At 60.1% G+C, this 526,891-nt stretch overlaps 14 protein-coding genes and 1 non-coding gene across 36 annotated transcripts; 7 read left to right on the plus strand and 8 right to left on the minus strand.

The window, feature by feature from the left end:
- Positions 1-2,970: 2,970 nt before the first annotated feature.
- Positions 2,971-3,043, plus strand: TRNAQ-CUG (transfer RNA glutamine (anticodon CUG)). The gene has a single exon. It is a non-coding gene; the product is annotated as a tRNA-Gln (tRNA).
- An 11,572-nt stretch (positions 3,044-14,615) lies between these two features.
- Positions 14,616-24,247, plus strand: VPS28 (VPS28 subunit of ESCRT-I). Of its 2 annotated transcripts, none has more exons than XM_075919924.1 (10): positions 14,616-14,764; positions 15,383-15,452; positions 16,534-16,562; positions 16,861-16,898; positions 17,278-17,367; positions 17,694-17,799; positions 20,230-20,331; positions 22,567-22,620; positions 22,777-22,868; positions 23,993-24,247. In XM_075919924.1, the coding sequence occupies exons 2-10, from the start codon at positions 15,416-15,418 to the stop codon at positions 24,108-24,110; spliced, it is 666 nt and encodes a 221-aa protein (XP_075776039.1). In that variant the 5' UTR covers positions 14,616-14,764; positions 15,383-15,415; the 3' UTR covers positions 24,111-24,247. The 2 variants fall into 2 exon arrangements, with proteins under 2 accessions (XP_075776039.1, XP_075776038.1); XM_075919923.1 differs by having other exon boundaries at positions 14,719-14,750.
- Positions 24,248-24,542: 295 nt separating this feature from the next.
- Positions 24,543-42,326, minus strand: LOC102461582 (tonsoku-like protein). Its single transcript, XM_075919915.1, has 26 exons — positions 42,212-42,326; positions 40,363-40,458; positions 38,351-38,493; positions 37,958-38,141; positions 37,338-37,467; positions 36,989-37,160; positions 35,767-35,881; positions 34,294-34,439; positions 33,762-33,914; positions 33,420-33,545; positions 32,839-33,031; positions 32,562-32,626; positions 32,325-32,414; positions 31,960-32,032; positions 31,714-31,877; positions 31,501-31,624; positions 30,633-31,354; positions 29,733-29,827; positions 29,156-29,312; positions 28,950-29,028; positions 28,280-28,581; positions 28,021-28,192; positions 26,533-26,702; positions 26,253-26,326; positions 25,483-25,616; positions 24,543-25,190 (listed from the first exon to the last, which is right to left on the minus strand). The coding sequence occupies exons 1-26, from the start codon at positions 42,240-42,242 to the stop codon at positions 24,997-24,999; spliced, it is 4,104 nt and encodes a 1,367-aa protein (XP_075776030.1). The 5' UTR covers positions 42,243-42,326; the 3' UTR covers positions 24,543-24,996.
- Positions 42,327-42,455: 129 nt separating this feature from the next.
- LOC102461747 (uncharacterized) lies at positions 42,456-48,466 on the plus strand. Of its 5 annotated transcripts, none has more exons than XM_075919916.1 (2): positions 42,456-42,646; positions 46,365-48,466. In XM_075919916.1, the coding sequence occupies exon 2, from the start codon at positions 46,448-46,450 to the stop codon at positions 48,365-48,367; it is 1,920 nt and encodes a 639-aa protein (XP_075776031.1). In that variant the 5' UTR covers positions 42,456-42,646; positions 46,365-46,447; the 3' UTR covers positions 48,368-48,466. The 5 variants fall into 5 exon arrangements, with proteins under 5 accessions (XP_075776031.1, XP_075776032.1, XP_006110513.2 ...); XM_075919917.1 differs by having other exon boundaries at positions 46,368-48,466; XM_006110451.4 differs by lacking the exon at positions 42,456-42,646 and adding an exon at positions 44,745-45,647.
- Positions 48,467-59,142: 10,676 nt separating this feature from the next.
- ZFTRAF1 (zinc finger TRAF-type containing 1) lies at positions 59,143-100,737 on the minus strand. Of its 6 annotated transcripts, none has more exons than XM_075919918.1 (4): positions 100,330-100,737; positions 71,517-71,755; positions 69,463-69,674; positions 59,143-66,115 (listed from the first exon to the last, which is right to left on the minus strand). In XM_075919918.1, the coding sequence occupies exons 1-4, from the start codon at positions 100,636-100,638 to the stop codon at positions 65,724-65,726; spliced, it is 1,152 nt and encodes a 383-aa protein (XP_075776033.1). In that variant the 5' UTR covers positions 100,639-100,737; the 3' UTR covers positions 59,143-65,723. The 6 variants fall into 6 exon arrangements, 5 of the variants coding, with proteins under 5 accessions (XP_075776033.1, XP_075776036.1, XP_075776034.1 ...); XM_075919921.1 differs by lacking the exon at positions 100,330-100,737 and adding an exon at positions 95,009-95,049; XM_075919919.1 differs by lacking the exon at positions 100,330-100,737 and adding an exon at positions 94,878-94,912.
- Positions 100,738-102,009: 1,272 nt separating this feature from the next.
- TMEM276 (transmembrane protein 276) lies at positions 102,010-108,205 on the minus strand. Its single transcript, XM_075919925.1, has 2 exons — positions 108,079-108,205; positions 102,010-107,446 (listed from the first exon to the last, which is right to left on the minus strand). The coding sequence occupies exons 1-2, from the start codon at positions 108,166-108,168 to the stop codon at positions 106,943-106,945; spliced, it is 594 nt and encodes a 197-aa protein (XP_075776040.1). The 5' UTR covers positions 108,169-108,205; the 3' UTR covers positions 102,010-106,942.
- A 3,966-nt stretch (positions 108,206-112,171) lies between these two features.
- LOC142826894 (flap endonuclease 1-like) lies at positions 112,172-128,085 on the plus strand. Of its 2 annotated transcripts, XM_075919926.1 has the most exons (12): positions 112,470-114,282; positions 114,591-114,681; positions 116,968-117,070; positions 118,158-118,203; positions 118,342-118,427; positions 118,779-118,915; positions 122,504-122,564; positions 123,655-123,786; positions 124,279-124,430; positions 125,074-125,164; positions 125,507-126,301; positions 126,458-128,085. In XM_075919926.1, the coding sequence occupies exons 1-12, from the start codon at positions 114,201-114,203 to the stop codon at positions 126,524-126,526; spliced, it is 1,845 nt and encodes a 614-aa protein (XP_075776041.1). In that variant the 5' UTR covers positions 112,470-114,200; the 3' UTR covers positions 126,527-128,085. The 2 variants fall into 2 exon arrangements, with proteins under 2 accessions (XP_075776042.1, XP_075776041.1); XM_075919927.1 differs by having other exon boundaries at positions 112,172-114,282; positions 118,158-118,427.
- Positions 128,086-135,633: 7,548 nt separating this feature from the next.
- On the plus strand, positions 135,634-168,265 carry KIFC2 (kinesin family member C2). 7 transcript variants are annotated; one of them, XM_075919932.1, is made up of 20 exons: positions 138,474-138,947; positions 144,324-144,411; positions 144,658-144,830; positions 147,626-147,878; positions 149,307-149,497; positions 150,142-150,207; positions 151,276-151,413; positions 152,603-152,800; positions 154,208-154,387; positions 154,659-154,806; positions 155,469-155,599; positions 156,554-156,665; positions 157,168-157,349; positions 159,401-159,469; positions 159,674-159,778; positions 160,535-160,665; positions 163,567-163,690; positions 163,939-164,068; positions 165,985-166,214; positions 167,350-167,613. In XM_075919932.1, the coding sequence occupies exons 1-20, from the start codon at positions 138,798-138,800 to the stop codon at positions 167,473-167,475; spliced, it is 2,925 nt and encodes a 974-aa protein (XP_075776047.1). In that variant the 5' UTR covers positions 138,474-138,797; the 3' UTR covers positions 167,476-167,613. The 7 variants fall into 7 exon arrangements, with proteins under 7 accessions (XP_075776045.1, XP_075776049.1, XP_075776043.1 ...); XM_075919930.1 differs by lacking the exons at positions 138,474-138,947; positions 165,985-166,214 and adding an exon at positions 135,634-135,929 and having other exon boundaries at positions 167,350-168,264; XM_075919934.1 differs by lacking the exons at positions 138,474-138,947; positions 159,401-159,469 and adding an exon at positions 135,637-135,929.
- Positions 168,266-170,865: 2,600 nt separating this feature from the next.
- LOC142826678 (uncharacterized) lies at positions 170,866-174,981 on the minus strand. Its single transcript, XM_075919785.1, has 3 exons — positions 174,416-174,981; positions 173,415-173,519; positions 170,866-171,986 (listed from the first exon to the last, which is right to left on the minus strand). The coding sequence occupies exons 1-3, from the start codon at positions 174,602-174,604 to the stop codon at positions 171,156-171,158; spliced, it is 1,125 nt and encodes a 374-aa protein (XP_075775900.1). The 5' UTR covers positions 174,605-174,981; the 3' UTR covers positions 170,866-171,155.
- Positions 174,982-181,753: 6,772 nt separating this feature from the next.
- Positions 181,754-193,890, minus strand: LOC142826898 (forkhead box protein H1-like). The gene is made up of 3 exons (XM_075919938.1): positions 193,078-193,890; positions 187,493-187,597; positions 181,754-186,118 (listed from the first exon to the last, which is right to left on the minus strand). The coding sequence occupies exons 1-3, from the start codon at positions 193,273-193,275 to the stop codon at positions 185,063-185,065; spliced, it is 1,359 nt and encodes a 452-aa protein (XP_075776053.1). The 5' UTR covers positions 193,276-193,890; the 3' UTR covers positions 181,754-185,062.
- A 7,771-nt stretch (positions 193,891-201,661) lies between these two features.
- LOC142826897 (uncharacterized) lies at positions 201,662-207,672 on the minus strand. Its single transcript, XM_075919935.1, has 3 exons — positions 207,383-207,672; positions 205,666-206,747; positions 201,662-202,751 (listed from the first exon to the last, which is right to left on the minus strand). The coding sequence occupies exons 1-3, from the start codon at positions 207,603-207,605 to the stop codon at positions 202,269-202,271; spliced, it is 1,788 nt and encodes a 595-aa protein (XP_075776050.1). The 5' UTR covers positions 207,606-207,672; the 3' UTR covers positions 201,662-202,268.
- Positions 207,673-211,428: 3,756 nt separating this feature from the next.
- Positions 211,429-267,568, plus strand: PPP1R16A (protein phosphatase 1 regulatory subunit 16A). Of its 2 annotated transcripts, none has more exons than XM_075919936.1 (11): positions 211,429-211,545; positions 230,237-231,788; positions 250,950-251,020; positions 253,786-253,931; positions 254,802-254,905; positions 255,830-255,954; positions 258,312-258,437; positions 258,910-258,985; positions 260,552-260,681; positions 262,035-262,197; positions 264,470-267,568. In XM_075919936.1, the coding sequence occupies exons 2-11, from the start codon at positions 231,539-231,541 to the stop codon at positions 264,893-264,895; spliced, it is 1,617 nt and encodes a 538-aa protein (XP_075776051.1). In that variant the 5' UTR covers positions 211,429-211,545; positions 230,237-231,538; the 3' UTR covers positions 264,896-267,568. The 2 variants fall into 2 exon arrangements, with proteins under 2 accessions (XP_075776051.1, XP_075776052.1); XM_075919937.1 differs by lacking the exon at positions 211,429-211,545 and adding an exon at positions 221,785-221,940.
- A 17,441-nt stretch (positions 267,569-285,009) lies between these two features.
- On the plus strand, positions 285,010-311,539 carry GPT (glutamic--pyruvic transaminase). Of its 4 annotated transcripts, none has more exons than XM_075919940.1 (12): positions 285,010-285,039; positions 295,994-296,131; positions 300,783-300,872; positions 301,435-301,543; positions 305,068-305,201; positions 306,191-306,434; positions 306,994-307,073; positions 307,401-307,537; positions 308,423-308,597; positions 309,564-309,719; positions 310,542-310,654; positions 310,945-311,539. In XM_075919940.1, exons 1-12 carry the CDS (start codon positions 285,025-285,027, stop codon positions 311,033-311,035), a joined length of 1,482 nt encoding a protein of 493 aa, XP_075776055.1. In that variant the 5' UTR covers positions 285,010-285,024; the 3' UTR covers positions 311,036-311,539. The 4 variants fall into 4 exon arrangements, with proteins under 4 accessions (XP_075776055.1, XP_075776054.1, XP_075776057.1 ...); XM_075919939.1 differs by lacking the exon at positions 285,010-285,039 and adding an exon at positions 295,233-295,378 and having other exon boundaries at positions 295,994-296,135; positions 310,945-311,538; XM_075919942.1 differs by lacking the exon at positions 285,010-285,039 and adding an exon at positions 295,233-295,378 and having other exon boundaries at positions 310,945-311,538.
- Positions 311,540-329,068: 17,529 nt separating this feature from the next.
- Positions 329,069-383,427, minus strand: LOC112547121 (uncharacterized). The gene is made up of 18 exons (XM_075919947.1): positions 383,152-383,427; positions 381,791-381,882; positions 381,305-381,599; positions 376,264-376,424; positions 375,568-375,865; positions 367,543-367,703; positions 366,791-367,085; positions 362,526-362,686; positions 361,760-362,054; positions 355,158-355,318; positions 354,401-354,698; positions 350,623-350,783; positions 349,996-350,290; positions 341,574-341,734; positions 340,832-341,129; positions 337,686-337,846; positions 336,190-336,269; positions 329,069-329,281 (listed from the first exon to the last, which is right to left on the minus strand). The coding sequence occupies exons 2-17, from the start codon at positions 381,873-381,875 to the stop codon at positions 336,205-336,207; spliced, it is 3,351 nt and encodes a 1,116-aa protein (XP_075776062.1). The 5' UTR covers positions 381,876-381,882; positions 383,152-383,427; the 3' UTR covers positions 329,069-329,281; positions 336,190-336,204.
- Positions 383,428-398,567: 15,140 nt separating this feature from the next.
- On the minus strand, positions 398,568-517,233 carry LOC112547122 (uncharacterized). Its single transcript, XM_075923072.1, has 36 exons — positions 517,045-517,233; positions 516,076-516,268; positions 513,217-513,308; positions 511,636-511,933; positions 502,969-503,129; positions 502,294-502,591; positions 495,658-495,818; positions 494,902-495,199; positions 490,175-490,335; positions 489,396-489,690; positions 483,814-483,974; positions 483,062-483,359; positions 480,197-480,357; positions 479,443-479,737; positions 471,400-471,560; positions 470,658-470,955; positions 463,423-463,583; positions 457,526-457,606; positions 444,110-444,158; positions 442,757-442,848; positions 442,268-442,565; positions 438,098-438,258; positions 437,404-437,698; positions 434,951-435,111; positions 434,199-434,493; positions 432,605-432,765; positions 429,410-429,704; positions 423,852-424,012; positions 423,095-423,392; positions 419,469-419,629; positions 418,726-419,020; positions 413,761-413,921; positions 413,019-413,316; positions 404,907-405,067; positions 403,337-403,416; positions 398,568-398,767 (listed from the first exon to the last, which is right to left on the minus strand). The coding sequence occupies exons 3-36, from the start codon at positions 513,299-513,301 to the stop codon at positions 398,756-398,758; spliced, it is 6,807 nt and encodes a 2,268-aa protein (XP_075779187.1). The 5' UTR covers positions 513,302-513,308; positions 516,076-516,268; positions 517,045-517,233; the 3' UTR covers positions 398,568-398,755.
- Positions 517,234-526,891: the final 9,658 nt, after the last annotated feature.

Genomic DNA, 526,891 nt, shown 5'->3' on the forward strand with positions numbered 1-526,891 from the left:
AGGGCCCGACAATCTATGTAATCTTCTTGCCCATGGCGAGTAGATTACACCCCGGAAGAGCCGGGTTCGGGCGATCTGAGCATGCGCAGAACGCCGGACAGCGCAGCTGGCGAGTGGGGCTCGCCACGGCTCGGTGAACCCTGTAAATAGGAGTCCACAGTGTGACGCTGTTGCAGGCAAAGCCAACGTGATTCTGGGCTGCACTAACGGGCGTGCTGAGAGCAAAATATGAGAGGTCATTCTCCCCTCCACTCTGCGCTGGCTAGGCCTCAGCTGGAGTGCCGGCTCTTTAATGGCTCACAGCGGATTTGCTGTTTGAAAAAGGTCCAATCAGAGAATCTCCCGGTGCCTGCCAGGCACGCTGATTGAGTAGGAGTGATACCAGCCATACAAGGCTTCCCCGGCGCACACAGCTGTGATGTCAGGCCCAGCATTGCAAGAGAAACTAGGCCTTCCCTGAAAGCAGCCTCCCTTTCCCCACATGCCCAGACGGGTGATGTGCTCGCCCCCCGCAGCACCTGTCTGGCAAACAGGGAGGGTGGTCACCGATCACTAGACAGCCCTTTGTCTTTCTTTCACCCCATCTTCATGATCTTCCTGGGCCGCCCATCACTTTCCAGCCATTGGAAGCAGGGAGATTCCCATCTGGGCCTAACTGATGGAGCTTGGCCCAGTTCTGACCCTTGGCCCAGTGCAAGCCCGTCCCTCTCTGTGAAGGGGCTGGGGCTGTCCCCCCCTCCCCGCGCTGCATGCCTGCCCGGGCTGGCAAGAGCCAGAACTTAGAACCAAGCAGCCCATGAGCCCTGGCTCCTCTGCTGGGAGCTGTGCATCAGCCTCCCCTAGGGCTGGGACAGGACACCACCAACACCCCTTCAGGCCACTTCTACGCCCCAGCCCTGCTCCCTCTCCCTACGCTGGCCCAGAGACGCCCAATCTGGCCACATGACCTTCATTTCCTTGCCTGGGGAGGCCACTGGGCTGTGTCACCACAATGTGGGAAGAGATGGGAGTGGGGGGGGGGGGGCTGAGTGCCATGCTCTCTGACAGGGGCTGGGCCGGGCCCATCAGCATGGCATCTGGGCTGCCTCAGAACGCCAGCTGCCGCGGTGGCAATATTGCCAATGCTCATTGCACGCCCACACCCTAACCCTAACCGAAGATGGGCCAGAACCAACCCACAGACCCACTGCAAGGCCAGGGCCTGGGTGTCCCTCCCCCATACTCACCCAGCTGTTACTGAGGGCAGCAGGAGCCTGCAGATGCCCCCAAGCACACCTGGGCCTCAGATGGCTACCTGCCTGCCCCGCTCACACTCACCCTGCCCGTGCCACCCGCCCTAGCTGCCCTTTGCCCACTCTGAGCTGCTGGGAGGAGATGAGCTGACGTCTGCACTTACCCTGTGACAAGAGGGAGGCTCATAAACCCAGCTGGGAGCTGACTCTTGGCCTGGCACCCTGGCTGTCCCTTCCAGCGTGGCACTGTCAGATGGCTGCCCTGCCCTCCCTGCTGACCTCAGGCACCCCAGGCCAGGATAGGAAGCCAGAATCAGACATGCAGAGCAATGGGAAAGGGAGGGTAGAGGGTCTGCTTACTGGGTGTGGGGAGGGGAGATCATAAGAACGGCCAGGCTGGGTCAGACCAAAGGCCCATCTAGCCCAGTGTCTGTCTGCCGGCAGCAGCCAAAGCCGGGTGCCCCAGAGGGATTGAACAGAAACAGGGAATCGAGTGATCCATTCCCAGTCTCTGACAGAGGTCAGGGACACCATCCCTGCCAGCCTGGCTCTTATCTAGCTCTTTCTTGAACCCTGTTAGTCCTGGTTTTCCCAGCATCCTCTGGCGAGGAGTTCCACAGGTTGACTGTGTGCGGCATGAAGAAAAACTCCCTTGTGTTTGTTTGAGACCTGCTGCCCATTCATTTCATTTGGTGACCCCTAGCTCTTATGGGAACAAGTCAATCACTTTTCCTTATTCCCTTTCTCCACACCGCTCATGATTTCATAGACCTCTCTCCCAGCTCCGCTTAGTCTCTTCTTTTCTATGATGAAAAGTCCCAGTCTCTCTAATCTTTCTTCATAGGGCGCCCGTTCCAAACCCCTAATCACACAGGAAACACCTAGACTGGAGGGGGCAGGGCACATCCCTGTCCTAGCGACCCCTCAACAGCCCCGTGGCACTTTAGCACCTTCCCCTCCCCAGCACAAGCCATTTCACCCACGGGCACCTTGCGTCACTCCCGGACTCATTTTGCTACCAAGCAGAAAGGTATAGTACCCCCTGCAGGCCTACCCCAGGCCATGGCTAGTGGTACCTGTTTGCCCGGGGTAGTCGTCAGCGTCCAGACCACGCCTGTGCCCGTGTTGGAGTGGGGTTAGGGTGTGTGTGTCTCCAGTCTGCCTGCAGCATTGCTAGTTGGGTCCCAGGCGGTACTGGTACCAGAGTGCTGCAGGGCCAGACATGTGGCACCCCAGCAGCGCCAGGAAGAGCCAGGGGGTTGGGGCTTGGCCATGCCCGGGGCGGTGTGTATGCTAAGCAGGAGAATGGACCTGCTTACTGGAGGCGTTCTGGGGATGGAGTGTTGCTGCCCCCAGTCCCCACCCTCCCTGTGGGCCAGGGCCAGAGAGTCTGGGGCCACCCACCCACCTCTCTCCCCATGGTGCTGGGGGGTGGGGTCTGGGCAGGGCTAGGGAGCTAGCCTCCCATCATCCTATCTTCACCCACCGCCCATGGTCATGCCCCCACACACTGGTCCCTTCCCTTGCTCCTCAGACACAGCAAGGCCAAAGGAGGGCTGGGGGAGGCTTTCTGAGCTGCTGGCTGACAAACAAATCTCACCGGCTCCCACTGAGGCACTGGCCCCCCATGCCTCTGTGAGGCAGAGTCCCTCCTGGCTTCCACTTACAGACAGACCTGGGAGGTAACTCCGGAGCCTTCATCCTTGCTGAGCAGGCTAAAGCCACCACCCCACACACAGGCCCAGTGGCCTAATGGCCAAGGCATCAGCCTCTGAAGCTGGTGAGGGTGGGTTCAAATCCCAGCTGGGTTATATATGCTCCATTTTCACTCTGGTTCCCATTTGAAAGTCCTGGGACCACAAGTGTCCCTGCCCTGGCTAACCCCAGAGAAGAGGAGACCCAGGTGAGCTGAAGGGCCTGGCTCTCCTGATGTGTGTTTTTGTTTGTTTGTTTTCCCCGTGTTTGTGAGTGAGGGTTTTTTTTTTCCTCCACTTCCCCTTTGCCCTCCCCCTCTCCTTCATGGAGTGTGCGCTGTGACTGGCAGGTGGAAACTGTTGGCTTCTAATTAAAGTTTGAATTCTAGACGCCTCTGCTGACTGGCTGAGTCTTGGTAGGGTGAAGGACTTTCAGGCAGTCCAGGTCTTTATAAAGCAGTGAGCAAGCAACCAAGGAGCTTGCGACCAGGACAGCAGGCATGGATGGTGATCGGTCTGCTGCTGTTACCTGCACAGCGTGTGCCATGTTTGTCTTCCTCCCAGAAGAACAGATTTCATCTGCACTAAGTGCAAGCTGGTCGCCATTTTGGAAGAAAAAATTAGAGGACTGGAGGCCCAAGTGTCGACCCTACGCTCAATCAGAGAGGATGAAGACTTCCTCAATAGAAGGCAGTGTTTAATCCTGCAAGCACGGCAGGAGGAAGAACCAGAGAGGGCAGTACGGGACCAGGAAGAGAACTGGCAGCATGTAACTTCTAGAAGGGGAAAAAGGCCAGCACCGGAATCCCCCAATACTATAGAGGTAAGTAATCGCTTTCAGGCTCTCTCCACAGGCTCTGAAGTTATAAGGTTCCTTCCAAAGCATTCACAAGGAAGAAACCGCAAAGGAACACCTTCTACTGGAAGGCATGGGATGCGTTGTCCTAGGGATAGGGGTTCCACAACCACCACCCCTCAAAGAAGATGACGGGTAGTGGTGGTCGGGGACTCCCTCCTAAGAGGGACTGAGCCATCCATCTGCCATCCGGACCTGGAATCTCAAAAGGTGTGCTGCTTACCGGGAGCTCGAATTCAGGATGTGACTGAGAGGCTTACCAAAGTGATCAAACCTTCGGATAGCTTCTCCACGTGGGAACTAATGATACGGCCAAGAATGACCTTGAGCGGGTTACTCTGGATTATGTAGCGCTAGGAAGAAGGATCCAAGAATTCAGAGCACAAGTGGTGTTCTCGTCCATCCTCCCTGTTGAAGGGAAAGGACTGGGCAGGGATCGTCGAACTGAGGACGTAAATGCGTGGTTGCGCAGGTAGTGTCGCAGAGAGGGCTTTGGTTTCTTCGACCATGGGACTCTGTTCCGGGTGCAAGGATTGTTAGGAAGAGATGGGATCCACCTAACGAAGAGAGGAAGAAGCATCTTCGCGGGCAGGCTTGCGAACCTAGTGAGGAGGGCTTTAAACTAGATTCGTTGGGGGAGGGTGACCAAACCCCTGAGGGGAGAGGGAAAGTCGGATACCAGGAAGAAACGCAGAGAGGAACAAGCAAGAAAGGAGGACCCCTGACTGGAATGGAGAAGATAGGGCGATCAACTGGTTATCTGAGGTGTTTGTACTCTAATGCGATAAGCCTGGGCAACAAACAGGAAGAACTGGCGGCCCTGGCCCAGTCCAAGAAATATGATTTAATTGGGATAACAGAGACTTGGAGGGATGACTCGCATGACTGGAGCGCTGTCATGGAAGGGTATAGACTGTTCAGGAAGAACAGGCAGGGGAGAAAAGGAGGAGGAGTTGCACTTTATGTAAGACAGCACTATGATTGCTCTGAACTCCAGTATATACAGGGAGAAAAACCTGTTGAGAGTCTATGGATTAAGTTTAGAGGTGCAAACAACAGCAGTGATGTTGTGGTTGGTGTCTGCTACAGGCCACCGAACCAGGTGGATGAGGTAGACGAGGCTTTCTTCGGACAACTGAGCGAAGCTTCCAGATCGCAGGCCCTGGTTCTCGTAGGGGACTTTAATCACCCTGACATCTGTTGGGAAACCTCTACGGCAGTACACAGGCAATCCAGGAAATTTTTGGAGAATGTTGGGGATAAGCTTGACCTTCTGCTCACAAACAGGGAGGAACTAATAGGGGAAGTGGAGGTGGGTGACAACCTGGGAAGCAGTGATCATGAGATGGTAGATTTCAGGATCCTGACCAAAGGAAGAAAAGAGAGTAGTAAAATACACACCTTGGACTTCAGAAAAGCAGATTTTGACTCCCTCAGAGACCTGATGGGCAGAATCCCCTGGGATGTTAACATGAAGGGGAAAGGAGTCCAGGACAGCTGGCAGTATTTTAAAGAAGCATTATTGAAGGCACAGAAAGAAACCATCCCGACGTGTAGCAAGAGAGGCAAACCTGGTAGGAGACCGGATTGGCTTACAGGGGAACTCCTTGGTGATCTTAAGCTCAAAAAGGAAGCTTGAAAGAGTGGAAACTTGGACAAATGACCAGGGAGGGGTTTAAAGGTCTAGCTCGAGAATGCCGGGGGGTTATCGGGAAGGCGAAAGCGCAAATGGAATTGCGACTGGCTAAGGATGTGAAGGATACAAGAAAGGTTTCTACAGGCATGTCAACAAGAAGAAGGTGATCAGAGAGGGGGTGGGAGGTAACCTAGTGACAGATGATGTGGGGAAAGCTGAAGTGCTCAATGCTTTCTTTGCTTCTGTATTCACAGACAAGGTGGGCTCCCAGACTAATGCGCTAAGTGACGCAAGATGGGAAGAAGATGGACAGCCCTTGATGGGTAAAGAACAGGTTAGGAACTATTTAGAAAAGCTAAACATACACAAATCCATGGGTCCGGACTTAATGTTTAAGCCTCAGCTTGACAAGGCCCTGGCTGGGTTGATTTAGATGGGATTGGTCCTGCTTACAGCAGGTGGCTGGACTTGACCTTCTGAGGTCTCTTCCAGCTCTATGGTTCTATGGTTCTATGTAGGAGAAAGAGGTATGAGCTGCTTTGCATGTGCAGTAGAGCAAGTGCTGGAGGTGGACCCAGCTTCTCAAGAGCACCTGTCACTGCTTCCAAACCTCGTCTGGGGGATCCACATCTAGCACCACAAGGATCAGGGCATCCACTGCTATGTGGTAAGGGGGCAGCTACCCCCCAGCTAGTCTGAGGTCTACAAGTCCCATTACATCTTCCCCGAATGACAGTCACAGATGCAGCTTTGCCCTCCAGTCCCCAAAGGGTTTCTGAGAGGATCCGTCCACAGCCAGCACCACTGCCCCACCAGGCTGGGGGGGAGAGGAGGAGACCAGCTGCTGTACCTGCAGAGTCAAGTAAATGCTTGTTGGGGGGAGGGGAGGCAGGTATTCTGGGAAGCCACATCTCTTGCTCGCACTGCCTCCTGCAGCCCTCGGACAGACTAGAGCAGGGGAACCCCTTGAGCCCGGGGGCCCCCTCCCACCCGCAGAGTTTGGCCTGCATCCCCCTTTCCTCTTCTTGGCAGGCCTGAATGTCCCTGCAGTGCGCGCCCTGCATCGCGCCGCAGGCAGCCATCTTAGAGGGACATGAGTCTGGGGTCTGCTTCCCAGGGGAGGCGCTAGAAGGAGGCTGTGCTCCGGCCACGTCAGGGCTTTCTTTGGCTTTTAGTTCCCACCCCCGTGTCCCTCGTGTGGTTCCTAACTGGTCCTCCCAGGACCTCGCTTCGAGAGAGGCGCCAGGCAGCCCTCTGGCAGATGCTCGGCTCTTACGCTCTCACCATGGCCTGTAACGCTGGGCCTGTTCTCATCTGGTCCCGTTACCCTCACAAACGCTCACAAACAGAGGCTCCGTGAGGGGTCTTTGTCCTCTGCTCACACCTACTAGAATCAACAAAGAAGCCCCCCAGTCTGTCTCAGGCTGGCAAGCAGCCTGGATGCTAACAATGCTCCAGTCACTGGGGACGGTAGCTGCCATGTGGCTCTCTGAAGAGGCATTGCTCCCAGAGAGGGGGGCAGGCAGCAAGGGGCACAGCTGCTCTGAGTAGCCCTCCCCCCCAGCAGCCCCAGAGCCTGGCAGTGCCGACCCGCTCAGCACAAACTGGGCCGCTCCGTTTGCCTAACTGCTCTCATAGCAGCTGGAAGGCTTGGCCTTTGCCAGGCTGCGTGCCAGAGCTAGCACAGACCCATCTCTCCTGTCCTCGGACATCCTACCCTGCACACAGTGAGTGGCCTGGGACCTATGACAGGATCTCTGGGACCCTGCCCCCGGGCAGCACAGCAGCATGTTCTAGAAATGCAGGCTGGCCAAGGAGCCGTAACGGGACCTGTGGGGTGCAGCAGATTGAGCCATGGCTGGGGGGCAAGGGCAGGCAGGGGGCCACTGTCCCCGGGAGGGCTAGCACTGGGGCCCAGCTTTGTCTTAGTCCCGCACTGTGTGCTCAGCTCAGATTCCCCACCCCTGGGAGAGCACCAGTGGGTCTGGTGGGAGATGCAGCAGCAACCCGCCCCCTAGAGTAGCGCTACTCAACTTTGGAAGCCCCATGGGTCACAATGATACTCACAGCACATGCAAATAGCATTTTTCACACTGGCGGGCATAAAGACAAAGATTAAGGCAAGATTACACAACACACAGGCCCCATTAAGTCAGTTCTGCTGATATTAATCAAATGCAATATTTACCCCATTTCTACCCGTATGCAGCACATTTAATGAGCAATGACAGTCCAGGAATGTAACTACTAAAACACATCTCAACAGAAGACCATTCTATTGACGACTTTTTTGTTTTGACTTCACAAGGTAACAAATTAAACAAAAACTGCTTCTTATTAAAAAGAAAATTGGATGCCAGTGTTTTGGGCATTTAGCTTGAAGCTTCAGGCTGTGTGTTTCTTGGGAGTGATTTTACTGTAAAAAGAAGTTTCCAAGCCAGAGCGCTCCAACCTGCGCCGGGCGGGGAGCTGGGCGAGTCAGGCTGGACACAAAAGGCAAAAAAGGACAGGTGCCCGGGAGCCCCGTCCTGGATTCTCCACACGGGAGCCCATTGCTCCATGCGGGACAGAGGCAGGGTTGCCCAGCTGCGGCACCAGACCCAAACGTGGCCAATGTGAGCCAGTCAGCTCCTCTCAGGCTCTGCCCACAAGGCTAAGCAGCCAGCACTTCCCACAATAGCCTGGCACCTTCTCCCTGGTGGCTAGAAGCGCCGACACTCTGTCTCTGTCTGTTCCAGCCAGCCCGTCCGCTTACATCTTCCAATGCTCATCCTGCCTGAGAGACGCCTCGCCCCTGTGGAGCATGTTCCCAGTGGAGGCCACGTTCAAAGGATCCCACCTGCGGGCCGCGTGTTGAGCCCCACGTAAACCCAAACTACACCGCAGGCTGCAAACAGACAGCCCAGACAGCACCACCCTCTGCACACAGCCAGGCCTGATGGCCTCACCCCCTGCCCTCCTGGGGGACCATGCCCAGCAGCAGGCTGAATTGTGCCCTGCGCGGGGTCCATGCTTGGCAGGCAGCACCAGCCACCTTATGCTGGGTCACTGGGAGTTTGCAGCCCTGGGCTGCCCTAGCCACTGCGGGCTCTAGAAGGCCCCTGGACTGAAAGGTGAGATTGCGAGGAGGGGCAGGCCCAGCTCTGGCTCTGGCCAGGACAAGATATGACCTGGTAGGGGCAGGGAGTCACAGATGGGGCGCAGCTTGTGCCTGACTGAGCTTTCCAGGGCCCTGGGCTGTGCTAGGAAGTGCAGTGAGCTGGCCCTTACCTCAGTAATTGGCAGAGCCAGGCGCAGTGGGAAGGACACCACGTCCTGGCCCCAGCAGGGCTGACACCATGTGCAAGGAAAGGACAGGCCGGCTGCACAGAGACAATACAGCTCCGCTGAGCCGCTAGACAGGAGCTGGCCAGGGCCCAGGGCTCTCCGAGAAGAGCTCCTCAGAGAAGGGTCCAAAAGAGCCCCCTGGTGCTGCGGAGAGCCTGGGCCGTGTGGCTGGAAGGGGGCAGGAACTGGGGGCACTTTAGGGAGGAGGGTGAGCTGGCTGGGTGTTGGCATGGGAACAGGCGGGGCAGTGGGAGGAAAAGGACAGGGAGAGGATACCAGACGGAGGAGAGGTGCATGTCGGAACCAAACCGGGGACCTCGGAAGCTTAATGCAGGAGCCAGTTGGGTCCCAAGCAAACTTGCTCTCTCAGTAAGTGGTCTCAGTGCCACTTCATGCAGCAGTGCCCTGCCCCCCAGCAGGTATGGGAGTTACACCTGCATGGGTTGGGCGGGGTGGGGGTGTGACGGCGCGTTGGGGGTTCCCCGTCTCCTGCACCCCGAAATGGCATGAACAGACTCCACCAGCCAGTGGAATTGAGGGTGGTTTATTGCTCCTCCAGGATACAGCGCAGCACAGATGTAATCTGGTTACAGGAACTGGGGCTAAGAGGCCTCAGTGCCCCCCCCTTGAGATAGGGGAGTCCCAGCCCCCCTCCCCAGCTCCTTCTCCCCTGCCTTCCAGCCAGGAACTAACTAACTCTCCTCCAGCCCTGCCCCCCAGCCAGGGCAGCATCCACCTCCCTTTGTTCCTCTCCATGGGGGGTGTCTGGTTCAACAAGTTTGGCATTACCTTTGCATAGTGAGGTTTTCCCTGCTGGGTCTTGCTCCAGACAGCAGGGGTCACCACAGCCCAGCAAGTACCCCCACTACGTCACAGGGGGCGGTTGGGCCTGGTGGGCAGTGAGCCCAAAGGGGGCAGGGTAGGAGTGGGGGCTTGGCCCCAAACCACATGCCCTGTCCCTTGAATCCCAAGAGAGCTCCCTCGGCTGCCACTAGTAATACATCCATTATCCTGCCGCAGGGCCCAGCCCTGAGAGAGAACCATTGCACACCTCCTTGCCCCAGCTGCCCGGAAAGGCCTCTGAATGTGAGAAACCAGGGCCCTCCTGCCCCTCTCCTGACCTCAGTCCCCCATGCGCGGCAGCAAAGTGTTTCAGCCAGAGGTGGCTGGGGCCGGGCCCGGGCCCAGGGCCAGACTGGGCTTACCCCTGCCAGGCACAAAGCCCGGGTGGGGCAGGGCTGAGGTTCCCGCACTCCAGGGTGGAATGGGGCAGGAGGAAGAGCTGCAGAGTGGCACGTGAAGGGGAAAGCCCCAGGGCAGGCTCTGAGAGCAGCCAGACACCACAGCGCTGTAGGAGCAGGAGGTTTCTGTGCCATGAACTGAGCGGCTGAGCCGGGAGCCAAGCCAGCCCATGGGCTATTCTGCTGAGATCGGCTGGCATAACAGACTGCAAGTGTCGGGTGCAGCTTCCACATGGGGACCCCAGAGCCTCGGCATTGGTCGGGTGCTACAGCCTCATGCCACCCACGGGGTTTTCTACAGAGGGAGAAACTGAGGCACAGATCAGGAACAGGGCTCTCCCAGAGCCACCCAGTGAGGAAGCGACAGCAACATGTGCAGAACCCAGGAGTCCTGGTGCCCATCCCTTGCTGACTGGAACACAGAGCCAGATGTTCTCTCTGTGCCTCACTGCCCAACAGGGACTCACACACTGCTCCCCATCCCACCCCCTGCCCAGGCAGCAGAGCCTTGGGCAGCACTGAGCGATCTATCTGCTTGGCGTTCTGGCAGAGAAATGGGCATGTACAGATCCTGGGGCAGGCTGGCTTTGAGCGGATCCCTGCAGCCATTGGCCTGTGCGGTGATGGGCTGAGAAAGTCACAGAATGGCTCCCTGCCTGGGCCCTGCTGAGGCTCTGTCAGCCAGGCCCCGCACATCCCAACGTGAAAGGGTGGCCTCAGCCAGCACAGCTACATGGATGGAGGCACAGCCCTTCTCAGAGCTGTGCCCTGGGTTCATGCCAGGATCCCTCTGCCACCTCATGGGTATGCGAGGAGGGAGGTAAACACCAGGGGAGCCTTCACCCTGCACAAACCTCCGGGGGGTGGCACGGGAGGGATGCTGAGCTGTGGCTCCAAGCCCTCTCCTCTCTCTCTGTAACAGGCTCTCCCACACAGAGGCTGTTACAGGGCCTGGGGAGGCTCCACACATGGGAACTAACCATAAGTAGCAATCAGCATCTCATTTGCCTGTTATTGGTGGGCAGAGGGAGCCTGGACTTGGAGGAGCAATTTCCAGGCAGGGTGTTGTTACCACCCCGGCAGATGTGTTCACTGCGGCTGGCTTTAACCCTTCAGGCTTCTCTTCTGGGCCCCAGGTTTCCACTAAAGGAGGTGGTCTCGGTTCTGTAGGAGCAAAGGGACCTGTGTCATGCCACCCACGCTGCTTGGTCAGTGGGAGGCCCAGTAGCAAATGCCAAGAGTGCTCAGGTCCCGTGAAACCCGCATTAGGGAGATGCAGTGCACATCCGCCCACACGGGGCTGTTTCACCATGGTTCCCTGGGGCCTGAACCGGGCATGCGCATGTGGCATCTCTACCTGTTTGCAAGACAGAGCCACGGCCAGGCTCGGATCTCTGCTCCACCACATGCATGATTCCTGAGGGAAGACGTGTCTATGTGCACCCCAGGGCAGATCTCCAGGGACCCTCGTATACCTGGGGTTCCTGACACCCTCTGGCTTTCCCAGGAAGCCTGGCTGAAATGCCGCAGGGGCAGGAGTAGGCGGGTTAACCCTTCTACCGCATGGTTCCAGGCCCCCCAATTGAACATAGCCATCCACCACCTCACTCCTCTTGCTCACCAAGGCAGAGTCTAGCACTGAGGCCAGCTGACCCAGCAGCCCCTGCAAATCTCATTGGTTACGACCCCTGGAACCTCCCCATAAGGTGCATGCCCCAGAGTTGCTCTGCCCAGCTCCCCTTCACTCTCTCTAGGAAAGGAGCTGGAGAGACTTGCTGGGTTGCCCAAACTCCTTGGAATCCAAAGAACCACCACTACCCCCCATTCACAGCCAGGTAAAAGGGGCTTCCTGGCTCCATTGCTGATGGTGAGGCATAATCCAGTGTAACTGTGCTCCCTGCTGGCACACTTGGGTATTTGCAGCGTGGGCCTCCCCGTGACCTGTACAGAAGCTGCAGCCTGGTACCTCCAGCCAGGCCCTACAGCAGCATGTGACCAAGGCAGGGGTGCAGAATCTGCCATGTGCCTCAAAAGGGTGAGGGACCTTATGGCTGGAGCACTGTACCCCTCATTCTGGCTGGCTCACAGCCATCTATGCTGCACCCTACCAACAACATGTAAGCACCTAGAGGACACGGGGGATGCATCTACACTGCAGCATTTTTCTGGAAAAACAATACTTGTATCCTCACTGCCATTGAGCTCTTTCAACAGAAAGTCGAAAGAACAGAGGGTTTTTCCTGATGGTGGTAAACCTCATTCTACGAGGAAGAAGCCTTTTTCGGAAAAAGGCGTGTGTGGACGCAGAAGAGGGAGTTCTTTCAAAAGAAGAGGCCTCCAGGAAAAAACACAGGTGCCCTGGTGGCCACTCCGTCCTGACTAATCACAGCTTAAATGCAAAAGAGCATGCATTCAGCGTGGACGCTATCCTTCGAAAAAACACATTGCTTTTTCGTTGCACTTTTGCTATGTGGACACTCTCTTTCGAAATAAGCTTGCAGTCTAGATGTAGCCAGAGTGACAAGAAATCTCCTGCCAAACCGACCTCATTTCCTGCTTTGGCAGGGTTGCTGGCCTAGTGCACAGGGGAAACGGTAGACCCCCCCGCTCTATTTTAAGACATCGCCCCATGTGACACTAACACAGCAGAGGAATGGGGCGTAGGTGACGTGCATAGAAGGGAGCCTGGTTGAAAGACCACATTCCTGGGAGTCACCAGTGGTTACCTGTCAAACCGGGAGGGCAGCGCTGCTGGTGTCCTACAGAGGTCAGTTCTGGGTCGGTGCCGGGGCGTTTTCATTCCCGGCGCGGAGGAGAGTGTAGCCAGACAGCCCCCCCCCCGTCTCATCCATCTTATTTGCCTCTCTGAGGTTCCTGAAGCATACAGGACAGAGAAGGAGCAATAAAATCAGCATAGTCTATGCTGGCTCATCTGATCCTGAGAAGCTGAAAACATAGATATGAGGAGAGAACGATTAAGGCAATAAGCTGGCCTCGAGGCTGTGAGAAGTGCCCGGCTGGCACCCATGTTGATACGAACACACAGCCGTCCCTGGGAGAGGAATCCCCCACTGAGAAAAGAATCTCCAGTACTTCCAATTTAATCCTCTCAACTCTCTCTTACAAGTGTAAATTAAGTTCACAACTCCCTTGTAAGAACTGGTCTCACAAAAGACAGACCAGCCCCATTTGGCATCACAGATAAGAAAGAGAAATACGTGACCCCATGAGTATAAAGATGGGTCCAGCACACACTCACTTTTGAGTGTCAATCTACCCTCTACCTGCTGGTCGGGTTCGGTGTTTGACCTCCCGAGGTTCTATGGGGACGCCCACCTCGTATTTTCGTCTTTCCTAGGAATTGAGGGACCGGCCCTGGCCTGACACACTGGAGTCAAGAGACACAGAAGGGGGTAAAAATTGTACCTGGATGTGGTCCTCTGTCTTAAGTGTACACAGACTTAGAGCTCTTTAAAGATTAAGCTGTTACTTGGTACTATTATTTCTGTTTTCCTATCTTTATCTTCTTTGTAACCATTTTTAAGATCTATATTTAGCTAGCAGTTAAGAAATAGAACAATCGCCATTGCAACCGTATGATTTATAAGCTTCCTCAATAAACCTGTAACTGTTTAAGCTTTAACCTGACTCCTTCAGTTGCTGTAACAGAACCAAGCACAATTTAAAAGAACTTCAGCCGGTCTTAAGGGACAGATAAAGGGAGAGCTTGGGCGTTTGGATCTGTGTCACTCCCAGGTGGCAGATCCGTTGGGGCACTTCTCAGCCTCCCCCAGGCTGCCCGCTGCGAAGGAATCACAGATTCTAGCAGCTAAAATCTGAAGTGTAATAAGCTCTCCCTGCAAACTTACTGGGGCACTCGTCAACCTCCCCCAGGCTGCCGGCTGCCAGGGACCCCGGTCTCAGCAGTGGAAGTCTCGGGTGTATCGCCCACACACACCACTCACTGCCCTGACCGTGGGCTGACAGAGCGGCGCTGAGGGATTGCAAGTGCTTTGGAGAACTCGGTTCTGAAGAATCGGTCTGGACCGAGCAGAACGACGCTGGCCGCGGGGGGGGGGGGGGGGGGGCAGCTCCCGGCTACGAAGGGAGCGACGCAGCCAGGCGGGGGGGGGGGGGGGTGAGCGGAGGCTGGAGGCGGCGCCCCCCCCCCATTCGCTAGCGCAGCACCGGGGAGCCTCCTGCATCGTCACCCAACGCGGGCACCGGGCCTGAGGCGCCTCTGAGAGGGGGGCGGGGGCTCTGCCTGGTACGAGGAGGGGGGAACTGCCTGGTCGGGGGGGGGGTCGCAGCTTGGGGGGGCTTCCTGAGGGAGCGCTGCCTGGCCCGGGGGGGGGGCTGCTGTGGGGGGGCGCTGCCTGGTCGGGGGGGGGGCCCTTCAGTGCAGGCGCCCCCAGCGGGGAGGGGCGGGGCCAAGCGAAGGGCCCCCCCGCCGCTCGCCCCGCTTGAGGCGCGCGGGAAGCGGGGCCGGCAGCAGCACGCGCCCTTCCCGCTCAAACAACGGACGCGCCCCGCCTCCCGCCAAGCCCCAGGCAGCCGGGCCGAGCGCCGAGCTGCCGATGGCCTTCCAAGCCCGGCCAGCTGCGTAACCGAGCGCTCGATGGGCCGCCAGACCCGGCCAGCTGCGTAACCGAGCGCTCGATGGGCCGCCAGACCCGGCCAGCTGCGCGCCCGAGCGATCGATGGGCTCCGGCGCCATTTTTCAGGAAGCGACGAAGGGCCGGGCCGCGGGCTGAAGCTGATCGCGTAGGACCCCCCCGGTGCGCCTCGGCCCGGGCCTGGGCCTGGGCCTGAGCCCGGCGGGGCGGGGGGCTGGCTGGGGGGCTGGGTGCGGGGGGGCCGGGCCGGGTGCGGGGGGGCCGGGGCGGGCTGTGGGGGGTGTTGGCCGGGCTGGGTGCGGGGGGGCCGGGCCGTGGGGGGCCGGGCTGGGTGCGGGGGGGCCGGGACGGGGGGGGGTTGTCCGGGGGGGTCCAGGCTGGGGGGGGCCGGGCCGGGCTGGGTGCGGGGGGGCCGGGCCGTGGGGGGCCGGGCTGGGGGCGGGGGGGACGGGCCGGGTGCGGGGGGGCCGGGCCGTGGGGGGCCGGGCTGGGTGCGGGGGGGCCGGGCCGTGGGGGGCCGGGCTGGGGGCGGGGGGGACGGGCCGGGTGCGGGGGGGGGCGGGCCGTGGGGGGCCGGGCTGGGGGCGGGGGGGCCGGGCCGTGGGGGGGGGTTGGCCGTGGGGGGCCGGGCCGGGTGCGGGGGGGCCAGGCCGTGGGGGGGGGTGGGCCGTGGGGGGCCGGGCTGGGTGCGGGGGGGCCAGGCCGTGGGGGGGGCCAGGCCGTGGGGGGGGCCGGGCCGTGGGGGGCCAGGCTGTGCTAACCCGTCTCCACCCCTCGCAGAGCTGCCCGGGAGCGGCGCCCCCGCCCCGCAGGATGTTCCACGGGATCCCCGCCGCGCCGGGCCTGGCAGGTGAGTCCGGGCCGGGCGGGGGCGGGGCTGGGACCCCCGCGTGGGCGGCAGGCCCGTTTCACTGGGGACGCCGGGGTTGCTGAAGACTCGCTGGGGCCGGAGCCCGAGTCCTGCGGCGTCGGGCGAGGGGCGATCGCGGGAACCAGCAGCCGGGGGGCGGCCCCTGCCCGCAGGGCCCGTTCAGCAGTTGCCGGTTACACGGAGCCAGTTGACTGTCACACGGGATTGTCCAGCCCTGGCGGGGGTCACGTTGCCACCCTCCTGCGGCTGGAGCCCTTGGCCTTTGGCTTCCTCTGCTTGGGGCTGTCCCCCCTCACTCCTACGCAGGGAGGCGGGCTCAGGCTTCGCCCCCCCCCAGGTTTGCACCGGAAGAGGGTTGTGGTGCAATGGGATTTGAGAAGCCCTGAGACTAGAACCGGGGTTCCACGCTAGGGGGGCTGAGCTCTGGAAGAGGTGTCCCAGCCAGGCGGATCCCGTCACTGGAGGGTGCTAAGACTAGGCCGGGGAAACGCCTGTCAGGGCTGGTCTCAGTTTACTTGGCCCTGCTTGAGTGCGGGACAGGGACTGGACTCGGTGAATCTCTGTGACTGTACCTGGTTCCCAGCGGAGAGCAGTGGGGCTGGGCTGGAAGAGCTCTCAGCTGGCCTGCAGTGTCCTGGAGCTGGACAGCAGGGACCTGGAGCTGGTGGGTGGCAGAGCTGCTGCACTGGGCTCTCATAACACGGGTTACAAGGAAGGAGTTGCATTGTGAGTGGCACTGGAAGGCCCTGGCTAGTAATGTTGGATCTGTTACATAAGCACGGCCAGACGGTCTCAGACCAAAGGCCCCTCCGGCCCAGGGTCCTGTCTGCCCACAGTGGCCAATGCCAGGTGCAGGGAATCATCGAGCAGTCCTTCCTTTGTCACTCACCTCCGGAGAAACAGAGGCTAGGGACACCGTTCCTACCCATCCTGGCTAACAGCCATTGGTGGACCCCATGAATCTATCTAGCTCTTTTTTGAACCTTGTTAAAGTCCTCGTCTTCACCACATCCTGTGGCGAGGAGTTCCACATCTATTCATGGGTTTCCTTCTCTTTCAGCCCCAGGGAATAAGCCAGAACTCTACGAGGTGAGTAACGCTTGTCGCAGTCCCCTTCTTGTTCTGTCTCGGGCATAGGAGGCAGAAAGGCCTCCCAGCATCACTCGGGTTTGGCTCTGCAAAAGGTTGCACGTCCCTCGGTCCTGGGGCATCCCCGGACCCCATGTGCCTGAGGACGTCCATGGCTCCTTCTCCGTCTCCTCAGTCCCTTGGAGAGGATGCAGGAGGTTCTGTATCTGTCTGCCTGTCCCCGCCCCCTCCAGCCTGCGTGTGGATCTCTGCTCAGAGGCTGTGACGGGCCCTGACGTGCTGTGTGTGTTCCTTGCAGGAGGTGAAGCTGTATAAGAATGCACGGGAGCGAGAAAAGTGAGTCCCTCCCCAGCCGAATGGGTTCCCGTGGCCCCGTGAATGCAGCTCAGCGTTGGCTGGGGTGTGTGGGGAGGCCCTTGCTCGAACGGTGCTGGGGCCGCGGGAGCAGGGTGCTCTCTGGTCTGGTGCCCTGCGCCAAGCCAGAAAAGACTGGAGCCCCTGGGTTCTGTCGCTGCTATTGGCCAGCGCAGGCTGTGCCTGAGGAAGGAGGAGCGGGCGGAGAGGTCTCTGGACAGAGCAGCTGCCCTGGTGGGCCGGGAGGCGCTAGAGCCCCCCAGCGGTTCCTGGGCCGGGGGGGTTGTAGTGGAGGCCGTGAATGGAGGCGGGGGGAGAGTCCCAGCTGTGCGCCCTCACAGGCTCTGCCCTCGGGGTCCAGGTACGATAACATGGCCGAGCTGTTTGCGGTGGTGAAGACGATGCAGGCCCTGGAGAAGGCTTATATCAAGGACTGCGTCTCTCCCAACGAGTGAGTGCCCAGCTGTGCTCGTGTGTCCAGCCTGGTCCCTCCCAGGGGAGGTGGGATCCCTCAGTGGCAGCAGGGCGTCGCTAGCGGCGTGACTTCCGCTCCCCACGGCGCTGCAGACACGCTGGGGAGACCACCCACACAGCCCCTTGGGACTAGGCAGCATTGCTCCATGCAGAGCTCTCCAGTCGGAGCCCGTGGGGCTCCTTCCCCGCCCTGGGGCCTGTTCCACCAGCAAACTCCTCTCCCCCAGGGAAGCTGCGTGTCCCCCTGCTTGGCATCCGCCGCTCCAGCTGTTTGCAGCTGTTCTTCCTCTGTGCCCGCCCCAGGTACACCGCAGCCTGCTCCCGGCTCCTGGTCCAGTACAAAGCTGCCTTCAAACAGGTGCAGGGCTCCGAAATCAGCTCCATCGATGAATTCTGCCGCAAGTTCCGGGTGAGTTAAGGTCTCCGGCTGTCCAGCTTCTGGGGGCACGGAGACGGAATCCAGAGCATGGGGGCTGCGGTCCTAGATGTGCCATGGCTGACTGGGTTCGACTCCACTCCCCAGAGGGGGAAGAGAGAAATCCAGCCTAGATTTGTTTATTCCAAGGCCAGAGCCCTGCCCCGATCACTCCCAGCACAGAGCAGTTCCAAACACCCCCCTGCGTCTTCCAGCTGTCAGTGTTGGAGACTCACAACCCTTAGCAAATTGTGCCAAAGGTGGATTCCTCTCACAAGTTCACCCCTGGGCATGGCGCACTGGAGGGCAGAGATCGGGTCCCGAGTGACACAGACAAATTGGAGGATTGGGCGAAAAGAAATCTGAGGAGGTTCAACAAGGACAAGTGCAGAGTCCTGCACTTGGGATGGAAGAATCCCAAACATTGGTACAGGCTGGGGACCGACTGGCTAAGTAGCAGTTCTGCAGAAAAGGACCTGGGGGTTACAGTGGATGAGAAGCTGGATAGGAGTCAACAGGGGCCCTTGTAGCCAAGAAGGCTAATGGCATATTAGGGGGCACTAGGAGCATTGCCAGCAGACCCAGAGCAGTGATTATTCCCCTTTATTCAGCTCTGGGGAGGCCACATCTGGAATATTGCGTCCATTCCACAGAAAGGATGTGGACACATTGGAGAGGGTCCAGCGGAGGGCGACCAAAATGCTGAGGGGACTGGAGCACATGACCCACGAGCAGCGGCTAAGGGATTTGGGCTTGTTCAGTCTGCAGAAGAGAAGCACGAGGGGGGATTTGAGAGCTTGTAACTTCCTGAAGGGGGTTCCAGAGAGGCTGGCGAGAGGCTGTTCTCAGTGGGGGCAGATGGCAGAACGAGGAGCAATGGGCTCAAGTTACAGTGGGGGAGGTCTAGGCTGGACATTAGGAGAAACTATTTCCCGAGGTGCGCGGTGAAGCGCTGGGCCGGGTTCCCTGGGGAGGGGGTGGAGTCTCCATCCCTGGAGGTGTTTACGTCCCGGCTTGACAAAGCCCTGGCTGGGCTGATGGAGTCGGGCTGGTCCTGCTTTGGGCAGGGGGCTGGACTCGGTGGCTCCTGAGGGCTCCACAGCCTGGGTTCTATGAAAGAGCCTTACACAGTATCACTCTACGTACCCTCTGGGGATTACCAGCCCCCCAAACTGGCCTGCCCATGCTAAGCAGACTGTGCTCGCCACGCCCCGTAAGGCAGATGAATTTGTCTTGCTGATCAGGATCGGGCCCAGTTTCTGCCCGGTGACTTTGCCCCAGGGCTGGGGTGTGACAGCTCTGGTCTTGGAGCTGGTCCCCAAAGAACTTCCTTTTGGGCCCCAGTTTACACAGCGAAAGCGGTGTCCTGCTCAGCGAGACCCTAACGGATTATGTTACTGTAATTTTACTAACACAACCCCCTAGCCAATCAGACCCTGTCCTCTTGATTGATTGACACCTGGCCAAATAAACGCTAGAGCAGACAAACTATTCGACACCAGACGGATCCTACAGGCAAACCAGGGCCGTGGGGTCCCTGATCGTCCAATGAGGATCCCACGACCCCAGCTAGCGGGAGGCGGTTTCTGGCCCGCTGACCCACGTCGAGCTCTGTGTCTGGTGACAGTGGGCACCCTGAGGACGGGGGTCTCCTGCCGAGCAGCCTGCTGGGACCTGAGGGTAGTGCAGTGAGGGTGGGGCTCCCTGCTTTCCAGCCCGCGGCTGCAGACAAAGGCCGTAGGCTTGGGCCTGCCCGTATGGCTGCAGGGAAGGGCCGTAGGCTTGGGCCTGCCCGTATGGCTGCAGGGAAAGGCCGTAGGCTTGGGCCTGCCCGTATGGCTGCAGGGAAAGGCCGTAGGCTTGGGCCTGCCTGTATGGCTGCAGACAAAGGCCGTAGGCTTGGGCCTGCCCGTATGGCTGCAGGGAAGGGCCGTAGGCTTGGGCCTGCCCGTATGGCTGCAGGGAAGGGCCGTAGGCTTGGGCCTGCCCGTATGGCTGCAGGGAAAGGCCGTAGGCTTGGGCCTGCCCGTATGGCTGCAGGGAAAGGCCGTAGGCTTGGGCCTGCCCGTATGGCTGCAGGGAAGGGCCGTAGGCTTGGGCCTGCCCGTATGGCTGCAGACAAAGGCCGTAGGCTTGGGCCTGCCCGTATGGCTGCAGGGAAGGGCCGTCTCGTTCCATCGGGGGTCGCGCTGCCTCTCCGCCGGCTATTGGCATCGCACGGAGCTCTTGGGATCACTTAATCGCCCGCTCTGTTCACTCCCCTGGGCCGTGGCCACCGTCCGAGACCAGACCCCAGCCTGGCTGGCCCGGCGGCATGACTCAGCTAGCTGACGTCCCTTTGCGCGGGGGAGCGGAGGGCCTGCCTCTGCCCGGGCCTGTGTTGCTTGTTTGGGGATTTATTGTGCTTCCCTGGCCTCCCTGCAGCTGGACTGCCCCCTGGCCATGGAGAGGATCAAGGAGGATCGGCCAATCACCATCAAGGACGACAAGGGCAACCTGAACCGCTGCATTGCTGACATCGTGTCTGTAAGTTGCTGCCCGTGCCAGGGGGCTGCGTGTGTCGGGTCCCTGGACCCCGTGTGTCTGCAGGGCCGGTCCCTGAGGGGCTGCGTGTGTCGGGTCCCTGGACCCCGTGTGTCTGCAGGGCCGGTCCCTGAACCCCATGTGTCTGCAGGGCCGGTCCCCGAGAGGCTGCGTGTGTCGGGTCCCTATACCCCGTGTGTCTGCAGGGTCGGTCCCTGAGGGGCTGCGTGTGTCGGGTCCCTATACCCCGTGTGTCTGCAGGGCCGGTCCCCGAGGGGCTGCGTGTGTCGGGTCCCTATACCCCGTGTGTCTGCAGGGCCGGTCCCTGAGGGGCTGCGTGTGTCGGGTCCCTGAACCCCATGTGTCTGCAGGGCCGGTCCCTGAGGGGCTGCGTGTGTCGGGTCCCTGGACCCCGTGTGTCTGCAGGGCCGGTCCCCGAGGGGCTGCGTGTGTCGGGTCCCTGGACCCCGTGTGTCTGCAGGGCCGGTCCCTGAGGGGCTGCGTGTGTCGGGTCCCTATACCCCGTGTGTCTGCAGGGCCGGTCCCTGAGGGGCTGCGTGTGTCGGGTCCCTGAACCCCATGTGTCTGCAGGGCCGGTCCCCGAGGGGCTGCGTGTGTCGGGTCCCTATACCCCGTGCGTCTGCAGGGCCGGACCCCGAGGGGCTGCGTGTGTTGGGTCCCTGGACCCCGTGCGTCTGCAGGGCCGGTCCCCGAGGGGCAGCGTGTGTCAGGTCCCTGGACCCCGTGCGTCTGCAGGGCCGGTCCCCGAGGGGCAGCGTGTGTCAGGTCCCTGGACCCCGTGCGTCTGCAGGGCCGGTCCCCGAGGGGCAGCGTGTGTCAGGTCCCTATACCCCGTGCGTCTGCAGGGCCGGTCCCCGAAGGGCTGCGTGTGTCGGGTCCCTGGACCCCGTGCGTCTGCAGGGCCGGACCCCGAGGGGCTGCGTGTGTCGGATCCCTGGACCCCGTGCATCTGCAGGGCCGGTCCCCGAGGGGCTGCGTGTGTCGGATCCCTGGACCCCGTGTGTCTGCAGGGCCGGTCCCCGAGGGGCTGCGTGTGTCGGATCCCTGGACCCCGTGTGTCTGCAGGGCCGGTCCCCGAGGGGCTGCGTGTGTCGGGTCCCTGGACCCCGTGTGTCTGCAGGGCCGGTCCCCGAGGGGCTGCGTGTCGGGTCCCTGTACCCTGTGTGTCTGCAGGGCCGGTCCCCGAGGGGCTGCGTGTGTCAGGTCCCTGGACCCTGTACATCTGCAGGGCCGGTCCCCGAGGGGCTGCGTGTCGGGTCCCTGTACCCTGTGTGTCTGCAGGGCCGGTCCCCGAGGGGCTGCGTGTGTCGGGTCCCTGTACCCTGTGTGTCTGCAGGGCCGGTCCCTGAGGGGCTGCGTGTGTCGGGTCCCTGGACCCCGTGTGTCTGCAGGGCCGGTCCCTGGACCCCGTGCATCTGCAGGGCCTGTCCCCGAGGGGCTGCGTGTGTCGGGTCCCTGTATCCCATGTGTCTGCAGGGCTGGTCCCCGAGGGGCTGCGTGTGTCGGGTCCCTGTACCCAGTGTGTCTGCAGGGCCGGTCCCTGGACCCCGTGCATCTGCAGGGCCTGTCCCCGAGGGGCTGCGTGTGTCGGGTTCCTGGACCCCGTGTGTCTGCAGGACCGGTCCCTGGACCCCATGTGTCTGCAGGGCCGGTCCCCGAGGGGCTGCGTGTGTCGGGTCCCTGGACCCCGTGCGTCTGCAGGGCCGGTCCCCGAGGGGCTGCGTGTGTCGGGTCCCTGTACATCTGCAGGGCCGGTCCCCGAGGGGCTGTTTGCATTGGGTCCCTGTACCCTGTGCGTCTGCAGGGCCAGACCCCGAGGGGCTGCGTGTGTCGGGTCCCTGTACATCTGCAAGGCCGGTCCCCGAGGGGCTGTGTGCGTCGGGTCCCTGTACATCTGCAGGGCCGGTCCCCGAGGGGCTGTGTGCGTCGGGTCCCTGTACCTCTGCAGGGCCGGTCCCCGAGGGGCTGTGTGCGTCGGGTCCCTGTACCTCTGCAGGGCCGGTCCCCGAGGGGCTGTGTGCGTCGGGTCCCTGTACATCTGCAGGGCCGGTCCCCGAGGGGCTGTGTGTGTCGGGTCCCTGGACATCTGCAGGGCCGGTCCCCGAGGGGCTGGCCAGTGCCGTTGATAGAACTCCCTTCCCCCCCAAGGGCTGTGGGCACGAGGTGCCGTTTCCAAAGGTTCTGGGCTGTTGCTAAGGCGTCTCTTCTCTCTTCCAGCTTTTCATCACAGTGATGGATAAGCTGCGCCTGGAGATCCGAGCCATGGACGAGGTGAGACGCGGAGACAGGCGAGGGCGGGGGAGAGGGGCCATGGGGCAGTACCTAGCTGTGTGGAGAGGCGAACGGAGCTAGGTGGTGGGTGGATTCTCTCTGCCCCCAGCCAGTCTTGGGCCAGGAACCGCTCAGGTTCCATGTTTGTGCCCCCAGATCCAGCCAGACCTGCGGGAGCTGATGGAGACCATGAACCGCATGAGCCACCTGCCCCCGGACTTCGAGGGGCGGCAGAAAGTGAACACGTGGTGAGTACGGTTCCCCGGGGCTGCCCTTGAGCTTGCTCCAGCCGGCAGGCAGAGGGGAAGCCCAGGCCTGCCCCACCCAGTAGCTCTTCCGCAGGATTGCGGGCGCCTGGGGGAGGGCGGCTTTGCAGGCAGACCCCCGTTGACCCCAGCTCAGGCTGCTGCCTCTGCTCTGGGAGGCGTGTAACCGTGCAGTCTATTACCCGCTAAGCAGCTCACAGGCTAGTGCTGCAGACGGCACGCATTCCCCCTCCCCGCCAGGAACATTTTAGCCCGGCAGCCCAGCTCTGTCCTGGCTTGTGCTGGGTCCAGGACCTACCCTGCTGCAGCTCTGCACTTAAAGGCTGCGTCTAGACTGGCAGGATTTTCCGGAAATGCTTTTAACAGAAAAGCGTCCGTGGCCAATCTAGACGCTTTTCCGCCATTTTCATGATCGGGGCTTTTTTCGCAAAACAAATCTGAGCTGTCTACACTGGCCCTTTGGCACAAAAGTTTTGCGCAAAGGGGACTTTTGCCCTAACGGGAGCAGCATCGCATTCCTGCAAGAAGCACTGATTTCTTACAGCAGGAAGTCAGTGCTTTTGCGGAAATTCCAGCGGCCAGTGTAGACAGCTGGCAAGTTTTTCCAGAAAAGCGGCTGATTTTCCAGAAAAACTGGCCAGTCTAGACCCAGCCTTAGTGTATTAAGAGCCAGGCGGGCAGGCAGCCTGGCTCACACAGGCCAGGAGCTCAGACCCCCCAACCGGGCTGCTGCAGAGACAGGCAGCTGGTCTGGAAGGGGAGCTGGCTTTTAAACTGGCTCCCCTCTCGGACCAGCTCCCGCCTGATCCAGAGGCAGCAGTGTGGGATGGTAGGTGGCTCCTCGGGAGCGGGGCTGGAGCCCACTGGCTGCCAGTCCCACCCACAGGCCTCTAGCATAACTGAGTAACTGCTAAGAATGCCGGAGGTTAATCGACTATTCGATGAACCGATATTTAACATCCCTACTGCGGGCAGGGGCTGGGGTGGGGGCAGGGACATCCTGGCTCAGCCCAGCAGGGGACAAGTTGGGTTTAGTCCCCTCTGGGGCGAGTGCAGCTGCCCCCATCCCATCCCCCTGCCTGGACCCCCTGTGCCTCTCCCGGCAGGCTGCAGACGCTGAGCGGCATGTCTGCCTCCGACGAGCTGGACGACTCCCAGGTGCGCCAGATGCTGTTCGACTTGGAGTCGGCCTACAACGCCTTCAACCGCTTCCTGCACTCCTGAGCCCCCAGCCCCCTCATGTGCAGGGGGAGCACCAGGCTGCAGGGGGACTGTGCTCAGGCTGGCCAGGGCTGCAGCCCTCCTGGGCCGAGACTTGTACCTGGGCTCACACCTGCACTAATAAAGCCCCACGCTGGGTACCTGCTGTGCTCTGTTGGGGCTGGGAAGCAGCCTAGGCCACGCTCTGCTCTGAGTTGGGGACCAGCCAATCGATCCAGTGTGGCCAGCCCCAGCCTGGAAATCCAGCCCCAACAGCTGACAAGGGGGGGGGAGATTCCCCAGGGCCCAAGGCTGCTTCCTGTGTCAGTCACTGGCTGGGGCGAGCAGTGAAAAGCCCCGCCCTGGAGGTAAGGGGGCTGCCAGCTACGGCCAGGCGGGTTCCTGGGGAGGAAGGGGAGGGGCAGGTGGGCAAGGCAGCCAGGGCTGGAGCCGGAGGAGGATGCAGCACTTTATTCCCCATCATTCCCCACCCCCCTTGCCCTGAGCAGGGCACAACAAGGCTGGGGCAGCCAGGCAAGAAATAGTCCGGGGGGAGCCAGAGCCCCTCCAGCGCAGGAAGGGGGAACAAACTTAGCCCCCCCGCTTCTCCCAGGACAGGGGCCTCCCGCAGGCGCAGGTGGCTGGTGCCCCAAGCCGCTGGGGGCCAGTTGCTGGGCCGGGCGAAGACACGGCCCGGAGCTGCTGACCTGGTGCAAGGCGGCTCCGGGAGCGTCTGGCCATCGTGGAGGCTGTTGCTCCAGAGCCGAGCGTCCCGCAGGGAGCTCCCTTGCTCAGAGCCCAGGGCTCTGCTTGCCCAGCCGCAGGGTCCTGCCCGCACTCGGGGGCGCAGGCCTGGCAGGGCGCGTGGCCCCGTGTTCCCCCAGCTGAGGCAGGCGGCCGGCAGGGCCCTTCACACGCTCTTGCAGAAGAGCTGGTGGTGGCGGGTCACGGCGCTCAGAGAGGTGCCCGGGGGACCACGCCAGGCCTTGCCCGCGCCCTGCTGGTCGCTCCTGTCCAGGTGCCGGCTGCAGAGCCGCAAGTCGCACACGTCAGCGGAGAGCCGGGCCCACGTGGTGCCGTCCAACGGGCCTCGCACGCTGCAGCCTGGGGGGAGGGGACAGCCTGTTGGGGGACCGGCCGGGGCCGCAGCACAGGGGGGAGCTGGGACCCCGGGCTGGGGGAGCCGCCAGCCCCCCCCCGCAAGAAGCAACTAGGCTGCCCCAGCTGGTGGCTCGGCCCTGCCTGAAGGTTTGTGCCCTGGCAGCTGGGCACTCGCAGGGAGCCATGGCGCGAACTCCGCCCCCCTGCTCCGAATCATCTCGTGCCGGGACCGGGGGGCCGAGCCGCTCCAGAGGGGACGCTGCATCCCCCGCCCCCCAGCCCTTCGCCCCCTCACCTGCCAGGCTGAGGTAGCGGAGCCCTTGGTTCCTCTCCCCCAGGGCTGACAGCAGCAGCCGCAAGCCCGCCAGGGTGAGCCCGGGGTTCGCAGACAAATCCAGCGAGACCAAGGGGGGGCAAAGCGGGAGGCACCTGGAACCGAGAGGGAGTGAGTGAGTCCCATGGCCCCTCCCTCCCACAATGCACTGCTGCCCGCGTGGGGCCCCTGCGGGACGGTGTTAGCCGCGCGGCTGCGTGTGCCCCTCGGGGCAGCGCCCCAGCCCGGCACCGCCCTGAGAACTGCCCCAGGCCCTGAGAACTGCCCCAGGACCCGCGGCTCTCAGGGGAGAGGCACCTGGCCCGGGAGCGCGGAGCCTGTGTCCTGCTGGCCCACTCCCGCAGGTATTGGCCCGTGGCAAGAGCCCAGCAGGGACAGCTCCTCCCTAGGCCAGAGAAACTCCCTCCTACCCCGTACGAACAGGCTGGTCCTGCCCCCGACACGGTTACTGCCCGGATGGGACTAGTGCGTACGGCCGCCCCGCCCTTCGCGGCCAGCGTTCCTGTTAGCCGGGGGAGCGTTTGTACCACGCTGGCGGGAGGGCTCCGTGCCTGGGATCTTAGTGCAGACGCACGTTCCCAGCAGCCGGTCCTTGGATTCTGGGAGCGGGTCCTGCCTCACACCAGGCCCCTCCGGGCCCTGCTGCTGTTCTGCCAGTGGGAAGCGGGGTTCAGGCTCCCAGCTCAGCACATGCAACCCCCCCGCCCAGGGACCCCCATGCTGCCCCTTACCTAGCCAGCTCCCCGACAGCCTCGTCGCACAGGCGGTTCCCAGACAGAGTCAGGTGGGTGAGCGCACAGCCCTCCTGGAAGGGAGCAGAGGGGGCTGAGCGGTGCAGGTGGGGCCCCCCAGCCAGTCGAGCGCAAGAGCCCCACGGCCCCAGCAGAGCCAGGTGTGGGCGGGTCGGCTCCCAAGGAGGCCACATGGCCCAGAGGGGACCCTGTGCTGGAGCCACGTTCAGGCCGAGCTCCAGGAGCCGATGAAGGGGAACAGCAGCCCGGGGCACATTACCTGCACCAGGTACCTGACCACCGGATCCACGACCAGCTCCTCCGCCCGGGCAGCCACCGAGCCGAGCTCCAGCCGGCTGAGGGTGGCGCAGGGCAGGCTCCTGAGCAGCAGCTCCAGGCCGGCAGAGCCCAGGGCGTTGTGGGACAGAACGAGGGTCTTCAAGTGCACGGCTGCGGGGTCAGAGCATGCGGGAGAGAGACAGCGCGGTAACGCCGAGCCCCCGCCGGGCCTGGCCGCAGCTGCTACCTGCCAGCCGGGCAGGGAAAACGGCACAGCAGGCACTGTGGGGCAGGACTGAAGGGTGCCGGCAGAGGGCCGGTCACCCTGGGTGGGCAGAGGGGCGCTATGGGGCAGGACTGAGGGGCACCGGCAGAGGGCGGGTTGCCCAGGGCCAGGCACTGGGGCACTATGGGGCAGGACAGAAGGGTGCTACGGGGCAGGACTGAGGGGCACCGGCAGAGGGCGAGTCACCCAGGGCTGGGCAGTGGGGCGCTATGGGGCAGGACTGAGGGGCGCCGGCAGAGGGTGGGTCACCCAGGGACAGGCAGCGGGGCGCTATGGGGCAGGACTGAGGGGCGCCGGCAGAGGGTGGATCACCCTGGGTGGGCGGAGGGGCGCCAGCAGAGGGTGGGTCACCCAGGGACAGGCAGCGGGGCGCTATGGGGCAGGACTGAGGGGCGCCGGCAGAGGGTGGGTCACCCAGGGACAGGCAGCGGGGCGCTATGGGGCAGGACTGAGGGGCGCCGGCAGAGGGTGGATCACCCTGGGTGGGCGGAGGGGCGCCGGCAGAGGGTGGGTCACCCAGGGGCAGGCAGCGGGGCGCTATGGGGCAGGACTGAGGGGCGCCGGCAGAGGGTGGATCACCCTGGGTGGGCGGAGGGGCACCGGCAGAGGGTGGGTCACCCAGGGCCGGGCAGTGGGGCGCTATGGGGCAGGACTGAGGGGCGCCGGCAGAGGGTGGGTCACCCAGGGACAGGCAGCGGGGGCGCTATGGGGCAGGACTGAGGGGCGCCGGCAGAGGGCGGGTTGCCCAGGGCCAGGCACTGGGGCACTATGGGGCAGGACAGAAGGGTGCTACGGGGCAGGACTGAGGGGCACCGGCAGAGGGCGAGTCACCCAGGGCTGGGCAGTGGGGCGCTATGGGGCAGGACTGAGGGGCGCCGGCAGAGGGTGGATCACCCTGGGTGGGCGGAGGGGTGCCGGCAGAGGGTGGGTCACCCAGGAGCAGGCAGCGGGGCGCTATGGGGCAGGACTGAGGGGCGCCGGCAGAGGGTGGGTCACCCAGGGACAGGCAGCGGGGCGCTATGGGGCAGGACCGAGGGGCGCCGGCAGAGGGTGGATCACCCTGGGTGGGCGGAGGGGCGCCGGCAGAGGGTGGGTCACCCAGGGACAGGCAGCGGGGCGCTATGGGGCAGGACCCCCGCAGTCCCTTGGGGGTACTAGCCGGGTGCCACGCAGAGGCCCTGCCCCGTGGCCGGGGGCGCTCACCGTTCAGGCTGTGGGCCAGCAGGCGATGGTGGCGCTGCAGGAAGGCCCCAGTGAAGCCGCAGGCCTGCAGCCGGAGCGTGGTCAAGCCGGGACAGGCCTGAACCAGGCCGGCCAGGGCCTGGCAGCTGCCGTCTCCCAGCGGGTTCAGGCTGAGGTCCAGCTCCTCCAGGCTCTGGAACGACAAGGCCGGAGGGGTCACCCGAGGGGCTGGGGTCTGCCCTGCACACGCCGGGGGGGGGCGGACGCACCCCGCGAGTACCTGGAAGGCCGCCTGGGAGGGCAGGCCCGCTGCCAGCGTGCGGAGCCCCTCGGCGCCCAGCTGGTTGGCCGACAGGTCGAGGAGGGCCAGGCCGGGCACGGTGCCCAGCACGGCCAGGAGCTCGGCCGCCAGCCCGTCGCCCAGCCCGTTGCCAGCCAGCCGCAGCTGGCGGAGGGAGCTCTGCAGCTTGAGGGCGCGCAGCAGCGGGGTGAGGTGGGGCTGGCGCAGCGCCAGGCCGCAGGCGCCGAACGAGGGGCCCGACTCCTGCAGCTCCGTCATCTTCAGCAGCAGCCGGTGCTCGCCTGCGAGGGAACAGGCCGGGGGGGCCGGTCACGGGGCCGGGCTGCTGCCACGGTCCCTGCCAGGGCTGGGGGCCACGCTCACGGCAAGCAGCCGGGGAGAGGGAGCCCCCAGTGCCACACAGGGGGCAGTTGGCCCCACCCGAGCCTCCTTCTGCCTTCATCCCCCTCCCACAGCCAGGGCTGGAGACTGAGGGACTTGCCCAAGGCCACATGGGGAGGCTGTGGCAGAGCCCCAGGCCCACTAGAGCAGACTTGACCCTCCCTAGCCTATAGTCCTCACAGGGGCAGGTGGCACGACCCCCAGCCAAATACCCAACTGCCCCGGGCCCCTCTGCGCCCCATGGCTCCGGCCCCGAGTGGCCTCTTACCCACGGCCAGGCTGCCACAGGCCTTCTTGTACCGGTCGGCGAGCGGGGGCAGGTCCCAGGACTGCACCTCTGCCAACACCTGCAAGGCAGACGGCAGCCCCGTCGGCTGGGTGGAGCTGGCAGGCTGCGGGATGGGCACAGCCAGCAAGGGCCCAGATGCCAGGGTGATGGGCTGGGCCCAGGAGGCGCCAGGCGCCCCCACTCACCTCCTCGTTGCTCTGCAGCACGTCCACGATGAGGTCCTGGGGGGCCAGCAGGGCCCCCTCCTTCTGCAGGGTGAGCTGCGGCAGCAGGCCACAGGCCTGGTAATGGCGCTGCGCCGCCTGCTCCGCCAGCCACGCCACCGGGCGCCTCTCGCTGCCGCTGCAAGGGAAGGGAGGGGCTGAGGCGGGCCCCGCCGGCGAGGGAGGGGGCTGAGGCGGAGCCCCGCCGGCGAGGGAGGGGGCTGAGGCGGGGCCCCGCCGGCGAGGGAGGGGGCTGAGGCGGGGCCCCGCCGGCGAGGGAGGGGGCTGAGGCGGGGCCCCGCCGGCGAGAGAGGGGGCTGAGGCGGGGCCCCGCCGGCGAGGGAGGGGGCTGAGGCGGGGCCCCGCCGGCGAGGGAGGGGGCTGAGGCGGGGCCCCGCCGGCGAGGGAGGGGGCTGAGGCGGGGCCCCGCCGGCGAGGGAGGGGGCTGAGGCGGGGCCCCGCCGGCGAGGGAGGGGGCTGAGGCGGGCCCCGCCGGCGAGGGAGGGGGAACCGCCCCGTTCTCAGGGCCCAGGCCCGGCTGGGGGACGCCGGCACTCACCTGTGGGGCACGGGGATGAGGAAGACGTTGTCCTGGACCCGGACGCGCACTCGGATGGGGGGCGGCCGAGCGGGGGCTGCAGACAGCGCTGGGGGCTGGGGACAGAGAGGAGAGTCACGGCACAGGGATCCCGAGCACCCTGCCCAGGGCCGGACGGAGGCAGGGGCGAGCCGGGCAGCTGCCCAGGGCGCCAGCCGATGGGGGGCATCTGATGGCAGCTGTAAGGGGCGCATGGCATCCCTTGCAGCTGCCACGAGGTGCCACGCGCTCGGCTCCCGCAGCCCCGGGCCCCCACAGCCCCGCAGCCCCGGCGCCCCACAACCCCGGCCTCAGCCCCCCGCATCCCCAGCCCCCCGCATCCCCGGCCCCCCTGCATCGCCAGCCCCCCTGCATCGCCGGCCCCCCGCATCCCCACATCCCCAGCCCCCCCGCATCCCCGCAGTGCTGGCCCACCCGCATCCCTGGTCCCCCGCAGCCCCGGCCCCCCGCATCGCCGGCCCCCCGCATCGCCGGTCCCCCGCATCGCCGCAGCCCTGGCCCACCCGCAGCCCCGGCCCCCCGCATCCCCACATCCCCAGCCCCGCACAGCGCCGGCCCTCCACAGCCCTGCAGCGCCAGCCCGCAGCGCCCTTCCCCCCACGGCTCCGGGGCCCTACACAGCCCAGCGCGCGCCAGCAGCAACAGCCGGGCAGGACTGGGCCGCGCTCGGGCTGCGCGTCAGCAGCCGTAGCCGGGCCACACATGCGCCGTGTGCCCCGGGGGCGGGCCTGTGCACCCTGGGGGGGGCCGGCCCGCTCCCCACAGGCGGGCCTGCGCATGCGCCGTGCCCGGGGCGCCAGAATACCTTGGGCCAGCCCTGCCCCTGCCCCCCAGCTATGAGCCCAACCCCCAGCCCCTCACCTGCGAGGCCTCTTCGCAGCCTCCCAGGCCATCGGCTCGGCTGCCGTCCATGGGCCTCAGACGGGCGGGGGGAGCGGTCGTCTCCGGGGCCCCCCCGGCACGGCCCCCGCGGGACCGGCCCAGCACCGCTCTGTCCACGATCTGGGTGAGGCGGCTCTGCCGGGCCCTCCTCCGCTGCGGGGGGGTGGGGCGGGGGGCCCCGTCGTCACTCTCAGACCCTGTGGCGTCTCCAGAGTCCGAGCCCGACTCCCCCGGGCCCCGGCGGCTCCTCTTGCGGGGCTCCCGGCTCGCCCCCAGGTCGTCCTGCAGCCAGTCGTCCCCCACGTACTCGTCCGCGGGGATCAGGGCCGGCCTGGCGGGGGCCGGGGCCGGGGCCGGCTCCGCGCTCAGGCAGGACTGGGCGCTGCCCACGCTGCGCATGGCCGCTTCGTACTCGGCTTGCCCGGCAAGGAGCCCCGGCGGCCGGCTGTCCGCTCCCAGGCGCTGCCTCTTCTTGACAGGCCGCAGCGGGGTCATGCCGTCGTCCTGCTCGGCCCAGCGCTCCGGGCCCTGCCCGTCTGGCCGACTCGGGAGCCGGTCGGGCGCCGGGGGCTTCGTGGCGGGGCCCCCGCTCCGGGGCTGCGCGGGCGGAGCAGCGGGGGGCGGGCTCCGAGGCTCCGAGAGCTCCGCGTCAAACAGCTGGCTCTGCAGAACGGCCTGCGGGCGCTGGGCCGCCTCGGGGGCTGCGGGGGAGACCAGAGACCCCTGAGCTGGGCCCCCCGCTGGACGCGCTCCCCGGGATGGGTGGGCCTGGGGACAAGGGGTAAAACGGAAGGAGCAGGCCCCTCTGGGGCCGCCCCACAGCCCCTCCCCCCCGCCTGGGCCTCACCTCGCCCTGCCACGGCCTCCCGGAGCAGCCGCTCCATGGCTCGGCAGCGCCGGCGCGTCTCCTGGTCCAGGTCTTTCCCGTACATCCTCGCCCACTCCTGGAGGGTGCCCAGCGGGCTCAGGCCCTGGGGAGGGAGACGTAGGGGCTGGGCCTCAGCACCACCGCTGCCCGCCCGCCCCGGGAGGCCCCCCGGGCCCTGCCGCCGCCCCTCACCTTGGCGTTGCGGAGCGCCGCCGACGCGCCCTGCTGGAGCAGCAGCTCGGCCACGTCGAAGTGGCCGCAGTTGAGCGCGTCGTGCAGGGGGGTGATCCCCTCGCAGCCCGGCCCCCCCGGGTCATCGATGGCGGCGCCCCGGTCCAGCAGCAGCCGCACGATCTCTGGGGACAGGAGCCAGCCGTGAGCGCCAGGCGGGTGCACCGGGCCCCGCAGCCCCCACCCGGCCCCCTTCCCGGCACTCACCCAGGTGCCCGTGGTTACAGGCCTCGTGCAGGGGGGTCCAGCCGCAGTAATCCCGCGGGTTCAGGGGGTGGCCCTGGTGCCAGGAGGGGAGAGACAAGACCAGGCCTCAGGGGCAGGGCAGAGCCGTGAGCTCCCTTCCCCCCCAAACGCGCCCGGCAGCCGAGCTCACCGCTGGGCCGGGGACCTGGGAGCTGCCCCAGGGGCCGGCGTCCCCGCCCGGCTCACTCCGGCACCCCCTGCTGGCCAGGCCCGCTCGCTACCACCGCTGGCTGCTGGCAGGGAAGGGCCGTTGGAGCTGGTGACTGGGGGAGGGGAGGGACGACCCCATTAGGCTCGGGGCCGGGGACCCAGGGACCGTCTCCCACCTGCTCCAGGAAGAACTGGACCCGGCGCAGGTTCCCGTCGATGCAGGCGCGGTGCAGCGGGGTCTCGCCTCGGTCGTTCCGCCGGTTCCACTGCGGGGGCACAGAGGGGGGCACCGGGGATCAGAGGCAGCCTCCACCTGGATCCAGCCCCTCCCCCGGTTCCAGCCGGCTCCCGATCCCAGGGCAGGAGCCACGGGCCCCGAGGGGCCAGAAAGCTGCACCCAGGCCCAGCCTCACCTTGGTGATCCGCCGGCGGCCAGGCACGCTCTTGCTGTAGCCGTCCAGGTCCTCTTCCTCCTCATCTGCAACACACAGGCCTGGGTCAGGTACCGCGGGAGGGGAGGGGGGGTCCAGCACAGCCCCCCCATCCTGCCAGGAGGGGTCCCACGTGCCAGGCAAGGCCCATGCAGGGCCACAGCGCCATCCACCCTGTTCCTGCCCCGCTCTCCTGCCAGGACTCGACTCGGGGGCCCTGGGACCGTCCCTGCCAGCCCCCCGGGGCCCACCCACTCACCGCTCTCAGACAGCTCCAGGTCGCTCTCCTCCAGGGGCTCGCTGCTCTCCGGCTCCTGCTCCTCCTCGCTGCTGTCCCCCGCGGCGCTCCAGCCCTGCAAGTGGCACAGGCCCTGCAGCCTGGCCAGCGTGGCAGGGGCCTCCGGGCACCCCCACTTCTGCTGCACGGACAGCAGCTGCTGCAGGATCTGCCGCTGGGGATGAAAGGGGGGAGCTGATCACCCTGCCCGGCCTCCGCTAGTGGGGGGGCGAGGGGAGGGGAAGCTCCCAGGGCTGCTAGTCCCGGCCTTGCCAGCAGGGGGCACTGGAGTGAGCAGGGCAGGGGTGCTGGTCATTGGCCCAGCAGGGGGCGCTGCAGTGGGCAGGGGCAGGCCCGCAGGGCGTCCCCCAGCCCTGACCTAGCCCAGCAGAGGGCACTGCAGGGCGGGGGGGGGCTCAAGAGGGTTGCATGCACAGTGGGGCCACTCAGGGGAAGGGGCTGGCGCGCTGGGGGGGGAGGGAAGAGGTGGGGCGGACTCTGGCCAGGGCCACACACGGGCACAGCCTGTGAGCCCGTGACCGGCGTCCGCGCTGGGGCCTCACCTGCAGCCTGGGCTCCCCGGCCTGTTCCGCTCCGCGCAGGGCGCTCTGCAAGCAGGGCTCCTGCGCCGCGTAGCCTTCGCCGGCCTCCTCCCTGGCCAGGGCGATGTTCAGCCAGGTCTTCCCCTCCTGGGCACAGCGACAAGGGGCAGATCAGCCTGCCGGCCCCCCTCCCCCGGCCCATCCGGCCCCACTGGCAGGCTGCCCGCCCTGGGTAACTGGGGCCCTGGTGGGCAGGGCAAGTCCTTCGGCCCCTGGCCCTTGCACCTGCCCCCTGCCCCCCAGGCCCTGCCCGCTCGCCGAGCTGCCCCCGGCAGGGCTCCGTCTCCGTGGGCCGCCCCTCACCTCCAGCGGGTTCCCGCGCCGCAGCGCCAGCTCGGCCTGGTAGTGCTGCACGGCCCGGCCATGCTCCCGCAGGTCCCCGAAGGTGGCGGCCAGGGAGACGTGGATCACGGCCAGCTCCTGCGCCGGCTTCCGCAGGGCCTCGGCGTAGCCCAGCTGCGGAGACACGGGCGTCAGGCTCGCCAGCCCGGCCCCAGCACGCCGGCCCCAGCACCCAGCGCCCCGCACCGGCCCCAGCGCCCCGCCCCGGCGCCCAGCACCCCGCCCCGGCCCCAGCACCCAGCGCCCCGCACCGGCCCCAGCGCCCCGCCCCGGCACCCAGCACCCCGCCCCGGCCCCAGCGCCCAGCACCCCGCCCCGACCCCAGCGCCCCGCACCGGCCCCAGCACCCAGCACTCCGCCCCGGCGCCCAGCCCAGCCCCAGCGCCCAGCACCCCGCCCCGGCACCCCGCACCAGCCCCAGCGCCCCGCACCCAGCACCGGCCCCAGCGCCCCGCACCGGCCCCTTCCCCAGGCCCGGGCAGCCCCAACCCACCTGCCTCTGGTAGAACTCCACGGCCCGGCGATAGTCCCCGTGCCTGGAGAACAGGTCCCCCAGCTGCTCACACAGCCCCAGGGCCACCTGCGGGTCGCCCGGCGCCGCCTCCTCCAGCGCCTCCTGCAGCCGGCTCGCCTTCACGGCTGAGAGAGAGCAGCCGCGTGAGCAGCCTGCGCCCGGGGCCTGGCCCTGAGCCGCAGGGAAGGGGGAACCCGGGCCCCCTCTCCCACCCCAGCCCGCACGCCTGGGGACACCCCCCCCTCTCCCAACCCACAGGCCATGGGGACACCCCCCCCCCCAGCCCACAGGCCTGGGGACACCCCGCCCCCTCCCCCACTCCAACCCACCGGCCATGGGGACACCCCGCCCCCTCCCCCACTCCAACCCACAGGCCATGGGGATACCCCACCCCCTCCCCTCTCCCAGCCCTCAGGCCTGGGGACACCCCGCCCCCTCCCCCACTCCAACCCACAGGCCTGGGGACACCCCGGCCCTCCCCTCCCAGCCCACAGGCCTGGGGACACCCCGGCCCCTCCCCCACTCCAACCCACAGGCCATGGGGACACCCTGCCCCCTCTCCCACCCCAGCCCACAGGCCATGGGGACACCCCGCCCCCTCTCCCAACCCACAGGCCATGGGGACACCCCCCCCCCAGCCCACAGGCCTGGGGACACCCCGCCCCCTCCCCCACTCCAACCCACCGGCCATGGGGACACCCCGCCCCCTCCCCCACTCCAACCCACAGGCCTGGGAACACCCCGCCCCCTCCCCTCTCCCAGCCCACAGGCCTGGGGACACCCCGCCCCCTCCCCCACTCCAACCCACAGGCCATGGGGATACCCCACCCCCTCCCCTCTCCCAGCCCTCAGGCCTGGGGACACCCCGCCCCCTCCCCCACTCCAACCCACAGGCCTGGGGACACCCCGGCCCTCCCCTCCCAGCCCACAGGCCTGGGGACACCCCGGCCCCTCCCCCACTCCAACCCACAGGCCATGGGGACACCCTGCCCCCTCTCCCACCCCAGCCCACAGGCCATGGGGACACCCCGCCCCCCTCTCCCACCCCAGCCCACAGGCCATGGGGACACCCCGCCCCAGCCCACAGGCCATGGGGACACCCCCCCCCAGCCCACAGGCCTGGGGACACCCCGCCCCCTCCCCTCTCCCAGCCCTCAGGCCATGGGGACACGGGCCGTCCTCTGGGCACCGTCGGGGACTCCCCAGGAGCCCCACTAGGAGTGGTCTGGGCCAGCTGGAACCCCGCCCGCAGCAGTGGCACCTTTCCTGGGCGCCTGGACATGTGGCTGGTGCAGGAGCCACAAGCCAGGCGGGGAAGGGCTGGGCCAACCGCCGAGCCAGGGCCTCATCAGTCCCACAGAGCTCAGTGCCAAGCCCCGGCCCCCCGCAGGCAGCCGCAGAGGGGCCTGGAGCCCCCTCGCCCGCCCCAGCAGTCCAGCCCCGGCCCCTCACCGTAGCGCAGGTTCCTGCGGACGCTCTCGCGCTGCTGGGGCTGCTGGGAGCCCAGCACGTAGGCCTTCTTCAGCGCGCGCCGGGCGGCCACGAAGTCCCCCAGGGCGAGGAGCACCTGGAAGGCACCGGGGCACCAGGCTCAGAGAGGGGCAGGGGCAGGCGAGGGGGGACAGGCTGCCCTTTGCCCCCGGAAGCCGAGGAGGGGCCCGCGGGGGACGGGGGCGGGGGCAGGCGAGGGGGGACAGGCTGCCCTTTGCCCCCGGAAGCCGAGGAGGGGCCCGCGAGGGACGGGGGCGGGGGCAGGCGAGGGGGGACAGGCTGCCCTTTGCCCCCGGAAGCCGAGGAGGGGCCCGCGAGGGACGGGGGCGGGGGCAGGCGAGGGGGGACAGGCTGCCCTTTGCCCCCGAAAGCCGAGGAGGGGCCCGCGGGGGACGGGGGGACGGGGGCAGGCGAGGGGGGACAGGCTGCCCTTTGCCCCCGGAAGCCGAGGAGGGGCCCGCGGGGGGACGGGGGCAGGCGAGGGGGGACAGGCTGCCCTTTGCCCCTGGAAGCCGAGGAGGGGCCCGCGGGGGGACGGGGGCAGGCGAGGGGGGACAGGCTGCCCTTTGCCCCTGGAAGCCGAGGAAGGGCCCGCGAGGGACGGGGGCGGGGGCAGGCGAGGGGGGACAGGCTGCCCTTTGCCCCCGGAAGCCGAGGAGGGGCCCGCGGGGGATGGGGGGACGGGGGCGGGGGCAGGCGAGGGGGGACAGGCTGCCCTTTGCCCCCGGAAGCCGAGGAGGGCCCGCGGGGGATGGGGGGACGGGGGCGGGGGCAGGCGAGGGGGGACAGGCTGCCCTTTGCCCCCGGAAGCCAAGGAGGGCCCGCGGGGGATGGGGGGACGGGGGCAGGCGAGGGGGGACAGGCTGCCCTTTGCCCCCGGAAGGGAGGAGGGGCCCGCGAGGGACGGGGGGACGGGGGCAGGCGAGGGGGGACAGGCTGCCCTTTGCCCCCGGAAGCCGAGGAGGGGCCCGCGGGGGACGGGGGCGGGGGCAGGCGAGGGGGGACAGGCTGCCCTTTGCCCCCGCGGGGGATGGGGGGACGGGGGCAGGCGAGGGGGGACAGGCTGCCCTTTGCCCCCGGAAGCCGAGGAGGGGCCCGCGGGGGACGGGGGCGGGGGCAGGCGAGGGGGGACAGGCTGCCCTTTGCCCCCGCGGGGGATGGGGGGGCGGGGGCAGGCGCTCACCTGGGCGATGCTGGCCCGGCACTCGCTCTCCATGAACTTCTCCCTCATGGTGTGGGCGCAGTCGCGCGCCCGCTCCAGGCAGCGCATGGCCTTGGAGTGCTGCCCCTCCCGCAGGTGGATGTGCCCCAGGTTGAAGTAGGCCCGGTACAGGTCCTCCGAGAGGCGGCTCTGCCTAGGGCGAGGGCGGGTCAGCGCCGGGGCCGGCCCCGGAAATCCGAGCCCCATCCCCACAGGCCCCCGGCGCAAGGCCCCTTGGCGCAGCACCAGGGCCCCGCGGCTAATCCCCGAGCCGCGAGGGCTGCGCCGTTCCCAGCATGCCCTGGGCCAGGGCCCCTCCCCCGAGCCTTACTCCGAGATGAAGATGCTCTTCCTGATGTACTGGCTGCACTTGGCCTGCTCCTTCATGCTGTCGTACACCAAGCCCAGGTTGAGGTACAGCCGGGCCCGCATCTCGCTCAGCTCCCGCGGCGGCACCGCCCCTGGGACAGCCAGAGCCAGCCCGTTACCCACCCGCCCGGCGGGAGCTCCAGGGCCGGGGGGGCGGGCACGGCCCCAGAGTGCCCGGGAAGCTCCGGCTGGGTCCAGGGAATCCTCTCCCCAGGGGACAGCCAAGTCCAGGGGCTGGCCCCGGCGTGGCAGAGGTCAGGGCTGGAGGCCCCAAGCGCCCCCATCAAACATGCACCAAGGAACAGGTGCCGGGCGGCCTGGCCTGCGGATCCGAGCTGGGCCCTGCAAAGCGGCCCTGGAGACTGGACGCCCAGGCGCCAGCCAGAGGCGCTGTCCTTTCGTGGCCAAGCCGGGGGGCAGGGAGCAGGGTCTCGGGGATCCCAGCCAGGCCCTGGGGTGAAGCCCGGGCACCGGGGTCGCCCAGCCAGGCTGCCACGGTGGGACCCGACAGGCAAACACCCCCAGGGCCACCCCATGTCCCGAGCTGGCAGCCCGCTCCCCGGCTCCCCGCCCGGCCCTCACCTTCCAGCTTCTCCTCCAGGATGGCCAGGCTCTTCATGAAGGCCTGCTCCGCCTCCCGCAGCGCCTCGCCCGCCCGGCCGCTCTCCGCCACGAACATGTAGGTGCGGCCGATGGTGGCCCAGGCCCTCTGCTGCTCGGTGTGGTCGGACACGGCGCAGGCCAGCTCCAGGTGCTGGCGCTGGTGCTGAAGGACAGGGCTGTGAGCAGGGGAGAGCCAGGGACAGAGACACGCCCCCCCCAGCTCTGGGGTTACCCCCACGTGCCCCGGCATTCCCCTTTAAACCTCTGCAGCTATCCCCCTCATCCCTCCTCCGGGGGGACAGCACGCCGGGTAATCAGCTTCCACCCCAGTCCCTGGGGAGTCCCAGCCCTTCTCCCCCTCCCGCCCGCTACCTTCAACGCAGCTTCGTAGTTCTCCAGCTCTGCCAGGCGCTCCCCGATCTTCCGGTGGGCCACGGCCCGGCCAATAACATCCTCCACGCTCTCCAGGAGACGCAGCTCCTGCCGGTGCTCCTCCAGCGCCTCCTGGTAGCGCCCTGCCGGGCCCAGAGCGAGGCGCCGGGGTGAGGGGCACGCCAGCCTGCGGCCCAGCGGGAGCCAGGGGCGGATGGACGCCAGCACCCGTCCTGCCACCCCTGGGGAGAGGCGGCAGCCCCTGCATCCGCCGCTGTAACCCTGCCCCAGGCGTGAGCCCTCTCTCTCTGGGCACCGGGGACGCGAGGGCCCCTCTCCCATGGGAGAACCCCTCTCCCATGCCCTCTGCTCTTCCAGCCCCCGAAGCGCAGCAGCGCCAACCCGCGCGCGGCAGGGAAGCGCTGGCCACGGCGCCCCGCGCAGAGCCAGCTGCATTCGAGCAGGCGGGCCCGGCCCCAGGGGGGAGGTGGGAGTGGGCTGTGCCGAGGGAGCAGACTGCGTGAGGCTCCTCGCGGGGCTGCTCTGGGATCAGCCATGGGCCCCGCTCGGGCAGCGCTGCTAGTGACCGGGAGGGGCCGATGGAATTTAGGGATGTTCTCGGGTAACCGGTTAACTGGCAGGCATCACCTAGCGGGTGACGCTAACCGGGTAACAGTTCACCGGTGCCCGGGAGCAGCCCCACACAGGGCTGCCAACCCCAGTCCCTGGGGGCTGGGAACCAGCAGCCCCGCGCAGGTCGGAGGGAGGCAGTCCAGCCCGGCGGGGGGGGCGGCGCCGCTCCCGTTGAATCAGTTACCGGTTCACGTTTAACGGGCTGACTAATCACACGGGATCTGACACCCGTATCGGGCTTTGCTGAGGGGACGCGGTCGGGAAGACGCTCAATCCGGGGGAGGATCGGAACATCCCCCAGGCAGAGCCAGGGGGTCTCGAGCCCGGCGACAGACACGGGCTGAGATTCAACATGCCGAAGCAGACAAGGCAATGGGACTTACGGTCTAATTAGAAGAATTTCGGCTCCCGGGGGGGCTGGCCACTAGGTGACGAGGAGCCACCAATGCGACGCAGCCAGGAGGCCGGCAGAGGCTCTCGGGCGAGGGCTCTCCAGTCCCTGGTCGGTACACAGCTCCAGAAGAGCAGCCCCGGCAAACCCAGCGCCACTGCCCGACCACAGATGTGACGTCACCCAGCAGCCGGGCAGAGAAGAGCCGCTGGGCTCGGCTGAGGCGACCAGAGGGCCTGGCTCGGGGAGCTCCCCCAGAGAAGGCTGCAAGGGCAGCTCCTGGCTCTCTGGTGATACGCCGGGAGGGGAGCCCCAGGGAGGGGCTGAGCTGGGGGTCGAAGGAACACAACCAAGGGCCCTGAACCAGGTCAGCCGACAATGAGGAGGAGTTCGGGGGAGGGGAGGTTTGGGAGCTGCCTCCCACCGGAGACAAACTACGTTGCTAGGTTTGGGGGGGACTCGCCTTCGTGCGCAGGGTGCGGGTCACTCGCCAGGGTTCTCCATCCTCAGCAGGAGAAAGGTCGGCTCTGTGGCCGGCAGCCTCCCCCAGCTGGTCCCAGCCTGCGGCCTTCTCTCTCCAGTCCCCAGGGCCAGGCACCCCTCCTCCCGCGCGGTTAAACAGCCAAGAGCATGGCACCATGCCCGGCTCTGGAACCCACCGGGGGCTGCTCCTGGGCCCCGGGCTCCCCACAGGAGGACAGAGGGGAGCCCCATGCAGACGCCTCTCCGGAAACAGCACGCCCGGCCCCCTGCTACGCTGGGCATCGGAGCCGACGGGCCAGCGACCGGCTTCTACGGATCCCAGCCCACAGATCCCACTCGGCCCCTGGGCGTGGCAGGGCCTCATGCTTCCAGCTCCCCGCAGAGGGAGAACTCAAGGGACAAGGCAGGGCCCCCAAACCTCTCCAGCCCCCCCCCGCGCCAGCCTTGCCATCAGACAGCCAGGAGCGAACCGGCCACCCTCAGCACCGGGCCAGGCCCCGCTCACCATGTCGAGCCAAGATCTCCCCAAGCTGGTTGCAAAGGACAGCTTCCTCCTTGAGGCTCCCGCTCCTCTGGGCCTTGTCCTTCGCCTTCTGGAGCTCTGGGGGCGGCAGGAGAGGGACCCTCAGCCCTGGCAGGCCCACGGTCCTCGGCCCTCTGCCTAGGGAGCGCCCGGCACAGGGCCCCAAGGCTAGTGATGGGGCCTTACTCCTGGGCCCTGCCCTCTTGCATCTGGCTCCAGCTCCCCCAGCCCATCAGTCCCAGCTACACCCCCGCCAGCCGCAAAACCCCCAAACCCGCGAGACCAGCCACCTCCCAGCCCCACCACTGCCCAGCCCCCCCGCCCCCAGTACCCGCCCAGCCCCCCAGTACCGCCCAGCCCCCCAACACTGCCCTGCCCCCCAACACTGCCCTGCCCCCCAGTACCGCCCAGCCCCCCAACACTGCCCAACCCCCAGTACCGCCCAGCCCCCCAACACTGCCCTGCCCCCCAGTACCCGCCCTGCCCCCCAGTACCGCCCAGCCCCCCAACACTGCCCTGCCCCCAACACTGCCCAGCCCCCCAGTACCGCCCAGCCCCCCAACACTGCCCTGCCCCCCAGTACCACCCAGCCCCCCACCACTGCCCAACCCCCCAGTACCGCCCCGCCCCCCAACACTGCCCTGCCCCCCAGTACCGCCCCGCCCCCCAACACTGCCCTGCCCCCCAGTACCGCCCAGACCCCCAACACTGCCCTGCCCCCCAGTACCGCCCCGCCCCCCAACACTGCCCTGCCCCTCCAGTACCGCCCAGACCCCCAACACTGCCCTACCCCCCCCCAGTACCCGCCCTGCCCCCCAACACTGCCCTACCCCCCCAGTACCGCCCCGCCCCCCAACACTGCCCCTACCCCCCCCAGTACCCGCCCTGCCCCCCAACACTACCCTACCCCCCCAGTACCGCCCAGACCCCCAACACCGCCCCGCCCCCCCAGTACCGCCCAGACCCCCAACACTGCCCTGCCCCCCAGTACCCGCCCAGACCCCAACACCGCCCTGCCCCTCCAGTACCGCCCCGCCCCCCAACACTGCCCTGCCCCTCCAGTACCCGCCCAGGACCCCCAACACTGCCCTGCCCCCCCAGTACCGCCCAGACCCCCAACACCGCCCTGCCCCTCCAGTACCCGCCCCGCCCCCCAACACTGCCCTGCCCCTCCAGTACCGCCCAGACCCCCAACACCGCCCTGCCCCTCCAGTACCGCCCCCGCCCCCCAACACTGCCCTGCCCCCCAGTACCGCCCTGCCCCCCAACACTGCCCTGCCCCCCAGTTACCGCCCTGCCCCCCAACACTGCCCTGCCCCTCCAGTACCGCCCAGCCCCCCAACACTGCCCTGCCCCCCAGTACCGCCCTGCCCCCCCAACACTGCCCTGCCCCTCCAGTACCGCCCAGCCCCCCAACACTGCCCAGCCCCTCCAGTACCCGCCCAGCCCCCCCAACACTGCCCTGCCCCTCCAGTACCGCCCAGCCCCCCAACACTGCCCTGCCCCTCCAGTACCGCCCAGCCCCCCCAACACTGCCCAGCCCCTCCAGTACCGCCCAGCCCCCCAACACTGCCCTGCCCCTCCAGTACCGCCCTGCCCCCCAACACTGCCCTGCCCCTCCAGTACCGCCCAGCCCCCCAACACCGCCCTGCCCCCCAACACTGCCCTGCCCCTCCAGTACCGCCCAGCCCCCCAACACTGCCCTGCCCCTCCAGTACCGCCCAGCCCCCCAACACTGCCCTGCCCCCCAGTACCGCCCTGCCCCCCAACACTGCCCAGCCCCCAGTACCGCCCCGCCCCCGATCGCCCCCCCCGCGGCCCCCCCGCTCACGGCGGATCTCCCGGCTCCGCTCCCCGCTCATCCCGCCGCGCCGGGTTCGCGCCGCGCCCGCCCCTCCCCAGAGGCGAACGCCATTGGCCAGCAGTCACCGCGAGAACAGACCCCATAGCCAATCACAAGCCGAGGCCTGCCGGCCCGCCCACCCGCTCAGCCCGCCCCCCTCTCCTGATAGGCTGCAGCGGAATCCATCCACGGGGAAACCTGCCCAGCGAGCTGCGCTTGCGCGGGACCCGGCACTACAGCTCCCAGCATGCCCCGCGAACGCGCCCTGCGCGGGCCCACAGGGCCGACTTCCCGCCTGGCTGAGGCTCGCACGCGCCGTAGGCACAGGGGCCGCGCTGCATGCCGGGATGCGTAGTCCGGCCAGGCCCTGGCCCGCGAGCGTGTCGGCCGGCGTGTCCGGGCAGGGGCGGGAGCAGCGCCCTGGTAGGTAGGGGCGGGGCTGCTCGGCCGGGCCCCATTCACCTGGGGGGGGGGGATGCACCCGCACCCCGACCCGGGCTGCACCCCCCCCGCCCCGGGGCACCCCGCTCCCCCCGGCCGGGCTGCACCCCACTGCACCGGGGCACCCCGCTCCCCCCCCGGCCGGGCTGCACCCCCCCGCCCCGGGGCACCCCGCTCCCCCCCCGGCCGGGCTGCACCCCACTGCACCGAGACACCCCGCTCCCCCCGGCCGGGCTGCACCCCCCCGCCCCGGGGCACCCCGCTCCCCCCCCCAGCCGGGCTGCACCCCCCCGCCCCGGGGCACCCCGCTCCCCCCCCCGGCCGGGCTGCACCCCCCCGCCCCGGGGCACCCCGCTCCCCCCCCCCGGCCGGGCTGCACCCCTCTGCACCGGGGCACCCCGCTCCCCCCCCGGCCGGGCTGCACCCCAATGCACCGGGGCACCCCGCTCCCCCCCGGCCGGGCTGCACCCCTCTGCACCGGGGCACCCCGCTCCCCCCCCCCGGCCGGGCTGCACCCCCCCGCCCCGGGGCACCCCGCTCCCCCCCCGGCCGGGCTGCACCCCACTGCACCGGGGCACCCCGCTCCCCCCCGGCCGGGCTGCACCCCCCCGCCCCGGGGCACCCCGCTCCCCCCCCGGCCGGGCTGCACCCCACTGCCCCGGGGCACCCCGCTCCCCCCCGCCGGGCTGCACCCCACTGCACCGGGGCACCCCGCTCCCCCCCGGCCGGGCTGCACCCCACTGCACCGGGGCACCCCGCTCCCCCCCCGGCCGGGCTGCACCCCACTGCACCGGGGCACCCCGCTCCCCCCCCCGGCCAGGCTGCACCCCACTGCACCGGGGCACCCCGCTCCCCCCGGCCGGGCTGCACCCCCCCCGCCCCGGGGCACCCCGCTCCCCCCCCCGGCCGGGCTGCACCCCACTGCACCGGGGCACCCCCGCTCCCCCCGGCCGGGCTGCACCCCCCCCGCCCCGGGGCACCCCGCTCCCCCCCCCCAGCCGGGCTGCACCCCCCCCCGCCCCGGGGCACCCCGCTCCCCCCCCCCGGCCGGGCTGCACCCCCCCGCCCCGGGGCACCCCGCTCCCCCCCCGGCCGGGCTGCACCCCTCTGCACCGGGGCACCCCGCTCCCCCCCCCCGGCCGGGCTGCACCCCCCCCGCCCCCGGGGCACCCCGCTCCCCCCCCCCGGCCGGGCTGCACCCCCCCGCCCCCCGCTCCCCCCCCCCGGCCGGGCTGCACCCCCCCGCCCCGGGGCACCCCGCTCCCCCCCCCCCGGCCGGGCTGCACCCCCCCGCCCCGGGGCACCCCGCTCCCCCCCCCGGCCGGGCTGCACCCCACTGCACCGGGGCACCCCGCTCCCCCCCCGGCCGGGCTGCACCCCCCCGCCCCGGGGCACCCCGCTCCCCCCCGGCCGGGCTGCACCCCACTGCCCCGGGGCACCCCGCTCCCCCCCGGCGGGCTGCACCCCACTGCACCGGGGCACCCCGCTCCCCCCCCGGCCGGGCTGCACCCCACTGCACCGGGGCACCCCGCTCCCCCCCGGCCGGGCTGCACCCCACTGCACCGGGGCACCCCGCTCCCCCCCCCGGCCGGGCTGCACCCCCACTGCACCGGGGCACCCCGCTCCCCCCCCGGCCGGGCTGCACCCCACTGCACCGGGGCACCCCGCTCCCCCCCCGGCCGGGCTGCACCCCACTGCACCGGGGCACCCCGCTCCCCCCCCGGCCAGGCTGCACCCCACTTCCCCCCGAGCCGGGCTGCACCCCACTTCCCCCCGCCCCGGGGCACCCCGCTCCCCCCCCCCCGGCCGGGCTGCACCCCACTGCACCGGGGCACCCTGCTCCCCCCCGGCCGGGCTGCACCCCACTGCACCGGGGCACCCCGCTCCCCCCCCGGCCGGGCTGCACCCCACTGCACCGGGGCACCCCCGCTCCCCCCCCGAGCCGGGCTGCACCCCACTTCCCCCCGAGCGGGCTGCACCCCACTTCCCCCGGCCGGGCTGCACCCCACTCCCCCGGGGCACCCCGCTCCCCTCGAGCCGGGCTGCACCCCACTTCCCCCCGAGCCGGGCTGCACCCCACTGCACCAGGGCACCCAGAGGTACCCCTGGCTGGACTATTCCCCAATGAACCCCGCACCCAGCGGTGCCCCTAGCCAAACTGCCCAAGTTGCGCTGCCCAGTCAGTCAGGCCATGCTCTGGCCATGGAGCGGGTTCAAACCCCTCTGGGGCGCCAGTCTGCCTCCACCAGGGGCATGTCACCGCGCTGGGCCCGCTCACCTGGGCCCCTTGCTGCGCTGGGTGTGGGGGGGGGGGGTGTTCACACCCCCTAAGCCAGAAAGTTCCAGTGCAGGAAAGCGCCGGTTAGACCTGACCTCAGGTCCCACCCGTGGCTACTGCCCGTCCGTTGTTCTAGCCCAGCGCCTGGGGTCGCAATCCGATGGCCCAGCTGAGAACAAAGGCGCCTTTCCATCCCGCTGCGCCGTGACGCCCCGTACGCAGAGGCCGGAGATTCTAAGGAAGTTCCTTTAGTGAGGCTCAGCTGGGAGGGGGGACGCAAGACAAATCCGACTCCCGCACACGGTCCGGTACTGGGGAGGGGTTGAGAACCGCTGCTTTGCACGGCTGTAAACCCACCCTGCCCCGACAATGGAATGGTCAGATCTTATCTCACCCCCCTTTCAGGCTGTTCATGGCACCCCACCACGGAGACACTTGTCATGCGGTTACAGCCCTGTGCTGTGAAAGGCCCATGTGCATGGAGATCGAAGTAGGCCCAGGCATATTGTGACCGTATTCCTGTCACCGAGGCATGGCTTAATAATGCTCTCGCAGACATGGCAAATGGTAAACCTGCAAGCATGGAGTTTGACGTGCCGGCTGCCCCACGTGATGCTCTGCCCAGGGCGGCACAAATTGAACTGATGCAAATAGAGAGGCCCTTGCAGAATGCGGGGAGGTCTACGCTATTCCAAGATCTTTCCGGTATGCTGAAAGAGCTGCTTTGCGTCTTTTGAGCAAGCCTGTTATTTCAAAATAAAACAGGCACGCTATTCCGACGTCCCTGTAAACCTCATTCCACGAGGCATAAGGGACGTTTTGGAATAGCACTTTATTTCAGAATTTGGCACTGCAAAATAAGCGATTTGGAAACTAACTCAAAATAAGCTAGGCAATTTGCGTAGCTCAAATTGCCTAGCTTATTGTGAGCTAAGGGTGCAGTGCAGATGCACCCTCATTGCGCATGCTGGTCACAACACCTATATTAACTATTACAAAAAACAGGACTAGGTAGCACTTTAAAGACTAACAAGATAGTTTATTAGGTGATGAGTATTAATCTGAGGAAGTGGGTCTGGCCCACGAAAGCTCATCACCTAATAAACCATCTTGTTAGTCTTTAAAGTGCTACATTGTCCTGTTTTTTGTTTCAGCTAGACAAGCCTAACACGGCTATATCTCTGTTACTATATTAACTTTAGCTGCACCGGAAACAAAAATAGCTTGACACATTCCAGAGGATAAAGTAGAAAAAGTCCAGTTTTAAGGGGACTTGTACAGTATCTCATCGGAAGTATTGACCAGACACCAAAAGCTACTGCCATTTTCTATAGTCTAGCATCCTGTAGCAGATAAAACCCGAAGTGAGTGTAATATCTGTCAAAACAATGTGTGATTGACTCTTTGACTAACTTTTTTAAGCAGCAGGGAGCAACCGGCCTCCACCGTTAACCCTCTGATCTGGTGGCGAAACCGTGCTGCAGCCAGACTAGCAGGGAGACAAAATGACTGAACCCGACAAGAAAAAGAGTCGAAGGCTGTGCACATTTAAAGACGAGTGGCTGCAACGGCCAGAGTATCGGAATTGGCTTATAAAGGCAAGCGACGACTCGGGCTACTGTTCTGTTTGTCGGGTGCAGCTCACCGTCAAGTTTGATTCTGCAAAAGCTATCAAGCGCCATGCAGAAACAAAGGGTCACAAAGTCAAAGCGCAAGGACAGGGATGGGGTAGGACCAGCGACAAAGTCTCCAGAAGGACGGATAATGCCGAAGAGCAACCCCTACACACAGCTGAATTGCTTTTAGCATATCACAGAGTTAAACACCACCTCGGCGACCCTTCGCAAGATTGTGGAACTCAACTGTACCGCTGCATTTTCCCCGATTCCAAGATAGCTTCCAAAATTCACTGTGGAATGACAAACGCACGTGCTTTGATTGAGAATGTATTAGCACCGCATTCCCTGAAAAGGGCCATGCAAGACATTGGCTCAACACCTTTCTCAGTAGCGACAGTTGCTTCTAAAAAAGGACCCACAAAACTCTTCCCAGTTGCCATCCACTACTTTAATAAAGACAAGGGGATCTGCACGTCGATCGTCGATTCTTTCGAGGATGCAGCTGAAACATCAGAGGCGATCGCAGACAACTTAAGATGTTGTCTTCAAAAGGCTGGCCTGATACAGAATAAAATTGTGGCATATGGAGCGGGCAATTTTGGAGAAAACAAGTCTGTTTTTGTGCACCTAAAACAAATGTTGGACTTACCAAACCTTGTGCCTGGGCATTGCAGTGCGCAAATAGTCCACGATACAGCAAAGCATGGCTTGAAAAAGCTCCCTTATGACATAGAGTACTTGGTCTTCAAGGTCTTCAGTGAATTCGCATCTAGCGCCAAGAATATCAGTGAACTGAAAGAGTTCTTTGACTTCATGGAGACAGAATATTCAGAAATCTTACACCAAGTACCTAAGCGTTTTGTGGCCCTTTTTGCTGCCGTAGACAGGTTACTGAAGAATTGGCCTGCACTCAGATCTTACTTCGTGAGTCAAGGAGAGGCAGGCGTGAGCCACACAATCTGGGCCTTTCTTTCGGAGCACAAGGACACCAGTTCCGATGAGGACTCTATTACTCTGCCCGAACTGTACCTCTGCTTTGTGCACAACATGCTGAGCCTGTGTAACACCACAATCAAAGTTCTTGAAAGTGATTCCGTTCAAGTAACCGAACTGTACGCCACGCTCAGCAAGCTCAGAGCAGAGATTCGGAATCGCCAAGAGAAAGGCTTCCATGGGTACAAGGTAGCACGGCTCTTGGAGAGGCTACAGCCTGACAAGCAGAGTAAGTTTCTCGGAGATGCCCGGCAGACGTACACACGCATGCTGCAGTACCTAGAAAAGAGGTTTGATTTCAGCGAAAACTCTTTCTATAAGTTGTGTGCGCCACTTCATCTGGACGGGCCTCTTGAGCTAGACAAGCTCTGTGCTTTGGTGACAAATTTGGACGTTCAGGTGGATCTAGATGAGCTATTTACGGAGATATGTGTGCTGAACGAGGTGCTACCCATCCTAAAGGGGTCAGACAATCATGTGGATTCAACCCAGCCGCGGCGGGGGCGCCGCCATCACCCTCCCGCCTCGGACGTCTGGGTAGAACTCTTTAAGTGCTGCGAGGCCCCAAACTTGCTGAAGATTGTGCAGCACGCCTTTGCTGTCCCCCCCAGCAGTGCCTTCGTGGAACGCATTTTCAGCATCATGGCGAACGTGGGGGCTGAGGAAAGGAACCAGCTGCACACGGACCTGGTGAGAGCTGAGCTGTTTGTGCACTTCAACTATCAAATGACATGCGCTGAGTTTGCTGCGTTTTTGCAGACGGGAGCAGCTACGGAGCTTCTGGCGGCAGCAAGGAACGATGAGACGTTTTAATTGCCGCTCCCGCACCCGTGTTGGAACTAGGCTACACGCTGCTATAATGCAACGTCTTTGTAATGTTTTAATGCTCCTCAAATAAAACACTAAGGAAACCATGCGGAGTTAGAATGTGACTTAGTGGAGTTCGCTAGAAGGTGCTTTAACTTCATTACCTGTGGGGGAGGCAGACGCCCGCTGGCCCGTTCGTACCGCAAGTTGAGGAATAAATGCACAGAGATGTGGGGCCTATGTGGGGTGGTGTTCGACATGGATACCATTATCAGTCCAGTGAAAGTTCTTTGGGGCTGGGCTACCGAGTTTCTTGCCCCATTCTTGTCTGGTTTTTTTTACCTTCTGAAGAATCAAGAGGCTGCAATGTTTGTATGAAATAGTGTGCAGTACCGAGGGAAATGTCCAGACATTTAAAACTTTTGCACCTAGCTGCATGTTACAGCGCACACAAAAATCCCACTTGGTTCTCAGAGGTTTTGTGGATGCTCTGCCCTGCTAAAAACCTGCTTCGCTTTATGAATGGGTCCAATGAAGATGCCTCATTTTAGGCAGCGAGTTTTGAAAGGCTTTACCGATGGCCTTTAGATAAGTGATTAGGGTTCAATAAAACTCAGGGTACGTCCACACTGCGTGGCATTTCAGGATGTTGGCCGTATCCCGGAATAGCTACCCCGCGTCTACACAAACCACCCGTTATTTTGAAATATTTTTTGAAATAACGGGCGCGCTATTTCGGCATCCCAGTAACCCTCGTTCCACAAGGGTTAAGGGATGTCTCGAAATAGCGCGTTATTTCGACATTTGCACTGTGTAGACACGCCAAATTTCAAAATAAGCCATTTTAAAATAAGATAGGCAATTTGCATCGCGCACACTGCGTTTCTTATTTCTTATGTAGAGGCACCCTCCCTTCCGGTCTAGTGGGTTTTGTTATGCCGGGACGCATGGGAATGAACCCTTTGCCTGGAGCTTCTGGAAACACTGTTGCCCGGATCTGATCCAATCAAACCACGTCTCCCCATCATTTAGTACTTCCCTACTGTGCGGGAGTGATGGGGCGGTGGCAGCTTGGATCCGGTCCTGCAGGACCATCAACCACTAGCGCGGGTGTGAGCGAAGGAGTCGCCGCACTTTGCAGCCTTCCCGAACCCAGTTCCAGTGTGTGTTCGTTTCTGGTTCGCGTCCGCCCTTAGCACTTCCCTTGGCAGAGGGCTGGTATCCAGAGAGGGGAGTTGTGCCGTGTCTTTGAAGCAACAGCAGATTGTGATGGGGACGGGCGGACGGGCGGGGCAGGAGGCGCTTTGCAGATTAAAGGGACAGTATGAGGCATAAACCTGCAAGGCGATATGAGTCTTGAAAGGACTGAATGATAAAACCATTGCATTGGGCTGTGATGTCGAGTACGACGAGGGCCTAACGCATAAGGCCAGAGGCCAAGGCAACGGGGCAAGAATTGCTACTATAATGTGGAGCTGTGAGTAAAAAAGGTGGGTCCAATTCCCAGACCTTGGCACGCACCCGGCTTGCCCTGCAGAAACACTCCAACCGAAGAGGCAGTCGGCACAGGCCCTGAGCACATTGCAGAGGGATGGTCACACGCCACCGTGTCAGGAGCCCTCTGTGTGTCCACGCTTGTCGTCCTGTGTTCACTCTGGTTTGGCCGTTCACTGGTTGCTTTGTTGTATACGTGAGAGTCCTACTGGCCTGTGCTATTCGGGAGTAACTGTGTGTGTGCACACGCGCCTCAGTTTCCCTGGGCACTAGCTGCATGAGGAGGGGAGGCTGGGTATGACTCACTGGGGAAGTATGTTCAGTCTCTCATGTCCTGAGGCCCAGGCGACAGCAGATAGCACCTTGGGGCTAGAAGCAGGACAAAGCAGGAGGCAGGGCTGGCTTAAGGGGTCCCCAAGATGGGCTGTACTGATGGGTCCTGTAACAAGAAGTCTGGGCTACACTGTGTCTCTGGGACCCAATAACCCTTCTCTTCTACCTGCCGCCTGAGAGTCCCGTCTGGCTGCAGCTGGGAGCGCAGGGCCCGGGGACTCTCCCACACTCGGCCCAGATGCCGGGGACAGCCCGGCCCCGGTTCAGCATGATGGAAAAGGATGTTTTGATTGACTCTGCGTGTACCAGGTGAGGGGCAGGACTGAGGCACCGCAGAGGCTGCCTCCGGACACGGCGGGAGTGACGTTGCATCTCGGCGGGGCTGTCCTTGCCCGGCCGAGGGGGCAGTGAAGAATCCTTCTCTGACCGAGCGGGCCCACTGTCACAGGCACACGCTCGTGATGTGCTTCGGGAGGCTACCAGCTGCACTTACTGGGCTCCCTTCCAATAAACCTGGCACCTGATCTGATTGTGCCGTTGTTGGAGGTGTTCTCAGTGTCTGCTGTGCTGGCTGCCAGCGCGGAGCCATACACAGGAGCACACGCACGCAGCCTGCTGGTCCTCACCGGACAGAGCAAGACACCCGTCCGGACACCGTACCGGTGGCTTCTGACCCCAGTGCGTCCCCTTAGAGAACCTGAATATCAACGAGTTTGTCACAAAGTTCCCGCGAGGTAGGGAACTCTCATTGATTGCACAAACACGCACGTTGGATGCTGGTCCCACAGGAAACATGCGGGCGAGTTGTGAACTCAGGTGACCCTTCCTTCCACTCAAGCACTGCCCCCACGACACCAGCTGCATTCCTGCTAGGCCACGTTGCCAGAATTGGCGTTGTAGCACCACCATGAAAGAAACTCCCGTTGATATGCTTCTCGTAAGGAGCCGTTTCTCTTGAATTAGGAGCGGGATTCACAGTTGGACCTTTCTGGGACCTGAACCTACATCCACTGTAGCTCTGAAGAATTTATCAAGCACCCTTCTGGCTGGGCACTGCAAGAGAATAGCCCCGGTAGGGTCAGCGGCTGACAATGGGGTTGGTTCCTTCTCTACAGTGGCTGTCAAAGAACCTTCATTTTGGTTTCGTGCCCAGCTCTGCTCGGATTGGGCTGGGTTCTGTTTTGCACGCCGCATGCTCGCAAGCTGTGGGGTGCCCTCGCTGGGTGGGTTACTCCCCTGGGGATACATTGGACAATTCAGCGAGCTGAGTTTTTGGGGAGTTTTACGTTTTCTTTATGGGAGAGACGTGAAAGCGTCCCTTTTGTGGAAGGGTTCCTTTCAGAGCAGAGATTTCAAATAAGATCGCAAGGAAAGAGGAACGCCCCCAGCCGGATCCTCTTATACTTTTGGATTTGCCTTATTCAATAATACGGCTGGGGAAGCAAAGTGTCCCGAAAGGCGTACGATAGCCGCTTCACGAGTCAAATTGTAACGGTGCCTAAACTCCCCCTTTCACAGTATTGCAGGGGCGGGTTCAACGTCTGACCTGGAGCCTCGCATGAGCCTCCCCACGCTGCCCTCGCACACCAGAGCCGGGGGCCAGCCCAGATTGTGTGTTCCAGCCCTGCAGTGGGGCAAGCTAGAGCGTGAGCATGGGCTTCCCGGTGCCACGGAGGAGTCCTGAGCCTCGGGGCCAGATCCAGGCAAGCTGGGAGCTCCAGCCGGCCCCTGGGCCTGAGGTTCCCCGCCCCTGCTCTACAGTAACTACAGCAGGTGCGACGGCATGTCGGGGACCCCCTAACCCTGCACCCCCGTCCACAGCCAGGTGCGACTCCGCCGGGCAGTGGAATAGGGGGGGTTTATTGCTGCTCCGAGATACAACCCATGCAGGCAAAAGAGGACAGGCCTAGTTCCCTTGGGGGGAAGGGGTTATGGGCCCCTGAACCCCCTATACTGGTTAATCTCCTTCCTCCATGCTCCAGCTGCCCAGCCCCCAGCCCTGCCCCCTCGCCAGGTGGCCGTCTTTACCTCCCTCCCTTTGCCTCCCCCCTGGGAAGAGCCTTGTTCTCTGCTCAGGCTGGGACTAGGGGTCTGGGCCAATGCACACACGGCTGCAAACCCGCCCCAGTCGGCGGTGTGGTGGGGGCTGCTCTGGGCTTTCGGGACTCTCGCGCGCCAGCTGAACGGCCTCACGCGTGCTGTTCCCGCCGGCGCGGGCGCTGGTGCACGGCTGCATCTCTGCCTTCCTGAGCCAGCGGGCCAAGCCGGGCCTTGCACCGCTGCGCTGGAACCCAGGCCGACTGCTGCGCCTTCCCCGGCCCAGGCGCTCGGAGACCCTCCTCCGGGAACAGCTCACTGGCCCTCATAAGAACATAAGAACGGCCGTACTGGGTCAGACCAAAGGTCCTTCTAGCCCAGTATCCTGTCTGCCGACAGTGGCCAGCACCAGGTGCCCCAGAGAGGGTGGACCGAAGACAATGATCAAGCGATTTGTCTCCTGCCATCTCTCTCCAGCCTCTGACAGACAGAGGCCAAGGACACCATTTTATCCCCTGGCTAATAGCCTTTTATGGACCTAACCTCCATGAAATTATCCAGCTTCTCTTTAAACTCTATTATAGTCCTAGCCTTCACAGCCTCCTCTGGCAAGGAGTTCCACAGGTTGACTACACGCTGTGTGAAGAAGAACTTTCTTTTATTAGTTTTAAACCTGCTACCCATTAATTTAATTTAGTGTCCTCTAGTTCTTCTATTATGGAAACTAATAATGATAGAAATGTAGCCGTGTTAGTCTGGGGTAGCTGAAACAAAATACAGGCCTATGTAGCACTTTAAAGACTAACAAGATGGTTTATTAGATGAGCTTTCGAAAGCTCCAGAGTCCTGTATTTTGTTTTAGGAAACTAATAACTTTTCTTTATCGGCCCTCTCCACACCACTCATGATTTTATAGACCTCTATCCTATCCCCCCTCAGTCTCCTCTTTTCTAAACTGAGAAGTCCCAGTCGCTTTAGCCTCTGTTAAAAGCATTTTCGGAAAATCATGCCAGTGTAGACGTAGCCTAGAAGTGAACCCTTCCGGAAGTGGTGTGGGGCTGGGCACATGGCTCTCAGCCCCGCCCACACCAGGAGTGTCTGCCCAGCCCCCTGCGCCTGAGGGGGGCCCGCAAACTGGAGGCACATGAGCATCAGCTGTTCCCTCATGCACCTCTGAGCCCTGCACCCAGAACCTCGCCCCCCGCAATGGAAGGCCCTGGTGCTGGGAGGTTTGGGGGTCCTGGCCCTGGGGGGGATCAGGGGACCCCAGCAGTGGTGGTTCTTGGCACTGTGGGCAGTTGTGGGACCACAGCAATGGGGGTCCCTGTCACGGGGAGGTTTGGGGAAGCCTGACACTGGGATCCCTGGTGCTTGGAGGTTTTTGGGGTATCCTGGCAATGGGGGGCCCCTAGTGCTGGGTGGCTTGGGAACCCTGGCAATAGGAGGCTCTGGCACCGGGGGATTTGGGGATCCTGGAAATGGGGAGGGGGCCTGGCACTGAGGAGGTGGATTGCACCCTCAGCAAGTTTGCGGATGACACTAAGCTGGGGGGAGAGGTAGATACGCTGGAGGGCAGAGATAGGATCCAGAGTGACTTAGACAAATTGGAGGATTGGGCCAGAAGAAATCTGAGGAGGTTCAACAAGGACAAGTGTAGAGTCCTGCCCTTGGGATGGAAGGATCCCAAGTATTGGTACAGGCTGGGGACCGACTGGCTAAGTAGCAGTTCTGCAGAAAAGGACCTGGGGGTTCCAGTGGATGAGAAGCTGGATAGGAGTCAACAGGGGCCCTTGTAGCCAAGAAGGCTAATGACATATTAGGTGCATTAGGAGGAGCATTGCCAGCAGATCCAGAGATGTGATTATTCCCCTTTATTCAGCTCTGGTGACGCCACATCTGGAGTATTGTGTCCAGTTCTGGGCCCCCCACTACAGAAAGGATGTGGACGCATTGGAGAGGGTCCAGCGGAGGCAACCAAAATGATTAGGGGGCTGGAGCATATGACTTACGAGGAGAGGCTGAGGGACTTGGGTCTGTTTAGTCTGCAGAAGCGAAGAGTGAGGGGGGATTTGAGAGCAGCCTGCAACTCCCTGAAGGGGGTTCCAAAGAGGATGGAGAGAGGCTGTTCTCAGTAGTGACAGGTGGCAGAACAAGGAGCAATGGGCTCAAGTTGTGGTGGGAGAGGTCCTGGTTGGATATTAGGAAAAACTATTTCCCTAGGAGGGGGGTGAAGCACTGGGATGGGTTCCCTAGGGAAGTAGTGGAGTCTCCATCCCTAGAGGTGTTTAAGTCTCGGCTTGACAAAGCCCTGGCCGGGTTGATTTAGTTGGAATTGGTCCTGCCTAGAGCAGGGGGCTGGACTTGACCTTCTGAGGTCTCTTCCAGCTCTCTGGTTCTAGGTTTTGGGGTATCCCAGCAATGTGAGGCCCTGGTGCTGGAGGGTTTTGGGGGTATCCCGGCAATGGGAGGCCCTAATGCTGTTTTTTTGGGGGGAATCCCAGCAATGGGGGCCCTGGCAATGGGGGTGTTGGAGGATCCCAGCAATGGGGGCCCTGGCAATTGGGGTGTTGGAGGATCCCAGCAATGGGGGGCTCTGGCACAGGGGAGGTTGGGGATCCCACTAATGGGGGGTCATGGTGCTGTGGGGCCTTGATGCTGGTGATTTTGGGGATCCCAACGAGGGGCTCTGGTGCTGGAGGGTTTGGGAATCCCGGCAATGGGGGGGGCCCTGGTGCTAGTGGGTTTGGGGACCCCGGTAATGGGGGGTCCTGGTGCTGTGGGGTCTTGGTGCTGGGGGCAGTTGGGGTATCCTGACAATGAGGAGCCATGGTGCTGTGGGGTTTTAGGGACCCCAGGAATGGGGGGCCCAGATGTTGGGGGGGGGGTGGGAAGCCCAGCAATGGAGGGGCCTGGTGCTGGGGGCTTGGGGGATCCTAGCAATGCAGGACCCTGACAGGTTTGGGGATCCTGTCATTACCAGGGCTCGCCTTCGCCAGGATCCCCCAACCCCCCACCAATGCCAGTCACGCAGCCCTAGTAGGAGCCCTAGTACGTAGGCACCGTGACAGCCAGAGCCAGCCTTCGTCCTCCCCTCCTGGGGGGAAGGGGTCAGCCCCAGCAGGCGCTGCCCTTTCAACATTTTCCCCTTTGTCCTGGTGGCTGCGCTGAACAGTCTTCAGCCCCGTCCCCCGCCTAGGCCTGGCCTGAGACCGGCAGAAGGGCGCACACAGGCATCCCCCCTCCCCTGGGCAAACAGGCTGACCCTGTAGGCTGGGGGGGGGAGGGTCAGGTGTGTATTCGTAGCCTGGAAGGAGACGTGAGGATGACGTGGGCCCCACCAAACACACAGATGCCCCCAGTTGCCCGACGGCGTTGCTGTGCGGCCCTGCTCAGCTTTCTCAGCACAGAGCCGGCCCAGGCAGCGACGTGGAGGGGATGCCCGGGAAGCTGGAGGGGCCGGGTTCCCCACTGCCCCCCCCACAGCCCCCACTTCCCCATTTGCACTCGGCGAACAGACGGTGGAGTTTATTCTCCCCTTGTCCCATACGCCGGCTGATGAGGAGAGGCGCCCAACAAACAGCAAACTAGCGCCCTCGGGGTGGTGCCGAAAACAGGGCTGCTGCGAGCCTGAGACGAGCCAAGCTGCCTGGAAGCGCAGTTTACGCAGGAGCTTTGTCACACTCGGGAGGGCTTTTTGGTGGGTTCCCAGCGTTGGTTTTGGGGTTTTCTTTGCTCAACGTCTTTCCCTCAGCTGTTGACGCTGTATCCACCACGCTTTTGGCTCTTTGTCTGTAACGGGTTGGCCACCCCTGAGCGACACCTTCAGGGCAAGAAAGAAACCGGTGTCACTGCCGATCCAAGCCAGCGCATCAGAACTGTGCTGCTGGAACATGAGGGTATCCTGCTTCGTGGACTCATACCCGGACAGGCCCCTGCTGAGCAGGCCAGAGGGGGCATCCAGAAATAGGCTGCATGGTACAAAAACTAACACGTTGCCAAACTAATGGTAAAAGGCGGCAGGCCAGAGGCTGGGAGAGTGCTGTGCCCAGTCTAATCTCACAATGACGGTGTTAATCAAACACACTGACCGTCCATCACAAAGGCCACTGCTAATACAAGAAGGCACATGGAAAACCTAACCTGTACACACAGAATGCCTAATTCGGAGATAATGCACCCGAGGCGTTCTTCCCAGGACCCGGGCCTTGAACTGGGATCCGACACATCCTGATTTTGGCTATTTGATTACAAGCTCTGAGAGGCTCAGTCAGGAGGAGAACCCGGGGGGGGGGAGCACAGAAACCTCAGAGAGACAATCTACACCCACGTCTACACTTCTAACTTGTGGCTGATCTAGTTCTCCACAGAAACATCCATCAGGTTCTTTTGTCCTGCTGCGCTCTTGGACTCTGGTATCTTGTGGCAGAGAGTTCCACAGGCAACGCACTGTGTAAAAAGGTTGTTTGCTTGCGTTGCCTTTCAACCCTTGTGCATGTGTCAGAAAAGGTAACAAGAAACGCCCGAGTCACCTTGGCTATTCAGTTACTCTGGACACTACCTCACCTCTCATCTCCCCTCGACACAGCCCCAGGCCTTTCCGTTGTCTCGCGTGCAGGCGTCTCTTCGTGCTTCTAACCATTTTCATTTGCCCCGTCATGGTCATGAGGGATGGCCAGCAGTCTGGGAACTAAGGGGTTAACTGTAGCTAGCCCGGTAGCAGTCAGCCAATAAAAATGCAGATAGGGATTTCAAACGGACACAAAGGCATTTTGGGGTTTTCCCCTATTTTGTCTCTGGGCAGTTTCTCTCCAGATACTAAGGGGGACAGACAACATGTCCCTCTCCAAGAAAATACTCTTCACCATCTGTAAGTAGGGCAAAGTCTAGATAAATCCGTTAGGTTTTATTGTTTTATGGTTTGGGAATGAGAATCTGATGTCTGTGCATTTAGAAATAGTCCTCTTTTGTAACTAAGTTTTGTTCCCATGGGAAAATTCCCCATGAGTTTATTAATTGGTGGTGCTTACCATCTAGCCAATCCAGCTATGCTTGTAACAGGAGTATTGTTGCGATGATAAAAGTTCTTTCTTTTTTATTAACCTGATATTGGTTCAGTTCTGTGTCCTGGAAAATCTGCCTGTGGGATCTGCAGGCCTCTGACTAGTTTGTATTTTCTCTTTTCTTTTTCAAGTTCTTTGGGGAAGAGTGCTTGGGGTGCCCGGGGGTTGGTTTCAAGTGTCGACCCGTTTGTGGGTTCAAAAGCACTTGATGGTGGCAGTGGATTTTTATCCCCAAAATCTAGGTTTTTAAGATTTTGGGGGGGACGCTTTATACCAAAGCCTGGAGAGAGAAGGTTTTGGGGTACTTTTGCGGGCCCCCACTTCTGCATTCATCGTGCCAGAATGGGGAATCAGCCATGACACCCCCTTAACCCCTTCACTTCCTGCTGGGCCATGAGCGAGAGGAAGTGACCAGTCCTGCAGGCAGCATGTGATTTGGGGTCCCACATGGAGCTGTAAAGAGACCTATTTCCACCTCTATCCTGAGGTCGTTTGCTTTTTGACCATTGTCGCTGGACTGGCCACAGGAATCCTCCAGCCCCTCCGTCATTTAGAAGCCAGCACTGTGCATGAAGAACTCGTTACTGCCCCGATCTCTCTGCCATTACCTGTCTATCCACTCGGCTTTGGATTCTTCACTCCCATTCTCACCCCAAGCTTGGGCTGCGGGGCCTAGGAACCAGACCTGGGGCAGGTGAAACAGGGATGAGAGGGGTGTAGCCATACCTGGGCTGCTGGGAGACTGGCTGCGGCTGGCTGCTAGTTCTCCAGCCCATGGTGCCTTTCTGCCTGGTCAGGAATGGCACGCAGGGTTGTAGCCACCTGCAGTCTGTCTGCTGGGGTCCTGGCCATGCAGGCTCAGAACTGTATGAATCCCAGCCAAAGCCTGCTAGGCATGGAAGAGGCCCCTTTCCGACGTTCTCACCATTCCTGGCCACCGTCACGGCACGAGTGGAATCGGCTTTCATAAGTATGGGACTCCGGGGAGCTGCCAAGGCTCAAGTTTCCTCCAGGGAGTCTCAGAAACACAGGGCTGGAAGGGACCCATGCAGTCTAGCCCCGCACGCCGGGCAGGGCCAAGTCCGCCATACCTACAATGGCCGGGAGCATCTCTGCAGCAAAGCAGGTCTGGGATATATAAAAATTAATAGGTCTGAAATTGTTCGACATTAGTAGTTCAGGGGTGTAGCCAGCACAGGCGTTGCCCCTGCCCTTCAAACAGGCTTTTTCCTTCTGTTTTTGTAGTGTGGGAAGATAGATGGAGAGTCTGGTCAAACCCAGTATTGTTCTTCCTGCTGTATGAACACGCTCTCTCCCCCCATTCTTGTAGCCTAGGAGACCAGATAAGGATGGAGATGCTCTGTTTTGTTATGTCTCTTGCTCATCCTCATTGACGCTGCATAACACATCTTCAGGGTCACATTCCTTGTAAGCTCTGTAACCTGTTAGTTTGTAGTATAAGAATATGTTGATCTAATGAGAGATTATATAAATAGTAATTAGGGGCGGGTATAATTGTATTCATTATTTGCTTATTAATATACATTTTATGGCCGTTAACATTACTAAATAAGGTTTTAGGAAAAGTAGTGATAGACGTGTGAATTAACATACTCAAATAGATCAAAGATTCTGTGGCCTATTTGTTGCCACTCGGATGTTGTGTTGAATGTCCGAGGTAAATGTGTGTAGGCAATAAAGCAGATCCGTTTACCCCATCCGCTCCTGGGTCACCTGTTTCTTCTGTAACACCTGCAGGTCTGCTCCCCAGAACAGCGCCCCTGTGTCCCGTGGGGCTGGTAGGTCTCCAAGTGAGCTGGCGGCATGTTTTGGTCAAATAAACACAGACCCAGGTGGTTTGGTTTGTTCTCTTTTTTTTACTACAGTTACATACAGAAACTATTCCAACCGAACGCAGACCACAAAAGGAATAGAATAAATCATTCCCAACAGCATCAGACCCCCCTCTCTTCACTCCTCCGCTCTGACTTGCAGCAATCGAGTCTGAACCTCCCTAGTTCGGCTGTGGAATTAACCCTCTCCCCGCCCCCCACCCGGACACGTCCGCTCTAGCCCCTCTATACAGAATGAACGAAAGGAACGAGAACACAAATAAAATCAGGCCAATTACAGAGAGGACATACGATCCCGCAAACAACCCATTAGCTTTTAAATTAGTTTAATTCTACATTCACTAGTTAAATAAATTACCCACAGTAAATACTGTAAGGAGGTTTGTGGTCTGCCAGTCTTCAGCCCTGGCATGAAGAGACATGCTACAATCTTTATTTGTCTAGTCCAGAACTAGACACGTAAGGCTCAGCTACTGTGTATCAATTTTACAATGTCCAGCAAGGACAGGGTGAGCTACGCAAAGGCGCTGAGGGATGAGGGTGAGGAGAGAGAGAATAGCTTTGCAAAAGTTGGATTATTTAGAATTTTTTTGACCATCATACACAGAAAATCCATTGAGTTTGGTGGCAGGCAGTCAAGGATCCCTGGACACAGAAACGGATTCAGGAAGGCATTTTAAAACCGCGAATCCCAACGGAGCAACAGACACAGCTGTTACAAAATGCCAACTCTAGCAACTGGACTCTGACGAACGACCCTCGTCCTTCCTCACCACGATGTGCTTTTCTCAGTGTAATGCGTCTGTCTGATGTGGATATACAGCTGCTCCTCCCTTCATCTTGTACTGTTGGAACCACTATTAATATACGAGAACTTCTGTAATACTGTACAAGGGTCCTGACTTTTGGCTTCTCAAGAGATTACCTGCCACTGTCTTTATGAAAACATCCACAAACAGCGACCCGAGGGGACGAGCCATTCAGACCCAACTTGGTCACATCATTCCCCAGGAGTGAGCCACAAAGACTGGCCCAGGCTTATGCAGATTTCACTCTGCTTCTGACCGATGAGCTCAGCCCACCTGTAGGGACCCTTTTCAGACCGGGAGACACATGGCTACTCCGAAGCACTATTCCTTGCGCTTGTCAGAGAGAGGAATCGAGAGGCAAAAAACGGGAACAGAAACATTCAACGGCAACAGGAGAAGAGAAGAGAAAGGAGAAAAGTGGCAGCTACACCTCTGAGATGAAAAGCCACAGACGCGTTCGTGCCTGAAGCATCTGCTGAGGGCTGCCAAGGAGCGTTCCTGGGAAAGGAAAAGGTTCCACCTTTCCCGCAGCCATCCTTTGGAAACCAATGGCCGGTATCGAAGGCACATAGCAAACAGTATGTAAAACTGGGACACAAAAGAGGAGTAGGGAGAGATCTATGTGCATGGGGGAGGGTGAGATGACAGGATAGGTTTGTCCTGTGCGGCAGGAGACACAGAGTCGCGTCACTTGACAGCGGACGGGCTGGGTCTCCAGAGATCCTGCCCATCCCCCAGAGAAAAAAGGAATCTCATCGAATGTGCAAACTGCTGGAGGTTCCTGCTGAATCCACAGAAGAGAAGTTGCATCAAAAACTCCCAAGGCCCAAACAGAGTCGTCTTTGGAGAGAAGACGAATATTCCAACACTGCTCATTCCCACGTTGCATTAGCCAGCTGTTGCTTCCTTTACCTTGGTGGGGAAGCCGGGCCCTGCGGATTCCGGGCGTCTAGATGTAGGGCTGATTGATCTAAGCAGCCAGTGTGACTTCCCCCTTGGACAGCAGCACAGGAAGGCTTGGCTGCCACTGGGCAGCCTCTCAAGCAAAGGGCACAGAAAACAGCCGGAGATTTTTCCCACCAACCAAATGAAGATATGCAAAGTTCCCCTCTACCATGGGAGCCAGTCTCTGGGGGCGAGAGCTACCAAAGACAGAACAATTGCACCCCAGAAACTCACCAGTGCTCACCCTGCACTCTGAGAATTAGAGGAACATGTTCAGGGATGAAAAACCAGGAACTTGGACTCCTGTGCTAAGATTAGGCCACAAACAAGTTCTGACTTGCAGGATTATGCCAGCTTTAAAGCCCCAGGGAGTGAAGCGGGGAAGGAGGAGACCTGGTAAAATCCTTCTAGCCTGAAAAGTCTGCAGGTTGCCACAGGTTCTTACCCGAGGTGCCAGAACACACACCCGTCTGCTGGCAGCTTTCGGAAAGGAGAAGCTGGCGTGGGGAAAACCCAGCGTGCCAACCACACAGCGGTCCCACCCCGGGGAGCTAGCAGGGCACCACTGAGGTGCGCCAGAGACAGCCAAGATGGCGAAATAGAAAACAAAGCGTTTCCCTTTCAGGTGCATGTGGGGGTTGGACAGGTTTTTAAAAAGTGGCTCCTTAAATACAAAGCTGCACCAAGGTGACTGCAGGCGCCTGTCCATGGAACAGCAGAACGAAGATTCCCGAGGATCCAAGGATCTTCAAAACCTCCTAACAGGGACCGGTGTCTCTGCCACCTTGTGGGCTCTCAAGCCTCCCGGGGAAGAGGCTCCCCTCAGGCTAAGCCCCCAGCTGTTCTGTGCTTTCTGGATGGAAGGGGAACCCCGCAGGGACCGGCTCCTTTCCAAGCACAGGCCTCTCAGACTCCACTTACTTTGGGAAGATTTTCCCTCTTCGGTTAGGCCTCGGCGGGAGGGTGGGAGCTGTGCCGGGCTCCAACAGCCCCCGTTGGTGCAGCGCGGCTTTGGCTTTCCGTTCTCTGCTCACCGCCAGGCGTACCGAGGTCCTACCGTTAGCACGGCTGCTGCCGGAGCTTGGATTTCTTTGGTCGCCAGGTTCAGAAGCAGGGTCCTGGGTAGAAAGCACCCAAGCAGGCCAGGGGTCTAGCAACGCAATGGGACTGGTTACGAGAGATCATCGCCTCCTAGGCTACGCTGCATGGACGGTGTCAGGCACCGCAGAACATGGCTAAGGGGACCTTTCACTCCCCCTTCCGCCTTTGCAACCAGGGGTGGGGAGAGGCCACTGGCACCTGCCAAACAGACCTGTGGGGCGCACTGGTTCGTCCGCAAGGTGGCTTGAACTCAATTCTCGTATCACAGGACTGAACCTCGCAACGCCCTTCAGAGCCACACGGTGCTGGTGCTGCACAGGGTATTCCCGGTTACACGAGGCTAGGCAAACCCTTCAGCAGAGTGACAACTCTTTCCACGCAAGCGTGAGCCTCTGAGAGCTGTAGCAGAAGGCAAGTCTGTGTCTCACGGACACCTGGGTTGGTCATCGCCAATTCCCAAAGGCTGTAGCCAAGACATGTCTGGATCACTTGGGTCATTCCAACAACGCTACTCGGGAGATACCTGGCACAGTGTCAGCATCCCGTGAGTCAGATGAGCAGAGGTCTAAGGGTCCATGGACTCCAACAGGACATGTGCTGTCATGGGGATGCTATCCACATCTGGCCACCCTATGTTATTCTTCTGCAGAACATTGGAAATCCCCACTAGGGACCAATCATCTGGGGGTGCTCTCGGCCCTGCAAAGCAGCAGATCTCAGCGAGGACGGTTCCAAGAGCTATCCCCGGAAGGAAGGAGTGGTCTGTGCCAGACTGCCAGGGAGTTCTTGCTCCTTGGAAAGAAACAAGCTCCATTCAGGTGGCCCTGTCTGAGCCAGTAGCTACCACACTGGCCCCCTGGGAGGGGAGCTTGCCTTTCCTTGATAAGCCTTTTGTGCATGTGAACCACCTGCATGACACACTGAACTGCAAGCTGGGACAATGGAAAGACAACTGCAGGGCAAGTTCCCTCAGCCTGGCCGTGGGGAGCCTCAGTCTGCCCGGCATTTGCCATTGGACTCCATTCTCCACTTGCCAAACAAGGGACCCTGGTCCTGGCCAGCTTGATCTCAAGAGCTTCTCCGGAGGGCACTTTCTTTCTGACCGGGCCTCCACCCGATCCTGCCAGCGACTAGCCAGGAGCCAGCACTAAAAGGAGTCCGCCCTGGGCGATGCTAATGCAGGAGCCAGGCGAGTGTCCATTCTGAAAACAGGTACATTCACCGTTACGAAATTCCTCGGAAGTTTTACAAGATGCTTGGTCCTGCTCTACGGGCACCGCAGTGTTGGCGTCATTCTTAGACACTCAAAACCCGTCACCAAATACAGACTCTGGCCTTCTCGTGTGCCATGTCATCGGCCAGTCTAATATGTAGCGTGAGGATAAAAAAAAGTCCTGGGGTGAATGGGAAAATGGCTCTTTGGTATTTAATCAAAAGAAAGCTATACTAGATGCGATTCCTCCGAAGCTCTGTGGAAAGCGACAGCGTCCCTGTCCTAGCACGTCCGCGCTGCACATCTCCCACGCCGAAGGCTCTAGGGGCAATGCTGCTCTCAAGGGGAGGGGGAGAGTCGTGAAGGAAGGGGCTGGGCATGTAACATTTACGCTCTGACTCCCACTCCACACTAGACAGTAACACCAGCAGCTAATGGAAAAGTGTTTCCTTGTCAATCTCACGTCCATTCTAACTGAGCACTTTGAACCGAACTTGTAACTTGGCAGTAATACCCTTCATTCTACGCAATGCTACGACTCTTTAAAAGACATCGCTAAGATTTCAAGACACTATTCAGACTATTAACTAGGCTTCATGCTATAAACATTCTCCTAATCCATGGGGCACAGCAGAAAGACTCATCAAGTTGCCAATACCAGGGCTCAAGCTCCCTCTGGCCACTGCCTTTAGACCAGCCAGTGGGAGGTGAGAAAGCTAGGCTGGAAAGTGGACATGATTCTGAATGAAAACCCAGGGCAGAAACAGCTCCGTCCCAGAAAGTCAAACCATCGGAACTTCACTGTAGGCAGCATCTGCGGGAGGTTTTCCTGACCTACATCATACCCAATCCAGTTATTTCCTAAAAATAAAATCGGATAGCCTGACCTCGGTGGGCATATTTACTAGGTGGCTGGTCTTGCGTACACAGCATTAAGGAGCTTGAGAGAGAGTTTTCATCCACCACCAGCAATACCCCACATTTACATTTCTTAAAAATAGCATCAAGTGAAATATCCCTGTAGATCTCTTCACAATTTGGTGAATGGCTGCACGATCCCTGTCCATAAACATGCTGTATATATTTCCTATATAAAAAATATTTTCACACTGTAAAATTGCATAATTACTAGAAGAGCCTGCAACTCATTTCTTCTTTTCTTGTTTCACAAGAAACTCAAGTTTTGGCAAAACTGCAAAGGGACAGAATTTCACCCTGCCTTCCGAAAAGTCCGCAAGAACGTAGGTTTGGTTTCTACACGCGTCCTCGTCTTGTCTAGATAAAATCTCAACCTGTGCGATGCTGCAGGGTTGCAGGAGGCATGGACCTAGAGATGACTGCGGGATGGTTTCTTCGTGAAGTGCAACACACCCGCAGCTAGAGATGCAGTCTTGTGTTGGCAGCATTCCAGGGTGGCGGTTGTGGGGGAAGGGAAGGAGGGGAGACGAGGAACCGTTCTGATCCATTCGCCATCAGCACAGCCATGGCGGGAATGCTCCAACAACCCATTCTAAGTTGCTCGGGAACAAGAGTCTCGTCATTTGGGAATGACCAGGAAAAGCTCCCTCAGCCCAGGAGGTTCGCGGCGCAACTGTGTGAGAGATCTCACAATGCGCGGCGTGTCTGCTTTTCCTAGCCATCACCCAGCCTCTCCCACTTCCAGTTACAAACCATGGCAATGGTTAACTCCACTGGGGCACAGGTAGCGGGGAAGGAACAATTAGTTTAAACAAACTAGACATATGTGGGAGTCTGGTTCTTTGGAACACGTTCATGCGTAATGCACCTCAGCCCCATCTCCGTCCGTCTCCCACGCAAGAGCGGGTACGTCAGCCCGGCCAGCACACATTCTACCCCCAACATCCCTTTGTGTATTCTGGGAGAGGGGAATCCCCCTTTGTTTTATTCTACTGCTAAAATAGACAGAGGACCAGACTGCACAAGTAGTAATGAACTAGGCTCTCCCAAGCCTTAAATCACAGCTTGACTCGTCTCTGTGCTCCCCACCCCAAAACAGGAAACGGACATGTATCCAGTTCATTCACGCCACGTGTTATCCGAAGGGAGGGGAGAAAATACCCCCACCCCCTCCATTCACAGCCTCCCCTCCCCCAACTGCCACATGGGGGTTGTGCACTTTACCATGACAACAGGGCTCTGTCTAGTCACAATATACGGAGCTTCTCGGATTGCTGGCTTCTCGGCCGGCCCTTGCAAGAGCATGCCAAAGAGCTCTGGGTGTGCTCTGCCGGATTCCCAGCGGGCGCCCCCGTGTGCTAGTCCCCAGCGTGGACTGGGCTCCATTCTTGTCTGTCCCTGGAGGGGGGTAGGGGCAGGGGGAGGGAAGGCTGTGGCTGCTTACGCTGTTGCATACACATGCAGACGTTGTGGTGGTGTTGTTTCCTTTTAAAACGATCAAATTACTGAGACACCCCCCCCACTGGCCCAGGCCGCTGTACGAGGTAACTATGGTTCAGTGGTGCTTTCTGGGTAACTTCCAGGTGAACGCAGCCTGGCCTATTTCTGTATCTGGAATATAAAAAGCCGCAAGTTGATGTTCTTGGCCGCCAGCAGTTTGTTACATTCCACAGAGTCGATGATGGGCAGCGGCACGTACTCCGTCTCGTTGTTCTCGTTGGTGAAGACGAAGTGGTAAATCACGGGGTTGATTTTCACGTCGTCGTAAGGCCCCTTCAGGAGCAGGAAGGAGCACTCCATGGGCGAGCTGATCTTGCTTTTCAGGATGAGCTGGAAGGAGAGGGTGCGCTTGCAGGAGAGGTTGGGGTTGCGCTCCGAGTCATTGACTCGAGCCTTCAACACCCAGGTCTGGTTGAGCACGGTGAACCTGGGCGTCTCGTAGTACAGGCGTGTGATGAAGTCGTCGGTGCGATAGGGACGGAACTGAACTTCTGCAACACAACAAAAGAGGGCGGGGGAGAAAACACAGACAATTAACCGGAGCAGCTGGCAGCCTGAACAGTCGCGTTCGAGTTACCTGTGGCTACCTGTGCAGGACCTTTCTTGACATGGCTTAAGGAGACCCGTGGGGCTGGGGGTGACCACGCAAAGCCAGTTAGTGTCAGGAGAAACGTGACTTCTTGGGAAGGAACTCAATGCACTTGAACAGTCCATCCAAAACAGTAAATGCAGGAAGCACTTTCAAGATGCAGAAAATTGAGAGGAGGGGAGGGGAGGGAAGGGGAAGGGAAGGGAAGAGGGAGAATAAAATACAAAGAAGGTTAATCAAATCCACTGAATACTCCACCTAATAAACACAGGAATTGCCACACTGGATCAGACCATCTAACCTAGCAGGTGCTTACAAGGAAGGCTGAAGAAAGCCCATGTGTAGACCATTACTCCTCATTCTGTGATGGGATCAGGTCTGGAGCCAGGAGGGTTTATACCCCGTAGAGATCTGCAGATGTAGTGTCTAACCCTTTTCTGAATTCCTAGCCTCTGTAATACCTTCTAGCCGCAAGTCTCCCAAGTCAACAGGCTGGTGTGTAAAGAAGCACTTCCCTAGCTCGCTTTGAATGTGTTGCTGCACAGTGAAGGGTGAGCTCAGGTTAGCTTGTGAGACGGGGTGGTGCACACCGCACATAATTACACCCCATCAGTCAGTTGGCTGGGCAGGCTTGCCTGCTGCAAACGACCGGCATGCGTGTGGTTATAAACTGCCACCGAGAATAGCACAACGGGCAGGCTCTTGCCACGTGTCTCTTAGTGATCTGTGGGTGGAGAATGAGCCAGGAGAACCGGCAGTATGCGTGTCGTGAGGTCACCGTGGCTGACCTTAGGGAGAAGATCTTGGGTGCGCCCCAACTGAGGTCGGGAGCGCACGAAAACAAGTACCACACGCAGACACGATCCAGTTCAGATAAAGCACATTTTATTGGGATTGTGCATACAAATCTGTAATCAAGGCAACAAGGCACAATTATGCATCACCACAGTGCAAAACCACAGAACAGGGCATGTGAAACACAGACCGGCAGGGTTCGACAACGGTACAGAAAATCCTGGGTGAAGATACATCAAGAAACAGAACAGTACAGTGGCTAGAGAGGGTCCAAAGTCACTTCTGCAAATGCCCTCTGAGCTGTGAAATCCAGCCCCCGTTTCAAGGCACAGGCTGCTGTCAGTCCGAGAACCCCTTTGGCCACAGGGCCCACAGCCCACCAACCTGCTCCAATCTGTCACTTTGGAACAAGCATGGAGTTTCAGTGTTTTGAGTCTTTCCTGTACACACCATGGAAGCTCAGCGCACACCGAGAGGTACAATGACCCCCGGGGTGCATTTCGTACAGGCTGACATACTCCTCGGCATTCCCGGAAGGGTTAGGAAAGCACAGCAGGCAACACCTGGACAAAGGAGGTGAGCGGTTATTCAAGCTACACAGCATTTGTCACTCAGCTGGGGGAGGCACCCCGTCATTTCACCACGGCACCCTACAACGAGAGCTCAGAATCCAGCTGTCTCCTGGGGCATCCTGCGGCAGAGCTGCTAACGCGCATCTCTACCCAGAGAAGACGTTTCTCCCGGGCAGTCGCTGCGTGCGGCATTGGGCGCAGTGTCGAAATTTCGCCACCACGGCGTGGCCGCAGCAGGGTCGTCTCGCTGCCTAGCCCACGGGGATCTAACTCAGACTCAGGTTCAAAGTGCAGCCGCTACCAGACTGCGCTTTGGAACTCTGCTCCCCCTCCTGAGCACCAGCTACTTACGCAGGGCCACTGGCAGCACTGGGCTTAACGCTGGGAAAAGCCAGACTCCGGCCCAGCCAACACGACTGCTCCCTTCCGCACGGCCAGGACTCCCGGCACAATCCATCTGCCACACGGCCGCCTAGAGACCTTTCCCCAAGGACTCAAGCTCAGATTTAAAAAGCCGAGTCAGAATCCGGTTGCACTGCTCGAGTGGCTCTTGCCGCGCCGGCAAACGTCACCGCTCGGCCTCCTGTGGGGCAGGCAAGCGGAGGTCCTGAGCCGCATGAAATGATCACGCTTCTGCCCGCAGCTCCCACCTGGGACAGCAGCGCATCTACTGCTCCGCAGAGCGGAGGAGGGACGCCAGCCGAAAGCAGATCTTCCCCCGGGCTCCTCTCTGGGGGCGGCTAAGTCCTTATGGAAAGGGAAACACGCTTCCCCCACCCACGCCTCTCCCCCCTCCAAGCAAATCCATGCCCTCCCTCGGAGTGTCTCTCCTATGTGATCTGCCAGCGAGTACCTCAAGCACAAGTCCAGCGGGAATGCCCAGGGCCTGACTTTAGCACTGAAGGGCCTGTAAAGTACCCAGTTTCCCTGCACGGTTTTATTCCAGATTCGTTCATTTCACATTTTTATCCCTCTCCCCCCGCCCAGTTTTGCCGTGGGAGGCAGAGAACGGATCGCCTGGCGCTGGGGTTTTGTCTTTACCCAAAGTAACCCAAGAACAGGAGGCACTCGGAGACGAGAAGTTACGAGTCGCTGGGGCCGCTCTCTGGAAGACCCATAAAAACAAACAGCAGAGACCCCGCGGAAGAGACATCAAAGCTCTCTCGATAGCTCACCACGTGCGTGACCCAGGAACCAGAAGGGAATGCGAGCCGCTGTGATCCCCCTCCAGTGGGAACGAGCGGCCTAGCACGAAGGGGCAGTGGGCGGGACACCCGTGTGAAGCTATTCAGACCCCGGATTCCACTTGGAGGATGCCTCGGATGACAGACAAGGGTTTGGTTAGCTGGGTGCTGTCTAATTTCATTTGCACTTGCCACAACACCAAGGGCAACACTGCTTTCCAATTATCATCACTCTGGTCTTGCTCCTCGAGCCGGCGGCAGCAACACCGGCACCTTACCTGCAGCTAGGAAGGGGTCTCCCTCCGTGCTCGGCACAGGCACTGCTCCGGGGACTAGTCGCCGAGGGAAGCAACGCCACAAGGACGGAGGCCAGCTGCTGCCCAGAGCCCAAGCCCAGCCTCACACAGGTCCCGTCTTCGGCAGCCTGAGCGTTCGCCTCCTGAATCAAAATCCCACCTGAGGCCAGGACAGTGAGATCTGCTGCGGAGCCCACACTTGTGGCTGCCCTGCCATCCGCTCCGAGACAGGAGCTACCCCAACGGCCAAGCGGGCAGGGCAGCGCTGGGAGAGCTCTGCTGGCACAGACACACTGCAGCGCCCGGCTGCTCTCGAGCGCCACGGGCCACGGCCTAAGACAGCGCCACTGGGGCCCGAGACACACGCGGAGAGGAGTGGGAGGGCCCTGGAGGACGTATTACCTGTATAGCCAATCTTCTCGAAGCTGAGCAGGCTGAAGATGCTGTTGTACAGCTGCATTTCCTTTTTATGGGTTTGGTCCATCTCGTCCAGAATCTCCATCAGTTCGTTCCCAGTCTTGGTGGGGTGAGTGCACTCCGCTTCGTGGACTGTCAGCTCGTGGTACGGGCCCTGCCACGGGCACCCGATCCGCTTGTACTTGCACTGGGTCACCCTGTGGCGAAGAGAGCACAGAACGGGAGACGTTGTCCGGTCTGTAGGCAGAGGCTGCGCTGGGACGAGATGCACGAGTGGGAAATGGGCTTCCTGCCTGATCCCAACGCAGCCTCAAAGCAAAACCCAACCACTCCCCGGCTCCCAGAATTCATCTCTGAACCTCCAGTCCTCAGCATCCCAGAGCCGCCAGCCCTGCCAAAGAGGCTTGGGTCCACGGGGCAATGGCATGGTGCCCGCCTACCCGAGCGCACGCAGCTTCCTGCAAGGGGCCTCCCAGCTCATACGGACCCACTCGACCCTGCGGCTACTTTGCTAGATTTCACTTGGCTGCAGGACCAGAGAGAACGCCTCAGCACTTGTATGGCCTCAAGCTGTGCCTTGTACCTGGCCCCTCCGCACTGCCGACAGGCTGCTGTCTAGCCAGCTGGCGACTCTGCCAGAGAGCTCTACGGGGAAAGGAAGTGAGGGGGCGTGCCAGAGGCGAGGACAATGCTGCCTCTGCTGGAGGTTGCTGGGGCGGCTACAGAAAGCAGTCAAGTGCCAATCTCTTTATCTCCGTGCAACCCACGGCCAAGCCAGTCACAGACGCAGCCGGAGCATCACACGCACCGGAAGGGGGAAGCTAAGCCGTGCAGCACCGGCCCCGCCCCATGGAGCCAGCCCACATGGTCTCCGGGGAGGGGAGGCCTCAGCGACAGAGCGTCCAGTCGCCCAAAGAGATGCTCTCTACAGCCTCCCTCAGCTCAGCCATGGTGGCTGTGGCACGGGTCTCACTCCCCGTCTGTGTTACTTGCTGCCGACAATCCTAGTCTCCCTGGCTCTCCACTTTCGGTCCTCCTTGGGGATCTGGAATGTCTGTCAATTTGGGGTTATCTACACTCAATGAGTTCAGCCCACCGCCTCCTTAAGGGAGATGGTCTACAAGACTGGAGCAGTCGCCATTCTGTGCAGCAAAGGAATCTTCACCCCTTGCCGCGAACCCACAGGAGATGCCTTTTGCTAACGAGTCCACAGCAACTGGGGAGCAAGGGAGAAATCTCAGACCCGCCCCCGGGAGGCCAGGGACGGCTGAGCTCCCTTTCAGCCTGAGTTTCAGAGGCGATGGCTGATCGGGAAAAGGCAATTCTAGCTTTGGAAGGCTCTTTTCCAGCAGACCGCCACCACTGGTCACACCTGGTGCTGCTTTGACACTGGTCACTAGAGGTCACTCCAGTCCCCTTCGATACCATGGGGCCACAGGAATATGGCAGGTGTGCTGGGCCTGCCCACAACAGCGACTGTCACGACTGGTTACGTAAGGGATGCTTGATACCCCGTGTTCGCGAAGCGGGACTCAGTCCTGCAGGGCAGAACAGGGCCCGTCTGAAAACCCAACTGCCTCTCGTAAGGGATGTTCGTGTGTGCCCCTTTACACGATTAACCGGTAAGTTCATCCAAAGAGTTACCCGCACCTCTCCCCCGCTGCCTCTGTGTCGGCGGGGGGAGCAGGAGCTGGTCCCCTGCATGCCAGCTCTGATTCCCACAGAGGCTCCCTGCATCGGCTCCCGCCTGCCCCCTGCACGTGCATCCGCTACAAATCCCGGCAGTTACACGGTTACACAGACACACGGTTTTTAACATCCCTCCCCCCCTCAGCAGCACCTGCCGCCCCCACTGCTCACACCAGTGTTCGGCACCACACGCCCGCCACGCAAGGCGTTTCAGCCCACGCAGTTCTTGGCGTGGCTCAGGCCACTAACACCCACGCCGCGGAGGAGACGGCCAGGAGCTAAGACGGGCGGTCGTGGCGGGGGCCAGCCAAGCGCCGGGCGCCTCACGCAGGGACGGGGCGACGGGTTACCTGTCCTGGCACTCCTCTTTCTGGTGTCGCTCCAGGAGGGAGCGAGGAAACTGCCGCAGGCAGAAGCCACACTCGGATGGCAGCTCGCTCACTGCCTTCTCCACGGCCAGGTTCCGGCAGCACAGGCTCTTGCTGATCTCACAGCGGCAATTGGGGCAGGTGGCCTGTTCCTCCTTCAGCCGGGCATCGGCCAGCAGGTGGATAAAGCAGCCAGCGCACATCAGGTGCCCGTTCGTACACTGCGGAGAAGGAAAGGGAAACGAAACTTCAAAGACCTTGCGGGAAAGACCCACAGACTCCCCCTTCCCCTCCGCCCACTGGCACGCGAGGCTGCCTAGTGCTGGCTACAAGCACCCCCCGCCTGGGCTGCCTCCGGGCATGTGCTGCAGCTGGGGGGGCGCAGCCGGGCCGTGTGTGAGAAGAGGAATTATTTTTAAATGCACAAATAAGCTCCCGGTCCCAGGTCAGCGAGAAACGGAGCATCCGCTGCCAGGGACACCGCAGCCCAGCCCAGCCTCCCCAGTTCGGTGAGAGCCCTCTGCGGCTCTTCGCAGCCTGCTGGGACACACTGGCTGCATTAGCCGCATGGATTGGCACCTCGCTGATTACACCTTGGTCCAGATCGTTTATAGAATCATAGCACAAAAGAGCAGGAAGGGACCTCGAGGGGGCATCGAGTCCAGTCCCCTGCACCCCCCCCCCCCCCAGCAGGACCCAGCACCATCTAGATCAGGCCTGGGAAGCCTAAGGCCCAGGGGCTGGATGTGGCCCCTGGGTTGCCTGGATCTGGCCCCCGAGGCTTAGGGCTTCCCCCCACCACCTTACCCTGATCTAGAGCATCTCTGATGTCTATCAAACCTGCTCTTAATATCTCCAGAGATGGAGATTCCACAACCTCCCTGGGCAATTGATTCCAGTGTTTCACCACCCTGATGGGTCTGCACCCTTTCCTAATGTCCAACCTAAACCTCCCTTACTACAGTTTAAGCCCGTTGCTTCCTGTCCTGTCCTCAAGGGTAATTTTCTCCCTATTATGAACACACTGAACAGCACTGGTCTTCGTACAGACCCCTGGAGGGACACCACTGGATCCCCCTGGTCCACGTGTTTATTGACACCTCCCCGCAAGGGATGCTAGTCAATTGGTGAGGCTAGAGTTTCCTTTACAAAAGCCATGTTGACTTTTCCCTCAACAAGTTACGTTTATCTACGTCTCTGACGATATTTTTTTTTACTATGGTTTCTACCAGTTTGCCCAGTACTGAAGTCAGGCTTAACGGTCTGGAATTGCTGGGATCACCTCTGGAGCCCTTTTTAAAGAAATCGGCATCACCTTAGCTACCCTCCTGTCATGTGGTACAGACGTGGCTGTGACGACAGGTCACAAACCAGAGGATGACTAATTCGATCCATTTTCAGAGAAAGATCACCAGCACAGCTGGCAGTAGTAACCAGATACGCAGCAACCAATAAAAACAGCCGCTTTCTGAGAGAGAAGCAAAGGAAAAACGACTGTCATCCTACCACAGGTAGGGCGCATTTGGGCCTTTCTGTAGCTTGAAAGTCAAATAGCCAGATGTGAGCAATATTCATGACTCGAACAAGACACCAGCCCTTCCTTAGGCAAGCCCTTGGATTTCCCAGATGGTTTTACATTGGCTACAGTGCAACGTGCTTCTGTCCATAACTGGACTCCTATCTGCAAGGTCCTGCTGGCCCTTTCCTTCCTCTCTACCTTACGCAAAAAAGCTTGTTCGTAAAATATAGCTTTCCCAAGCCCGAGACAATTAAAGAGACTCCAGCCCCGCACATGCCATGCTCCTGGAAGGCTGAAGAGGGAACACCACCACTGTTCCGAGAGAAACGGTATCAGTGCGAGTCCTAGTGTAAAATTCCTCAGAGTAGCCGAGCCGTGGTCAGCGGACCCTGGCTGGCACTTGGGTGGAGAGCGCTGTCAGGTACAGGGGTGAAATGGAAAAGCTGCGACCAAGCAACGCACCCACTGCGTGAAAACACTCTGGGAAAACAAACCCAGAACTCACTAGTAAGGAGTCGGCCTATCTGCTAGCATGGCTGGTGAGCGGCCACGTTTCTAGTCGGTTTTCCTTCATAAGTCGCGTTGCCTCCGAGAGATTTACCCCCCGGGCAAAGTTACTTCCGACCGGCCTCGCACATGTAGTAAGACGAAGGCCTAAAACAGGGGTGGCCAACCCGCGGCTCGCGAGCCACCCCTGCGCCTTTACAAACGGCCCCTGGCTCCCCGTGCTCACCGGGGCAGGGGAGCCGTCCGGAGCGGCGATTCAAAATGGCATCACTAAGATGGTGTCGGCTGATGGGAGCCTGATGTAGCCAAAAAGCCCTGTCTTTTAAAGGGGCAGCGTCTCTTTTTTTTGCGGGGGGGGGGGTCACTCACTCTGGGGGGGAGCTCTTTTTCTTCCCCTCCCCCCCAACCAAAAATTGCTCAAAAAAAATCCTGGTGCGGCTCTTCACATTTTTTCTGCCGCTATTTCGGCTCTCTTTGTTTAATGGACTAGCCATCCCTCGCCTAAAACATAAGCCAATGCAGCACAGGCTTGGTCTGAGGCCTGAGGCCTAGCTAACAATGGACACAACATGGCTAACAAAGCAAAGCTAAGCTTTGAGCCAGAGGCAGGCCCCAGCTCACAGATCTTGGCATGAACACAGCTGAGCGTGCAAAACACTAATTGGTGCTAGGTACTGACTGCAGAACAGTAATTGGTCCTGGTTCTAAGTGGAAAGCACATGATCTCACTCACTCATTAAAAAAAAAATACAGGACTATGTAGCACTTTAAAGACTAACAAGATGGTTTATTAGATGATGAGCTTTCGTGGGCCAGACCCACTTCCTCAGATCAAATAGTGGAAGAAAACAGTCACAGCCATATATACATATATGCATATATATATGGCTGTGACTATTTTCTTCCACTATTTGATCTGAGGAAGTGGGTCTGGCCCACGAAAGCCCATCACCTAATAAACCATCTTGTTAGTCTTTAAAGTGCTACATAGTCCTGTATTTTGTTTTAGCAACACCAGACTAACACGGCTACATTTCTATCGCTCATTAAAAAAGACCTTGGTACTCACTCCTCACAGATACAGACCCAGGTTCAAGTAAGGGTCTAAAATGACAGCCCGATTCATAGAAACGATCTAATCAAACCATGAGGTACAGAGTGATGGGTGGTATCTAAGTAGCGTCAGAAGGTTACAACCTGACATCAGCAGTGATGTGTAAGTTGTTAGTACCTGTATATAAGGTGGTGTCTTGGGGGGAACAGTCTTTGTCTGACCTGGGGCAGTAGAAATTTCCCACTGACTGAGTCAGGCCATTGTTACGAGTACATATGCGCAGTGGTTCTGCAGCGTCTACTGACAGCTATGACTGTACTTCGCTTAACAATAAACCTGGCCGGGCACCTTTGATCCTTATCTGGTTGATGGTCTTTGGGGGCTCTCTTGGGTCTGCTGTGGAGACTAAGTGCACAAGTCGCCACGGCCCACATCACTGAGCGCACACGCAAGCAGCCTTCTGGGTCTCATCATCGACGGAGCCAGAGACCGTGAGGACCCCTCCTGAATAACTACAGCGCAGCAAGTGCTACGGCTAGGAAGGGTGTCAAGCTGTCTCCAGCGCAGGCTCTCGCCCATGCCTTCCCCTTGCGTATTATGTGACAGGCCTGTAGTGGCGCCCACAGCGAGCTGGGCACTGCAAAGACACAATGAAAGCTCTAGCCCCCCGGTTGAGAGCTGGCAACCCAAGATCACGCCCGATAGAGCTGATTCTCCATGGCATGCAATGCTTACGCTGAAGCCACGGGACACGGCGGCACTCCGGCCAGGCCGTGGGAGGGTGGATTCAGCATTGCGTGTAGTTTAGTTGCACAGAGCCGGGCAGGTCCACCCTTACCTACTGCCCACCCCCGCCCTGGGGGAGAGAATGACTCCCAGGTAATTGGCTTGGGGTGGGGCGGGGAAGGGAAGCAGCCTGTTTTAACAAGCTTAGGAATAATCAGTTGGCCTGGCAGCCTAACGCCCGATTCCTGCCCACAAGTCTGTTCCTTGTGGTGTCAACAACGTGAAATTCGCTCCTTGATTTTCATTCTGCAGCTGCCTCCATCATCAGGAAATGGGGAACGCAGGGGAACGCAGACCCGTTAGGGGGCAATTTCATTAGCTGGGCTCCTTTAAAGCTGCCGCATACGAGGCTGCAGACACTGATGGCTTAGCCACTCCACCCTCTCCCCTACCCTTCTCAGCAAAGGGCCCCAATTGCCAGTGACAAGGGCATTTGCAAAGCCTGCCCATCCCGTGTTTTGCATCATTGCTCTTAGAAAGGCAAGCGACCCGACTGTGTGTTTATCTGTCTCTGGCCAGGGTTCCAAGTCTAGAGAGTCCGGGCTCTCAGAGGAGGGCTCCACCCGCACAGCAAGGAGGAAGTCACAATGTTTCTACACTGAGGTCAGCTGCAGATTTACCTGCGAAGGCTGTTTTTCCTCTCTGCCAAGCCTTGCACAACCGCTGGTCAGTTTTGCATCAGGTCTTAACACGCCTTAGATCACAGAACACGAGAACTGGAAGGGACCTCGAGAGGGCATCGAGTCCAGTCCCCTGCCCTCACGGCAGGGCCCAGCACGGTCTAGACCATCCCTGACAAGTGTGTGTCCAACCTGCTTTTCAATATCTCCAGGGATGGAGACTCCACAACCTCCCTAGGCAACTTATCTTCATTAATGCACAGGTCTCTGCTATCTCTATTTTAATCATCCATTTCCAATCACCTGCTCCAAACATTCTGTCCGCAAAACGCCATGGGCATTTCCCCAACACCCAGAAAAAAGGATGGGTTTGGATCGCTTTTCTCCCCAGGGCTTGGGGGTGTTTTTTTAAGCTGCAAACTGCCCGTCCTAAAACCCAACGTTTCTCCTGCCATTACGCCACGTTCAGTCTCACCACGTAATAAGCCTCGGTCCAGATCTCTAAGCTGCCAGCAAAACCCGGGACACCCAAGCAGAGCACTCAGCAGTCTAACAGGGAAAGACCAGAACAGGACCAGGATACACCTCAGAGAAAGCTCAGCGAGGTAGGCCAATGCCCACACACTGCACTCTGGATACACGCGGAGATGCACACCGGAGCAGGACAGACCAACTACCCACACGCCTTGCAGGGGCCTACACAATCGACGAGTACGGGAACAGAACCGGAGCGTCATGCACGCAGCTCCCAGAGAGCTGGGCTTCCGACAGGAAATAAGCACTAGGGGTATGCCCAAAGCACGGGATGGGGTTCCCTCTCACTTTGCATGTCCCTGTGCAGAATGAATTTTGTTATATGCACCAACTGGCGCACCTCACAAAATCCACTCTGCATGTGGACCATCTGTGGCAGGAGTGCAGCCGAGGGGTTTTGAATGTGGGAGGGGCTCTGAGTGGGGGAGGCAGGCTGTGGGGGCTAGAGAAGGAGGGTTTGGGATGCAGGAGGGGGCTCAGGTGCAGAGGGGTTATGGTTATTGTTGGGAATGCATTCCTGCTAACATTTTCCATCTTTGAGCGGGCTGTGTGGATGTGCACTAACAGTAAAAACAACACACACACACACACACACACACACACACACACACACACACACACGTGCACTAACAGTAAAAACAACACACACACACACACACACACACACATGGACTGCTCACAACGTGTGTGTGTAAGAAAATGTATGAAAACAAGGGATAGTTAACAAGGAACAATGCTTATGATATTTAATATGAAATCAAATAAAAGAGAAAATTAAAACTACCCTTGGAGTACATGTATCATTATCCTTTCTAAGCCAAGCTAGTAAAGACATCAAAATACATATTATCCACACATAGCTCAGCTTTAAGATGCTAAACAAATCTATGAGTCAACTAGAAATAGTATTTGCCAGGACAGCATGACTAATACAATATTTACTGAAGCTTCAGGAGGTAGCTGAGTTTGTTGTTTTTTAAGTTTATCCTGTACAGACTAACAGTCTGGTAGCACTTTAAAGACTAACAAAATATGTAGATGGTATCATGAGCTTTTGACATGGAAAGGAGAGTAAAAGGCATTCACTAAGGCTTATACAGTTCCTCTGGGGACTGTTTAGGATCCATGCTATAAAACAGATAGAAGTTCTCCTGGTTTGAAACTTTCACCTTGTGTGTGCCACCAGCTCAAAGACTCAGAGGGGTAGCCATTTTAGTCTGTAACTTAAACAACCAATGGTCCTGCAGCGCCTTAGAGACTAACAAAACTCAAAGAGTAGAAGCCCCAGAACAAATTAACACCCGGCTTCAGGATTTGTAGACAGATGCATGTTTCAAAGAGCTTGCAAATAAGGTTTAATCCTACAAAACAACTAGCATCACACCTAACACTTGCTACTTCTGACTGATAAGAGACAGAACTCTACCACATAGCAAAGATCTGGCCTTAAAGCAATTCAATATACCATGTTTATTAGCAACACAGGGTTTAAAAGAGTTTTAGGGATCTGCAACACTTCAAAAAATTGTTAGAATCTTTTTCTTTTATACCTTAACCCCTATGTCAACTTTGTCTGAAATGTAATCATGCGAATGTCCTCCTGGAAAACACAAACATACCCATGCAGCCTGCTTTCCACCCGCCTGGACAGACAGAGAGGACTGCAGCAAGCCAGACACCCCAAACAAACTGCCCCTTGCCTCAACCTCTCTGCATAGATGCCAGCACCCACCCACTGGCTCTCTCCCCCATCTACCCCATGCAGTCAAACCTTTATCTCCCCCTTCCCAGGAGGCATGAGAGTGCTGACCTTCTGTCTGTCTCTCTCCACGCACAGATGGGACTCTCCAAACTCCACTCCCCTCTGAATCCCCCTCAGCCAATTACTCCTATTTTCCTCCCCCCCCCCCCATTCCCTCCTTGTCTTTCTTTTTGCCTGCTCTGGGAACTGCTCAGTTTCAAGCAAGCAGCTAGCTCCATTTAGCTGCTTGCTTAGCGAGACGAAGCCCCTCCTCCCACCGGTCAGCTGAGCTCCCTGCCTGCGCAGGAGCTTTGAACTTCTGAGTGGAGCTCAGAAAACAGCTGTGCGGCTGCACAGGCCGCCAGCTTACGGGGAACTGGTGATTTGCAAGGTTCTAGATACAGATGCAGATACAAATGTTGTGTCTGAAAATATGCGCCATAGATCTACACATCCATATCCGTGGGTGCAGATACCCACAGACAAAGTGGACGGCCGCAGATTCTAATTAAAATCTAAAATGTGTTTCATCAAGTAAACATATAACTGCTGGAAAATGTCATTGGTTACATGGGGGGAAGAGAGGGGGTACCAGGTCATACCCAGGAGCCAATGTGCAAGGGGAGCCAGCTTTTAAGCCAGCTTCCTGTGTGCACTGGCTCCCACCTCCCCACCCCCGGGCTGCTGTCTCTGATAGTGGCGACAGTGGTGGGTAGGAAGCAGCTCCCTGGGGGGTGATGCACTGGGAGATGGCTTGTAAGCCAGCTCCCACACGTACTGGGAGCCTGCGTGTAACCTTGACAGTTAACCGGCGAGCTCAGACTCATCGGTTAACCGTTACCGTCACCCCTGCACATCCCTCGCTCCAATTCCTCCCGACCCCCTCCAATAGGGTTTCCCTAACTACTCACGTACATGGCAATAGACACAGTACCAGAACGTGAGTACTTGGCAAGACCATGCTGCACACCAGACAGCCTCCATTTCTGCAGCAGGATGTGGGGAGAGACCTAACGAACCCTCTGCAGTCAAGTGCCTTTGAAGTGTCGCTCCCCAAAGAATCATCCCTGAACCCCCACCCCCCACAAGCCCGCAGGCTGCCCTCATGCGCAGTGCTGTGATCCTGGGGTAGGTGGGTCTGCGGCACCAGAGGGGGTAGGTTTGACAGGCGCAGGGAAGTACTCCGAACTTGGGCACTGCACCCCACAGATGGGCACACCCTTCCACAGGCAAACAGAACTCCCGCCGAGTGTGTCTATAAGCACCATCAATTCCAACACTGCATGCCCAGGGGCGCCCCTCAGCAGCCAGTAGCGGGGCCACTGACAACACAGGAAGACTTTAGACAAGGGAGGGACACCTAACAAGAAATCTATTCCCCGCCAAGTCAATCAGGCTAGCTCTCACCTGAAACGTGAGTCCGACAAAGCCCCTCCCATTGATTACAGACTCCCAGGGCGGGCAGAGCCCTCAGGAGTCAGCGAGTCCAGCCCCCTGCCCAAAGCAAGGCCAACCCAACTCAATCATCCCCGCCAGGCTTGGTCCAGTCGGGACTTAAACACCTCTAGGGATGGAGATTCCACCCCCTCCCCAGGGAACCCAGCCCAGCGCTTCCCCACCCCCCTAGGGAAACAGTTTTTCCTAATCTCCAACCTAGACCTGGATGGCTCACGTTGTCGGGCTCGTCGCATGGGTCCGTTCAGAGGACCGGTCTTTACTCAGTCCAGGCTTCGGAGCTGAAGCTGGACCCTCCCAGCCAGGGCTAGGGCGCTGCAGAGGGGCTGGCGCTACAAGGCCCCGTGGAAAGTCTCTGGAAAGCCGAGGAAGCTTCAGCAACCCTCCGAAAACACTGGGCTTTTTGGACGGCTGTCACCGCGGCAAGCACGTAGGCTCAGCGACCCAGGACTCTTCCTTAGGCAGAGCAGCACAGCCGGGTCCTACACTGAGTCAGCAGTGGCACAATTCATAGAAACAGCAAAGCCACAGGCCTGGGAGGGAAAGCCAGGAGCCTGGTTCACAAGCGCGCCAAGTCAGACAAGCTCACAGCCCACGAACAACGGGCTCATTGGCCGCATGGCCACCTCATCCTCCACTCCCATGTGAAATAGGCCTCGACGAAGCGCAGGAAAGTCCTGGGGCTTCATGCCAGGAGCCTCTAGTCCTTTGGGTTGGAAAACAAGCCCGGAAACAAACCAGACTGCAACTCGCATGTTATCTGCCTGGGTCACACAGCTGCGAGGACGGGCATGTGTTAGCATTGGCTAGCGCGCTTCGGCATCAACGCCCCCCTCACACACTTACCCATGCTACAGGCAGGGCTGGCTGGGCACAGGGCTAATTACCGAACCTTCCCCGCCCCACATTTCAAGCCACGCCCCCCTTGCCCAAACACACGTAACGCGGGCGACACAGCCCACTGCGTCCCGACCCACCCTCGCTCAGTTCTGCATGCCGAAAGCCTCTATTGGACAGCACCGGGCTCTCAAAGCGCCCCGCCTCCATCCGCGTTACGCCCACACGGGGGAGGCTACACTGGACCACGGCAGGGCCTCGGTTGCAAAGTGACTGAGCTGGGAAGGGCGCTGGACCTGCCGTGTGACTGAAGCCAGAAATAAATCACTCCTTGATGAGGGCCCAACCCAAACTAGCCCCCAGCAGAAACTATGCCCAGAGAATCCAGGCTCCCAGCAAATAGGGGTGCAAGCAGAGCTCTGGCTGGGACGGTCAGAAGCCAAGGAGAGTTAGGCTCCCAGGTACCACTGCACTCCAATGGCAGTTGAGTGGTTACCCCCGTGGGTGAGAAGGGGAGAAGGGACACTGAGATCTGGGCCCTACTGTCCAGGCCCACATCAGCTGGGCTATTGCCCCCACCCTCCCGTCGGGAAGCCTCCAGACTCAGCCGGAGGAGCAGGGGGGCGGTTTCAGCCGGACCGGGGGAGAGGTACCTCCGAGCTCAGCGCGCAGCAAGCGCCCTCTCCAACGCAGACGCCACGGTGGCTCTTCCTGGGGGGGGGCCCTCAGCATGCACAGCCCCAACCCTGGGCCCAGAGCGTAGTTGCGGGCTAAGGGCTTTGGTTGCAGAACGGAGGTCGCATGTGTGCGGAAGCAGGAAGCCGACCCCCAGGACCCCACACTAGAGCAGTGCATGACACGGAGAACAGCCAAGACTGCTGTGCGGGGACTGGCTACTCCGGCGAGCTCACCCACTAGGCCAGAGCCAGACTCAGCGCCTCCCCCCGCCCTGCAGGTGTCTCACCGACACGCGCCACTAAACTATCGGGGAGAGGAGGGCGATCCCTGTGTACACGGAGGGTGCTGCTGGGGGCGTGTCGGGACGGGACGGGACGGGACCCCCGATACCACACACAGCAAGGCCCCGTATGCACCGCAGATACGCGCAGGAGACAGCGCCAGGGGAGAGCGGGGCTGCCCTTGGGCAGGGCCACAGCTCAGCAATCACCCACGCCAGCGTCGGCGGACCCCAGTGGCAGGAGCGCTAAGCGGGGCAGGCACAGTTACCTGGGACCACACTGGCCAGACGCTCATGGGGGAGGGGAGCCCACTGCCGTGAACAGCTTGGCTGGAGTTTATTCCACGGGCAGCGGGGGCTTGTGGGTATGAACTGCTCTTTAGTAGCTGCAGGGAGACCGGGGGCTGGGGCGGTGCTGTCCTTGTCACGCAGGCGGGCTCTCTGGGTTAGTGCAAGGGAGGGGACAGGACTGAGCGGTGGGGGCACAGCTCGGCCACGTGGAAAGTGTAACATTTGTTTTCCAGGACGTTTATTACACAGCAAAGCCTGGAGGCCAGGCCCACAGCAAAACCCCGGGGCCAGCGCTCAAGCAAGATGTGGCTTGTCCCCAGCCACGGTTTCTCAGAAGGGCAACGGGCCGGCCAAAGCGTCTGGGAGGAGGATTTGAAGGGCAGAACGTCCTCCCGCCCGTCTTGGGGCGTCAAAGCAGCGTTACTGAACCCCTCTGTCCTCGCAGGGCATCTCCCTCTCGCTGCACGTCCATTATCATCACCTCCGTGTGCTGCCCGCGGCCGCCTTGCAGCAGGAGCCCTTCCCTCGTGTGCCCAAGGGCAGAGCAGTCGGACCAACCCTCAACCGCTTGCCTTTTTCTCTGCCCGCCGTTCATATTTCTAAGTGGCTCCAACATCGAAGCACCAGCCCCCACCCCTATGCCTGCCCCATGACGGCCAGGGGGCAGGACTGAAACAAGGGGGCTGGGCCCAGCCGTGCCTGGAAACGCGTGGGAAAGTGAGCAAAGCCGGCTCAGCACCGCATGCCCGTGTCTGCTTGGAACCAGTCTTCCTGGCCGGAGGAACTGGGAGAGGGGACCTGCCGGAGCCACTGAGGCAGGCGGGTTAGTGTAGTGCAAGAACGAGGCCAAAGGGAAGGGGGCATAAGGCAACCGGTGCCTTAGAGACATGGCGGCATGCTCCGGGGGTGCACCTTTCTGGCACCGGGCCCGGGAAGGCCCACGTACCGTCTGGGCTCCGCGACATCCTGCCCTACAGCTTTGTCCACAGCTGGCTTCCCCTCGCACTACCACCACCTCACAGCCCACGGCCCAACCCGGCCAGGCCCCTCGGCCCCGGCTGTGAACAGCAGCTGGAGAAACAAGGTGCTGGAGAGGGAAAGCAGCCCCTCCAGAGCTCGTCCCCTGCAGAAAGGGGAACCAGACACTCAGCTGTTACGAACTGCAGGGGCAGCCTGCACCCTCCAGGCACGTAGGGGACAAGCCCCCCCGGCCAATGAAAAGCTCCATACCCACCACCAAGCTGTTTTGTCCCGCCCACCCCGCCCCACCATTCCTCCTTCACTGTAAGCGGTTCAGCTGCTGCCTCAGGCTTCTGGGTGCCACCCAAGAGATCGTAGACTCATGGCCCACTGGACGAGGAAGGGCCCTTGAGAGGCAGCGAGTCCAGGCCCCTGCCCTCACAACAGGGCCAAGCACCGTCACAGCAGTTTCCAACCTTTTCCAGGTCGGGGCCTGTTTTGACAATTCAGGAAGACTTGGTGACCGAAGGCAATTCAAACACAGGGGGAGGCAGGAGGGCAGACACACCTGGGGACCTTTGGAAATGTAATGGCGACCATCTTTGGTTCCTAACCATCCCTGACAGGTGTCTGTCTGATCTGCTCTTCAATATCTCCATGGATGGAGACTCCAGACCCCCCCCCTCCCCGGGAGGCAATTGAGTCCAGGGTTTCCCCACCCTGACCGCTAGGATGTTCCTGTCCCAGCCCCAGCACCTGCTCCCCATGCCTTGGGCCACACGGCTCCAGGGCCTCTGGTCTCCGGCCCAAGCCAGAGGGTTGCACATGAAGGGAACGGTGCTGATAGCTGGTTAGAAACAAGAATACAAAAGTCAGGCCAGCGCCTGAGTTCAGTTGGCAGACAGGTCACTGGACTGCAGCAGGACTCCCCGGAGGCAGGCACAGGTGTATATGGTCCCAGGAGGGATCAGGGCTTGGCCCACACTGTTTAACGTTTTAGGGAGCAGGAACTGAGCCCATGCGGATGGTTCACAGCTGACAGAGGGTGAATTGTAACAGACCCAGTTGGCTCCCTTGGTAAAGGTGTATTTCGATGCGGCCACACGTCCCATAGCAGCTAGGAACAGAGACCATGGGCCATGCTTGCCAGACTCAGACTGGGCAGAGAAGCGCTGAGCCTCTAGGGAGCCATGCTGGTGAACCAGGGAACATGGGATCTTAGTGCAACATTATGGCCAAAAGGGTTACGAGGAGGCTTGGATGCACACGCAGGAGTGAAGTGATTAGTGCCACGGAATTTGGCACTGATGTGACCACTGCTGCATCCAGTCCTGGGGCCCACAATTCAAGGCCTATGCTGAAGTGGAGAAGGGGCTGAGAAGAGCCACGAGATGGACAGGTCCGTGATAGACTCCCACTAAATGAAACAAGGCCCCTTGGGGGAGGGTGAAGAACCATCCAACAGCAGCGGCAAAGGGAATGCGAGAGCCCATGGCTGGAAGAGGATGCTAGACAGTCAGGTTAGAAATAAGGGGCCCATTGTCAACAGGATTAGAATTAGTGCAGGTCAAGGCGGGCTCTCCGTCACCACCGGTGGTTTTGGGAACACTTTGCTCCCCCTCCACTAGGGATTGCTGGAGGGAGGTTCTGGCCTGGGGGGTAGTGGCAGAGTCTTAGATGCGAGGCTGGAAAGGGTCTGATTGCCGGTAGCGGAAGAATCAGTCCCAACGGCCTGGTGCCACTCATCCCACAATGGGCAAGTTCTCCAGTGCAGTCTCAGCTGGAGCATAACGCCATTTACTTTCCAACAGGGCTGCCTGCCGCTCCAGTGCTGCCCATCTCCACTAGCTCCAGTCACTGATACTTGGGGGCACAACGGTCCTGTCTAGCCTTGGAATCTCGGAATTCCTCAAACAGCTGTCACGACCCCAGTTTCGGGACCATCTGCCATGGACCAGCTCATCTGGACGTGCTCGTTAACAGAAGTGAGACCACCTGATCCACACTGAGGCCATTGGGTATGACCAGAGCAGACAGCTCTGCAGTTCTGTTTTACCTTCCATGCTGGCAACGGTCCCCGACAAAAGGAGAATGCCTCATTTATGGTTGCCACGCCGCCACCGACCACTTATGTAACACGCACCCCCCGTCGAAGGCCCTGAGCATCTGCATTCAAGTGTGTGCACCGTGTTCCCTCCACCCCAAAGGCAATTGAGATCACGAGTGGCTCTGAAACCCCAGTCTACGAATTAGTAACCAGCATCCTTCCCAGTGGCCCTTAAGAGAACACACTGCGGCTGAGCAGTGGGGGTGTGGCCAAGGGTTACAAGGGGCTCCAGGGAGAGCTGCGTTCTCGTAGCTGGGTAACCGCTGTTAGAGTCGATCCTTTGGCAGCGCTTTCAAGTCGGGGTGCCACTCGCTCTTGGCCCAGGGAGACAGCAGCGAATGACTGCAGGCTGCACAGGCCGACTCGCTTACTGAAGGGGAAGACTCACTATGGAGAGGGCCCGCGGGCGGGGAGACACTCCCGTTTCACCACGAGCGCTTTCCAGCCCAGCACACCACGAGCAGACAGCCCAGCGGGCAAACAGCCTCCCAAGAGCCATCCGCAGAGTTTGGGCAGCCTCGCTGAACTCGCCTGCTGAGAGCAGCTCTGAGTGAGCTCTGAAGATGAAAGCAGGGAAAGAAGAACGCGGCTCTAAAGTTTCACCCAGGGAGCCAGCAACAAGACGCAGACGGCAGGGGATCAGCCGGGAGGAATTAGAGCGCTTGCCTACGGCGATCCGAGCAGAGCCAGGGAGCAGTTTAATCTCCACCACTACGGCAGGAAGGGAGCCAGGCCAGGCCTGACCCCGCCATGGCGAAGATTAGTGATTCATCTGCTCAGAGAATGGTCCCAACCCGGAGAGGTTGGGAATATTTTTTCTGTAGATCAGCCAAGCAGAGGGAGTCTTATAAAAGACAGAGGCTCTTGCCCAAAGACAACACCTGGAAAGACACCATGCAGCAGACACCTCCACAGTGCCCAGAAGTCACCAATAGCCAGTTGTCTTCAGCAGCCAGCACGGTTCTCTCCCCTCTTCCAAACATCCCTCCACCACTCATCTCCCCAGGAAAGGAGCACTCAAGTCGTATGAAGCCTACGTTAGCAAGCCTTCAGCTGTAAAATTGATGTTTCAATAACTACAGACTGGTAGAATCTGAGATCACTCCAGCACACCAAGAGCTAAACCTGTTTATAGAAGATCAATAAGTGACAGACGGGCACCACATTTTCAACATACCCTCACTATAAATCCACACCTGCTCTAGCCTGGGCTTCAGAGGACACGGAACATGTGCAGTCCCCCAGACAAAGGGCACTGCTCTCCTTTCCACCAGTCTTCGACTCTCAGCCTCATTTCTAGGCCTAATGTATGGCCTGAGCCCCAAAGCCCTGGCCAGCCAAGATCCCTACTGGAGCAAGGTCGTCTTCTAGGTTGCAAACTCCTAAATGCCGGCCCAGGGTCATGTTCAGCATCAGAAAAACCCTGGTGGCAAATGAATGCCTGAAATCCAGCCGTGGCCACGGGCCTAACATGAAGCTATAGCTGCGTACCTGCATTCTTAGGCACCTCAACCCCTTTGAAAGCCAAGCCCTTAGTCCCAGGAGACAAGGCCCTTGCTTGTATCTGGAGGGCTGCTCACCAGTCAGTATTTTCTACAGATGTTTGGCTGAAACGGATCATACCCAACAGCCTCCAAGACTTTCGACGTTGGTCTACAGTGCCAAGAAATGCAGTAGGAGGGAGCTAAGATGCCAAAGGCACAAGGCACAAGAGAGTTAAAAGCTCTCCACAGTAGCTTATCTGACCCCCACGTGTATCTAGTACATGCCGACATTACAGCACTGAGGGAGAAAGGGCTAACGAGTCAATGGCTGCAGGTTGAAAGCAACCAAATCGAGTGAAATAAGACAGTTTAAAGAGTAATTATGCCCAGGCACAGTTTGCCAAGGGGGTGGTGGATTCTCCCTCACTATCACGTTTGAACACCGATGGGATATTTCACTAATGGGATGTCGACACTGCGTTCCTGTTTCAAGAGGGGAACGCAAATGCAGATGAACGAAATTGCAAATGAAGCGCGGATTCGAATTTCCCGCCCTTCTTTTGCATAATCAAGTCCGGGCACTGCTTCGAGCTACCCTATTTCGAAGGAAGAAAACGCTGCATAGACGTGGTTATTTCGAAAGAAAACCCTTGTTTAAGGGTTATTTCCAAAGAAGGGTTTTCTTTCGAAATAGCTGCGTCTACACAGTGTTTTCTTTCTTCGAAATAGGGTATTCCGAAACAGTGCCCGGACGCGATTATGCAAATGAAGTGCAGGCAATTCAAATCCGTGCTTCATTTGCAATTTTGCTCAGCTGTATTTGCATTCCTCTGGAAAGAGGAATGCAGTGTAGACAGACCCTCGGAGCGCTGCTCTCAGAAGGATTTGGGGGAAGGCCTCCGGTCTGTCTCACGCAGGCAGGACGCGCTGAAGGATCACAGTGGCCCCTTCCGGCTCTGGACACTCAGATTACACGGTAAGCACAAGAGCTGCAATAGTACCTGCTGGCAGGACCAGGCCTCTAGGGTACCTCGTAAGTGCCACAAGGCCTCGTCAGTGGCTGTCCGACCCTGGGACTGATTTTCCTCACTGGGCTTCAGTTCGTAGATTGCTTTTGCCTAATGAGCTGAAGAGAACAGCTGTCAGGCTCCCTACCCTTCAGTTCTCATGGTCCTGGGAAGTTGAGGAAGGTGTGAAATCCCATGGACATAGGAGCTCCGGGGTGCTGAGAGCTGAATATTGCAAGAGGATGGAGGAATTTGGGGGGTTTAGCCGTCCCATGGGGTGCACTCATCCAAGGCTGGCTCTACTCCTTACTGAGCTAGTAAGAGTTTGTAAAACCAGAACCAAGCCAGCTTAACCATAACATTTACAGAGCCTATTGTCTACGCAGGCCACGAGCTCCGCTATCAGCCACTTTGCCCGCCAAGCCAACGCTGACGCCCTAGGCTACGTTAGTTCAGTTGTTCAAGTGTCTGAGATGTACGAGAGAGACAATGACAACTCTGAACAGCACATTCAGTTACCAATACTGTCACTTTACAGACACCTAACTGCCCTGTAATCCCTAGTTATAAACTCCCCACAGCTGGGACAGCAGCCAGCTATATGAAGTCCATGAGCAAGATCTCCAAAGCTTCAGCATGTGAGGTCTTGAGTAAATATTAACATTCGCCTGAAACGGCTCATGTTGACCAAGTGTTATTTATGGATAAAATGTTTCATGTCAATGCACCTGGTAAGTGGCTGTTTCCAGAGTTTAATGCTTAGGTTTGGGGGAGGGTTAAAGGTATTGCAGTAAATGCTACCCGTATTCATACCCCCTGAACAACGTCAACATATCCTCTGGGTGTACAAATGTGTGTTCATCCAACCCACAGCTCCTAGAGCCATGTAGGCAGTGAGATGTTGTGCATTAGGCTCAGTTTTACCACCACAATCCCAGATCAGCGGGATAATTAAAAGCCTCAAGTCTGCAGCGTTCAGACGGCACCTCTAATGTGTATTAGGAGAACGCACAGGTGGGTAATGCTCTTACACCCCCAATGCAACTGCTGAGAAAGAGCACGGCCCCAAATGGCTCGCAGTTTGCTTGGTGACACCAAAGACATCCGGATAGCGAGTAGCCAGAGCTAGCTGGCCAATGAACCGACGGCGTGGGCAGAAGAGCCACACTTGCCTACAGACCCTGGAAGTTTCAGTCCTTAGATGTACAAAGATAGTGACAGCTGTTGTGGGTGCCTTTCAGCACCTCATTGGGGATTTTCATTGTGGGCCTCAAGTGCAACTGATAGCAGGGGATCTACTGAGGGAAAGAGACAGAAGCGGAACGTGTTACCACGACAGGAGAAATGCACCCACTGGTGTAACAGAGGCAGCGTGCAATGGAAAACCCCTGCTCGTCATGCACGTATGGATTAGAGCAGCAGCAATCCCAGGCTTCCTTAATGAGTGTAAGGGACAGTTTTAAGAACAGATGCAGAACACGGGGGAGGTGCCACATGAATGCTGAACACTGCTACTGCATGCGACTAGTAGGCTGAGAGGCAGCTGTCCGGCTCCCTCCCAGTGCCGCTCAAAGGGTATGTCTAGACTACATTGTTTTTTCGAAAAAACTGCCGTTTTTTTGAAAAAACTTCACCTGCATCCACACTGCAATTGCGTTTTCGAAATTAAATCAAAAGAACACAGGGGGGTTTTCAGCACCAGTAAACCTCAAATTACAAGGAAGGGCGGCTCTCACGAAAGTTCTTTCAAAGAAAGGCATGTGGACACAGAACAGGGACTTTTTCGAAAGAAGAGGCAATAAAAAGCCACAGGTGCCCTGGTGGCCATTGTGTGAATAGGAATCAGGGCTTTCTATCGAGAGCGCATCCGTGCAGTCTGGACGGTCTTTCGAAAAAAGCAGCTCACTTCTTCGATCTGGTTTTGAGGTGCGGATGCTCTTTCGAAAGAAGCTTGCAGTCTAGACGTACTCAAAGGGAGCCCACAGAAAGCCAGTTCACAGACCTACCAAATGGACTCCCCTACCCATGACTTGACTGATGCTGCTCTTCTCCTCGCCCAACCCTCCCTACCCAGGTACACAGCGTGGGGCTGAGTGGCTAGGATTAGGCTGCAAGACCTGAGGGGCAGGGGCTGTTTCTTCTTCCTACCTATCGTGAGCGTGGGGCTGCTTTGCACCGGGCCAGCCAGAAGTTCAGATGAGTTAATGGAAGGCATGGAGTCAAAGCTCTAGTTCATTCATCTGGACCTTCCTGATCACCCTGACGCGGATACACCCTTGGGAACGATCAAATCGCCCACAGCAAAAACTCAGGAGAACCCGGTCCCTGCTTTCAGCCCGCCAGCCTGGGACCACTCTTCCTGAAGGAAACACTTGAACCTCCCTGCTGGACCACTCGTGGGCAGGAATCCCAGCCTTCCCCACCGTGCATGGAAGGGATGGGCAGTGCTCAGCACATGGAGACGGCTGCAGATTAGCGCTGGCAGCTGCCACATGGCCTGCCCTGGCCACAGCTCCAGCCCTGGCGAAGGGCGGAAGCGAGAGCCAGGGCCACATGGGTGGCTGCTCAGTTGCCCCTGGGGAGGGGCAGCCACCTACCACACGGCCCTGCCCAGGAGCAGCTCAGCAACCACTGCACAGCTCTGCTGAGGAGGTGGGCGGGATCGGAAGTCTTGGTGCGCACCTTCGAGGGAACTATGCTCGGGACTAGTATTCGGTCCCCACGCAATTCTCACCGCAGCCTTGCAGAAAGCCAAAAGTTAACCAGCTTCAGCACAGTGGATTGGTCCTCCTCCCCCCCGCCCCCCCCCCGGCAGGGAGCACAAGCGCCTAGCTCACCACGCAGCGACAAAGTAGATGATCTACCCGGCATTGCTGGGGTCCTTAGCTCCAGTTTTGTTTTTCTTCATTTAAATCATCACTCTGGGGTGGGGCTGGGGAGGAGGGGTTCAGGACAGAGACTGCCCCAGGCCCCTCTCACAGCAGCTGCTTGGTGAGACGTGCCTCTCCATGGCTGCTGCAGCTCCAGCAGGCACAGCCGGAGGAGGGGTGGCACGTCCCCCGGCAGGGGCACATTCGTCTGCCCCCTGCACTGCCCAGCCAGAGCGAGAAGGGGTAGCGCTGCCAGGCCCAGAAGCCCGTCCTGTGCTTTAAGCATGTAACCTTCCTTCCTCAATCGGGAGAGCAATCGTCTCCAACGGACAGCCGTAACCACACACAAGGCACCTTCCTGAGCCACGCCACCACCTGCAGGTCTCAGAACAGGGGCAGCTGGAAGTGCTGCCCCCACTTAGACAAGAGCTGGGTGTCCCAAGTCAGAAAGTGCTCCCTTCCCCTACACCCAATCCCCTGCAGCATCTCGGCTCCTCCCCGGTACTCGAGTGTGCACCCCTGTCACGCACAGACCCGTAGCTCAGGGATGCAGAACCAAGGCCCGGAGCGGGAGGGGCCAGCTCCAGGTGTCACTGTAGACCTAGAGATACGGGTTCAACTCCCATGTTCGGAGGCCTGACACCTTGTCACCACAAAGCCACCCTTCCACGCAAATTCAGTCAGGTGCCTCGAGACATACGCGAGCCCTCAAAGACGGCATAAGAAACACAAGACACATCTGGACACAAAGCTAGCACAAGCAAGTCAAGCAACAGCCACTCGAGGACACGCCCAAGCCAGCCCTGCCGTCAGCTGGTGGGGGCAGGAAAACCACTTGCTGGTCACAGCTGCTTGCATTTCTCCAGGAACATTTTAAATGCTCCTCGGTCAGTCTGCCCAGGGAATCCCTGAAGCACCACAGGGTGATACACACCAGCCTTTCCCAAAGGAAATTCACAATCGTTTGCTTTGCTAGCCTGTAAGGGCGGCCTGTTGCTTTGTGGCAATCCAAAACCTTGAGTGCCCTCTTCCACAAAGGGCCCATTGTGCAACGCTGCCGGAACTCCCACAGCAAGGCAGCCAGCAGCAGCCTGCCCTAGTTTACCTATTCGCTGCAGGGAAGGAAGTGAACACTGAATTGTTTTGTCTTTCGGGGAAAATAATTCTAGGGCACTAGGCAGACAACTGGGAGAGGGCCCAGAGGCGGAAACAGGCTGTTTTAGAAGCAGCAGCTGACAAATTGCCACACAACGCTTCCCTCCCAGCAAAGCCCAGTACCGACCGAGGCTCAGGGAGAACACGCGGTGGGGTGCTCGTTTGTGGGAAAGCACACCCCAGGGCGAGAGCCAGTGTATCCCCAGTCAGCCGGGTTCTGTTCAGCTGCATAACCCTGTGTCTCTGTGACCAGACCTGCTCCTCACACCAGTCTGCCTTAGAGCAAGCAGCCATTTTACAGAATCCCTTGAGCCTGTAACCCTTAACACGAGTGATACAGCTGCACGTGAAATAAACCGAGCAGGAGAGCGCGCTGGCTTGAGACAGCCCAGCCCAGCCCCGGTCACATTAGCGAGGGCAGGGTCTGCCCAGCAACGTGGAACATCACCAAGGCAATGACCTTTGCAGGTCGGCTTTTGGCTAATTCAAGGCAGCGTGCTAGCATTTCAAAGGGCTCCGCTCACAGCAATGAAATGCAAGTCATACTAAGCTTCCCGACGCTGGATTGCTTCAACTCTCCTTCCCGCAAGGCGGCAATGCTCCAGGCTTGCCCTGGTGTCTCCAGCAACCGGATTATCTTTGGGGATTTCATCCACCAGGGACTTGTCCAGAGCCGGCGAGACAGAGGGAACGCGCAGTCCCCATCAGCCTGCGGTGCATGGAAGCTGCAAGCTGAGCAACGGCTAGGCCAAAGTCCATTCTGGTTTCCCCTTGCTGGCCTGAAGATGCCAGAACGGTCCGTGCACCCTGAAATGCTCCCCCGCATTCCAAGTCTCAGGGCTCGTAAGGGAGGGGCAGCTGGCCTCACACAGCGCCAGAGGCCAGCGTCCCACAAAATGGACACCGGCTGTATCTACCAGGGCCACCTACAAATGGCTGCAGATTAGCCCAAGCTCCTATTGCAAGGAGACACGCAAGAACCTCAGGCTGAGAACTGCCTGCCTGCGAGAGAGGCGGCAAGATAGGAAAGGGACCCGGGTCGCCCCCCCCCCCCCACACCTGCACATATTTACACAGCAGGCCCCCAATACCCTGGCACTTCTAGGGCCTCGAAGCATCTGTTTGTATTCCAGAGACGTCTGTCGCCTATCCAGCCTGGCTAAGGGATGGGTTGCTGGAGTCACTTGCTGCTCTGGAGATCAATCTTCTAGCGCTCGATTGAACGGGTCTAGTTAAGGCCTGCTAAATCATCTGAAGGCGGCTCCAGGCGCACTGGTATCCCTGGCAGTCATGAGGGGTAAGGGAAGCTGACAGAAGCATTTGTGCCTGTCGGCCTCCCTCTGTGACGCCTGTGCCAAGCTCAGCTTAAGGGAAGCAAACTCCAGCTACATATTTTGTGTAGCTGGAGTTGTGTACCTTAACCCAACCTTCGGGATCAAGCTGGCCTACGGGATCAAGCTAATTTAGTAAAAGATTCAAAACAGAACAGGATTTTCCTGGTACCTCTTCCTCCAGGGAAGGTCTGTTTCCCAGGTGAAGCAAACACCCCCTTGCCAGCTGACAGTCCCCCAAGAGACATACTGTAGCCTGCTCCTTCCTGTGGGAATACAACCGGATCCCTGTTTTCTTCTGCAAAGCCTATTCCTCTCCAGAACGACACACAGTTTGGGAGTCACCATGTGGGAGGAATACACTAGGGATGTAATAGTGCAGTCGATTAACAGATAAGCAAAAGCTTACAGGTTAACGCTACAGACTACACACATTCCGCCCTCCTTGCCCAAGTCAATTTTTTAGCAAGCTGGCCAGCAATGGGTCTGGGACCTACCCCCGCTGCGGCTCTGCATTTCAAGTGTATTAGGAGCTAGGCTGGCAAGCAGCCTGGTTCAGTTCTGCCTTATGCCAGGTCCGGGAGTACAGACCTCCCCCCGACCCAGAGAGAGGCTGCTGCCTCTGTATCAGAGGCAGCAGCATGGGGCGATAGGCAGCCAGTCCACAAGAGGAGCTGGTTTTTAAACTCCCCTTGCAGACCATCTCCCGCATGGCACTCCACACTGCAGCTGCTGATTCAGCGGCAGCAACAAGGATGGCAGGGGGCTCCTCGGGAGTGGGCCGGAGCACACTGGATGCCAGCCCCGCCTGGGTACTATAGAATACTCGACTAACCGGTAAGAACTCAGGAGGTTACTCAGCTATTCAATTAACCGATATTTAACGTCCCTAGAATACACCAGGAGCAAGGTGATGCCTCAACCATGAGATCAGGGGCCATAGAAAGAGCAAGGCCCCACCTCAGACACTGTCTGGGGCAAGGCCCTTCGGAGCGACCATGGGAAAACACCTGCCCCCTTGGTGAGCAGCAAACCAAGGAAGAAATAACCCCCTGCATCTTCTCCTTGGCAACCATCATGCTCAGGAGCAGAGACTCTCGCTCAAGCCTTAGAGAGGAGAATCCAGAACTGCACTGAAGAGCACAGACCCTGGGCGCTGGGTTTGATGAGGGGACCCCCCCACCAAAGCAGGACTGTGGTGTGATGGCCCCGTTTGCTGGAGCTCCCAGGAGGTCCAGGCACACCGTGCAGGGTGGGCGTTTGGGAGAGTCTGAGGGGTGGAGGGTCCCAGGACACCTGTCAGACCCAGCCCTTGGGCATGCCCAGGCACACTGTGCAGGGTGGGCGTTTGGGAGGGTCTGAGGGGTGGAGGGTCCCAGGGCACCTGTCAGACCCAGCCCTTGGGCATGCCCAGGCACACTGTGCAGGGTGGGCGTTTGGGAGGGTCTGAGGGGTGGAGGGTCCCAGGGCACCTGTCAGACCCAGCCCTTGGGCAGGCCCAAGCACAGCGTGCAGGGGTCCAGCAGGGAATCGTGAGAGGGTCCCAGGAGGATGGGGGTAGGTGGCAGACTGAAGACATGGGAAAGTCCAATCATGCTGGGTGTGGGGGGGAGTGTCCCGGGGATTCCAGATCCAGCAGGCCAAGGGCTTGGAGAGGCCCAGGGACACAGCGCAGGGTGGAGGATACCAGGGAAGTCCACAGGGTGGGGTAGGGGAAGGGAGGTCAAAGCACACTGGGCACAGGAACCCAGGGTGGAAAGGGGAGCCTGGGGGGGGGGGGGGGGGAGGAAGGTATCTGGTAGACAAAGATCAAGGAACGGACAGGCACACCACACAAGGAGGAAGGAGCTTGGGGAGGAGGGGACCTGGTAGACCGAGGCTTTGGGCAGGGCCAGGAACACCGTATGGGGTGGAGGAGAGTTGGGGAGCCCAGGAGGACTTGGGGGATATGAGGGGGTACCTGATAGACCGAGGCCTTGGGCAGGTCCAGGCACACCGCGCGGGCGGGGTCCCGGGGGGTCCCGCAGGGGGGGTCCCGGGGGGTACCTGGTAGACCGAGGCCTTGGGCAGGTCCAGGCACACTGCGCGCGGGGGGGGGTCCCGCAGGGGGGGGTCCCGGGGGGGTACCTGGTACACCGAGGCCTTGGGCAGGTCCAGGCGCACCGCGCGGGAGGGTCCCGCGGTACCTGGTACACCGAGGCCTTGGGCAGGTCCAGGCGCACCGCGCGGGGGGTCCCGCAGGGGGGGTCCCGCGGTACCTGGTACACCGAGGCCTTGGGCAGGTCCAGGCACACCGCGCGGGGGGGTTCCGCAGGGGGGGTCCCGCGGTACCTGGTAGACCGAGGCCTTGGGCAGGTCCAGGCACACCTCGCGGGGCGGGGTGGGGGTCCCGCAGGGGGGGTCCCGAGGGGTCCCGCAGGGGGGGGTCCCGGGGGGGTACCTGGTAGACCGAGGCCTTGGGCAGGGTCCAGGCACACCGCGCGGGGCGGGGTGGGGGTCCCGCAGGGGGGGTCCCGCAGGGGGGGTCCCGCAGGGGGGTACCTGGTAGACCGAGGCCTTGGGCAGGTCCAGGCACACTGCGCGGGGGGGTCCCGCAGGGAGGGTCCCGGGGGGGTACCTGGTAGACCGAGGCCTTGGGCAGGTCCAGGCACACCGCGCGGGGGGGGTCCCGCAGGGGGGGTCCCGGGGGGGTACCTGGTAGACCGAGGCCTTGGGCAGGCCCAGGCACACCACGCGGGGGGGGTCCCGCAGGGGGGGTCCCTGGTAGACCGAGGCCTTGGGCAGGTCCAGGCACACCGCGCGGGGGGGGGTCCCGCAGGGGGGGTCCCGCGGTACCTGGCAGACCGAGGCCTTGGGCAGGTCCAGGCACACCGCGCGGGGGGGGTCCCGCAGGGGGGTCCCGAGGGGTCCCGCAGGGGGGTCCCGAGGGGTCCCGCAGGGGGGTCCCGGGGGGTACCTGGTAGACCGAGGCCTTGGGCAGGTCCAGGCACACCGCGCGGGGGGGGTCCCGCAGGGGGGTCCCGAGGGGTCCCGCAGGGGGGGTCCCGGGGGGTACCTGGTAGACCGAGGCCTTGGGCAGGTCCAGGCACACCGCGCGGGGGGGTCCCGGGGGGGTACCTGGTACACCGAGGCCTTGGGCAGGTCCAGGCACACCGCGCGGGGGGGTCCCGCAGGGGGGGTCCCGCGGTACCTGGTAGACCGAGGCCTTGGGCAGGTCCAGGCACACTGCGCGGGGCGGGGTGGGGGTCCCGCAGGGGGGGTCCCGAGGGGTCCCGCAGGGGGGGTCCCGGGGGGGTACCTGGTAGACCGAGGCCTTGGGCAGGTCCAGGCACACCGCGCGGGGTGGGGGTCCCGCAGGGGGGGTCCCGCAGGGGGGTACCTGGTAGACCGAGGCCTTGGGCAGGTCCAGGCACACCGCGCGGGGGGGTCCCGCGGTACCTGGTAGACCGAGGCCTTGGGCAGGTCCAGGCACACCGCGCGGGGCGGGGTGGGGGTCCCGCAGGGGGGGTCCCGAGGGGTCCCGCAGGGGGGGTCCCGGGTAGACCGAGGCCTTGGGCAGGTCCAGGCACACCGCGCGGGGCGGGGTGGGGGTCCCGCAGGGGGGGTCCCGGGGGTCCCGCAGGGGGGTCCCGGGGGTCCCGCAGGGGGGGTCCCGCAGGGGGTACCTGGTACACCGAGGCCTTGGGCAGGTCCAGGCACACCGCGCGGGGGGGTCCCGCAGGGGGGTACCTGGTAGACCGAGGCCTTGGGCAGGTCCAGGCACACCGCGCGGGGGGGGTCCCGCAGGGGGGGTCCCGCGGTACCTGGTACACCGAGGCCTTGGGCAGGTCCAGGCACACCGCGCGGGGGGGGTCCCGCAGGGGGGTCCCGAGGGGTCCCGCAGGGGGGGTCCCGGGGGGTACCTGGTAGACCGAGGCCTTGGGCAGGTCCAGGCACACCGCGCGGGGGGGGGTCCCGCAGGGGGGGTCCCGGGGGGTACCTGGTAGACCGAGGCCTTGGGCAGGTCCAGGCACACCGCGCGGGGGGGTCCCGGGGGGGTACCTGGTACACCGAGGCCTTGGGCAGGTCCAGGCACACCGCGCGGGGGGGTCCCGCAGGGGGGGTCCCGCGGTACCTGGTAGACCGAGGCCTTGGGCAGGTCCAGGCACACCGCGCGGGGCGGGGTGGGGGTCCCGCAGGGGGGGTCCCGAGGGGTCCCGCAGGGGGGGTCCCGGGGGGGTACCTGGTAGACCGAGGCCTTGGGCAGGTCCAGGCACACCGCGCGGGGCGGGGTGGGGGTCCCGCAGGGGGGGTCCCGCAGGGGGGTACCTGGTAGACCGAGGCCTTGGGCAGGTCCAGGCACACCGCGCGGGGGGGTCCCGCGGTACCTGGTAGACCGAGGCCTTGGGCAGGTCCAGGCACACCGCGCGGGGCGGGGTGGGGGTCCCGCAGGGGGGGTCCCGAGGGGTCCCGCAGGGGGGGTCCCGGGTAGACCGAGGCCTTGGGCAGGTCCAGGCACACCGCGCGGGGCGGGGTGGGGGTCCCGCAGGGGGGGTCCCGGGGGTCCCGCAGGGGGGTCCCGGGGGTCCCGCAGGGGGGGTCCCGCAGGGGGTACCTGGTACACCGAGGCCTTGGGCAGGTCCAGGCACACCGCGCGGGGGGGGTCCCGCAGGGGGGGTCCCGCGGTACCTGGTACACCGAGGCCTTGGGCAGGTCCAGGCACACCGCGCGGGGGGGGTCCCGCAGGGGGGTCCCGAGGGGTCCCGCAGGGGGGGTCCCGGGGGGTACCTGGTAGACCGAGGCCTTGGGCAGGTCCAGGCACACCGCGCGGGGGGGGGTCCCGCAGGGGGGGTCCCGGGGGGTACCTGGTAGACCGAGGCCTTGGGCAGGTCCAGGCACACCGCGCGGGGGGGTCCCGGGGGGGTACCTGGTACACCGAGGCCTTGGGCAGGTCCAGGCACACCGCGCGGGGGGGTCCCGCAGGGGGGGTCCCGCGGTACCTGGTAGACCGAGGCCTTGGGCAGGTCCAGGCACACCGCGCGGGGCGGGGTGGGGGTCCCGCAGGGGGGGTCCCGAGGGGTCCCGCAGGGGGGGTCCCGGGGGGGTACCTGGTAGACCGAGGCCTTGGGCAGGTCCAGGCACACCGCGCGGGGCGGGGTGGGGGTCCCGCAGGGGGGGTCCCGCAGGGGGGTACCTGGTAGACCGAGGCCTTCGGCAGGTCCAGGCACACCGCGCGGGGGGGTCCCGCGGTACCTGGTAGACCGAGGCCTTGGGCAGGTCCAGGCACACCGCGCGGGGGGGTCCCGCAGGGGGGTACCTGGTAGACCGAGGCCTTGGGCAGGTCCAGGCACACCGCGCGGGGGGGGTCCCGCAGGGGGGGTCCCGCGGTACCTGGTACACCGAGGCCTTGGGCAGGTCCAGGCGCACCGCGCGGGGGGGTCCCGCAGGGGGGGTCCCGGGGGGTCCCGCAGGGGGGGGTCCCGGGGGGGGTACCTGGTACACCGAGGCCTTGGGCAGGTCCAGGCGCACCGCGGGGGGGGTCCCGCAGGGGGGGTCCCGGGGGGTACCTGGTACACCGAGGCCTTGGGCAGGTCCAGGCACACCGCGCGGGGGGGGTCCCGGGGGGGGTCCCGCAGGGGGGGGTCCCGGGGGGGGTACCTGGTACACCGAGGCCTTGGGCAGGTCCAGGCGCACCGCGGGGGGGGTCCCGCAGGGGGGGTGCCGCGGTGTACCTGGTACACCGAGGCCTTGGGCAGGTCCAGGCACACCGCGCGGGGGGGTCCCGCAGGGGGGGTCCCGGGGGGTCCCGCAGGGGGGGTCCCGGGGGGGTCCCGGGGGGTACCTGGTACACCGAGGCCTTGGGCAGGTCCAGGCACAGCGCGCGGGGGGGTCCCGCAGGGGGGGTCCCGGGGGGTCTAGCGGGGGGGTCCCGCAGGGGGGGTCCCGCAGGGGGTACCTGGTAGACCGAGGCCTTGGGCAGGTCCAGGCACAGCGCGCGGGGGGGTCCCGCAGGGGGGGTCCCGCGGTACCTGGTAGACCGAGGCCTTGGGCAGGTCCAGGCACACCGCGCGGGGGGGGTCCCGGGGGGGGTCCCGCAGGGGGGTACCTGGTAGACCGAGGCCTTGGGCAGGTCCAGGCACACCGCGCGGGGGGGTCCCGCAGGGGGGGTCCCGCAGGGGGGGTCCCGGGGGGTCCCGGGGGGTACCTGGTACACCGAGGCCTTGGGCAGGTCCAGGCACAGCGCGCGGGGGGGTCCCGCAGGAGGGGTCCCGGGGGGCCCCGCAGGGGGGGTCCCGGGGGGTCTCGCAGGGGGGGTCCCGGGGGGGGGTCCCGGGGGGTACCTGGTAGACCGAGGCCTTGGGCAGGTCCAGGCACAGCGCGCGGGGGGGTCCCGCAGGGGGGGTCCCGGGGGGTACCTGGTACACCGAGGCCTTGGGCAGGTCCAGGCGCACCGCGCGGGGGGGTCCCGCAGGGGGGGTCCCTGGTACACCGAGGCCTTGGGCAGGTCCAGGCACACCGCGCGGGGGGGTCCCGCAGGGGGGGTCCCGGGGGGTACCTGGTACACCGAGGCCTTGGGCAGGTCCAGGCACACCGCGCGGGGGGGTCCCGCAGGGGGGGTCCCGGGGGGTACCTGGTAGACCGACGCCTTGGGCAGGTCCAGGCACACCGCGCGGGGGGGTCGCGCAGGGGGGGTCCCGGGGGGTACCTGGTACACCGAGGCCTTGGGCAGGTCCAGGCACACCGCGCGGGGGGGTCCCGCAGGAGGGGTCCCGGGGGGTACCTGGTACACCGAGGCCTTGGGCAGGTCCAGGCACACCGCGCGGGGGGGTCTCGCAGGGGGGGTCCCGGGGGGGGGGGTCCCGCGGTACCTGGTAGACCGAGGCCTTGGGCAGGTCCAGGCACACCGCGCGGGGGGGGGTCCCGGGGGGGGTCCCGCAGGGGGGGTCCCGCGGTACCTGGTAGACCGAGGCCTTGGGCAGGTCCAGGCACACCGCGCGGGGGGGGTCCCGGGGGGGGTCCCGCAGGGGGGGTCCCGGGGGGTACCTGGTACACTGAGGCCTTGGGCAGGTCCAGGCGCACCGCGCGGGGCGGGGTGGGGGTCCCGCAGGGGGGGTCCCGGGGGGTACCTGGTAGACCGAGGCCTTGGGCAGGTCCAGGCACACCGCGCGGGGGGGGTCCCGCAGGGGGGGTCCCGGGGGGTCCCGCAGGGGGGGTACCTGGTAGACCGAGGCCTTGGGCAGGTCCAGGCACACCGCGCGGGGGGGGTCCCGCAGGGGGGGTCCCGGGGGGTCCCGCAGGGGGGGTACCTGGTACACCGAGGCCTTGGGCAGGTCCAGGCACACCGCGCGGGGGGGGTCCCGGGGGGTCCCGCAGGGGGGGTCCCGCAGGGGGGGTCCCGGGGGGGTACCTGGTACACCGAGGCCTTGGGCAGGTCCAGGCACACCGCGCGGGGGGGTCCCGGGGGGGTCCCGGGGGGGGTACCTGGTAGACCGAGGCCTTGGGCAGGTCCAGGCACACCGCGCGGGGGGGGTCCCGCAGGGGGGGTCCCGGGGGGGGGGTCCCGGGGGGGGGTCCCGGGGGGGGGGTCCCGGGGGGGTACCTGGTAGACCGAGGCCTTGGGCAGGTCCAGGCACACCGTGCAGCACAGCACCGAGTACAGTCGCTCCTCCAGCTTGACGCTGCCCTCGGCCCCGCCCGGCCCCGCCGCCTTGAGGCGCTTCTTGGGCGGCGCGTCGGGGTCGGCGGCGGGCTCCGCGTGCGGCCGGGCCCCGCCGAGCAGCAGCCCCGGCTCCTCGGGCCCCGCCGGCCCCGCCGCCTCGCCCAGCGCCGCCGCGGAGGAGGCCGCGGCCGAGGAGGAGGCGGAGGCCGCGCCGCCCCCGCCGGGCTCCCGCTCCTCCGCCCCGGACATGGCGCCGCCGCCCCGCGCTGCTGCCGGCCCGACTCCGCCGCCGCTTCACCCCGCCAGCGCCGCCATCTTTGTTTGGCCGCCGCCTCCTCCCGCTGCCGCGGCGCCGCGGCCCCGCCAATCAGCGCGCCGCGGGGGCGGGCCCGACGCGCCGCCCGCCTACCAGCACAAAGGCCGCCGCCCCGCCCCCCGGCCTGGCCCCGCCCCCGCCGCTGGCCTCTTCTGAGGGGCTCTTTCCCGAACCCGGAGAAGGAACAAAACAGCGGGGGAGGGGCTAGAGGGAGGGAAGGACTCAGGGGGCGGGGCTAGCGGTAGTGGGCGGGGTCATAGGGCTGCCGAAGGGAAGGGCTGCAAGGGGACCGGATCGAATCGGAGGGGAGGGGCTAGGAGGGAGGGAATGGGTGTTGGGGCGGGGCTCCATAGAGTGGGCGGGGCTAGCGTGGGGGTGGAGCTACAGAGCCGCCGAGGCTAAAGGGGGGGGGAGACGGAAGGGGAAGGGCTCCAAGGGGAGGGGATGGGCGATGGGGCGGGGCTACAGGTGGTGGGAGGAGCTGGCGTGGGGGCGGGGCTATCGAGCTGGAGGGGCTATTGGGGGAAGGGAGGGGGCTAAATGCCGGAGGGGACGGTGGGGGGGAGAGAGGAGAGGAAAGAAAAATGCTGCCGCGAAACCAGAGGGGAGGGGCTAGAAGGGAGGGACTGGCTGGAGGGGCGGGGCTACATGTAGTGGGCGGGGCTATCGTCGGGGCGGGGCTAGAGATCCGGAAGGGCTAAAGGGGCGAAGGGGGAAAGGGCTGCAGGGGGACCGGACAGGATCGGAGGGGCGGGGCTAGAAGGGAGGGACTGGGTGATGGGGCGGGGCTCCATGGAGTAGGCGGGGCTAGCGTGGGGGAGGAGCTAGAGGGCCAGGGAGCCTAAAGGAAAGGGAATAGATGCGGGATGGGGGAGAAGGGCTGCAAGGGGAGGGACTGGGTGATGGGGGCGGGGCTAGAGAGCTGCGGGGTAAAGGGGGACGGGAGGAGGGGAGGCGGCTAGAGATGGGAGAAGGTGCTGCAGATGAGGGGGCAGCGCCTTGGGGCGGGAGGTGCCGGAGTGGGCAGGTCTAAGGGATAAGAGCAGCTGGGGGAAGGCAGGCTTGGGAAAGGGGGTGGCACAGGACGAGTGGGTGGGGAGGACAAAGCCCCACCAGACATTCCCCCACTACCCCTCCCTTTTTGCATGGCATTTAGTCTCCTTCCCCTGCTCCTGGCCTGCCCCGCCACAGTGCCGGGGGATGCTCACCAGTCAGGCTGACATTAGATGGGCCTGCTGATCCCATGTTTTCAAATAGTTGGCCGGAAAACTGAGCAGAGGGAGGAGCTGCTGCAATGGGGGAGCCTGGCCCTGCACCATCTCCCTGCCAGTGGGAAGCTGATGCTCCGGGGGGGGGGGGGGAGGGAGACAAGTCTGGAGCCTATCGGCCACTGACCGCTGTGGGGGGAGGGTGAGCTCGGGCCACCTGGAAAGCAGTCGTGGACCACTCCTGCAGACCGCAGTGTGAGCGCCATGGTCCTAGGGCATCTCCCTTCCTAGGGCAGTTGGGTTTCTGGGGCTTCCCCTGCAGTGGTGAGAGGTGCCCCCTTCCCCTCTCCCCGTTGCTGCACCAGTGCAAAGCTGCCTGCCTCGGAACTGTGCTGGGGCAGCCACATGGCTACCGCAGCGGCTAGGCACTGCCAGCTGTAGCACATCAGGCTGGTGTGGGTTGCTGCGTGCCTGGCCTTTGTTTCGCACTGCCCATGCCGGATACGTGGCATGCCACGCTGTGGGCAGGAAGGTGCAAATGGCGGATTAGAAGTTGTGCTGGGCCCCAGGAGGAACAGTTGCCTTTTCTGCCTGACCAGTGCTTTCTGGGTGACGTTTCTTTGGGCAGGGACACACAGAACCCAAACGCCCCAGCCAGTCGCAACCCAGACGCGTTTTTAGCCTTTCCGGAACTGTATAAACAATAACCTATTGTTCCTAGCTCATAGGGATGCCCTTGTGCTTGGAGATGATACTCCCTTGATGTTGAAATCTGGAGGGGGAAAAAAGGGAGGGAGCAATTTGCATATTAGTAGCACCTATCTAGCCAGCCATCTCCTTCCACCCTTGTGGACCTGGCCGGTCACATCAGAGTCCCCCCTGGCTGGTCTGGACCCTGCATCCTGAGGTAACCAAGCAGGAAATGACTGTGTGAATGCTGCTGCCCAGGAGAAGGGAGAGTTGCTACTTTTAACTTTCCAGCTCTTCCCAGCCTGTAATCATCCGTCTGGCCGACCGCCAGAGCCTGGTTCTCCTCCTACAGCAGAAAGCAATGGGCCCAGCTCTGAAAGTGCCAAGGACCCCTGGGTTCCTGCAGACTCTGCAGGGCCAGGCCCCAAGATCTGGAATGTGATTTTGGGTCAAAAGTGACCAGCCGAAGACTATTTCAAAAACTTCTGCTTGTGCCTTTGGTGCATCTTTCTGATGGACAAAATGGTCAGATGGGTTTTGTTTGATATTTTCTTTTTACCTTTAGCAATATCAGCTCTTCCCTGGTTTCACTGAAGGGTGCAAGGGGAAGCAGGGGTGGGGAAATGGGGTGTCTGGCAGTTGTTCTATTGCTTCTGGGGTAGCCGAGTTAGTCTGTACAGGATAAACTTCAAAAACAACAAATGGTCTGGTAGCACTTTATAGACTAACAAAACATGGAGAGGGTATCATGGGCTTTCGTGGGCACAGCCCACTCCTTCAGATGACTGGAGTTTTGAGTTTAGGATGTGCAGACCCAAATTAAATAGGGGAAAAAGGGGGGGGGGAGAAACAAGGAGCAGAGGGTACGGAAATATCAAAGGGAAAACCAGGAAGGCAGAACTGGGAATCAGTGTTCTGTTGTGAGCCCTCGTCCCGACACAGCAGGGCCTTGGTAACTGGGGCACAAGCAGACAATGTGCCTTGAGCCCGCCGGTCATGCACAGGGGAGGGGATCCTCCCTGGGAAGCAGGGCTTTGGGCGTCACTGTCAATAATCAGCCAAGCAGGAGCGCCCAGGGGGACGCTGGGGCCAAGGGCTAAGTGGTCCTGGGACGCATGAAGCGGGAGATCTGCGGTAGCAGTGCAGGGTGATTCTCCCTCTGTGCTTGGCCCCAGTGCGACCGCTACGGGATCCTGTGCCCAGTTCTGGTGCCCACTGTTCCAGAAGGACGCTGGTACGTTGGAGGGGGGTCGACGAGGAGTGGGGGGACCTTTTTCGGGCCAGGGGCCGCACACAAGTGAGAAGCAGAAAACCCCCAACCCGCACTGACGAGGCCCCCGCCTGAGGAGAAAAACACCCCCCATGTTCCCCTTGCACAGCAGTGCTAGGAGGGGGGAGGCTAGTGGATTTTGTGGGCTCCAGCCCCAAGGAGGAATGGGGGCCTGAAGCACTAGCAAAGGCTCCCCAAAACTGGGGGGAGCGCCGAGCCTCAGAGGCTGGAACCAGGCAAGCTGGGGGCCACATCCGGTGCCTGGGCCTAAGGCTCCTCCCACAAAAGACCGGAAGACCTGGCATGTAATGATAAAGTCAAGACGCTCAGTCTCTGTAGCTGGGTTCAGGGGTGCCTGGACACCTTTCATCCTGGGCTCTTCGCTCTAGCAAGTCTAGTTCAGCGGGGGGCTCCCTTGGGCCACATGCAGCCCACTGGGGCCCCACCGGTGTCCCACAGACCCCCGTCCGCCCCCTCCCCCACAGGCAGGAGGGGGAGGAGCAGGAAGAGTGCGTGAGGGGCAGGGGACAAGGGGGCAGAAGGGGTGCGTGGACCGCAGGCTGCCCACCACTGGTCATGCAGCCCACTGCGACGAAGGACCACTCCTGCAGCCCACTCTCTAGTCTTGGTTGTCCAGGGCTGGACCCTGAAGCTAGACAAAGCCGGGATGAAAATGTCCCGTCCACTGGATGGTTCGGGGGGGTCGATCTAGGCCCCGCACTATGGGGGACCCTGTGCTTCAGGGGATTCTGGGCCTGGGCGGTGCAGGGGCTGCCCCCTCCTGAGAGGAGGGGTCAGGGGCTTTGGAGGTGGGGCGGGAAGAGGAGGGACTGCAGGAGCATCATGCAGGATGCTTGTCTGTCACTGTCATCGCAGGGGCTGCCTATCACTGTGGGCCAGAGGCTGTCTGTCATTCCATGGGGCTGCCTATCACTGTGGGCCAGAGGCTGTCTGTCATTCCATGGGGCTGCCTGTCACTGTGGGCCAGAGGCTGTCTGTCATTCCATGGGGCTGCCTGTCACTGTGGGCCAGAGGCTGTCTGTCATTCCATGGGGCTGCCTGTCACTGTGGGCCAGTGGCTGTCTGTCATTCCATGGGGCTGCCTGTCACTGTGGGCCAGTGGCTGTCTGTCATTCCATGGGGCTGCCTGTCACTGTGGGCCAGTGGCTGTCTGTCATTCCATGGGGCTGCTGTCACTGTCCTCCCAGAGGCTGCCTGTCATTCCATGGGGCTGCCTGTCACTGTCCTCCCAGAGGCTGCCTGTCATTCCATGGGGCTGCCTGTCACTGTCCTCCCAGAGGCTGCCTGTCATTCCATGGGGCTGCCTGTCACTGTCCTCCCAGAGGCTGTCTGTCATTCCATGCGGCTGCCTGTCACTGTCCTCCCAGAGGCTGTCTGTTATTCCAGAAAAAACGTCAAACACAACGAACAGTCCCGTAGCACCTTAAAGACTAACAAACCATCATGAGCTTTCGTAGGCACAACCCACTTCCTCAGATGGCTAGAGCATGAATAGTCCAGATCCAAGAATAAGTAAAGGAAGGGGAGGGGAGGGAAGGAAAGGGGGGGTGAATTAGATTGTTCAAGTTACAAGAAGTAGATAAGAACAATTGCACCTCTAAGTACCCACTGGTTGGTTGGTTAAGTCCTTAGGCTGTGGAAGGCAGTGTGCTCGCCAGCCAATGTCTATTCATACTTCTATGATAGGAATCAAACTTGTAAAAGAAGTTAAGTTCCAACCCTTCCCCTGTGTATTTGGCCTGTGGAATTGGCCTGAAACAACACGGTAACTTGGAGATCCATTAATGAGTGCCCAGGCAGGCTAAAGTGTTCTCCGACAGGTTTCTGTGTGTTGCCTTTTCAGAGATCTGATTTGTGTCCATTAATTCTTTCCCATAGAGACAGTCCAGTTTGGCCAATATCCATGGCTGAGGGGCATCGCTGGCATAAATCACACAGCGTGTAGTCAACCTGTGGAACTCCTTGCCAGAGGAGGCAGTGAAGGCTAGGACTATAAGAGAGTTTAAAGAGAAGCTAGATAATTTCATGGAGGTTAGGTCCATAAAAGGCTATTAGCCAGGGGATAAAATGGTGTCCCTGGCCTCTGTTTGTCAGAGGCTGGAGAGAGATGGCAGGAGACAAATCGCTTGATCATTGTCTTCGGTCCACCCTCTCTGGGGCACCTGGTGCTGGCCACTGTCGGCAGACAGGATACTGGGCTAGATGGACCTTTGCTCTGACCCAGGATGGCCGTTCTTATGTTCTTAGTAGCGGATGTCCAGTTAAATGAGCCTCTGTTGTGGTGGCTGATGTAGTTGGGTCCAGTGATTAACTGGCTGGTGTAGCTGTGTGGGCAGAGTTGGCACCGGGGCTGATTGCAGGGGTGGGTTCCTGGATGATTATGATGGAGGCGTGTTGTGTGGTTACTGGAAAGAATGCGTCTGAAGTTAGGGGATTGTCTGTAGGTGAGGACTGGCCTTTCCCCAAGGCCTCTGAGCGTGACGGGTTATTTTCCAGGACAGGTTTTATGAATGTGATGTGTAGATCCTGTAGACGTTCGTCTGTGGGATTGGAGCACTGTTGGTTGTATCTTAGGGCTTGGCTGTATACAGTAGATTGAGAAATGTGGGATGGAAGCTAGAGACATGAAGGTGGAGCGAGCTCGGAGACCCCAGCTGACCCCGGGCTCTGTGCAGCGCTGCGCTCTGAAACGCCGAGGGGGGCCCGGTGCCAGGCTCCACGTGGCGTTTCAAAGTGGCAGTGCTGCATGGAACCCAGGTCAGAGGGGGAGTCGCCCGCTGGCCCCAGGCTCCACTGCTGCTTGGACGTATCCCCTCTTTCTGACAGAAGCAGCAGGGGTGAGGGAGCGACTAGTCATTCACCTCCCTCGCATGCACCATGGTAAGCAGCTCAGACTACAGCCATCAGCACGCAGGTTCACGCTCCACGCCACGTTTCAGTGCCAGGGCCCAGGCCACAGGGCATGCGGGGGGCTGCACCAAAGCAGCCGGCAGCCAGAGGCCACCCTGAGAACTCCACGAGTGGCCCTTTGGCGAGTCCCACACAAAATCAATCCAGGTCCAGGTGCTGTGTCCTTAAGGCCCAGTGACAAGCTAAATTCCCTGCTGCCAGAAGACAGCTGAGGACAGCTTCCTTCCTGAGTGTCAGCAGAGTCTCCACCTGCATGCCGGACAGGAGGCCCGCCAAGCTCAGCACCAGGCCGCCCAGTAGCCCGTAGAAATTCATGGTGAAAATGGAAAGGGTGAGGATGCTGATGCAGGTCACCACGGTGGCAGACTGGACAACCAGGGCCCTGCCCTCCTCAGTGAAGTGTTCGAAGCCTGCAGCGAGCAGCAGGGCTCCTCCCAGGAGCACATTGGCCGTGGAGTGGTCGCCGTTCAGCCAGTGGAAGCCAAAAGCCAGCAGCGGGAAGCCAATGACGGTGGAGACCCAGGTACCAGCCTGGGAATCTGCTGCCAAGGGAAGCCCCAAGAGTGTCCCGAAGACGCCAGCTACTCCTGCAAGTGCAGCAAGGGCTTGGAGGAGAAACCCTGCTGCGGCCCCGCGATGTATCTACAAACACACAGGCAAGCCGTGAGCGACAGGCCAGGCACACAATGCAATAGCTTGGACGTGCAGGGTAAGGGCTTGAGGCTTCGCGCCCGGAGTCACACCAGAGGCAGAGAGCGGCCACCCTTCGCTAGCTCCGCTGTTTCCCGCCACACATGGCTCCTCACAAAGGCCCACTAAAGAGGACGTCTTTGCCGGTGCCACTTCCTACCTCTCGTGCGGCCGTGAAACCCTTCTGCTCCACTGACAACGGCCCACCCCACAGCAGACTCCCCAGCCCCACAGACACCCACGCTGCCCCCAACAGATCCATCCATCCCCCAAGTTCTGCAAAGGCATCACCGGGTGCTGGGGAGTCGGGTGCACCCTCAGAGAAGCAGGGAGTCACCCAGCAGCCCAGAGCACACGGCTCTCCAGGCCTCCTCGTCGGACCCCGGATACCTACAAGCAGCGAGCTAACCCCCTGCAGCGCCGCAGGGAGACACCGGGCGAGGCTCTTCCCGCGCTGGGCACGAACACGCTTCGCTCCGCGACAGGCGGCGGCAGCCCGCGAGGGCCAGGGGACACTGGGCTCTGCGCCGGCCCCGCCCAGCGGCAGCTCCCCAGGACGCCGGCCCCCCCCCCGCCGGGCTCACCTGGGCCGTGCGGGCCGCCGCGCTCAGACACACCGCGCCCAGCCCCGCGCCAGGCAGAGCCGCGCCCCACCCCGCCGGCCGGCCGGCCATGGGCAGGGCCTCAGCGGGGGGGTCAAGGCCTCGGGGGGGGGGGGGGGGCGACCCGGGGCGGGGCCTCAGCCTGGGGGGGGGTCAAGGCCTCAGAGGAGGGGGGCGACCCGGGGCGGGGCCTCAGCCTGGGGGGGTCAAGGCCTCAGCGGGGGGGGCCTCAGCCTGGGGGGGTCAAGACCTCAGCCGGGGGGGGCAAGGCCTCAGCGGGGGGGGGGCGACCCGGGGCGGGGCCTCAGCCTGGGGGGCGGGGCCTCAGCGGGGGGGGCGACCCGGGGCGGGCTGAGCACCGAGCCCAACGGCCGGGGGGGGGGGCCGAGCTGTCAGCTGGGAAACTCCCTTCTCCCGCCCCCGCTCCGCGCGCCGCCGAACTTCCGGGTAGCCGGGCCATAGAGTCTAGCCGGGCTAGAGCGGCGCACGGGGGGGGGGGGGGGGGTGGAGCGTCGCGGAGGCGAGCGCGCTCAGGAGAGGGGCCCGGACGCTCTGCCCCGACACAGCAGCGCAGAGCCGCGCGCCCCCTGCAGGCGCGGAGGAGTCACGGCCGCCCACGTGGTGCAGGGGCGGGCGGGGCCTGCTGCAGGAGCCGCCAGAGCTCGGGGTGCCCCCGCCCAGCCCTTCACCCCTGTGGGCATCTGGGCTGTGCACGCCCGCTGCCCCAGGGACCCCGCCCCCCCGGCCTACGCAGCCTTGGGTCCCCAGGGACCCCGCCCCCCCCGGCCTACGCAGCCTTGGGGGCCCCAGGGACCCCGCCCCCCCCGGCCTACGCAGCCTTGGGGGCCCCAGGGGCCCCACCAGCTCAGCCTGGGTCTTGCCTCCCTTCCTTCTGCACTGCTGCTGGGTGGCTGCTGGCCAGGTGCCCAGCTCAGACACAGCCTCACTGCCGGCAGCAGCACAGGACAGGTGGCTCGGGATGCTATTGTCACTCTTCCCTCTGGACCGCCGCTGGCCGTGGCCCTGGTGCCTGAGCTGGGCATCCCAGGCGCAGCCACGACTGTTTGGCCGCCCCACTGGGCAGTCAGAGCCGCTCCCAAGAGCAGTGCCGCAGGAAGTGGGATTGCAACACTTCCATCTGCTCCCTTCCAAACCGGGAGGCCAGAGAGCAGGTGCCACTGGCCAAGGGCCAACTTCAGAAGACAGCACCAGCACCAGCACAAACTAGGGATGTAAACAGCACGATTAACCGATGGGCCTGGGCTTATTGGTTAATCCTGTCGTCTACATGCACCCCTCCCCCTTGCTGCCTCTGTATCAGAAGCATCAAGGAGAAGGCAGGGAGGTGGGAGCTGGTGACTGTGGGCTCCCCACGAGCACCGGATCCTGCAGAGCTGCCTGGGCCCCCACTCCCATGCTGCTGCCTCTGATGGAGATGCAGCAATATGGAGGATGAGGGGGGAGGCAGGAGCTGGTATACACGGGAAGTGGCTTTCAAGCACCTCGGCTCCCATGGAGCTGCTTGCTCCGCCCCTGCACTGCTGCCGCTCTATCAGAGGCAGCAGCAGGTGGGGGGAGGAGGCAGGAGCCGATATGCACAGGGAGCCAGCTTTTAAGTCAGCTCTCCACACGTGCCAGCTCCAAGGAACCCCTCTTTCCCCCCCTCCCTGCTTCCCACGGAGGCGGAGGTGGGGGGAGGGGTGGAGCTGGTGCTTGGGGGGAGCCAGTTTAAAAGCTGATTCCCCATGAGCACTGAATCTGCAGAGCCACCTGCCCCCATGCCCGCTCTGCAGTGGAGGCTGCCATGGAGCCGCCTCTGTCTGTGGCTGGCCCAGGCTCGCTGCAGACAGGCTGCTGCAGGGGATGCCTGAGCAGCCTCCATCCGTGGGGAGCTCAGACCCCCTGTGGACAGTGGTGACTGCTGCCCTGCACTGGTCTCTGGATCAGAGGCAGCAGCGTGGGTGGCAGGGGGCTGCCGGGAGTGGGGCTGGGAGCACATGGCCTGGGGACTATCCAATAATCTTGCAATTGCTACATTTTGCTGTGGTCACAGGAGTACGCAATGAATCACTGTCTAGCGCCTCTAGCCCAGAAGGGAGGGGCAGTGGAGGGGGCTGCCCCTCTTCCTTCTCTGCCATTGCCGGCGGCGGTGCTGGATTCCCCGCTGGGAGGCTGCAGAGCAGCAGCCCGGGGCCAGGCGCCTGGCTCAGAAGGCAGCACGGCCGCCCACGGCAGCGGAGAACGCAGGGTGGCATTCGATGGCGTTGCTGTCCCGCCTGCTGCGCCCCTGCCGGTGGAAGCTCAGTCTGCCAATGAGGGCAGCTGCAAAGGCAGCGCCAACTCCAGCAGCTGTGCAGAAGGCAGGGTGGCCAGGCATGGCACCGCCTCCCTCTCTTCTGTGCCGCTGCTGGTGGCTGCACGGCCTACTCAGGGGTTGGCTGGGGGGCAGTGACATTGGCTCAGGTGCCCAACCTGGATGGCAATCCAGCCGCAGTGCAGACGGAAGGGAGGCAGGATCTACCAGAGACAGCACCGGGGGTAGGGGGAGAGCAGGTTAAAAGCCGGTTCCCCCAGCGCCATATCCGCAGGGGACACGGGGTAGTGGGGACTGGGCGTAAGTGAGGCTCTTAATACATTTAAACGGCTAAAGCACAGTGTGGGGGGGGCACCCAGCGTGAGCTGGGAATCAGCTGGCCCAGGTCCCCACTCCTACATTTCAGCCTTTTACACCTGTTACGGGCCTGCTGGCTCTTAATACATTTAAAAGGCAGAGCTGCAGCGGGGTTAGCTCCCCGGGCTGGAAGCGAACCCCGCGGCAGCTCCCCTGCTTCTTCACTAACCGTGGACTAGTCAATTAGTTGACTGGGCTACATGCAGCCTGCCTCGTCTGACGCCCTCCCTCTGCATTTGCTACCCACTGGGCCAGAGGGTGCGCCGGGCACCGCTTGGTCTGTGAGTTGCCGGAGGGTGAGGGTGTCTCAACCCTGGGACAGGCATCGGGGCAGCAGGAAACCCATTACCACAGAGCGACTGAGGGACCAGGCCCCCCTCTCCTCTGCTTGGAGAGAGCACTTGGCAGGGCTGCGAGGGATGACGCATGGGGGGGGCGCTTTGCACCACAAATTGAACCCCACCCAACAGTGCAAAACTCCCCGAAGAAAGCCCAGGGCAGTGCGGGCAGCAATTGTGAGCTGGGCTCCCTGGCGACTGACCCGCAGCTGGAGCCCTGGGAGAGAAGCCTGACCCATGGCCAGGGGCCGCCCGTCCATAGAGGCGGACTAGGGGGTCGCCAAGTGAAATGGGGCGCCACATGGTGGTGCAATATCATTGAGGGGCTGGAGGGGGGCCGATTGCACGGTTCGCCTAGGGCACCAGTTGCTGGCAGCTCGTCTAGGGCCGCCCCTGCCCATGGCAACCCTCTGGGCCTGTGGAAATCCGCGAGGCCGGGCGGCGGGCGCTGCAGGGGCGGCTCTGAGCCGTCAGACCGGACCTGCCAGGTCTGAGCACAGCGCCGGGAGCACCCCGCGCACAGCGCCGCTGCCTCTGGGCCTGGGCCACTTCCGGGAGCAGCTCCTTGCAGCAGCGTCCGACGGGCCCCCCGCGGGGCACCAAGCACCCCGCAGCCGAGGCGCCCCGGGCGTTGGGCTGCTGGGATCTGTCCGCGCAGGCCAGGCCTTGGGCTGCTGCAGCCCCCTGCGCGGAGGCGCTCGGCCCCGGCCGGCTCTTCGCCCAGCCTCCGGGAGGTACCGGCACGGCGCAGCCCCGCTCCCCGAGCGCTCCGGCTCCAAACCCCGCTCCGCCCCGCTAGCCACCCGCCCCGACCCCTGTGCGCTCCGGGCCGCTCCAGCTCAGCTCCCCGAGCGCTCCGGCTCCAAACCCCGCCCCGCCCCGCTAGCCACCCGCCCCGCCCCGCCCCCTGTGCGCTCCGGGCCGCTCCAGCTCAGCTCTCCGTGCGCTCCGGCTCCAAACCCCGCCCCGCCCCGCTAGCCACCCGACCCCTGTGCGCTCCTGGCCGCTCCAGCTCAGCTCCCCGAGCGCTCCGGCTCCAAACCCCGCTCCGCCCCGCTCCGCCCCGCTAGCCACCCGCCCCGACCCCTGTGCGCTCCGGGCCGCTCCAGCTCAGCTCTCCGTGCGCTCCGGCTTGCGCCCTCCCCCCACCGGCTCCAAGGCTTGCTCGGCCCTGCCCGGCTCCTCCCCAACCAGCCCGCCCCCGTTCCCCTTGCGCTCCGCCTCCGGCCCGGCTTCCCTCGCGATCCGGGCCTGGCTCCCCGACCCCGCGCCCCCAACGATCCGGGTCTGGCTCCCCGTGCGCTGCGCCCACTCCAGCCACGAGCTGCGCCTGTTCCGACTGCTGTGACTGCCGCTGGCCGTGATCGGCTCTGAGTGAGCCCGGAACCAGGGGCCGCGCTACGGCCTCTGGACCCTGCTCTGAGCTCCGCTGCGTGCCTGGGGCTGCCCCGTCTGTGTCCCCTGTTCTGGGGAGCGTCTGCCGCCCGCTTCTCCGTGCCCGGCCCCCGGAGCTTCCCATCCGTGCCCCAGCGCCCCCGTTCTGTGCCCGGCCCCCGGAGCTTCCCATCCGTGCCCCAGCGCCCCCGTTCTGTGCCCGGCCCCCGGGGCTCCCCATCCCTGCCCCCAGCGCCCCCGTTCTGTGCCCGGCCCCCGGGGCTCCCCCATCCGTGCCCCCAGCGCCCCCGTTCTGTGCCCGGCTCCAGGGGCTCCCCCATCCGTGCCCCCAGCGCCCCCGTTCTGTGCCCGGCCCCCGGGGCTCCCCCATTCGTGCCCCCAGCGCCCCCGTTCCGTGCCCGGCCCCCGGGGCTCCCCCATCCGTGCCCCCAGCGCCCCCGTTCTGTGCCCGGCCCCCGGGGCTCCCCCATCTGTGCCCCCAGTGCCCCCGTTCTGTGCCCGGCCCCCGGGGCTCCCCATCCGTGCCCCCAGCGCCCCTGTTCTGTGCCCGGCCCCCGGGGCTCCCCATCCCTGCCCCCAGCGCCCCCGTTCTGTGCCCGGCCCCTGGGGCTCCCCATCCGTGCCCCCAGCGCCCCCGTTCTGTGCCCGGCCCCCGGGGCTCCCCATCCGTGCCCCCAGCGCCCCCGTTCTGTGCCCGGCCCCCGGGGCTCCCCATCCGTGCCCCCAGCGCCCCTGTTCTGTGCCCGGCCCCCGGGGCTCCCCCATCTGTGCCTCCAGCGCCCCTGTTCTGTGCCCGGCCCCAGGGGCTCCCCATCCGTGCCCCCAGCGCCCCCGTTCTGTGCCTGGCCCCCGGGGCTCCCCATCCCTGCCCCCAGCGCCCCCGTTCTGTGCCCGGCTCCCGGGGCTCCCCATCCGTGCCCCCAGCGCCCCCGTTCTGTGCCCGGCTCCTGGGGCTCCCCCATCTGTGCCCCCAGTGCCCCCGTTCTGTGCCCGGCCCCCGGGGCTCCCCCATCCGTGCCCCCAGCGCCCCCGTTCTGTGCCCGGCCCCCGGGGCTCCCCATCCCTGCCCCCAGCGCCCCCGTTCTGTGCCCGGCCCCCGGGGCTCCCCCATCCGTGCCCCCAGCGCCCCCGTTCTGTGCCCGGCCCCCGGGGCTCCCCATCCCTGCCCCCAGCGCCCCCGTTCTGTGCCCGGCCCCCGGGGCTCCCCCATCCGTGCCCCCAGCGCCCCCGTTCTGTGCCCGGCCCCCGGGGCTCCCCCATCCGTGCCCCCAGCGCCCCCGTTCTGTGCCCGGCCCCCGGGGCTCCCCCATCCGTGCCCCCAGCGCCCCCGTTCTGTGCCCGGCCCCCGGGGCTCCCCATCCGTGCCCCCAGCGCCCCCGTTCTGTGCCCGGCCCCCGGGGCTCCCCATCCGTGCCCCCAGCGCCCCCGTTCTGTGCCCGGCCCCCAGGGCTCCCCATCCGTGCCCCCAGCGCCCCCGTTCTGTGCCCGGCCCCCGGGGCTCCCCATCCCTGCCCCCAGCGCCCCCGTTCTGTGCCCGGCCCCCGGGGCTCCCCATCCGTGCCCCCAGCGCCCCCGTTCTGTGCCCGGCCCCCGGGGCTCCCCATCCGTGCCCCCAGCGCCCCCGTTCTGCGCCCGGCCCCCGGGGCTCCCCATCCGTGCCCCCAGCGCCCCCGTTCTGTGCCCAGCCCCTGGAGCTCCCCATGGGCATCAGCAGGCTGGCGGATGTGATTAAGGAGGAGGCTGCGGAGGCCATGAGCTCATTCCCGCTGCAGCAGTATCGGGGTGAGCCCCCTCCCCCGCTCTTTCCCCATCTGGAGGAACAGCCCCTCCTGCTGACCCTCGCGCAGGGACCTGGGGGCAGCTGGAGATTCAGAGCAGAGAAGGGTGCGGGGGGGCTTGGTGGCGGTTGGGGACACCCCAGGAAATTGGGCAGGGGGTGAATGGGGAAGGTTCCCCGGGAGGTGGCATGGAAGAGTTGAGTGAGAGTCCCTGGGGCAGTGCCAGAGGAGCCAACCGCTTGGGACTGGCTGGGGCAGGGGGCTAGGCCCATTCCTGGGGGAATGACCCGGCTGTTCCACTTGGCTGCCCAGGCCGCGTCATAGCCCTGGACGCATCCATCGCCATTTACCAGTTCCGCACGGCCATGCCGAAGATCTTCAACCGCAACGGGGAGAACATCAGGTGAGTGCTGCTACCCCAGCGGTGCCTCCCCCGGCCCCCACGCTCTGCCCCAGCGGTGCCTCCCCCGCCCCCCACGCTCTGCCCCAGCGGTGCCTCCCCCGCCCCCCACGCTCTGCCCCAGCGGTGCCTCCCCCGGCCCCCACGCTCTTCCCCAGCGGTGCCTCCCCCGCCCCCCACGCTCTGCCCCAGCGGTGCCTCCCCCGCCCCCCACTCTCTGCCCCAGCGGTGCCTCCCCCGCCCCCCACGCTCTGCCCCAGCGGTGCCTCCCCCGCCCCCCACGCTCTGCCCCAGCGGTGCCTCCCCCGCCCCCCACGCTCTGCCCCAGCGGTGCCTCCCCCGCCCCCCACGCTCTGCCCCAGCGGTGCCTCCCTCGCCCCCCACGCTCTGCCCCAGCGGTGCCTCCCCCGCCCCCCACGCTCTGCCCCAGCGGTGCCTCCCCCGCCCCCCACGCTCTGCCCCAGCGCTGCCTCCCCCGCCCCCCACGCTCTGCCCCAGCGGTGCCTCCCCCGGCCCCCACGCTCTGCCCCAGCGGTGCCTCCCCCGCCCCCCACGCTCTGCCCCAGCGGTGCCTCCCCCGCCCCCCACTCTCTGCCCCAGCGGTGCCTCCCCCGCCCCCCACTCTCTGCCCCAGCGGTGCCTCCCCCGGCCCCCACGCTCTGCTCCAGTGGTGCCTCCCCCGCCCCCCACGCTCTGCCCCAGCGGTGCCTCCCCCGCCCCCCACGCTCTGCCCCAGCGGTGCCTCCCCCGGCCCCCACGCTCTGCCCCAGCGCTGCCTCCCTCGCCCCCCACGCTCTGCCCCAGCGGTGCCTCCCCCGCCCCCCACGCTCTGCCCCCCCCCACGCTCTGCCCCAGCGGTGCCTCCCCCGCCCCCCACGCTCTGCCCCAGCGGTGCCTCCCCCGCCCCCCACGCTCTGCCCCAGCGGTGCCTCCCCCGCCCCCCACGCTCTGCCCCCCCCCACGCTCTGCCCCAGCGATGCCTCCCCCGCCCCCCCTTGGTCTGCCCCCCCACGCTCTGCCCCAGCGGTGCCTCCCCCGCCCCCCCTTGGTCTGCCCCCCCCATGCTCTGCCCCAGTGGTGCCTCCCCCGCCCCCCACGCTCTGCCCCAGCGGTGCCTCCCCCGCCCCCCCTTGGTCTGCCCCCCCACGCTCTGCCCCAGTGGTGCCTCCCCCGCCCCCCACGCTCTGCCCCAGCGGTGCCTCCCCCGCCCCCCACGCTCTGCCCCAGCGGTGCCTCCCCCGCCCCCCACGCTCTGCCCCAGCGCTGCCTCCCCCGCCCCCCACGCTCTGCCCCAGCGCTGCCTCCCCCGCCCCCCACGCTCTGCCCCAGCGGTGCCTCCCCCGCCCCCCACGCTCTGCCCCAGAGGTGCCTCCCCCGCCCCCCACGCTCTGCCCCAGCGGTGCCTCCCCCGCCCCCCACTCTCTGCCCCAGTGGTGCCTCCCCCGCCCCCCACTCTCTGCCCCAGCGGTGCCTCCCCCGCCCCCCACGCTCTGCCCCAGCGCTGCCTCCCTCGCCCCCCACGCTCTGCCCCAGCGGTGCCTCCCCCGCCCCCCACGCTCTGCCCCAGCGGTGCCTCCCCCGCCCCCCACGCTCTGCCCCCCCCCCACGCTCTGCCCCAGCGGTGCCTCCCCCGCCCCCCACGCTCTGCCCCAGCGGTGCCTCCCCCGCCCCCCACTCTCTGCCCCAGCGGTGCCTCCCCCGCCCCCCACTCTCTGCCCCAGCGGTGCCTCCCCCGCCCCCCACTCTCTGCCCCAGTGGTGCCTCCCCCGCCCCCCACTCTCTGCCCCAGCGGTGCCTCCCCCGCCCCCCACTCTCTGCCCCAGCGGTGCCTCCCCCGCCCCCCACTCTCTGCCCCAGCGGTGCCTCCCCCGCCCCCCACTCTCTGCCCCAGCGGTGCCTCCCCCGCCCCCCACGCTCTGCCCCAGCGGTGCCTCCCCCGCCCCCCACGCTCTGCCCCAGCGGTGCCTCCCCCGCCCCCCACGCTCTGCCCCAGCGGTGCCTCCCCCGCCCCCCACGCTCTGCCCCAGTGGTGCCTCCCCCGCCCCCCACGCTCTGCCCCAGCGGTGCCTCCCCCGCCCCCCACGCTCTGCCCCAGCGGTGCCTCCCCCGCCCCCCCTTGGTCTGCCCCCCCACGCTCTGCCCCAGTGGTGCCTCCCCCGCCCCCCCTTGATCTGCCCCCCCCACGCTCTGCCCCAGCGGTGCCTCCTGCCCCCCTGCCTCGCTCTGTCCCACGTGGCCCACGCACGAGTGGCAGCGGGAGGTGCCTGGCTGCCCGGCTCCTTGTCTCAGTCACTTGCAGGGGCTCTTTTACCGAACGCTGCATCTCCTGGAAAACGGCGTCCTCCCGGTGTTCGTGTTTGACGGGCGGCCCCCTGACCTCAAACAGCCCCTGGTGGGTACCAGCGGCCTGCTGGGATGTTTGGTAGCAGCGCAGGGGGAGGGGGGCTGGGCCTAGGGCTGCCCTAGATTCTAGGCAGAGAGCGCTTGTTGTTAGGCCATTTACAGGCAGGCGGCCCCAGGCGGAGCATTGTCAGACCGAGCTCTTGCTACCCCTGTGAGATCCTTCAACAGGGCAGAGGGGGCAGAACAACCGTGGGGGTGCTGCAGCAGTGGGGGGGGGGGCAGGGCTACACAGCAGATCTCTGTCCCAGCCAGGAGGGGGCGCTGCAGAGTGGGGGGGATACACAGCTGATCTTTCTCTGTGCTAGTCAGCAGTGGGGTGGAGTGGAGTGGGGGTGAGGATACACAGCAGATCTCTGTCCCAGCCAGCAGGGGGTGCTGCAGCAGTGGGGGGGGGGGGTGAGGATACACAGCAGATCTCTGTCCCAGCCAGCAGGGGGCGCTGCAGCAGTGGGGGGGGGGGTGAGGATACACAGCAGATCTCTGTCCCAGCCAGCAGGGGGTGCTGCAGCAGTGGGGGGGGGGGTGAGGATACACAGCAGATCTCTGTCCCAGCCAGGAGGGGGCGCTGCAGAGTGGGGGGGATACACAGCAGATCTTTCTCTGTGCTAGTCAGCAGTGGGGTGGAGTGGAGTGGGGGTGAGGATACACAGCAGATCTCTGTCCCAGCCAGCAGGGGGCGCTGCAGCAGTGGGGGGGGGGGTGAGGATACACAGCAGATCTCTGTCCCAGCCAGCAGGGGGCGTTGCAGCAATGGGGGGGGGGTGAGGATACACAGCAGATCTCTGTCCCAGCCAGCAGGGGGTGCTGCAGCAGTGGGGGGGGGGGGTGAGGATACACAGCAGATCTCTGTCCCAGCCAGCAGGGGGCGTTGCAGCAATGGGGGGGGGGTGAGGATACACAGCAGATCTCTGTCCCAGCCAGCAGGGGGTGCTGCAGCAGTGGGGGGGGGGGGTGAGGATACACAGCAGATCTCTGTCCCAGCCAGCGGGGGGCGCTGCAGGCCTGGCTTGAGACATGTGTAGGATGCCTGGGGGGGGGGGGACAGATCCCTGGAACTAATCCTCCTTTCCTTGCAGCTGGCCAGGCGGGCGGAAGCTGCCAGGGCGAGGGGAGACGCTGCAGGTGAACGTGCGGCTATGGGCCTGAGCCCCTGGGTCATGCAGTGCCTGTTTGCAGCAGCAGGAGCCACTGTATCTGGGCACGGGGGTGGGGTCCCCACCGCGGCCGCACCCCCTGACCTCCATTCCTTGCTGGTTCCAGGGTCCTGCCTGCCTGCAAGCCAGCAGCAGCCCCTGAGGCAGGACTGCGAGACCCTGCTGCACTACCTGGGAGTGCCGTGTGTGCAGGTAACGTGGGGCGGGGAGCGTGGGGACGGGGCCGGTGGCAGAGGGGCGGGGCCGGTGGCAGAGGGGCGGGGCCGGTGGCAGGGAGCTGCCTGGGCTCCCCAGGAGAAAGGGAGAAGGCCCACGCTTGCTGGATGCGACAGCTGCAGGGTACGGCTGGGGGAGAGGGAGGTGTTTATCTAGGGCCTACTCAAAGTGCTGGCGGGAGGGACGCGAACCCTTGTCCTATGGTTTCAAGGAAGCAGTGGCAGCTGGTCTGAGCAGGCAGGGGGCAAAGGGGCCGTGGGCCGTTCGGGGGGGGGGCACGGTGCCCAGGCGGATGCCAGCCGAGCCGCTCTCCGTCCCCGTGCGCAGGCTCCGGCAGAGGCAGAAGCCACCTGCGCCGCTCTGGTGAAGTCTGGCAGGGTTTGGGGCACGGCCACGGAGGACATGGACGCGCTGCCGTTCGGGAGCCTCCGCCTGATCCGCCACGTGAACTGCAAGGCCAGAGGGTGAGTGGTGGGGGCAGGGAAGGGGCCGTGGCCGTGGCCGCACTGAGCCCTGCTGGGGGACGGGCCGGAGACGCGAGGGGGAGTTGGCAGCTCCGAACGGGGCCGGGCTGACGCTGTGCTGGCCGGGGATGGAGCCGAGAGATGGTCAGTCACTGGAGGGGGTTTTAGCGCCAGCCCCCCGGGGCTCGGTGGCAAGTAGCTGCCGGCCCGCCAGCGTGGGGTCCTTGCGGACGAGCCGGGGGCCCCAGTGTCGTGGGCGTAACGTGCTGGGGATCCTGGGCAGCGTTTGGCTTCGCCCCGCGCGTCGCGGTGCCAAGCCAGCGCAATCCAGCCGGGAGCAGACGTGCGGAGGGGGAGGCCGTGGGGCCCCGTTCGTGGCCCTGTACCAATATTTGGATCAGCCAGCGGGAAGGCGGCCGAGAAGCCTGGCGGGCAAGGCTCGCAGGCGGCACGCCGATCCGGGGAGGGGAATGGCGCCGCGGGTACAGAGCGGGCAGGATCCATGGGGAAGCTGGGCCAAGCAAACAGGTTCGAGTAAAGCCGGGGGGAAGCCCTGCATCGGGGACCCCTGCATGCCCCGGGGGCTCTCGGAGAGACTGGGGGGTGGACACTCCGCTCACCCTGGCCGCCCCCCCGAGACGGGCCATCGGGGCCCACGCCGCCCTGGGGAGCAGCAGCCAGGACCTCGAGCCGGAGCGGGGAGGCGGCTGTGCCCTGTATCTGGCCCTGGGGCGGGCGCTGCTCAGACAGGCTGGTGGTAACGTGGGGTGGGGCAGATGAAAGCGCTGGGTCTCCGGAGCGCCCAGGAACTCGCCCTGCAGGGCTTCCAGAGCGGGCGACGGAGCCGCCTGTCGGTGCCCGTGGGGCGCAGCTGTTCGAGGGTTTGGCGGCCCCAGCGGAGGGAGGTGCAGGGAGCTGGCAGGTCGTAGGTGGGGGGTCGGTGCCTTCCCTGGGGTAGGCCTGGGATCCCCCTGCTGGCCAGGGGCACATTGGTGCCTTCGGCCGGGTTTGTGCCACGCTGGGCACGACGCGCTTGTTGGCACCACAGGGGAGGGGTGGGGGTGGGCACTTGGCCGGGGCCGGCTATGCCTCTCGGGGGGGCCACAGAGGAATGGGGGGAAGCGGGGCTCGGAGGGGCCGGCTGTACTCTCGGGGGGGCACAGGAGAAGGGGGGGCAGCGGGGCTCGGAGGGGCCGGCTGTACCTCTCGGGGGGGCACAGGAGAAGGGGGGGAAGCGGGGCTCGGAGGGGCCGGCTGTACCTCTCGGGGGGCACAGGAGAAGGGGGGGAAGCGGGGCTCGGAGGGGCCGGCTGTACCTCTCGGGGGGGGCACAGGAGAAGGGGGGGAAGCGGGGGCTCGGAGGGGCCGGCTGTACCTCTCGGGGGGGCACAGGAGAAGGGGGGCAGTGGGGGCTCGGAGGGGCCGGCTGTACCTCTCGGGGGGGCCACAGAGGAATGGGGGGAAGCGGGGCTCGGAGGGGCCGGCTGTACCTCTCGGGGGGCACAGGAGAAGGGGGGGAAGCGGGGCTCGGAGGGGCCGGCTGTACCTCTCGGGGGGGCACAGGAGAAGGGGGGGAAGCGGGGGCTCGGAGGGGCCGGCTGTACCTCTCGGGGGGGCACAGAAGAAGGGGGGAAAGCGGGGGCTCGGAGGGGCTGGCTGTACCTCTCGGGGGGGCACAGGAGAAGGGGGGAAGCGGGGGCTCGGAGGGGCCGGCTGTACCTCTCGGGGGGGCACAGAAGAAGGGGGGAAAGCGGGGGCTCGGAGGGGCTGGCTGTACCTCTCGGGGGGGCACAGGAGAAGGGGGGCAGCGGGGGCTCGGAGGGGCCGGCTGTACCTCTCGGAGGGGCACAGGAGAAGGGGGGCAGTGGGGGCTCGGAGGGGCCGGCTGTACCTCTCGGGGGGGGCACAGGAGAAGGGGGGGCAGCGGGGGCTCGGAGGGGCCGGCTGTACCTCTCGGGGGGGCACAGGAGAAGGGGGGGCAGCGGGGGCTCGGAGGGGCCGGCTGTACCTCTCGGGGGGGCACAGGAGAAGGGGGGAAGCGGGGGCTCGGAGGGGCCGGCTGTACCTCTCGGGGGGGCACAGGAGAAGGGGGGGCAGCGGGGGCTCGGAGGGGCCGGCTATACCTCTCGGGGGGGGCACAGGAGAAGGGGGGAAGCGGGGGCTCGGAGGGGCCGGCTGTACCTCGCGGTGGGGCACAGGAGAAGGGGGGCAGCGGGGCTCGGAGGGGCCAGATGTACCTCTCGGGGGGGCACAGGAGAAGGGGGGGCAGCGGGGGCTCGGAGGGGCTGGCTGTACCTCTCGGGGGGGCACAGGAGAAGGGGGGCAGTGGGGGCTCGGAGGGGCCGGCTGTACCTCTCGGGGGGGGCACAGGAGAAGGGGGGGCAGTGGGGGCTCGGAGGGGCCGGCTGTACCTCTCGGGGGGGCACAGGAGAAGGGGGGGAAGCGGGGCTCGGAGGGGCTGGCTGTACCTCTCGGGGGGGCACAGGAGAAGGGGGGGAAGTGGGGCTCGGAGGGGCCGGCTGTACCTCTCGGGGGGGCACAGGAGAAGGGGGGCAGGGGGGGCTCGGAGGGGCCGGCTGTACCTCTCGGGGGGGGCACAGGAGAAGGGGGGGCAGTGGGGGCTCGGAGGGGCCGGCTGTACCTCTCGGGGGGGCACAGGAGAAGGGGGGGCAGTGGGGGCTCGGAGGGGCCGGCTGTACCTCTCGGGGGGGGCACAGGAGAAGGGGGGCAGGGGGGGCTCGGAGGGGCCGGCTGTACCTCTCGGGGGGGCACAGGAGAAGGGGGGGCAGTGGGGGCTCGGAGGGGCCGGCTGTACCTCTCGGGGGGGCACAGGAGAAGGGGGGGCAGGGGGGGCTCGGAGGGGCCGGCTGTACCTCTCGGGGGGGCACAGGAGAAGGGGGGCAGGGGGGGCTCGGAGGGGCTGACTGTACCTCTCGGGGGGGCACAGGAGAAGGGGGGCAGGGGGGGCTCGGAGGGGCTGGCTGTACCTCTCGGGGGGGCACAGGAGAAGGGGGGCAGCGGGGCTCGGAGGGGCCGGCTGTACCTCTCGGGGGGGCACAGGAGAAGGGGGGCAGCGGGGGCTCGGAGGGGCCGGCTGTACCTCTCGGGGGGGCACAGGAGAAGGGGGGGTAGCGGGGGCTCGGAGGGGCCGGCTGTACCTCTCGGGGGGGCACAGGAGAAGGGGGCAGCGGGGGCTCGGAGGGGCCGGCTGTACCTCTCGGGGGCGCACAGGAGAAGGGGGGCAGCGGGGGCTCGGAGGGGCCGGCTGTACCTCTCGGGGGGGCACAGGAGAAGGGGGGCAGCGGGGGCTCGGAGGGGCCGGCTGTACCTCTCGGGGGGGGCACAGGAGAAGGGGGGCAGCGGGGCTCGGAGGGGCCGGCTGTACCTCTCGGGGGGACACAGGAGAAGGGGGGCAGCGGGGCTCGGAGGGGCCGGCTGTACCTCTCGGGGGGGCACAGGAGAAGGGGGGTAAGGGGGGGCTCGGTGGGGCCGGCTGTACCTCTCGGGGGGGCACAGGAGAAGGGGGGGTAGCGGGGGCTCGGAGGGGCCGACTGCCCAGGCTCTCACGCGGCCCCCCTTCTCTTGCAGCGAAGTAGAAGAGATTTCCCTGCCGGCCGTGCTGCGGAAGCTGGGGCTGACGCAGGAGCAGGTGGGGCTGGCTGGTGGGTTCGTGGCGAGCGGGGGTTCCGGGGGGCTGTCCCTTTGCGGGGGCCGGTCGCGTGTCGCCCAGAGGCTGTGGTGGGCCGGGGAGGTGTCCGTGCTGCGAGCAGGGTAACGCTGCTGCTGTGAGTCCCGAGCACGAGCGCCAGTCGCAGGGCACCCGGGCACCGCCCCGCACTGGCCGTGGGTTCTGCACTTGGGTTTCACCAGCCAGCCCTGGGTGTGGGCTCCACGGGCCCTACAGCAGCTGGACCAGGGTGTCGCGGCCAGGCCCCTGGGGCACCCCCCGTGTCGGACCCCCAGGGACCTGCCTGTGGGCAAGCTGGGCCCTCACCCCCCGGGCCACCCAGGATCCTCCCAGCCCCAAAGGACCCACCGGCCGATCTCACCCAGTGTCCAGGCTTGCAGCCGGCCCGGGACAGACGGTTCCCAGCCGTGCCTGGGGAAAGGGCAGGAGCGTCCCCGGCAGGGCACCGCGGGTGCACCCAGGATCTCGGTCTCAGGTTCCCAAAGGGGAGGGAAGCTTGTCCCAAGCGAGCTGCGCACGTGCGGTAGGGCTGGCCCGGGCGGGGCTGGGGAGCCCTGGCTTATGCCAAGAAACCTGCCCCGCAGGGGCCGGGCAGCACGGAGCTCGCCGTCCCCTCCTGCCCCGGGATTTCAGCCCCCGCCTGCCGTGTCTCTGAGCTGCATCTCAGCTGGGGGAGGAGCCCCCGGGCCGGGCTGGTGGGCCACAGCAGGTGTGCACCCATGGGGCAGGGCCGACCCGTCCGCGGGAGACCAGCACGTCCCTGGTTCCGGTCTCCCCCCTGCCCGGGGAGTCACAGTCCAGCTGCTCCAGCCTTCCCTCGCACGGGGGCACAGCTCGGTCGGAGTAGCGCCCGCCACCGCGCACAGCCCGGCCCCCTTCTCACGCCCGCAGGGACCCCGGTGACGCGCGGCTGGGCCAGGCCTGCATTGCTCGGGGCTTGGCTGAGCGCTGGGCCCTGGGGCACGGGCTGGCCCTGCTCTGGGAAGGGGGCCAGGGACCCAGTCCCCTGCCTGACGGCTGCCTCTCCTCGGGCCGGGCCTGTCCCGGGCAGTTCGTGGACCTGTGCATCCTGCTGGGCTGCGATTACTGTGGGAAGATCTGGCGGCTGGGCCCCAAGAAGGCCCTCAAGCTGCTGCAGCAACACGGCACCATTGAGGGGGTTCTCCAGAACATCGACCTGCAGGTGAGCCACCCAGCCATGCCGTGGGGGCGGGGTTTGCCATGGGGGCGGGGCTGAGCTGTGGGGGTGGGGTTTGCCATGGGGGCGGGGCTGAGCCGAGGGGGGCGGGATTTGCCATGGGGGCGGGGCTGAGCCGAGGGGGCGGGGTTTGTGTGGGAATGGGGCGTGACTACCGCAGGGGCTAGCTAGGGGGCAGGCCTGAGACATGGGCAAGGAAGGGGGAACCTCGCCCCCCCGGGGGAAGGAAACAGCCACGTCCCCCTGCCTGCCTGGTGCAGCTCCGCTACTCGAGAGACAACACCGAGGTCCCCGCCGTTTGGCCTCTGGCCATCACCCTGCTGTCCCGGCTCCCGTAACTCCACTCTGCCTCCAGCCCCACCCCGCCCTGGGTCACCCACTGCTGGTCCCTCCCCAGAGGTGGGCGCATGGCAGCGCTGGGCTCCAAAGCGTGTCGGGCACGGGGCATGGCGGGCGTGTGAGCTGTTGCTCCTGCAGAAGCACCCGCTGCCCGCCCACTGGGACCTGGAGGGAGCGCGCCGGCTCTTCCTGCAGCCGGAGGTGGCCGACCCGGGCCTGGTCAGGCTGGAGTGGCGGGACCCGGACGTGGAGGGGCTGGTGCGGTTCCTTGCCCATGAGAAGCACATGAAGTGAGTGTCCTGCTGCTGGGGGGGGGGGGGGGCTAGGGCATGTGGGGTCCTGTGTGGGAGGAGCCGGGGGTCCCTGTTCATTGTGCAGCTGCTCCTGCTCCCCCTTCCCGGCAACCACTGGACTGACACCAGCAGCCTTGGAGGGCCAGGGCGGGATGGCGGGAGGCAGGTGGGGTGTAGACGGGGCCGGGTCTCCAGGGCTCCCCCCTCGGCACCTTTCACCCCCCATGGAGCTCGCTCTGGGGTGCCGGCCGACTCCCCTCCTCTGCCCCTCTTGGGTGTCGGCACTCGCAGCGCCAGGGGCTCGTGTGCCCAGGCGAGTCGGCCACCCCTGGCCTGGGGCAGCTGAGCGCAGGCCTGGCAGCGCCGAGAGCCTGGCACGGTGGGGGGGCACTTAGGGGATTCTCCCCCGCCCCCACTGGTTTCCGTTCCTCTCGCTGTGATGTCCCCAGGCGCGGCCCGAGGCCGCTGCAGCCGCTGACGCCCTAGGCGGGACGGTGCAATCGGTGCCCCCGCCCGCACGGCCGTCACCATCGGGCGCCTGGGCCAGCGGCCGCCCCTGGATGTCCCCCTGCCCCATAGGGCCCCTGGGCCAGATGCCCCCAGGCCCTGCCCCCTGCCCTGACCCCAGCTCTGTTTGCAGCGAGGTGCGGGTCCGCCGGCGGCTGCAGAAGTGGCGGGAGGCCCAGCCCGCGCCCGGAGGGGCCCAGCCCACACCGCAGGCGCCCGGAGGGGCCCAGCCCGCGCCCGGAGGGGCCCAGCCCACACCACAAGCGCCCGGAGGGGCCCAGCCCACACCACAAGCGCCCGGAGGGGCCCAGCCCGCGCCCGGAGGGGCCCAGCCCACACCACAAGCGCCCGGAGGGGCCCAGCCCACACCACAGGCGCCCGGGGAGGCCCAGCCCACACCGCAGGCGCCCGGAGGGGCCCAGCCCACACCGCAAGCGCCCGGGGGGGCCCAGCCCACACCGCAAGTGCCCGGGGAGGCCCAGCCCACACCGCAGGCGCCCGGAGAGGCCCAGCCCACACCGCAAGCGCCCGGGGGGGCCCAGCCCACACCGCAAGTGCCCGGGGAGGCCCAGCCCACACCGCAGGCGCCCGGAGGAGCCCAGCCCACACCGCAGGCGCCCGGGGAGGCCCAGCCCACACCCGGAGGGGCCCAGCCCACACCGCAGGCGCCCGGAGGGGCCCAGCCCACACCGCAGGCGCCCGGAGGGACCCAGCCCACACCGCAGGCGCCCGGGGAGGCCCAGCCCACACCGCAGGCGCCCGGAGGGGCCCAGCCCACACCGCAGGCGCCCGGAGGGACCCAGCCCACACCGCAGGCGCCCGGAGGGACCCAGCCCACACCGCAGGCGCCCGGAGGGGCCCAGCCCACACCGCAGGCGCCCGGGGAGGCCCAGCCCACACCGCAGGCGCCCGGGGAGGCCCAGCCCACACCGCAGGCGCCCGGAGGGACCCAGCTCACACCGCAGGCGCCCGGAGGGGCCCAGCCCACACCGCAGGCGCCCGGAGGGGCCCAGCCCACACCGCAGGCGCCCGGGGAGGCCCAGCCCACACCGCAGGCGCCCGGAGGGACCCAGCTCACACCGCAGGCGCCCGGAGGGACCCAGCTCACACCGCAGGCGCCCGGAGGGGCCCAGCCCACACCCGGAGGGGCCCAGCCCACACCGCAGGCGCCCGGAGGGACCCAGCTCACACCGCAGGCGCCCGGAGAGGCCCAGCCCACACCGCAGGCGCCCGGAGGGGCCCAGCCCACACCGCAGGCGCCCGGAGGGGCCCAGCCCACACCGCAGGCGCCTGGGGCGGGCGGGAGGCAGTGGAGGCTGAGCGACTTCTTCCCAGCCAGCAAACAGGCCCGGGCGCTGGAGGTAAGGGGGGATGCTGGGCCCGAGGGCTGGGGCAGCGGGTTATCCCTGTAGGGCCCAGCCAGCGAGGCCCCGCTCCTGGCCCAGCAGGGCCCTGCCCCCGACCGAGGGGCCCAGGCAGTGAGCCGCGGGGGTCTGATCTCCGCTTTCCTCCCCCAGGCGCCCGGCCCCCGGCCCAGCAGGAAGAGACAGAAGCGGCCGGTGGGCAGCCCAGAACCGGGGGAGTGAGACTGCCCAGCGCCCACAGCGGCCAGCGGCTAGCAGTGGCCACATGCCAGGAGCCCAGCGGCTGCCCCCTACTGGACATGGATGGAACCACCCTGCGCAGGTGCAGCCCAGGCCCCAGCATGCCCTGTGGCCCCGATGATGCACGGCATGCTGGGAGCTGTAGTCTCTGCCAGCTGCGCCCACCGGAAGCAGCTGCAGGGCTTGTGCCCACGGGCGTGAAGCAGAGGGGGGTGGGCTAAGGGGCAGGACCAGCCGGCTGGACATGTTGGCTCAGTAGCCCCATCCTGAGAGCCCCAACAGAGGCTGCGGGTCGGGATTCGGGCGCCCGCAGAGCTGGGTGGGGAGCCCAGGGCTAGAACAGCAGCAGGTTGGAAGGTCAGGACGGCGGGGCACTGGCAGAGCTAGGTTGGGGCGGGAACCCAGTTCCTGCCCACTCTGTGCCCGGTAGCAGAAACTGAGGCCAAAGCTCAGCACCTTTCCGATGCCCATCACTGTGGTGTCAGGGCATGAGGGGTGCAGAGTCACTAAGTGAGCTGCCCAAGGCCACACTGGAGGCGGTGGCAGAGTCAGGAGTGGCTCCTGAGTGGCGCGCCAGTGCCTGGGGCTGGAGGGAGTCCGACAGGCCACCTGTCCCTCAGCTGTCTGGAGAGGCAGCTTGTTTCGGATACAGGGGAGCAGCATGGGAGAGGGATTAAGGGAGGGGGAATTCGGGTGACTAGCGGGAGTGACTCCCCGCCAGGGACATTTCAAACCAGGCCGGACTGAGGAGCATGGGAGGTGGGGGACATCCCCTCCCCCCAGCATGTGGACCAGGCAGGCCGGCTAGCCAGAGAGGGAGGCCGTGTCAGCCGCGTGGTCTGCCCTGGAGCAGCCGCTGGCTCGGCTCAGCGAACGGGCCTGGTTCCCGGGCTGCCTCAGCTCCAGAGGGGGGTCGTGCGGGGCGATGGGCCAGGCCAGCCTGCGATGAAGCCCAGATGTGGGGCCCGCAGCAGCGGAGAGGTGGGGCAGCGACCCCTGGGCCCCAGAAGGGGGCAGCGGCGATGGGAGAGCCCGGGGTCCTAGCAAAGTGAAGACAGATGATGGAGGGTTTATTTAAATACATGCCGGGGTGAGAGAGCCCGGTAGCTGAGAATGGGTCTGACTTGACGGTGCTGCCGCGGCCTGTCCTGGTGCAGGCCCAGACCTCCCCCCCCACCTGCTTTTCTGAGCTCGATGCTGCACTCAGACCTGCGTTGGTGCCGGGAGCTAGCCCTGCCCTGGTGCCAGGACGCTGGACATGGCCACGCACAGCTGAGTATGAGCCCCAGGTGCCCGACTCGTGCCACAAAGAGGAGGGTGGCCGTTCTGGCTTGGGCTGGCCGCTGGCTCACAAGCGTGGGGGTGTGTGACCTGAGCCCCAGGAGCAGGAGTCAGAGGGGGCAGGGAGCTCACACCCAGCTGCTGCATCGTCATGCCCACCCCGGGCGGCTCTCCCGATATCCCGGCCACCAGGGCACCGGCTCCGGGTCCTGTTCTGTGAGCTTGGCAATAAAGTCGGGAGTGACCTGAGCTGCTGGGGACACAGTCTGGTCTGGATTTCATTGGTAAAGAGCGTCCGGCTCGCGCCGTGAGACCCTGCGCGGCCAAGGAGAGCGGCAGCGTCTGCCTGCTGCAGAAGTGAGCCAGGAGCACCCCGAGCCGGTGCGCCTGCCCCTCTCCCCACAGCGCCCCCTGCTGGGACAGACCGGGGCAGAGCAGCAGGGAACACCCCGAGCCGGCGCGCCTGCCCCTCTCCCCACAGCGCCCCCTGCTGGGACAGACCGGGGCAGAGCAGCAGGGAGCACCCCGAGCCGGCGCGCCTGCCCCTCTCCCCACAGCGCCCCCTGCTGGGACAGACCGGGGCAGAGCAGCAGGGAACACCCCGAGCCGGCGCGCCTGCCCCTCTCCCCACAGCGCCCCCTGCTGGGACAGACCGGGGCAGAGCAGCAGGGAGCACCCCGAGCCGGCGCGCCTGCCCCTCTCCCCACAGCGCCCCCTGCTGGGACAGACCGGGGCAGAGCAGCAGGGAGCACCCCGAGCCGGCGCGCCTGCCCCTCTCCCCACAGCGCCCCCTGCTGGGACAGACCGGGGCAGAGCAGCAGGGAGCACCCCGAGCCGGCGCGCCTGCCCCTCTCCCCACAGCGCCCCCTGCTGGGACAGACCGGGGCAGAGCAGCAGGGAGCACCCCGAGCCGGCGCGCCTGCCCCTCTCCCCACAGCGCCCCCTGCTGGGACAGACTGGGGCAGGATAGCAGGGAGCACCCCGAGCCGGCGCGCCTGCCCCTCTCCCCACAGCGCCCCCTGCTGGGTGAGGCCAGGGCTGGAGTCCCTGGGAGCTCCCCCAACGCTGCGGGGCCTGCGCTCGGGGACGGTCCCAGGGCGGTTGTGGTGTCACCGTCCCTGGCAGTTCCTCAGACTGGGCTGGACAAACCTGCCAGGTAGCAGCGGCAATCGGGCCCGCGTTGCCGGAAAGGCGGGAGTCCTGGGCCGGGCGCAGCGGGGGCCATGCAGGATGCGCTGCGGGCCCACGGCCACAGGGGCCTGATCCAGAGAAGCCGGCGGGCTCCGGGGGCTCCCTGCGGGTTGCCTTACTAGGAAGCTGGCAGCCGGGTAGGTGGAAGGGGCTGTTGGGATCCTGCCTCTGGCTCTGGTGCCCCAGTTCAAGGGGGCTGGTGAGAAGGGAACCTTGCCTGGCAGTGAGACTCCAGGGGCTCCGGCTGTTTAGCTGAACTAGGCGAGGCTACGGGGCGCCCTGGTCATACCTGCCCCTGCCCGGGGACCTGCGTGGCCTGCCGGGGAGCAAGGGCTGGATAGGCACCTCGCGGGAAGGAGCCTTGTGTGGGCCCGCCAAGGGCAGCCCTCCAATCACAGGCAGCGCTCCCCAGCCCGGCCAGCCTTCTGCAGGGACAGGCACGCTCCACCCCCCAGCGTCCCCTGGAGCGCATGGCACCGGCTTTGCCAGGGAGTCTGCGCCGCCACCCCCCCGAGGCCGGTGTCCCAGCTCCCTCGTGCACGCTGCCTGGCCGGCTGATGCGAGAGCAAGCGAAAGCCGACTGCCCGAAGGCCAGCCCTGAGAAGCAGGAAGCAGAGAGCGCGGCAACGTATCCGCTCGGATCATTCCCCTCTCCCGCCACCTCCCAGCCTCCAGCCCCTGGCCCTTCAGTGAAGGCTACTGGGGGTACCCCCCGCTGCAGGACCAGCCAGCTATCATCTTCACCTGCAGAGCGGGCCTCTGCTGCTGCTTGGTCCTGCCTAAAATGTCGCAAGAACGGCCAGCCGGGGTCAGGCCAAAGGTCCATCCAGCGCAGGGTCCTGTCTGCCCGCGGTGGCCAATGCCAGGTGCCCCCGAGGGAGGGAACAGAACCAGGAATCTTCCTGTTGCCCGTTCCCAGCCTCTTTGCAGTCGCTCCAGTGGCATTTGGCTCCGGCTGTGAAGAGGTGTCTCTCACCTCCTCGAGTTTCCTGGCAGATATTGAGCAGTGAGCTGAGAGGAGCCCTTGGGGAATTCCTATAACTATTCCATCCACTCATCGCTCCTGCTGACATGTTTTGACGCCTTGTGGGAAGTCACTGAGGGGACGTCTACGCTCGGGTAGCCCGGAGTTGCTGTTCCCCGTCTTTGGGCGCCCCCGTTATTTCAAAATAGAACAGGCTCGCTAGTCCGACGGCCCTGCAAACCCCACCCCCGGGAGTACGGGGCGCTTCGGAAGAGCGATCTATTTTGAAACTGACTGGAAATAAGCAACAGCATTTGTGTAGCTCAAATTGCAACGCCTGTGTCGCGCTGCGGGTGCAGTGTGGTTGCACCCTGACAGCCCTGGTCTCCACTAAGACTGTATTTAGCACTGACCCCCCCCAGTCGAACTTACAAGTGGAGCATCCACACTATCAAGCCTGTTATTTCAAAATAACGGGCCGCTTAATTCAAACTCCGGACTCCCGCTTTTCCTCAGGAGTGGCGCTAAGTCTGGAAGCGTTATTCCGAAATAGCGGTTGCGGGCGTGGTCCGGTGCTGCTGTTTCAAAATCGCTCCTCCCCAGAGTCATTCAAACGAATTACTCCCCAGAGTCTGTGGTAGCATGTCCACGGTAATGGAGCCTGCCGCAGACTCATTTTGAGGTGTAATGGCGCATCGGCGAGCCCCGACCCTGCACCCCGTCTGCAGCCAGAGGGGACTCTCGGGCGGCCAGTAGAGTCGAAGGTTTATTGGTTCTCAGGGACACGGTGCAGCGTAGGAGCGACGGTAGCACAGGCCCCGGGAGCAGGCAGCTGCATTCCTCTCAGGGGGAAGGGCTCATGGGCCCTGAACCCCCCCCCCCCCGTTCCTGGTTCCCAGTGTCCCCTCCTCATCCTACCCAGCCGAGACTAACCCACACTCCCCGCAACTGGTCACTTGGCCCCCCCAGGCAGCCCTGCCTACACCCCTTTGTCTCATTCTCCGGGAACAGTTATCCTCTGAGGCTGGCCCTTAGGAGTCTAGGGCCAATACACACCTGGAGTGAGTCACTGCGAACCACACACCACAATACAGACAGGCAGAAACACAAGGTGACACAGTAGACGGCACCCCCGCTATGTCACAGGAGGCTCCCCGTAGCGTGGACACGCTAGTTCCATTTTGTTAAATCAGGAGTTAAGTTGAATGTACTAATTACGAAATAGTTCCCTAGTGTAGACGTGCCCCTAGGTTTAAAATTGCCATATATATTCTTATTCTGCTACTGACTCTGCGGAGGGGAGGGACCCCATTAGAACTCCTGGGCTCTATCTCAGCTCAGGGAAGGCAGTAGGGTCTAGTGGGTTGCTGCAGGGGCAATGTCAGACCCTCAGAACAGCCAGATGGGGTCAGGCCAAAAGTCTGTCCAGCCCAGTGTCCTGTCAGCCAACAGTGACCAATGCCAGATGCCCCAGAGGGAGTGAACAGAACAGGGAATCATCCAGTGATCCCTCCCCTGTCACCGATTTCCAGCTTCTTGCAAACAGGTGAGGGACACACAGAACATGGTTCTGGATCTCTGGCCACATGGGCTAATAGCCACTGAGGGGCCTATTCCCCGTGAATGGATCTAGTTCTTTTTTTAACCCTGTTATAGTCTTGGCCTTTACAGCATCCTCTAGCAAGGAGTTCCATAGGTTGACAGTGAATAAATACTTTTTTTTAAAAAAATCTGCTATCTATTAATTTTACTGAGTGACTCCTAGTTCTTGTGTTGGAGTAAATAACACCTCCTTATTCAATTTTCCCACATCAGTCATAATTTTATAGAGCTTCCCCTTAATCACCTCTTTTCAAACTGCAAAGTCCTGGTCATTTTACTCACTCCTGACATGGATTGTGTTCAGGACTCCTAATAATATCTGCTGCTCTGCTCTATTTCCAAATCCAATATATCTGTGTTAGAAGCATAGAATACTAGGACCGGAAGGGACCTCGAGAGTCATCGAGTCCAGTCCCCTGCCCTCACGGCAGGACCAAATACTGTCTAGACCATCCCTGATAGACATTTATCTAACCTACTCTTAAATATCTCCAGAGATGGGGATTCCACAACCTCCCTGGGCAATTTATTCCAGTGTTTCACCACCCTGACAGGTAGGAACTTTTTCCTAATGTCCAACCTAAACCTCCCTTGCTGCAGTTTAGGCCCATTGCTTCTTGTTCTATCCTCAGAGGCCAAGATGAACAAGTTTTCTCCCTCCTCCTTGTGACGCCCTTTTAGATACCTGAAAACCGCTCTCATGTCCCCTCTCAGTCTTCTCTTTTCTAAACTAAACAAACCCAATTTCTTCAGCCTGCCTTCATAGGTCATGTTCTCTAGACCTTTCATCATTCTCGTTGCTCTTCTCTGGACCCTTTCCAATTTCTCCACATCCTTCTTGAAATGCGGTGCCCAGAACTGGCCACAATACTCCAACTGAGGCCTAACCAGCGCAGAGTAGAGCGGAAGAATGACTTCTCGTGTCTTGCTCACAACACACCTGTTAATGCAGCCCAGAATCATATTTGCTTTCTTTGCAACAGCCTCACACTGCTGACTCGTATTCAGCTTGTGGTCCACTCTAACCCCTAGATCCCTTTCTGCCAGACTCCTTCCCAGACAGACACTTCCTATTCTGTGTGTGTGAAACTGATTGTTCCTTCCTAAGTGGAGCACTTTTGCGATGGGGTGACCAAATCTGCCCAGCTTCCAATAAAGATTTATACAGAGACAATGTGATATTTTCTGCCTTTATTTTCTATCTGTTTTCTGATGAGTCCCAGTTCTCTGACAGCTTTTTTGATGGCCACCTGACACGCAGCAGAGATTTGCAGACAGCAGCTCCAAGATCTCTTCTCCATTGATGGGTTTGGCTAATGTAGACCCCTCCTTTGCATGAGTTGTTGGGGTGATAGGTTGCCTGGTGCGTTACTCGGCATTTCTCAGCCTTGAATCTCATCTGCCGTCGTGTTGCCCAGTCCGCCTGGCTAGTGAGATCCCTGTCGCTCTGTGCACATGTCCTCTGCCAATTGTGCCAGCTCGCCATTTACCCCTTTTTTCCAGATCATTTCCAAATATGCTGAAGAGCTGGGGAGCCGACAGCCTTGCGGGGTTTCTGGGCTAAGAGGTGGGGCCCCGGTTCCCGGAAGGGGGGCTCCTTAGGCAGAGGGGCGGGGCCAGGGGTATCCAGCCCCCAGCACCGCCCAGACCCCCCACCTGGAGCAATGCCATCCAGAGAACCTGCAGTGCACGAGGTGGGGGGACTTTGGTGACAATTATAGGGCAGGGTGGGGAGGAGGCAGATGCTGCTAGTTACCTCTCTCCATTCTCACCGGTCATTCGTTTCTGGCCTTTCGACAGGAGTGACTGACAATGCTGGGGTCGTCTCATGAGCCTTCATTATCTTTTTAGAAACAAACTCCCTGCCACTCTCAAAGTCCTCAGGCTGTGTACCAGTAAGAGCCCTGGATGGGGAAAGCGAGCCCCTGTATAGAAGTCAGGGGAGGACTATAGCCCCCCCCGGCCCCTCTACACCCTCTCCCCACAGACCTTACCAGCAAGATGGTCAATACAGTTGTTTATGTAATTGCAATAGGGCAGATTTGAACCTGGGGCCCCTAGAGCTTAGTGTAGGCACCTAGGCAGCTTGAGCTAAAAGCCGGCTGGCTCCCAGCTTAGGCTGTAGAGCTCCCTTGTTCTTATCTCGCTGTAAGTGGTCTAAGTGCCCCTCCCTGGGAAAGTGACCCACACTTCGGCTATGTCTACACTCGTGGCTTTTTGCGCAAGAAATATGCAAATGAGGCTAAGCATGGAATATCGCCAAGCCTCATTTGCATACCTAATGAGCCACCATTTTTGCACAAGAGGCTCTTGCACCAGAAGGAGCTGGCTACACTGCCCCTCTTGTGCAAGAAAACTCTCTTGCGCAACGCCCTTACGCCGATGACTTTTCAGGAAGCACGGCATTGCGCAAGAGGGGTTTTGTTGCGCAAGAGGGGCAGTGTAGCCAGCTCCTTCTGGTGCAAGAGCCTCTTGTGCAAAAATGGCAGCTTATTAGATATGCAAATGAGGCTTGATATTCCATGCTTAGCCTCATTTGCATATTTCTGGCGCAAGAAGCCGCGCGTGGAGACATAGCCTAGGTGCGGGGGTTACACGCTCACCGCACTGTACACACCCCGGCCAAGGAAACGGCTTCCCAGAGGGGCGGGCGTCGAAGCTAGACCCTTGGCGCTGGAAAGGACCAGGGGAGCCGTTTCCCAAGGGCCGGGGGGATTCGCTGCTGCTGGCGATCGAGAGCCGCTCTGGTTCAAACGGGCAGGCCGGAGGCCCCGGGAGCGAGGAATCCGCTTGGTCCCAGGCGGCCGGGGACAGCTGGCATGGGTGGGATGGGGCACTGGGAGGAGGGGAAGCTGTTGGGTCATGGGGGGGGTTGGGTGTTCTACAGTCCGCCCTCCTGCCCCAGCCCGGCGCCTACGGCCTGTGTCTGCCTGCTGCCGTGCTGGCTCCCGAGGGGCTCCATGCCAGCCCGGCAGCGCTCCCTGCACCCGCCCAGAGCCCCTGAGGCCAGGCCCTCACCCCCGTCAGCCCGACCCAGCCGGGCAGGTTCTGTAACTACCAGCAGGGCCCAGGCCGGCTGCAGGGGGAGCCCGGGTCTGGCAGATCCACAGGGCCCAGCACAGGGGGAGGCCGGGGAGAGGCCCTGTTCCCCCCTCAGGACACAGCAAGGCTGCAGGTGGGGGGGAGACTGTGTCTGCCCCATGTCTGGGGCATGAGGAGGGTTGAGGGGGCTGCATCTGCCCCCTACCCGGGGCATGAGGAGGCTGGGGGGGAAGGGGGCTGTGTCTGTCCCCTGCCCAGGGCATGAGGAAGCTGGGGGGGAGGGGGGCTGTGTCTGCCCCCTGCCCGGGGTATGAGGAGGCGGCGGGGGGGGGGGTGTCTGTTCCCTGCCCGGGGCATGAGGAGGCTGGGGGGGAGCGGGGCTGTGTCTGCCCCCTGCCCGGGGCATGAGGAGGCGTCGGGGGCAGGGGGGGGGCTGTGTCTGTCCCCTGCCCGGGACAGGAGGAGGCGGGGGGAGGGGGCTGTGTCTGTCCCCTGCCCGGGACAGGAGGAGGCGGGGGGAGGGGGGCTGTGTCTGTCCCCTGCCCGGGACAGGAGAAAGGGGGGGGGGGCTGTGTCTGTCCCCTGCCCGGGACAGGAGGAGGCGGGGGGGGGGGGGGGCTGTGTCTGTCCCCTGCCCGGGACAGGAGGAGGCGGGGGGGGGGGGGCTGTGTCTGCCCCCTGCCCGGGGCAGGAGGAGGCGGCGGGGGGGGGGGGGCTGTGTCTGTCCCCTGCCCGGGGCAGGAGGAGGCGGCGGGGGGGGGGCTGTGTCTGTCCCCTGCCCGGGGCAGGAGGCGGCGGCGGGGGGGGGGGCTGTGTCTGCCCCCTGCCCGGGGCAGGAGGAGGCGGCGGGGGGGGGCTGTGTCTGCCCCCTGCCCGGGGCAGGAGGAGGCGGCGGCGGGGGGGGGGGGCTGTGTCTGTCCCCTGCCCGGGGCAGGAGGCGGCGGCGGGGGGGGGGCTGTGTCTGCCCAATGAGCGTGAGGCGGCTGCGGGGGGCGCGGCGAGGCCGGGGGGGTCCGTGTGCGCCCGATGCCCGCGGCACGAGGAGGCTGGGGGGGGACGTGTCTGCTCTGAGCGCGGCGAGGCGGCGGGGGGGGCCCGTGGGCGGCTCCTCCCGGGCCCGCGGTGCCGCAGCGCAGGCGGGCGGGGCTCTGGGCCTGCTCCGAGGCGCTGCGGCTGCGGGGCGTGCGGGGCGGTGCGGGGCCCCGGGGCTGGACAGCGCCCGCCGCCCCGATGTTCGCCTTCTACTCGCTGCTGGTCTACATCGTGTACGCGCTGCTGCGCCGCGCCCCGCCGCCCCCGCCGCAGGTAGGGCCCGGGCCGGGGGGCGTCTGCACCTGCCCCCCCCGCCGTGCCCCCGGCACCTGCCCCCCCTCCCCCGCCGCGCCCCGCCGCCCCCGCCGCAGGTAGGGCCCGGGCCGGGGGGCGTCTGCACCTGCCCCCCCCCGCCGTGCCCCCGGCACCTGCCCCGCCGCTCCCCGCTGTGCCCCGGGCCCCTCCCGCCGTGCCCCCGGCACCTGCCCCGCCGCCCCCGCCGCAGGTAGGGCCCGGGCCGGGGGGCGTCTGCACCTGCCCCCCCCCCCGCCGTGCCCCGGGCCCCTCCCGCCGTGAACCCCGGCACCTGCCCCGCCCCTCCCCTGCTGTGCCCCGGGCCCCCCCCCCCGCCGTGAATCCCGGCACCTGCCCCGCCCCTCCCCTGCTGTGCCCCCGGCACCTGCCCCCGCCCCTCCCCTGCTGTGCCCCGGCCCCCCCCCCTCCCGCCGTGCCCCCGGCACCTGCCCCGCCGCTCCCCGCTATGCCCCGGGCCCCTCCCGCCGTGCCCCCGGCACCTGCTCCCGCTCACCCCTCCCGCTGTGCCCCCCCTGACTCCGGGCACCCCTTGTGCTGTGCCCCCGTACCCTTCTCCCGCTGTATCCCCTGCCCTCTCGCCCCCCTCTCGCCGTGCACCCTGCTCCCGCTCACCCCTCCCGCTGTGCCCCTCCCCGTCTCCGGGCGCCCCTTGTGCTGTGCCCCCCCATCTCCTTCCCGCCGTGCACCCCGGTTCCTATGCACCCCTCCCGCTGTGCCCCCCCCTCACTCCTCCTCTGTGTCCCCCGGGCCTCGGGCCCCCTCCTGCCGTGCACCCTGCTCCCACTCACCCCTCCCGCTGTGCCCCCGGCCTTTGTGCTGTGCCCCCCGTGTTCCGCTCCCACTGTGCTCCCCCCTCGTGCCCCTCTCCCACTGTGCCCCCTGCCCCCACTCCCGGGCACCCTTCTCTCTCTTCCCCCCCACCCCTGCTCCCACGCACCCCTCCCACTGTGCCCCGCCACAGCTATGGGGCTGCCCTGGGGGCTCAGTCACGGTGGCGGACGGGGGGGGGGGGGGGGGAGAATCATGCACCTGCCAGTGCCACCTCTGGGGAGGGGGAGGGATGGCGCTTTCTACCAGCGGTGCCCCCAGCATCCATCCACTCTGCTTCCTGCACCTGTCTGTGGCACCCCCCCAGCCCTGCCGGTGCCCCTCACTCCCCCCCCAGCCCTGCCGGTGCCCCTCACTCCCCCCCCCAGCCCTGCCGGTGCCCCTCACTCCCAGCCCGCAGCCCTGCCGGTGCCCCTCACTCCCCCCCCCAGCCCTGCCGGTGCCCCTCACTCCCCCCCCCAGCCCTGCCGGTGCCCCTCACTCCCAGCCCGCAGCCCTGCCGGTGCCCCTCACTCCCCCCCCCAGCCCTGCCAGTGCCCCTCACTCCCAGCCCGCAGCCCTGCCGGTGCCCCTCACTCCCCCCCCAGCCCTGCCGGTGCCCCTCACTCCCCCCCCCCAGCCCTGCCAGCCCAGCCCTGGGCTCCCCCCCCCCCAGCCCTGCCGGTGCCCCTCACTCCCCCCCCCCCAGCCCTGCCGGCCCAGCCCTGGGCTCCCCCCCAGCCCTGCCGGTGCCCCTCACACCCGACCCGCAGCCCTGGGCTCCCCCCCAGCCCTGCCGGTGCCCCTCAGTCCCGACCCGCAGCCCTGCCAGCCCAGCCTGGGCTCCCCCCCCAGCCCTGCCGGTGCCCCTCACACCCGACCCGCAGCCCTGCCACCCCAGCCCGGGGCTCCCCCCCAACCCTGCCAGTGCCCCTCACACCCGACCCGCAGCCCTGGGCTCCCCCCCAGCCCTGCCGGTGCCCCTCAGTCCCGACCCGCAGCCCTGCTGGCCCAGCCCTGGGCTCCCCCCCCAGTCCTGCTGGTGCCCCTCACACCCGACCCGCAGCCCTGCTGGCCCAGCCCTGGGCTCCCCCCCCAGCCCTGCCGGTGCCCCTCACTCCCAGCCCGCAGCCCCTGCCAGCCCAGCCCTGGGCTCCCCCTTAGCTCCGTTGACGTCCTGCCGTCCCAGCTGCAGCCCTCCCGCCAGGCGTCCCTTGAGTGCCGGCCCACGCAGGTGGTTTCTGTGCCTGGGAGGCAGGCTGAGCCCTCTGGATGCCCGGCAGGGATGGGGATGCGCCACCCGACCCGCCAGGCTCTCCAGCGTGCTCCCAGCTGGGCCATTCCAGGCCTGCGGCCCTTTGGGCTGGTCCCTGTCCCCTGCCCAAACCGGGTTGCTCTGCCTCGGGCTGGACAGTCAGTCGATCCCTCCCCCTCGCAGCCCCACAGCCCTTCCTGCTGTCTGCCCCTGTCCCGGCCCCCGCGGCAGCCTGGCTCCCTAATGCCAGGTGCCCAGGTTGCTGCTGCAGGGACTGGATTCACCCCCCCCCCCCGCTGTGCCTGCCTCTCTCGTGGGGAGCCTGCTCCCCGATCCAGGCGGGTGATGGAGGCCCCCCGGCTGCCCGAGGGGCTGTGGGGCTGCGGCTGTTGGGGCTGCCTGGTAGACTGGAGCTGGGGCGCTTCTGATGGGGCCATCCCAGGTCAGCTTGGCACTGCCGGGCGCAGCCCAGGGGAGCGGCAGGCGACACTGCGTGCGTGGGAAGGGCTGGCAGGATTGGACCCCACCCCTTGCAGACTTGGGGGCGCCTGCCCCTCACCAGAGGGGTCCCTGTTACTCCTGGCGTGCCCCGGGAGGGTGGAGGGGGCTCGGGTCACTTGCAGTGATGGGAACCAGAGTGCCAGTCGATCTGTCTCCATCATGACCTGATGGAATGTCAAAGGCATCTGTTGCCGTGGTAACCAAGCACCCGCTCTGTTTCCCTGGCAGCAGGCGCCTTTCCCAATTGGCTCAGAGCAAAGTGCATGGAGAGGCCCCGGTCCTGGGACCCCAAAGAGCAGCTCTGGCCTTCTCCCCATGCAGGACGGCTCCCCCCTGCTGAATGCAAAGCTCACCCCCTAGATCCTCTCCTCCTCGGCGGGCTAAAGGAGCCCATCCTTCAGCTGGCAGCAGGAGTAGGCTCTTACCCTCCCTCCAACCAGCCCCCAAAGCGGGACTGACTCAGGCGTCACCTGCACGTCAGGAAAGTGCCAGGGGAAGGAGGTCGGGAGAGATGGGTCGTGCGAGGGACCTGTGTGAGGCCTGGGGAGGGGGGCTGGCCTCCTAGGGCCGGCTCTGAGGGGGGGGAAGGAGCCGCCTGGCCACAGTCTGACTCAGCACAGGGTCAGCAGATGGGGGTTCATTCACTCTGCCCTCGCAGGGCACCCCGCACTGCCCCAGCTGGGAGTACAATTAGCCACTGCCTGACTCTGTGCCCGTCTGGGCCGCCCGGGCCGTGGCATCCCTGCGCCCGGCTCGGCCCCCCCTGCAGATGGCACCCATGAGCCAGCAGGAGCTGCCAGGCCTGGAGGTGAGGGATCCACCTCCACCGAGAGGGGGGCAGCCCTGCTGGAGCCAGTGGGGCACTTCCCCTGCCCTCCCCCCAGCTTCTGCCAGCTCCCCTGGGGCCCAGTCCTGTTCCCGGGGCACAGTCTGAGCCCATGGGCTGTGTGGTGGGGGGCCAGTGGGGCTGGATCCCTCCGCTCTGCATGGGTCCTGAGTGTGACGGGGGGCTGTCCCTTCAGCCCTGCCTGGCACTGGCGCTGCTGCAGCGTGGGTGCAGGCGTCACTGTTGGCACATGCCGGGCGATCAGCCCTCCTGGCTCAGCCCAGGGCTGGGTGCAGCATGGCAGGTGGGGGGCACCTGGAGCACGAAGAGGGCTGGATCCGGGTCTCCCCCGCCTGTCTGCAGGACTCAGGCCCCTGGCTTTCCCTGCCCGTCTTGTCCTGGGCCCCTGCTCTGCACCCGGGCAGCTGGGGGCCGGGTTTTGTCTGTTACTTGAATAGACGTTGATTGTTTCAATCCCGGAGCCCCCAGCCAGGCCATGGGTCAGCGCCCAGCCCCGCTGGCGCCTGCCAGACACGTCCCCGGGGCCGGGAGCGCTGCCCAGGCCTCGTGCTCCCCTGGCAGGGGCTTTGGGCCCCTCAGCTGGGGCGGGCGGGAGCACCAGGTGTGGTGCCCCATGCGCTCTTTGGCTGCTGGGAGGCTCAGTTCTCTCCAGCAGGCGGGGGGCTGCCCCCCACGCAGAGGCCTGGCCGGGTGCTGAGAGAGCCTGCCCCCTTTCCTCCCTTGGGCATTTTGGCTCTGGCGCCCGGCCGGTTGCCCCGGCTCGGCTGCAGCTTGTTGGCAGGGAGCTGCCGACGTGCCCAGCGGGGCCGTATGGCTTGTCCAGGGAGGCGTGGCTGGGTTTGAATCCCGCACTGGGCCAGGCCTGTCTCTGCTGGCAGGTCCATCTCCCTGGCCCGGGGCACAGAGGCAGGCGCTCCCGGCAGAGGCCCTGCTGGGTTGGGCTCAGGCCGGGCTGGCGTGCGGCTGAGAGCCGGGCCGGGACACACTAGGGGCTGGGCCGCGGGCAATACCCCCCGGGTGGTGGGAGGCAGGGGGTGGGTTATGGGAACGGGGGCAGTTGTGCTCCGGGGTGCAGGACTAGGGCTAGTCTCCGAATCAAGGCATCCCTGACTGATGCTGGCTCCGTGTGGCTCGCCTGGGTGCCAGCTGCCCCCTGGGAGGCCAGGCAGTGCCCGGCCTTGCTGAGCTCCTCTCTGCCCCCTTGCTGGCCCAGGACCAGGCTCAGGCCGGCCCAGAGCTGCTGGGCGTGGGGCTGGGCCTGCGTCACAGCTGTGAGCCGAACCCGCGGGGCCGGGCCTGAGCGGCCCCAGCAACACAGAGGGGCGAGGGGCCGGGCCATTGCGGTGCCCCAGCCAAACCAGGGCCCCCCCCCAGCTAAAAGCCGTGTAAGGGGGGGGCCTGTGGGGCTGTCTGTGGTGGGGTGCTCGAGGGGGGCTCTGTGGGGGGGCTCTGTGGGGCCGCCTGGGGAGGGGAGGCTCGAGGGGGCTCTGTGGGGCCGCCTGGGGTGGGGGGGCTCGAGGGGGGTTCTCCGGCCTTGTCCTGGTGCTTGGCTTAGCTGCTTGTCCTCTGTGGCCGGGCAGCGAGGGGGCATGTAATGTGGCGGCAGGGCAGGGCCGGCTCTTCTCCATTAGTTCTCCTGGCTTGTGAGCGCCGCACCCGGCTCTCCCCAGCCCTGTTGAGGGGGCGATGCTCCCGTGGGGGAGGGTCGGTCGAAGGGTGCAGCCGGGCCCCAGGCATGGGGTGCTGTCGGGAGCGGTCAGGGAGCCTCCAGGTGTCTAGAGACTGTGGGTGCAGAGATGGCTCCGGCTTAGGGCGTCAGCTGCACCCGGCTGGGTCAGCTCTGCCAGGGCTTGTGGGGAGAGCTCTGTGGGGCTGTCCAGGAAGGGGGTGTCATGGAGGGCTGTGGGGGTGTCATGGGGTCTCTTTGGAGCTGTTCGTAGCTGGGTGGTGCTGTGGGGGAGCCCCACTGGCAGTGGTGAGCTCTGTGGGGCTATCCAGGAAGGGGGTGTCATGGAGGGCTGTGGGGGTGTCATGGGGTCTCTTTGGAGCTGTCCGAAGCTGGGTGGTGCTGTGGGGGGAGCCCCACTGGCAGTGGTGAGCTCTGTGGGGCTGGCTGGCAGGGGGGGCTCCAGTGGGGATCCCTGTGGTGTGGTCTGTGGCCCGAGGGGAGGAGCTTGGTGGCGCTGGCCACGAAGAGGAACTGCCAGGGGGACTCTGGGGTGTCTTTGGAGGGCTCTGCAGTGGGGGATTGGCCATGGGAGCTTTGAGGCACTGTCTGGGGAGTTCCTGGGGAGGTTCTGTGGGGCCCTGCATGGGAGGAGCTGGTTGAGGGGCTCTGAGGACCATCTGTGGGGGAGGTTGTTCAGAGGGGCTCTGGGGAGGTTCAGGAGATACTGGGGGGGTTGTTCAGAGGGGCTCTGTGGGGAAGTTTGGGGGGCTGGGGGGTTGTTCAGAGGGGCTCTGGGGGCAAGTTTGGGGCACTGGGGGGTTGTTCAGAGGGGCTCTGTGGGGAAGTTTGGGGGGCTGGGGGGTTGTTCAGAGGGGCTCTGTGGGGAAGTTTGGGGGGCTGGGGGATTGTTCAGAGGGGCTCTGTGGGGAAGTTTGGGGCACTGGGGGGTTGTTCAGAGGGACTCTGTGGGGAAGTTTGGAGGGCTGGGGGGGTTGTTCAGAGAGGCTCTGTGGGGAAGTTTGGGGGGCTGGAGGGTTGTTCAGAGAGGCTCTGGAGGCAAGTTTGGGAGACTGGGGGGTTCAGAGAGGCTCTGTGGGGAAGTTTGGGGGCTGGGGGGTTGTTCAGAGGGGCTCTGGGGGGAAGTTTGGGGGGCTGGGGGATTCAGAGAGGCTCTGGGGGGAAGTTTGGGGGGTTGGGGGGGTTGTTCAGAGGGGCTCTGGGGGCAAGTTTGGGGCACTGGGGGGTTGTTCAGAGGGGCTCTGTGGGGAAGTTTGGGGGGCTGGAGGGTTGTTCAGAGAGGCTCTGGAGGCAAGTTTGGGGGACTGGGGGGTTCAGAGAGGCTCTGTGGGGAAGTTTGGGGGCTGGGGGGTTGTTCAGAGGGGCTCTGGGGGGAAGTTTGGGGGGCTGGGGGATTCAGAGAGGCTCTGGGGGGAAGTTTGGGGGACTGGGGGGGTTGTTCAGAGGGGCTCTGTGGGGAAGTTTGGAGGGCTGGGGGGGTTGTTCAGAGAGGCTCTGTGGGGAAGTTTGGGGGGCTGGAGGGTTGTTCAGAGAGGCTCTGGAGGCAAGTTTGGGGGACTGGGGGGTTCAGAGAGGCTCTGTGGGGAAGTTTGGGGGCTGGGGGGTTGTTCAGAGGGGCTCTGGGGGGAAGTTTGGGATGCTGGGGGATTCAGAGAGGCTCTGGGGGGAAGTTTGCGGGGTTGGGGGGGTTGTTCAGAGGGGCTCTGGGGGCAAGTTTGGGGCACTGGGGGGTTGTTCAGAGGGGCTCTGTGGGGAAGTTTGGGGGGCTGGAGGGTTGTTCAGAGAGGCTCTGGAGGCAAGTTTGGGGGACTGGGGGGTTCAGAGAGGCTCTGTGGGGAAGTTTGGGGGCTGGGGGGTTGTTCAGAGGGGCTCTGGGGGGAAGTTTGGGGGGCTGGGGGATTCAGAGAGGCTCTGGGGGGAAGTTTGGGGGACTGGGGGGGTTGTTCAGAGGGGCTCTGTGGGGAAGTTTGGGGGGCTGGGGGGTTCAGAGAGGCTCTGTGGGGAAGTTTGGGGGGCTGGGGGGTTGTTCAGAGGGGCTCTGGGGGGAAGTTTGGGGGATGGGGGGTTCAGAGGGGCTCTGGGGGGAAGTTTGGGGGGATGGGGGGGTTCAGAGGGGCTCTGGGGGGGAGTTTGGGGGGCTGGGGGGTTCAGAGGGGCTCTGGGGGGAAGTTTGGGGGGCTGGGGGGTTGTTTCAGAGGGGTTCTGGGGGAAAGTTTGGGGGGCTGGGGGGTTCAGAGAGGCTCTGGGGGGAAGTTTGGGGGGTTGGGGGGGTCGTTCAGAGGGGCTCTGGGGGGAAGTTTGGGGGATGGGGGGTTCAGAGGGGTTCTGGGGGGAAGTTTGGGGGACTGGGGGGTTGTTCAGAGGGGCTCTGGGGGGAAGTTTGGGGGATGGGGGGTTGTTCAGAGGGGCTCTGGGGAAGTTTGGGGGACTGGGGGGTTGTTCAGAGGGGCTCGGGGGGAAGTTTGGGAGGCTGGGGGGTTCAGAGAGGCTCTGGGGGGAAGTTTGGGGGACTGGGGGGGTTCAGAGGGGTTCTGGGGGGAAGTTTGGGGGACTGGGGGGTTGTTCAGAGGGGCTCGGGGGGAAGTTTGGAGGGATGGGGGGGTTGTTCAGAGGGGCTCTGGGGGGAAGTTTGGAGGACTGGGGGGGTTGTTCAGAGGGGCTCTGTGGGGAAGTTTGGGGGGCTGGGGGGTTCAGAGAGGCTCTGGGGGGAAGTTTGGGGGGCTGGGGGGGTTGTTCAGAGGGGCTCTAGGGGGAAGTTTGGGGGATGGGGGGTTCAGAGGGGTTCTGGGGGGAAGTTTGGGGGGCTGGGGGGGTTGTTCAGAGGGGCTCTGGGGGAAGTTTGGGGACTGGGGGGGTTCAGAGGGGTTCTGGGGGGAAGTTTGGGGGACTGGGGGGTTGTTCAGAGGGGCTCTGGGGAAGTTTGGGGGACTGGGGGGTTCAGAGAGGCTCTGGGGAAGTTTGGGGGACTGGGGGGTTGTTCAGAGGGGCTCTGGGGGGAAGTTTGGAGGGATGGGGGGGTTCAGAGGGGCTCTGGGGAAGTTTGGGGGACTGGGGGGTTCAGAGGGGCTCTGGGGGGGAAGTTTGGGGGATGGGGGGTTGTTCAGAGGGGCTTGGGGGGAAGTTTGGGGGGCTGGGGGGGTTCAGAGGGTTTCTGGAGGGGGCTGTTCGCGAGGGCTCTGCCGACTTGTGGCAGGGGGTTTCCGTGGCCTGGCCTCTGTGGCTGACAGAACGTTTCCTTCCCCTCCCGCTCTCCAGGCCCCAGATGCCGTCTCCGGGGAGCTGCCCAGGCGGCGCAGGCAGTGTGAGGGGCTGTGGCAGGAGCTGAGGGAGCTGGAGCTGGACAGTACGTAGCCTCCCCTCCCCTCCTGGCGTGGCTCCGAGCCCCAGCGGCGGGCCGGCTGCCCACGTGGCCCGGCAGCACTGGGCGGGGGTCTGTGCCTGCCGGGCTAGCGAGCTGGGTGGTGCCTCCCCTCCCCTGTGTCCTGGGGGGCGCAGGGCTTCCGGCTGTCGGGGCGACGGAGCTCGCCCGGGGGCCACTGAGCACAGCCGTCTCGGCAGCTCCCCCCATCCCAGCGCTGTCCCCCCGCAGGCAGCTCCGAGAGCGACCGAGGCAGTGGCCCGGAGGAGGAGGAGGAGGCGGCTGGCCCTGGTGGCGGGCTCCTGGAGGATGTCACCACGCCGCTCACCGAATTCCTGTCCCTCAAGCGGGAAGCTGCCGAGGGGAGGCTCTGCCCCTCGGAGGGAGAGCCCCCCGATGGGAAGGTAAATCTGGGCGCGTCCCCCATCAGGGCCACTCCCTCCCTGTCACCATGGCAACAAGGAGTGTCCCCCCCCCATCAGGGCCACTCCCTCCCTGACACTATGGCAACAAGGTGTGTCCCCCCCCATCAGGGCCACTCCCTCCCTGTCACTATGGCGACAAGGAGTGTCCCCCCCCATCAGGGCCACTCCCTCCCTGTCACTATGGCAACAAGGAGTGTCCCCCCCCATCAGGGCCACTCCCTCCCTGACACTATGGCGACAAGGAATGTCCCCCCCCATCAGGGCCACTCCCTCCCTGTCACTATGGCGACAAGGAGTGTCCCCCCCCATCAGGGCCACTCCCTCCCTGTCACTATGGCAACAAGGAGTGTCCCCCCCCATCAGGGCCACTCCCTCCCTGACACTATGGCAACAAGGTGTGTCCCCCCCCCATCAGGGCCACTCCCTCCCTGTCACTATGGCAACAAGGAGTGTCCCCCCCCATCAGGGCCACTCCCGCCCTGTCACTATGGCAACAAGGAGTGTCCCCTCCCCCATCAGGGCCACTCCCTCCCTGACACTATGGCAACAAGGTGTGTCCCCCCCCATCAGGGCCACTCCCGCCCTGTCACTGTGGCAACAAGGAGTGTCCCCTCCCCCATCAGGGCCACTCCCTCCCTGTCACTATGGCAACAAGGAGTGTCCCCTCCCCCATCAGGGCCACTCCCTCCCTGACACTATGGCAACAAGGTGTGTCCCCTCCCCCATCAGGGCCACTCCCGCCCTGTCACTGTGGCAACAAGGAGTGTCCCCCCCCATCAGGGCCACTCCCGCCCTGACACTATGGCAACAAGGAGTGTCCCCCCCCCATCAGGGCAACTCCCGCCCTGTCACTATGGCAACAAGGAGTGTGAAACACAAATGGCCGTGGCCAGGTGTGATGGTTCTCGGGGCGCCCTGGGCAGCGAGGAGCCTTGTGACCCCCCCCACCCCCGTCTCTCACATGGCTGGGGGGGGGGTCTTGCTCGTCCTTAGCTGGGTGTCTGCACCCGCCTGTCAGCCCCCCACGGCCTCTCTTACCCCGCCCTGCCTGTCCCCGAGCCGAGTTCAGTGTCTGTGCTCAGTCTCCCTGCGTGCCCCCCTTGACTGGCTATGGACGTGGGCATCCGCCACAGCAGCTTGCTGTGCTCCCGCCCCGCCCACGCCGGGGGCAGCGCTCCCTGGCGCAACAGGAAACCCGCTGTCAGTTCTGCCAGGGCACAGGCGTTGGGAGCACGCGGTGTTACAGCTCACAGGTGGTGCCCACACTTGGCCCCTCGGCTCCTGGGCGGATCCCCCCTCTCCAGTGCGGCAGCCCTTTCTTGGGGAGCCCCCTCCACTGCGGCGACCCTCTGCCCTCAGCCCCCCAAAAACAGCCCCAGTCTCCCAGCAGAGCCTCCAATACCCCCAGCAACAGCCCCTCCTCCATCCAGTGTCTCTCCCCAGGTAAGAGGGTCACCTGGGCCCCTCTTCTCCGCCTCCCTCCCCGTCCAATGTTCTCCCCTCGCCGGGGTCCCTCTCTGCAGCCCATTGTCCTCTAAGGAGGCCGTGTCCTCTAAGCAGGGCCAGGGTCACCAGGACACCAGACACCCTGGCTCCAACTCTGGGCTGTTCCCTGAAACAACAAACTCCCCTTCCCCTTTGTCACATTAAACCAGTAACTTCCAGGCACTGAGCGCCCCCCTGTCTGCAACACCCCCCTTTGAACCCCCAAAACTCCCCCCTTCCTCACACGCGGTCAGCGAACACCCACAGCCCCTCAAGCAGAGCCTGTGCGGACACTTGGCTCTTCGGGGAGACAAACCCTCTAAGCAATTCCAGCCATGTGTGGGATACATTTTGTTGTGTGCACCGAGGCGGGTGTGAATGTGCACCGCCAGGAGAAACACAAAACCTGGCTGCAGCGCTCTGCTAAGCAGCTGGGCAAGGAACCACCGGAATGTACAATCCAGCTGTGACCCCTCGCGGGCGTGACGGGGGTTCTCGGGTCACACCTGGACCGGCTCTATCAGCTCTGGCCGTGCTCCGGCCCAGGGAGCCATCCAGGGCTCCGCCGTCCCTCTCCTTGGCTCCGCTCACTTTGCCGGCCGTGTGCCAAACCCCCCAGCGGCTTTCGGGTCTCTGCTCCTCTCCCCGGAAGGGGCTTGCTGAGGAGGGAGGGACCCAGGCCCGTGTCTCTGTGGTCGCTGTGGGTCACGGGGGGATGGGCGTGGGCTGGAGCGGGTGTGTGTGTCTGGGATCCTTCAGCCCTGCCTGCCCCTTGCTCCGTGACCTGCCCGGACCCCTGGGTGTGGACTCGGTGGCCAGCCTGAGCATGCCTCCCCCCCCAGCTGCACAGTCTCTTCCCCTCTCACGCTCTGCAGCCTAGAGACAGACAGGGCCTGCCCCATGCGCCATGTGCAGCACCTAGTGCAGGGCACCCTGATCCATTGCTGGCAGGGACCCCCAGCCCGGGGGGCTACACAGGCTGTGGGGGGCTGGCTGGGGTCCATCACCAAGGGCGTCTCTCGGAGCCAGCGCCACTGCATGAGTGGGGATCCAAGAGAGTGGATGAAGTGCCTCCTCCCCCCCCCAGCAGGGACAGGTCTCCTGCGTCCTTGCCCCCCCATACCCATTAAGCACCCCCCCTTGCACTAATCACTTTGTCTTCTTTCTCCTTCAAACCCCCCCTCCTCCCCTCACATCCCATGTGCCCCTGTGACCTGCTTCTGCCCCCCCCCCCCCCCCGTGTCCCCACGGCCTCCCTCTGCCCCTGCTCCTCCCCTGGCTCCCCGCAGCTCTCCGAGTCCCCGCTCCTCTCCGTCATGTCCCACCTCCTCTCCTTCCTGGAGCAGTACGGCCAGCTGCAGCGGCTGCAGGGGCAGGCCGGCGAGTACCGCGCCCGCCTGCGTCGGGAGGAGACCCGGCGCCGCAAGCAGCTGCGGGCGCTGAAGAGGGTCTATCGGCAGCAGGTGCAGGACAAGCTGAGCCTCATCGAGAGCCTGGAGGGCGTCGTCTGCGAGCAGCAGGACCTGCTGGAGACGCTGCACGGTGCGGAGCGCTCGCCCGGCCGCCTGGGGGATGCGCAAGGCCTGGGTGCAGCCAGCTGGGCCCCCCCCCGCCCCTCTGGGCCCCCCCTCTGCCCGGGCCTGGGTGCCGCCGGCTGGGCCCCCCCCCCTGCCCCTCTGGGCCCCCCCTCTGCCCGGGCCTGGGAGCAGCCAGCTGGGCCCCCCCTCTGCCCCTCTGGGCCCCCCCTCTGCCCGGGCCTGGGTGCAGCCAGCTGGGCCCCCCCCTCTGCCCCTCTGGGCCCCCCCTCTGCCCGGGCCTGGGCACCGCCGGCTGGGCTCCCCCTCTGCCTCTCTGTGCCCCCCTTCCCCTTTACTGGGCCCCCCCTCTGCCCCTCTGGGCCCCCCCTGCCCGGGCCTGGGTGCCGCCGGCTGGGCTGCCCCTCTGGGCCCCCCTCCCCCTTTGCTGGGTCCCCCCTCTGCCCAGGCCTGGGCACTGCCAGCTGGGGTCCCGCCTTGTCCCATGCAGCTTACACCTTGCTCTTGTGGGGCTGTGTGCAGGTGGCCCCCTGCCTGTGGCCAGAGTGGCTGCAGGGGCTGGGGGTCGCTGGCCACGGCAGTGACGGGGGAACCTGCTGGCACATGGGCAGGGAGGGGGTGGTAATGGGGGGGGTCCTTCACCTCAAGGGCGGGGGCTGCCCAACCCCCTGTCCGGTGGCTGTGGCTGGCGGGTCTCGGCACGGGGCGGCCGCCCCAGAGGGGCTGAGCAGGTCCAGCGGCCCTCGTGGGCAGTCCAGGGGGAGTCCAAGCACTGAGTCCTGGAGCCAAAGTGGCAGGGACCCCGTTCTGCTGGAGGGAGATTCCCCATCTGCAGTGCACCAGGGAACCCCAACTCGCCCATCCCCCACTGATCCGTCCAGCCAGCCAGCCCACCTGCCCCTCCGCTGATCCAGCCTGCCCCTCCACTCCAGCCAATACACCATCCACCCACCCAACACGCCGACCCATCCCCTCTCCTTCCAACACCCCAGCTAGGGACAGTACATGGGGGTTACATGAATAGTCAAGTAACCGCGTGAATTCGTATCGGTGAGTCGACTGTTCTATAGTCCCCGGGTGTGGGGCTGGCAGCCAGTGCGCTCCGGCCCCACTCCCAAGGAGTCTCCCTGCCACTCGGCGCGGGGGGCTGGCGGGAGGTGGTCTGCGAGGGGACCCAATTTAAAAACCAGCTCCCCAGGTAGACCAGCTGCCTGTGGCCCAGTGCTGCTGCCTCTGATCCAGCGGCAGCAGCCCCTGTCTGGGGGGGGCGTCTGTAGCATGAACCTATAAGCGTTTGCTTATCAGAGAATCGCTTCATGGACTGCAGTTACATCCCCACCCCCGAGCACTCGGCCTGCAGGTTCGTTCTGTGCCGGGCTGCATCGGGCTGCCCCGCGGGCGTCCCAGGCCTGACCGCCCGTCCCCTGCTCCCCAGGCGTGACGCCGCCCTCCGCCAGCCCCCTGCGCCTGCCCGTGGGCCCCGTGGGCGTGCACCGGCTGGTGGAGTCCATCAGCGCCCTGCAGGGGGAGCGGGCCGGGCTGCTGGAGGACCTGGCCGGCTTGCGGCAGCAGCTGGAAGCCGGCGAGAAGGAGAAGCAGCAGCTGGCAGGGAGCTTCGGCCAGCAGGTGAGAGCCAGGGCTGGCAGGTGAGAGCTGGGGCTGGTGGGTGCCCCAGGGCTGGCAGGCGAGAGCCGGGGCCGGTGGGTGCCCCAGGGCTGGCAGGTGAGAGCCGGGGCCGGTGGGTGCCCCAGGGCTGGCAGGCGAGAGCCGGGGCCGGTGGGTGCCCCAGGGCTGGCAGGCGAGAGCCGGGGCCGGTGGGTGCCCCAGGGCTGGCAGGCGAGAGCCGGGGCCGGTGGGTGCCCCAGGGCTGGCAGGCGAGAGCCGGGGCCGGTGGGTGCCCCAGGGCGGACAGGCAAGACCCAGGGCCAGCGGGCGGGAGCCAGCGCTGGTAGGAGACACCCAAGGCGCATAAGCACACCAGGGCCGGCGGGCGGGAGCCAGGGCCAGCAGGCGTCCCAGGGCTGGGACGATGCAGCCGGCAGGGCGGGGAACCCAAGGGCGGAGACGCCTCTCGCGGGGTGTGTGGGGCAGGGAGGAATGAGTCCCTGGGGTGAACCCCTGGCCAGCACGGGCCCTGGGCCGGAGCCAGAGGGGAACCCTGTGTGGCCCTGCTGCCGTGGGCCTTGCGCCAGCAGCCTGCCCCGCTGCCCTGCCCCACACCCATCCATGGGCAGTGCCTGTGGGGCCTGACGCCTGCGCTGCCTCCCCAGGTCCAAGAGCTGAAGCAGCAGATTGAGGAGCGAGAGGAGGAGCTGATGCGGCTGCGCATGGGGATGGTGAGGAAACAGGACCCCCTCTGCCCCCTGGCCCCTCTGCCCCCCGGCCCCTCTTCCTCCTGGCCCCAGCCCCTCTGCCTCCTGCCCCCCCAGGCCCCTCTGCCTCCTGCCCCCCAGGCCCCTCTTCCCCCAGCCCCTCTGCCCCCTGGCCCCAGCCCCTCTGCCTTCTGCCTCCCGGCTCCTCTGCCTTCTGCCCCCAGCCCTTCTGCCTCCTGCCCCCTGGCCCCTCTGCCTCCTGCCCCCAGCCCCTCCGCTGCCCCCCCCCAGCCCTGGCCATTCTACCTTCCCCAGCCCCTCTGTCTCTCAATCCCCTAGCCCCTCTGCCTTCCTCTCTGAGGGTCTGTCTACACTACCTCCCTAGTTCGAACTAGGGTGGTTAATGTAGGCAATCGAAGTTGCAAATGAAGCCCAGGATTTAAATATCCCGGGCTTCATTTGCATCTTGCCGGGCGCCGCCATTTTTAAATCCCCGGTAGTTCGGACTCCGTGCCCGCGGCTACACGCGGCACGGAGTAGGTAGTTCCAATTAGGCTTCCTATTCCGAACTACCGTTACACCGTTACTCCACGAGGTGTACCAGTAGTTCGAATTAGAAAGCCTAATTGGAACTACCTACTCCGTGCCGCGTGTAGCCGCGGGCACGGAGTCCGAACTACCGGGGATTTAAAAATGGCGGCGCCCGGCAAGATGCAAATGAAGCCCGGGATATTTAAATCCCGGGCTTCATTTGCAACTTCGAATGCCTACGTTAACCACCCTAGTTCGAACTAGGGGGCTAGTGTAGACAGACCCTGACACTCCACCTGCCAAGCCCACCCATTGCACCTCCTCCACTGTCTCCCACCACCCCTGTGCTCCCTGCCCCTCTCCCCTACCGCCCTGCGGGGAGGAAGATGGGGAAGAGGAGGGAGGCCCAGAGAGGGAAGCAGGCCGGGAGGTGGGGGCACAATTCAGATCCAAGGGCAGCATTTGTGGGGGGGCACTGAGGCTCCCGGGAGCAGCGTGGGGGGGGGGGGGGCTGAGGCACCGAGCTCCCCGCCCCTTCCCCAGTAACACCCCTTCCCGCAGGGGGTGACGGATTCGGAGAAGCGGATCCACAACCTGACGGTGGAGAACGAGGGGCTGAAGCAGAGTCTGGGCGTCACCCAGGGGCTCCTGCAGCAGCTGGCAGCCGTGTCTGCCCAGCCCAGCGCCGCCCTGGCCGAGGTGAGCCTGGCCCCGCCCCTCCCCGCCCGGCGCCTGGCCCCGCCCCCTCCCAGTGCCTAGCCCAATCCCCTGCCCAGCCCAGCGCCGCCCTGGCCGAGGTGAGCCTGGCCCCGCCCCTCCTCCGGCCAGCCCCGCCCCTCCCCCTCCCAGTGCCTAGCCCAATCCCCTGCCCAGCCCAGCGCCGCCCTGGCCGAGGTGAGCCTGGCCCCGCCCCTCCTCCGGCCAGCCCCGCCCCTCCCCCTTCCAGTGCCTAGCCCAACCCCCTGCCCAGCCCAGCGCCACCCTGGCCTGGGTGAGCCTGGCCCCGCCCCTCCTCCGGCCGGCCCCGCCCCTCCCCCTCCCAGTGCCTAGCCCAACCCCCTGCCCAGCCCAGCGCCGCCCTGGCCGAGGTGAGCCTGGCCCCGCCCCTCCTCCGGCCAGCCCCGCCCCTCCCCGCCCCTCCCCGCCCAGCGCCTGGCCCCGCCTCCTCCCAGTGCCTAGCCCAACCCCCTGCCCAGCCCAGCGCCGCCCTGGCTGAGGTGAACCTGGCCCCGCCCCTCCTCCGGCCGGCCCCGCCCTTCCCCTCCCCCTCCCAGTGCCTAGCCCAACCCCCTGCCCAAGGTGAGCCTGGCCCCACTCAGCGCCTGGCCCCACACCTGTCCTGACCAGCCCCGCCCCTGTCCCGCCCAGCGCCTGGCCCCGGCCAGTGCCTAGCCCAACCCCCTGCCCCCAGTGCTGCCTGGCTGAGGTGAGCCCGGCTTGCCCCCACCCCATCCCTACTCCACCCCCTGCCTAGCGCCACAGTGACTCCTAGGGGCCCCCTGCCCGTACCCGGCCCAAGGGTTCTGTCTGGCCCCCGCCCTTGGTCTTCAGTGCAGTTATTCTTCCCCCCGCAAAGCAGGGCAGTGCTGGCTTCCCCATCATGCAGAAGGGAAACTGAGGCATAAGTTTACCCAACTTCACACAGGCAGTCTCCGTGGTGCGGGGACTTGAACGCAGGTTCCTGGCTTGGAGCCCTGGCCCATGGGCTCTCCTTCCTCCCGAAGGGGATGGGCTCTGATGCCCGCCGCAGCAGGCTCTGGTGCCGCGGGACGCAGGGCCCTGGGCTGCATTCACACATGCAGCGCGCCAGGGAGGCCAGGCCGGCTGGGTCGCCGAGGAGCCTGCGGCAGGTACGGCCCTGGCCCTGTAACCGCCCCGCCTCGCTCAGGAGAACGAGGGCCTGCGGTCCGCCGTGCAGCGCCTGGAGACCTCCCTGCAGCAGAAGGTGGAGGAGCTGGTGCGGCTGGAGGGGCAGCGCAGCGCTCTGCAGTGGCGGAAGGAGGAGGAGATGCGCAGGCTGGACGAGCGCATCCGGGAGCTGCAGCTGGCACTGGAGACCCAGCGGAACCGGCCCCCAGACGTGCAGGTGAGCCCTGCTCCGGGCCAGCCACTCGGGCCGCAGTTTGCCCTTTGGCCACTAGGGGGCAGGCGCCTCCTGTCCTGAAGCACACGTGGGTGCAAGTCTGGTTCCCCCAGCAGGGGGCAGTGGTGCGTACGTGTGCACACAAACGCAGGTGACGGTGACACACACACACACTTGCAAGGGACAGTCTCACACAGATACTGGACACACACATATATTGGTCTGGTTCCCCCAGCAGGGGGCCGTGGCGCATGCACACAAACGCAGGTGACGGTGACACACACACACACACTTGCAAGGGACAGTCTCACACAGATACTGGGGACACACATATATTGGTCTGATTTCCCCAGCAGGGGGCAGTGGCGTGTGCTCACGCAAGCACACACACAGATACGCGCACACACATACAGATCTGATACCCTCATCGGGGGGCAGTGGCGTGTGCTACCATGCGCGCACACACGCACAGACACACACGCATGCACACACATTCGTGGAGGTCTGATACCCCCAGCAGGGAGCTGTGGTCTGTGCTTGAGCGCACACACACGTGACGTAGTGGGGCCGTGCTGTGTGCTCTGTAACCCAGTGGGGTATGGGGGTGCCTTGCTGGTTGCTGGGCTTGGGCAGTGGGTGACTCCACTGGTGGCTATTTGTAGCACGGCCTGGGTCTCACAACCTGTTCGACAGGTCGCCTCCCAGGGAAAGAGACAAAGGGAGGAGGGCGGAGACCAGCCCCTGTCTGGGGGGCAGGGCTGGAAGAGCGCTTTACTTTCTGTCTGGGAAGCAGGGGAGAAGGGGCTAGGGAGGGGAGCTGGGATTGTAGGGCCCAGCCACCCCCAATCTCAAGGGGGGGCCCTGAGGCCTCCTAGCCCCAGTTCCTGTAACCAGATTGCATCTGTGCTGGGCTGTATCGTGGAGAAGCAATAAACTCCCTCGATTCTACTGGCTGGCGGAGTCTGTTCGTGCCACGACGGGGGTGCAGGAGACGGGGAAACCCCAAAGCGCTGTCACAACACACGCACAGACACATGCGTACAGGTCTGATACTCCCAGGAGGGGGCAGTGGTGCACACGCATTCACACAAACGTAGGGGACAGTAACACACATCCACACACTTGCAGGGGACAGTCTCACACACACACACACAACAGTGACATGCATATATTGGTCCGATTTCCCCAGCAGGGGGCAGTGGTGCAAATGCATGTGTGGACACGTGTGTGTACACATACACAGAAATGCAGGACACACACACACACACATATATATTGGTCTGATTTCCCCAGCAGGGGGCAGTGGTGCACACACACACGCGCGTGTGGAGGGGACAGACCCACCCGCCCCCCGATCTGCTCACCTCACTCCGCAGCCCCTCACCCCGCCCCCCGTTCTCTCCTCCTCAGTACGTGACCAAAATGGTGGAGGTGGAGGTGGAGTCGCCTGCAGCCCGACGGGCCCTGGCAGAGGCCGAGGAGCGAAACCGGGGGCTGCGGGAGCAGCTGTCCAGCCAGGGCGCGCGGTGCCAACGGCTGGCGGAGCAGCTGCAGGGCTCGGAGGAGGTGGCGGCTGGGCTGCGGCACAAGGTGAGCAGGATTCGAACCCACGGCCCGGGAGGCAGAACCCCTTTGCGGCCAGCGAGACCCCTCCAGCGGTGGCTGCTGTGGCACAGGGGGGCCCAGTCGGGCATCCTGGTAGCCCAATATCTCTGCCCCTCCGGAAAGCGGGCGCAGGTCCCCTGGGGCCGGGTCTGGTGGGTGGGGGGGAATGGAGCCCCCCCAGAGCCCCGTCCCTCCCTTGCTGCCCCAGGCCAGGGGGGCCGACGAGCCGGCTGGCGACTGAGGGTCTCCCCTGCAGATCTCTGCCTACGAGGGGGAGATGGCCCAGCTGCGGGGGCAGCTGCTGCAGGAAATCAGCCACCTGGAGGCCCAGAAGGAGGCGGCCGTCCAGGAGGCCACGGAGTGCTCGGAGCAGCAGCTGGAGCAGCTCCGGGAGCAGCTGGCAGGTACCCTGGGCAGCAGAGCCCAGCCGGGGGAGCGGATCCTGGGGCAGGCAGGGAGGGGGGGTTGGCTAGGGGCTGGGCTAGGCGGATAGGGGAGACTGGCTAGGCGCTGGCGGCGGGTGCTAGCTGGGGGCCGGGCGGGGGGCTGGTGCAGGGCTGGGCAGAGGGGACTGGCATGGGGCTGGGTGAGGACTAGCCAGGGACGGGTTGGGAGGGCGGCACTGGCTGGACCAGGGCTCCTCAACTTGGGAAGCCCCGGCCGGGGGCCACAGGGACATTCCCAGCACATGCCGAGGGCCGCGACTTAAGCGTGGTGGCATAGACATGCAAATATATATGCAAATCTATGCAAATAGCTTGGTTCACACTGACAGGCATGAGTGCAGAGGTTAAGGCCAGAGTGCACGACGCGCAGGCCCCATTTCAGTGCAGCATCCGCCCGCTCCACCCCCGTGACAGCGCCGGGAACGAGCAACGACCGTCCGGGAACGGAAGCACGAAAACCCACCGTGTTATCGGCTCCTGTTTTGTTGGGCTCCCACCGGTGGGCTGCGTGTTGGGTAGCCCTGACCAGGGGCTGGGCGGGGGGGCTGGTAGGGCCGGGCGGAGGGGACCGGCAAGGGGCTGCTGCTGAGGGCGCTGCCCCTGCTCTCTGCTCCCCGCAGGGGTCCAGAGCCGCCTGGCCGCGCTGCAGCCCCTCCTCACGGGCATGAAATCGAGCTACGGCAGCCTGCGCAGCCAAGTGCGCGACTTCTCCCAGTTCTACGAGGCGGCCATCAGGGAGGCCAGGAGCCAGGTGGGGCTGGTGGGGCAGGCAGGGCAGCCCCTGGGGGAGAAGTGGGGCTGGGGGGAGGGAGCTGGGGGGGCAGGCAGGGCAGCCCCAGGGGGAGAAGTGGGGCTGGGGGGAGGGAGCTGGGGGGGCAGGCAGGGCAGCCCCAGGGGGAGAAGTGGGGCTGGGGGGAGGGAGCTGGGGGGGCAGGCAGGGCAGCCCCTGGGGGAGAAGTGGGGCTGGGGGGAGGGAGCTGCTGGGGCAGGCAGGGCAGCCCCTGGGGGAGAAGTGGGGCTGGGGGGAGGGAGCTGGTGGGGCAGGTAGGGCAGCCCCAGGGGGAGAAGTGGGGCTGGGGGGAGGGAGCTGGGGGGGCAGGCAGGGCAGCCCCTGGGGGAGAAGTGGGGCTGGTGGGGCAGGCAGGGCAGCCCCTGGGGGAGAAGTGGGGCTGGGGGGAGGGAGCTGGGGGGGCAGGCAGGGCAGCCCCAGGGGGAGAAGTGGGGCTGGGGGGAGGGAGCTGGGGGGGCAGGCAGGGCAGCCCCAGGGGGAGAAGTGGGGCTGGGGGGAGGGAGCTGGTGGGGCAGGCAGGGCAGCCCCTGGGGGAGAAGTGGGGCTGGTGGGGCAGGCAGGGCAGCCCCTGGGGGAGAAGTGGGGCTGGGGGGAGGGAGCTGCTGGGGCAGGCAGGGCAGCCCCTGGGGGAGAAGTGGGGCTGGGGGGAGGGAGCTGGTGGGGCAGGCAGGGCAGCCCCTGGGGGAGAAGTGGGGCTGGTGGGGCAGGCAGGGCAGCCCCTGGGGGAGAAGTGGGGCTGGGGGGAGGGAGCTGGTGGGGCAGGCAGGGCAGCCCCAGGGGGAGAAGTGGGGCTGGGGGTGCTGGGGGGAGGGGGCGGGGCAGCCCATCCAGGGAAGGGAGGCAGTGTCCCCTTGCCCCCGCCTGCTCCCCCAGCCCGGCAGCAGCGGGGGTTCAAGGGGGTGCCCTGTGCCCCAGGTGTGCCGGGCGGCGGGCGAGGCGGCGGAGGCCAGCCAGGGCCTGCTGGAGAAATACCAGCGGGAGGTGCGGCTGCGGGAGAAGTACCACGCCCAGCTGCTGGAGCTGAAAGGTGCTGGGGGGGGTGAGGAGGGGGCTGGATTCGGAGGGGGGGTCTGGGCAGAGTTGGAGGGGCCCCACCCTCACCTGCCAGAGGGCCCGGGTTGGGTACAGCTCGTGTTTCATTGGCTGAGCAGCTGTGTGGGAGGAGCCATGGCTCCGTGCTCCGCCTCCTGCTCCCCGGGGTTCACACTCGCGGGAGCAGCCCCCGTGGCACCCACTGGCGTGTCCTGGCTCTGGCCCCAGGGCTCCGTGAGCCACCCGTGGCCCTGCCCAGGGTTCGGGCACCTGCGCCAATCCCCGAAGGGGGCTGAGCCCAAGAGGGTCCCCCCAAGGGCCCTCGACCACGAACAGAGACCCCTCCCCAAATCCCCAGGGGTCAGCGTGGCCTGTGGTGTGCCAGGAGCCCTGGGCACTGGGGGGCTGGGCTGCAGCCTGGCGCGCCCCCGGCTGTCCCTGGCAGGGGGCTCCGGTCTCCAGGGTGGCCCCCGGCGTGACGCTGCGTCTCCCCCCAGGGCACATCCGGGTGCTGTGCCGCATGAAGCCGGTGACGGAGGCGGACCGGCGGGAGGGGGAGGTGAGCACGGCTGTGAGCGCGGAGCCCGGCAGCCACAGCGCCGTCACTGCCCGCTACAAGGGCAAGGAGAGGACCTTCGACCTGGACAGGGTCTTCCTGCCGGAGGCCACGCAAGAGGAGGTGACCTGCCGCCCGACCCCTCCCGGCCGGCCTGGGCTCCCTGGCCTGGCCACCTTAGCGCCCAACCCCCAGGCAGTGGCAGCCGGGGCCCCAGGGACGTCCTGGCAGTGCTGGCTGGTGTCTGGGCTGCGTCCGAGCCACCCCCCACCTGTTTCTCTGCCCCACGCCAGGCCTGGTTACTTGGTGCCATGTCTGCTCTCCCCTTGGAACTGGGGCCCATGGGCATCTTCCCCTCAGAGCGGGGGGGCTATGCCGGACTGTGCAGCCAGACACTTGCTTCTCCCTGCCCCTCGTGCCCGGGCCAGGGCTGCTGTGCCCCTAGCCATGCCAGTGCTGAGCTCTGTCCCGGGCACTCCCAGGGACAGTAGCCGCCCAGCGATTGGGACTCTAGTGCGGGTGTGGGGAGGGCTCCCTGGAAGAGCTGTGTTACCCCAGAGCTGCCATGGGGAGTGGTCCGGGGCTGCTGGCCGTGCCCAACGGGCATGAGGGGGCTTGTCGGGGGGCAGAACCTGGAGCAATCCAGAATGCTGGGCGGAGGAGAGTGGCGCTGGAACGTAGTGTACCGGAGCCCTGGGGAGATGGAGCCTCCTGGAATGCCGGAGGGAACTGGGGGACTCTGGAATGCTGGGGGGCGGCACGGGAGAGCCCCAGGGCACAGGGAGGGGTGGCATTCTAGAGCAACTGGGGGAGTGGCAGAGGGGAGAGAAGCAATCTAGAAACCGGAGCGTGCCAGAACAGCGCTGGCACTGGGGGAGCAGCGGAGGAGCACACAAATTCTAGACCGCTGGGCAGGATGGGTTCTAGATCAGGATGCAGGGCAGGTTGTTCTAGATCAGTGGCTCGGGTGGCACCTTCTAGCGTGGCCTGTGTCGGGTGTTCTAGGGCAGCGCGAGCATTCTGCAGCGAAACACGTGCTGCAGGGGTCTAGAGCCGTGCCTGGCCTCCTGCTCCAGAACGGCACCGGCTCTAGTGCTCCATGCAAGTGTCTGCAGGACAGATGTTCTAGAGAATTGTCTGGGGAGGGGAGGGTTTGTGCAACGGCTTGCTGAAGGTTGGAACCTGCGGTGGGGGTTGTAGACTTTTAAGCCGCATTCTCGCTCGCAGTGCGGCGTCTTGGCAATCCCAGACACGGGAGGGGTGGTTTTGGACCGCATGTGGGGGTGACATGGAGCATTCTCCAAAGACATGTCGGCTGTGTATGGGAGCAGTGTAAATTGACGGGTGACAGAATGTTCCAGGACACAGCGTAGGGCATAGGACTTCCAGTGTGCGGGTGGGGCAGGGGGTTCTAGAGCTGTGTGAATGGATTAGCTATTCTAGAGGAGGATGTGTGGGTGGACTGTTCTAGAGCAGGGTGTGGAGTGACTGCTCGAGAGCATAGTGTGTATGGACTATTCTAGACTTGCGTGTGTTGTATTTGAGAGTGGTATATGGACAGCCTCGTGTGGAGTGTGGTGTATATGGACTGTTCTAGAGCAGCGTGAGGACTGGCTGTTCTAGATCGCCGTGCGTTGTTTTCCAGCGGTGGTCGGGAGGGGACAGTGTTCTAGACTGTCACATGAGGTGACGGTTCTAGAGTGGCGAGTGCTGTTCTAGGTCAGTGCATGTGAAGGGGAGGGTTCTAGAGTGGCACATGGGGTGACTGTTCTGCAGCAGCACGTGTGGCGACTCCTAGAGCGGCGTGTGGGGGTGCTGCTCCAGAGGAGGGTGCGGCCAGGGGTGGATATAGGGCAGGGCGAGCGGGGCGGCCGCCCCGGGCCCCGCGCTGCAAGAAGCCCCGCGCATGCGCCGTCTCAAGGGGGGGCCCTGCAAAATTGTGCTGCCCTGGGCCCCGCAAAATCCTCACCTGGCCCTGGGTGCGGCTCACCGTTCCAGAGCGGCAGCAGGGGATGCGGCGTTCTAGGGCGCCGGGCGGTGGTGCTCCCGGTCTGGCGGAGCACCCGGGGGCGCACGGCTGCAGGGGAGCTCCAGGCACTGCCCCCAGCAGGGAAAGGCTCCTTCATTCTGCACAGATCTTTCCACCCGGCGCTTTGTGACCCCTTGATCCCCAGGTGCCTAGCCAGGGACGGGACCCTGGAGCTCCTCCCGGACCGCCAGAGCCATGCGTGCCAGGGCCGCAGGTAACTGGCTTTCCCCTCGCACGGCCGGCAGCCTCAGGCCCCTGGCTCCCCTCTCCCAGCACTCACCCCGCCTGCTCGGGGCCCCCCTGCACTGTGCCCCTCCCCCCACACTCTGCGGCCTGTCCCGACGCGGCAGACTCTGCACCCCCACCGGGACACGGGTCCCTCGGCCCCTGTGACGCCCGCCTGCCTGCCCCCGCTCAGGTCTTCCTGGACATTGAGCCCCTCGTCCTGTCCTGCCTGGACGGCTACAACGTCTGTATCTTCGCCTACGGGCAGACCGGCTCGGGGAAGACCTACACCATGGAGGTAGGGGGGGGCCGGGGCCGGGGGTCAGCCTGGCTTGGCCTGGGGTGTTAGCCCTGTGGGGGGTGAGCTCTGTGGGCAGAGAGGACCCCCCCTCACTTAGCCCCCTGCTTTTCTGGGAGGGCGGGTGCTGGGGTGGAGGAATGGAGAGCCCCCGCCCTGCCCCTCAGGCCTAGAACCCCTGGAGCCGTGAGACTCCTGCTGTCCCCGCCAGTCACCTGCTCTCGGGAGCTGGGCTGCGGGGAATGAGCCGGGGGTGTCCACCCACGTGGGGGTGTTTGGAGCTGCCTGGGAGCACGAGGGGCTTGGGGCAGCGGAGCCCAGCCTGCACACTCCTACACGCGGTGCACACACGTGTCCTGTGGGCAGTGACATATGCACACACACACACGTGCACACGTGTCCTGGTGGGCACGATGGATGCGCGCGCACATGCACCCGTGTGCCAGTGGCTGCACACACTCTCGTACGAGTGACAGCCACGAAGGCGATCCTGACACGTGTGGGCACACGGGTGCACAAGTGCCCTACAGGGAGGAGGGGCCCAGGTTGATTGAGTCCCCTGGGCATGGGCTGCCCTGCTGCAAGGGGCCCTGGGTGGAGCCTGACTCTGAAAGCTGTAACGGGCGAGGCCGTGGGCCCCGGGCCCCAGGCAGGCGTGGGAGCTGGGCGGGCGGGGGGCCTCCAGATTGATGGGGATCTCCCACACTGCGAGGGCTCCCACCTAAGCCTGAGGCCCCATCTCATGTCTGGCTCCAGGGTGTCCCCGAAGACCCTGGCATAAACCAGCGGGCGCTGCAGGCGCTGTACCGGGAGATGGAAGCCCGGGCGGGGCTGTGGGCGTACTCAGTGAGCCTCAGCATGGTGGAGATCTACAACGAGGTGATCCGGTAAGAGGGGCCCCCCAAGCCTGCCCCTGCGCACAACTGTGCCCTCGCCGGCCCGCTCCCAGGCACCGCCCCGAGTACAGCCGCCTGCCACTCGGCCTCTCCTGCCACCCCGGAGCCCAGCATGAACTGGGGGCACCCAGTGCCGATTGACAGGACCCCAGGGTGCACTAGGGGGCGTGGTGCTATAGGGGGTGCTCAGCACACTCAGCTGTAGGGGGCTGTGATGTAGTGGGGGGCTGTCCACAAGCTGGTCGCTATTCTTGGGCTGTGGGTGACCCCTACTGGCCTGCGTCTGTAAACACTGTCCGGGGACTTTGCCCTGAGGACCCTCAGGTCACGTAGTCCATGGCCCAACTGGTCCTCACCTGTCCAGGGAAGGGGTCTGAACAAAGGAAGGGGGTGGTTTGGAGAAGGGCAGTTTTTGGCTGGGAAAACATGAAGAGGAGACTAAGCTGAGTACTGGGGGTTCAGGGGCCTGTGGATCCCTCCCTAAGGGGGCTGAGGCTGCCGGCCCCTCACTCCGATGCCCACATGGAACCGGGGCTGTGCCGTACCTTGCAGAACCAATAAACCCTCCATATTCTACTGGCTGGCGGAGTCTCATCTTGCTGCAGACGGAGTGCAGGGTCGGGGGATACCCAATGTGCCGCCATAGGGGCGCTCAGCACAAATCGAGAAGAGCCGCACTAGGGGGCGTGGTGCTGTAGGGGGCGCTCAGCACAGATTGAGAAGAGCCGCACTAGGGGGCGTGGTGCTGCAGGGGGCGCTCAGCACAGATTGAGAAGAGCCGCACTAGGGGGCGTGGTGCTGTAGGGGGTGCTCAGCACAGATTGAGAAGAGCCCCACTAGGGGGCGTGGTGCTGCAGGGGGTGCTCAGCACAGATTGAGAAGAGCCCCACTAGGGGGCATGGTGCTGTAGGGGGTGCTCAGCACAGATTGAGAAGAGCCCCACTAGGGGGCGTGGTGCTGCAGGGGGTGCTCAGCACAGATTGAGAAGAGCCCCACTAGGGGGCGTGGTGCTGTAGGGGGCGCTCAGCACAGATTGAGAAGCGCCGCACTAGGGGGCGTGGTGCTGTAGGGGGCGCTCAGCACCGATTGAGAAGAGCTGCACTAGGGGGCGTGGTGCTGCAGGGGGCGCTCAGCACAGACTGAGAAGAGCCGCACTAGGGGGCGTGGTGCTGTAGGGGGCGCTCAGCACAGATTGAGAAGAGCCCCACTAGGGGGCGTGGTGCTGTAGGGGGTGCTCAGCACAGATTGAGAAGAGCCCCACTAGGGGGCGTGGTGCTGCAGGGGGCGCTCAGCACAGATTGAGAAGAGCCCCACTAGGGGGCGTGGTGCTGTAGGGGGCGCTCAGCACAGATTAAGAGCTGCAATAGGGGGCGTGGTGCTGCAGGGGGCGCTCAGCACAGATTGAGAAGAGCCCCACTAGGGGGCGTGGTGCTGCAGAGGGCGCTCAGCACAGACTGAGAAGAGCCGCACTAGGGGGCGTGGTGCTGTAGGGGGTGCTCAGCACAGATTGAGAAGAGCCCCACTAGGGGGCGTGGTGCTGCAGGGGGCGCTCAGCACAGATTGAGAAGAGCCCCACTAGGGGGCGTGGTGCTGTAGGGGGCGCTCAGCACAGATTGAGAAGAGCCGCAATAGGGGGCGTGGTGCTGCAGGGGGTGCTCAGCACAGATTGAGAAGAGCCCCACTAGGGGGCGTGGTGCTGCAGGGGGCGCTCAGCACAGACTGAGAAGAGCCGCACTAGGGGGCGTGGTGCTGCAGGGGGCGCTCAGCACAGACTGAGAAGAGCCGCACTAGGGGGCGTGGTGCTGCAGGGGGCGCTCAGCACAGATTGAGAAGAGCCCCACTAGGGAGCGTGGTGCTGCAGGGGGCGCTCAGCACAGACTGAGAAGAGCCCCACTAGGGGGCGTGGTGCTGCAGGGGGCGCTCAGCACAGATTGAGAAGAGCCGCACTAGGGGGCGTGGTGCTGCAGGGGGCGCTCAGCACAGATTGAGAAGAGCCGCACTAGGGGGCGTGGTGCTGCAGGGTGCGCTCAGCACAGATTGAGAAGAGCCCCACTAGGGGGCGTGGTTCTGCAGGGGGCGCTCAGCACAGATTGAGAAGAGCCGCACTAGGGGGCGTGGTGCTGCAGGGGGCGCTCAGCACCGATTGAGAAGAGCCCCACTAGGGGGCGTGGTGCTGTAGGGGGCGCTCAGCACCGATTGAGAAGAGCCCCACTAGGGGGCGTGGTGCTGCAGGGGGCGCTCAGCACAGACTGAGAAGAGCCGCACTAGGGGGCGTGGTGCTGCAGGGGGCGCTCAGCACAGACTGAGAAGAGCCGCACTAAGGGGCGTGGTGCTGCAGGGGGCGCTCAGCACCGATTAAGAAGAGCCCCACTAGGGGGCGTGGTGCTGTAGGGGGCGCTCAGCACCGATTGAGAAGAGCCCCACTAGGGGGCGTGGTGCTGTAGGGGGCGCTCAGCACAGACTGAGAAGAGCCGCACTAGGGGGCGTGGTGCTGCAGGGGGCGCTCAGCACAGACTGAGAAGAGCCGCACTAGGGGGCGTGGTGCTGCTGGAGATGCAGATTTAAGGAGAAAACTGAAACTGGGGCCTGGTCAAATCCCAGCTGCGCCGAATCCCTGCTGCCTCCTTCCATTGTCCTGCTGGTTTCAGCTGCATCCCGGACTCCTCTCCCCTTGTGCCAAGCGGCTGTTGAGGGTGGCTGTGCCGCCCCACTCCAGAGGTGGCTGCATTTCCCCGGCGAGGGCAGTGCTTGTCCGGACGACTTGCCAAGTCCTTAGTATTCCTCTTCCCTAGGCCTGGTCTCCCCAGGCCGGTCCTCTGCCCTCGCAGCCCTGTCCGCGGCTGAACCCGTCTCAGCAGCCAGGCCCAGCCGCCGTGTCTCTCCGCCCTGCAGGGATCTGCTCGGGAAGGAGCCGCAGGAGAAGCTGGACGTGAAGCTGAACCCAGACGGGAGCGGGCAGCTCCATGTGCCAGGGCTGACCAGCGTGGAGGTGCAGGGGCTCCGGGAGATCCGAAAGGTGCCAGGGCACAGGGCAACGCCAGATAGAGCCGTGGGCTCTGGAGGGGGCGGGGCATGGTGGGCGGAGCTCAAAGGGGCGGGGTCAGTGCTCCAGGGCCCCTACATTGTGCCTGGAGCAGCGCTCCCCTGGTGTCTCGGCTTGGGTGTGCGACTGCGTCTTGGAGATGGGGCTGGGGGCTGCGAGGGTCTTCCTGGCTCCCCCCCCCCCCCGCTGGCTCAGTCCCTCAACCTTTGGGTTTGGCCCAGATGCTGTCGCTGGGGAAGAGGAACCGGGCAACCTCCTGCACCAACATGAATGAGCACAGCTCCCGGTCCCACGCCCTGCTCACCGTCACCTTCACTGGCACCAACTGCAGCACTGGCACCAAGACCTCAGGTACTGCCGGCCGGCTCCCGGCCCGGCCCACCTTGCCCCCTGCCGGCTCCCGGCCCGCCCCGCCTCTCCCCCTGTGTCCTCACAGACACACCTCCTGTGCTGGGAGTGTCTAGCGAGTGGGGTCCCCGGGGCGGGGGCTGGTTTGGGACCGGTTCTGTTCAGTGTCTTCATCCAGGAGTTAGATATGGGCACAGGGAGGACGCTTAGGAAGTTTGCAGCTGATCCCAAGCTGGGAGGGGTTGCGAGTGCTTTGGAGGAAGGGTCAGAATTCAGAACGATCTGGACCAACTGGAGCAAGAGCTGGAGGGAAACGGGCTGACGTGTAACAAGGGCAAATGCAAAGTGCTGCACGGAGGAAGGACCAGTCCGTGTCACACACAGAACGGGAAGCGACGGTCTAGGAAGGAGTCCGGCAGAAAGGGATCTAGGGGGCAGACTGGACCACAGATTAATGAGTCAACAGCGTGATGCTGTTGCAAAAAACCCAAACCTGATTCTGGGCTGCACGAAGAGGAGTGAGACCCGAGAAGTCGTTCTCCCCCTCCACTCTGCGCTGGTTAGGCCTCAGCTGGAGCATTGTGTCCAGGTCTGGGCACCGCATTGCAGGAAAGATGTGGAGAGACTGGAGAGGGTCCAGAGAAGAGTGAAAACAACGATACAAGGTCTAGAGAACGTGCACTGTAAGGGCAGGTTGAAAGAATTGGGCTTGTTCCGTTTAGAGAAGAGAAGACTGAGGCTACATTTACACTGCCAGGTTATTTTGAAATACCTGCGGAAGTACCGATCTCGAGAGACGCGCCCTCCTCCTCAGGCGCAGCCATTCTTACTTGGGAATAACCAGCCGCTGATTCCAAAACAGCAGGCTGGGTTGTGTGGCCGCTCGTGTTGTTATTTGGAATGAGGGGAGTTATTTCATAGAATCATAGGACTGGAAGGGACCTCGAGAGGTCATCGAGTCCAGCCCCCCGCCCTCAAGGCAGGACCAAGCTCCGTCTACACCATCCCTGACAGATGTCTATCTAACCTGTTCTTAAATATCTCCAGAGAGGGAGATTCCACCACCTCCCTTGGCAATTTATTCCAATATTTGACCACCCTGACAGTTAGGAATTTTTTCCTAATGTCCAATCTAAACCTCCCCTGCTGCACTTTAAGCCCATTACTCCTTGTCCTGTCCTCAGAAACCAAGAGGAACAAATTTTCTCCTTCCTCCTTGTGACACCCTTTTAGATATTTGAAAACCGCTATCATGTCCCCCCTTAATCTTCTTTTTTCCAAACTAAACAAGCCCAGTTCATGAAACCTGGCTTCATAGGTCATGTTCTCTAGACCTTTAATCATTCTTGTCGCTCTTTCGAAGCAACTCCCCTGTGTAGACGTGCCCCAAGAAGGCACATGACAGGGCCACTGATGGAGGAAGGGCCCAGTGATTTAAAAGGGCCCAGGGGTCCTGGCAGCAGCTGGAGCCCTAGGCCCTGTGAATGGCCTCTGGAGCCCTGCACAGCAGGTTTTGGGCACTGGGGCACCCCTGAAGGGCTGGCTGGCTGGCACAGGCTAGCCCCAGACCTGCCCCTTCTGGGGGCACGGAGCCGGGCCCCCTCCTACCTTGCCCAGGGGCCTGGACCTAGAAGGGTGTTGCAAGGCGGAGGATGAAGAGACGGGAGCTGGAATCTGGCTCCTCCCCCTTTGTGGGGCAGTGACGGCAAAAGGCCACCAGGGGGCAGCGCTAGACGCGGTTCAGTTCTGGGGGCCCAATGCTCGCTGGAGAGGGAGGAGGGGGTCTGGTGGGTGGGCAGGGAGGGGCTGCGGCTCCCCCGGGGGCCCCTTTCTGGCAGAGCCACCCCTGCCGGGCTCCCCAGAGCCGCCGTCCCGTCCCGCCACAGCCCGGACTCTCTCTCATGTCTCCGGCACCCCAGGGAAGCTGAACCTGGTGGACCTGGCGGGTTCTGAGCGGGTCTGGAAGTCGGGGGCGCAGGGCGAGCGGCTGAAGGAAGCCCAGAACATTAACAAGTCCCTGCTGGCCCTGGGGGAGGTGATCCAGGCCCTCCGAGCCAAGCAGGGCCACGTGCCTTTCCGCAACTCCAAGCTCACCTACCTGCTGCAGGACTCCCTGGGCAAGGGCAACAAGACCGTGATGATGGTGCAGGTGGGTGCTGGGGGCGGGGCGGGGCCGTGCCTCCCGCCCGAGAGCCGAGCGCCCAAAAGCCTCGTGGGAATTCACCGTTCGGTGGCAAGGAACGGGGAATAACCGCTGCTGTTTGTGTAGGGCCTACAGCAGGGGTCAGCTACCAGTCGATCGGGATCTGCTGGTCGATCTTGGAGCGTCTGACGGGATCCTGACTAGTGTGACCAAGAGGCCATCAAGTGCCCTCACTTCAGCTGTCCCTGACCCACTGCTGCTCATCTGCCCTTTGCCTTGGGGCTGCCCCTCCCTGTGGGGAGCCCCCTGCTTGCTGTGCTGGGGAGGGAGGAGCAGGGGAGGGAGAGTCAAGGTGCCCCTCCCACTCTGTATCCTTTCTCCACAGAGCAGAGAGGGGGCACAACAAGACCTGGGATAGAGCAGGTTTGCTGGCTGCTTTAAAAAGTGGGCCAGGGCCAGGGCAGGGGTGAGCCAGCCTTAGCCCCACTGAGCCACCAGCTGGAGCCCACATCCTGAACTCCTACCCCAGCCATGAATCTCCTACCGCACCCCAAGCTCCTGCCCTAGCCCCGAGCACCCCTGCATCTGAACGCCATCCAGAGCCTGCGCCTAGAGCCCCTTCCTGCTTCCCAGCTGCCCCCCGAGCAGCTCAGAGCCCCTCGCCCTCCATGTCCCTTACTCCAAGACCTGAGCCTGCCCCCCAGCCTGGTGAAAGTGAGTGAGGACGGGCAAGAGAGGGAGACTCGAAAGAGCAGGGCCCTTGGAGAAGGGGCGGGAAGGAGGCGGGGAAGGGGATTGACGTGTGAGGTAGATCTCGGATTGCACTGAAATTCAAACAGTGAGCTCAGGCGTAAAAAGGCTGGAGACCCCTGGCCTGCAGTATTTCGCCCGGCGCTGCTGCTTGTGGCCAGCGGGGGATGCTGCTGACCTAGCCCCGGGCATCAGCTGAGCTGCAGGGCCAGGTCATTCCACCTCGCACACTCACCACTCTGGCCAACGGGAGGGCTTGAGAGCCAGTGAGCTCCCCCCCCATGCCCTGGGCACAGCTGCTGAGCACTGGGGCTGGGGGTTTGTCGGGCGCTCAGCAGGCAGGTGGGTGGGGTGACAGCAGGTCCTAACCGGGCTCCGTCTGCTCCCCCAGGTCTCGGTGCTGGAGCAGAACGCGGGCGAGACCATGTGCTCCCTGAAGTTTGCCGAGCGGGTCTGCAAGGTGGAGCTGGGCCCAGCCTCCCGCCGGATCGACTCCTGGGGCCACGGCGAGCTCTGAGCCGTCCCTGTGCCCGATGGGCAGGACCCCCCACGTCTCCAGCCTGGCAGAGCCGTGGGGCAGCGGGAGGGGCGCTGATCCCACACGCCGAGGGCAGAGAAAGAGACGGGCCCAGCCTGAGCCGGCCATGCCAAGCTGGTTCCCCTGCCCGCGAGGGGCACCCGGCCCATTCTCAGCAATGCTGGGCCAGGCCTGTTCTGAGCCTGCTGTGCCTGGAGACCCGCCCTGGCCCCCTCCCAAACCAGCATCCCCCCTCCTCCCTGCAGTGCCCCCTGTACGGCAGGGGCACCAGCCCCCTGTATTGGCAGCTGTTACCCCCTCTCCTGGGAGAAGGAAGGGGCCAGGCTCCCCCCCCCCCGCTGGCCCCTGGGTGAGGAGGGCTGCAGAAGGCTGTGTGGGACCTGCTGTTATTGTAGGGCCTGTCGTAACCGTTGGGTGCGGCACTCAGCGTGGCCTTGCCTCCCCTCCCCCCGGCCTGCTCCGCCGAACACGCGTGTCTGAATGCACAGGCCAGGGCTGCCCGCACTGACCTCACTGGGGGGGCCGTGGAGGGCTCGTTTCCCCTCCCCCTTCCCACTCCTGTGCCCCTCTTACCCGAGCTTTGGGCAATCGCCTGGAGCGTCCCACTGCCCCCCCCCCCACGCCCGTGCTCCTGCCCCGCCCCCGCTGGGAAAGGCCCCTCCTGCCACCCCCAGGCCTCCCTCCACAGCACTTGGGGGGGGCAGCGCGGCTGCTGTGTGCGCTAGTTGAGCTGTTAATAAAGAGTCCCCCGCACGACCCAGCCTCGTCCTTGCTGCCTTAGCGGGGGGGGGGACGACTCCAAGACCCCTGCCCCAGCTCCATCCTTGCAGCCAGGGCCCTGTGACCCTGCCCCCTCAGCCACCCATCCCCCCCCACTGCTCCCTGGAGCAACCGACTCCCCCTCCCTCCCCCCGGGACCCAGCTCCTGCCCTGGCTTGGTACGTCCAGCGGAGGGTCCCCCATTGGGACATGGAGAGAAGCGGGGGAGGGGCTGCTGAGCACAGCAGGGGGCACACCGGGCAGCCCCCCCCACCCCACTGCAGCTGTCCTCATTTTGCTCCCGGCCTCCTGCAGTGGGGCACAGCAGGTGGCCCTGGAGGAGAGGGGGGCAGGCTGAGGGAGTGGAGGTTACAAGCCAGGGGAGCCTGGGGATTAGGGGAGAGCGGGGGTTACAGGCCAGGAGGTGGGGGGGCCACAGGCTGAGGCAGTGGGGGGTTACAGGCCGGGTGTTGGGGGGCAGGCTGAGGGAGCGGGGGTTACAGGCCGGGTGTTTGGGAGCAGGCTGAGGGAGCGGGGGTTACAGGCTGGGTGTTGGGGGGCAGGCTGAGGGAGCGGGGGTTATAGGCCGGGTGTTGGGGGGCAGGCTGAGTGAGCGGGGGTTACAGGCCGGGTGTTGGGGGGCAAGCTGAGGGAGCGGGGGTTATAGGCCGGGTGTTGGGGAGCAGGCTGAGTGAGCGGGGGTTACAGGCCGGGTGTTGGGGAGCAGGCTGAGGGAGCGGGGGTTACAGGCTGGGTGTTGGGGGGCAGGCTGAGGGAGCGGGGGTTATAGGCCGGGTGTTGGGGAGCAGGCTGAGGGAGCGGGGGTTACAGGCCGGGTGTTGAGGGGCAGGCTGAGGGAGCGGGGGTTACAGGCTGAGTGTTGGGGGGCAGGTTGAGGGAGCGGGGGTTACAAGCTTGGTATTGGGGGGTAGGCTGTGGGAGCCGGGGTTACAGGCCGGGGGCCAGCTGGGGGGCAGGCTGAGGGAGCGGGGGTTATAGGCCGGGTGTTAGGGAGCAGGCTGAGGGAGCGGGGGTTACAGGCCGGGTGTTGGGGGGCAAGCTGAGGGAGCGGGAGTTACAGGCCGGGTGTTGGGGGGCAGGCTGAGGGAGTGGGGGTTACAGGCCGGGTGTTGGGGGGCAGGCTGAGGGAGCGGGGGTTACAGGCCGAGTGTTGGGGGGCAGGCTGAGTGAGCGGGGGTTACAGGCCGGGTGTTGGGGGGCAGGCTGAGTGAGCGGGGGTTACAGGCCGGGTGTTAGGGAGCAGGCTGAGGGAGCGGGGGTTATAGGCCGGGTGTTGGGGAGCAGGCTGAGTGAGCGGGGGTTACAGGCCGGGTGTTTGGGAGCAGGCTGAGGGAGCGGGGGTTACAGGCTGGGTGTTGGGGGGCAGGCTGAGGGAGCGGGGGTTATAGGCCGGGTGTTAGGGAGCAGGCTGAGGGAGCGGGGGTTACAGGCCGGGTGTTGGGGGGCAGGCTGAGGGAGCGGGGGTTACAGGCCGGGTGTTGGGGGGCAGGCTGAGGGAGCGGGGGTTACAGGCCGAGTGTTGGGGGGCAGGCTGAGTGAGCGGGGGTTACAGGCCGGGTGTTGGGGGGCAGGCTGAGTGAGCGGGGGTTACAGGCCGGGTGTTAGGGAGCAGGCTGAGGGAGCGGGGGTTATAGGCCGGGTGTTGGGGAGCAGGCTGAGGGAGCGGGGGTTACAGGCCGGGTGTTGGGGGGCAAGCTGAGGGAGCGGGGGTTACAGGCTGGGTGTTGGGGGGCAGGCTGAGGGAGCGGGGGTTACAGGCTGGGTGTTGGGGGGCAGGTTGAGGGAGCGGGGGTTACAAGCTTGGTATTGGGGGGTAGGCTGTGGGAGCCGGGGTTACAGGCCGGGGGCCAGCTGGGGGGCAGGCTGAGGGAGCGGGGGTTATAGGCCGGGTGTTAGGGAGCAGGCTGAGGGAGCGGGGGTTACAGGCCGGGTGTTGGGGGGCAAGCTGAGGGAGCGGGAGTTACAGGCCGGGTGTTGGGGGGCAGGCTGAGGGAGCGGGGGTTACAGGCCGGGTGTTGGGGGGCAGGCTGAGGGAGCGGGGGTTACAGGCCGGGTGTTGGGGGGCAGGCTGAGGGAGCAGGGGTTACAGGCCGGGTGTTGGGGGGCAGGCTGAGTGAGCGGGGGTTACAGGCCGGGTGTTGGGGGGCAGGCTGAGTGAGCGGGGGTTACAGGCCGGGTGTTAGGGAGCAGGCTGAGGGAGCGGGGGTTATAGGCCGGGTGTTGGGGGGCAGGCTGAGTGAGCGGGGGTTACAGGCCGGGTGTTGGGGGGCAGGCTGAGGGAGCGGGGGTTACAGGCCGGGTGTTGGGGGGCAGGCTGAGTGAGCGGGGGTCATAGGCCGGGTGTTGGGGGGCAGGCTGAGTGAGCGGGGGTTACAGGCTGGGTGTTGGGGGGCAGGCTGAGGGAGCGGGGGTTACAGGCCGGGTGTTGGGGGGCAGGCTGAGGGAGCGGGGGTTACAGGCCGGGTGTTGGGGGGCAGGCTGAGTGAGCGGGGGTTATAGGCCGGGTGTTGGGGGGCAGGCCGAGGGAGCGGGGGTTACAGGCTGGGTGTTGGGGGGCAGGCTGAGGGAGCGGGGGTTACAGGCTGGGTGTTGGGGGGCAGGCCGAGGGAGCGGGGGTTACAGGCCGGGGGCCAGCTGGGGGGCAGGCAATGGGTCAGCACGGTGAGGGACACACGGGGGCACAGCAAAGCCTCCAGCCGCCTTTATTCACAGCTGCACTTTACAGACGTACCCCCCCCACGTCCTCCCTTCCCGCCGGAGGAGCAGCCGGCCTGGCCTAGGCTCCCCGCCCCCCAGCGTTCCTCCCCCCCAGGCTCCGGGCCCCGCTCCAGGCCGAGCCCAGCGAGCTGGTGCCCGTGGCACCCGGGGACTTGGGGCGGTTATTGCACATTCAGCATCAGCCAGGGCCGGGCTGGGCCGCCCGCGCCCCCCAGAGCCCCCCCGTGCTGCGGCCGGGCGTGCCAGGGCGGCAGGGCCATGGGGGGGGCGTGGCCGGCCTTGCTGGGCGGGACGCGGTCCAGGTCCGTGGGGGCGCCCAGCAGCGGGGGCAGGGGCAGGAGGTCCCAGTGCATGGGGCTGAGGTAGACGGGGCAGCAGCCGCCGCAGGGCAGCCCGGGCACGGGGGAGAAGGCAAAGCAGGCGGGGAGGAGCGGGGGCAGGCCCGGGGCGTAGAGCTGGTGCCCCGGGGAGGCCGGGGGGGTGCGGCACGTGGAGCCCTCCGAGTCGGAGCTGGTGCTCGGGAAGGGGGGGAGCAGCCGGGGGCGCTTGGCCGGGGCTGGGGCCTGGGGCCCGGCTGGGCTCTGCTCGTCCCTGGCCGGCATGGAGGCAGAGCGAGTCCTTGGGACGCCGGGCGCCGGCGGAGGGGGAGAAGGGGGCATCTGGCTCTCTGGGGGGGGAGGCCCCCCGGGCTGCTGCGTCAAGTCCACCTGGCGCAGGTTGTGCAGCAGGGTCTGGATGGAGAAGCTGTCGGGCCGGGGCCGTGCCGGTGTCTCTGGGGCAGCCCCGGGGGCCGGAGCCCTGCTGTCCACCCCGGCTGCTCCCCGGTAGGGCTGCCCGTGCAGGACGAAGGGGGCCAGGTCGCTGGCGAAGGAGGCCGCCTCCTGGCGGGAGATGGCCGTGTTCTGCAGCTTCAGGGCCTCCGGCGGGATGCGGCTCACGTCCACCGTCCAGAAATTCCCCTTGGCCTGGGGCTTGGCGGGGTCCTTCAGCAGCTGCCGGGACAGCGAGGCGGGCTCAGGCTGGCTGTGGGGCCGTTCCTCCAGGGACGGGGTGCCCCAAAGAACCTGCCCTGTAGCCCCGCTGATCCCAACCCCCCCCCCCCGCTGCCAGCCTGCCCTGTGTCCCGTCACCCTCCCCCGCTGCCAGCCTGCCCTGTGTCCCGTCACCCTCCCCCACTGCCAGCCTGCCCCATGTCCCGTCCCCCTCCCCCACTGCCAGCCTGCCCCATGTCCCATCCCCCTCCCCCACTGCCAGCCTGCCCTGTGTCCCGTCACCCTCCCCCACTGCCAGCCTGCCCTGTGTCCCGTCACCCTCCCCCACTGCCAGCCTGCCCTGTGTCCCGTCACCCTCCCCCACTGCCAGCCTGCCCTGTGTCCCGTCACCCTCCCCCACTGCCAGCCTGCCCCCATGTCCCATCCCCCCACTGCCAGCCTGCCCCATGTCCCATCACCCTCCCCCACTGCCAGCCTGCCCCCATGTCCCATCCCCCTGCTGCCAGCCTGCCCTGTGTCCCGTTCCCCTCCCCCACTGCCAGCCTGCCCTGTGTCCCGTCACCCTCCCCCACTGCCAGCCTGCCCCCATGTCCCATCCCCCCACTGCCAGCCTGCCCCATGTCCCATCACCCTCCCCCACTGCCAGCCTGCCCCCATGTCCCATCCCCCTGCTGCCAGCCTGCCCCATGTCCCATCCCCCTCCCCCTTCTGCCAGCCTGCCCCATGTCCCATCCTCCTGCTGCCAGCCTGCCCCATGTCCCATCACCCTCCCCCACTGCCAGCCTGCCCCCATGTCCCATCCCCCTGCTGCCAGCCTGCCCCATGTCCCATCACCCTCCCCCACTGCCAGCCTGCCCCATGTCCTGTCACACCCCCCTGCCAGCCTGCCCCATGTCCCATCCCCCCACTGCCAGCCTACCCCATGTCCCATCACCCCCCCACTGCCAGCCTGCCCCATGTCCCATCACCCCCCCACTGCCAGCCTGCCCCATGTCCCGTCACCCTCCCCCACTGCCAGCCTTCCCCCATGTCCCATCCCCCCGCTGCCAGCCTGCCCCATGTCCCATCCCCCTCCCCCTTCTGCCAGCCTGCCCCATGTCCCATCCTCCTGCTGCCAGCCTGCCCCATGTCCCATCACCCTCCCCCACTGCCAGCCTGCCCCCATGTCCCATCCCCCTGCTGCCAGCCTGCCCCATGTCCCGTCATCCCCCCACTGCCAGCCTGCCCCCATGTCCCATCCCCCTGCTGCCAGCCTGCCCCATGTCCCGTCACCCCCCCACTGCCAGCCTGCCCCATGTCCCATCACCCCCCCACTGCCAGCCTTCCCCCATGTCCCATCCCCCCGCTGCCAGCCTGCCCCATGTCCCATCACCCTCCCTCTGCCAGCCTGCCCCCCCATGCCATGCTCCATGTCTCAGCTCCGCACACCTTGGAGAAGCAGCTGTTGGAGGACAGGTTGTGGCGGATGGAGTCCTTCCAGCCCTGGTAGCCCTCGGAGAAGAAGGGGAAGAGGGTGCCGATCTCCTGGATGATCTGAAACCGAGACGGGCGGTGAGAGACGGGACCCTCGCCAGCACCCCGGCCGGCCCAGCGACGCCCCCGGAGCCAGTGACTCCCCTCAGCACCTTCCCCACATGGACCCTCCTGCCTCGATCTGCTGACCCCCCCGAATCCCATCCCCCTAAACACTGCCCCCCATAACCAAATCACTGCCCCCCACAATCCCCACACCACTTCCCCCAAACCACTGCCCCCATAACCAAACCACTGCCCCATAACCTCATCCCCTTAAACCACTGCCCCCCATAACCGCATCCCCCAAACCACTGTCCCCCACAGCTCCATCCCCCAAACCACTGTCCCCATAACCAAACCAACCTCATCCCCTAAACCACTGTCCCCCATAACCGCATCCCCTAAACCACTGCCCCCATAACCAAACCACTGCCCCATAACCTCATCCCCTTAAACCACTGCCCCCATAACCAAACCACTGCCCCCCACAGCTCCATCCCCCAAACCACTGCCCCCACCCTTACCTTCCCCACCCAGACCCCGCCTGCCAATCACTGAACTCCATCCCTACCTGTCCCCCAATCTCGGACCCCACCTGCCACCCACCCCACAATCCCATCCCCCACCAAGCCACCTTGAACGAGTCACCCCACTTCCCCACCCCGAGACTTCTACCCCGACCACCCCCAGCCCTATTCCAGTGACCCCCACCGCCCCCTCCCCACTCCAGCCGTCCCCGCCCCCTTCCAAACCAGGGATCGCCCCCAGCCGCTGCCCCCTGTTCCCAAGCCGGAGACGACCCTGCCACCGCCAGCCCTCCCCTGCGCCCCCCACAGCTACCCGGTCCCCCCAGGCAGACAGAGCGGGGCGCAGCCCGGTGCCGTGGGCCTGGCTGGGCTCCCCGCGGGGCGCACCTGGCACAGCTTGAGGCGGCGGCCGGGCGCGGCGCGGATGACCAGGGCGATCATGGCCAGGTAGGTGTAGGGCGGCTTGCGGTGCCGGTTGTATCGCTTCTTCTTCGGCGGGGCCGCGGGCGGCCGCTCCAGGAGTGAAGCCGGATCCTGGTCCGGATCGGCCGCAGCGCAGTGGCGCGGCCGCTCCATGGCGCGGGGCCGGGGCCTGTGGCGGGGCAGGGCTGCGGGGGGCGCGTTCGGGGCGCCCCTTTGTCATGCTGATGGGCGGCGCCCCCCGCTGGAGCCAGCCCGGCTGGGGCGCGCCCGGGGGAAGGGGCCGGGCGGGCTCCGCTCTCGGCAGGGGGGCCCCGGCTTGATGGAGGTGAGAATGGGCGAGGGGCGGCCCCGCCCAGCCCAGGACACGGGCGGGGGGAGGTGAGCGCCGGCCCTGCCGGAGCCACCTGCCCTGCCTGGCTCGGGGCGGCCCCGCCCGACGGGGCGCTCGAGTGAGGCCTGGTGCAGTAACAGGGCCCGGCTGCGGGTCACAGGGCGCTGGGGGGGAGAGAACGGGGAGAGCCCGGAACTGGATGGGCCCCCCCCAGGTCTCTGGTCTCCGGCCTGGAGGGGTCTGTCTGAGACACCCCCTGGGGCATCACCCCCCTGGTGTCCAACCTCAACCTCCCTGGCTGCACTTTAGCCCCAGCGCTGCTCGCCCATCCGGGGGGGGGGGGGGGGGGGAACAACTCCCCCCCCAGCCTTGTAGGCACCTGAAGGCTGCTCTCAGCCCAGGGCCCCTCATCCCCAGACTAAACAAGGCCGGGCCTGTCGTCTGCCCCTTCCTAAGGCCTTGCAGCCGGATCCTGCCTCTTCTCCACCTTTCCCATTTGGGCCCCATGTGCCCGGAACAGGTGGCAGTTCTCCCGCTCAGGCCCGATCCCAGTGCCCCCCCCGCTGCCCCCCGGAATGGCCCAGGAGGCGTCTGCTTCTCTGTCCACCCTGGACTCATATTTAGCTTGTGATCCACTGTGACCCCCCCCCCCCCGCCTCTCTGCCGTGCCCCTTCCCTGGCTGCGGGGGGGCTGCCATCGCTCCCTGGGCCCTCTGCATTCATCCCGTCTCCTCGGGGCGGCCAGAAGGGAGGAGGAGTCGCCTGGGGTGGGGAGGGAGCTTTTTCTACCCAGGCCTGCGGTTCCCATCCGCTGCCCAGGGCTGGGCCGTGGAGACGGGCAGCACCCCGTGGGCAAGGCTTTCCTGAGGCCACCGGGCATGGCCGGGCACCAGGCCCACACGGAGAGGGAGGCCGGATGCCCCTTGGCCCAGCCCCCCTTGCAAGGGCTGTAGGCTCCGCTGGCCCAGCAGGGAACCACAGTCCTGTGGCAAGGCCCAGTGTCCCCTGCGGGGCCTGACCCGTCCTGTCCATCAGCCCCAGGCTCGGCGTCTCCGCCGTGGACAAAGCCACAGGTCCCCCACTTGGGCCGTGCGGACGGGGCCCCCAGACCCGCTGTCTGGCTTCGGGGATCTTGCAATGCATAAGCCGGTCTCGGGCTTTCTGCACCCTGGGGGGCAGGACCATAACCCGGGGGTGGGGTGGGGGCGATGGCCCCTGGCTGGCATGCAGCAAGAGAGCACATTCCGGTGCGGGCCAGCTCCCCCCCCCCCGCTCAAGATGGCATGTGCCCTCTCCTGGCAGGTCTCCCCATGGCCCCGGCACTGACTGCGCCCCACACTGCTTGGGGTGGGGCTCAGTCACAGCAGGGAGACGCCCCCACAGTGGCCCATGTGGCCCGGGGCTCAGAGCCCCCCTTGGTGCCCAGTTTCCAGTTCTGGAGGGTGTGAAGGGGGGCCCAGCGTCCGCTGCAGCAGCAGAGGGGCCTGAGAAGGCCTAGCCCCCCCCCCCCCCCCCCCCCGCCCAGCCAGCAGGCTGGAATCAGCAAACGCTCCCCTCTGGATCCACATGGCGGGCGCCTCAGGGGCCGTGTGGACAGGCCCATCAAGGAGCTAATGGCTCCCCCAGGGCAGCGGAGGAGGCCGGCCCAGCCCCTTGCCTGTCTGGCCGAGAGGGGCGGCTGGGCGCTCAGTGCGGAGTGTCTGCTCCCCCTCGCTCGTTAGCCCCAGCCCCCCGGTACCTCAGCCCTGGGGTGCCCCCCAGCCCTGCCAGCGCCCCTCAGTCTGACCCACGGCCCCCGGTACCTCAGCCCTGGGGTGCCCCCCAGCCCTGCCAGCGCCCCTCAGTCTGACCCACGGCCCCCCGGTACCTCAGCCCTGGGGTGCCCCCCAGCCCTGCCAGCGCCCCTCAGTCTGACCCACGGCCCCCGGTACCTCAGCCCTGGGGTGCCCCCCACCCCTGCCAGCGCCCCTCAGTCTGACCCCAGCCCCCCGGTACCTCAGCCCTGGGGTGCCCCCCAGCCCTGCCAGCGCCCCTCAGTCTGACCCATGGCCCCTGGTACCTCAGCCCTGGGGTGCCCCCCAGCCCTGCCAGCGCCCCTCAGTCTGACCCACGGCCCCCGGTACCTCAGCCCTGGGGTGCCCCCCAGCCCTGCCAGCGCCCCTCAGTCTGACCCACGGCCCCCGGTACCTCAGCCCTGGGGTGCCCCCCAGCCCTGCCAGCGCCCCTCAGTCTGACCCACGGCCCCCGGTACCTCAGCCCTGGGGTGCCCCCCAGCCCTGCCAGCGCCCCTCAGTCTGACCCACGGCCCCCGGTACCTCAGCCCTGGGGTGCCCCCCAGCCCTGCCAGCGCCCCTCAGTCTGACCCACGGCCCCCGGTACCTCAGCCCTGGGGTGCCCCCCAGCCCTGCCAGCGCCCCTCAGTCTGACCCACGGCCCCCCGGTACCTCAGCCCTGGGGTGCCCCCCAGCCCTGCCAGCGCCCCTCAGTCTGACCCACGGCCCCCGGTACCTCAGCCCTGGGGTGCCCCCCACCCCTGCCAGCGCCCCTCAGTCTGACCCCCAGCCCCCCGGTACCTCAGCCCTGGGGTGCCCCCCAGCCCTGCCAGCGCCCCTCAGTCTGACCCATGGCCCCCGGTACCTCAGCCCTGGGGTGCCCCCCAGCCCTGCCAGCGCCCCTCAGTCTGACCCACGGCCCCCGGTACCTCAGCCCTGGGGTGCCCCCCAGCCCTGCCAGCGCCCCTCAGTCTGACCCACGGCCCCCGGTACCTCAGCCCTGGGGTGCCCCCCAGCCCTGCCAGCGCCCCTCAGTCTGACCCACGGCCCCCCGGTACCTCAGCCCTGGGGTGCCCCCCAGCCCTGCCAGCGCCCCTCAGTCTGACCCACGGCCCCCGGTACCTCAGCCCTGGGGTGCCCCCCAGCCCTGCCAGCGCCCCTCAGTCTGACCCCCAGCCCCCCGGTACCTCAGCCCTGGGGTGCCCCCCAGCCCTGCCAGCGCCCCTCAGTCTGACCCATGGCCCCTGGTACCTCAGCCCTGGGGTGCCCCCCAGCCCTGCCAGCGCCCCTCAGTCTGACCCATGGCCCCTGGTACCTCAGCCCTGGGGTGCCCCCCAGCCCTGCCAGCGCCCCTCAGTCTGACCCATGGCCCCTGGTACCTCAGCCCTGGGGTGCCCCCCAGCCCTGCCAGCGCCCCTCAGTCTGACCCACGGCCCCCGGTACCTCAGCCCTGGGGTGCCCCCCAGCCCTGCCAGCGCCCCTCAGTCTGACCCACGGCCCCCGGTACCTCAGCCCTGGGGTGCCCCCCAGCCCTGCCAGCGCCCCTTAGTCTGACCCACGGCCCCCCGGTACCTCAGCCCTGGGGTGCCCCCCAGCCCTGCCAGCGCCCCTCAGTCTGACCCACGGCCCCCGGTACCTCAGCCCTGGGGTGCCCCCCAGCCCTGCCAGCGCCCCTCAGTCTGACCCCCAGCCCCCCGGTACCTCAGCCCTGGGGTGCCCCCCAGCCCTGCCAGCGCCCCTCAGTCTGACCCATGGCCCCTGGTACCTCAGCCCTGGGGTGCCCCCCAGCCCTGCCAGCGCCCCTCAGTCTGACCCACGGCCCCCGGTACCTCAGCCCTGGGGTGCCCCCCAGCCCTGCCAGCGCCCCTCAGTCTGACCCACGGCCCCCGGTACCTCAGCCCTGGGGTGCCCCCCAGCCCTGCCAGCGCCCCTCAGTCTGACCCACGGCCCCCCGGTACCTCAGCCCTGGGGTGCCCCCCAGCCCTGCCAGCGCCCCTCAGTCTGACCCACGGCCCCCCGGTACCTCAGCCCTGGGGTGCCCCCCAGCCCTGCCAGCGCCCCTCAGTCTGACCCACGGCCCCCGGTACCTCAGCCCTGGGGTGCCCCCCAGCCCTGCCAGCGCCCCTCAGTCTGACCCCCAGCCCCCCGGTACCTCAGCCCTGGGGTGCCCCCCAGCCCTGCCAGCGCCCCTCAGTCTGACCCACGGCCCCCGGTACCTCAGCCCTGGGGTGCCCCCCAGCCCTGCCAGCGCCCCTCAGTCTGACCCCCAGCCCCCCGGTACCTCAGCCCTGGGGTGCCCCCCAGCCCTGCCAGCGCCCCTCAGTCTGACCCACGGCCCCCCGGTACCTCAGCCCTGGGGTGCCCCCCAGCCCTGCCAGCACCCCTCAGTCTGACCCACGGCCACCGTTACCTCAGCCCTGCGGTGCCCCCCAGCCCTGCCAGCGCCCCTCAATCTGACCCCCAGCCCCCCGGTACCTCAGCCCTGGAGTACCCCCCAGCCCTGCCAGCGCCCCTCAGTCTGACCCCCAGACCCCCGGTACCTCAGCCCTAGGGTGCCCCCCAGCCCTGCCAGCGCCCCTCAGTCTGACCCCCAGCCCCCTGGTACCTCAGCCCTGGGGTGCCCCCCAGCCCTGCCAGCGCCCCTCAGTCTGACCCCCAGACCCCCGGTACCTCAGCCCTAGGGTGCCCCCCAGCCCTGCCAGCGCCCCTCAGTCTGACCCACAGCCCCCGGTACCTCAGCCCTGGGGTGCCCCCCAGCCCTGCCAGCGCCCCTCAGTCTGACCCACGGCCCCCGGTACCTCAGCCCTGGGGTGCCCCCCAGCCCTGCCAGAACCCCTCAGTCTGACCCACGGCCCCCGTTACCTCAGCCCTGGGGTGCCCCCCAGCCCTGCAAGCGCCCCTCAATCTGACCCCCAGCCCCCCGTTACCTCAGCCCTGGGGTGCCCCCAGCCCTGCCAGCGCCCCTCAGTCTGACCCACAGCCCCCGTTACCTCAGCCCTGGGGTGCCCCCCAGCCCTGCCAGCGCCCCTCAGTCTGACCCACGGCCCGCAGTGCCTCAGCCCTGGGGTGCCCCCCAGCCCTGCCAGCGCCCCTCAATCTGACCCACAGCCCCCGTTACCTCAGCCCTGGGGTGCCCCCCAGCCCTTCCAGCGCCCCTCAGTCTGACCCACGGCCCCCGTTACCTCAGCCCTTGGGTGTCCCTAGCCCTGCCAGAACCCCTCAGTCTGACCCACGGCCCCTGTTGCCTCAGCCCTGAGGGGCGCTGGCAGGGCTGGGGGGCACCCCAGGGCTGAGGTACCAGGGGACTGGGGTGGGGGTCAGACTGAGGGGTTCTGGCAGGGCTGGGGGGCTCCCCAGGGCTGAGGTAACGGGGGCCGTGGGTCAGACTGAGGGGTTCTGGCAGGGCTGGGGGGCTCCCCAGGGCTGAGGTAACGGGGGCCGTGGATCAGACTGAGGGGTGCTGGCAGGGCTGGGGGGCACCTCAGGGCTGAGGTAACGGGGGCCGTGGGTCAGACTGAGGGGCGCTGGCAGGGCTGGGGGGCACCCCAGGGCTGAGGTACCGGGGGCCGTGGGTCAGATTGAGGGGCGCTGGCAGGGCTGGGGGGCACCCCAGGGCTGAGGTACCGGGGGCTGTGGGTCAGACTGAGGGGCGCTGGCAGGGCTGGGGGGCACCCCAGGGCTGAGGTAACAGGGGCTGTGGGTCAGACTGAGGGGCGCTGGCAGGGCTGGGGGGCACTCCAGGGCTGAGGTAACGGGGGCCGTGGGTCAGACTGAGGGGCGCTGGCAGGGCTGGGGGGCACCCCAGGGCTGAGGTAACAGGGGCTGTGGGTCAGACTGAGGGGCGCTGGCAGGGCTGGGGGGCACCCCAGGGCTGAGGTACCGGGGGGCTGGGGGTCAGACTGAGGGGCGCTGGCAGGGCTGGGGGGCACCCCAGGGCTGAGGTACCGGGGGGCTGGGGGTCAGACTGAGGGGCGCTGGCAGGGCTGGGGGGCACCCCAGGGCTGAGGTACCGGGGGGCTGGGGCTAGCGAGCGAGGGGGGAGCAGACACTCCGCACTGAGCGCCCAGCAGCCCCTCTCGGCCAGACAGGCAAGGGGCTGGGCCGGCCTCCTCCGCTGCCCTGGGGGAGCCATTAGCTCCTTGATGGGCCTGTCCACACGGCCCCTGAGGCGCCCGCCATGTGGATCCAGAGGGGAGCGTTTGCTGATTCCAGCCTGCTGGGGGGGGGGGGGGCTAGTCCAGGGGGTCCCAGCCCTTCTCCGGCCCCTCTGCGGCTGCAGTGCACGCTGGGCCCCCTCCCAGCCCTGGTCGCAGACCCAGAGAGGCCAGGGACCCGCCGGCCAGGGCTGGGGGGGGGGGGGGGGTCTCTGTCCCAGGGCCGGGGAGCAGGAGGGCGAACTCCTCCGCCCTCCATTCGGTGGCACTTGCTGCTCCTCCTCTTTGGACAGTTCCCAGGCCCTTAGCACCGTGTCTCAGTGCCCAGTGGGCCTGGCCTGGCCCCGCGCTGCCCCCCCCACGCGCGGCTTGGTGCCACCTTCAGAGCAGGCTCCACAAGCTGCATTTAACGGGGTCTTGGGATAAAAGCCCCCCGTGCTGGGCACGAGCCAGCTCTGCTCCAGAGGGCCAGGCTAGAACAGCCGGGGCAGCAGGCTGGGGAAGCGGAGGCTGGAGCAAAGCGGGGGGGGGAACAGGGCAGGGGCTGGAGAAGTGGGGGCCTGCAGGCTGGAGCAGAGCGGGGGGGCTACAAGCTAGGGGAGCAGGAAGGGGCAGGAGCAGCAGGGGGGGCTGCAGGCTGGAGTGGGGGCGCGGCAGGCGGGGAGAGCAGGAAGGGGCCAGAGCGGGGGGGGGGGGGCTGCAGGGCCACATGGGCAGTGGGTGCCGGGCGGTACAGGGCGCATGCCGGCAGAGCGCCCTGTGGGTGAAGCCGGGGCAGGGCTCGCGGCCGCGCCTGGAGCCAGTGTGGGGCGTGGGCCAGTGCTGCCCATGTGGGGGGCAGGGGCGCAGAGGAGCCCTGCACAGGCAGATCGCCGGGTGCCCTGGGCTGACGGGGTGTCTGGTCCAGGGACTGTGGGTTTGCTTTGTTGGCGGGGGGGGGGGGAGAGGGAGAGTGAACCTACAATTGGCCCGACGTGGAAGGGGCTCCTCAGTGCTTGTGAGCCCCCCCCCCCGGCTGGATCTCAGCCCCCATCTCTGGGCCCCTGCCCTAGTCCAGTGCCTGGGGTGAGGGAGCCCAAGGGAGGGAGGGGAGCTCCCTGAACCAGGCCCTGGGGGGTGGGGCTGAATGGTGGGTTGGGGGGGTTCATTCCTGACGGGGGGCACCTCGTGACAGAACTCCAGGGTCAGTGGAGCGTGTGCAACCCCCTTTCCCACAGCTATGGGGCCTGCTACCCAGCCCACCCCCACACCAGTGCACAACGGGGCAGATTCCAAGCCCTAGTGTCCCCAAAGTCTCTAAAAGTCAGTTTCTAGCCCTCCTGGTTTGTATTTCACAAACCAGCCCCTCTCTCTGTGAGCGGTAACCAGCAGTGATGGTTGCAGGCAACCTGGGGCCCGTCTCAGCCTGTTCACTCTGAAACATACTGATGGCAGTTCTAAGGGGAAAACAGCCTGTGCTACAGGGTGCTGCCACTGACACAGCTACCTGCCAGCTCTGGCTCTCAGACGTTTTAAGTGGGGGGTGTCCCTCATTGTCCCCACAATCCAGTGGCTTCCCCCCGAGCGTAGGGATGGGCTTGGAGTTGTGCCAGGGGGTGTGAGCTTCCTCGCCAGCATGAGGAACATCCTCCGGCTCGTTCAAAGGGAAGTTCAGTTGCCCTGATGCAGCCCAGCTGCCAGGCCCTTCCAGCGTGGCCTATTGCTCTCCCCACCGCCAAGCTCAGCGGAAGCCCGGGCCGCTCAGGCCTCAGCTCGGAGCCCGGCGGGCGGCGCACAGACCTGCAGCCAATTCACCAGGGACAGGTACGTGGATAGGACTTTATTGGAGAGGCGCAGGGTGCCACGCGCAGGCCAGCACCCAGCAGAAGACCCGGGCCTGTAGGCGCTTAGCGAGCGGAGACCAGGCACGGCTGGATGGCAGAGGCCTGGCAGGAGAAGGGCCCCGGCTTCCTTCAGAGACGGGCAGGACCCGAGTCGACCTGGGGGGACCCCTGAGCATCCCTGGCCTGTTCGCGCCTGTCGCCCCCTGCAGGCCCTGCAGTGCCAGAGCAGGCGGGGAGGCCACGGGGTTGGGGAATGCCTCACCCACAGGGCTCGCTCCTGCCACCCCCACGCTCATTCCAGGGTGGGAACCGCAGCGCGCCATGTGACCCAGGCGTCCAACCGGCACACGCCTGCCCAGCTCAACTCTCCAATCAGAGGCTGGCAAACACAGGGCTAAGGCACGTAGGGCGGGTCCCACTGGCTCCGTCCTGGGTCCATCTAACCCAGCATCCCCCCTGCCGGGGTCACCACCAGCCCCTCGGGACGGGGCAAGACCCCGGGACCCCAGTGGGCCTGGCAGGGCAGTTCTGACCCACTCTACAACTCTGCTGATTCAGCCATGATCTGCCGGCTGGGACGCGCATCCTCGGTGCGGCCGGCTAAACGCTGCGTGCAGCCAGCCCGCGCCCCGCGCCCCAGGGAAAAGCAGCATTTCCTCGTGACCATGGCCCCCGGCTACCAAGGCCAAAAGGGGCCAGTGTGATCGCCTGGCCTGCCTCGGGACCAGCCAGTTCCTCCGAATTAATTCCTCGGAGCAGAGCCTTTAGCAACCAGCCAGTCGGCACTCGAATGCAGCCCGCTATGGCAAAGCCCCCGTGGCCACTGGCAGCTTGTTCTGGGCGAGGCCCTCGGCCGTACATCCAGTCTGAGCGACTAGAACGGCGTCCTCTGATTTCCCTTCCCTCGCCGGACAGCGCGGGTTTGAACTCATCAACAGCGAAGCGATGTGGTGTGCCAGTTGCAGCAGGGGGTTCAATTATTTAGAAAGCCACCACGGGTGTGAGAGGGTGGGTGGCCCAGTGGTTAGAGCACTGGCTTCGGGTTTGCTGGCAGGGGTTCAGGTCTCTGGTCTACCACAGACCTTCCCTGCATGACTTAGCCGTGTTGTGCCTCAGTTTCCCATCCTGAAAGTGAGGCTAACAGGTCTGCTTGGCCTCTAGGGGGAGTTGTGAGGCTAATTGTGTGTGTCCCAGGTGCAGGATGGGTTTTGTTACGTACACCAAGAGGGGGATGGTGCGCGACGCATCACCTCCATGGTGGTGCACATAATAAAATTCATTCTGTACATGGACAGTCTGTGGTGGGGCCGGGCAGAGCGGTTCAGTGTGAGGTTTGGGGGGGATGAGGGCTGGGGATGCAGGCTCTGGGGTGGGGGTGAGGGGTTTAGGAAGTGGGAAGGGGCTCAGGGCTGGGGCTGTGCAGGATCTGGGGTGGGGCTGAGGGAGGGGTTTGGGGTACAGGCTCCCCCAGGAGAGAGGGATCCCCCAGGCCTCTCACCACAGCGGCTCTGGGCCCGGTGAGGGGCCGGCCGTGGCAGATCTGGTGAGGCTGAGGTGGGGAGGGGCACCCCTCCCCCAGCTACAGCAGATCCAGGCTGCTGGGGGGGTGGGGGAGAACTTTGAGAAGGCCCCGCTGGGTCCGGCTGAGAGGGAGCCCAGACCGCGACAGGGCCAGAAGCCACAAAACAGAACCTCCGGCTTCAGTGAAAGGGTTCTGGAAAACTCTGGGCACTGAAGTGGGGGAGATCCCCTAAGGCACATGAGGGTGTGGGCAGCAAGGGATGATGCCCGGGGAAAGAGACTTACTACTGCTGCTGGCGGAAGCTCTCCATTAGCGTCAGTGCCAGGGGGCAGCTAGTCAAGAAGGAGGGAGTGGGGTACAATCAATGCCAACCCCCAGGGGGCGCGGGAAGCTGCCGTCTGTCTCACCCCCCGGCATCTCCCGCCAGCTTTGGCTGAGAGCGGTCGGGTTGGACTTGGTACCTGGTATTTTGATGACTGAACTACAAAACCAGCCTTCGTGCCGCCCCGTGTCCCACTTGGTATCCAGTCCTGCCTTCACATTCCCCCCCCCAGCCTGCAGAACTGGGGGGGAGGGGGGAAATATGGGGGACCCGGATCAGGAGCCCCTCGACTGCAGCACCCGCTGTCCCGTGGGGCAGGTGGGGGGGCACGTGTCTGCCGACTGGGCGTGGAAGGGAGAGGGTCCTCTGCCCACCGGCCTCGCAGCACGGCCTCGGGCGTCCCCAGGACCAGCTGTGCATGACGTCTCAGTGCTGCCTGGGGTGGATCCTGGCCCCCCAGATGGGGGGCAGAGATTCCCACAGGAGCTGCCCGGCTCAGCCACGGAGGCCCCATGTCAATGGCACGTGCGTCTTCCTCCCGCAGAGCAGCCAGGTACCCCGCTGGCTGCCATGGGAGGAGGCGCAGCCCCTGGGGTGGAGTGTTGCATGCTGGGATTTGTAGTCCCAGAGACCACAGTGGGGCAGAACCGGTGGGGGCAAGGCTGCCGAGGCCCTGGGCTGGGCCCGTCACAGGGAGTGGTAGTGGGCCAGCGCCACGCCGCCAGGCAACACCGCCGGGTGCAGAATGTCTCCTGGATGGCTCACCCACACGTCGTACACACTCTTGTTGGGGGGCATGCCCGGCACCGTGTGGTCCAGGTCCATGGAGAGGCAAGGAAGCCGGGGGCCCTGCTGCCGGGGGACCCCTGAGGAGCCTGGCCTCAGGTCCCAGTACACCGGGCTGCCATAGCTGGGGGGTCTGTAACTGTAGAAGGGCAGGCCTGGCATGGGGGGGAGGGCAAAGAACGGGGGGCCGCTGGGGGGAGCCACGACATTGGGGGCCACGCACTTGGTGTAGGAGGTGGGGAGCTGCTCCCAGCACGGCCGGGGGAGCAGGGTGGGCGACGGAGCCGGGGTGCAGCCTCCGGAGCTGTCGGAGTCCGAGCTGGATGCGCTGCTCTGGCGGGTGGCCAGCAGCCGGGGCCGCTTGGCCGGGGCGCGCGCCTGCCTCGGCCGCCGGCCGCCGGGGCCCCTCTCGTCGGACGACACGGAGCTGAGGGTGCAGATGCTGCTGGAGGAGGAGGAGAACGACCGCGGCGCAGCCAAGGGGCAGGCCGGTCGCCAGGGCAGCACCGGGGGCCCGGAGGAGAGGCGGAAGATGGGGACCGGGCCCCACATGCTGAGGGGAAGCGACTCTCCCGCTGGCTGGCTGGGAGGGGGCTGCACAGGCTGGGCCTGGGCCCTGGCCTCCTGGGGCTTCCCGGACAGACCCACCTCCTGGAAGTCACTGAGGAGGGAGTCGATGGTGAAGGAGCTGCCGGGCCTGGCCCCCTCGCCGGGCGGGTAGCCGCTCTCCTCGTCGTCGGAGCTGGCGTCGGCAGTGCCCTGCGGCTGGCGCTGTGCCCCCTGGCGGCCATAGGGCCACCCGTGCAGGACGAAGGGGGCCAGGTCGCTGGCGAAGGAGGCCGCCTCCTGGCGGGAGATGGCCGTGTTCTGCAGCTTCAGGGCCTCCGGCGGGATGCGGCTCACGTCCACCGTCCAGAAATTCCCCTTGGCCTGGGGCTTGGCGGGGTCCTTCAGCAGCTGCCGGGCACAGAGCGAGATGGGCTCAGCGAGGGAATTGGCGCCCTGCCCTGGACAGTGCTTCCCTGTGGGTCAGGCCTGGCCACGTCACCCTCAGCGCCTCGCGCTTCGCCAGGCTGCCCCTCTTAGCCCCCCCCGCCTTGCCCAGCATCCGGACAGTCCATCGCCTGCCCCCGAAGCTGAGTCATAGATTTTAAGGTCAGAAGGGACCATTATGATCATCTAGTCTGACCCCCTGCACAGTGCAGGCCACAGAATCTCACCCACCCCCCTAGAATAATCCTCTCACCTATATCTCAGATATTGAACCCTTCAAATACTTTGAAGACCCCAAGATGCAGAGAATCCTCCAGCTGTGATCTGTGCCCCATGCTACAGAGGAAGGCAAAAAACCTCCAGGGCCTCTGCCAATCTACCCTGGAGGAAAGTTTCTTCCCGACCCCAAATATGGCGATCAGCTGAACCCTGAGCATGTGGGCAAGACTCACCAGCCAGACACCCAGAAAGTTCTCTAGTAACTCCTATCAGCCCTCCCTTGACCTATTTCCCACTGATAATGAAGGGTCAATTAGTTACCAAGATCATGTTATCTCATCAAACCATCCCCTTCATAAACCCATCGGCTACGTCTAGACTGGCATGATTTTCCGCAAATGCTTTTAACAGAAAAGTTTTCCGTTAAAAGCATTTGCGGAAAAGAGCGTCTAGATTGGCACAGATGCTTTTCCCCAAAAGCACTTTTGTGCAAAAGCGTCCGTGCCAATCTAGATGCACTTTTGTGGAAAAAAGCCCCGATCGCCATTTTCGCAATCGGGGCTTTTTTGTGCAAAACAAATCTGAGCTGTCTACACTGGCCCTTTTGCACAAAAGCTTTTGCCCAAACCGGAGCAGCATAGTATTTCCGCAAGAAGCACTGATTTCTTACATGAGATCGTCAGTGTTCTTGCGGAAATTCAAGCGGCCAGTGTAGACAGCTGGCAAGTTTTTCCGTAAAATCAGCTGCTTTTGCGGAAAAACTTGCCAGTCTAGACACAGCCATCTAGTTTAATCTTGAAGCCAGCTAGATCTTTTGCCCCCACTACTTCCCTTGGAAGGCCGTTCCAGAACCTCACTCCTCTAATGGTTAGAAACCTTTGTCTAATCTCAAGTCTAAACTTCCTACTAGCCAGCTTATATCCATTTGTTCTTGTGTCCACATTGGTATTAAGCTTAAATAATTCCTCTCCCTCCCTGGTATTTATCCCTCTAATATATTTACTCCTTACTCCCTTTGACTCCCCTCCCGTCCCTTTGCTGTGGGACCCAGCCCGTCGGCTCTCCGGAGTCCCCCTGGAGTCAGTCGTCCCCCCATTGCCAGCCCGCCCCCTCACGCACCTTGGAGAAGCAGCTGTTGGAGGACAGGTTGTGGCGGATGGAGTCCTTCCAGCCCTGGTAGCCCTCGGAGAAGAAGGGGAAGAGGGCGCCGATCTCCTGGATGATCTGAAACCGAGACGGGCGGTGAGAGACCCTGGCTGGGCCCCGTGGGATTGCTCTGTTAGGCTGTTCCAGCCAGCTGGCTTGGGTACCACCTCGCTGGGACTTGTAGATGGGGGTGGGCCAGCTTTTGTGCCCCCCGCGACAAGGGAGCCAGGTGGGCCCCTCACACTGTGGGGGCACAAATTGGGGAGGCTCATCGTGACCATCCAGGCTGGCCCCTCGTGTCACGCGGACGCCCGCCCCCCGCTCGCTGCCAGAGCAGTGCTGGTCGAAACGCAGCCCGCCCGGCTTCCACGCCCCAAGGGCCAGTTCCCCTCGCTGCTCAACATGTTCCGCCTTATTTCCTGTCTGAGTTCCTGCCTGTCCATAGACCTGCCTCTGCTAGACGGCAGAGCCGGCCACTGAATACCTGCTCCCCCTGCCCTCCCTGGCCTCAAGTCTCCCTTTCACCGTCTCTGTTAAGCTCAATAGATCGCGCTCCCTGCCTGTATCCCTGCCAGGCCCGGATTCTAATGCTGGAGCCGTTCTCCGATCGCCTCTCTGGCCAGCGTGGCACCTTCCTCCACAGTGGGCACCAGAGCTGGACGCAGGGTCCCTGCAGCGGTCGCACCAGGGCCAAGCAGAGATGGGAAATCGCCCTTCTGCTCCTACTCGAGATTCCCCTCTGCCTGTCCCAGGTCTTCCGGCTACACCGAGAGCTCCTATTTAGATTATCCACAACCCCCAAACCCTTTCCAGGCTCCCTGCATCCCCGAGTCCTCCCTCCGTGTGCCTAGCTGTACACATTACTATGTAGCTGTCCGACAGCGTGTTGTGTGCTTGTGCCCAGTGTACCAAGCTCTCGAGATCCCTGTGTATATCGAGATTTGGATTTGTAAAGAACAAATCATGTCAAACCAATCTGATAGCTTTCCTTGATAGGATAACGAGTCTTGTGGATAAGGGAGAAGTGGTGGATGTCATATACCTAGACTTTAGTAAGGCATTTGATATGGTCTCTCATGATATTCTTATCAATAAACTAGGTAAATACAACTTAGATGGGGTTACTATAACGGGGTGCATAACTGGCTGGATAACCATACTCAGAGAGTAGTTATTAATGGTTCACAATCCTGCTGGAAAGGCATAACAAGTGGGGTTCCTCGGGGGTCTGTTTTGGGACTGGTTCTGTTCAATATCTTCATCAACGATTTAGATATCAGCATAGAGAGTACGCTTATTAAATTTGCAGATGATACCAAGCTCAGAGGGGTTGTGACTGCTCTGGAGGACAGGGTCTAATTCAAAATGACCTGGACAAATTGGAGAAATGGTCAGAGGTAAATAGGATGAAGTTTAATAAGGACAAATGCAAAGTGCTCCACTTAGGAAGGAACAATCAGTTTCACACACACAGAATGGGAAGCGACAGTCTGGGAAGGAGTACGGTAGAAAGGGATCTAGGGGTTAGAGTGGACCACAAGTTGAATATGAGTCAGCAGTGTGATGCTGTTGCAAAGAAAGCAAACATGATTCTGGGATGTATTAACAGGTGTGTTGTGAGCAAGACACGAGAAGTCATTCTTCCGCTCTACTCTATGCTGGTTAGGCCTCCGTTGGGAGTATTGTGTCCAGTTCTGGGCACCGCATTTCAAGAAAGATGTGGAGAAATTGGAGAGGGTCTGGAGAAGAGCAACGAGAATGATTAAAGGTCTAGAGAACATGACCTATGAGGGAAGACTGAAGGAATTGGGTTTGTTTAGTTTAGAAAAGAGAAGATTGAGGGGGGACATGATAGCCATTTTCAGATATCTAAAAGGGTGTCATAAGGAGGAGGGAGAAAACTTGTTCATCTTGGCCTCTGAGGACAGGACAAGAAGCAATGGGCTTAAACTGCAGCAAGGGAGGTTTAGGTTGGACATTAGGAAAAAGTTCCTAATTGTCAGGGTGGTGAAACACTGGAATAAATTGCCCATGGAGGTTGTGGAATCTCCATCTCTGGAGATATTTAAGAGTAGGTTAGATAAATGTCTATCAGGGATGGTCTAGACAGTACTGGGTCCTGCCATGAGGGCAGGGGACTGGACTCGATGACCTCTCGAGGTCCCTTCCAGTCCTAGTATTCTATGATTCTATGATCAGCCTCTTCCTTATACACCCCTCCCCTGATTGCTGGGTCACCTGAACACACTGCCAAGGAAGAGTTTAGGTTTTCACTGATCCAAAATTTTAGGTAGCATCGGGCCAAGAGCCCGACCCAGCTGGGCCTCTCTAGAAACTCCCCATTGACAGTTACATGCTCAGTGGCCTCCATTTGGCAGCTCTCGATCCATGTCACGTGCACCGGTTCATTTCGGATCTTCCCCGTGGTTTAAGCAAAACATCCTGCGGTACCAAGTCAAATGCCCAGAAGTCCAAGTCCTGGGTGCCAACACTATTCCTTCAACCACACTTAGAATCTCATTAGGAAAAGAGATGAGATGGGTTTGCCAGGCTCTCTCTGCCCTTAAACTGTGCTGACTGGCATTATTATATCACCCTCCCTTAGTTCGTTATTAATCAAGTCCTGTTTCAGCCACTTCCTTATCTTGCCTGGGACTGATAACAGATGAAAGGCCCTTAATTACCAGAATCATGCTGTTTATCCTTTCTAAATAGTGCCAGCACCTCAGGTTTCTTCCTGTCTTCTGGAACCTCCATGTTGTACCAAGACTTACTGAAGCTCAACACAGTGCCCAAGCCAGCTCTTTTAAAACTCTTGGATGTAATTATCCAGACTAGCAGATGTAAAAATATCTAACTTGCCTGGCTGCTGTTTGACACTGGGAGAACAGAGGAATGGATGGAGGGTTACAACCCTCCAAATGGATGGTCTGTTTTGGTCAATTTCAGGGTCAGAGCGTTTTTAAAATGGTAAATTTCATAGTGGCGGCTACTGAAATCCAAAATGTGGCGGTGTTGCAATTGTGGGGTCCTGGCCCAAAAAGGAGCTCGGGGGCAGGGTCTTAAGGTTACTACAGGGGGCTTGCAGTACCGTTATCCCCTTACTTCTGCACAGTTGCTGGTAGCAGCTAGGCTTTCACAGCTGGGCAGGCAGAGCGTGTGTGTGGGGGGGCGGGGTGGCTGCTGGCCAGGAACCCAGCTCTGAAGGCAGTGCCACCACCAGTCTAAATTCCCATTGAGCCCCGTGCGGGGGGCAGAGACCCCTCCCCAAGCCCTGAAACTGCTGGGTCCAGGCAGGAGAAGCTGCTTCCTGCCAGCCCCAGCACAGAGCTGCTCCAGGTGGGGTGGGGGGCCCTCCCCCGCAGGCTCAGCAAGAAAGCTACAGCAGTAGCTCCATGCGGGGGCCAGGAGGGAGGCAGCCAGCAGGATCCTGGGCCTCTGTGCTAGGGATGTTAAAGTGTCCTCAGTTGCACGTTCCCCCAGGCAGCAAGGGTGGGGGGGGGAGGAAACGGCAGCCTGCCCCCAACAAGCAGCGTGGGGAGGGGAAAGCAGGAGCCAGCGAGCTTTTAAGCCAGCTCCCGCGTGCCCCCTGCGTGTAAACATGTAAAAAGCAGCGGTTACACATTTACACAAGTAAACGTATTTTCCCTGCCCCGCTCTGCACACAGCCCCAGGGCAGGCAAACACCAGGCCACCTGCGTGGCCCCGCTGGCCAGGAACCACCCAGGTAAGTCCCGAGTCCCAACCCCCTGCCCCACTCTGAATCTCCCAAATGAGACCCCCCTCCTGTACCCTAACACCTTCATCCCTGGTCCCACCCACCAGCCTGGAGCCCCATTCCACACGCAGAACCCCAGGGCCCCCTTCCCACCCTCTGAATGGTGTTGCACGCCCCCTCGTGTCGCACGTCCCTCCACACTGGTGCACATCACCCCCCCCCCCTCGGCGGTGGGGGTTAGAGGGCACACTGCCGTGGGCCTGGGCAGGGGGTACGCAGCCAGGCAGGCTGCTGGGGGTGCCCTGATGCCTCCTGCTGGCTCCCTGAGCAGGGACTGGTCAGAACAGTGTCTCGGGGCTGGGACTCCCCCCTGCAGCCTACGGAGCCTGGCCGGCCAGTCCAGGGGGGATGGGAGCCCCTCCCCTCAGCACTGGTCCCCAGGATCTCAAAGCCCCCCCATTAACGCTGCTGCATCCCACGCCCACGTGGGACCCTGGGGTGGGGGGGAAGGGATGACAGCGGAGCTCAACATATGAGCCCAGCCCCCCCCCCCCCATCCCCGGCCGATCTGGGTGGAGCTCATTGGCTGGCTCGTCCAGGCCCCTCCCCCCCACCAGGCTGTATCGGCAGCTCTGGGGTCCATACACGGCAGCTGCAGGCAGGGCTGCGTGCCCCTAGCGGGAGCAGGAGCCGCCCACAGGCTGCAGCGGGGCTTGGGACCAGGCACCTGCGTTCTGGTCCTACCGCCTGGGAGCCGCGGGCCGGTCCGTGCCTCAGTTTCCCCCGCTTGGCTCGGTGTTTGCAGAGGCCTGCGAGCTGCTGGGCCCGGCAGCGCTACAGCCGGGGGGACCCTCCTCGCTCCCCCTCCCCCACTAATCCCCCGGCTCAGCTGAGCTCCTGAATCCCCCCCCCCCCGCTGCTCCTAATCTGCTTCCCCGGCCGACCCCTGACCCGGCTATTGACACGAGATAGCGCGGGCGGGGGAGCAGCTGGAGCCGATCCGGCCCCCCGCGGGGGTCTGTCGCCTGGCCCGGGCCCGTCCTAGCGCAGCTAGCGCCGCTCCGCGCCCTGCCCCGGGGCCCCGCCCGGCCCGTGGGGTCCCCGCGCCCAGCACCCAGCCTGGGGCTGCCCCGCAAGGCGGGCAGCCCCCAGCGCCCCTTGGCCGCCTGCTCCTCGCTCCTGGCGGGGGGGGGGGACTGGGGGATGGAGGGAGCACGCGGGGGACGTGCCTGGTGGGGGGATGGAGGAGGAAAGGGGAGACACGGGGGGGGGCATGTGCATGGCGGGGGTGGCACTGGGGGTGTGTGCCTGGCGGGGGGAAGGGGGATGGAGGGGGCACTGGGGGGATGTGCCTGGCGGGGGGACACTGGGGGGGGGGTGCCTGGCGGGGGGAAGGGAGATGGAGGGGGCACGGGGGAGGATACGCCTGGCGGGGGGAGCACTGGGGGGATGTGCCTGGCGGGGGGAAGGGGGATGGAGGGGGCACCGGGGGATGCGCCTGGCGGGGGGGCACCGGGGGGTACGCCTGGCGGGGGGACACTGGGGGGATGTGCCTGGCGGGAGGAAGGGGGATGGAGGGGGCACCGGGGGGTACGCCTGGCGGGGGGGCACCGGGGGGTACGCCTGGCGGGGGGGGCACTGGGGGGATGTGCCTGGCGGGGGGAAGGGGGATGGAGGGGGCACCGGGGGGATGCGCCTGGCGGGGGGGCACCGGGGGGTACGCCTGGCGGGGGGGGCACCGGGGGGGAGATCCAGCAGCTCAGACTCACTGAGCCCCAAGTTCCCCCGAGCGCCCCGGGGGACCCTCCCCAGCCCGGGTCCAGGCCCTGCCCGCCCCTACCTGGGCCAGCTTGAGGCGGCGGCCGGGCGCGGCGCGGATGACCAGGGCGATCATGGCCAGGTAGGTGTAGGGCGGCTTGCGGTGCCGGTTGTATCGCTTCTTCTTCTTCTTCCTGCCCCGCCGGCCCGGGTCCTGGGGCGCGGCTCCATCCCGCTCCGGGCTCCCCGCGGCCCCCTCCTCGCGCGCTGGCTGGGGCATGGCCGGGCCCGGAGGGGCTGGGGCGGTCCGGGAGGGAGGCGGCGACTCCCCTGCTCCGGCTCCTCCAGGCCTTTATCTGGCTGCTCCGCACCCCGGCCCGCCAGACGGCTGGCACCAGGGGGAGGCGCGGGGGAGGGCCCGGGGCGGACAATTAGCAGGTTGCTGTTAAGCGGAGCCTGGGGGAGGTTAAGGGCTGGGAGGGGAGACCCCAGGCCCAGCTGGGGGCAGGAGGGGAGAACCTGCCCCCTTCCCACAGCCCCTCCTGGCCTGCCCCTGGACCCCTACCCGGCAGGGCAGCGCCTCTGCCAGGACCTGCCCTGTGGAGCCGAATTCAGAACATCCCTGGACACCCCTGGCCGGAGCCTGAATCCCATGGGTCTGGCCTGGGTCAGGGGCTCGGGGGCTGGCCCCTTCTCCCAAGTCCCAGGCAGACTCCCTCCCCAGAAGGCCTGGGAGCTGGGGTCTTGCCCACTTCCTGGGGAAACTGAGTCCCCTGCAGCCCCAGGACTCCAAGCCCCAAGCAAAGGCCCCAGGAGGAGCCCGGTTTGCAGGGCTTGAGGTGGAAATGTGGGGCCCAGGCTGGGCAGGGGCTGGGGATGCTCAGGGCTGGGGTCTTGTGAGACTCCTGCACATGCAGCTGCATCTCCGGCGGGGCTGGGAGACCTCCAGGGACCCTCCAGCCAGCTGCCCAGAGGGCACGAGGGGGCTCAGGAGCCGGCGCCTGTCTGCCCAGGCTACATCTAGACTGCAGGCTTCTTCCGGAAAAAGAGATCTTCCGAAAAACCGTCTTCTGAGAGCGTCCCCACGGCCAAAGCGCATGGCTAGAGCGACCTGCTTTTCCACAGGGCGCGTGCGCACCTGGCCGCTCTAGGTGCCAGCTGTGATGCTGTGGGCGGAGTGGCAGGCTGGAGTTACAGAGCCGGGGCTGGCTGGAGGCTAGGTTAGACCTGAGGCCGCTGTGCCTGGGCCGAGGGGGACCAGGCGTCCCCAGTTTGTAGGGACCGTTCCAATATTCGAGGCTTCTGTAGGCACCGTGCCCCTCCCCCCTCCCCGGGATTTTCACACTTGCCATCCCCTCGCCTTGCTGCTCTAGCCTGCCGGGCACTGGGGTGACGTAATGCGCAGCCCCATCCCTGCAAGCCAGGCCGTGGCTCGGCGCCTCGGCTGCGCGCTTTTCACGGGGCTGCGCTCTCGCCTGCAGGGACCCGGCTGTGCGGAGGGCAGGCCTGGGTGCCCCTGGCAGCGGGGCCAAGCGGTGGCTTCCTTGGGCGGCTGCTTAAGGGAAACCCGTAGGGAGCCCAGGAGTTGTGGGGCCAGGCTTGCCTTGGAGGCCTCTTCCAGGCCTGATAGTCTGGGGCTTCCAGCTGTCGCACGGGACCCCCGTGACCCAGCATGGTGCTGCAGGGGTTGTGCTCAAGGAGCGGGGGAGCTCTGCCAGCAGTCAGTGCTGACCACAGTGGGGCACTAGGGGGCACTGGGTGGCGGGGAATGGGGCAGGGGCCCGGCAGGGGGCGCTGGACTGCAGGGAGGCAGTGGGGGCACCATGTGGTGGGGAGGCAGGTGGGGGCCCAGCAGCCTTGCTGGGGAGCCCTGGCAGGGGAAGCGGTGACGTGGGGATCCGCTCACCTGGGCTGGCAGCCTGGGGGGCACAGGGGGCTCCAGGACTCCAGGGTTCGGTTCCCCGACTCGGTGGCTGGCCTGGGCTCTGTCTCTTCCCCTCTGTGGCCGGCCCATAATGATCTGTCCCCCTCCCCCCACAGTGCGAGGGGCGGGATTGGGCTGAACCCAGACTGGGTACTGGGGGGGCACCCAGTGGAGGGTGAAGATCCACCCTGGTAAACTGGAACCCCGGGGCCCCTATGGTCCCAGCCCGGAGCCCGTGGGCTAGACCTGCCCGATGTGCAGAGAGATGGGTGCACAGATTCCCCCCCAGGAATTGGCTGGGGGGAGGGAGCTGCTCCCTGTGGCTGACAGCATGGCTGGGGCTGTGCGGGGGCGGGGGGCCAGAGAGAGAGGAGCTGATGTGTGGGGGCCTGATAGGTGGGATGAGTTGGGGGAGGGTCAGGCCTGGATCTCAGAGCCTGGGACAGGACCTGGAGTGGGGGGTGGGAGACTGGGGCTATAGGTGGGAGTAGTGGGTGGGGCCCCGGGCTATAGGCAGCAGTAGTGAGCGGGGTGGAGCTATGGCTGGCAGTAGTGGATGGTCGGGGCTATGGCTGGCAGTAGTGGGTGGGGCTATCGGTGGCAGTAGTGGATGGGCGGAGCTATAGGTGGCAGTAGAGGGTGGAGCTATGGATGGCAGTAGTGGATGGGCGGGGCTATGGGTGGCAATAGTGGGTGTGGCTATAGGCGGCAGTGGTGGGCGGGACAGTCTATGAGTGGCAGTGGTGGGCGGGACAGGCTATGGGTGGCAGTGGTGGGCGGGACAGTCTATGAGTGGCAGTGGTGGGCGGGACAGGCTATGGGTGGCAGTGGTGGGCGGGGCTATGAGTGGCAGTGGTGGGCGGGACAGGCTATGAGTGGCAGTGGTGGGCGGGACAGGCTATGGGTGGCAGTGGTGGGCGGGGCTATGGGCGGCAGTGGTGGGCGGGACAGGCTATGAGTGGCAGTGGTGGGCGGGGCTATGAGTGGCAGTGGTGGGTGGGACAGGCTATGAGTGGCAGTGGTGGGCGGGGCTATGGGCGGCAGTGGTGGGCGGGACAGGCTATGAGTGGCAGTGGTGGGCGGGGCTATGAGTGGCAGTGGTGGGTGGGACAGGCTATGAGTGGCAGTGGTGGATGGAGCTATGAGTGGCAGGGGTGGGCGGGGCAGGCTATGAGTGGCAGTGGTGGGCGGGACAGGCTATGAGTGGCAGTGGTGGGTGGGGCTATGAGTGGCAGTGGTGGGCGGGGCTATGGGCGGCAGTGGTGGGCGGGACAGGCTATGAGTGGCAGTGGTGGGCGGGACAGGCTATGAGTGTCAGTGGTGGGCGGGGCTATGAGTGTCAGTGGTGGGTGGGGCAGGCTATGAGTGGCAGTGGTGGGCGGGACAGGCTATGAGTGGCAGTGGTGGGCGGGGCTATGAGTGGCAGTGGTGGGCGGGACAGGCTATGAGTGGCAGTGGTGGGCGGGGCTATGAGTGGCAGTGGTGGGCGGGACAGGCTATGAGTGGCAGTGGTGGGCGGGGCAGGCTATGAGTGGCAGTGGTGGGCGGGACAGGCTATGAGTGGCAGTGGTGGGCGGGGCTATGAGTGGCAGTGGTGGGCGGGACAGGCTATGAGTGGCAGTGGTGGGCGGGGCTATGAGTGGCAGTGGAAGGCGGGGCAGGCTATGAGTGGCAGTGGTGGGCAGGGCTATGGGCGGCAGTGGTGGGCGGGGCAGGCTATGAGTGGCAGTGGACCAGGTGGGGGCAGGGCCTGGCGGGGGCGGCTGTGGCCGGGATGGGCCCTGGCTGCCCTGGGCCAGGTGGGGGCAGGGCCTGGCGGGCGGGCGGGGGCGGCTGTGGCCGGGATGGGCCCTGGCTGCCCTGGGCCAGGTGGGGGCAGGGCCTGGCGGGCGGGCGGGGACGGGGGCGGCTGTGGCCGGGATGGGCCCTGGCTGCCCTGGGCCAGGTGGGGGCAGGGCCTGGCGGGCGGGCGGGGACGGGGGCGGCTGTGGCCGGGATGGGCCCTGGCTGCCCTGGAGCCCTACCCGCTGGCCCCCCCCCACGCCCGCCCGTGGTCCCCGGTCCTGGCTGCTCCCCCTTTGCCCTTCTGACCCCGGAGCTGGTGCTGGAGCATTTGGCCCCTCCCCGGCAGGCTGCCCCCCCGCAGGGCCTGGGTCCATCGCCCTGCCCAGCCCAGGCCGGAGCTGCCTTTGTCGGCTGCTGATTGAGCCCAGCAGGGGCTCCCAGCCCCATTGTGGTGCGAGATCAGGGAGGGTGAGAGCTGGGGAAGGCTTGTTGGGGGGCGGCTCCACTGGCCCGTCCCGGCCTGGGCCCTGGGGCCATCGCCTGGGCCGGGGACGTGGTTCTGGCTCTGTGGCCGGGCCGCCCGGCTGCGGGAGGAGATGGAGCAGCACCAGCCGCAGTCAGGCCCAGAGCAGAGACGGGTCATGCCTGCCCCTCAGTCCCGACCCGCAGCCCTGGGCTCCCCCCAGCCCTGCCGGTGCCCCTCACACCCGACCCGCAGCCCTGCCAGCCCAGCCCTGGGCTCCCCCCAGCCCTGCCGGTGCCCCTCACGCCCGACCCACAGCCCTGGGCTCTCCACCAGCCCTGCCGGTGCCCCTCACACCCGACCCGCAGCCCTGGGCTCCCCCCAGCCCTGCCGGTGCCCCTCACACCCGACCCGCAGCCCTGGGCTCCCCCCCAGCCCTGCCAGCCCAGCCCCTCACACCCGACCCACAGCCCCTCACACCCGACCCGCAGCCCCTCACACCCGACCCGCAGCCCTGCCAGCCCAGCCCTGGGCTCCCCCCAGCCCTGCCGGTGCCCCTCACGCCCGACCCGCAGCCCTGGGCTCCCCCCCAGCCCTGCCAGCCCAGCCCCTCACACCCGACCCACAGCCCCTCACACCCGACCCGCAGCCCCTCACACTCGACCCGCAGCCCTGCCGGCCCAGCCCTGGGCTCCCCCCAGCCCTGCTGGTGCCCCTCACACCCGACCCGCAGCCCTGGGCTCCCCCCCAGCCCTGCCGGTGCCCCTCACACCCGACCCGCAGCCCTGGGCTCCCCCCAGCCCTGCCGGTGCCCCTCACACCCGACCCGCAGCCCTGGGCTCCCCCCAGCCCTGCCGGTGCCCCTCACACCCGACCCGCAGCCCTGGGCTCCCCCCCAGCCCTGCTGGTGCCCCTCACACCCGACCCACAGCCCTGGGCTCCCCCCAGCCCTGCCGGTGCCCCTCACACCCGACCCGCAGCCCTGCTGGCCCAGCCCTGGGCTCCCCCCAGCCCTGCCAGTGCCCCTCACACCCGACCCGCAGCCCTGGGCTCCCCCCAGCCCTGCCAGTGCCCCTCACACCCGACCCGCAGCCCTGGGCTCCCCCCCAGCCCTGCCGGTGCCCCTCACACCCGACCCCCAGCCCTGGGCTCCCCCCCAGCCCTGCCGGTGCCCCTCACACCCGACCCCCAGCCCTGGGCTCCCCCCCAGCCCTGCCGGTGCCCCTCACACCCGACCCCCAGCCCTGGGCTCCCCCCCAGCCCTGCCGGTGCCCCTCACACCCGACCCGCAGCCCTGGGCTCCCCCCCAGCCCTGCCGGTGCCCCTCACACCCGACCCGCAGCCCTGGGCTCCCCCCCAGCCCTGCCGGTGCCCCTCAGTCCCGACCCGCAGCCCTGCCAGCCCAGCCCTGGGCTCCCCCCAGCCCTGCCGGTGCCCCTCACTCCCGACCCGCAGCCCTGGGCTCCCCCCAGCCCTGCCGGTGCCCCTCACACCCGACCCGCAGCCCTGCCAGCCCAGCCCTGGGCTCCCCCCAGCCCTGCCGGTGCCCCTGGGGGAGGGGTGTGAAAACTGCCACCCCGAGAGTCCCAGGGACCAGGACCTCCCCCGCCCCCGGGGGGGCATGAAAGTCTTGGGGTCCCTCCCGCTGACGCCGTCACTCGGGGGTGGGCACTGCGAGTTTGCATCACGAGCCATGAGCAAAACTGTGTCTGTCTGTCTGTGCGTGGTGCCCCTCTCGCTGCAGGGGGTGAGCCGGGTGTCTGTCTGTCTGTCTGTGTGTGGTGCCCCTCTCACTGCAGGGGGTGAGCCGGGTGTCTGTCTGTCTGTCTGTCTGTGCGTGGTGCCCGTCTCACTGCAGGGGGTGAGCCGGGTGTCTGTCTGTCTGTCTGTGCGTGGTGCCCCTCTCGCTGCAGGGGGCTGAGCTGGGTGTCTGTCTGTCTGTCTGTCTGCGCGTGGTGCCCCTCTCGCTGCAGGGGCTGAGCTGGGTGTCTGTCTGTCTGTCTGTCTGCGCGTGGTGCCTGTCTCGCTGCAGGGGGTGAGCCAGGTGTCTGTCTGTCTGTGCGTGGTGCCCCTCTCGCTGCAGGGGGCTGAGCTGGGTGTCTGTCTGTCTGTCTGCGCGTGGTGCCTGTCTCGCTGCAGGGGGTGAGCCGGGTGTCTGTCTGTCTGTGCGTGGTGCCCCTCTCGCTGCAGGGGGCTGAGCTGGGTGTCTGTCTGTCTGTCTGTCTGCGCGTGGTGCCCCTCTCGCTGCAGGGGGCGGAGCTGGGTGTGTGTCTGTCTGTCTGTCTGTGCGTGGTGCCCCTCTCGCTGCAGGGGCTAAGCCAGGTGTCTGTCTGTCTGTCTGTGCGTGGTGCCTGTCTCGCTGCAGGGGGTGAGCCGGGTGTCTGTCTGTCTGTCTGTGCGTGGTGCCCCTCTCGCTGCAGGGGGCTGAGCTGGGTGTCTGTCTGTCTGTCTGTCTGCGCGTGGTGCCTGTCTCGCTGCAGGGGGTGAGCCAGGTGTCTGTCTGTCTGTCTGTCTGCGCGTGGTGCCCCTCTCGCTGCAGGGGCTGAGCTGGGTGTCTGTCTGTCTGTCTGTCTGTCTGTGCGTGGTGCCCCTCTCGCTGCAGGGGGCGGAGCTGGGTGTCTGTCTGTCTGTCTGTCTGCGCGTGGTGCCCCTCTCGCTGCAGGGGGCGGAGCTGGGTGTCTGTCTGTCTGTCTGTCTGTGCGTGGTGCCCCTCTCGCTGCAGGGGGTGAGCCAGGTGTCTGTCTGTCTGTCTGTCTGCGCGTGGTGCCCCTCTCGCTGCAGGGGCTGAGCTGGGTGTCTGTCTGTCTGTCTGTCTGCGCGTGGTGCCTGTCTCGCTGCAGGGGGTGAGCCAGGTGTCTGTCTGTCTGTCTGTCTGTGCGTGGTGCCCCTCTCGCTGAGGGGCTGAGCTGGGTGTCTGTCTGTCTGTCTGTCTGCGTGTGGTGCCTGTCTCGCTGCAGGGGGTGAGCCAGGTGTCTGTCTGTCTGTCTGTCTGTGCGTGGTGCCCCTCTCGCTGCAGGGGGTGAGCCGGGTGTCTGTCTGTCTGTCTGTGCGTGGTGCCCCTCTCGCTGCAGGGGGCTGAGCTGGGTGTCTGTCTGTCTGTCTGTCTGCGCGTGGTGCCTGTCTCGCTGCAGGGGGTGAGCCAGGTGTCTGTCTGTCTGTCTGTCTGCGCGTGGTGCCCCTCTCGCTGCAGGGGCTGAGCTGGGTGTCTGTCTGTCTGTCTGTCTGTGCGTGGTGCCCCTCTCGCTGCAGGGGGCGGAGCTGGGTGTCTGTCTGTCTGTCTGTCTGTGCGTGGTGCCCCTCTCGCTGCAGGGGGTGAGCCAGGTGTCTGTCTGTCTGTCTGTCTGCGCGTGGTGCCCCTCTCGCTGCAGGGGCTGAGCTGGGTGTCTGTCTGTCTGTCTGTCTGCGCGTGGTGCCTGTCTCGCTGCAGGGGGTGAGCCAGGTGTCTGTCTGTCTGTCTGTCTGTGCGTGGTGCCCCTCTCGCTGCAGGGGCTGAGCTGGGTGTCTGTCTGTCTGTCTGTCTGCGCGTGGTGCCTGTCTCGCTGCAGGGGGTGAGCCAGGTGTCTGTCTGTCTGTCTGTCTGTGCGTGGTGCCCCTCTCGCTGCAGGGGCTGAGCTGGGTGTCTGTCTGTCTGTCTGTCTGCGTGTGGTGCCCCTCTCGCTGCAGGGGCTGAGCTGGGTGTCTGTCTGTCTGTCTGTCTGTGCGTGGTGTCCCTCTCGCTGCAGGGGGCGGAGCTGGGTGTCTGTCTGTCTGTCTGTCTGTGCGTGGTGTCCCTCTCGCTGCAGGGGGCTGAGCTGGGTGTCTGTCTGTCTGTCTGTCTGTGCGTGGTGTCCCTCTCGCTGCAGGGGGCTGAGCTGGGTGTCTGTCTGTCTGTCTGTCTGCGTGTGGTGCCCCTCTCGCTGCAGGGGCTGAGCTGGGTGTCTGTCTGTCTGTCTGTCTGCGTGTGGTGCCCCTCTCGCTGCAGGGGCTGAGCTGGGTGTCTGTCTGTCTGTCTGTCTGCGTGTGGTGCCCCTCTCGCTGCAGGGGCTGAGCTGGGTGTCTGTCTGTCTGTGCGTGGTGCCCCTCTCGCTGCAGGGGGCGGAGCTGGGTGTCTGTCTGTCTGTCTGTCTGCGCGTGGTGCCCCTCTCGCTGCAGGGGGCGGAGCTGGGTGTCTGTCTGTCTGTCTGTGCGTGGTGTCCCTCTCGCTGCAGGGGCTGAGCTGGGTGTCTGTCTGTCTGTCTGTGTGTGCGTGGTGCCCCTCTCGCTGCAGGGGGCGGAGCTGGGTGTCTGTCTGTCTGTCTGTGCGTGGTGCCCCTCTCGCTGCAGGGGGCGGAGCTGGGTGTCTGTCTGTCTGTCTGTGCGTGGTGTCCCTCTCGCTGCAGGGGCTGAGCTGGGTGTCTGTCTGTCTGTCTGCGCGTGGTGCCCCTCTCGCTGCAGGGGGCTGAGCTGGGTGTCTGTCTGTCTGTCTGTCTGTGTGTGCGTGGTGCCCCTCTCGCTGCAGGGGGCGGAGCTGTCCGCCTGTGTGCAGGGTGGCCGGGTGTTGGGGACTCTGCCTGTCGTGTCCATGGCTCGGGGGTCCCTGAGCTTGGTGGGGGGGGGGACAGAGCCGGGGGCTTTGCTCCTTGCTGGTTCCCCCGCCCAGCCTCCAGAAGGAGACACAGGGCGACCTCTAGTGGTGCAACAGTGTATTGGTCCCGGCCCTGTGCCGGGCTCCCCTTGCTCCGTGGAACCTCCCCTTTTGCCCCAGGGGCTGCCACCCGTGGGGGAACCTCAGAAAGCCCCCGGGGGCATGGCAAGGAGGCCAGCCGGCTGCTGCACACACACTGCCCTGCCTGGCACGGCCTGGCATTCCTGGGGCAGCCCGTGGCCCGGTCGCCCCAGACGTGGGTGTTCTCTGCAGCCCCGCCCGCCCGGGGGCCGTGGTCTCTCAAGCTCCGGGCGCTCTGAGCTGCTCCCCGCCCCCGGCTGGTGCCCCCTTCTCCCCGGTTGCTCGGGCAGAGGGTCCGTGGGCACCATGGGCCCTGCAGCCCGGCTCAGCCTGCCTTTGCCCGTCCAGGCGCCCCACATGTCGGCCCTGCTCGTCCCCTCAGGCCTGGGGCCGCCTGCTCCCCCGCAGGTCACAGGGCTAGCGATGGCCGCCGAGTTTCTCCACAGAGCTTGGCCTCTTCTTCTTCTTGGTGACGTCTCCCTTCTGCCGGGAGCCCTGGGGCCTCCCCTTGGTCAGAGCCTCTGGCCGGGGGGCCTCTCGCCAGCGCTCCCCGGAGAGCGAGCGGGGTGGCCTGGAACCGCTCTGAGGCTGCCGAGCCCGGGCCCCCCGGTGCCCCTTTGTGGCCCCCGCCCTGGCTCGTGCGTCCAGCTCCCTCTGCCGGGCTGCCTGCAACAGCTGCTCCTGGACGGCTCTCTTGGCCTCCCGGCGGGACCGTCTCTCGAAGGCCTCCACTATCCTCTGCACGCGGCTCTCGGCCTGCAGCTGGGCCGCGGCACCGGGCTGGGCTGTGCGGGCGTGGGCCCCTCTCCGCCGGCCTGGGGCTGCCCCGGGGCTGCCTTGCTGGGGCTCGCAGAAGAGGCAGGAGCAGACGCCCCGCGGGACGGTCGCCGCGCTCGGCTCCTGGTGGCCAAGGCAGAGAGACGGGGCAGGCAGCGCCGTGAGTGGGCAGCGCCGAGCCCCGGGCGCCAGGCGGGGGGGAGTCAGTCCAGCCGCCAGCAACAGCCTCTTCACCATGACGGAACCAACCAATGGCCCATCTCCACTGGCGTCCCCCCCCCCGGGACCAGGACAGACCATGGCCCATCTCCACTGGCATCCCCCCCCCCCCCGGGACCAGGACAGACCATGGTCCATCTCCACTGGCATCCCCCCCCCCCCGGGACCAGGACAGACCATGGCCCATCTCCACTGGCATCCCCCCCCCCCCGGGACCAGGACAGACCATGGCCCATCTCCGCTGGCGTCCCCCCTCCAGGGCCAGGACAGACCATGGCCCATCTCCACTGGCGTCCCCCCCCCCCGGGACCAGGACAGACCATGGCCCATCTCCACTGGCGTCCCCCCCCCCCGGGACCAGGACAGACCATGGTCCATCTCCACTGGCGTCCCCCCCCCCAGGGCCAGGACAGACCATGGCCCATCTCCACTGGCGTCCCCCCCCCGGGACCAGGACAGACCATGGTCCATCTCCACTGGCGTCCCCCCCCCCGGGACCAGGACAGACCATGGCCCATCTCCACTGGCGTCCCCCCCCCCAGGGCCAGGACAGACCATGGCCCATCTCCACTGGCGTCCCCCCCCCGGGACCAGGACAGACCATGGCCCATCTCCACTGGCGTCCCCCCCCGGGACCAGGACAGACCATGGCCCATCTCCACTGGCGTCCCCCCCCCGGGACCAGGACAGACCATGGCCCATCTCCACTGGCATCCCCCCCCCCCCCGGGACCAGGACAGACCATGGTCCATCTCCACTGGCGTCCCCCCCCCGGGACCAGGACAGACCATGGTCCATCTCCACTGGCGTCCCCCCCCCGGGACCAGGACAGACCATGGTCCATCTCCACTGGCGTCCCCCCCCCGGGACCAGGACAGACCATGGCCCATCTCCACTGGCATCCCCCCCCCCCCGGGACCAGGACAGACCATGGTCCATCTCCACTGGCATCCCCCCCCCCCCCCCCCGGGACCAGGACAGACCATGGTCCATCTCCACTGGCATCCCCCCCCCCCCCCCGGGACCAGGACAGACCATGGTCCATCTCCACTGGCGTCCCCCCCCCGGGACCAGGACAGACCATGGCCCATCTCCACTGGCGTCCCCCCCCGGGACCAGGACAGACCATGGTCCATCTCCACTGGCGTGTCCCCCCCGGGACCAGGACAGACCATGGTCCATCTCCACTGGCGTCCCCCCCCCGGGACCAGGACAGACCATGGTCCATCTCCACTGGCGTCCCCCCCCCGGGACCAGGACAGACCATGGTCCATCTCCACTGGCGTCCCCCCCCCCAGGGCCAGGACAGACCATGGTCCATCTCCACTGGCGTCCCCCCCCCGGGACCAGGACAGACCATGGTCCATCTCCACTGGCGTGTCCCCCCCGGGACCAGGACAGACCATGGTCCATCTCCACTGGCGTCCCCCCCCCCCCCCGGGACCAGGACAGACCATGGCCCATCTCCACTGGCGTCCCCCCCCCCGGGACCAGGACAGACCATGGTCCATCTCCACTGGCGTCCCCCCCCCCCCGGGACCAGGACAGACCATGGCCCATCTCCACTGGTGTCCCCCCCCCCCCCGGGACCAGGACAGACCATGGTCCATCTCCACTGGCGTCCCCCCGTCTCCCCCCCCGACCAGGACAGACCATGGTCCATCTTCACTGGCGTCCCCCCGTCCCTCCCCCGACCAGGACAGACCATGGTCCATCTCCACTGGCGTCCCCCCCCCCCCCGTGGGCCAGGACAGACCATGGTCCATCTCCACTGGCGTCCCCCCCCCGGGACCAGGACAGACCATGGTCCATCTCCACTGGCGTCCCCCCCCCCCCCGTGGGCCAGGACAGACCATGGTCCATCTCCACTGGCGTCCCCCCCCCCCCCGTGGGCCAGGACAGACCATGGTCCATCTCCGCTGGCGTCCCCCCGTCCCCCCCCGACCAGGACAGACCATGGTCCATCTCCACTGGCGTCCCCCCGTCCCCCCCCCGACCAGGACAGACCATGGTCCATCTCCACTGGCGTCCCCCCGTCCCCCCCCGACCAGGACAGACCATGGTCCATCTTCACTGGCGTCCCCCCGTCCCCGCCCCCCGACCAGGACAGACCATGGTCCCTCTGCTGGGGTTTCCATCTGGATCCCGCCCTAGCAGGACAACCCAGTAGGCCGTCAGCCCCGGAGCCTGTCTCACATGCCCAGTGCTCTGGGCAAGCTGGGCCTTTGCAGGCCTGTGCCCGTGGGCGACCCCTTGCCCCAAGCCCGGGGCAGAGACCTGGCAGCTCCGCTGGGACGCCGGCTCCCAAAGGGTCACTCTAGAGAGGAAAGTGCCTGACCCCTCCCCCAGTGCGAGCTCCCCCCAAGCCGTGGGTCCTGCCCAAGCTGGTGCCACTTGCCCCCCTGGCTGTCAAGGGCGGCTCCCTACGGCCCCAGTGCGGGAGCAGGTGCCCTCGGATGGGCAATAACGGGGAGCCAGGGCTGCCTCCTGCTCCACCTGCCCCGGGCACTGCCGGGCAGAGCCGTGTCTATGACACGGGGACACGCCAGCCGGCTCCCGGTCGGCCACGTGCCCCCGGTCCAGGCTCCCGGTCGGTCCCCCTGTGGCTGCCAGACGAGCCCTCCCCTAACCCTGCTGGGGCTTTTGGGAGGGGAACCAAGGCTGATGGAGGTGGCTGGTCACCGCAGCGCCTGGGCTGGATTGATCCCCAGGGGCGAGGGGCTGGCCCCAGGGCTAGCGCCCCGCCCTGCCGCATGGGCTGTCCCACGGCTGCAGATCAGAGCCACCCCCCGCGCACGGGCCAGCCCCCCGGCCGTACCTGGTGGTGCGTGGCGTTTCCTGCGTCCGACTTCCCCCTCCTGCCGCCGTGGGCTGCTTGGGGCTCCGCCGGCTGCTTGCAGCTCCGCAGGTCCCCGTCCCCCTCCCGCCTTCTCCAGGCCCCCTCCTCTTTCCTGTCCAAGGTCCTGTAGCTGTCGCAGGGGTAGAACCAGCTGGGGGCAGCCGGGCTGGGGGCCCTGAGGGGCTCTGGCCCCGGGCAAAGCAAAGGCTCCTGGGGGGCAGATTGCTCCAGCCATTTCTGGACCTGGCAGAGCCTCTGGTGGAGCTGCCTGTGGGAGGACAGCGCTGAGCGGGCCCTCCGGCGAGGGGCGCCCTCCTCCTCCCGCGGGCCCCAGCTGTTCTCGTAGGTGGCTCTCTCCCCAGGCCAGGCCTGCTGACTCTGGTTGAACTGCTGGCAGGCCATGCAGCTCTGCAGATGAGCGATTACGCAGCGGGGCAGGATCTGGGGCGGCCCCCCGGCGTCCAGGCAGGGTGAGCTGCACCCCAGCCCTGCGACGGGCCCGGCCCCAGGCTGGCCCAGCCCCAGGCTCCGAGTGCAGGCTGAGGGGCTGGGAACATCGCCCGGTCTGGGCAGCTGCTGGAGAACTTCCCTGCCCCTCTGTGCGGGGTGACTCCGTCTGTGCCTCCTGCCCCGGTCCTGCGGGGCCCCTCCCTGGTGCCCCGTCGGCCCCTCGCTGCTTGCGGCGGCCTCCGGGCCTGGCTCCTCGTTCTCGTAGGAGCCGGAGTCCGGGCGGGCGGGGCCGGGCGCTGGGGGGGCCTCTTCGCAGGCCTTGAGCTTCTCGTAGAAGAAGGTGTCGAGCGTCTCGGCGGCGTTGCACTCGAACACGGAGCCCCGCTCGATGCCCGTGCCCGCCGAGGAGTGCAGGTAGACGCTGGAGTACGGCTGCTGCGGGGGGGCCCTGCGGCCCGGCCCTGGGCGCCGTGGGAGTGTCTCGCGAGGGCTGTCCGCAGCCAAGGGCGGGTGCCGGAGCCCCCCGTTCTCGTAGGCGAGGGCAGGAGGCGCGCCTGGCTTCCCCATACCAGGCCAGTTCAGCTCACAGCCCCGGATGGAGTTGGACAGATCTGAAACAGCCCCAGAAAGGAAAGAGCAATTCGCAACAAGCAGCGCTGGCTGATTCCCCACCACCCACCTCTAGCACCTTCCCTGGCAGGGGAAACCGAGGCACCGGGCTCTGACACGCGCCACTTGCCCAGGGTCACACATGGGCCTGAGCCCCCGGCAAGTGGCAGGACGTGCCTTCGCTGCTTGTGCAGAGAGAGCGTGCGTGTGTGTGAGACGCAGGACCAAAGGTTTCCCCTGGGTTGGGCCCCCACTTGCCGGCTGTCCCCACTGGAAATCTGTCGGGCTGCCAGCGAGTGGAGAGGGGTCAATGGGTCTCCTTAGGCTCGCGGCAGCCCCTCTACAGCCAGGGCACTGGCTGGCGGTCAGTATCACTTCCTGCCCCAGGCACCCCCGTCTGCCCCGGATCCTGCCCCCCCAAGGGCGGCAGCAGCAGGGCGACAGGCAGGAGAGGGGGGCAGGCCTGTGGGTTCGGTGCTGGCGGAAGACCCAGCGCGGATACAGTGTGTAAAACTGACCCACGCGATTCCACGTGTGAAGCCGCGGTCGGCGGATTGGCAGGGCTCTAGGGGCCGGCCGCCCACACGCCCCTCGCGGCAGCAGCCACGGGCTCTCCCCAGCGCTCTCTGGGCCTCACCGGAGATGATGGAGGCGGTTGAGATCTGGGAGCCGGCTCCCTGGCCATCCCCCCACCAACAGCCTCTCCCTGGGGCATCGTTTATATAGTCCGGGTCGGTCTCCCAGTCGTCCGCTTCATCCTCGCAGGAAGGGAGGAGCCCGGCTCGGTCTATTCTGCCACAGGGCCCTCCTTTCCCGCAGGCGTGGGGGGCTGTGCCCCACGCTGGCCCTGCCTGGGCCATGGCCGGGGCTCCGGCAGGCCGTGGGGAAAGGCGGAGCCTGGAGCCTGTGCTGGGGGATGTCTCTGGACCCAGCTCCAGGGGCTGTGAAGTCTCCCCATTGTGATGTCAGCAGAACGCCCCTGCGAGACTCAGCCTGCAAAGCATGCTGGGGGCTGAACGCCAGCTGCGCTGCCTAACGGAGCCGGGAGCCTTCGGCACCGTGGAGAGTTGGCTCCCGAAGGCTTCGCGGCGTCAGGCTGGAAGGGGAGACCCCCTGGGGAAGCCGCGGGGGCTGCTGTCCTGAGCCAGCGAAGCGCCGACAGGCGGGCCCGAACCGGGCACCTCCGGAGCTCAGGGCAGGAGGCGCTACAGCTTGGGCTAAAAGCCAGCTGGCGCTCAGCTTAGGCGGTAGGGCAGGGGTGGGCAAGACAGCTTCCAGGGGCCGGACTCACCCGGCCTGCAGCTGCCTTGCCACTCCCCCCCCCCCCGGCCAATCGAGACCTGGGGATGGGGGAGCATGAGAAGTGTCCTGGCTCCGCCCTTTCTGTCTGAGGCCCCGCCCCTTCCAGGGCGGCCGACTGTAACAATTTGCGAAGTGGCTGCTCTTGAAAAATGCTTGCCCATCCCGGCTGCAGAGCCAGCTCATTCTCTCTCTGGAAATGGCCTGCGTGCCACCCCCGGGGACGGTGCCCCACCCCCATCAGGAGCCAGGGCTGCAGGACGGGGTGGGGGGAGGCTGCCTCGCCTTGCCGTCAGGGCCCACCCAAGCCCCAGCACAGATCGAGGGGTGCATGACCCGGGAGGGGAGGCTGCCTTGCTGTCAAGGCCAACTCCAAAGCCCCAGGACAGGAGGGTGCCAGGCTGCAGGCATCAGCGAGGTCGCCCAGAAGGGGGCGCTTTCCCTGGTGAATTTGCACGGATCCTAGTGCCTTCTTCACAGCTACAATCGGGAGCTGCCTCGGAAGCCCTGGCACGGCTCAGGGGACTCTCGATGTTCTTCTGGCCTGCTGTGCGGCGAGGCCCAGGCCTGCTCCCTGGCACCCCGTGTCCTAGGGAGGTGAGCTGCTAACCCTGGCTGCAGTGAGACACCGGTGCGGCCTCGGGGCGCTGGGCCGGCCAGCGTGCTTGGGAACGGCTTTCACAAAGCCCGGCTCGGGGACACTGGCAGGAAATGAACGGGTGAACTCGGGCAGCCGCATCAGCTCCCCTGGCCCTTCCCGGCCTGCCTCAGCCTTCCCCGCCTGGCCCGCCGCTGCCTCTCCCGGCTTTTCCTTGCTGCCCTTTCCCTTCTTGTCTCCTTTCCCCTCTGCTTTTGGGGTTCCCCCCCCCATGCCTCTTCTCCTTTTTCTGTCCAGCTCTAGAGCTGTTCCTGCTTGTCCTTCTCTGCTGCGTGTCTGTGGCTGGCTACCTGCGCTTTGGGCCACCGGTCCCCATGGCCTGCCAGCCTGCTGGAGAGCTACTCCCTGGCTATGTCTAGACTGGCATGATTTTCCGGAAATGCTTTTAACGGAAAAGTTTTCCGTTAAAAGCATTTTTGGAACAGAGCGTCTAGATTGGCACGGACGCTTTTCCGCAAAAGCACTTTTTGCGGAAAAGTGTCCGTGGCCAATCTAGACGCGCTTTTCTGCAAAAAAGCCCCGATCGCCATTTTCGCAATCGGGGCTTTTTTGCAGAAAACAAATCTGAGCTGTCTACACTGGCCCTTTTGCGCAAAAGTTTTGTGCAAAAGGGACTTTTGCCCGAATGGGAGCAGCATAGTATTCCCGCAAGAAGCACTGATTTCTTACCGTAGGAAGTCAGTGATTTTGCGGAAATTCAAGCGGCCAGTGTAGACAGCTGGCAAGTTTTTCCGGAAAAGCGGCTGATTTTCCAGAAAAACTGGCCAGTCTAGAGACAGCCCCTGTGTGAGCCCAGGAATGCTGCAGGGAGCAGCGTTATGTAGCCCCAGTGGGGTGGGGGGGTAGAATATGGGTCAGGAGCCAGCAGTCATACCCTGCTGTCGGGGCCCCCGCCTTTGGAAATCTCTTGGCTAGAGCATACAGCGCTCAGGGAGACTGGCTAGGCTAGGGCAGCTGTCCGAAGCAAAGGATAGAGACACAGCAGCCGCCAGCCCTAAGGCCGGCGAGCGTAGCTCCTGCGCGGCAGGGAAACCCTTCACCCTCCAGGCAGCCGCAGAGGGAAGCCACCAAGGGACAGGGTGGAAATGTCATGGCACTGAGGGGCTGGGATGGGGGAGGAGGTCTGGTGACTTGGGCTAGGATCCAGGAGGTTCCCTTCAAATGCAGCTGCCTGCGAAAGGAATTTGAGGGGGCAACCGAGTGAGTCTGTGGCAGAAAAAGCAGCGAATGGTCTGGTAGCACTTTGACTAAGGAAACATGTCGATAAAACAAAAGGAGAAACTGGGCAGCACTTTAGAGACTAACAAGATGGTTTATTAGGGGATGAGCGTTCGTGGGCCAGCCCCACTTCCTCAGATCAAATTCTGGACGAGAATTGGCAGGACCACGTATACCAAAGGATACAATGGAAAAGTGAACCCGTTGTTAAACTGACAGATCAGATTTAGTCCGGAAGGTGGGGTGAGAGGGCGGGAGGGACCAGCTAGCTGAGTCACTGGCTCATCGGGGGGGGGGGGGGGGAGAGAGTGGGGAGCGATCTTCCTAATGGCTACGGCAATTAGCATCTTCTACCAGCCCATCTGCTGGGCCGATCGCTCAGCTGCCTGTGGGGTGGGACTAGCCCCCGCCCCCGCCAGCCCCCTTCTCCTCTGGGGCTCCTATTGCGCTAGGGCTTGGTCCCAAGTGTCAGGAAGGGGGGAAGGGACCTTCCAGGGAGGCAGGCGGCATTGGCACTGCGGGCACAGCCTGAGCTGGGGGGGAGACCGGCCTGGGCAGCCTGGAGCAGCCCGCTGGACAGCAGGGCCCAAGGGGGAGGGGCCCAGCTGGGCGGAGCTAGGGACCGGCCAGGCCCTCGCGGGGGGAGGGGCCCAGCTGGGCGGAGCTAGGGACCGGCCAGGCCCTCGCGGGGGGGAGGGGCCCAGCTGGGCGGAGCTAGGGACCGGTCAGGCCCTCGCAGGGGGAGGGGCCCAGCTGGGCGGAGCTAGGGACCGGCCACGCCCTCGCGGGGGGGAGGGGCCCAGCTGGGCGGAGCTAGGGACCGGTCAGGCCCTCGCGGGGGGGAGGGGCCCAGCTGGGCGGAGCTAGGGACCGGCCAGGCCCTCGCGGGGGGAGGGGCCCAGCTGGACGGAGTTAGGGACCGGCCAGGCCCTCGCGGGGGGGAGGGGCCCAGCTGGGCGGAGTTAGGGACCGGCCACGCCCTCGCGGGGGGAGGGGCCCAGATGGGCGGAGCTAGGGACCGGCCAGGCCCTCGCGGGGGGAGGGGCCCAGCTGGGCGGAGTTAGGGACCGGCCACGCCCTCGCGGGGGAGGGGCCCAGCTGGGCGGAGCTAGGGACCGGCCAGGCCCTCGCGGGGGGAGGGGCCCAGCTGGGCGGAGCTAGGGACCGGCCAGGCCCTCGCGGGGGGAGGGGCCCAGCTGGGCGGAGCTAGGGACCGGCCAGGCCCTCGCGGGGGGAGGGGCCCAGCTGGGCGGAGCTAAGGACCGGCCACGCCCTCGCGGGGGGAGGGGCCCAGACGGGCGGAGCTAGGGACCGGCCACGCCCTCGCGGGGGGAGGGGCCCAGCTGGGCGGAGCTAGGGACCGGCCACGCCCTCGCGGGGGGAGGGGCCCTGGCCAGGATCCCGGGGCATGCGGGTCCCATTGCCTCTCAGGCCCCGCCCCCTCGCCGCGCGCCCGTGGCCCCGCCCACCTCCGCTCGCTCGCGCCGGCGGCCGCGCCGAGCCGGCCACTTCCGGCGGGAGCGCCGCCCCTAGCGGAAGTGTGGCTGGTTGCTATGGCGAGGCGCCGTGGGGACCCGCCCTTGCGGGACAGAGCCGGAGAGCGGCCCGGCTCCTGCCGACGGCGGGTGAGCGCGGCCGGCTGCGGAGGGGTCACGTGATACGGGGGCTGTGGGGGGACTGGGCCCTGGTGGGGGGGTGCGGAGAGGGTTCTGTGTGGGGGGGACTGAGGGCCCTGGGGGGGCAATGGGGGGGTGGGATTGGGGGTTCTGTGATGGGGAGGTTGTGGGGGGGACTGAGGGCCCTGGTGGGGGCAGTGGGGGATTGGGTGGGATTGGGGGTTCTGTGATGGGGGGCTGTGGGGGGGACTGAGGGCCCTGGTGGGCGCAGTGGGGGATTGGGTGGAATTGGGGGTTCTGTGATGGGGGGCTGTGGGGGGGAGTGAGGGCCCTGGTGGGCGCAGTGGGGGATTGGGTGGGATTGGGGGTTCTGTGATGGGGGGCTGTGGGGGGGAGTGAGGGCCCTGGTGGGCGCAGTGGGGGATTGGGTGGGATTGGGGGTTCTGTGATGGGGGGCTGTGGGGGGGAGTGAGGGCCCTGGTGGGGGCAGTGGGGGGGCGGGATTGGGGGTTCTGTGATGGGGGGCTGTGGGGGGGACTGAGGGCCCTGGTGGGCGCAGTGGGGGATTGGGTGGAATTGGGGGTTCTGTGATGGGGGGCTGTGGGGGGGAGTGAGGGCCCTGGTGGGCGCAGTGGGGGATTGGGTGGGATTGGGGGTTCTGTGATGGGGGGCTGTGGGGGGGACTGAGGGCCCTGGTGGGGGCAGTGGGGGGGCGGGATTGGGGGTTCTGTGATGGGGGGCTGTGGGGGGGACTGAGGGCCCTGGTGGGCGCAGTGGGGGATTGGGTGGAATTGGGGGTTCTGTGATGGGGGGGCTGTGGGGGGGACTGAGGGCTCTGGGGGAGGCAGTGGGGGGGTGGGATTAGAGGTTCTGTGATGGGGGGCTGGGACAACCTATAGACTGGGCAGGTGTCCCGTGTGGCGGGGGCGGGGACACTGTTACCGATGTTTTTAAGTGACGTTGGGAACCCTGGGGGCTCTGTTGTTTCCCTCGTTTCGCTGTCTGCTGACACTTCGGGGGGCAGTGGGGGAGCCCAGTTGGTCTTGAGCCAAGTGAGCGCAGAAGAGAATTCATAGGGGCTGTGAAGGTGGCAGACTATTTCCCTTCCCCGCTTTCCCATATCAGGATTTGAGAGGGGTGTTGCCCAGCTGGTGAAACTTCAGCTGGAGCAGAGACCTGTTGTGCAAATGAGAATGTGGGTAGGGGGTGATGGCTATTCACGTGTTAGTTCACGTTTATGTTCCTGTGGCCCCAGTCTGGATCAGAGCCCCATTGTGCGGGGTGCCGTGTAAACATGTAAATGAGGTCCTTGCCTACAGTCTAATCAAATGTCCTACAGAAAGGGATGGACATGCAACATGTAAGAGAGACACGGAACTTGGTCAGCCATTGATTTTCTCAGCTTTGTTCTTTTGTCCAGGTACTTCACTCCGCTTGCGTTAGCAAGTGTGGTCGCAGTGTCTAATTTCACTCTGCCCTTCCTGTTCTCTTGGAGCTCCAACACTTGTGTGTCATTTCAGTGCCTTTTGCGGTATTTTTCTTGCACCTTCTAACCAGCACCCTTTCCTTTCCTGATCAGAATGAAAGGCCTGCAGCCATGTTTTTCTAGTCCAGTCCAGTTAATTGCTATGATTCAGAGGGGACTCTAATGGCCGGTTCCCTCCCTGCCCCACTGCTGATGCTTCCGTGGAATGGACTGGATTAGAGATGTAACAGTGTAGTCGATTAACTATAAGCAAAAGCGTATCGGTTAACGCTATAAACTACACACGTTTCCCAGCCCCTCTTGCCAGTAAATTTTTTAGCAGGCTGGCCAGCAGGCCAGCTCAGTCCTGCTTCTCGTTGGATCCGGGACCTACCCCCGCTGTGGCTCTGCATTTAAAGTGTATTAGGAGCCAGGTGGGCAGGCAGTCCAGCTTGTGCTGTGTTCAGGAGCTCAGCCCCACCCCTGGACAGGGGCTGCTGTCATCCCGGGCTGCTGCCTCTGTGACAGGCAGCCGGTCTGCGAGGGGAGCTGGTTTTTCAACTGCCTCCCCTCATAGACCAGCTCCTGCCTGACACCCTGCACTGCTGCCTCTATTATATTAAATATTATAGAGGCAGCAGCGCCGAGTGGCAGGAGGCTCCTCAGGTGTGGGGCTGGAGTGCACTGCCTGCTGGCCCCACCCTCGGGGTCCAGTGTTTTTGTGATGGTACTGCCAGGTACTCAGTACCGGCACTTCCAGACGCAGTACCGGCATTTCCAGATGTAGTACCCGCACCTCCAGTCAGAGCTCAACAACTTTTCCCCTGGAGTACTGGCACTTTTTTTTTTTTTTTTAACAAAGCACTGCAAGGGTCTATAGAATAATCGAGTAACTGATAAGAATTCATGAGGTTACTTGACTATTCAATTAACGAGTATTTAACATCCCTAGATTGGATCAGATCACTGGTCAGAATCTTGTCTCTTAAAGTGGCCAACACCAGATGCTAAAGAGGAAGGTTTAAGAAATCCCAGAGCAAGAAGATACGGGTTAATCTGCTCCTTGTGAAGGTCTTATCCAAATCACTAATAGTTGGAGATTAAGAATCATAGAACCATAGAATACTAGGACTGGAAGGGACCTTGAGAGGTCATTGAGTCCAGTCCCCTGCCCTCACGGCAGGACCCAGTACTGTCTAGACCAGTGGTCCCCAACGCGGTGCCTGCGGGCACCATGGCGCCCGCCGGGGCATTTGTAGGCGCCCGCCGACAACCCGGGCTGGCCCCGCCCCCGGTGCACTGGAGGCGCCGGCCCCAGGCACGCGACACTCACCGGCGCCTGGTGCGCGGCGCTCGGGCGGCCCCAGCCCCGGGGCACATGCGGGCGTGCGGCGCCGGTGCCGGCCCCAGGCACGCAGCTCGGGCGGCGGCGCCAGCCCCGGGCCCACGGCACAAGGGGCTCGGGCGGCCCCGGCCCTGGCGTGCCCCAGGACGCGCGGCCCCGCCCCCGGGCGCCCGGCGTGAGTGTGGCCCCGCCCCCGGGCGCCCGGCGCGTGTGTGGCCCCGCCCCCGGGAGCCCGTAAAGGTTGGGGACCACTGGTCTAGACCATCCCTGCTAGACATTTATCTAACCTACCCTTAGATATCTCCAGAGATGGGGATTCCACAACCTCCCTGGGCTGATTTTTCCAGTGTTTAACTACTCTGACAGTTAGGAACTTTTTCCTAATGTCCAACCTAAACCTCCCTTGCTGCAGTTTAAGCCCATTGCTACTTGTTCTGTCCTCAGAGGCCAAGATGAACAAGTTTTCTCCCTCCTCCTTTTAGATACCTGAAAACTGCTATCATGTCCCCCCTCAATCTTCTCTTTTCTAAACTAAACAAACCCAATTCTTCAGCCTTCCTTCATAGGTCATGTTCTCTAGACCATCATTCTTGTTGCTCTTCTGTGGCCCCTCTCCCATTTCTCCACATCTTTCTTGAAATGCGGTGAGGCCTAACCAGCGCAGAGTAGAGCAGAAGAATGACTTCTTATGTCTTGCTCACAACACACCTGTTAATGCATCCCAGAATCACGTTTGCTTTTTTTTGCAACAGCATCACACTGTGAACCATTAATAACTACTCTCTGAGTACAGTTATCCAGCCAGTTATGCACCCACCTTATAGTAGCCCCATCTACGTTGTATTTGCCTACTTTATTGATAAGAATATCATGCGAGACTGTATCAAACGCTTTACTAAAGTCTAGGTATATCACATCCACCGCTTCTCCCTTATCCACAAGACTCATTATCCTATCAAAGAAAGCTATCAGATTGGTTTGAAATTATTTGTTCTTTACAAATCCATGCTGGCTATTCCCTATCATCTTGCCACCTTCCAAGTGTTTACCGATGATTTCCTTAATTACTTGCTCCATTATCTTCCCTGGCACAGAAGTTAAACTAGCTGGTCTGTAGTTTCCTGGGTTGTTCTTATTTCCCTTTTTATAAATGGGCACTAGATTTGCCCTTTTCCAGTCTTCTGGAATCTTTCCTGTCTCTCATGATTTTCCAAAGATGATAGCTAGAGGCTCAGATACCTCCTCTATCAGCTCCTTGAGTATTCTAGGATGCATTTCATCAGGCCCTGGTGACTTGCAGGCATCTAACTTTTCTAGGTGATTTTTAACTTAGTTTAAGTCTTGAAGAAAGTTTAATATACCGTATTTTCCGGCGTATAGGGCGACTGGGCGTATAAGACGACCCCCTATCTTTTTAATTAAAAGATAGGGTTTCATCTTATACTCCAGCTCCCCTCCGCCTCCTTTGTTCCCGGTGTCCCTGGTCTGCTGGAGATGGTCCCCAGCAGACCAGAGGCACCGGGAGCAAAGCCGCAGCAGCTTTGAAAGCCTCGGGGGAAGCCGGCGGCCGGGCATCCCAGGCCCGCCTGGGCTGCCCCCCCGCCGGCTTCCCCCGAGGCTTTCAAAGCCGCGGAGGGGCTCCGGCGGCGGGGCATCCCAGGCGCGCCTGGGATGTATACCCGGCGTACAAGACGACCCCCGATTTTTGGGGGATGTTTTTTAACATCAGAGGTCGTCGTGTACGCCGGAATATACGGTACCTTCCAAAATGCTTGTTCACAAGAATATCCAGAGTAATACTTACAACTATTCAATAACTTCAGAGGGGTAGCTGAGTTAGTCTGTAACAGGAAAAACTTAAAAAACATCAAATAGTCTGGTAGCACTTTAAAGACTTTTTATTAGTCTTTAAAGTGCTACTAGACTATTTGTTGTTTTTTAAACTATTCAATAAGTAAGGGTACCTCTACACTGCGGCGCTATTTTGGGATACTTCCAGTATCCTGAAATTGCTATTCCGTGTTCCACGAGGTTTAAAGAACGTTTCGGAAGAATGGTTTATTTTGAAATTTGGCACTGTTTAGATACTGCCAAATTCTGAAAGAAGCTATTTTGAAATTAAGTCGAAATAAGCTACACAATTTGCGTAGCTCAAATTGCATAGCTTATTTCAAGCAGTTTACTAAGCAAGTGTACACTAAGACACACCCTAAATGTCTGGTCTTTTTGAACCTTGTGAGTTCCTTGGCTTCAATGATATAATTTCTCAATGAGTTCCACAGTCTAATTCCATGATAGAACAGATTTGTCAGTGTGCCATCTTTTACCGTAATTGGATGCCCTGTGTTCTTGTGTTGGAGCGCTCGTTCTCTGCCGGGGTACTGGTTTCCCTCGGGGCTAGCCAGCAGGTTTCTGCGGGGGTCTGCCAAACATGGCCAGTGAGAGACTTGCTGAGGCTCACAACAGAAAACCTAGTAAACCATCTTGTTAGTCTTTAAAGTGCTGCATAGTCCTGTCTTTTATTTCAGCAGAAAACTGACGCCCCATCAAATGGGTCTTAAGCCTGGGGCCCTGAGCAATGTAGCTTTGTAGGGGCCCCTGTTGCTTGGAGCCCAGACACTTACCCTGCGTGCTACCCTCATGCCAGCCCTGGCTTTTAAAAGAGAAAACCAGTTATTGTGGCATAGGTGGGCAGAAAGGAAAAGTGTGACAGAATCCCTGTGGCAGAAGATGGGGAGAACAGAGTTTCTGACCTATGGTCTCTAAGCCATTCATTAGCTGTATACTTTTATCATGTGGGGATCCATGCAAACCTGTCTGGCTTGGTCTCTCTGCCCCACTGCTGCTCCTGCTCCGGTTTCTCAGGGCAGGGAGTGTATCTTTCTGGTTTTTGAACCAGGACAGTTGCCTTGTTGATGTTTAACCATAGTGATTATCAGGCTGAGGTGCACAACCTGAATTTGCTTAGTACGCAGTACGTCATATGTATATGGCACACACTGGAGAACAAGATTTTCCTCGGTGCAAGGCAATACGAAGGGTTTGTCCACGCAGTTTTTTGGCACTCTGTAGTAAGTGTTACCAGACAAATTTTTTTTTAAGTTTATGGTCAAATTAGTTCATCCTCCTGGTGTAGATGCAATTACACAGACAAATATGGTTGTGACAATTTTCTTCCACTATTTGATCTGAGGAAGTGGGTCTGGCCCACGAAAGCTCATCATCTAATAAACCATCTTGTTAGTCTTTAAAGTGCTACATTGTCCTGCATTTTGCTTCAGACAAATAAGATCTAGTTGTGGAAACCCCTCTGGGCCAGTAAGCCCCTCGTGTCCATGCTAAGGGGTTGCACGGTTCGTTACATGGTACCAAACTACAATGCGCCTGCTTTCCCCTCTCCCTGTGCACGCTGCTCCCACTGAGCCTATTAGTTGATGTCTGGAAGGTCATTTGAGGCTGGAAAGAGCAATGGAAGCGCTAAGTACTATTAAGTATTGTGGTGCTAATGGGATTCACAGGCATATATCGGCGAGTGTGGTAAGCTCTCTTGTCCTGTTGTCACTCAGTCCTTGCAATAGGCGGCTCTCCGGGAAATGTGAAATAAGCGACAGAGTAGACTGCAAAATGCGAAGATCAGTTTGTTCTGAAAACTGGTCCTGTCTAGGGAGCCCCGGAATCCTGACCTCTTTCTGTCTGGAGACCTTTTCCGAAAGCGTGTGCTCTTCTGCCTTGCCCAGGTCGCTTGGGCCTGCCAGTGCCATCGCTTGCCGTAGGAGACTTACTGTCTAGAGTCCAGGGTTGCTTTAACTCCCCAAGTGGAAAGGCTTGATTTAATTTACCAATTACAATTAACTTTTCCATTTGGACTTCAGTTACTTTCTAAAGAAAGGTGCATTGTCACTGGTTAATAGCCATTAACACGTATTTTTACTCAATGGTGCCTTTCATTAATTTAGTACATTGGTTTGCTACGTACATGGGAATACTTGGCATACTTTTATTAAAGCAATTATATAGCTTAATGTTTTCCGTTTCTTATTAATTGTGTACCTTTGGTACATTAGAAAATGGCAAATGATATATGGCTTATTTATTAGATAATTACCTTTTTGCTTATGATTTGTGACAATCCGCATTAGGGTGGTAACTGGTATTTAATTGAACTCACAGAACAGGACGCCAGGTTTATTTTTATTAAACAAAGCAACCTTAACTGTTTTGTTTTCACAAACCTCTTATCAAAACATTTCCACATTTATAACTACCTTTACAATCAGCTTAGGTCTGAACAGATTTGTCTTAAACTCAGGTTTCATTTTAAACAAGATTAAATCAATTGAAACAAAATCCAATGATTGATTTTACGTATTCATTTTACATAAGCAATTCTTATCCTCTTTGCTGCCAGGAAGCACGTCTTGGTGTCTATCCTATTTTCAGAAATCCAAGCCCTAACTTTCTCCCTATCCCAGGTGCCCCTAGTGCTCAGTTTGTCAGAGGCGGGAATGGGTGACAGGGAAGATGATTCCCGGTTCTGTCCCCTTCCTCGGGGGCACCTGGCATTGGCCACTGTCTGCAGACAGGACACTGGGCTGCATGGGCCTTTGGTCTGACCCGTTATGACTGTTCTTATGCTCATCCATTGCTCTAAATTACCCTTCTGTGGGTTCCATTGTAAAAACCCTTCCTCCTTGATGTTTGCACCCTTGAAAAATGTGTAGACTTTAGCTGTCATTTAGCCGTGCCAGACAGCTTCAGCTCTTAGAAATCTCTCCTTATCAATTAATCCCCTCGGGACCAATCACTTAGCTCTTCTCTGTCTCTTAGAATCAGAGAGCCGTGGGGTTAGAAGGGACTGAAGAGATCAGCTAGTCTAACCCTGGCCAAGACGCAGGGTCTGTTGTGTCTAAACCATCCTGGCCAGATGGCTACTAAGCCTCCTTTCGAAAACCTCCAGCAGAGGAGCTTCTGCGCCCTCCCCAGGCAATTTGTTCCATTCTCTGGTTCTTCCCGTTCGGAAGCTTTTCCTGAGATCTACTCAAATCTGCCTGGCTGGAATGTGAACCTTTGCCTCTTGTCCTGCCCGCGCTGACCAGAGACATCAGCTTTTCTCCATCCTTTTTGTGGCAGCCAGTGTGTCACTCATCCTTGGATCCTTTCCAGTTTCTCTACCTCTACCAAAACTGGACCGAGGGCTCCGGCTGAGGCCTAATCAGTGCCCTGGGGAGCAGAGCTGTCACCTCCTGTGCCAGACAGCTCTGCCTCTGTTAATGTGACCCAGCAGTGCATTTGCTTTTCTTGCAACAGCTTCTCTTTGCTGACTCACGCTGAGGGTTTGCTCCACCACAGCTCCCACGTCCGCTGCGGCCCGGGCAGGCCCCCTCCTGTGTTGCCGCATCGGGTCCCTTTCCCCACGCGTGCCGCATACTTTTGGCTGTGTTGAATTTCACTTTGGGGTCTACAGCCCAGTTCTCCAATTTAGCAAGATCCCCTTGAATTGTGGCACCTCCCCTGCCCCAGCTTTGTGTCATCTGCAGACTTGGTCACTGTGCTCTCTGTGCCCACATCCAGGTCAGTCAAAGGTGCTAAACAACACTGGGCCCGGGACAGATCCCTTGGAGCCCTGGAGTGTTGCTCTTTTGCTGGCAGCAAAGTACCCATGATCCCCTTGCAAGGATGGCGTCCTCAGTGCTTTGGGCATTGGAGTGTTCTGGGGAATACTGCCTCAAGAATACTGCTCTTAGAATCATTGAATACTAGGACTGGAAGGGACCTCGAGAGTCATCGAGTCCAGTCCCCTGCCCTCACGGCAGGACCAAATACTGTCTAGACCATCCCTGATAGACATTTATCTAACCGGCTCCTAAATATCTCCAGAGATGGGGATTCCACAACCTCCCTGGGCAATTTATTCCAGTGTTTCACCACCCTGACAGTTAGGAACTTTTTCCTAATGTCCAACCTAAACCTCCCTTGCTGCAGTTTAAGCCCATTGCTTCTTGTTCTATCATCAGAGAACAGGATGAACAAGTTTTCTCCCTCCTCCTTATGACACCCTTTTAGATACCTGAAAATGGCTATCATGTCCCCCCTCAGTCTTCTCTTTTCTAAACTAAACAAACCCAGTTCTTTCAGCCTTCCTTCATAGGTCACATTCCCTAGACCTTTAATCATTCTTGTTGCTCTTCTCTGGACCCTCTCCAATTTCTCCACATCTTTCTTGAAATGTGGTGCCCAGAACTGGCCACAATACTCCAACTGAGGCCTAAGCAGAGTAGAGCGGAAGAATGACTTCTTGTGTCTTGCTCACAGCACACCTGTTGATGCAGCCCAGAATCACGTTTGCTTTTTTTGCAACAGCATCACACTACTGACTCATATTCAACTTGTGGTCCACTATGACCCCTAGATCCCTTTCCACCATGCTCCTTCCTAGACAGTCGCTTCCCATCTTGTATGTATGGAACTGATTGTTCCTTCCTAAGTGGAGCACTTTGCATTTGTCTTTATTAAACTTCAACCTGTTTAGCTCAGACCACTTCTCCAATTGGTCCAGGTGATTTTGAATTATGACCCTGTCCTCCAGAGCAGTCGCAACCCCTCCCAGCTTGGTAGCATCTGCAAACTTAATAAACGTGCTCTCTATGCCAATATCTAAATCGTTGATGAAGATGTTGAACAGGGCCAGTCCCCAAGCAGACCCCTTACGTGCGTTTGAATCTGCTTTTACTCTCTAGGGGCTCCCGACATTCCTCTCCTGCTGCTGATCCCTCTTCCTTGCTGCTCCCTCCCCTCCTGCAGGCCACAGCTGCGTTGGGCTTCAAATTGCACCTGATCCGGGCAACTGCAGCTTCATTTCTTTGGTGCAGGCTCCCCAGGTGTTGGGCTCTGTGGGGGCTCCCGGGCCTGGGTACAGGCAGAGGCATGTGGCTGGCAGGAGGAAGAGTGGAGCTTAAGAGTGAAAGCTGATGTCTGTGGAACCCTTCAAGTCCGCAGACTCCCCTCCCCCAGTCCTTCAGCCTGGTGCTGAGTGCTTGACACTCTTGCTGGTGTTCTGAAGCCTTCGGCTGGAAGCCTGCCTGGTCTGCATCTTTCGGCAGCCCCCCTCTGGCGCAGCTCTTCTGGCAGCCGCAGTTGCTAGCTGGAGCCAGCGCAGTGTTAATCTGTTGTCAAGAGCAATGCCAAGATTCAAGTGCAGGGAGAGTCCCCGTCCAGTGAGAGTCGTTTCCGCTGCTCAGATGAATACACTGCACGTCTCACCGGTAGAGCGGCCGCGTCTTCCCAGCACTGGTCCCACTCAGGCGGCCGGAGTTACGCAGGGAGGGAATGGCAGCGTGGGAAGTACCCTCTGCTCTTTAAGAAAGGCGGTACAGGTTGAACCTCTCCTGTCCGGCAGCCTCGAGACCTGGCCGGTGCTGCACCGTGGGAGGTCAGACTTGTCTGGCAACGTTACCAGCACTGTCACTGCTTCCTGTGCTCTGAGAAGACGTTCAAGGAGAAATTAGAGCTGGCAACCCAGAACACTGAGAGCCAGGACTGGCGGCTGTAAACAAACTTTCTGGGACTGCAGGAAACTTGGCCGCACCCATGATAAGTGAGTATCTGCCAGCCCATGGATGTTGCCAGCTCGGAGAGGGCCGGACAGGAGATATTGCCCGGATTACATGTGCTTTCTATACACAGTCTTAAAGAGAGAGCCACTCGCCACGAGCGAAATGCATTTGGTCTCAAGCTAATCCCTAGTGAACGTTTGCCCCCAGCACGAAGCCACCCCAGAGAGTGGGTCACCTGCAGTCTGCCTGCTCAGAGCTGTGCCTGCAGCTACCGGGGTTACCCGGCCCTCAACCCTCCGTAAGGCGGGGCCGAAAGGCGGGTGTGATGCTTAGTGCCCAGGCTCCCATGCCACGTGGTGTGGCCGTGAGCTGCGTGGTGCTGACTAAGCGCTCAGTAATCACTTGAGCCCTCGATGGAATTCAAATATCTCCTACCAAAGCTGGTCCAAAATGTTGGCGCGGCGTCCATTCGGGAGCAGGCCGCCTGGGAGGTAGCTGCCCAGGGAGCTGAGCTTCTCGGGCAAGCGGGGATTTTTCAGAATGGGTCCCCCTCTAAAATAGTGTGTTGTGCTTGGTGTGCCGGTGACGGGAGAACTGTCCACACTACGCTCTCCAAATGGAAATTCTGCGGCAGGGAGGTTGAGCTGGCTGGAATCCGAGTCTCCTGCTTTGTCAGAGCCCAGTCCTGGCAGGAGGATGCCGGAGACGCCCCATTTGTTGTTCTTCAGCTCCCGTCCTTTCTTACACACACATCTGCTCCCCTGTCCCTGGCTGCATGTGGTCGGTCCCCTGCCCACTGGAAGCAGGTGTGGCAGAGCGGTTAGGGCAGGTGTGGGGAAAGCAAGGGATGTGTTGGCTCTTCAGGATTTTCCAAACTTGCTTGATCCAGCGGTGTCAGGCAGGGCTGGATGGAGGGATGTGGCAGAGGGAGGGAGGGGAATGTAAAATCCTGGTTAATCAGATAACTGGTTAAACATTAGATCTGCCTAATGTGTAGCCGGTTAACTGACTATCACGGGATCTGGGCTGGGGCTGGCTTTCGGTTCCCAGGACCTACACGGGAGCTGCGGCTGGCTTCTGGCTACCCATCCCTGCTGGAGCAGTCCCAGCTCCAGCCCCCACTGGTTACCAGTTAATCGGAACGGTTAACTGCTCCCTTCCCAAATGGGAAGCTCCCTGGCCTGGAGCGTGAGGGGTGCTGGACTGAGGTACCCCGGCTAGCCCGGGTGTGGGACTGCGGTAACTGTGGTTGTGGCAAGGGGCAGTAATAGAGCTGCAGGGGAGAAACGGCATGTGCTGCTAGTCTGTGGTTTGATAACCCTCGCCGGCCTGCGGTGTAGAACTGGCTCAAGGATGTGGGTGAGTGACCCTTTACAAAACAAGGACATCACAAGGAGGAAGCCCGCCCAGAGGAGTTTGAGAACAAGAGGGGGCAGCCGCACAGAGTGTGCGAGGGGGAAGGCGATACAGGCAGGAATGTTTGGCCTGAGGGGGCCACGAGTCTGTTTTTAAAACATGAACATCCCAGTTTGCCATGGCCAATCCATACTCTTGAGTCCCCAGTTTAAAAAAGTGCCCCGCGGCAGTTACCTTATGAAACCACCCGACGAAGAATCGCTTCGCGATTCAGAACAACGCTGCTTTTCCGAAAGCGTCAGCGGGGGAGCTGGGTGAGTCTGTAAATAGTCCTGCAGCACCTTAGAGACTCACAAACCCTGGCGATGGGGTCTTGAGCCTTCGTGGGCCCAGCCCACCTCCTCAGATGGCTGGAGCAGCAAAGGCCCAGTTTCTGTGGTTACAAATTAAGAACTGTTCAGTTCAACGGATCCTCGTCCATTAGCGACCCAGCAAAGAGGCTGTCCAATTGCATGGGCGATACACTTAGAGCCCTGTTATTTCCGCCCAGTGGCCAGCACATCTGAGGAAATGGGTTTTACCCATGGAAGCTTCTCATACAGGTTGAAACTCTCTGAATCGGGATCCTCTGGTCCGGCAACATCCATGGCCCAGCACTGATGTTGCAGGGCCAGAGAGTCCCGGTGGAGGGCCGGCAGGCCAGTGAGCTGTCCACAGTGAGCTGATGGAAGGGCCGCCCAGCGCGAGGCAGGTCTGCCCCATGGAGTTGGGAGACCTGGTGTGGTAGGTCGGTGGGGCAGCAAACCGCGATGTGCAGCTGCTTGGTGGGTCCCGGAGCCCCAGCCTGGTGTGCACGGCTGTCTGTGGGTCCCAGAGCCCTACCGTGGCATGTATGGCTGTCTGTGGGACCCAGCGCCCCAGCCTGGTGGGCGTGGCTGTCTGCGGGTCCCAGAGCCCTACCGTGGCATGTATGGCTGTCTGTGGGACCCAGCGCCCCAGCCTGGTGGGCGTGGCTGTCTGCGGGTCCCAGAGCCCTACCGTGGCATGTATGGCTGTCTGTGGGTCCCAGAGCCCTACCGTGGCATGTATGGCTGTCTGCGGGTCCCGGAGCCCCAGCCTGGTGGGCGTGGCTGTCTGCGGGTCCCGGAGCCCCAGCCTGGCGGGCGCGGCTGTCTGCGGGTCCCGGAGCCCCAGCCTGGCGGGCGCGGCTGTCTGCGGGTCCCGGAGCCCCAGCCTGGCGGGCGCGGCTGTCTGCGGGTCCCGGAGCCCCAGCCTGGCGGGCGTGGCTGTCTGCGGGTCCCGGAGCCCCAGCCTGGCGGGCGCGGCTGTCTGCGGGTCCCGGAGCCCCAGCCTGGTGGGCGTGGCTGTCTGCGGGTCCCGGAGCCCCAGCCTGGCGGGCGCGGCTGTCTGCGGGACCCAGAGCCAGGGCAGCAAAGCCAGCAGGAGGTGAGGAGCCGGCTGGGAGGCCAGCTGCAGAGGGTCCAGAAATGACTTCCCCTGGTCCAGCAAAATCCCTTGTTCGGGACGGGCCGGGTCAGGTCCCGAGGGTGCCGGACCAGGGAGGTCCAACCAGTACTATATTTTTGTTGGTCTCTACGGTGCCACACGTGGGTGGCTGGTGAAAGTAGGGCTGGGGGAGGCAAGCCCCCAGGGAGTGAAGCCTCTTCCCCTCCTCGCCCCCACTGCTACGGGGAGAGGAGGAGGGCGGATGGATGCACGTGCCCCAGCCTTCCTGGCCCCGGAGCCTGGGGAGGGAGGGGGGCGCTCCCGTAGGTGTTGTGTGGGCGGGGCCAGGCCGGTGGTTGGGAAGCCTGTGCCTTTCCCGCCTAGCCTGCCCGCCGCCCGGTGCCACAGGCCTGCTCGCTGGTTTTAAAGTTACAGACCAACACGGCCCTGAGGCACCGCAGCCTAGCGACCTTGGGTAGTTGCTCTTTGACCCGAGGGCAGATTTTCATGGAACTCTCTGGAGTGGAGTCTCCAGGGCCGTGCCGTGTGCTCCCTCGGGCTGGGATCTCGCCAGTCGCCTGCCTGCTGTGTAACAGCCCCCCAGGCAGGCACTGCAGCAATGGGGCTGCGATTCAGTGGTGTTCTGAGTCCGGACTGAGCTAACCCCCCGCGCAGCCTTGGCAGTGCTGTGCCGCCTTGCAGACAAGGCCCAAAACTAAGGCCCCAGCTACTTGCTGGCAGTCCCGGGCACCCTCCAATCTAATCTGGATGTTACATTCTGCCTCCTCCCCGGGCTTCCTTCATTGTGGTTTTAACGGCCGGTTGGAAACTGTTGGGTAGCTTTCGGCTGCTGTCAAACCGCTGCCGCGTTCCACCTCGGAGACGGCTGCATTTCAAGGCTCTCTTGCAAACCTCTTTGAGCTGCTTCTAAAGGAAAGGCGCCACATGGAAGGTAAACGCCGCGTCCTAGAGCAGCTCTGGCATGGCCAGGGGAATTACTGCAGACTCACGTCGGTGCAGTCGAGATGAGATTCTGGCACAATTGGTCACTGCCCGAAGAGCCGCCAGTCTGGCGCAGGAGTCGTGTCTGAAAGGCCTTTCAGCGAAAGCTCTGGTGGGAGCGTCCACGCTGAATTGCTGCCTCTCCTGTTTGCTGGCAGCCTGGGTCATGGTGGTGGGTGCCCCAGGAATCATAGAATCATAGAATACTAGGACTGGAAGGGACCTCGAGAGGTCATCGAGTCCAGCCCCCCGCCCTCAAGGCAGGATCAAGCTCCGTCTACACCATCCCTGACAGATGTATGGCAGAGCCCTGGAAAGTGCAACCAGCCTTACTGCAAAGTTAAGGTTTTGTCTCTTTAATTTGCATCTGCCTGGTGCATTTTCCTTGTCAATATTTGCCTGCGCTGAGTGCCAAAGGTTTAAGCTAAATCTCAAATGTTTGGCTTCCTCTCTCCACTCACCTGAGAAGTGGGCTTTTCTAGAGCCCCTGGGTCTATCTCTATCGTTAGTCCTGTAGCACCTTAGAGACTCGTTTTTCTAACGTGTTTCATGACGTTCAGGATTGTGGTGAAATCCTTCCCCCTTCTCCCCCGCTCCCCAGTGAATGTGAGCCTTAAGGGCGGACTAAGTGCATTCCTGTTTGTTTTTCCTTAGTGGTTTTGGCTTTCGGAGGGGGATTCTGGGTGTCGCAGGAATGCTGGCTTGTTGTGCTATATATGGCATTTCTCCTGAGCAGTTCGGATGGAGTCCGTCCCGTCTGTGAGGGGAGCCCCATTTTTCCACTAGTCATACTGTGCAGGCTGATCACATCAAGAAGCAAGCTGAGACGGCTCTGAAACTCATCCCTGTGGCTGCAGTAGTCTGGCTCTCTGTGCTCCTGTGAAATTCTTGTGAGTTAGATGCTGTTTTCTTCAGCTCCCAGTACGCTCTGTGGGGTCTTTTGCCCAGTGGTGGTCTCATTTATGCGCTGCTGGCCAGCCTATCTCCTACCGAAAGGGGATTCAGAGAGAGGTGCTGAGTATGATCAACGTCCTAGAAAATCTCTCCTGCAAAGAGAGTGAAACAATTGGGGTGATTACCTTGGAGAGCAGAGGAGGAAGAGGAGACGTAATAAAAGTCTGGCAAGAACACATCACCAAGGAGGCATTCAATGCCATTTAAAGGTGGGAAATTCTAGCCGATAAAAGGAAACCGTTTTTCCTGCAATGAGTAATGGGACTGTGGAACTCCTCGACACAGGAAATCAGTGAGGCGAGAAATTTAGTAAGTTACAAGAAGGGACTGGACACACAGCGATATCATGAGTACCCAGAGTTGGTCTAACTCGTGGTAACACATTTTGGAAGGGAGATCAGATAAAACCTCCCACTTCTGGGCTAAACGAGTCTTCAGTGACTAGAGACCGGGGTGAGTCTTGCTATGGTGGCATGGGGCAGATTATCCCATGCTTGCTTCTGTGGGTGCTTACGCCTTCTTTGGACGCACCTCTCAGAGGTGGGTTTCTGGGCTGGATGGCCCAGTCTGGCAGTTTGTATCTTGACTGGCTGAGCGCATGGTGAGGACTCAGGGCTGCTCTCACGGCTGGCGCACAGATTGCTCTGAGCATCGGGGACGGCTCGGATGTGAGATTTGAGTTGTGCACAATGCCGTCCCGGGGGAGGGAAGGGGAGAAAAGGTGGCCTTGGGTTGGCCATAGAAGGCTACAAGCTGAGACGTGTGGTTCCCAGGACCACCGGTGCTCTTGGACACCTCTCTGCAGCTCAGTTTCTCCTCAGTGCAGGAGGGATAATAATTCTGGAGCGTGTTACTGTGGAACCAGAGAGCCCCAGTTAGAAGCCAGGCCTGCATTGCGCTAGGGCAGGGGTGGGCAAAATGTGCCCTTGAAATCTGGCCTGCCTCCCGCTGGGACCCTCAGGCAGCATCCCTGCCCGCCGCAGCCCCAGGCCGCTCAAAGCAGTCAGCTGCTCGGACCATGAGCCTCTCGGTGTCACGTGCCCCGGGGGGGGGGGGGCTTTGTGCACTGTGCCCACCCCCAGCATGATCATTGTGGCTCCTGTTGGCTGTTCCCTCCCCACCCCGGGCACAGGGCACCTAGAGGCACAAAGCAGCCGGATACTTTGAGCGACATGGGGCTGTGGCAGGCAGGGAGCCTGCCTGAGGGTCCCGCTGGCCTGTTTGTGGGGAGCCGCATCTGGTACCCTCCTCCTGCACCCCAGCTCCCCTCCCCCAGGTCACCACCCCGCACCCCCCCAGATCATAACTCCCTGCACCCTTCCCAGAATCCTCTCCTACACCCCAATCTCCTGCCCCAGGTTATAACCCAAGCCCTCTGTACCTCTCCCCCAGGTCAGACTCCTCTCCTGCACCCAGAATTGTTCCTGGACCCCTGCACCCCCCCCCTGCCCCAGGTCACAACCCCCTCCTTCACTCGAACTCCCTCCCAGACCCCACACCCTCTCCTGCACTCCAGTCCCCTACCCCGAGCTGCCTTCTGCACCCAACCTCTGTCCCAGACCCTGCAGCCCCTCCACAGAAAAGTGCAGCCCTTGACCACTTACCAAAATCTTTGTGTGGCCTGTGATCAAAAATCATTGTGCTAGGGCAGGGGTGGCAAAAAGGCGTCCGTGGGCCGGATCCGTGGAGCGTGCGGTGCTTAGTCCACCCTGGCGCCTGACTCTAAGCATCGCGCACCGGAAGGTAGGGAGCGCGAGACTCCGCGCTCCCCCCATCCCCACGCCAGTCAGGGCCTGGGGTCGGGGGAGAACACAAAGTCTCCTCCTGCCCTGCAAGGGGCTCGGCACTTAGAGTCAACTGCCAGCTGCTGCTAAGCTCCCTTGCAGGGCGGGGCAGACATCACGTGCTCCCCCCACCCCTGGGCCCTGATTGGCCTGGGTGCAGTGGGGGGCCGCACGCAAAATCTCCTCTCACCACCGGGGGCGCGGACGCCTAGAGGGAATCACTCGCTGTCCAGAACAGCTGGCGGTTCTCTCTGGGGGGTGGGGACAAAGACTTCACACGCTCCCCCATCCACAGACCAGGGTACGTGGGCGGGGAAGCATGGGAAGTGTCCTGGCCCCGCCCCTTCCACCTGAGGCCCTGCCCCTTCCAGGGCATCCCGGGGGCACTTAAAAAATGATGAGGGGTTTGAAACGGGTCCCATAGGAAGAGAGGCTAAAGCGACTGGGGCTTTTCAGTTTAGAAAAGAGGAGACTGAGGGGGGATATGATAGAGGTCTGTAGAATCATGAGTGGTGTGGAGAGGGCTGATAAAGAAAAGTTATTTATTAGTTCCCATAATAGAAGAACTAGAGGACACCAAATGAAATTAATGGGGAGCAGGTTTAAAACTAATGAAAGAAAGTTCTTCACACAGCGTGTAGTCAACCTGTGGAACTCCTTGCCAGAGGAGGCTGTGAAGGCTAGGACTATAATAGAGTTTAAAGAGAAGCTAGATAATTTCCTGGAGGTTAGGTCCATAAAAGGCTGTTAGCCAGGGGATAAAATGGTGTCCTTGGCCTCTGTTTGTCAGAGGCTGGAGAGGGATGGCAGGAGACAAATCGCTTGATCATTGTCTTCGGTCCACCCCCTCTGGGCACCTGGTGCTGGCCACTGTCGGCAGACAGGATACGGGGCTAGATGGACCTTTGGTCTGACCCGTACGGCCGTTCTTATGTTCTTAGGTAAAAATGTCTGAAGTGGCCCCTGGTGGAAACTTGTTGCCCACCCCTGCGCTAGGGGCTGTACAAAGAACAAAAAAGCAGTTCCTGCCCTAAAGGGCTAGGCGTGGCTGGGCTCTCTGAAGGGCCAAGTGCCTGGTGCTGCTCTCAGCTAGACGGGGGGTGCTCCACGCCAGCCCTGGAGCGACTCGTTGGACCCACCGACTTTCTTCCCTCTGGCTCAGCAGTGAGAGGCCTCGGCCGATCCTGCAAACGTCCTGTCCCCCGTAAGGGAGTAACCTGGCTGGGTGGCGGAGACGAGCCGCCCTGCAAGGCGAAGGGAAGGGTTAGTGTCCGTGCCAGGCCCTTAGCAGGGGTTTTCCTGGAGGAGAGTGGGGGAGGGGGGCTGCTTTGAATGGTGGAACATCCTGAAAGGCAGGTCCGAGACCAGGCACCGCCGTGGTGGGAGATGGAGCGGCCTGCCCGTGTGGGTCAGACCCCCTGCAATTGGCTAACCAGTGCAGCTCCATTCCTAGAGGAAACTCCTTTTCCGCTCTGCCTGCCAGCCTACCCCAGCAACTCCCGTGCTGCACTGCCAGGCCTGGGCCGGTCTGCCCAGCGCTGCTGGTGGAAGGCGGGCCTGGGAGGGGCGGCTGGAGCCGCCTGCTTCAGGGAGGGAGAAAGGAGCTTTGAGTTGCCACTGGCAAAGCTCTGGGTAATTTGCTTAAACGTTGATTGTAGGTTAATCCTGGATTACCAGAGGGCAGAACCGCCTCGGGTGGGGCGCAGAGAGGGGTCAGGCCTTTCGGGAGGGGCCGGCTGGCTCCCCACGGCCCCCTAACTCCCTTTGGTTTGTTTCCTTCTTCCTCTCTTTGCAGGGCTCCCAAAGCGCCTCTCTCCGGGGCGACTTGCCCGTGGACAGCAGCACGCTCAGCCCGGCTTCCAAGGCTCACGGTGACTGCAGGGAGGGAGGCGTTGCCAGCCAGGGTGCAAGCCGAGGGGTAGAGCCCCGGCCTGGGGCCGCTCCGGCGCAGACAGACCGCTTCCTTTCGGAGGGCTCGCAAGCGAGACGGGAAGCAGGTTACCTTGCAGCGCGCCGGGGGGCGTGGGCAGCAGCAGGAAGGATTCCCCCGCAGATCTGCATTCTCGAGCACCTGGGAACCCATGAGGGCAAAGACCAGATCCCGCGGGGGTTTCCAGTTACAAGGAAGGAGCGAGTGCAGAAGGGATTTCTCCTCGCCTCGGCTGACGGGCTTGTGCAGGGCTGAGCGCACGGTGCCTGCCTTTTCTTCCCCTTTCTCCTGCCGGATATCTGATCTCGGCCCTGCGGGGGCCGCAGGTAATGGGCACTAAATTGTGCATCTCTGCCGTCGGGCAGCTGTGAACGGAGGAGCCATGGAACTACCTGTTGGGTCCCAGGACTGGGAGGAGCGCCGTTGCGGTTCCGAGGCGGCCGCATGGAGCGGGGACAGCTGCAACTGAGTGATCGGTGATTTTTTTTCCCCCTTGTTGGCCACCCCAGCCCTTGCTTCGTGAGCACAGGAGGCAAAAGGGTGGACGTTAGCCAGGCTTCGGAGCACGGACCGGTGCCAGACAACTAACGTGCCTGTTCCCCCGGGCAGGGCCTGAGAAGCCATTCTGCCCCTCTGCTGTGTGCTGCCGGGTGTGCCGGCCGAGGCGGGGCTGGCCCCACTGGCTTGCCGCAGGACGGAGCGGTTGTGCCGCTCTGCGGGGGAGAGATTTCTCGTCCCTGTGTGGCGTCCACTGGGCTGAGGGGGTGTCTCACCCGCTGTGCCGTGCGCGTTGCTTGTCGGCTGGTTCGCTCGGTGGGGGGTTTCTGGACTTCCAACTCAGGGGAGAGACTCCAGGGCTGTGAGGCTGGGAAGCCCAGCAAGGCAGGCAGAGGAAAGCTGGGGAAAGGGTGGTTATGGGGCAGCCCCCTCGCTCTCCGGAGGGTCTGGTGGAGCCCCAGAAAGCAGCCAGGCTCCAGGGGTAAGACGAGTTTGCACCATTCCAGCTCTCTGAGGCTGGGGCCTGGCAACACAGCGGGTGCGGCTGATGCTCTGGGAGGGGCCACGGGTCCCCTCACCTCCCTTCTGCGCACACCGGGCTATCCAAGCGCCCGCGTCTGGAGCAGAGGCCTCGGGGCGGAGTGGGGGGGGGCGCCCATTCCGCCGGCCATGGCGGAGCACCTGGAGCTGCTGGCGGAGATGCCGGCAGTGGCGCGGATGAGCACGCAGGAGCGGCTGAAGCATGCGCAGAAGCGCCGGACGCAGCAGCTGAAGAAGTGGGCGCAGTTGGAGAAGGAGGCCCAGGGCAGGAAGGCCAGAGCAGACAAGCGGCGGAAGAGCAGCCGCAAGGAGAAGCGCGTGCTGTTCCCGGAGAGCACCAGGTTACTGGAGGCCGCGTCGCGCAACGACGTGGAGGAAGGTAGGTGGGCAGGGGGCCTGCAGGCTGGGGGTGAGGGCGCGGGAGGCCGGGTGTGGTAGCAGCTGTGGATGGCCTCTGTCAGGCGGGCTGTGAATGGCACTCCCTCCCGGGCTCCGGGCAGGGTGGGCTGGTGCTGGGGGTGTCTTTCCTCGGGGGGCAGAGCCGTGAATCCAGGCCCTAGTGGTGGGTCGCCTCTCGCTGCAGCAAGGGAATCCCCCGGCGAGGGCCATGGGGTCTCCTTCTGGGGGGTGACAAACAACCCGGCCCACACATGCCTTGCTGTCCGGAGAGCTGGCGTCTGGACGCCTCAGCAAGCAGTGCTGGTCCGCAGGTTGCAGGGCGGTGGGTCTGGGGCAGCGTCTGCCCGGGGCTGCTCCGGAACACGCGGTTCTGTGCCCACCAATCCCCTTTGAAATTGCTGCCGTCTGGGCTCTGACTTGCTGCCTGTTGACTGGGGAGCGGAGGGGCAGCATGAGGTCTGACGGGCGTCGGGGGGACAGCGGCTCACCTCCAAGCACAGCGCGCTCCAGCATCGCCAGCTCTGGGGGCCCCCAGGCTTCCTCGCCGTTTAAAATGGGGCAACTCCAGAGCACCGGAACACCGCACAGCTACTCCAGGGCCAGCTCTGGCTCGCTGGCGCCGCCAGCCCGGCACGGCAGAGGAGTAACCGCCTCCCTTCTTCCGGACGCGCGGCTGCCCAGCGTTACTTCTCAGGGCTGTGCTTTGTGGCCCCAAGTCCAGTGCCAGGCTGTGGTTCCCTGAGGCTCCCGCAGACAGAGCCTGGCAGCCGGCAGACCAGCGCTAGGCTCCGGGTGGGCGTCAGTCGGTGGCGTGCAGCCTTCCAGGGACCAGCCATGCTCAGAGGAGAGCTAGGGAGACCCCTGCCTTGGTCCCTGGGATGTGAGGAGCTGTGTCCGTCACCGGCCACGAGGTGAAATCTGCCCTTGCAGCCTTGATAAGTGGCAGAGGGCAGGTGGGCGAACGGGGGAGCGGGGTCGTAGGTTTCTTCAGTCCCTAATGGCTCTGATTCACTAAGGCAGATCTATTCTGCCCCCTTCGGCGCGGGCAGTGTCCCTCCCGTCTCTTCTAGATCCGGCTTGGTGCGCGGGCCTTGGCTTGCCAGGGAAGGTTGGTGCCCGGGAGCAGCTGGCTGTAAGGAGCAAAGCTCCTCTCTCTTGCGGGGGGTGAGCATGCATAAGGGTCAGGCAGTGTCTCACAGGGCGTCCGCGCCCCTAGTCACGTCCGTTCCGCTGGCGCTTGTCGTCCCATTCCCCGCTCTTAGGGTATGTCCAGACGGCATCCCTCTGGGGGATGTAGATTAGGCAGGTCGACACTGCAAACGAGGCAGGGATTTAAATATCCCGTGCCTAATGTGCATAAAAATGGCCACCACGTTTTGCCGACTGTGGCGGAGTGGGGGGCTGTCTGCTCTGTGACCCGGGTCCCCCCTGTGAGGGGAGATTCTCACTGACTCTCCCAAACGTGGATTAACCCAGACACCCCGGCTCAGCCTCCCAGGGAGGGAGACAAAGGGAGGAGGAGGAGACCAGCCCCTGGCTGGGGGGCAGGGCTGGCAGGGAGTTTGAGTTTCTGGCTGGTATCACGGGGGAAGCAGCCTAAGCAAGGGGCTGGGATTTAGGGGCCCAGGCTCCCCCATCTCAAGGGGGGCTGAGGCATCCTAGGCCTGCCCTGGAACCAGATTCCATCTGTGCTGGGCTGTAGCCTGGAGAAGCAATAAACTCCCCTGTTCTACTGGCTGGTGGAGTCTGTCCGTGCCACTCCAGGGGTGCAGGAGATGTGGGACCCCGACGCGCCGTCACACCGACTCAGCGCTTTGTCGGCAAAAAGCAGCAGTCGAGGGGGGATCTGTCGAGAAAGAGCCTGTTTCGACAGCTCCCCTGGCATAAGGGAGGGATCCGCGTGCTTTGGAATGTATCTTGGCCGCTTAGCAGGGACGCCCTGTCCCGCCATTTCACGCTGGTCTGGTGAGAGGAGACCTCAGGCTGAGGGTTTGGAAAGAGAAAACGGGTCAAGGGGTGTCCCGCTGCTGCCAGAGACACCCCAGACCCGTATCCTGTAACTCCCACGCTTTGCTCGCCTCTTTTCAAAGCTCATTTCTGTGACGTCCCCCCAGCGGTCTTCACTTCCTGAGAGCTTTCTGAGGAGAGTTCTAGCCAAGTCCCATGGCTCTGGCTGCGGGAGTCACGGGCAGCTGCTGGAGCTCTAGAGTCTACAGAGCTCGCAGAATGATGTGGGACATCGCAGAGCAAGCCTGTGCAGCCTACAGTGGTTAATGGCCTTTTGTTCCCTGCCGGGCCTTACGCCGCTAGCTGCAGATGAGCTCACTGGGACTTCTCAGCTTAGAAAAGAGGAGGCTAAGCGGGGGTAGGACAGAGGTTTATAAAATCGTGACTAATGAGGAGAAAGTGACTAAGGAAAAGTGATTGACTTGTTCCTATAACATAAGAACTAGGGGTCACCAAATGAGTGAATAGGCAGCAGGTTTAAAACAAACCAAAGGAAGTTTTTCTTCACTCAGCGCACAGTCAATCTGTGGAACTCCTCGCCAGAGGATTTTGGGAAGACCAGGACTTTAAGAGGGTTCAAGGAAGAACTAGATAAATTCACGGAGGTTGGGTCCATCAGTACTATTAGCCAGGATGGGTAGGAACGGTGTCCCTGGCCTGTTTGCCAGAGGCTGGAAATGGGTGACAGGAGAGGGATCACTTGATGACTCCCTGGTCTGCTCACTCCCACTGGGGCACCTGGCATTGGCCACTGTGGGCAGACAGGCCCCTGGGCTGGATGGACCTTTGGTCCGGCCCAGCGTGGCCGTTCTAATGGCGCTAAAAGGAGTATTGATTGAAAGGGGCCTACACTCAACTGTGCGTCTTTGTAATTGCCAGTGACTCCAGAAATGCCCAAACTGCCTGCCTGGGGAGTTTACCAGACTCTGTAGCCTGAGGATTAAGCCGGGTGCAGCTTGCACTGGTCACAGGTGGCCGGTTCTTTCCCGTAGTAGCTCTGTCAATTATTCAGCTGCACAGAGGTCATGGGATTCACCGGTCTCTGCAAGCACACTGCTGTGAGAGGCGTGTCCCAGCCCCCCGAGTCCTGGGGCAGTGCCTGCTAAGAACCCACTCACCCTTGCTGCTCAGAACAGTCCAGGGTGCAGCTTCCGGGACCCCCCTCGGGCTCTGGTATCTGCCTCTGGCTAGCAGGCTGTTCTCCATTACCCTTCCCCTCTTCTGGCTTTTGGAAAGGCCAAGGAGCTGACCCTTATTCCCCCGGACTTGCTGGCTGCAGGGGGTTTGCTGGGTGTGGCCTCTCCACCCCTGGCCTCCTCTCCCCGCCTCCTGTATTTCTGGGCTTGGCAGAGGGGTTCTCCCCTGCTGCTTCTGTTCATTGGCTGCGTGCCGGGGGATTCTGCCTCCTGGTATTTCTCTCTGTGCTTGGGAAAGGCCTGAGCCGCACCCGGGGCGCTGGACGCGTTACAGACTCTGGCTAAGGCTGCACTGGGCGCGCTAGCGCATGGCCGCCGTTGTGCTGCCCAGCGCCAGTGTGGCCTCCGCGCGCTGTGTGACCCACCTGCATGAGGGACATGGCTCTCCGTGCCGGGAGCCTCTTGACCTCGGAGCTTCCCAGCGCTGCCACAGGTTGCGTTTTCACGCCCCCGAGCGAGACGGTTGCCGCGCCGTAGAGCGGCCTTGCGGACGTGCCTCCGAAAGACAGCACCGCATCAGGCCACGTGTGGGGGGGGTTCCCTTTGCAACCACAAGGGCTAGAAACCTGAAACGGATGGTTTGGCCACCTCACTGTGCTTGCCAGCCAGGAACGGGTTTCTGCTTGCTACTGAACTGGAAGGGACCTCGCGAGGTCAGTCTGTCCTGTCCCCTGCCCTCAGGGCAGGACCAAACACCATCTAGGTCATCCCTGAAACGTGTTTGTCCAGCCTGCTGTTAAATATCTCCAGAGAGGGAGATTCCACAACCCTCCTAGGCAACTTATCCCAGTGTTTCACCACCCTAACAGGCAGGAAGTTTTTCCTAATGCCCAACCTAAACCTCCCTTGCTGCATTTAAGCCCATTGCTTCTTGTTCTATCCTCAGAGGCCAAGGGGAACAATTTTTGTCCCTCCTCGTGACACCCTTTTAGATACCTGAAAACTGCTCTCATGTCCCCTCTTAGTCCTCTCTATTCCAAACTAAACAAGCCCAATTCTTTCAGTCTTCCCTCCTAGCTCATGTTTTTCTAGACCTTTCATCATTCTTGTTGCTCTTCTCTGGACCTTCTGCAATTTCCTCACATCATTCTTTAAATGTGGTGCCCAGAACTGGACACAATACTCCATTTGAGGCCTAATCAGTGCAGAGTAGAGCGGAAGAATGACTTCTCGTGTCTGGCTCACAGCACTCCTGTTGATACATCCCAGAATCATGTGTGCGTTTTTTGCAACAATATCACACTGTTGACAAATGTTTAACTTGTCATCCACTATGACCCCTAGATCCCTTTCTGCAGTACTTCTTCCTAGACAGTCGCTTCCCGTTCTGTATGTGTGACACGGATTGTTCCGTCCTAAGTGGAGCACTTTGCATTTGTCCTTGTCAAACTTCATCCTGTTTCCCTCCAGCTATTGCTCCAGTTTGTCCAGATCGTTCTGAATTATGACCCTATCCTCCAAAGCACTCGCACCCTCTCCCAGTTTGGGGTCATCTTTGACTGTTTCAAAGTAGTGAAATGTAGAATAAGGGTTCTGTTCTTTGTTTTTTTTGGCAAGGTATGTTCAACAAAGATGTAAAAACCTGTAATAACGGAGGTGTTAGGCACGGCACTGTGTGAAATGACATATATTAAATCATGTCAATTGATTAATTTGTAACGCTGGCATTTGCTGAGTTCCTACATAATTCTTTCTAACATTTGGGAATCTGGAAATTTTCCCCTTCGTAGGTTTTTGACGTTGTTGTTAGCTCCTTACATATAATACAGCGGTGTTCCTTCTGGCAGGGAGGTGCCTCGACTAACCCCATTGCCTTTCCAGCTGATTACAGAAGGAGCAGCAGCCGGTCTGGTGGATCGAGGTTAGAATTTGGGAGCCCTGGGGTCTTATTTCTGGGTGGCCCACTCTGTAGTGGGAACTTTGACAGATCCCTTCATGAACCGTGTCTCATTCCTTGTCTGAATGGAGGTTCGAATGGTAGGTGTGTGCCCTACGATGTGTTGAGATGTCACAGAGAAAAACATCTGCACGTGTGTAGTTTTCATAGGTTAATGTGGCATAGGCAGATTGGCTCCGTGTGGCGTTATCTGCTCTCATCACCAGTGGGGAGTACAGTCTCTTCGGCTGAGAGCAGCTGTCTGGGAGTTGATTTATGGGGGGAGAAACCCTCCTAATCTTGTTTCAGTTTCCTCTTAGCGCCCTGAGTTTCTGATGAGATTACAGTCTATTTACAACAATGTACCACAGCATCTTCCTTTTCCTCCCCCCGTCCCTGTGTGGGGGAGCTGCCTCCTCCTGAGCCTGCGGCTTCTCTCATCCTGACTACTGGGGCTTCCCACCGAAGTTCCCAGACCCAGCTTGCTTGCAGTCTTGAGCTGAGCGGCCTGGTCAAAGCATTGCATGCTGGGACTCATTGTAATTGGTGCACCTTCTCTCCAGTCTGGAGGAAGTGAGCTGCCGTCTGCTCTCTGGGTGCGGTTAGGGGTGATCCTTGGGGCCGGACAAGCTGACAGTGGGCCCTGGGTCATTACGCTGCCCTATGCTCCAGGCAGGATCCACCGGCTCTAGGTAGCCGTGGGCAGGTAGGCAGCGTGGATTGGAATCTGCACGCGTATCCTTTGGGTGCCTGGAACCCTGCAGTGTCCTTTAGCTTCCTGTTTCTGCTCCGTTTCTCAGGGAAGGAGAGAGATTTTATCAGCAAGGGCACCCTGCTCCTCGCAGCACCAAACCTCTGTCCGAGCTAGAGGATGGAATTTCTCCCGCTCGTTTCCTGTAACCGCCCAGAGAGCCCCACGGTGGGGATCCAGACAAGCCAACTGAGCATCATGATCTGTACGTGCTGGTTCAGGAGTCGCCCTCGGGGCCTTGGGCTGGGCAGTGGTTGCTCCTCTCACCCCCACTTCCTGCTGAGAACAGGATCGATCCACTCCCTTCTGCAACCAAGCAGGTTGTCTGTGGTCATCAGCTGGGACCTGAAACAAATGAACATTTAGTTGTGGCTGGGGGTTGGTGTTTCCAGACTAAGGGCAGGTCTGCACAACAAGAACAGGTTGATCTAAGCTACGCAACTTGAGTGACATTAGTAGCGTGACTGTTATCGAAGTAGCTTAAATCTATCTACCCCCGGGTCCATGTTGCAGAGAGTCAACAGAAAAAACTCTCCCGTCAGCTCCCCTTACTCATCTTGTTCTCGACTGGAGTCGACAGGAGCGTGATTGGCTGTCGATTTATTGGGTCTTTGCTAGACTGGCTAAATCGACCACCAGTGGATCGATTGCTGCAGTGTCCATCCAGCCAGTAGTGGAGACAAGCCCTAAAGGTGGGAGGTTACTGCTTTGGGAAGGCAGGTGGAAGGGTCTGCAGTGTGTGGCGGGGAGGCGGGCAGGAGAACAAAGTGTCTTAATTCATTGTGGAGCTCTTTGCTGTCAGAGTCCGACTAGCTCAAAGTGCAGGATTTGCCATGGGTCACGCCCGACTAGTGGGCTGTCCCCGTGTTCACTGGTGCCTGCCCTCAGACCTTTGCAGCTCTGCCTTGGTGTGCAGTGACTCTCCCACAAGGCGGCACGCCGGGCCGGCTCAGCACAGGGATGTGAGGCCTCCAAGGAAAGCCCAGCATGCTGAGGCGAGTGGTGATGGTGGGTCAGGACGTGCTTGCTGAATGTGCAGCATCTGCTCCGCTGCAGGAGTTGCCGGCATTCGGCCAAGAGGCCGAGTAGAACCCCAGACCTTCCGCTCTCCCTGCCGAGCGCCCGGCATGTGAGGGGCTGGGACCTGGCCACGTGCTGCTGGGCGGCCCAGGCCGCTGAGTGGCGGGCTGCTGGCGTTTCCACTGTGTTGGGGTTGCACCGTCTGGCGCCGCCTCTCTCTCGGGCCTGCCTAGACAGGCACCGTGTGGTCCTCAGATGAAGAGGCAGACTGGCTAAAAATAGACCTGATGTTAACCAGCTGAGTCGCTCCGGGACTTGGATCCGGGCTGCCGGGAAGGAACCGAAAAGGGGCTTTGTGGCTGTTTGCATTCAATATCACATGGAGGAAACCTGCCGGCTCCGCTGGCCTAGAGGCGGACGTGGTCTGTCCATATAATAAGTGTAAACTATGTGCCAGCTGCAGGGTTGACCTCTAGGGTCTTGGTCTCTGGGTTGGGTTGCCAACCCTCCAGGATTGCCCTGCGGTCTCCAGGCGTCCTCAATTAAAGGTCACATCATGTGAGGACACCTCCAGGAATAGATCCAGCCACAGTTGATAACTGTACCGCTGTGGCCTGCTCCGACCTTCGCCACTCTGCTCCCGGGCCTGGGCCGAGAGCCACCGAGTCGTTTTACACAGGCCACTGCAGGGCCGTCTGGCAGGACGTTCCTGGCCTGGGCCCCGCGTGAGCGGAAAGGCCCCAGTGTCTGTCCACGGCTCTCATAGGGCTTGGTGCTTTCCTCTGCCCCTCAGGGCTCTCTGGGGGCCACCTCCAGGGCTTGTTTTAGCCCCTTCTGTTCAACAGGCCTGTCAGGCCCGTTTGAGAGAGTGGGACCAGGCCGTCCTTTCATTGGTCTGCCAGTGGCGGTGGAGTGTGACCCACTAGCTCTGAGAGGTGGGACCTGCTCCTTGTAGCTCCGCTACAGCCCCAGCAGCCCGCCGACCCGGTAACCTGGCATGCTGAGACCAGCTGGCTTAGGTGGTAAGTTTTGAAGTCAGCGGGACCCGGACATCTGCCCTGGAGGCGCGTGCTTGCCGGCGTAGCTGCGGAGGCGAGCCCCGGGGAGTATTTGGACCTTTGGTCTGACCCAGTACGGCCGTTCTTCTGTTCTACTCCCGGCACCTCGTGCTCTGAACACGGCTGCAATGCAGCGGGGATTGCCTGGCTGCCGCGCGTGGTGGTAATGCGGCTACTCGGCTCAGTTCCTGCAAGAGCTCCGTTTTACCCAACCAGCCTTGAGGGACGGCGCTCATCTGACAGCGAGCCAGGAAAAGCCCGGGAGGAGCAGACTCGACTGGATTATGGAACCGCTGCCTCCCTTCAGATACTTCTATTCCCACTGGTCTAGTCTAGCTTCTTCCACGTCCTAGCATGGCCCTAAACGGCCCATCGGAACGGGCACACAAGTGCCAGGCACAGGGCGCCGCGCGTCTCACTACGTACGCTGTGCGGCGGCACAAGTGCTACACTTGGCTTTCCATAGCGGTTTCGTGGTCTCCAGGTAGCACAGAAACAGAGGCTCTGCCCTGAGGAGGGAAGGACCGGACCTTCCCTCGGCAGATGGCCCATTTGGACGTCATGGAAGCGTCAGGCTTTGGCTAGGGGGCACAGCTTGTCGTGGCCTGGCCGTGCCGTAAGTCAGGCGGTGCACACGCTGTTTGTTGGCCCTTTGGCAACAAAACACTGTCCGCCCCTTGAGCGGCCTTGCTTTGCCGGCGGATTGAGCACTAGCAATGGCCGTGCCAAGGCTTCGTCCGGGGAGGGGGGCTGAAGCACTGTGAACGACAAAAGCTGCGTCGCTCGATTGCTAGAGAGAGCCTTAGGCAATGAGGCAGGACAGAGCTGGCGCCAAGCTTTCTGAGCGCGTCTACATTCGAACGGATTTGCTGCATAACTATGGTCCTATGGCGGACATGACGTATACCAGGCTGAATTCTTACCAGAATCCCAAGCCAAACATATTCATTGCCCCACACGGGTGGCTTCGGATGGCATAGAGAGACGCCGTGGCCCAGCGTATAAGGCGCTAGACTGGAACTCGAGAAGCCTGCGTTTGAGTCGGTGCCGGATTTATGCACAAGCGAAGTAAGCTACTTCTTGGGGCCTCGACGTACAGACAAAGGATTTGTTTCTAGTTGCCTCCTCGGCTGTGACCTGGGATACGGGCAAATCTAAAACTTCATTGTCTCTAGGTCCATTGGCCTTTCCGTTAGAACACTGCACGTTATGTTTTTGGTAGTGCTCTGGGGCCTCTTAAACTTGACCTAGCTTAGGGCCGTGTCCCCGGCTGTGTGCTGCTTGGGGAAAGTCACTTTATCTCTTCCTCCCTTCCTCTCCTTTTCTGTCTTGTCGGTTTAGCTTGTAAGATCTTTGGGGTGGGGACTGTCACTTGTGTGTCTGCACAGTGAATAGCAAGGTGGGGTCCTGGTTTCGCTCGGGCCGGCTGGCTGCTCTAGGCCCAGTGATGGTCAGAATCAAACAAGTTGGTAATTGTTTGGCTCCATGAGCTCTGGGTGACAACACAAGGGAGGCTCATTGCTTTGAAATATGATTTTGATCCTGATCCTAGCATTCACGTGAACGCAGCATCGTAATACCGCTCCGCATGCTCCGGTGGATCGGGGAAAGCCCCTGTGTTTTGCTGCTTTGTTTGCTCTGGGTTAAGGTCACGGCTGAAAACGCGGCTTTTCCTAAGATTGACTTTTCTCCTGCTGCTCTTTGTAAAAACATTTTAACTTTGCACACTCGCTACCGTTACCTCCGTCTGAAACATTCAAAGAAGACCTAGCTCACGTGAAACTTGCATGAAGTGACCACGCAAGCTCAGTACCGGCAGTGGGGAAATGTGGGCTTACAGCAAACCCTTCAAGTGAATCCGCCTGTGTTGCAGCATGTTTAAAATGGAGGCTTGGCCAGGTCTCAGTAATCCTTGGTGCTATTTCACGGAAGCAGCAGCTATTGTATTGAGACTTCCCAGCAGGCGCGCCAATCAGGTGATGCAGATTAGGGCCCGGAGAATGCGGAGGCCGCGAGGGTGTGTTAGTTTTGGTGGAAGTGTAGAAATGTTTAATCCCCTTGTAATGGTTTAGCTTGCTAAACAGCTCTGCAGAGAGCCCTGACAGTACAAAGCAGGAGAGCTGGGGGATTTCTCACGGTGGGTTCTCCTAGAGGTCACAAGTTCGTCAGGTTCAGACTCCCTGCCGGTGGGGGTCTGGGTACCGCGGCTGCGGCGCTCAGCGTTTTGGTAGCGTGGAATAGGGGAGCGGCCGACTCCCCGGCTGTGGGAGGCTGAGGAGCCAGGAGCTCCCTCCCAGCCAGCCCTGCTGAGCAGCCATGTGAGTCCTCAGCGCTGTAAGCACCGTTGGACTTGAGCCTCGGGAGCACAAAGCACCAAGCAAAGCTGGGAACGAACGATAAGATCATATTACTTTATAATAGGAGCCTAATGTATTGCAGCAGAGAACTGTGTAATGGCACCGCGTCCCGCTGCCTGGCGCGCTGCCTCCTCCTCGCAGGCTGTGCCGGGAAGGCAGGTTCAGTTCTGCAGGGGCCGGCGGGGGGGGCCGGGCCAGTTTACAGTGGACACACTGGCTGGCATCAGGAAGCAGGGCTAGTCACGCTGCCCCGCGTAACCTTGGAACGGCCCCGCCGGCTCACGCAGAGGCTCTGGCGGACGCGCTTGGCTTCGTTGCAGGGACGGGCCTCTGCACGCGCAGGGGCTGGAACCGTGGTGAACGCCGCAGAGCAGTGTTACAGCCTCCCTAAAGAGCGACAAACCGTCACGCAGGGCTGGCTGCGGCCCCCTCTGTGGGGCACGAGCGTCTCCGTTTCACAGCTCGCGGCAGCACAGCGCTGCACACGGGGCCGGAAGGCTTGGGGGGATTAGCCGTGGGCCTCTCTTTAACAGAGCCAGGGATCTCCTGGCTTGGCTGGAGGACTTGCTGGCCTCAGGGGAGAGCAGCGCCCAGCCCTTGCCTGGAGACACGGGTCTGTAGCACCTGGCAAAGGCTTCCTGCCTCCCTACGCGCTGTCCAGTGGGCGTCCTGTTCTGAACGGTCGGAGCAACCCGGTCACGTTCCCATCCCTGCAGTGCTTGGCTCTCCACCCCCCACGCCTCGCCTGGCGAAGGAGCCTGCCGTGCGGCCGTGTCCATCAGGAGAGGGCACAAGCCCAACCCCCCCATCTCAGTTGTGGGACCTGGGCACCAGGCTCGGCACAACTGGCATGTTCTGTGAACTGGGCCGGGGGGCTTTCCCCGCTAGCCTGGGCCCCGTGTGGCTCCTCTAGCCGCCAGGGCCAGCCCGCCCTCGCGGAGCGCTCCCTCCGTGTGACCGGGGAGGGAGGACTGGCCACCGGCTGACCAGAGTCGGTCCCTCAGGAAGGGCTCCCGTGCGCATGCCGACCGGGCCCGACCCTGGGTCCCGTGTGCAGGGTAACAAGCTCCCAGGCTGGGAGAGTCCCACGCCTGCGGGGCCCTGCTGGATGCGCCCGCTGATTTCAGAGGGGCTTTGCTGGGTCTCTGCCCCTCCGACCCGCCGGGTGTGTCTCTGTAACCCCCCCCGTCTGACCCGCCAGGTCTCTGCCCCTCCGACCCGCCGGGTGTGTCTCTGTAACCCCCCCCGTCTGACCCGCCAGGTCTCTGCCCCTCCGACCCGCCGGGTGTGTCTCTGTAACCCCCCCCCCGTCTGACCCGCCAGGTCTCTGCCCCTCCGACCCGCCGGGTGTGTCTCTGTAACCCCCCCCCCCGTCCGACCCGCCGGGTCTCTTTCTGTAACCCCCCCCGTCTGACCCGCCAGGTCTCTGCCCCTCCGACCCGCCGGGTGTATCTCTGTAACCCCCCCCGTCTGACCCGCCAGGTCTCTGCCCCTCCGACCCGCCGGGTGTGTCTCTGTAACCCCCCCCCCCCGTCTGACCCACCAGGTCTCTGCCCCTCCGACCCGCCGGGTGTGTCTCTGTAACCCCCCTCGTCTGACCCACCAGGTCTCTGCCCCTCCGACCCGCCGGGTGTGTCTCTGTAACCCCCCCCCATCTGACCCACCAGGTCTCTACCCCTCCGACCCGCCGGGTGTGTCTCTGTAACCCCCCCCCCCCTCGTCTGACCCGCTGGGTCTCTGCCCCTCCGACCCGCCGGGTGTGTCTGTAACTCCCCCCCCCCCCGTCCGACCCGCCGGGTCTCTGCCCCTCCGACCCGCCGGGTGTGTCTGTAACTCCCCCCCCCGTCCGACCCGCCAGGTCTCTGCCCCTCCGACCCGCCGGGTGTGTCTGTAACTCCCCCCCCCCCGTCCGACCCGCCGGGTCTCTGCCCCTCCGACCCGCCGGGTGTGTCTCTGTAACCCCCCTGTCTGACCCGCCAGGTCTCTGCCCCTCCGACCCGCCGGGTGTGTCTCTGTAACCCCCCTGTCTGACCCGCCAGGTCTCTGCCCCTCCGACCCGCCGGGTGTGTCTCTGTAACCCCCCCGTCCGACCCGCCAGGTCTCTGCCCCTCCGACCCGCCGGGTGTGTGTCTAACCCCCCCGTCCGACCCGCCAGGTCTCTGCCCCTCTGACCCGCCGGGTGTGTCTCTAACCCCCCCGTCCGACCCGCCAGGTCTCTGCCCCTCTGACCCGCTGGGTGTCTCTCTGTAACCCCCCCCGTCTGACCCGCCAGGTCTCTGCCCCTCCGACCCGCCGGGTGTGTCTCTGTAACCCCCCCCCCCGTCTGACCCGCCAGGTCTCTGCCCCTCCGACCCGCCAGGTGTGTCTCTGTAACCCCCCCACCGTCTGACCCGCCAGGTCTCTGCCCCTCCGACCCGCTGGGTGTCTCTCTGTAACCCCCCCCGTCTGACCCGCCAGGTCTCTGCCCCTCCGATCCGCTGGGTGTCTCTCTGTAACCCCCCCCCCCGTCTGACCCGCCAGGTCTCTGCCCCTCCGACCCGCCAGGTGTGTCTCTGTAACCCCCCCACCGTCTGACCCGCCAGGTCTCTGCCCCTCCGACCCGCTGGGTGTCTCTCTGTAACCCCCCCCGTCTGACCCGCCAGGTCTCTGCCCCTCCGACCTGCCAGGTGTGTCTCTGTAACCCCCCCACCGTCTGACCCGCCAGGTCTCTGCCCCTCCGACCCGCCGGGTGTGTCTCTGTAACCCCCCCCCCCCCGTCTGACCCGCCAGGTCTCTGCCCCTCCAACCCGCCGGGTGTGTCTCTGTAACCCCCCCCCCCGTCTGACCCGCCAGGTCTCTGCCCCTCCGACCCGCCGGGTGTTTCTCTGTAACCCCCCCCCACCCCCGTCTGACCCGCCAGGTCTCTGCCCCTCCGACCCGCCGGGTGTGTCTCTGTAACCCCCCCCCCCGTCTGACCCGCCAGGTCTCTGCCCCTCCGACCCGCCGGGTGTGTCTCTGTAACCCCCCCCCACCCCCGTCTGACCCGCCAGGTCTCTGCTCCTCCAACCCGCCGGGTGTTTCTCTGTAACCCCCCCCGTCTGACCCGCCGGGTCTCTGCTCCTCCGACCCGCCGGGTGTGTCTGTAACCCCCCCCCCCCCGTCCGACCCGCTGGGTCTCTGCCCCTCCGACCTGCCGGCTCTTCCGCAGGCAGCGGGGCCCAGCTGAGGCTGTTCCGAGTCGCCGGCAAAGCCATCTGCTCTCCTGGCTCCCGGCAGATGGTCGAGCAAGGAACCGGGTCCCTTGGCAAGTGGCAGCCGCCCCTGCCCACGGGAGCCAGGCAGGATGCGGGGCAGGGCCGTGGCTGCCCTCTGATCTGTCTCCTGACCCCGCAGCAGCCCTTTGTGGAGGGAGAGCCCGGCGCAGCAGAGCCAACGAGCTGCTGATCAGAGCGGGCCCGGCCCGTTCCCGCTGGCAGGCTAGCCGCGAAGAGCCACGCATGGGCACAGACCATCCAGCGTCTTCTGCCATGTGGGGCATCAAACCACGTCCCATCCTGCGCCTGGCTTGGGAAGGGCCGGGCGGGGAGTTCCCAGGGGAGATTGATCTTTGCATCCCCGGCCGCTGGGCCGCAGCGCCGCAGGGCCCCCCCACTTGGATAAGCGCTGTCTGGTCGGACAGGCTGGGACTGGGCGCCAGAGGGGTCCCTGGATGACCCTCTGTGGCCCGCTCGGAGTCGCTTTCAGAATCGGGTGGTGTTAAGAGGGGTTTTACGGAAGAAGGAAACGTGCTTTATGTTCCTACTTGACATTGTTTCCAACTCCCTCGGGGGTTCCAGAGAGGCTGGCGAGAGGCTGTTCTCGGGGGGGGGGGGGCAGAACCAGGAGCGATGGCTCAAGTGGCAGTGCGGGAGGCCTAGGTTGGAGATTAGGACACGCTCCCTAGGCGGGCGGGGAGGCGCTGGGCCGGGTTCCCTGGGGAGGGGGTGGAGTCTCCGTCCCTAGAGGTGTTTACGTCCCGGCTTGCCCAAGCCCTGGCGGGGCTGATGGAGTCGGGCTGGTCCTGCCTTGGCAGGGGGCTGCACTCGGTGGCTCCTGAGGGCTCCGCCCGCCCCGGGGTCCTGTAGCTTCTGTGGACAGAGGAAGCTGAGCGCGTGCGTCAAAGCGGGGATCGCATTCGCTTGGGTCACTCCGATGTGCTGCTGTCCTGTGGTAACCCTGTGTGCGTGCCTCAGTTTCCCTGGGCACTGCACCAGTACCGAGGAGGCTGCCCCAGCCCCAGTGGGCTCACAATGGCCAGACTCTGTAACCTGAGCCTGGGAGGGGGGTGCCCAGGTGACCCCTTTTGCCCTGGAAGCTGGACAAAGGAGGGGGGGGGCAGCCTGCAGGGCCGGGACCTGTTGCTGAGTGTGGGAGTCAGTCTGGGCTGGCGCAGGGTACGGGGAGGGGGCCCTGGGCCCCCCCTCCCCAGGCTGGATTGCACTGGCTCCCTCTGTTCCTGTGCTAACGAGTCTGTCCTACGCTGTGTCCCTGGGGCAGTGGCCCTTCTGGGCTCCCTGCCGTCTGAGCCTCCCCTCTGGCTGCGGGTGTGGGTGCAGGGCCCGGGGACTCCCCCGCCTCGGGGGCACCCAGTGGCACCGCTGCAGGAGGTTCGGGGGCTGCAGGCTTGTGGTTGTGACAGTGACCGTGTCTGAGGGACGCGAGGAGAGCGCGGTGAGCCCGACCCCGGGGAGAAAGCACCCGGCCGGACCCAGGCGGGGCCTGTCCTGTCTCTGCGCTGCCCCCCCGGGTGGTGCCGCCCGAGACTGCGCTGGCAGAAGTCCGGCAGGCGGAGTGGAGCGTCCAGCCAGTCTGGGGGGGAGCGGGCGATGGGCCCGTGGCAAGTGGAGACAGCCAAGTGCCCGGCGGCCCCGCTGCGTGTCAGGGCCTGGGGCGGGAGGTGAACGCCCTGCAAACCTGGGCCAAGTGTCCGCTGTCCGTCCTCCCCCCGCTTCCACGGCCCCCAGGCCCAGGGAAATGAGCATCAGACCGGCCGTGTGGGGTCAGCCCAAAGGTCCATCAGCCCGGAGCAGGGAACCATTGCGCGATCCCTCCCCTGGCACGTGGACAGGGCTGGACCGTGCGGCCCGTGGCGGGGGGGCGCCTTGCTGGGGGGCCTGTGGCGGAGGGTGCACCTCGCCGGGCGGTCCCGGGGCAGTGGGCGCCTCGCCGGGGAAGTCACGTGGCGGAGTGGGCGCCAGGCTGGGGGGGTCCTGGGATGGGAGTGGGGGGGGCGCCTCGCCGGGGAAGTCACGTGGCGGAGTGGGCGCCAGGCTGGGGGGGTCCTGGGATGGGAGTGGGGGGGGCGCCTCGCCGGGGAAGTCTCGTGGCGGAGTGGGCGCCAGGCTGGGGGGGTCCTGGGATGGGAGTGGGGGGGGCGCCTCGCCGGGGAAGTCGCGTGGCGGAGTGGGCGCCAGGCTGGGGGGGTCCTGGGATGGGAGTGGGGGGGGCGCCTCGCCGGGGAAGTCACGTGGCGGAGTGGGCGCCAGGCTGGGGGGGTCCTGGGATGGGAGGGGGGGGGCGCCTCGCCGGGGAAGTCACGTGGCGGAGTGGGCGCCAGGCTGGGGGGGTCCTGGGATGGGAGGGGGGGGGGCGCCTCGCCGGGGAAGTCACGTGGCGGAGTGGGCGCCAGGCTGGGGGGGTCCTGGGATGGGAGGGGGGGGGGCGCCTCGCCGGGGAAGTCACGTGGCGGAGTGGGCGCCAGGCTGGGGGGGTCCTGGGATGGGAGTGGGGGGGGCGCCTCGCCGGGGAAGTCACGTGGCGGAGTGGGCGCCAGGTTGGGGGGGGTCCTGGGATGGGAGTGGGGGGGGCGCCTCGCCGGGGAAGTCACGTGGCGGAGTGGGCGCCAGGCTGGGGGGGTCCTGGGATGGGAGGGGGGGGGGGCGCCTCGCCGGGGAAGTCACGTGGCGGAGTGGGCGCCAGGCTGGGGGGGTCCTGGGATGGGAGGGGGGGGGCGCCTCGCCGGGGAAGTCACGTGGCGGAGTGGGCGCCAGGCTGGGGGGGTCCTGGGATGGGAGGGGGGGGGCGCCTCGCCGGGGAAGTCACGTGGCGGAGTGGGCGCCAGGCTGGGGGGGTCCTGGGATGGGAGTGGGGGGGGCGCCTCGCCGGGGAAGTCACGTGGCGGAGTGGGCGCCAGGTTGGGGGGGGTCCTGGGATGGGAGTGGGGGGGGGCGCCTCGCCGGGGAAGTCACGTGGCGGAGTGGGCGCCAGGCTGGGGGGGTCCTGGGATGGGAGGGGGGGGGGCGCCTCGCCGGGGAAGTCACGTGGCGGAGTGGGCGCCAGGCTGGGGGGGTCCTGGGATGGGAGGGGGGGGGGCGCCTCGCCGGGGAAGTCGCGTGGCGGAGTGGGCGCCAGGCTGGGGGGGGTCCTGGGATGGGAGTGGGAGGGGGCGCCTCGCCGGGGAAGTCGCGTGGCGGAGTGGGCGCCAGGCTGGGGGGGGTCCTGGGATGGGAGTGGGGGGGCGCCTCGCCGGGGAAGTCGCGTGGCGGAGTGGGCGCCAGGCTGGGGGGGTCCTGGGATGGGAGTGGGGGGGGGCGCCTCGCCAGGGAAGTCTCGTGGCGGCGGGGGCACCTGTCCGGAGGGGGGTGTGTGTCCCGTGGCGCAGACTGCTTGTGGGCAGGGTAGCTAGGACCTCGTCCCAACCCTGCGGCCCCCATTGTTATGGGTTTCTCTTGGTCTTGTCCAAGGGCAGCGCCCCCTGCTGGCCGTGGGGTAGAAGCCGCCTGCACAGACACCGACTTCCTCTCGGGCACTGCCCAGTTCTCTCACTTCCCCAGTGGCTGGAGGTGTCTCCAAAAGAGCCGGTGCCTGCCCTTCTCCGGGGAGGGCTTTGGGGCGCGAGGGCTGCCCGCCTCCCGGCCCTCGGCCGTGCCGGCAAGCTGCGCAGGAGGGCCCTGTCGCCGGAGCGAGAGCGGCCCCGGGGGTGTGCAGAGCGGAGGCAGAGGGACGGGCCCGACGGGCCCTCCCAGTTACTCGGCTTTCGCCTGCCGGTGCCCTTTGGGTTTGTGCCCCCGGGGCGGGGATTCAGCGTGACGGGTTCACATTTTGGATCCTCTAGTCCGGGGCAGGGACCTCTTTTGGGTCGGGGGGGCTGCTGACCCTCAGGAAAATCAGTGGGGGCCGCACACAAGTGAGAAGCAAATAAAAAACCAATCCCATGAGATCCGCGCTGCGGTGGGCCCCGAGTGGGACGGCCAGAGCCCCTCCCCCCAGTCCCCTCCCACACCAGAGCCCGGGGGGATTTTGTGTGCTCTGGCCCTGTGGGGAGGCAGCAAGGGGGCTGGAGTGCCAGGGGGCCGGATCCAGGCACGCCCACAGCCGCATCTGGCCTCGCCCTCGCCCTCTCTCCGCCCCACGCGCTGTGGGGACTGGGCCCCGTGTGTCCTGAAGCCGTCGCCAGGCCGGGGCTCTGCTCACAGCACGGTCCCCCCGAAGCGCGCCGTCGGGCAGAGCCCAGCTGTGCCCCTGAATGCAGCTCCGCCCCTGCCCCCGGCTGAGGTCCTGCCCTGACCCCTCAGCCTGCGACCTCGCCGCTGCCGCCACGTCCCTGTAGGCAGGTGAGGGCTCCCGCTCGCTCCCCGAGAGCAAGGAGAGCCTGTCCCGGCCCTGGCGGCCCAGTGAGGAGTGAGACCCGGGAGCCGGAGTGCGTGTTGTTGGAGCAGCGGCGCCTGGGGAGAGATCACCTCAGCCACGTGTCTCTGCCGCCCCCGCCACTGCCCACCGATTGGCAGTGTGGCTCTCCCGCTGCTAGTCGGGGGGAAGACGCTAGCTCAGGGCTTCTGGAAATACTCCGTCTGCCTGCCTGAGTCTTGCCCAGCGATGAGGCTTGTGCCTCTGCGGGTGCGCCCCGGCGTAAGAGCCTCACCGTAAACCCCCTTCACGTGGGATGGATCATCTACCGCACGTCTGAAATCCCAGCCCCGGCTCGGGGCGCCTGCGGCAGGGACTCCCCCAGGTGAACGCCGCCGTGCGCAGGGCGAGTTCCAGCTCCCCTTGGTGTTTACTTGTGAGCGTTTCCAGTTGGACTGCCTGTCGCACAAACAGGGGGGGGGTTTCATCGTTTTTCGCTTGGGTCGATTTACATCTGTGGCCTGGCTGTGGCACGCTCAGGCTGCTTATTTCACGGCGGCGGAGAGGGCCGGTGGTGAAAGCTTTCTAGCTAGGCGGGTCGGCGCCACGTCTCAAGGTGCAAATGGAGCCCTGCAGCCCAGGGTCGGCAGCTGCGTGCTTCTGGTTGGCCATGTGGTCGCGCTGGGGACGTTGCTGGTCGGCTTCGGGGGGCTCCGTGAAATCAGCATCTGCTGGCACAGATCCAGGCCTTCCCGTTTCCTACCCGTGGCTTCAGCCTGAGGCACTAAGTCTAAGGCGTCTCTCTCGCTAGTGGGCGGGGCGGAGGAGTCGCGGTGTATGAGGTCCGTCCCTAGGCTGACGACCTCCGTCCGGCCCTCCTCTTCCTTCTCTCTAAGCCAGGTCACACTCCCCCGAACCCCCCGGCCCCGGGGTTTCCTTCTCTGCCCTCCCTGCTCTCTCCTTCTGCACGTCAGGCCATCAAACCTCAATTCTCTTTCCTCCAGGGCACCTGCTGGTGGGGGCCCCCGGCCCCTCGGGGGCCAGGTCTGTGTCTGGGCTCCCCAGAAGGGGCCCTAAGAGCTGTGTGAGATGCCAGGCGAGGTTCCCCGGGCTCTTCAGGGCTGTGTTGGGGTGAGGGGAGATGCGCCAAGACACCCAACTCACACTGGCAGCCAAGGAGAGTTAGGCCCCTGGCTGGGATGTGCGGCTGCCCCCACTCCCTGCCCGGGTCATGCGGCTCTGAAGTCCCTCTGCAGCCCCGGCCCCTGTCTAAAAGCTCTTTGTTTTTGCAGTGCGCCACTTCCTTCAGAGCGGCATCAGCGCCAACGTGTCCAATGAAGATGGCCTCACTGCGCTGCACCAGGTAAGCAGGCTCTCCAGGTCCCCGCTGGCAGGGCCTTTTCGGACACCGAGCCTCGGCCGTCACCACATGCTTCTCTGTGGCCGGCCCCCTCTCCAGCGCCTCCTCCCTCCCCTCACTGCTCCCGCCACCTCCCCAAGGCAGGGCCGGTCGCTGAAGCAGGTGTCCGCCCGGACTCCCTTCTTCCTGTCGCTACCTTGCAGCTCCATGCGCCCTCTGCCAGCTCGCTCCTCACCTGAGGCCAGGATGCGGCTCCCCGGGCCCCGAGCAGCGATCCGACCCTGGGGCCCTTTGTCTTTCACCTGAGGGGAAGCTGCAGGTTCTAGATTTGACTTGCGGCATCACCTGGTGGATCCAGGGTTTCGATTTTCCGATTTTCAAATTCCCGCGGGGCCCCTCGCCCGGCAGCGGAGCAGCGATGCGACGAAATCCCCGTGGGGCCGCTCGCCCGGCAGCGGAGCAGCGATGGGACGAAATCCCCGCGGGGCCCCTCGCCCGCCGGCGGAGCAGCGATGGGACGAAATCCCCGTGGGGCCGCTCGCCCGGCAGCGGAGCAGCGATGCGACGAAATCCCCGTGGGGCCGCTCGCCCGGCAGCGGAGCAGCGATGCGACGAAATCCCCGCGGGGCCCCTCGCCCGGCAGCCGAGCAGCGATGCGACGAAATCCCCGTGGGGCCGCTCGCCCGGCAGCGGGCGCTTTGAATCCCGCGTCTCCGTGGGCTTGTGTATCCTCAGGGCCTGGCGCCAGCCTGGCTCCTGCTGCTCTGACCTCAGGGCCTGCCCATGCGTCTGCGAGATGGGCCCAGCCGCCTGGGCGACTCCAGGCCTGGGGGAAAGTAGCCGTGTTCTCCCCGGCCCAGCCGTGAGAGGAGGGGTAGGCAGGAGGCGCTGCTTGAAGAGCTGTGCCAAGGGTTCAAGGATTAAGCCCCCTGCCCGGGGCCGGCCCACAACATTTTGGCTCCTGAGGCGGGGAGCTCACGACGCCCCCCTGCCCCCTCGCTTGGGCCAAAACTTTGCCAAGTCTCAGTTCTGCCTCCTCCCTGTCCCGCTCCTCTCCTGGGACGGCTCTGCTCCCCACACACAATGGTCTGCGCTCTGGGGCCTAGTGGCGCCCCCCGCAGTCTGCACCTGAGACGGCCGCCTCAGTTTGCCTCATGGCAGGGCCGGCCTTGCCCCTGCCTTCCAGCGAGGGCTGAGCGCCCAGTCTGGTACCGGGAGAAGCAGCGGGAGCCCCGCGTGCCGGTGGTCCCCGGGCTGAGGGCCTAGCAGGGGGGAAGGGTTGGGAGGCGGCTCTTGGGGCCGGCGGGGAGGGCAGGACACAGCCCCGTGGCTGGCAGCGGAAGCGCGACCGTTCAGACTGGGGTGTTAACAGCCGGAGTCACTGGCTCTTGGAACAGGTTGCGGGGCGGGTGGATTCTCCATCGCTGGCCTGGCTGTTTTCAGGCCCGACAGCCCCGCACTCGGGCTGGCTCGGGGCCGCCGGGACCATCCGGGGGGGCTCTGGCTTCGGAGCGTGCGGCTGGCTGGCGCAGCGTGGGAGGCCGCGGTACACGGCTGAGTGCACCAGCTGGCTAGTCGCTAATCCCCCGGCCCCGTCGGCTGCCTCCGGGGCTCCAGCGATAGACCCCCCCCCCCCGAGTGCCCTGAGCAACCCCCACAGCAGCGCTGGTGGGGGCCGCGCTGTCAGCCGGAGAGCTCCCCCCGACCTGGCTGCAGCCGTGTGGGGCGGGGCTTAGCTGTCTGCTTGGGGCTTTAACGTTTTCTCCGGGGGTAGCTCCAGGGGAAGCCTGCCCCTCCCCCCGCCCCTGCCCCTGCCCCTGCCCTGTGTTGAGTGGGGTGGGGCAGAGACTCGAGGTAACTGCACACGGAAACCCAGCTCCCTCCCCCCGCCCCCATCGCCATGGCGCCTTGGGGCTCCTGCTTGTGCACTGGCCGGCGGGGAGAGGATCGGGCCCACAGCGCCGCTCTCCCACGGGCCCTCCTGTCCCCCGCTTCCTTCCTCCCCCCCCCCCGTCCTTCTCTTCTCCAGCCCCCAGCCTGCACCCGCCTCCTGCAGGCCAGGCCCTGCCCCCCTCTGCCGGCAGTGGGCGAGGCGCCAAGGCAGGAGATGCTGCGGGTGGCACAGAGGGGGTCTTAGGTGCCCTTGGGGGCCTGTCAGCCCGTCGCAGGCAGGAGCTGGCAAGGTGAGCCCACCCATCCCTTCCGAGACCCTCTAGAGCAAAGCCCCTTCCCTCCCTTCTGCCCGTCCCGCCTGCGTCTCGCTGCTTTGGGGGCGCTTGCAGCGAGGTGCAGGGAGCGGGTCGGGCAAGGCCCTGCCCTCGCTCTGGGCCAGCACAGCAGCCCCGGGCTGGCCCTTCCCGGCACGTAGGCTCCTTTCCCTCGGGAACAGGCCGCAGCCTCTCCACGCGGCTGGGCCCTGGGCCCTGCAGACCGAGGCCTCCTGAGCCGCCTTCTCCGCCATCCCCGGGGACCCGGGGCGGGTTAGTCAGCTCCTTTGTGCTGCCCCCAGGGCTCTCCAAGCCCTTCCCGGGCCTCGCGAATTTCCCCTCGCAGGCCCCGGGGCCGCTCAGCGCGAGCCGGGGGAGGGACTTGCCACGGGCGCCCGGCCGGGCAGTAGCGGAGCTGAGACTAGAGCCAGGGTCCTCTAGTCTCTAGGGTCCTCTAGGGTCCCGGGGGGGGCTTGTGCGCGCCGAGCCGGTCGGGCGGGGGCGCGGCTCCCCGGCCCGTGCTGCTCCGCCCCCTGAGTCCCGCCCCCTCCCGTCTCGCAGTGCTGCATCGACGACTTCGGGGAGGTGGTCGCGCTGCTGCTGGAGGCCGGCGCCGACGTCAACGCCTGCGACAGCGAGCTCTGGACGCCGCTGCACGCCGCCGCCACCTGCGGGCACCTGCACCTGGTGCAGCTGCTCATTGCACGGTACGCGGGCAGAGGGAGGGGAGCTGCCTGAGGGGGGCAGGGGGGCGGGGCCCTGAAGAAGCCTGCCAGGTGCACGCGCCCGAGCCGGGACTCGGTGGGGTCTGCAGCCTGGCCAGGAAAGGTACCCAGTACCGCCTAGACCCCTCCTCGGCCGGGTCGCTGCCAGGCCCCCTGGCTCTGCCCCGCCCCGCAGAGGAGCCCCCCGGCCGGCCTGGCTCTCTAGCACCCCCTGCTGGCCTGTCCGCGCGCTTTCCCAGCAGTGCTGCTCCCGCAGAGAGCCAGGCACCCCCTTTCCCTTTGGGGCCTCCCTCCCCGGGAGCGGCAGCATCTCTGCAGCCTGTTCCCCTCCTCTCCTCCCCCCCAGTCGCCCTGCTTGTGGGGCTGTAAATGTTTAATGGGCTGTATTGTTGACCGTGTAACCCAATCCGCCCCCCTACCCTGGGCTGCCCACAGGAGCCCTTGGCCCGGCTGCGGCTGGCCAGGCCAGTCTGGAAAGGCCTCTCCCCAGCCCGCCCTGCCGAGGAGGGGCCCCAGTGCCGCTTTCCCCGCAGCCCCCCGGCCGCTTGGAGCTTCTCGGGAGAGGGCGCCTCTCCTGTCCTCGCCTCCTTCCCCGGCCAGTCCAGTGCCCCTGCGGCCGGCCCTCAGGGAGCCGGGATCCTGTTTCCTGGAGCCGGCCCCTGCCGCTGGCGGAGGCGGGCGAGAAACCCGACCCACCGGGCAAAGGCAGAGTCCTGCCTCTGCAGCAGCTTTTCCGGGCCCGTCGGTGGCTCTTCAGTACAACTAGCTCCTTGTCTCCGTGCACTAGCTGCCCGGGGGCCGCGGCTTCCTGCCCCGTTTCCTCACCGTGTTTCCTCTCCTGCCCCCGCCCAGCGGTGCCAATCTCCTGGCCGTGAACACCGACGGGAACATGCCGTACGACCTCTGCGAGGACGACGTGACGCTGGACTGCATCGAAGCGGCCATGGCGGAGCAGGGTGAGTCCCCTCGTGCCCTGTGCGGCGGACACACCCCTTCCCACTCTCCTGCTCGGGCACCGCCCGCCCGGCCGTGTCCAGCCCCGTGTACCGTCCTGGGAGCTTCCTGCGGGGGCTTTTCGCCATCCCTTAGCTGTCCATGCTGCCCTCGCAGTGGGGCGCCCCCCAGGGCCGCGTGCCGGGCAGCCCGCCCTCTCCTCCCGCAGCGCCGGCTCCCAGCGGACACGCGCACGCCCCTCGCAGCCCCCTGCGCCTCCTGCCTGGCCAGCGGCTCTGGGCTGGGGGAGGGACCCCGCTTCGCAAGCAGATTGGCTGGCGGGGGCGAGCCGCTCGCACAGAGCCCGGTGATTTCTCGCTGCTGCTGTGTACGCCGTGCCGGGGTGTGCGCGGCACCCGACAGGCAGACGAGATCTGTCCCTCGCCGCGCCCCCGTCTGGGCTCTATAAGCCGTGCCAAGACCCAGGGTGAAATACCAGCGGGCGAGGGGCGTGGGGCTCGCCCCAGTTGGGCTCGGAGGTTCCCTGCCCCGCACACGCAAGCGCGTTTGGAGATGCTTGAGACCGAGCGGGAGGAAGGATCGGGAGGTGAAGGGGGTAGGCCGTCTGGCAGGACATCCCACGGGCCTCTGGGGACGTGGGGCTGACTGGGAGGTGGCTGGCGACGGGCCTGCGGGAGGCTGATGGCGGGAGGCAGGACCAGGCGCTGGAGACAGGTGCGGGGCAGCTGTGGGTGTTGTCTGCACGGGAGGGGAGCCAGGCCGTGTCCCTCGGGCACGGCGCAGGGCACCGCGGGCACACGGCTGCTCCAGGGCGCGCTCTGTCCGGCCGGGCTCGGCATGCCCCTAGACGTGGGCTCCGGGAGCAGACGCCTGCCAGCCTCGCTGCTGGGGGCCTGGGCTGCCCTCATGGCGCTTGCCCCCTGCAGGGATAACCCAGGAGAAGATCGAGGAGGCGCGAGCCGCCACGGAGCTCAGCATGGTGCAGGATATCCGCAAGCTGCTTCAGGCAGGCGCCGACCTGAACACGCCCCTGGACCACAGCGCCACGCTGGTACGGTGCCCCTCTGCCCGGGCGGCAGGAGGGGGGCCTGGGGGGCAGCCTGAGCCCCTCTCGGTAAAAACAGTGGCCCATTGCGCTGGGCCCCAACAGGCGGGACGCCTCGCAGGCCACCCGGGGCAGGGCCAGGGCCACGGGCTTTTCCGTCCCAGGGCTCCGCCCGCTCACAGGCAGCCATGGGAGCCCTGCTGGTGGCCAGGCCTCTGTCCTCGGGCCGGCAACGGCCGCCCAGCGCGTGCGGCTCCGGGAGAGAGCCGGCTCCGGGCCGCAGACAAGGTGAGTCCTTCCTGCTGCTGTGACGGCCCCAGCCCCCGGGGAGCCTGCCAAGGCCTGGCCACGTGCTCAGACTCAGACCACGGCCTGGTGCCATTTGGGCCCTCGGAGCTGCTGGTGATGGGGAGGGCCCTGGCGGCAAGAGCCTCCCCTTTCCGGTGGGGTCCGGCCAGCGCCTCTTCCCCTCCCCCGGCAGGCTCCGGCCTGCTCGCAGCGCCCCAGACGCCTGCGACCCCCTGGGCAGATCACGGGGCCTGCCCGGCCGGAAGGAGCTGCCCGCCCGTTGAAAGCGCCGACTGGTACAAAACCCAGCAGCCCTGGGCGCCGGGGGCTGCCTGCCCTGCCACTCGCAGGCCTGGCCTGGCTTCCATGGAGCTGTACCCGACAGCCTTCGCTTCGGGGGAGGGGGCTCGGTTCCTTTTAGTGCCACTTCGCCGCCGGCCTGGCCCCCGCGTGGCCCCTTCTCTACTGACCCGGCCCCCGCGTGGCTGTGTCCAGCCCGGCCCAGGCGCGTGGCCCCTTCTCTGCCGGCCTGGCCCTCACGTGGCCCCTTCTCTACTGGCCCGGCCCCCGCGTGGCCCCTTCTCTGCCGGCCTGGCCCTCACGTGGCCCCTTCTCTACTGGCCCGGCCCTCACGTGGCTGCGTCCAGCCCGGCCCAGGCGCGTGGCCCCTTCTCCGCCGGCCTGGCCCCCGCGTGGCCCCTTCTCTACTGGCCCGGCCCTCGCGTGGCTGCGTCCAGCCGGGCCCAGGCGCGTGACCCCTTCTCTACTGGCCCGGCCCTCGCGTGGCCCCTTCTCCGCTGGCCTGGCCCCCGCGTGGCCCCTTCTCTACTGGCCCAGCCCTCACGTGGCTGCGTCCAGCCCGGCCCAGGCGCGTGGCCCCTTCTCCGCCGGCCTGGCCCCCGCGTGGCCCCTTCTCTACTGGCCCGGCCCTCGCGTGGCTGCGTCCAGCCGGGCCCAGGCGCATGACCCCTTCTCTACTGGCCCGGCCCTCGCGTGGCTGCGTCCAGCCCGGCCCAGGCGCGTGGCCCCTTCTCTACTGACCCGGCCCTCGCGTGGCCCCTTCTCCGCCGGCCCGGCCCTTGCGTGGCTGCGTCTAGCCCAGCCCAGGCGCATGGCCCCTTCTCTGCCGGCCTGGCCCTCGCGTGGCCCCTTCTCCGCCGGCCCGGCCCTTGCGTGGCTGCGTCTAGCCCAGCCCAGGCGCATGGCCCCTTCTCCGCCGGCCTGGCCCTCGCGTGGCCCCTTCTCTGCCGGCCCGGCCCTTGCGTGGCTGCGTCTAGCCCAGCCCAGGCGCGTGGCCCCTTCTCCGCCAGCCCGGCCCTTGCGTGGCTGCGTCTAGCCCAGCCCAGGCGCATGGCCCCTTCTCCGCCGGCCTGGCCCTCGCGTGGCCCCTTCTCTGCCGGCCCGGCCCTTGCGTGGCTGCGTCTAGCCCAGCCCAGGCGCGTGGCCCCTTCTCCGCCGGCCCGGCCCTTGCGTGGCCGCGTCTAGCCCAGCCCAGGCGCATGGCCCCTTCTCTGCCGGCCTGGCCCTCGCGTGGCCCCTTCTCTGCCGGCCCGGCCCTTGCGTGGCTGCGTCTAGCCCAGCCCAGGCGCGTGGCCCCTTCTCCGCCGGCCTGGCCCTCGCGTGGCCCCTTCTCTGCCGGCCCGGCCCTTGCGTCTAGCCCAGCCCAGGCGCGTGGCCCCTTCTCTGCCGGCCTGGCCCTCGTGTGGCCCCTTCTCTGCCGGCCCGGCCCTTGCGTCTAGCCCAGCCCAGGCGCGTGGCCCCTTCTCTGCCGGCCTGGCCCTCGTGTGGCCCCTTCTCCGCCGGCCCGGCCCTCGCGTGGCTGCGTCTTACCCAGCCCAGGCGCGTGGCCCCTTCTCTGCCGGCCTGGCCCTCGCGTGGCCCCTTCTCTGCCGGCCCGGCCCTTGCGTGGCTGCGTCTAGCCCAGCCCAGGCGCGTGGCCCCTTCTCTGCCGGCCTGGTTCTCGCGTGGCCCCTTCTCCGCCGGCCCGGCCCTCGCGTGGCTGCGTCCAGCCCGGCCCAGGCGCGTGGCCCAGCGAGCTGCCCAGCCCGGTGTACTAGTGCCACGTCTCTCCGCAGCTCCACATCGCCTCGGCAAACGGCTACCTGGAGGCTGCCGAGCTGCTGCTGGAGCACAAGGCCAGCATGAGCGCCAAGGACAACGACGGGTGGGAGCCGCTCCACGCCGCCGCCTGCTGGGGGCAGGTGAGTGCCGGAGGCGGGAGGGGGCAGCTCGTGTGGGGCAGGTGGCCGGTGGCCGGGGTGTCTGTGTCTGTATCTGGCATTGGCAGCCCTGGTGCACCCTCCCGCAGTGGGGCCCAGCGCCCTCTGGTGGCCCAGCTTGCGCAGCCCTGGTGACTGGGTTCGCTCTACCCCGGGGATGCGGGGCGTGTTGTGGATGGGGTGGCCGGGGAGGGGGGGGGTGGACGCGGCGGCCGGGGGGGGGTGCTGGACCCTCCCAGAGGGCCCTGGTTGCCCAGGGGCAGGCGGGGACGCCGGCTGTGCCAGGACATCAGGCACGTGACCGGGCTGGAGGGGGTGTGGGAGCTGCTCTGCGTCTCCCTCCAGGGGCGCGAGGGCGGTGGGAGGCTGCAGCGTGGGGGGCGATGGGCCGGAGGGGCCGTCGGTGCCGTCAGTCCTCCCGCCCCAGTGACAGCGGCTTCCCTCCTGCCCCCAGATCCATCTGGTGGAGCTGCTGGTGGCCCACGGCGCTGACCTCAATGGCAAGTCAGTGCTGGACGAGACGCCCCTGGGTGAGTGCGGCTCTCCGGAGGCTGGAGGGAGAAGGGGGTGGGGCAGGGGAGGGTGAAGGCTGGGGGGCAGGGCAGGGGAGGCGGGATGCAGAGGGGTGAAGGCCGGGGGGTGGGGCAGGGGAGGCCGGAGACGGGATGCGGAGGGGCGAAGGCCGGGGGGAGGGAGGGCGGGGCAGGGGAGGGTGAAGGCTGGGGGGCAGGGCAGGGGAGGCGGGATCCGGAGGGGCGGAGGCCGGGGGGAGGGGAGGCCGGAGGCGGGATGTGGAGGGGCGGAGGCCGGGGGGAGGGAGGGCGGGGCAGGGGAGGGTGAAGGCTGGGGGGCAGGGCAGGGGAGGCGGGATCCGGAGGGGCGGAGGCCGGGGGGAGGGGAGGCCGGAGGCGGGATGTGGAGGGGCGGAGGCGGGGGGGAGGGAGGGCGGGGCAGGGGAGGCCGGAGGCGGGAGGCGGAGGCCGGGGGGAGGGAGGGCGGGGCAGGGGAGGCCGGAGGCGGGAGGCGGAGGCCGGGGGGAGGGAGGGCGGGGCAGGGGAGGCCGGATCCGGAGGGAGGGAGGCCAGGGGCAGGGGCTGCTGGGCGGTGACGGGAGCCGCATGGACTTTCACTCTCACATGCCGCGAGGTGCCTGGTCGTTTCTGTGTCTTCCTCCTCCGCCCCCCCGCCCCCGCCCCCGGCCGTGCGTGCTCGGACCTGCAGCCGCCTCCTGCCAGTCCCGCCGCGTCCTTACGCCTCCTGCCCTGCGCTCCCTTCGGGGTTCAGCACGGCCCTTCCCGCCCCCTCCTGCTGTGGCTTCCGGCCCCCCGGTGTTGGGCAGCCCAGCAGCGTGGCCTCCTGGGACCCGCGTGTCACGCAATGAGCCGTGCTGCCCAGACAGCGGCTGCGCGGTTCCTAGCCGGGGCGCCCTGCCGCACTAGCGCATGTCGGGGCAGGCGGTGGGGGCACATTCAGCCGAGGCAGAGGGGGCACGGGCAGGGTGGCCTCCGCTCTGGCTTGGTTTCCGTGGCTGGGATCACGGGCTGGGGAGAAGGGAGAGGTGTGACGCGGCTTGGGGGGCACTAGATCAGACATGGGGCGGGTGGACGACCACGGGGGCGGGTCTTTGCGGAGCGCCTCCCATCTGAAGAACCCTTCCCTCCTCTCCCCACCTCACCCCTTCTCTTTCCTGCCCCAGACCTTGCCCCCTGCTCTGGCATGCTGCCGTTTGCCCTGCTGGGGATGCCAGCTCCACGCTGTGCGTGGGGCGGTGGATGTCGGCGCGCAGGGGCCGAGAGCAGGGAGGGCAGAGCGGGTGCCTTGAGGGAGGCTGTGAGGAGCAGCGGGCAGGCGGTGGGGTGCGCAGATGCTGCGGCAGGGAGAGTGGCGGGGGTGTGGGAGCTGGGGCCGGAATGCCTGGGAAGGGGCACCGCGGATGATGGTGGCTGCGGTGGGATTGCAGAGCTGGTAGCAAGGGGGGGATACGGAGGGCTCCGGTGCCGCTGTGCATGGCCTGATAGCTGAGCTGTCCTGGGGCTGCTCTGCTCCCGAGCCGACGGCTGCTCCTCCCCTGTCCCTCCCCCGCGGGACCCTTGCAGACGTGTGCGGCGATGAGGAGGTCCGGGCCAAGCTGCTGGAGCTGAAGCACAAGCACGACGCCATCATGAAGTCTCACGACAAGCACAAGTCGCTGCTGCAGCGACGCACCTCCAGCGCCGGCAGCCGAGGGTAAGGCCGGGCAGGGCCTCCGCGGACAGCCGGCCTCCCTCGCGGGCCGGGGCGGGGCGGGGCGGGGCCCTCCTTCCCGGGGCCGGGCAGTCCTGGGGACCTCAGCAGAGCTTCCCGTCTAAGCTCCGACGCCCCTCCCAGTTAGGTGCCGACCTGCCCTCCCGCCCATCTGCACTTTGGTCCCTTCACACCCGGCCCTCAGCCAGGCTCCGACGTCCCCTCCCACCCGTCCGCGCTCCGGTCTCTTCGCACCGGGCCCTCAGCTAGGCTCCGACATCCCCTCCAACCCATCTGCGCTCTGGTCCCTCCGCACCCAACCCTCAGCCAGGCTCCGACGTCCCCTCCCACCCGTCCGCGCTCCGGTCTCTTCGCACCGGGCCCTCAGCTAGGCTCCGACATCCCCTCCAACCCATCTGCGCTCTGGTCCCTCCGCACCCAACCCTCAGCCAGGCTCCGACGTCCCCTCCCACCCGTCCGCGCTCCGGTCTCTTCGCACCGGGCCCTCAGCTAGGCTCCGACATCCCCTCCAACCCATCTGCGCTCTGGTCCCTCCGCACCCAACCCTCAGCTAGGCTCCGACGTCCCCTCCCACCCGTCCGCGCTCCGGTCTCTTCGCACCGGGCCCTCAGCTAGGCTCCGACATCCCCTCCCACCCATCCGCGCTCCGGTCTCTTCGCACCGGGCCCTCAGCTAGGCTCCGACATCCCCTCCGACCCATCCACGCTCCGGTCCCTCCGCACTGGGTCCTCAGCTAGGCTCCAACGTCCCCTCCCATCCATCCGCGCGCCGGTCCCTTTGCACCTGACCCTCAGCTAGGCTCCGACATCCCCTCCGACCCATCCACGCTCCGGTCCCTTCGCACCGGGCCCTCAGCTAGGCTCCGACGTCCCCTCCCACCCATCCACGCTCCGGTCCCTCCGCACTGGGCCCTCAGCTAGGCTCCGACGTCCCCTCCCATCCCTCCGCGTGCCGGTCCCTTTGCACCCGACCCCCAGCTAGGCTCCGACGTCCCCTCCCATCCATCCGCGCGCCGGTCCCTTTGCACCCGACCCCCAGCTAGACTCCGACGTCCCTCCCCACGCCCGGCGTTGTGCCCACACTGAACACGCGATGGCGCTCTGCTTCCCTGGGCAGCCAGGCCCTGTCCCCGCCGGCTTGGCACGCGCCAGCAAAGCTCCTGTTGTAAGTGGCTGCTTGAATCTCCCCCTTGCACCCGCTGCCCGTGGCTCGGAAGCTGTGCTCAGCCGTGGCCGCGTCTCGGGGCTCTGCCCTGACCCCACTGGGCAGCGCTTTGGGGAGGGGCGCAGCCCTGGCTCCGGCCGGCCCCGCCGCTGACCCGCCCTCGTTGGCCAGGAAGGTGGTGCGGCGGGCGAGCGTGACGGAGCGCACCAACCTGTACCGCAAGGAGCTCCAGAAGGAGGCCATCGTGTGGCAGCGGGCGGCGCCGCGGGAGGCCGAGGCTGAGCTGGAGGACGAGGACAAGCAAACGGATGCTGAGCTCCAGATGCACCTCTCTGTGAGTAGGAGCCTGGCACTGGGGGTCCCCCGTGTCTGCTTCCCCTCAGTGCTCTGCTGGAGCGAGCCCCCCCCGTCTGCTGCCCCCGGGCGCCCTGTCGGAGCGAGCCCCCCCCCGTCTGCTGCCCCCGGGCGCCCTGTCGGAGCGAGCCCCCCCCCGTCTGCTGCCCCCGGGCGCCCTGTCGGAGCGAGCCCCCCCCCCGTCTGCTGCCCCCGGGCGCCCTTTCGGAGCGAGCCCCCCCCGTCTGCTTCCCCCGGGAGCCCTGTCGGAGCGAGCCCCCCCCATCTGCTTCCCCTGGGCGCCCTGTCGGAGCGAGCCCCCCCCGTCTGCTTCCCCCGGGCGCCCTGTCGGAGCGAGCCCCCCCCGTCTGCTGCCCCCGGGCGCCCTGTCGGAGCGAGCCCCCCCTCGTCTGCTTTCCCCGGGCACCCTGTCGGAGCGAGCCCCCCCCGTCTGCTTCCCCCGGGAGCCCTGTCGGAGCGAGCCCCCCCCATCTGCTTCCCCTGGGCGCCCTGTCAGAGCGAGCCCCCCCCCCATCTGCTTCCCCCGGGCGCCCTGTCGGAGCGAGCCCCCCCCGTCTGCTGCCCCCGGGTGCCCTGTCGGAGAGAGCCCCCCCCGTCTGCTGCCCCCGGGCGCCCTGTCGGAGCGAGCCCCCCCTCGTCTGCTTTCCCCGGGCGCCCTGTCGGAGCGAGCCCCCCCCGTCTGCTGCCCCCGGGTGCCCTGTCGGAGAGAGCCCCCCCCGTCTGCTGCCCCCGGGCACCCTGTCGGAGCGAGCCCCCCCCGTCTGCTGCCCCCGGGTGCCCTGTCGGAGCGAGCCCCCCCCGTCTGCTGCCCCCGGGCGCCCTGTCGGAGCGAGCCCCCCCCGTCTGCTGCCCCCGGGCGCCCTGTCGGAGCGAGCCCCCCCTCGTCTGCTTTCCCCGGGCGCCCTGTCGGAGCGAGCCCCCCCCTCGTCTGCTTTCCCCGGGCACCCTGTCGGAGCGAGCCCCCCTCCCGTCTGCTTCCCCCGGGCGCCCTGTCGGAGCGAGCCCCCCCCCCGTCTGCTGCCCCCGGGCGCCCTGTCGGAGCGAGCCCCCCCCCCGTCTGCTGCCCCCGGGCGCCCTGTCGGAGCGAGCCCCCCCCCGTCTGCTGCCCCCGGGCGCCCTGTCGGAGCGAGCCCCCCCCCGTCTGCTTCCCCCGGGCGCCCTGTCGGAGCGAGCCCCCCCCGTCTGCTGCCCCCGGGCGCCCTGTCGGAGCGAGCCCCCCCCCGTCTGCTGCCCCCGGGCGCCCTGTCGGAGCGAGCCCCCCCCCGTCTGCTGCCCCCGGGCGCCCTGTCGGAGCGAGCCCCCCCCCGTCTGCTGCCCCCGGGCGCCCTGTTGGAGCGAGCCCCCCCTCGTCTGCTTTCCCCGGGCGCCCTGTCGGAGCGAGCCCCCCCCCGTCTGCTTCCCCCGGGCGCCCTGTCGGAGCGAACCCCCCCCCGTCTGCTTCCCCTCGGCGCCCTGTCGTAGCGAGCCCCCCCCGTCTGCTGCCCCCGGGCGCCCTGTCGGAGCGAGCCCCCCCCCCGTCTGCTTCCCCTCGGCGCCCTGTCGTAGCAAGCCTCTCCCTCCCTTCTGCTTCCCCTCGGCGCCCTGTCGTAGCAAGCCTCTCCCTCCCTTCTGCTTCCCCTCGGCGCCCTGTCGTAGCAAGCCTCTCCCTCCCTTCCCCCCTGTCTGCTTCCCCCGGGTGCCCTGTCGGAGTGGACCTCCCCCCCCCCCCGTCTGCTTCCCCCGGGCGCCTGTTGGAGCGAACCTCCCCCCCCGTCTGCTTCCCCTGGGCGCCTGTCGTAGCGAGCCCCCCCCCCTGTCTGCTTCCCCCGGGCACCTGTCGGAGCGAGCCCCCCCCCCCCCGTCTGCTTCCCCCGGGCGCTCTGTCGGAGCGAGCCCCCCCCCCGTCTGCTTCCCCCGGGCGCCCTGTCGGAGCGAGCCCCCCCCCCGTCTGCTTCCCCCGGGCACCTGTTGGAGCAAGGTGGCCGCATGGCGTGGCCCCGCCTGGCGCTGCCCGGGTCTGTCTCCTTCCCCTCGTGCCCAGTGCCAGGGAGAGCTGGGTGGGTTCCCCCTTCCCCACAGGCCCTGGAGAGCTCTGGGTGGAGCGGCAGGCTCCGGGGGAGCCCCGCCCAAGGCTGGGGGGTGCCCCACGGGGTCTGAATGGGGGATTTCTGGCCTAGTCCCACATCCTGCCCCCCGCCAGCCTCCCTCCTTCCGTCTCAGCGGCTGTGGTGCCCGGCGCGGGGGCTGAGCTGCTGCCTCCTTCCCCCGAGCAGGGCACCGAGGCGGACGTGGCAGGCCCCGGGGCCGTGGCGGGGGACGAGCCTCAGAACCCGGGGCCGGCCCAGAGAAACGGGACCGTGGGCTCCTCCGCCCCCTCCAAGCACCTGTACTCCAAGAGGCTGGACCGCAGCGTCTCCTACCAGCTGGGCACCCCGGAGGAGCTGGCGGCCGACCTGTGCCGGGAGAAGTTCCACCACACGCTCGCGGACCTCAAGCGCCAGCGGGCGGCCGCCAAGCTCCAGCGCCACCACCCCGAGGGCTTCCCCCCCGCTGAGGGCCAGGGCCCGGCCGCGCCGCCGCCCGCGGGGCAGAACTCGGGGCGCTACGCGGGCGCCAGCGCGGAGCCGCCCCTGCTGAGGCTCACGGCCCCGCCCGAGGAGCCCCCGGCCGAGAAGAAGCGCTGCTGCCGGCTCATGTGAGGCGTCGGCCAGAGGACGTTCCCGGGGCCTGGCCCCCCGCGGGCGGGGGCTGGAGCCGGCTTCCCTCCCGCGCCACGTCCAGGCTCCAGATGCCGACCGGAGGCGGGGCCCCAGGAGCCCCTCGGGGCTGCACCGACGGAAGGGGAAAGCGCTGGCCTTCCGGGGCGGGACCCGGCTCCAGAGCCCCCGCCCTGCCCGGGTCGGCCTGGCGAGCGCTGCATGGTGGGCCCGCCGCTGCGTGTTGCTGCGCTGGGCCCCGGGAGGGGCGGCCTCCAGGAAGGACGGGGAGGAGCCCCCGACCCTGCCTGTCCCTGAGCGCAGAGGGCTGCAGCGTGGGGAGAAGGTCTCCAGGCCCCGTGGCCCGGCCAGGCCTGCTCTGCGCACAGACTGTCCTGGTGCCCCCACCGTGTGGCACACGGGATTTCCTGCACCCCCGGCCATCATGCCAGGGTGCCCTCTGCCCTCCCCCATCACGCCAGGGTGCCCTGTGCCCTCCCCCATCATGCCAGGGTGCCCTGTGCCCCTACCCCCATCACGCCAGGGTGCCCTGTGCCCTCCCCCATCACGCCAGGGTGCCCTGTGCCCCTCCCCCCATCACGCCAGGGTGCCCTGTGCCCCTCCCCCCATCACGCCCGGGTGCCCTGTGCCCCTCCCCCCATCACGCCCGGGTGCCCTGTGCCCCTCCCCCCATCACGCCCGGGTGCCCTCCCCCATCACGCCAGGGTGCGCTGTGCCCTCCCACATCACGCCAGGGTGCCCTGTGCCCCTCCCCCCATCACGCCAGGGTGCCCTGTGCCCTCCCACATCACGCCAGGGTGCCCTGTGCCCCTCCCCCCATCACGCCAGGGTGCCCTCCCCCCATCACGCCAGGGTGCCCTCCCCCCATCACGCCAGGGTGCCCTGTGCCCCTCCCCCCATCACGCCAGGGTGCCCTGTGCCCCTCCCCCCATCACGCCAGGGTGCCCTCCCCCATCACGCCAGGGTGCCCTGTGCCCTTCACCCCATCACGCCAGGGTGCCCTCCCCCATCACGCCAGGGTGCCCTGTGCCCTCCCCCCATCACGCCAGGGTGCCCTGTGCCCTCCCCCCATCACGCCAGGGTGCCCTCCCCCATCACGCCAGGGTGCCCTGTGCCCCTCCCCCATCACGCCAGGGTGCCCTGTGCCCCTCCTCCCATCACGCCAGGGTGCCCTGTGCCCCTCCCCCCATCACGCCAGGGTGCCCTGTGCCCCTCCCCCCATCACGCCAGGGTGCCCTGTGCCCTCCCCCCATCACGCCAGGGTGCCCTGTGCCCTCCCCCCATCACGCCAGGGTGCCCTCTGCCCTCCCCCCATCACGCCAGGGTGCCCTGTGCCCTCCCCCCATCACGCCAGGGTGCCCTCCCCCATCACGCCAGGGTGCCCTGTGCCCTCCCCCCATCACGCCAGGGTGCCCTGTGCCCTCCCCCCATCACGCCAGGGTGCCCTCCCCCATCACGCCAGGGTGCCCTGTGCCCCTCCCCCATCACGCCAGGGTGCCCTGTGCCCCTCCTCCCATCATGCCAGGGTGCCCTGTGCCCCTCCCCCCATCACGCCAGGGTGCCCTGTGCCCCTCCCCCATCACGCCAGGGTGCCCTGTGCCCTCCCCCATCACGCCAGGGTGCCCTGTGCCCCTCCCCCCATCACGCCAGGGTGCCCTGTGCCCCTCCACCCACACCAGCCATCATGCCCTTACCCCGGCCATCTCGCCTTGGTGCCTTGTGCCCTCCCCCGCCCCCCTGGAACACCTGCGGGGTGCCCCCAGCCCCTCCTCAGCTCCTGCCCTCAGCAGTGAAACCCTTCCAGCAGAGCCCCGCACCGCAGGGCCGAGCAACCCGGGGCCTGGTCAAGCGCAGGGCAGCCCCAGGCAGGGCTGGGAGCTGGTTTCTGGGCCCTCAGCCCGGTGGGGCCTTGGCCACGTGCTAGCACCTCCCCATCCCCCACCCTCCACGGAGCCGGCCCCTCCCTGGGGGGGGCCACGTGGCGCCGGGTGGGCCCAGTGAAGGCCCCTTGGCCGGCTGGGAGCTGCGCTCGGTCCCTGTCTCCGAGGGGCTGGGTGGGGTGGTGCCAGGGCCCTTGGCCTCTGTGTCCCCCGCCTGCCACGCTCCTGCTGCGGCGCCGGCTGTGCCAACGGAGCGGCAGGAGGAGGGGCTGGGAGCCCCCATTGCCTGCGTTCCAGCCGCCGCAAGGCGCTCGCTCGCCCCCCGTGCTCCGTTGGCTCCATCCCGTGGGCAGCCAGCCATGGCTGTTCAAACCCGGGTGCAGGGCCGCCCCGCAGGGCCGGAGCCACATCACTGGCTGGCCACCCTAGCGAGGAGCAGGGGCACAGAGCCCGGGGGCGGGGGGTGCTGCCCACCGGCGGGGGGGGGGGGAAAACACCTTCGCCCCCCAAATCCACTGGGGACCCTCCAGCTTCAGGGGAGCAGCGCTAGGCTGAGCGCGTACTGGTGCGGCGAGCTCCTGGCCCCCAGGGAGTGCAGCCGGGGGCTCTGGGCCGGTTTGAGCGGCGCGCTCTGTTCTGGGCCACCCGGTGTGAGTCGGCGAGGCGCCCTGCAGCGCCGGGGCGGGGTGGAGGCTCCGCTTTTCTACGGCTCACGGGCCTGCTTTGTCGGCCCATCGCCTGCTTCCTTTCCACAATAAACCAGCATTGGACAGTGCGAGCCCCTGGAGAAACCGTGTCCCCCTCCCTGGACACGGGCGCTGCAAGGGGGCTGGGGTGAGCCCTGCCATGCCAGAGCAGTGTGTGTCTGCCAGGGGCATGGCCCCCCGCCCCCTCACCTCATCAAGGGCCACGCGCCCTGGTGGTGCTCAATGGGCAGAGGCAGCCCAAACAGCCAACCGGCAGGAATCGTTAGGAAAGGCATCGAGAACACGACAGCATCTTTCATTGCCTCTGTACAACCATGGGACGCCCCCAGCTTGAGCGCTGCGTACAGACGTGGTCACCTCATCTCCAAAAAGGTAGATTGGCACTGGAAAAGGTTCAGGAAAGGGCGACAAAAATGAGGAGGGTTTGGAACGGCTGCCGTGTGAAGAGAGATTAGAAAGACTTGGACGTTTCAGCTTAGAAAAGAGGAGACTGAGGGGGGGATAGGATAGAGGTCTATGAAATCTGACTTGTGAACCAGAACAGCCAATAAGGAAAAGTTAATCACTTGCTCCCAGAACCTAAGAACGAGGGGGTCACCGAATGAAATGAACAGGCAGCAGGTTTCAAACAAACAGGAGGAAGTTTTTCTTCACACAATGCACAGTCAATCTGTGGAACTCCTCGCCAGAGGGTGTTGTAAAGACAGGACTTCAATAGGATTAAAAAAACCCAACTAGATAAATTCATGGAGGTTAGGCCCAGCCAATGCGCTTTTTTTTTTTTTTTTTTTTTTTTTTTTGGTAAGAAAAAAGGTGCCGATACTCTGGGGCTAATTTGTTGAGCCAAAAACCACTGGGGGCTGATATGTGGTCGTGGCCCCTTTAAGAGCTGCAGGGCCATGCTGGGAGCTGGGAAAGAAAAGGACGCACGTCAGCTGAGCTGCCCCAGGAAAAGCGGGGCCGTTCTGTGCCGGGGGAATCCCATTCCCTTTGTGGGAGCTGGGAAAACAGGTGACGGACGCCGTTCTGGGCAGGACCACCCCAAAGAAAGCGCTGGGCCCACCGCTGGCTGTTAGCCAGGAGGGGGTAGGAAGCGGAATGGGCGCCGGGAGGGATCACTTAAGAACACAAGAGCGGCCAGGTGGGGTCAGACCAAAGGCCCATCCAGCCCAGTGTCCTGTCTGCCCACAGTGGCCAGCGCCAGGTGCCCCAGAGGGAGGGGACACAACAAGCAATCCTCACGTGATCCCTGCCCCCTCACCCACCTCCAGGGAAACCGAGGCCGGGGACACCAATTCTACCCATCCTGGCTAACGGCTGGTGATGGACCTCACCTCCATGAATCTATCTAGCTCTTTTTTGAAGCCTGCTAAAATTGTAGCCTTCACCACTGTGACAGCGCATTGGGGGTCCCCCGTCTCCTGCACCCCGAATTGGCTCTGTGATCGGGGCAGCGATGGAGCTGAAGTTGGGCACAAACCTCCGGTAGTACCCCGCCATCCCAATGAAAGCCTGGACCTGCTTCTTGGTCTGGGGCACAGGCCAGTCCCGGATGGCTCCCACTTTGGCCGGCTCTGGCTTCAAGCAGCCGCTCCCCACCTTATGGCCCAGGTAGGACACTTCGGCCATTCCAACCTTGCACTTCCCAGCCTTTACGGTCAGCCCGGCCTCCCTCAGCCGATCCAGTACCTGGCTGACCTGGGCCACGTGGTCCTCCCAGGACTGGCTGAAGACGCAGATGTCATCGATGTACGCTAGGGCACAGTTCTCCATTCCCCGCAGCAGCTGGTCCACCAGGCGCTGGAAGGTGGCCGGCGCCCCTTTGAGGCCAAAGGGCAGGACCAGGAACTCAGAGCCCCAGCGGCATGATGAAAGCCGATTTCAGTCTGGCCTCCTGGTCTAGCAGCACCTGCCAGTAGCCCTTGGTGAGGTCCAGGGTGGTGAGATAGCGAGCTCCCCCCAGCTTGTCCAGGAGCTCGTCGGGCCTTGGCATTGGATAGGTGTCGGACACCATGATGGTGTTGAGGTTCTGGTAGTCCACGCAGAACCAGATCGACCCGTCCTCCTTGGGGACCAGCACCATGGGAGAGGCCCAGGGGCTGGAGGACGGCTGGATCACCCCCAGGGCCAACATGTCCTGGACCTCTCTCTCCTGGTCCTGGGCTGTTTTCCCCGTGACTCTGAATGGGGAGCAGCGCACCGGGGGGTGAGTGCCCGTCTGCACCCGGTGGACAGCCAGGTTGGTGAGACCCGGCTTGTTGGAGAACAGCTGCTGGTGGGAGCGCAGCACCTCCCGGATCTCGGCCTGCTGGGCCGGGGTGAGCTGGTCCGAGAGGGAAATTGACTCCAGCGAAGAGTCCTCTCCGGTCCCAGGGAACAGGCCCACCAGGGGATCCTCCCCCTGCTCCTCCCAGGGCTTACACACGGCCAGCACCAAGTTCTCCCTGTCCCAGTACGGCTTCATCATGTTAACATGATATACCCGCTGGCCGCGCGTCCGGCCCGTCAGCTCCACCACGTAGTTCACCTCGTTCAGCTGCTTAACCACCTTGAAGGGGCCGTCCCAGGCGGCTTGCAGCTTGTTCTTCCGCACGGGGATCAGGACCATCACCTGGTCCCCGGTAGCGTAGGCGCGGGCCCGTGCATTGCGGTCGTACCAGACCTTCTGCTTCCTCTGGGCCCTGCTCAGGTTCTCTGGCCAGGCCCATGAGCTCGGCAAGTCTTTCCCGGAATGTCAGGGCGTATTCCACGACCGGCTCACCTTCCGGGGAGACCTTCCCCTCCCACTCGTCTTTCAGTAAGTCCAGGGGGCCCCTCACTCGCCTCCCATATAACAGCTCGAACGGCGAGAACCCCGTGGACTCCTGGGGCACTTCCCTGTATGCAAACAGCAAGTGGGGTAGGTACTTGTCCCAGTCCTGCGGGTGTTTGTGCATAAAGGTCCGTAGCATCTGCTTCAGAGTCCCATTGAACCTCTCCACCAGCCCGTTGGTCTGGGGGTGATACGCCGAGGCCCAGGTGTGTTGCACCCCACTCTTCTCCCACAAGCACCGGAGCAGGGCCGACATGAAGTTGGATCCCTGGTCCGTGAGGACCTCCTGGGGAAACCCCACCCTGCTGAAAATGGTCAGCAGTGCGTCTGCCACCGTGTCTGCCTCGATGGAGGGCAGGGCCGCGGCCTCGGGGTAGCGGGTGGCGAAGTCCACCACCACCAGGGTGTATTTCTTCCCTGTCCGGGTCGCTCTGCTGAAGGGCCCCACAATATCCATCGCCACCTTCTGGAAAGGCTCCTCTATGATGGGCAGGGGTCTCAATGCAGCTTTCCTCCTGTCTTGGGCCTTCCCCACCCGTTGGCAGGAGTCGCAGGACCGGCAGTACCGCTGGACAGCTGCAAACATCCCCGGCCAATAGAAGTTTTGGAGCAGCCTCAGCCGCGTGCGCCGGATCCCCTGGTGTCCCGAGAACGGGATGTCATGGGCCAGGTGTAGCACCTTGCGGCGATACCTTTGGGGAACCACCAGCTGCCGCTGGAGCCCCCACTTCCCTACCGTCCCGGGGGAAAGCCATTCCCGGTACAGAAATCCCCTCTCCCACCGGAACTTCTCCTGGCAATCTCCTCCTAGGGATTGAGCGGCACCCAGGTCAGCCCGGTCCCTCAGGGCCTGCAAGGAGGGATCCGCTCGCACCTCCGCCTGGAATTCAGCGGCTGGGGCTGGGACAGGGCCGTGGTTCCCCCCACTGCCTAGGTCCAACTCTAGGTCGGCTGGGACGGGGCCCTGGGCCCCCTGTTGGGGAACCTCCTCGAGTTCCGGGCCGCCAGCCCCTCGCTTGCTCTGGCTACGGGTGGTGACCAGCGTCCTGTGGGGTCCGTCTGGCCACTCCTCTAGGTCACTCCCCATCAGCACGTCGGTGGGCAAGTGCGGATGCACCACCACTTCCTTGGGGCCCTCCTTGGCCTCCCATTTCAGATGCACCCTGGCTACGGGTACCTCAAAGGGGGTGCCGCCTATGCCCCTCAGTGTCAGCTGAGTGTCGGGTAGCATACGGTCTGGGGCCACTATGTCGGGCCGGGCCAGCGTCACCTCCGCCCCCGTGTCCCAGAAACCCGTCACCTTCCTGCCATCCACCTCCAGGGGTACGAGGCAGTCCCTCCGTAGGGGCCGCCCCGCCCCCACCCGGCGCACGGATAAATCTGTCTCCCGAGGGTCAGACCTCCCAGGGGAGGTGCACTGAGCATCCTTCCCCCCTCCCCGAGCGGAGGTTTGCCAGCCAGCCCCTGCCTCTGGGGCAGCCTGCCCTTCCTCCCGCCCCAGCCAGTTAACCCTGGAAAGTCCCCGGTCATGGGACCTGTTCTTGCGCCTGGTGCATTGAGCCCTCTTGTGGCCTCGTTGCTCACAGCGATGGCAAGTTAGGTTCTGTGGGCCCATTCAGGTCGGCTCTGCCCAGGCCCTGGCTGGTTTTCTGGGGTATCGATGACTGGTCCTGGTCCCTGGGGCTCGCCTCGGAGGTGTCTCTCTCCGTTGCTCAGCCGAGATCCGGTCTCTGCGCAATTCTCTTTCTCTCCGGGACTCCCGTTCACACCCGCACCGGCTCGCCGTGAACTCATCCGCCAGTCTCCCGGCCTCCTGGGGGTTCTCTGGTCTCCGGTCCTTGAGCCACAGCCTCAGTTTGGGTGGGCATGCTTCATAGAACTGCTCCATCATGACCAGCTGGAGTAGCTCCCCTGCGGTCTGGGCTCCGACTCCAGACACCCACTTGCGGCAGTATTGTGCCAGGCGGGAGGCCAGGTCCACATAGGTCTCCCGTGGCCCTTTCTGTACCCCCCGGAACCTCTTCCTGTACATCTCGGGGGTCAGCCTGAACTTGTGCAGCAGGGCCTCCTTGACTCGGTTGTAATCCCCTGGCTGTAGGTCCTCCAGCTGACTGAGCACTCCGGCCGCCTCCTGGTTCAGTGCGGGGATGAGCTCCTGCAGCCAGTCAGCTGGGGGGACCCGCTGCAGTCCACAGGCCCTCTCAAAGGAGCTGAGGAACCCGTCTATGTCGCCCACGTCCTTCAATTGGGCCACCACGAGCCTCTCCAAGCATCTGGCAGCCCCGGGACCCTGGGGCCCATCCACTCTTGGCGCAGCTGGGGCCCTGCCGGTTCTCTGCTCTGCCATGGCCAACTCATGCTGCCGCTGCCTCTCTCGATCTTGGCGATCCCTTTCTCGGTCCTGGCGGTCCCTCTCTCGATCTTGGCGCTCCTTCTCTTGGTCCTGTACTTCCAATTCCTTCATCCGCAGCTGGATCTCCAGCCGCTGCAGCTCCGCTGGGCTGGTCCCTGCCCTAGATGGGCTACGGCTTGCAGGCCTCCCGGGAGACGCTGTCTCATCTCTCCGGTGGGTTCCAGCACTCCTCCCCCTCTCTGAGCCTGACACACTCTCAGGGGGGGTCTGGCTGCTTCCCCTAGGGACAAGATCCTGGCCCTGTGGCTGGTCATTCTCTTCCAGCTGGGCAATCAGCTGGGCCTTGGTTGCTTTCCGCACAGGCAAGCCCCTCTCTCTGCACAGCTCCACCAGCTCTGCCTTCAAGAGTCGGGCGGAGGCCATCTGCCCGCTGGTCCCCTCGGTGCAGACTCACCAGTCTAGTGCTGCAGCGCCCCACGATTCCCAGAACCGCTTCGCTCTGTCTCCAGCATGCTTGGCTCCAGGGCTCTTGCTTCTACTGCGCCTTGTCGCTCACCGCTGGGAGCTCCATCCACGGGGTGCAGTGCATCCCACTTCTGACACCAGTGTGACGGCACGTTGGGGGTTCCCCGTCTCCTGCACCCTGAAATGGCACGAACAGACTGCACCAGCCGGTGGAATAGAGGAAGTTTATTGCCTCTCCAGGATACAGCACAGCACAGATGGAATCTGGTCACAGAGCTGGGCTAGGATGCCTCAGGCCCCCTTGAGATGGGGGAGACTGGGCCCCTAAACTCCAGCCCCTTTCCCTAGGCTGTCTCCTCCATGCTCCCAGACAGCAACTAACCCACACTCTTCCAGCCCTGCCCCCCAGCCAGGGCAGTATTCCCCCTTCCTTTGTTCCTCTCCATGGGGGGTGTCTGGTTCAACAGGTTTGGCGTCACCTTTGCATAGTGAGGTTTTCCCTGCTGGGTCTTGCTCCAGACAGCAGGGGTCACCACAGCCCAGCAAGTCACGTCCTCTGGCAGGGAGTTCTGCAGGTTGTGTGTGGCGTGAAGAAAACCGTCCTCTTGTTTCTTTTAAACCTGCTGCCTATTCATGTCATTTGGTGACCCCTAGTTCTTATATTGTGGGAATAAGTTGTGATGGTGCATTGGGAACCTCCGACCCTGCACCCCCCCCCCCCCCCCCCCGGCCGCAGCAAGATGTAACTCTGCCAGCCTGTAGACTAGAGAGGGGTTATTGCTTCTCCGAGATACAGCACGGCCTGGGTTCAATGGAATAAGCAACAGACAGCCTTAGACCCCTTGGAGCAGGGGTACACAGGCCTCTGACCCCCCCAGTATCTGATTGGTCCCTTCTCTTCCTGTTTGCCCAGCCAAGCCTGCCCAGCTCCCAGGCTCTGCCCCCAGCCAGGTGACCGTCTCCACCTCCCTTCCTTTCTCTCTCCCCCGGGAAGAGCCTAGTTCTCTGCTCAGGCTGGGACTGGGTGTCTGGGTCAATCCACACGTGTGGGAGTCGGACTGGCACATCCCATCCAGGCGGGGACAGTGGGTTACAGAGCAGACGCCCCCACTACGGCACATAAGTAACTTCCTTGTTCATGTGATGATTCCCTGTTCTGTTCGTTCTCCCGGGGGCACCTGGCATTGGCCACTGTCGGCCACTGGGCCTTTGGTCTGGCCCCGCCTGGCCGCTCGGATGCTCTTGTGTGCTCTCATTGGCAGCCAGATGCAGGGGGGTCCTGGCAGCCTTTGGTCTGGCCCCGCCTGGCTGCTCGGATGCTCTCGTGTGCTCTCATTGGCAGACGCAGGGGGGTCCTGGCAGCCTTTGGTCTGGCCCCGCCTGGGTGCTCGGATGCTCTCGTGTGCTCTCATTGGCAGTCAGACGCAGGGGGGTCCTGGCAGCCTTTGGTCTGGCCCCGCCTGGCCGCTCGGATGCTCTCGTGTGCTCTCATTGGCAGTCAGATGCAGGGGGGTCCTGGCAGCCTTTGGTCTGGCCCCGCCTGGCCGCTCGGATGCTCTCGTGTGCTCTCATTGGCAGCCAGACGCAGGGGGGTCCTGGCAGCCTTTGGTCTGGCCCCGCCTGGCTGCTCGGATGCTCTCGTGTACTTTCATTGGCAGTCAGACGCAGGGGGGTCCTGGCAGCCTTTGGTCTGGCCCCGCCTGGCTGCTCGGATGCTCTCGTGTGCTCTCACTGGCAGCCAGACGCAGGGGGGTCCTGGCAGCCTTTGGTCTGGCCCCGCCTGGGTGCTCGGATGCTCTCGTGTGCTCTCACTGGCAGCCAGACGCAGGGGGGTCCTGGCAGCCCTCTGTGGGGGCACAAAAACTCCCCAATCCTGCTCCTGTCTCTGGGAGGCTGGGTGCCTGGGCTCTGGCCTGGCTGTTCCCAGGCATGGGGGCTGGGGCAGGGAGCGCGCTGCTAACGAGATGCTCTGTGGGAATCCTCGTTAGAGGAAGGAAGGGCCCAGTGGCCCCATCAGGGCATGGAGCCAGGGCCTGGGGCTCTCCATGGAGCCTTCTCTGCGTGTTCCCAGCCCTGGGAGGCACCGCTGGGCGCTAGGATGTGAGCTGGCAGGCGCCGATTGGGGGCCCCTGTGCCTCCCTCCCCATTCCGGGGCGAGGGCTCATGCCAGTTGCCTCTTGTCCCTCTCCCCACCCTGGCCACACTGGCTTGCAGGGGTCTTTTGGCTCCATGGCGAGGTGCAGCGCGTCGGCCGGGCTAAGGCTTGGCTGCAACCCCGCGAGTGCAGGCGGAGATGGACGTGCCGACTTGCCCTGTGCATGGAGCTGCTGTGTTGGGCACAAGGGGCATCCTGGAGCAGGGAAGCTGCGGGTCCGCAGGCGGGTGCGCAAGGGAGGAGGGAGCAGTAAAACCGGACGCACCGCAGACCCCGGGGCTGCGTCTAGACTGGCCAGTTTTTCTGCAAAAGGAGCTGCTTTTCTGGAAAAACTTGCCAGCTGCCTACACTGGCCGCTTGAATTTGCACAAGAACAGTGACGCTCTCGTGTAAGATTGTCAGTGTTCTTGTGCAAATACTGTGTGCTCCCGTTCGGGGAAAAGCCCTCTTGTGCAAATGCTCTTGTGCAAGAGGGCCAGTGTAGACAGCTGAAAAGTGTTTTGCACAAAAAAGCCCCAATGGTGAAAATGGCGATCAGGGCTTTTTTGCGCAAAAGCGCATCTAGATTGGCACGGACGCTTTTCTGCAAAAAGTGCTTTTGTGCAAAAGTGTCTGTGCCAATCTAGACACTCTTTTCCGCAAATGCTTTTAACGGGAAAACTTTTCCGTTAAAAGCATTTGTGGAAAATCCTGCCAGTCTAGGCGCAGCCCGTGTGTCTAGCAACAGAAGAGCAAGGGCCTGGCTCCCCGGTGCCTTTCTAATGCCCTGAGGGCAGGCCTGCCCCACCTCCCCGCCTTCGGAAAGTGAGAAAGCACAAGATGGGCCGTGTGTGTGTGTGTGTGTGTGTGTGTGTGTGTGTGTGTGTGTGAAATAGCGCTGGGTGTGTGTGTGGGGGGGAGAATAGCATTGATTGTGTGTGGGGGGGAATAATGCTGAGTGTGGGGGGGGATAGCACTGATTGGGTGTGTGTGTTTGTGGCAGGGGGAATAGCGCTGGGGTGTGTGTGGGGGGGAATAGCACTGGGGTGTGTGTGTGGGGGGGGAATAGCACTGTGTGTGGGGGGAATAGTGCTGGGGTGTGTGTGGGGGGGGAATAGCGCTGGGGGGTGTGTGTGGGGGGAATAGTGCTGGGGGGTGTGTGTGGGGGGAATAGCGCTGGGGGTGTGTGTGGGGGGGGAATAGCGCTGAGGGGTGTGTGTGTGTGGGGAATAGCGCTGGGGTGTGTGTGGGGGGGGAATAGCGCTGGGTTGTGTGTGGGGGGGAGGAATAGCGCTGGGGTGTGTGTGTGTGGGGGGAATAGCACTGGGGTGTGTGTGTGGGGGGAATAGCGCTGGGTTGTGTGTGTGTGGGGGGGGAATAGCGCTGGGGTGTGTGTGTGTGGGGGGAATAGCGCTGGGGTGTGTGTGTGGGGGGGAATAGCGCTGGGGGTGTGTGTGTGTGGGGAATAGTGCTGGGGTGTGTGTGGGGGAATAGCACGGGTGTGTGTGTGGGGGGGGGAATAGCGCTGGGGGGTGTGTGTGTGGGTGGGGAATAGCGCTGGGGTGTGTGTGTGTGGGGAATAGCGCTGGGGTGTGTGTGTGTGGGGAATAGCGCTGGGGTGTGTGTGGGGGAAATAGCGCTGGGGTGTGTGTGGGGGGAATAGCACTGGGGTGTGTGTGGGGGGGGGGAATAGCGCTGGGGTGTGTGTGTGTGTGTGTGTGGGGAATAGCGCTGGGGTGTGTGTGTGTGTGTGGGGAATAGCGCTGGGGTGTGTGTGGGGGGAATAGCACTGGGGTGTGTGGGGGGGGATAGCCTGGGGTGTGGGTGTGTGTGGGGGGAATAGCGCTGCGGGGTGTGTGGGGGGGAATAGCGCTGGGGGGGGTGTGTGGGGGGGAATAGCACTGGGGTGTGTGTGTGTGTGTGTGTGTGTGTGGGGAATAGCGCTGGGGTGTGTGTGTGTGTGGGGGGAATAGCGCTGGGGTGTGTGTGGGGGGAATAGCGCTGGGGTGTGTGGGGGGGATAGCCTGGGGTGTGTGTGTGGGGGGGGGAATAGCACTGGGGTGTGTGTGGGGGGGAATAGCGCTGGGGGTGTGTGTGTGGGGGGAATAGCGCTGGGGGGTGTGTGGGGGGAATAGCACTGGGGGGGGTGTGGGGGGATAGCGCTGGGGTGTGTGGGGGGGAATAGCGCTGTGGGGGGTGGGAATAGCACTGTGTGTGGGGGGGAATAGCACTGGGGTGTGTGGGGGGGATAGCGCTGGGGTGTGTGTGGGGGGAATAGCACTGGGGTGTGTGTGGGGAATAGTGCTGGGGTGTGTGTGGGGGGAATAGCACTGGGGTGTGTGTGGGGAATAGTGCTGGGGTGTGTGTGGGGGGAATAGCACTGGGGTGTGTGTGGGGAATAGCGCTGGGGTGGGTTTGTGGGGGGGATAGCGCTGGGGTGTGTGTGTGGGGGGGAATAGCACTGGTGTGTGGCAGGGGGAATAGCGCTGGGGTGTGTGTGGGGGAATAGCACTGGGGTGTGTGTGTGGGGGGGAATAGCACTGTGTGTGAGGGGAATAGCGCTGGGGGGTGTGTGTGGGGGGGATAGCGCTGGGGTGTGTGTGTGGGGGAATAGCACTGGGGTGTGTGGGGGGAATAGCGCTGGGGTGCGTGTGCGGGGGAATAGCGCTGGGGTGTGTGTGGGGAATAGCACTGGGGTGTGTGGGGGGGATAGCGCTGGGGTGTGTGTGTGGGGGGGAATAGCACTGGTGTGTGGCAGGGGGAATAGCGCTGGGGTGTGTGTGGGGGAATAGCACTGGGGTGTGTGTGGGGGGGGGAATAGCACTGTGTGTGAGGGGAATAGCGCTGGGGGGTGTGTGTGGGGGGGATAGCGCTGGGGTGTGTGTGTGGGGGAATAGCACTGGGGTGTGTGGGGGGAATAGCGCTGGGGTGCGTGTGCGGGGGAATAGCGCTGGGGTGTGTGTGGGGAATAGCACTGGGGTGTGTGGGGGGGATAGCACTGGGGTGTGTGTGGGGAATAGTGCTGGGGTGTGTGTGGGGGGAATAGCACTGGGGTGTGTGGGGGGAATAGCACTGGGGTGTGTGTGTGGGGGAATAGCACTGGGGTGTGTGTGGGGGGAATAGCACTGGGGTGTGTGTGGGGAATAGTGCTGGGGTGTGTGTGGGGGAATAGCACTGGGGTGTGTGTGGGGGGGATAGCACTGGGGTGTGTGGGGGGGATAGCACTGGGGTGTGTGTGTGGGGGGGAATAGCACTGGGGTGTGTGGGGGGGATAGCGCTGGGGTGTGTGTGGGGGGAATAGCACTGGTGTGTGGCAGGGGGAATAGCGCTGGGGTGTGTGTGTGGGGGGGAATAGCGCTGGGGGGTGTGTGTGGGGGGGATAGCGCTGGGGGGGGTGTCAGGGCTGTTCCCCACTCTGGCGCTCAGAGTGCAGAAGACGGGGGCCTGCAGCGAGCTCAGCCCTTCACCTCAACAGCCACTGGTTGCCAAAAGCACCCCCCATTCCCAGGACGCAGATTTGGGGGGATTTGCTGCCCCCATCCAGTGCTTTTTATCTCTGAACCGGGGTGAACTCTTGAACCCACCCCCAGGGCGCCCCAAAGAGCTTGAGGAAGACGAGCTGCAGGCGGGGAGCTGACCCCTCAGGCAGGGCCTGCAGCCCCACAGCCGGACCTGCCAGGACACAGTCAAGCCCTCACCTTCCAAGGGGAGTTTTATTACAGATCAGCTGGAGCCAGCAGCCTGGGTCGCGCGATGCACAGAGCAACCGCGGGGACCAAACCACCGGGGACAGGCTCGGCACAAAGCCTGGGTGGGACACGGGCGGGGCGGCCCCGCGTCACGGAGCGGCTCAGACGGCCCAGAAACGGAGCCTTCCCCCAGTGCGAGCGGGTTCCCGTTCCCCGGGCCTCGCGCCTAGTTTGCTCTTTGCTCAGTGCGCTCCCCTGCCCTGAATTCCGGGGGGGGGGGGAGTTCTCCCTGGGGGTCAATCGCTCTGGGTCTGGGGGGGTCAATCGCTCTGGGTCTGGGGGGTCAATCGCTCTGTGTCTGGGGGGTCAATCGCTCTCTGTCTGGGGGTCAATCGCTCTGGGTCTGGGGGGTCAATCGCTCTCTGTCTGGGGGTCAATCGCTCTGGGTCTGGGGGTCAATCGCTCTCTGTCTGGGGGTCAATCGCTCTGGGTCTGGGGGTCAATCGCTCTGTGTCAACTCCTGGTTTCTCTCCCACAAAGAGAGCAGGCGGGACCTGCACCGGGGTCACATTTCAACCCCCCTATACCACTGCTTCTGCCCCCGAGTTAACCCCTTAGCCACGGGGTGCTGCTCAGCGCTCCTGTCTGTTACAGGGTGGAATAGCGCCGGGGGGGGGGGAGAGTAATGCCGGAGGCCGGGGTGTGTGTGTGTGTGTGGAATAGCACCGAAGGCCCGGGTGTGTGTGTGTGTGTGGGGGGGGAATAGCGCCAGAGGCCCAGGGTGTGTGTGTGGGGGGGGGAATAGCACCGGAGGCCCAGGGTGTGTGTGTGTGTGGGGGGGGAATAGCGCCGGAGGCCCAGGGTGTGTGTGTGTGGGGGGGGGGAATAGCGCCGGAGGCCCAGGGTGTGTGTGTGGGGGGGGGGAATAGCGCCGGAGGCCCAGGGTGTGTGTGTGGGGGGGCGGAATAGCGCCGGAGGCCCAGGGTGTGTGTGTGTGGGGGGGGGGAATAGCGCCGGAGGCCCAGGGTGTGTGTGGGGGGGGGCGGAATAGCGCCGGAGGCCCAGGGTGTGTGTGTGGGGGGGCGGAATAGCGCCGGAGGCCCAGGGTGTGTGTGTGTTGGGGGGGGAATAGCGCCGGAGGCCCAGGGTGTGTGTGTGGGGGGGCGGAATAGCGCCGGAGGCCCAGGGTGTGTGTGTGGGGGGGGGAATAGTGCCGGAGGCCCAGGGTGTGTGTGTGGAATAGTGCCGGAGGCCTGTGTGTGTGTGTGTGGGGGGGGCATAGCGCCGGAGGCCTGTGTGTGTGTGTGTGGGGGGGGGAATAGCGCCGGAGGCCCAGGGTGTGTGTGTGGAATAGTGCCGGAGGCCTGTGTGTGTGTGTGTGGGGGGGAATAGCGCCGGAGGCCTGTGTGTGTGTGTGGGGGGGGGGAATAGCGCCGGAGGCCTGTGTGTGTGTGTGTGTGGGGGGGGAATAGCGCCGGAGGCCCAGGGTGTGTGCGTGGAATAGCGCTGGAGGCCTGTGTGTGTGTGGGGGGGAATAGCGCCGGAGGCCTGTGTGTGTGTGTGTGGGGGGGGGAATAGCGCCGGAGGCCTGTGTGTGTGTGTGGGGGGGGTGGGGAATAGCGCCGGAGGCCTGTGTGTGTGTGTGGGGGGGGAATAGCGCCGGAGGCCCAGGGTGTGTGCGTGTGTGGGGGGGAATAGCGCTGGAGGCCTGTGTGTGTGTGGGGGGGAATAGCGCCGGAGGCCTGTGTGTGTGTGTGGGGGGGGGGGAATAGCGCCGGAGGCCTGTGTGTGTGTGTGTGTGTGGGGGGTGTGTGCGTGGAATAGCGCTGGAGGCCTGTGTGTGTGTGTGGGGGGGGGAATAGCGCCGGAGGCCTGTGTGTGTGTGGGGGGGGAATAGCGCCGGAGACCTGTGTGGGGGGGGGGAATAGCGCCGGAGGCCTGTGTGTGTGGGGGGGGGGAAATAGCGCCCGAGGCCTGTGTGTGTGTGGGGGGGGGGGAATAGCGCCGGAGGCCTGTGTGTGGGGGGGGGGGAATAGCGCTGGAGGCCTGTGTGTGTGTGGGGGGGGAATAGCGCTGGAGGCCTGTGGGGGGGGGGAATAGCGCCGGAGGCCTGTGGGGGGGGGGAATAGCGCCGGAGGCCTGTGGGGGGGGGGGAATAGCGCCGGAGGCCTGTGTGTGTGTGGGGGGGCGGGGAATAGCACCAGAGGCCCAGGGGTGTGTGTGTGGAATAGAGCCGGAGGCCTGTGTGTGTGTGTGTGGGGGGGGGGGGAATAGCGCCGGAGGCCCAGCGTGTGTGTGTGGAATAGCGCTGGAGGCCTGTGGGGGGGGGGGGGGGGGAATAGCGCCGGAGGCCCAGGGTATGTGTGTGGAATAGCGCCGGAGGCCTGTGTGTGTGTGTGGGGGCGGGGAATAGCACCGGAGGCCTGTGTGTGTGTGGGGGGGGAATAGCGCCGGAGGCCTGTGTGTGGGGGGGGGGGAATAGCGCCGGAGGCCCAGGGTGTGTGTGTGGAATAGTGCTGGAGGCCTGTGGGGGGGGGGAATAGCGCCGGAGGCCTATGTGTGTGTGGGGGGGGAATAGCGCCGGAGGCCTGTGTGTGTGTGTGGGGGGGGAATAGCGCCGGAGGCCCAGGGTGTGTGTGTGGAATAGTGCTGGAGGCCTGTGGGGGGGGGGGGGGGCGAATAGCGCCGGAGGCCTGTGTGTGTGTGGGGGGGGGAATAGCGCCGGAGGCCTGTGTGTGTGTGGGGGGGGGAATAGCGCCAGAGGCCCGGGGTGTGTGTGTGGAATAGCGCTGGAAGCTGGGGGGTATGTGTGTGGGAGGAATAGCGCCGGAGGCCCAGGGTGTGTGTGTGTGTAGTATTGCCAGAGGCTGGGGGGGGGTTGGAATAATGCTGGAGGGTGGGGGCAGTGTGTGTGTGTGGAATAGCACCACAGGCCAAAGGGGGGTGGACTAGCACTGAAGGCCGGTGGGAGGGGAGTGGCCTAGCGCCGACATGGCTTGGCCAGTGATGGTCGCCAGCCGTAACTCACCTGTCCAGCAGGCTAATGGAGCCCTGGCTTGTCCCAATGCTCCGGGAAGGTTTCCCACCTGGACGTGCCATCTCGCCAGCTACCAGCATGGGGAGCCGGGCGCTAGGGGGGCATGCGAGTTGGGCGCTGAGGGGGGGGATGCGAGCCGGGCGCTGGGGGGGACGCGAGCCGGGCGCTCGGGGGGGGATGCGAGCCGGGCGCTGGGGGGGGGGGACGCGAGCCGGGCGCTGGGGGGGCATGCGAGCCGGGCGCTGGGGGGGGATGCGAGCCGGGCGCTGGGGGGGCATGCGAGCCGGGCGCTGGGGGGGACGCGAGCCGGGCGCTGGGGGGGGGGGGACGCGAGCCGGGCGCTGGGGGGGGGGGGACGCGAGCCGGGCGCTGGGCGGGACGCGAGCCGGGCGCTGGGGGGGACGCGAGGCGGGCGCTGGGGGGGGCATGCGAGCCGGGCGCTGGGGGGGGGACGCGAGCCGGGCGCTGGGGGGGGGACGCGAGCCGGGCGCTGGGGGGCATGCGAGCCGGGCGCTGGGGGGGGCATGCGAGCCGGGCGCTGGGGGGGGGGGGACGCGAGCCGGGCGCTGGGGGGGGACGCGAGCCGGGCGCTGGGGGGGGACGCGAGCCGGGCGCTGGGGGGCATGCGAGCCGGGCGCTGGGGGGGGCATGCGAGCCGGGCGCTGGGGGGGGACGCGAGCCGGGCGCTGGGGGGGGGGGGACGCGAGCCGGGCGCTGGGGGGGGGGGGACGCGAGCCGGGCGCTGGGGGGGGGGGGACGCGAGCCGGGCGCTGGGCGGGACGCGAGCCGGGCGCTGGGGGGGGACGCGAGCCGGGCGCTGGGGGGGGACGCGAGCCGGGCGCTGGGGGGGGGATGCGAGCTGGGCACTTGGGGGAACGCGAGCCGGGCGCTGGGGGGGATGCAAACCGGGCGTGCAGGCCGCAGTGCGCTGTTGCATTGGGAAGGGTCCCCGCGCCCGTGTGCCCGTCCCCGCTGCAGCGTGTCCTCGTGGGTCCGTGAGTGGCACGGGGCCGGGCGCACCAGGCGCTGCGTTCCACAGGAGGTTGTGTACAGAGAAGGAGCCCGTATTGACTGCAGGTCGGGAACCTCCTTTGGGCCGGGGGCTGCAGACCCACAGAACGATCAGTCGGGGGCCGCACACAAATGAGACCCTGACCCAACCCCCCCGTGGCCCCTGGCTGAGGAGGAGAGACACTGCCCCCCCCCCCCCCCGCATGCCAGAGCCCAGGGGGCCCAGGCCAGTGAGTTTTGTCGGCTCCGGCTCTGCAGGGGCTGCAGGAGGCTGGAGCGCCCGCACAGGCTCCCCAGTGCTGGGGGAGGAGCCCGAGCCTCAGGGGGCCAGATCCAGGCAAGCCGGGGGCCGTGTCCCGCCCCTGGACCGGAGGGTCCCCACTTGTTCTATGGTCTTCACCCAGGGGTCAGCTCAGCGTTTCTGGTAGGCGTGTGGGGGCGGGGAAACGAATGTTCTTTACGATGCAATTAAAAGGTTCTTAAAGAGCCTGAATTCTTGCCTCAGCTCAGACGGGATCCGGGGGTTCGTCGATTTCCAGGAAGCCTTTGACAAGGTCCCTCACCAAAGGCTCTTGGGGGAAGGAAGCTGCCCTGGATACGAGGGAAGGTCGTTTCACGGATCAGTAACTGGTTAAAAGACGGGAAACGGGGGAGGAATAAACGGTCAGTTTTCAGCCTGCAGAGCAGCAGTGGGGTCCCCCGACGGGCTGTCCGGGGCCGGCTCCTGATCAACACGTTCCTCAATGATCCGGAAACAGGAGGGTGCTGCTGATACAAAGCCCCTGGGGAGAGTCGTCCAGAGCAGACAGGGACAGGGCGCTCGGAGGCGGGTGCCGGGGTCCAAGATGCGGATAAACGTGAAGTCGAGCGGCTTGGAGGCCAGAATCCCACCGACCCGTCCAGAGCGAAGGGCTGAGTTACTGGCTCAAGGGAGACCGTGGAGTCCTGGTGGCCGGTTTTCTGGAAACCTCCCCGCTGAGTGTGGCCGTCGGACAAGCAAACAAGGCTGGGGCCCACGAGGAAGGGGATCGGACAGGAAATCCGTGGCCCCTCCCGTCTTGAATCCCGTGTGCGGGGGGGGGGGGTTGTGTGTGTGGCCCCATCTCGAAGATGATCTATTGGCTTGGCGAAGGTACAGACAGGCCGGCCAAAGGCGAGTGGATCAGCTCCTGTTGGAGGAGAGATGCCGAAGTCGGGGACTTCTCGGCTTGGCCGAGGATCCGGGGGATCTGAGAGGTGAATTCATGGCGGATCGGTCCAGTGGCTGTTGGCCAGGACGGGCAGGGATGTGAGGCTGGCCGCTGTCTGCCGTAGCTGGGAACAGGCAACGGGGTGGATGATTCCCGGGCTCCCCACCTCGCACAAAGGCCGGTTCTCGGCCCGCTCTCCCCCGGCCTTTCCCAGGCCTGACCTCTGCTTTGTTCCTCTGGCCTCTCCCCCTCGTGCGCCCAAGGCCAGGCTGCCGGCTGGAGAGACTCGCCGGCTCTGGGCGGGGGAGGCCTTTCGCACGGACAGGCCGGAGCCAGGCGGGTGCCCCCAGACTCGGCACGTACGGAAGGAGGGAAAAGCTGGTTCTGTCCTAGCCGGGGCGGGGGGATCAGAGGCTGGAAAGCCCTTTCTGGGCTGGGAGGGTCGCCCTGGCCCCGCAGAGCCGAGCCACTAGCCCAGCGGCTCCCAACCTTTTCCAGATGGGGACCCATGTCGACAATTCAGGAAGACTTGGCGACCCAGGCAATTCAAAAGGGGGCAGAGCCACCTGGGGAGACACTGGGCGACCCTTTGGAAATGTAGATTGGGAAGCTGCTGCCCCCTCTGCCTTGGACAGCCGAGGTGGGGCAGGGATTTCCTGCAGGCCCGGCAGCCCGGACCAGACTCTGGCTAGTGAATCTGGCCCAGGGAGCCAATGGGCAGGGCAGCAAGGACGGGTACGGACCGGTCACCGGCGTTGTGCGCGAGCGACGCTCTGCCTGCCGCTTCTCTCTGCCTTGGCGCCCGGCGAAGGGCAGGCGGCGACCCCCGTGCGATGCCCAGGAGCCAGGTGAGTGACTCCGCCACTGCCTCACTGGTTGGCCTTGGCCCTGTCCCTGCCTCTCTGTGCCTCAGTTTCCTTCGGCATGTGGGAGCCGGTGGCAATGAAGGCCTGAGGCTGGAGTGCTGCCAGGGAAGTGGTGAACGAGACGCTCTAGCCCTGGCTCCCTGAGGCCCCCCCCGGCAAGCGAGGGGTCACGGGAGGGCAGTGCTGCTGGCTCCGGCCCCGTCAGTGCTCTCCGTGTAGGGGGACTGGCTGCGGCCTCCCCCGCTCTCCGGGAAAGCGGCTTCGGTGCCATTCCCGGTGTCCTGCTCAGCCCTCGTCCCGATGGGTGGACCCCGGGAAGGGAGCAGGCACAGCAGGAAGGTCCCTGTGAGTGCTCCCCTGCCTGGGCGCGGGGCCATGACGCGGCAGCCGGCAGCGCGGCTCCGGGGTCCTAGAGCAGCTGCCGGGGCAGGGGGATCCGGGAGAGCCTGACTTGGCTGCACCTGCTCCTCCCGTATCAATCTCCCCCCTTCTGGCCCCCATCCAGCCATGAGGGCCCTGCCCGGGCCGGGGCGCACGAGGGGGGTGCAGATCTGCAGGCGCCAGGCCGCATGTGGACAGGCTGATCCCAGCACCGTGGGGCCGCTCTGCTCCACGAGTGGGGCCCCTGCGCGGCCAGGCCCGGGGGGCTGGCTCTGTCCCCCGCCCCCCCTGCTGGGAGCCTGCCCCTCACTCAGGCTGTGGCTGATGGGGGGCTGAAGGGAGATGCCGGGGGGCTGAGCAGCCCCTGGGAGGGCCAGAAATTCGGGTTCGGGGTCTCGAGTTGGGCACCAAATCTGGAGGCTCCCAAATCAGCGGCCCCAGGTCAGACCTCTGCCCCAGAGAGCGAGCTGGGGCCAGCCCCCCGGCGCGTGGCTGAGCGCTCCCGGCTGGGTGCGGCCCACGTGGGGCTCACGCAGGGGGGGCTGCTCCGGCCCTGTGTGCCCAGTGGGGGGGTCTGACTTCAGGGCCTTGCTCAGGGTGTGTGTGTGGGGGGGGTTGCCTGGGTCCCCCCCGAGTTGTGTGCATGGGGGGAGGGGCTGGCGCTGCCCGTTGGCTCCGTGTCCTGGTACGTGCCCCAGGCCAGCTCTCACTTGTGGCCCAAGGCTGGGAGCCTGCGAGAGCCGGGACCCTGCTCTGGGGGGGCAGGGAGGTGGAGAGACCCCACCCGAGAGGAAGTGCTTTCCCCAGAACCCCCCTTCTAATCCTGGCACCTTAACCCCCAGGATCCCATACCCTGCCCCCCAGAACCCCCTTTTTATCCTGGTGCCCTGCCCCCCTCCAGAACCCCCCCAGATTCCATACCCTGCCCCCAGAACCTCCTTCTTATCCTGGTATCCTGCCCCCTCCAGAACCCCCCCAGATCCCATACTCTGCCCCCCAGAACCCCCTTTTTATCCTGGTGCCCTGCCCCCCTCCAGAACCCCCCCAGATTCCATACCCTGCCCCCAGAACCTCCTTCTTATCCTGGTGTCCTGCCCCCTCCAGAACCCCCCAGATCCCATACCCTGCCCCCCAGAACCCCCTTTTTATCCTGGTGCCCTGCCCCCTCCAGAACCCCCCCCAGATCCCATACCCTGCCCCCCAGAACCCCCTTCTTATCCTGGTGCCCTGCCCCCTCCAGAACCCCCCCAGATCCCATACCCTGCCCCCCAGAACCCCCTTCTTATCCTGGTGCCCTGCCCCCTCCAGAACCCCCCCAGATTCCATACCCTGCCCCCAGAACCTCCTTCTTATCCTGGTATCCTGCCCCCTCCAGAACCCCCCCCAGATCCCGGTACCCTGCCCCCCAGAACCCCCTTCTTATTCTGGTATCCTGCCCCCTCCAGAACCCCCCCAGATCCCGGTACCCTGCCCCCCAGAACCCCCTTTTTATCCTGGTGTCCTGCCCCCTCCAGAACCCCCCCAGATCCCATACCTTGCCCCCCAGAACCCCCTTCTTATCCTGGTGCCCTGCCCCCCCGGAATCCCCCCCCAGATCCCGGTACCCTGCCCCCCTGCCTTTCCCTTTCCCCCCCAGAGCTGCCCAGGGGCTCGGTTCTTGCTCCTGTAGCCAGGCTGGGCTCGGGGTGCCCCGCTCCCCTCCTGCCCCCCTGGCAGAGACCGGTGCCCTGGGGCGGGGCAGGAGCCGAGCCGCCCCATTCAGCCTGGCCCCTGCATCAGACCGACGCTCCCGCCTCCCTCGGGGGGGCCAGGCTGGCAGGGCCCCTGGGGCAGAGCCAGGCGCGGGGGGGGGGCGGCTGCTGACGATGCTCATCTCCTGCCTGAGCGGGTCTGGCTCCGCCGAGGGTCCAAACTCCGCTGGTGCCGGGGGGAGGGGCGGGATTCCCAGGATCTGCGCTCACCGGGCGGGGGGGGGGCATTAGCCAGGGGGTGCCCCCCCTCCCTGCACGCTGCTGAAAGTGAAAGCAGAACCACCCTGCCCCCACCCCGCGGTGACACCCCCCTCGGTGTCCCCAGTCGTGGGGGGGGCAGACTCTGTACCCCCGCCCCCTCCAGCATGTGCCTTGCGACTCCAGCTGCCCCGGTCGGGGCCGGCCCCTCGCCCTCAGACAGCGCGTGGGGGGAGCCGGCCCCTCCCTCGTCCGCCGGACTTTGCTGGGGAAGCCCCCGACGCCCCTGCCCTGGGCACAGCCCCCCCCAGGCGCAGGGGTCCCAGCCAGGCCTGGGGGACCCCCACACCCGGTGACACGGCCCCTCCGGGGGACACCAATCACCTGCCCCCCGCCCCAGCGGCCTGGCCGGCACGGGCTAAGCGGCCTGGCTCTGCAGCCCAAAGGCCGGGGCGCCCGGCTGCACCCACGTGCCCAGAGCGGGGTGGGCAGGGACGGCTGGTGGGGGGCGCCCAGGGGGGCAGGTGTCCGGGGACAGGCGGGGGGGGATCTGGGGGCTGCATCTCCCACCAGCTGCTGCTGTCTGAGCAGGGCCCCACCCCCCTCCCCCCACTGCCCCAGCGGTCCCCATGGGGCTGGACCTACAAGCTGGGCCTGGCTCCTCCTGGCACGTGGCTGGCCGCTGACCCCCTGCCCGGCGGGCACCAGGTCAAGCCCGGGAGTGACATGCCCAGGACAGGGTCGCCTATGGGGCTGGTGGGTTCTAACAGCCCCTCCCTCCTAGCAGGGGTGGGGGGTCTTTGGGCAGGACCCCCCCATGCTAACAGCCACCCCAGCTGGCCCTGGCTACAGGCTGTGCCCTGGCCACGGCTGGCAGCTGGTGATGTTCACCCGGCACTGGGCCCACCCCGGGAGCGGAGGACGAGGGCCCGACCATGAAGCTGCCCCTCAAGCCATCAGGGCTGGCTCCCAGTGGCCATCACGGCCAGACACGGGACAGGCCCAGCGTCCCCAGCCCCGCAGGCCAGAGGGGGTCTGGCTCCGGGCGTGGGAGCAAGCTGAGGAAATGTCCTGCCTGCCTGGAAGAGGTGGGGGAAACTGAGGCACAGAGCCTGGGCCAGGCCTGTGTCTCAAAGGGCGGGTGCTGGGGGCTCTCGCATGTCAGCCGCGGTGGGGGGGGTCCCGGCGGAGGCACCCCCCAATCAGTGCATATGCAGAACGACTCCGGTCCAGCGGCACCGGGCTGGCTACGCGCCCCCATCCCGGCTCGAGGGCAAGCCCTGGGCAGTCGCCTCAGTGGGGGGCCCGGGCACCCCCTGGCCTCGCCGGGGCAGCCTGCTGTGGGCTCCCTTGCCAGGGGCTCAGCTGAAGGGACGCTGGCCCCATGCGGGGAGGCTGCAGGCGGGCGGGAGGAGGGGCTGGCGGGGCCGACCCGGCTCCCTTTACAGGCTGCGAGCTGGCTCGGCTGCCCCGCAGGCAGCTGCTCCCTAGAAGGCCACGCAGCTGCCGTAGCGCCCGCCCAGCGAGGCCCCCACCCCGGGCCGGCTGCCCCCCATCTGCGCGGGATCCTGCGCTGGGTGCAGGAAAGAGCCATCCACCGAGGTCAGTGACAGCCCCGAGGGGCAGCCCCGGCACCTCCCTCTGCTCCCTGCACCCAGCACAGCGAGGGAGGGTCCCCTGGGGTCACTGGGGGCTGCACCCTGCAGATGGGCCCCCAGGGAGCTGCATTCAGGGACCTGGCTTTATGCCCCGGTGCCTTGCCCCTCCAGTGGGCCCCTCCAGGGTAGCTCCCGGGGCAGGGCACAGGGGCACCGGCTGGTAAGGCCCCGGCCCCGCGCCAAGCTGCTCCCACGGAGGCCAGCCACCTGGGTGGGACAGGCGGCCCGTCTCTGCTCCCCAGGACGGCCCCTCCCCACGCTGCGCCCACAGGGCTGGGTCCGGCCTCCGCGGGCCTTGGCTCCGTTCCATCCCTGCAGCCCCTGGACCCTCGGCTCGGGGGCAAGGCCCGGCGGGACAGAGCCTCCCGGCTGCAACGCCTCGTGCTAGCAAAGAACCCCGGGGCGGGCGGGGCCCTCGAGCCACCGAGTCCAGCCCCCTGCCAAGGCAGGACCAGCCCGACTCCATCAGCCCCGCCAGGGCTCTGTCCAGCTGGGACTGAAACACCCCAGGGACGGAGATTCCACCCCCCAGGGAACCCGGCCCAGCGCCTCCGTTTGTCCTAATCGCCCACCTAGACTCCCCCGCTGCAACCTGAGCCCGTTGCTCCTTGTTCTGCCCCCACTAAGAACAGCCCTCTCCAGCCTTTCTTACCCCCCGCCATGCAGGGAGTTGCAGGCTGCTCTCAAATCCCCCCTCCCTCTTCTCTGCTGCAGACTGAACAAGCCCAAATCCCTCAGCCTCTCCTCATAGGTCGTGTGCTCCAGCCCCCGAATCAGTTTGGTCGCCCTCCGCTGGCCCCTCTCCAATGCGCCCACGTCCTTCCTGTAGTGGGGTCCCAGAACTGGACACAAGACCCCAGCTGTGGCCGCCCCAGAGCCGAATGAAGGGGAATGACGACACCTCTGGGCGGCGCTCCGGCTGATGCGCTAGCGCCCGCTTGTGCCACGCTGGGGCATAGAGAACCAACACTGGCTGCCAGGGCAGAGCCCCCGAGAGCCCCCTCGCCCTCAGCACAGCGGATCCTCGCCGCCCCCACCCTGCTCTCGGGGGCCTGGGACGCTGGCGCCGCTGCTGGGGGTCTCTGCACAGACTCCCGTGTGGGGCAGCCCAGCTCTGCACCCTGCTCCCCGCCAGCGGCAGATCCAGCCGTGTTGGGTACAGGCGACCGATAGCTCTGGGACCCCAAGTCTCCTTCGCCAAACCTCTCCAGGTCCCTGCGAACGCCTGCTGAGCCCTGAACACAGGGCTGGGGCTTGGGATCTTCCCACCCTGAGCAATGGCCGGGTGTCCGGCCGCGGTGCTGGGCCCTGCCCCGTCCTGTCCCCCTGCGCCGGTTCTCTGCCTCCCCCTGTGTCCGGCCACCGTGCTGGGCCCTGCCCCGTCCTGTCCCCCTGCGCCGGTTCTCTGCCTCCCCCTGTGTCCGGCCACCGTGCTGGGCCCTGCCCCGTCCTGTCCCCCTGCGCCGGTTCTCTGCCTCCCCCCCGTGTCCAGCCAGGGTGCCGGGCCCTGCCCCGTCCTGTCCCCCTGCGCTGGTTCTCTGCCTCCCCCCGTGTCCAGCCAGGGTGCCGGGCCCTGCTCCGTCCTGTCCCCCCTGCGCCGGTTCTCTGCCTCCCCCCGTGTCCGGCCGTGGTGCCGGGCCCTGCCCCGTCCTGTCCCCCCTGCGCCGGTTCTCTGTCTCCCCCCGTGTCCGGCCGTGGTGCTGGGCCCTGCCCCGTCCTGTCCCCCTGCGCCGGTTCTCTGCCTCCCCCTGTGTCTGGCCACCGCGCTGGGCCCTGCCCCGTCCTGTCCCCCTGCATCCGTTCTCTGCCTCCCCCCGTATCCAGCCAGGGGGCCGGGCCCTGCCCCGTCCTGTCCCCCTGCGCCGGTTCTCTGCCTCCCCCTGTGTCCAGCCGTGGTGCCGGGCCCTGCCCCGTCCTGTCCCCCTGCGCCGGTTCTCTGCCTCCCCCCGTGTCCAGCTGTGGGGCCGGGCCCTGCCCCGTCCTGTCCCCCTGCGCCGGTTCTCTGCCTCCCCCTGTGTCCAGCCAGGGTGCCGGGCCCTGCCCCGTCCTGTCCCCCTGCACCGGTTCTCTGCCTCCCCCTGTGTCCAGCCAGGGTGCCGGGCCCTGCCCCGTCCTGTCCCCCCTGCGCCGGTTCTCTGCCTCCCCCTGTGTCCGGCCGCGGTGCCAGGCCCTGCCCCGTCCTGTCCCCCCTGCGCCGGTTCTCTGCCTCCCCCTGTGTCCGGCCACTGCGCTGGGCCCTGCCCCGTCCTGTCCCCCTGCGCCGGTTCTCTGCCTCCCCCTGTGTCCGGCCGCGGTGCCAGGCCCTGCCCCGTCCTGTCCCCCCGCGCCGGTTCTCTGCCTCCCCCTGTGTCCGGCCGCGGTGCCAGGCCCTGCCCCGTCCTGTCCCCCTGCGCCGGTTCTCTGCCTCCCCGTGTCCGGCCACGGTGCTGAGCCCTGCCTTGTCCTGTCCCCCCTGCGCCGGTTCTCTGCCTCCCCCTGTGTCCGGCCACCGCGCTGGGCCCTGCCCCGTCCTGTCCCCCCTGCGCCGGTTCTCTGCCCCCCCCCCCCGTATCCGGCCGTGGTGCTGAGCCCTGCCCCACCCCCCTGCGCCGGTTCTCTGCCCCCCCCCCGTATCCGGCCGTGGTGCTGAGCCCTGCCCCACCCCCCTGCGCCGGTTCTCTGCCCCCCCCCCCGTATCCGGCCGTGGTGCTGAGCCCTGCCCCACCCCCCCTGCGCCGGTTCTCTGCCCCCCCCCCCCCCGTATCCGGCCGTGGTGCTGGGCCCTGCCTTGTCCTGTCCCCCCTGCGCCGGTTCTCTGCCCCCCCCCGTATCCGGCCGTGGTGCTGAGCCCTGCCCTGTCCTGTCCCCCTGCGCCGGTTCTCTGCTCTCACAGGGTATCTGCCCCCTCTTGCCACAGCACCTGGGCAGCGTCATTCCTGGGGATTGCGTCAGTTTCGGGGGAGGGGCGGGTCTGCGTGTTTGGGGCCAGGGGCGCCGAGGGGTCCCGGGGGAGGGGCAGGTGCTGGCGCTGCGGGTGCTGGCTGCTCCCGCCTTGTGCTGACAGGTCCCCCGCTGCTGAGGCTCCGGTTCCCTCCCAGCCCGGCTCCGAGAGGGTGGGGCAGGGACCTTCCCCCCTGGCCTGAGGCCCACGGCAGGCGGGGCCCAGCAGCCTGCATGCAGCCTATCGGGCCCCCCCCAGGCCGGCACAGCCTCCAGCTGGCTCAGCGCCCAAGGCTGCTAATCGGAGCCAGGTCCGGGTGGGTGTGTCACGGTTCTGCCGGTGCCTCTCCCTCTTGAACCCTCCAGTGCTGGGGGGAGGGGACACGCGGCGGGATCCAGGGGCGTCTGGCCTGGGCACCCCCCTGTGCTGGGAACGTTTGAGCCAGTCCCCTTCTCTTTGGGGTGGTAGCCTGAGCGTGGCCTCGGTGAGGCCTGGTGCCTTGGCGCGCCCTGGGGAACGGGCTGGTGGAGCCACGCGGGGAGATGGCGCCAGGCCGTGGCAGTGGCCGTCCCCTGCAGACTCACCCCCACTCTGAGCTGCTGGGCCGGGGCACTGGGGAGCTGCCGAACTCTCCCAGCTCTGGAGAGGGACCTTCCTCGTGTGTAACTGGCTCCGCCGCTCTGCCAAGGGCTCCCCGAGGGCAGGCGCCAGCCACGGGAAACCCCCCGGGTGCCACCTGCTGGGAACAGGGCTCAGGCTGGGCTTGAACCAGTGACCTCACCGGGCACCCGTGCAGGCGGCATGGCGGGAGCCGGGAGCTGATTTCGAGAGACACCCCGACACCGTGCACACGTGGCCTCCGGGAGCGTTAGGCGGGCCCAGCGGGCAGCAGGGGGCGCTGTGCTGCAGGGGCGGGAGTGGAGGGTCCGCAGGGGGCGCTCTCCTGGGCCGGCCGGGTTGGCCCCGGTGGCACACTAGGGGGCGCTGTGCTGCGGGCAGGGCCACCTCTGCAGTGCTGCCCCCTGGTGGCCAGGAGGGACCCCAGCGTACATTGGCGGGCGGCCAGGATCCCCCTGATTTTGGCAGGAGGCAGGATTCTCCCTTTCCTCTCCTGCAGCGCGCCGGGCGTCCTGCTTGCTGGGGGCTGCGGTGCTCCCCCCCAGCAGGGGCTGCAGGCAGCTCTCGTGGGCAAGGCTCAGGAGTGAGCAGGATGGGGGGCTGGCCACTAGGAACTAGTCCTGGCTCTGCCACTGGCTCCCCGAGGCACCTTGGGCAAGTCACGGCCTCAATTTGAGCCTCAGTTTCCCCATTGGTGAACAGGGCCCATCCTGCTCTCCCCAGGGGACTGGGGGATTTCTGTGTTGAGATGCCTGGGGGGCAGACGTTCTGCTGCCCCCCTGCCCGGTTCCCCACAGCACAGCCCCAGCTTGTGCCGGGGGGCGGTGGGAAGGGCCATGGCTGCCCCCAGCCCAGCGGAGGTTCACGCTAGTCGCTCCCTGTCCCAGCTTGTTCAGCTGTGCTTGGCTGCCGTGCTCCACCCCAGAACTGGCTGATTTCAGCCGCGGGGCGGAAGGGAGCCCGCTCCACCGCTCGCAAAGCAGAGCCCCCTGGGGCAACAGTCGCCCTGGCAACGGGGGGGGGGGTTGCTCCCTGGCAGACACTGGCTTCCAACCCCAGGACCCTTGGCACTGGCGCTGGGGCCCAGCCGTGCCCTGGCTGACGGGCCGGGGCCTGTTTCCTGGGGCCAGCCCGGTGGGCCTGGGCAAGAGCCAGCCAGAGCCACCGCCCCCAAACTGAGCCCCCTTTGCTGCTGGCTGAGTTGGGAGACACCCCCCCCCCCGCGCTGACCCCAGATGCTGGCCAGCCGGTTCGGGTTATTTCCAGCTCAGCCGGCTCAGCTGAAAACTCCGGCCCGGTCGGCACCACGTGGCCTGTCAAACCTGCCCCTGCCCCCAGGCCTGGGCAGATGTGAAACCCACGATTCTCTGCCCTGCCCACAGCTGGCCCCTTGCCCCACGCCCTGGGGCCCTGCCTGGGCGGGCTCCATCTGGCTGGGCCTGCCAGGGGTGCGAGAGGAGAGCGCCCCATCCCCTTGGCGCCCCAGCTGCCATGCCCCCTTCGCCCCATAGCGTCCGCACCCCTCTGCCCCACTCCCAGCGCCCTGTTCTGGGGTGGAGCAGCTCCCCACCCCCCGTGGATCGCAGGATGCTGGGTGGCTCCATGCCCAGAGCTGGGCGCCAGTGATGTTCTCCAGCTGGCTCCATGGGCAACGCAAGTGGGGTTGGAGGGGGCCTGAACACGGCTGAGCACCGGTTGCCGTGGTCAGAGGGTGCAGCCTGGTGCAGGCGAGCCCAGCTGGGTGCCCGGGCTCAGAGCTGGTCAGTGCCCATGTGAGCCAGGCGTTATCCCCCTCCCCCGGCTCCCGGTTCATCCTGGAAATGGCTTACAAACTCCACACGTGCTGCCTCACTGGGTGAGCACTGTAGCAAACTTCTACTGTGTGTCAGAAGCCCTATACTGCCAGCAGGTCACGGAGATTCTCTACACCACGTGGCAGGGCAAGCTGGCATGCAGCGTGCTTCTGTAGAGGGCACTGGGCCGGTGAATCACCTGGCCACCTCTGGGCCCCAGCACAGTCACCCCACACAGCACAGCACCCTTTACTGCCACCCTGGGTCGCACCCTTTACTGCGGCCCAGAGAACAGTGCCCCCTACTGCCTGGTAGGACTCCCCTGTGGCTGCAGGGGCAATCAGGGAGGCCTGCCAGCCGGCCCTCCCCACCCCGTGCAACGTGGCTCCTCGCGCCCTTGGCTGGCGTGGGCCGAGAACCAGTTCCCCAGCTTCGCCGCTTTGTGCGCAGCGCGAGGCTCATTCCTGCCTCGCTGCCCTGACATGCCCCGGAACACGATACGGTGGCCACGGCTGCCTGGGCTGCGCTGGGGGGGCTTGGTGTCCCCCACCTGCCCCCCAGTGGGGCCTCCTGAGACGAGACCACCCCCCAGATGTGACGGGCCACATCCCGGAGTAGAAATGCCCCTGGGGCGTGTAGCTCTGCAGCCTGCCCCCTGCCCGCTCCTGGATGGATTCAGGACCCCCCGTGTGTCCTAGGCCCTGTACTGCCTGCAGCTAGCGGGGATTCTCCTGGAGCTCCAGTAGCCGGAGCCCGACTAGATACAGGGGCCTCCAGGCTCTCCTCCGGCTGGGGGGACCCCTCCCCCCAGGAAAGGGGGAGGGGCCGGGGGCTCGCTGCCATGGAGCCAAGCGGGCTGGCGTCCCGGCAGGCTCGCGTGTGTCTCTTTCACTCTCCTCCCCGGCCCGGCCTGTCTCCTCCCCCCGCCCCCCCCCCTGCCCCTTCTGCCCCGCTCTTAAAGAGCCGCGGCGCCGGCCGGCTCGCTGCAGCGCTGCACCCGGGGTACGAGTCGCCCCGCGGGGCGGAGGGGCCGGGGAGGGGGAAAAGGGGGGGCAGGGAGCGAGGCGGGGAGGGGGAGGGGAGCCAGACCCCGATCCCGTCCCCTGGTCAGTTTCCTCCCCGCGCCCCGCGCCCCGCGCCCCGGCTCTCAGCGCCCCGCGCCCCGGCTCTCAGCGCCCCGCGCCCCGGCTCTCAGCTCCCTCTCGCCCCGGCTCTCAGCGCCCCGCGCCCCCGGTTCTCAGCGCCCCGCGCCCCGGCTCTCAGCGCCCCGCGCCCCGGTTCTCAGCTCCCCGCGCCCCGGCTCTCAGCGCCCCGCGCCCCCGGTTCTCAGCGCCCCGCGCCCCGGCTCTCAGCGCCCCGCGCCCCCGGTTCTCAGCTCCCCGCGCCCCGGCTCTCAGCGCCCCGCGCCCCCGGTTCTCAGCGCCCCGCGCCCCGGCTCTCAGCGCCCCGCGCCCCCGGCTCTCAGCGCCCCGCGCCCCGGCTCTCAGCGCCCCGCGCCCCCGGCTCTCAGCGCCCCGCGCCCCGGCTCTCAGCGCCCCGCGCCCCGGCTCTCAGCTCCCCGCGCCCCCGGTTCTCAGCGCCCCGCGCCCCGGCTCTCAGCTCCCTCTCGCCCCGCAGAGCCGGCGGGATGGCGGAGAACGGGCTGCGGGGCAAGGTGCTGACCCGGGACTCCATGAACCCCTGCGTGAAGCGGGTGGAGTACGCGGTGCGGGGCCCCATCCTGGCCCGCGCCCTGGAGCTGGAGGAGGAGCTGAGGCAGGTAAGGGCCGAGCCGCGCCGGGGGGCACCGGGCCGGCCCCTCGGGGCAGGGACCCGCCGCGGCTTGGGCAGCGCCGGGCGCGTCCTGGGCCCTGGGACGCTGCTGGAATAACAGGGTCGTGAGATCCCCTCCGCGGGCACCGGGCACCGCAGCGGGCAGGTCTGGCAGCAGTGCCCCCCTGTCCCTCTGGCCCCCCAGTGCATGGGCACCCTGTCCCTGTGCCCCCCGTCCCCTGTGCCCCCCAGTGCATGGGCACCCTGTCCCTCTGGCCCCCCAGTGCATGGGCACCCTGTCCCTGTGCCCCCCGTCCCCTGTGCCCCCCAGTGCATGGGCACCCTGTCCCTGTGCCCCCCGTCCCCTGTGCCCCCCAGTGCATGGGCACCCTGTCCCTGTGCCCCCCGTCCCCTGTGCCCCCCAGTGCATGGGCACCCTGTCCCTGTGCCCCCCGTCCCCTGTGCCCCCCAGTGCATGGGCACCCTGTCCCTCTGGCCCCCCGTCCCTCTGGCCCCCCAGTGCATGGGCACCCTGTCCCTCTGGCCCCCCACAGCTTCCCTCTGTGCCCCCCCTACCCTCTGTGCCCCCCTGTCCCTGTGCCCCCCAGTGCATGGGCACCCTGTCCCTGTGCCCCCGTCTCTATGCCCCCCAGTGCATGGGCACCCTGTCCCTGTGCCCTCCGTCCCCTGTGCCCCCCGTCCCCTGTGCCCCCCAGTGCATGGGCACCCCGTCCCTCTGCCCCCCCAGTGCATGGGCATCCTGTCCCTGTGCCCCCCGTCCCTGTGCCCCTCAGTGCATGGGCACCCTGTCCCTGTGCCCCCCGGTCCCTGTGGCCCCCCCGTGCATGGGCACCCTGTCCCTGTGCCCCCCCAGTGCATGGGCACCCTGTCCCTGTGCCCCCCCCAGTGCATGGGCACCCTGCCCCCTGTGTCCCAAGTGCATGGGAATTCTGCCACCCAGTGCAGTGTCATCCCCCCCTCCTGGGTCCAATCCTGAACCTGTCAACCCCCAGCTCCTCTTGAAGCGTCTCTGGGGTCCGGGCCCTGGGGTCGGCTGAGAACAGCATCAGGCGCCTGGGGCACTGGCCCCGTCCCGTCCCTGGTGCAGTGTGTAACCGGCTGAGGGCAGGAGGGCACCCGCTGTCATTGCTCCCCTGAGAATTTGCACCAGGAAGTACAAGGTCCTGAGCAAACATCTGGGAGCAGCCTGGGACAGGAATGACGGGGGCGGGGGAACGTCCCGGAGCCCTGTGCAGCCCGTCAGTGCACCTGAAATGCAGCCGCTTCTGGGGGCAAGGGGCAGCGTGCGGGAGGCCGGGCCGCAGCAGGAAGGGGAGAGGAGTGTCCTTGAGGCACAGCGGAGGGAGGACAGGAGAGGCGAGCGACTCCTAAGTTCAGCTTTGCTAGGGCTGCTGCCTGGAAACCCCCGCTCCTGGGGCAACAGGGCCAGGCAGGAGCACAAGGGTCACGGCTGGCTCCTCCCGACCGCTAGTCCTGCAGTGGGGCAATAGATCCTGTAGGGGGCCCTTCTGAGCCCCTCTGACTCCTGCAGCACAGCGCCCCCTGGTGCCACACTGGAGAGCACTGGCTGCCAGGGGAGAGCGCCCCCTACTGAGCCCATGCCCCATGCCCTGCAGCGCCCCCTGATGCCACACTGGAGAGCACTGGCTGCCAGGGGAGAGCGCCCCCTACTGAGCCCATGCCCCATGCCCTGCAGCGCCCCCTGGCACAGGGCTGGGGGCTGACGAGCCGCGTGTAACCCCTCTGCCCCGGCTGAGACAACCACGCCCAAGTGAATCTGTGGGCACGGAGGGCCCCCGGGATCCCTGAGCCGCATGCAGCAAGAGCTGGCTCTGGATTCGAACCCTCTTGCCCTGCTACTTAGCTAGAGGAGAATCTCCTTGAGCTGGGAGCAGTGCGGGGCCTAGGACACACAGCTGGGCAGTGCTGTGGCCATGCAGGGGAGGGCAGTGGGTGTAGGGCGTGTGACTGTCCCCTGCCCGGTGCCTGCTGCGTGTTGCCCGGGAGCAGAGGCTGTGCCCGCCCTCGCGGCAGTGGCATGGTGCCACCTGGCCTGTCTCACTGCCGGCCTCCCATCAACCACCATAAGCGTCCCCAGCGCGGCCCCCAGCCCTGGCCTGGCCTGGGTCCAGCTGGCTCGGCTTGCACCACGGCCCATCACGGAGCCCCCGTCCCAGGCCCATGTCTGCACACACAGGCCTGCCCAGGCATCCCTGAGGGCCCCAGCCGGCCCCATCCCAGCCTGACCATGGGGGCACCGGGCCCTGGGAGGGGCAGGGCAGAGGGCAGCATAGAAGGGGCGAGGCCTGCCCCATGGCAGGCGAATTGGGGTGTGGGGGGAGGGGGAGGCATAGGCTAGGGCCAGGTCTGCTCTGGGCCAGGGCTCCGGGGAAGGGGGAAGGGAGCTGCTTGGCCCTGGGCTGCGCTGGCAGGTCTCTGGGGGGACTGGCCAGCCCCATCCCTCCCTGGTCCGGGCGGCCTGGCTGGTGTCCCTTGGAGAGGCCGCCAACGCCCGGGCTGAAGGGGCTGGGGCTGGGGCTGGCTCGGCTGCGGCTCCGTCAGCTCCAGGGCAGGGTCGCAGCCTCGGCTCAGACACCCAGAGGGCGGCACGATGGGCCCAGGCGAGCCAAGGCCAGAGCCATTGGCTGGCCTGCGCGCAGGTGGCACATGCGTGTGAGCATCATTACCAGGGGTTCTCGCACATGCATGTCGGCCCACAGCCGTGCACACGCATGAGGCCTGGTTGGTCTCCTCCCGCCGGGGGCAGGGTTCTCGCACACGCGTGTCAGCACACAGCCATGCACACGCATGAGGCCTGGTCAGGTTCCTCCCTTCAGGGGCAGGGTTCTCGCACACGCGTGTCGGCACACAGCCATGCACACGCATGAGGCCTGGTCGGTCTCCTCCCGCCGGGGGCAGGGTTCTCACACACGCATGTCGGCACACAGCCATGCACACGCATGAGGCCTGGTCGGTCTCCTCCCGCCAGGGGCAGGGTTCTCGCACACGCATGTCGGCACACAGCCATGCACACGCATGAGGCCTGGTCGGTCTCCTCCCGCCAGGGGCAGGGTTCTCGCACACGCATGTCGGCACACAGCCATGCACACGCATGAGGCCTGGTCGGTCTCCTCCCGCCGGGGGCAGGGGTCTCACACACGCGTGTCGGCACACAGCCATGCACACGCATGAGGCCTGGTCGGTCTCCTCCCGCCAGGGGCAGGGGTCTCACACACGCGTGTCGGCACACAGCCATGCACACGCATGAGGCCTGGTCGGTCTCCTCCCTCCAAGGCAGGGTTCTCGCACACGTGTGTCGGCACACAGCCGTGCACACGCATGAGGCCTGGTCGGTCTCCTCCCGCCGGGGGCAGGGGTCTCGCACACGCATGTCGGCACACAGCCATGCACACGCATGAGGCCTGGTCGGTCTCCTCCCGCCAGGGGCAGGGTTCTCACACACGCATGTCGGCACACAGCCGTGCACATGCATGAGGCCTGGTCGGTCTCCTCCCGCCGGGGCAGGGGTCTGTGCGGGGGCACTGGGCCGGGTGCTGCCGGGTCTGGACTGCGTGTCCCTCGCTGCGGGTTCCCCGCGGGTCAGGGCAGGGTGGGCAGGTGGAACGGGGCGAAGTCCCGGGGGCGGGCGGGTGGGCGGTGGCTGCCTGCGTCACTGCACTTTCCCCAGCTGATCCCGGAGCAGAGGGCAGCGTCCCAGGCTCGCCCTGACGCAGGACGTCTCGCCTCCGAGACGCGCCAGCCGGAGGGCACTGACCGCGCTGCCTGCATGCCTGTGGCGGCCTGGGCGGGCAGCCAGGCCGGTGCCGCCCAGCCCCACCCACAGGGGGCGCTGTGGGGCGCGGGGGCAGGAGCCTGGCTGGCAGGGGCCCAGCATGAGGGCAGCTCCGGGGCGGGGGTGCCGGTGGCAGGCCTCTCGAGGGCGGCAGGAAACAGCCAGCCCAGAGCCTCGCTCAGAGCCCGTCACTGGGTGCTGCTGGCTGGGCGGGGTGAGCTCGGCCCTGCACTACGGCCCTTCTGGGGTACCAAGGCCCCAGGGGGCGCCGGGCTGCCAGGAGGGGGGATCAGTAGGGGGCGCCAGGGGGTGCTGTGCTGCACGGTGGGGGAAGTACGGGGCGCTAGGGTGCGCTGGGCTCCTAGGGGAATCAGTAGGGGGCGCCAGGGGGCGCCGGGCTGCCAGGAGGGGGGATCAGTAGGGGGCGACAGGGGTACTGGGCTGACAGATGGGGGATCAGTAGGGGGCGCCAGGGGGCGCTGTGCTGCACGGTGGGGGAAGTACGGGGCGCTAGGGGGCGCTGGGCTGCTAGGGGAATCAGTAGGGGGCGCCAGGGGGCGCTGTGCTGCTGGGGGGCAGTAGGGGGCGCCAGGGGGCGCTGTGCTGCAGGGTGGGGGCAGTAGGGGGCGCCAGGGGGCGCTGTGCTGCTGGGGGGCAGTAGGGGGCGCCAGGGGGCGCTGTGCTGCTGGGGGGCAGTAGGGGGCACCGGGGGCGCTGTGCTGCCAGGCAGGGGCGATGGGGCAGGACCGGTGCTTGCCCCGCTGGGCACAGGCTGGGCGTTGCAGGTGGCGGGTGCCGCTTTCCTGGGGGGCTCCGTCATCCCGCCCCCTCCTCCCGCAGGGCGTGAAGAAGCCTTTCACTGAGGTGATCAAAGCCAACATCGGCGATGCCCACGCCATGGGCCAGCGCCCCGTCACCTTCCTGCGCCAGGTACCTCGCCCCCCCATCTGGGTGCGGGCATCAGGTTTTGGGGGGGCCCCTGCAGCCCTGGGGGAGCTGGGAGGAGCCTGTCTGGGGGCGGGTGATACGGCCCAGCCGTGCGGCCAGCGTCCCACTGCCCTTGGGTGGGGACACTGAGGCACGGGGCAGAAGGGACGTGTCTGAGCTTGGCACTGGCAGAGGGGTTTGCTCGACGGCCTTAGCTGAGCACCAGCTGGCGCTTTGCCCCCGCTCTAGCGGGTCCTGCTCTGAGGTCCCAGGTCCGTGCTGGCCCCACCCGTCCCTGCTCTGACCATTGGCCGGCGCTGCTTATGCAGGGGCAGTGCCCAGACAATGGGGGGTGGGGCGAAGGGCTCAGGAACCTGCGGAACTCCCCGCTTCAGGAGCCGGCTGCTGAGATGGCCGAGAGCTCAAGGCCCACCCCCCTCACACAGAGGCGGGGGGCTGCTGTTGGGCCCCAAGTTCCCTGGGAGGCAGGGAGGGCTCCCGGGGGTGGGGGCGCCGACGCGGGGCCAGGGTGGCGTGTGGAGCAAGCGAGGTTTGTGCCCCACAGGTCAGTGCCCTCTGCCTCTACCCCGAGCTGCTGAACGACCCGCTCTTCCCCGCCGACGCCAGGCAGCGAGCGCACAGACTGCTGGCAGGGTGCGGGGGGCAGAGTGCCGGTGAGTGTCCCCCTGGCACCCAGCCCGCTCTGGGAAGCCACCCTCCTGCCCCCGGCCCCCCTCCCCAGCCCGCTGCCCCCAGCCCCCCTCCCCCAGCCCGCTGCCCCCGGGAACTCACCCTCCTGCCCCGGCCCCCTCCCCAGCCCGCTGCCCCTGGGAGCCCACCCTCCTGCCCCCGGGCCCCCTCCCCCGCCCGCTGCCCCCGGGAACCCACCCTCCTGCCCCCGGCCCCCTCCCCAGCCCGCTGCCCCCGGGAACCCACCCTCCTGCCCCCAGCCCCCTCCCCAGCCCGCTGCCCCCGGGAAGCCACCCTCCTGCCCCCGGCCCCCCTCCCCAGCCCGCTGCCCCCGGGAACTCACCCTCCTGCCCCGGCCCCCTCCCCAGCCCGCTGCCCCCGGGAACTCACCCTCCTGCCCCGGCCCCCTCCCCAGCCCGCTGCCCCCGGGAACCCACCCTCCTGCCCCCAGCCCCCTCCCCAGCCCGCTGCCCCCGGGAACCCACCCTCCTGCCCCCAGCCCCCTCCCCAGCCCGCTGCCCCCGGGAAGCCACCCTCCTGCCCCCGGCCCCCCTCCCCAGCCCGCTGCCCCCGGGAACTCACCCTCCTGCCCCGGCCCCCTCCCCAGCCCGCTGCCCCCGGGAACTCACCCTCCTGCCCCGGCCCCCTCCCCAGCCCGCTGCCCCCGGGAACCCACCCTCCTGCCCCCAGCCCCCTCCCCAGCCCGCTGCCCCCGGGAACCCACCCTCCTGCCCCAGCCCCCCTCCCCAGCCCACTGCCCCCGGCCCCCCTCCCCAGCCCGCTGCCCCCGGGAACTCACCCTCCTGCCCCCGGCCCCCCTCCCCAGCCCGCTGCCCCCGGGAAGCCACCCTCCTGCCCCCGGCCCCCCTCCCCAGCCCGCTGCCCCCGGGAACCCACCCTCCTGCCCCCGGCCCCCCTCCCCAGCCCGCTGCCCCCGGCCCCCCTCCCCAGCCCGCTGCCCCCGGGAACTCACCCTCCTGCCCCCGGCCCCCCTCCCCAGCCCGCTGCCCCCGGGAAGCCACCCTCCTGCCCCCGGCCCCCCTCCCCAGCCCGCTGCCCCCAGCCCCCCTCCCCAGCCCGCTGCCTCCGGGAACCCACCCTCCTGCCCCCGGCCCCCCTCCCCAGCCCGCTGCCCCCAGCCCCCCTCCCCAGCCCGCTGCCCCCGGGAACCCACCCTCCTGCCCCCGGGCCCCCTCCCCCGCCCGCTGCCCCCGGGAACCCACCCTCCTGCCCCCAGCCCCCTCCCCAGCCCGCTGCCCCCGGGAACTCACCCTCCTGCCCCGGCCCCCTCCCCAGCCCGCTGCCCCCGGGAACCCACCCTCCTGCCCCCAGCCCCCTCCCCAGCCCGCTGCCCCCGGGAACCCACCCTCCTGCCCCCGGCCCCCCTCCCCAGCCCGCTGCCCCCGGGAACTCACCCTCCTGCCCCGGCCCCCTCCCCAGCCTGCTGCCCCCGGGAACCCACCCTCCTGCCCCGGCCCCCCTCCCCAGCCCGCTGCCCCCGGGAACTCACCCTCCTGCCCCGGCCCCCTCCCCAGCCTGCTGCCCCCGGGAACCCACCCTCCTGCCCCGGCCCCCCTCCCCAGCCTGCTGCCCCCGGGAACCCACCCTCCTGCCCCGGCCCCCCTCCCCAGCCTGCTGCCCCCGGGAACCCACCCTCCTGCCCCCGGCCCCCCTCCCCAGCCCGCTGCCCCCGGGAACCCACCCTCCTGCCCCCGGTCCCCCTCCCCAGCCCGCTGCCCCCGGGAACCCACCCTCCTGCCCCCGGCCCCCCTCCCCAGCCCGCTGCCCCCGGGAACCCACCCTCCTGCCCCCGGCCCCCCTCCCCAGCCCACTGCCCCCGGGAACCCACCCTCCTGCCCCCGGCCCCCCTCCCCAGCCCGCTGCCCCCGGGAACCCACCCTCCTGCCCCAGCCCCCCTCCCCAGCCCACTGCCCCCCTGGAACCCACCCTCCTGCCCCCGGCCCCCTCCCCAGCCCGCTGCCCCCGGGAACCCACCCTCCTGCCCCCGGCCCCCCTGGAACCCACCCTCCTGCCCCCGGGCCCCCTCCCCAGCCCGCTGCCCCCGGGAACCCACCCTCCTGCCCCAGCCCCCCTCCCCAGCCCACTGCCCCCCTGGAACCCACCCTCCTGCCCCCGGCCCCCTCCCCAGCCCGCTGCCCCCGGGAACCCACCCTCCTGCCCCCGGCCCCCCTGGAACCCACCCTCCTGCCCCCGGGCCCCTCCCCAGCCTGCTGCCCCCGGGAACCCACCCTCCTGCCCCGGCCCCCCTCCCCAGCCCGCTGCCCCCGGGAACCCACCCTCCTGTCCCCGGCCCCCCTGGAACCCACCCTCCTGCCCCCGGGCCCCCTCCCCAGCCCGCTGCCCCTGGGAACCCACCCTCCTGCCCCCGGCCCCCCTGGAACCCACCCTCCTGCCCCCGGGCCCCCTCCCCAGCCCGCTGCCCCTGGGAACCCACCCTCCTGCCCCCGGCCCCCCTGGAACCCACCCTCCTGCCCCCGGCCCCCCTGGAACCCACCCTCCTGCCCCCGGCCTCCCTCCCCAGCCCGCTGCCCCCGGGAAGCCACCCTCCTGCCCCCGGCCTCCCTCCCCAGCCCGCTGCCCCCGGGAACCCACCCTCCTGCCCCCGGGCCCCTCCCCAGCCCGCTGCCCCCGGGAAGCCACCCTCCTGCCCCCGGCCCCCCTCCCCAGCCCGCTGCCCCTGGGAACCCACCCTCCTGCCCCCGGGCCCCTCCCCAGCCCGCTGCCCCCGGGAACCCACCCTCCTGCCCCCGGCCCCCCTCCCCAGCCCGCTGCCCCCGGAAACCCACCCTCCTGCCCCCGGCCTCCCTCCCCAGCCCGCTGCCCCCGGGAACCCACCCTCCTGCCCCCGGCCCCCCTCCCCAGCCCGCTGCCCCCGGGAACCCATCCTGCTGCCCCCGGCCCCCCTCCCTAGCCCGCTGCCCCCGGGAACCCACCCTCCTGCCCCCGGCCCCCTCCCCAGCCCGCTGCCCCTGGGTTCCCACCCTCCTGCCCCCGGCCCCCCTCCCCAGCCCACTGCCCCCGGGAACCCACCCTCCTGCCCCCGGCCCCCCTCCCCAGCCCGCTGCCCCCGGGAACCCACCCTCCTGCCCCCGGCCCCCCTCCCCAGCCCGCTGCCCCCGGGAACCCACCCTCCTGCCCCCGGCCCCCCTCCCCAGCCCGCTGCCCCCGGGAACCCACCATCCTGCCCCGGCCCCCTCCCCAGCCCACTGCCCCCGGGAACCCACCCTCCTGCCCCCGGCCCCCCTGGAACCCACCCTGCTGTCCCAGCCCCCCTGCCTGCTACCCTGGCCCTGCAGCCCCGTGTGCTGCCCCCCCCCCCCGCCCAGCTTGGTGCCCGGCTCCCCCTCTGGGGCTCTGGGGAGGGGGTTGGCGCTCAGGCAGGGTGCCTGGGTCGCCCTGCGGGGGGGGGGGAAGCTGACAGCGCTGGCCCCCCTGGCGGCCCAGAGTCACCCCAGCCCCCGGCCCAGCTCGCTCTGTCTCCCGCCAGGGGCCTACACGGCCAGCCCCGGCATCGAGCTCATCCGCCAGGACGTGGCGCGTTACATCGAGCGGCGGGACGGGGGCGTCCCCGCCAACCCGGACAACATCTACCTGTCCACGGGGGCCAGTGACGCCATCATGGTACGGCCCCCCCCAGCAACCGGCGCCCCGAGGGGTACCAGTGAGCTGGGCGGGGGGGGCCCAGGGCTGTGGGGGGCAGGGCTGTGGGGGGCAGGGGCTGGTGCCAGGGCTGAGGGTCACCGGCAGGGCTGTAGGGGGGGGAGCCCAGGGCTGTAGGGGGGGCAGGGCTGGCCTGGCAGGGGCTGGTGCCAGGACTGAGGGGCACCGGCAGGGCTGTGGGGGGGGGGCAGGGCTGTGGGGGGCAGGGCTGGCCTGGCAGGGGCTGGTGCCAGGGCTGAGGGGCACCGGCAGGGCTGTGGGGGGGGGGGAGCCCAGGGCTGTAGGGGGGGCAGGGCTGTGGGGGGCAGGGCTGGCCTGGCAGGGGCTGGTGCCAGGACTGAGGGGCACCGGCAGGGCTGTGGGGAGGGAGCCCAGGGCTGTAGGGGGCAGGGCTGGCCTGGCAGGGGCTGGTGCCAGGGCTGAGGGGCACCGGCAGGGCTGTGGGGGGGGGGCAGGGCTGTGGGGGGCAGGGCTGGCCTGGCAGGGGCTGGTGCCAGGGCTGAGGGGCACCGGCAGAGCAGGCCGAGGACTGTTCCCACGGGGATCCTTATTCCCCGGGCCCCGAGCTCTCGGTGCCCCCGGCCCCGGGAATCACTGGCCTCTCGCCTGCTGCCGACTGGCCGATGCCCGGAGCCCCCCTGCCCCTCCCCCTCCCCCCTGCTCTGGGGCCCGGGCTGCCCGGCTGGCAGCGCTCTCAGCGCACCCCTGTGGGCTGGGACCCGGCTCCCAGGCCAGCGTTGCCTGGCGCTCGGCCAGCCTCACAAAGGGCCCTTTGTGCTGGGCCTGGCACAGGGCTGGCAGCCCTCTGGGAACGCACAGGCTGGCACGGCGCGGGGGGGCAGCGAGGGGGGATGGGGCAGAGGGGCGCCGGTGTCCCCGGGGGGATGCTCCAGGGGTGTGCGGAGGGGCCCAGCGCGTCCTGCCCCTGCCCACCCCGCCTGTCTCGCCAGACCCTGCTGAAGATGCTGGTGTCGGGCGAGGGCCGGTGGCGGACGGGCGTGCTGATCCCCATCCCCCAGTACCCGCTCTACTCGGCTGCCCTGGCCGAGCTGGACGCCGTGCAGGTCAACTACTACCTGGAGGAGGAGCGGTGCTGGGCGCTGGACTGCGGGGAGCTGCGGCGGGCGCTGCGCCAGGCCCGGGAGCACTGCCAGCCCCGCGTGCTCTGCATCATCAACCCCGGGAACCCCACCGGTACCACGCGCCATCCAGGGCAGGCGGGCGGGGGCCACGGGGCCGCTTCCCTCTGGGGGCGCCAGCTCCTAGTCCTCCGCAGGGCTGGGGGGGGGGAGTCCCTCAGGGACCCCGAAGGGTAAGGAGGCGGCAGGGCCCGTCGCAGGGAGCAGGGCCCAGACCCCGTCGCTGCCCCCCAGGCCGGCCCAGACTCACCCCCACGCGCGGCAGCGCCTCCCAGCCCTGCCTCTGTTCCCTTTTCCGGGCAAGAGGGGTCCCCTGGTCGCCCCACTCCTGGGCGCGGGTCAGAGAAAGCATCAGCCATTGGGGCCACGGGGGGATTAGCCCCGTCCAGGACGGTGCTGGTGCAGTGCCAGGGGAAACTGAGGCACGCACATGGGATTACCACAGTAGAAGTCACACAGCGCATGACCAAGTGAACAGAGCAAATTCGACCCCCTCCCCGACTTCATCACAAGGGGGCAGGCTGGGGGGGATGGGGCGGGGCGGCTGAGGGGCAGGTGGCGCTGGCTGGGGCAGGGTGGCCCACAGCTCTGATGGGCCTGTCCCACACCCACAGGCCAGGTCCAGAGCCGCCAATGCATCGAGGACGTCATCAAGTTTGCGTGGGAGGAGCAACTCTTCCTGATGGCCGACGAGGTGAGGGCCAGAGCCGGCTCCTGGCCCCTGCTGCCTGCCCCACGGCCGGGCTGCCCCTGGGGGAGGGGTGAGCTTCTCTCCAGGGCAGCCAGCCTTGCCCCCCCGCCAGTGGCGCTGCCCGCGCCCAGGGGTGCCAGCGGGTCCCCGTGGCTGGTGGCCCTGGCGTGGCCCGTAGGGGTGGCCGTGTCCCTGGGGGGTTCCAGCATCTCCCGACAGCGTCCTAATGCAGGCTCCAGGGGCTCCCAGGCGAGGCCGGGGGGTGGCCGCCTGGCCCGTGGGCTCAGCCGTGGGCCCGGCGGGCGCCCTGACCCCCTCGCCCCGCCCCAGGTCTATCAGGACAACGTCTACGCCGAGGGCTCCGCGTTCCACTCCTTCAAGAAGGTCCTTTCGGAGCTGGGCCCCCCGTACTCCAGCGAGGTGGAGCTGGCCTCCTTCCACTCCATCTCCAAGGGCTTCATGGGCGAGTGAGTGAGCCGCCCCCCACGGCCTTCCCGGGCGCCCCCAGGGGCTGCCCCACTCCAGCCGCAGCGATGAGAGGCGGGGCGCCCAGCTTGGCCTCGGGGGCGGGCAGGAGGCCGGGGGTCGCCCGTCTGCCCCATGGCCGCGCCGTGACCCCAAGGCCGGCCAGGGCGGGGAACAGGCAGCCCCCCGAGGCAGCTGCTCCGGCCCGGCCCAGGACCCTCTGTGCACCCCGGCCTCCCCTGGAGCTGAGCCCAGCTGCGCTGCTCACAGACCCCCCCGGCCTCCATGGCGTGGGGCTCCCACAAGCGAGGCAGCCCAACAGCCCCAGTCCCAGAGACCTCCCCCGCAGGGGGGCAGGGAGACACAGACCCCAGAGCACCGGGGCCAAGGCTGGGAATCACAGGGTGCTTATGGGGACAGGAGCCAGGCCCCACCCCGGGGGTCCCATAGGGAGGGGGAGCCAAGCCCTGTCCCCGGGGGGGGTCGCAGAGAAAGGGGGAGCTAGGCCCCTCCCCCAGGCATCCCCTAGGGAACGGAAACGAGGCCTCCCCCCCCCCAGGGGTCCCTAGGGAAGGAGAACAAGGCCCCGCCCCCAGGGGAGCCAGGCCCCGCCCCCAAGGACCACTCTGGAAGGAGAACAAGGCCCCGCCCCCAGGGGAGCCAGGCCCCACCCCCAAGGACCACTCTGGAAGGAGAACAAGGCCCCGCCCCCAGGGGAGCCAGGCCCCGCCCCCAAGGACCACTCTGGAAGGAGAACAAGGCCCCGCCCCCAGGGGAGCCAGGCCCCGCCCCCAAGGACCACTCTGGAAGGAGAACAAGGCCCCGCCCCCAGGGGAGCCAGGCCCCGCCCCCCGTGGGAGCCGCCTCTATCTCCCCCTGTGCCCCAGGTGCGGGTTCCGCGGGGGGTACATGGAGGTGGTGAACATGGACCCGGCGGTGCAGCAGCAGCTCTCCAAGCTGGTGTCGGTGCGGCTGTGCCCCCCCGTGCCCGGGCAGGTGCTGCTGGACGTCGTCGTGAACCCGCCCGCGCCGGGCGAGCCCTCCTACCACAGCTTCAGCCAGGCAAGTGGGGGGGGGAGTGGCCCTGATCCCGGCCACCAGCCCCACCCCTCCCCCACACCAGCCCCACGGGTATCTCCCCCCGTGCCCGCCTGCTGCCCCCGCACTGGCCCCCCCAGCCCCATGGGCATCTCCCCCCGCACCGGCCCCCCCAGCCCTAAGGGCATCTCCCCCCGCGCCCGCCTGCTGCCCCTGCACTGGCCCCCCCAGCCCTATGGGCATCTCCCCCCGCACCGGCCCCCCCAGCCCTATGGGCATCTCCCCCCGCGCCCGCCTGCTGCCCCTGCACTGGCCCCCCCAGCCCCACGGGCATCTCCCCCCGCACCGGCCCCCCCAGCCCTATGGGCATCTCCCCCCGCGCCCGCCTGCTGCCCCCGCACTGGCCCCCCCAGCCCCACGGGCATCTCCCCCCGCGCCCACCTGCTGCCCCCGCACTGGCCCCCCCCAGCCCTATGGGCATCTCCCCCCGCACCCACCTGCTGCCCCTGCACTGGCCCCCCCAGCCCCACGGGCATCTCCCCCCGCGCCCACCTGCTGCCCCCACACTGGCCCCCCCAGCCCTATGGGCATCTCCCCCCGCGCCCGCCTGCTGCCCCTGCACTGGCCCCCCCAGCCCCACGGGCATCTCCCCCCGCGCCCACCTGCTGCCCCCGCACTGGCCCCCCCAGCCCTATGGGCATCTCCCCCCGCACCCACCTGCTGCCCCCGCACTGGCCCCCCCAGCCCCACGGGCATCTCCCCCCGCACTGGCCCCCCCCCAGCCCTATGGGCATCTCCCCCCGCACTGGCCCCCCCAGCCCCATGGGCATCTCCCCCCACGCCCACCTGCTGCCCCCGCACCATGGAAGACCCTGTGCCCCCCTCCATCTCCCTATGGCCCTGACACCTGCCCCCAGGCCCTGCTATACCCGGTGCCTGTCCCCGGCCTGCACCCCTCAGTCTGTGGGTGTCTCCCTCGGGCGCTCCCAGGAGAGACAGGCGATCCTGAGTGACCTGGCCCACAAAGCCCGGCTGACCCAGGAGATCTTCAGCCAGGTGCCCGGGATCCGCTGTAACCCCGTGCAGGGCGCCATGTACGCCTTCCCCAGGATCCAGCTCCCAGCCAGAGCTGTGCTGGAGGCCCAGGTGAGAGCCGGGCACGGGGCAGCTGGGGTGGGGGCGGAGAGCAGGGCCGGGGAGGGCCGGGCACGGGGAGCAGGTCTGGGGAGGGCTGGGCACGGGGTAGCTGGGGGTGGGGGCGGGGAGCAGGGCCGGGGAGGGCCGGGCATGGGGAGCAGGTCTGGGGAGGGCCGGGCACGGGGAGCAGGTCTGGGGAGGGCCGGGCACGGGGTAGCTGGGGGTGGGGGCGGAGAGCAGGGCCGGGGAGGGCTGGGCACGGGGAGCAGGGCCGGGGAGGGCCGGGCACGGGGCAGCCTGGGGTGGGGGCGGGAAGCAGGGCCGGGGAGGGCCGGGCACAGGGCAGCCTGGGGTGGGGGCGGGGAGCAGGGCCGGGGAGGGCCGGGCACGGGGCAGCCTGGGGTGGGGGCGGGGAGCAGGTCTGGGGAGGGCCGGGCACGGGGCAGCCGGGGGTGGGGGCGGGGAGCAGGGCCGGGGAGGGCCGGGCACGGGGCAGCCTGGGGTGGGGGCGGGGAGCAGGTCTGGGGAGGGCCGGGCACAGGGCAGCCAGGGGTGGGGGCGGGGAGCAGGGCCGGGGAGGGCCGGGCACGGGGCAGCCTGGGGTGGGGGCGGGGAGCAGGTCTGGGGAGGGCCGGGCACAGGGCAGCCTGGGGTGGGGGCGGGGAGCAGGTCTGGGGAGGGCCGGGCACGGGGCAGCCGGGGGTGGGGGCGGGGAGCAGGGCCGGGGAGGGCCGGGCACGGGGCAGCCTGGGGTGGGGTGAGGGTGGGGAGCCGGGCACACAGTGGGCATCTCTCCTCCCGTCCCCTGAACCCAGCTCTTGCTGCCCCCAGGCCCGGGGCCTTGCCCCAGACATGTTCTTCTGCCTCCAGCTGCTGGAGGAGACGGGCATCTGCGTGGTGCCAGGCAGCGGGTTCGGGCAGCGAGAGGGCACCTATCACTTCAGGTGAGGGCTCCGACTGCGCTCCAGGCACCCGCCAGCCAGCACCCCCACCCGGCAGCGTGCCCCCCCACTCCTGACAGCCACCCCCCTGCCCAGCCCTCTGCCCCTCAAACCCCCACCCCACGTGCCCACCACATGCCCCACAACCCTGCCCCTCGGCAGCCCTTCCCCTTTCTCTTGTGCCCAGCTCTGCTGGGGGGGGGCGGCTCCATGGGCCCCTGGCACTGGGGCTTGGGCACTGGCCGGCTGGGCTCCGCCGGGTGCCCAGGCTGAGGGTCTCTCTCTGCCCGCAGAATGACCATCCTCCCACCGGCGGAGAAGCTGCAGATCCTGCTGAAGAAGCTCAGTCAATTTTATGTCAAATTCACCCAGGAATATTCCTAATCTGCTGCCGGGGCAGCCGCCAGCCCTGCCCTGCCCGTCCAGCCCTGCCCTGCCCGTCCAGCCCTGCCCTGCCCGTCCAGCCGGTCCAGCCCTGCCCATCCAGCCCTGCCCGTCCATCCAGTGCCCACCGGTGCCTCCACCGGCTCCACCCCCCTCCACTGCCTTTGGGCCGGTGCCAGGTGCCCGCCAGCTCCCACATAGGAGCCCTCTGTGACGCCGTGGGCTGTGATACGCTCTGGTCGGGCAGGCTGGGCGCTCCCTGCTCGCTAGACTTGGGCTGTGGGTGACCCCAACGGCCTGCGTCTGGGAGCACTGCCCAGCGGGCCCAGGTTTCCTGGGGCTTAATCCCCGACCTTGTAGTCACTAGGGGCAGGAGTGAGGGTGTCCCCACGCCGAGGTGCTCTCTTTACACCGCAGGCCTTCTTGGCCCAGTGATCACTTCATACGGTTCAAAGCAAATACAATTTATTAAACACCAACGGATTAAAGAGAATAGAATAAGAAACAATGAGGATGGTTAAATGGGAACACCCAGCCCTGCTCTGCAGCACGGGGACATCAAACCAGCAGCCTGCAGAGTGTAAGGACAGTCCAGTCTCTTCCTTAGAGGCCCCGCAGAGGCCTTGGATGTGCTGCGGGGGGGCTGCAGGCTGGACACGCCGGCTCTGGCAGTGACCACACAGCCTCACGCTCTAAGTGGCCAGACCCCCCTCCCAGTCCAGAGCCTCTCCCCGCACTTTGCAGTTCCCAGCTGCTCACCACACCCAGCTGCAGGGCGCTGCTTGGCCAGTTCCAGCTCCTTGCGTTGCTTCTCTGCTCCTTTCAGCTCCCTGAGCACGGCCAGTCTGCTGCCCAACACAGGGTCTGCGCTCCTTGAGCCGTGTGTGTCTGGCTCATGGACCCTTCCCCTTCTGAAGCTGGGAGCTGGCAAACCAAAAAACTCCCACAGAGTTTTAGTGAGGGGTAACAGTCCCCTGACACTGGGGTTACCCAGCCAATGCTCAAACCGCTGAGCTAGCCCTCAGGCAGGAGCCTCAGAGGAGGGCAGGCGGGGTGGCCTGCCCTGAACCACGTGGGTGCCCTTGGGCATCTGCCCCACTCTGGGGTTCTTCCCAGGCACTGTTTACATGCTGAGGGGTAGCACCGAGCCCCAGGAGGGCACAGCGCGAGCCGGGGACAGGACCCACCTGCCATGGGGAGCAGAGAGCCCCGGGGGGGCACAGCGCGAGCCGGGGACAGGACCCACCTGCCATGGGGAGCAGAGAGCCCCGGGGGGGCACAGCGTGAGCCGGGGGCAGGACCCACCTGCCATGGGGAGCAGAGAGCCCGGGGGGGCACAGCATGAGCCGGGGGCAGGACCCACCTGCCATGGGGAGCAGAGAGCCCCGGGGGGGCACAGTGTGAGCCGGGGGCAGGACCCACCTGCCATGGGGAGCAGAGAGCCCCGGGGGGGCACAGCGCGAGCCGGGGACAGGACCCACCTGCCATGGGGAGCAGAGAGCCCCGGGGGGGCACAGCGTGAGCCGGGGACAGGACCCACCTGCCATGGGGAGCAGAGAGCCCCGGGGGGGCACAGCATGAGCCGGGGGCAGGACCCACCTGCCATGGGGAGCAGAGAGCCCCAGGGGGGCACAGCGTGAGCCGGGGGCAGGACCCACCTGCCATGGGGAGCAGAGAGCCCCAGGAGGGCACAGCGTGAGCCGGGGACAGGACCCACCTGCCATGGGGAGCAGAGAGCCCCAGAGGGGCACAGCGTGAGCCGGGGACAGGACCCACCTGCCATGGGGAGCAGAGAGCCCCGGGGGGGGCACAGCATGAGCTGGGACAGGACCCACCTGCCACGGGGAGCAGAGAGCCCCGGGGGGGCACAGCATGAGCTGGGGGCAGGACCCACCTGCCATGGGGAGCAGAGAGCCCCGGGGGGGCACAGCGTGAGCCGGGGACAGGACCCACCTGCCATGGGGAGCAGAGAGCCCCGGGGGGGCACAGCATGAGCTGGGGGCAGGACCCACCTGCCATGGGGAGCAGAGAGCCCCGGGGGGGCACAGCGTGAGCCGGGGACAGGACCCACCTGCCATGGGGAGCAGAGAGCCCCGGGGGGGCACAGCATGAGCCGGGGGCAGGACCCACCTGCCATGGGGAGCAGAGAGCCCCAGGGGGGGCACAGCATGAGCCGGGGGCAGGACCCACCTGCCATGGGGAGCAGAGAGCCCCGGGGGGGCTCAGCATGAGCCGGGGGCAGGACCCACCTGCCATGGGGAGCAGAGAGCCCCGGGGGGGCACAGCATGAGCCGGGGACAGGACCCACCTGCCATGGGGAGCAGAGAGCCCCGGGGGGGCACAGCATGAGCCGGGGGCAGGACCCACCTGCCATGGGGAGCAGAGAGCCCTGGGGGGGCACAGCATGAGCCGGGGACAGGACCCACCTGCCATGGGGAGCAGAGAGCCCCGGGGGGGCACAGCATGAGCCGGGGGCAGGACCCACCTGCAATGGGGAGCAGAGAGCCCGGGGGGGGGCACAGCATGAGCCGGGGACAGGACCCACCTGCCATGGGGAGCAGAGAGCCCCGGGGGGGCACAGCATGAGCCGGGGGCAGGACCCACCTGCCATGGGGAGCAGAGAGCCCGGGGGGGCACAGCATGAGCCGGGGACAGGACCCACCTGCCATGGGGAGCAGAGAGCCCGGGGGGGGCACAGTGTGAGCCGGGGACAGGACCCACCTGCCATGGGGAGCAGAGAGCCCGGGGGGGCACAGCATGAGCCGGGGGCAGGACCCACCTGCCATGGCGACCAAGGCATGTGGAACCCCACTGAGGTGTCCTGACCCCCAGATGAGTCCCCCTGCGAGGACAGTCCCGCCTGGCACTGGGGGCAGAGGAGGGCCCATAAGGGCAGGGGGCGCGTGTCCGGGAATCGCTCCCTTGGCCCTGGGGCTCTTGGCTCTGCCGCCCCATCAGGAAGCCGGGGTTGAACCCAGGCGGCGCTTTGGGGGGCTGAGTGCCTGTGAGCCCAGTGCCCTGCTGGGCCGAGGGGGGCTGCAGCCCGCCAGCTCCCGCCGGCCCCACAGTGCCCATGGAGAGGGGCCCAGGCAGCTGCCCCAAGCGCCTTCCTATTGGTGCACGTCCCAAAGTCATCCGGCGGGGGGGCCAAGGGGTCGTGAGTGGGGGGCTCAGCAGAGGTTGGGGCGGGGAACGAGGGCGGGGCTGGGGCCAAGGGGTCGTGAGTGGGGGGGCTCAGCAGAGGTTGGGGCGGGAACGAGGGCGGGGCTGGGGCCAAGGGGTCGTGAGTGGGGGGCTCAGCAGAGGCTTGGGTGGGAACGAGGGCGGGGCTGGGGACAAGGGGTCGTGAGTGGGGGGCTCAGCAGAGGCTTGGGTGGGAACGAGGGCGGGGCTGGGGACAAGGGGTCGTGAGTGGGGGGGCTCAGCAGAGGTTGGGGCGGGAACGAGGGCGGGGCTGGGGCCAAGGGGTCGTGAGTGGGGGGCTCAGCAGAGGGTTGGGCGGGAACGAGGGCGGGGCTGGGGCCAAGGGGTCGTGAGTGGGGGGCTCAGCAGAGGCTTGGGTGGGAACGAGGGCGGGGCTGGGGACAAGGGGTCGTGAGTGGGGGGGCTCAGCAGAGGTTGGGGTGGGAACGAGGGCGGGGCTGGGGCCAAGGGGTCGTGAGTGGGGGGCTCAGCAGAGGCTTGGGCGGGAACGAGGGCGGGGCTGGGGCCAAGGGGTCGCGAGTGGGGGGCTCAGCAGAGGTTGGGGCGGGAACGAGGGCGGGGCTGGGGACAAGGGGTCGTGAGTGGGGGGGCTCAGCAGAGGTTGGGGCGGGAATGAGGGCGGGGCTGGGGCCAAGGGGTCGTGAGTGGGGGGCTCAGCAGAGGTTGGGGCGGGAACGAGGGCGGGGCTGGGGCCAAGGCTGAGAGGGTCAAATCAGGGCGAATTGCTCAGAAACGGCGACGCTCCGCCCAAGGCTGGGCCCACCGAGCCCCCGATCCCTGCACCGGCCAGCGGAGCCCCCTCAGGCACCCCAGTGCTTCTGGGGCACCGCCAGCCCCCCCTCACCCAGGGGAGAGGTTCTAACCCATCCCCCCCCTCCCCTCAGGCACCCCAGTGCTTCTGGGGCACCGCCAGCCCCCCCTTACCCGGGGGAGAGGTTCTAACCCATCCCCCACATCCCCTCAGGCACCCCAGTGCTTCTGGGGCACCGCCAGCCCCCCCTTACCCAGGGGAGAGGTTCTAACCCATCCCCCCTCCCCTCACACACCCCAGGGCTTCTGGGGCACCGCCAGCCCCCCCTTACCCAGGGGAGAGGTTCTAACCCATCCCCCCCTCCCCTCAGGCACCCCAGTGCTTCTGGGGCACCGCCAGCCCCCCCTTACCCGGGGGAGAGGTTCTAACCCATCCCCCACATCCCCTCAGGCACCCCAGTGCTTCTGGGGCACCGCCAGCCCCCCCTTACCCAGGGGAGAGGTTCTAACCCATCCCTCCTCCCCTCACACACCCCAGGGCTTCTGGGGCACCGCCAGCCCCCCCTTACCCAGGGGAGAGGTTCTAACCCATCCCCCCCCTCCCCTCAGGCACCCCAGTGCTTCTGGGGCACCGCCAGCCCCCCCTTACCCAGGGGAGAGGTTCTAACCCATCCCCCCCTCCCCTCAGACACCCCAGTGCTTCTGGGGCACCGCCAGCCCCCCCTTACCCAGGGGAGAGGTTCTAACCCATCCCCCACCTCCCCTCAGGCACCCCAGTGCTTCTGGGGCACCGCCAGCCCCCCCTTACCCAGGGGAGAGGTTCTAACCCATCCCCCCCTCCCCTCAGACACCCCAGAGCTCCCTGTGCCCCCCAGCACCCCGTCACACAGGGGAGAGGTTATAACCCATCCCCCACCTCCCCTCACACACCCCAGTGCTCCCTGTGCCCCCCAGCCTCCCTCACACAGGGGAGAGGTTATAACCCATCCCCCACCTCCCCTCAGACACCCCAGTGCTCCCTGTGCCCCCCCAGCGCCCCCTTACACAGGGGAGAGGTTATAACCCATCCCCCACCTCCCCTCACACACCCCAGTGCTCCCTGTGCCCCCCCAGCGCCCCCTTACACAGGGGAGAGGTTATAACCCATCTCACCAACTCCCAGCAGGTTCTACCAGGTTCAAAGTTCCAGCCACGGTCCCAGGGCAATTTACACCTTGGCACGTACCCAAAGGAGCCCGCTGGGCCAGGCCTGTAGCTTCTAAAATGTAAAGGTTTAGTGAAAGCGAGAGCACGCGCCACAGGGCAGCGAGGGCGAGGGTTACACCGGTGAAGGCCGCGAACGTCACACCCCCATTGCAAAGGGCTGGCTGCAGCGTGGGCCTCACTGGCTGGCCGAGGGCACGTCTCTGAGCTTCAGCTGCCACGGATGGGTCTCCCGGCCCGGTGTGCAGCGCGTCGGCGGGTAGCCGGGCCCCTGGCGAGGTGAGAAGCCGGACGGAAGACCAACTGGAGGAGTCTTCAGGGCCCCAGATAACCTCGGCCATGTGGGGGGCCCATTGCTCGCGCTGGGTACATGTACACAGATGGCGGGAGGGCCCACGGGCCGGCCCCCGTGCAGGCGGACACCAGGGCCTGCGTCCCAGAGTGGGGCGGGGTGGTTGAAGGCAAGTCCCTTCAGTGCAGGTGCCTCCCCATGTTTCATTGGCTGGTGAATGTTTCTTGATGGGCCAGTCACCTGAATACCTTGCCCAGACCTGCAGGGAGCACCGTGGGGGGGCAGAGCTCCTGACTAATCCAGCCCCTGCCTCTCGCTGTAGGGAGCAGGGCAGGGTGCTGGCCGGCAGGGCACCTTCTGGTTACTCCATCCCCAGCCTCTCCCAGCAGGGGGCGCTGTGGGGAGATCCTGGCTAGTCCATCCCCAGCCTCTCCCAGCAGGGGGCGCTGTGGGGAGATCCTGGCTACTCCATCCCCAGCCTCTCCCAGCAGGGGGCGCTGTGGGGAGATCCTGGCTACTCCATCCCCAGCCTCTCCCAGCAGGGGGCGCTATGGGGAGCTCCTGGCTACTCCATCCCCAGCCTCTCCCAGCAGGGGGCGCTGTGGGGAGATCCTGGCTACTCCATCCCCAGCCTCTCCCAGCAGGGGGCGCTGTGGGGAGATCCTGGCTACTCCATCCCCAGCCTCTCCCAGCAGGGGGCGCTGTGGACATGGCAGGCTGGGAGCTCCCTGGCAGCCCCTTCCTCTCCCAGCAGGGGGCGCTGTGGCATCGCAGGCTGAAAGCTCCTTGGCAGCCCCTTCCTCTCTCAGCAGGGGGCGCTGCGGCATCGCAGGCTGGGAGCTCCCTGCCATCCCCTGCCTCTCCCAGCAGGGGGCGCTGCGGCATCGCAGGCTGGGAGCCCCCTGGCAGTGCGCCCATGGCGGCCCTCGTGGGGCTAGGATTAACGATGTGGCTACGTGAGGAGGCTCAGCGGCCGGAGAGGAGCCAGCCCCCGCTGGGCAGGGCGGTACCCAGGTTACCTGGTGTATGAGGCCGATGGGTTTCTGGCCCCGCGCGTGAAGTCAGCGATCTGCCAGCCCGGGGCGCTCCGAGGGGAGGGAGGTGCAAACCCGAGTATTAGCAGCTTTCCCCAGCATCTCCTGCCCACAGCCCTTCGTGCGCGTTACCCACATTGCCCCGGTAACCCCACGGCCCCTTCACGCCCACTGGGCAGCTCCGAGCGAGCCTCAGCAAACACCAGGGAAACTGAGGCACGGTGAGAGGGCATCACTTGCAGAACCACAGCTAGACCCAGGGGGCCATGGCTCTCAGGCCCACAGTGCCAGAGGTGGGTGGCAGGGCTGGGCGACCCAGCCCTGGCATGGCTCAGAGCTGCCCGGGCTCAGCTCATGCTGCTAGCCGAGCGCCCCCTGCACAGACCCCCTCCTGCCCGTCAGAGGGGCTCAGGGTCTCCCAGGTCTGGCCTTCCCCTGGGCTCCTTGCATCACTGGGGTCCCAGGACATCGTGAGCCCTGGGCCAAGGCAGGCTGCCCCGGCCCCCAGCTGCCACCTCCCACCCTGCACGTGGCGTCTGCAGGGGCCTTGTGTCCGGCCACAAACAGCCCTGGGTGGATGTTTAATCTGCCCCCAGCCCTGCCCAGCCTGGTGACACCAGCGCTGGCCAGGGGAGTCTGCCCAGACAGCCGAGGCCCCAGGAATTTGCTGCTCCCTGCAGGACGCCCCGAGCTCGACCCCCCCTCAAATTCTGGGGCTCTGTTCTCTCCCCGTGCTGGGGGCCTGGGCCGTGCCCACGCAGGCGCCGAGATGGGACAGGCCGGGCTGGGAACGGGGCGAGTGCCTCTGCTCTGCTCCCAACAGCGCCCCCCCGGCACCGAGCGGCGCCGGCTGGCAACCTGCAGGCTTGTGGCTCAGGGGTCTGCCCCCAGAGTCACCAGGCCGGGGGGGATGGAGGGGGGGACAATCCCTGAGGACTGGGCGGTGGCCGGCCGGGCACTGTGTGAAACGAGACACTCGGGTTCGTCCCGGCAGAGGACTCCAGGTGGCACCAAGTGGGCACAGTGGGCATCAACGCCCTGCTGAAGCCAAGGGCCCTGGCAGCCACCGCAGGGTGAATACCTGCCCCAGCTGGGCACAGGGCCCCCGTCCTGCCACCGGGGCCCCCATCCTGCCACCGGGGCCCCCGTCCAGCCACCTGGGCCCCCATCCTGCCACCAGGGCCCCCGTCCTGCCACCGGGGCCCCTGTCCAGCCACCTGGGCCCCCATCCTGCCACCTGGGCCCCCGTCCTGCCACCGGGGCCCCTGTCCAGCCACCTGGGGCCCCATCCTGCCACCGGGGCCCCCGTCCAGCCACCAGGGCCCCCGTCCTGCCACCAGGGCCCCTGTCCAGCCACCTGGGCCCCCGTCCAGCCACCGGGGCCCCCGTCCAGCCACCGGGGCCCCCGTCCTGCCACCAGGGCCCCCGTCCTGCCACCGGGGCCCCCGTCCAGCCACCAGGGCCCCCGTCCTGCCACCGGGGCCTCTGTCCAGCCACCGGGGCCCCCGTCCAGCCACCAGGGCCCCTGTCCTACCACCAGGGCCCCCGTCCTGCCACCAGGGCCCCCGTCCTGCCACCGGGGCCCCTGTCCAGCCACCAGGGCCCCTGTCCTGCCACCGGGGCCTCTGTCCAGCCACCTGGGCCCCCATCCTGCCACCTGGGCCCCCGTCCAGCCACCAGGGCCCCCGTCCTGCCACCGGAGCCCTCGTCCAGCCACCTGGGCCCCCATTCTGCCATCAGGGCCCCTGTCCAGCCACGTGGGCCCCCATCCTGCCACCTGGGCCCCCGTCCAGCCACCAGGGCCCCCGTCCTGCCACCGGAGCCCTCGTCCAGCCACCTGGGCCCCTGTCCAGCCACTGGGGTCACCAAACTTCGTGCCCAACCTGAACAGGTGGCACAGGCGGGCCCCGCAGAGCAGAGCAGCCCAGGGCAGAGGCGTCAGGCCAGCCTAGAGCTGGAAGGCCCCGAGGGTCGGCTCCCCTAGTGTAAAGTGTCCCGGGCCCGGAGCAGGCAGGATGCTGGGGGCCGTGGCAGGGAGGGGCTGGGCTGGGCAGTGCTCTGGGGCCCGAGGGGGCCGTGCAGATCGGCGCCGTGGGGAGCGTGGGCCGCCCGCCGGAGGGGCTCAGGATCCGTCCTCACCAGCTGGGCTCCGCCCCTGCCCTGGGCGTCGGTAACGGCGAACCCAGCCCGGGCGCGTCCGGTTCATTAGCGTCACCCCAAGGGCTGCCTTTGGACTCGGGGGGGGAGGGGAAGTGGACCTTCTAGCCTGGCCGTGACCCAGGCGCTCCCAGCCCCTGCGCGGCACCGGCGGGGCGATGGCGGCCGGGAGGACGGGCCTGACGCTGGACGCGGTGAATCCGGGCGTCAGGGGCATCAGCTTCCCACGCTGGTGGAGGCGGCCGCGCGAATCCAGCGCCAGCTGGCGCAGGTGAGGGGTCTGGAAGGCGCCCGGGAGGCTTGGGGGGCTGGCGGGCCCGTGGGGCAGCCTGGGGGTGCTGGGGCAGGGCCTGCGGCAGTGTCCTGGGTTCTGGCTGCGGGAACTTGCAGTGCGGGTCTCTGTTGGCCAGCGGCTCCAGCCACGGCCCCGGGGGCTGCCTGCTGGCGGCCGAGCCGAGCCAGGGCCAACGGCCCGCATGGGCAGTCAGAGCGCAGGGTGGCACCGCCAGCTCCCAGGACACCCCGGCGCCGAGCGGCCAGAGCCCTGCAGCGTGGATCCCCCGGCAGCCCCTGGGGGAGCAGAGAGCAGGGGGATCCACTGGGCTGCCCCTGTCTCCTCCTAGCGCCCGTGTGGGAGGGAGCAGCTAGTGAGAGCCCCAGCCTCGTGCCCCTCCCTGCCCTGTGTCGCTCCCAGCAGCACTCAGACCTGGGCGCCAGGAGCAGCACAAACCCTGGGGAGCCCAGCGGACATGGCCAGGAATGTGAAGGGTGGGAGGGGAAACTGAGGCTGGCAGTCACACGGAAGCCTGACCTCTGTGAGCTACCTCCCCACGCCACTGAGCCCCCCCCGCAGGCGTGTGCTAGGCCTGGCTGGAAGGGGGCGTCACGCAGGGCCACGGCATCCCACGGGGAGCAGGAGACTCATGCCCAGAGCCTGGTGCACGAGCCCCGATGCTCAGCCTGCCCCCAGTGCCAGGGCAGGTGCCTGTTCCTGTCCCCGAGCCTATGGGGGCCAGGAGAGCCCCGGGGCTGTCTGCAGGGCCACCCAGGGTAGCTCGTTAGTGGCTAATTGGGGCCTTGGTCACGGCCTAGGCCACCACCACCCCGCTGGGCCAGTACAAGCGGCAGCCAGAGCCGTCCTGTCCTTGGCCACTGGGTGGCACTCGCATGCCGCAGAGCGGGGGCTGTGTGGCTCTCACCGGCGCTGCACTGGGGGGTTAGCCTGGCTAGCGAGCCCCACCGGAGGCCTCCCTGCGACGGAGCAACGGCCCCAGCACCTTGCCCCGATCACGGCCAAGGCCAGGCGCGAAGCATCGGAGGCAGCCCCGACAGCCGCGGTTTAGCGCCCTGGGTTCCCGGAGAGGGACCATGGCGAGGCTCCAGTCCGACCCGCTGGGTCACCCAGGCCGCAGCCCGGCCCCCACGTTGTCGGTCAGGCAGAAAGCGCCCAGCCGGGTGTGACAGCATCCACCCCCCGGCGCCCCGCGGATGGTTCCAACAGCCAGGTCCCCTCACTGCTAGTCACTGGCACCGCGCGTCCACGAGGAGTAACGGGAGCTGGAATTAGGATCTCTAATTGGAACTACCTACTCCGTGCCACGTGTAGCCGCGGGCACGGAGTCCGCACTAACGGGGATTTAAAAATGGCGGCGCCCGGGAACATGCAAATGAAGCCCGGGATATTTAAATCCCAGGCTTCATTTGCAACTCCGCTTGCCCTCATTTGCCTACCTAGCTCGAACTAGCGAGTTAGTGTAGACGTACCCCATGAGAGCAGGGGGCTGGACTTGACCTCTCGAGGTCCCTTCCAGTTCTAGTGTTCTAGGATTCTAACCGGGGGGTGGGGTGGGGGGCAGGAGAACCAGGGAGCAGGGAGAAGGGGGGGCAGTGGAACTTGGGAACAGGAGAATTGGGGGTCAGGGGAACTGGGGAGCAGGGAGAAGTGGGGGGCAGTGGAACTTGGGGATAGGAGAATTGGGGGTCAGGGGAACTGGGGAGCAGGGAGAAGGGGGGGCAGTGGAACTTGGGGATAGGAGAATTGGGGGTCAGGGGAACTGGGGAGCAGGGAGAAGTGGGGGCAGTGGAACTTGGGAACAGGAGAATTGGGGGTCAGGGGAACTGGGGCGCAGGGAGAAGTGGGGGGCAGTGGAACTTGGGAACAGGAGAATTGGGGGTCAGGGGAACTGGGGCGCAGGGAGAAGTGGGGGGCAGTGGAACTTGGGAACAGGAGAATCGGGGGTCAGGGGAACTGGGGAGCAGGGAGAAGGGGGGGCAGTGGAACTTGGGAACAGGAGAATTGGGGGTCAGGGGAACTGGGGCGCAGGGAGAAGTGGGGGGCAGTGGAACTTGGGAACAGGAGAATCGGGGGTCAGGGGAACTGGGGCGCAGGGAGAAGTGGGGGGCAGTGGAACTTGGGAACAGGAGAATCGGGGGTCAGGGGAACTGGGGAGCAGGGAGAAGGGGGGTCAGGGGAACATGGGGATAGGAGAATCGGGGGTCAGGGGAACTGGGGAGCAGGGAGAAGGGGGGCAGTGGAACTTGGGAACAGGAGAATTGGGGGTCAGGGGAACTGGGGAGCAGGGAGAAGGGGGGGCAGTGGAACTTGGGAACAGGAGAATCGGGGGTCAGGGGAACTGGGGAGCAGGGAGAAGGGGGGCAGTGGAACTTGGGAACAGGAGAATTGGGGGTCAGGGGAACTGGGGCGCAGGGAGAAGTGGGGGGCAGTGGAACTTGGGAACAGGAGAATTGGGGGTCAGGGGAACTGGGGCGCAGGGAGAAGTGGGGGGCAGTGGAACTTGGGAACAGGAGAATCGGGGGTCAGGGGAACTGGGGAGCAGGGAGAAGGGGGGTCAGGGGAACATGGGGATAGGAGAATCGGGGGTCAGGGGAACTGGGGAGCAGGGAGAAGGGGGGCAGTGGAACTTGGGAACAGGAGAATTGGGGGTCAGGGGAACTGGGGAGCAGGGAGAATTGGGGGTCAGGGGAACTGGGGAGCAGGGAGAAGGGGGGCAGTGGAACATGGGGATAGGAGAATCGGGGGTCAGGGGAACTGGGGAGCAGGGAGAAGGGGGGCAGTGGAACATGGGGATAGGAGAATCGGGGGTCAGGGGAACTGGGGCGCAGGGAGAAGGGGGGCAGTGGAACGTAGGGCCTGCTCTCCGTGGACACAGGCTGCAGAACAGACTCTGTCTGCAGGGAGCTCAGGCCTGCCACCGACAGAGGCTGCTTTGCAGTAACCTCTCTTGCCACCCCCCTACCCCTGTGCGGCTGCCTCTGCTAGAGCCAGAAGCACAGGGGCAGGGAGGACCGGGGAGCTGGTGCTGGGGGGAGCCGGCTTTTAAGCGAGGGGAGGGCAGGTTGGTCTGCTGCTTGAAAGCTGGCTCTCCGTGTGTATTGGCTTCAGCCTGCCCTCCTCATCCTCTTTTAGAGGCAGTGGGGGGGGGGGGGTGAGGGTTGGGGGGGGCGGAAGAGGTGGATTTGGCTGTCACGGGGAGCCAGCTTTTAAGCCAGCTCCTTACAGGCAATCTCTCGCTCCGCCCCTTGCTGCCTCTGATACAGAGGCAGCAAAGGGGCGGGGGGATGTGTGTAGCTGACAAGATGAACAGATAAGCCCGGACTTGTCGGTTAATCGTGTCGTCGTCTACCCAACGACATCTCGACTGCGAACGGCTCCCTGGCGGGAGGGCGAAGCGGAGCCCCCCGAGCTGGGAAGACTCAGTATGAAACGTCAGCGGCTGGGCGACCGCGGGAGCTGCAAACCGAGGCAGCGGACGGCGGTGCTGGAGGAGGCAGGGGAGGCTTGGTCTCCTGGTCCCGCCCGGCGTAGGAGATCGGGTTGGCCAGTGACGGAAGGGAGGGGACACCTGCTTGGACTTGCTTGGATCTCTCTCTGGCCTGGGGCCGGGGTGGTTTCCTGTGCGTGAGGTGCATGCTGGGGGCTGTTTTGGAGGAAAGTTTCTTAGCCGTAGTCCAGAGAAGAGCAATGGGAAAGATTCAAGGACTAGAAGACATGAGCTCTGAGGCTAGGCTGAAGGAATGAGAAGAACTGGGCTTGTTTGGTTTGGAAAGGAGAAGACAGAGGGGATGTAACAGCGGTTTTCAAGTATCTAAAAAGGCGTCACAAGGAGGAGGGAGAAAACTTGTTCCCCTTGGCCTCTGAGGACAGGACAAGAAGCAATGGGCTTAAACTGCAGCCAGGGAGGTTGAGGTTGGACATTAGGGAAAACTTCCCAACTGTCCGGGTGGTCAGACACTGGAATAAATTGCCCGGGGGGGTTGTGGAACCCCCATCCATGGAGATATTGAAGAGCAGGCTGGCCAGACACCTGTCAGGGATGGTCTAGACGGTGCTTGGTCCTGCCGTGAGGGCGGGGGACTGGACTCGATGCCTCTCGAGGTCCCTCCCGGTTCAGCGTTCTGTGGTTCTGTGGTTCTGTGACTGGAGGGGCAAGTTGAGACCCCCCAAAGACCAAGAGACGCCGGAGTCCCCTTGCCATCCAGATTTGGGAAGGGACAGATGGTGCCTGCAGGGTGAAGGGGTAGGGAGGGCAACGGGGGGCACCGGTCAGCAGTTGCCATTTTGGCAGGGGCACGGGGAGGCGGCACAGCTCCTGAGGGGTCAGCTCTGGGTCCCAGTTCAAGGAAGGTTGGGGCTGGCCCCACGGGGCCCGGTGAGAGAGGAGCACCGGTGGCTGGGAAGCCGATCCCAGCAGCGCCGCACACGGCTGGAGGTGGATGCGGCTGGACAGACGGTGCCCACCACAGAGAAGAGAAGCAGGAGGAATCCCGCCAGCCGGACGTTTCTAATGGTCCCCAGGGGACAGACCACGGGCCCGACAGGCCTCTCCTAGCACCAGCTCCTTGGGGCAGGGCCTTGGTGGCTGCTGACGCGCTGGCTCTAGAGGCGGAAGGGCCCTGGCCCACCCAGCCCTTCTCCCTGGCTTGGCTCCCAGGGGGTGGGGTGTAGGGGTGGGCTTGGCCCCTGGAGCTCACCGTCCCCCTCCGTTCTGGCAGGGCCGATTTCCGGGCTGGTTCTTTGAGCTTGTGAACATCGACCCAGCCGTCAGGAAGAGCTTCTGGAGCTGGGGAATGTCCGTCTACCCCCTGATCCTGGGCCAGGCCCTGCTGGAGCCGCCCCGGCCGGGGCAGCCCTCCTGCCAGACCTTCATGGCCGTGGGTGCCGTGGGGCGGGGCGGGAGGGGCGGGGAGGGGGACCCAGCTGCAGCGAGCTCAGGGGGAAGAAGGGGAGGCTACTCCGGGATGGGGGGGTGCAGGGGAGAGGCAGAGACGCTGGGTGGAGCACGCCAAGCCACACAGAAGGAGGGGCCATGCTGTTGAGCGTTGGTGCTGGGGCACTGCCGAGTCGGGGGGGGGGGGCTCGAGGGATGCCAGGGTGGTGCCCAGCTCAGGAGGAAACTTGGGCTGAGACTGGCGTGGATGAAGAGCTGTTCTGACACTGCAGGCTAGTGGTTAGAGCAGCGTTGGACAGTCAATACTCCTGGGTTCCATTCCTGTCTCTAAGCGGGAGAGGGGTCTAGTGGTTAGAGCGAGCAGGACTCCTGGGTTCTACCCCTGTCTCTAAGCGGGAGAGGGGTCTAGTGGTTAGAGCGAGCAGGACTCCTGGGTTCCATTCCTGTCTCTAAGCAGGAGAGGGGTCTAGTGGTTAGAGCGAGCAGGACTCCTGGGTTCTACCCCTGTCTCTAAGCGGGAGAGGGGTCTAGTGGTTAGAGCGAGCAGGACTCCTGGGTTCTACCCCTGTCTCTAAGCGGGAGAGGGGTCTAGTGGTTAGAGCGAGCAGGACTCCTGGGTTCTACCCCTGTCTCTGAGCGGGAGAGGGGTCTAGTGCTTAGAGCGAGCAGGACTCCTGGGTTCTACCCCTGTCTCTGAGCGGGAGAGGGGTCTAGTGGTTAGAGCGAGCAGGACTCCTGGGTTCTACCCCTGTCTCTAAGCGGGAGAGGGGTCTAGTGGTTAGAGCGAGCAGGACTCCTGGGTTCCATTCCTGTCTCTAAGCGGGAGAGGGGTCTAGTGGTTAGAGCGAGCAGGACTCCTGGGTTCTACCCCTGTCTCTAAGCGGGAGAGGGGTCTAGTGGTTAGAGCGAGCAGGACTCCTGGGTTCCATTCCTGTCTCTAAGCGGGAGAGGGGTCTAGTGGTTAGAGCGAGCAGGACTCCTGGGTTCTACCCCTGTCTCTAAGCGGGAGAGGGGTCTAGTGGTTAGAGCGAGCAGGACTCCTGGGTTCCATTCCTGTCTCTAAGCGGGAGAGGGGTCTAGTGGTTAGAGCGAGCAGGACTCCTGGGTTCTACCCCTGTCTCTAAGCGGGAGAGGGGTCTAGTGGTTAGAGCGAGCAGGACTCCTGGGTTCCATTCCTGTCTCTAAGCAGGAGAGGGGTCTAGTGGTTAGAGCGAGCAGGACTCCTGGGTTCTACCCCTGTCTCTAAGCGGGAGAGGGGTCTAGTGGTTAGAGCGAGCAGGACTCCTGGGTTCTACCCCTGTCTCTAAGCGGGAGAGGGGTCTAGTGGTTAGAGCGAGCAGGACTCCTGGGTTCTACCCCTGTCTCTGAGCGGGAGAGGGGTCTAGTGCTTAGAGCGAGCAGGACTCCTGGGTTCTACCCCTGTCTCTAAGCAGGAGAGGGGTCTAGTGGTTAGAGCGACTTAATCTCATTACACAATCAAGATCTGCAGCAGCAGCCTTGCAGCTACGGGGTGGAGATGAAAGGTCATTGAGGCCCAGCATGGCCCAACAGCCTCTGGATAGGGGCCGGGGGGCAACGGGACAGTGAGGTGGGAGCAGAAATCACCAGAGCTGAGGTGAACGTCAAAGTCAAACAGCGTCCTGGGACGCTAACTCGGGCCTGCACCATCCCCGTCCGAGAACACGGCAGGACCTGGCACGTGGCCTGCAGCCCACTACCAAGGATTTCTGATGACTCTGTCACATCCTAGATCAGAGAATTGCAAATATAGGACCTGTTTGAAGGGAGGGAAGAAAAATGATCCAGGAAACCACATCCCCGTTAGTCTGCCCTCAGTTGTATGCCAGGTCTTGGACTACATTTTGAAGGGAAAGTAGTTAAGGAGACAGGTAAATGGCAATTGGACTCAAACACGGCGCGGCGTCACCATAGGTCGATCATGCCAGGCCAAGCTGAGCTGCCTGGTTGAGAAGATAACGGATTTCTTAGACAAAGGAAAAGCAGTGGCCCTGATCTTTCTGGATTGCCACAAGGAATTTGATACAATTCCGCATGGGAAATTATTAGTTGCATTGGAGAAGATGGGGAAGATTTGTGAATTGAAAAGAGAGACGACCGAGGGCCATGCTGATCGATGAGCGGTCAGGCTGGAGGGAGGCTACATATGGAGTTCGGAGATTGGGCTGGGGGTCAGTCTGATTTAATGATCTCGGCACAGATGTGGGGGTTTGCTAGTAAAGTCTGCGAGTGGCACAGAGTCGGGTAGCACTGCCCAGATGAAGGAGGACCAGGGTGTCATATGACGTTGGAAGCTGGAATACGAACAGGCGGGTGAGTTAATAGCGTGACGTGCAAAGTCAGGGACGTCGGTACTAAGAGCAAGAACGGTTACTGTACGCGTATCAGCTGGAAGTGAGAGGAGAAGGAGCTGGGTGTACCGGTCGATCACAGGAAGACGATAGGCCGCCAGCTGTCCTAGGGTGTATCAGGTGAAGTGTTTCCACACAAGACAGGAAGGTGTTCAGACAAGGCAGCGGTGAGACGTCAGCTGGAACCCTGCACAGTTCTGGTCTCTCCTGGTTCAGAGAGATGAATGCCGCCCGGGACTCAGAGCGGGACTTGTTCAGCCTGACCAAAAGAAGGCTGAGGAGAGCCGGGGGGGGGGGGGGGGGCTCTCTGTAAATGCGTCCGGTGGGTCCATGCCGGGGCGGGAGAGGAGTGACGAAGGTAAGTGCCCACGTGGACACAGGAACAGATGGTAGAACCGGCCATCAACACGGGTACGTCTAAACTACATGCCTCCGTTGACGGAGGCATGTAGATTAGACAGATCGGCAGAGGGAAATGAAGCCGCGATTAAAATAATCGCGGCTTCATTTAAATTTAAATGGCTGCCCTGCTCTGCCGATCAGCTGTTTGTCGGCAGATCGGGGCAGTCTGGACACGCCGCGCCGACAAAGAAGCCTTTCTTGATCGGCACAGGTAAACCTGGTTTCACGAGGCATACCTGTGCCGATCAAGAAAGGCTTCTTTGTCGATGTGGTGCGTCCAGACTTCCCCAATCTGCCGACAAACAGCTGATCGGCAGAGCGGGGCAGCCATTTAAATTTAAATGAAGCCGCGATTATTTTAATCGCGGCTTCATTTCCCTCTGCCGATCTGTCTAATCTACATGCCTCTGCCGACAGAGGCATGTAGTCCAGACACAGCCCCAGTGTAGGCTGGAAATGAGGGGAGGGTTTCTAACCATCAGAGGAGTGAAATTCCAAACTGCCTTGTAGGGTAGCAGTGGGGACAAAAGACCTTCCTGGCTTCAACACTGAGCTGGATAAATTCGTGCAGAGTGTCCCCCGCGATGGCGAGCAGCCGATCTGGGAATGCGAACAGCTAATGTTTCCTTTGGCCATTTGCCCACAGCGGACCCCGGCGTGGTGTCTGCTCAGGGAACACGGCTCCAAGGAAGAGCGGGCGGTGGCGGGGCAGGGTCGAGGGTCATCGGCAGAGCAGGGGCAGGATACCAGGGTGGTGACAGCAGACACACATCAGCCTGTTACTGCTGGACCGTGGCCATTCTCCTCCACACATGAAGAGCCACCTCGTGGCCCAGGCTCAGGTCACGCTGCCCGGCCCGTGTTCACTGCGCGCAGGACAGCGGTGAAATTCACGAGCATCTGCAATCCCCGTGCCACTGTGAGGGGGGCACACCAGCCTGGAATCTGGCCCCATCTCAGCAGTCAGCTGTGCTCTTCCAGCCTCAGGGCCAGGCATGCCAGAAAGGGCTGAGCAGCCGCAGAGTTCATGGACGGACTGCCCAAAGCCAGCCCCATCCTGCTGAGGGCCCAGGGCTGGCAGCCACTGCAGGGCCACCAGCAAGCTGGGGTTTGGGGGAAAGCTGTTAAGGATCCTTGCATTGAGGGGGGAATAGAGAATGGGAGGGTCAGCCCAGGTTGGGAGGAGGGGCAGGGGATGCAGCGATGGGTTGTACTCAGGCAGGGGAGCAGGCTGGGGCCAGGGCAGTGGGCATGGGAAGGGCTGGAAGCAGAAGAGCTGGATTAACTCAAAGCCATCTGGGGTTTGGAGCCGCGGCCTCTCTGGCTCCGTGGGATCAGAACCGTGTTATCCATGGGGGCAGGAAGGGGAGGGGAGACCTGGGGAACAGAGACAATGGACCGGAGAGATGCAGGCAGGGACCAGAGAAGTTTATTAAGGGACATGTGCTCATTCCACACCCCCCTGCCCCTGCCCCCAGCGCAAGGAGAGGTGCTTCCCCCACTCATGGACTGTCACTCCCGCTTCCAAGCGCTCACCTCCAGCTGGTGCCACAGGGTGAGGTGCTCCACCCTGCAGGGGCTGGTGATGCTGACGTAACGGCCGTTCAGCTAAGGATCTCGGAACGGTGTCAGTGATAGTCCCGCAGCTGCAAAGAGCAGAAGACAAGAGGGAGAGGCTGAGATTAGGGAGCCCAGGCGAGTTGGCAGCAGGACTGACGGCCCTTTAACTCTGAGCCTGCAGAGGGCAAAGCACGGAGTGATAATGAACCCAGACAGCGTGTCCCTATTCCCGTCACCACCCGATGCAGACGAGGAATAAGACGTGCATTTTATCGGGTCATTAACTGCTGGAGCAGATCACTGAGGGCCATGGTGGATTCTCTTTCCTTTGCAGGCTTTAGATCAAGGCTGGATATCCACCTAACGGAGACACTGCAGCCCACATGGAAATTATGGGTTCAGGGTAGAAAAAACTGATGACCTACCTCTCACAATGCCTGTTCTTCGAGATGTGTTACACATGACATAGAATCATAGAATAATAGGACTGGAAGGGACCTCGAGAGGTCATCGAGTCCAGCCCCCCGCGCTCAAGGCAGGACCAAGCTCCGTCTACACCATCCCTGACAGATGTCTATCCAACCTGTTCTTAAATATCTCCAGAGAGGGAGATTCCACCACCTCCCTTGGCAACTGATTCCAATATTTGACCACCCTGACAGTTAGGAATTTTTTCCTAATGTCCAATCTAAACCTCCCTTGCTGCACTTTAAGCCCATTACTCCTTGTCCTGTCCTCAGAAACCAAGAGGAACAAATTTTCTCCTTCCTCCTTGTGACACCCTTTTAGATATTTGAAAACCGCTATCATGTCCCCCCTTAATCTTCTTTTTTCCAAACTAAACAAGCCCAGTTCATGAAGCCTGGCTTCATAGGTCATGTTCTCTAGACCTTTAATCATTCTTGTCGCTCTTCTCTGTACCCTTTCCAATTTCTCCACATCTTTCTTGAAATGTGGCGCCCAGAACTGGACACAGTACTCCAGCTGAGGCCTAACTAGTGCAGAGTAGAGCGGCAGAATGACTTCACGAGTTTTGCTTACAACACACCTGTTGATACAACCTAGAATCATATTTGCTTTTTTTGCAACAGCATCACACTGCTGACTCATATTCAACTTGTGGTCCACTATGACCCCTAGATCCCTTTCCGCCATGCTCCTTCCTAGACAGTCGCTTCCCATCTTGTATGTATGGAACTGATTGTTCCTTCCTAAGTGGAGCACTTTGCATTTCTCTTTCTTAAACCTCATCCTGTTTACCTCTGACCATTTCTCTAACTTGCTAAGGTCATTTTGAATTATGTCCCTATCCTCCAAAGAAGTCGCAACCCCACCCAGTTTGGTATCATCTGCAAACTTAATAAGCGTACTCTCTATCCCAATATCTACATCATTGATGAAGATATTGAACAGTACGGGTCCCAAAACAGACCCTTGAGGAACTCCACTTGTTATCCCTTTCCAGCAGGATTTAGAACCGTTAACAACAACTCTCTGACTACGGTTATCCAGCCAATTATGCACCCACCTTATCGTGGCCCTATCTAAGTTATATTTGCCTAGTTTATCAATAAGAATATCATGCGAGACCGTATCAAATGCCTTACTAAAGTCTAGGTATATGACATCCACCGCTTCTCCCTTATCCACAAGGCTCGTTATCCTATCAAAGAAAGCTATCAGATTAGTTTGGCATGACTTGTTCTTCACAAACCCATGCTGGCTATTCCCTAACACTTTATTACCTTCCAAGTGTTTGCATATGATTTCCTTAATTACCTGCTCCATTATCTTCCCTGGGACAGACGTTAAACTGACCGGTCTATAGTTTCCTGGGTTGTTCTTATTCCCCTTTTTATAGATGGGCACAATATTTGCCCTTTTCCAGTCTTCTGGAATCTCCCCTGTCTGCCATGATTTTTCAAAGATCATAGGTAAAGGCTCAGATACCTCCTCTATCAGCTCCTTGAGTATCCTGGGATGCATTTCATCAGGACCTGGTGACTTGCTGACATCTAACTTTCCTAAGTGATTTTTAACTTGTTCTTTGTGTATCCTATCTTCTAAACTTACCCTCTCTCTGCTTGTATTCACTACGTTAGGCACACCTCCAGACTTCTCGGTGAAGACCGAAACAAAGAAGTCATTGAGCATCTCTGCCATTTCCAAGTTCCCTGTTACTGCTTCTCCCTCCTCACTAAGCAGTGGGCCTACCCTGTCCTTGGTCCTCTTCTTCCTTTTAATGTATTTATAAAAGGTCTTCTTGTTTCCCTTTATGCCTGTAGCTAGTTTGATCTCATTTTGTGCCTTTGCCTTTCTAATCTTGCCCCTGCATTCCCGTGTTGCTTGCCTATATTCATCCTTTGTAATTTGTCCTAGTTTCCATTTTTTATATGACTCCTTTTTTATTTTGAGATCATGCAAGATCTCCTTGTTAAGCCAAGCTTGTCTTTTGCCATACTTTCTATCTTTCCTACACAGCGGAATTGTTTGCTTTTGGGCCCTTAACAACGTCCCTTTGAAATACTTCCAACTCTCCTCAGTTGTTTTTCCCTTCAGTCTTGCTTCCCATGGGACCTTACCTACAAGTTCTCTGAGCTTATCAAAATCTTCCTTCCTGAAATCCATTACCTCAATTGTGCTGGTCTCCCTTCTACTTTTCCTTAAGATCATGAACTCTATTATTTCATGATCACTTTCCCCTATACTGTCTTCCACTTTCAAGTTCTCAACTAGTTCCTCCCTATTTGTTAAAACCAAATCCAGAACAGCTTCTCCTCTGGTAGCTTTTTCAAACTTCTGAAACAGAAAGTTGTCTCCAATGCAGTCCAGAAACTTATTGGATAGCCTGTGCCTCGCTGTGTTAGTTTCCCAACATATGTCTGGATAGTTGAAGTCCCCCATCACCACCCAATGACAGTGTAAGTGTGGAAATGGCTGAGGTGCAGAATGATTTCTTTGTGTCAGTTTTCATGAAAAAGGTTGGCGGTGATTGGGTGCCTACAATAGTGTACGCTGGAGAAAAGGAGGTAGATTCAGAAGTTAAAATAGGAAAAGAAGAAGTTAAAATTACTTAGGAAAGTTAGATGTTTAGAAATTATTAGGGGCTGTTGAAATGCATCCTAGAATACTCAAGTAGCTGACAGAGGACGTATCTGAGCCTTTAGCTATCATCTTCAAAAAGTCATGGAAGACAGGAGAGACTCCAGAAGACTGGAAAAGGGCAAATCTAGTGCCCAGCTATAAAAAGGGAAATAAGAACACACCAGGAAACGACAGACCAGCCTGTTTAACTTCTGTGCCAGAAAAGACAATGGAGCAAATAATTAAGGTATTCGTCAGCAAACATCTGGAAGATAACAAGGCAATAAGTAACAATCAGAATGGATTTGTAAAGAACAGATCATGTCCAACCAGCCTGCTAGCTTTCTTTGACATGGTAACAAGCCTTGTGGGTAAGGGGGAAGCAGTAGACATGGTATACCTCGTCTGGAGCAAACCATTTGAGACAACCCAACCTGGGAGGGTTCCACTATAAAGTGGGTGCATAGCTGGTTGGAGAACTATTCTGAGTGTAATTATCAATGGTTCACAGTCATGCTGGAAGGGCATAAGTGGTGGGGTTGTGCAGGGATCAGTTTTGGCACCGATTCTGTTCAATATCTTCATCAACACTTTAGATAACGGCATAGAGAGGATGCTTATACAGTTTGTGGATGAGCCCAAAGCGGGAGGGGTTACAAGTGCTCTGGAGGATCAGATTACTATTCAAAACGGTCTGGACAACCTGGAACAATGGTGTGAGGTAAATAGGATGAAATTAAATAAGGAAACTGCTGAGGAAGGAACAATCAGTTGCACACACAAAAAATGGGAAGTGACTGTCCTGGAAGGAGTCCAGCAGAAAGGGATCTAGGGGTCCTATTGGACGACAAGTTCAATATGAGTCAACAGTGTGACATTGCTGCAAAAAACCATGATTCTGGGATGCATGAACAGGAGTGTCGTGAGCAAGACAGGAGAAGTCATTCTTCCGCTCTGCGCTGATTAGGTCTCAGTTGGAGCATTGTGTCCAGTTCTGGGCACCGCATTTCGAGAAAGATTCGGTGACAATGGAGACGGTCCAGAGAAGAGCAACAAAAATGATTGAAGGTCTAGTGAACATGACTTATGAGGGAAGGCTGAAGGAACTGGGCTTGTTTAGTTCAGAAAAAGAGAAAACTGACACGAGACATGAGAGCGGTTTTCAAGTATCTAACAGGGTGTCACGAGGAAGAGGGAGAATTTTTTCCCTCCTTAACCTCTGATGAGAGAAGAAGCAGCAATGGGCTTAAATTGCAGCAAGGGAGGTTTAAGGTTGGACATTAGGAAAGTCTTCCTCATTGTCAGGGTGGTTAAACACTGGAATAGATTAGCTGGAATAAATTAGCTAGCTTTTTTAAGAGCAGGTTAGATAAAAATCTTAACTGGGCAGGCAATGAATTTTTTGTATGTAAAAAGTACAAAAATAATAAAACGCTGTAAATTTAAAACAAAAATTTAGTTTTCTCCAAATTTCGGTTGTGTTGACGTACCTCCCAGACTTCTCGGCTGTGTGTAGACTGCATCCCTTTTCCGTAAAAGGGATGCAAATTAGACACATTGCAATTGCAAATGAAGCGGGGATTTAAATCCCCCCTGCTTCATTTGCATAAACGTGGCTGCCGCTTTTTTCCGGCTCAGAGCTTTGCCGGAAAAAAACGCCGGTCTAGACACGGATCTTTCAGAAAATAAAGCCTTTTCCGAAAGATCCCTTATTCCTCTTAAAATAAGGAATAAGGGATCTTTCGGAAAAGGCTTTATTTTCCGAAAGATCCGCGTCTAGACGAGCGCTTTTTTCCGGCAAAGCTCCGAGCCGGAAAAAAGCGGCAGCCATGTTTATGCAAATGAAGCGGGGGGATTTAAATCCCCGCTTCATTTGCAATTGCGATGTGTCTAATTTGCATCCCTTTTACGGAAAAGGGATGCAGTCTAGACACAGCCCTCTTGTGTACCCCTAAGGGTACTCACACCACTGGTTGAGAAACTCTGATCTAGACGGTGGTTGGTCCTGCCATGAGAGCAGGAAGCTGGACTCAAGAATCTCTTGAGTCCCTTGCAGTTCGAGCGTTCTATGAGTCTAGGAGAAGGTGGGCCACGTGACCAAGTCACTGCATGTCCTTTGAGCTAAGAAGGTCGCCGAGGAGGCTTGGGCCCCTGGGGAGTGGACAGTACGTTTTGGAGAAGGTTGTGGCATGATCGTATGCAAGAAGTGATCCAGAATGAGATCCTTTGAGCAGGGACAGGAAGCCCTTTCAATCTCTCCTCTATTGCTACTAATCGCTGTGGTGACCTATGGAACGGTTTTGTCCTTTCAAAAGAAAATACCAGAGCCGGCCGGACGGCCGTTAGAATCATAGAACCAGAGAGCTGGAAGAGACCTCAGAGGGTCATCAAGTCCAGCCCCCTGCTCTAGGCAGGACCAACACCAATTAAATCAACCCAGCCAGAGCTTTGTCAAGCTGCGACTTAAACACCTCTAGGGATGGAGACTCCACTACTTCCCTAGGTAACCCATTCCAGTGCTTCACCACCCTCCTAGGGAAATAGTTGTTCCTAATATCCAACCTGGACCTCTCCCACCGCAACTTGAGCCCATTGCTCCGTGTTCTGCCACCTGTCACTACTGAGAACAGCCTCTCTCTATCCTCTTTGGAACCTCCCTTCAGGAAGTTGAAGGCTTCTCTCAAATCCCCCCTCACTCTTCTCTTCTGCAGACTAAACAAACCCAAATCCCTCAGTCTCTCCTCATAGGTCATGTGCTCCAGCCCCCTAATCATTTTGGTCGTCCTCCGCTGGACCCTCTCCAATGCAGCCACATCCTTTTTGTAGTGGGGGGCCCAGAACTGGACACAATACTCCAGATGTGGCCTCACAAGAGCCGAAGAAAGGGGAATAATCACTTCTCTAGATCTGCTGGCAATTCGCCTCCTAATGCACCTAATATGCCATTAGCCTTCTTGGCTACAAGGGCGCCCTGTTGACTCCTATCCAGCTTCTCATCCAGTTTAATCCTCAGGTCCTTTTCTGCTGAACTATTACTTAGCCAGTCGGTCCCCAGCCTGTACCAAAGTCTGGGATTCTTCCATCCCAAGCGCAGGACTCTGCACTTGTCCTTGTTGAACCTTATCAGATTTCTTTTGGCCCAATCCTCTAATCTGTCCAGGTCACTCTGGACCCGATCCCTGCCCTCCAGCATATCTAGCTCTCCCCTTAGCTTAGTGTTATCTGCGAACTTGCTGGGGGTGCGATCCATCCCTTGATCCAGGTCATTCATAAAGATGTTGAACAAAACCGGCCCTAGAACCGATCCTTGGGGCACTCCGCTAAAAACCGACCACGAACCTGACATGGAGCCATCGATCACAACCCGCTGGACCCGACAGTCTAGCCAGCTTTCTATCCATCTTACAGTCCATTTATCCAACCCATATTCCCTTAACTTGCTGGCAAGAATATTGTGGAAGACCATATCAAAAGCATTGCTAAAGTCAAGGTATATCACATCCACTGCCTTCCCCATGTCCACGGAGCCAGTTACCTCATCATAGAAGCTAGTCAGGTTGGTCAGGTACGACTTGCCTTTTGTGAATCCATGCTGACTATTCCTGATCACTTTCCCCTCTTCCAAGTGCTTCAAAATGGATTCTTTGAGGATCCCCTCCATTATTTTTCCAGGGACTGAGGTAAGCCTGACTGGTCTGTAGTTCCCTGGATCGTCCTTCTCTTTTTTAAGGATGGGCCCTACATTTGCCTTTTTCCAATCATCTGGGACCTCTCCCGATTTCCATAAATTTTCAAAGATAAAGGCCAAAGGCTCTGCAATGACATTTGCCAACTCCCTCAGTCCCCTCGGATGCATTAAATCTGGACCCATGGATTTGTGTATGTTTAGCTTTTCCAAATAGTTCCTAACCTCTTGTTTTCCCACCTAGGGATGTCCACCTCCTTGCCATATTGCGTTGCCTAGTTCAGTAGTCAGGGAGTTGAACGGGTCTGTGAAGACACAAGGAAAGAAAGCATTGAGTACTTCAGCTGTTCCCACATCATCTGTCACTAGGTTACATCCCTCATCCAGTAAGGGCCCCACCCCTCCCTGATCACCCTCTTCTTGCGAACATGCCTGTAGAAACCTTTCTTGTTCCCCTTCCCATTCCTTGCCAGCTGTAATTCCAATTGCGCTTTTGCCTTCCTGATAAATCCCCTGCATTCTCGAGCAATATATTTATACTCCTCCCTAGTCATCTGTCCAAGTTTTCACTCCTTGTAAGCTTCCTTTTTGTGCTTAAGGTCACCAAGCATGTCCCCAGTAAGCCAATCTGGTCGCCTACTATATTTGCTTTTCTTACTGCGCATTGGGATGGTTTCTTTCTGTGCCTTTAATAAGGCTTCTTTAAAATACTGCCAGCTCTCCTGGACTCCTTTCTCCTCCATGTTAGCATCCCAGGGAATCCTTCTCATTAGTTGTTTGAGGGAGTCGAAATCTGCTTTTCTGAAGTCCAAGGTGTGTATATTGCTACGTTCCTTTTTTCCTTTGGTCAGGATCCTGAAATCTACCATCTCATGATCACTGCTTCCCAGGTTGTCACCCACCTCCACTTCCCCTATTAGTTCCTCCCTGTTTGTGAGCAGAAGGTCAAGCTGTGCACGGCCCCTGGTCGGATCCTTCAGCACTTGTACCTAGAAGTTATCCCCAACATTCTCCCAGAACTTCCTGGATTGTCTGTGTCCTGCCGTATTGGCTTCCCAACAGATGTCAGGGTGATTAAAGTCCCCCACGAGAACCAGGGCCTGCGATCCGGAAGCTTCTCTCAGTTGTCCGAAGAAAGCCTCATCTTCCTCATCCACCTGATCCGGTCTATAGCAGACACTGACCACAACAGCACCCCCATTGCTTCCACCTCTAAACTTAACCCAGAGACTCTCAACAGACTTTTCTCCCTCTATATACTGGAGCTCTGAGCAGTCCTACTGCTCTCTTACATATAGTGCAACTCCTCCTCCTTTTCTCCCCCGCCTGTTCTTCCTGAACAATTCATACCCTTCCATGACAGCGCTCCAGTCATGCGAGTCATCCCACCAAGTCTCCGTTATTCCAATCAAATCATAGTTCTTTGACTGGGCCAAGGCTTCGAATTCTTCCTGTTTGTTGCCCAGGCTTCTTGCATTAGAGTACAAACACCTCAGATAATCAGTTGTTCGCCCTGCCTTCCCCATCTGAATCGGGATCCTCCTTTGTTGTTCACATGGAGCCTCCCTCACCTGCCCCTGCCAGCTGCAGCCCAAGCCCCCATCAGCATGGGAAGGAACGAGGCTCCCAGGGTTTCTACTGTCTCACTAGGTCGAGTTTGGCACACGAGGGACTGGGGTATAATTGGAAAGGGTCCCATTCGTGTTCTGCCAGCTCCCTACCTTCTGGTATTGGGTCACAGCCCTGAGATAGAACCTCGACCTCACACAGGGTCAGATACTCCTTTCTGCCCGGGATGACGATGGTGACGTAGCGGCCCTCCAGCCCGTTGCAGCAGATGATGCTGAGGGATCCGGGTTTGGTGTAGGTGATGGTCCCACAGCTATAGAAAAAAGCAGAAGTCAAGAAAATCAAACATGAGAATCATAGAATACTTAGGACTGGAAGGGACCTCGAGAGGTCATCGAGTCCACTCCCCTGCCCTCATGTATTCAAATCTAAAGTGCCTGATGAAATTCACCCTTCAGAACTTAAGCAACTTGCTGAACCAATCTCAGAACTATTAATGCAGAAAGACGGGTGCAGTCCTAGAAGACTAGAGAAGAGCAAACATTGTACCTGTCTTTGAAAAACAGGGAAGAAAGACGTGGCGAATTCTAAGCTAATCAGTGCAATTTTGATACCTCAGAAGACACTGGAACACATTATGGAACAGTGTGAAAGCAGCGGGAGGAGGATGAAGTGATATGCCATAGCTAATGTGGATTTGCGAAGAACAGCTCATGCCATTCCAATCTAATGTTCTTCTTTAACAGATTAACCGGCCTAATGGACAGAGGGAAGTGGTAGATGTGATAGGAATTTATTTAATAAGGCTTCGGAGAGACTCGCATGTGACTCTTTCTTCTCATAAAGAAAATAAGGGAAGATTGTCTAGATTAAATTACTATCAGGTACAAGGCCGGCCCGACTATGTAGGCGATCTAGGCAGTCACGTAGGGCAACAGTTGTCAAGTAGCACTAAATTAGATGGATATGAATTTTTTTCTCTTTTTGAAAATGTATATCAACTAGAAGATTTACCCGGTGTTGCTGGGGTTCTTAACTCAAGAGGTTTTTTTTTCTTCATTTAAATCGTTGCTCTGGGCTGGGGATGAGGGATTCAGTATTCAGGCTACCCTGGGGAGAAAGGCCATCCCCAGCTCTCTCTCACTGCTGCAGCGTGGGTCAGGAGAGAAGTGTCCATGGCTGCTGTAGCTCCAGTGGGCACAACCAGGGGAGGGGTGCATGTCCCCCAGCTGGAGGACAGAGACACAGACAAACAGGCATACAAACAGGCTATGTCTACACTGCAGGCTTCTTGCGCAAGAAGCTTTTTGTGGAAGAGATCTTCCACAAAATCTTCTTGTGCAGGAGCATGTCCACACTGCAAAAGCACATCGAAAAAGTGATGCTCTTTTGCACAAGAGAACATCCAGACTGCAGGGACGCTCTCTCGAAAGAAAGCGCTGACCGCTATCCACAGAATGGCCACCAGGGCACCTGTGCTTCTTTCAATAGGGGTTTTTTGCGCAAAAAGAGGCAGCTCTCCATCCACACATACCGTTTGTGGAAGAGCGCTTTAGCCAAACGGAGTTATGCCTCATAGAAAGGAATAACTCTTGAGCAAAACTCCCTCTCTTCTTTTGATTTTTTTGCGCAAAAACACGCTTGAGGTGTAGCTGCTCCACAAGTTTTTCTGCAAAAACTCTGTAGTGTAGACATAGCCACAGAGTATATCTCGGAAATAAAGAGTAGGCACCCGTCCCTTTCTCACCTTTCTACATTACTACCATTGTTCTCTATTTTCAGGGCTTGACAAACTCGCCAGCCCAGCATCGCGCATGCGCCAGACCGGCACTGCTCATGTGCGCAGCACCGGTGAACGGGGCACATGGAGCGACCAGCTGAAATCTACTTGCCATGAGCGAGTAGAAATAGTGGTTTGTCGAGCCCTGTGTATTTTGATCATTTAGGTGAAACAGTTATTTTTCAGAAAATTAACACCACAGCAGATAAAAAGATGCGGTCTGGAGCTCAGTGTTGGAAAAGGAAAGCAGAGCAGATAAAAGAATAAGTAACGCAAAAAAGTTATCTTTGACTTGCCAAACACTGTGGCTACGTCTAGATGGCATCCCTTTTTTGTAAAAGAGATGCAAATTAGACGTATCGCAATTGCTAATGAAGCGGGGATTTAAATCTCCCCCGCTTCATTAGCATAAAAATGGCTGCCGCTTTTTTTCGGCACGGAGCTTTGTAGGGAAAAAGCGCCAGTCTAGACGCGGATCTTTCGGAAAATAAAGCCTTTTCCGAAAGATCCTTTATCCCTTATTTTAAGAGGGAGGCAGCTCATAGCATCAAACTAACACTGAAGGTGAGCAAATGTATTCATCTCCAGACATGGGCACCAAGGTTGGGATGAAGAAAAGATAACGAGGGAGAAGGAGGGAAATAGACGTGGAAGATCATAGAATACTAGGACTGGAAGGGACCTCGAGCGGTCATCGAGTCCAGTCCCCTGCCCTCATGTCTAGACCATCCCTGATAGACATTTATCTAACCTGCTCTTAAATCTCTCCAGAGATGGGGATTCCACAACCTCCCTGAGTAATTTATTCCAGTGTTTAACCACCCTGACAGTTAGGAACTTTTTCCTAATGTCCAACCTAAACCTCCCTTGCTGCAGTTTAAGCCCATTGCTTCTTGTTGTACCCCCAGAGGCCAAGATGAACAAGTTTTCTCCCTCCTCCTTGTGACACCCTTTTAAATACCTGAAAGCCGCTCTCATGTCCCCCCTCAATCTTCTCTTTTCTAAACCAAACAAGCCCAATTCCTTCAGCCTTCCCTCATAGGTCATGTTCTCTAGACCTTTCATCATTCTTGTTTCTCTTCTCTGGACCCTCCCCAATTTCTGGACCCTCTCCCCCTACAGCCAGTTCACCTGCTGCCCACGAGAGGAAGCGGAGGCAGAAAGAGGTGGAGGGGGGAAGGACACATCCAGGGAACGGGGTGGAACGGGGCAGGAAGCAGCAGGGCAGGAGTAGGAAGAGGGCAGAGGGGGTGGGGTAGAGTGGGGATGAACCTTGGGGCAGATCGGGTGTCATGTACCCCCAGTGACTTGTTGCAGCGCAGGTTTGGGAGGGCCTGCAGGCCAAACGGATGGGCCACACCCACCCAGGCCCACTTGTGGCGAGGCCTCTGCACCACCAGCAAAGCACTCGTGGCCCCAGGCAGCTCGGAGGGGAAGCCCTGGCTGGCTATGAGACCCAGCCCCTGTGCCCGCGCCGGGAGGACTCATCTCGTTGCAGACAAGGGAGAAGCAACTCACAGGGGGTTGTTCTTGCCGTGGTTCACCAGGGAGTCTCCCACGTGGATCTCGGCCCCCTTCAGTCTCTCCCCGCAGCACTCGTCTTCCAAGTGCTTCACGATCACCACGGAGATGTAATGCCGGCCGCCCAAGTCCACGTTCCACCAGGGCTCCATGTCGCGATGAGTTTGGCTGCAGGAGTCTTGTTCCCACAGCCCATCACGTTTTCCATCCACGGCCCTACCAGCCACGGCTTGTCCAGTCGTGTTCGCCAACGTGGACGACTGCGTGGCCGGACGTCCCAGCGCCAAGTTAAAAGCTGGACTCCGAGGGAGAGAAGAGGGGAGGTGGGACCTGCCCTGTGCCACTGGACAGGGGTTCTAGACGCCCTGTCGCCCACACGGAGCCAGAGCTGCTTCCCAGAGGTGACACGCAAACCAGGCGCGGCCTGAGAGCCAGGTTCACCGGGGGAGCCAGGGACCCGGGGGAGGGGAGTGACAACGCTTGGCGCTGGGGTCTCTTGGGGCTTGGTGCCTCTCTCAGGCCACCATGTCTCATACCCAGCTGGAGCTGCTCCCCTAGCAGGGATGGGGCACGATGTTCACATGGATCCCCCACTCCCGCCTGCCGCTGCCAGCTGCAGCCCACGCCCAGGTGAGCAGTGCGAAGGGAAGCGTCTGCCAGGGCTTCTGCTGCCTCAAGAGACTGGGGTATATACCGGGAAAGGGAACAGGGTCCCGTTCACATTGTGCCGGCTCCTTACCTTCTGGTGGTGGGACACAGCCCTGAGATAGAACCTCGACCTCACACAGGTTGAGATACTCCGCCCTGCCCGGGATGACGATGGTGACGTAGCGGCCCTCCAGCCCACTGCAGCAGATGGTGCTGAGGGATCCGGGTCTGGGTTCGGTGATGGTCCCGCAGCTAAAGGAAAGGGCAGAAGCCAAGGAGACCGAACAAGTTAGATGAGTTCAAATGCACAGAGCCTGGTGAAATCCACCCCCAGATCTTTGGGAAGTAGCCAAGCCAATCTCAGAACTACTCATGCTTTCAAAGAGCTCACAAAGGACGGGGGAGGTCCCCGGGGACTCGAGAAGGGCAAACTTTGGTCTAGAATTTCCCACATCCTCTTTGTTCCCCATATTCAAAGACAGGAACAGCCAGCCCATATTAGATGCCTCTGAAGACACTGGAACGATTTGTGGAAGAGTCTGAAAGCAGCAGGAGGATGATAAAGTGATGTCATAAGAACGGCCAGACTGGGTCAGACCAAAGGTCCAGCCAACCTAGTGTCCTGTCTGCCAGCAGTAGCCAATGCCAGGTGCTCCGGAGAGAGGGAACACAACAGGGGATCAGACAAACAGAGGCTGGGGGCACCATTCCTACCCATCCTGACTAATAGCCATTGATGGACTTAACCTCCATGAATGTATCTAGGTCTTTTTTGAACCCTAGTCTTTTCATCATCCTCTGGCGAGGAGTTCCACAGGTTGACTGTGCACTGCGTGAAGCAAAACTTCCTTTTGTTTGTTTTACATCTGCTACCTATTCATTTCATTTAGTGACCCCTAGTTCTTATATTGCGGGAGCCAGTTAATAATTTTTCCTCATTCACTTTTTCCACCCCAGGCATGATTTTATACACCTCTATCATATCCCCTCTTGGGCTCCTATTTTCTAAGCTGAAAATGTCCAAGTCTTTTCATTCTTTGGATGAGGCGAGCACATCTGTATGCTTTCAGATGTTTCAAGTGTCCTTTAATCCTCGTGCAACGAGGTTCACAGGGACGTCGGAATAGGAAGCCCGTTATATTTCGATATAAAGAGCTTGCTCTTAAGACGCAGAATAGCCATTTCAAGATACCAGCGGTATCCCAAATAACTTCACAGTGCAGACGTAGAGCTTAATGGCTGCATTAGCTGCGCCATTTCAGATTTTGATGGGGGGGGGGGGCAAATTTAATCATGATTCTGGGGACTAGTTAGCCCTTGACATCTCTAGTTTCCTGGCTGATAACTGAGCAGGCAGCTGACTGGAACCTTGTGTCTACCTCCCATATAAAGGAGACACAAATATTAGACCCACTTAGCTGTACAACATGTTCTAACTCCTTGTGGCAAGTCACTTATGGGATACTGCTGGGTTTCAAATTGCAAAATATAGTCGTACTGTTTTACCAACTCTGCGGAGGGGAGGAACCCCATGAAAGTTCCCAGGCTCTATAGCAGGTCAGGGAGGGCAGTAGGGACTAGTGGGTTGCAGCAGGGGCAGATACATCTGGGTTCTATGTAAGAACCTCAGAACAGCCAGACTGGGTCAGATCAAATGTCCATCTAGGCCAGTGTTTCTCAAACTTTTTTTTTATAAAGTACCCTTTTTTAAAAACACACACACACAAAACACATTTCTAGGTACCCCCAGTACCTACAGTTTCCAGACACACCATTTTTTTTCTACCATTGCAACCCATTAGTTTAAGAACCTCAGAACAGCCAGATTGGGTTAGACCAAAGATCCATTTAGCCCAAAGTCCTGTCTTCTGACAGTGGCCAGTACCAGGTGTCCCAGAGGAAATGCACACAACAGCAATCATTGCGTGATTCACCCCATCACCCTTTCCCAGGCTCTGGCAAACAGAGGCGAAGGACGTGCAGAACACGGTGTTGGATATCTGGCCACAGTGACTAATAGCGACTGAGGGACCTCTTCTCCATGAACTGATCTAGTTCTTTTTTAAACACTTCTAGTTTTGGCCTTTACAATAGCCTCTGGCCCAGAGTTCCTCTAGTTGACCGTGAAGAAATACTTTCTTTTGTTTGTTTTAAATTTGCTGCCTATTAATTTCATTGAATGACTCCTAGTTCTCATGTGTTCAAAAGTCTCAGCGGGGTAGCCGTGTTAGTCGGTAACTAAAAAAACTTAAATGCCAAGAATGGTCCTGTAGCATCTGAGGGTATGTCTACACTACCCCGCTAGTTCGAACTAGGAGGGTAATGTAGGCATACCGCACTTGCAAATGAAGCCCGGGATTTGAATTTCCCGGGCTTCATTTGCATAAGCGGGGAGCCGCCATTTTTAAAACCCCGCTGGTTCGAACCCCATGCAGCACGGCTACATGGGGCTCGAACTAGGTAATTCGAACTAGGCTTCCTATTCCGAACGAGGTGTATCAGTAGTTCGGAATAGGAAGCCTAGTTTGAACTACCTAGTTTGAGCCCCATGTAGCCACGCTGCACGGGGTTCGAACCAGCGGGGTTTTAAAAATGGCGGCTCCCTGCTTATGCAAATGAAGCCCGGGAAATTCAAATCCCGGGCTTCCTTTGCAAATGCGGTATGCCTACATTACCCTCCTAGTTCGAACTAGGAAGGTAGTGTAGACATACCCTTAGAGACTAACCAAAAATATATAGATACTATCATGAGCAGGGCTTGACAAATTATACAATCTACTTGTCCGTGGCGAGTAGATTGTAACCCGGAAGAGCTGGGTTCTGGCCATCTGCGCATGTGCAGAACGATCTGCGCATGTGCAGATCACCGGACAGCGCGGCTGGTGAGCGGGGGTTGCCGCGGTTTGGCGAGCCCTGATCACGAGCTTTCGTGGGCACAACCCAGTTCTTCAGATGACAGATATGGAACAAGAAGCACAGAGCTTCAAATAAAGAGCAGAAAAAGAGGGGAGAGGAGGAGGAAAAATCCCCATGTCAATTAAAGTGTCTGTTCTAAATGAGGCTAATAGAGTGGGCTGTAGGTGTCTGATATTTAGCTTTGGATATCAGTTGGGTGTCGAATATGAACTGGATGGGCCATTATGTCTTTTTTTTCAAGCCATGAGAGACAGTGGCACATTTACATATGAAGGCCTGTTCCGCAGACTGTCTGATTGATTTCTGAAATTACTTTGTAAGAGAATGGCCACCTTTAAATCCATTAATGAGCGTGGGGCAAGTTACAATGTTCTCTTACAGGTTTCTGTGAGTTACCATTTCGAATATCTGAGTTGTGTGCATTAAGCCCCCGTCCAGTTTGGCCAACATCTATGGCAGGGGGACGTTGCTGGTACTTGATGGCATATATCACATTAGCAGATGTGCACTTGTACAAGCCCCTGATGTGGTGGCTTATGTGGTTGAGTCTTGTGATGATGTCGCTTGTATAGATGTGTGGACAGTTGGCACCAGCTGGCTCTTGTGTGAGTATGTTTGAGGTGTGCTATGTGGTTGCTGCAAATAATCTGTTTCAGGTTGGTGGGGGGAGGTTGTCTGTAGGCGAGGATTGGCCTGTCCCCCAAGGCCTGTGAGAGTGAGGGGTTGTTTTCCAGAATAGGTTGTAGATTGTTAATGATGCCCTGGAGGGTGGTTAAGTTGGGGCTGTAGGTGATGACTAGGCTGCAGGTGATGAGTAGTGGTGTTCTGTTTTCTTTGTTTGTTAGGCCGATTTTCAAGAAGCCGATGTCTGGCTCTGTCAATCTGTTCTTTTCACTTCCCTGGGTGGGTATTTCAGTTTTAAGAATGCCTGATAGAGACCCTGTAGGTGTTTGTCTCTGTCTGTGGGATTGGAGCAAATCCGGTTGTATCTTAGGGCCTGGCTGGAAACAATCGATCGGATAATATGCCCAGGATGGAAGCTAGAGGCATGTAGGTAAGTATGATGGTCGGTAGGTTTCCGGTATAAGGTTGTGCAAATCTGGCTGTCGTATTCCTCATTTAACACTATAGGCGCGTTTCTGAAAATATTTGTGCTAAGCGAAAATGTGCTATGGGGTGTGTATCAATTTTCCTATTAAAATAATAGAAAAGTTGGGGGCTGTGTTTCACGTGGTGGTGGTGGCAAAGTCCATTTTTTATTGGTGCTGGGTTGTCAACATCAACATTAGATATCTAGTAACACAAGTCTCCGCGGTTTTTTAAAACACAAAGATAAACATGTGAGTGAGCAGAGAAGCACGGTGACCACGTGTATTCATCCGCTCGTGCATATTACTGCTGTTTTCACCAACTTATACTGCCGCGCAAAGTAGTCCGCCACGTGATTATTTTCGTGTTATTTCGGGGACCGTCGTGTTATTTGAAAAACATTCCCTAAAAAAAAGTGCTATTGCGAAAACGTGGTAAGTGGGCATATGTTAAACGAGTAATTACTGCAGTTGTACTGTAGTGTCAAGATGTGGATCCCTTGTGTGGACTGGTTCAAGCTGAGGTTGATGGTGAGGTGGAAGTTGTTGAAATCCCTGTGGAACTCTTCCAGGGTCTCCTTTCTGTGGGTCCGTGTGATGACAATGTCATCAATGTAGTGTAAGTAGAATAAGGGTGCCAGGGGGGCAAGAGCTGAGACGAGCCAGAAAGACGTTGGCATATTGTGGGGCCATGCGGGTGCCCATGGCAGTGCTGCTAACTTGAAGATACAAATTGTCCCCAAATTGGAAATAGTTGTGGGTGAGAACAAAACCACAAAGCTTAGTCACCAGGTGTGCAGTGGCATCATCATGAGGAATATTGGTGCAAAGAGCTTCTGCATCCAGGGTGGCCAGGCTGGTATTTTCAGGAAGATCACTGATACTCTGGAGTTTCTTCACGAAGTCGGTGGTTTCCGGAAGGTAGCTATCGTGCTCCATATTTGTCATCTGAAGAAGTGGGTTGTGCCCATGAAAGCTCATGATACCGTCTATATATTTTTGGTTAGTCTCTAAAGGTGCTACAGGACCATTGTTGTTGTTTACATTTTCCTAGTTCTTGTGTTATCTGAAGAAGTAAATAACACGTCCTTATTCAATTTTTCCACATCACTTGTGATTTTATAGACCTCCATTACATCTCCTCCTTAGTGCTCTCTTGCAAACTAAAAAGTTCCAGTCTGTTTGATCTCTTCTCATGTGGCATGTATTCAGTAATCCTCATCCGAAATTTCTGTTGCCCTTCTCTGTACTTTTTCCAAATCCAATTTATTTTTCTCCTGGGGTGATCAAATTTGCACACAGTATTTAATGTATGGGCATACCATGGATTTATACAGAGGCAATACAATATTTTTCTGTCTATTCCCTTCCGAATGAGTTACAATCTTCTGCTTTGGTTTTTTTTATTGTTACTGGACATAGAGCAGATATTTTCAGACAACTATCCAAAATGCCTATAAGATCTCTTTATTAATGGCATCAGCTAATTTAGAAGCCATCATTTTATACATATAGTTGGGCATTACTTTGCATTTATCAACATTGAATTTATTCCCTATTTTGTTGCCCAGTCATCTCATTTTGAAGCTCTTCACAGTCTCCTTTGACTTAGCTACCTTCAGCAGTTTGATTTCATCTGCAAATGTTTCCATCTCACTGCTTACCCCTTTCTCCAGATTATTTATAAATAAGTTGAATAGGATGGGTCCCAGGACAGACTCCTGTGGGCACCACTAGTTACCTCTCCCCATTCTGAAAACTGACCATTTAGTCCTGCCCTTTGAATCAATTACCAATCCATGGGAGGACCTCCTCTCTTACTCCATGAGAGCTTCCTTTGCTTAAGAGCCTTTGGCAAGAGTGTGAAGGCGCATTGGGGTTTTCCCGTCTCCTGCACCCCCGTAATGGCACAGACAGACTCCACCAGCCAGAAGAATAGAGGGAGTTTATTGCTTCTCCAGGATACAGCACAGCACAGATGGAATCTGGTTACAGGGCAGGCCTAGGATGCCTCAGCCCCCCTTGAGATGGGGGAGCCTGGGCCCCTAAATCCCAGCCCGTTGCCTAGGCTGCTTCCTCCATGATACCAGCCAGAATCCTAACTCCCTCACTTCCAGCCCTGCCCCCAGCCAGGGCTCCACTCCCCTTCTTCCCATTGTTCTGCTCCCTGGGAGATCACTGGTCAGACAGGTTCAAAGCCCCCTTGCATAATGACTCATCCCCTGCCCTGCTGGGCCGTGCTGCAGCCAGCAGCCAGTGGAGGTCACTCACAACCCTCTGCCCAGCATAGCAACCAGCAAGGTATCCCCCACTACGCCACAAAGGGACTTTGTCAAAGGCTTTGTGATGGTTTCACCCCTCCCCCATGCTATATGAAATGGACTCATGGACACAAATATGCATCACTCGAAGATGCTTTGGACAAAATACCTTATGTAACCTATCAAACGTGATGTCACAGTCTGCTGGATCGGTGTACCTTATTTTGTCAAGTATCAGAGGGGTAGCCGTGTTAGTCTGAATCTGAAAAAGCGACGAGGAGTCCTGTGGCACCTTATAGACTAACATGCATCTGACGAAGTGGGTCTTTGCCCACGAAAGCTTATGCTCCTACACTTCAGTTAGTCTATAAGGTGCCACAGGATTCCTCGTCGCTTATTTTGTCGTAAGTATCATTTTTGTGTGTAAAGTTAGAAATATGGGATATAAAATCATTCATGGTTTTAAATGTGCAAGTGAAAGCCGCCAAGCATGTTTCACTCAGGCTACGTCTACACCGTTATTTATATCGTTACCAGGCACTTCTCCTGGTCATCACACACCCAGCTGTCTATGTTTCTAATGTCGAATCTCCCATTACAAATACCATCATCAGGAAGGGAGGTCCCAGCTATGGTTTCATTTCCCTCTGCTCCTTCCTTGAGACTTTCAGCCTCTTCAACAGCACACAGGCTGCCTGTCCAGAAGCGGGACTGCTCTACGGCGTCTTGGAAAGTCTCATCTATGTGCCTCTCTGCCTCCCATAGCTCCTTCAGTCCAGCTATTCTGGTCTCCAAAGCTCACACCCGGACCCTGAGGCCTGGAGCACCTTGCGCTGAAATCACACATAGGCCACCTGACCTGTCCCTAGGTAACCCTAAATGCTACATTGTGTGCAATAGCTGTGATAGTCCGCACTCGGCTGCTGGGCTTCTACCTGCATCCTCTTTTCACTCCCAGAGCTAACTCTGGGTATGTCTACACTAGCCCCCTAGTTCAAACTAGGGAGGCTAATGTAGGCATTCGATATTTAAATATCCCGGGCTTCATTTGCATCTTCCCGGGTGCCGCCATTTTTAGAAGTCCCTTAGTCCGAACTCCGTGCCCGCGGCTACACGCGGCACGGAGTACGTAGTTCGAATTAGGATCTCTAATTTGAACTACCGTTACTCCTCGAACTAGGGGGCTAGTGTAGACATACCCTCTGTTCTTGATTGTGTTTTAAGCAAGTGGTTTTGCTGTTAGTTTGCAGAATATTAAGCATATCTAGCCCCCTCCCCCCACACACACTTTGCCTCTAAATTCCCTCGCAAAACTCCCGTTTGCCCACCCTTTGTTTCCCATCTTGGAACGGTTGTGCCTGGCAATGCTTTAGGGATCAGCTCATGAGCCTTAGTTCACCTTCCTGACAAGCCTTTTGTGACCTTAATCGCCCTGCCTCTGTTTGGATACAACCCCCCCACCCCGGCCCCAACGGCTCTGCTGCTCCCAGCCCCAACTTCATCGCAGTCACACTCTGGCTTGTGGCTGTTAAGGGCTCTGTCTGGGCCAAGGGAGAGCAGAAAACTGCTTCAGAATTCGGGAAGGGGGGAGGTACTGCAGCTCCCCCCAAGGCCCACTCAGTGGTGCTCTAGGGCTGTGTGGTGGCTCCTGGCACTAGGGCAGGGCTGTGGGGCTCAGTCGGACGCACAGATCACAGAGGAAGCTCCTAGCACTGCAGGGCTCAGGGCAGCTGCTCAGGGAGCGCCCCAGGAAATTCAACCTAGGAGAGGGATCCGGGAGGGAAGAGCTCCAAAGGGGGAGCTACGAGTCCCAAGCCCCTAAGGGGGAGCTGCTCCCCACAGAAATCCCTCCCCAGACAGCGGCAGGTGCTCCCGATCACACGGTAACGCCATGCGGCTCTGGAGAGCAGCTGCCGTGCTTTGTGCTCTGGTCTAGGGTGACTTGGTCCTGCCTCGGCATGGGGGGAAGGAAGGGATGGCCCCTGGGGGTGGATTCCTGCCCCGCATTTCTGTGTCTCTGCATGGGGGAACGTAGCCCTACAGCTCAGATTTGGATGGGGCTGGATGGTAAGTGGATGGGCCGCACTCCAGCCATGGCTATGCCCTTGCACCACTGGGAAACACTCCCAGCATCCGGCTGCTCAGTGCGGAAGGCACCAGGCTGAGGCTCCCCCCAGCAAATGAGACCCAAGCCCAGTGCTGAGCTGGAAGGACCCATCTCACCGCAGACAAGGGGGAAGCAACTCACAGGGGGTTGTCCTTGCCGTGGTTGGCCAGGGAGTCTCCCACGCGGATCTGGGCCCCCTGCAGCCTCTCCCAACAGCACTCGTCTTCCCTGTTCTTCACCATCACCATGGAGACGGAATGCCGGCGGCCCAAGTCCACGGTCCACCAGGGCTCCGTGTCGCGCTGAGTGTGGCTGCAGGAGCCGTGATTAAAATCCCCATCACGATTTCCATCCACGACATTTCCAATCGCGTCTACTTTAATCCCCAAATACCTGGACGACTGAGCGACCGGACGTCGGAGCGCCAAGTTCTGAGCTGGAATCAGAAGGTGAGAAGAGGGGAGGTGGGACGTGCCCGTTGCCAGAAAGGGTGGGGCTCCACAAAACCTTTCTGCAGCAGAGCCAGAGCCGCTTCCCGGTGGTGACACACGAACCAGGGACTCTGTGAGGGCCAGGTTCACCGTGGGAGCCAGTGACTCGAGGAACGGGAGCGACAGCAGCTTGGTGCTGGGCCAGGAGCAGCCCATGCCCAGGTGAGCAGTGGGAAGGGAAGTCTCCCAGGGCTTCTGTTGCCTGGTTGGTGCAGAAGGGACTGGGGTGTAACATGAAAGGGAACAGGTTTCCATTCACATTGTACCAGCTCCTTACCCCCTGGTGGTGGGGCACAGCTCTGAGAGAAAACCTCGACCTCACACAGCATGAATATCCTCGGCGTGTCTGGGATGATGATGGTGACGTAGCGACCCTCCAAGCCTCTGCAGCAGATGGTGCTGAGAGATCCGGGTCTGGTGTCATCGATGGTCCCGCAGCTAACGGAAAGAGCAGAAGCCAAGGAGACAAATCAAGTTAGATGCTTTCAAATGCGCAGTGCCTGGTGAAATTCACCCGACAGAACCTAGGGAAGTAGCAGAGCCAATCTCAGAACTATTAATGCTTTTACAGAGAATTCACGGAGCACGGGTGAGGTCCCAGAGCACGAGAGAAGGGTGAATACAACTCCTTGCTTTGAAAATCGGGAACAAAGAGGAAGTGGCAAAGATCTTTTCATGGGAGGAAATGGGTGTTGCTCACGAAAGTTCATGATAACATACATACATATATTAGACTCTAAGGCACCATTGGTTTTAAAAGCTGTTTCTAGAATAAACAGTGCAACTTCCATAACTCATAAGACACTGAAATAAACTATCAGACAATGGGAAAGCAGCTAATGCACAAATTTTGCCACACCTCTCTAATTTTCTTCTTGACATCCTTACTGACCTAATGGGGGGAGAGGAGAGTGGTAGATGTGCTACGTCTTGATTTTAGGAAGGCTTTCGAGAGACACTCCTGTCATAGCAAATGAGGGAAAGACGGTCTAGATAAAACCACTATCAGGTGGGTGCACAGGTGTTTGAAAACACACATGCTGAGAGTAGTTAACAACAGCTGATGCTGTCTCTAGAAGGAAGTTTCAGGGATGTGCCATGCGTTGGGCACTGGTCTCTATGTTCATTAATGACGTTGACATTGGCGCACCGAGTAGGGTTATAAAATGTGCATTTGAAACCAAGCCGGGAGGGGTTGTAAGAGCATTGGGGGTAAGGAAGAAAATGCAAAATCATCTTGATAATGTGGGGAACTGGCGTGAAAACTAGCAGAAGCAATTTAATAAAGGGACGTGCTGTTCCACGGAAGGAAAATGTCTAACTCCTATATAAGGGAAAGACACATTAGACCCACTCAGCTCTGGCACATGTTCTGAGGGCTTGTGGAAAGTCACTTATGGGATACTGTCGGGTTTCAAATGTTCAGATAGACACTTCCTTTTTTTTTTACTAACTCTTTAGAGGGAGAGGGACCCCATTAGAAGTCCTGGGCTCTATCTCAGTTCAGGAAGGGCAGTGAGGTCTAGTGGGCTGCACCAGGGGCAGATGCATTTGGGTTCTAGGTAAGAACCTCAAAACGGACAGACCAAAGGTCCATCTAGCCCAGTGGCCAATACCGGGTGCCCCAGAGGGAATGCACCCAACAGGCAATCATTGCGTGATTCACCCCATGACCCTTTCCCAGGCTCTGGCAAACACAGGTGAGGGACATAGACTCATAGACTTTAAAGTCAGAAGGGACCATTATGATCATCTAGTCTGACCCCCTGCACAGTGCAGGCCACAGAATCTCACCCACCTCCTCCTAGAATAATCCTCTCACCTAGATCTCAGGGTATGTCTACACTACCCCGCTAGTTCGAACTAGGAGGGTAATGTAGGCATACCGCACTTGCAAATGAAGCCCGGGATTTGAATTTCCCGGGCTTCATTTGCATAAAGGGGAGCCGCCATTTTTAAAACCCCGCTGGTTCGAACCCCGTGCAGCGCGGCTACACGGGGCACGAACTAGGTAGTTCGAACTAGGCTTCCTATTCCGAACTACCGGTACACCTCGTGGAACGAGGCCTAGTTCGAACTACCTAGTTCGTGCCCTGTGTAGCCGCGCTGCACGGGGTTCGAACCAGCGGGGTTTTAAAAATGGCGGCTCCCTGCTTATGCAAATGAAGCCTGGGAAATTCAAATCCCGGGCTTCATTTGCAATTGCGGTATGCCTACATTACCCTCCTAGTTCGAATTAGGAGGGTAGTGTAGACATACCCCAAGATCATGTTATCTCATCAAACCATCCCGTTCATAAATCCATCTAGTTTAATTTTGAAATCAAATAGATCTTTTGCCCCCACTGCTTCCCTTGGAAGGCCGTTCCAGAACCTCACTCCTCTAATGGTTAGAAACCTTCGTCTAATCTCAAGTCTAAACTTCCTACTAGCCAGCTTATTTCCATTTGTTCTTGTGTCCACATTGGTATGAAGCTTAAATAATTCCTCTCCCTCCCTGGTATTTATCCCTCTAATATATTTAAAAAGTGCAATCATGTCCCCCCTCAGCCTTCTTTTGGTTAAAGTAAACAAGCCAAGCTCCCTGAGTCTCCTTTCATAAGACAGGTTTTCCATTCCTCGGATCATCCTAGTGGCCCTTCTTTGTACCTGTTCCAGTTTGAATTCCTCCTTCTTAAACATGGGAGACCAGAACTGCACCCAGTATTCCAACTGGGGTCTCACCAATGCCTTGTATAATGGCACTAACACCTCCTTATCCCTACTGGAAATACCTCGCCTAATACATTCCAAGACCATAGTAGCCTTTTTCACGGCCATGTCACAATGGCGGCTCATAGTCATTCTATAATCAACCAGGACTCCGAGGTCCTTCTCCTCCTCCGTTACTTCCAACTGATGTGTCCCCAGCTTATAACTAAAATTCTTGTTATTAATCCCTAAGTGCATAACCTTACACTTCTCACTATGAAATTTCATCCTATTGCTATCACTCCAATTTACAAGGTCATCTAGATCTTCCTGTATGATATCCTGATCCTTTTCTGAATTGGCAATACCTCCCAACTTTGTGTCATCTGCAAATTTTATCAGGGCACTTCCACTTTTGGTGCTAAGGTCAGCAATAAAAAGATTAAATAAAATTGGCCCCAAAACTGATCTCTGACATTCAGAAAAGGATGCTGCATCTCTGGCCACATGGGCTAATAGCCACTGAGGGACTTATTTTCTGTGAACTGATGTAGTTCTTTTATGAACCCTGTTATAGTTTTGGCCTTCACAGAATCCTTTGGCAAGGAGTTCCAAAGGTTGACAGTGAAGAAATAGTTCCTTTTATTTCTTTGGCTCAGGGAGCGACTCAGGAAAGGCAACCTAGGAGAGGTGTCAGGGAGGGAAGAGGTTCCAAAAGGGGGAGCTACGAGTGCCAAGCCCTGTGGTGGAGCTGCTCCCTGCAGGAATCCCTCGCCAGGCAATGGCAGGTGCTCCCGATCACACAGTAACGACGTGGGGCTCTGGAGAGCAGCTCCCGTGCTTTGCGCTCTGGTCTAGGGTGACTTGGTCCTGCCTCAGCATGGGGGGAAGGAAGGGATGGCCCCTGGGGGTGGATTCCCGCCCCGCCTTTCTGTGTCTCTGCATGGGGGAACGTAGCCCTACAGCTCAGATTTGGATGGGGCGGGATGGTAAGTGGATGGGCCGCACTCCAGCCATGGCTATGCCCTTACACCACTGGGAACCTCTCTGATCTCGGGTTAGTTAGTCCTGCCCCAGCATGGGGTGGGGTGGAAAACATGGCCTTTTGGGGTGGCTTTCCCTTTCTGGTTAGCTGTACGGGCTGAACGGAGCCCTCCAGGTCAGACTTGAGTGGGCCTAGTGGGAGGGCCATGCCCAGCCGGGCCTACCTGTGTTTATGCCCCTGCACCACCCGTAAAGCACTCACAGCCACAGGACGTTCAGAGGTGAAAAGGCCGTGCCCTGACCCCGGCTGGCAATGAGACCCCAGGCCTGTGCCCACGCTGGGAGTCTCAGCTCACCGCAGACAAGGGGGAAGCCACTCACAGGGGGTTGTCCTTGCCGTGGTTGGCCAGGATGTCTCCCACGTGGATCTGGGCCCCTTTCAGATTCCCCCCGCAGCACTCGTCTTCCCTGTGCTTCACGATCACCACGGAGATGGACTGCCGGCTGCCCAAGTCCACGGTCCACCAGGGCTCCACTTCGAAATGGGTGTGGCTGCAGGAGCCTTCTTCCCACTTCCCATTGCGTTTCCCATCCACGGCTCTTCCAGCCACGGCTCTTCCAAGCTTATCCACGAATGTGGACGACTGAGTGGCCGGACGTCCCAGCGCCAGGTTCTGAGCTGGAATCAGAGGGCGAGAAGAGGGGAGGTGGGACGTGCCCGTTGCCGGAAAGGGCGGGGCTCTACAAGACCTTTGTCCAACCTGGAGCCAGAGCCGCCTCCTGGCAGGGACACACAAACCAGGGACCACGAGGGAGTCAGATTCTCAGTGGGAGCCAGAGACCCAGGGAACGGGAGTGAGAAAAGGCTGGTGCTGGGGTCTCAGCCCAGAGAGCGCCTCTCAGCCACCATGTCCCATACCCCGCAAGAACTGCTCCCCAGGCAGGAATGGGCCACGACGTTCACACATGAAACCTCCCCCACCTGTCTTGCCAGCTGCAGACCACGCCCAGGGGAGCAGTCGGAAGGGAAAAGTCTCCCAGGGCTTCTGCTGCCTCGCTAGGCAGAGCTCGGCACACAAGGGACTGGGGGTAACATGAAAGGGAACAGGTCTCCATTCACACAGTGCCAGCTCCTTACCCCCTGGTGGTGCGGCACAGCCCTGAGATAGAACCTCGACCTCACACAGGGACAGATACTCCTCCCTGCCCGGGATGACAATGGTGACGTAGCGGCCCTCCAGCCCGTCGCAGCAGATGGTGCTGAGGGATCCGGGTCTGGTGTCGTTAATGGTCCCACAGCTAAAGGAAAGAGCAGGAGCCAAGGGAACAAAAGAAGATGAGGGTGTTCAAGTGACAGCACCTGCTGAAATTCACCGCACAGCGCTTCATGAACTAGCTGAGCCAGTCTCAGGACTATTCATGCTTGTGCAGAGACTCACGAAGGAGGGTGCGGTCCCAGAGCATGGGACAAGGGCAAACCTGGGCCCTGTCTTTGCTGTTCCTCTTTCTTCCCTGTTTCCAGATTGTGGACCAATGAGCCCAACTTCAGTGCCCCATGAGACACGGAAACAAACGATTGAACAGTCTGAAAGCAGCGGGAGGAGAATCATTGAATCATAGAGCTGGAAGAGATCTCAGGAGTCATCAAGTCCAGCCCCCTGCCTAAGGCAGGATCAATCAGAACTGAATCAACCCAGCCAGGGCTTGGTCAAGCCAGGACTTAAACATCTCTAGGGATGGAGACTCCACCCGCTCCCCAGGGAACCCAGCCCAGCGCTTCCCCACCCGCCTAGGGAAAGAGTTTTTCCTAATATTCAACCTAGACCTCCCCCATTGCAACTTGAGCCCATTGCTCCTTGTTCTGGCACCTGCCCCCACTGAGAACAGCCTCTCGCCAGTCTCTTTGGAACCCCCCTTAAGGGAGTTGCAGGCTGCTCTCAAATCCCCCCTCACTCTTCTCTTCTGCAGACTAAACAGACCCAAGTCCCTCAGCCTCTCCTCATAGGTCGTGTGCTCCAACCCCCGAATCATACGGTGATATGGCACAACTGATGTGGATTTGCAAAGAACAGCTCATGCCATGTCTCGCGCATGCTCTTCTTGATCAGACTAATCGGCCTTATGGGTGAGGGAGGGGAGCATTAGGGGTACGTCTAGACTGCATGGCTCCATCAATGTTTACTCAACAAAGGGAAACGAAGCAGCGATTTAAATAATCGCCACGTCATTTAAATCAAAATGGCCGCCATGCTGTGCCGATCAGCGGTTTGTCGGCACAGCGCGGCAGTCTAGACAGGGATCTGCCGACCCCAAAACTCTTTGTCGGCAGATCCTGCTTCACGAGGTGTCACATTACTGGATATGGAGGGGAGCAGCCAGATCGCTGCTGCACCCATAGGTGGGGGTGTTGGCCCCAGAAAATGGTATAGAAGGGGGCCATGTGAGGTGTTGAATAGAAGCTCACTGTCTGCTAATCCTATGTACGCTATTTATGTGGTTGTATAATGTCTGTGTGTATAGTTAGGAATCTCTAATCTGTGTGGATACTGAATATTTCTCTGCATGTGGTTGAGCATTGGGCAGAGCCCGGCCTGTGGACATGCTAATTAGCAAGGCCCTGTGGGACAATGGCACTCAATGGGCCAAGGACACACCTAAAGCATGAGGGTGGAGACCTAAGAGCGGCCAGTAGAGAGAGGCTGAGGACCAGGTGATCTCCTGCAGCCAAGAAGAGGCCAGGAAGGAGGTATAAAGAGGCCATGTGGTCGACGCCATCTTGGTTCTCAGCTCAGCACTTCATCCCAGAGGCAGCATTGCAGGGATCAAAGAGCCAGGAAGACCTGTGAACCCATCCTGATCCTAGGATGCGCAACAAGAACTTTTAAACCAGCAGCTGTAACATCCCTGCTAGAGCCTGCATCGAGGACTGGGAGATTCGGTGCATGTAATGTACTATCCTTTAGCAACCTTACTCTCATGCTTTTCTTTCTTGTAATAATAAACCTTTAGTTGTTAGATGCTAAAGGATTGGCCCAGCGTGATTTGTGGGTAAGGTCCAGAGGGTAAATTGACCAGGGATCTGTGGCTGGTTTCTTGGAACCGGACAGGACTTGTTCGGGGTAGGTGGGATTGGGTGCTAGGACCCCCCACCTGTGTATAGGCCCGGGGCCATCTGGGGCACGGATATTGCTGGGGTGTCGGAGGGGTTTTGCTCGGGAGGCTTCAGGCAGGCAGCTGAAGTGCTCTGTGGGACTTGTTTGTGGCCTGTTTGGAGAGGTCACCAGTCTGGGGGCTGTAAGGAGCCCCGGATTTGAGCAATTCGCCCTGAGCGGGCGCCCTCAGCAGTGCCCAGACACGGCCCGGTCTGTCACACGAGGCATAAAGGATCTGCCGACAAAGGGTTCTGGGGTCGGCAGAGACCCGTCTAGACTGCCGTGCTGTGCCGACAAACCGCTGATCAGCACAGCGCGGCGGCCATTTTGATTTAAATGAAGCGGCGATTATTTAAATAGCCACTTCATTTCCGTTTGTCGTCCTGCCTCATCTACATGGCTCCATCGATGGAGCCGTGTAGTCTAGACACACCCTAGATGTGATCTCACTAGAGTTTAGGAAGGCTTTTGAGAGAACCCCATGTCACACTCCTGTCTGCAAATGAGGGAAAGACGATCTAGGTAAAATCACCATCAGGTGGGTACACAGGTGTTTGAAACGCACGCCAAGAGGCATTAACAATAGTGAATGTCACATTGAGGGCCTTTATGTAGAAGGAAGTTTCAGGGATGTGCCCTGCGTTGGGCCCTGGTCTCTATTGGTATGTCTACACTACCCCGCTAGTTCGAACTAGGAGGGTAATGTATGCATACCGCACTTGCTAATGAAGCCCGGGATTTGAATTTCCCAGGCTTCATTAGCATAAGCGGGGAGCCGCCATTTTTAAATCCCCGCTGCTTTGAACCCCGTGTAGCGCGGCTACACGGGGCTCGAACTAGGTAGTTCGGACTAGGGTGCCTATTCCGAACTACCAGTACACCTCGTTTCACGAGGAGTAACGGTAGTTCGGAATAGGACCCTAGTCCAAACTACCTAGTTCGAGCCCCGTGTAGCCGCGCTACACGGGGTTCGAAGCAGCGGGGATTTAAAAATGGCGGCTCCCTGCTTATGCTAATGAAGCCCGGGAAATTCAAATCCCGGGCTTCATTAGCAAGTGCGGTATGCATACATTACCCTCCTAGTTCGAACTAGCGGGGTAGTGTAGACATACCCTTGGTTCATTAATGACGTTGACATTGGCGCACCGAGTAGGGCTATAAAATTTGCAGGTGAAACCAAGCCGGGAGGGGTTGTAAGAGCATTGGGGGTACGGATGGAAATTCAAAATCATCTTGATAATGTGGGGAACTGGCGTGAAAACTAGCAGGAGCAATTCAATAAAGGGAAGGAAAATGTCTAACTCCCATATAAGGGAAAGACACATTAGACCCACTCAGCTCTGGCACATGTTCTGAGGGCTTGTGGCGAGTCATTTACGGGATACTGTCGGGTTTCAAATTTTACTACAGACCCTTCCTTTTTTTACTACCTCTGTGGAGGGAAGAGGCCCCGTGAGAGCTCAGAGAGGGCAGTGGGGTCTAGTGGGTTTCTCTAGGGCAGCGGTTCCCAACCTTTTCCAGATGGGGACCCATTTTGACAACTCAGGAAGACTTGGTTGACGCAAGGCAATTCAAAATCGGGGGGAGCAGGGAGGACAGAGTCACCCGGGGAGACACTTGGTGACCCTTTTGAAATGTAACGGCGACCCATATTTGGGTCCCAAGCCATAGGTTGGGACACTACACTCTAGGGGCAGATACATCTGGATTTTATGTAAGAACCTCAGCCTAGGTCCAACCAAAGTGTCCAGCTCAGTGTCCTGTCTGCCAACAGTGGCCAATGCCAGGTGAGGGACATACAGAACATAGTGCTGGATCTCTGGCCACACATGGGCTAATAGCCACTGAGAGACCTATTCTCCTTATCTAGTTCTTTTCAGAATCCTGTATAGTTTTGGCCTTCACAGCATCCTCTGGCAAGGAGTTCCACAGGTTTTCTTGGAAGAAATATACTTTCTTTTGCTTCGTTTCTTTCAGGGGCAGCTCAGGAAAGTCAACCTAGGAGATGGGTCCGGGAGGGAAGAGGATCCAAAGGGGGGAGCTACGAGTGTCAAGCCCCTAAGGGGGAGCTGCTCCCAGCAGAAATCCCTCCCCAGACAGTGGCAGGTGCTCCTGATCACACAGTAATGCCATGCGGCTCTGGAGAGCAGCTGCCGTGCTTTGTGCTCTGGTCTAGGGTTCCTTGGTCCTGTCTCAGCATGGGGGGAAGAAAGGGATGGCCCCTGGGGGTGGATTCCTGCCCCGCCCTTCTGTTTATTTGCGAGGGGAGAATGGTCACAGACGGCCCAGCAGTCCCCCCCTACAGCCCCGTTCAGACAGGAACTACCCGGGCTCACATTGCTAACAGCAAGGGCTGTTCCCCTAACACTAATTGCTGGGGGACATGGTGGATTCTCCTCCCCTGGAGCCCTTCGGTCAAGGCCGGACACCTGTCGAACAGACACGCTGGAGCTCACAGAGATTGCGGGCTCAGCACAGAATCACTGCGTGAGGGTCCCTGGCCCGTGTCACACGGCAGCTCACACCAGGGGCTTGGGAAGGTCCCTCCAGGCCTCAGGAGTCTCTGGAGCCAGGAACATCAGTTCCCGGGGACCCGGGTGCGAGGATTCAGGAGAACGGCGGTGAGGGCAGAGACAGAACACACGGGGGCTGGAGAGCGACGGCTCCACCCTGCACGGCCCAGCAGGGGGCGCTGTGCTCAGTGCCATGCAATTCCCTTCCCGCCCAGAGCTCAGATCACCACTGCCGGGGCGCAGCTAGGAGGGGAAATCTGGGCGGGGCCTGACCTTCAGGTGGGGGGGCCATGCTGGGAGGCGCGGGAAGGGGACAGGAGGGAGGAGGGCGGCTCCCTCCCCACTTCCACCTGCCCCTTGCTGCTCAGCAGGCACAAGAGGAGTGAAAATACAGTGAGTGCTCAGCACCCCCAGCCGCCTCCCCGACCATCTGCATCCCCCCCGCCCTCTGCTCTCAGCTCTTCTGCAGCATGCAGGGGGCGCTGGAGGGGAGGGGCAGGAGGATGAGGGGGACTAGAACAGTGTTGGAGGGGTGGGACGAGCATCCCCACGCAGCCTGGTGTGGCCATGCCCACGCTGCACCCCCATGTGGGCCTCAGCTCCCCGTCCCTTCCCACTGTTTGTGGCCCAGGCTGGGGCTGGTGCGACCAGACGACCTGCCACATGGGACTTGGGCAGGCTGGGGCTGGGGCCTGCTCAGGATTCCTGGACTGGAGGCGCTGAGGCCGCTGGGGCGGGCATACAAGGATGGGATGCTCTGGGCTGTGGCAAGAGAGGAGATGGGGGGGGGGACTGTAGTGGGAAGGGGAGGAGCCTGGGGGTAGCCTCCCCCAACAGCCAGATCACCTGCTGCCCATGAGGTGTGGGGGCAGAAAGAGTCGGGGCTGGAGGGAGGGGGTTGCCTGTCCAGGGAAAGGAGCACACGGGGCGGGAAGCGCAGTGGCAGGAAGGGCAGGCAGCAGGTGGGGCGAAGTCCAAGAGGGGATGAGCCGTGGATGAAAGAGGCGTCATGCACCCCGGGCAACTCAGGAAGACGGTGTCCCCCCTCCACTGGCGCTACAGCTGAGTTGGGGTTTGTCTGGAGGCCAAGGGGGGGCTGCACCCCACCCAGCTCACCCATGGCCATGCCCCTGCACCCCCGCAAAGCACTCCTAGCCCCAGGCAGCTCCAAAGAACCATAGAGCTGGAAGAGACCTCAGAAGGTCATCGAGTCCAGCCCCCTGCTCTAGGCAGGACCAATCCCAACTAGATCAACCCGGCCAGGGCTTTGTCAAGCTGAGACTTAGGGTACGTCTAGACTACGTCCGTCGACGGAGCCATGTAGATTTGTTTGTTCGGCAAAGGGAAATGAAGCCGCGATTTAAATAATCGCGGCTTCATTTAAATTTAAATGGCTGCCCTGCTCTGCCGATCAGCTGTTTGTCGGCCGATCGGGAAAGTCTGGAAGCTCCCGTGCCGAACTGAAAGCCCTTTATCGACCTCCCCAGTAAACCTCATCCTACGAGGCATAACGGGGAGGTCGATAAAGGGCTTTCAGGCCGGCACGGGAGCTTCCAGACTAGCGCTGAGCCGACAAACAGCTGATCAGCAGTTTGTCGGCTCAGCGCAGCAGCCATTTAAATTTAAATGAAGCCGCGATTATTTAAATCGCCGTTTCATTTCCCTTTGCCGATCTGTCTAATCTACATGGCTCCATTCACGGAGCCATGTAGTTTAGACACACCCTTAAACACCTCTAGGGATGGAGACTCCACTACTTCCGTAGGGAACCCAGCCCCGTGCTTCACCACTCTCCCAGGGAAATCATTTTTCCTAATATCCAACCTGGACCTCCCCCACCACAACTTGAGCCCATTGCTCCTTGTTCTGCCGCCTGTCACTACTGAGAACAGCCTCTCTCCAGCCTCTTTGGAACCCCCTTCAGGAAGCTGAAGGCCGCTATTAAATCCTCCCTCACTCTTTGCTTCTGCAGCACAGTAGAGGCCGCACCAAGGCCCCGACTGGCAATGAGACCCCACCCCTGTGCCTGAGCTGGCAGGACCCATCTCGCTCTAGACAATGGAGAAGGAACTCACATGGGGTTGTCCTTGCCTTGGTTGGCCAGGGAGTCTCCCACGTGGATCCGGGCCCCCTGCAGCCTCTCCCAACAGCAGTCTTCCCTGTTCTTCACGATCACCATGGAGACGGAATGCCGGCTGCCCAAGTCCACGCTCCACCAGGGCTCTGTGTCGAACCTGGTGTGGCTGCAGGAGCCGTGATTGTACGTCCCGTTACGGTTTCCATCCACGGCCTTGCTAGGCCCAGAGAATTCATTATTGGGATCGTACGTGGACGACTGAGTGACCGGACGTCGCAGCGCCAAGTTCTCAGCTGGAATCAGAGGGCGAGAAGAAGGGAGCAGAGAGATGCCCGTCACTGGGGACATAAGGGGGCGGGGGTCCCAAAGCCCTCTCCTGCAACGGAGCCAGAGCTGCTTCCCGGCAGTGACACACAAACCGGGCACCATGTGAGAGGCGTGGAGCAGGTGGGGTGAAGTCCCAGAGGTAGCTGGGACCCTGGAAATAGGAGTGAGGGGAGCAGGATGATGCTGGCAGCGGGTTGGTGCCTGTTTCTCAGCCCAGAGAGTCTCTGTCAGCCCACCACATCCCCTCCCTCACAGGAGACACTCCCCAAGGCAGGGATGGGGCTGTCCTGCCAGCTGCAGCCCACGCCCAGGAGCAGTGGGAAGGGAAGAGTCTCCCAGGGTTTCTGCTGCCTCACTAGGCAGAGGCTGGTGCAGAAGAGACTGGGGCGTGACATGAAAGGGAACAAGTTTCTATTCCCATTGTGCCAGCTCCTTACCCCATTGTGGTGGGATACAGCTCTGAGATAGAACCTCGACCTCACACAGGGAGAGATACTCCTCCCTGCCCGGGATGGTGATGGTCACATAGCGGCCCTCCAGCCCACTGCAGCAGATGGTGTTGAGGGATCCGAGTCTGGTGTCATCAATGGTCCCGCAGCTAAAGGGAAGAGCAGAAGCCGAGGAGACACAACGAGGTCGATGTGTTAGACCCACAGCGCCTGGTGAGATTCACCCGACAGAACCTAAGGAACTGGTGAGCCAAGCTCAGAACTATTCATGATGTGACGAAGCGGGCCAGGTGATTAGATGAAGGTTTCTAACCATTCGAGGAGTGAGGTTCTGGAACGGCCTTCCAAGGGAAGTAGTGGGGGCAAAAGATCTATCTGGCTTCAAGATTAAGCTAGATGGGTTTATGAAGGGGATGGTTTGATGAGATAACATGATCTTGGTAACTAATTGACCATTCATTATCAGTGGGAAATAGGTCAAGGGAGGGATGATAGGAGTTACTATAGAGAACTTTCTGGGTGTCTGGCTGGTGAGTCTTGCCCACATACTCAGGGTTTAGCTGATCGCCATATTTGAGGTCGGGAAGGAATTTTCCTCCAGGGTAGATTGGCAGAGACCCTGGAGGTTTTTCACCTTCCTCTGTAGCATGGGGCACAGATCACAGCTGGAGGATTCTCTGCATCTTGGGGTCTTCAAAGTATTTGAAGGCTTCAGTATCTGAGATCTAGGTGAGAGGATTATTCTAGGAGGGGTGGGTGAGATTTTGTGGCCTGCACTGTGCAGGGGGTCAGACTAGATGATCATAATGGTCCCTTCTGACCTTAAAGTCTAGGGGTGTGTCTAGACTACAGGGTTTTGTCGACAAAAGTTGACTTTTGTCGACAAAACTATACTTGCGTCCACACTGCCTTTGAGTTATGTCGACATAACGTCGACAAAACTCAGCAGTTTTGTCGACGTATGTAAACCTCATTCTACGAGGAATAACGCCTTTTGTCGACAGAGTTCTGTCAATAGAAGGCATTATTGCATCTACACTGTCCTTTGCGTCCACACTGTTATGTCAACAAAGCGGCTTGCTTTGTCGACAGAACTGGATGTAGTCTAGACGCTCTATGTCGACATACGTTTTGTCAACAGATTCTGTTGACAAAACTTATGTCGACGTAAAGCCTGTAGTCTAGACATATCCTATGAGTCTATGAGGTCTGGGCACCACTGAGGGTGTCCGCTCAGGGCAAATCGCTCAAACCCAGGGCTGCTTACAGCCCCTGACTGGAGCCCTTCCCAAAGCAGGTCACAAACCAGTCACACACAGGAGGTCCAGCTGCAAATCCAGCCAGCAGGAAGCCTCACGAGCAAAACCCCTCAGGTACCCAGCTCTCTCTGTGCCACAGTCAGCCCCGGGCCGAACACAGATGAGTAGGGTTGCCAGGTGGTTTCAACAGAAATCGCAGACACACTTGACGTTCCATCTCAATCTGCATTCCATCTTCGTTAGAAAATACCAGACAGTCCTAGTTTCTCATTTCTAGTTTCTCAATTTGTTTCCTGATCAGAAAGCTCAAACACTGGACTGTCCGGTTCAAAACTGGACACCTGGCAACCCTACTGATGAGGGGTTATAGACCCCAATCTCATCTACCCCAAACAGGTTCTCTACCCCCTGCCCTGCTTCTGCTTCCAGCCTCACCTCCGAGGCATCAGACAGGAGCCTAGAACCCTCACTCACAGGCTACTGCTTGCTCCCCTGCATAGACACACGGCCATCTGCCTTAGGCAAACATTGAGAGATACTCTCCCCTCGGTTACAGTAGGACCCACTAGCCCCAGACCAGAGCTGAATTAAGGGGGGGGGCTAGCCGGGCAGCTGCCCGGGGCGCCAACCTATGGGGGGTGCCTGATGGCAGCTGTAAGGGGTGCTGCGTGCCCGGCCACATGGTGCCCCTTAGAGCTGCAATCAGGTGCCATCTGCCCGGGGCCGGGGGCCATGCGGTGCCCCTTAGAGCTGCCATCAGGTGCTGTGTGCCTGATTGCAGCTGTAAGGTACGCAGCATGCCGGGGGGCGGGGCTGCGCATGCACCCTGCGCCCGGGGGTGGAGAACGGCTTGAGCCGGCCCTGCCCCAGACAACTGCCCAGAGTCACACGCACCCCCCTGCTAGCCGCCCTCACGGCACCCCTAACAGACTGAACTAGGAGTGCCCAACCACTAAGCAATGCAAATGGACGTTTCAAGCACAGACGCGCCGGTTGACACACGCCACCAGTCCTATCTCAGCCCGACTTTACAAAGACATTCATCGTACAAACTGATTCCCCAGACACTGGGGCAGGGGCAGTCTTGTCCCAGGAGTGGGAAGGGGCCGACCACCCCATCCTCTATTTAAGCCGAAAGTTGCTACCTCGAGAACAAGAATATGCCACCGTAGAGAAAGAAGCACTAGACGCCAAATGGGCAGTGGAAGAGCTGTGCTATTATTTGCTAGGGAACACCTTCCCGTTAGTAACTGTCCATGCGCCACTGCGGCGGATACATACTGTCATGATTATGAAGGTTAGCCAGCAGCCTGGGGATTAAGGGGTTAACTACACCTAGCCAGGTGGAGTGACCAATAGGAATGTAGGTGGGACTTTCAAACTGGGACAAAGGAATTTGGGTTTTTTTCCTTTCTCCCTTTTGTCTCTGGGTGTGGGCTCTGCAGCTACAGAGAGGGCCAAGCATCTCTCTCTCTCCAAGACCCCGTTCTCCATTTTCTGTAAGCAGGGTAAAGTTTAGGTAGTTTCGTTAGGCTTTATTGTTTTAAGGGTTGGGGATGGGATCTGAGATCTGGCACTGCTTAAGAGATGTTTGGTTTTTCTTTTTAACTAAGTTTTAGCCCATGGTGTAATTCCTCCATGAGTATCTTTTGTTACCTTTCCGTCTGATCCTTACGCTTGAAACAGGAATATTGTTGTAATAATAAAAGTTTTCTCTTTTCTGTTTATTAACCTGGCATTGGTTACTTGTGTGTCCTGATTTTTATAATAGGGGTGAGATTTCCCAACTGATCTTTCCCCTAATCTCGTTATTAATATTTGGGTGGTGGCAGCGGAAGATTTATTCCCAAGATCTAGGTTTTTAAGATTTTGGGGGAAGTTTTATACCAAAGCCTAGTAGATAAGGCTTTGGGGTACACTTGCTGGCCCCCACTTCTGCATTTATCATGCCAGAGTGGGGAAGGAGCCATGACACATACTATGAAGGACAGTAATTCCCGTATTATGCGGTGGTATTTAGCATTACAACCCTATAAATTTGAGGTATTGCATAGTCCGGAAAAAGCCCACAGTAATGCTGATTTCTTCTCCGGGTGTTTGTCCACAGGGAGGAACTCAGAATGAGGACAGGTTCTAGAAGGGTGTGTGTGTGATGGGGTGTCGCTCACCCGCACTGACGGCCGCTAGGACTCTGGGGAGGCTCGCGCCATAGCCTTAGCATGGCGGTGCGTCAGCGGCGGGGCACCCGGGATGCTGGAGGCCCCGGCGCATAAGGAAGGGAGAAGGAGGCCAGAAATTGGGGGAGACTTGTGGGAGAGGGCTGGGCTTGCTCTTGCAGCTGGCCGGATGGACGGACCAGAGCAACACCGGCACGGACCAGGGCCTTCACCCCAGGTGCGGAGGAGGTAGCACGGAACCCTGTGCGGAGCGAGTTCCCCGGGGACCAACAGACGCCGTGGGCCCCCGGGTTGGAGTGGACATCCGATTCACAATTATAAAGGAGAGTGAACCCGGACTCCGGGTGGGGAGCTGGGTTCAGGTGGGAAATATTAGGACAGAATTAGGATGAGACTCACCCCCATTGCTGTTTCAGAGACCTAAGGTGGAAACCAGCAACAAAAAAAGAGAACCTGATTGCATCTAACTGCACATTCCCTATCTACTCACATTTCTTGTTCTCAGGTTCTGTCCTTTGTAGACATGAAAATGGCTGGACATTCCATGTCCATCTCCCAAGGTTTACTTCATCTTTCCTTAGCTTTGTAACGCTCCACAGTCCTACAACTCAGAGTTGGGTGGCCCAGGAGGCCAAGTGGATGGTCTGTGTCTTACCCAGGCCCACCCGTGTCCCTGCACCATTGACAAAAGAGTCAAAGCCTCGCGATGCTCGGAGGCGAAAAGGCCATGTGCTAGCCCCAGCTGCCAGTGAGACCCAACCCCTGTGTCTGAGCTGGGAGAAGTCATCTTGCTGCAGGCAAGGGGGAAGCAACTCACATGGGGTTGTCTTTGCCATTGTTCGCTAGGGAGTCTCCCACGTGGATCTGGGCTCCTTGCAGTCTCTTCGCACAACAGTCTTCCCTGTTCTTCACAATCACCATGGAGACGGAATGCCGTCTGCCCAAGTCCACGGTCCACCAGGGCCCCAAATCGAAAGAGGTATGGCTGCAGGAGCCGTGTTCATAATTCCCATCACGGCTACCATCCACAGCCCTGCCAGGCTTGTTCACTAAATTAGCATCCTCGACCGTGAACGACTGAGTGGCCGGACGTCCCAGCGCCAGGTTCTGAGCTGGAATCAGAGGGCGAGAAGAGGGGAGGTGGGACGTGCCCGTTGCCGGAAAGGGCGGGGCTCTACAAGACCTTTGTCCAATACGGAGCCAGAGCCGCCTCCTGGCAGGGACACACAAACCAGGCACCATGACAGAGCCAGATTCTCAGTGGGAGCTAGAGACCTAGGGAATGGGAGTGAGAAAAGGCTGGTGCTGGGGTCCCAGCCCACAAAGAGCCTCCCTCAGCCACCATGTTCTATACCCGGCTGAAACTGCTCCCCAGGCAGGGATGGGGCACAATGTTCACACGTGGAGCCTGCACCCCTGACTGCCTCTGCCGGCTGCAGCCCACGCCCAGGGGAGCAGTGGGAAGGGGAGAGTCTCCCACGGTTTCTGCTGCCTCACTAGGACTCAGAAGGGACTGGGGTAGATCATGAAAGGGAACCGGTTTCCAGTCACATTGTGCCAGCTCCTTACCTTCCGGCGGTGGGGCACACCCCTGAGATAGAACCTCGACCTCACACACGGAGAGATACTCCGTCTTGCCCGGGTGGACGATGGTGACATAACGACCCTCCAGCCCACTGCAGCAGATGGTGCTGAGGGATCCGAGTCTGTTCTCAGTGATGGTCCCGCAGCTAAAGGAAAAAGCAGAGGCCAAGAAGACAAAACAAGTTAGATGTGTTCAAATGCCAACACCTGCTGAAATTCACCCCCCAGCACGTAGGGAAATAACGGAGTCAATCTCAGAACTAGTCAGGCTTTTATAGAGAAGTCACAAAGACTCATAGACTTTAAGGTCAGAAGGGACCATTCTGATCATCTAGTCTGACCCCCTGCACAGTGCAGGCCACAGAATCTCAACCACCCCTCCTAGAATAATCCTCTCACCTATATCAAAGATATTGAAGCCTTCAAATACTTTGAAGGCCCCAACATGCAGAGAGTCCTTCAGCTGTGATCTGTGCCCAATGCTACAGAGGAAGGCAAAAAACCTCCAGGGCCTCTGCCAATCTACCCTGGAGGAAAATTCCTTCCCGACCCCAAATATGGCGATCAGATAAACCCTGAGCATGTGGGCAAGACTCACTAGCCAGACACCCAGAAAGTTCCCTATAGCAACTCCTATCATCCCTCCATTGACCTATTTCCAACTGATAATGAATGGTCAATTAGTTACCAAGATCATGTTATTTCATCCAACCATCCCCTTATCATAGAATCCTAGAACTGGAAGAGACCTCAGAAGGTCGTCAAGTCCAGCCCTCCGCTCTAGGCAGGACCAATCCCAACTAAATCAACCCGGCCAGGGTTTTGTCAAGCCGAGACTTAAACACCTCTAGGGATGGAGACTCCACTACTTCCCTAGGTAACCCATTCCAATGCTTCACTACCCTCCTAGTAAAATAGTTTTTCCTAATATCCAATCTGGACCTCTCCCACCACAACTTGAGACCATTGCTCCTTGTTCTGCCATCTGTCACTACTGAGAACAGCCTCTCTCCAGCCTCTTTGGAACCTCCCTTCAGGAAGTTGAAGGCTGCTATCAAGTCCCCCCTCACTCTTCGCTTCTGCAGACTAAACAGACCCAACTCCCTCAGCCTCTCCTCGTAGGTCATATGCTCCAGACCCCTAATCATTTTGGTTGCCCTCCGCTGGACCCTCTCCAATGCGTCCGCATCCTTTTTGTAGTGGGGGGCCCAGAACTGGACACAGTACTCCAGATGTGGCCTCACCAAAGCCGAATAAAGGGGAATAATGACATCTCTGGATCTGCTGGCAATGCTCCTCTTAATGCATCCTAATATGCCATTAGCCTTCTTGGCTACAAGGGCGCCCTGTTGACTCATATCCAGCTTCTCATCCACTGTAACCCCCAGGTCCTTTTCTGCAGAACTACTACTTAACTGGTTGGTCCCCAGCCTGTAACTATGCTTGGGATTCTTCCATCCCAAGTGCAGGACTGTACACTTGTCTTTGTTGAATCTCATGAGATTTCTAGTGGCCCAATCCTCCAATTTATCTAAGTCACTCTGGACCCTATCTCTGCCCTTAAGCGGATCTACCTCTCCCCCCAGCTTAGTGTCATCTGCAAACTTGCTGAGGGTGCAATCTATCCCCTCATCCAGGTCATTAATAAAGATATTGAACAAAACCGGTCCTAGAACCGAACCTTGGGGCACTCCACTAGAAACCGACCACCATCCTGACATCGAACCGTTGATCACTACCTGCTGGGCCCGGCCTTCTAGCCATCTTTCTATCCATCTTACCGTCCATTTATCCAATCCGCATTCCCTTAACTTGCTGGCAAGAATATTGTGGGAGACCGTATCAAAAGCCTTGCTAAAGTCAAGGTATATAACATCCACTGACTTTCCCATGTCCACTGAGCCAGTTACCTCATCATAGAAGCTAATCAGATTGGTCAAGCACGACTTGCCCTTTGTGAATCCATGCTGACTATTCCTGATCACTTTCCTCTCATTCAAGTGTCTCAAAATGGATTCCTTTAGGATCCCTTCCATGATTTTTCCAGGAACCGAGGTAAGACTGACCGGCCTATAGTTCCCTGGATCGTCCTTCTTCCCTTTTTTGAAGATGGGCACTACATTTGCCTTTTTCCAATCATCCGGGATTTCGCCCGATCTCCACGACTTTTCAAAGATAATGGCCAAAGGCTCCTCAATGACATTTGCCAACTCCTTCAGTACCCTTGGGTGCATTAAGTCTGGACCCATGGATTTGTGTACGTTTAGTTTTTCTAAATAGTTCCTAACCTGTTCTTTACCCACCAAGGGCTGTCCATCTTCTTCCCATCTTGCGTCGCTTAGCACAGAAGTCCAGGAGCCGACCTTGTCCGTGAATACAGAGGCAAAGAAAGCATTGAGTACTTCAGCTTTCCCCACATCCTCTGTCACTAGGTTACCTCCTTCATCCATTAGGGACTGTACACCCTCTCTGATCACCTTCTTCTTGTTGACATGCCTGTAGAAACCTTTCTTGTTCTCCTTCACATCCTTAGCCAGTCGCAACTCCATTTGCGCTTTCGCCTTCCTGATAACCCCCCGGCATTCTCGAACTATACATTTAAACTCCTCCCTAGTCATTTGTCCAAGTTTCCACTTTCTTTAAGCTTCCTTTTTGTGCTTAAGTACACCAAGGATTTCCCCTGTAAGCCAATCCGGTCTCCTACCAGGTTTGCCTCTCTTGCTACGCGTCGGGATGGTTTCTTTCTGTGCCTTGAATAAGGCTTCTTTAAAATACTGCCAGCTGTCCTGGACTCCTTTCCCCTTCATGTTAACATCCCAGGGGATTCTTTCCATCAGATCTCTGAGGGAGTCAAAATCTGCTTTTTTGAAGTCCAAGGTGTGTATTTTACTACTCTCTTTCCTTCCTTTGGTCAGGATCCTGAAATCTACCATCTCATGATCACTGCTTCCCAGGTTGTCACCCACCTCTACGTCCCCTATTAGTTCCTCCCTGTTTGTGAGGAGAAGGTCAAGTTGTGCACGGCCCCTGGTCGGATCCTTCAGCACTTGTACCAAGAAGTTATCCCCAACATTCTCCAAAAACTTCCTGGATTGCCTGTGTACTGCTGTATTGGTTTCCCAACAGATGTCAGGGTGATTAAAGTCCCCCATGAGAACCAGGGCCTGCGATCTGGAAGCTTCGCTCAGTTGTCCGAAGAAAGCCTCATCTACCTCATCCACCTGGTTCGGTGGCCTGTAGCAGACACCAACCACAACATCACTGCTGTTTGCTCCTTTAAACCTGACCCATAGACTTTCAACAAGTTTTTCTCCCTCTTTATACTGGAGTTCAGAACAATCATAGTGCTCTCTTACATATAGTGCAACTCCTCCTCCTTTTCTCCCCTGCCTATTCTTCCTGAACAATCTATACCCTTCCATGACAGCGCTCCAGTCATGCGAGTCATCCCACCAAGTCTCTGTTATCCCAATTAAATCATATTTCTTGGACTGGGCCAGGGCCTCCAGTTCTTCCTGCTTAAGGCCCAGGCTTCTCGCATTAGTGTACAAACACTTCAGGTAACCAGTTGATTGCACTATCTTCTCCATTCGAAACTGGGGTCCTCCTTTCTCGCTCCTTGCTCTATGCATTTCTTCCCGGTATCTGACTTTCCCACTCCCCTCAGGGTTTTGGTCACCGTCCCCCGACGAACCTAGTTTAAAGCCCTCCTCACTAGGTTCGCAAGCCTGCCTGCGAAGATGCTCCTTCCTCTCTTCGTTAGGTGGATTCCATCTCTTCCTAACAATCCTTGCGCCCGGAACAGAGTCCCATGGTCGAAGAAACCAAAGCCCTCTCTGCGACACCACCTGCGCAACCACGCATTTACGTCCTCAGTTCGACGATCCCTGCCCAGTCCTTTCTCTTCAACAGGGAGGATGGACGAGAACACCACTTGCGCTCCAAAGTCTTGGATCCTTCTTCCCAGCGCTACATAATCCGCAGCAACCCGCTCAAGGTCATTCTTGGCCGTATCATTCGTTCCTACATGGAGAAGCAGGAAGGGGCAGCGATCCGAAGGTTTGATCAGCTTGCTAAGCCTCTCAGTGACATCCCGAATGCGAGCTCCCGGTAAGCAGCACACCTCTCGAGATTCCAGGTCCGGACGGCAGAGGGATGGCTCAGTCCCTCTTAGGAGGGAGTTCCCGACCACCACCACCCGTCGTTTCCTTTTGGGGGTGGTGGCCGTGGAACCCCCATCCCTAGGACTACGCATCCCATGCCTTTCAGTAGATGGTGCTCCCTTCTGGTTTCTACCTTGTGAGGTCCCTTCCAGAGCTTTCAGCACTGCAGAGCCTGTGGAGAGAGCTTGAAAGCGATTGCTTACCTCTATAGCATCGGGGGAATCCCGTGCTGGCCTTTTTCCCCTTCTAGAAGTTACATGCTGCCAGTTCTCTTCTTGGTCGCGTACTGTCCTCACTGGCTCCTCTGCCTGCCGAGTTTGAAGGATCAATTGCTGCCTTCTATCGAGGAAGTCTTCATCCTCTCTGATCAAGCGTAAGGTCGACACTTGGGCCTCCAGTCCTCTAATTTTTTCTTCCAAAATCTCGACCAGCTTGCACTTGGTGCAGATGAAATCCGTTCTTTCTTCCGGGAGGAAGACAAACATGGCACACGCCGTGCAGGTAACAACAGCAGCAGACGCATCATCAACCATCGCTGCTGTCCAGGAGAAGGGATTTAAAAAGAAAGAAAGACAAGAGAACCTCCCGCCCTTCCCTCTCCCCTTCCAAACTCCCTCTTAAAACTCCCTGTTAGCAATCACCTGTTCGCAAGCTCCTTGGTCGCTTGCCCACTGCCTTATAAAGCCCCTCCCCCAAAGGATGGGTGAGGTCCCGGGGACTAGAGAAGGGCAAACCTTGCACCTATCTTTGAAAACAGAGAACAAAGAGGAAGTGGCAAATTCTGTAGCAATGAGCCCAACTTCAATACCTCACCAGACACTGAAATAAATGATCGGACAGTCTGAAAGCAGCGGGGGAAGAATACAGTGAAATGCCACAACAGACGTGGATTTGAAAGAACAGCCCATGCCGTGCCTCTCGCATGCTCTTTAACACGCTAGCCAGCCTAATGGATGAGGGAGGAGAGTATTAGATGTGATTTGTCCAGGTCAGGTGTGGCCATCCCGCAGCTCGCGAGCTGCACGCAGCTCTTCCCCCGGTCAGTGCGACTCGTGAACTTGCCCCCAAGGCTCGCAAAGCCGCCCCCGTTTCCCAGCTCCTCTGTGCTCACCGGGGTAGGGGAACCGTCTGGATCCAAAAGGGTGGCTGCAGATGGGAGCCTACTGAGGCCAAAAAGCCTTCTTAAAGGGCCAGTCTTTCTTTCTTCCTTCCTTCCTTCCTTCCTCCCTCCCTCCCTCCCTCCCTCCCTCCCTCCCTCCCATTTTTGGGGGGACTCTTTTTTTTTCTCTACCATTTTTTTTGCCACGGCTTTTCACGCTGGATCTTAGCTCTTCATCCAGAATGGGTTGGCTACCCCTGGTCAGGATCAGGGCTACTCAACACACTGCCCATGGGCAGAGATCAACACATGGCTTGGGGGTGGGAGCCAAAACAAAATTAGTCAATATAATGGTCTTCTGTTGATATGCGTTTTATTAGTTAAATTCTAGGGCTTTAATTGCTCATTGAAAGTACTGTCATATAGGTGGCAATCAGGGGAAATGTTGCATTTTATTGCAATGAGCAGAACTGGCTTAAATGGGGCCTGCGTGTAGTGTAGTCTTGCCTTAATATTTGTATTTATGACCATCAGTGTGAAAGAAGCTATTTGCATATATTTGCATATATATTCACATGTATATGCAACCACACATAAGCGGTGGCCCCCAGGCCTTCCAAAGTTGAGTAGTCCAGCTCTATATTTTAGGAAAGCTTTTGAGAGAATCCAATGCAACACTCTTGTCATATGCAAACGAGGGAAAGACGGTCTAGGTAAAATCACTATCAGGTGGGTGCACAGGTGTTTGAAACGCACGCCAAGAGGAGTTAACAATAGTGAATGGTCACATTGAGGGGCTTTATGTAGAAGGAAGTTTCAGGGATGTGCCCTGCGTTGAGCACTGGTCTCTATGTTCATTAATGACGTTGACATTGGCGCACCGAGCAGGGTTATAAAATGTGCAGGTGAAACCAAGCCGAGAGGGGTTGTAAGAGCATTGGGGGTAAGGAAGAAAATGCAAAATCATCTTGATAATGTGGGGAACTGGCGTGAAAACTAGCAGGAGCAATTCAATAAAGGGAAGTGCTGTTCCGCGGAAGGAAAATGTCTAACTCCCATATAAGGGAAAGACACATTAGACCCACTCAGCTCTGGCACATGTTCTGAGGGCTTGTGGCGAGCCATTTCTGGGATACTGTGAAGAAGTGGGCTGTGCCCAGAAATCTCATGATCCCAGCTACATGTTTCGTTCGTCTTTCAGGTGCTACTAGACTATTCGTTGTTTTTAAATTGTTTCCAGGTTTTGAATTGAATTGTAATATACCCACTTCCTGTTCTACTAACGCCGTGGAGGGGAGAGACCCCACTGGAGCTCACGGAGGGCAGTGGACTCTCGTAGATTACAGCACGGGCAGATACATCTGGGTTCTATGTAAGAACATTGGCCAGACTAGGTCAGACCAAAGGTCTATGTACCCCAGTGGCCAATGCCAGGTGCCCCATAGGGAATGCACACAACAGGCAATCATTGCCTAATTCATCCCGCCACCCTTTTCGAGCCCCTGGCAAAACATGGTGCTGGATCTCCGGCTACAGGGGCTAATAGCCACTGAGGGACCTATTCTCCATGAACTGTTCTTGTTCTTTTCAGAACCCTATTATAGTTTTGGCCTTCACAGCATCCTCTGGCAAGGAGTTCCACAGGTTGACAGTGAAGAAATACTTTGAGTCTTTTGTTCCCTTTACTTAGGGAGATCCCAGGAAGGCAACCTAGGAGAGGTGCCCAGGAGGGAAGAAGCTCCAAAGGGGAGAGCTATGTGTGCCAAGCCCCTAAGGGCTGTTTCCCCTGAAGCTAATTGCTGACGGACACAGTGGATTCGCCTTCCCCTGGAGACCTGGGGATGGGAAAGGTCCCTCCAGGCCTCAGGAGTCTCTGGAGCCAGGAACCCCAGTTCCTGTTGGCTCAGGTGTGATGATTCTGCAGGAGGAACAGCTGTGAGGGCAGAGACAGAACAGGCGGGGCTGGAGAGCTCTCAGCTGTTCTGCATCATGCAGGGAGCTGGAGGGGAGGAGAAGGGTGCAGAGCAAGTATCATAGTGGGGGGGAGGGGCTGAGCCTCGCCAAGCAGCCTGGCATGGCCCTGCCCATGCTGGGCTCCTGAGCTCCCCGTCCCTTCCCACTGTTTGTGGCCCAGGCTGGGGCTGGTGCCGGTGCCATCAGATCACCTGCCATATGTGACCTGGGGAGGCTGGGGCTGCTGGCTGCCCAGGACCTGGAATTGGAGGCACTGAGGCTGGCAGATGAGGTTGGGGTGCCCTGGGCATCTGGGGAAGGGACGGAGAGAAGGGGGACCACAGGGGGAAGGAAGACGCTTGGGGCACAACAGCGAATTCACCTGCTGCCCATGAGGAGGGGCGCAAAGAGTCGGGGGGGTTTACCTGTCCAGGGAAAGGAGCACACGGGGCGGGAAGCGGAGTGGCAGGAAGGGCAGGCAGCAGGTGGGGCGAAGTCCAAGAGGGGATGAGCCATGGATGAAAGAGGCATCATGCACCCCTGGCAACTCAGGAAGACGGTGTCCCCCCTCCACTGGCGCTACAGCTGAGTTGGGGTTTGTCTGGAGGCCAAGGGGGGGCTGCACCCCACCCAGCTCACCCATGGCCATGCCCCTGCACCCCTGCAAAGCACTCCCAGCCCCAGGCAGCTCGGAGGGGAAGAGGCTGCACCGTGGCCCTGGCTGGCAATGAGGCCCCACCCCGTGTCTGGCCTGGGAGGTCTCATCTCACCGCAGACAAGGGGGAAGCGACTCACATGGGGTTGTCCTTGCCGTTGTTGGCCAGGGAGTCTCCCAAGTGGATCTGGGCCCCCAGCAGCGTCTCCCAACAGCACTCGTCTTCCCTGTTCTTCACGATCACCACGGAGACGGAATGCCGGCTGCCCAAGTCCACGGTCCACCAGGGATCTGTGTCGCGCTGAGTGTGGCTGCAGGAGCCTCGCTCCCAAATCCCTTCACGGTTTCCATCCACGGCCTTGCTAGCCAGGCCTTCTCCAAAGCTGTCCTCGTACATGGACGACTGCGTGGCCGGACGTCCCAGCGCCAAGTTCTGAGCTGGAATCAGAGGGTGAGAGGAGGGGAGGTGGGATGTGCCCGTTGCCGGGGGCGGGGCCTCTAGAAGCCCTTTCTCCCACACGGACCAAAGCCATTTCCTGATGGTGACACACAAACCAGCCACCACGTGCGAGCCGGGTTCACAATAGGAACTTGGGCAGGAACGACAGCAGGGTGGTGCTGGGCGATCAGCCCACCTGTCCCATAGCTCACTGGCATGGGGCATGATGTTCACATGCAGCCCCTCCCACCTACCCCTGCCAGCCGCAGCCCACGCCCAGGGGAGCAGTGGGAAGGGGCGATGTTCCCAGGGTTTCTGCTGTCTCGCTAGGCAGAGGCTGACGCACAGGGGACATGAAAGGGAACAGGTCTCCAGTCACATTGTGCCAGCTCCTTACCCCCTAGTGGTGGGGTACAGCCCTGAGAGAGAACCTCGACCTCACACAGGGAGAGAAACTCCCGCCTGCCCGGGATGACGATGGTGACGTAGCGGCCCTCCAGCCGGTTGCAGCAGATGGTGCTGAGGGATCCGGCAGTGGGGTCGGTGATGGTCCCGCAGCTAAAGGAAAGTGCAGACGCCAAGAAGCCAAAACAAGATGGAAACATCCAAACCCACAACGCCTGGTTAAATGACCCTGCGGCACTTAAGGGAGTATCTGGCCCAGTCTCATGGTACCACAGCAGTGACAGCGATGGCCCAACCCTTTTCTATCGCTAGGCCCTGGGGCAGTTGCCTTCCTGGGCCCCGCCCATCAGCAGGTCGGGGCGAGTGTCACTCGGGGATGTCGTCCGGGCAGGGTTGTGTGTAAGACGTGGGCAGTGACTGACCCACTAGAGGGCTCAGCTGGAGCACCGTGTCCTGCTTCCCACCCCGCACTTTAAATGTGGAAAATGGAATAGGCTCTAATGGGCAGCAGCCGAAACGACAAGCTGCCTCAGGCACAGGCGGAAGGACCTGGGCGGGTGTAGTCAGGAGGAGAAGGCTGATGACAACTGTCTTCAGACAGGCCTGTGGTGGGGAGCTCCTGCCCTGCACCGGCGGGGCTTAGTGCGGGCTGGCCGGCGAGACGTGGTCCCTTCCAGTGGCACAGTCGCCTGCACGGGGCGGCGCAGGTCAGCTCCCCCCTGGCGCTCAGGAGGTCGGGCACCCAGCCTCCCCGCGACCGGCTCGCCTAAGGAAAAGGGGCCAACCCAGCTCCACTGTGCGCCATGAATTCTCTGGGTGGCGGGGGGCTGCCAATTAGCTAGGTGGCTCCTGGCACTAGGGCAGGGCTGTGGGGGCTCAGTGGGACGCACAGATCACAGGGGAGCAGGGGTCAGGGCAGCCGCTCAGGGAGCGCCCCAGGAAAGGCTGGAGTCAGCCTCCCCGTGGCAGTTGCTGCTCCTGGAAGTGGCTGGCCTGTCCCTGCAGCCCCTGAGAGAGGCGGAGCAGGGGGTCTCCACGTGCTGTCCTTGCCTGCAGACACCGCTCCCGCAGCTCCCATTGATCAGTAACGGGGAACCGTGGCCGGTAGACTCTGTGGCTCAGCGCCTGTGGGTGGGGGGCAGCACATGGAGCCCCGGCTGTACTTTCTAGCTGCTTTCAGGAGTGGTGCAGGGCCAAGGGAAGGGGTAAGTTACCATAACCCTGCTGCTCCCCCGCCCGGAAAGCCTCTCAGTTACACGGTGCCCAGCCAGCGCCTGAACCCCTGTCCCAGCCCTGAACCTCTTCCTGCACCCAACTTCCGGCCCCAGAAGTGACTCCCCCTGCGCCCAAACTCCTTCCCCATGAAATGCCTCCTGGACCCCAATCCTGCCCCCGGGCTCAGCCCAGAGCACCCCTCACACTCCAAATCCCTTTGCCCCAAACGAGAGACGCCACCCCAACCCCCTACCTCCGCCTGGGGAAAGCGAGTGAGGAGGAGGGAGAAGGGAAGGAAGTGGGGCCAGGTTATCTGGGTTGGAGATAGATCTTACATTGCACTTACATTGAAAAAGTGATCTTGTGGTTAAAAAGGTTGGGGACCACTGGGTTAGAGGGCTGGGGCACATGGCCTACGAGGAGAGGCTGAGGGAGTTGGGTTTGTTGAGTCTGCAGAAGGGAAGAGTGAGGGGGGATTTGAGAGCAGCCTTCAACTTCCTGCAGGGGGGTTCCAGAGAGGCTGGAGAGAGGCTGTTCTCAGTGGGGGCTGATGGCAGAACAAGGAGCAATGGGCTCAAGGTGCAGTGGGGAAGGTCTAGGTTGGAGATTAGGACAAACTCTTTCCCTAGGCAGGTGGGGAAGCCCTGGGATGGGTCCCTAGGGAGGGGGTGGAGTCTCCATCACTAGAGGTGTTTAAGTCTCGGCTTGACAAAGCCCTGGCTGGGCTGATTTACTTGGGGTTGGTCCTGCTCTGGGCAGGGGGCTGGACTCGATGCCTCCTGAGGGCTCTGCCCGCCCTGGAATTCTACGTCTCCTTTCAGTCTTCTCCTGTCCAGACTAAACAAGCCCAATTCTTTCAGTCTTCCCTCACAGCTCATGTTCTCTAGACCCTTCATCATTCTCATAGCTCTTCTCTGGACCCTCTCCAATTTCTCCATTTCTTTCTTGAAATGTGGTGCCCAGAACTGGACCCACTACTCCACTTGAGGCCTAATCAGCACAGAGTAGAGCGGAAGAATGACTCCTCGGGTCTTGCTCACAATGCTCCTGTTAATGCCTCCCAGAATCGGGTTTGCTTTTTTTTGCAAGTGTCACACTGTTGACTCATCAATTTGTGGTCCACTCTGACCCCTAGGTCCCTTTCTGCCGGACTCCTTCCTAGACAGTCGCTTCCCGTTCTGTATGTGTGACACAGATCGGTCCTTCCTAAGTGGAGCACTTTGCATTGGTCCTTATTAAACTTTATCCTGTTTCCCTCAGACCATTTCTCCAGTTTGTCCAGAACATTTTGAATTCTGACCCTCGCCCCCAAAGCACCTGCCACCCCTCCCAGCTTGGGATCATTTGCAAACTTAATAAGCGTCCTCTCTGTGCCAATATCTAAATTATTGATGGAGACATTGAATAGAACCAACAGCTCTGCACTGACATCTGACAACTCCCTCCGCACCCTGGGACCTTGAAGTCCTGGAACCTTGACCTGTCCTGGGCCCCGAAGAGAACATGGGCTGGAAGGGGAAATCCCCTTCACCTCCAGCTGCTAACCCCCCCCTAAGTGAACAACTATTAATCTAACCGGACAGCCAGCACAGAGCTGGTTGCGCGAGGGTCTTGCAAAGCAAGAGAGCCACGAGCTCCAACAGCCATCGATGGCGGTAGGAAGGAACTGAGGGGTGCTTGGGTCGGCAGGGTCACACAATGGCTGTGTCTACACTGGCATGAATTTCCGGAAATGCTTAAAACGGAATACTATTCCGTTTTCAGTTTCTCCAGAAAAGGAGCGTCTACATTGGCAGGCTGCTTTTCCGGAAAAGCCCTTTTTCCGGAAAAGCATCTGTGGCCAATGTAGACGTGCTTTTCCGGAAAAGAGCCCCGATCACCATTTTCGCGATCGGGGCTTTTTTCCGGAAAAGACTACTGGGCTGTCTACACTGGCCCTTTTCCGGAACAGTGTTCCGGAATAAGAACTTATGCCCGAGCGGGAGCAGAATAGTTTTTCCGGAATAGCGGCTGATTTTGTACAGTAGAGCATCGTTGCTTTTCCGGAAATTCAAGGGCCAGTGTAGACAGTTCACAGCTTATTTCGGAAAAGCGGCTGATTTTCCGGAATAAGTGGCCCAATGTAGACACAGCCACAGTGTGCAGCACCGGCACCGTTCCTGGGAGCTCCACAGCCAGCCCAAGGGGTCACAACTGAGGGAAAACGGCCGGCAGCCGTGTGCACGGTGCGTACACAACTCAACTGGAACACGCATGAGCAGGCACTCCAAGAACTACCCAGGCTCACATTGCTATCAGGCTGTTTCCCCCAACACTAATTACCGGGGGAGATGATGGATTTTCCAGCCCCTGGAGCCCTTGGGTCAAGGCCGGACACCTGTCGAACAGACACGCTGGAGCTTGCAGAGATTGCGGGCTCAGCACAGAATCACTGCGCGAGGTTCCCATGCTCACACCAGGGGCTGGAGAGCAACGGCTCCAGCGTGCATGGCCTGGCAGAAGTTGCTGTGCTCACTGCCATGCAATTCCCTTCTGGCCCAGGCCACCACTGCCATGGTGTAGTTAGGAAGGGAAATATGGGTGAAGCCTGACCTTTAGGTAGGCAGGAACTGCTGGGAGGCACGGGAAGGAGACAGGAGGGAGGGGCCCAGCTGCCCTACCCACCTCCACCTGCCCCTTGTCGCTCAGCAGGCACAAGAGGATGAAAATACAGTGGGTGCTCAGCACCCCCAGCCGCCTCCCCAGCCAGCTGTATCCCACTCACCCACCTCGCCCTCCACTCTCAGCTCTTCTGCAGCATGCAGGGGGTGCTGGAGGGCAGCGGGAGGACAGTGGGGAGTGAGTATTATTGGGGGGGGGACTCTGAGCCTCCCCAGTCAGCCTGGCGTTGCCCTGTCCGTGCAATGTCCCCAGGAGGGCCTGAGCTCCCAACCCTTCCCGCCCTTCATGGCTCAGGCTGGGGCTGGTGCCCCCAGATGACCTGCCATATGGGACTTGGCGAGGCTGGAGGAGATGCCTGTCCAGGGCTCTCGGAGCGGGGGCGCTCAGGCCGCTGGGACCAGCAGACGCAGTGGGGGTGCGCCAGTCTCCTCATTGCAGGAGGAATAATGGCAGTTCGAATTAGGAGCTTTCATTTGAACTACCTAGGCTGTGCCGCGTGTAGCCACGGGCAGGGAGTTCGAACAACGGGGCATTTAAAAATGGCGGCGCCTGGGAACATACAAATAAAGCCTGGGATATTTCAATCCCGGGCTTCTTTTTCAAGTTCAAATGCCTACATTAGCCACCCTCGTTCGAACTAGGGGGCTAGTGCAGACATACCCTAGGAGGGAATGGAAGAGGAGGACTAGGTCCTGGGGCAGAAGTGGAGGAACCAGTGGCTAACCTCCCCTATAGCCAGTCACCTGCTCCCTATGAGGAGCAGCGGGGGCAGAAAGAGGTGGGGGGAAGGGCACATCTAGCGAAAGAGGCAAAACTGGGCAGGAAGCAGGGGGCCAGGAATGGAAAGTGGCCGTGGAGGTGGGGCAAAGAGGGATGAGCCCTGGGACAGAACGGGAGTCCTGCACCTCCAGCAACTCGGGAAAGACAGTGCCACTCTGTTTACCCTACAGCTGAGAGTTGCCTCGGCCGGGAAGCCAAGCGGGTGGGGCTGCACCCACCCTGGCACAGCTGTGGCTAGGCCTCTGCCCCACCTGCAAAGCACTCTCCTCCTAAGGCAGCTTAGAGGTATCAGGCCGCCTGGCTGCCAAAGAGACCCGACCCCCCGTGCCTGAGCTTGGAGGACTCAGCTCACTGCAGACAATGGAGAAGAAACTCACATGGTGTTGTTGAGTTCATGGTAATTCTGGGAGTCTCCCACGTAGATCTGGGCCCCCTTCAGTCTCTCCCAACAGCAGTCTTCCCTGTTCTTCACAATCACCATGGAGACAAAATGCCGGCTGCCCAAGTCCACGCTCCACCACGGATCTCTTTCGAGCCCGGTGTGGGTGCAGGAGCCCTGATCATGATACCCATTACGTTTTCCGTCCACAGCCCTTGCAGGCACGGCTTCCCCAAAGTCGTCCCAGTACGTGGACGACTGAGTGGCAGTATGTTGCAGCGCCAGGTTCTGAGCTGGAATCAGAGGGCGAGAAGAGGGGAGGTGGGATGAGCCCATCGCCAGGGCCTCAGGATGGTTTTCGTCCTAAATGGCATTAGAACCAGGCACTGCGTGAGAGCCAGGTTCACACTGGGTCTCAGGGCCATGCGGGCAGCAGGGACTGGGGTGTAACGTAACAGGGCACGTCACTGTGCCAGCTCCTTACCCCCTGGCGTTGGGGTGCAGTCCTGAGAGACCCCAGGCTCTGCGAGGATCCCAATCGCCATCCACAGGCACCAGAGAAGCGCCATCCTCGCACTGCCAACACAGGAGAGCAGAATCAGCTACGGTCATGGCGCAGTTCAGGTGGCACCTCCCACCCACCGCTGGGCCTGATTTTTCCAAGAAGGAAACTGAGACACAGGGAGCAGCCAGTTGTCTAAGATCCTGAAGCGGGTGTGGGGCAAACCTGTGGCTGGAACCAGGGTGCCTGACAATCTATCCCCCTCCTCTGCCCACTGCTCCATCTCACTGTGTGTGACCATGTCTGCTGATGAGTTTCCACCAGGGAGGTTTGACGTAGATTAATTTAATCATTGTGTGACTGTATCAAAACGTAGTGATTCCACGATGATTCGATGGCTGCAGGCAGTGTGTTTCTGGCCCCACTCCCGGGGAGCCCCCGCCACCTGTGGGGAGCTGGCTCCCCCCGAGCACTGGCTCCTGCCTGCCCCCCTCTGCTTTTATGGGAGGCAGAGAGAGGAGGGGGGTGTAGATGGCTCTGCGGAGCAGGTCTGCCCGGAAAGTCTGCTTAAAAGCCAGCTCCCCCGGTGTATTGGCTCCCACCGGCTCCCCTCACCCTCCACGCTGCTCCCTGTCTACCAGAGGGACCAGTGCAGGGACAGCGGGAGGGGGCTCAGAGAACTCCAGGAGATCCAATGCTCATGGGGAGGCAGCTTAAAAGCCAGTTCCCCATGGACACCGGCTCCCGTCACCCCCCTTTGCCCTCTGAAACAGGGACAGCGGAACGTGAGTAGCCAATAGGATTAACCAATAAACCCAGTCTGATCGGTTCATCTACTTGACTACACGCTCACATTCCCCGTTTCCACGGGCCTAAGCGGCAGGGTTAAGCGGCACTGCCTGAGGCTTGATGAAATGGGGTTTCAGCCAGACCCTGACAGGGTCCACTCGGTGAACACCCAGCTGGAGAGAAGTGCTCACGCGGCCAACTTCTCCCTTGGCTTCTGCCGAGCCAAAGACTGGAGAGTCAGCAGCGCTGGATTCACAACCCTTCCTAGACAACAGGGGGAGCCGCCCAGCAAAGCTCATTTCAAGGGAAATTCCCTGGGGCGGATGCCCGATCACCCTTCCAGCCCCACTTCCACCCTCGTCTGAGGACTCCGCCGGAGCCTGGCTCTTTTGCCAATGGCACTGGGGTGAATCGCACCCTCGCTGTATCGAGGGAGTGTCTCTGGAAGGGCTTTAAGTCAGAGGGGCCATGGCCTCGCCTGGCAGGAGGCAAAGGCAGGTATAAAAGTCCACTGATCAGCTGGGGCAGAAGGGAAGAGGGACTCACCAGCTCACCTGGGCACCTGCCGTCACCGGCTTTGGGAGACAGGTAGAAACTCCAGTTCTCTTCCAGGAGCTTCAACCGCTACAGCCTTGTTATCCCGTCTTGGGCCGGTCTGTGGGTGTCCAGCCGCTTTTATCCAGTTCCCAGTGGGTGGCACGGTGACTGGTTACTGCTTTGCAAGCCGACGGACACGGACCAATGAGGATGTGACTAACGAAGTCAAGTTTGCCAACAGTGACTCGATGTCCCACTTTTAAAGGGACTGTCCTGCCTTTCAGCCTTCCCGGCTGTGTCCCTGCGCTAAAGAACGGGCCAGTTGTCAGATGTCTTTGTCTCTCCCCTCCAGTCAGTACTGGTGGGTCCTGCTGCTGGCCGGAGCTTTGCTCCCAGCTGCTCCCCCAAGTATTGCACAGGGTTGATCCCCCCCAGATATTAGTCCCAGACAGAACAAACGCAACCAACTTACTTAAGTACCAACTTTACACAGATCTTACGAGAAAGAACCATCAGAAATAACCGTAACAAGTCCAACTTACTCTCTGCAACGTCACTTGGCTACCTTAGGGTCCACATCCATTATCTGCACACGTCTACAGGGACACAAAGAGAGAATGAAATCAATCGAAACCGGTCAGTCCCCACAGTGTCAGAGTGAGAAGAAGCACATGGGAGGTTTTTTCGGGTAAGAAAGACAATACCCCCTGTTTGAGAATACAACATAAAAAGCAGCATCTGAATGTATCTGCACAGCCATGTGCATGTCCTGCAGCCACCGTTATAGTTACCAGGGTGCTACTCGGACGACACTAATAGCTACGTAGATTGGGCCCAAGCAGAGGAGCCAGGTTCTGTCGGCCAAGTCCCGTACTGAGTTTTCTTATGCTGGTCTATACGTTTTGCTGAACTCTATTGTAATTAATTTCCTTGCAACAAAGGGTTATTTCAAGAGTCCCTTCATTGTCATGGAATCCTAGAACTGGACAGGACCTCGAGAGGCCATCGAGTCCAGTCCCCTGCCCTCATGGCAGGACCCAGCACTGTCTAGATCATCCCTGATAGATGCCTGTCTAACCTGCTGTTGGATATCTGCAGTGATGGAGAGTCTGCAACCTCCCCAGGCAATTTATTCCAGTGTTTCACCACCCTGACAGGGAGGAAGTTTTACCTAATGTCCAACCTAAACCTCTGCTGCTGCAATTTAAGCCCATTGCTTCTTGTCCTGTCCTCAGAGGCCAAGGAGAACAATTTTCCCTCCTCCTCCTCTTCGAAACACCCTTTTAGATACTTGAAAACTGCTCTCATGTCCCCTCTCAGTTGTCTCTTTTCAAAATTAAACAAGCCCAATTCCTTTAGCTCCTGTTTTCTAGACCTTTCATTGTTTTTGTTGCTCTGCTCTGGATCTTCTCCAGAGCGTTCCTGAAATGTGGGGCCCAGAACTCGACACAATACTCCTGACTGAGGCGTAATCAGCGCAGAGTAGAGCGGAAGAGCGACGTCTCGGCTCTTGTTTACAACACTCCTGCTCATGCATCCCAGAATCATGGCTGCATTAGCATTTTGATGACCTTTTATGGGTGTTGGCACATTCTGGTCTCTAAGCGATGTTGTTATTTTAAAACTCCGGGGGTGCTTCAGGGTCATCAATCTGCCCCTTGTTACTCATTAGGTACAGCGGGTGCATTTGATAGTCTCTTGGTGGCCCTGAGTTTCCGGCCCCTCCTTTGCCATCTGGACGCTGTAATGGTCTCTGCTCTTATCTTTCCCCATGCGTGCATTCCTCACTCGCACAAACGAGGATTACATCGTTTCTTTCATAAAGTCCGCACAGAACATTCTAGGACTAGGAGCTAATTATTACAGAATTTTTCCACCCTAAAAAGCTAATCCAAACATAATTAAATCTTATGTTCTAAGGACAAAAGGATGAGCACAGTGCGTACCACGGGCTCTTCTGGTCTGTTCCTGCCTTAACGTCAGTGACAGACACCGATAACACATCTGATGCGTCTCTACCAATCTCATTTTTGTGCTAGGTGGCCGGCAGGGTCCACGAAGGCATATTACATTATACAAAGCTAAAACGAATGATTAAAACTCCACATGACAATGCCACTCAAATACCACAGTTCTGTGGCTGCTACAGAAATACAGACAAGAGAAACTCCGAGTTCCCAAAGCCTTAGGCTGAGTTAACCGGAGCCTCAGAGTAAGTCTACACTAGCACGTTAGTTCGAGCTAGGTAGGGTAATTAGGGCAAGCGGAGTTGCAAGCGGAGTTAAATATCCTGGGCTTCATTTGCATGTTCCTGGGTGCCGCCATTTTAAAATTCCCCTTAGTCCGAACTCCGTGCTCGCGGCTACACGTGGCACGGAGTAGGTAGTTCGAATTAAAGATCCTAATTCAAACTACCGTTACTCCTCCATATTGTGGGGGTCGCAAACTGTGTTAACAGTAAATGCAGATATGACCACCATTGCTTACAGTTATTGTGAGAATGCACAATGCAGAAAAGTCAGACTGTTTTTAATTCAGTTAAAAGGAGAGACCCAATACACTTGGATGGACAGAAGCCGTTCCTTCAGGCTATGTCTACACGGCAGGCTTCTTGCACAAGAACTGCTTCGTGCAAGAGTTCTTGTGCAAAAATTCTTGTGCAAGAGCGTGTCCACACTGCCATGTGCTTTTGTGGAAGAGTGTCCATGGCAGTGTGGACACTCTCTTGCACAAGAAAGCTCTGATGGACATTTTAGCCATAGGTCTTCCTTGTGCAAGAAACCCATTGCCTGTCCGCACTGCCTTCTTGTGGAAGAGCTCTTGCACAAGAGGGCTTAGTCCTCATGGGGAGAGGAATAACTCTTGCACAAGAAACCCTGTTTTCCTACGCTTTACTGTAAATTTACTTGTGCAAGAACACACGTGCAGTGTGGATGCTCTGCAAGTTTTTGCAGACGAACGGCCGTTCTTGTGCAAGAAGCCTGCAGGGTAGACGTAGCCATTGTGTATTTGACTTTGGGCCACACCTAACGATTTCTGTGATCTCAGCTCTTGGCCAGAACACAGACCAGGCACAAGACATTCCAGCATCCTCTGGAATACATTTACATACAGAAGAGACGCCTTATGGAGCCTTTCCTTAACTCTATCATTGCAACAGTGGGGAGAAATGGGTTGGACCAGTCTTATAACTCATACCTGGAGTACATGCAGCCTGCTGACTCACCTCCCGCCCCAGCTTAATCTATAGGTCTCTGAGGCTGTGTCTACACTGGAGGGGCTCTTGTGCAAGAACGCTTGTGCAAGAACACGTCCACACGGCCATGTGCTTTTGCACAAGAGCATCCATTGCAGTGTGGACGCTCTCTTGCGCAAGAAAGCTCTGATGGCCATGTTAGCCATAGGGGTTCTTGCACAAGGAACCCCTGCCGCGTGTCCACACTGCCCTCTTGTGCGAGAGGGCTTACACTTGTTAGAAAAGAGCGTAGCTCTTGCGCAACAAGCCCTGTCTTCCGACACCGTACTGTAAATCTTCTTGCGCAAGAGCAGGCGGGCCATGTGGACGCTCTGCGGGTTCTCGTGCAAGAACCTGCCAGTGTAGACAGAGCCAGACTGTGCTTGCGAGCAGGGAAGCGTTGCCTCCCAGAGGTGCTCTGTGAATTTCCCAGGTTACTGGGTGGGGGCTCTAGCCAGTTCTGTGATGGATGGAGACCCACCCCTAGATATCAAACCGGGCCCTGGTTGCTCCTGGTACTACCTGGCAGAAGGGTCACACAAGAAACCTCTTTCCTCCTGAGAAGCCTCTCGGAGGAGCTCACTGCCCTCCAAAATCCAAGTCCTTGGTACTTAGGGTGACCTCTACGAGCCACGAGAGGAATTGTGGGTAAGTTCCCTATGCAAATGTAGCTGTGTGAGGGACGAGAGCTCCCTCTCCTCAGCAGTTCCCGGGGAGATTTACACAGAGAAGAGATGGCGTCAGTTTCGTTCATTGTTCAGTGTCACATTATGGGTTTGATCGCAACAGGGATGTGAATGGGTAACTGGTTAACCTCAGGTTAAAGAGAGCACCTTGGCTTGCAGATAGAAGCAGCAGATGGAGGGACCCGGGTGTCGGGGGGAACCGGGTGTCGGGGGGAACTGGGTGGCAGGGGAAACCAGGGGATGGTGGGAAATGGGAGACTGGAAGAATCAGGGGACAGGAGGAACTGGGCAGTGGGGGGGATTATGGGATGGGGAAAGGGGAACAGGGAGAATTGGGGAACAAGGGGAACTGGGCAGCAGGGAAAACCTGGAGCAGGGGGAATCGAGGGGCAGGGGGAACTAAGCAACAGGGGGAATCAGGGGCCAATGAGAACTGGATGGGGGGGTGTCATGTTATTGGATTTTAAAGTGAGCAGACAGATCACTGTTGCACCCACGAGGGGTGTTTGCCCCGAAGTCTGTACAAAGGGGGCCATGTGAGGTGTCAAATGAAAGCTTATGCTCTACTGATTCTATGTGTGCTACTCAGGTACGTGTGTGATGTCTGTGTGTGGAGTTATGAATATGGGCCCTGTGCTCGTACTGGGAATGCGCTCTGTCGGGGAGGAGCAATGGGCCTGTTGTGAGGAAGGACTGTTCAGTGACTGGTCGTGCTAACTAGCCCTGCTCCAAGGACAATGGCTCTGTGGCCAGTACTCACCTGAGGGATGCGTCTGGGAACCTGCAGACTGACCAGTGCCTCTTGGCTGCTGGCATGTGGAACCCAGGCAGGTCACTGGACCATGTGACCAGCTCCAATTTAGGAGACACCGGAAACATAAAAATCCCAGGAGGGCGTCTCCATCTTGTCTTCAAGCTTGCTCCTGATTCCACACGCAGCCTTGCGAGGGATAGAGACCTGGGGAGGATTGCTGACCTGTCCTGACACAGGATGTACACCAGAGACGTCTAAGCTAGCAGCTTGTAACATCTCTGCTAAGAGCCTGCATCCAGAACTTGGTGATTGGTGCACGTAATGTATTCTCCTTAACAGTCTTACTCCCTACCAGAGGTGGAGAGTAACTAAATAGAAATACTTCATTATACTACTCAAGTACATTTTTTCAGTATTTGTACTTTACTCAAGTAATTTATTTTTTGATACCTTTACTTTTACTCAAGTAGGTTTTTTTAGAAAATATCGTAATTTTTACGCCACTACAATTTCCGGAAGCACATAGTTACTCACTACGTTCATCGTTCTGATTTGCCTAAGCGCAGCTTCTTGCGCAAGCACCCAATAATCCAAAAAAATAACCAATCAAGAAGCACAATGACCCTGCCAACAATGAAGCCATTTAGGGTAGGTCTAGATTACTTGCCTCTGCCAGCAGAGGCGTGTAAATTAGACTATCTGACATAAGGAATGAAGCGAGGATTTAAATATCCCCCGCTTCATTAAAATAAAAATGGCCGCTGCGTTGTGCTGGCTCAGCTGATCATTGGCACAACGTGGCAGTCAAGACGCAGATCGGTTGGCAAGGAAGCCTTTGCCGACCGATCCTGTAAACCTCGTTTCACAAGGCATAAGGGAGCGGTCAGCAAAGGCTTTCCTCGCCAACCAATCCGCGAGCTGAGCCGGCACAACGCAGTGGCCATTTTCATTTTAATGAAGCGAGGGATATTTAAATCCCCGTTTCATTGCCTATGTCGGCATGTCTAATTTACATGCCTCTGCCGGTGTTGCATGTAGTCTAGACGTACCCTTAATAGTCCCATCAACACCTTTTCATTCAAAACCAGTATCTGTGCAGGCACTGCCAGCCTGAGCCCTGAGCAACCAGGGCTGCTGCCCAGGGCCATGTGCGGAGGGGGCGCATTTGAATAGTCTCATGTGACCTTAGCTGGGGCCAGCCAGCTAAATAGGAGGGAAACCCAGCAGCCACCTCAGCCAAGGTCGGGGAGGACAAAGGCACTTACTTGTGTCAGGTAAATCCTTGCTCTGGTAGGAGCAGCATCAGGGTGGGTGCCCAGGGCCGGGGCTCCCTATTCTCCCTGGGACAGGGGGCTCCCCGAATGACAGACCGTGCCGAGTCTGGGCACAGCTGAGGGCGTCCGCTCAGGGCGATTTGCTCAAATCCGGGGCTCCTTACAGCCCCCAGACTGGTGACCTCTCCAAACAGGCCACAAACCAGTCCCACAGAGCACTTCAGCTGCCTGCCTGAAGCCTCCCGAGCAAAACCCCTCCGACACCCCAGCAATATCCGTGCCCCAGATGGCCCCGGGCCTCATACACAGGTGAGGGGTCCTAGCACCCAATCCCACCTACCCCAAACAAGTCCTGTCTGGTTCCAAGAAACCAGCCACAGATCCCTGGTCAATTTACCCTCTGGACCTTACCCACAAATCACGCTGGGCCAATCCTTTAGCATCTAACAACTAAAGGTTTATTATCACAAGAAAGAAAAGCATGAGAGTGAGGTTTTTAAAGGATAGCACATTACATGCACCGAATCGCCCAGTTCTCGATGCAGGCTCTAGCAGAGATGTTACAGCTGCTGGTTTAAAAGTCCCTAGGATCAGGATGGGTCCACAGGTCTTTCCAGCTCTTCAATCCCTGCACTGCTGCCTCTGGGATGAAGTGCTGAGCTGAGAACAAAATGGAGACCACCACATGGGCTATTTATCCCTCCTTCCTGGTCCCTTCGTGGCTGTAGCAGGTCACCTGGCCAGAGGCCAATCTCTGTGTTCCCTGCTGGCAGCTCTCAGGTGACAGCCCCCATTCTTTAGGTGTGTCCTTGGCCCATTGAGAGCCATTGTCCCACAGGGCCTCGCTAATCAGCATGTCCACAGGCCCGGCTCTGCCCAATGCTCAACCACGTGCAGGGAAATCTTCAGTATCCATACAAGTACATGCTTATAATTGCCGGACATTATACAAACACATGAACAGCGTCTATAGGATTAGCAGACAGTGAGCTTCTATTCAACACCCCACATGGCCCCCCTTTATACCATTTTCTGGGGCCAACACCCTCACCTATGGGTGCAGCAGCGATCTGGCTGCTCCCCTCAAAATCCAGTAACGTGACACCCCGTAGAAGCCGTGGGGCAGGCTGTGCTGGAAGAGGCATGGGGTGGGCAGCTGAGTTTGGTGGGGATTGAAGAACTGTGTCTGTGTGCCCAGCTTCCCGCAGTGTGTCGGCTGGCTGGGATTTGGAGCAACCCTGCTATCTGGGTGTGTGCTAGTGTGGAACAGGTGTGCCTCATTCCCCCTCCTTTCCCCCCCAAGAGCCCCATAGAGGAACTGAGGAGAGCTGGGCTACTGGCTCGGGAGGGGGGTATAACACTTTGAGTTGTTGGGGGAGACCTTTAAATTGCCCCTCCCCCCATGAGCAGTTGATCTTGTCCTCCGGCTTCCGTAGCTGGCTCAGAAGTTTTGCTCACTTTTTTGGGGTGGATGAGGGAAGGGGGGGAGCTGCTGTTTCCCCAACGTGAGGCAGGTGGGTGCAGAGGAGATGTGTGTTACTGAAATCAGCCCTCGCATGTGCCCCTCTAGGGAAATGAGTCACAGTGGGTGATGGCTGGCTGGATGGTCGGAACACATTTATCAGGTGGAGTCTTGTGTCCAGTTCTGGGCACCGCATTGCAAGAAAGATGTGGAGAGTTTGGAGAGGGCCCAGAGAAGAGCAACGAGAATGATGAAAGGTCTAGAGAACATGAGCTATGAAGGAAGACTGAAGGAATTGGATTTGTTTAGTTTAGAAAAGAGAAGACTGAGGGGGACATGAGAGCCGTTTTCAGGTAACTAAAAGGGTGTCACAAGGAGGAGGGAGAAAACTTGTTCATCTTGGCCTCTGAGGACAGGACAAGAAGCAAGGGGCTTAAACTGCAGTAAGGGAGGTTTAGGTTGGACATTGGGAAAAAGTTCCTAATTGTCAGGGTAGTCAAACGCTGGAATAAATTGCCCATGGAGGTTGTGGAATCCCCATCTCTGGAGATATTTAAGAGCAGGTTAGATAAATGTCTATCAGGGATGGTCTAGACAGTGCTGGGTCCTGCCGTGAGGGCAGGGGACTGGACTCGATGACCTTTTGAGGTCCCTTCTAGTCCTAGTATCCTATGATTCTATGATCTTCCATTCAATTCTTAATGACCTATCCACACCCTCAGGTTTTGCTTATGTTTTCACTACAAGCTGTCGCTGAAATTTCTCAGGTCAGGGGCTTCGTTGAAGCTGTTTCTGAGCAGTGTTGTTCTTTCATTAAGATTACCAAGCAGGAAATGTTCATTGCTCCTATCTTAACCCGCAAACCTTCTTCATGCTCTGGAAGTCACTGGGGTTCCCAGTGTGAGAATCGGAAGATAAGGTGTGATCGTTGTGACTTGCAGTTTCAGTGAAGCACTTGAACTCAGTGCTCAGTGGGAATATAGGCATCTCCTGTGGAATGCTTCACCCCTGCTGCTCTGGCTTATGAAAAGGCTTGGCGGAATGCACTCTTTATGGGTTATAACTTTGTGTCATGTTTTAAGCTTTTCATCTTTTTATAATTTTCACAGTTATTGGGAAATTATGGAGGGAGGTCTGATAATTGTTTAATGACGAAGTGGAGATGCAAAGAGTTCAAGCTTTAAAGCTGTTAAAACCCAAAGAGAGAGACAAGGTGGGGGAGGTAATATCTTTTTTTAAATTAGTTTGGAACAGTTTGAGTTGGTGAGAGATTAGATTAGCCCTTTTGCGCTTTACAGACCTGGAGAAGAGCTCTGAGTGGTTCCAAAGGGGCTACGTCTAGACTGGCATGATTTTCCGGAAATGATTTTAACGGAAAAGTTTTCCATTAAAAGCATTTTCGTAAAAGTGCGTCTAGATTGGCAGGATGCTTTTCGGCAAAAGCACTTTTTGCGGAAAAGCGTCCGTGGCCAATCTAGACGCGCTTTTCCGCAAAAGAGCCCCGATCGCCATTTTCGCCATCGGGGCTTTTTTGCGGAAAACAAATCTCTGCTGTCTACACTGGCCCTTTTGTGCAAAAGTTTTTCGGAAAAAGACTTTTGCCCGAACGGGAGCAGCATCGTATTTCCGCAAAAAGCACTGATTTCTTACAGGAGATCGTCAGTGCTTTTGCGGAAATTCAAGCGGCCAGTGTAGATAGCTGGCTAGTTTTTCCGGAAAAGCGGCTGCTTTTCCAGAAAAAGTGGCCAGTCTAGACACAGCCAGGTTGTCTCTGTCACCAACCCTATTTGGTCCAATTAAAGATATTACTTCACTCATCTTATAACTCTCATCCAGGCACCAGTCTGACTACAACAAAACAGCAAAAACCACCATATCACATGTCAAGATACATGGCCAGTTATACAAAATAATTATCCTAACATGAGACATGAGTTGTTGATTTAGCTCTTCATTCACCCGTCCATTTGTGACATGCCCAGGTCAGAAGTTTCTATCATTGACTTATAACTCTAACAAGTGCTCAGGAAGCATTGTTCTCGCTTTCCCTATCTGTAAATAATGGAATTATTACGGATTGAAATAGTTCAGGATTTTGGGGTACCATGAAATCAGCTAATTTCTAAGTTATTTGCAAAGAAACAAAACAAAATAAGCACAAACCCCCAAATCCCTAGAGATTTCAGGTGCCTCTGGAATTGTTAAAGTTGCCTTCCCCAGCCCCCCCCCCCCCCCGTGAGTGAGGAGTAACCAGAGGGCTGCAGGAGAGCCACATGCACCAGATGCCGCCCCCATCTGACAGCAGGGAGCCCACCGTGAGCTGCAGACCAAACTCCAGGCCTAAAGGGCAAGGGCTGTGCAGCCAGGATTTTTGACCCATGTTTCATTTCACAGTCTGACGTGATTCCAAACCAGCAGCTGCTTTCTGAGTGTCAGATCTGAGGGAAAATATTGGATCCAGGGCTGGGGAACCGTTCTGGGGTCGGGGGCCACTGAGCCCCAGAAAAAGCAGTCGGGGCTGCACACGAATGAGAAGAAAAACAGACCCCAGGCCCATCACTGATGTGACCCCCAGCTGAGAAGACACATTCCCCTCGCACACTGGAGCCTTGGGGGGCCCGACCTGTAGATTTTGTGTGCTCCAGCCCCATGGGGGGATGGCAGGAGGTTGGAGCACTGGGTGAGGGGTGGGGAGGGGGAAGCCCTGAGCCTCAGGGGCCAGATCCAGGCAAGCCAGGGACCACATCCAGACCCCTTAGGTTCCCCACCCCGACTTAAGCGACAATAATCCGTTCCCCACGTAGCTCTGAAAGGAAGGGCTTGGCCAAGGACTATGACAACCTCTGACAACTCCTTCTGCAATGGGGAGAGACAATAGCCCTGCATGCGGGAGTGGGGGACCGTGAGCCTCACGGGCTGGATCCGGTGTGTGTGGGAGAAGCAGCACAGTGCCGTGTCCTGCCGCTCATCCCTCCCCCGGCTGGGGGAATGCCGTGCTGGAAACTGCTTGTGAGAGCATTTCCCCGCTGCTCCTATTGGCCACATTTTGGGGCTACATCAGTGGGGGAGTTTTGTTTGTTTTTTGAGGGGGCGTTGCCTCTCACTTGTGTGACCCCACCTGATTCTTCCATAGGTCAGTGGCTCCCGACCCAAAAAGGTTTCTCCACCCCGAGCTAGAGTTTTCCAGAAGGAGCATCTTCTTCTTCAACGGCTATTGTTGTTTCTCTCTCTCTCACACACATGCACGCATATATATAAATGCACATTGTGTGTATGAAAAATAATGGAGCCTTATGATAACTCGGTTGGTTAACCATAGCATTCCATAGGATACTTCTGGATACTTGAGTACGATTAAGATGCGATACTTTTGTACTTTTACTCAAGGGCTGTGTCTAGACTGGCCAGTTTTTCCAGAAAATCAGCCGCTTTTCCGGATAAACTTGCCAGCTGTCTACACTGGCCGCTTGAATTTCTGCGAAAGCACTGACGATCTACTATCTGAAATCAGTGCTTCTTGCGGAAATACTATACTGCTCCCATTCGGGCAAAAGTCCCTTTTGCACAAAAGGGCCAGTGTAGACAGCTCAGATTTGTTTTCCGCAAAAAAGCCCCGATTGCGAAAATGGCGATCGGGGCTTTTTTGTGGAAAAGCACGTCTAGATTGGCCACAGACGCTTTTCTGCAAAATGTGCTTTTGAGGAAAAGCATCTGTGCCAATCTAGACACTCTTTTCCGAAAATGCTTTTAACGGAAAACTTTTCTGTTAAAAGCATTTCCGGAAACTCATGCCAGTTTAGACATAGCCAAGTAGTTTTCCAGACGGATACTTTGACTTTTACTTGGTTACATTTTTTTCAAAGTAGCAGTACTTTTGCTCAAGTCACTTTTTGGGATGCTTTATCCACCATTTCTCTCAACCTTTTCTTTCATTTGTTAATAAACCTTTAGATTTTAGATTCTAAAAGATTGGCCCAGCATGCTCTTGTGGGTAAGATCTAAATTGCAAATTGGCTTGACACAGGTTCTTTGGGACTGGGAGGATCTGTGTAGAGTTGGTGAGATTGGGTTTTATAACCTCTCACCTGTGTGTAAGGTCAGGGGCTGATTGTGGCACAGGGAAAGCTGAGGTGCCTGAGGGGTTTTGCTTGTGAGGCTTCCTGCTGGCCGGATTGGCAGCTGACGCGCTGTTTCTGACTGCTTTGCGGCCTATTTGGGAAAAGTCTCCAGTTGAAGGTTGTAAGTAGCCCTGGTTTTGAGCAACTCACCCTAAGCTGATACCCAGACCTGGCCTGGTCCGTCCCAGTGGCATAGTCGGCAGGATCCACAGAACCTGGTCAATTGAGCTTTGGATCAGGACCAACGCTGTTCTAAATTGGATTTTGGTATGAGAGTTTGGTTGCTTAAAGAGCAGCTGCAATGAGTCAGCAACAGTCTGACAGTCTGGACAGAGAGGCTCTGGAAGATTTGTGCTGGGTGAAAGGCGTCACCTTTAGGAAGAAAGCTGAGATCTTTGTCAGTGGCCAGAGATGCTGCAGAAGAAATGAGAGTGCAGGACCCAGTGAGGAGATTGCAGCTGAAATAGAAACAAGAAACTGAAGAATTTCTTCTGCTAGCTGAGCAGAGAGTGGCTAAGGCAAACAGAGAAGCAGCTGAAAGAAAGCAGAAGCTAGACCAAGAACATGCAGAGCAGATGGCAGAGTCGGGCAGAAAAATCAGCCAAGCCAAGGAGAGAACTGCCAGACTTGAACCTCAGCTTAGGAAAAGGGAAGAACAGCAGAGACCGTATCCTCTGTGGAGTTCGGTGTGTAACCGTGTGGCTTTGCGGTGTGATTATGACATGGCAGATGTGTTTAACCAGGCTGATGTCTTAACCCAGCCCCAAAGCATGTATGAATGCAACTCTTCTGTGCTACCTGTAGCTAACAGGGAGGTTTGTGAAAAGGGTACGTGTGACTCTGGGCAGTTGTCTGTAGCTAGCCAGTCCTACTGTGACCAAGAGGAGAGTTTCTCCAAATGTTTGCCCGAGGGAGATGGCTGTGTGTCTGTGCTCACAGCAGTGTGCCTGTGAGTAAGGCTTCTGAGGGCCTGTCTGATGTCCAGGGGTCGGGACGATGCTTCTCTGGAGCAGTCTGGAGTGACTGGCCAGGATAAATTCCTAAGGGTACGTCTACACTAGTGTTATTTCAAAATATCAAATTTCGAAATAGTTATTTGAAATAAGATATTTTGAAGTAACATGTCTAAACCCAAAATGCATTCGAAATAGCATTTTGCTATTCCCAAATAGCGCGTCCACACTGAGAGGACACTGAATTGCATTTAAGGCCAGTCGGAACCAATTATGGCAGGGCATCAGGTCAGGAGTTACTTTGTGTGGCTGCTGTCTGAGGCTGGAGCCTGTGCTTAAAGGGACAGCCCACCCCGCCACCGGACAGCTGGTTCTCAGGTTTCACTGCTTGCTTGCCTACCTCGATGAGGGACAGAACAGCATTCTTTTTCCTCTGCGTGCTCTGGTTGCCCTCACTCGGGACACCACAGCACTTTGCAACATGGAGCTGGAGCTGCCCCTGGGCACTCTGGTGCTTCTCATGGACGCGTTGCTGTGAGCCTGGCTGCACTTTCTGCAGGCTGCCATCTGGGAGGTCCATCGGGGGCTGTCAGTATCCAGGAGGCCCTGTGGGAGAGCTTCCATCCTGAGGAGCACTAAGAGCCTCCCTGGTCTGCCCCACTGGGGGCTTGTGCCTCATTCCTCCTCACGTCCTTCCACTTACCCCTCCCTAACCCCCCTTCCTGATGTAAACTAAAATACATGTATTTTCATGAACACAATCGCTCTTTATTTAACAAAACTGGGGGGAGGGCGGAATGAAACTCTGGTGAGACTGGGGAAAGAAGGTGAGAGACGGTGGGAGAGGGGAGGGGGAAACCTGGGAGGAGGAAGCTGGAAGGGGGAAGCAAGGGGAAGAAGGGGGAGGGGAAGCTCAGGGCTTAGGGTTCGGGGTATCGCTGGGACAGCTGTCTCTCAGCACTGCGGGTGCGGGAGCCTCAGTGTCCCTGGGGGGTGGGACTGGGGAGGGGATGGAGGATGTGGAGGGAGAAGTGGGAGGGGGAGAAGGAGTGGGAGGAGGAGCGGTAGCTGGGGAGGCAGCAAGCTGTGCACCAGGGTCTGCAGGTTTTGGCAGATGGCACAACCCTGGGCAAGCTGCTCCCACTGGAGCTGCAGGGCTTCTTGCACCCAGTGCTGGAGGGTGCGGTGCAGGGCTCGCATTGCCCCCAGGTGCTGCTGCGGGTACCCCCCCACTGCACGGATGGGCCTGCGGAGTCCTTGGGTGCAGGCGCATGTCCCGGGTGGGGTGATGTGCCCTCACGCACAGCTGGTGCGGCTGGGGAAACAAGAGAAGTGGTCAGTTCTCCCTGGGGACACAGTGGGTGAAGTCCAGCCCCCCTCTGCAAGGTGAGGATGACCGTTCCCTGCACCGTCAGAGCTGATGTGCTTGCACCCAGGCCATGTTCGGGATGTCCAGCTATCCCCGGGAGTGGGAGCTGCCCCGAGACCGCACCCCTGCCCCTGTGCTGTGTATAGTGTGGGTGTGGGTGTTTGGGGGCGGGCGGGAGATCTCCCCTGCCTCTGTGTAGAATGGCCTTGTGGAGGGAGGGCGTCCTGCTGTGTCCCACCCCAGAGTCAGGCGAATGTCATGCCTCATCACCCACACGTGTGGTTAACAGGGTGGCAGCCAGCCCCACACATGTGCAGGTTGCTGCATGATCCATGGATAGCAAGGCTCACAGGCGCAGTCCCTGGTTTCTGTCCACCCCCCACATAAGGGGACAGTGATGGTACTCACCTGTTGCTGCCTCCCCGGCCTCGGTTGACACCGGCGACAGGTCTGCTGGGGCGGCTCGGGGGTCCTGGCTGCTCAGCACGCTCCGTCTGGTCTGCTGCAGCTCCTGGCGCTCCTCCTCCTCCTCCTCGATGCCCTGGTCAGGGCCCTTTGCCCCAGGGTCGATGACCACCTGGGGGGCATGGACCATCCCGCCCCCAGGATGCAGTCCAGGGCATCGAAATAGGGGCAGGTTGGTGGGAGCTGCCCCCTGTGGCCCTGGCATATGCCTGCTGAAGCTCTTTTATTTTCACCTGCACCTGCTCCTGGGTGCAGATGTGGCCTTTGCTGACCATGCTGGCAGCCATCCTGCCACAGACAGCCTCATTCCTCCATCTAGTGCCGAGATCAAGGACATTGGGGGCATCCCCCCAAACCTCAATCAGGTCCATGATCTCCACCCGCCCCTGGCAGGCTCCTGGGAGCTGGGGGACTGGTCCTGGGGAGTGGTAGAGGGCTGGCTGTCACTGGCTGCCTGATTCATGCTGGGGCCACTGAGTCAGGGGCAGCAAATGCTGGTTCTGGGCTGCCAGGCCTGGAGCTGGCACAGATACTGTGGCCAGACTCTACCCCTTTAAGGGCTCCGGGAGGTGGGGGGGGAGAGGGAGAGGCGTTTTCTTGGTTGAGGCCAGAGTGGCCAGCAGGGCACCCTGGGAAGGGCTGGAGGCCCCCCACTTTCGAAATAGCCCCCATTCCAAGTCTACCCAGCGCCTATGTCGAAATAGCAATTTCGAAATAGGCGCTATTCCTCGTGGAATGAGGTTTACCGATTTCGAAATAGCAGATGGCCGGTGTAGATGCTAGGAAAGTTATTTCAAAACAACAGCTGCCAGGATGGCTCCACGCTGTCAGTGATCCTTGCGCTGAGGTGGAATAGAGAATGGGAGAGTTGCCCAGGTTGGGAGGAGGGGCAGGGGATGCAGCGATGGGTTGTACTCAGGCAGGGGAGCAGGCTGGGGCCGGGGCAGTGGGCGTGGGAAGGGCTGGAAGCAGAAGAGCTGGATTAACTCAAAGCCATCTGGGGTTTGGAGCCGCGGCCTCTCTGGCTCTGTGGGATCAGAACCGTGTTACCCATGGGGGCAGGAAGGAAGGCGGGGGGAGGGGTAACCTGGGGGACAGAGACAATGGACCGGAGAGATGCAGAAAGGGACCAGAGAAGTTTATTAGGGGACAGAGGCTCATTCTGCATCCCACTGCCCCTGCCCCCAGTGCAAGGACAGGTGCTTCACAGACTGTCACCCACTTCCGAGCGCTCACCTCCAGCTTGTGCCACAGGGCTGGTGATGCTGATGTAATGGCCATACAGTGAAGAACCCAGGAACGGTGTCAGTCCCGCAGCTGCAAAGACAAGAGGGAGAGGCTGAGATTAGGGAGCCCAGGTGAGTTGGCAGCAGGACTGACGGCCCTTTAACTCTGAGCCTGCAGAGGGCAAAGCACGGAGTGATAACGGACCCAGACGGCGTGTCCCTATTCCCGTCACCACCCGATGCAGACGAGGAATAAGACGTGCATTTTATCGGGTCATTAACTGCTGGAGCAGATCACTGAGGGCCACGGTGGATTCTCTTTCCTTTGCAGGCTTTAGATCAAGAATGGACATCCACCTAACGGAGACACTGCAGCCCACATGGAAATTATGGGCTCAGGGTAGAAAAAACCGATGACCTACCTCTCACAATGCCTGTTCTTCGAGATGTGTTACACATGTCTGCGGCAATGTAGGTGTGCAAGTGCTCCAATCCCGGTACTGGGGATTTTCCCCTGGGGGTATCCCTGGGTTCAACTCCTATGCTCCCTGAGAGCGGGGCTGGTGGGGGTTCTGGAATGGACGTGTGTGACACATCTCGAAGAGCAGCACTAATGAGAGGTGGGTAAGAGTTTTTAATTCACGTGCTTGCATGTGTCCATTCCCGCTTGGGTGACTTGCAAGCAGTGAGATCAGAGTGTGGAATTGCTCCTCCAAAGTGGGTGTCATCTCTGGCCTGCTGCATGACAGCCTAGTGTGTCTAGTATCTAGGTGAAAGTACAAAGGATGGATAGAAACAAGTAACACAAGTGTGAAGGGGCAAAGTTAGAAAGGTGAAGGCACAAAACGAGCTCAGTCTACTTAGAGACATAAATGGTAACAAGAGAACATTCTACAATATACTAGAAGCAAGAGGCAGACCAAGGACAGGGTAGGCCCATTGCTCACTGAGAAGGGAAAAACAAGAACAGAAAGTGTGGAAATGGCAGAGGTGCTGAATGATTTCTTTGTGTCAGTTTTCATGAAGAAGGTTGGCAGTGACTGGATGCCTACAATAGTGTACGCTGGAGAAAAGGAGGTAGATTCCAAAGTTAAAATAGGAAAAGAAGAAGTTAAAATTACTTAGGAAAGTTGGATGTTTAGAAATTATTAGGGGCTGTTGAAATGCATCCTAGAATAGTTGAGCTGATTGAGGGCGTATCTGAGCCTTTAGCTATCATCTTCAAAAAGTCATGGAAGACAGGAGAGACTCCGGAAGACTGGAAAAGGGCAAATCTAGTGCCCAGCTATAAAAAGGGAAATTAGAACACACCAGGAAACGACAGACCAGCCTGCTTAAATTCTGTGCCAGAAAAGACAATGGAGCAAATAATTAAGGTATTCGTCAGCAAACATCTGGAAGATAACAAGGCAATAAGTAACAATCAGAATGGATTTGTAAAGAACAGATCATGTCCAACCAGCCTGCTAGCTTTCTTTGACATGGTAACAAGCCTTGTGGGTAAGGGGGAAGCAGTAGACATGGTATACCTCGTCTGTAGCAAACCATTTGAGACAACCTGGGAGGGTTCCACTATAAAGTGGGTGCATAGCTGGTTGGAGAACTATTCTGAGTGTAATTATCAATGGTTCACAGTCATGCTGGAAGGGCATAAGCGGTGGGGTTGTGCAGGGATCAGTTTTGGCACCGATTCTGTTCAATATCTTCATCAACACTTTAGATAACGGCATAGAGAGGACGCTTATACAGTTTGTGGATGAGCCCAAAGCGGGAGGGGTTACAAGTGCTCTGGAGGATCAGATTACTGTTCAAAACGGTCTGGACAACCTGGAACAATGGTGTGAGGTAAATAGGATGAAATTAAATAAGGAAACTGCTGAGGAAGGGACAATCAGTTGCACACACAAAAAATGGGAAGTGACTGTCCTGGAAGGAGTCCAGCAGAAAGGGATCTAGGGGTCCTATTGGACGACAAGTTCAATATGAGTCAACAGTGTGACATTGCTGCAAAAAACCATGATTCTGGGATGCATGAACAGGAGTGTCGTGAGCAAGACAGGAGAAGTCATTCTTCCGCTCTGCGCTGATTAGGTCTCAGTTGGAGCATTGTGTCCAGTTCTGGGCACCGCATTTCGAGAAAGATTCGGTGACAATGGAGACGGTCCAGAGAAGAGCAACAAAAATGATTGAAGGTCTAGTGAACATGACTTATGAGGGAAGGCTGAAGGAACTGGGCTTGTTTAGTTCAGAAAAAGAGACAACTGACACGAGACATGAGAGCGGTTTTCAAGTATCTAACAGGGTGTCACAAGAAAGAGGGAGAATTTTTTCCCTCCTTAACCTCTGATGAGAGAAGAAGCAGCAATGGGCTTAAATTGCAGCAAGGGAGGTTTAAGGTTGGACATTAGGAAAGTCTTCCTCGTTGTCAGGGTGGTTAAACACTGGAATAGATTAGCTGGAATAAATTAGCTAGCTTTTTAAAGAGCAGCTTAGATAAAAATCTTAATTGGGCAGGCAATGAATTTTTTGTATGTAAAAAGTACAAAAATAACAAAACGCTGTAAATTTAAAACAAAAATTCAGTTTTCTCCAAATTTCAGTTGTGTTGACGTACCTCCCAGACTTCTCGGCTGTGTCTAGACTGCATCCCTTTTCCGTAAAAGGGATGCAAATTAGACACATCGCAATTGCAAATGAAGCAGGGATTTAAATCCCCCCCGCTTCATTTGCATAAACATAGCTGCCACTTTTTTCCGGCTCGGAGCTTTGCCGGAAAAAAACGCCAGTCTAGACGCGGATCTTTCGGAAAATAAAGCCTTTTCCGAAAGATCCCTTATTCCTCTTAAAATAAGGACTGCATCTCCTGGATTGTAATCTGAGCTAAGAAGGCCGCCGAGGAGGATTGGGCCCTTGTGGAGTGGACAGTACGTTTTGGAGAAGGTTGTGGCATGATCGTATGCAAGAAGTGATCCAGAATGAGATCCTTTGAGCAGGGACAGGAAGCCCTTTCAATCTCTCCTCTATTGCTGTGGTGACCTATGGAACGGTTTTGTCGTTTCAAAAGAAAATATCAGAGCCGGCCGGCCGGCCGTTAGAATCATAGAACCAGAGAGCTGGAAGAGACCTCAGAAGGTCATCAAGTCCAGCCCCCTGCTCTAGGCAGGACCAACACCAACTAAATCAACTCAGCCAGGGTTTTGTCAAGCTGAGACTTAAACACCTCTAGGGATGGAGACCCCACTACTTCCCTAGGGAACCCATACCAGTGCTTCACCACCCTCCTAGGGAAATAGTTGTTCCTAATATCCAACCTGGACCTCTCCCACCGCAACTTGAGCCCATTGCTCCTTGTTCTGCCATCTGTCACTACTGAGAACAGCCTCTCTCCAGCCTCTTTGGAACCCCCCTTCAGGAAGTTGAAGGCTTCTCTCAAATCCCCCCTCACTCTTTGCTTCTGCAGACTAAACAAACCCAAATCCCTCAGTCTCTCCTCATAGGTCATGAGCTCCAGCCCCCTAATCATTTTGGTCGCCCTCCGCTGGACCCTCTCCAATGCATCCACATCCTTTTTGTAGTGGATGGCCCAGACCTGGACACAATACTCCAGATGTGGCCTCACCAGAGCCGAATAAAGGGGAATAATCACTTCTCTAGATCTGCTGGCAATTCGCCTCCTAATGCACCCTAATATGCCATTAGCCTTCGTGGATACAAGGACCCGCTGTTGACTCCTATCCAGCTTCTCATCCAGTTTAATCCTCAGGTCCTTTTCTGCTGAACTATTACTTAGCCATTCGGTCCCCAGCCTGTAACGATGCTTGGGATTCTTCCATCCCAAGTGCAGGACTCTGCACTTGTCCTTGTTGAACCTCATCAGATTTCTTTTGGCCCAATCCTCTAATCTGTCCAGGTCACTCTGGACTCTATCCCTACCCTCCAGCGTATCTACCTCTCCCCCTAGATTAGTGTCATCTGCGAACTTGCTGAGGGTGAAATCCATCCCCTCATCCAGATCATTCATAAAGATATTGAACAAAACCGGTCTTAGAACCAATCCTTGGGGCACTCCGCTAGAAACCAACCGCCATCCTGACATCGAGCTGTTGATCACTACCCGCTGGATGCAACAGTCTAGCCAGCTTTCTATCCATTTTACAGTCCATTTATCCAACCCATATTCCCTTAACTTGCTGGCAAGAATATTGTGGAAGATCATATCAAAAGCGTTGCTAAAGTCAAGGTATATCACATCCACTGCCTTCCCCATGTCCACGGAGCCAGTTACCTCATCATAGAAGCTAATCAGGTTGGTCAGGTACGACTTGCCTTTTGTGAATCCATGTTGACTATTCCTGATCACTTTCCCCTCTTCCAAGTGCTTAAAAATGGATTCCTTGAGGATCCCCTCCATGATTTTTCCAGGGACTGAGGTAAGCCTGACTGGCCTGTAGTTCCCTGGATCATCCTTCTCTTTTTTAAGGATGGGCCCTACATTTGCCTTTTTCCAATCATCTGGGACCTCTCCCGATTTCCATGAATTTTCAAAGATAATGGCCAAAGGCTCTGCAATGACATTTGCCAACTCCCTCAGTACCCTCAGATGCATTAAATCTGGACCCATGGATTTGTGTATGTTTAGCTTTTCCAAATAGTTCCTAACCTCTTGGTTTCCCATCAAGGGATGTCCACCTCCTTGCCATACTGCGTTGCCTAGTTCAGTAGTCAGGGAGTTGAACGGGTCTGTGAAGACACAAGGAAAGAAAGCATTGAGTACTTCAACTGTTCCCACATCATCTGTCACTAGGGGCATGTCTACAGTACCCTCCTAGTTCGAACTAGGAGGGTAATGTAGGCATACCGCACTTGCAAATGAAGCCCGGGATTGGAATTTCCCGGGCTTCATTTGCATAAGCGGGGCGCCGCCATTTTTAAATCCCCGCTCGTTCGAACCCTTTGCCATTTTTAAATCCTCGTGGAATGAGGAGTAACGGTAGTTCGGACTAGGCTTCCTAGTCCGAACTGCCTAGTTCGTGCCGCGTGTAGCCGCGCGGCACAGGGTTCAAACGAGCGGGGATTTAAAAATGGCGGCGCCCCGCTTATGCAAATGAAGCCCGGGAAATCCAAATCCCAGGCTTCATTTGCAAGTGCGGTATGCCTACATTACCCCGCTAGTTCGAACTAGGAGGGTAGTGTAGACATACCCTGGGTTACCTCCCTCATCCAGTAAGGGCCCCTCATCCTCTCTGATCACCCTCTTCTTGCGAACATGCCTGTAGAAACCTTTCTTGTTCCCCTTCCCATTCCTTGCCAGCTGTAATTCCAATTGCGCTTTTGCCTTCCTGATAAATCCCCTGCATTCTCGAGCAATATATTTATACTCCTCCCTAGTCATCTGTCCAAGTTTTCACTCCTTGTAAGCTTCCTTTTTGTGTTTTAGGTCACCAAGCATGTCCCCAGAAAGCCATTCTGGTCGCCTACTATATTTGCTTTTCTTACTGCGCATTGGGATGGTTTCTTTCTGTGCCTTTAATAAGGCTTCTTTAAAATACTGCCAGCTCTCCTGGACTCCTTTCTCCTCCATGTTAGCATCCCAGGGAATCCTTCTCATTAGTTGTTTGAGGGAGTCGAAATCTGCTTTTCTGAAGTCCAAGGTGTGTATTTTGCTACGTTCCTTTTTTCCATTGGTCAGGATCCTGAAATCTACCATCTCATGATCACTGCTTAAACTTAACCCAGAGACTCGCAACAGACTTTTCTCCCTCTATATACTGGAGCTCTGAGCAGTCCTACTGCTCTCTTACATATAGTGCAACTCCTCCTCCTTTTCTCCCCCGCCTGTTCTTCCTGAACAATTCATACCCTTCCATGACAGCGCTCCAGTCATGCGAGTCATCCCACCAAGTCTCCGTTATTCCAGTCAAATCATAGTTCTTTGACTGGGCCAAGGCTTCGAATTCTTCCTGTTTGTTGCCCAGGCTTCTCGCATTAGAGTACAAACACCTCAGATAATCAGTTGTTCGCCCTGCCTTTCCCATCTGAATTGGGATCCTCCTTTGTTGTTCACATGGAGCCTCCCTCACCTGCCCCTGCCAGCTGCAGCCCAAGCCCGCATCAGCGTGGGAAGGAACGAGGCTCCCAGGGTTTCTACTGTCTTACTAGGTCGAGTTTGGCACACGAGCGACTGGGGTATAATTGGAAAGGGTCCCATTCGTGTTCTGCCAGCTCCCTACCTTCTGGTATTGGGTCACAGCCCTGAGATAGAACCTCGACCTCACACAAGGTCAGATACTCCACTCTGCCCGGGATGACGATGGTGACGTAGCGGCCCTCCAGCCCGTTGCAGCAGATGATGCTGAGGGATCCGGGTTTGGTGTAGGTGATGGTCCCACAGCTATAGAAATAAGCAGAAGTCAAGAAAATCAAACATGAGAATCATAGAATACTTAGGACTGGAAGGGACCTCGAGAGGTCATCGAGTCCACTCCCCTGCCCTCATGTATTCAAATCTAAAGTGCCTGATGAAATTCACCCTTCAGAACTTAAGCAACTTGCTGAACCAACCTCAGAACTATTAATGCAGAAAGACGGGTGCAGTCCTAGAAGGCTAGAGAAGAGCAAACATTGTACCTGTCTTTGAAAAACAGGGAAGAAAGACGTGGCGAATTCTAAGCTAATCAGTGCAATTTTGATACCTCAGAAGACACTGGAACACATTATGGAACAGTGTGAAAGCAGCAGGAGGAGGATGAAGTGATATGCCATAGCTAATGTGGATTTGCGAAGAACAGCTCATGCCATTCCAATCTAATGTTCTTCTTTAACAGATTAACCGGCCTAATGGACAGAGGGAAGTGGTAGATGTGATAGGAATTTATTTAATAAGGCTTCGGAGAGACTCGCATGTGACTCTTTCTTCTCATAAAGAAAATAAGGGAAGATTGTCTAGATTAAATTACTATCAGGTACAAGGCCAGCCCGACTATGTAGGCGATCTAGGCAGTCACGTAGGGCAACAGTTGTCAAGTAGCACTATATTAGATGGATGTGAATTTTTTTCTCTGTTTGAAAATGTATATCAACTAGAAGATTTACCTGGTGTTGCTGGGGTTCTTAACTCAAGAGGTTTTTTTTTCTTCATTTAAATCGTTGCTCTGAGCTAGGGATGAGGGATTCAGTATTCAGGCTACCCTGGGGAGAAAGGCCAACCCCAGCTCTCTCTCACTGCGGCAGCTTGGGTCAGGAGAGAAGTGTCCATGGCTGCTGTAGCTCCAGTGGGCACAACCGGGGAGGGGTGCATGTCCCCCAGCTGGGGGACAGAGACACAGACAAACAGGCATACAAACAGGCTATGTCTACACTGCAGGCTTCTTGCGCAAGAAGCTTTTTGTGGAAGAGATCTTCCACAAAATCTTCTTGTGCAGGAGCATGTCCACACTGCAAAAGCACATCGAAAAAGCGATGCTCTTTTGCACAAGAGAACATCCAGACTGCAGGGACGCTCTCTCGAAAGAAAGCGCTGACCGCTATCCACAGAATGGCCACCAGGGCACCTGTGCTTCTTTCAATAGGGTTTTTTTGCGCAAAAAGAGGCAGCTCTCCATCCACACATACCTTTTGTGGAAGAGCGCTTTAGCCAAACGGAGTTATGCCTCATAGAAAGAGCTTACCAGGAGCTCGCATTCGGGATGTCACTAAGAGGCTTAGCAAGCTTACTAAACCTTCAGATCGCTACCCCTTCCTGCTTCTTCATGTAGGAACTAATGATATGGCCAAGAATGACCTTGAGCGGGTTACTCCGGATTATGTAGCGCTGGGATGAAGGATCCAAGAATTCAGAGCACAAGTGGTGTTCTCGTCCATCCTCCCTGTTGAAGGGAAAGGACTGGGCAGGGATCGTCGAATTGAGGACATAAATGCGTGGTTGCGCAGGTGGTGTCGCAGAGAGGGCTTTGGTTTCTTCGACCATGGGACTCTGTTCCGGGCGCAAGGATTGTTAGGAAGAGATGGGATCCACCTAACGAAGAGAGGAAGGAGCATCTTCGCGGGCAGGCTTGCAAACCTAGTGAGGAGGGCTTTAAACTAGGTTTGTCGGGGGACGGTGACCAAAACCCTGAGGGGAGTGGGAAAGTCGGATACCGGGAAGAAATGCATAGAGCAAGGAGCGCGAAAGGAGGACCCCAGTTTCGAATGGAGAAGATAGTGCAATCAACTGGTTACCTGAAGTGTTTGTACACTAATGCGAGAAGCCTGGGCAATAAACAGGAAGAACTGGAGGCCCTGGCCCAGACCAAGAAATATGATTTAATTGGGAAAACAGAGACTTGGTGGGATGACTCGCATGACTGGAGCGCTGTCATGGAAGGGTATAGACTGTTCAGGAACAACAGGCAGGGGAGAAAAGGAGGAGGAGTTGCACTATATGTAAGAGAGCACTACGATTGCTCTGAACTCCAGTATAAAGAGGGAGAAAAACTTGTTGAAAGTCTATGGGTCAGGTTTAAAGGAGCAAACAACAGCAGTGATGTTGTGGTTGGTGTCTGCTACAGGCCACCGAACCAGGTGGATGAGGTAGATGAGGCTTTCTTCGGACAACTGAGCGAAGCTTCCAGATCGCAGGCCCTGGTTCTCGTGGGGGACTTTAATCACCCTGACATCTGTTGGGAAACCAATACGGCAGTACACAGGCAATCCAGGAAGTTTTTGGAGAATGTTGGGGATAACTTCTTGGTACAAGTGCTGAAGGATCCAACCAGGGGCTGTGCACAACTTGACCTTCTCCTCACAAACAGGGAGGAACTAATACGGGACATAGAGGTGGGTGACAACCTGGGAAGCAGTGATCATGAGATGGTAGAGTTCAGGATCCTGACCAAAGGAAGGAAAGAGAGTAGTAAAATACACACCTTGGACTTTAAAAAAGCAGATTTTGACTACCTCCGAGATCTGATGGGCAGAATCCCCTGGGATGTTAACATGAAGGGGAAAGGAGTCCAGGAGAGCTGGCAGTATTTTAAAGAAGCCTTATTGAAGGCACAGAAAGAAACCATCCCGACGCGTAACAAGAGAGGCAAACCTGGTAGGAGACCGGATTGACTTACAGGGGAAATCCTTGGTGAACTTAAGCACAAAAAGGAAGCTTACAGAAAGTGGAAACTTGGACAAATGACTAGGGAGGAGTTTAAATGTATAGCTCGAGAATGCCGGGGGGTTATCAGGAAGGCGAAAGCGCAAATGGAGTTGCGACTGGCTAAGGATGTGAAGGATAACAAGAAAGGTTTCTACAGGCATGTCAACAAGAAGAAGGTGATCAGAGAGGGTGTGCAGCCCCTAATGGATGAAGGAGGTAACCTAGGCTATGTCTAGACTGCAGGCTTCTTTCGAAAGAGGCTCTCTTTCGAGGAAGCCCTATTTACATTGAAGAACGCCTTCTTTCGAAAGAGGAACTTTCGAAAGAAGGCGTTCTTCCTCGTGAAACGAGGTTTACCGCCATCGAAAGAAAAGCCGCGTTCTTTTGAAATAATTTCGAAAGAACGCGGCTTGAGTCTGGACGCAGGGGAAGTTTTTTCGGGAAAGGCTACTTTTCCCGAAAAAAACCCTGAGTCTGGACACAGCCCTAGCGACAGATGATGTGGGGAAAGCTGAAGTACTCAATGCTTTCTTTGCCTCTGTATTCACGGACAAGGTCGGCTCGTGGACTTCTGTGCTAAGTGACGCAAGATGGGAAGAAGATGGACAGCCCGTGGTGGGTAAAGAACAGGTTAGGAACTATTTAGAAAAACTAAACGTACACTAATCCATCGGTCCGGACTTAATGCACCCGAGGGTACTGAAGGAGTTGGCAAATGCCATTAAGGAGCCTTTGGCTATTATCTTTGAAAAGTCGTGGAGATTGGGAGAAATCCCGGATGACTGGAAAAAGGCAAATGTAGTGCCCATCTTCAAAAAAGGGAAGAAGGACGATCCAGGGAACTATAGGCTGGTCAGTCTTACCTCGGTTCCTGGAAAAATCATGGAAGGGATCCTAAAGGAATCCATTTTGAGACACTTGGATGAGAGGAAAGTGATCAGGAATAGTCAGCATGGATTCACAAAGGGCAAATCATGCCTGACCAATCTGATTAGTTTCTATGATGAGGTAACTGGCTCATTGGACATGGGAAAGTCAGTGGATGTTATATACCTTGACTTTAGCAAGGCTTTTGATACCGTCTCCCACAATATTCTTGCCAGCAAGTTAAGGGAATGTGGATTGGATAAATGGACAGTAAGATGGATAGAAAGATGGCTAGAAGGCCGGGCCCAGCGGGTAGTGATCAACGGTTCGATGTCAGGATGGCGGTCGGTTTCTAGCGGAGTGCCCCAAGGTTCGGTTCTAGGGCTGGTTTTGTTCAATATCTTTATTAATGACCTGGATGAGGGGATAGATTGCACCCTCAGCAAGTTTGCAGATGACACTAAGCTGGGGGGAGAGGTAGATACGCTTAAGGGCAGAGATAAGATCCAGAGTGACTTAGACAAATTGGAGGATTGGGCCACTAGAAATCTCATGAGATTCAACAAAGACAAGTGTAGAGTCCTGCACTTGGGATGGAAGAATCCCGAGCATAGTTACAGGCTGGGGACCAACCAGTTAGGTAGTAGTTCTGCAGAAAAGGACCTGGGGGTTCCAGTGGATGAGAAGCTGGATATGAGTCAACAGTGTGCCCTTGTAGCCAAGAAGGCTAATGGCATATTAGGTGCATTAAGAGGAGCATTGCCAGCAGATCCAGAGATGTCATTATTCCCCTTTATTCAGCTTTGGTGAGGCCACATCTGGAGTACTGTGTCCAGTTCTGGGCCCCCCACTACAAAAAGGATGCGGACGCATTGGAGAGGGTCCAGCGGAGGGCAACCAAAATGATTAGGGGTCTGGAGCATATGACCTACGAGGAGAGGCTGAGAGACTTTGGTCTGTTTAGTCTGCAGAAGCGAAGAGTGAGGGGGGACTTGATAGCAGCCTTCAACTTCCTGAAGGGAGGTTCCAAAGAGGCTGGAGAGAGGCTGTTCTCAGTAGTGACAGATGGCAGAACAAGGAGCAATGGGCTCAAGTTGTGGTGCGAAAGGTCCAGATTGGATATTAGGAACAACTATTTTACTAGGAGGGTAGTGAAGCATTGGAATGGGTTACCTAGGGAAGTAGTGGAGTCTCCATCCCTAGAGGTATTTAAGTCTCGGCTTGACAAAGCCCTGGCTGGGTTGATTTAGATGGGATTGGTCCTGCCTAGAGCGGTGGGCTGGACTTGATGACCTTCTAGGGTCTCTTCCAGTTCTATGATTCTATGATAAGGGGATGGTTGGATGAAATAACATGATCTTGGTAACTAATTGACCATTCATTATCAGTTGGAAATAGGTCAATGGAGGGATGATAGGAGTTGCTATAGGAAACTTTCTGGGTGTCTGTCTGGTGAGTCTTGCCCACATGCTCAGGGTTTATCTGATCGCCATATTTGGGGTCGGGAAGGAATTTTCCTCCAGAGTAGATTGGCAGAGGCCCTGGAGGTTTTTTGCCTTCCTCTGTAGCATTGGGCACAGATCACAGCTGGAGGACTCTCTGCATGTTGGGGCCTTCAAAGTATTTGAAGGCTTCAATATCTGAGATATAGGTGAGAGGATTATTCTAAGAGGGGTGGGTTAGATTCTGTGGCCTGCACTGTGCAGGGGGTCAGACTAGATGATCATAATGGTCCCTTCTGACCTTAAAGTCTATGAGTCTATGAGTCTATGAGAATAACTCTTGAGCAAAACTCCCTCTCTTCTTTTGATTTTTTTGCGCAAAAACACGCTTGAGGTGTAGCTGCTCCACAAGTTTTTCTGCAAAAGCTCTGTAGTGTAGACATAGCCACAGAGTATATCTCGGAAATAAAGAGTAGGCACCCGTTCCTTTCTCACCTTTCTACATTACTACCATTGTTCTCTATTTTCAGGGCTTGACAAACTCGCCAGCCCAGCATCGCGCATGCGCCAGACCGGCACTGCTCATGTGCGCAGCACCGGTGAATGGGGCACATGGAGCGACCAGCTGAAATCTACTTGCCATGAGCGAGTAGAAATAGTGGTTTGTCGAGCCCTGTGTATTTTGATCATTTAGGTGAAACAGTTAATTTTTCAGAAAATTAACACCACAGCAGATAAAAAGATGCGGTCTGGAGCTCAGTGTTGGAAAAGGAAAGCGGAGCAGATAAAAGAACAAGCAATGCAAAAAAGGTTCCTTCCTCAGTTATCTTTGACTTGCCAAACACTGTGGCTACGTCTAGATGGCATCCCTTTTTTGTAAAAGAGATGCAAATTAGACGTATCGCAATTGCTAATGAAGTGGGGATTTAAATCTCCCCCCCTTCATTAGCATAAAAATGGCTGCCGCTTTTTTTCGGCACGGAGCTTTGTCAGATAAAAGCGCCAGTCTAGACGCGGATCTTTTGGAAAATAAAGCCTTTTCCGAAAGATCCCTTATCCCTTATTTTAAGAGGGAGGCAGCTCATAGCATCAAACTAACACTGAAGGTGAGCAAATGTATTCATCTCCAGACATGGGCACCAAGGTTGGGATGAAGAAAAGATAACGAGGGAGCAGGAGGGAAATAGACGTGGAAGATCATAGAATACTAGGACTGGAAGGGACCTCGAGAGGTCATCGAGTCCAGTCCCCTGCCCTCATGGCAGGACCAAATACTGTCTAGACCATCCCTGATAGACATTTATCTAACCTGCTCTTAAATATCTCCAGAGATGGGGATTCCACAACCTCCCTGGGCAATTTATTCCAGTGTTTCACCACCCTGACAGGCAGGAAGTTTTTCCTAATGTCCAACCTAAACCTCCTTTGCTGCAGTTTAAGCCCATTGCTGCTTGGGGTACGTCTAGACTACAGGCTTTTATCGACAGGCTTTGTCGACAGATACTGTTAACAAAGCTTCTGTCGACAAAGAGCATCTAGACTACAGCCAGTTCTGTCGACAAAAAGAAAGCCGCTTTTTCGACAGAGAGTCTAGATGCTTTCTTTTGAAAAAGCGCAGTGTGGATGCAAAAGCGCCTTTTTTCAACAAAACTCTGTCGACAAAAGGCGTTATTCCTCGTAGAATGGGGTTTACCACCGTCGACAAAACTGCCATGTTCTGTCGACTTCTTGTTGACAGAACTCGGCAGTAGTGTAGACACAGGTATAACTTTGTCAACAAAAGTCCACTTTCGGGCTGTGTCTAGACTACATGCCTCTGTCGGCAGAGGCATGTAGATTAGACACGTAGGCAAAGTCAAATGAAACCGCGATTTAAATGATCGCGGCTTCATTTACATTTACATGGCTGCCGCGCTGAGCCGACAAACAGCTGATCAGCTGTTTGTCCGCTCAGCGCGCTAGTCTGGACGCTCCCCTGCCGACATCAAAGCCCTTTCTTGGCAGCCCTGTTATTCCTCGTGGGATGAGGTTTATCGGGGCTGCCGACAAAGGGCTTTGATGTCGGCAGGGGAACGTCCAGACTAGCGCGCTGAGCGGACAAACAGCTGATCAGCTGTTTGTCGGCTCAGCAGCCATGTAAATGTAAATGAAGCCGCGATCATTTAAATCGTGGCTTCATTTGACTTTGCCAAACAAACAAATCTACATGGCTCAGTCGACGGAGCCATCTAGTTTAGACGTACCCTTGTCGACAAAACCCTGTAGTCTAGACACACCCTTGTTCTATCCCCAGAGGCCAAGAGGAACAATTTTTCTCCCTCCTCCTTGTGACACCCTTTTAAATACCTGAAAGCCGCTCTCATGTCCCCCCTCAATCTTCTCTTTTCCAAACTAAACAAGCCCAATTCTTTCAGCCTTCCCTCATAGCTCATGTTCTCTAGACCTTCCATCATTCTTGTTTCTCTTCTCTGGACCCTCCCCAATTTCTGGACCCTCTCCCCCTACAGCCAGTTCACTTGCTGCCCATGAGTGGGAGCGGGGGCAGAAAGAGGTGGAGGGGGGAGGGACACATCCAGGGAACGGGGTGGAACGGGGCAGGAAGCAGCAGGGCAGGAGTAGGAAGAGGGCAGAGGGGGTGGGGGTAGAGTGGGGATGAACCTTGGGGCAGATCGGGTGTCATGTACCCCCAGTGACTTACATTGCAGCGCAGGTTTGGGAGGGCCTGCAGGCCAACCGATTGGGCCACACCCACCCAGGCCCACTTGTGGTGAGGCCTCTGCACCACCGGCAAAGCACTCGCGGCCCCAGGCAGCTCGGAGGGGAAGCCCTGGCTGGCTATGAGACCCAGCCCCTGTGCCCGCGCCGGGAGGACTCATCTCGTTGCAGACAAGGGGGAAGCAACTCACAGGGGGTTGTTCTTGCCGTGGTTCACCAGGGAGTCTCCCACGTGGATCTCGGCCCCCTTCAGTCTCTCCCCGCAGCACTCGTCTTCCAAGTGCTTCACGATCACCACGGAGATGTAATGCCGGCCGGCCAAGTCCACGTTCCACCAGGGCTCCATGTCGCGATGAGTTTGGCTGCAGGAGTCTTGTTCCCACAGCCCATCACGTTTTCCATCCACGGCCCTACCAGCCACGCCCTGTCCAGTTGTGTTCGCCAACGTGGACGACTGCGTGGCCGGACGTCCCAGCGCCAAGTTAAAAGCTGGACTCCGAGGGAGAGAAGAGGGGAGGTGGGACCTGCCCTGTGCCACTGGACAGGGGTTCTAGAAGCCCTGTCGCCCACACGGAGCCAGAGCTGCTTCCCAGAGGTGACACGCAAACCAGGCGCGGCCTGAGAGCCAGGTTCACCGGGGGAGCCAGGGACCCGGGGGAGGGGAGTGACAACGCTTGGCGCTGGGGTCTCTTGGGGCTTGGTGCCTCTCTCAGGCCACCATGTCTCATACCCAGCTGGAGCTGCTCCCCTAGCAGGGATGGGGCACGATGTTCACATGGATCCCCCACTCCCGCCTGCCGCCGCCAGCTGCAGCCCACGGCCAGGTGAGCAGTGCGAAGGGAAGCGTCTCCCAGGGCTTCTGCTGCCTCAAGAGACTGGGGTATATACCGGGAAAGGGAACAGGGTCCCATTCACATTGTGCCGGCTCCTTACCTTCTAGTGGTGGGACACAGCCCTGAGATAGAACCTCGACCTCACACAGGTTGAGATACTCCGCCCTGCCCGGGATGACGATGGTGACGTAGCGGCCCTGCCAGCCACTGCAGCAGATGGTGCTGAGGGATCCTGGTCTGGGTTCGGTGATGGTCCCGCAGCTAAAGGAAAGGGCAGAAGCCAAGGAGACCGAACAAGTTAGATGAGTTCAAATGCACAGAGCCTGGTGAAATCCACCCCCAGATCTTAGGGAAGTAGCCAAGCCAATCTCAGAACTACTCATGGTTTCAAAGAGCTCAAAAAGGACGGGGGAGGTCCCCGGGGACTCGAGAAGGGCAAACTTTGGTCTAGAATTTCCCATATTCCCCATGTTCAAAGACAGGAACAGCCAGCCCGTATTAGATGCCTCTGAAGACACTGGAACGATTTGTGGAAGAGTCTGAAAGCAGCAGGAGGATGATAAAGTGATGTCATAGCTAATGTGGATTTGTGAAGAACATAAGAACGGCCAGACTGGGTCAGACCAAAGGTCCATCCAACCTAGTGTCCTGTCTGCCAGCAGTGGCCAATGCTAGGTGCTCCGGAGAGAGGGAACACAACAGGGGATCACTACATGATCCCCCCTGTCGTCCATTTCCAGACAAACAGAGGCTGGGGGCACCATTCCTACCCATCCTGACTAATAGCCATTGATGGACTTAACCTCCATGAATGTATCTAGGTCTTTTTTGAACCCTAGTCTTTTCATCATCCTCTGGCAAGGAGTTCCACAGATTGACTGTGCACTGCGTGAAGCAAACTTCCTTTTGTTTGTTTTACATCTGCTACCTATTCATTTCATTTAGTGACCCCTAGTTCTTATATTGTGGGAGCCTCAGAACAGCCAGACTGGGTCAGATCAAATGTCCATCTAGGCCGGTGTTTCTCAAACTTTTTTTATAAAGTACCCTTTTTTAAAAACACACACACACAAAACACATTTCTAAGTACCCCCAGTACCTACAGTTTCCAGACACACCATTTTTTTTCTACCATTGCAACCCATTAGTTTAAGAACCTCAGAACAGCCAGATTGGGTTAGACCAAAGATCCATTTAGCCCAAACTCCTGTCTTCTGACAGTGGCCAGTACCAGGTGTCCCAGAGGAAATGCACACAACAGCAATCATTGCGTGATTCACCCCATCACCCTTTCCCAGGCTCTGGCAAACAGAGGCGAAGGACGTGCAGAACACGGTTTTGGATATCTGGCCACAGTGACTAATAGCGACTGAGGGACCTCTTCTCCATGAACTGATCTAGTTCTTTTTTAAACACTTCTAGTTTTGGCCTTTACAATAGCCTCTGGCCCAGAGTTCCACTAGTTGACCGTGAAGAAATACTTTCTTTTGTTTGTTTTAAATTTGCTGCCTATTAATTTCATTGAATGACTCCTAGTTCTCATGTGTTCAAAAGTCTCAGCGGGGTAGCCGTGTTAGTCGGTAACTAAAAAAACTTAAATGCCAAGAATGGTCCTGTAGCATCTTAGAGACTAACCAAAAATATATAGATACTATCATGAGCAGGGCTCGACAAATTATACAATCTATTTGTCCATGGCGAGTAGATTGTAACCTGTAAGAGCCGGGTTCTGGCCATCTGCGCATGCGCAGAACGATCTGCGCATGTGCAGATCACCGGACAGCGCGGCTGGTGAGCGGGGGTTGCCGCGGTTTGGCGAGCCCTGATCATGAGCTTTCGTGGGCACAACCCAGTTCTTCAGATGACAGATATGGAACAAGAAGCACAGAGCTTCAAATAAAGAGCAGAAAAAGAGGGGAGAGGAGGAGGAAAAAACCCCATGTCAAGTAAAGTGTCTGTTCTAAATGAGGCTAATAGAGTGGGCTGTAGGTGTCTGATATTTAGCTTTGGATATCAGTTGGGTGTCGAATATGAACTGGATGGGCCATTATGTCTTTTTTTTCAAGCCATAAGAGACAGTGGCACATTTACATATGAAGGCCTGTTCCGCAGACTGTCTGGTTGATTTCTGAAATTACTTTGTAAGAGAATGGCCACCTTTAAATCCATTAATGAGCGTGGGGCAAGCTACAATGTTCTCTTACAGGTTTCTGTGAGTTACCATTTCGAATATCTGAGTTGTGTGCATTAAGCCCCCGTCCAGTTTGGCCAACATCCATGGCAGGGGGGCGTTGCTGGTACTTGATGGCATAGATCACATTAGCAGATGTGCACTTGTACAAGCCCCTGATGTGGTGGCTTATGTGGTTGAGTCTTGTGATGATGTCGCTTGTATAGATGTGTGGACAGTTGGCACCAGCTGGCTCTTGTGTGAGTATGTTTGAGGTGTGCTATGTGGTTGCTGCAAATAATTTGTTTCAGGTTGGTGGGGGGAGGTTGTCTGTAGGCGAGGATTGGCCTGTCCCCCAAGGCCTGTGAGAGTGAGGGGTTGTTTTCCAGAATAGGTTGTAGATTGTTAATGATGCCCTGGAGGGTGGTTAAGTTGGGGCTGTAGGTGATGACTAGGCTGCAGGTGATGAGTAGTGGTGTTCTGTTTTCTTTGTTTGTTAGGCCGATTTTCAAGAAGCTGATGTCTGGCTCTGTCAATCTGTTCTTTTCACTTCTCTGGGTGGGTATTTCAGTTTTAAGAATGCCTGATAGAGACCCTGTAGGTGTTTGTCTCTGTCTGTGGGATTGGAGCAAATCCGGTTGTATCTTAGGGCCTGGCTGGAAACAATCGATCGGATAATATGCCCAGGATGGAAGCTAGAGGCATGTAGGTAAGTATGATGGTTGGTAGGTTTCCGGTATAAGATTGTGCAAATGTGGCCGTCGTATACAGTAATTCCTCATTTAACACTATAGACGCGTTTCTGAAAATATTTGTGCTAAGCGAAAATGTGCTATGGGGTGTGTATCAATTTTCCTATTAAAATAATAGAAAAGTTGGGGGCTGTGTTTCAGGTGGTGGTGGTGGCAAAGTCCATTTTTTATTGGTGCTGGGTTGTCAACATCAACATTAGATATCTAGTAACACAAGTCTCCGCGGTTTTTTAAAACACAAAGATAAACATGTGAGTGAGCAGAGAAGCACGGTGACCACGTGTATTCATCCGCTCGTGCATATTACTGCTGTTTTCACCAACTTATACTGCCGCGCAAAGTAGTCCGCCACGTGATTATTTTCGTGTTGTTTCGGGGACCATTGTGTTATTTGAAAAACATTCCCTAAAAAAAAGTGCTATTGCGAAAACGTGTTAAGTGGGCCCATGTTAAACGAGTAATTACTGCAGTTGTACTGTAGTGTCAAGATGTGGATCTCTTGTGTGGACTGGTTCAAGCTGAGGTTGATGGCAAGGTGGAAGTTGTTGAAATCCCTGTGGAACTCTTCCAGGGTCTCCTTTCTGTGGGTCCGTGTGATGACAATGTCATCAAGGGTATGTCTACACTACCACCCTAGTTCGAACTAGGGTGGTAATGTAGGCAACCGGAGTTGCAAATGAAGCCCGGGATTTGAATTTCCCGGGCTTCATTTGCATAAAGCCGGGCGCCGCCATTTTTAAATGTCCGCTAGTGCGGACTCAGTCCCTAGGTAATCATAAATGCTACATTGTGTGCAATAGCTGTGATAGTCTGCACTCGGTGACGGGCTTCTACCTGCATCCTCTTTTCACTCCCAGAGCTAACTCTGGGTATGTCTACACTAACCCCCTAGTTCGAACTAGGGAGGCTAATGTAGGCATTCGATATTTAAATATCCCGGGCTTCATTTGCATCTTCCCGGGTGCCGCCATTTTTAGAAGTCCCTTAGTCCGAACTCCATGCCCGCGGCTACACGCGGCACGGAGTACGTAGTTCGAATTAGGATCTCTAATTTGAACTACCGTTACTCCTCGAACTAGGGGGCTAGTGTAGACATACCCTCTGCTCTTGATTGTGTTTTAAGCAGGTGGTTTTGCTGTTAGTTTGCAGAATATTAAGCATATCTAGCCCCCTCCCCCCCACACACTTTGCCTCTAAATTCCCTCGCAAAACTCCCGTTTGCCCACCCTTTGTTTCCCATCTTGGAACGGTTGTGCCTGGCAATGCTTTAGGGATCAGCTCATGAGCCTTAGTTCACCTTCCTGACAAGCCTTTTGTGACCTTAATCGCCCTGCCTCTGTTTGGATACAACCCCCCCACCCCGGCCCCAAGGGCTCTGCTGCTCCCAGCCCCAACTTCATCGCAGTCACACTCTGGCTTGTGGCTGTTAAGGGCTCTGTCTGGGCCAAGGGAGAGCAGAAAACTGCTTCAGAATTCGGGAAGGGGGGAGGTACTGCAGCTCCCCCCAAGGCCCACTCAGTGGTGCTCTAGGGCTGTGTGGTGGCTCCTGGCACTAGGGCAGGGCTGTGGGGCTCAGTCGGACGCACAGATCACAGAGGAAGCTCCTAGCACTGCAGGGCTCAGGGAGCGCCCCAGGAAATTCAACCTAGGAGAGGGATCCGGGAGGGAAGAGCTCCAAAGGGGGAGCTACGAGTGCCAAGCCACTAAGGGGGAGCTGCTCCCCGCAGAAATCCCTCCCCAGACAGCGGCAGGTGCTCCCGATCACACAGTAACGCCATGCGGCTCTGGAGAGCAGCTGCCGTGCTTTGTGCTCTGGTCTAGGGTGACTTGGTCCTGCCTCGGCATGGGGGGAAGGAAGGGATGGCCCCTGGGGGTGAATTCCTGCCCCGCATTTCTGTGTATCTGCATGGGGGAACGTAGCCCTACAGCTCAGATTTGGATGGGGCTGGATGGTAAGTGGATGGGCCGCACTCCAGCCAGACCCACCCCTGGCTATGGCCTTGCACCACTGGGAAACACTCCCAGCATCCAGCTGCTCAGAGCGGAAGGCACCAGGCTGAGGCTCCCTCCAGCAAATGAGACCCAAGCCCAGTGCTGAGCTGGAAGGACCCATCTCACCGCAGACAAGGGGGAAGCAACTCACAGGGGGTTGTCCTTGCCGTGGTTGGCCAGGGAGTCTCCCACGCGGATCTGGGCCCCCTGCAGCCTCTTCCAACAGCACTCGTCTTCCCTGTTCTTCACCATCACCATGGAGACGGAATGCCGGCGGCCCAAGTCCACGGTCCACCAGGGATCTGTGTCGTACAGGGTGTGGCTGCAGGAGCCGTGATTAAAATCCCCATCACGATTTCCATCCACGACATTTCCAATCGCGTCTAGTTGAGTCCCCAAAAACCTGGACGACTGAGCGACCGGACGTCGCAGCGCCAAGTTCCGAGCTGGAATCAGAAGGCGAGAAGAGGGTGGTGGGACGTGCCCGTTGCCAGAAAGGGTGGGGCTCCACAAAACCTTTCTGCATCAGAGCCAGAGCCGCTTCCCGGTGGTGACACACGAACCAGGGACTCTGTGAGGGCCAGGTTCACCGTGGGAGCCAGTGACTTGAGGAACGGGAGTGACAGCAGCTTGGTGCTGGAGTCTCAGTCTAGAGAGCCTCTCTCAGGCCACCGTATCTCACATCCAGCTGGAGCTGCTGGCCAAGGCTCAATGATGACATGGAGCCTCCCCCAGCTGCCCCTGCTGCCAGGAGCAGCCAATGCCCAGGTGAGCAGTGGGAAGGGAAGTCTCCCAGGGCTTCTGTTGCCTCACTAGGCCGAGGTTGGTGCAGAAGGGACTGGGGTGTAACATGAAAGGGAACAGGTTTCCAGTCACATTGTACCAGCTCCTTACCCCCTGGTGGTGGGGCACAGCTCTGAGAGAAAACCTCGACCTCACACAGCATGAATGTCCTCGGCGTGTCTGGGATGATGATGGTGACGTAGCGACCCTCCAAGCCTCTGCAGCAGATGGTGCTGAGAGATCCGGGTCTGGTGTCATCGATGGTCCCGCAGCTAACGGAAAGAGCAGAAGCCAAGGAGACAAATCAAGTTAGATGCTTTCAAATGCGCAGTGCCTGGTGAAATTCACCCGACAGAACCTAGGGAAGTAGCAGAGCCAATCTCAGAACTATTAATGCTTTCACAGAGAATTCACGGAGCACGGGTGAGGTCCCAGAGCACGAGAGAAGGGTGAATACAACTCCTCGCTTTGAAAATCGGGAACAAAGAGGAAGTGGCAAAGATCTTTTCATGGGAGGAAATGGGTGTTGCTCACGAAAGTTCATGATAACATACATACATATATTAGACTCTAAGGCACCATTGGTTTTAAAAGCTGTTTCTAGAATAAAAAGTGCAACTTCCATAACTCATAAGACACTGAAATAAACTATCAGACAATGGGAAAGCAGCTAATGCACAAATTTTGCCACACCTCTCTAATTTTCTTCTTGACATCCTTACTGACCTAATGGGGGGAGGGGAGAGTGGTAGATGTGCTACGTCTTGATTTTAGGAAGGCTTTCGAGAGACACTCCTGTCATAGCAAATGAGGGAAAGGCGGTCTAGATAAAACCACTATCAGGTGGGTGCACAGGTGTTTGAAAACACACATGCTGAGAGTAGTTAACAACAGCTGATGCTGTCTCTAGAAGGAAGTTTCAGGGATGAGCCCTGCGTTGGGCACTGGTCTCTATGTTCATTAATGACGTTGACATTGGCGCACCGAGTAGGGTTATAAAATGTGCAAGTGAAACCAAGCCGGGAGGGGTTGTAAGAGCATTGGGGGTAAGGAAGAAAATGCAAAATCATCTTGATAATGTGGGGAACTGGCGTGAAAACTAGCAGGAGCAATTCAATAAAGGGAAGTGCTGTTCCGCGGAAGGAAAATGTCTAACTCCCATATAAGGGAAAGACACATTAGACCCACTCAGCTCTGGCACATGTTCTGAGGGCTTGTGGAAAGTCACTTATGGGATACTGTCGGGTTTCAAATGTTCAGATAGACACTTCCTTTTTTTTTTACTAACTCTTTAGAGGGAGAGGGACCCCATTAGAAGTCCTGGGCTCTATCTCAGTTCAGGAAGGGCAGTGAGGTCTAGTGGGCTGCACCTGGGGCAGATTCATTTGGGTTCTAGGTAAGAACCTCAAAACGGACAGACCAAAGGTCCATCTAGCCCAGTGGCCAATACCAGGTGCCCCAGAGGGAATGCACCCAACAGGCAATCATTGCGTGATTCACCCCATGACTCTTTCCCAGGCTCTGGCAAACACAGGTGAGGGACATAGGCTCATAGACTTTAACGTCAGGAGGGACCATTATGATCATCTAGTCTGACCCCCTGCAGAGTGCAGGCCACAAAATCTCATCTACCCCTCCTAGAATAATCCTCTCACCTAGATCTCAGATATTGAAGCCTTCAAATACTTTGAAGACCCCAAGGTGCAGAGAATCCTCCAGCTGTGACCTGTACCCCATGCTACAGAGGAAGGCGAAAAACCTCCAGGGCCCCTGCCAATTCTCCCTGGAGGAAAATTCCTTCCCGATCCCAGATATGGCGATCAGCTGAACCCTGAGCATGTGGGCAAGACTCACCAGCCAGACACCCAGAAAGTTCTCTCTAGTAACTCCTATCATCCCTCCATTGACCTATTTCCCACTGATAATGAAGGGTCAATTAGTTACCAAGATCACGTTATCTCATCAAACCATCCCCTTCATAAACCCATCTAGTTTAATCTTGAAGCCAGATAGATCTTTTGCCCCCACTGCTTCCCTTGGAAGGCTGTTCCAGGACTTCACTCCTCTAATGGTTAGAAACCTTCATCTAATCTCAAGTCTAAACTTCCTACTAGCCAGATTATATCCATTTGTTCTTGTGTCCACATTGGTATTAAGCTTAAATAATTCCTCTCCCTCCCTGGTATTTATCCCATATATATATTTGAAAAGTGCAATCATGTCCCCCCTCAGCCTTCTTTTGGTTAAAGTAAACAAGCCAAGCTCCCTGAGTCTCCTTTCATAAGACAGGTTTTCCATTCCTCGGATCATCCTAGTGGCCCTTCTTTGTACCTGTTCCAGTTTGAATTCCTCCTTCTTAAACATGGGAGACCAGAACTGCACCCAGTATTCCAACTGGGGTCTCACCAGGGCCTTGTATAATGGCACTAACACCTCCTTATCCCTACTGGAAATACCTCGCCTAATACATCCCAAGATCGTATTAGCCTTTTTCACGGCCATGTCGCAATGACGGCTCATAGTCGTCCTATAATCAACCAGGACTCCGAGGTCCTTCTCCTCCTCCGTTACTTCCAACTGATGTGTCCCCAGCTTATAACTAAAATTCTTGTTATTAATCCCTAAATGCATAACCTTACACTTCTCACTATGAAATTTCATCCTATTGCTATCACTCCAATTTACAAGGTCATCTAGATCTTCCTGTATGATATCCTGATCCTTTTCTGAATTGGCAATACCTCCCAACTTTGTGTCATCTGCAAATTTTATCAGGGCACTTCCACTTTTGGTGCCAAGGTCAGCAATAAAAAGATTAAATAAAATTGGCCCCAAAACTGATCTCTGACATTCAGAAAAGGATGCTGCATCTCTGGCCACATGGGCTAATAGCCACTGAGGGACTTATTTTCTGTGAACTGATGTAGTTCTTTTTTGAACCCTGTTATAGTTTTGGCCTTCACATAATCCTCTGGCAAGGAGTTCCAAAGGTTGACAGTGAAGAAATAGTTCCTTTTATTTCTTTGGCTCAGGGAGCGACTCAGGAAAGGCAACCTAGGAGAGGTGCCTGGGAGGGAAGAGGTTCCAAAAGGGGGAGCTACGAGTGCCAAGCCCTGTGGTGGAGCTGCTCCCTGCAGGAATCCCTCGCCAGGCAATGGCGGGTGCTCCAGATCACACAGTAATGACGTGGGGCTCTGGAGAGCAGCTCCCGTGCTTTGCGCTCTGGTCTAGGGTGACTTGGTCCTGCCTCAGCATGGGGGGAAGGAAGGGATGGCCCCTGGGGGTGGATTCCCGCCCCGCCTTTCTGTGTCTCTGCATGGGGGAACGTAGCCCTACAGCTCAGATTTGGATGGGGCAGGATGGTAAGTGGATGGGCCGCACTCCAGCCACGGCTATGCCCTTACACCACTGGGAACCTCTCTGATCTCGGGTTAGTTAGTCCTGCCCCAGCATGGGGTGGGGTGGAAAACATGGCCTTTTGGGGTGGCTTTCCCTTTCTGGTTAGCTGTACGGGCTGAACGGAGCCCTCCAGGTCAGACTTGAGTGGGCCAAGTGGGAGGGCCATGCCCAGCCGGGCCTACCTGTGTTTATGCCCCTGCACCACCCGTAAAGCATTCAGCCACAGGACGTTCAGAGGTGAAAAGGCCGTGCCCTGACCCCGGCTGGCAATGAGACCCCAGCCCTGTGCCCACGCTGGGAGGTCTCAGCTCACCGCAGACAAGGGGGAAGCCACTCACAGGGGGTTGTCCTTGCCGTTGTTGGCCAGGGTGTCTCCCACGCGGATCTGGGCCCCTTTCAGATTCCCCCCGCAGCACTCGTCTTCCCTGTGCTTCACGATCACCACGGAGATGGACTGCCGGCTGCCCAAGTCCACGTTCCACCAGGGCTCCATTTCGAAATGGGTGTGGCTGCAGGAGCCTTCTTCCCACTTCCCATTGCGTTTCCCATCCACGGCTCTTCCAGCCACGGCTCTTCCAAGCTTATCCACGAATGTGGACGACTGAGTGGCCGGACGTCCCAGCGCCAGGTTCTGAGCTGGAATCAGAGGGCGAGAAGAGGGGAGGTGGGACGTGCCCGTTGCCGGAAAGGGTGGGGCTCTACAAGACCTTTGTCCAACCTGGAGCCAGAGCCACCTCCTGGCAGGGACACACAAACCAGGCACCACGAGAGAGTCAGATTCTCAGTGGGAGCCAGAGACCCAGGGAACGGGAGTGAGAAAAGGCTGGTGCTGGGGTCTCAGCCCAGAGAGCGTCTCTCAGCCACCATGTCCCATAGCCCGCAGGAACTGCTCCTCAGGCAGGAATGGGCCACGACGTTCACACATGAAACCTCCCCTACCTGTCCTGCCAGCTGCAGACCACGCCCAGGGGAGCAGTGGGAAGGGAAGAGTCTCCCAGGGCTTCTGCTGCCTCGCTAGGCAGAGCTCGGCACACAAGGGACTGGGGGTAACATGAAAGGGAACAGGTTTCCAGACACACTGTGCCAGCTCCTTACCCCCTGGGGGTGGGACACAGCCCTGAGATAGAACCTCGACCTCACACAGGGACAGATACTCCGCCCTGTCCGGGATGACGATGGTGACGTAGCGGCCCTCCAGCCCACTGCAGCAGACGGTGCTGAGAGATCCGGGTCTGGTGTCGTTAATGGTCCCACAGCTAAAGGAAAGAGCAGGAGCCAAGGGAACAAAAGAAGATGAGGGTGTTCAAGTGGCAGCACCTGCTGAAATTCACCGCACAGCGCTTCATGAACTAGCTGAGCCAGTCTCAGGACTATTCATGCTTGTGCAGAGACTCACGAAGGAGGGTGCGGTCCCAGAGCATGGGACAAGGGCAAACCTGGGCCCTGTCTTTGCAGTTCCTCTTTCTTCCCTGTTTCCAGATTGTGGACCAATGAGCCCAACTTCAGTGCCCCATGAGACACGGAAACAAACGATTGAACAGTCTGAAAGCAGCGGGAGGAGAATCATTGAATCATAGAGCTGGAAGAGATCTCAGGAGTCATCAAGTCCAGCCCCCTGCCTAAGGCAGGATCAATCCGAACTGAATCAACCCAGCCAGGGCTTGGTCAAGCCAGGACGTAAACATCTCTAGGGATGGAGACTCCACCCGCTCCCTAGGGAACCCAGCCCAGCGCTTCCCCACCCGCCTAGGGAAAGAGTTTTTCCTAATATTCAACCTAGACCTCCCCCATTGCAACTTGAGCCCATTGCTCCTTGTTCTAGCACCTGCCCCCACTGAGAACAGCCTCTCTCCAGCCTCTCTGGAACCCCCCTTAAGGGAGTTGCAGGCTGCTCTCAAATCCCCCCTCACTCTTCTCTTCTGCAGACTAAACAGACCCAACTCCCTCAGCCTCTCCTCGTAGGTCGTGTGCTCCAGCCCCCGAATCATACGGTGATATGCCACAACTGATGTGGATTTGCAAACAACAGCTCATGCCATGTCTCTCGCATGCTCTTCTTGATCAGACTAATCGGCCTTATGGGTGAGGGAGGGGAGCATTAGGGGTACGTCTAGACTGCATGGCTCCATCAATGTTTACTCAACAAAGGGAAACGAAGCAGCGATTTAAATAATCGCCACGTCATTTAAATCAAAATGGCCGCCATGCTGTGCCGATCAGCGGTTTGTCGGCACAGCGCGGCAGTCTAGACAGGGATCTGCCGACCCCAAAACTCTTTGTCGGCAGATCCTGATTCACGAGGTGTCACATTACTGGATATGGAGGGGAGCAGCCAGATCGCTGCTGCACCCATAGGTGGGGGTGTTGGCCCCAGAAAATGGTATAGAAGGGGGCCATGTGAGGTGTTGAATAGAAGCTCACTGTCTGCTAATCCTATGTACGCTATTTATGTGAGTGTATAATGTCTGTGTGTATAGGTAGGAATCTCTAATCTGTGTGGATACTGAATATTTCTCTGCATGTGGTTGAGCATTGGGCAGAGCCCGGCCTGTGGACATGCTAATTAGCGAGGCCCTGTGGGACAATGGCACTCAATGGGCCAAGGACACACCTAAAGCATGAGGGTGGAGACCTAAGAGCTGCCAGCAGAGAGAGGCTGAGGACCAGGTGATCTCCTGCAGCCAAGAAGAGGCCAGGAAGGAGGTATAAAGAGGCCATGTGGTCAATGCCATTTTGTTCTCAGCTCAGCACTTCATCCCAGAGGCAGCAGTGCAGGGATTGAAGAGCCAGGACGACCTGTGAACCCATCCTGATCCTAGGATGCGCAACAAGGACTTTTAAACCAGCAGCTGTAACATCTTTGCTAGAGCCTGCATCGAGGACTGGGCGATTCGGTGCATGTAACGTACTATCCTTTAGCAACCTCACTCTCATGCTTTTCTTTACTGTAATAATAAACCTTTAGATATAGATTCTAAAGGATTGGCCCAGCGTGATTTGTGGGTAAGGTCCAGAGGGTAAATTGACCAGGGATCTGTGGCTGGTTTCTTGGAACCAGACAGGACTTGTTCGGGGTAGGTGGGGTTGGGTGCTAGGACCCCCCACCTGTGTATGAGGCCCGGGGCCATCTGGGGCACGGATATTGCTGGGGTATTGGAGGGGTTTTGCTCGGGAGGCTTCAGGCAGGCAGCTGAAGTGCTCTGTGGGACTGGTTTGTGGCCTGTTTGGAGAAGTCTCCAGTCTGGGGGCTGTAAGGAGCCCGGATTTGAGCAATTCGCCCTCAGCGGTGCCCAAACACGGCCCGGTCCGTCACACGAGGCATAAAGGATCTGCCGACAAAGGGTTCTGGGGTCGGCAGAGACCCGTCTAGACTGCCGTGCTGTGCCAACAAACAGCTGATCGGCACAGCGTGGAGGCCATTTTGATTTAAATGAAGCGGCGATTATTTAAATAGCCACTTCATTTCCATTTGTCGTCCTGCCTCATCTACATGGCTCCATCGATGGAGCCGTGTAGTCTAGACGCACCCTAGATGTGATCTCACTAGAGTTTAGGAAGGCTTTTGAGAGAACCCCATGTCACACTCCTGTCTGCAAACGAGGGAAAGACGATCTAGGTAAAATCACTATCAGGTGGGTGCACAGGTGTTTGAAACGCACCCCAGGAGGAGTTAACAATAGTGAATGTCACATTGAGGGCCTTTATGTAGAAGGAAGTTTCAGGGATGTGCCCTGTGTTGGGCACTGGTCTCTGTGTTCATTAATGACGTTGACATTGGTCATTTACGGGATACTGTCGAGTTTCAAATTTTACTACAAACCCTTCTTTTTTTTACTACCTCTGTGGAGGGAAGAGGCCCCGTGAGAGCTCAGAGAGGGCAGTGGGGTCTAGTGGGTTTCTCTAGGGCAGCGGTTCCCAACCTTTTCCAGATGGGGACCCATTTTGACAACTCAGGAAGACTTGGTTGACGCAAGGCAATTCAAAATCGGGGGGAGCAGGGAGGACAGAGTCACCCGGGGAGACACTTGGTGACCTTTTGAAATGTAACGGCGACCCATATTTGGGTCCCAAGCCATAGGTTGGGACACTGCACTCTAGGGGCAGATACATCTGGCTTTTATGTAAGAACCTCAGCCTAGGTCCAACCAAAGTGTCCAGCTCAGAGTCCTGTCTGCCAACAGTGGCCAATGCCAGGTGCCCCAGAGGGAAGGCTCACAACAGGCAATCATTGTGTGATTCACCCGGTCACCCTTTCCCAGGCTGTGGCAAACAGGTGAGGGACATACAGAACATGGTGCTGGATCTCTGGCCACACACGGGCTAATAGTCACTGAGAGACCTATTCTCCTTATCTAGTTCTTTTCAGAATCCTGTATAGTTTTGGCCTTCACAGCATCCTCTGGCAAGGAGTTCCACAGGTTTTCTTGGAAGAAATATACTTTCGCTTCGTTTCTTTCAGGGGCAGCTCAGGAAAGTCAACCCAGGAGAGGGGTCCGGGAGGGAAGAGGCTCCAAAGGGGGAGCTACGAGTGCCAAGCCCCTAAGGGGGAGCTGCTCCCAGCAGAAATCCCTCCCCAGACAGTGGCAGGTGCTCCCTATCACACAGTAACGCCATGCGGCTCTGGAGAGCAGCTGCCATGGTTTGTGCTCTGGTCTAGGGTTCCTTGGTTCTGCCTCAGCATGGGGGGAAGAAAGGGATGGCCCCTGGGGGTGGATTCCTGCCCCGCCCTTCTGTTTATTTGCGAGGGGAGAATGGTCACAGATGGCCCAGCAGTCCCCCCCTACAGCCCCATTCAGACAGGAACTACCCGGGTTCACATTGCTATCAGCAAGGGCTGTTCCCCTAACACTAATTGCGGGGGGACATGGTGGATTCTCCTCCCCTGGAGCCCTTCGGTCAAGGCCGGACACCTGTCGAACAGACACGCTGGAGCTCACAGAGACTGCGGGCTCAGCACAGAATCACTGCGTGAGGGTCCCTGGCCCGTGTCACACGGCAGCTCACACCAGGGGGTGGGGAAGGTCCCTCCAGGCCTCAGGAGTCTCTGGAGCCAGGAACATCAGTTCCCGGGGGCTCGGGTGCGAGGATTCAGGAGAACGGCGGTGAGGGCAGAGACAGAACACACAGGGGCTGGAGAGCGACGGCTCCACCCTGCATGGCCCAGCATGACCCCATGTGGGCCTCAGCTCCCCGTCCCTTCCCACTGTTTGTGGCCCAGGCTGTGGCTGGTGCGACCAGACGACCTGCCACATGGGACTTGGGCAGGCTGGGGCTGGTGTCTGCTCAGGATTCCTGGACTGGAGGCGCTGAGGCCGCTGGGGCGGGCATACAAGGATGGGATGCTCTGGGCTGTGGCAAGAGAGGAGATGGGGGGGGGGGACTGTAGTGGGAAGGGGAGGAGCCTGGGGGTAGCCTCCCCCAACAGCCAGATCACCTGCTGCCCATGAGGCGCGGGGGCAGAAAGAGTCGGGGCTGGAGGGAGGGGGTTACCTGTCCAGGGAAAGGAGCACACGGGGCGGGAAGCGGAGTGGCAGGAAGGGCAGGCAGCAGGTGGGGCGAAGTCCAAGAGGGGATGAGCCGTGGATGAAAGAGGCGTCATGCACCCCGGGCAACTCAGGAAGACGGTGTCCCCCCTCCACTGGCGCTACAGCTGAGTTGGGGTTTGTCTGGAGGCCAAGGGGGGGCTGCACCCCACCCAGCTCACCCATGGCCAGGCCCCTGCACCCCCGCAAAGCACTCCTAGCCCCAGGCAGCTCCAAAGAACCATAGAGCTGGAAGAGACCTCAGAAGGTCATCGAGTCCAGCCCCCTGCTCTAGGCAGGACCAATCCCAACTAGATCAACCCGGCCAGGGCTTTGTCAAGCCGAGACTTAGGGTACGTCTAGACTACGTCTGTCGACGGAGCCATGTAGATTTGTTTGTTCGGCAAAGGGAAATGAAGCCGCGATTTAAATAATCACGGCTTCATTTAAATTTAAATGGCTGCCCTGCTCTGCCGATCAGCTGTTTGTCGGCCGATCGGGAAAGTCTGGACGCTCCCGTCGACGTGAAAGCCCTTTATCGACCTCCCCGGTAAACCTCATCCTACGAGGCATAACGGGGAGGTCGATAAAGGGCTTTCAGTTCGGCACGGGAGCTTCCAGACTAGCGCTGAGCTGACAAACAGCTGATCAGCAGTTTGTCAGCTCAGCGCGGCAGCCATTTAAATTTAAATGAAGCCGCGATTATTTAAATCGCCGTTTCATTTCCCTTTGCTGATCTGTCTAATCTACATGGCTCCATTGACGGAACCATGTAGTTTAGACACACCCTTAAACACCTCTAGGGATGGAGACTCCACTACTTCCCTAGGGAACCCAGCCCCGTGCTTCACCACTCTCCCAGGGAAATCGTTTTTCCTAATATCCAACCTGGACCTCCCCCACCACAACTTGAGCCCATTGCTCCTTGTTCTGCCGCCTGTCACTACTGAGAACAGCCTCTCTCCAGCCTCTTTGGAACCCCCTTCAGGAAGCTGAAGGCCGCTATTAAATCCTCCCTCCCTCTTTGCTTTTGCTTCTGCAGCTCAGTAGAGGCCACACCAAGGCCCCGACTGGCAATGAGACCCCACCCCTGTGCCTCAGCTGGCTCTAGACAATGGAGAAGCAACTCACATGGGGTTGTCCTTGCCGTTGTTGGCCAGGGAGTCTCCCACGTGGATCCGGGTCCCCTGCAGCCTCTCCCAACAGCAGTCTTCCCTGTTCTTGACAATCACCACGGAGACGGAATGCCGGCTGCCCAAGTCCACGTTCCACCAGGGCTCTGTGTCGAACATGGTGTGGCTGCAGGAGCCGTGATTGTACGTCCCGTTACGGTTTCCATCCACGGCCTTGCTAGGCCCAGAGAATTCATTCATGGAATCGAACGTGGACGACTGAGTGACCGGACGTCGCAGCGCCAAGTTCTGAGCTGGAATCAGAGGACGAGAAGAGGAGAGCAGAGAGATGCCCGTCACTGGGGGCATAAGGGGGCGGGGGTCCCAAAGCCCTCTCCTGCAACGGAGCCAGAGCTGCTTCCCGGCAGTGACACACAAACCGGGCACCATGTGAGAGGCGTGGAGCAGGTGGGGTGAAGTCCCAGAGGTAGCTGGGACCCTGGGAATAGGAGTGAGGGGAGCAGGATAATGCTGGCAGCAGGTTGGTGCCTGTTTCTCAGCCCAGAGAGTCTCTGTCAGCCCACCACATCCCCTCCCTCACAGGAGGGACACTCCCCAAGGCAGGGATGAGGCTGTCCTGCCAGCTGCAGCCCACGCCCAGGAGCAGCGGGAAGCGAAGAGTCTCCCAGGGCTTCTGCTGCCTCACTAGGCAGAGGCTGGCGCAGAGGAGACTGGGGTGTGACATAGAATCATAGAATAATAGGACTGGAAGGGACCTCGAGAGGTCATCGAGTCCAGCCCCCAGCCCTCAAGGCAGGACCAAGCTCCATCTACACCATCCCTGACAGATGTCTATCTAACCTGTTCTTAAATATCTCCAGAGAGGGAGATTCCACCACCTCCCTTGGCAATTTATTCCAATATTTGACCACCCTGACAGTTAGGAATTTTTTCCTAATGTCCAATCTAAACCTCCCCTGCTGCACTTTAAGCCCATTACTCCTTGTCCTGTCCTCAGAAACCAAGAGGAACAAATTTTCTCCTTCCTCCTTGTGACACCCTTTTAGATATTTGAAAACTGCTATCATGTCCCCCCTTAATCTTCTTTTTTCCAAACTAAAAAGCCCAGTTCATGAAGCCTGGCTTCATAGGTCATGTTCTCTAAACCTTTAATCATTCTTCTCGCTCCTCTCTTTCCAATTTCTCCACATCTTTCTTGAAATGTGGCGCCCAGAACTGGACACAGTACTCCAGCTGAGGCCTAACTAGTGCAGAGTAGAGCGGCAGAATGACTTCACAAGTTTTGCTTACAACACACCTGTTGATACAACCTTGAATCATATTTCCTTATTTTGCAACAGCATCACACTGTTGACTCATATTTAACTTGTGGTCCACTATGACCCCTAGATCCCTTTCCACCATTCTCCTTCCTAGACAGTCGCTTCCCATCTTGTATGTATGGAACTGATTGTTCCTTCCTAAGTGGAGCACTTTGCAATTCTCTTGATTAAACCTCATCCTGTTTACCTCTGACCATTTCTCTAACTTGCTAAGGTCATTTTGAATTATGTCCCTATCCTCCAAAGAAGTTGCAACCCCACCCAGTTTGGTATCATCTGCAAACTTAATAAGCGTACTCTCTATCCCAATATCTACATCATTGATGAAGATATTGAACAGTACGGGTCCCAAAACAGACCCTTGAGGAACTCCACTTGTTATCCCTTTCCAGCAGGATTTAGAACCGTTAACAACAACTCTCTGACTACGGTTATCCAGCCAATTATGCACCCACCTTATCGTGGCCCTATCTAAGTTATATTTGCCTAGTTTATCAATAAGAATATCATGCGAGACCGTATCAAATGCCTTACTAAAGTCTAGGTATATGACATCCACCACTTCTCCCTTATCCACAAGGCTCGTTATCCTATCAAAGAAAGCTATCAGATTAGTTTGGCATGACTTGTTCTTCACAAACCCATGCTGGTTATTCCCTATCACTTTATTACCTTCCAAGTGTTTGCATATGATTTCCTTAATTACCTGCTCCATTATCTTCCCTGGGACAGACGTTAAACTGACCGGTCTGTAGTTTCCTGGGTTGTTCTTATTCCCCTTTTTATAGATGGGCACAATATTTGCCCTTTTCCAGTCTTCTGGAATCTCCCCTGTCTGCCATGATTTTTCAAAGATCATAGCTAAAGGCTCAGATACCTCCTCTATCAGCTCCTTGAGTATCCTGGGATGCATTTCATCAGGACCTGGTGACTTGCTGACATCTAACTTTCCTAAGTGATTTTTAACTTGTTCTTTTTGTATCCTATCTTCTAAACTTACCCTCTCTCTGCTTGTATTCACTACGTTAGGCACACCTCCAGACTTCTCGGTGAAGACCGAAACAAAGAAGTCATTGAGCATCTCCGCCATTTCCAAGTTTCCTGTTACTGCTTCTCCCTCCTCACTAAGCGGTGGGCCTACCCTGTCCTTGGTCTTCCTCTTGCTTTTAATGTATTTATAAAAGGTCTTCTTGTTTCCCTTTATGCCTGTAGCTAGTTTGATCTCATTTTGTGCCTTTGCCTTTCTAATCTTGCCCCTGCATTCCCGTGTTGCTTGCCTATATTCATACTTTGTTAGTTGTCCTAGTTTCCATTTTTTATATGACTCCTTTTTTATTTTGAGATCATGCAAGATCTCCTTGTTAAGCCAAGCTGGTCTTTTGCCATACTTTCTATCTTTTCTACACAGCGGAATTGTTTGCTTTTGGGCCCTTAACAACGTCCCTTTGAAATACTTCCAACTCTCCTCAGTTGTTTTTCCCTTCAGTCTTGCTTCCCATGGGACCTTACCTACAAGTTCTCTGAGCTTATCAAAATCTGCCTTCCTGAAATCCATAACCTCAATTGTGCTGGTCTCCCTTCTACTTTTCCTTAAGATCATGAACACTATTATTTCATGATCACTGTCCCCTATACTGTCTTCCACTTTCAAGTTCTCAACTAGTTCCTCCCTATTTGTTAAAACCAAATCAAGAACAGCTTCTCCTCTGGTAGCTTTTTCAACTTTCTGAAACAGAAAGTTGTCTCCAATGCAGTCCAGAAACTTATTGGATAGCCTGTGCCCCGCTGTGTTAGTTTCCCAACATATGTCTGGATAGTTGAAGTGACATGAAAGGGAACAAGTTTCTATTCCCATTGTGCCAGCTCCTTACCCCATAGTGGTGTGATACAGCTCTGAGATAGAACCTCGACCTCACACAGGGTCAGATACTCCTCCCTGCCCGGGATTGTGATGGTCACATAGCGGCCCTCCAGCCCACTGCAGCAGATGGTGCTGAGGGATCCGGGTCTGGTGTCATCAATGGTCCCGCAGCTAAAGGAAAGAGCAGAAGCCAAGGAGACACAACGAGGTAGATGCGTTAGACCCACAGCGCCTGGTGAAATTCACCCGACAGAACCTAAGGAACTGGTGAGCCAAGCTCAGAACTATTCATTATGTGACGAAGCGGGCCAGGTGATTAGACGAAGCTTTCTAACCATTAGAGGAGTGAGGTTCTGGAACGGCCTTCCAAGGGAAGTAGTGGGGGCAAAAGATCTATCTGGCTTCAAGATTAAACTAGATGGGTTTATGAAGGGGATGGTTTGATGAGATAACATGATCTTGGTAACTAATTGACCATTCATTATCAGTGGGAAATAGGTCAATGGAGGGATGATAGGAGTTACTATAGAGAATTTCTGGGTGTCTGGCTGGTGAGTCTTGCCCACATGCTCAGCGTTTAGCTGATCGGGAAGGAATTTTCCTCCAGGGTAGATTGGCAGAGGCCCTGGAGGTTTTTCGCCTTCCTCTGTAGCATGGGGTACAGATCACAGCTGGAGGATTCAGTAATGCTGATTTCTTCTCCAGGTGTTTGTCCACAGGGAGGAACTCAGAATGAGGACAGGTTCTAGAAGGGTGTGTGTGTGATGGGGTGTCGCTCACCCGCACTGACGGCCGCTAGGACTGGGGAGGCTCGCGCCATAGCCTTAGCATGGCGATGCGTCAGCGGCGGGGCACCCGGGATGCTGGAGGCCCCGGTGCATAAGGAAGGGAGAAGGAGGCCAGAAATTGGGGGAGACTTGTGGGAGAGGGCTGGGCTTGCTCTTGCAGCTGGCCGGATGGACGGACCAGAGCAACACCGGCGCGGACCAGGGCCTTCACCCCAGGTGCGGGGGAGGCAGCAAGGAACCCTGTGCGGAGCGAGTTCCCCGGGGACCAACAGACGCCGTGGGCCCCCGGGTTGGAGTGGACATCCGATTCACAATTATAAAGGAGAGTGAACCCGGACTCCGGGTGGGGAGCTGGGTTCAGGTGGGAAATATTAGGACAGAATTAGTATGAGACTCACCCCCATTGCTGTTTCAGAGACCTAAGGTGGAAACCAGCAACAAAAAAAGAGAACCTGATTGCATCTAACTACACATTCCCTATCTACTCACATTTCTTGTTCTCAGGTTCTGTCCTTTGTAGACATGAAAATGGCTGGACATTCCATGTCCATCTCCCAAGGTTTACTTCATCTTTCCTTAGCTTTGTAACTCTCCACAGTCCTACAACTCAGAGTTGGGTGGCCCAAGAGGCCAAGTGGATGGTCTGTGTCTTACCCAGGCCCACCCGTGTCCCTGCACCATTGACAAAAGAGTCAAAGCCTCGCGATGCTCGGAGGCGAAAAGGCCATGTGCTAGCCCCAGCTGCCAGTGAGACCCAACCCCTGTGTCTGAGCTGGGAGAAGTCATCTTGCTGCAGGCAAGGGGGAAGCAACTCACATGGGGTTGTCCTTGCCATTGTTCGCTAGGGAGTCTCCCACGTGGATCTGGGCTCCTTGCAGTCTCTTCGCACAACAGTCTTCCCTGTTCTTCACAATCACCATGGAGACGGAATGCCGTCTGCCCAAGTCCACGGTCCACCAGGGCCCCAAATCGAAAGAGGTATGGCTGCAGGAGCCGTGTTCATAATTCCCATCACGGCTACCATCCACAGCCCTGCCAGGCTTGTTCACTAAATTAGCATCCTCGACCGTGAACGACTGAGTGGCCGGACGTCCCAGCGCCAGGTTCTGAGCTGGAATCAGAGGGCGAGAAGAGGGGAGGTGGGACGTGCCCGTTGCCGGAAAGGGCGGGGCTCTACAAGACCTTTGTCCAACACGGAGCCAGAGCCGCCTCCTGGCAGGGACACACAAACCAGGCACCATGACAGAGCCAGATTCTCAGTGGGAGCTAGAGACCTAGGGAATGGGAGTGAGAAAAGGCTGGTGCTGGGGTCCCAGCCCACAAAGAGCCTCCCTCAGCCACCATGTTCTATACCCGGCTGAAACTGCTCCCCAGGCAGGGATGGGGCACAATGTTCACACGTGGAGCCTGCACCCCTGACTGCCTCTGCCGGCTGCAGCCCACGCCCAGGGGAGCAGTGGGAAGGGGAGAGTCTCCCACGGTTTCTGCTGCCTCACTAGGACTCAGAAGGGACTGGGGTAGATCATGAAAGGGAACCGGTTTCCAGTCACATTGTGCCAGCTCCTTACCTTCCGGCGGTGGGGCACACCCCTGAGATAGAACCTCGACCTCACAAAGGGTCAGATACTCCGACCTGCCCGGGATGACGATGGTGACATAACGACCCTCCAGCCCACTGCAGCAGATGGTGCTGAGGGATCCAGGTCTGTGGTCAGTGATGGTCCCGCAGCTAAAGGAAAAAGCAGAGGCCAAGAAGACAAAACAAGTTAGATGTGTTCAAATGCCAACACCTGCTGAAATTCACCCCCCAGCACGTAGGGAAATAACGGAGTCAATCTCAGAACTAGTCAGGCTTTTATAGAGAAGTCACAAAGGATGGGTGAGGTCCCGGGGACTAGAGAAGGGCAAACTTTGCACCTATCTTTGAAAACAGAGAACAAAGAGGAAGTGGCAAATTCTGTAGCAATGAGCCCAACTTCAATACCTCACCAGACACTGAAATAAATGATCGGACAGTCTGAAAGCAGCGGGGGAAGAATACAGTGAAATGCCACAACGGACGTGGATTTGCAAAGAACAGCCCATGCCATGCCTCTCGCATGCTCTTTAACACGCTAGCCAGCCTAATGGATGAGGGAGGAGAGTATTAGATGTGATTTGTCCAGGTCAGGTGTGGCCATCCCGCAGCTCGCGAGCTGCACGCAGCTCTTCCCCCGGTCAGTGCGACTCGTGAACTTGCCCCCAAGGCTCGCAAAGCCGCCCCCGTTTGCCAGCTCCTCTGTGCTCACCGGGGTAGGGGAACCGTCTGGATCCAAAAGGGTGGCTGCAGATGGGAGCCTACTGAGGCCAAAAAAAGGGCCAGTATTTCTTTCTTTCTTTCTTTCTTTCTTTCTTTCTTTCTTTCTTTCTTTCTTTCTTTCTTTCTTCCTTCCTTCCTTCCTTCTTCCCTTCCCTTCCCTTCCCTTCCCTTCCCTTCCCTTCCCTTCCCTTCCCTTCCTCTCTCCCTTTCTTCCTTCTTTCCTTCCTCCCTCCCTCCTTCCCTTCCTTCCTTCCTCCCATTTTTGGGGGGACTCTTTTTTTTTCTCTACCATTTTTTTTGCCATGGCTTTTCACGCTGGATCTTAGCTCTTCATCCAGAATGGGTTGGCTACCCCTGGTCAGGATCAGGGCTACTCAACACACTGCCCATGGGCAGAGATCAACACATGGCTTGGGGGTGGGAGCCAAAACAAAATTAGTCAATATAATGGTCTTCTGTTGATATGCGTTTTATTAGTTAAATTCTAGGGCTTTAATTGCTCATTGAAAGTACTGTCATATAGGTGGCAATCAGGGGAAATGTTGCATTTTATTGCAATGAGCAGAACTGGCTTAAATGGGGCCTGCGTGTAGTGTAGTCTTGCCTTAATATTTGTATTTATGACCATCAGCGTGAAAGAAGCTATTTGCATATATTTGCATATATATTCACATGTATATGCAACCACACATAAGCGGTGGCCCCCAGGCCTTCCAAAGTTGAGTAGTCCAGCTATGTGTGCCAAGCCCCTAAGGGCTGTTTCCCCTGAAGCTAATTACTGATGGACACAGTGGATTCTCCTTCCCCTGGAGACCTGGGGATGGGAAAGGTCCCTCCAGGCCTCAGGAGTCTCTGGAGCCAGGAACCCCAGTTCCTGTTGGCTCAGGTGTGATGATTCTGCAGGAGGAACAGCTGTGAGGGCAGAGACAGAACAGGTGGGGCTGGAGAGCTCTCAGCTGTTCTGCATCATGCAGGGAGCTGGAGGGGAGGAGAAGGGTGCAGAGCAAGTATCATAGTGGGGGGGAGGGGCTGAGCCTCGCCAAGCAGCCTGGCATGGCCCTGCCCATGCTGGGCTCCTGAGCTCCCCGTCCCTTCCCACTGTTTGTGGCCCAGGCTGGGGCTGGTGCCATCAGATGACCTGTCACATGTGACCTGGGGAGGCTGGGGCTGCTGGCTGCCCAGGACCTGGAATTGGAGGCACTGAGGCTGGCAGATGAGGTTGGGGTGCCCTGGGCATCTGGGGAGGGGACGGAGAGAAGGGGGACCACAGGGGGAAGGAAGATGCTTGGGGCACAACAGCGAATTCACCTGCTGCCCATGAGGAGGGGCGCAAAGAGTCGGGGAGGGGGTTACCTGTCCAGGGAAAGGAGCACACGGGGCGGGAAGCGGAGTGGCAGGAAGGGCAGGCAGCAGGTGGGGCGAAGTCCAAGAGGGGATGAGCCGTGGATGAAAGAGGCGTCATGCACCCCGGGCAACGCAAGAAGACGGTGTCCCCCCTCCACTGGCGCTACAGCTGAGTTGGGGTTTGTCTGGAGGCCAAGGGGGGGCTGCACCCCACCCAGCTCACCCATGGCCATGCCCTGCACCCCTGCAAAGCACTCCTAGCCCCAGGCAGCTCGGAGGGGAAGAGGCTGCACCGTGGCCCTGGCTGGCAATGAGGCCCCACCCCGTGTCTGGCCTGGGAGGTCTCATCTCACCGCAGACAAGGGGGAAGCGACTCACATGGGGTTGTCCTTGCCGTTGTTGGCCAGGGAGTCTCCCACGTGGATCTGGGCCCCCTTCAGCCTCTCCCAACAGCACTCTTCCCTGTTCTTCACGATCACCACGGAGACGGAATGCCGGCTGCCCAAGTCCACGGTCCACCAGGGATCTGTGTCGAGCTGAGTGTGGCTGCAGGAGCCTCGCTCCCACACCGCTTCATGGTTTCCATCCACGGCCTTGCTAGCCAGGGCTTCTCCAAGGCTGTCGTGCAACGTGGACGACTGCGTGGCCGGACGTCCCAGCGCCAAGTTCTGAGCTGGAATCAGAGGGTGGGAGGAGGGGAGGTGGGATGTGCCCGTTGCCGGGGGGGGGGACCTCTAGAAGCCCTTTCTCCCACACAGACCAAAGCCATTTCCTGATGGTGACACACAAACCAGCCACCACGTGCGAGCCGGGTTCACAATAGGAACTTGGGCAGGAACGACAGCAGGGTGGTGCTGGGCGCTCAGCCCACCTGTCCCATAGCTCACTGGCATGGGGCATGATATTCACTTGGGGCCCCTCCCACCTACCCCTGACAGCTGCAGCCCACGCCCAGGGGAGCAGTGGGAAGGGGTGATGTTCCCAGGGTTTCTGCTGTCTCGCTAGGCAGAGGCTGACGCACAGGGGACATGAAAGGGAACAGGTCTCCAGTCACATTGTGCCAGCTCCTTACCCCCTAGTGGTGGGGTACAGCCCTGAGAGAGAACCTCGACCTCACACAGGGAGAGAAACTCCCGCCTGCCCGGGATGACGATGGTGACGTAGCGGCCCTCCAGCCTGTTGCAGCAGACGGTGGTGAGGGATCCGGCAGTGGGGTCGGTGATGGTCCCGCAGCTAAAGGAAAGTGCAGACGCCAAGAAGCCAAAACAAGATGGAAACATCCAAACCCACAACGCCTGGTTAAATGACCCTGCGGCACTTCAGGGAGTATCTGGCCCAGTCTCATGGTACCACAGCAGTGACAGCGATGGCCCAACCCTTTTCTATCGCTAGGCCCTGGGGCAGTTGCCTTCCTGGGCCCCCCCCATCAGCAGGTCGGGGCGAGTGTCACTCGGGGATGTCGTCCGGGCAGGGTTGTGTGTAAGACGTGGGCAGTGACTGACCCACGAGAGGGCTCAGCTGGAGCACCGTGTCCTGCTTCCCGCCCCGCACTTTAAATGTGGAAAATGGAATAGGCTCTAATGGGCAGCAGCCGAAATGACAAGCTGCCTCAGGCACAGGCGGAAGGACCTGGGCGGGTGTAGTCAGGAGGAGAAGGATGATGAAAACTGTCTTCAGACAGGCCTGTGGTGGGGAGCTCCTGCCCTGCACTGGCGGGGCTCAGTGCGGGCTGGCCGGCGAGGCGTGGTCCCTCGCTTTTCCGGAAATTCAAGGGCCAGTGTAGACAGCTCGCAGCTTATTCCGGAAAAGCGCATGATTTTCCGGAATAAGTAGCCCAGTGTAGACACAGCCAAGGGGCTCGTCTACACTGGGCCCTTTTCCGGAAGGGGCATGTTAATTTCACCTATAGTAGTAGGGAAATCCGCGGGGGATTTAAATATCCCCCGCGGCATTTAAATAAAAATGTCCGCCGCTTTTTTCCGGCTTTTAAAAAAGCCGGAAAAGAGCGTCTACACTGGCCCCGATCCTCCGGAAAAAGCGCCCTTTTCCGGAGGCTCTTATTCCTACTTCAAAGACTAAAGCCCAATTCTTTCAGTCTTCCCTCACAGCTCATGTTCTCTAGACCCTTCATCATTCTCATAGCTCTTCTCTGGACCCTCTCCAATTTCTCCATTTCTTTCTTGAAATGTGATGCCCAGAACTGGACCCACTACTCCACTTGAGGCCTAATCAGCACAGAGTAGAACGGAAGAATGACTCCTCGGGTCTCGCTCACAATGCTCCTGTTAATGCCTCCCAGAATCAGGTTTGCTTTTTTTTGCAAGTGTCACACTGTTGACTCATCAATTTCTGCCGGACTCCTTCCTAGACAGTCGCTTCCCGTTCTCTATGTGTGACACGGATTGGTCCTTCCTAAGTGGAGCACTTTGCATTGGTCCTTATTAAACTTTATCCTGTTTCCCTCCAGCTATTTCTCTAGTTTGTCCAGAACATTTTGAATTCTGACCCTCGCCCCCAAAGCACCTGCCACCCTTCCCAGCTTGGGATCATTTGCAAACTTAATAAGCATCCTCTCTGTGCCAATATCTAAATTATTGATGGAGACATTGAACAGAACCAACAGCTCTGCACTGACATCTGACAACTCCCTCCGCACCCTGGGACCTTGAAGTCCTGGAACCTTGACCTGTCCAGGGCCCCGAAGAGAACATGGGCTGGAAGGGGAAATCCCCTTCACCTCCAGCTGCTAACCCCCCCCTAAGTGAACAACTATTAATCTAACCGGACAGACAGCACAGAACTGGTTGCATGAGGGATACGAGGGACTTGCAAAGCAAGAGAGCCACGAGCTCCAACAGCCGTCGATGGCGGTAGGAAGGAACTGAGGGGTGCTTGGGTCGGCCGGGTCACACACAGTGTGCAGCACCGGCACCGTTCCCGGGAGCTCCACAGCCAGCCCAAGGGGTCACAAATGCAAGAAGTATGGGTATATACAAATACAAGAAGTATGGGTAATAAGCAGGAAGAACTGGAATTGCTAACCAATAAATACAACTATGATATCATTGGTATTACAGAAACCTGGTGGGATGGGACGCACGATTGGAATGTTGGTATGGAAGGGTACGGCTTGCTCAGGAAGGAGAGACAGGGAAAAAAGGGAGGAGGGGTTGCCTTGTATATTAAAAATGTACACACTTGGACTGAAGTGGAGATGAACGTAGGAGATAGCTGTGTAGAGAGTCTCTGGGTTAAGCTAAAAGGGGTAAAAATGAGGGTGATATCATGCTAGGAGTCTACTACAGGCCACCTAGCCAGTGGAAGAGGTGGATGAGGCCTTTTTTAAACAATTAACAAAACTATCCAACGCCCAAGATTTGGTGGTGATGGGGGACTTCAACTATCCAGACATATGTTGGGAAACTAACACAGCGAGGCACAGGCTATCCAATAAGTTTCTGGACTGCATTGGAGACAACTTTCTGTTTCAGAAGGTTGAAAAAGCTACCAGAGAAGAAGCTGTTCTGGATTTGGTTTTAACAAATAGGGAGGAACTAGTTGAGAACTTGAAAGTGGAAGACAGTATAGGGGACAGTGTTCACGAAATAATAGAGTTCATGATCTTAAGGAAAGGTAGAAGGGAGACCAGCACAATTGAGGTAATGGATTTCAGGAAGGCAGATTTTGATAAGCTCAGAGAACTTGTAGGTAAGGTCCCATGGGAAGCAAGACTGAAGGGAAAAACAACTGAGGAGAGTTGGAAGTATTTCAAAGGGACGTTGTTAAGGACCCAAAAGCAAACAATTCCGCTGTGTAGGAAAGATAGAAAATATGGCAAAAGACCAGCTTGGCTTAACAAGGAGATCTTGCATGATCTCAAAATAAAAAAGGAGTCTCATAAAAAATGGAAACTAGGACAACTAACAAAGGATGAATATAGGCAAGCAACACGGGAATGCAGGGGCAAGATTAGAAAGGCAAAGGCACAAAATGAGATCAAACTAGCTACAGGCATAAAGGGAAACAAGAAGACCTTTTATAAATACATTAAAAGCAAGAGGAAGACCAAGGACAGGGTAGGCCCACCGCTTAGTGAGGAGGGAGAAGCCGTAACAGGAAACTTGGAAATGGCGGAGATGCTCAATGACTTCTTTGTTTCGGTCTTCACCGAGAAGTCTGGAGGTGTGCCTAACGTAGTGAATACAAGCAGAGAGAGGGTAAGTTTAGAAGATAGGATACACAAAGAACAAGTTAAAAATCACTTAGGAAAGTTAAATGTCAGCAAGTCACCAGGTCCTGATGAAATGCATCCCAGGATACTCAAGGAGCTGATAGAGGAGGTATCTGAGCCTTTAGCTATGATCTTTGAAAAATCATGGCAGACAGGGGAGATTCCAGAAGACTGGAAAAGGGCAAATATTGTGCCCATCTATAAAAAGGGGAATAAGAACAACCCAGGAAACTACAGACCGGTCAGTTTAACATCTGTCCCAGGGAAGATAATGGAGCAGGTAATTAAGGAAATCATATGCAAACACCTGGAAGGTAATAAAGTGATAGGGAATAGCCAGCATGGGTTTGTGAAGAACAAGTCATGCCAAACTAATCTGATAGCTTTCTTTGATAGGATAACGAGCCTTGTGGATAAGGGAGAAGCGGTGGATGTCATATACCTAGACTTTAGTAAGGCATTTGATACGGTCTCGCATGATATTCTTATTGATAAACTAGGCAAATATAACTTAGATAGGGCCACGATAAGGTGGGTGCATAATTGGCTGGATAACCGTAGTCAGAGAGTTGTTGTTAACGGTGCTAAATCCTGCTGGAAAGGGGTAACAAGTGGAGTTCCGCAAGGGTCTGTTTTGGGACCCGTACTGTTCAATATCTTCATCAGTGATAGCGACGAGGAGTCCTGTGGCACCTTATAGACTAACTGAAGTGTAGGAGCATAAGCTTTCGTGGGCAAAGACCCACTTCGTCAGATGCAACTCGGGAAAGACAGTGCCACTCTGTTTACCCTACAGCTGAGAGTTGCCTCGGCCGGGAAGCCAAGCGGGTGGGGCTGCACCCACCCTGGCCCAGCTGTGGCTAGGCCTCTGCCCCACCTGCAAAGCACTCTCCGCCTCAGGCAGCTTAGAGGGATCAGGCCCTGTGCTGGGCCTGGCTGCCAAAGAGACCCGACCCCCGTGCCTGAGCTTGGAGGACTCAGCTCACTGCAGACAATGGAGAAGTAACTCACATGGCGTTGTTGAGTTCATGGTAATTCTGGGAGTCTCCCACGTAGATCTGGGCCCCCTTCAGTCTCCTCCAACAACACTCCTCTTCCCTGTTCTTCACAATCACCATGGAGACAAAATGCCGGCTGCCCAAGTCCACAGTCCACCACGGATCTCTTTCAAGCCCGGTGTGGCTGCAGGAGCCCTGATCATGATACCCATTACGTTTTCCGTCCACGGCCCTTGCAGGCACGGCTTCCCCAGCGTCGTCCCAGTACGTGGACGACTGAGTGGCCGGACTTTCCATCGCCAGGTTCTGAGCTGAAATCAGAGGGCGAGAAGAGGGGAGGTGGGATGAGCCCATCGCCAGGGCCTCAGGATGGTTTTCGTCCTAAATGGCATTAGAACCAGGCACCGCGTGAGAGCCAGGTTCACACTGGGTCTCAGGGCCATGCGGGCAGCAGGGACTGGGGTGTAACGTAACAGGGCACGTCACTGTGCCAGCTCCTTACCCCCTGGCGTTGGGGTGCAGTCCTGAGAGACCCCAGGCCCTGCGAGGATCCCAATCGCCATCCACAGGCACCAGAGAAGCGCCATCCTCGCACTGCCAACACAGGAGAGCAGAATCAGCTACGGTCATGGCACGGTTCAGATGGCACCTCCCACCCACGGCTGGGCCTGATTTTTCCAAGAAGGAAACTGAGACACAGGGAGCAGCCAGTTGTCTAAGATCCTGAAGCGGGTGTGGGGCAAACCTGTGGCTGGAACCAGGGTGCCTGACAATCTATCCCCCTCCTCTGCCCACTGCTCCATCTCACTGTGTGTGACCATGTCTGCTGATGAGTTTCCACCAGGGAGGTTTGACGTAGATTAATTTAATCATTGTGTGACTGTATCAAAACGTAGTGATTCCACGATGATTCGATGGCTGCAGGCAGTGTGTTTCTGGCCCCACTCCCGGGGAGCCCCCGCCACGTGTGGGGAGCTGGCTCCCCCCGAGCACTGGCTCCTGCCTGCCCCCCTCTGCTTTTGTGGGAGGCAGAGGGAAGAGGGGGGTGTAGACGGCTCTGCGGAGCAGGTCTGCCCAGAAAGTCTGCTTAAAAGCCAGCTCCCCCGGTGTATTGGCTCCCACCGGCTCCCCTCACCCTCCACGCTGCTCCCTGTCTACCAGAGGGACCAGTGCAGGGACAGCGGGAGGGGGCTCAGAGAACTCCAGGAGATCCAATGCTCATGGGGAGGCAGCTTAAAAGCCAGTTCCCCATGGACACCGGCTCCCGTCACCCCCCTTTGCCCTCTGAAACAGGGACAGCGGAACGTGAGTAGCCAATAGGATTAACCAATAAACCCAGTCTGATCGGTTCATCTACTTGACTACACGCTCACATTCCCCGTTTCCACGGGCCTAAGCGGCAGGGTTAAGCGGCACTGCCTGAGGCTTGATGAAATGGGGTTTCAGCCAGACCCTGACAGGGTCCACTCGGTGAACACCCAGCTGGAGAGAAGTGCTCACGCGGCCAACTTCTCCCTTGGCTTCTGCCGGGCCAAAGACCGGAAAGTCAGCAGCGCTGGATTCACAACCCTTCCTAGACAACAGGGGGAGCCGCCCAGCAAAGCTCATTTCCAGGGAAATTCCCTGGGGTGGATGCCCGATCACCCTTCCAGCCCCACTTCCACCCTCGTCTGAGGACTCCGCCGAAGTCTGGCTCTTTTGCCAATGGCACTGGGGTGAATCGCACCCTCGCTGTATCGAGGGAGTGTCTCTGGAAGGGCTTTAAGTCAGAGGGGCCATGGCCTCGCCTGGCAGGAGGCAAAGGCAGGTATAAAAGTCCACTGATCAGCTGGGGCAGAAGGGAAGAGGGACTCACCAGCTCACCTGGGCACCTGCCGTCACCGGCTTTGGGAGACAGGTAGAAACTCCAGTTCTTGTCCAGGAGCTTCAACCGCTACAGCCTTGTTATCCCGTCTTGGGCCGGTCTGTGGGTGTCCAGCCGCTTTTATCCAGTTCCCAGTGGGTGGCACGGTGACTGGTTACTGCTTTGCAAGCCGACGGACACGGACCAATGAGGATGTGACTAACGAAGTCAAGTTTGCCAACAGTGACTCGATGTCCCACTTTTAAAGGGACTGTCCTGCCTTTCAGCCTTCCCGGCTGTGTCCCTGCGCTAAAAAACGGGCCAGTTGTCAGATGTCTTTGTCTCTCCCCTCCAGTCAGTACTGGTGGGTCCTGCTGCTGGCCGGAGCTTTGCTCCCAGCTGCTCCCCCAAGTATTGCACAGGGTCGATCCCCCACAGATATTAGTCCCAGACAGAACAAACGGAACCAACTTACTTAAGTACCAACTTTACACAGATCTTACGAGAAAGAAACATCAGAAATAACCGTAACAAGTCCAACTTACTCTCTGCAACGTCACTTGGCTACCTTAGGGTCCACATCCATTATCTGCACACTTCTACAGGGACACAAAGAGAGAATGAAATCAATCGAAACCGGTCAGTCCCCACAGTGTCAGAGTGAGAAGAAGCACATGGGAGGTTTTTTCGGGTAAGAAAGACAATACCCCCTGTTTGAGAATACAACATAAAAAGCAGCATCTGAATGTATCCACACAGCCATGTGCATGTCCTGCAGCCACCGTTATAGTTACCAGGGTGCTACTCGGCTGATACTTATAGCTGCGTAGATTGGGCCCAAGCAGAGGAGCCAGGTTCTGTCGGCCAAGTCCCGTACTGACTTTTCTTATGCTGGTCTATACGTTTTGCTGAACTCTATTGTAATTAATTTCCTTGCAACAAAGGGTTATTTCAAGAGTCCCTTCATTGTCATGGAATCCTAGAACTGGACAGGACCTCGAGAGGTCATCGAGCCCAGTCCCCTGCCCTCATGGCAGGACCCAGCACTGTCTAGATCATCCCTGATAGATGCCTGTCTAACCTGCTGTGTATTCCAGTGTTTCACCACCCTGACAGGCAGGAAGTTTTTCCTAATGTCCAACCTAAACCTCTCCTGCTGCAATTTAAGCCCATTGCTTCTTGTCCTGTCCTCAGAGGCCAAGGAGAACAATTTTCCCTCCTCCTCCTCCTTGAAACACCCTTTTAGATACTTGAAAACTGCTCTCATGTCCCCTCTCAGTTGTCACTTTTCAATATTAAACCAGCCCAATTCCTTTAGCTCCTGTTTTCTAGACCTTTCATTGTTTTTGTTGCTCTGCTCTGGATCTTCTCCAATTTCTCCACAGCGTTCCTGAAATGTGGGGCCCAGAACTGGACACAATACTCCTGACTGAGGCGTAATCAGCGCAGAGTAGAGCGGAAGAACGACGTCTCGGCTCTTGTTTACAACACTCCTGCTCATGCATCCCAGAATCATGGCTGCATTAGCATTTTGATGACCTTTTCTGGGTGTTGGCACATTCTGGTCTCTAAGCGATTTTGTTATTTTAAAACTCCGGGGGCGCTTCAGGGTCATCAATCTGCCCCTTGTTACTCATTAGGTACAGCGGGTGCATTTGATAGTCTCTTGGTGACCCTGAGTTTCCGGCCCCTCCTTTGCCATCTGGACGCTGTAATGGCCTCTGCTCTTATCTTTCCTCATTCGTGCATTCCTCACTCGCACAAACGAGGATTACATCGTTTCTTTCATAAAGTCCGCACAGAACATTCTAGGACCAGGAGCTAATTATTATAGAAGTTTTCCACCCTAAAAAGCTAATCCAAACATAATTAAATCTTATGTTCTAAGGACAAAAGGATGAGCACAGTGCGTACCACGGGCTCTTCTGGTCTGTTCCTGCCTTAACGTCAGTGACAGACACAGATAACGCATCTGATGCGTCTCTACCAATCTCATTTTTGTGCTAGGTGGCCGGCAGGGTCCACCAAGGCATATTACATTATACAAAGCTAAAACGAATGATTAAAACTCCACATGACAATGCCACTCAAATACCACAGTTCTGTGGCTGCTACAGAAATACAGACAAGAGAAACTCCGAGTTCCCAAAGCCTTAGGCTGAGTTAACCGGAGCCTCAGAGTACGTCTACACTAGCACGTTAGTTCGAGCTAGGTAGGGTAATTAGGGCAAGCGGAGTTGCAAGCGGAGTTAAATATCCCGGGCTTCATTTGCATGTTCCTGGGCGCCGCCATTTTAAAATTCCCCTTAGTCCGAACTCCGTGCCCTCGGCTACACCTGGCACGGAGTAGGTAGTTCGAATTAAAGATCCTAATTCAAACTACCGTTCCTCCTCCATATTGTGGGGGTCGCAAACTGTGTTAACAGTAAATGCAGATATGACCACCATTGCTTACAGTTATTGTGAGAATGCACAATGCAGAAAAGTCAGACTGTTTTTAATTCAGTTAAAAGGAGAGACCCAATACACTTGGATGGACAGAAGCTGTTCCTTCAGGCTATGTCTACACGGCAGGCTTCTTGCACAAGAACTGCTTCGTGCAAGAGTTCTTGTGCAAAAATTCTTGTGCAAGAGCGTGTCCACACTGCCATGTGCTTTTGTGGAAGAGTGTCCATGGCAGTGTGGACACTCTCTTGCACAAGAAAGCTCTGATGGACATTTTAGCCATAGGTCTTCCTTGTGCAAGAAACCCATTGCCTGTCCGCACTGCCTTCTTGTGGAAGAGCTCTTGCACAAGAGGGCTTAGTCCTCATGGGGAGAGGAATAACTCTTGCACAAGAAACCCTGTTTTCCTACGCTTTACTGTACATTTACTTGTGCAAGAACACACATGCAGTGTGGATGCTCTGCAAGTTTTTGCAGAAGAACGGCCGTTCTTGTGCAAGAAGCCTGCAGGGTAGACGTAGCCATTGTGTATTTGACTTTGGGCCACACCTAACGATTTCTGTGATCTCAGCTCTTGGCCAGAGCACAGACCAGGCACAAGACATTCCAGCATCCTCTGGAATACATTTACATACAGAAGAGACGCCTTATGGAGCCTTTCCTTAACTCTATCATTGCAACAGTGGGGAGAAATGGGTTGGACCAGTCTTATAACTCATACCTGGAGTACATGCAGCCTGCTGACTCACCTCCCACCCCAGCTTAATCTATAGGTTTCTGAGGCTGTGTCTACACTGGAGGGGCTCTTGTGCAAGAACGCTTGTGCAAGAACACGTCCACACGGCCATGTGCTTTTGCACAAGAGCATCCATGGCAGTGTGGACGCTCTCTTGCGCAAGAAAGCTCTGATGGCCATTTTAGCCATAGGGGTTCTTGCACAAGGAACCCCTGCCACGTGTCCATACTGCCCTCTTGTGCGAGAGGGCTTACACTTGTTAGAAAAGAGCGTAGCTCTTGCGCAACAAGCCCTGTCTTCCGACACCGTACTGTAAATCTTCTTGCGCAAGAGCAGGCGGGCCATGTGGACGCTCTGCAGGTTCTCGCGCAAGAACCCACCAGTGTAGACAGAGCCAGACTGTGCTTGCGAGCGGGGAAGCGTTGCCTCCCAGAGGTGCTCTGTGAATTTCCCAGGTTACTGGGTGGGGGCTCTAGCCAGTTCTGTGATGGATGGAGACCCACCCCTAGATATCAAACCGGGCCCTGGTTGCTCCTGGTGCTACCTGGCAGAAGGGTTACACAAGGAACCTCTTTCCTCCTGAGAAGCCTCTCGGAGGAGCTCACTGCCCTCCAAAATCCAAGTCCTTGGTACTTAGGGTGACCTCTACGAGGCACGAGAGGAATTGTGGGTAAGTTCCCTATGCAAATGTAGCTGTATGAGGGATGAGAGCTCTTTCTCCTCAGCAGTTCCCGGGGAGATTTACACAGAGAAGAGATGGTGTCGGTTTCATTCATTGTTCAGTGTCACATTATGGGTTTGATCGCAACAGGGATGTGAATGGGTAACTGGTTAACCTCAGGTTAAAGAGAGCACCTTGGCTTGCAGATACAACCAGCAGATGGGGGGACCCGGGTGTCGGGGGGAACTGGGTGTCGGGGGGAACCACGGGATGGTGGGAAATGAGAGACTGGAAGAATCAGGGGACAGGAGGAACTGGGCAGCAGGGGGGATTATGGGATGGGGGAAAGGGGAACAGGGAGAATTGGGGAACAAGGGGAACTGGGCAGCAGGGAAAACCTGGAGCAGGGGGAATCGAGGGGCAGGGGGAACTAAGCAACAGGGGGAATCAGGGGCCAATGAGAACTGGATGGGGGGGTGTCATTTAATTGGATTTTAAAGTGAGCAGACAGATCACTGTTGCACCCACGGGGAGTGTTTGCCCCAAAGTCTGTACAAAGGGGGCCATGTGAGGTGTCAAATGAAAGCTTATGCTCTACTGATTCTATGTGTGCTACTCAGGTACGTGTGTGATCATAGAATCATAGAATCATAGAATAATAGGACTGGAAGGGACCTTAAGAGGTCATCGAGTCCAGCCCCCCGCCCTCAAGGCAGGACCAAGCTCCACCTACACCATCCCTGACAGATGTCTATCTAACCTGTTCTTAAATATCTCCAGAGAGGGAGATTCCACCACCTCCCTTGGCAATTGATTCCAATATTTGACCACCCTGACAGTTAGGAATTTTTTCCTAATGTCCAATCTAAACCTCCCCTGCTGCACTTTAAGCCCATTACTCCTTGTCCTGTCCTCAGAAACCAAGAGGAACAAATTTTCTCCTTCCTCCTTGTGACACCCTTTTAGATATTTGAAAACCGCTATCATGTCCCCCCTTAATCTTCTTTTTTCCAAACTAAACAAGCCCAGTTCATGAAGCCTGGCTTCATAGGTCATGTTCTCTAGACCTTTAATCATTCTTGTCGCTCTTCTCTGTACCCTTTCCAATTTCTCCACATCTTTCTTGAAACGTGGCGCCCAGAACTGGACACAGTACTCCAGCTGAGGCCTAACTAGTGCAGAGTAGAGCGGCAGAATGACTTTACGAGTTTTGCTTACAACACACCTGTTGATACAACCTAGAATCATATTTGCTTTTTTTGCAACAGCATCACACTGTTGACTCATATTCAACTTGTGTTCCACTATGACCCCTAGATCCCTTTCTGCCATGCTCCTTCCTAGACAGTCGCTTCCCATCTTGTATGTATGGAACTGATTGTTCCTTCCTAAGTGGAGCACTTTGCATTTCTCTTTATTAAACCTCATCCTGTTTACCTCTGACCATTTCTCTTTTGATGAAGATATTGAACAGTACGGGTCCCAAAACAGACCCTTGCGGAACTCCACTTGTTATCCCTTTCCAGCAGGATTTAGAACCGTTAACAACAACTCTCTGACTATGGTTATCCAGCCAATTATGCACCCACCTTATCGTGGCCCTATCTAAGTTATATTTGCCTAGTTTATCAATAAGAATATCATGCGAGACCGTATCAAATGCCTTACTAAAGTCTAGGTATATGACATCCACCGCTTCTCCCTTATCCACAAGGCTCGTTATCCTATCAAAGAAAGCTATCAGATTAGTTTGGCATGTCTTGTTCTTCACAAACCCATGCTGGCTATTCCCTATCACTTTATTACCTTCCAAGTGTTTGCATATGATTTCCTTAATTACCTGCTCCATTATCTTCCCTGGGACAGACGTTAAACTGACCGGTCTGTAGTTTCCTGGGTTGTTCTTATTCCCCTTTTTATAGATGGGCACAATATTTGCCCTTTTCCAGTCTTCTGGAATCTCCCCTGTCTGCCATGATTTTTCAAAGATCATAGCTAAAGGCTCGGATACCTCCTCTATCAGCTCCTTTGATGTCTGTGTGTGGAGTTATGAATATGGGCCCTGTGCTCGTACTGGGAATGCGCTCTGTCGGGGAGGAGCAATGGGCCTGTTGTGAGGAAGGACTGTTCAGTGACTGGTTGTGCTAACTAGCCCTGCTCCAAGGACAATGGCTCTGTGACCAGTACTCACCTGAGGGATGCGTCTGGGAACCTGCAGACTGGCCAGTGCCTCTTGGCTGCCGGCATGTGGAACCCAGACAGGTCACTGGACCATGTGACCAGCTCCAATTTAGGAGACACCAGAAATATAAAAATCCCAGGAGGGCGTCTCCATCTTGTCTTCAAGCTTGCTCCTGATTCCACACGCAGCCTTGCGAGGGATACAGACCTGGGGAGGATTGCTGACCTGTCCTGACACAGGATGTGCACCAGAGACGTCTAAGCTAGCAGCTTGTAACATCTCTGCTAAGAGCCTGCATCCAGAACTTGGTGACTGGTGCACGTAATGTATTCTCCTTAACAGTCTTACTCTCTACCAGAGGTGGAGAGTAACTAAATAGAAATACTTCATTATACTACTCAAGTATATTTTTTCAGTATTTGTACTTTACTCAAGTAATTTATTTTTGTGATACTTTGACTTTTACTCAAGTAGTTTTTTTAGAAAATATCATAATTTTTACGCCACTACAATTTCCGGAAGCACATAGTTACTCACTACGCTCATCGTTCTGATTTGCCTAAGTGCAGCTTCTTGCGCAAGCACCCAATAATCCAAAAAAAAACCAATCAAGAAGCACAATGACCCTGCCAACAATGAAGCCATTTAGGGTAGGTCTAGATTACTTGCCTCTGCCGGCAGAGGCGTGTAAATTAGACTATCTGACATAAGGAATGAAGCGAGGATTTAAATATCCCCCGCTTCATTAAAATAAAAATGGCCACTGCGTTGTGCTGGCTCAGCTGATCGTCGGCACGACGTGGCAGTCAAGACGCAGATCTGTTGGCAAGGAAAGCCTTTGCCGACCGATCCTGTAAACCTCATTTCACAAGGCATAAGGGATCGGTCAGCAAAGGCTTTCCTCGCCAACCAATCCACGTCTTGACTGCTGCGTTGTGCCGACGCTCAGCTGAGCCGGCACAACACGGTGGCCATTTTAATTTTAATGAAGCAGGGGATATTTAAATCCCCGTTTCATTGCCTATGTCAGCATGTCTAATTTACATGCCTCTGCCGGTGTTGCATGGAGTCTAGACGTACCCTTAATAGTCCCATCAACACCTTTTCATTCAAAACTAGTATCTGTGCAAGCACTGCCAGCCTGAGCCGTGAGCAACCAGGGCGGCTGCCCAGGACCATGTGCGGAGGGGACGCATTTGAATAGTCTCATGTGACCTTAGCTGGGGCCAGCCAGCTAAATAGGAGGGAAACCCAGCAGCCACCTCAGCCAAGGTCGGGGAGGACAAAGGCACTTACTTGTGTCAGGTAAATCCTTGCTCTGGTAGGAGCAGCAGCAGGGTGGGTGCCCAGGGCCGGGGCTCCCTATTCTCCCTGGGACAGGGGGCCCCCCGAATGACAGACCGGGCCGAGTCTGGGCACAGCTGAGGGCGTCCGCTCAGGGCGATTTGCTCAAATCTGGGGCTTCTTACAGCCCCCAGACTGGTGACCTCTCCAAACAGGCCACAAACCAGTCCCACAGAGCGCTTCAGCCACCTGCCTGAAGCCTCCCGAGCCAAAACCCTCCGGCACCCCAGCAATATCCGTGCCCCAGATGTCCCCAGGCCTCATACACAGGTGGGGGGTCCTAGCACCCAATCCCACCTACCCCGAAAAAGTTCTGTCCGGTTCCAAGAAACCAGCCACAGATCCCTGGTCAATTTACCCTTTGGACCTTACCCATAAATCACGCTGGGGCAATCCTTTAGCATATAACAACTAAAGGTTTATTATCACAAGAAAGAAAAGCATGAGAGTGAGGTTGTTAAAGGATAGCACATTACATGCACCGAATCGCCCAGTTCTCGATGCAGGCTCTAGCAGAGATGTTACAGCTGCTGGTTTAAAAGTCCTTGTTGTGCATCCTAGGATCAGGATGGGTTCACAGGTCTTTCCGGCTCTTCGATCCCTGCACTGATGCCTCTGGGATGAAGTGCTGAGCTGAGAACAAAATGGAGACCATCACATGGCCTCTTTATACCTCCTTCCTGGTCCCTTCTTGGCTGTAGCAGGTCACCTGGCCAGAGGCCAATCTCTGTGTTCCCTGCTGGCAGCTCTCAGGTGACAGCCCCCATTCTTTAGGTGTGTCCTTGGCCCATTGAGAGCCATTGTCCCACAGGGCCTTGCTAATCAGCATGTCCACAGGCCCGGCCCTGCCCAATGCTCAACCATGTGCAGGGAAATCTTCAGTATACAAGTACATGCTTATAATTGCTGGACATTATACAAACACATGAACAGCGTCCATAGGATTAGCAGACAGTGAGCTCCTATTCAACACCCCACATGGCCCCCCTTTATACCATTTTCTGGGGCCAACACCCTCACCTATGGGTGCAGCAGCAATCTGGCTGCTCCCCTCAAAATCCAGTAACGTGACACCCCGTAGAAGCCATGGGGAAGGCTGTGCTGGAAGAGGCGTGGGGTGGGCAGCTGAGTTTGGTGGGGATTGAAGAACTGTGTCTGTGTGCCCAGCTTCCCTCTGTGTGTCGGCTGGCTGGGATTTGGAGCAACCCTGCTATCTGGGTGTGTGCTAGTGTGGAGCAGGTGTGCCTCATTCCCCCCCTTTCCCCCCCAAGAGCCCCATAGGGGAACTGAGGAGAGCTGGGCTACTGGCTCAGGAGGGGGGGTATAACACTTTGAGTTGTTGGGGGAGACCTTTAAATTGCCCCTCCCCCCATGAGCAGTTGATCTTGTCCTCCGGCTTCCGTGGCTGGCTCAGAAGTTTTGCTCACTTTTTTGGGGTGGATGAGGGAAGGGGGGGAGCTGCTGCTTCCCCAACGTGAGGCAGGTGGGTGCAGAGGAGATGTGTGTTACTGAAATCAGCCCTCGCATGTGCCCCTCTAGAGAAATGAGTCACAGTGGGTGATGGCTGGCTGGATGGTCGGAACACATTTATCAGGTGGAGTCTTGTGTCCAGTTCTGGGCACCGCATTGCAAGAAAGATGTGGAGAGATCTTTTCCGAAAATGCTTTTAACGGAAAACTTTTCTGTTAAAAGCATTTCCGGAAACTCATGCCAGTTTAGACATAGCCAAATAGTTTTCCAGACAGATACTTCGACTTTTACTTGGTTACATTTTTTTCAAAGTAGCAGTACTTTTGCTCAAGTCACTTTTTGGGATGCTTTATCCACCATTTCTCTCAACCTTTTCTTTCATTTGTTAATAAACCTTTAGATTTTAGATTCTAAAAGATTGGCCCAGCATGCTCTTGTGGGTAAGATCTAAATTGCAAATTGGCTTGACACAGGTTCTTTGGGACTGGGAGGATCTGTGTAGAGTTGGTGAGATTGGGTTTTATAACCTCTCACCTGTGTGTAAGGTCAGGGGCTGATTGTGGCACAGAGAAAGCTGAGGTGCCTGAGGGGTTTTGCTTGTGAGGCTTCCTGCTGGCCGGATTGGCAGCTGACGCGCTGTTTGTGACTGCTTTGCGGCCTATTTGGGAAAAGTCTCCAGTTGAAGGTTGTAAGTAGCCCTGGTTTTGAGCAACTCACCCTAAGCTGATACCCAGACCTGGCCTGGTCCGTCCCAGTGGCATAGTCGGCAGGATCCACAGAACCTGGTCAATTGAGCTTTGGATCAGGACCAACACTGTTCTAAATTGGATTTTGGTATGAGAGTTTGGTTGATTAAAGAGCAGCTGCAATGAGTCAGCAACAGTCTGACAGTCTGGACAGAGAGGCTCTGGAAGATTTCTGCTGGGTGAAAGGCGTCACCTTTAGGAAGAAAGCTGAGATCTTTGTCAGTGGCCAGAGATGCTGCAGAAGAAATGAGAGTGCAGGACCCAGTGAGGAGATTGCAGCTGAAATAGAAACAAGAAACTGAAGAATTTCTTCTGCTAGCCGAGCAGAGAGTGGCTAAGGCAAACAGAGAAGCAGCTGAAAGAAAGCAGAAGCTAGACCAAGAACATGCAGAGCAGATGGCAAAGTCGGGCAGAAAAATCAGCCAAGCCAAGGAGAGAACTGCCAGACTTGAACCTCAGCTTAGGAAAAGGGAAGAACAGCAGAGACCGTATCCTCTGTGGAGTTCGGTGTGTAACCGTGTGGCTTTGCGGTGTGATTATGACATGGCAGATGTGTTTAACCAGGCTGATGTCTTAACCCAGCCCCAAAGCATGTATGAATGCAACTCTTCTGTGCTACCTGTAGCTAACAGGGAGGTTTGTGAAAAGGGTACGTGTGACTCTGGGCAGTTGTCTGTAGCTAGCCAGTCCTACTGTGACCAAGAGGAGAGTTTCTCCAAATGTTTGCCCGAGGGAGATGTGTCTGTGCTCACAGCAGTGTGCCTGTGAGTAAGGCTTCTGAGGGCCTGTCTGATGTCCAGGGGTTGGGACGATGCTTCTCTGGAGCAGTCTGGAGTGACTGGCCAGGATAAATTTCTAAGGGTACGTCTACACTAGTGTTATTTCAAAATATCAAATTTCGAAATAGTTATTTGAAATAAGATATTTTGAAGTAATATGTCTAAACCCAAAATGCATTCGAAATAGCATTTTGCTATTCCCAAATAGCGCGTCCACACTGAGAGGACACTGAATTGCATTTAAGGCCGGCCGGAACCAATTATGGCAGGGCATCAGGTCAGGAGTTACTTTGTGTGGCTGCTGTCTGAGGCTGGAGCCTGTGCTTAAAGGGACAGCCCACCCCGCCACCGGACAGCTGGTTCTCAGGTTTCACTGCTTGCTTGCCTACCTCGATGAGGGACAGAACAGCATTCTTTTTCCTCTGCGTGCTCTGGTTGCCCTCACTCGGGACACCACAGCACTTTGCAACATGGAGCTGGAGCTGCCCCTGGGCACTCATGGACGCGTTGCTGCGAGCCTGGCTGCACTTTCTGCAGGCTGCCATCTGGGAGGTCCATCGGGGGCTGTCAGTATCCAGGAGGCCCTGTGGGAGAGCTTCCATCCTGAGGAGCACTAAGAGCCTCCCTGGTCTGCCCCACTGGGGGCTTGTGCCTCATTCCTCCTCACGTCCTTCCACTTACCCCTCCCTAACCCCCATTCCTGATGTAAACTAAAATACATGTATTTTCATGAACACAAACGCTCTTTATTTAACAAAACTGGGGGGAGGGCGGAATGAAACTCTGGTGAGACTGGGGAAAGAAGGTGAGAGAGGGTGGGAGAGGGGAGGGGGAAACCTGGGAGGAGGAAGCTGGAAGGGGGAAGCAAGGGGAAGAAGGGGGAGGGGAAGCTCAGGGCTTAGGGTTCGGGGTATCGCTGGGCCAACTGTCTCTCAGCACTGCGGGTGCGGGGGCCTCAGTGTCCCCGGGGGGTGGGGCTGGGGAGGGGATGGAGGATGTGGAGGGAGAAGTGGGAGGGGGAGAAGGAGTGGGAGGAGGAGCGGTAGCTGGGGAGGCAGCAAGCTGTGCACCAGGGTCTGCAGGTTTTGGCAGATGGCACAACCCTGGGCAAGCTGCTCCCACCGGAGCTGCAGGGCTTCTTGCACCCAGTGCTGGAGGGTGCGGTGCAGGGCTCGCATTGCCCCCAGGTGCTGCTGCGGGTACCCCCCCCACTGCACGGATGGGCCTGCGGAGTCCTTGGGTGCGGGCGCATGTCCCGGGTGGTGTGATGTGCCCTCACGCACAGCTGGTGCGGCTGGGGAAACAAGAGAAGTGGTCAGTTCTCCCTGGGGACACAGTGGGTGACGCCCAGCCCCCCTCTGCAAGGTGAGGATGACCGTTCCCTGCACCGTCAGAGCTGATGTGCTTGCACCCAGGCCATGTTCGGAATGTCCAGCTATCCCCGGGAGTGGGAGCTGCCCCGAGACCGCACCCCTGCCCCTGTGCTGTATATAGTGTGGGTGTGGGTGTTTGGGGGCGGGCGGGAGATCTCCCCTGCCTCTGTGTAGAATGGCCTTGTGGAGGGAGGGCGTCCTGCTGTGTCCCACCCCAGAGTCAGGCGAATGTCATGCCTCATCACCCACACGTGTGGTTAACAGGGTGGCAGCCAGCCCCACGCATGTGCTGGTTGCTGCATGATCCATGGATAGCAAGGCTCACAGGCGCAGTCCCTGGTTTCTGTCCACCCCCCACATAAGGGGACAGTGATGGCACTCACCTGCCTCGGATGACACCGGCGACAGGTCTGCTGGGGTGGCTCGGGGGTCCTGGCTGCTCAGCAAGCTCCATCTGGTCTGCTGCAGCTCCTGGCGCTCCTCCTCCTCGATGCCCTGGTCAGGGCCCTTTGCCCCAGGGCCGATGACCACCTGGGGAGCATGGACCATCCCGCCCCCAGGATGCAGTCCAGGGCATCGAAATAGGGGCAGCTTGGTGGGAGCTGCCCCCTGTGGCCCTGGCATATGCCTGCTGAAGCTCTTTTATTTTCACCTGCACCTGCTCCTGGGTGCAGATGTGGCCTTTGCTGACCATGCTGGCAGCCATCCTGCCACAGACAGCCTCATTCCTCCATCTAGTGCCAAGATCATGGACATTGGGGGCATCCCCCCAAACCTCAATCAGGTCCATGATCTCCACCCTGGACCAGGAAGGCACCCGCCTTTTCCAGCCCCTGGCAGGCTCCTGGGAGCTGGGGGACTGGTCCTGGGGAGTGGTAGAGGGCTGGCTGTCACTGGCTGCCTGATTCATGCTGGGGCCACTGAGTCAGGGGCAGCAAATGCTGGTTCTGGGCTGCCAGGCCTGGAGCTGGCACAGATACTGTGGCCAGACTCTACCCCTTTAAAGGTTCCGGGGGGGAGGGGAGGGGAAGAGGGAGAGGCGTTTTCTTGGTTGAGGCCAGAGTGGCCAGCAGGGCACCCTGGGAAGGGCTGGAGGCCCCCCACTTTCGAAATAGCCCCCATTCCAAGTCTACCCAGCGCCTATGTCGAAATAGCAATTTCGAAATAGGCGCTATTCCTCGTGGAATGAGGTTTACCGATTTCGAAATAGCAGATGGCCGGTGTAGATGCTAGGAAAGTTATTTCAAAACAACAGCTGCCAGGATGGCTCCACGCTGTCAGTGATCCTTGCGCTGAGGTGGAATAGAGAATGGGAGAGTTGCCCAGGTTGGGAGGAGGGGCAGGGGATGCAGGGATGGGTTGTACTCAGGCAGGGAAGCAGGCTGGGGCCGGGGCAGTGGGCGTGCGAAGGGCTGGAAGCAGGAGCAGAAGAGCTGGATTAACTCAAAGCCATCTGGGGTTTGGAGCCGCGGCCTCTCTGGCTCTGTGGTGTCAGAACCGTGTTACCCATGGGGGCAGGAAGGAAGGCGGGGGGAGGGGTAACCTGGGGGACAGAGACAATGGACCGGAGAGATGCAGAAAGGGACCAGAGAAGTTTATTAGGGGACAGAGGCTCATTCCACATCTCACTGCCCCTGCCCCTAGTGCAAGGACAGGTGCTTCACAGACTGTCACCCACTTCCGAGCGCTCACCTCCAGCTGGTGCCACAGGGCTGGTGATGCTGATGTAATGGCCATTCAGTGAAGAACCCAGGAACGGTGTCAGTCCCGCAGCTGCAAAGACAAGAGGGAGAGGCTGAGATTAGGGAGCCCAGGCGAGTTGGCAACAAAACTGGCGGCCCTTTAACTCTGAGCCTGCAGAGGGCAAAGCACGGAGTGATAATGGACCCAGACGGCGTGTCCCTATTCCCGTCACCACCCGATGCAGACGAGGAATAAGACGTGCATTTTATCGGGTCATTAACTGCTGGAGCAGATCACTGAGGGCCACGGTGGATTCTCTTTCCTTTGCAGGCTTTAGATCAAAGCTGGACATCCACCTAACAGAGACACTGCAGCTCATGGGCTGCCTTTCATAATGCTTGTTCTTCGAGATGTGTTACACATGTCTGCGGCAATGTAGGTGTGCAAGTGCTCCAATCCAAGTACTGGGGATTTTTCCCGGGGGGTATCCCTTGGTTCAACTCCTATGCTCCCTGAGAGCGGGGCTGGTGGGGGTTCTGGAATGGACGTGTGTGACACATCTCGAAGAGCAGCACTAACGAGAGGTGGGTAAAAGTTTTCAGTTCTTCAGTTCTTCATGTGTCCATTCTCACTTGGGTGACTTGCAAGCAGTGAGATCAGAGTGTGGAATTGCTCCTCCAAAGTGGGTGTCATCTCTGGCCTGCTGCATGACAGCCTAGTGTGTCTAGTATCTAGGTGAAAGTACAAAGGATGAATAGAAACAAATAACACAAGTGTGAAGGGGCAAAGTTAGAAAGGTGAAGGCACAAAACGAGCTCAGTCTACTTAGAGACATAAAGGGTAACAAGAGAACATTCTACAAATATATTAGAAGCAAGAGGCAGACCAAGGACAGGGTAGGCCCATTGCTCAATGAGGAGGGAAAAACAAGAACAGAAAGTTAAAATAGGAAAAGAAGAAGTTAAAATTACTTAGGAAAGTTAGATGTTTAGAAATTTAGGGTCTGATGAAATGCATCCTAGAATACTCAAGTAGCTGACAGAGGACGTATCTGAGCCTTTAGCTATCATCTTCAAAAAGTCATGGAAGACAGGAGAGACTCCAGAAGACTGGAAAAGGGCAAATCTAGTACCCAGCTATAAAAAGAGAAATAAGAACACACCAGGAAACGACAGACCAGCCTGTTTAACTTCTGTGCCAGAAAAGACAACGGAGCAAATAATTAAGGTATTCGTCAGCAAACATCTGGAAGATAACAAGGCAATAAGTAACAATCAGAATGGATTTGTAAAGAACAGATCATGTCCAACCAGCCTGCTAGCTTTCTTTGACATGGTAACAAGCCTTGTGGGTAAGGGGGAAGCAGTAGACATGGTATACCTCGTCTGTAGCAAACCATTTGAGACAACCTGGGAGGGTTCCACTATAAAGTGGGTGCATAGCTGGTTGGAGAACTATTCTGAGTGTAATTATCAATGGTTCACAGTCATGCTGGAAGGGCATAAGCGGTGGGGTTGTGCAGGGATCAGTTTTGGCACCGATTTTGTTCAATATCTTCATCAACGATTTAGATAACGGCATAGAGAGGGCACTTACACAGTTTGTGGATGAGCCCAAAGCAGGAGGGGTTACAAGTGCTCTGGAGGATCAGATTGCAATTCAAAACAGTCTGGATAAACTGGAACAATGGTCTGAGGTAAATAGGATGAAATTAAATAAGGAAACTGCTGAGGAAGGAACAATCAGTTGCACACACAAAAAATGGGAAGTGACTGTCTAGGAAGGAGTCCAGCAGAAAGGGATCTAAGGGTCATATTGGACAACAAGCTAACTATGGCTGTCAGCAGAGGCATGTAGATTAGACACATAGGCAAAGGCAAATGAAGCCGCGATTGAAATGATCGTGGCTTCATTTACAATTACATGGCTGCCGCACTGAGCCGACAAACAGCTGATCAGCTGTTTGTTGGCTCATGCGCTAGTCTGAACGCTCCCCCTGTCGACATTAAAGCCCTTTGTCGGCAGCCCCGGTAAACCTCATCCCATGAGGAAAGGGCTTAAACTGCAGCAAGGGAGGTTTAGGTTGGACGTTAGGAAAAACTTTCTGTCAGGGTGATTAAACACTGGAATAAATTAGCTAGAGAGGTTTTTAAGAGCAGGTTAGATGAACATCTATCAGGGATGATCCTGACCAGTATTGCTCAATCTTTTTTTATAAAGTACTCCTTTAAAAAAATTATAAGTACCCCAAATACCTACAGTTTTCAGACACAACGTTTTTTCTACCATTGCAACACATTTGTTTAAACAACTTCATCGTAGCCGAGCAGGCGACGAAAGTTTTGGGTGTAAAAAGTACAAAAATAATAAAGCACTGTAAAACTTCAAACAAAAAATCAATTTTCTCTAAATTTCAGTTGTGTTGACGTACCCTCCGGACTTCTCTCGAGTACCTCTAAGGGTACTTGCACCGCTGGTTGAGAAACACGGATCTAGATGCTGCTTGGTCCTGCCATGAGACCAGGGGACTGGGCTTCATAATCTTTTGAGTCCTTTTCAGTTCTAGCGTTCTATAAGTCTAGGAGAACGTGGGCACATATGACCTAGTCACTGCATCTCCTGGATTGTAATTTGAGTTAAGAAGGCCGCCGAGGAGGCTTGGGTCTTGTGGAGTGGACAGTCAGTGTTGGAGAAGGTCGTGGCATGGTCGTATGCAAGATGCGATCCAGGATGAAATCCTCTGAGCAGGGACGGGAAGCCTTTTCATTCTGTCCTCTATTGCTTCTAAGAGCTGTGGTGACCTACGGAACGGTCTAGTCCTTTCAATAGAAAATGCCAGAGCCAGCCTGCCATTCAAGAAGTACAGGTGCTGCTCTTCCCTAGTTGCACGAGGTGTAGGGTAAAACACAGGCAGAAAGACCAGCTGACTGGAGTGGAAGTGGGATACGACTTTTGGAAGGAATTTAAGGTTTGGCTGAAGTTGAACCTTGTCTTTGAAAGACACTGAATAGGGTGGTTCTGCAGTAAAGGCCTGGAGTTTTGAAACCCTCCTGTCTGAATTGATCACCTACTGGAAGGCCGTCCTGTCTTACAGGAGAGATGTAGGAGCAAGTCCATCTCTGCTGGTTCAAAGGTCAGTCCCGTCAGTTTTGAGAGGATGAGCTTCAAATCCCATGGAGGAAGCAGTTCACTTATTGGAGGCAGTGCCCTCTCTAGAACCTTCAGACACAGCAGGTAGCCCTTGCTAAGCTGGATCAAGAAGTACACCGGCAGAACCCCACGACCAGAAGGGAAAACGTTTCCACTTTGCACAGTAAGCTGTCCTCATGGAAGTCTCCCTGCTGCCCAGGAGAATTTTTTGGTCCTGCTCTGAACAAGCCTGCCCCGGCTCAGATGTATAGAGCTGAGATCCAAGTGGTGCAATTGACCACGGTCTTGTGCAATCTGGTCTGGGAACAGTGGAAGCTTGTTTGCCTCTTATGAGACCTGGCTCGACTGAGGGGAAGCAGCGTTGCTGTCTGGGCCACGCTGGAGTGATCAGAATGACCCAGTCCTGGTCCTGCTCGATCTTTGTCTGCACTTTGTGAACCAGCAATATGGGCAGAAAGGCATCGTGTAAGTGACGCGGACGGTGAGCAGAAATGCATGTAGGGAGCCTGGACTGTGGCCCTAAAGGAGAAGAGCTGCAGGCTTTTTGTTGGAACACGGGGGGAAGATGTTCAGTGTGACACTCGCATGCGAGGCCCATCCATGGTGAGTGGAGAAGGACCCGAGGAGACAGTCCACAAGCTGGTTCTGCACCCCTGGTAGGAACAAAGCTTCAACCGTGATTGAATGGTGTGATGCAGAACTCCCATAGGCGCGCTGTTTCCTGACACGGGGAAGAACCTCTCCACCCTGCCCGCTGACATAGTACATGACTGGCGTATTGTCAGTTGTGTTCACAGCATGAGGTAGGAATGTTGGACATGCCAGAGGGAGCACCCCGAGCTCTGTGACACTGACATGGAGCACCAGCTCCTCTGTGGACCAGCATCCTAGAGCAGGGGTGGATATAGGGCAAGACGAGTGGAGTGGCCGCCCCGGGCCCCACGCTTCAAGAAGCCCCGTGCATGCGCCGTAGCAAAGGGGGGCCCCGTGAAATTGTACTGCCCTGGGCCCCGCAAAATGGTCATCTGCCTCTGTCCTGGAGTCCTGAACGCTCTTTGTTGGGCTCCTCAATCCAGCACTGATTCATCAAGACCAGGTGCACGGATGGTTGAGGTTTTGTGAAGGGAATCTCTTTGCAGATTCTCCAGCAACCTAGCCACAAAATAGGGAGCTGAGCATGTGCAGAGGCACCATAACCATCCTAACTAGGGGTGCCTGTAGGAAATGTCTGTCATGGCCAGGGCTCGACAAATAATGCAATCTTCTCGCCCATGGCAAGTAAATTACAACCAGGAAGAACTGGGCTCGGACGATCTGCGCATGTGCAGATTGCCAGACAGCGCAGATGGCGAATGGGGCTTGCCGCGGTTTGGTGAGCCCTGATCACGGCCCTATAGAAATATGCACCCTGTAAGTCAATGGTGGTGCCTGAGGGGAGCTCAATACCAGCAGAGTCATCAAGTCTTTAGCAGCAGCATAAGCCTCTAGGGTTGATGGCACCACAGAGTCACCTCCCAAGGGGTAGCCCCTCACTCCGAGGTGATTGCAATGCTGGTGCTGATGCTAGTGCCGGATGCTGCTGTGGTACCAACATGGGCCAGCAGCCAGGGTTGGGTCTCACTCTATCCCTGTCTGCCCGTTTGTCTGTCTTTGTGGCAATGGTCTTATGATGTCTTCTGCACCTCTTCTTGGGCACCAGCAAGGAAGATCAAGGAATTCATGGCGGGGGGGGAGGGATGTGTTCTGAACCAATGCTTCTGGACTTGATGCTGAATTGGCACTTGGAAAAGGGGAGGGGGCTCCAATAGCCACCATGGATGGAAAAAAGAACTAGTTGATGGGGGGGCTCACCAAGAGGGCCCATTATACCTGTGTTATCAGCATGTGGCACCAGGTGCCAATCCGACAGATGCCTCTAGGGAAAAAAAATCAATAGCTGTGTTGTGTGCTGTCATGAATAGCTGTTAAGGAGAGTCTGACTTACCTGGAGAGGGAGGAAAGGGTTAAGCAACTCTGGAGATGCACCTGAGGGAGCGGGCTTCAGGCATTCAGCCAATGAAATGCAGATAGGAATTTCAAACCGAGAGAGGGGTTTTTTTCTCTCTTCCTTTGTTTTGAGATCATAGCAGTTTTTCCCCAGATAACAGGAGAGATGGGCTCTCCCAGGAACGGACTCCATGAAATGTGTAAATAGGGAAAAGTTTAGAGAGTCCTTCAGGTTTGATTGTTTTCCTTGTTTGAAAATCATGTCTGAGCTGGTTACTTGTTTTTCTCTTTTGTAACTCAGGATTACAGACCAGGGATTTTCCCTGAGTCTATTTTACTCCATGGTTTTTAACACATAGTCATTTACTATGCTAACAACAGTAGCCTTGCTTTGATAATAAAAGTGTTTTCTTCTTGTTTTGATTAACTGGCATTGGTTGATCTTTCTGTCCTTAAGTCTACATACCTAAGTTACCTGGAAGAAGCAAAGCCCCATTGTTCTCTGCAGATTACCTGTATTTGTTTTCCCAGCTCCCAGCAAAATGGAGGTTGGGGTATGGGAAGAGCTTTGCCTGAGAGAGGCGGGTTCAAGTGACCTCTCCCCTGGAAAAGGGCTTATTTTATATTTTTGATTTACACTCGATGGTGGCAGCAAATCGATCATCTTTCGTTTGGGTCTCAGGAAAACTAAGACCGGACAAGTTACAGAGACAGGTTCTTACGGAGTTAAGGGACGGGGGTATAACTTGAAAGGGAACAGGGCTCCTTACCTTCTAGTGGTGGGGCACAGCCCTGAGATAGAACCTCGACCTCACACAGGGTCAGATACTCCTCTCTGCCAGGGATGACAATGGTGACGTAGCGGCCCTCTAGCCCGTTGCAGCAGATGATACTGAGGGATCCAGGCCTGGTGTAGGTGATGGTCCCACAGCTATAGAAAAGAGCAGAAGTCAAGAAAATCAAACATGAGAGATGTATTCAAATCCAGAGTGCCTGATGAAATTCACCTTTCAGTACTAAAGCAACTTGCTGAACCAATCTCAGAACTATTAATGCAAAAAGTCGGGTGCAGTACTAGAAGACTAGAGAAGAGCAAACATTGTGCCTGTCTTTGAAAAACAGGGAAGAAAGACGTGGCGAATTCTAGGCCAATCAGTCCAATTTTGATACCTCAGAAGACACTGGAACACATTATGGAACAGTGTGAAAGCAGCGGGAGGAGAATGAAGTGGGTATGCCATAGCTAATGTGGCTTTACAAAGAACAACCCATGCCATAATGATCTAATGTTCTTCTTCAAGGGTATGTGTAGACTGCATCCCTCTGTTGGCAGAGGGATGCAGTTTAGACAGATTGACATTGCAAATGAGGCAGGGATTTAAATATCCCGTGCCTAATTTGCATAAAAATGGCCACAGCATTTTGCTGACTCAGCACTTTGTCTGCAAAAAGCGGCAGTCTAGAGGAGGATCTGTTGGGAAAGAAAGCCTATTTCGACAGATCCCTTATGCCTCCTGCAAGGCTAACGCAAGACCCTTGTTTTTTAGGTGCAGTGCATAGTCCAGTACGGAGGAAATGGACGGACGTGCCGGATTGTGGTGGTTCGAGGTACACCAGGAGGAGTATCCGTGCCACTTGTGGAGGTAAGTTTTTCTCGTGGTTTGTCGCCTACTCTGTACTAGGACGTTTTGGACTGCGGCAGAACAAACAGATTCACCTGGGTTCAGCCAGTTAGGAACCATGCTGTTAGGTTCAGCATTTGTATCTGGGGATGTTTCAGGCGTCCTCGGGCTTGTGTGAGGAGGTCGTGGAGAGGCGGAAGGTGGATTGGTGTCCGCACGGAGAGGCGATGCAGGAATGGAAACCAGTGCTGGCGAGGCCAATCTGGGGCTATGAGGATTATCGTAGCCCTGTCCGCCTTCAGCTTCTGAAGGACCTTGGGAATGAGAGGTATGGGGGGAAATGCATAAAGGAGGGGTCCGCGCCAAGTCACGAGGAAGGCATCCCCTAGAGATGCGCGGCCCAGGCCCGCTCTGGTGCAAAACTTGTGGCATTTTGCGTTGGCGGGAGTTGCGAAGAGGTCCACTTGGGGAGTCCCCCAATGTTGAAAGATGTCGCGTAGTATGCCATCGTGCATTTCCCATTCGTGTTTTGAGTGGAAGTGTCTGCTCAGGAAGTCTGCCGTCACGTTTGTGGTGCCAGGTAAGTAGGATGCCAAAGGAGTCACCCCGTGGCGAATGCACCAGTTCCAAAAGCGGATAGCTTCCGTGATAGGGAACGGGAGCGAGCGCCGCCCTGGCGATTTACGTAGTACATGGCTACAATATTGTCTGTAAGTATCGTCACAATGGTATTTCGAATGTGGACGAGGAAGGATTTGCATGCGTTGAAAATAGCCCGAAGCTCTAGAAGGTTTATGTGCAACCTTGCTTCTTGTAGGGACCACTGGCCTTGTACCGAGAGGGAACCCATGTGGGCCCCCCAGCCTAGTAAGGAGGCGTCCGTTGTGATTTGGTGGAGAGGCTGCTGCAGGTGAAATGGTACGCCCGACAGCAGGTTTGTGTGGCTGGTCCACCATCGGAATGATTGAAGAACGGCCGGTGGCGGTGTAACGGGTCTGTGAAGATCGTATCTGGTGTGGTGGTATACGAGGCTCAGCCAGTGCTGAAGGGCACGCAGGTGTAGTCTGGCGTATTTCACGACGTACGTTGTGGCGGCCATGTGGCCCATGAGTCTGAGACATGTGATGAGTAGAACGGTGGGGCTCATGGTGATGGTGCAAATGAGGTCCTGAATGGCCTGAAACCTCTGCAACGGTAGGAACGCTCTGCCAGCGAGTGAGTCCAGACGGGCCCCAATGAACTCGATGTCCTGAGTGGGATGCAAGACGGACTTCTGCTCGTTGAGGAGGAGTCCGAGCGATCGGAAGACTTGCATCGTGAGGTGAACCATGTGGGAGACCTCATGTGCCGAAGCGCCTTTGAGCAGGCAATCGTCCAGATAAGGGAAGATGAGCACCCCTTGGCGTCGCAGAAAGGCCGTGACCACAGATAGGAGCTTTGAGAATACCCTAGGGGCTGAAGATAGCCCGAAGGGGAGGACCTTGTATTGAAAATGGTCCTTCGCCACGACGAAGCGCAAGAACCTTCTGTGAGCAGGGTGAATAGGGACGTGGAAATAGGCGTCTTGGAGGTCGAGGGCGGCAAACCAGTCCTGTGGATTTAGAATAGGGATTATGGCAGCTAGAGTTGTCATTTTGAATCGTTGTTTTCTGAGATATTTGTTCAGACGACGGAGGTCTAGGATAGGACGCCAGCCTCCGGACCTTTTCTGGGTGAGGAAATAGTGAGAGTAAAAACCCCTGTTCCTGAAGTCCTTCGGAACTGGCTCTATGGCACCCAGAGAGAGAAGGCGTTCGACCTCTAGTCTGAGGAGAGTCTCGTGAGAGGGGTCCCTGAAGAGGGACGGGGTGGGAGGAGTGGTTGGTGGGATGGCTATAAGAGGGATAGGATAGCCGAACTGAACAATCTCGAGGACCCATTTGTGCGTGGTGATTGTTGCCCATTGATGTAGAAAGGGTCTTAGACGGTAGTGAAACAGCTGGGTTGAACGATTCACGGTGCTGCCCGTGGTTGTGTGCTCGCCCTCGACCAACACATCAAATCTGTTGCTTGTTGTTGGAAGGTATGTTCGTTCTGCCGTTCAGGTTTCGGCGTCGTTGAGGCCTCTGGCGAGAATGCTGGTTGTCAAAAGGCCTCTGTTGTTGGTGGTGCTGCTACCACTGGTGTCTAATGTAGGGGTAATCATATCTGCGCTGATATGGTGAGTACCGACGTCTCTTAAAGGGGGGCGTATACATCCCCAAGGTTTGCAGGGTTGTCCGAGAGTCTTTAGAGGAGTGCAGGATCGCATCCGTGTTTTCTGCGAAGAGCTTGTCCTTGTCGAAGGGTAAGTCCTCGACCTTCGTCTGTAGTTCCTTTGGAACTCCTGCCGCTTGAAGAAAAGAAGCTCTACGCATAACAATAGCCATAGCGGCAGAGTGAGCAGCAGTATCAGCCACGTCCATGGCCATCTGGAGGGATGTTCTCGCTGATGTATAGCCCTCTTGGATGACTGAACTCAGGATCGATCTTTTTGAATCGGGGAGATGATCCATGAGGGGAGTGAGGCGTGAAATTGTGTCGAAGGAATGATTGGAAAGATGCGCCGAGTAATTGGCGATTCTGAGGAGTAAAGTTGCCAAGGTATATACCTTTCTGCCCAGGACGTCAAGCCTCCTTACATCTTTATCAGAGCCCTGGTGTTTGAGATGAGGGGCTCTAGATCTCTGCTGAGCTGCGTCAACTACTAAAGAGTTAGGCTGTGGATGGGCGAAGAGGAATTCCATGCCTTTTGGTGGCACAAAATATTTCTTGTCGGCTCTTTTGTTGGTGGGAAGGGCCGACGCTGGAGCATGCCACACTTCGTCAGCCAGTTCCAGGATGCCTTCGTCGAGAGGGATGGCGAGGCGTGAACTGTGTCGTGGTTGGAGATTCCTAAAAAGCTTGTGTTGCTTATCTTTGAGCTCTTGTAGGGGAATCTCCTGGGTAATCGATACCCGCTTAAATAATTCTTGGAATTGACGGAGGTCGTCTGGAGGAGAGCTATCGTCGGGGTTCACTGCATCCTCCAGAGGAGATGAGACTGGAATGGAAGACCCCGAGGCATGGTGCACGAAGGGAGTATGTTCCGGCTCTGAAGAGTGGTGAGATGGTGATGGCGCATGATGCGGAGGAGTAAGGGGAGCCGGGGTTGGAGAGCGCCTGCGTGCAGCATAGTTGGAGACGGATCGTGGTCGATAAGAATACCGGCTATGGGAATGTCGAGAGTCACGGTCGTCGCGATGGTAGGTGCCATGAAGCGGCGAACGGTCATAATTGAAGCTGGAGTGGCTGCCGTACCGATAACGGTACGGGGAGCAGGGCGAGCAGGAGCGGAGGTGTGATGCCCTGGAGGAGGCAGGAGAGGCAGAGAGATGCCTGTACTGGTGCCTGCGATGGGGAGATCCAGCAGCCAGAAACGGGGAGGGCAGTCTCGACGAGGTGCGAGGAGAGCGGCACCGGTGAGAGGACCGGCATGGAGATCGCAGCGCCGGCTGAGAAGAGGACGGTGCTGGGGAGAAGAAGCGGGAGCAGGAGCAGCTGCGGCGGCGTGGGGGATAGAAAGCAGCAGCAGGAGCAGGGCTCCGGGGTGATTGACGTGCGGCAGGCGCTGAATTACTTAGCTCCTGGTGTGGAGGAGCAGGAGCGATCGGCACCGCGCCGGCCCCAAAACTGGTCGGCGCCGTGTGGTCCGGCACCGCGCAGCTACTGGAAGGCGGTGCCAGGGCGGTTGTCGCGGCTGGTGCCGTGATCGGGTCCGGGGCTGCTCTCGGCGGCTGAACTGAAGCCGGCCGGGGAGCTGACGTCTTTGCAGGCTCCCGTGGCCACTTAGACTTGGAAGCCCCTGAGGCAGGGGGACATGGCTTCGGAATGCCAGAGGTCCCCGGTGTCTGTGCCTGGCTGTCCCTGCCATTCAAGGCAGCTGGCAGGGATCTTGCTGGGGACAAGGTCAATTTCTTCTCCAGTCCCGCAGTAGCGGAGGAAGCCCGGCGCTTAAGCGGCTGCTGATTGAAGTCAGCTTGCTGCGGCTGCAGGGCTGTATCAAAGAGCAGCATACGGAGGCGCCTCTCCCTGTCTGTCCTGGCTCCGGAGGTGAGCCTTAGGCAGTGGTGATCCTTCCCCTCTTGAAAGAAAAGGTTTTTTTTGTTTTTTACTTTATGGGGGAGAGGGGAGAGGGAGGGAAAGGAGATTTTTTATGTAGAAAGGGAGAACTAGACGCTGTCTAGTTCTGAGGAGAGAGGAGCGCGGGTACAGGCGTCTGCAGCCTGAGGCGCTGAAGAGGAACTGGCGGGCGGCCGGACCGCGCGACGGAAAGAGCGCGAAAGCCGCGAGCCTGCGGCACATGCGTGGTCCGGCCGGATACTGCTACTGACAAGTCTCCGTCTGCGGCGCAGGGGCAAGCCCAGCACCCATAGTGGAGCACCCGCGGGGACATCCCTGAAGAAGAACTGTGTTTTATTTAGTCTGCAGAAGCGAAGAGTGAGGGGGGATTTGACAGCAGCCTTCAACTTCCTGAAGGGGGTTCCAAAGAGGATGGAGAGAGGCTGTTCTCAGTGGGGGCAGGTGGCAGAACAAGGAGCAATGGGCTCAAGTTGCAGTGGGGGAGGTCTAGGTTGGATATTAGGAAAAACGATTTCCCTACCGTTTGGGAGAAAGGGCAGGTCCCCCAGGATTTTGGAGATGCCCTGAGTGTACACCTATACAAGAGAAAAGCTGACTGTGCTGCTGTGGGGACCACTGGGGCATCTTGCTACTATCTACAGCTGGGAAGATCCTGGTCTGCATCCTCTACAACCAGCTGTCATTACGTGTGTCCACAACTGGCATCATTCCTGCAAGTCAGTGTGGCTTTCCTGCTGCCAGGTGCTGCCGACAGGATATTCCCATCCAGGCAGACAGAAGAAAAATGGAGGGAGCAACATCAGGCTCTCTGCGTGAATTTCATCGAGCTGATCAAGGTGTTCGACACGGCCAACGGAAAAGGCTCTGGAAGGTGCTTGGGCAAATCAGCTGTCCAGAAAATGTTTGACTCAATGGAATTCGGTCCTTTCCTGATGGCCACCTGCTGGGCCACGTCCGTAACAACGGGGAGACATCAGCATCTTTTGAAGCGTCAAATGGTGCAAACGAAGGAGGTGACCTTCCTCCTCTCCTGTTCAGCTTCTACTTTTCCATGGTGCTGCTAGTTGCTTTCAGGGATGGTGCACTGGCCTTACCTACTCAGTCCCACCCCAATAGAAGCGTTTTCCACCCTCAGGGTGGCACCAAAGTCTTCACCACAACTGCCCCTGGCCTCCTGGTTGCTGATGACTCTGCAATGTTGGCTCATCCCACTGAGGATGCACAGGAGCGTTTCAATCATTTTGCTGCTTGTACTCACTGGTTTGGACTCATCGAGCTTCAAGACAATAGAGGTCGGGTCAATCTGTTTGGAAAGAGCTCAGCACTCCAGTGACTGCTGCCCCTGCTGCTGTCCTTAGGCTGTTCCTATCCCTGCACTCACTCTTAAAGGGGACACGCTGGTTTAGGTTCATATATAGATATATATTTTTGCTTAATAAGTCTTGGAGTCCCCCCCACCTTTTTTTTTTGCTCAACAACTTTGGTCTCTCCCCTCTTTCTTTTTTCATCAGAATTTTCTCCCTGTGTTTTTTTTTGGGGGGGGGATGTTGGGTATTTTTGTTTCAACCATTTAGCAAACCTGTCCACACGCTGCCCCCCGCAGGGCCCGAACTCCCAACCCCTTCCTGCTCTTTGCGGCCTAGGCTGGGGCGGATGTCACCAGACGACCGGCCACATGGGACGTGGGCAGGCTGGGGCTGGTGCTGCCCGGGGCTTCAGGTTTGCGGGTGCTGGGGCTGGCGGAGGCAGTGGGGCTGCTTTGGGAGCTGGTGGGGGAGTGACACAAAAGGGGGGCAGGATCTCAGGCAGAAGGAACGGAGCCTGGGACTAGCCTCCCCCTACAGCCAGTTCACTTGCTGCCCATGAGTGGGAGCAGGGGCAGAAAGAGGTGGAGGGGGGAGGGACACATCCAGGGAACGGGGTGGAACGGGGCAGGAAGCAGCAGGGCAGGAGTAGGAAGAGGGCAGAGGGGGTGGGGGTAGAGTGGGGATGAACCTTGGGGCAGATCGGGTGTCATGTACCCCCAGTGACTTACATTGCAGCGCAGGTTTGGGAGGGCCTGCAGGCCAACCGATTGGGCCACACCCACCCAGGCCCACTTGTGGCGAGGCCTCTGCACCACCGGCAAAGCACTCGCGGCCCCAGGCAGCTCGGAGGGGAAGCCCTGGCTGGCTATGAGACCCAGCCCCTGCGCCCGCACCGGGAGGACTCATCTCATTGAAGACAACGGGGCAGCAACTCACAGGGGGTTGTTCTTGCCGTGGTTCACCAGGGAGTCTCCCACGTGGATCTCGGCCCCCTGCAGCCTCTCCCCGCAGCACTCGTCTTCCAAGTGCTTCACGATCACCACGGAGACGTAATGCCGGCCGGCCAAGTCCACGTTCCACCAGGGCTCCATGTCGCGATGAGTTTGGCTGCAGGAGTCTTGTTCCCACAGCCCATCACGTTTTCCATCCACGGCCCTACCAGCCACGGCTTGTCCAGTCGTGTTCGCCAACGTGGACGACTGCGTGGCCGGACGTCCCAGCGCCAAGTTAAAAGCTGGACTCCGAGGGAGAGAAGAGGGGAGGTGGGACCTGCCCTGTGCCACTGGACAGGGGTTCTAGAAGCCCTGTCGCTCACACGGAGCCAGAGCTGCTTCCCAGAGGTGACACGCAAACCAGGCGCGGCCTGAGAGCCAGGTTCACCGGGGGAGCCAGGGACCCGGGGGAGGGGAGTGACAACGCTTGGCGCTGGGGTCTCTTGGGGCTTGGTGCCTCCCTCAGGCCACCATGTCTCATACCCAGCTGGAGCTGCTCCCCTAGCAGGGATGGGGCACGATGTTCACATGGATCCCCCACTCCCGCCTGCCGCCGCCAGCTGCAGCCCACGCCCAGGTGAGCAGTGCGAAGGGAAGCGTCTCCCAGGGCTTCTGCTGCCTCAAGAGACTGGGGTATATACCGGGAAAGGGAACAGGGTCCCGTTCACATTGTGCCGGCTCCTTACCTTCTGGTGGTGGTGCACAGCCCTGAGATAGAACCTCGACCTCACACAGGTTGAGATACTCCGCCCTGCCTGGGATGACGATGGTGACGTAGCGACCCTCCAGCCCACTGCAGCAGATGCTGCTGAGGGATCCGGGACTGGGGTCGGTGATGGTCCCGCAGCTAAAGGAAAGGGCAGAAGCCAAGGAGACCGAACAAGTTAGATGAGTTCAAATGCACAGAGCCTGGTGAAATCCACCCCCAGATCTTAGGGAAGTAGCCAAGCCAATCTCAGAACTACTCATGCTTTCAAAGAGCTCACAAAGGACGGGGGAGGTCCCCGGGGACTCGAGAAGGGCAAACTTTGGTCTAGAATTTCCCATATTCCCCATATTCAAAGACAGGAACAGCCAGCCCGTATTAGATACCTCTGAAGACACTGGAACCATTTGTGGAAGAGTCTGAAAGCAGCAGGAGGATGATAAAGTGATGTCATAGCTAATGTGGATTTGTGAAGAACATATGAACGGCCAGACTGGGTCAGACCAAAGGTCCATCCAACCTAGTGTCCTGTCTGCCAGCAGTGGCCAATGCTAGGTGCTCCAGAGAGAGGGAACACAACAGGAAATCAAGTGATCCTCCCTGTCATCCACTTCCATACAAACAGAGGCTGGGGGCACCATTCCTACCCATCCTGGCTAATAGCCATTTATGGACCTCATCTCCATGCATGTATCTAGCTCTTTTTTGAACCCTGTTAAAGTCCTAGTCTCAACATCCTCTGGCAAGGAGTTCCACAGGTTGACTGTGCACTGCGTGAAGAAAATCTTCCTTTTATTTTTTTAAAATCTGCTACCAATTAATTTCATTTGATGTTGAATATAATGACCCATCTAGTTCCTGTCTTTGTTTAAGCCATGAGAGATAATGTCAAATCAGCATATGAAGGCCAGTTCCCCAGACTCTCTGGTTGATCCCTGAAATTACTCTGTAAGGGTATGTCTATACTACCCCGCTAGTTCGAACTAGCGGGGTAATGTATGCATACCGAACTTGCTAATGAAGCCCGGGATTTGAATTTCCCAGGCTTCATTAGCATAAAGCCGGCGCCGCCATTTTTAAAAGCCGGCTAGTGCGAACTCCGTGCCGCGCAGCTACACGCGGCACGGGCGTACAGATAGTTCGGAATGGCTACCTAGTTCGAACTATCTAGCCCGTGCCGCGTGTAGCCGCACGGCACGGGGTTCGCACTAGCTGGCTTTTAAAAATGGCGGCGCCGGCTTTATGCTAATGAAGCCTGAGAAATTTAAATCCCGGGCTTCATTAGCAAGTTCAGTATGCATACATTACCCCGCTAGTTCGAACTAGCGGGGTAGTGTAGACATACCCTAAGAGAATAGCCCCCTTTCAATCCATTAATGAATGCCGGGCAAGTTACAATGTTCTCCCACAGGTCTGTGTGTGTTACCATTTTGAATATCTGAGTTGTGTCCATTTATCCTTTGTCGTAGCAACTGTCCAGTTTGGCCAACATCCATGGCAGAGGGGCATTGCTGGCACTTGATGGCATAGAACATACTAGCAGATGGGCACTTGTATGAGCCCCTGATGTGGTGGCTTACGTGGTTGGGTCTTGTGAAGATGTTGATTGTATAGGTGCGTGGGCAGAGTTGGCACCAGATGGGTCCTGTGTGAGTATGTTTGAGGTGTGCTGCCTGGTTGCCAGAAAGAATTTGTTTCAAGTTGGCGGGGTGGGGGTCTGTAGGCGAGGATTGGTCTGTCCCCCAAGGCCTGTGAAAGTGAGGGGTTGTTTTCCAGGATAGGTTGTAGATTGTTAATGATGTCCTGGGGGAGGGGGAGTTAAGTTGGGGCAGTATGTGATGACTAGTGGTCTGTTTTCTTTGTTTGTTAGGCCTGTCTTCAGGAAGCTGATGTCTGGGTACTCATCTGGCTCCGTCAATCTGTTCTTTTCACTTCCCCAGGTGGATATTTCAGTTTTAAGAATTCCTGATAGAGATCCTGTAAGTGTTATCTCTGTCTACTGGAGAAATAATCTCCGACAAGCAACAACAGTTGGGGAGATGGGTGGAACACTACTCCGACCTCTACTCCAGATGGAATACGGTGACCTCCGCAGCATTAGATGCCATTGAATGCCTGCCAATAATGGAAGAACTTGATGCAGAGCCAACAGTAGAAGAGCTCAGCAAGGCTGTTGATAAACTGGCCTCAAGAAAAGCCCCTGGCAGCGACGGGATTCCTCCAGACCTGCTGAAACAGTGCAAGTGTTCCTTACTGCACCCTCTTCACAAAGTGCTCTGTCAGTGCTGGAAAGAAGGAGCCGTACCGCAGGATATGCGGGATGCTAAGATCGTCACCCTCTACAAGAATAAGGGCGAGAGAAGTGATTGCAACAACTACAGAGGCATCTCCCTTCTTAGCATCGTAGGCAAAGTATTTGCTAAGGTCATCTTGACCCGACTGCAGAAGCTGGCTGAACGTGTCTACCCGGAGTCACAGTGTGGTTTCCGCGCAGAACGGTCAACCGTAGACATGATTTTCTCCCTACGACAACTCCAGGAGAAGTGTAGAGAACAGCAGATGCCCCTGGACGTCTCCTTCATTGATCTCACCAAAGCCTTTGACCTGGTCAGCAGAGACGGACTCTTCAAAATCCTTCACAAGATCGGCTGCCCACCAAAACTGCAGAGTTTGATTGAATCTTTCCACACAGACATGAAAGGAACAGTGCAGTTTAACGGCAGTTGCTCCGAGCCTTTCAGCATCAGCAGCGGCGTCAAGCAAGGCTGCGTTCTTGCCCCCACATTGTTTGGGATCTTCTTTGCCCTGCTCCTCAAGCATGCCTTCGGCTCAGCAACGGAAGGAATCTACCTCCACACCAGATCGGACGGCAAGCTATTCAATCTCTCTCGCCTCAAAGCCAAGACGAAGATACGCGAGACGCTGATCAGGGACATGATATTTGCCGACGACGCAGCAGTCGTCACACACACCCAGGAAGAACTACAGTCGCTCATGAGCCGTTTTTCCATGGCCTGCAAAAACTTTGGGCTGACTATCAGTTTGAAAAAAACAAACGTCCTAAGCCAGGACACTGTCCCTCCACCAGCCATCACAGTAGACGACTACCAGCTTGACGTCATCCACCAGTTCATGTACTTGGGCTCCACCATCACCGATAATCTCTCCCTTGACGCTGAGCTCGACAAGAGGATCGGGAAGGCAGCCTCTACTTTAGCCCGCCTGACAACCCGAGTGTGGACCAACCCCAGGCTGACAACCGCAACAAAGATGGCAGTGTACAACGCCTGCGTCATCAGCACCCTGCTGTACGGGAGCGAGAGATGGACCACATACGCGAGACAAGAGCGGAGACTGAACGCCTTCCATCTACGAGGTCTGCGCCGCATCCTGGGTATTACCTGGCAAGACAAAGTCTCCAACCTCGAAGTTCTGACTCGAGCCGGCCTCCCCAGCATGTACACCATGCTCCGACAACGTCGCCTGCGTTGGCTTGGCCATGTACGCCGCATGGAGGATGGGAGGATCCCAAAGGACATCCTCTACGGGGAACTGGCATCTGGGAAGAGAACCACAGGGCGCCCGAACCTGCGATTTAAAGATGTCGTGAAGAGGGACATGAAAGCCATCGACATAAACACGCAGTCCTGGGAAGACCTCGCAGCAGACCGCCCAAAGTGGAGGGGCACCCTGACCACACAGCTCAAGTCAGGCGAAACGAACATGATGCGTGCATCAGAAGAAAAGCGAGCCCGCAGGAAGTTACGCAACAACAACAGCCAGGGAACCACCTATAGCTGCGACTTCTGCGGCAAAGAATGCCTGTCCCGGATTGGCCTTTTCAGCCACCAACAACGCTGTCCCTGACGCTGTCCCAGACAATTCGACACGAACCAAGACGAGAACTAGGATACGTCATCCATGGTCAACTGACCGACGGAGGCCTTCTATCTCTGTCTGTGGGATTGGAGCAAATCTGGTTGTATCTTAGGGTCTGGCTATAAACAATTGTTCGGGTAATGTGCTCAGGATGGAAGCTAGAGGCATGTAGGTAAGTATGATGGTCAGTAGGTTTCCGGTGCAAATATGGCCGTCGTATAGCTGTACTGTAGTGGATCTCATGTGTGGACTGGTCCAGGCTGAGGTTGATGGTGAGGTGGAAGTTGTTGAAATGCCTGTGGAACTCTTCCAGGGTCTCCTTTCTGTGGGTCTGTGTGATGACAATGTCGTCAATGTAGCGTAAGTAGAATAAGGATGCTAGGGGGTGAGAGTTGAGGAAACGTTGTTTGAGGTCAGCCAGAAAGACGTTGGCATATTGTGGGGCCATGTTGATGCCCATGGATGCACCACTGACTTGAAGATACAAATTGTCCCCAAACTGGAAATAGTTGTGAGTAAGAACAAAATCACAAAGCTTAGTCACCAAGTGTGCTGTGGCATCATCGGGGATGATGTTTCTGATGGACAGTAATTGTCATCATGAGGAACGTTGGTATAAAGAGCTTCTGCCTCCATGGTGGCCAGGCTGGTGTTTTCAGGAAGATCACTGATACTCTAGAGTTTCCTCAGGAAGTCGGTGGTTTCCGGAAGGTAGCTATCGTGCTCCATATTTGTCATCTGAAGAAGTGGGTTGTGCCCATGAAAGCTCATGATACTTTTGGTTAGTCTCTAAAGGTGCCACAGGACCATTGTTGTTTAAATTTTCCTAGTCCTTATTTTATCTGAAGGAGTAAATAACATTTCCTTACTCAGTTTTTCCACATCACTTGTGATTTTATAGTATCAGAGGGGTAGCCGTGTTAGTCTGAATCTGCAAAAGTGACGAAGAGTCCTGTGGCACCTTATAGACTAACTGAAGTGTAGGAGCATAAGCTTTCGTGGGCAAAGACCCACTTCGTCAGATGCATGTCACATGCATCTGACGAAGTGGGTCTTTGCCCACGAAAGCTTATGCTCCTACACTTCAGTTAGTCTATAAGGTGCCACAGGACTCTTCGTCGCTTTTGTGATTTTATAGACCTCCATTATAGCTCCTTCTTAGTGATCTCTAGCAAACTAAAAAGTCCCAACGTGTTTGATCTCTTTTCAGATGGCGTGCGTTCAGTAATCCTCCTCATTTCTGTTGCCCTTCTCTGTACTTTTTTTAATGGAGTTAGCTAAGTTAGACACCATCATTGTATACATATAGCTGAGATGATGTTTTCTAATGTGCATTACTTTGCAATTATCAACACTGAATTTATTTGCTAATTTGTTACCAGGTCACCTCATTTTGTGAAATCCTTTTGAAGCTCTTTATCATGTCCTTTGATTTAACTACCTGGAGCAGTTTGGTATCATCTGCAAATTTTGCCACCTCACTGTTTACCCCATTCTCTAGATCATTTATAAATAAGTTGAATAGGATGGGTCCCAGGACAGACCCCTGGGGGACACCACTAGTTACCTCTCCCCATTCTGAAATCCGACCATTTATTCCCACCTTTGTTTCATGTCTTTGAACCAATTACCAATCCATGGGAGGACTTTCCCTCTTATCCCAAGAAAACTTAGAAGGAGACCTTCATAAAAAGGAAGGGGAGTGAAACAATGGCCATAGGTTCAAAGGGAAGTCTGGTCAAGGAGACTGAAACAAGGTTCAAGTCCCATGGGTAGAACCGTAGGAGGTGGGTACAGGTTCTGAAGATGTTTAAGGAATCTTTTTGTGACCGGGTGTGCGAATATTGATCAACAAGATCGTGAAATGCTGTTATTGCTCATAGGGGGACTCTATTTCAAAATAGGGATGCAAATGTAGGCGACCGAAATTGCTAATGAAGATGGGATTTAAATATCCCATGCTTCATTAGCATAATGAACACACAGCTATCCATCCATATGTCATTGATACCTACGTATACCACAACCACTGGCTTCTCCCTAGCACTATAAATATATATATCTAGATGTCTAATGTGCAGGGCTCGACAAATAATACAATCTACTCACCTGTGGCGAGTAGATTGTAACCCGGAAGAGCCGGGTTCGGGTGGTGTGCGCGTGCGCAGATCTCTGGACAGCGCAGCTGGCGAGTGGGGCTCACTGCGGTTTGGCGAGCCCTGCTAATGTGGATAAGTGTAAAATAAAGCACGTTGGAGAAAATAACCCCAACTATACGTACAGTATGATGGGGGCTAATTTGGCTACGACAAATCAGGAAAGAGATCTTGGAGTTATCGTGGACAGTTCTCTGAAAACTTCCACACAGTGTGCAGCGGCAGTCAAAAAGGCAAATAGGATGCTAGGAATTATTAAGAAAGGGATAGAAAATAAGACCCAGAATATCTTACTGTCCCTGTATAAAACTATGGTACGCCCACATCTTGAATACTGTGTACAGATGTGGTCTCCTCACCTCAAAAGATATTTTGGCCTTGGAAAAGGTTCAGAAAAGGGCAACTAAAAGATTAGGGATTTGGAACGGGTCCCATATGAGGAGAGGCTAAAGCGACTGGGACTTTTCAGTTTGGAAAAGAGGAGACTGAGGGGGGATATGATAGAAGTCTATAAAATCATGAGTGGTGTGGAGAGGGAGAATAAAGAAAAGTTATTCATTAGTTCCCATAACATAAGGACTAGAGGACACCAAATGAAATTAATGGGTAGCAGGTTTAAAACTAATAAGTGAAAGTTCGTCTTCACACAGCATGTAGTCAACCTGTGGAACTCCTTGCCAGAGGAGGCTGTGAGGGCTAGGACTATAATAGAGTTTAAAGAGAAGCTAGATAATTTCATGGAGGTTAGGTCCATAAAAGGCTATTAGCCAGGGGATAAAATGGTGTCCCTGGCCTCTGTTTGTCAGAGGCTGGAGAGAAATGGCAGGAAACAAATCGCTTGATCATTGTCTTCGGTCCACCCTCTCTGGGGCACCTGGTGCTGGCCATTGTCGGCAGACAGGATACTGGGCTAGATGGACCTTTGGTCTGACCCAGTACAACCGTTCTTATGTCTCAAGAGATCTGCAACCTTCATGCCAGGCAAGCAACGTCACCAGGCACTTCTCCTGGTCGTCATGCACCCAGCTCTCTATGTTTCTAATGTCGAATCTCCCATTACAAATACCATCATCAGGAATGGAGGTCCCAGCTATGGTTTCATTTCCCTCTGCTCCTTCCTTGAGACTTTCAGCCTCTTCAGCAGCATACAGGCTGCCTGTCCAGAAGTGGGACTGCTCTTGGAAAGTCTCATCTATGTGCCTCTCTGCCTCCCATAGCTCCTTCAGTCCAGCTATTCTGGTCTTCAAAGCTCACACCCAGACCCTGAGGCCTGGAGCACCTTGCGCTGAATTCACACATTGGCCACATATGAGGAACTGCAGCTCCCCCCAAGGCCCACTCAGTGGTGCTCTAGGGCTGCGTGGTGGCCAGTTAGTTACTTGGCACCTGGCATTAGGGCAGGGCTGTGGGGCTCAGTCGGACGCACAGATCACAGAGGAAGCTCCTAGCACTGCAGGGCTCAGGGCAGCTGCTCAGGAAGCGCCCCAGGAAATTCAACCTAGGAGAGGGGTCCGGGAGGGAAGAGGCTCCAAAGGGGGGAGCTACGAGTGCCAAGCCCCTAAGGGGGAGCTGCTCCCAGCAGAAATCCCTCCCCAGACAGTGGCAGGTGCTCCCAATCACACAGTAACGCCATGCGGCTCTGGAGAGCAGCTGCCGTGGTTTGTGCTCTGGTCTAGGGTGACTTGGTCCTGCCTCGGCATGGGGGGAAGGAAGGGATGGCCCCTGGGGGTGGATTCCTGCCCCGCATTTCTGTGTATCTGCAGGGGGGAACATAGCCCTACAGCTCAGATTTGGATGGGGCAGGATGGTAAGTGGATGGGCCGCACTCCAGCCACGGCTATGCCCTTGCACCACTGGGAAACACTCCCAGCATCCAGCTGCTCAGAGCGGAAGGCACCAGGCTGAGGCTCCCTCCAGCAAATGAGACCCAAGCCCAGTGCTGAGCTGGAAGGACCCATCTCACCGCAGACAAGGGGGAAGCAACTCACAGGGGGTTGTCCTTGCCGTGGTTGGCCAGGGAGTCTCCCACGCGGATCTGGGCCCCCGTCAGCCTCTCCCAACAGCACTCGTCTTCCCTGTTCTTCACGATCACCATGGAGACGGAATGCCGGCTGCCCAAGTCCACCCTCCACCAGGGCTCTGTGTCATACAGGGTGTGGCTGCAGGAGCCGTGATTAAAATCCCCATCACGATTTCCATCCACGACATTTCCAATCGCGTCTAGTTGAGTCCCCAAAAACCTGGACGACTGAGCGACCGGATGTCGCAGCGCCAAGTTCTGAGCTGGAATCAGAAGGCGAGAAGAGGGGAGGTGGGACGTGCCCGTTGCCAGAAAGGGTGGGGCTCCACAAAACCTTTCTGCAGCAGAGCCAGAGCCACTTCCCGGTGGTGACACACGAACCAGGGACTGTGTGAGGGCCAGGTTCACCGTGGGAGCCAGTGACTTGAGGAACGGGAGCGACAGCAGCTTGGTGCTGGAGTCTCAGTCTAGAGAGCCTCTCTCAGGCCACCATGTCCCATACCCAGCTGGAGCTGCTGCCCAAGGCAGGCAGGGAGCTCAATGTTTACATGGAGCGTTCCTTACCTGCCCCTGCCAGCTGTAGCCCATGCCCAGTTCAGCAGTGGGAAGGGGCGATGCTCACAGGGTTTCTGCTGTCTCACTAGGCAGATTCTGGCATTGAGGAGCCTGGGGTATAACATAAAAGGGAAGAGGTTCCCTGTCACATTGTATCAGCTCTTTACCCGCTGGTGGTGGGATGCAGCTCTGAGATAGAACCTCAACCTCACACAGCATGAGAGTCCCCATCCTGTCCGGGATGACGATGGAGACGTAGCGGCCCTCCAACCCTCTACAGCAGATGGTGCTGAGGGATCCGGGTCTGGTGTCAATGATGGTCCCGCAGCTAAAGACAAGAGCAGAAGCCAAGGAGACAAAACAAGATTGATGATTCAAATGCGCAGTGCCTGATGAAATTCACCCAACAGAACCTAAGGAAGTAGCAGAGCCAATCTCAGAACTATTAATGCTTTCACAGAGAACTCACAGAGGACGGGTGAGGTCCCAGAGCACGAGAGAAGGGCAAACATAATCCCTCACTTTGAAAATCGGGAACAAAGAGGAAGTGGCAAAAATCTTCTCATGTGAGGAAGTAGGTTTTGCTCATGAAAGCTCATGATAATATACGTATATGAGACTCTAAGGCGCCATGGGACTACTCATTGTTTTAAAAAGTTGTTTCTAGAACAAACAGTGCCACTTCAATAACTCATAAGACATTGAAATAAACTACCAAACAGTGTAAAAGCAGCTGGGGGATAAGCCATAGCTAATGTATGAATTTTGCCATACCTAGTTGATTTTCTTCTTGACATGCTTACTGGCCTAATGGGAGGGAGGGGTGGTAGTTGTGATAGGTCTTGATTTTCTGAAGGCTTTTGACAGAATCCCATGTGACACTCTTCTCATAGGCAAATTAGGGAAAGACCGTCTAGATTAAATTACTATCAGGTGGATGCACAAGTGTTTTGAGAAAAAAAAAACACATGTTGAGAGTAGTTAACAACAGTTGATGCTGTGTCTGGAAGCAAGGAAGTTTCAGGGATCTGTCCTGTGTTGGGTATTGTTCTATATTTTCATTAATAACTTTGACATTGGTGCCCATAGTAGGGTTATAAAATGTGCAGGTGAAACCAAGCTGGGAGGGGTTGTAAGAGCATTGGGAGTTGTTACTCCAACACATTCCCACTGGAAACTACCCAGGGGTACACGGGTATGGGTTTATTGCCACTAAAGAAAATAGAGCTGCCACCAAAAGTTTAAACTAAACGGGGTGTGGGTGGGTCTCTCTCTCTCTCATATATTCATTCATTCCTGCCCTCGGGCACTCCCACAGGCATATGGGTTACAGAAGGAGCCAAGACATGTGGATCCTGAAGGGTCTGTCTGCGGATCATGGCTGGGGAACTGGTGAGGAGGAGAGACACTGGCTGTAGAGAGGAGTTTCTCAGGAGCAGGGGAAGAAAAAGAGACTTTGGCCATGTGCTCTCTCTCCGTATATTGTGTCTGAATGGCTCCTGTGACTCATCCACCTCCTCGCCAGGGAGCATGCCCAGACTTCCCTTTATCCAGCAAAGCAGCAGTCTCTGATGACTCATCATCATGTGCTCCAGCCTCAGCCTTGCAATTTCAAACACACACACACACACACACACACACACACACACCCCTCTCTTCATTCACTCAGGGGAGAATGCAGTTTAGAGCAAGTTATAAGCAAGGTGGCTGAGCGTTAAAAAGATTACAAAGTTGTAGCTTACAGTAAGTTTCTGAACTTATAAAGCAATGTTGCTGAGAGTTACAAAGTTGTAAAGTTTGACAAAGATTACAATGAGTTGCAGTGTTTAAACCTTAGACCTTACAGTTAGTGTATTTTCAGAAAATGCATGTATAAAATCAAGTAAGCTCAGGCGAAGGCTTTTTTATGCAAGAGGAGAAAGGAAGAAAATGCAAAATCATCTTGATAATGTGGAGAATTGTCTAACTCCCATGTAAAGGAAAGAGATATTAGATCCACTCAGCTCTGAAACATATTCTGGTGCCTTGTGGCAAGTCACTTATGGGATACTGTGGGGTCTCAAATTCTACTATATATACTTCCTTTTTTTAATTAACTCTGCGGAGGGGAGAGACCCCATTAGAACTCCTGGGCTCTATCTCAGCTCAGGGAGGGCAGTGGGTTGTAGCAGGGGCAAATACATCTGAGTTGGATGTAAGAACCTCAGAACTACCAGACTGGGTCAGACCACAGGGCTATCTAGCCTGGTGTCCTGTCTGCTGACAGCGGCCAATGCCAAGTACCCCATAGGGAATGTGCACAAGAGGCAATCATTGTGTGATTCATCCCATCACCCTTTCCCAGCCTCTGGCAAACAGAGGAGAGGGACGTGCAGAACATGGTGCTGGATCTCCGGCCACATAGGCTAATAGCCACCGAGGGACCTATTCTCCATGAACTGATCTAGTTCTTTTTTGAACCTTGTTACAGTTTTGGCCTTCACAGTATCCTCTGGCAAAGAGTTCCACAGGTTGACAGTGAAGAAATAGTTTCTTTTATTTCTTTTGCTCAGGGAGTGCCCCGGGAAAGGCAATCTAGGAGAGGTGTGTGGGAGGGAAGAGGATCCAGAGGGAGGGCCTACAAGTGCCAAGTTCCTAAGGGGGAGCTGCTCCCTGCAGAAATCCCTTGCCAGGCAATGGCAGGTTCTCCAGATCACAGAGTAACGCCATGCGGCTCTGGAGAGCAGCTGCCATGGTTTGCGCTCTGGTCTAGGATTCCTTGGTCCAGCCTCAGCATGGGGAAATAGAAAACATGGCCTTTTGGGGTGGCTTCCCCTTTCTGGTTACCTGTATGGGCGGAACGGAGCCCTACTGGGCAGACTTGGGTGGGCCAAATGGGAGGGCCATGCCCCAGCCGGCCCTACCTGCGTTTATGCCCCGCACCACCCGTAAAGCACTCACAGCCACAGGCAGCTAAGAGGTGAAAATGCCGTACCCTGGCCCCGGCTGGCAATGGGACCCATCTCGCCGCAGACAAGGGGGAAGCAACTCACAGGGGGTTGTTCTTGCCAAAGTTCACCAGGGAGTCTCCCACGTGGATCTGGGCCCCTTTCAGATTCCCCCCGCAGCACTCGTCTTCTCTGTGCTTCACGATCACCACGGAGATGGACTGCCGGCTGCCCAAGTCCACGTTCCACCAGGGCTCCGTTTCGAAATGGGTGTGGCTGCAGGAGCCTTCTTCCCACTTCCCATTGCGTTTCCCATCCACGGCTCTTCCAGACACGGCTCTTCCAAGCTTATCCACGAATGTGGATGACTGAGTGGCCGGACGTCCCAGCGCCAGGTTCTGAGCTGGAATCAGAGGGCGAGAAGAGGGGAGGTGGGACGTGCCCGTTGCCGGAAAGGGTGGGGCTCTACAAGACCTTTGTCCAACACGGAGCCAGAGCCACCTCCTGGCTGGGACACACAAACCAGGCACCACGAGAGAGTCAGATTCTCAGTGGGAGCCAGAGACCCAGGGAATGGGAGTGAGAAAAGGCTGGTGCTGGGGTCTCAGCCCAGAGAGAGCGCCTCTCAGCCCCATACCCAGCAAATGATTTTCCCCAAGGCAGGGATGGGACTCGATGTTCACATGGAGCCTCCTACACCTGCCTCTGCCGGCTACAGCCCACACCCCGGAGAGCAGTGGGAAGGGAAGAGTCTCCCAGGGTTTCTGCTGCCTCACTAGGCAAAGGCTGGTGCAGAAGGGTTTGGAGTGTAACATGAAAGGGAACAGGTTTCCAGTCACATTGTGCCGGCTTCTTACCCCCTGGTGGTGGGACACAGCCCTGAGATAGAACCTCGACCTCACACAGGGTCAGATACTCCTCCCTGCCCGGGATGACGATGGTGACGTAGCGGCCCTCCAGCCTGTTGCAGCAGATGGTGCTGAGGGATCCGGAAGCGATATCATTAATGGTCCCGCAGCTAAAGGAAAGAGCAGAAGCCAAGAAGACAAAAGAAGATGAGGGTGTTCAAATGGCAGCACCTGCTGAAATTCACCGCACAGCGCTTCATAGAATCATAGAATCATAGAATAATAGGACTGGAAGGGACCTCGAGAGGTCATCGAGTCCAGCCCCCCGCCCTCAAGGCAGGACCAAGCTCCGTCTACACCATCCCTGACAGATGTCTATCTAAACTGTTCTTAAATATCTCCAGAGAGGGAGATTCCACCACCTCCCTTGGCAACTTATTCCAATATTTGACCACCCTGACAGTTAGGAATTTTTTCCTAATGTCCAATCTAAACCTCCCCTGCTGCACTTTAAGCCCATTACTCCTTGTCCTGTCCTCAGAAACCAAGAGGAACAAGTTTTCTCCTTCCTCCTTGTGACACCCTTTTAGATATTTGAAAACCGCTATCATGTCCCCCCTTAATCTTCTTTTTTCCAAACTAAACAAGCCCAGTTCATGAAGCCTGGCTTCATAGGTCATGTTCTCTAGACCTTTAATCATTCTTGTCGCTCTTCTCTGTACCCTTTCCAATTTCTCCACATCTTTCTTGAAATGTGGCTCCCAGAACTGGACACAGTACTCCAGCTGAGGCCTAACTAGTGCAGAGTAGAGCGGCAGAATGACTTCACGAGTTTTGCTTACAACACACCTGTTGATACAACCTAGAATCATATTTGCTATTTTTGCAACAGCATCACACTGTTGACTCATATTCAACTTGTGGTCCACTATGACCCCTAGATCCCTTTCCGCCATGCTCCTTCCTAGACAGTCGCTTCCCATCTTGTATGTATGGAACTGATTGTTCCTTCCTAAGTGGAGCACTTTGCATTTCTCTTTATTAAACCTCATCCTGTTTACCTCTGACCATTTCTCTAACTTGCTAAGGTCATTTTGAATTATGTCCCTATCCTCCAAAGAAGTTGCAACCCCACCCAGTTTGGTATCATCTGCAAACTTAATAAGCGTACTCTCTATCCCAATATCTACATCATTGATGAAGATATTGAACAGTACGGGTCCCAAAACAGACCCTTGAGGAACTCCACTTGTTATCCCTTTCCAGCACGATTTAGAACCGTTAACAACAACTCTCTGACTACGGTTATCCAGCCAATTATGCACCCACCTTATCGTGGCCCTATCTAAGTTATATTTGCCTAGTTTATCAATAAGAATATCAAGCGAGACTGTATCAAATGCCTTACTAAAGTCTAGGTATATGACATCCACCGCTTCTCCCTTATCCACAAGGCTTGTTATCTTATCAAAGAAAGCTATCAGATTAGTTTGGCATGACTTGTTCTTCACAAACCCATGCTGGCTATTCCCTATCACTTTATTACCTTCCAAGTGTTTGCATAGGATTTCCTTAATTACCTGCTCCATTATCTTCCCCGGGACAGACGTTAAACTGACCGGTCTGTAGTTTCCTGGGTTGTTCTTATTCCCCTTTTTATAGATGGGCACAATATTTGCCCTTTTCCAGTCTCTTTTCATGAACTAGCTGAGCCAGTCACAGGACTATTCATGCTTGTGCAGAGACTCACGAAGGAGGGTGCGGTCCCAGAGCACGGGACAAGGGCAAACCTGGGCCCTGTCTTTGCAGTTCCTCTTTGTTCCCTGTTTCCAGATTGTGGACCAATGAGCCCAACTTCAGTTCCTCATAAGACACTGAAATAATCAAACAGTCTGAGAGCAGTGGGAGGAGACTACAGTGATATGTCCTGACTGATGTGGATTTGCAAACAACAGCTCATGCCATGCCGATTTAATGTTCTTCTTTAACAGACTAATCAACCTAATGGATGAGGGAGGGGAGCATTTTAGGAAGGCTTTTGACAGAATCCCTAGCGACACACTTGTCGTAAGCAAACTAGGGAAAGGCCTTCGAGATCAGGTGGGTGCACAGGTGTTTGAAAACAAAAAACAAAAAACACGCTGAGAATAGTTGGGTACTGTTCTATATTTTCATTCATGACTTTGACATTGGCACACAGAGTACAGTTATAAAATGTACAGGTGAAACCAAGCTGGCAGGGGTTGTAAGAATATTGGAAGTAAGGATGAAAATGCAAAATCATCTTGATAATGTGGAGAATTCACCTGAAAACTAGAAGGAGAAATTCAATAAAGGAAAGTGCTGTTCCCAGGAAGGAAAATTTCTAACTCCATGTAAGATTTCAGAGGGGTAGCTGAGTTAGTCTGCAACAGGAAAAATTTAAAAAACAACAAATAGTCTAGTAGCACCTTAAAGACTAACAAAACATGTAGATGGTATCATGAGCTTTCGTGGGCACAACCCACTTCTTCAGATAACTAGAGTATTAGAAGTCATTCTTCCACTCTACTCTGTGCTGGTTAGGCCTCAGTTGGAGTATTGTGTCCAGTTCTGGGCACCGCATTACAAGAAGGATGTGGAGAAATTGGAGAAGGTTCAGAGAAGAGCGAGAAGAATGATTAAAGGTCTAGAAAACATGACCTATGAAGGAAGGCTGAAAGAATTGGGTTTGTTTATTTTGGAAAAGAGAAGATTGAGGGGGGACATGAGAGCTGTTTTCAGGTATTTAAAAGGGTGTCATAAGGAGGAGGGAGAAAACTTGTTCATCCTGTTCTCTGAGGATAGAACAAGAAGCAATGGGCTTAAACTGCAGCAAGGGAGGTTTAGGTTGGACATTAGGAAAAAGTTCCTAACTGTCAGGGTGGTCAAACACTGGAATAAATTGCCCAGGGAGGTTGTGGAATCTCCAACTCTGGAGATATTTAAGAGCAGGTTAGATAAATGTCTATCAGGGATGGTGTAGACGGAGCTTGGTCCTGCCATGAGGGCAGGGGACTGGACATGATGACCTCTCGAGGTCCCTTCCAGTCCTATTATTCTATGATTTAAGTCCAGATCCAAGAATAAAGGAAGGGAATAGGGCTGAGGGGACGGAGAGGGGAAAGCGAGGGAGAAGGGGGGGAAAAAAGAGAAAAAAGGAGTGGAGGAAGGAAGCTAGTGAGTAGATGGTTCAAATAGTTGCAAGAGGCTGAGAAGAACAATTAGCACCTCCATTGTTAGGCTGGTTAGTTAAGTCCTTAGGATGTGGAAGGTCGTGTGCCAGCCAGACCATATCCTGGTTCATGCCACTTGCAGAAGAATTAAACTTGTGAACGAAGTTAAGTTCCAACCCTTCTGTGTGTATTTGGCTTGTGGAATTGGCCTAAAACAACACGGTGACTTGGAGATCCATTAATGAGTGCCCAGGCAGGTGAAAGTGTTCTCCTACAGGTTTTTGTGTATTGCCTTTTTGGAGATCTGATTTGTCTCCATTAATTCTTCCCCATAGAGACTCCAGCCAGCTGAGGAAGTGAGCAGTGCCCACGAGAGCTCCTGATCCCGTTGGCATGTTTTGTTAGTCTTTAAGGTGCTACACTAGACTATTGGTTGGTTTTAAAGTTTTTCCCATATAAGGGAAAGACAAACATTAGACCATTCTTACCCATCCTGGCTAAGAGCACCTGGCATTGACCACAAGAGGCAACAATTGAGTGATTCACCCCCTCACCCTTTCCCGGTCTCTGGGACACAGCAGTGAGGGCCGTGCAGAACATGGTGCTGGATCTCTGGCCACATGGGCTAACAGACATTGAGGCACCTATTCTCCATGAACATATTTAGTTCTTTTCTAAACTCTGCTATAGCTCTGGACTTCAGAGTGTCCTCTGGCAAGGAGTTCCACAGGTTGACTCTGAAGAGAAATACTTTCTTTTGCTTCTTTTGTTTCAGGGGCACCCCAGGAAAGGCAAGGTGTCCGGGAGGGGAAGACGCTCCAAAAGGGGGAGCTACGAGTGCCAAGTCCCTAAGGGGGAGCTGCTCCCAGCAGAAATCCCTCCCCAGACAGTGGCAGGTGCTCCCAATCACACAGTAACGACATGCGGCTCTGGAGAGCAGATGCCGTGCTTTGCACTCTGGTCTAGGGCTACTTGGTCCTGTCTCAGCATGGGGGGGATGGAAAGGATGGCCCTTGCCTTGCCTTTCTGTGCATCTCTGTGGGGGGAATGGATACTACCTGCCCTAGCAGTCCCCATTGAGACAGGAACTACCTGGGTTCACATTTCTATCAGCAAGGGCTGTTTCCCCTTATAGCTAATTACTAAGCAACATGATGAATTCCCCTGCTCCTGGAACCCTTAAGTCAAGGCCGGGACATCTATCTAGACACGCTGGAGCTCACAGAGATTGCGGGCTCAGCACAGAATCACTGCGTGAGGGTCCCTGGCCCGTGTCACACGGCAGCTCACACCAGGGGCTGGGGAAGGTCCCTCCAGGCCTCAGGAGTCTCTGGAGCCAGGAACATCAGTTCCCGGGGGCTCGGGTGCGAGGATTCAGGAGAACGGCGGTGAGGGCAGAGACAGAACACGCAGGGGCTGGAGAGCGACAGCGCCACCCTGCACGGCCCAGCAGGGGGCGCTGTGCTCAGTGCCATGCAATTCCCTTCCCGCCCAGAGCTCAGATCACCACTGCCGGGGCGCAGCTAGGAGGGGAAATCTGGGCGGGGCCTGACCTTCAGGTGGGGGGGCCATGCTGGGAGGTGCAGGAAGGGGACAGGAGAGAGGAGGGCGGCTTCCTCCCTGGTTCCAGTTGCCCCTGGAGGGGAGGGGCAGGAGGATGAGGGGGACTAGAACAGTGTTGGGGGCGGGGACGAGCATCCCCACACAGTCTGGTGTGGCCATGCCCACGCTGCACCCCCATGTGGGCCTCAGCTCCCCGTCCCTTCCCACTGTTTGTGGCCCAGGCTGGGGCTGGTGCGACCAGACGACCTGCCACATGGGACTTGGGCAGGCTGGGGTTGGTGCCTGCTCAGGATTCCTGGACTGGAGGCGCTGAGGCCGCTGGGGCGGGCAGACGAGGTCGGGATGCTCTGGGTTGTCGTGGCGGAGGGAGAGGGATGTGACCGTAGCGGGAAGGGGAGGAGCCTGGAACTAGCCTCCTGATAGTCAGTTCACCTGCTGCCCATGAGGAGCAGGGGCAGAAAGTCTTGGGGTGGAGGGGGTAACATGTCTAGAGAAAGGGGCGAAATGGGGCAGGAAGCAGCAGGTCAGGAAAGGAAGGTATCAGGCAGGGGTGGAGTCAAAGGGGGGGATGAGCCGTAGAGTGGAAGGGGCGTCATGCACTTGCCCCCCCTCACTTGCGCTACAGCTCAGTTTTGGGGTGTGTTTGTAAGCCAAACGGGTGGGGCTGAACCCCACCCAGGCTCACCCATAGCCATGCCCCTGCAAAGCACTCCCAGCCTCAGGCAGCTCGGAGGGGAAGAGGCCGCACCATGGCCCTGGCTGGCAATGAGACCCAAGCTCTGAGCCTGAGCTGGCAGGAGTCATCTCACCGCAGACAAGGGGGAAGCAACTCACAGGGGGTTGTCCTTGCCGTGGTTGGCCAGGGAGTCTCCCACGCGGATCTGGGCCCCCTGCAGCCTCTCCCAACAGCACTCTTCCCTGTTCTTCACGATCACCATGGAGACGGAATGCCGGCGGCCCAAGTCCACACTCCACCAGGGATCTGTGTCGTACAGGGTGTGGCTGCAGGAGCCTCGATCCCACGCCCCTTCACGGTTTCCATCCACGGCCTTGCTAGCCACGGCTTCTCCAAGGCTGTCCTCGTACGTGGACGACTGAGTGACCGGACGTCGCAGCGCCAAGTTCTGAGCTGGAATCAGAGGGCAAGAAGAGGGGAGCAGAGAGATGCCCGTCACTGGGGACATAAGGGGGCGGGGTCCCAAAGCCCTCTCCTGCAACAGAGCCAGAGCTGCTTCCTGGCAGTGACACACAAACCGGGCACCATGTGAGAGCCAGGTTCATGCTGGTAGCTGGGACCCTGGGAATAGGAGTGAGGGGAGCAGGACGATGCTGACAGCAGGTTGGTGCCTGGGTCTCATCCCAGAGAGTCTCTGTCAGCCCACCGCATCCCCTCCCTCGCAGGTGATACTCCCCAAGGCAGGGATGGAGCACGATGTTCACATGAAGCCTCCTACACCTGCCCCTGCCAGCTGTAGCCCACGTCCAGGGGAGCAGTGGGAAGGGAAGAGATCCCAGGGTTTCTGCTGCTTCACTAGGCAGAGGCTGGTGCAGAAGAGACTGGGGTGTGACATGAAAGGGAACAAGTTTCTATTCCCATTGTGCCAGCTCCTTACCCCATTGTGGTGGGACACAGCCCTGAGATAGAACCTCGACCTCACACAGGGAGAGATGCTCCGCCCTGCCCGGGATGACGATGGTCACATAGCGGCCCTCCAGCCCGTTGCAGCAGATGGTGCTGAGGGATCCGGGTCTGGTGTCATTAATGGTCCCGCAGCTAAAGAAAAGAGCAGAAGCCAAAGAGATAAAACAAGGTCGGTGTGTTAAACCCACAGTGCCTGGTGAGATTCACCCGACAGAACCTAAGGAACTGGCTGAGCCAATCTCAGAACTATTCATGTTTTTATAGAGAACTCATAAAGGTCTGGTGAGGTCTGAGAAGACGAGAGAAGGGCAAACCTTTCACCTATCTTTGAAAATGCGGAACAAAAAGGACGTGACGCATTCTGAACCAACCAGCTCAACTTCGATGCTTCAGAAGATACTGGAACAAAATAATTGAACAGTCTGAAAGCACCTGAAGAATAATAAAGTAATGCGTCATAGCTAATATGGATCTGTGAGGAACAAATCATGCCCTACCTACCTAATTACTACTATCAGATGGGTGCACGACTGTTTATAGAGGGATGATAGGAGTTACTATAGAGAACTTTCTGGGTGTCTGGCTGGTGAGTCTTGCCCACATGCTCAGGGTTTAGCTGATCGCCATATTTGGGGTCGGGAAGGAATTTTCCTCCAGGGTAGATTGGAAGAGGCCCTGGAGGTTTTTCGCCTTCCTCTGTAGCATGGGGCACAGATCACAGCTGGAGGATTCTCTGCATCTTGGGGTCTTCAAAGTATTTGAAGGCTTCAATATCTGAGATCTAGGTGAGAGGATTATTCCAGGAGGGGTGGGTGAGATTTTGTGGCCTGCACTGTGCAAGGGGTCAGACTAGATGATCATAATGGTCCCTTCTGACCTTGAAGTCTGAGTCTGAGACACTATGCATGCGGAGTACTAATCAACCAGCATTCAGTAACTAAGGGTATGTCTAAACAGTAGCGTTATTTCAAAATAACTTGGTATGTGTCTACACAGCAGGCAGTTATTTCAAAACAATGTCAAAATACTGTCAAGCTGAAGGACCCATTATTCTTCCTCCTGTAACCCTCATTGTACTAGGAGTAAGGGAAGTCGGTGGAAGAGTGCTCTATTTCGAAATAAGTGCTTTGTAGATGCTCCCAATTGTGAAATAAGCTATTTTGAAATAAGCTACACACTTGACGTAGCTGAACTTGTGTAGCTTATTTCAAGTTAAGCTCTTATTTCAAGTTAAGCAGATGTACCCTAAAGGGGTTAAATCCAGAACAGTGGGTATCCAGGAAGTGTTGGCAGGGAGGCAGGAGAACCAATGGGCAGAAAGTGTAAGATCTAAACTGATAGCAGGCATGTGCCTGCTGCAGTTCTTTGTGTGGTTTTAGAGGAAAAAAGCTGGGTAAAAACTAAGTAAACCTTGGGAGATGGACATGGAATGCCGAGCAATATTCCTGTCTACAAGGGATGGAACCAGGGAACAAGAAATGTGAGTAGATAGGGAATGTGCAGTGAGACAAGATAAGGTTTTTTTTCATTATTTTTGGTTTTTGAACTCTGCTGAGCCCATGTCTCCCTTCCCCGCCCCCACTGTACACTGTTAACTGACCCTAAATCCCAGAGAAGCAATTGTCTGTGCTCTGATCTGTTTTCTCAGTTGCTTTTAATGCCTAGCAACCAAGTCTGCTTTCCCAAATACATCTTCTTTGGTTTGTTAATGAAATCACCTGTTTGAAGACTATGATCTGATTCCTGTGTCCTACAAAGCAGGATGCACATGCCTGAGACGTCAGTTATTTGAAATTACGCTTTGGCTGTGTCTAGACTGCTTTTGCGGAAAAACTTGCCAGCTGTCTACACTGGCCGCTTGAATTTCCACAAGAACACTGACTTCCTACTGTCTGAAATCAGTGCTGCTTGCGGAAATGCTATGCTGCTCCCGTTCGGGCAAAAGCCCTGGCTACATTCTGGGCCAGGTCCCCTTTTCTCTCTGCCTGCTCTGTTTGCAGCCAATCTTCCCCACCACCCACCTGGCTGCAGGAGCTGCTGGGAGTGTGGGAGTGGATAGGGGGGCCTTTGCTGCTCTCACCCTGGTGGGGGAGATGGGACCCCCCCCTTCCAACTTTTTGGGGACTGCCTGGCCCCTTTCTTCACTGCTACAGGCCTGGACTTCACCCTTCCTGCAACTGCCATGCCCTCTGGAGTGGAGGAGGTAAGGGGGCTGCTTTACAGCAGCTCCTGGGGGTCTTCCTTCCCCTCCACAAGTTTGTGGGGGGAGGGGGAGTGTTTGTGAGGGGCCTCCTGCCATCTGGGCCCCTAGGTGGCAGCTGGTACAACTTTTGTGGGGTGCTGGGGCTGGGGGGGCTCCCTCTGCCCCCCCCGTCTCCCCTGCATCTCTGTTGCTGCTCCCTCCCTGTTGCTGCAGGGGCCATCTCCATCCTTGGCCCCCCTGCTTGCCTCCCCGCCCCTCCCTTGCTCTGGTGGCTCCTGCAGCAGGTGCAGTAAGCCTGCCACTCAGGCGCCTGTGGGCACACTAGTTTCCTCCCCCCCCCCCAGCAGTGTCTTGCTGCCCCCCCTGCTTTCTTGAGCAGGCTCCTCCTCACAGCCTGCATTCCCCTCTCCTCTTTTCGTGGGCCCATGCCCCCCTTTTGTCATCTTGTTTGGCACCTGAGCCTCCCACTCTCCTTTAGTTACCCTCCCCCCACACACCGTTTCACTTCCCACATGCCTTTCAATAATTGACCCTCTCACATTCCCAGTGCAGCCGGAGGAGCCGCTCTTACCTTCCCGTGCTGGGAGCTGTACCCCTTGTTCCTTTACCTCCCCCCCTCCTCCTTTGTGCGTTGCTGCCCTCTCACCCCACTTCCAGCCTAGCGGGGGGAGTGGTGAGCCTTCCTCTCTCTCCCCCTTCCCCCTCTCCCCTGCCCCTTGCTCTACCCCCTGGCACTATTGGTCTCTCCTAATTGTCTGTTCCTGTCTCCCCCCGCCCCTCCATCCATGAACATAATGGAGGGGCAGTCGTGTGATGTCCCTGCCACCCCTGGCCCACCCTCCCTCACTGCCTCTATGAACCTTGATCCCTCTGAGGCTGCCGGGCCACCCGCTCATGCAGCAGAGGTGGTGGACATGGACGGGGATTCCGGGACCCCGACCGCTCCTGCCACGGTACCTTCTGCCACCAGTGTCACCACTAAGAAAGCCGCCCTGAAGGGCAGGAAGGGCCAGGGGACCAAGAAAGGCTGGAACTCCACCCGGAAGGCAAAACCCCCTGCTGCGGCCTTGGCCCCTAAGGTAGGCCCTGTCCGAGTCCCGTCTCTGATCCCGCCACCCTCTCCTCCACAGGCCCAGCCTTGCCGCTTTGGGTGGTGGCAGCAACGGCGCCCGCACGCTTATCTGGGCCTTGCAGAGCCCGAGTGGGATTGACGACGGTCACAGTTGGAGGAGGGGCGACCCCAGTGCCCTCCCAGGCATCGAGGGTCCCAAGTGCATCTCCGAGCCGGGCCAAAGGGCAGTCCCTTTGGACATGCCCCGTCGCCCGACAGAGAAAACACTGGGCCTCCCCCAAGGTGTAATGTACCCGGTACTGGGCCCCTTGATAGGGCACCAGAAATGACCCTTCGAGGGCTCCTCCACCAGGCCCCGCTGGCAGGAGTTGGATTTGCACCTGCCGGCGGAAGGAAAGAACGTGGCGGAGGGTAGGGTCCTTGCAGCCCAAAGGAAGGGGACTCAGGACTGACAAGGGCCTCCCCAGGGTGGAGAGGAAAGGTAATAGGGCGGCATTGGGGAGGAACGGAGGGCAAAACCGCCCGTACGCCCAGGTCCTCCAAAGGCTCGAGGGGAATGTGGATTCCCCGCACCGCCAAACCCTTCTCCACCGCTTCCTGGGCAGCGGCCTCCGACGCCAGGAAGAATACCACCTTCCCGAACATCTTGGAGGCCACCATCACGGCTGTGAGCCCCACCACGTGTGCCAACGCCCGCGCGTAGGTCTCCACGTGGGGCGAGGCTGACACCAGGAGGCAACGGACCCCGTGCCTCCTGGTCAGGGTGGGGAAGGGGCGGTGGCCGCCGGGGATGGAATTCCAGTAAGCGGCTTCGGTGGATAGGGAGGCAGCAGGTGCAGGGGTGGCAGCCACCTGGGCATATGCTCTGGGGGCTGGGACACCGTCGTCCCCAGAACTGGTGGAAGGAACAGGGGGACAGGAAAGAGGGGAAGCCACGGCAACCCTCACACCCGTCCCTGTTTTTCCTTTTATTTGTCCCAAGTAATTACTTGGTTTCCTGGGCTCAGTGGACCCTCCCCATAGGCTGGGCGGAGGTCCTTTAAATGTGGACTCCAATAGGCACCCCTGCTCTGTCACACTATCTACTCACATTTCTTGTTTTCAGGTTCCGTCCTTAGTAGACATGAAAATGGCTGGACATTCCATGTCCATCTCCCAAAGTTTACTTCATCTTTCTCTAGCTTTGTAGCACTTCACAGTCCTACAACTTAGAGCTGAGTGGTCCTGGAGGCCAAGTGGATGGGCTGTACCCTAAACAGGTCCAGCTGTGGCTATGCCCCTGCACCATTGACAGAGCACTCAAAGCCTCAGGCAGCTCAGAGGGGAAGAAGCCATGCTATAGCCTAGGCTGGCAATGAGGCCCAACCCCTGGGCCTGAGCTGGGAGAAGTCATCTTGCTGCAGGCAATGGGGAAGCAGCTCACATAGGGTTGTCCTTGCCATGGTTCACTAGGGAATCTCCCACGTGGATCTGGGCTCCTTTCAGTCTCTTCTCACAACACTCCTCTTCCCTGTTCTTCACAATCACCATGGAGATAGAATACCGACTGCCCAGGTCCACGTTCCACCACGGCTCTATGTCAAAAATGGTGAGGCTACAAGAGCCTTGTTTATAATTCCCATCACGTTTTCCATCCACGGCCCTTCCAGGCTCAGCATCTCCAGCATCGTCCCTGAACGTGGACGACTGAGTGGCCGGACATCCTAGCGCCAAGTTCTGAGCTGGAATCAGAGGGCGAGAAGAGGGGAGGTGGAATGTGCCCATTGCCGGAAAGGGTGGGGCTCTATGAGACCCTTGTCCAACATGGAGTTAGAGCTTCTTCCTGGCAGGGACATACAAACCAGGCACCATGACAGAGCCAGATTCTCAGTGGGAGCCAGAGACCCAGGGATGGGAGTGAGAAAAGGTTGGCGCTGGGGTCTCATCCCACAGAGAGCCTCTCTCAGCCACCATGTCCCATACCCGGCTGGAACTGCTCCCAAGCAGGGATGGGCCACGATGTTCACACATGGAGCCTCCCTTGTGAGCTGTAGCCCACGCCCAGGTGAGCAGTGAGAAGAGAAAGTCTCCCACGGTTTCTGCTGCCTCACTAGGTTTCTGCCGCCTCACTGGCTCACAAGGGACTGGGGTATAACATGAAAGGGAACAGGTTTGCAGTCACATTGCACCAGCTTCTTACCTCCTGGGGGTGGGGCACAGCCCTGAGATAGAACCTCGACCTCACACAGGGAGAGAGACTCCACCCTGCCAGGGATGACGATGGTGACATAACGACCCTCCAAGCCATTGCAGCAGATGGTGCTGACGGATCCAGGTCTGCTGTCAGTTATGGTCCCGCAGCTAAAGGAAAGAGCAGAAGCCAAGAAGACAGAATAAGTTAGATGTGTTCAAATGCCAACACCTACTGAAATTCACCCCCCAGCGCTTAGGGAAATAACAGAGTCCATCTCAGAACTATTCATGCTTTTATAGAGAACTCTCAAAGGATGCTTGAGGTCCCAGGGGACTATAAAAGGGCAAATATTGTTCCCTGTGACAAATTCTGGACCAATGAGCCCAACTTCCGTGCCTCATAAAACACTGAAATAAATGATCGAACAGTTTGAAAGCAGCGGGAGGAGAATACTGTGATATGCCACAACTGATACGCACAAATGAGAAGTCCAAATAGTAAAATGGGTAAACTAGAGTGCCTAGTTTTAAAGGAGGAGATTGATATAATAGGCATCACAGAAACTTGGTGGAACGAGGACAATCAAGGGGACACAGTCGTACAATATATATCGGAAGGTCAGAACAGGCCGTGCTGGTGGGGGAGTGGCACTATACATGAAAGAAAATGTAGAATCAACGAAGTAAAAATCTTAAAGGAACCAAAATGTTCCATAGGATCTCTATGGATAGAAATTCCAAGCTCCAATAATAAGAATATAGCTGTAGGGATATATTATCAAACACCTGATCAGGACAGTGATAGTGACTATGAAATGCTAAGGGAGATTAGAGAGGCTATCAAATTTAAAAAAAATCGATAGTAGTGGGGATTTCAACTATTCCCATATTGACTGAGTAGACGTCACCTCAGGAAAGGATGTAGAGATAAAATGTCTTGACACCTGAAATGACTGCTTCTTGGAGCAGCTGGTTCTGGAACTCACAAGGGGAGAGGCTATTCTTGATTTAGTCCTAAGTGGAGCACAGGATCTGGCTCAAGAGGTAAATATAACTGGACCGCTTGTAAACAGTGACCATAATATAATCAAATGTAACATCCCAACACTGTGGCATTTAGTTTCAGAAAGGGGAGCTACACAAAAATGAGGAAGTTAGTTAAATAGAAGTTAAAAGGTACAGTGACAAAAGTAAAATCTCTGCAAGCAGCATGGAAACTTTTCAAAGATACTATAATAGAGGCACAACTTAAATATATACCCCAAGTTAAAAAAACACAGTAAGAGAACAAAAAAAGTGCCACCGTGGCTTAACAACGAGGTAAAAGAAGCAGGGACAGATAAAAAGACATCTTTTAAAAAGTGGAAGTCAAATCCTAGTGAGGAAAATAAAAAGGACCATCAATTTTGTCAAGTTAAGCGTAAAAATATAATAAGAAAATCCAAAAAGGAGTTTGAAGAACAACTAGCCAGAGGGAAGAAGTTCCAAAGGGGAGAGTTATAAGTGCCAAGCCCCTGTGGGGGAGCTGCCCCCAGCAGAAATCCCTCACCAGACAGTGGCAGGTGCTCCAGATCACACAGTAACACCATGAGGCTTTGGAGAGCAGCTGCCATGCTTTGCGCTCTGGTCTAGATTTACTTGGCCCTGACTCAGCATGGGGGGGGGAAGGAAGGGATGGCCCCTGGGGGTGGCTTCCTGACCCACCTTTCTGCGTATCGGCATGGGGAGAATGGACACTTTAAGAGATGCTGCCAGCCCAGCTGTTCCCCCCTCAGCCCCATTGAAACAGGGACCAGCTGGGTTCCCATTTCTATCAGCAAGGGCTGTTTCCCCTGAAGCTAATTACTGATGGACATGGTGGATTCTCCTTCCCCTGGAGACCTGGAGATGGGAAAGGTCCCTCCAGGCCTCAGGAGTCTCTGGAGCCAGGAACCCCAGTTCCTATTGGCTCAGGTGTGATGATTCTGCAGGAGGAACAGCTGTGAGGGCAGAGACAGAACAGGTGGGGCTGGAGAGCTCTCAGCTGTTCTGCATCATGCAGGGAGCTGGAGGGGAGGAGAAGGGTGCAGAGCAAGTATCATAGTGGGGGGAGGAGGGGCTGAGCCTACCCAAGCAGCCTGGCATGGCCCTGCCCATGCTGTGCCCTCAGGGCTCCTGAGCACCCCGTCCCTTCCCACTGTTTGTATCTTAGATGCCTATATACAAATGCAAGAAGTATGGGTAATAAGCAGGAAGAACTGGAAGTGCTAATAAATAAATACAGCTGTGACTTTGGCATCACAGAGACTTGGTGGGATAATACACACGATTGGAATATTGGTATAGAAGGCTACAGCTTGCTCAGGAAGGACGGGTGGGGGAAAAAGGGAAGCGGTGTGGCCTTATATATTAAAAATGTACACGCTTGGACTGAGGTGGAGATGGACATAGGAGACAGAAGTGTTGAGAGTCTCTGGGTTAGTCTAAAAGCGATTAAAAACAAGGGTGATGTCATGATAGGGGTCTACTACAGCCCACCTACCCGAAAGAGGCTTTTTTTAAACAACTATCAAAATCATCCAAAGAGCAGGATTTGGTGGTGATGGGGGATTTCAACTATCCAGACATATGTTGGGAAACTAACACAGCGGGGCACAGACTATCCAATAAGTTCTTGGACTACATTGAAGACAACTTCTTATTTCAGAAGGTTGAAAAAGCTACTGGGGGAAAACTGTTCTAAACTTGATTTTAACAGATAGGGAGGAATGGGTTGAGAATTTGAAAGTGGAAGGCAGCTTGGGCGAAAGTGATCATGAAATCAGAGTTCATGATTCTAAGGAATGGTAGAAGGGAGAACGGCAAATTAGAGACAATGGATTTCAGGAAGGCAGATTTTGGTAAGCTCGGAGAACTGGTAGGTAAGGTCCCATGGGAAGCAAGACTAAAAGAAGAAACAACCGAAGAGAGTTAGCAGATTTTCAAAGGGACATTGTTAAAGGCCCAAAAGCAAGCTATTCCGCTGTGTCGGAAAGATAGAAAATATGGCAAAAGACCACCTTGGCTTAACCAGGAGATCTTGCATGATCTAAAAATAAAAAAAGAGTCATATAAAAAAATGGAAACTAGGACAAATAACAAAGGATGAATATCGGCAATCAATACAGGAATGCAGGAGCAAGATTAGAAAGGCAAAGGCACAAAACGAGCTCAAACTAGCTATAGGCATAAAGGGAATCAAGAAAACATTCTATAAATATATTAGAAGCAAGAGGAAAACCAAGGACAGGGTAGGTGCATTGCTCAGTGAGGAGAGGGAAACAGTAACAGGAAACTTGGAAATGGCAGAGATGGTTAATGACTTCTTTGTTTCGGTCTTCAGTGAGAAGTCTGAAGGAATGTCTAACATAGTGAATGCTAGTGGGAAGCGGGGAGGTTTAGAAGATAAAATAAAAGAATAAGTTAAAAATCACTTAGAAAAGTTAGATGTCTGCAAGTCACCAGGGCCTGATGAAATGCATCCTAGAATACTCAAGGAGCTGATAGAGGAGGTATCTAAGCCTTAAGCTATCATCTTTGGAAAATCATGGAAGACAGGAGAGATTCCAGAAGATTGGAAGAGGGCAAATATAGTGCCTATCTCTAAAAAGGGAAATAAAAAACAACCCAGGAAAATACAGACCAGTCAGTTTAACTTCTGTGCCAGGAAAGATAATGGAGCAAGTAATTAAGGAAATCATCTGCAGAGTTGGAAGATAGTAAGGTGACAGGGAACAGCCAGCATGGATTTGTAAAGAACAAATCTTGTCAAACCAATCTGATAGCTTTCCTTGATAGGATAACGAGTCTTGTGGATAAGGGAGAAGCGGTGGAAGTGGTAATACCTAGACTTTAGTAAGGCGTTTGATACGGTCTCACATGATATTCTTATCAATAAACTAGGCAAATACAACTTACATGGGGCTACTATAAGGTGGGTGCAGAATTGGCTGGATAACTGTTCCCAGAGAGTAGTTATTAACGGTTATTAACAGTTCACAATCCTGAACAAGTGGGGTTCTGCAGGAGTCTGTTTTGGGACCAGTTCTGTTCAATATCTTCATCAACAATTTAGATATCAGCATAGAGAGTACGCTTATTAAGTTTGCAGATGATACCAAGTTTGGAGGGGTTGCAACTTCTTTGGAGGATAGGGTCATAATTCAAAATGATCTGGACAAATTGGAGAAATGGTCTGAGCTAAACAGGTTGAAGATTAATGAGGACAAATGCAAAGTGCTCCACTTAGGAAGGAACAATCAGTTCACACATACAGAATGGGAAGCGGCTGTCTGGGAAGGAGTATGGCAGAAAGGGATCTAGGGGGTATAGTGGACCGCAAACTAAATATGAGTCAGTGTGACACTGTTGCAAAAAAGCCAACATGATTCTGGGCTGCATTAACAGGTGTGTTGTGAGCAAGACACGAGGAGTCATTCTTCCGCTCTGCTCTGCGCTGGTTAGGCCTCAGTTGGAGTATTGTGTCTAGTTCTGGGCACCGCATTTCAAGAAAGACGTGGAGAAATTGGAGAAGGTCCAGAGAAGAGCAACAAGAATGATTAAAGGTCTAGAGAACATGAGCTATGAGGCAAGGCTGAAGGAATCGGGCTTGTTTAGTTTGGAAAAGAGAAGATTGAGAGGGGACATGACAGCGATTTTCAGGTATCTAAAAGGGTGTCCCAAGGAGGAGGGAGAAAAATTGTTCTTCCTGGCCTCTGAGGATAGAACAAGAAGCAATGGGCTTAAACTGCAGCAAGGGAGGTTTAGGTTGGACATTAGGAAAAAGTTCCTGTCAGGGTGGTTAAAGACTGGAATAAATTGCCCAGGGAGGTTGTGGAATCTCCAACTCTGGAGATATTTAAGAGCAGGGTAGATAAATGTCTATCAGGATGGTCTAGACAGTATTTGGTCCTGCCGTGAGGGCAGGGGACTGGACTCGATGACTCTCGAGGTCCCTTCCAGTCCTATTATTCTATGATTCTATGTGACTTGGGGAGGCTGTGGCTGCTGGCTGCCCAGGACTCCGGGATTGGAGGCATTGAGGCTGGCAGATGAGGTTGGGGTGCTCTGGGCATCTGGGGAGGGGATTGAGAGAAGGGGGACCACAGGGAGAAGGGGAGGAGCCTGGGGCTAGCCTCCCCAAAAGCCACTTCACTTGCTTCCCATTAGGAGGATTGGGGTAGAAAGTTGGGGGAGGGGGGTACCTGTCCAGGGAAAGGGGAGAAATGGGGCAGGAAAGGAAGGCAGCAGGCAGGGGTGAAGTCAAAGAGGGGATGAGCCATACGGTGGAAGGGGCGTCATGCTACCCTGGCAACTCAAAAAGATGGTGCCCCCCACTCATACTACAGCTCCGATTTGGGGTGTGTTTGTAAGCCAAACAGGTGGGGCTGTACCTCTCCCAGGCTTGGAAGGTACCAGGAATGGATATAAAGTGCCATGTGGCAGACTCCATCTTGGTCTTCAATTCTGCTCCTGATCCCACATGCAGCCTTGCGAGGAACAGAGAGACGGGAAGGATTGTCGCCCCGTCCTGACATAGCATGTACACGAGAGAATTTTAAGCCAGCAATTTGTAACATCTCTGCTGAGAGCCACATCCAGAACTTGGTGACTGGTGCATGGAATATATTTTCCTTAACAACCTCACTCCTCTCATACTTTTTCTTTCTTTGTTTTTAAATAAACCTTTAGACTCAAGGGCTGTGTCTAGACTGGTAAGTTTTTCCACAAAATCATCTGATTTTGCGGAAAAACTTGCCAACTGTCTACACTGGCCGCTTGAATTTCCGGAAAAGCACTGACAATCTCATGTAAGATCGTCAGTGCTTTTCTGGAAATACTATGCTGCTCCCGTTCGGGCAAAAGTCTTTTTCCGAAAGACTTTTGCGCAAAAGGGCCAGTGTAGACAGCACAGTACTGTTTTCCGCAAAAAAGCCCCGATCGTGAAAATGGCGATTGGGGCTTTTTTGCAGAAAACCGCGTCTAGATTGGCCACGGACGCTTTTCCGCAAAAAGTGCTTTTGCGGAAAAGCGTCCTGCCAATCTAAACGTGCTTTTCCGAAAATGCTTTTAACGGAAAACTTTTCCGTTAAAAGCATTTTCAGAAAATCATGCCAGTCTAGACGTAGCCTAAAGGATTGGCCCACCGTGCTCTTGTGGGTAAGAAAAAGTGTAAATTGCCTGGGAATTTGTGGCTGGTTCTTTGGGACCAGGAGAACCCGTACAGGGTAGCTGAGAGTGGGTTCTATCACCCCTTACCTATGGATAAGGCCCGGAGCTGACTGTGGCACAGAGAGAGCTGGGGTATCTGAGGGGGTTTGCTCATGAGGCTTCCTACTGGCCAGATTGGCAGCTGAAGCGCTCGGTGTGACTGGTGTGTGGCCTGTTTGGGAAGGTGTCCAGTCTGGGGCTGTAAGCAGCCCTGCTTTTGAGCAGTGCGCCCTGAGTGGACCCTCAGTAGTGCCCAGATCCGGACGATCACACCCTGCACCCCTGCAAAGCACTCAGCACCAGGCAGTTCGGAGGGGAAGAGGCCGCACCATGGCCCTGACTGGCAATGAACCCCAAGCTTTGAGTCTGAGCTGGGAGAACTCAGCTCACTGCAGACAGTGAGAAAGCGACTCACAGGGGGTTGTCCTTGCCATGATTGGCCAGGGAGTCTCCCACGCGGATCTGGGCCCCCTTGAGTCTCTCCCCACAGCACTCGTCTCCCCTGTTCTTCACGATCACCACGGAGACGGAATACTGACTGCCCAAGTCCACGGTCCACCAGGGCTCTGTGTCGAAGCGGGTGTGGCTGCAGGAGCCTTGGTCATAACGCCCTTCACTGTTTCCATCCACGGCCCTGCCAGGCTCGGCTCGGCCAGTGACGTCTTCGTGCGTGGACGACTGATTGGCCGGACGTCCCAGCGCCAAGTTCTGAGCTGGAATCAGAGGGTGAGAGGAGGGGAGGTGGGACGTGCCCGTTGCCGGGGGAGGAGGGGCCTCTAGAAGCCCTTTCTCCCACACAGACCAGAGCGGTTTCCTGATGATGACACACAAACCAGGCACCATGTGCGAGCCAGGTTCACAGTAGGAACTTGGGCCCTAAGGACAGGAATGACAGCAGGGTGGTGCTGATGTTCACATGCAGCCCCTCCCACCTACCCCTGCCAGCTGCAGCCCACACCCAGGGGAGCAGTGGGAAGGGACGATGCTCCCAGGGTTTCTGCTGTCTCGCTAGGCAGCAGCTGTCACAGAAGGGACTGGGGTAAAGCATGAAAGGGAACAGGTCTCCATTCACATTGCTCTAGCTCCTTACCCCCTAGTGGTGGGATACAGCCCTGAGATAGAACCTCGACCTCACACAGGGTCAGAAACTCCTCCCTGCCCGGGATGACGATGGTGACGTAGCGGCCCTCCAGCCTGTTGCAGCAGATGGTGCTGAGGGATCCGGCAGTGGGGTCGGTGATGGTCCCGCAGCTAAAGGAAAGTGCAGACGCCAAGAAGCCAAAACAAGATGGAAACATCCAAACCCACAACGCCTGGTTAAATGGACCCTACGGCACTTACGGTGAGACTGGCCCAGCTACTCCCGAACCACAGTAGTGGCAGCAATGGCCGAGCCCTTTTCTATCGCTAGGCCCCGGGGCAGTTGCCTTCCTGGGCCCCCTGTCAGCAGCCCGGGGCAAACGTCACTCGGGGATGTCGTCAGGGCAGAGTTGTGTGTAAGACGTGGGCAGTAACTGACCCACTTTACTTGGCCCTGGGGAGGGCTCAGCTGGAGCACCGTGTCCTGCTTCCCACCCCGCACTTCAAGAAAAGATGTGGAAATTGGGAGAGACGCTAATGGGCAGCAACTGAAATGACAAGCTGCCTCAGGGCACAGGCTGAAAGACCTGGGCAGGTGTAGTCAGGAGGAGAAGGCTGATGGGGGCAGGATAACAGTCTTCCGACAGGCCACAGGGTGGTCACAGGGCAGCAGGCCCCTCAGGAGGTAGGGCACCCAGTCTCCTCGCGACAGGCTCCCCTAAGGCGAAGGGGCCAACTCAGCTCCACCGGGTGCAGTTAATTCCCTGAGTGACTGGGAGCTGCCAATTAGCTAGGTGGCTCCTGGCACTAGGGCAGGGCTGTGGGGCTCAGTCGCACGCACCGATCACAGAGGAAGCTCCTAGCACTGCAGGGCTCAGGACAGCTGCTCAGGGAGCACCCCAGGAAAATCAACCTAGGAGAGGGATCCGGGAGGGAAGAGGCTCCAAAGGGGGGAGCTACGAGTCCCAAGCCCCTAAGGGGGAGCTGCTCCCCGCAGAAATCCCTCCCCAGACAGTGGCAGGTGCTCCCGATCACACGGTAACGCCATGCGGCTCTGGAGAGCAGCTACCGTGCTTTGCGCTCTGGTCTAGGGTGACTTGGTCCTGTCTCAGCATGGGGGGGATGGAAGGGATGGCCCCTGGGGGTGGATTCCTGCCCTGCCTGTCTGTGAATCTGCAAGGGGGGAAATGGACACAGCCAGCCCAGCAGTCCCCACCACAGCCCCATTCCGATAGGAAAAAATGGTGACTTGCCTTTGTAATAGTTGTTCTTTGAGACGTGTTGCTCCCGTCTGTTCCAGCGCGGTGTGCCTGCGCTATGCGCACAACTGCCGGAACGCTTTTCCATACTGGCTTCGTTGGGTCGGCTGTGGAGCTCCCCGGAGCGATGCCAGCGTGCTGCACTGTACATGACCCTGCCAGCCCCATCACCCCCCACTTCCTTGTTGCTGGCTACTCCATCAGTGAGAAAGGAGGGTCTGCCATGAGATTGATAGCCCCTTCATCCAGTCTGGTGCTGCTACGAACTGCTATGAGGAGTTACATGATGGCTTAGTTCTGTTGATGTACAATGTGAGTGCTCACCTGACTTCCAAAGAGTGCAGCCGTGTCTCCTGCAGACTCTGGTGATGTTTGGGAAGGAAAACTCGCAGAAAAATGTCCTGACCTGTGTGGAAGGTAGAGACACTTCCAGGAGACAAGCTGGGTGAGAGCAACGCTGAACCTGGTCTTTATGGAACACAGCGTGCGGAGGTTCTGACGTGGCGATGCAGAGTTCCGATGCCCGTCTATTGGAGGGGATGGCGACAAGGAAAGACACTTTCCATGAAAGGTAAAGAAAGAAACACCTTGCTAAAGGCTGAAAGCGGGATCCATGAGTGTCAAAAGGACCAAGTTGAGATCCCAAGTAGAAACCGGGCACCAGACCAGCAGGCAGAGGCTATCCGTACCCAAGAGAAAGAGCGCGACAACCAGGGGACTCGAGAAGACGGGGTGACCAGCCTCACCTGGATGAAAGGCCAAACTAGCTGCCAGGAGAACCTTCAGTGAGGAGGTGTAGCTGATGTTTCAAGAATATCAGGCACTCCAACCCTGGGGAACAGAGGCTGACGAGGACACCAGGTTATGCTGGCGTCAGCAACAGGCGAAGTGCTTCCATCTTATCAGATATGTGAGCCAAGTGGAAGGCTTCCTACTGCTCATAAGAACTGGATGAACCAGCTTAGGGCAGGCCAGCTCGGGGGAGGGGAGGTTCAGCCATGGAGCCACCGGGCTGTGAGATGGAGACAGCACAAGTCCAGGTGGTGGAGATGACCATGGTCGTGAGTGATGTGGTCTGGGAGCAGGGGCAGTGGAACGGGCGGTTGAATAGATAGGTCCACAAGGGTGGGGAACCAGAGCTGAGGTGTCAGAATGACAACCAACCTGTCCTTGTGGAGACTGGGGAGCACCGCGTGGACCAGCAGAAATGGGGGAAGGGCATGCAGCAGGACGTCCACTATAGGATCAGGAATGCGTCCGCTAGGGACCCTGGTCTGAGGCCCCAGAACGAGCAGAACCGTGGGTGTTTCTGATTTCCCCAGACAGATCTCTTCTCTACCTGGGGCAACCCCCATGCTTGGGGAACAGTGTGAAGGAAATCTGAATGAACCAATCACTTGTGAGCCAGGAAACATTGGCTGAGATGGTCCACCAGCTGATTTTGAACCCCTAGAAAGTAGGACGCCTCCAGGTGAATGTGGGCTATACGCAAGTCCCACAGACAATGGGCTTTGGTACAAAGGGGGCGGGGGATGACCTGGCTCCGCCGTATTGATATAATACATGGTGGTCCTGTTGTCCATGATGACTATCATGGAGTTACCCCAAAGGTGGGGGGAGCAGACATGAAAGTCGGACTTCCTGAAGCTCATGCACATTGACAAAGAAGGACAACTCCTCCTCCTACCACATCACTTTAGTGGTGAGATCCCCAAGGTGAATACCACAATCCAGAGCAGATACATCCATGACCAGAGACATCATAGGTTGTGGAGTGTGGATGGGAATGCTGAACAGAATGCTGTATGTTGGAGGGCAGAGATAAGGTCCAGAGTGACCTAGACAAATTGGAAGACTGGGCCAAAAGAAACCTGATGAGGTTCAACAAGGACAAATGCAGAGTCCTGCCCCTTGGGTTGGTAGAATCCCAAGCATTGGTACAGGCTGGGGACTGACTGGCTAAGTAGCAGTTCAGCAGAAAAGGACCTGGGGGTTACATTGGATTAGAAGCTGGAGATGAGTAAAAGACACACCCTTGTAGCCAAGAAGGCTAATGGCATATTAGGTGCATTAGGAGACGCATTGCCAGCAGATTCAGAGCAGTGATTATTCCCCTTTATTCTGCACTGGTGAGGCCACATCTGTCATATTCCATCCAGTTCTGGGTCCCCCATTACAGAAAGGATGTGGACGCATTGGAGAAAGTCCAGCAGAGAGCAACAAAAATGATTAAGTCCTGGGGCCCATGATTTATGAGGAGAGGCCAAGGGATTTGGGCTTATTTAGTCTACAGAAGAGAAGAGGTAGGGGGGATTTGAGAGCAGCCTTCAACTTCCTGAAGGGAGTTCCAAAGGGGATGGAGGGAGGCTGTTCTCAGTTGTGGCCGATGGCAGAACAAGTTGTTATACTTTCAATGGGTGATGTCTAGGTTAGATATTAGGAAAAACAATGTTACTAGGTGAAGCACTGGGATGTGTTCCCTTGGGAGGGAGTGGACTCTCCGTCCTTAGAGGTGTTTCAGTCCCAGATTGTTAGAGCCCTGGCTGGGATGATTGAGTTGGGGTTGCTCTGGGCAGGGCGCTGGACTCAGTGATCTCCTGAGGTCTCTTCCAGCTCTATGATTCTATCAACAGGAGTAAAAGCCCTTGTCCCTGAAATCCTAAGGACCCTCTTTCACTGTGCCCAAGTCCCGGTGAGTGTGCACTTCCTGAAGTAGAAATTTCTCCTGAGAAGGGTCCCTGAAGAGGGATGAGCAGGGTGAGGGGTGGGATGGCACGTGAGAACTCAGTGGGGTTGAGTAGCCCTCTTCCATTGTCTGAAGGACTCAGTGGCCCAAAGTGATGGACTCTCGGGCACAGTGAAAATGGGACAAACAGTGGAGGAAAGCCAAGGAAGGATCCGGCAGCATCGGTGCTCCATCCTCATGCCTGGAGTCCTGTGGCAGGGAGTCCTTATACTTCCAGAGGGAGGCCCATGGTTTATATGTGTATTGACTCAGGAGAGCTAGCTGGTTCGCTATCCAGAGTACTAACCCCTTCGTGGAGTGGACCTTACGGCCAAACAAGTCAAGGTGCTTCACATGTTTGCATTTGGGCGCTCGGGTCTGATGACTCTGACACCCCATTTCATCCACCACCTCCAAGACCAGGGAATTTAGCAGACGGTGGGTGAAAAGGTAGGTGACAAAGTATTCCTACTGCACCCCCTTGGCAAGAACCTGGAGTGGCACGAAGAAAAAGACCAACATGGCGAGTGGGACCAGCGCTGAGAATACTGTGTTGAAGGCCGGTGCCGGGGCGAAGATGCACACTCCAAATAGCGGCAATGGGATGAAGGTCCGTACTCTGCAGAGCGATGCCAGACCTCGGTACAGTTCTGGGAAATCCCCTCTGTGCTGGAAAACGGTACCAAGATGAAGAGGAACATCGACAATTCCTGGACAAGGCAGAACTCGAGTGGCACTGTGAGTCCTCTTGATGTCATCCATGGGAATGGCCGGAGAGTTACGAAGACCGTGAAGCTGACAAGATCTGCTCTCCAAAGCAGCCCTGGAGGGAGAACGGCTCCAAGGGGACCGGCTGCGAGAGCAATGCCGCAAGTGTGACTGATGCGGCAAGTCAGGCAGGGGCTGGAATTGGTGGGTCTATCAAGGCCAGATTCCCCCGTGAAGGCTGCTGGGAAGTGAAGGCCTTGTCCCACCATGGGGACTGCGTCATCTCGTTGAGGCCTCGTATGGCCTCGAAGGTGTCCTGTGGGAAGGACAGGCCCATCGCCAATGGTTCACCCCTCGGAGACAAGAGGATGGGACTTGGTGCATAGGAAGGGCAGGGTGGTTCGGTGCCGTGTGTCCAGGAACACTAAGGGGCTGCCAACACCACAGGTACAGAGGGAGCGGCCGGTGATGGACACGCCAACGCTGAGGACCTGGCCGCTTAGGAAGGCTGTGCCGGGGAGTGAGAGTAGCGCCAGGTGGATGCCGCAGGGGAGCAGTGGTACCAAGGGGTTTCCTTTTTACTGCCACTCCTGGATCCAAAGGAGGCGTGTTGTGCACTGAAGCACTTGGCACCGGATTCTCCATCTGAGATCTCAAAGCAGATTCCATGAGGAGCTGCTTCAAGCAAAAGTCCCACTCCTTTCTGGTGCAGGGCCTGAAGGCCTTGCAGATCTCACTTGTCCATCCAGTGGCCTTTCCCCAGGCACCGGAGACACAATTCGTTGCAGGGAGGAGGGTCATTTAAGGCAAGACCTGCAGGGTCTGAATCATAGAATCACAGAATCCTAGGACTGGAAAAGACTCCGGAGATCATCAAGTCCAGCCCCCTGCCCAAAGAAGGACCAACCCCAACTAAGCCATCCCAGCCAGGGCGTTATCAAGTCAGGACTCCTCTTCTCTAACCTTCATCACCCTCCTACGGAAATCATTTTTCCTACTATCCAACCTAGATCTTCCCTTGTGTAACTTGAGACCATTGCTCCTTGTTCTGCATCCGTCACTACTGAGAACAGCCTCTCGCCAGCCTCTTTGGAACCCCTGTAAAGGGTTCCACCCTTCAGACAAGCATCCTTTGGTGGCTGAGGGGAGTCTTACAGTCTCTACTCACCTGTGTACGGGTGAGGCAGCATCCAGTAAGAGGCCGGAAATCAAGCTTCTTTTGCCCGCCCCTCTGTGTGGCTTGCAGGGGGGGGACTCCAGTAGGGAGCTCAGGCTTTGTCCACCCCATCACAACCCCCCTTTGGGTAGCTGAAGGCTGCTCTCAAATCCTCCCTCACTTTTCTCTTCTGCAGACTAAACATGCCCAAATTCCCCAGCCTCTCCTCATTGGTCATGTGCTCCAGGTCCTGAATCATTTGGGGACCAACTGGCTAAGTAGCAGTTCAGCAGACAAGGACCTGGGGGTTACAGTGGATGAGAAGCTGGATAGGAGTCCACAAGGTGCCCTTGTAGCCAAGAAGGCTAACGGCGTATTGGGTGCATTAGGAGGTGCACTTCCCAACAGATTTAGGGAAGTGATTATTCCCCTTGCAGTCCATTTATTCAATCCATACTTCCTTATCTTGCTGCCAAGAATACCGTCGGAGACGTATCAAAAGCTTTGCTAAGGTTGAGGTATATCACGTCCACTGCCTTCCCCATGTCCACAGAGCCAGTTACCTCATCATAGAAGCTAATCAGATTGGTCAGGCACGACTTGCCCTTGGTGAATCCATGTTGACTATTCCTGATCACTTTCCCCTCTTCCAAGTGCTTCCAAATGGATTCCTTGAGGATCCCCTCCATGATGTTTCCGGGGACTGAGGTGAGGCTGACTGGTCTGTAGTTCCCTGTATCGTCCTTCTTCCCTTTTTAAAGATGGGCCCTACATTTACCTTTTTCCAGTCATCCAGGACCTCTCCCGATCTCCACGGGTTTTCAAAGATAATGGCCAACGGCGCCGCAATGACATCTGACAACTCTCAGCACCCTGGCACCTTGAAGTCTTGGGACCTTGGCCTGCCTTGGGCCCCGAAGAGAACATGGGCTAGAAGGGAAAGTCCCCTTCACCTCCAGCTGTGAACACCAACACTAACTGAACAACTACTAATCTAACCGGACACCCAGCACAGAGCTGGTTGCGTGAGGGATACGAGGGACTTGCAAAGCAAGAGAGCCACGAGCTCCAACAGCCGTCGATGGCGGTAGGAAGGAACTGAGGGGTGCTTGGGTCGGCAGGGCCATATACAGTGTGCAGCACCAGCGCCGTTTCAGGGAGCTTCACAGCCAGCCCAAGGGTCGCAGCTAGGGAAAAACTTCCGGTAGTCGTGCATGCGGTGCGTATGCAACTTAACTGGAACACGTATGAGCAAGCACACCAAGAACTACCCAGGTTCACATTGCTATCAGCAAGGGCTGTTCCCCTAACACTAATTGCGGGGGGACATGGTGGATTCTCCTCCCCTGGAGCCCTTCGGTCAAGGCCGGACACCTGTCGAACAGACACGCTGGAGCTCACAGAGATTGCGGGCTCAGCACAGAATCACTGCGTGAGGGTCCCTGGCCCGTGTCACACGGCAGCTCACACCAGGGGGTGGGGAAGGTCCCTCCAGGCCTCAGGAGTCTCTGGAGCCAGAAACATCAGTTCCCGGGGACCCGGGTGCGAGGATTCAGGAGAACGGCGGTGAGGGCAGAGACAGAACACACAGGGGCTGGAGAGCGACGGCTCCACCCTGCACGGCCCAGCAGGGGGCGCTGTGCTCAGTGCCATGCAATTCCCTTCCCGCCCAGAGCTCAGATCACCACTGCCGGGGCGCAGCTAGGAGGGGAAATCTGGGCGGGGCCTGACCTTCAGGTGGGGGGGCAATGCTGGGAGGTGCACAAAGGAGGCAGTAGGGAGGAGGGCAGCTCCCTCCCCACTTCCACCTGCCCCTTGCTGCTCAGCAGGCACAAGAGGAGTGAAAATACAGTGAGTGCTCAGCACCCCCAGACGCCTCCCCGACCATCTGCATCCCCCCCCGCCCTCTGCTCTCAGCTCTTCTGCGGCATGCAGGGGGTGCTGGAGGGCAGCTGGAGGACGGTGGGGAGTGAGTATTATCGGGGGGGGGGGGAGGACTCTGAGCCTCCCCAGTCAGCCTGGCGTTGCCCTGTCCGTGCAATGTCCCCAGGAGGGCCTGAGCTCCCAACCCTTCCCGACCTTCCTGGCTCAGGCTGGGGCTGGTGCCCCCAGACGACCTGCCATATGGGACTTGGCGAGGCTGGAGATGGTGCCTGTCCAGGGCTCTCCGGTGGGGGCACTCAGGCCGCTGGGGCCAGCAGACGCAGTGGGGATGTGCCAGCCTCCAGGGCTCATCCAGACTACGCTAGTGTCGAAAGAGGATATGCATGGAATTTGCACATCCTCTTTCGACACTCTAGCGTAGTCTAGATGAGCCCCCAGAGGAGGAGGGAATGGAAGAGGAGGACTAGATCCTGGGGCAGAAGTGGCAGAACCAAGGACTAGCCTCCCCCTATAGACAGTCACCTGCTCCCTATGAGGAGCAGCCGGGGCAGAAAGAGGTGGGGGGAAGGGCACAACTAGGGAAAGGAGCAAAACTGGGCAGGAAGCAGGGAGCCAGGAATGGAAAGTGGCCGTGGAGGTGGGGCAAAGAGGGGATGAGCCCTGGGACAGAACGGGAGTCCTGCACCTCCAGCAACTCGGGAAAGACAGTGGCACTCTGTTTACCCTACAGCTGAGAGTTGCCTGGGCCGGGAAGCCAAGCGGGTGGGGCTGCACCCACCCTGGCCCAGCTGTGGCTAGGCCTCTGCCCCACCTGCAAAGCACTCTCCGCCTCAGGCAGCTTAGAGGGATCAGGCCCTGTGCTGGGCCTGGCTGCCAATGAGACCCGACCCCCGTGCCTCAGCTGGGAGGACTCAACCCACAGCAGACAATGGAGAAGAAACTCACATGGGGTTGTTCTTGCCGTTGTCATCCAGGGAGTCTCCCAGGTGGATCCGGGCCCCCTTCAGTCTCCTCCCACAACACTCCTCTTCCCTGTTCTTCACGATCACCATGGAGACATAATACCGGCTGCCCAAGTCCACGGTCCACCACGGCTCTCTGTCGAACCTGGTGTGGCTGCAGGAGCCTTGTTCATAATACCCGACACGTTTTCCATCCACGGCCCTTGCAGGCTCGGCTTGCCCAGTGTTGTCCTCGAACGTCGACGACTGCGTGGCCGGACGTCTGAACGCCAAGTTCTGAGCTGGAATCAGAGGGTGAGAGGACGGGGGGCTCCTTGTACCACATGACAGAGCCACTTCCCAGTGACCACACACCAGGTGCTGCGTGAGAGCCAGGCTCACAGTGGGAGCCGGGCCCATGGGGCTAGGAGTGACAGCAGGGTGGTGCTGGGGACTCAGCCCAGAGAGAGCCTCTCTCAGCCACCACCTCCTGCACCCCGCTGGTGCTGCTCCCCATGGCAGGGATGTGGCTGGATATTTACAGGCAGACTCCCCCAACTGCCCCTGCCAGCTGCAGCCCTTGCCCCCATGACCCGTGGGAAGGGAAGAGTCTCCCTGGGTTTCTGCTGTCTCATTAGGCTGGATCTGTCCCACCAAGCCATTTGATCCAGCCCATGGCCTGCCTTGGCAGCAGGGGTGGGGGCAAGAGGCTACACGCGCTCCCCTGCACCCGGGTACCAATTGGCTTGGGGACGGGGTAGCGGAACAAAAGCCTCCGCCCCTCCCTCCACTGTGCAGCGCGTAGACGGAGCTGCCAGGGGTTCAAAATGGCTGGCGGTTCCCTGTGCACGATGCGCACACACGCCCCTGCCCCCAGCGGAGTGGATTGGCCTGGAGCAGGGGAACGTGCAAAATCTCCCCTGCTTCCTCCCAGCCAGGGGCGTGCGGCACATTGGCCTGGGGGTGGGGGAGCACATGCGAAGTCCCTTGCCCCCCAGGGACGCACGGCCCTAAGCAGCGCATGGAGGGAACCCCTGTGCCTGGGGCTCCGGCAGGACGGAGCCTCCCTCAGGGACCCTGTTGGGCTGCTGGCCAGGAGCCGTCTGAGGTAAGTGACTCCCAGCCAGAGCCTGCCTCCGGCACCTCAGCCCCTCCCACTTCCTAACTCCTGCCCCAGGTCATCACCCTCCCTCTTCCCTAAGTCACCACCCGACTCCTCTGCACACCGCCCCCAATCACAGTGCCCTCCCAGACCCTGCACCCCTTGCTACACCCCCCAGTCAAAACTCACTCCTGCACCCCTACTCCCTCCTGGACCCAGCACCCCAATCCCCTGCCCAAGGTCACAACCCCCTACTTCACCTCAACTCCCTCTGAGACCCCATACCCTCTCCTGTACCCCAGTCCCTGTCCCTTCTGCACCCAGCCTCTGTCCCAAACCCTGCACCGCCTCCGTGCAGAAGTGCAGCCCTTAACCACTTTCCAATATCTTGGAGTAGCCTGCCAAAAAAAATTAAAAAAGAAGTTGGCCCAGCAGGGACTGGGGTGTAACGTAACAGGGCACGTCACTGTGCCAGCTCCTTACCCCCTGGCGTTGGGGTGCAGTCCTGAGAGACCCCAGGCTCTGCGAGGATCCCAATCACCATCCACAGGCACCAGAGAAGCGCCATCCTCGCACTGCCAACACAGGAGATCAAAATCAGCTACGGTCATGGCGCGGTTCAGGTGGCACCTCCCACCCACGGCTGGGCCTGATTTTTCCAAGAAGGAAACTGAGACACAGGGAGCAGCCAGTTGTCTAAGATCCTGAAGCGGGTGTGGGGCAAAGCTGTGGCTGGAACCAGGGTGCCTGACAATCTATCCCCCTCCTCTGCCCACTGCTCCATCTCACTGTGTGTGACTGTGTCTGCTGATGAGTTTCCACCAGGGAGGTTTGACGTAGATTAATTTAATCATTGTGTGACTGTATCAAAACGTAGTGATTCCACGATGATTCGATGGCTGCAGGCAGTGTGTTTCTGGCCCCACTCCCGGGGAGCCCCCGCCACCTGTGGGGAGCTGGCTCCCCCCGAGCACTGGCTCCTGCCTGCCCCCCTCTGCTTTTGTGGGAGGCAGAAGGAGGAGAGGGGTGTAGACGGCTCTGCGGAGCAGGTCTGCCCGGAAAGTCTGCTTAAAAGCCAGCTCCCCCCGTGTATTGGCTCCCACCGGCTCCCCTCACCCTCCACGCTGCTCCCTGTTTACCAGAGGGACCAGCACAGGGGCGGAAGGGGGAGAGGGGCCAGAGAGCTCCATGGGATCTGATGCTTCTGGGGAGGCAGCTTAAAAGCCAGTTCCCCATGGGCACCGACTCCCGTCACCCCCCTTTGGCCTCTGAAACAGGGACAGCGGAACGCGAGTAGCCAATAGGATTAACCAATAAACCCAGTCTGATCGGTTCATCTACTTGACTACACGCTCACATTCCCCGTTTCCACTGGCCTCGTGAGGACATAACTTGGCGCATCCAGTGAACCTGCCTCAGCGTGTCTAGATCCTTTCACACAGGGCCTTCCCCATGGGGCAATCAGGTTTTGTACACCCATCAAATCGTGGGCTGGGCAGAACCACTCAACCGAAGAGCATTGAAAAGTTAAAGCTGAGACTCTCTAGCCAAATCTTTCTAGTTTCTCTGGAAATTCACCTGCTATTAGGAATACAGCTCCCATAGTTGGAGTTGAGAGCACACAGTGGTCATGTAGGGCAAGTACATTTCCGAGGTTTTGTAATGAAGCAACAAACAAACCCTGGAAACCCAGCAGATTAAATATCCAATCGTAGCATCATAAATTTGTTTTAAACCTGCCGCCTAGTAATTTCAGTTGGTGACTTCTGGTTCTTATATTGTGGGAATAAGTAAAGTTTCCTTAGTCACTTTTTCCATATAGACCTCTGTCCTATTCCCCCCTTAGTCTCCTCTTTTCTAAGCTGAAAAATCCCAGTCTTTTAATCTCTCTTCATATGGGAACCATTCCAAACCCCTCATCATTTTTGTTGCCCTTATATATCTAAGGGTATGTCTACACTACCCCCCTCGTTCGAACTAGGGGGGGTAATGTAGTCATACGGCGTTGCAAATGAAGCCCGGGATTTGAATTTCCCAGGCTTCATTTGCATAAAGCCGGCCAGCGCCATTTTTAAATGCTGGCTAGTTTGGACTGCGTGCCGCGCGGCTACACGCGGCACGAACTAGCTAGTTCGGATTAGGTTGGAACGAGGAGTACAGCTAGTTCGGAATAGGAAGCCTAATCCGAACTAGCTAGTTCGTGCCGCGTGTAGCCGCACGGCACGCAGTCCGAACTAGCCGGCATTTAAAAATGGCGCCGGCCGGCTTTATGCAAATGAAGCCCGGGAAATTCAAATCCCGGGCTTCATTTGCAACTCCGTATGACTACATTACCCCCCTAGTTCGAACTAGGGGGGTAGTGTAGACATACCCTAATGCCCAGGGATCGACAGATCCGTGAATCTACTTGCCCGTGGCGAGTAGATTTCAGCCAGTCGCCCTGCTCACCAGCGGCGCGCGCATGTGCAATGCGGTTCTGGTGCATGCGCAGGGTGGGCCTGGCGAGTAGATTTCGCCTTTTTTGACAGATCCTGTATTCCTCAAAAAACTCGATTTACAGGATCTGTCAAAAAAGGCTTTCTTTTCAACAGATCTGCATCTAGACTGCCTTTTTTTTTTTCGAAAAAACTCCATTTCGAAAAAAAGCGGTGGCCACGTTTATGCTAATGAGGCACGGGCTATTTAAATCACTGCTTCATTAGCAATTTCGACGTGCTTGATTGGCATCCCTCTGTTGACAGAGGGATGGAGTCTAAACGTAGCCCCCTTGCTCCTTGTCCTATCATCAGGGGCTAAGGAGAATATTTTTCTCCCTCCTTGTAAAATATTTGTAGGTACCTGAAAGCTGTTCTCATGTCCCCTCTCCGTGTTCTCTTTCCAGACTAAACAAACCCAGTGCTTCCCAGTTCTTATTTTCCCTCCTAGGTCATGTTTTCTAGACCTTCAATCATTTTTGTTGCTCTTCTCCAATTTCTCCACATCTTTGCTGAAATGTGGCACCCAGAACTGGACACAAGACTCCAGCTGAGGGCTAATCAGCGCAGCGTAAATTTGTCAAGTATTTTACTCTGCATTACGGCCTGGTTCGCCTCACCACAACTCTCATTTTTCATTCTTTTTTTCTAATAAAAGTACCAGTCCCACATGGTGTGACAAGGAAGGAATTGCCTGCAATGTTTCTACACGGGAGATGCGCGGCAGGGACTTACTCAACCAGGGATTGCTACCCAGGGGGCACAACGGGTTAAAAAGCTGCTGTTGGGGCAGAGCAGGAGACAGGAGGGGATGTCCCCCTCTCTGGGGTGGCGTGAGAGGGTCCCGAATGCACTGACTGAACCTCACCCCGATCAATGGGCGATTTGGAAAGACAATGGAACGTTCCACGCGCTGATCAGCTGACACCTGGCTGCAGGAAACTCCCGCAGCTAGAACGTGGGTCTCAGCAGGGTCTTCAGCAGACAGAGAGCGGCCCAGGAGGGAGCAAGAGGCTGGGGCATGAGATGCTCTAGGTAGGAACCGGGGCTCTCACCTGGAACTGAGACAAGGGATACCAGGATGGTTCCTTCAGCAGCATGGCCCAAGGGAGCCCTGGCTTGGCCAGCAAGCTCCGAGGCTTTCCCTTTGCCTCTCTCTGCTAACGTAAGGATTCCCCGCGCCATGTTCCAGCTGACTGCTAGTGCCTGTGCTGTGCTGAAACGCTGCCTCGTGTTACTGCAAGAGGGACACCGGGGGGACTCCATGAAGTGGGGCTCCATTGGATCCAAGCCAGCGGTGATGGGGGGCAGGCAGACCACCTCCAAGGAATCACAAAGAGTTGAGCTGTGGTGTCTGTCCCCAAGCAGGATGTAAGCGGCACTGCCCGAGGCTTGATGAAATGGGGTTTCAGCCAGACCCTGACAGGGTCCGCTCGGTGAACACCCAGCTGGAGAGAAGTGCTCACACGGCCAACTTCTCCTGGGCCGAAGACTGGAGAGTCAGCAGCGCTTGATTCACAACCCTTCCTAGACAACATGGGGAGCCGCCCAGCAAAGCCCGTACCTTGGGCATCTGCCTCATTTCCAGAGAAATTCCCTGGGGCAGATGCCCGATCACCCTTCCAGCCCCACTTCCACCCTTGTCTGAGGACTCGGCCGGAGTCTGGCTCTTTTGCCAATGGCACTGGGGTGAATCGCACCCTCGCTGTATCGAGGGAATGTCTCTGGAAGGGCTTTAAGTCAGAGGGGCCATGGCCTCGCCTGGCAGGAGGCAAAGGCAGGTATAAAAGTCCACTGATCAGCTGGGGCAGAAGGGAAGAGGGACTCACCAGCTCACCTGGGCACCTGCCGTCACCGGCTTTGGGAGACAGGTAGAAACTCCAGTTCTTGTCCAGGAGCTTCAACCGCTACAGCCTTGTTATCCCGTCTTGGGCCGGTCTGTGGGTGTCCAGCCGCTTTTATCCAGTTCCCAGTGGGTGGCACGGTGACTGGTTACTGCTTTGCAAGCCGACGGACACGGACCAATGAGGAAGTGACTAACGAAGTCAAGTTTGCCAACAGTGACTCAATGTCCCACTTTTAAAGGGACTGTCCTGCCTTTCAGCCTTCCCGGCTGTGTCCCTGCGCTAAAGAACGGGCCAGTTGTCAGATGTCTTTGTCTCTCCCCTCCAGTCAGTACTGGTGGGTCCTGCTGCTGGCCGGAGCTTTGCTCCCAGCTGCTCCCCCAAGTATTGCACAGGGTCGATCCCCTACAGATATTAGTCCCAGACAGAACAAACGCAACCAACTTACTTAAGTACCAACTTTACACAGATCTTACGAGAAAGAAACATCAGAAATAACCGTAACAAGTCCAACTTACTCTCTGCAACGTCACTTGGCTACCTTAGGGTCCACATCCATTATCTGCACACTTCTACAGGGACACAAAAGAGAGAATGAAATCAATCGAAACCGGTCAGTCCCCACAGTGTCAGAGTGAGAAGAGACACATGGGAGGTTTTTTTCGGGTAAGAAAGACAATACCCCCTGTTTGAGAATACAACATAAAAAGCAGCATCTGAATGTATTCGCACAGCCATGTGCATGTCCTGCAGCCACCGTTATAGTTACCAGGGTGCTACTCGGACGACACTAATAGCTACGTAGATTGGGCCCAAGCAGAGGAGCCAGGTTCTGTCGGCCAAGTCCCGTACTGAGTTTTCTTATGCTGGTCTGTACGTTTTGCTGAACTCTATTGTAATTAATTTCTTTGCAACAAAGGGTTATTTCAAGAGTCCCTTCATTGTCATGGAATCCTAGAACTGGACAGGACCTCGAGAGGTCATCGAGCCCAGTCCCCTGCCCTCATGGCAGGACCCAGCACTGTCTAGATCATCCCTGATAGATGCCTGTCTAACCTGCTGTGTATTCCAGTGTTTCACCACCCTGACAGGCAGGAAGTTTTACCTAATGTCCAACCTAAACCTCTCCTGCTGCAATTTAAGCCCATTGCTTCTTGTCCTGTCCTCAGAGGCCAAGGAGAACAATTTTCCCTCCTCCTCTTCGAAACACCCTTTTAGATACTTGAAAACTGCTCTCATGTCCCCTCTCAGTTGTCACTTTTCAAAATTAAACCAGCCCAATTCCTTTAGCTCCTGTTTTCTAGACCTTTCGTTGTTTTTGTTGCTTTGCTCTGGATCTTCTCCAATTTCTCCCCAGCGTTCCTGAAATGTGGGGCCCAGAACTGGACACACTACTCCTGACTGAGACGTAATCAGCGCAGAGTAGAGCGGAAGAGCGACGTCTCGGCTCTTGTTTCCAAGACTCCTGCTCATGCATCCCAGAATCATGGCTGCATTAGCATTTTGATGACCTTTTCTGGGTGTTGGCACATTCTGGTCTCTAAGCGATTTTGTTATTTTAAAACTCCGGGGGCGCTTCGGGGTCATCAATCTGCCCCTTGTTACTCATTAGGTACAGCGGGTGCATTTGATAGTCTCTTGGTGACCCTGAGTTTCCGGCCCCTCCTTTGCCATCTGGACGCTGTAATGGCCTCTGCTCTTATCTTTCCCCATGCGTGCATTCCTCGCTCGCACAAACGAGGATTACATCGTTTCTTTCATAAAGTCCGCACAGAACATTCTAGGACCAGGAGCTAATTATTATAGAAGTTTTCCACCCTAAAAAGCTAATCCAAACATAATTAAATCTTATGTTCTAAGGACAAAAGGATGAGCACAGTGCGTACCACGGGCTCTTCTGGTCTGTTCCTGCCTTAACGTCAGTGACAGACACCGATAACACATCTGATGCGTCTCTACCAATGGATTTTTGTGCTAGGTGGCCGGCAGGGTCCACCAAGGCATATTACATCATACAAAGCTAAAACGAATGATTAAAACTCCACATGACAATGCCACTCAAATACCACAGTTCTGTGGATGCTACAGAAATACAGACAAGAGAAACTCCGAGTTCCCAAAGCCTTAGGCTGAGTTAACTGGAGCCTCAGAGATTTAAATCCCCCACCAGTTACAAGAAACATACAAAACACGTCTGGATCATTGTAGAACTGTTTGCTTGCTGCCCCGCCCCGAACCAGAGCCTGGCTAATGACCACTGAGTCCACTGTTGGCTCGGCCCCACCGAAGACCTGAGCCCCTGGACTATTGAGGACCATCCACAATGAGGGCACAGTACAATTAACTGTTGCCTTGGCCCAACCAGAAGCCCAATCCTGTAGACTTAGTGACTGTGGATTGGGCTGACCCAAGGCCGGAGCCCAGTATAGCTGATTCTCCAGGACAGACTGAGCAGGGATGGAATGAGGAGGAGTGGTCACCCATGACCCAGAGGGGAGGAGCCCCTCCATGAGTTCTGGTGGGCTACAGCGACCCATAAACCCCACTTGCAATTGGCTCTCCAGCTGGCAGGGAGCAGCTATAGGAACATGTACCTCCAGCAACCATTGCAGGAGGGACACGGGCAAAGAGTGGGATGGAGATCAGCAGCAGTGCTGCAAGAAAACGACGGCAGTGCACAAAGGATACCACGAGGCAGGAAGCACAACACCAGATCTGATGCCTGGTCCCAGACCTGCCACTTCTAGAAGGAACCACCTGGCATACTTGGCGGGGACCCCAGCAGTACCCCGCACAGCTGGTAGGAGCCACAGACAGACAGCTGCCATGAACAGCCATGCGCAGGAGATGCAGTGCGGGACTCCAGCCAGGCCACACACTAGGGCCTGTTTGGCCTACTTGGGTAACCCCCCTCCCGTTCACACGCTCACTATGGGGCTCTGCTTTGCGGCTATTTACACAACTTTGTGTCAGCTGGGCCCGAGGCTTCTCGATATGCTCTGCCTTGTGTGGCAGTGTGTGTACTCACCCCAGACCAGACCCATGGGGCACTGGCCTGCCCTGGCCTGGTGTCCCTTGTAGGGGGCACTGTCACGTTACTGGATTTTGAGGGGAGCAGCCAGATCGCTGCTGCACCCATAGGTGGGGGTGTTGGCCCCAGAAAATGGTATAAAAGGGGGGCCATGTGGGGTGTTGAATAGAAGCTCACTGTCTGTTAATCCTATGTACGCTGTTCATGTGTGTGTATAATGTCTGTGTGTGCAATTATAAGCATGTACTTGTATGGATACTGAATATTTCCCTGCATGTGGTTGAGCATTGGGCAGAGCCCGGCCTATGGACATGCTAATGGACATGCTAATCAGCGAGGCCCTGTGGGACAATGGCACTCAATGGGCCAAGGACATACCTAAAGAATAAGTGGTGACTCATACCTATGGGCTACCAGCGGGCAACACAGGAATAAGGTGGACCAGGTGACCTGCTATAGCCAAGAAGAGACCAGGAAGGAGGGATAAATAGGCATGTGGTGGTCTGCATCTTGGTTCTCTGCTCAGCACTTCATCCCAGAGGCAGCATTGCAGGGATCGAAGAGCCCGGAAGACCTGTGAACCCATCCTGATCCTAGGATGTGCAACAAGGACTTTTAAACCAGCAGCTGTAACATCCCTGCTAGAGCCTGCATCGAGAACTGGGAGATTCGGTGCATGTAATGTATGATTCTTTAGCAACCTCACTCTCATGCTTTACTTTTTTGTGGTAATAAACCTTTAGTTTTAGATTCTAAAGGATTGGCCCAGCGTGATTTGTGGGTAAGGTCCAGAGGGTAAATTGATCAGGGATCTGTGGCTGGTTTCTTGGAACTGGACAGGACTTGTTCGGGGTAGGTGGGATTGGGTGCTAGGACCCCCCCACGTGTGTATGAGGCCCGGGGCCATCTGGGGCACGGATATTGCTGGGGTGTCAGAGGGGTTTTGCTCGTGAGGCTTCAGGCAGACAGCTGAAGCACTCTGTGGGACTGGTTTGTGGCCTCTCCAGTGGCATCTCTGTCTCTTTTTCTCAGCAGCTTTTGGCATGGTGGCCTTGGGGGGTGCCCCTTGCCTGACCCTGATGAGGGGTTCTCTGGGATCCTGGGAGCCAGGGCTGTATTAGGCCAAGAACAAACAGCTTGGAAAGCCAATAGGATCAACTTTATACAGAAAGAAAGAGGAGAAGGAAAAGGCTCAGGACCCAGCAGGACAAGGAGAGGGAAATACACACGAGGGCTGTGTCTAGACTGGCAAGATTTTGTGCAAATACTTTTAACGGAAACGCAAGAGAGTGTCTACACTGGCACAGATGCTTTTGCGCAAAAGACATATTTTGCGCAAGAGCATCCGTGCCAGTGTAGACGCTCTCTTGCACAAGAAAGCTCCCATGGCCATTTTAGCCATCGGGCTTTCTTGAGCAAGAAATTAACTTGCCTGTCTACACTGGCCCTCTTGTACAAGAATACTTGTGCAAGAGGGCTTATCCCTGAGTGGGAGCGTCGGAGTATTTGTGCAAGAACCACTGATTTTGTACAGTACAAAGTCAGTGTTCTTGCGCAAATACTTGCGGCCAGTGTAGAGAGGCGGAAAAATTTTGCTCAAAAGCAGCTGCTTTTGTACAAAATCTTTCCAGTCTAGACGCAGCCTAGGGGTATGTCTAGACTACATGCCTCTGCAGGCAGAGGCATGTAAATTAGACTACCTGACATAGTCAGTGAAACGGGGATTTAAATATCCCCCGCTTCATTAAAATAAAAAAGGCCCCCACGCTGTGCCGGTTCAGCTAATCGTTGGCACCACGCGGCAGTCAAGACGTGGATTGGTTGGCAAGGAAAGCCTCTGCTGACCAATCCTGAAACCTTGTTTCACGAGGCGTAAGGGATAGGTCAGCAGAGGCTTTCCTCATTGACCAATCCGCATCTTGACTGCCACGCTGTGCCAACGCTCAGCTGAGCCAGCACAGCGTGGCGGCCATTTTTATTTTAATGAAGGGGGGATATTTAAATCCCCGCTTCATTGACTATGTCGGGTAGTTTAATTTACATGTCTCTGCTGGCAGAGGCATGTAGTCTAGACATACCCAAAAATCCATAGTGAACAGCAAGGAAAACCAGCCACAGATAGAAAACGTGGCTCACACTGGTCAGGTTATGTACGGAAACAACAGAGTACAATCAAAAAGACCTAAGCGTTTGCTTCCTTCTCATTTTAAGTGTTCACTTAATTAATTTCTGTAAAAAATCTATAGAACATTACTGAAGAGGGGGAAAGTTTTTGCCCCTACTCAGTAAAGTTCTGTTTATGGAGAATCAAATTCTCTTCATTAGCTCCCAAAATATATTGCAGAATGTGCAGCGGTAGCCAAAGCAAAGACAAGGTGTAAATACGCACACGGCAGCACAGGATTCTCAGCTTCCAGGAAATACCCGGGCGTATTTAGACATGCTCAGCAAGCACTGCACAGTTCTTAGCCGCTCTCAACGGCCCAGGCGTAGGGAACACTCCAGCAGAGAACTCTACTGAGCCTGACCATTAAAGTGTTCTTTCCAAGCCTCCCTCAGCTGCACAGCTCCCCACGGGACTCTGGTAGTAGCCCATGTGTCTGGCTGTCCAGCGTCAGCAGCCAAGTCTCCCCCTCTCTGGTGGCAGCTTTCCCTCCTTTGCCTCACAGACAGTCTAGAGGGCGCATCAGGTATGTTTCCTCCTGAAGACCAAGCTAGTGAGCAAACACCGCCAGCCGCCCTTCCACCTTCCCAAAGCACAATCAAGTGTCATTCTGCAGATGCTAAGCCAGAGGCTGAAGCTTTCCCTGATGCTGCCAAGGTAACCAATCAGCAGCATTTCCAGGGGCGACAGGGGCAGGTTGGATCCCCTTATTGGCATTGCTATATCACCTGGGGTGCTCCACCAGCCAGGAGACAATGTCCCTGCTTCCAGCTTTCTGCACACTTTTGGGTTCTGAGAGTGCGAGCCACAGCGCTTCAGTCCGGGAGCTCCACAGCTGCCTATAACTGGCTGATGGAATAAGGACAATCTGCCTCATTTGAACACAAGTTCGACTCCAGTCGTCTGTTACCCCTCTGCCAGGTGGCTGACACAGCAACACATGGGTCAATACCAGGTAGAGTCCCTTTTGACAACCAACTAAACATTCCCATGGGCCTACCCTCTTGGCCGCCCCGCCCCACTCATGCACCAGACCCTGCTCATGGTTGGAGTCAGCAAGTAGCAGTGATCCAAATGTCTCTTGGCGGCTCTGTCTCCAGGCCCAAGGCAGCTGATTGTCCAGGGCTCCACCACCTCTCCAGCTTTGTGCTTCAGCTTTATCAAAATGCCGGCTGGGTAATGAGAGCCTGACCAGAATCCTCCCAGTTCCCTGCAGTGGCTGGCTGTCCTCTGGGCTCTTTTACAACGTCCCTTGTAACAGTCACCACAACAGAGACCTCACTCTTTGCTGTCTCTTCACAAAACTTCCAAAAAGAGGAAAGCAAAAGTGCACAGGATCTTCAAGCCGACCCTTACTGGTTATAAATGTAAGGGGGGTCTGAATCAATGTTCCCATTACAGCTAGCTGCAGTGAGAAAGGAATCCAGGGTGTAGCTATGTTCACTCAGTTTGCCTAGAGTTGGTATGTATTCAAGAGTTCATGCTGGAATGGGAAAGAAATCCTGGGTGTGGTTATGTAAATGCACTTCACTCAGGTTGCTTATGCCTGCTTGATATTCAACAGTTAGAAGGTATTTTGACCATTGTAACCAATTTGGCTGTTGTGGGGGTCGCAAACTGTGTTTACAGTAAATGCAGATATGACCACGAGTGCTTACAGTTATTATGAGAATGCACAATGCAGAAAAGTCAGACTGTTTTTAACTCAGTTAAAAGGAGAGACCCAATACACTTGGATGGACAGAGGCTGTTCTTTCAGAGACCTGTGGATTAAGCTGGGGTGACAGGCTGCATGTACTCCAGGCATGAGCTGTAAGACTTGTTCAACCAGTTTCTCCCCACTGTTGTAATGAAAGAGTTAAGGAAAGGCTCCATAAGGAGTCTCTTCTGTATGTAAATGTATTCCAGAGGCTGCTGGTATCTCTTGCGGTTGGTCTCTGCTCTGGGCCAAGAGCTGAGATCACTGAGAGATGAAATCTCTCGGTTTGGCCCAAAGTCAAATACACCCTGAGCCAGCAGAGGATGCGTGGAGTGTGAGGAGCAGCCAGCAGAGCTGTGGCAGTGAGGGACGACTGACGGACGGGCATGAGGAGCAGCCACTTCCCCTCCACACACACAGTCAGGGTAGGAGGTGAACTCTGCAGCTCACCTCTGAACTCTGGTCTGCCCCGACAAGGACAGCAACTGTGGGTGGGGGTAGAGAAGGGTCAGGCATTTGAAGGCGACATTCACTCTGCTGGACTTGAGAGCCTCAGAGGGAAGGGCCATTGCCCAATCCACTTGAGCTGGGATATTTACTCGTGGTTTCGGTTATGGACTCCGTGGTGTTTTCCTATGAATTCCGGTTGTGGCATTTCCCCAAGTTAATGCCACGTTACTTCTCTCCTTTTTTATTAAAAGTTTTGTTTTCCACACACAGACTGTGCGTGCGAGTGGGGAAGCGTTGCCTCCCACAGATGCCCAGGGGTGCTCTGTGAATTTCCCAGGTTACTGGGTGGGGGCTCCAGCCGGTTCTGTGATGGATGGATGGAGAAGAACCCCTAGATATCGAACCCGGCTCTAGTTGCTGCTGGAGCTACCTGGCAGAAGGGTCACACAAAGAACCACTTTCCTCTTGAGAAGCCTCTCGAAGGAGCTCACTGCCCTCCAAAATCCAAGTCCTTGGTACTGAGGGTGACCTCCCAAGAGCCAGGAGAGGAATTGTGGGTAAGTTCCCTATACAAATGTGGCTATGTGAGGGACGAGAGCTCTTTCTCCTCAGAAGTTCCTGGCCGTGGGGCTTACATGGAGAAGAGATGAGGGCCAGTTGGGATTCGAGAAGCTGTCTGTTCCCAAGCTAGTGAAACGTCTCCTCTGGTGTCAGTTTTGTTCTTTGTTCAGTGTCACTTTAAGGGTTTGTTCCCAATAGAGATGTGAATGGGTTAACCCCAGGTACCTGATGGGCGAGTTGGAGAGAGCAGCCTTGGCTTGAAGATGGAACCAGGGATGGGAGGAACTGGGCGTCGGCGGGAACTGGATGGCAGGGGAAACCAGGGGATGGTGAGAAATGGGGGGCAGGGAGAATTGGGGGATAAGACTAATTGGGCAGCAGGGGGAATTAGGGGATGGGGGAAAGGGCAACAGGGAAAATTGGGGGACAAGGGGAACTGGGAAGCAGGGGAAACCCAGAAGCAGTTGGGCGACAGGGGAACTGGGGACAAGGGAACCAGGATGTAGGGTGTGCCATGGAGCAGGGGGAACAGGGCAACTGGGGAACCAGGAGAACTGGAGGACAGGGGGAAATAAGCAACAGGGGGAACCAGGGGCCAATCAGAACTGGATGGGGGGTGTCATGTTATTGGATTTTAAAGTAAGAGGACTGATCACTGTTGCACCCACGGGTGATGTTTGCCCCAAATTCAGTACAAAGGGGGCCATGTGAGGTGTCAAATGAAAGCGTATCCTCTACTGATTCTATGTGTGCTACTCATATAGGTGTGTGATGTCTGTGTGTGGAGTTAGGGCTATGGGCCCTGTGCTTGTAGTGGGAATGCGCTCTGTCGGGGAGGAGCAATGGGCCTGTTGTGAGGAAGGACTGTTCAGTGTCTGGCCCGTGCTAACTAGCCCTGCTCCAAGGACAACGGCTCTGTGGCCAGTTCACACCTGAGGGATGCGTCTGGGAACCTGCAGACTGGCCAGTGCCTCTTGGCTGCTGGCATGTGGAACACAGACAGGTCACGGGATCATGTGACCAGCTCCAATTTAGGAGACACCAGAAATATAAAAATCCCAGGAGGGCGTCTCCATCTCATCGTCAAGCTTGCTCCTGATTCCACATGCAGCCTTGCGAGGGATAGAGAGCTGGGGAGGATTGCTGACCCGTCCTGACACAGGATGTGCACCAGAGACGTCTAAGCTAGCAGCTTGTAACAGCTCGCTAAGAGCCTGCATCCAGAACTTGGTGCCTGATGTATGTGATGTGTTCTCCTGAACAACCTTTCTCTCCACCTTTCCTTTCTTTTATTAATAAACCTTTAGATTGTAGATTCTAAAGGACTGGCCCAGGGTGCTCTTGTGGGTAAGATCTAAAGTGTAAATTGGCCGGGGACTGTGGCTGGATCTGTGGGACTGTTCGGAGTTGGTGAGATTGGGTTCTATAACCCCTCACCTGTGTGTAAGGACCGGGGCTGATTGTGGCACAGGGAGAGCTGAGGTGTCCGAGGGGTTTTGCTTGTGAGGCTTCCTGCTGGCTGGGTTTGCAGCTGGAGCGCTCGGTGGGACTAGTGTGTGGCCTGTTTGGGAAAGGTCTCACGGTCAAGGGCTGTAAGTAGCCCTGGTTTTGAGCAAGTTGCCCTGAGCTGATGCCCTCAGTGGTACCCAGATCCAACCCGGATCACAGAGGAGGAACCGGGGACAGGGAAACTGAGGGACGGGGTAACCAGTGGACAAGGGAAACTGGGCAGCAGGTGGCGTTGAGTCAGGGAAACTAGGGAGCAGGGAGAAGTGGGGGGTGGGGACCAAGCTGGCAGCTGATGGACAGGTTCTCAGCAGGGGGGGTTGGCTGGACAGCCAGGCAAGGCTGCCAGGATGGCTCCACACTAAGGATCCTTGCGTTGAGGGGAAACAGAGAATGGGAGAGTTGCCCAGGTTTGGGGGAGGGGCAGGG

The sequence above is a fragment of the Pelodiscus sinensis genome, chromosome 2, assembly GCF_049634645.1.
Source record: "Pelodiscus sinensis isolate JC-2024 chromosome 2, ASM4963464v1, whole genome shotgun sequence".
In the NCBI taxonomy this organism is placed as follows: Eukaryota; Metazoa; Chordata; order Testudines; family Trionychidae; genus Pelodiscus; species Pelodiscus sinensis.

Excerpts from the sequence above, each read along its gene's own strand:
- LOC112547122 (XM_075923072.1), bottom strand. The coding sequence starts at position 513,301 with ATGGCGCTTCTCTGGTGCCTGTGGATGGTGATTGGGATCCTCGCAGAG. Across the intron at positions 471,561-479,442 it reads CACGGCAAGGACAACCCCCT|CTGCGGGACCATCACCGACC; the intron begins GTGAGTTGCTTC and ends CCTTTCCTTTAG. Across the intron at positions 419,021-419,468 it reads CTGTGCCCCACCACCAGGGG|CTCGGAACTTGGCGCTGCGA; the intron begins GTAAGGAGCTGG and ends TTCTGATTCCAG.
- LOC142826894 (XM_075919927.1), top strand. The coding sequence starts at position 114,201 with ATGGGCATCAGCAGGCTGGCGGATGTGATTAAGGAGGAGGCTGCGGAG. Across the intron at positions 123,787-124,278 it reads TCCAGAACATCGACCTGCAG|AAGCACCCGCTGCCCGCCCA; the intron begins GTGAGCCACCCA and ends TTGCTCCTGCAG. Across the intron at positions 125,165-125,506 it reads CACCGCAGGCGCCCGGAGGG|GCCCAGCCCACACCGCAGGC; the intron begins GCCCAGCCCGCG and ends GTGCCCGGGGAG.
- LOC102461747 (XM_075919916.1), top strand. The coding sequence starts at position 46,448 with ATGACTGAACCCGACAAGAAAAAGAGTCGAAGGCTGTGCACATTTAAA.
- KIFC2 (XM_075919928.1), top strand. The coding sequence starts at position 138,798 with ATGGAGAGGCCCCGGTCCTGGGACCCCAAAGAGCAGCTCTGGCCTTCT. Across the intron at positions 149,498-150,141 it reads CAGGGAGCTTCGGCCAGCAG|GTCCAAGAGCTGAAGCAGCA; the intron begins GTGAGAGCCAGG and ends CTGCCTCCCCAG. Across the intron at positions 154,807-155,468 it reads GCTCCGGGAGCAGCTGGCAG|GGGTCCAGAGCCGCCTGGCC; the intron begins GTACCCTGGGCA and ends TGCTCCCCGCAG.
- GPT (XM_075919940.1), top strand. Across the intron at positions 301,544-305,067 it reads GTGCGGGGGGCAGAGTGCCG|GGGCCTACACGGCCAGCCCC; the intron begins GTGAGTGTCCCC and ends GTCTCCCGCCAG. Across the intron at positions 310,655-310,944 it reads GAGGGCACCTATCACTTCAG|AATGACCATCCTCCCACCGG; the intron begins GTGAGGGCTCCG and ends CTCTGCCCGCAG.
- ZFTRAF1 (XM_075919918.1), bottom strand. The coding sequence starts at position 100,638 with ATGTCCGGGGCGGAGGAGCGGGAGCCCGGCGGGGGCGGCGCGGCCTCC. Across the intron at positions 71,756-100,329 it reads CCAAGGCCTCGGTCTACCAG|TGTACGAACGGGCACCTGAT; the intron begins GTACCCCCCCGG and ends CCTTCTCCGCAG. Across the intron at positions 69,675-71,516 it reads AAAGAGGAGTGCCAGGACAG|GGTGACCCAGTGCAAGTACA; the intron begins GTAACCCGTCGC and ends TCTTCGCCACAG.
- LOC142826897 (XM_075919935.1), bottom strand. The coding sequence starts at position 207,605 with ATGGCCCAGGCAGGGCCAGCGTGGGGCACAGCCCCCCACGCCTGCGGG. Across the intron at positions 206,748-207,382 it reads AACCGCCTCCATCATCTCCG|ATCTGTCCAACTCCATCCGG; the intron begins GTGAGGCCCAGA and ends GGGCTGTTTCAG. Across the intron at positions 202,752-205,665 it reads GAAACGCCACGCACCACCAG|GAGCCGAGCGCGGCGACCGT; the intron begins GTACGGCCGGGG and ends CTTGGCCACCAG.
- TMEM276 (XM_075919925.1), bottom strand. The coding sequence starts at position 108,168 with ATGGCCGGCCGGCCGGCGGGGTGGGGCGCGGCTCTGCCTGGCGCGGGG. Across the intron at positions 107,447-108,078 it reads CGGCGGCCCGCACGGCCCAG|ATACATCGCGGGGCCGCAGC; the intron begins GTGAGCCCGGCG and ends GTGTGTTTGTAG.
- LOC102461582 (XM_075919915.1), bottom strand. The coding sequence starts at position 42,242 with ATGAGCGGGGAGCGGAGCCGGGAGATCCGCC. Across the intron at positions 38,142-38,350 it reads ACTACGAAGCTGCGTTGAAG|CACCAGCGCCAGCACCTGGA; the intron begins GTAGCGGGCGGG and ends CCTGTCCTTCAG. Across the intron at positions 31,878-31,959 it reads CTGTAACCACGGGCACCTGG|AGATCGTGCGGCTGCTGCTG; the intron begins GTGAGTGCCGGG and ends TCCTGTCCCCAG.
- LOC142826898 (XM_075919938.1), bottom strand. The coding sequence starts at position 193,275 with ATGCCCCAGCCAGCGCGCGAGGAGGGGGCCGCGGGGAGCCCGGAGCGG. Across the intron at positions 187,598-193,077 it reads GCCGCCTCAAGCTGGCCCAG|ATCATCCAGGAGATCGGCGC; the intron begins GTAGGGGCGGGC and ends TCTCGGTTTCAG. Across the intron at positions 186,119-187,492 it reads CCAACAGCTGCTTCTCCAAG|CTGCTGAAGGACCCCGCCAA; the intron begins GTGCGTGAGGGG and ends TGTGCCCGGCAG.
- LOC112547121 (XM_075919947.1), bottom strand. The coding sequence starts at position 381,875 with ATGGCGCTTCTCTGGTGCCTGTGGATGGCGATTGGGATCCTCGCAGAG. Across the intron at positions 341,735-349,995 it reads CACGGCAAGGACAACCCCCT|CTGCGGGACCATCACCGAAC; the intron begins GTGAGTTGCTTC and ends CCTTTCCTTTAG. Across the intron at positions 336,270-337,685 it reads CTGTGACCCAATACCAGAAG|ACCCGTTCAACTCCCTGACT; the intron begins GTAGGGAGCTGG and ends GTGTCTTCACAG.
- LOC142826678 (XM_075919785.1), bottom strand. The coding sequence starts at position 174,604 with ATGGAGCGGCCGCGCCACTGCGCTGCGGCCGATCCGGACCAGGATCCG. Across the intron at positions 173,520-174,415 it reads GCCGCCTCAAGCTGTGCCAG|ATCATCCAGGAGATCGGCAC; the intron begins GTGCGCCCCGCG and ends TCTCGGTTTCAG. Across the intron at positions 171,987-173,414 it reads CCAACAGCTGCTTCTCCAAG|CTGCTGAAGGACCCCGCCAA; the intron begins GTGTGCGGAGCT and ends CTGTCCCGGCAG.
- VPS28 (XM_075919924.1), top strand. The coding sequence starts at position 15,416 with ATGTTCCACGGGATCCCCGCCGCGCCGGGCCTGGCAG. Across the intron at positions 15,453-16,533 it reads CGCCGCGCCGGGCCTGGCAG|CCCCAGGGAATAAGCCAGAA; the intron begins GTGAGTCCGGGC and ends CTTCTCTTTCAG. Across the intron at positions 16,899-17,277 it reads AATGCACGGGAGCGAGAAAA|GTACGATAACATGGCCGAGC; the intron begins GTGAGTCCCTCC and ends CTCGGGGTCCAG.
- PPP1R16A (XM_075919936.1), top strand. The coding sequence starts at position 231,539 with ATGGCGGAGCACCTGGAGCTGCTGGCGGAGATGCCGGCAGTGGCGCGG. Across the intron at positions 231,789-250,949 it reads GCGCAACGACGTGGAGGAAG|TGCGCCACTTCCTTCAGAGC; the intron begins GTAGGTGGGCAG and ends TTGTTTTTGCAG. Across the intron at positions 258,438-258,909 it reads CCGCCGCCTGCTGGGGGCAG|ATCCATCTGGTGGAGCTGCT; the intron begins GTGAGTGCCGGA and ends TCCTGCCCCCAG.